At 46.4% G+C, this 571,398-nt stretch overlaps 9 protein-coding genes and 1 long non-coding RNA gene across 31 annotated transcripts; 3 read left to right on the top strand and 7 right to left on the bottom strand.

Annotated features, from left to right (window-relative positions):
- Positions 1–13,365: 13,365 nt before the first annotated feature.
- Positions 13,366–39,689, top strand: LOC135911359 (organic cation transporter protein-like). Its single transcript, XM_065443598.2, has 10 exons — positions 13,366–14,901; positions 20,585–20,685; positions 21,710–21,864; positions 23,334–23,502; positions 25,299–25,446; positions 26,026–26,117; positions 29,152–29,366; positions 32,689–32,870; positions 37,035–37,180; positions 39,011–39,689. Exons 1-10 carry the CDS (start codon positions 14,524–14,526, stop codon positions 39,111–39,113), a joined length of 1,689 nt encoding a protein of 562 aa, XP_065299670.2. The 5' UTR covers positions 13,366–14,523; the 3' UTR covers positions 39,114–39,689.
- Positions 39,690–70,913: 31,224 nt separating this feature from the next.
- On the bottom strand, positions 70,914–77,761 carry LOC139048490 (uncharacterized). Of its 2 annotated transcripts, XM_070522893.1 has the most exons (8): positions 77,319–77,761; positions 76,466–76,581; positions 75,814–75,980; positions 75,522–75,653; positions 75,368–75,466; positions 75,193–75,309; positions 72,986–73,057; positions 70,914–72,563 (listed from the first exon to the last, which is right to left on the bottom strand). In XM_070522893.1, the coding sequence occupies exons 2-8, from the start codon at positions 76,579–76,581 to the stop codon at positions 71,611–71,613; spliced, it is 1,656 nt and encodes a 551-aa protein (XP_070378994.1). In that variant the 5' UTR covers positions 77,319–77,761; the 3' UTR covers positions 70,914–71,610. The 2 variants fall into 2 exon arrangements, with proteins under 2 accessions (XP_070378994.1, XP_070378995.1); XM_070522894.1 differs by lacking the exon at positions 75,193–75,309.
- Positions 77,762–106,232: 28,471 nt separating this feature from the next.
- On the bottom strand, positions 106,233–149,844 carry LOC135911351 (cytochrome P450 3A41-like). 2 transcript variants are annotated; one of them, XM_065443582.2, is made up of 14 exons: positions 149,597–149,841; positions 144,455–144,551; positions 139,292–139,344; positions 138,028–138,124; positions 136,305–136,430; positions 132,686–132,935; positions 124,421–124,551; positions 122,623–122,731; positions 121,156–121,222; positions 120,988–121,096; positions 119,577–119,665; positions 118,650–118,790; positions 110,901–111,066; positions 106,233–106,577 (listed from the first exon to the last, which is right to left on the bottom strand). In XM_065443582.2, the coding sequence occupies exons 1-14, from the start codon at positions 149,683–149,685 to the stop codon at positions 106,488–106,490; spliced, it is 1,614 nt and encodes a 537-aa protein (XP_065299654.2). In that variant the 5' UTR covers positions 149,686–149,841; the 3' UTR covers positions 106,233–106,487. The 2 variants fall into 2 exon arrangements, with proteins under 2 accessions (XP_065299654.2, XP_070379796.1); XM_070523695.1 differs by lacking the exon at positions 136,305–136,430 and having other exon boundaries at positions 149,597–149,844.
- On the top strand, positions 112,065–114,659 carry LOC139048489 (uncharacterized). The gene is made up of 2 exons (XR_011507739.1): positions 112,065–113,226; positions 114,523–114,659. It is a non-coding gene; the product is annotated as an uncharacterized lncRNA (long non-coding RNA).
- Positions 149,845–152,798: 2,954 nt separating the features above from the next.
- LOC135911355 (cytochrome P450 3A24-like) lies at positions 152,799–195,079 on the bottom strand. 4 transcript variants are annotated; one of them, XM_065443592.2, is made up of 14 exons: positions 189,944–190,156; positions 183,733–183,829; positions 182,046–182,098; positions 180,772–180,868; positions 178,931–179,056; positions 175,888–176,137; positions 164,023–164,153; positions 162,459–162,567; positions 161,068–161,134; positions 160,900–161,008; positions 159,050–159,138; positions 157,830–157,970; positions 156,779–156,944; positions 152,799–153,112 (listed from the first exon to the last, which is right to left on the bottom strand). In XM_065443592.2, exons 1-14 carry the CDS (start codon positions 190,021–190,023, stop codon positions 153,026–153,028), a joined length of 1,602 nt encoding a protein of 533 aa, XP_065299664.2. In that variant the 5' UTR covers positions 190,024–190,156; the 3' UTR covers positions 152,799–153,025. The 4 variants fall into 4 exon arrangements, with proteins under 4 accessions (XP_065299664.2, XP_065299667.2, XP_065299666.2 ...); XM_065443595.2 differs by lacking the exon at positions 189,944–190,156 and adding an exon at positions 194,699–195,079 and having other exon boundaries at positions 152,804–153,112; XM_065443594.2 differs by lacking the exon at positions 189,944–190,156 and adding an exon at positions 188,951–189,102 and having other exon boundaries at positions 152,804–153,112.
- Positions 195,080–195,611: 532 nt separating this feature from the next.
- LOC135911357 (uncharacterized) lies at positions 195,612–566,984 on the top strand. Of its 14 annotated transcripts, none has more exons than XR_011507986.1 (6): positions 195,612–195,895; positions 221,473–221,545; positions 269,809–269,905; positions 331,964–332,116; positions 336,106–336,176; positions 566,914–566,984. XR_011507986.1 is itself a non-coding variant. In XM_070523697.1 (6 exons), the coding sequence occupies exons 1-5, from the start codon at positions 197,752–197,754 to the stop codon at positions 306,575–306,577; spliced, it is 342 nt and encodes a 113-aa protein (XP_070379798.1). In that variant the 5' UTR covers positions 197,689–197,751; the 3' UTR covers positions 306,578–306,605; positions 307,945–309,966. The 14 variants fall into 14 exon arrangements, 1 of the variants encoding a protein (XP_070379798.1); XR_011507988.1 differs by lacking the exons at positions 331,964–332,116; positions 336,106–336,176; positions 566,914–566,984 and adding exons at positions 219,838–219,901; positions 306,517–306,605; positions 307,945–309,966; XM_070523697.1 differs by lacking the exons at positions 195,612–195,895; positions 331,964–332,116; positions 336,106–336,176; positions 566,914–566,984 and adding exons at positions 197,689–197,818; positions 277,974–278,017; positions 306,517–306,605; positions 307,945–309,966.
- Positions 207,591–283,906, bottom strand: LOC135911356 (cytochrome P450 6B5-like). 2 transcript variants are annotated; one of them, XM_065443596.2, is made up of 14 exons: positions 283,737–283,903; positions 267,509–267,605; positions 257,502–257,554; positions 255,740–255,836; positions 251,003–251,128; positions 235,690–235,933; positions 229,496–229,626; positions 228,161–228,257; positions 217,039–217,099; positions 215,075–215,183; positions 211,724–211,812; positions 211,276–211,416; positions 209,860–210,025; positions 207,591–207,753 (listed from the first exon to the last, which is right to left on the bottom strand). In XM_065443596.2, exons 1-14 carry the CDS (start codon positions 283,811–283,813, stop codon positions 207,673–207,675), a joined length of 1,569 nt encoding a protein of 522 aa, XP_065299668.2. In that variant the 5' UTR covers positions 283,814–283,903; the 3' UTR covers positions 207,591–207,672. The 2 variants fall into 2 exon arrangements, 1 of the variants encoding a protein (XP_065299668.2); XR_011507983.1 differs by lacking the exons at positions 207,591–207,753; positions 211,724–211,812 and having other exon boundaries at positions 209,887–210,025; positions 283,737–283,906.
- On the bottom strand, positions 289,366–303,634 carry LOC135911350 (lithocholate 6-beta-hydroxylase-like). The gene is made up of 5 exons (XM_065443581.2): positions 303,586–303,634; positions 302,200–302,296; positions 299,478–299,603; positions 292,068–292,233; positions 289,366–289,868 (listed from the first exon to the last, which is right to left on the bottom strand). The coding sequence occupies exons 1-5, from the start codon at positions 303,621–303,623 to the stop codon at positions 289,630–289,632; spliced, it is 666 nt and encodes a 221-aa protein (XP_065299653.1). The 5' UTR covers positions 303,624–303,634; the 3' UTR covers positions 289,366–289,629.
- On the bottom strand, positions 319,483–360,468 carry LOC135911338 (cytochrome P450 3A5-like). The gene is made up of 14 exons (XM_065443568.2): positions 360,211–360,468; positions 351,218–351,314; positions 348,354–348,406; positions 345,116–345,212; positions 343,412–343,537; positions 342,704–342,947; positions 339,205–339,335; positions 337,333–337,429; positions 333,646–333,706; positions 331,951–332,059; positions 329,845–329,933; positions 328,589–328,729; positions 324,668–324,833; positions 319,483–319,686 (listed from the first exon to the last, which is right to left on the bottom strand). The coding sequence occupies exons 1-14, from the start codon at positions 360,285–360,287 to the stop codon at positions 319,600–319,602; spliced, it is 1,575 nt and encodes a 524-aa protein (XP_065299640.2). The 5' UTR covers positions 360,288–360,468; the 3' UTR covers positions 319,483–319,599.
- On the bottom strand, positions 377,866–429,382 carry LOC135911337 (cytochrome P450 3A5-like). Of its 3 annotated transcripts, XM_070522891.1 has the most exons (14): positions 429,224–429,382; positions 428,045–428,144; positions 419,410–419,462; positions 412,790–412,886; positions 412,081–412,206; positions 408,441–408,678; positions 406,959–407,089; positions 400,225–400,321; positions 397,507–397,570; positions 397,314–397,422; positions 390,416–390,507; positions 387,391–387,531; positions 384,991–385,153; positions 377,866–377,974 (listed from the first exon to the last, which is right to left on the bottom strand). In XM_070522891.1, the coding sequence occupies exons 1-14, from the start codon at positions 429,301–429,303 to the stop codon at positions 377,885–377,887; spliced, it is 1,581 nt and encodes a 526-aa protein (XP_070378992.1). In that variant the 5' UTR covers positions 429,304–429,382; the 3' UTR covers positions 377,866–377,884. The 3 variants fall into 3 exon arrangements, with proteins under 3 accessions (XP_070378992.1, XP_070378991.1, XP_070378993.1); XM_070522890.1 differs by lacking the exon at positions 377,866–377,974 and having other exon boundaries at positions 384,841–385,153; XM_070522892.1 differs by lacking the exons at positions 377,866–377,974; positions 419,410–419,462 and having other exon boundaries at positions 384,841–385,153; positions 429,224–429,349.
- Positions 566,985–571,398: the final 4,414 nt, after the last annotated feature.

Here is a 571,398-nt window from a genome sequence, read left to right as displayed (position 1 = left end):
GCTGCATCTGCTGTTGCGTATTGTTAGGCGCAAAGAAAAAGACATTCGCAATAGTATGGCCCATCGTTCTTACTGAGATGACCAAACATGGAAACGTCGGCGTCAAAAAAAAAAAAAGAAAAAGCTCTTTCGGTCAGCAGCCACATTAGATTTACTGACGGATGCTCAGCAAGCGGGCCTGTGCTATAATGTGATAAAAAAAGAAGCAAACCATGCAAAGGCAATACACCGACAGAGATCGTCCACGATAGGTAGGATTTGGTACGCGAGATCAACAGTCTTTTAGCGACAAAAAAAAACAAGAAAAAAAAGGAAAACACGAGAGCACACCTGCCAAGGGCAGGTGTGCGCTCCCAAAGTCGTGAGCTAAGCAAAGGACAGGTCTAGAAGCATAGGCTGGCTTCCTATTCTATAAGCGCAAAGTACTTTCGCTTGTTTTCTATTGTCACATCTGCACTGCAGATTGATTTCCAAAACCACGTGGCACGACAAAATTTGCGCTTTGAATTTCACAAGCTATATGGGGTTCGAAAGCGTATACTTGTCTTGCAATGAAGAAGGGGGGGGGGGGAACCTGTGCCTGGAAATAAATTTTTGAAAAAAAAAAGAACAGCATTCATGTTCAACGCGAGAGATTTCGCGTGACCTTTTTTTCACAGCATACGCATTCCCTTTATTACTTGTTTATTGCAGGCACTGCAACTTATGCACATCAACCTTGGTATTTCGTGTCAACAAATTCACATGTATGACGGATATGGTGAATAAAATAAATTCTACGGCTTCCATGTGCCTAAACCACCGTCGATCTGATTATGGGGCACGCCATAGTGGGGGACGCCGGAATAAATTGGACCCCGTGGAATTTAAAGCGCCTTTTAATCTAACTAAACGAGCGTTTTTTTTTTTTGCATTCCGTATCCACCGAAGTGCAGCCGCCTCCGGCTTCGAATCCGCAGCGTTGTAGTCAGCAGCGCAATGTCATAGCCACTTATCTTTGAACAAACTTCTGATTGCTCTAGTTGAGTTGTTTTACTATGGCACTGTAACAATGCACACACTTACAAGTTAGGTGCAACTTTTGTATGAATAAATGTGTTACTACTTTTGCGGCTCTCCGTCTCCAGAGCGAGTATACTCCGAAAAAAGTATTGTTCGTGGCTCTTATGCTGCTACGTTTGCTGCCGTGTGTGTGTGTGTGTGTGTGTGTGTGTGTGTGTGTGTGCTTCGTTTTCAGGCAATACAGAATTTTAAAGAATCGACTGTTGCAGATAACACAATTCTAGTCCTCTAGCTGCATTACCCGCAGAAGCGGACTTTACTTGCGAAAAGACAAATTAAAAAAAAAAGCATATTCGACTGATTCCCGAAGTTCCACTGGATAAGTTTTTCACCGATTGCGTTGCGGCGCATATTGAAATTCCCGAATAGCATCCGCCGAGTTCGTACGGCGTATTCGCTTGGAACGAATTCTCAGGGTGACATTGGTTTTGAGAAATTCACTCCTAACGCGTGCGAGGAAGCAGACTGGTGTCGCAGTTTCCAATTACAATGAACCAATTACAATGTTTCCAATTACAATGAACCAACTTGCCCACCAACGCATTCTGCTAAACTTCATGAAACGGCACGTTGCTGTAGAAAGTAAGTGGAACAACACGGTACACATTCACTGCCCTTTCGACGGAGCATGTCTCGAAACCGCTGCCATCTTCAGAATTCCTTCCAAGTGCACGCGCCTTGCGTACTCGCCGGCTAGTATTCGTAAATCGCGATATGCACTGTAAGCAATTACTTAAAAACTTGGTGAGCGAAATATTGTTAATTAGTCGAATACAATTAGAACTGCTTGGATTGTCTAGATCAATCATCAGTTATTTTACATATGAAAACTTCAGTCGCAGAAAATGAAGCATATGATGAGCACGACTTCAATAGGTGGTGGCCACAGCCCCGTTACCCCTCCCTCCAGCCTCCTCGCGGCGGCTCCCTCAGTGTAAACGGAGGGAATCTCGAAGGTCATGCCTTCGCGACCTTCAGGCGCCGGAAGAACGCCATGACCACTATACATAGTGGATGCTCCGCAGGTGGACCTACAAATACTACTGCATGCATATCATGATCGTTATATGCTGGTCACGACATGTACGCATCGGTATTTTTAGCGAATGCTAGGTATCTATGCTGGCGGGACACCAACGCATGCATAGGTGATACCTAAACCTTAACGTCTATGACGTGACGTCTTTCCGGCTATGACGTCTTTTCCGGCTTCCTAATTGCTTCGGGCGCATTTACGCAGGCAAAGCGTAGCCCTCGAGCATGTTCTGTTTTACGTTATCCAGAGGGAGGCCGTCGCTGAGCCGGTAATTCGTACACCACCTGTACCCAGCTGTATTTTTCGGTGCCACCTACATCGTGGCATTCAACTTATGGTGACGAAAAAAAACACGAATCTCCATAAATCACCGTCACCGACACCTGTTGTACTTAGACCCGTTGCAAGACGAAGGCCACTTCCGGCGATCTCCGGTTACGTCCGTCTTCCGTTAGCCCACTCCCATCGTATACCGGCAGACTTCCCCGTCGCGCATCACTCAATCTGATACTCGACACGGATTTCTTTCCACTCTTCGCACCCGTTCCAGAAATAGGCGACCCATATTCTCGCTATAGTATACAAATGCACGTCATCGAAATCCTATCGGAGCGCCTTTCTCGCACCGAGGGGACCACGTGATATCCTCGGGAGAGCCGAGAAGCTCCCGTAAAAGGCTTTCTCGCGCTCCTTCCTCTGCACCGTCTTCGCTCACCCACTCGCCTGACAGCGATACGTACCTAAGAGGAGCAACGGAACTCGGCGCACTCCTCGACGCTGTGTTCCGAGTCGGAAACAGAGTCGCGACGTCGTGTTTACCCGGCTCTCGAGTGAAGCTGTAGTACAGAAAAGAACCCCGGTATAGGGAGGGCGAGGTCCTTCCCAACTGCATGAATCTTGCGCCGTAGAGCAAGGAGCTGCGTGCTTGTTCTTGTTCCCTTGCGAAATGGCACAACCCACTCTAGGGGATCGGCCATGAATCGGGCGTTGGAGGAAGCTGTTAGCATTCTTTTTTAATAAGTTAGGCTGAAATGAAATAAGCATCAGGCAGATGGTGTCTACTGTTACAGCTATGAGTAATCAATTATCTAGGTATGTTGTGAATTTTGTGAACATTTTAAGTATTTAGAAGAATTCCAACATGCATATAAATTTCTTGTTGTCTCACGCAGAAAAAATGCAGAGGGCTTCGCAAGTGTCCCTGTGGCTGCAGCCCAATACGGTAGCCCCAAAGGAAAGAGTTACAGGAAGAGTCAAATTCCAGCCAAGCTTTTGGAAGGGTTCTAAAGATCTTTTCCTTTGAATAATGAAACGGTGGCATGTCAAAAAGAACTGTTCCAGAGATTCCCTCTCATCGCACAAAGGGTACAAGGGCGATGTAGCCAGACCAGCAGACCTGTGGAGGTAAAAGTTCAGTGGGGGGACTCGGCACCGTAGTCTCGTAATCGTTACTTCAATATTTCTACAGGAGCACCATCTGTTGTTCCAAGGAAAACTGAGATGCGGGAAATGAGATGTTGCCAATGATGATTGCGCGAACTTATTTGCAGTAGTATGTTTTCTTGATCGCGCCGCAGTGATGAAAGCTGACGATGGTAAAATGGGGATTATGGGACCATCGTGGGTTGCTACTGCGAATGTATCAGCATATTCGTTTAAGGCTAGACCTTTGTGGCCTGGCAGGCACACTAAATGAGCGAGACGTAAGTGTCGACTTAAAGCGACATTCTAGATCTTTAGCAGTATCTTCCAGTAATTTGGCCAATTCACAGGATATTGCACCCATAGAGTTGATGTTTATTTGCGCCGGAAGGGCATTTTTATTTCTCGGAAATAAAAAAAAAGTGCTTTCTTGTTGGTGGCCATTGAAAGAAATTTGAAGTGATCACAATCAAAGTTGTCTTTCGCATTTGCAACTGTTCTTTTAAACGTTGCTGCCGCGAACTTATAGTCTCTGCACTTGCTAGGACACTGGTTATGAAGTAGTTTTTCAGCGCTGCCTTTTTTGTATCCTGTAATGGCGTCAGCTCTCTGCGTTCCACCAAGGGTGAGAAGACCCACTTTTAGTTGAGTGCACAGTGAATTGAGATCTTTTACGAAATATTTTTAAACGGACAATAAATTTATGGCTTTTCTTCTTCATTATCCACTTGCTGATTTGGTAAAGCCATGTGTAAGACCTTTTTGAATGTGCTAAAATTAACGAAAGTATTTGAATGCGTAGTAATTTGAGTCAATGGGCATACGGACTCAAAAAAAAAAATAGGAAGATGGTCACTGCTTGTGCCCGAGTTTATAGTAGATCAAGTGGGGATAGACAAATTAGTACTAGCCAAGGGGAGATCTATTGCGGAAAGTGACTTAGTGCAAATAAATCTGGGTGTTCGCGCGTTAACGCATGATAAATTATTGTAGCTCTGGAAGTGCTTCTTCTGTTTCTCTCTGGAAGTGCTTGTGTGGAACATAACCTGCCCGTCTCACTGATTTTCTGGATTTTTCACTGCTGTCGTGGGGTCTGCCGCCGCACGTCTCGCGGTGATAGACGTGAAAGGTCCCAAGGTCCCGTCCGGCTCCGGTTCACCAGAGGGATTCGCCTGGAGGAAGCGAGGAAATAGATGTAGCGACAGCGAGGACACCGAGCTGTACTCCGCATCAGCTGACGGGTAATGGGACTCGCAACTAAGGAGAGAGATGCAAATGAAAGGAAGGCAGGGAGGTTAACCAGACTTAAAACGTCCGGTTTGCTACCCTGCACTAGGGGAAGGGAAGGGGGAAGTAAAGACGGAAAGAAGAGCGTGACAAAAATGAAAGCATGTGGAAAAAAAATATGAGAAGGGACGAAATGGGGTCATTATAGTCTTTCTAATAGGCCACTGTCACGCAGAAAAGTCAACAGAGCCTTGACCGACTTTTGCTGCGACGACAGTTCACGTCGGCATTCCAAAACTGACTGTTCTGAAAGTGGCCTGTCGTCAAGGCGCGCCAACGCGGTCGCTAGTGACAGCCGGTGCGCGCTGTATCGAGGACAGTGGCAAAGCACGTGTTCGATAGTCTCTTCGCCGCCGCAGTGTCTGCAAGCCGCGCTGTCATCCATACCGACTCGGAAGGCGAAGGATCTTGTGTAGGCGACACCAAGCCACAGTCGGCAAAGTACTGCTGTTTCGAGTCGAGAGAGTCCAGGTGGGGGTCGAAGTCGAAGGGATGGGTCCAGTCGGTGTAGACGTGTATGCTTTAAGCTGGGTGTGTTCCATAAAGTTTTGATGGCTTCATTTACTAAATTTACTGAAACACACACACACCAAGGAATATAGGCGACACAGGCGATCACATGGTCGATCGGGGAACGCACAACCACGCCACGAGGAAACAGGGCATCTGGTTCCGTATCGAGCTATCTAGGTAAATTATTCCTGCTGAGAAACCGCGATCGAAGGCTGGCTAATGCACCACGTGCCTTTTCACGGAGGCCAGTCTTGGAAGCAGCCCACATTGAACGAAAGAGCAGACGGTGCATTAGCCAGCCTTCGATCGCGGTTTCTCAGCAGGAATTAAGTTACCCAAATAGCTCGGCACGGTAACAGATGCCCTGTATCCAAGGCCTAGTTATGCGTAAGCGTAAACGTCGTAGTAAAATCACGCAACCTGCAAATTTACACATCAGCTTTGTCCACTTTAGATGCTCTAGCGGATGCAGTTTAGGGAACTGCGCGATATCCGTTTCCGGTGCCCAGTTACGAATTTGGAAAACTCGTGCTTCCGTAGTTTTTTTTTAACGTCTTTATTCCTGCATGTGTTTCTATGTGTTTGGTTATTTACTTATAAATTTTCGTAAACAATTTCAGGCCATAAATCAAAATTCTGTTTCCTGCCGTCACTACAGTCAATAGAAAGCCCGCAAGTACACGCAAAATGCCTCCAGCGGCCAGTAGCGCAGAAACTTTGCGTGCATTTGCGGTCTTCTTTCACGCTCGGAAAAACACTTTTATGTCGCAAGTATTGAGGAACAGAAAGCTGCATCGGGAGTTTTTAATGTCGCTCTACAATTTTCTCATTAACAATTTTAATCTAACTATAATGTTTGAGAAGTTGATTAATTAATTCACAATAATTATCCAACTAGGCGGAATGAAAAAAAAAATAGTTTGAGTATCTCCAAGCGACGGCAAACAACATTACCTTTGTTCTGTCCAGCTACGTTGCATTTGCATATCTTTAAACTCTGACTAAAGTCAGCTGGGACGGCGTATATGCCACGTAGACACGGAACGTTTATCGTAACTGATTCCAGCCATGTGTATAGCGCACAGTACTTTAGGAAGCATTAGAAGTGTATCGCCCCGATTATACTTGTCCTCGTGCAAAGGAAAATTTTAATTGTTAAGTCTACAAACAATTTTTTCTCTCTGAACAAGTGCCTTCGTATTTTCGCAAGCCTGGCCGACTTTGACGTCATCGCCCTTCCAATGCTCAGGGACGCTTTTTCTTTAATTTACTGTTAGTCTGCGCGCCCTTCCTTCATATATAGAAGCGGATGTGGCATGGCGGTCATGAAGTGTAGGCCGGCTTCTGGTCCACATGGATTGTCAGTCAAGCATCGGAATATTCACGCCGATTGTTGATTATGGCTGGTCCTTTCTTATTTTTCTTTGTTGCAGAAACGCACTATCACCAGTTAAACAACATTGATACACGTATAATGGACGTGTCGGTATTATGGTTGCAGCTGAACATACAGTATAGAGAACGTAGACAAACACAACTCTGACATTCAGCTGAAGGTTTTAAAAAGAGCACTCCAGGTATTTCCCCTCCACGTTTCTGCCCCACACAATCCTCTCGCGTTATTCTCTTGCCATTATAAATATTTGCTGTATGTAGTGCTACTTTCAAATAAAACCTTCACCTTAGAATGAGCCATGTGTTTTAATATCTACCTTTTCGTATGTGCTATCGCGCTGAAAATATAGAAAAGAAAAAGGGCACCACATACACCAGCAAGGGTTCGAAAATCTACACTGGGATCTGTGATTCATGATGGCAAAGAGAATGCACCAAGTCTTTTCTCATGTGTACTCATCTCTTGCACCAGAGAACTTCGGCAGTAGCTCCGACCGTACTCCCAGCGGTCGCAGCGCAGTGTCGCGTTACCGAAAACTGGGGCGCCGTCGCCGGACAACTCGACGTCAAACATCCGGCAATGACCTCCTCGAAGCGGCGAATAATATGCATCAGAGGTCGAGTTCGACGACAGCACCAGCGATTTACACTGTTCGGACGTCACGTTGGCGGCCAGGCTGTCTGGCCTCACGCACCAATAATGGACATCCGGCAGGAAGAAGCTGTAGATGACCAAATGCAGACCGTTGGGAATTCCTCTGAGAAGGCAGAAGAGGTAGACGTTCCTCTGGAACTTGCCGTAGTCTCCGATTACACTCGTGACGTAAATCTCGGACATCTTGGGACACCACCATTTCGCCGACGTCTTTTATAGATCTCCGATTCGACTCTGTATTTAATCAAAAAGGCGCGTGCATTTGCACCACTGCCTTGAACCGCAGGCAGCGCAACGTTCATTTCCCAGTTCCCTGCGTCTCCTGTAAGGTACGGGGTTCGGTCCCTCGCCCACAAGGCACAAGAGGAGCCCGCGCCGCCAGGGAAGCTGCTTGTAGCTAACGAGTTGCCGCTGACTACGGCACGTGCAGTCAAGGTGTGGGACGCTCACTTTCCCTGCGCTATCACTCGAGCGCGTTATCGGCACGAGGTACTCCTAGAAGACGCCTAGTCAGCATCTCTGCCTCCGCACATTTCTTACGTCAATGCTTCCATTCGTTTGAAGAAGAAGAAAAAAAAGAAAAGAAAACGGGAAACGCGCACTGGAAGCTACAATGCAGCAGCAATCTTCAAGTTACTGTTTTCCGGAACGCTCAAAGACGAGCAATTCGTTATCGTTTCTTTCGAAAACAATATAGAAACAAACTTAAAAATCTCCGCTTCACGTGAACTTTTTAAGCTGATCTGGACGAGGTGCGCACCCCCCCCTTTTTATTTTTGGATTTTCGGTCACAACAAGATGTATGCGTGAGCTGCGGCTTAAGGCCCAACTGTGTTTGTCATAGAAATCTCACACACCATACAGTTCCTCTTCCTTAGGTTTTTCGTTGTCCGGTCATTTTCATATGTGAATACCAGCATTTCTGTTACTTCCTTGACTGCCGGAAGTGCTGAATCATGTCTTTTTTTCCTGCGCCTGCAAGCACTAGGCCAAGCAGAGCAAAGTCATAAATGTTCCTCACCAGAAATTGCCGTAAAGGGGTTCAGTAGCCGGTTCTCTTGCCCTTGTCCTATCGATTACTGTCATTGGTGAAAAATTGGTCAGTTCGTCGAATGCAGAAGCATGCACGAACACAACCGATTAGTCTGGCACTCATTTCAAACAAAACAGCGCCTCGACAACACCTTGCCTTCCAAAAAAAAAAAAGGAAACTAGCTTTTTCTGAAATCACAGCTTCATGACACAACGTTGGCTTTTGCAAATAAAGACCGCACAGGTATGAAGAAATCAGCTTGTGCCGAGTCTTTATGACACGTCAGTGTTTCTTTCGAGGACTTTTCGAGAACAGAAATTTCTGGGGCATCAGCGTCCTCGTAACCTATCCAGTAATCCTGCAACGCGCAGCCGTCGTACAAGCGCACGACCAGCTTTATGACCTCGTCGCATCTTATCTAGATTACGTTGTGGTACTGTTCCACAAAGCGACGTCGACGGTTGCGTTCATTTAGCGTGTCCAGGTCCTTCTATTTGTATTCCTTTATCCGGGTTGCCCACGTCAACGTCCAGACGTGCTGCGCAGCCATATCTTTGCGAGGCTCAGGAGTTCAAGGTTCTGACCTAGTTTAGACTTGGCTGCGATTCACGCAAGGGTGCCTGAGTGCACGTAGTAGCTAATGTCAAGGTGTCGGTCCGCATTCGGCTGCCAGACTCTTGTCTGCTGGTCTGTAACGTCAAAAAATTCCTCTGCAGAAAAAGTGGGCTGGGAGCAATTGATGACCTTTCATTGAGCGATTCAACTGAATCTTCATTTTTTTTTCGGACACAATTTGCTTGACGTGACTGAAAGTTTCAACAACGATCTTGCTACTTGTACAAAGCAGCTGATTTTTGAAAACAAGCGCGGCATTTAAATGGACACTAAAGGCAAATAATAAGTTAACGTGCACTGTTTAAATACGATTCCAGAGACCTCGCAACGCCTCTTTCGTGCCAAGAAAGGACTTAGTTTACGAGAAAATAGCATCTGAAGGGTGCCAATAACTTTTGCGAAATTCAAATCCCCCGCCACCCAACCGGGGACTGGTGACGTTGCATACGCCATCGCCGCCCTTTGCTCCCTCCGGTGAGTAAAACGGCGCCCGACAGACGGCAGCACCAAGCCAAGACAGAGCGGTGGATTCGCCGCTGCAGCTGCTTTTTGGTCAAGTGGCGTAGACCGTTCAGGCATCCCGCGACATCACATGGAAGTTGAATTTTCTTCTATTGGCACCTTGTGCGAGTTTAGCGAGGCAGCAAAACCAGATCAGCGCTACTCGATAATGAAACAGCTGAAACGCGAAAGCGTGGGCAGCGCAGTGTCGACCGAAAACGAAACCTTTCGATTGCCAGCGTCGTCGTCAAGAGTAATTTCAATGAGTTGTTTTTCTAAAAGAATGAAATAGAACTGAATAAGCAGCATTTTATTTCGTCTTATAATATAATACAATAATGCTTTTTGCAACGAGTGGTTGAGTGCTAGTGACAGAATTTAACTGAGGAGTGCTGTCGTCATCGGGCAAGCGCTTGAATGCCTCAGGCGAGTCTCTTACCATGTCCTGCATTTACCCAAGTTTCTCTATACATTAAGGCCCTGTTCGCGATAACGTTGACGCCTTAGAGATTCTCAAGCACGAATCTATTACTTTAGCTTGACTTAACAGTTGCCTTTACTGTCCGTTTATAATACGCTATACCTCACAGCCATTTCAAAGTACCATTTCAGGGATACACAATACCACGTTTTTTAAATGACCTGCAAATTACGCATCACAAACGCAAACATACACAACCCCACTTACATTGAACTAATACCTGGAACTGCTTGAAGTATTACTGCAGAATATCTCACATGTTCAGTATAAAAGAAGGATCCGTAAACTGTTAACTAATGTAGCTTATTTGAACATAAATAACGTGGCCAGAAATATAACTCGAGCGGGGACTTTCGGTCTCTCGGGAATATATATATATATATATGGACCCGGAATGCAGGTTGACCTCTGAGTTTGAAGATGAAAAAAGAGGGGGTGGGGGATTGCGAACCGAAATGTGCCAAAACAGTTTTCCTCCACAGTAAAAGAAGTATTTTCGCCAGAAATTCGAAGCATCGAGTTGCGATATCAAATTAGTGGACAGCTATACGAAGTAAGGATAGTAGTTCTATCGGCCGTAAAAAGTTGCAAACATAGGTAGACTAGCTAAATCAACAAGCGTGGTGTCAGGCGTCCAGAAGCGAAGATGAACACATCTCACTCGATGACCGCGCAAACTCGCTGTCAGAACGCTAAAGTGAGGAAGCATTCATGAAGACATGAAGGAATAAATATATAGTGTGCTAATATGTACAATATATGAACGATCGGCAAAAAACCTGGAGTATCCGTTCCAATGCTGATCATGGTAGCCGCGGGCCCCTAAGGCACGCGGAATGTTTGCCATTCAAACCCTGTCAAGATACGCCATTTCGCGAGATGAAAGTGCAATCGAAGAACTGACGCAAGAGCTATTGTGGGGATGCGTGACTCTCATGCATTCCCTGATGTGTTGTTTGCCCGTGTAGCTTCCCTCTCCGGTAATCTGGCTTCGCCGCGTGGCTTGGTGCCCGCGGCAGTCGGTATGGTTGAAGCGCATTGCGAGAGATGGCGCTAGTGTGGCTCTGCTAACGCCACCTAACAGCGAGGTTACTTGGGGCGCAGAAAGGAGAAGGCGCTTCCTCTTTGGCTGGGGTCGGCAAGCGGCGCGGATGTTCTGCGCGTGCGCCGACCCATGCTTCTGCGAGACCATCTCGCGAAGCCTACCCCGGAATGGACGAACACGATTGTTCGAACGAGCCACCGTTCGCGTGACCGTACGCGCGAACGATCAGGCATTGGTGTCCAGCATGGGGCGAACATATTCGCTCGTTATCCGGTCGCGGTGAGAGGGAGTGCCGCGATTCGTCGCGCGTCCATCGGCAGGTTTTGTGGATAGCAACTCGGCTAGCAGGCATTAGTCTGACAGGTGCAATAAATGCCCTTGTGATCGTTTGCACTACTGTGTTGTCTCTCCTTTGTCCGAAGAGCACGGGTGAAAACCCCACACTATCAAACTTCCTAATCAAACCTGCCTCAATGACTTCACGTATCACCTGAAAACTATGTTTAGCCAGCTAGTCGCTTTTTTCCAAGTAGGGCTTAATTACACCCGTGGTTGCGGCAATGAATTCCCAGATGGCCCTGTACCGTGTTGTACACATTGTTATGGTACTCCTTTAGACGATCACTTAAGCACCTGCCTGTCTGTTCCAGGTGCCTTCTTGAACAAGAGAGAGGAATCACATACACCACGCCAGTGATGCAGGGCACTAAACCCTTCCTGTGTTTCACAGTACAACGGCCACGTCTGGCTTGTGAAGCAAATTTGCCAAGCTTTGCCAGTTTTTCCGGAGCAGGAAACACCACCGCAACACCAGAGCGTTGCCCTGCCCTTTTCAGTTTGTGAAACACATCGCCAGCCGCCAGCGACAACACCCGCACGTGACGTCACTGCACTAACCCTTTAAAACTAACACGCCGAGGACGACGAGGCCGCCTTTGACGAAGATAGGTCCTCCTATCGAAATGTTGGCCAGCCTTTCTGAGGCACTTTATCCCTGTTTACAAACTTTATACCACAGTGTGCTATTCCATCTGTCAGTCCCTTTCTTGTTTTTGGACATGTACATACGGTAATACTGCAAGTTTTTTTTCTTTTCCATGGGCGGACGTGGTGCTCGATCAGCTTCGCCATGCATGAGTTGCTTAAAAAGCTCTTCCGCGACAGCTGATATACTCAAGCCTTCGTGCGCAGCCTGACGTCCAAAAACCTTAAACAGTTATTCTCGGGTAGATCACGTGTCAGCAGGTTTCTTTCTGAATACAAAAAACACTTTTCCTGGAGCCTGCTCAAACACCTCCTCCGGATATTCAATGAGGACTAAAATATTGACTACATATCTGCGCACTTTCGCAACCAGGGTCTTATCAAAAGAAGTTTGAATAATGCGGCCTTGTGAGAGATTGTGTGTGAGATTGCGATAATGTGAGACGCAAATATCACTGAGAAGAGGCGCAATGCATCAACCGATGCAAATTTCATGTTTTGAATGCACAGGCTTTGCTCCCAAGAGACAAAGGTAGACTTAGAATAAACATGACAACAATTCTAAAAACCCACTAACCGCCATTCCTGTCTCGTTCCTGAACGTTATCGATCCAGAGTTGTCAATGCAACTTTCTACGCATCTTAGTATCTCATCATGTGGGAGGGTCTTTTACAGGTCCTTTACATCTATAGAAAAAGCCCCCAGACCCTTATCGTTTCCTTTGAAAAACCCGATGACAGCCTCCGAGTCTATTACGAGACACGGGTCGTCAATGGTCGCTTATTCTGCAGAAATATGGCCAGAAATTTCGTCCAAGTCCCTTTTTCATTTACAACAACTCGTAGAGGGTAGTCATTCTTGCGAGTTTTAGCGGTAAAAATGACGTCAGAAAAAAAAAGAAGATTCAGTTGAATCGCTGAACGAAAGGTCATCAATTGCTCCCGGCACACTTTTTCTGTGCACGAATTTTTTAACGTTACAGATCAACAGACGGGAGTCTGGCTGCCGAATGCGGACCGACACCTTAACATTAGCTACTACGTGCACACCACTTGCCTTGTGTGAATCGCAGCCAAGTCTTAACAAGGCCAGAGCCTTGAACTCCTGAGTCTCGCAGAGATACGGTCGAGCAGCACGTCTGGACGTTGACGTGGGTAACCCGGATGAAGAAATACAAATAAAATTGCCTTGGCAGCGTAAATGAAAGCAGCCATCGACGTGGCTTTGCGTAACAGTGCCATAACGTAATCGAGATAAGAAGCGACGAGGCCATACAGCAGGCCGTGCGCTTATACGATGCCTGCGAGTTGCAGGATTGCCCAATGACTGGCCAGGTGACGAGGAGGCCGATGCACAAGATGCACAAGAAAAAGAGAAGCATGGAGATGTCATAAAGGACTCGGGACAAGCTGATTTCTTCATACTTGCGGTCATTTGTAATCGGCAAAGCCAAGCCTGGTGGTGAGACTGTGACTTCAGAGAAAGCTCTTTTCTTTTTCTTTTCGATCGGCCGCTGGTCTCAAGGTACTGGTTTGTTTGAGGTTAGCAACAGACTGGTCGGTTGTGTTCCTACGTTCTCAACTTCCGACAGTATTCGACGTGACAGGGGAAAGAGCACCGGCTAGTGAACCACTTTACGGCAATTTCTGGTGAGGAACATTTGCGACATCGTTCAGCTTGGCTTCGCGCTTTCAGGCGCCGGAGAAAAAAAAATGATTGAGTCCGAGTGGGAGTCAGGGACATAACAAAAGCGCTCGTGCTCACATATGCAAGGAACCGGACAACGAAAAACCTGAGGCAGAAGAACTGTGTGGTTTGTGAGATCTTTAGAATGAACACAGATGGGCCTGAAGCCGTAGCGGACGCTTGCATTTTATTGGGACCAAAAAGAAAAGGAGGCACGTCGTCCACATCAGTTTGAGGAGCTCACGTGAAACGGAGAATTTTTTTTTCATTCGTTCTCTATATCGTTTTCGAAAGAAACGATAACGGATCACTCGTCTTTGAGTGTTTCTGAAAACAACAACTCGAAAATTGCCGCTGCACTGTAGCTTCGAGTGCGTACTTCCGTTATTTTCTTTTTTCTTCTTCAAACGAATGGAAACATTGACACTAGAAATCTGCGGAGGAAGAAACAGCGCCTAGACGCCTTCTTGGTGTAACTCGCACCGATAACGCGCTCGAGTGATTGCGCAGGGCAAGTGCGCGCCCTGCACCTTGACTACGCGTGCTGAACTCAGCCTCGTTCCCTCGTTCCCTGCAAGCAGCCTACCTGGCGGCGTGGACTCGGCCTTCAAGACAGAGCGCTCCCAGTTGTGCCTTGCGAGCGAGGAATCGAACCCTGTACCTTAAAGGAGACGCAGGGAACTCGGAGGTGAACGCTCCACTGCCTGCTGTTCGAGGCAGTGGCGCAAATGGGCGCGTCATTTTGATTAACTACAGAGTCGAATCGTAGATCGTTAAGAGGCGTCGGCGAGACGGTGGTGTCCCAAGATGTCCGCGATTGACGTCACGAGCGTAATCGGAGACTACGGCAAGTTCCAGAGGAACGTCTACCTCTTCTGTCTTCTCAGAGGAATTCCCAACGGTCTGCATTTGGTCATCTACAGCTTCTTCCTGCCGGCGATTGAATATTGGTGCGCGAGGCCAGGCAGCCTGGCCGCGAACGTCACGTCCGAACAGTGGAAATCGCTGGTGTTGTCGTCGAACTGGACCTCTGGCGCATATTTGTCGTCGCTTCGCAGTGGTCGTTGCCGGATGTTTGACTTTGAGTTGTCCGTCGACGGCACTCCCGTTTTCGGTAACGCCACGGTGCGCTGTGACCGCTGGGAATACGGTCGGAGCTACTACCGAAGTTCTCTGGTGCAAGAGGTGAGTACACATGCGAAAAGACTTGGCGCGTTCGCTTTGCCATCGCGAATCACAGATCCCAGTGTAGATTTTCGAACCCTTGTTGTGGTATGTAGTGGCCTATGTTATTTTCTTCTTTTGCAGCGCGAAAGATCATACACGAAGGTAGACATTAAAGCAAGCGGACAATGACACATTGTCGGCATTACAAAAGTGTGTGTGCGCACAAGGTTCGCACAGTGTTCATAAACAATGATTAAAAAGATGGCAACGTTATTCGAAAAACTGGAAATTGTCAAAATGATGCGTGATCGGAATTACAAACAAGCATATATGCACTCACGGTTTCTCGAAAAACAGCAGCCGGTGCTGATAAGGAAAATGTTTGGCTAGGCTATTGCGGAATGGGTCATGATTCGTAAGTGAAACAACATTATTCGAGAGGATTTTCTAGAGGCAGATATCGCGTAGCAATGGCGAAAAGTTAATTGCCCGTGGCAGCCATATATGTGGGGATAGCTGAAGTAGTTCTTTAATCTGCGGTGTTTGAAGACGTGACGTTTCAAGCATCCTAGAAATGAACAATCAAAGGGAATGATTTTGTGTAATAACGGTGAGCAAGGAGTTACCACGAAGATGGTTCAACGACTGTAACCGGAGTTGAGTTTTTATTTCAGTTGCGCTTTACTGAGCGCTGCGATTACAAGAAATAACACGACTCATTATTATAATTATTTGTTCTGAAAACAGATACACATATGAAGTGCAGCAGAACTGATAGTTGGGCGAGTTGGTACGAATTCATAGTAAAATATTTAGCGCGCACAATTGACAAGGACACAGAAGGGGGACACACATGCGCTCGTGTGTCCCCCTTCACTGTGTCCTTGTCAATTGTGCGCGCTAAATATTTTACTATGAAAACATACACATATGTACACACGACTTGCCCTACTTGGAATTGTTTCCAACGTTTCAATAAGGTATGTTTTTTTTTATGTGGGGACTGGATTGGAGAGGCGTATTCAAGATGAGGTCGAACGAAGTTTCAATAGGCCAGATTACGCAAGTCAGAAGGCACACTGCACAAGTTCCGGGACGAAAAAATGCTAATGACTTGTATGCATTGCCAGAGACACATGTAATGTGCTCAGAGCATGATAAATTTGGTGTGAGGTGCACGCCTAGGTACTTATGTTTTATGACGGGGGTTACAAGACTGTTAGTGTGGTAGGGAAAACTGGGATGTGATAGGTTTACGAACGAAGAACATTTTTTAAAAGTTTTTTACGGTTAGAGTCATGAGCTACGTATTACACCGTACACTGACACGTTCAAAGTCTCGTTGGAGCACTCGATGATCATTGCTGGTATTTATCGGACAATACATTATGCAATCGTCGGCGAACATATTTCTTTGCAAGAAGTTATGTTGATGGGAAAATCTTTGATGTGGATTAAAAAGAGTGAAGGCCCCAGGAGGCTGTCTTATGGGCCGGCAGAAGTTACATGAGACTGGGAAGCATGAAATTCAAATTGCTGGCGATAAGAAAAAAAAAAGTTGCGTAGCTATTGCAAAGTACGTGAGCCTAACTTTAGCGCAGAAAGTTTACAAATGAGGTGGCAATGTGCAGCATCATCGAACACGTTAGAAAAGTCAAGGAATAAGCAGTCACTCTGGTAGCAGCAGCTCATATTAAGTGCGGGTCTGTTGTAAAATCGAGTAACGGCGTCTCAAAGCCATGTCAATTGATTGTGGCAAAAGAAGGTGTCAGATTGGATACGATTACAAATGTGCGAAGCGACGCTTTGTTGTAGCATCTTGAAACGAATTGCAAGATGCCGGATGGTATTTCTGGTTATGACACCGGATGGTATTTGTTTAACATCCGGTGCACTGCAGTTCCTCAGGAATCACGTGACATAACTCTATACCAGGCTTAATCACATAAACAACGACGTGAATGCAAGAGCATCTACGAATGTAGCATCAAATATACGCCCACGCGTACTACCGCCTGGCGACAAGCACATTCAGACCACGTATACATTGCATCCTTGCAACCGTCTCGCGCCATATACAGAAATAAAGTAATAATAATATATGGGGTTTTACGTGCCAAAACCACTTTCTGATTATGAGGCACGCCGTAGTGGGGGACTCCGGAAATTTTGACCACCTGGGGTTCTTTAACGTGCACCTAAATCTAAGTACACGGGTGTTTTCGCATTTCGCCCCCATCGAAATGCGGCCGCCGTGGCCGGGATTCGATCCCGCTACCTCGTGCTCAGCAGCCTAACACCATAGCCACTGAGCAACCACGGCGGGTAGAAATAAAGTACCCGCAGCACAATGATAAACCGCGAGAAACCGACTTGCGAACATATATGGCTGGAAGAAATGAAAACTATCTGTTTTAAAGCCGCGAAAGACGAAGTGCACGGCGTATGAGAAAACCTGAGCATAAACACTGCCCCCGGACGTGCCGATGTCAAGTGGGAACGAGCCGGCCCGCCATCTGGTAGAGATACGCTAGTTGCTCAAGTGACACTGAGACATCTGTTCAGGGTAAGATTTAGCAGATGTGATAAGATTGAATCGCTTACAATGGTGGCTAAGCATTCGCTTTGCGGTACACGCTTTTTAGCCGAGTGCTGCTAACTAGAAGGAAGTAAAATCTATAATGTTTCTTCGTGCAAAAAAGAGAAAAAAATGACGGCACCTGGGAGTTCATTAGAGAGCACGCTTCCAGAGAAAACACTTCAGCGAATTGACCCTAATACCATATGGACGCGTGTGAGAGCCGCAATAAGGGCCGCTACCCCAACTTGGTAGCCCAAAATTTGGAGAAAAAGATTTTCTTAAGACGAAACACCGACGTCGCGCGCGGACGTCGGTCAATTTTCGCACCATGCATACTTCCGCGTGCCGCTACTAGATGGCGCGAGCTACGCGTTGAACTTAAAGCCCCTTAAACTTCGTAAAGTAGCGACACTCTCCTCCTCCGCCTTCACTCCTCCTCTTCTCTCCTCTCTTTCACGCTCCCTCCTCGACCGTGCCGCAGCCTACATTGCTCGAGCGTAGCAACGGCGCCAACACGCGCTCCTCGCCACTCCGTAGACGCTCCTCGAGCAAAAATGGCGCTGATGCACGGCGCGAGGGCCCACGTGATGCTGTTAGGCCAATAGCGACGCGGCATCGGCCTCGGCCAGAGCGCGCGAGGAGGAGGCGGCATTCTTCAAAGCGTGTCGCTACTTTACGAAGTTTAAGGGGCTTTAGTTGAACTCTGGTGGAATGGATCCCGGGTGCGCACAAGTCGCCGGCTGAGCCGGCGCCATATTGACCGAAAGGTACTGCCCCGTGTAAGGGCCGCACCTCGTCAAAATTGTGCAACACAGCGCAGCCCTCACACGTGTCTACACGGTAGTTGTTTCTGTAGTATATGTGCTACACAGTCCGCCGTGTTCTCGACACGCAGATATAGGAAAATATATGTGAGCTTTTATGATGTGTCGGACTTGTTGAAGTACCGGCGATCAGCCACAACAGCGATTGCTCGCCATCCGACCTTGTCCTGATCGGGAACCGCATTCTACTCGAGAGACCTTACCGGTCGTAAGAAGCCATCATTGACGGACTGCATTCTCTGAGAACTATAGTCAAGAGACAGCTGATATTTATGCCTAATTTCAATGTTAGTATTTAGGACGACTTACGCACATACATCCTTTTGGTCGCTTGTCCAGGGTGTATGCGTTCAGCTTTGTGGTACGAGGCTTGTAGGTGGTACCTTCTTGCAATTGCTAAATACCTTCCCCTGTGTATAGGGCAGGAAACCGGACGTGCGTCTAGTTCATATTCCTACCTTTCCTTTCATCCTTCCTTTTGATCCTTCTCGTCCTCGCAATTACTGCGGTTCACCATTAGGGTTGCATTGAATTTACTTTGAAAAAAAAAACATTTTCTTTTTTTCGCTCTCGATATTTCTGTTCATTTCGCTCTCTGTGTACAAGTGAAACTCCTGAATTACAGTTTTCTGACTCCTGAAGCGCTATAGTGTGTCGGATGAGCATCTTTCTGGCCGTGTACACAGTAATAGTGATGTTAGTCCTCTGTGCTGTTAAACGTTTTCAATAGATAATGCAACACATCTAGCCTAGAAACGCTATGTCGATGCGAGCTTCAGTTTCATATGTCCTCGACGGCACTAGTCAGTGGGCTTCACAACGAAGGTCTGAAATAGCCAACTACAATTTATCTTTTCAAATACAAGTAAAACGCATAATTTCTTTTATGGGACAACGGGAGCAATTATTTCAAAGACATTTGTTGCATTTGAGAGATGGTTAGATTGTAGTGACGGTAGGAAACATTTTAACTTATTACCTAAATTTGTTCCCGAGAATTCACAAACAAACAAACAAACAAACAAACAAACAAACAAACAAACAAACAAACAAACAATGAAAGCACGTGTTTTACAAGTTCTTAACTTTGTACCAAAAACGGATATCGCACTTCCCTAAACGGCATCCGCTAGAACATCTAAGCGGACAAAATTAATATGCAAATTTACAGCTTACGTTAATTTACCGCGAGGTTTACACGGGCTTCGGAGCAGTTCTACTCACAAAGTAGTGGCAATTTCCACAGCGCTGCACGATACATCAATTTCCTGCGTTTTAGGCGCGTTACTACATGAAGTTTATGGAACTGTGATATCTGTATGTATTGCTCAGTTACGTAGTTGTCAACTGTCTAGTTTGTTTGTTTGAAAATTTCTGCTTCTCAACATTTTTCATTAAAATAGTCGACAGCTTAAATTAAAAATCTGTTTCAAGCAGTAAGTACATTTCCATAATTTTCTTTTAAATGCAAACAACTTAATGAAATCGGGTGCAGTGGTTGCCGAGGCAAACGATTTGTCCATTCCATGTATTTAAACAGAAATTAAAGCCTTCTCTGTTGTGGAAGCTCGGGGCGAACTCGGGGCAAATTCTGATTTCCCCATGGAAATACCCGTAAAATGCGAAAACCTTCGGAGAACTGCTGGACTGATTGGCTGAAAATTTCTTGCGCTTGAGAGAGAAAATTAATTCTGTAGTGAATCTACGTAGCAGAACATTAATTTGGGGTCTGAAATTGTTTACCGAAATTGTCAAAAATTGGCTTGGTAAAAAGAAAAAAAAAACAGTTTACAAAACTTGGCAAGAAAGACAGATAACGCAGTTATGTAAGCTGTGTCGCTAAATCTCAAGCGGAGAAACGTGAGATATAGCCTTAACCTTTACGTGAAAATTTTATAGTGCTTACTATGGCTTTAGAGAAGTTCTACTCGCGAAGTAACGGAATATTTCAGAGCTTTGTATATCCTGTCGCTTTTGTTATCTCGCATGAATATTTAGGTGCATTTTATTGAATTGTGATCGATTTCGGGGAGTTCAAAAAATGGAGGCCGTAAATCGAAATTTCGCTTGCTATAGTCACTGGAATTTACCGTTCTCTCTCATCTTCCCCAGTTTTCACTGAAACGGTCCCAGCTGTTTTCTCACATAGGTGTTTCTGCGTTATGGATGTATGTATCTGAATAAGCATATCAGAGTTGGGCGCGAGCTAAGGCTTCCTCTTGAAGTTGAGGTGAATTGATTGTGGTCTACAGAGTCTTACCACATGTATTGAGTGGTGGCTGGATTTTAAATGCAGTGGGACCTGGTGTGTGATCGAGCATGGACGAGAAGCCTGGTGCAGACGGCCACCATGAGCGGCATGCTCGTCGGCACGCTGGTGTCGTCACTGGGGGACAGGTTAGTATTCTCGAGGGGGCGCATTCTGCGACGATCACTTTCGGCGGTACTATCGCTTTCGCGACGTGACGTAGTTCTCAACCAGCCAATCAGCACATGCGGTGTGCAGCCAATCAGCGCGCGCTTGACGGTCGAGGCGACAGTGTCGCCGAAAGTGATCGTCGGAGAATACGTCCCCAGCGTTAAGCCTTTCCATCGTGCGAAGAGAAGAGGGATAGCGGTGTAGAGCCTGCGCTTTCAGATTTCAACAGCATGGGTAGGTTAGTACTTGTCATAACAACTGCCATGCAGTACGTTACGGAAGAGGGTAATGACGTTGATGCGGGGAGAGGGGAAATGAGGGACTCGCGAACGCTGCGCTAATAGACACATTACGAATAAACATTTGGACAATGTCAAATTAACTTGCGTGTACCGCAAGTGGGTCATTATGTATGAGGGCTTCCTCGGGAAACAAGCAAACGCATTCTCCAGATACACTTTTTTGTTTCTTTCTGACTTGTTTTATTGTGACAATCCTTGTTGAACGTACTACACCATGGTCGCGCACTCCTCCCAAAGGTACCGTAGTTGCGCACGCATACGTGCATACAAGGGGAACGCACGAAGTAATTCACGAATACAACACCACTAAAGAACACACATGCACACATCTTTATGTGCTCTTTATCTTATTTTTTATCATAGCATTTTTCAGCTTCCAGCTGTGAAGTTTCGTTGACATTTTTAATTTTTCTTAGTGAGCATTTTTGCTGCCGCTATGCCGCTATACTCGTGATTTTCTTTTTTTTTCACCTGTGACTTACCATAAACTCCATTCGCGCCACCAATAAAAATGCGAGGTGTCAGGTTGCAATGTGCACTTTCGTGAACTCCATGAATACTTGCCGTCGTTTCGTCCACTAGTGCTTGAAATTTTGTACTTATGAGCCAGCCCGCACAATCACCTTGTGAAAACGTGCCCTCGAAAATCGTTGAAGTGCTTTTGTCTAAGGGGGAGTTTTGGTTTGCCGCCGTTGTGTAGGCTCGGACGACGGCCCATGGTGATTGCTGGCTACGTGACCAGCCTCGTTGGCAGCGTCTGCGTCGCGGTGTCCCCGGGGTTCTCGCTTCTGCTGCTCTTCAGGGGCCTTCTGGGCCTCGGCTTGGGACTGGGACAGACCGCATCTTTTTGCCTTCGTGAGTCCGCTTCCAAGTTTCTCCCGCGTTGACGTGAGCTCCTGGTGGTGGTCGTGCGAGAGAACGCTGTCGGAACTTCTGCTTAACGCTGTCGGAACTTCTGCTTAACGCTGTCAGAACTTCTGCTTAATGCTGTCGGAAATTCTGCTTAACGCTGTCGGAACTTCTGCTTAATGTTGTCGGAACTTCTGCTTAATGCTATTGCTACTTCTGCTTAACGCTGTCGGACCTTTCGCTTCTTATTCTCACCGACGCTCTGATGCTTACTTCTGAGCTCCCTTCACCTGCATACGCAAGCGCTCAATGGCAGCCAACAAAACACAAGTGGACTCATGCAATAGTTATGTCATAAGCAAAACCGTAGACATGGACTCCCCGTCTCCATGAGTGTATACTGTTCGAAGGCCAATGAACCAATTTAACTAGCTATCAAACAAACAAGCAAGCTAATTAGGCAGGCAGGCAGCCAGCCAGCCAGCGAAATGACAGACCAACTAACTGATAATGAAGCGAATAAACAAGCTAATCAGTAGACACGCAAATTAACTCTGCTAGAGGAACTACACTTAATTATCAACGTAGATTGTAGGTTGACGTCGTCGAGACGGTGACCTAAGCATTGTAATGGTGGGGCGGAAATGATCAACGAAGCAAGCGTTACCGTATTGTGTGGTGAGAACCCATCACTGAGATCGAGATTGTAAAAGTGAAAAAAAAAAACCATGTTGCCTGGAACAGATTGAACAATGAAACGTCAGCTCGCTTCATGACTCTAGCAGAGCCGGAAAAGAGCGGCTGATACTGAGAGCTCATCATAAAGGTTGCTGAAACAGAGCTTTTGGCAGAAGAGCTGCTGGTCGCAAAGATACCTTCTTTGGGATCATGTTCGTCTGCCTCGTAAGCGCCACTGTAGGCACTCATTCAAAGTGGTGGGCGCGCTATCTCCGTTCAAGTGGTGTATCCAGCCACTTTGCATATATACAGCAGGAAAGGAGGGCTCTTGCCCATCTCTCTCGAGATTGTTGCGCGGCGATCGATTTCGTACCGAGTGTATTCGGAAATGCGACAACTGCACATGAGGATGCGCTCTTGTTCCACATGCACCGATCGCGGTGAACAAATGACATAGAAACTCGAGATTACTGCCGGCGTGGACTCGCCTACTCCGCTTCGGCGATAAGAGGAACAAATATTAGAAAGTGTTCTTGTAAAGCTTTCCAATGATTGATCGCTTCATTCTATCGGAACCGCAACGAAAAGTCCATGAGCAGGCAGCGTGCCGTGCCTCGCCAGACCGGCTGTTGAGGGTCTCCCGCTGTCGCCGCGTGAGGAAATACGCGCAGAAAGGTCGACAACTCCGGACACAGAAAAAATCGCGTACGCAAGAGGGGACGACTGCTCATTTGCATGAATTTGGCCACGTCGCGTGTGCGTGCCACGTTAAACGAGCGCAACTAATGTGTTTTCAGTGATGGAGGTGATCGGGCCTCAGAAGCGGACGACCACGGCGGTGGCTTTCAGCGTCGGCTTCGCCATCGGCATCATCATGCTCCCGGGCTTCGCGTGGCTACTGCAAGACTGGAGGTCCCTGCAGGGCGCCATCACCGTGCCCCTGCTGTTCTTTGTGGTTTGGTCATGGTGAGTAAAAAATTCGCATAGCGCATACAATCAGATTAAGAAACAATCTCACACAATAACAACCAAAACAAGCGCGAACGAGACCGACCCAACAGAACCAAACAGGCGCGGGCGAGAGCTGTGGCGCGAGCAGACGATAGTACGAAACGAGCGGATCGGCTGAGACCAGACACGAGTGCGCATCGAGCCGTAAGGAGGGTCTGCATGACACCAGCATCGCGCGCGCACGTCACTGAAGGGGCCGCTCTCATTGGTCTCCGCCATTCGCGGCTCGCGTCCTTCGTCTCCCACTCCAGCGAAGGGGGGCGGAGCTGGTTACGAGGCCGACGACAACGCCGACGACAACGACGACGCGAAACCCAGGAACGGACGCCAAAGAGCTGCGCTCTAAAAAAAAAAAAAAACTATTCAATGCCAAACTCGAACGCGCGCAGGCGGCCGCGTTTCGAATGCTACAACCGGACTCGTATCCGTCACGAGGCCTACTAAGTGACTGTAAATCAGAAGTCCCGACAAATTGCCCAGACTGCCCAGAACTTTGTTGCTCACTCTCGCACGTGCTATGGCAATGTACCGCATTACCAAAGGGCCCTCTCTCCAGTGAGCCCGAATGGAAAGAAGCCCTCAAAAGCCCGGACTTCAAACTTCAACTCAAGGCCGTCCAGAGGGCCCAAGAACTGGCGGAGCGTCACCACGTTCCCGTCCCGGCTTGGGCGTCGCCTACAGTTTCGGCCGGAGGAGTTCCACGCGTGGAATCTCTAACGGCTTGAAACTCCCTAGGACTTCCATAGAGTTCTTGACTGACTGACTGCCCATCGCGTAAAACTGCGACTGAAAGTAGTCGCGATAGGAGGGTCAGGTGGATGGATCTCATGGCATGCAGCTGACACTAATGCTTTCGCTCACCGATCGTCGATCGAGGTCCTCGCCGATGAATTTGCGCAAGCGAGGAGCAGTACTAGGCGATCTTGGTGACTATGCAAGTCGGTTGGTGAAGTCTCCGAGGTTGCTGCGGCGCCACGTAATGGTGGTTTCTTCCATCATGCGCTCGCCAATTAACGGATGTTGCCTTCTAGATTTTAGGGTGCGCCTTTGGCATCTTCGCATTTCTGAGTTGCATTTTCCCCCCGCTATTAGACAAATAACGCGCAATACGATTCATACAACATGACGCGAACGAGTGCAAATACTAGGCGACTTGCTGTCGCAAGTAACCAAAAAATGCGTGGTTACGCACCTTGACGTGCATAACGGCACCCATCGAATCAACGGCTCTCCGTCAAGCACAAAATCTTATCTGATTTCTGAGTAACACGTCGCGTTCGTAACAAGCAAACTATGGTGTGGGCTATCGCCTCTCCTCATCGGATGTAAATGGCAAATATTTAACCACAAGCCACCGCTGCTCTTTTCACGATCGCTTCTCAACGCAAGGCCTATAGCACGACTAAGGTGGGAAGATTTCGGCCGGCGTGGACTCTAATCTGGAATGCCTTGCCCGACGACTGCGGTTGCATTGCGTCGAGCTCGCCTTCGCGACTTCAGCTAGAGTTTTAAGCGTGGCACAAAGTGCACGTACTGTAATTATTTATGACTTTGTTCCTTCTGCCGCAAAGTCGCTGCAAGGGTGCGACGCTAACTCAAGCCGGGAAATTGACATGAACGCAAACCCAAGCAAGGGTGTTTGGCATTCAGGGCATAAGCAATGACAATATCCGAACCGCTGGGGTCGTTTAAGCTAGGGTGCCCCTATTTTAAAGATGTGTGTAATATATCTATTTGCGTAATGATTTCAGGTACTTGCCGGAGTCTCCGCGCTGGTTGATAGCCACGGGAAAGATGATTGCGGCCCGAAAGGTCATACTGAAGGCCTGCGCTGACAACGGACAGCCAGTCGACGACATTGACTCGGTGCTTGGGCAACTGAGGAAAAAAATCTTGCAGGTGACATTTCTGTATAAGCATTTTTTTACAGTCTATAAGGAGATTGCGCGCTAATTGAACGCTGGTATTCCTACGCACATAGGAAGGTGCCGCAGTTAAATATACATTTTTTCTGTACTTTTACACATACTCTTGTAGGAGCTTCTTACCTTTCTGCCAAAGCATCATTAAGAATATTAATCATCGAACATTAGGCAAGTAGTCACAGCCGCAATATGACTCTGCAGGACTCTTTTATATGTTTGTACTAGCTCAGTGCATACAAATTTCAGTAGGTCAGATAGGGCCTTTATGGATAGCATTTCTATATAGTAAGGGAGCCTACAACAAGGTAAATAGGGAATTGTTAAGGGATATTTCCAAGCACGAAAGCATAGATGACGATATTGTGGGCCCTGTGAGGGAGATATATAAGAGGGTCATGCTGACCTTTCTGCCTTTCCAAAACCCTTCACACCTTTCAATTTGTGTTCCGTTTCATTTCCTAATATTAGGGTGTATTGAGATGAAGCTGCTTTACGTTCCTTGAATCAGACGACCTTGTTCTTCAGCTCCCTATATTGCTGCGCTACTTTTCAGCAAGAGCAAGCGGCGAAGAAGAAAGCCGGCTGCTTGGACCTTGTGAGGAGTCGGAGGGTCTTCCTCTACACCTGCATTCTGGTCTACGCTTCGTAAGTGACCCGGCGATACTATCTTATATCAAAAGTTCGCAGTATACGGAAAATTGTACGCCTTTCTGGTCCAAGAGAGTGAAACAAAAGAAAGGCGGAAGGCAGGGAGCTTAACCAGAGCGGAAAATTTGGTTTGCTACCGTACACTGGGGAACGGCAGAGGGAGAGGTAAGAAGAAAGTACAGAGAGCTAGACAGAAATCACAGACACACAGTCGCAGCTAGTCACGGCGACTGCACATAATCACAACACACACACCACACAATGAATACAAATTCTCGCTACAAGCATTCCTGCAGGTCCATGGAGCTTAAAAAAAGTGTATATAGAATTGTCTTTGTTGATGTTGATCCAATGGTTTACGAGATCGACATACTAATATGTTTAGAGCGGATAATGGTCAGTGTCCAGGCGACCTTGCGTAGTGGCGAACGGTCCTCTAAGTTCAATGCCGCGGGGACAGTCACACTGTTCAAGGATAGCGGTAACCTGCCTGTGATTACTTGGCAATATTCGCCTTATGCAATCTATCCCCTTTTTCAACCTTCTCTGTGTTTCTTTATGATCAGAATCCCTTTGACTAAGTGGCCTGTCTAGACAAAGGTATTCTTCTAGCAATTCTACAGGCTGACAGAGTATTACCAAATCTTGTTCTATCATCAGAACATCGAACATTACCATATAATTTTTGTTTTAATGTTCAGACCTACTAGTGCACCTTGACGTCTAACGTTCTGGATCATTTCTTGCAAGTTTTCTCCAGAGTCTATAATGAGGATAATGTCATCTGCAAACGTAGGTTGCTGAGATGGTCCCTGTTGATCATCATTTCTAATCCCCATACCAGTTTAACCGCTTCAATAAATCTTCTAAGTATGCCGTGAAGTGCATGGAAGAGAGTGTGTCGTCTGCCTTACACCTTCCTTAATCAATACTAATGCGATCAGCATTCTTCGCCTACTTCCGACGTTCTGAGCTCATCTATCTTTTCTATCTATCTGGCCCCTTATGCCGACCAGGTGAGCGAAGTTGTCTAACAGCTTCGTTCACTATGTATGTGCTCGTTGTCCTGATGCCGTCATTGTCTTTCCACTTTGTCATTTCAACTTTGTCACGTGTCTCTCGCAATGCCGTCGTCCTCACGGCTTCTACGTCTACCCGGTGGGGCAAGTTGACTAATAGCTTGGACCACTAGTCGTGTTGTTGTGGTGGTGATGCCGTCGTCCTCGTTGTGACGTCGTCATTCTAGTGTCGTCAGCAACCTCTCGCTATGCAGTCGTCCCCAACCCATCGTCATCACGCGATCGTCATCCTGTAAGCTTCACGATACAGTCGTCGTTATACCATTGTCCTCATACCATTGTCATGCCATCGTTGTCGTCGTGTCCTCGTCATGCATTCGCCGTCATGCCGTGTTCGTGATGGTGTCGCGGTCGTTTTATCTAGATTACTCTAACTACGCCATAAACTTTCATCATGCCGTCGTAGTCAAACAGTCTTCGTCATACCATTGTCATGTCGTTGTTAACTCGTTGTCGCTGTCTTTTTACCAGTACCGTCACTTCAGTAATTTCATCCCGCTGTCATCCTCGCGTCATCGTCATGCTGCGTTCGTTGTTCCATCGATATCAATTATTCTTATTCATTCAATCGTAATTTTGAGGCCACTGCTCGGTCGTGATTGTGCCGCCGTGGGTCATGACATCGTCGTGTCGTGGCGTCGTCTTCAGACATCCGCTATCAATGATTTGTCGGTATATTACGTGGCCGTGCCGTAGTTGTCAGGTCATTGTCGTCACGCCAAGCCGTCATACATACAATTGTCCTCATGTCGGGGTCATCGCGTTGTCGTCGCTGCACCAAATTTATTATTTCAAAGAATAGTTATCTCATTGTTATCATGCTATTGTCATGCTAATGGAGTTGTCGTTCCATCGACATCATTGCTTCTTTTCCATTCCATAGTAGTTAGCGCATTGGTGTCATACAGTAGTTGTGATGTCGTCATGTCGCCATGCTTGAGCGTTACTCTGGGAAGCGAGTGCCATAGCAACATTGGAGGAATGACAATTAGAATGACAATGACAGAATGACAAATAGGTATGTTAACCAAACTTGACTTCATTAATGCGGTGTGTCGGTGCATTGCAGGAAGGCTAATCGCATTTCCGTTGAGAGTCGTCGGGTGACGAGTTCTGCCGTAATTTTTTTCGTAATTGAGGCTGTCAGAAAGATTGCCCCTTCGTGTGTCTGCTGATTTGGCGATTAGGATTTCCTCGATCAGGGTTGTCATGGGGATAGAATACTTATAAGAATCCTCGAAACATATACAACACATCAACACAAATTAGAAACCCATCGCAAGAACGACAGCTAATCGCAATAACATCGCCATTCATGGTCTAACAATGGATGCGCCACCGATTTTCATTGTGCCTTGAAATCTGGAACGAGGCAGCGCATAGCCTGTAGCACTATGGAGCCAGTAGCCCCTTTCCTCGACGTGAAGCTACGCTTCTCTGTCGCCTTTGGTTAGGAGTTGCGTTCACAAAGGCATACTCTACATTGATTGGAGTGACTGACAGTGGAGCATGCGAGGTCTGTGGCACGGAAGAAAACATCGACCACCTGCTGTGTCACTGTCCACGATACACCCCTGAGAGACAAGAACTTGCCAAAGCTTTTCAAAAACTGGACAATCGGCCGCTTTCTGTGCAGGTGCTGCTGGAACACCGCCCCCATCGCCCGTAGGCCCAAAAAGCGGTGAAGGCACTTTTGTGCTTCTTAAGGACGACGGGCTTGTGCGACCATTTGTGACTCTAATTGCAATTTCTGTAAGGCCACACACGTCAGCGAACTCACTGCAATTTCCTTCTTTCCTTCCCTCCGCTCTCTCCCTGTTATCTTTGTTTTCCCCCTTTCCCGTTCCCCCGGTGTAGGGTAGCCAACCGGACATGATTCTGGTTAACCTCCCTACCTTCTTCTTATCTCTTTCCCTCCCTTATCCGAACAATCGATGCTTGTCTCCTCGCAGTGCGGCGAGCGGCATGATCTTCTACGGCCTGCAGCTCTCGGTTACCAACCTGGGCGGTGATCCGTACCTGACGTTCGTCCTGGCCGCGGTCGCCGAGTTCCCCGTGGCCGTCATCTGCTACGCGGCCATCCGGTGGTGCCGCCGGCGTTGGACCATGCTCGGCGTGTACGGCATCGCTGGCGCATGCGCAGTCAGCGTCGCCGTACTGCCACCAGGTATGCGACCGAACGCTTATGCCTATTAAGGGGCCTCCTCGCTGTTCTTCGTCGCAAATGTCGGCTGAGCCCTTGGAAGTTGTGGGCTGCCACTTGTGGAACGTTCGACCGCAAGAAATTTTCAAATTGGTTGACTATTATAGGAGAAAGGGAGTAGCCGAAATGCCGTTTTCCCATGGTGCCAGGAGGCGTGCTGCAGTGCCAGCGTAGGCATTCTGAACCTTCTGCCTCGACTAGTGTCCCCAAGCGACCTTTTTTGCCCTTGCTTTCGTTCGCACCGGAGCCGAGGATCGCGTCGCGACTACGTCTTAAGACCCGTCTCCTTCTTCCGATCTGCTGTTATTTTTTAATATATTAGCACGATAAAAGTAGATGCTAGCGCACGAATACAGCGCCGGTACTCGTTAGCTCTTGAAAAGTAGTAAATACAACATACAGTTACGTTATCACATACAAAAAAAAAAAATAACACCACAAGATTGCGTGTGCGTTAATAACGCCTAAAAATGCCGCTGTCCTCCGAAAATTTTTTCAATACTATTAAAACGCACTTTTGTATGGTTCTTATTTGCCACGGGCCTAATAATGTCTTTACTTAAGCTGACAGGTTTACGTTCTAACGTGATTAAATGCTATTTAAGTAGGCTTCCTGGTGTTTCATGACTCGGGAGATTTAGAAGGTGATGCGTGTCTTCATCAACAAGGCCAGAACCACACCGAGAAGTTTCAGCGCGGCCAGTTCAGTGAAAAAGAGTGTTTTGTCTAGGCAGTTCCCGGTCGTAACCGATGGATAAGCATTTCTGTTTCTATCTGAAGGTAGTGGAATGTCAATTCAGTATCAAAGCCCTTAGAATTTTGGTCAAGCACCATACTTTTACATATTCTGAATGATGTTGCCTTTAGAATGCAGCGCGGTTCATTTCCTGATTATGTGAGGGAAGTCGCATCGTCTCTGAGACGTTGTTATCGTTCTGCTGCATCATATGCTGTGCTGAATTGAATATTACAGCGGCCCTATATCTTCTAAAGTACTGTTACCTACTGGGTTCAGTTGCTCTTTGAGTCTCTCATAAAATTATCACAGCAAAAATTGTTTTCATTTTAGTGCTGCAAAGTGATGTGATTGCTACTGGGCAGTCGCTGAAATCTGCCCACTTTCGAGCCTCACATACAGAAGTTGTAAATTTTAAGGTACACATGCTAGTGAATCATTCAGCCATTCTAGCCGACGTTGTATTAGATAACCTAAATGATTTTGTTTATTGGAGTGTTGCTGGCAAATGATGAAGTTGAAGAGCTTGTTATACTGGCGTCATTCGTGTTTAAATTCATACCTCCTGAATACCGTATATATATTTGGTATAGTGCTAGTTGTTGAGCCGCCTTAATGAAGGTATGTCGTTTTTTTAATTATACAAACCACCGGCAACTCTATTTTCGGGAGCGTAAACAGCCATGGAGGGTATTCGACATCTAATTTCCAAAAATTTTTTGGCAGGATATGGATAGGCTCTCGAGTTTTTTGGTGGACACGACATTTGTCCGTGTTCAATGCGTCTGAAGTCAATGAGTGGTTTTTATGCTGGGTTTAAAGCCAGAAAAAATGCCGACATGTTTCTGAAGTTCGCGGAGCTGGAAATGGTGATTGGCAAGCTTAGGCAATAGCCAGGTAGCTACATATAGAAGTCACTCGTGGAAATGCTAGGCATATACGAAGACCATTCGCTAATAATCTTTAGAGTCCTTTTTCCAACGTGTGGGAAAAACCGAGTAAGACGGGTGCAGAGTATGCTATTTTAATGTCGAAGTAAGGCATTGGGAACCTTTAGCATGGATGATACTGATCCGCCCCTACGCAATGAATTGACCATCATATTGACCTCACTTTCGAGTTCTCTTTTTAAGTGTGGAGCCCAGGGTAGCGGCCGATCGGGAACAAGAAATTGGTGTTGTGTGACATGCGTGAAATGTTTCTCGTGTTTGTATTTTTTTACTTTTGCGGCGCCACTGCGGACTTCCAGTGACAGTGTTGCGCGTTCTGCATAATCCTTCAAATAAAAGACCCGAGTGCGGAGCAGGGGGAGAGGGTTGCTCTCCAGCAGCGACTCCAAAGTCCAGCATGGACTAGTAAGGCACGCTCACCGAGTAGCCACCCTCAGTGGTGCCCTGGAATAGGGGCGTCGACCCTGCCCAGATGGGGAATAAGACCGTGAAGACGGCCGACCACATCTGCCACCGCTAATTTCTAATCAATTAGAGCAAATAAGGTTTTTCCTCCTCCTCCTCCTCCTCCTCCTCCTCCTCCTCCTCTGCATAACCTGAATGACCGAAGTCACGGGCCACAATCGGTGATGTCGTGGGCTGTGCGTCCTGCGTAAAAGCATTTGTGGGTGCGACCTTGACTCTCCGACTAGAAGCGCGGTTCCTCGAAGAGGGAGGGCGCAGGACTTTTTTCGTAAAATTTCGGGTGTTTCAGTGGCGTGCAGCCGTTGATACATTTATGGCACAATTCTCACCACATGCTCTATGCGACATGCTTGTCTGCTTCGGATTTTCAAATCAGGTGAGGGGTCCTTTAAAGTCGCGATTCTTTCTCTTTTTTTGTGAAGCTTGTCCTGTGGCACTGTGGTTTATATAATTGAAGGCTTGGCGGCCCTCTTCATGCGAAAAATTGCAGTAGTGGCTTGCCAAAGTGGCCGTCCATGGACCAACGTGTGCAATAGTCTGCTTGATTCGTTTGGGGCTTGACCGGTCGTTGCATCCTTTTTCGAATGAAGGCACGACTTAGTTGTCCCATAGTGTAATTCCCGTATGATCGTATGTGTTTCTATTGTTCCCTACTGGTTAACCTCCCTACCTTTCTCTCATTTGCATCTCTCCGTATTGGACCGTGCGGCTTTTTATACAGGAACTCATATGATCATATGGATATGAGGTCACATGGTCAGAAAGGTCACATGGATATTTTTCACCTGTGACGCCAGAGTGCGCGCTAACCAATCTCAGTGCAGACGCGGGCAGCTTTACACTAATTCACTTTACTCCTCGCATTGCGTCACTTATTGTTTGGAGACGGCAACTGTATTCTTGGGAAGTAACAATGAAATGCTTTCGCATTTAAAAGCAGGCGCGAGAGAGACAGCGGAGCTCGGAATACTACGGTTGGAAACGAGGGTTGACAGGTCTCGAAACTAAGGAGGAAAAAGTGACGACAATGTTAGTGAAAGGAGCCAATACAGTAGCTGGCATTGAAAAGCAGCCCGCGAGTTGCCGCTTCGGGATGCTAATCCCCATAATTTCATTCTTCTCAAAACTTGTCTAGAGTGGGTGGTGCCTCGACAGATGTGCGCCATCGGTGGGAAGATGCTGGCCTCCGCCTCACTGACGCTGGTGTGGATCTTCGCGGCCGAAGTGTTCCCGACGTTGTACCGGACGGTCGGAGTCAGCGCCTGCCTGGTGGGCACCCGCGTGGGCTCGTCGACCGCCCCGTTTCTGTTGGAACTGGTAAGCCTGCACAACTCGGAGCACATTTCCTGGATGGATGGATGTTATGAGCGTCCCCCTTTGGAACGGGGCGGTGGGTTGCGCCACCAAGCTCTTGCTACTATACTGCCTAATATCCTACCTAGGTTAAACAATGAAAAAACTCACAAAAACACTATGAACTACCACGCTCAAATTTTCTGATCCCCTATTGCGAACTGTGCTTTTGTACGTCGTCGTCTTTTGTCGTTTCCCTACTTTTCTTCCACCAATCCTCCAGTCGCGTCTTACTAATGTCTATTGCGGACATGTTTGCTTTACCACTGCTCCCTCTGAACCCAAGGGCTTCAAGGAGGCCAGTGGTGCCTAAATCGACCGCTGGGTAGACGTCTTCACATTCTAATAAAACATGCTGCGTAGTTTCCCTAGCTTTACCACAGCAAGCACATGCTTCTTCTTCCTTCTTATATCTCGCTTTATAGGTGCGTGTTCTAAGGCATCCTGATCTCGCTTCGAAAAGTAATGAGCTTCCCTTTGAGTTATCATAAATGGTTTCTTTCCTGATTTCGTTTTTTCCTCTTAAGTAGTTACTCATGGCAGTTTTCTTTTCCATTGCCGCCACCCATGAGACTAATTCAGCTTCTCTGACTTTCCGCTTGACCTTTGTTGTTGTGTTGTCCACCCTACAGGCCGCATACTTGCTGGTAAGCTTGCTAGTTCTTTTCCTCCACTGTGAATCAATGTTTTTCTTTAAAACTGACCTTGCTGCCCTCTACCGGCAACTTAGTGAGATGTAATAATAAGTATGAGGTTGCTCCAGCTGCATCAGTGAACTACACGTCCGCAATACCGAAAACACTACTCTTGAGATGAAACTCAGTAAGCCTGAAAAGAGGCAGGAACAAAAAAACACGGGATGGCGACGTTGTCTATAAGTTGCCGCACCAGGTCGACAAGAGGTCTGGCATTTTTCGATGTCTTCTGGGTGCCTCGCTGGTTTTTTTACCGGTAAAGATGGACTACATATCAAAACAGCCCCAGGCCTAATAGGCTTCAAGAAATTTTACTCAAACACAACGGCTCCCTCCCCCCCCCCCCGCTTCCCGCCACAAAGAAATATATTGTGACAGATATACTGGTGGTGGTGGTCCGGTGCCAAATTAAACAACAAACAAAAAAAAGTACAACTTTCACTTCCACTGGGGGCGCTCCATCACGCCAGCGTTGTGAGATGCCTGGTAGCTTTGGGGGCGTTGTTCCTTCTGCACAGCAGCAGTTGCCTCCCGAGCTGCGTCACGCCAACAGGTCGCTGCAGCGTATGGATAGATAACACTCGTCCGGGGAGTTCGTGCGCAACGATATACCTTGCAGTCGCTGTCAGTGCAGCACCCTTCGTGCGCAGATGCCACTTTTCGATTGTTACGATAGCAGTTAGGATAACGACGTCTCGGTGTGCTGTTCCTCGCCGCTGCAGCTTGCATATGGCTGCCTAAGATAATTCAGAGCTGTAGTGTTCTGGGCAAGCCCTGCGTACGTGACTCCCAGCGCTCCTCTGCCGAACAGGACGCGATAAGCTGGAACACTTTAAGGGCAACTTCGGCCATCTTCAGATGTGCACTGAGGTTGATAAAATTTCCAATATACGTTCCTTCTTGCCCTATCATTATCCGTACCAAACCATATGGCTACAAGTAATTTCACTTTCCTGAAAATGAATTTTACAGACTGGCTGCGCGTTCCCAACTCAATCCAACGAATGCATTACTTTTTACTGGCCACCCCGTGTTTGTGACGTCAGACACTACACCGCCACTTCGCCCCAAAACGACGAAGCTGGCTCGTTTTTCTACCAGACGACGGTCGATCCTGACCGTTTCGACACACGTGATAACCAGCGCTTCTCTTCGTCTTGCCACTGCGCAATGCGTTGAGCTTGGGCACGCCAGGTGCCTCGCGGGGTGGCGGATGGTCAAAACTCAGCAGGCGGTGGTCCTTCAGCGTTCATACTGTCGCCGAAATCGCCGCTGTATAGTTCGAAATCAGCTGGAAAAAGCTCGCCGTGTCATCAGGAGACATCGTCAGCTTCGCTTTTGTTTTTGGCATCAGCACCTCGTGTACTGCGTCTTTAGCACGCGTTCTGTGTCTTTACACTATACGGTATTGTAGGATCTGACGTCGTCGACTCATCGTGACGTCACACAAAACAGCTACCCGTTTGCTGGCTATATAAAATTGTTAAAGAGTTTTTAAGCAAACTGAACACCCCCACCGTTGACGGGACAAGGCAATGCATTTGAATGTATTAACATCTTAATATGGTGAATAAAAAAAAAAAACGTTGCAGTTGCAGTTTAGACGCCGCATTCAAATAAAATGGCTATTTTGCTGAGCGAGAAAAGGAATGCTTCTCAAGATGGCCGCCCACAACATGTATCTAACGGAATGACCGCTTCAGCAGGGAATATGAATACGCCGGTGCGTCCCTCGTCTCGACGCGCGTTGAGGCTGAAGACTGTGCACCATGCCTAATGCAGCATGCCCAGTTCACTCAGGCCTGGTCACCTAGCTCACAGCACCCATCCAGCAGCGTATATCTCAGTGAACCTACCGAGCAGCTATCGCTTGACCGTGACAACCATCCTTTGATGTTTTCTCCTCAATTGATCTTTTAAGCATGAAATGCTTTTAGCTTCCGCTGCCGGTGACATTCAAGTGACCTTGAGCCAAAAGCCCGAGCCGTTATCCGAGCAAGGTGCGAGAACAAAACAAGATAATCCGAGCAACCAGTTGAAGCTTAGGAAATCGCTGTCTTTGATACCCACCCTCTTTGTACAGGATTGCGTTACATTGGCTAGCTACTGCCCAAACATGTTACAAAAAATATTGCTTCCGAGTTCTTCCTAATGTTTGTTCACAATATCACTCAAGCTGTAACTTCGAGTACGCTTAAGCTTTATTTGTCATTTACAATATCAATGTTCAAAAGGCACATACAGGACACCATACACTTCATTGTCATCTTTTGGCGCTGAAATAGGGTTGCCTGTGTTGAACGCCAGCGGTCCGTGAGTTCCGTGGCGCAGGGTGTCTCGTCGTCTCGAGAGATGGCGCCACACTGCGTGGCGCTCCTTCAGTCGATTTTCTTCTAGCTGGACAGTGAACCCTGCCTTCTTGACGTGTGTGGCTGCCTGTCGTGCGGCTTTCGATCGGTTATCTTCTAGGTAGGCCGCGTCCGTAGGGACCAGTGCACAGTATGGTGCGGTGTGGTGTGGTGGGGTGTGCCGTTGTGAACATGCACTACATTTTTTTTAAGATTGTGGCTAGTATCATCTACAACCAATCTGCTCTGCCGGTTGCCATTTCATGCGTACATTTAGTGTCCATTATGGGAGAGCCAGCAATTTTCAATCATTAGGTGTGTCAAAGTGAAAAAACTTGTACATGAAGTGCGTGGAAGCAAGCGACGTTGTAGAGGATATATATATATATATATATATATATATATATATATATATATATATATATATATATAGTGCCACTGGTGGTGGTGGTATGCTACGGACGACTGGCAGTTGCCCTTCCCTCCTCGACGAGCCACGACGTGTGTCGAGGGAGCTCCCGAACAACATTTTGCAGTGCGGTGAACGCGATTGCAATCGTGAATCCGGGAGCTGAAAGACGTGGGACGTAATGCAGACGCCTGTCGCCCACATTCGCGGATAAAACGTCGCTCAATTTCTTATTTATTTATATTTTGACTGACTGAATAAACTTTATTGAAACCAGCAAGAGATGGTGGCTGGGCCTAGGCCTCCCACGTGGGGACGTCGAGGTGTTGCCTCTTCGCCGCCTCGCAGGCCTGCTGGGTCGCCCAGAATTGGTCGTCAAGGTTGGGGCTACGCAGGGCAGCGTGCCATCTCGACGAGAGGGTCGTGGGGTTGGTGTCGGGGTATTGGTGTGTACAGTCCCAAAGCATGTGTGGAAGTGTGGCTGGCTGTGTCTTGCAGATATGGCACGTGGGATTGGGGTAAATGTCTGGGTAGATCTTGCTGTAAAGTTGTAACGAGGGGTAAGTATTGGTTTGTAGCAGGCGGAAAGTTGTAGCCTGCGCTCGGGATAGTTTGTTGTGTGGGCCGGGGAAGGTTCTACGCTCTAAGTATTTTTCGATTTTTTTTTTGTTTGCAGAGAACCTACCTGACTGACTCAGTACCCATGGCCACTCTGGCAGCCATTTCTGTTCTCGCCTCATCGATGATGCTCTTGTTGCCGGAGACGCTACGGGTTGCGCTGCCGGACACGATAAGCGAGTCCAAACAGCTGGGGAACTCGAGGTGAGCGCTTTGTGCGTGTTTCTGAAGTGGCGCGATAGAAATAAGACCCACGGGCGCCGCTTGTTCGTTGCTGCGCTGCTTGGATTAATAGTGACAAAGCAAACTGCAAAGAAGCGTTCGTAAGACAGTTCAGGCACTTGGTGGTTTTTCCGTACACATATTTAGGAAGCGCAACAGCTGATGCGCGCTAAAGAAAGGGTAAGTGTAAAGAAGCGCTGTCCCGTTGTCCCATCATTCGCCGCGTCTTTTTTTTGTATGGGCGTCATCTTTTGAGCTTCCTACAATGCTCAGTCATGAATAACGGCTAACTAGCTGTACTGGCCATCTTGCTGAATTACAGGTCAACACACAGACACACACTCACACACGCACGCACAGGCACTCACACGCACGCACACGCACACACACACACACACACACGTCCGATATTCATGTTTCCGTCCGATATTCATCAACAACAATTTTTTTTATTGGTGTCCTTCTGTTTCCGTTGTCGTGAACTCCCTACCCGATCGATCGCGACGCCGCCAGCAATTCGATTTGTGTGATATACGTGTGTTCCAAGCTCCTGTCAACCATCACGTGTACTCGTCTTCGTGGCTCTGTGGTTGTATTTTTCGCTGCCGAACTTAAAATTGCAGGTTGGATGCCAACCGCCTGGCGGTCGCATTCCTGTGGGGGAGGGTGGAGTACAAAATCGATCCGGTGTCGGGCTTTGAGTGCACGTTGAAGAACACCAGGTGGTCGAAATCATTTCGGGGGCCCCCGCTATATACGACGCCCCTCATAACCCGGCGCAATTTAAAGACGTTACTTAAGCTCCAGAATTTTATTTTACGCTAGAAGTGTGGTACGCCGCAGGTGGCTTTCCTGCTGAACTGGAATGTCGTTACCGAAACAGAGGTTAGGCCGAATGCGACCCAATAACGAAATGATGTATGTAATTTGTTTTTTTTTTGTTTTTTTCACAACAATGTGTGCTGACATGCTTTTAGATATACTTACTACATTTGTCTTTCTTTCCTTCTGCTTTCCTACGTATTTTCATTCTTTCTTTTCCTTTTCTTTTCTTTACTGCGTATTTTCATTCTTCCTTTTCCGTTTCTTTTGTTTATTTAAAGTTCGTCGTTTGCCATAATCATATAGTTTACCGCGTAGACCATTTCGCTAGGTAGCATCTACAGCCTTACTAAAGTATTCCTCTCTCTCTCTTGCCTTAGATGCCTACTTAAGGACTTGCGCTTTTGACTACCCAAAGTGTGCTCTATGACCTACAGGCAGCAGTCGTTAACGAGTCAATTTCCTTTGGTCTGTGATGGCCCATTGACTTCCGAACGGTTTGGCAGTAAAAAATTATTAGGTGTACCATTCCACAAAATTGTAAGGGCACAAAGTGTGCAGGTTGTTTATAAACTGCCAATGACAAAAAAAAACTAAAAGCTGAATGAATTTTGGCGACGGTTGGGCGGTCGTAAGCTCCCGACGTTTTCGCCCAGTTCTCCGATTAGCTGTACTCTCAGAAGCAGCCGGCGTACTGCATAGGTGACTTGTGTAGGGCGTTCACACCTCCCTCCTGCGAAATGCGAATTCTATGCTTAGTACGTTTAATGTTTCCGGAAGCGAGTGCTCGGTGGTCCGCCTGTCGGTCTTAGTCCCAGCAATGAGCCTTAGAGAGTGTTATAACAATCATCACAGTTCGAACTGCCGATGGAGCGGTGTTCTGACAGTCTCTGGGCTGAGTTACTGGAACGATTCATTTGCATTCCGTTTTATGTGAATAGATTTCGCAAACAAGACATAGTTTCGTTCTCTTTCTCTTTGTTTTTTCAGGAAAGCGGAAAAGGACGTCTCCTCCAAGGACACTACGATCGACTCGAAACTTCAACTTGCCGGTACTGAACCAACCGCACTCGACAACGTCGTCAAGCACTGAACTACCTCACACCATGTGCATCCATCGCCAGGACTTCGCTATGAGAATGCCAGCAATGGCGATAAACACGATGGGCTGGTTCGACTGCCTTGTTGAGGCGCCCGCATTCAGCTGAAGGTTGAATGCGAAATGGTGAACGTTAAATAAAACGTCAACTGGCCAAGGATGCGACGCAGAACAAACCATGACTCCCTGGAAACCTGAGTTGTCTCTTTTTGGACCATATAGGACCTTTTATGTTAATATTAACAGAATAAGAAAATCTCCCTTCGCTGGTGTCCTAATTCGACTTCTTCAACTGGATTACTGCAAGAGGCAGGCATTATTTGCGCGAAAAACTAAAAGAAATAGTATCGACAAATTGTCAAAATATTGCTAATTACATTTTGGCAAATTACGATACATACTGCAATTTGCGAACTGGATCCGGCGAGTTCGCTAACTATGCACATGTGCATAGTTCTGATGTGGAACTCCAATCGTGAGGGCAGGTATATAATGATTATAATAGTTATCCTGCGCCTGACGAGTGGAGTTCTACTATCAACTGCTTGTTTAATAAATTTTGTGGTTACGTTTGAACAACGCTACCTTGTACAATATTATTTCAGGCAACAACTGGCCTAGCGAACTTTTTTTTCATGTTATCTTTATATATATATATATATATATATATATATATATATATATATATATATATATATATATATATATATATATATATATATATATATATTATAGAGGAGGTTTATTAGGGTTCGCAGCGGCCGCCGGTTCTACGATGCACCGAGCACAGCCCCCGAGCTCGAGCTTCTGCTGCGCGCTTGATGCTGCCGATGCTGCTGACTGCGCGCACGTTCGTCATCTTCCTTACAATGGCCCCGAGGAAATAAAGGAGCCATCCTGGCGACTTAGGTTTCTGGAAGGACGGTAGAATTGTGGTACGGCTTGAGACGCTGAACGTGAACGACTTCGCGGTGACGACGTCGCATGTCGGACGGCGGCGTTAGCGGCTCAACCAGGTAATTAACGGTTGATGTTCTCTCGAGAACGCGGTATGGCCCGTCGTACCTCGGAAGGAGTTTTGAAGCGAGCCCAGGCGTGCGGTGTGGCACTAACAACCAGACGAGAGCGCCCGGGAGAAAAGTGGGAGTCGAGTTCTGGGCATCGTGAAGGGCCTTTTGACGGTTCTGGTCGTCCGAGGTGAATCGGCGGGCCAGCTGGCGACATTCCTCGGCGTGTCTGGCGGCTTCCGAGATCGGCAGGCATTCGGATGGGTCTGGCCGGTAGGGCAGAATAGTGTCGATTGTGTGCGAAGGATGACGGCCGTAAAGAAGGTAAAAGGGTGAGAATCCGGTAGTGGCCTGAGTCGCGGTGTTGTAGGCATAGGTGACAAACGGAAGAACGAGGTCCCAATTAGAGTGATCAAGTGAAACATACATGGCGAGCATGTCACCAAGAGTTCGATTAAAGCATTCCGTGGTACCGTTCGTCTGTGGGTGATAAGCAGTGCATTTACGATGAACAATAGCGCATTCAGCAAGCAGGTGTTCGATGACTTCAGATAAGAAGGCGCGGCCTCTGTCGCTTAAAAGTTCACGTGGACCTCCATGACGAAGGAGAAAACGGTGAAGTATGAAATTGGCGACCTCTTGCGCTGTAGCATTTGGTAGAGCAGCGGTCTCCGCATAACGGGTTAAGTGGCCGACCGTAACGATTATCCACCTGTTGCCGGTAGGAGTCAACGGAAGTGGCCCGTAGAGATCTATGCCCACGCGATCAAAGGGTCGGGATGGGCATTGCAGAGGCTGGAGTTCACCGGCGGAGTTGTGTGGTGGCGCTTTACGGCGTTGGCACTCACGACAAGAGCGGATGAACGTTCGAACGAAATTGTACATTCCCCGCCAGTAATAGCGGTGTCGAAGTCTTTCGTAGGTTTTGAAGACTCCCGCGTGGCCACACTGAGGGTCGACGTGGAATGAGGAGCAGAGCTCTGATCGCAAGGTTCTCGGAATGACGAGTAACCAAGTGCGTCCCTCTGGGGCATAGTTGCGTCGATATAGTAGCTGGTCTCGAAACGCAAAATGAGGAAGTTGGCGCCGAAGCGTACGTGACGCGGGAACTTTCGACGTATCCGAGAGAAGGTCGAGCAGAGATGCAGTCCAGGGATCATTACGCTGTGCAGCAGCGATAGTGTCAACGTCCAGAGAGGATAGTGTACACTCGCAGGCGGCGTCGTCACGGGCCTTCGGGGGAAGCGGCGATCGGGATAGCGCGTCAGCATCGGAGTGCTATCGCCCGGAACGGTAAACCACGCGGATGTCATATTCTTGGATTCGCAATGCCCAGCGGGAAGACGGCCGGATGGATCTTTGAGCGTCGACAGCCAACATAGTGCGTGGTGGTCGGTCACTACGTCAAATGATCGGCCGTATAAATATGGGCGAAACTTGCCAAGCGCCCACAGAATGGCCAAACACTCCTTTTCTGTAACGCTGTAATTGGTTTCCGCCTTGGTTAACGTGCGACTCGCGTATGCGACGACGTATTCTGTGTGGCCAGGTTGACGCTGTGCCAACACAGCGCCAAGGCCCACACCGCTTGCATCGGTATGGATTTCGGTTGGTGCTTGAGGGTCAAAATGGCGAAAAATGGGTTTCGTCGTGAGAAGACGGCGCAAGGTTGCGAAGGCGTCGTCACACTCTGGAGACCATGATGAGAGATCTCGAGCGCCACCAAGGATCTGCGTGAGAGGCGATTTAATTGACGCAAAGTTTCGAACGAATCGTCGGAAGTAAGAGCAGAGGCCGATAAAACTGCGTAGCTCTTTCATAGTGGTAGGTTTTGGGAACGCAGTAACAGCACGTAGCTTCTCGGGATCCGGGCGAATGCCTTCCTTTGACACGACATGGCCTAAAATTGTGAGCTGACGAACAGCCAATCTACACTTCTTCAGGTTAAGTTGCAACCCGGCGTTGGTCAAGCAAGTGAGTACGTGCTGGAGAAGGAGCAGATGCGTTGCGAAATCAGGGGCGAACACCACAATATCGTCAAGATAGCAAAGACAGATTTTCCATTTGAGGCCACGTAGAATATTATCCATCATCCTTTCGAACGTAGCAGGAGCGTTGCAAAGTCCGAAAGGCATGACGGTGAATTCATACAGGCCGTCTGGTGTAACAAAGGCAGTTTTCGGGCGATCGGCCTCTCCCATCGGAACCTGCCAGTAGCCTGACCGCAAATCCAGCGAAGAAAAGAACTCGGCTCCCTGTAAACAGTCCAAAGCATCATCGATGCGTGGTAATGGATAGACGCCCTTCAGCGTGATCTTGTTCAAGCGTCGAAAATCAACACAGAAGCGGATGGAGCCGTCTTTTTTAGGGACGAGGACCACGGGAGAGGCCCATGGGCTTTGGGAAGGTTGAATGACGCCTCGACGGAGCATGTCATCGACCTGGTCTGCAATGACGCGACGTTCCGTAGCGGACACGCGATATGGTCATTGTCGCAGCGGTGAGTGAGAGCCAGTGTAGATGTAATGCTCGACCGTCGAAGTGCGGCCAAGAGACGGTTGCGCAACGCCGAAAGAACGGCGGAAGTGCTGAAGGAGGGCGAGAAGTTGAGATCGCTGCGAATGCGGCAGATCTTCGGCGATGAATGGGCTGAAGACACCAGTGCATGTTGAGTCGGGTACGGAGAGGGCACTCAGTTCATGGACGGTAGTAGCAGGCGCTTCGTCGAGGACGGAGACAATTCGTGTTGAATCGACCGACTCGACGTAACCAAGGCATTCGCGGCGGAGCAGTGATAGCGGCGATGAAAGATGATTGTAAATGGGCATCGTGCTGACACCGGCGGCAAGGTCAAGAGCTGCAAAGGGCAAAGGAAGCGCTTTTCGGCTAACAAAGTGATGAGAGGGCATGAAGAAGACCGTCCCGTCGGATATGATACTACAGAAGACTGGTACGAATGCTGAAGAGCGCGGAGGAATACAGGTGTCTTCTTTCACGACAATTTTAGCGGCAGGATGAGCATCGACGGAGGCCAGGGCACCAAGGTGGAAAAGTTCAATCGCAGCCCGAGCGCAATTGATGATGGCGTTGTGGCGTGAGAGAAAATCCCATCCTAGAATAATGGCGTGGGAGCACGATGAAAGAACTATGAATTCAATCGTGTACAAAACGTCCTGTATGGTCACACGGGCAGTACAAGCAGCGGTAGGGCGAATGGGTTGAGCACTCGCCGTTCGGAGCGACAATCCAGACAGAGACGTCGTCACTTTACGAAGCGAACGGCAAAATCCTGCATCCATAACTGAAATAGCGGCACCGGTATCGACTAAGGCGACTGTAGCGACATCTTCGATAAACACATCAATGACATTAGCAGGTAAAGGAGGAGGACTTCGGCATGTCGACACTTGCGCAGTTCTTGCCTCAGGAACTGCGTCGTCTAGTTTCCCTCTTCATTAGAGACGGGTCGTCGACGCATAGGGGAAAGCGATCGACGACGTGGGGAGGGTGACCGGAGGCGTTCGAAGCGAGGACGGCGATCAGTCGGGGAGCGAGCTGGAGGTGGGCCGAAGGGTTCGTAAGGCGCATTTGCATCTGGCGGCACATAGGGCGCTCGGCGATCGTCGTCGAACGCCTGCGATCGGCGGCGGCAGAACCTTGCGACATAACCGGGACACCTACATGCGAAGCATATAGGGCGATTGTCCGGCGTACGCCACGGGTTAGCGACGGCAGTGGTGGTCCAGGGGACGGGAGGGGGAGGGCGGTGCACAGGCTGCTGGAAGCGACGCACGGGCACACTGCGAGGGGCCATTGCAGCAACCGTAGCATAAGTGACTGGTGTAGTCCCGACATCCTGCTGGTGAACAGCCGGCAGCGCTTCCGCGACCTCTTCATGGATCACGTTACGGATATGAGACGGCAAAGTGCTGGCAGACTCCTGAGTGACGGACACCAGAGATAGCTGTCGTGCGACTTCTTCGCGAACGAAATCCTTGATTTGCGTTATCAGGAAGGCGTGTTCTGGGCCGGTGGTAAGGCTGCAGAGGGATGCCGCATTTGGCGTGGGATGTCGCCTTGTCAGAGCTCGCTGCTTACGCAATTCATCATAGCTCTGGCACAAGCTGATGACGTCGCCAACAGTGCGCGGGTCCTTGGCCAGAAGTATTTGGAACGCGTCATCGTCGATTCCCTTCATGACGTGCTTGATCTTTTCCGCTTCCGTCATGACAGCGTTCACGCGCCTGCACAAATCGAGAACGTCTTCTATGTAGCTGGTGAATGTCTCACCCGTGTCCTGGGCGCGTGTACGCAAACGCTGCTCGGCTCGGAGTTTCCTGACGGCGGGTCGGTCAAATACTTCTGTGATGGACGTCTTGAGCGCCGACCACGTTCGGATATCCCTTTCATGATTTCTGAACCAGAGACTGGCCACGCCCGCGAGGTAGAATGAGAGGTAAGCCAGCTTGTCCTAGTCGTTCCATTTGTTGTGAACGCTTACCCGTTCGTAGGACGACAGCCACTCTTCAACGTCGTTGTCGTCGGTTCCGCTGAAGATGGGAGGCTCCCGCTGGCGAACGGTGCCAGCGCAAGGGACGGGTGGCGATGGAAGAGTCTGCTGGTCGGCGTCCGGCATGGCGGAGGGTAGCGTCCGAGAACGGAGTTCCAGGATGGTAGAGTGGAACGTTACCCCGCACCTCCACCAATTATAAAGGAGGTTTATTAGGGTTCGCAGCGGCCGCCGGTTCTACGATGCACCGAGCACAGTCCCCGAGCTCGAGCTTCTGCTGCGCGCTTGATGCTGCCGATGCTGCTGACCCAGCGCGCATGTTCGTTATCTTCCTTACAATGTGTATATATATATATATATATATATATATATATATATATATATATATAGAGAGAGAGAGAGAGAGATAATGATTGCTCAATACGTGCTACATAAAAGTGTTTTTTTTTGAACGTGAAAGAAGCCCGCGAATACACGCAAAGTGCCTCGAGCGGCCAGTGGCGCGGAAATTTTGCGTGTATTCGCGGACATCTTTCACGCTCGGAAAAAACATTTTTATGTAGCCCGGGTTTAGCAATAGAAAACTGTATCGGGAGTTTCTCATGTTGCTCTACAATTTTCTCATTGACACTTTTCCTCTATTTATAATAACTGAGAAGTTAATCATTTACGTCTAATTATACAATTAGGCAGAATGCGAACAATAATTTCCACGCGACTTTAAGGAACATTACCTTGCTTCTGTCCGGCTACGTAGCATTACCACATATTTAAAGTTTGGCCCAATTTAATTGAAGCACCCTGTTATTACACAGGCGCAGACGATCACTATTAAGATTCTCGTTTCAATTTAGTTCAAGAGACAATTTAAAAGCCTTAAACTTATGCTGCGCAGGGAAGCGACTTAATTATAACTAACTTAGCATTTATTGCGCAAAGTGACTGATTACAGTAGTCGCTTCCAGGAACGCCGTGTTGGCCAAAGTTTTATTTTACAAGCATAATTAAGATCTTCGATGCATCAACATTAATCCCTCTTGTTCTGCCATATCGTGAAAATTGAACATGTAAGCCCCCGAAACGCACTGAAAGCTCCAGCAGAAAGAGATATGAACTTACATTAAATAAATAAATAAATAAATAAATAAATAAATAAATAAATAAATAAATAAATAAATAAATAAATCAAGTAAGTCGGTCAGTAGATCGATAGGGTCGGTCGGGTCAGTAGGATCAGTCGACGTGATTTAATTGGTACACCTGACCCACGCTCTTTACACGTCATTCAACGCTTTGTGTAGAGACAGATTCAAGGCTTGCGTTAAAGCGATACTCGATTTTCTTGTTGGACAAAACTCCAGGTACGCCAGTCAGACGTCTGGAAAAGTACTGCAAACGCAAGAAACGTTATTCGTACCGGTGTTCCCATGTGAGGATCGCAAGCGAAAGGAGTGAGGAAAACCATGAATGTTTAGACAATAATGCAGACATTGAAGAACAATGTGGAAGACGAACGTTTACAATTTAAACACACGTTCGGCTATAGCGCAAAGGCAAGGCTTTGCGGCAACGTGCTCATAGTCGCGTGTTACTTGGAAGAACGTGACATGCAACTTCTGAAGCAACAGCGACAGCAACAGTTTAGTTCACGAAATATATTTACAAAATATTACAGACCACCTGAGGGGTATGCATGTGTTTTAGGCTGGGTAATCACGCAGCCCCTGTCGTCCAGTGACGTCAGCATTAGAATATAAACGAACGGCGATTGTCTCCAACCCACACCGTCATTAATGACGTAATGTAATATCCGATAGAAAACTTTACATTTCCTCACTTCTTTCCTATTTCTCATGTACAAACCAAACGTGAAAACGTCCCGGCAGAAGTGGCAAGAATCCCACATCGCTAAATAAATTAATCAGTCAAACTTAATGTTAACCAACAACACTGCTATATAGCGGGCAATAATAACACTGATAAATGTTTTTCACTATCCAGCAGCGCCGACATATGTTTTCTTTTTGTGTGCAGGTTCCCAAGGTTGGGGACAGTCTATAACTTAGGAGGACAGGGACGTAAACTGGTCAGGTTCTTGCCATGGTTAGCGTAGCTCATGCGTCAACGGTTTAAGCAATAAAAACGCTTCTATCGTATCTGGCCGTTTGCCATCGTTTGCTCTGAAATAGCCACGCTAGTCGGCACCTGGCTGACTTGGCTTTCAGGACTTGACGTCATCCGTCCGCGAAGCGTCGCGGTCCATCGGGATGTGGCTTCGCTGTCCGCGGTATGAAAGTCCACGCTTGACGTTGGCTGAAAAGTAGTCGATGACCAAGTCGCCAAGGAAAACGCATCACTCGGCGTCTGAAAACAAAGGGAGCGGGGAATAAAGTGCGGAAACATGAGGCACAGGGATTGATGCTGGTTCCTATGCTTGAAAGAACTGAGGCCCACAACACGCGTAGGCGATTTGTCAGACTTGCTAAAAGGGTCTAATATATTTATACGCCGAATCGCTTCAAAGTAAAATTTGGATACGTGACACTCGAGGGTGCCGCTAGACTTGTCTACCGTTTGCTGCTCGATACTTTGCCCATTGCACTGAAATTGGCACACGTACCGTAGCTTTAGTTGGGTTTGCTTGCTAAAAAGTGAAGGCAAGAACTGCACGGAAGACGATTATTTCATTCGGCCTCCTATCGTTAGACTACGCGCAATAATGCTATAGCGAAATGCCAAATTACTGCGAGCTCTCATTTCCAACCCAAACCGTCATTTCATTGAATTGAAGAATTAAAGAAATTGAACTCCATGGACATGCCAATCACATATACCTCGGGTGAAATCAATCAATCAATCAATCAATCAATCAATCAATCAATCAATCAATCAATCAATCAATCAATCAATCAATCAATCAATCAATCAATCAATCGAGTATCCATCGCAGAGCATGCCTGTTTGTTTGTTGAGTCTCCGTGAACATGCAAAGCCTGTTTACAGCTGTTTAGCAGTGCGTGAATGAAACGCCACGTTGACGTAATGCCGGCTCCGGGCTGACCCTGCACTTGTTGGCCCGAACTTGATCCCTCGATGTCCCGATTTTTTTTCTGCGACCCCCGGTATGGTTTCGGTTTGCAGCTGTTGTTGCACTATTCTCTGTTTCCCTCTTCACAGCCGTGTGAACACTTTTACAAGGACCGCGCATAGTTGCCGACGGTGAGCCAAGTTGAAATTAGTACACTTCAACTTCTTACCGCGGACGAGTCGAGCGGATGCGATTGCCACGTGGCCACGGACTCTGAAGGTTCAACGGGGGCCTCAGACGGGGGCGGAAGTGACGTCACCGGAGCGGAGTCAGTCTCGCCCCTCGCAGGCCTGTAGACCGGCGGATCGGGCACCAGGGATCGGCGGGGAAGCATCCTGGCGTCTCGCAGGATGCTCGCCGTGGCCGGGTCGTCGAGCCGCGTGCTGATCAGGAGACCGGGCGAAACCAGGCGCAGGAACGGCCGCTCGTCCACCGGCGGCTGCGGCTGCTCGGCGTCGACCTGCTGCTCGAGATAACCATTAAAGCATATTGCAACGGTCGTTCAGTGAAAGAACTGCAGTGAACATGAACGAAAGGATTGCAGGGAGCTACTCAAGGAACATTCAAGTCGCGATCATACTATGTTACCTTATGCCCCCCCCCCCCCACCTCCCGCCAAGCAAGCTTAAGTTGGCATATAATCAGAATTAGGTTTGTCGACTCGTCAACGTAAGGTTGCATCTAATAATGCACCGAATGAGGTCCCTAAAATAATGACTGTAAAGAGGCATCTGGTATAAAAGTATGAGATTGCAAAGGAAGCATTGATGACGTTGATGTTCTTTCTACACAAAAGAACAAAATACATATGGAACAAAGAGAGGGCAAGTGGTGCTACCAGATAAGGGTTATTTCGTTGTTTATGCGGCACGAAAGCATCAACATCAATTCAGTGCATCAACCAGGCCACTAGGAAGCTCTTCAACCGGATATTTCTTCTAGTGTGGGCCTGGCTTTTTGTGCCGTTGCTTTTACTGCGTATCAGTAGGCAAACGTGCCAGTCTGCAACAACCTTTTAAACGTTGAGTTTGTGGGCGCAAACAGAAGAAGGGCAATGTTGCAAGCCAATTTTAACCCAACAGAACGCTCTTATACTGTAAATAAATACAGAGAGCCATTGAAGCGAGCCCTTCGGAAATACCAGAAAGACATTTTAGGTGACCTGATCATAACGAAATTGGCATGAATGCCGCGGTATCTACACGATGGGTGTTTCTGTTTCTCAACATATTATTTTACAGTTGCCATGACAGCTCGCCGATGATGATTTTCGGCTCTTCGTTGGGAGATACAAAGTTGAGTCACTTTAGCATACGCTGAAGAGGAAGAAGGCGAAAGCCTGACCACTCACAAGACATTCATTACTTTACTTAACATTTTCAGTCTAGCACGTTGTTACTTCCTGTTGTTTTCTCCTAACGAAGGTAGTGGGTTCTAGTGTCTCAATTACCTCCGCCCTAATTAACCCCAAAGATCGCGGGTTAAACTCTCACCAAAGGTCATGGGTTCAATCGCCTTCATTAACTCTTTCTTAACTATGCCTTAATTAACTTTGCCTTAATTAGCTCCACAGGTAGTGCTGACCGGTATTCTTCGCCCCAGCTTCACGCTTTGAACGAACACCAGTCAAAAACACAAAGAGCCAGAGGAGAGGTTCACACCACAACGACTGCAATGCACGATGCCATTGCAATGAATGTGGTTGTTATCCTTTGTTTAGCAATGTGACGATTTTTGGTAGGGGCAAGGGCAAAGAAGAGCGAGAAATCTTGGAAGCGTACTACATCAGTTTATTAGGTGATGACTGCGTTAGTACAACCTCGGTGCGCTTACTTGTAAAAGAATTCGAATTTCTAAGCCGGTCCCGATAGAAGCGTTTCTAGTCTTTTCATGCTATCTGATTAGCGATGATGCAGTTGCGCATGCTCTGCGGGCCTTGCTGGGACTACACCGATTCTAATAAACCTCCAGTTGTTGTGGTGTGAACCTCTCCTCTTGGCCTTTGGGTTTTGTGACTGGTTTTTTCGTTCAAGTATGTACCAACTGGCCCAGATTTCAACCCTTCTTCACGCTTTCTTTTAAAGAAATTGATGGCATATTTTGCCCTAATTAACAGCAAAGTTCGTGGGTTCGACTTGCACGAAATAGCCAGGGCCCGACTCCAAACAAAGGTCGTGGGTCTTAATTAAGTGCGCCTTAATTAACACCCCACTACACTGGGCTAGACTCCCACCCAAGGTCGAGGATTTGACTCCCTATGAATTTTGGTGCCACAACGCCACACAGTGTAAAGCTGGATGTGACATTTTTCGGCCCATGAGCCGTCTAAGGCTTTCGCCTTAAGATATGCAGAAAGTCAATGGAACTGATAACAGCTGCCAGTAGAAAAAAGTTGCAGTATCATTATTAAGCCACTCGCTCCCGGAACCTGTTGTCATTGAGCGAAACCCTTCGAAATGTCGAGGGTTACAACCACCCATATTTGCAACTAATTATTCAAAAACCTGTGTTTTTTCAGTCTCTTTTCAGTTGTTGCTTTTTTTTGCATTGTACATGATCATTCCTTCGATGTTTGTATTATTGTTTTGCCTCGCCCCTTGTGTAATACCCCACATGGGGCCCTTAAGAAAATAATAAATGATGATGATGATGATGATGACACTATTGTCATCGTGTGCCCAGCATGCGGTCACTGGTTCCTGGGGCTACTGAGGGTGTTAAGATGCCTTCCTAATGCAGAATAGCTGGGGAAGTTGCATAAAAATACGCCCAATACAGAAGACAGGAGGAACGAGGTGTTCGTACGCGCTGAACTTATAGGGTAGGCATGAGAGCTTTTTGACAGTGATCTTGAGATGAAAATTTATTGCAGTAATAGGTTCGAACGCTCACCTTCCTTACTACCTACAAAGGAACGTTCGTTTCTCAGAACTGCGTGTAGACGAGCGCGAGAGCTACGCAGACCTTAAGGTCAAAACCAGAACGCCACATTTTTGAGCGTGCGCAGCTCTTAGGCGCCCGTTCCTGCGACGAGAGTTTGCGTAACCGAGCGAACGGGCACAGCGAAAGATGAAAGCGAACGCGGAGCACAGCGGTCAATTAAAGACGCGAGGAGGTAAGCTGAGGAGGAGGATATGGCGAAAAGGTGAGAAAGAAATCGTAGTGCGGTGGCGATGGCTACGAGATGGCGCTAGAGTAGCGCGCGTCGTAAAGCCCCTCAATTTTCCAAAAGTAGCGCCATTCCTAGATCTTTCCGCCACCCCGCTCACCCAGGCGCTTCCTCCTCCATCCCTCCTGTCGCCCCAGCCTCCTCCGCTCCCCCATTGGCCAATCTGTGTCACGTGAAAGCATGTCCCGCGCTTTTGTATATTTTTTTCTTTCCGGCGCAGAGCAGGCGCCGCGCTTTTGTATATCTTTTCTTTCCAGAGCGCTGCGACCCCCATTCTTGGGCCTACGCGACGAAAGTACGGCAGGCGGTTTGAAGGAGCGCGGTAGTTTTATACAATGTGTTAGGGCCGAGTGCTTAATTCCGATGCCGTGCTGCTGCGCCTACGGTTGCCACAACAGACCGAGTGACGGCAAAAAGCTTTTTGCTTTACCATCCGCCGGGCGCAACGCAAAACGAAGAAAAGTGTGGATTCACAAGATCGGGCGGGCTGACTTCGAGCAAGTGGCAAAGAACGCGCGGCTTTGTGAAGTAAGTGCCACGGCTCCTCCAACCTCTTCTTTTGACGCCCGTGTCAAAACGGGCCCGTGTCCAGTGCATTGGGGGCGCGTTAAAGAACCCCAGCTGGAAAAAAATTAATCCGGAGCCCCCGTTATGGTGTGCCTTATGAGATCGTGGTGTTGGGATGTAAAACCCGAGAATCAACTTTTTTTCTGTCTTGTGTGCCTTGACTGTTCCAGTTAACGCAACACTGCTTCCTTGTGAAAACTTACAACGCAAAAGAATACAGACGCACGTAGTATACAGAGATAAAATTAGCACTTCAACGAGAGTGTTGCTGGTGCCAATGAGGGGAGGGGGATAATTAATTTCTGAACCTCTTTCCAGTTGTCCCATCAAGTTCCTTCTTTTTTTTTCTATCAAATTCGAACCATTTGCACTGTAATAAATAAATAACGATTTCATATGCTGGTGCGTTGTTCAAATTATCTATACCGCCTATGTGTGAAAACGTTGCTCATGGCCCCCACAACCTGTGCATGAGCTACGTACATCTGTAAAAGGCGCGCAACAGAAACGGCCCTGCTGCCAGGCATTGCTGACCGTAGACAGTCGGAATCTCTCACGCGCCGGCCGAACAAAAGCATCCTGCAGGTACGTAAATTAACCTACGAAACCACGTGCACATACTTTCACGCTGTCAAAACCTGAAACTCTGGTAATTACTCGCGTGTCTGAGCACACCACGTGCTTGTGTCGTGTTTCAGCAACACGAACTTTCAACGTGCGCGCGCTTTACGCCTTAAATGCGCCTTGAATAATGGTGCTTTTCTCTATTTCTTCTGCAAATCCGACACGACATTCTTAAGGCCAGTTACCGACTGACAAAGCAAGATCTAGATTGAAAAAACTGCTCCGCAGGACTCGAACGAACTTTTCCGCGGATTTCCTCCCGTAGCGTGTTAGCCGTCGTCTGCTACGGCAGGCCCACCACCGGCGGCGCCACCGTCGAGGCCGCGCGGAGCGGAGGAGGAGGAAAGTGAATGGCGCTACTTTGGGAGATTGAGGGGTTTTAGCGCGTCGTCTGGGAGGCCCGTCGGTGGGGGCTTCTGTGAATCACGCCCACGCGTCAACCACACGTTTTCTATCGCGATCTCCCGATTAGCGAGAAAGTCGCGCCACGCTTTCACTCTGTTTGTAACGCTCCGTCCGAGACAAATTGGCCGCGCCAGCCAATATACCGCGAAATGAAAACACGTATAGAGATGCGGTCAAATTTCACATTAGGGAGAATCGTAATCTTCGGTGAATTTTTTCTATATGCCACTGCGGCAGGCCTTTGTGCGTTGTTACAAAGGTCTGTCGGGCCTAATAAGAAAAAGAAACAAAACAAACATACGGACGTCCACGCGACAAGAACGCGCGTACAGTCAACGGCAGCAGTGAAGCCGTCAAAGGTGCGCTTGGGGCATTCTTTCCAAAAGGTGCTATTACAGGAATACGTTCCGGTGAAGAAAAGCAAAACGCAACTGAGAAACACAATTTAGTGCTCATATCTATCTATCTATCTATCTATCTATCTATCTATCTATCTATCTATCTATCTATCTATCTATCTATCTATCTATCTATCTATCTATCTATCTATCTATCTATCTATCTATCTATCTATCTATCTATCTATCTATCTATCTATCTATCTGCATTCTTTCCAAAAGGTGCTATTACAGGAATACGTTCCGGTGAAGAAAAGCCAAACGCAACTGAGAAACACAATTTAGTGCTCATATCTATCTATCTATCTATCTATCTATCTATCTATCTATCTATCTATCTATCTATCTATCTATCTATCTATCTATCTATCTATCTATCTATCTATCTATCTATCTATCTATCTATCTATCTATCTATCTATCTATCTATCTATCTATCTATCTATCATGTAAGTGCACCAAGTGTCCGTATTTGCGTAGGCGCGTTCAATTGCTTCTGCTGCTTGTCCCACCGCTCTTTGTTTGCGGATCTCTGGTGGGTGTAATCGAAACCTCCTGGCTGTCTAAGGAACCTGCTTCTAGAAGGATGTCAGCACTGTTTTTCTATTATATATTTTTTCGTTCGTTCTTGTTTTTAGTTTGTTTTATCTCATATAAGTTAATGGACACTTGCGTACCCAAAAACAGAGAAAAAAGAAAAGAATTGAAGTCATTGAGCTATCACGCAGCTCCTAGCTCAACGGTGCAAGATTCATGTAGTAGCTCGGCCTCCATACCGGGGTTCTTTTCTATAGTACAGCTTCACTCGAGAGCAGAGCAAACACAACGTCGCCACTTTCTTTCCAACCCGGAACACAGCGTCGAGGAGTGCGCCGAGTTCTGTTGTTCCTGTTAGCGCTCTCTTACGCAGGTACGTACCGCTCCTATGTTAGTGGATGAGAGAGAACGGTGCAGAAGAAGGACGGCGAGAAAGCCCCTTAGGGAAGCTTCCCTGCCTCCCGAGGATATCACGTGGCTCGGTACCCTTGCTGCAAAAAAGGCACTCCGATAGGATTTCAATGACATGCGTCTGTACTACAGCGAGAATATGGGTCGCCCATTTCTGGAATGGGTGCGAAGAGTGGAAAGAAACCCGTGTCGGGAGTATTAGATTGAGTGATGCGCGATGGGGAAGTCTGCCGGCATACGATGGAAGTGGCATAACGCAAGACGGACGTAACCAGAGATCGCCGGAAGGGGCCTTCGTCATGCAACGGAGCTAAGTAGAACAGGTGTCGGTGACGGTGATTTCTGGAGATTTGGGCTTTTTTTGCCACCATCAGGTAAATGCCATGGCATGGCATAGGTGGCCCCGAAAAATACAGCTGGGTACAGGAGGTGCGCGACTTGCCGCCTCAGCGACGGCCTCTACCTAGATAACGTAAAACAGGTCATTCTCGAAGGCTGTGCTTTGGCTGAGTAAGTGTGCAGGAAGGAAATCAGGAAGCTAGAACTACGTCATAGACGCTAAGGTTTAGGTATAACCTATTCCGCATTGGTGTGCTGCAGGATAGATACCCTATAGCACTTGCGAAAAAACTCGCGGCGCCTGCAGGGCGCCGGAAGAGCGCCCTGCAGTATACTGAGCACATTCTAGAAATAGTTTGTGACGAGAGAAGAAAACATAAATAATGTTCTTTGAATGTCAATCTCATTTTCCTCATTTCGTCAGTTATCGTTCCATCCAGATGTGACGTAGAGATAACACATGCCTACATCACATGCTCTTTTGTTATTTAACTGCGCTTAAGCAATGTCCGTAACATGCTCCTTGGGACAAGTTATAGTTATCCCCAGCTGTGGACTACAGCTCCATAATCGTCTCAGTCATGTTCACTGTCAGCGCAAAGGCCTCTCCCAGGAAAGATCAAATAAACCGCTATTCCAGTATCAACTGTAGCCTCAATGTAGAAATTTATCACTAAATACACACCTAATTGCTTGCTGTGCTAGACAAACTATCATCCTGCTTAGCAAACATCTCGATGCCCTAATACAGCGCCAATTATGTGTAACGTGCATTCCATGTCCTGTCCAACTGCATTTCCTCCCGTTCACTCAAAACAGAATATACATATAGCCTTCTTACGTGCACGCAATAATCACGAGAATAATTTATGAGAAGTCGGCTGACGAGTCAGCCTAACTTGGGATAACAGGATACCAATGGTAAGGTCTAAGTGAATCAGGATATTTCGATGAGGGTTAGATATGAAAACACACGCCCGCACAGTTAAACAACTAGCGTTTTTCAATCAGTTGACAGTACGGTAATTTTGCCATTTCTATTTCCCTAACTCACTACGCCATCTTTTATCTCAGGTCCAAGTTTGTTTATTGCTGTCCGATACTTGGTCCCACACCATTTGGAACGGTAAAGCTGTGTCGATGACATAAAGAGCAAGACGCCAGACACGCACATAGTTACCACTTCGCACGGTTGTGACAAAAAAAAAATCGTGAGGCATTCCACTACTTGAAGGTGGGTGACCAGCGCAGCTGCGTAGCACATGACAAAGAGGTGACACATAATTTTGAACAAAGGTACCAACAGATTTATCGTGTAGATAGGTGGTCACCGGGACGAAAGGTGCTCCCACACATTGATTTTTTTTTACATCCACGTTCATTCGGTTTATGCATTCGTTTATACATTCGTGCTTTCAATTGGCTAATATAGTGGGACAAAGAATTTGAGACCGAAATCACCGCACCGAGTGGCCGTGGGACACTCCCGTCAGAGCCTTCGCAGAGGTGTGGGTGGGGGACAGTGTGAGAACACTGGCATGATGAGCGCCATCGGAGCCAGCTGTGGATGAAGAAGAAGACGACGACGAACGCGCGAGCTCCCACAGATTTGTTGACGGACACGAAAAATGCACGGCACCCTAGCTTCGTTACAGCTTCGTTGTAATAAAAAAAATCAGGCCCCTCGGGTCTCCTCCACGCTCATTACATAGCTAGTATCTCGAATTTCTCAGCCTTGGTGCAACGAGAATAGCATAGGAGGGTTTTGTTGGCCAGTTTTCCGTCTCCCAAGCTCGCGTACCACTTGACGCCTGCGGTTGAAAGGGAAGTCCCGCATCCGCCGCATTGGGTATGAACGGCGCTGGCTAACGCTCCCATGGACGATCTTGCACACACGCACAAAATACCCAAGAAAGCTAGCGAAAGGATGTTGCCGCGGTACGTTTATTGATAAAGTGTGGCACGCCTAAAGCGCAAGATGTGGGTTCGCCTCATACCTTGCGGCAATTTATCTCTTCCTTCAATTTTATTTTCCTTCTGCCTTATTAGACATTATAAGCGAACGCAACAATTACTTTCCTCTATGTTTTATCTGGCTTTATTGCGTGCTTATAAGTATGGTTGCGACCAACAAAAGAACAGATATTCTCGGATCCTCCTGTTCGCGTGCTTCCTGTGAGTGCCTTTCACCTTGCTTAACTGTCACTATTGTCAGACCGAACAGCCCGTGCTTTAGTCCGAATCATACATTTTTGTTTCCAAACACATAACTAAGCAGGTGTTCGGGACATGGCGGTGCCTACCAAAAGCTCCCGCCAACGGACCCGTCGCGGTGGCTCAGCGGCTATGTTGTTGCGCTGCTAAGCAGTAGGTCGCGGCATCAAATCCCGGCCGCGGAGGCCGCATTTCGATGGGGGCCAAATGCAAAAAACTCCCATGTACCGTGCATCGGGGGGCGGCGCTAAACATGCCAAAATCAATCCGGAGTCGCCCAATACGGCGTGCCTCATAATCGAATCGCGGTCATGTCTTGTAAAACACTAGAATTCAATTCGACACGCCGACGCTAGTCCAGCATAACTTTCCCACATTTCTGGGTCTCCATATAGCGTCCTGATAGAAAAAAAAAAGAAAGGATGGAGAAAGAAAAGCCCGAACGTTGATCGCGTCTGACAGCGCCCTAGGACAAGCGTGCTTATCGCGTGAGTGACGAGCAAACGAACATCTATCTCTCGCGCGCGCCGTACGTATACGCGAAAGAGCTTCCCGTTCCGGAACGGCGGGGGGGGGGGGGGGGGGGGAGGAGGCGTCCGCGACGGCTGGAGCAAAGGGTGAACCCATATCCCGACAGTCTCCTGCGCTAACGTGAGGGGTACGCGATAAACGAAAGGACGTCGTGTCGCCCATTCAGAGCGTCACGGTTCCCTGGGCCGTGCTCTGGGAGGAAAGTTTCGCCCCAGAGAATGGGCGTGCTACCCGTGGAATAAAAGGAATGATAAAAGGGAAGAGAGAAAGAAAAGAAAAAAAAACAGAAAGGAAGGCTTCGGGCGTAAATGTCAGGGAAACTGAGACTATAACCCTAACTCTATATGCATCGTGTGCTGCTTTCCCGATGCGCCGGAACTCGCTTCCAGCGCGCGGCGGAAGTTCTCGTCCTTTGCTCGCACGGGAGAAAGCTTGCAGCTGTTCTACAGCAACCTGCTACAGCGCGTAGTCTCGCACACTTGAGGCACCCTGTCACGGTAAGCAGCGTTGTCATCCGCGAATGGTCGAGCTTGCTATGCGAAGGTCTCGCTCGGATTGGCCTGCCTAGCACTCCTGCCTGCGACCGAAGGTTGAGCTCTTATCAGTAACTGTTGCTGATAAGTTTAGTTACGCCTCGGTGTAGCCAAACTGTTGGCTTAGGTAGGTTCTGCACAAACAAACTATTTTCGGTGGTTTGTACGCTTTTTTAAAGGTAGCATAATCTAATAAAGAGGTTTGCATCTTTATTGCGGTGCTGATTTGCTCAGACCACGTGAACTACAGTGTCGTGGATTCTTAGGGGAAACAGAAAATCGTCATTTTGAAATGTGCGACACGGCGGGAAACGCTGATATTGAAGGATTAGTCAACGGACATTAGAGTAAATTTAGGCATCTGGGAGTGCTTGAATAAAGGTGAGGCGCTACCACCTAACAGTGGACAATCTTGTGAGCCCCAGGAAAGGCTTCTTGTTCCTCGCTTCACATCCGGATAGCGACAATGGACGCAGCATTATTAGCCGTGTCGGACACGGGGATCGTAGAGCGTTTCGAATTCAAGATTCGCACTTTTGGTGAAATGGAAATGCACATTAAACGAAAGTAGCGTGTCTTGACACGTACGATAGATTTCCACGTATGTCATGGACGTCGAACATCTCTTGCCAGCATCACATGACGCTTTGATTTGACATCCTACGGTGTCAAGGAAAAAAAATCAGGGCAGAATTCTTCTCGCGATGACTGTCGTCGGTGACGCCACTAGCATTCGAGCAATGTGGCGACAGACCGTAGTCCTGAAGTCCCGTTTATTTAACACGTGTAGCGACAATTCTGAGACTATTGTCGCTTCGGCTATATGCCGCATACTCTTATATCGTCGAGCATTGCTGTGACACTCGCTTTCCACGATCGCCTTTGAGCATGGCAGCAAGACGACGACTGCATGACGTCGACGCAGTGATGATGGAATGATGAAGAAGGAATAACCTGGCCGAAAGGGCAAATGTTGTATAATAAGGATGGCATGTGACGACAAGGACATGTCGATTCCAAAATTTTGGGATGGTATAACGACAACAGCGTCACAACGACGACATGACCACAATGAGGCGACGACCGTACGACGACAGCATCGTGACGTACGGAAACCGGACGAAGAAGCTGGAATAACGACGATCGCATCCCACCAACATCCTGACGACTAAGGTACGACAAGGGACGCGTGATAGCGTCCGTCTGACGAGGACGCGGTGAGGACGATGACATGAAGACGGCGGCACGAATCACGATTGAACGACGACAGCACGATTGCGACGGAACGACCAACGAGGAATGACGTCGATGGATCGACAAAGGTGGTATGGAGACTACGGGATGACGACGACGGGATGACGTCAGTGAAGTGATGACGATAGCGAAGCGACTGAGGGACGACGACGGCACGATGGCGACGGTATGACGACGAGTGTGGGACGACGATGGCTCGCGACGGCGCTATGACGAGAATATGATGTTGCATATGATATGATATATGATGATATGATAAGATATGATGTTTGCAGGGACGACATGGCCACAATTAGTACATGACCGGGGTCGTTGGAGAAATATGGGAGAGGCCTTTGCCCTGCAGTGGGCGTAATCAGGCTGATGATGATGATGATGATGATGATGATGTTGATGTTGAACTTACAATGACGAGGATATAACGAACGCATCGGCATCACGAGAATCGCATGGCGACAAATGCATGTCGACGGCTGTATGACGATGACGCAATGACGACGATGACGTGAGAATGGCACGAGGACAATAGGATGAGCACATTATGACATTGGCGTAACGATGACTGTATTACGAAATATGTATAACGTAGATGGGGCGACAACAAGCGCATGACGAGAGCAGGATGATGAAGCTAGAAAGAAGACGATGCAACGACAACGATGGCATCCCGATCACGAGCCGACACGTAGTGGCCCAAGCTTTCAGGCCTTTTGAGTCACTGGGATCTCGATGCAGGGATGACAGCATTTGAACGACCACGGTGGTATCACGACCAGGATTGCATTCTAATTGGTCCAAGCAACTACACAAGTTTGTGCACTGGGTGAGCGTAAGAGTATAGATAGATAGAAAGGCTCAAAACAGCTGAAGTTGCGAAAGAATGCTATTCTCATTAAAATATACGTTGATGTGTGCCGATTCTCAGGCTCTCCGGCAACAGGGCGGGCAGACGACTCCTAACTGAGATGGGCGTCCCCCCGGCCACTGTCGAAGACGCCTACCAGGGCCTACCGAAAGAGCAGAAAGATAACATCATCATATCGCCCGCCCCGCACAATATGCATCCCCAGCGCAACGTAGAAAGAAGGAAGGCCAGAGCGGTGGCGCTCCTACGCCGCGCTACAGAACTCCCTGGCGGCAGCTGCTTCGTTGGCGCGGCCCAGTATGGCAACAGCGACAATTTCACGGTAGTGTCAATCAACCACAGGGGTTCGACCGTTAACGCGGCTTCGGTACGAAGCACGCCGTCGCGTGCGGCGGAGCAAGTGGCCATTGCCTTGGCCCTCCTGGATGACGGACATGCCAATATCTTCAGCGACTCCAGGGCAGCCATCCGCGCCTTCAGCGTTGGCGCCGTAAGGAAGCCTGTCGCATCCTCGATGGCAAAAGCATCACCCCCCACACTCTCACGTGGTTCCCCGCTCACATGGGATCCATCACGGGAGGCCCCACAAACCTCAACGAGCTGGCCCACTCCAAGGCGCGAGGTCTCACTTTCCGCGACCATGGAGAACTCCAACGCCGGCCCGCAGCGGTGGAGAATAGAGATCAACCGACCACATATAACGAAATTGCACAGCACTTTTATCTCGGCAGGAGAGAGTTTCCCCTTCCACACAAGAAGTTAAATAGAGCGCAGGCATTGACCCTCAGATTACTGCAAACAGGCTCATATCCCAGCCCGGCTTTATTCCACAAAATTTATCCCGACACCTATGCCACTAGTTCCTGCAGGCATTGCAATGACATCGCTAGCCTAGATCATATGCTCTGGCGTTGCCCCTCGTTACGAGGCACAGAAGAAATCGATGAAGACAAGTGGCTCTCTGCTATCAAGAGCCCTGATGCCGGGGCGCAACTATGGGCTGTCCAGAGGGCCCACGATGCGGCGGTCGGGCAAGGCCTGACTGTCCCAACGTGGGAGCGGCCCGCAGCGCGCTGAGTCGCGTACCTCAGGACCTTATTAAAGTTTTGCATCCATCCATCCATCCATCCATTGATGTGTGCCGATCAGAGCAAATCATACATCAAGGATAGCGAAGCTGTGTTACACCTTTTAAATGTAAAACAGCAGCCCGTCGGGTGCACAGGCCTCGACGTCATCCCCGTGTGCCCCACGGGAGGGCCAGCGATGATGGGCTGAGGCCCCCCTAAATAATCGCGATCGCCGGCAGGCCCGTGGAAGCGGGAGCCAACTCCAATGAGACGCTGGTCGCGCGGGAGCACGAACACTGAGGTTCTTTATGTGGCACCCAAAATGCAATTGACTTTAACCGAAAGGCCCAGACGCGATACCCGTTAGAACCTTTGTGGAATTGGGCCCTTCCTGGCTGACCTCTAAAGTGGAGCTGCTTCAGCGCGATGTAATAAAAAAAATTATGAAACACTGGCTAAGATAAACAGAACAAGTTTTCTATTCGAGTGAAGTACACGTAAAAAATTGAACCATAGGGTTTTACGTGCCAAAACCACTTTCTGATTATGAGGCACGCCGTAGTGGAGGACTCCGGAAATTTCGACCACCTGGGGTTCTTTAACGTGCACCTAAATCTAAGCACACGGGTGCTCTCGCATTTCGCCTCCATCGAAATGCGGCCGCCGTGGCTGGGATTCGATCCCGCGACCTCGTGCTCTGCAGCCCAACACCATAACCACTGAGCAACCACGGCGGGTAAGTACACGTAAGGTAACTTTTCTGTAACTCGTGATGATTACGTTTCAATGCATATATTTAGACTACGGCACAGGTTGAGCTGATAGCTACCGAGCCCGCCAGCCTTCACCGCACCGTAACGGCTGCGAAGCTATGCCGAACAGTGTCGCCGTAAAAATTTCTTCATATCTGTCCACATCGCGACGCATAGGGAACGTGCAACGAAAAAACGCCTGATGAAGAATTAAGTTGACGACGCAATGCCATTGCCTATTACGTACGCAGCAGCTGCGAACGCCGAACTAATCCATAGTCAGCGCTTTAAACATATTTGTTACGTCCCTCGCTTTAAGCGTTGTTTTTTGACGATTATGAATAAACAAAAAGCCCAATATCCCGCACTCGCTAAAGATACATTATGTCAGCCTGGTCGAAATCGCAGTGTGGATACGTATGGGCTTCGCACAACATCGAACATGCACTTGCATTGCTAGAAGCGCTGCGTTTTGCTGGGTTGCTTTGAGCATATCATCGACACGACGTATGATCATGTTCGCAAGCGAAAATACCTTTAAAATGATTTTATTCATATGCCTCTCAGTTTCCAATTCGGAACATTGTGTGACGGGTGGGTATGTTAGAGAAGTAATCAGTTTGATTTAGATATACCAGCTAGAAAAATAGGGTAATGGACAAGGAAATCGTTATACGGTTGGTAGCGATGATGTTTTTACATATTAATCTGGAACAGAAAATACTATAAGATAAAAGGAATGCACTTTGACCGAAAGGCTGCTCATGCGTATTTTGCATAGCCCCAGCCGAGAAGTGTCAAAGCAAACTTTCCGTAAAGTTCACCAAGATAACCGTAGAATGTGTCGGAAGTGTGAATGGTGGTGTGTAGCAGACCACGTGTTTGGAGCTGCCTCTAACGAACAGTATATTTAGGACATCTTCGTCCGCGAGTAAGCAACTACTACCACTGACATCTACGTCAAAGCGAAGCGTTATTGGTGTGATTAGCTCTGGAACCTTGTGATGATCAATGAGCTTGATTGCCCAATCTCGGGCGGACCCCTCTTGTAGAGCCCCACTGAGCACGGCAGCTCGCCAGGCCTGGATCGCCAGTCGGCTTCCCAGCGCCAGCTCGGAAAGCCGTGCCTCCCAAGACGACGTTGCGAGTGTTTGTGATGAGCTCACCAGCCTGTATACTGCCTAGGCTAGGCGCTGCATACCCAAGTTAGTAATGTGTGTCAGCGTGGCTGTGTGGTCGTTGCACCAGGGACACATCCTGGTTCTGTATACCTCTGGAAAGTTTGCTTGCATTCTCGATATGTGCGGGTCTGCGGGCTTGTTTGAAGGCAGCGCTAGTCCCTGGCTTGCTGGCCGCTTAACTTGGGATGGAGAGGAGCGCACTTCCGTCAAGTCGGGCGCTGGTCCTACAAAGTTTGCCTGCTCGTGATGGGTTCTTCATGGTGGTCTGTAGGAGGGGGGGGGGGCAGCGGGGAGGGTTCTGCGGGTCGGCCAGCAAATCCGTGAGCTAAGCAGTCTGCCTCCCCTTTGGCCTCCAGGCCCGTGTGCCCTGGGTGCCAGACGACCCCATGGTCCTTGGTCATCGTGGGACTAAGGATATCAGTGGCGCACCTGGGAAGTGCGCCTCTAACATATAACCGAGAGGCGCCTTGCGAATCTGTCACGATGTATGCGGGGTGACCCCTTCGCTCAGCTTTTCTGATTGCACGGGCTATGGCTGCTGCCTCCGCAGTGGGGCTTGATCTGGTGCGTATAGATGCATGCGACGTCACCCTGTTTTGCTGGTTTACTGCCGTAGCGTATGCCTGTTTTTTTGGGGCCTTGTGATGTTGTGGTGACCGGTGCCCCGATAATGCGAGCGCTTAGGTGCATTGTCTCTGCAGTATGGTCTGGGAGGGGGGGGGGGAATGAGTGGGCATTCCAGACTTTGCAATGGTTTTTTACCCACGTGTTTGGTGTTGAGTCGTTCTCTTCGTGCGGTGAGGGTGGCGGCTGCCAGTTCTTCATATGTGTTTTATGTGCCGATCGACATGAGTTTGTCTATGCTCGTGCAGTTCGGAAGTTGCAGTGCAGCTTCACATGCGAGTGTTATGAGCTTGTTGGTGTGTTCTAGTTCGGTCTTGCGCTTAGCTTGGAAGGGTAGGGCGAAGGTGACTCGGCTGAGGAAGGCCTAGCTGTACGAGGCGTTGTCCCTCGACCTCTGTCATCACTTTATGATATTATAGCTATAGGGGTTGTAATGCTCTTGACGGCGTGTTTGAGTTTGTCTATTGCCGTCTTTGCGCTGTTATTTTCTCGCACGTGCATGCCTGGGATTTGTGCAACGGGGTCCTATCGATGCTCCGTCCGGCAATAACCAAATGAAGGGGTGCGCAAGGTTGGACTTGGCGCGCGGTGATCTTACTTGCATGTATTACGATTTGTTTGGGGCGCAGGTCACACCTGCTGTCTGAAGGTAGCTTTGAATCTTGTCTATAGTGGTTCGCAGTACAACTTGCCATTCCCCTTAGGAGCCGCTGGCTGCCCGTAGAGTGACATCCGCGTAAAGGATACAGCCTAGGTTCGGCATATCCTCCGATTGTAGGACTAGTTTCCGGAGCCCGAAGTAAAGAAGACTGGGTACAGGATGGAACCATGGGGTGTGCCTTTCAGTGGGAGGTCGCATGGTGGATAGTTAGTGCCGGCCGTGCCAATGTGTGCCTTGCGATTCAAAAAATTTAATCGTGGAGTTTTACGTGCTAAAACCACGATCTGATTATAAGGCCCGTCGTAGTTGGAAAAATTTGGGCCATCTGGAGTTCTTTAACGTGCACCTAAATCTAAGTACATGGGTGTGTGATACCGTCCAGTATAGTAGAGTCTCTAGAGAGCGCGATGTTGTCGAAGGCTTTTTCGATGTCGAGCGTGAGGAGGAAGTTGTTGAGGCTACCTGGAGGTGGATTAATGACCTCCTCTTTAGGCAATAAGAATGTGTCCTGGGCAGCCATTCCTCGCCTGAATTCGCACATACATGTTGGTAGGAGCTCTTGTGCTAGGATATCTCGTCGAAAAGGACGGTATACGGCCACATCTCGAAAAGATTTCGGCTGTTCGCAACTTTAAGCAGTCGAAGACAGTGAAAGACCTCAGAAGTTTACTGAACCCTTGCTCTTATTTTCGCAGGTTTATTAAAGACTTCGCCCAGCTTTCTTGTCCACAGACTGACCTGCTACGCAATGACGCTCCCTACATATGGTCCCCTGAGTGCGAGACTGCTTTCCAGGAGCTGAAGCTTTTGCTCACCTCTGGGCTACTTCTCCGCCATTTTGATCCGGAGGCGTTCACGCCTCCGGATAAAAATGTTGCAAAATTGCAAAATGTTGCAAGTGGTGTGGATGTCGGCGCTGTGCTCGCCCAGTTTCATGACGGACGCCAACAGGTCGTTGCGTACGTTGCGTACTTTGACTAAAGTAGAGAGAAACTACACAGTCACGGAACTGGAATGTCTTGCCACTGTTTTCGACATCCACAAGTTCAGATATTGTTTGTATGGCGGCCATTTCAAGAGTGTCACCGGCCATCCCTCTCTGCTGGCTCGTTGGACTGCGTGACTCAGCCGGACGGTTGGCTCGGTGGGCCTTGCGTGTTCAAGAATACGAGTTTTCGGCTGCTTATAAGAGTGGTCGTTGCCACACAGATGCCGGCTGCTTATCTCGCCTTCCCTCTCGGAGCGAGGGTACGGATGATGACGATTTCGACGACTACTTAACTACAATCTCATTGGACTTTCCTGACTTTGCCGTCTTCAAGAACGAACAACAGCGCGACCCTTCGCTAGAGCCGATTATTGATGCGACCCGCAGATCCGAACGGGCTACACCATTTGTGATTCGTGATGATCTGCTTTATCAAAATATTTACTCAAACAACGGTGCTTCCCTGCTTTTCGTCGTCAAAAAATGCCTGCGCCTTGCCCGGTATTTAGGCCACGCCCGACAACCTTATATCCGGTCACCCTGAGTTCGCTCGAACGCTCCACCGCCTCCCACAACGTTTCTGTTGGCCTCAATCACGGCAGACAACCAAGCGGTATGCACGCCAGCTGCGATGTCCGTCAGCGCCATAAACAACCGACTACAGCTCTTGCAGGAACTCTGCAACCGGTTCTCGGAGAGGAATCCATTTACTCCAAAATCCAAAATCCAAAATGCTCGGAGAGGAAGCCATTTACGTCAACTTGCCTTGAAAGGGTACTTTTGTGTAGCACTGGTGTGTATGCAGAGAAGCCTACAGTGGGGCTGCTGAGCATCAAAATAAGAATAACGGAGAGAGACAGAGAGATATAGACAGAGAGCGAGCAAGGACAGGAAAGGCAGGGAGGTCAACCAGACGAGTACCCGGTTTGCTACCCTATACTGTGGGTGGGGGAATAGAAAGAGGAAAAAAAGGGAGAGAGTAAGCACTGAGTGCATGTGGGAGGGACACTCTACACGGGGACACTATAAACGGTCTCTTAAGCCGGTGCACTTGAAGTACTGTACTAGTGAACGAATCGTTTTTCGTGTCAGTGACGGGAGTATAACGGATGGGTCCATGTGATAATAGTATATTATTAATAATGCATGATTGGTGGCTGTAAAAACGGTACTAACAATTTGTGTGTGCAGAGAAACCTCTTTTTTGTGCAGAGAAGCCTGCAGTGGGGCTGCTGAGCATCAAAATGAGGATAGCGGATGGGGCCATATGATAATAGTATATTAATAATAACGAATGATTTGTGGAGGTATAAAACGGTGCTAACAACTGGCGTTGTCTTTCAGCCGTTTATTTGCAAAATAGAAGCTTTTATATAAAAAATAGATCAGGCAGCACGCAAATCCACGAAGTATACAGATAGGTTTATTTTAAGCGCTTCCTAGAACATAAAAGTGCCTCCTCCAAGCGAACGCCGCCAATTGGCATCAAGCATTCGTTCAGAGTACACTGGGGCACATATGTCACAGTGCCTCTTTGTTGGGGAAGAAATTTATATGCGTTTAAACTCAAGAGTCACGGTTTGTTAAAAACCCTTGAGCACTGCAATTTTTATCCCCCACTCTATCTTCCTTGATTGATTACAAAAAAAAAACTACTGCAAAACAAGTACTTCATTCGTGGACGGTAAAGCACACCCTTTTTTTCCAGCACAAGACCAAAGTTCTGTGATCCTTAGGTCGCCGAGTTGTCAATTGAAATAAAATATTTCCATAACAGAAGTTCACAAGCTTTTTAACATGCCCTCAGCGGGCTTGTAGGGGCAACGTATTTCTCTAGACGTGTTTCTAATTCGGGGGCACATCCCTCTATGCCTTACCTGTGGATGTTAAATCAGGATGTGATTAATAATTTGTTCGTATGGCGGTGTTTATTAGACAGCGCGTCTTTGAGCTTATGACGAGTGGTTCCCTGGCCCTAGTTACAACCCAGTGTATGCAAATGATCAGCTGACCCGTAACAACAATAGGCTGTACGCCAAGGCTCTTTCACTGAAAACGGAAAAGGAATGGTTATGTCTGCGGACTGATAAATGCCAGATTAAAGCAAGGCAACCGCGTGGTAGCAAAGCTCATCGCATTCGCGCAGAGGCTGACCTTACGCTCCTAAGGTAGGGTTGAGCACGTTCGGCAGCTTACCCTTCAACTTGACCTCGCTACATCGTCTTGTCCTATTTTTCCAGTGATAAAATCTAAAGCTTTTTAAATAATTCCTCTGTATCAGCATACCTGTTAACGCACTAAGCCTTAAAAAGATTATGATGACCTTAACGCCCTCTTACTATTTCAATAATTTCGTTCCTACGGTCTGCTTGTCAGAAACGTGGCTTCCGACACACGATAAAACTTGTTGAGCCTTCCCGGATACGAGTAAGGGGACTGTTATCGTTCACAAAGCAGTAACTGCGCAGCGATCTTCATTTCACCCACCATATCTTAGAAACCCAGATATAACCTTCAAAAGGCTGTGAATTACAGCGAATATGTCTGGATAGAACTGGTTCAGCCATCATCACCTCCTAAAGCTAACAAACGTATTCTTGGTTGTATCTACCGTTCGCCTTCATCGTCAATTTCTGAGTTTTGTGCGAGCTTCAACCAACTTCTCTTGAATTTGTCGCTAGAGCACAAGAATGTAATTATAGTGGGTGAACTGCATAATATTATGATGGACGATACCACGTCTAGTTGCACTGGGTATGTCGATTGTTATTTTTAGGTTTTAGTTAGAAATCTTTAATCACACTCCTTACAAGATGTATTCCTGGGCACAGCCGCACAATCGTTGATTCTGTACATTCAAATTTCCTGTCACCTGACCACTGGGGCATACTTGAAGCGAATACCATTGATCACTATCCCGTTTTGTTTTATTATGGATATGTTATGCATTATCGTGCTGTCAAGTTTACGAAATCCATCCTGCAGAAAGAATAATTTGTTAAATGTATAACTAATATTGACTCGTCTTCTGTTGAAACGTATACCGACGCCTACGTAGCATTTCATGAATTTTCACCTTTCGTTTGAAAATGCCTTTTCGAGTCTTCTAAAATTGTGGGACGTCAGGAAAATCATCCAGGTCCCAAAACTCGTGGTTAACAAACTGCAATTTACAGTGCCGGCGCCAGAAAGAAAACCCTTCATAACAAAGTGGAGCACCGTCCTTATAACAATAGATAGAAGTACCGTTACACTCTTTATTCTTTATTATTATGCAGCAATGATAACGCGCGCTGGTAATAGCTCCAAAAAACAATGAAAACTAATCAACTCCTTTTTAAACAATAATACGTCCGAAGTCACCATCACCGAACTCCAGCACTCAGGTCGGCTTTTCGATCAGCCTTTTCACATTGGAAACGAATTCGATTCATCGTTTTGCAGTCCCACCCCTAGTGCTCCAATGACTTTTGAACACTTTCAAGTGTGCTTCACAATCTGTACACCTTTTTCCCACAGTCCCTAATGAAATAATCGACATCTTAACTAAATCTCCCTAGTGCAGGGCTTGTTCAAATTCATTCGAGTAGCATTCGAGTAACAAATGCTCTTTCCTGGGTGTCATTCTTGATGTCGCATTAAATTACACTAAACACGTTGCACAATTACGAAGAGAACTAGCTTAAGGCATTAGAATCTGAATCAGAGCACGTCATCATTTTAACACTACGACCTCAATTATACTATGCTACGCCTTTATTCACAGTCATATTAACTATTATATCGCGACAAGGAGCAATACTAACCTAAATCATTTATTCCTTATACAGCGCATACAAAACCAAGTCATTAGAATAATAACATTCAGTTCATATCGCAGCCGTTTCTCTTCGTTGCGTCACACTTTGAATATACTCTCAATTTGTAGTCTATTAAATCTCATCTCGCCATTATCTTCTTCGAGTCGATGAATAATCTTGTACCATCAAGTGTATTGCATACTGTTGATCTTCTTGACGCTGATCCTACTAGATTTGTGCCAGATGGAAATATTTTGCTACCTGTAATAAGGACTAATTAAAGGCGACATACCGCAAATTTGTCTGCTGTATCTATGTGGAACGCTCTACCACCCTATGTCAAACGCTGTCCATCACTTGGTACTTTAAAAAAATAATTGTTTCTTTACTTACTGAATTATCAGGTATATGTTTATCTCTTAAGAATATAGTTCGTTGTTTAGAGATTTTGGTTCCTATTCTTTATATTTATCTGCATTTATTTTTCTGTTCTCATTCAATTACGTTTGCTACTGCTATAATGCACTTTTATTCACCTCCCTATACTTGTTTGCAACCTTGGACAGGAGGAGGTCCCCGTAAAGCCAAGTGCTCTCGGACCTCCTTCTGTCTACGTTGTTTTTGCTATGAACTTAGTAAACTTGATTCTGAAAGTCTTGGACGCGTGGTATAATACACACCATCACACAGACTCATTATGAGTCACATCATGATTCATGATTTAACATCCAGAAGCATGGCAAGACGGGATTGCTTGTTTATATATATATATATATATATATATATATATATATATATATATATATATATATAGATATACAAGAAGCCATGACATTGTTCTATAACTCTTAAGAGAGAGAGAGAGCAAGGACAGAAAAGGCAGGGAGGTCAACCATACGAGCACCCGGTTTGCTACCCTACACTGGGGGTGGGAGAAAGGGAAATAGAAAAAGGACAAAAAAGGAGAAAGTAAGCACTGAGTGCCTCGGAAGTGTGTACGGTGGTGTGTAGCAGCGGCGTCATTGAGGCTGGCGCCAACAAGCAATAGCGCTGTACTACAACCCTAGACCACGCGTCATTAACGTTTCCTCCAACAAACGGTGCTGTTTATATATAACAGTTCTACCCTGTTCTCGATGATGTGATATCATCATGTGCCTAATGCAAATTCAGTCCCTTATGCGTCCTTATGAGATTCCAATGCGCAAGCCACCTTATTCTACCTTCACGCACGTTAATCTAGATTAGTCCACTTTAATTTAACAGACCTTAATCCACCATATTCCAAATTATTTCACCTTGAATTACTTTACTTCCCTTTAATTATCTTTACTACACCTTAACTCACCTTCAAGTAATCCGTTTTAACTTTATTATACACACACAAACATACAAGGCGCTGAGGATGACTTTTCGTGCCACTCGTTGCACACGACGACGGCTTTTCTGCCTCATGGGAGATAGAATGCTATCGCGTTAATAATGGCGCGCTTCAGTTTCGTTTCTCGTTTTTCTTAGAATGAAAATTTTTTTTTGCATTTAATCTGCAACAGTGAACAACTGCAGGATAAAAGGCATGCGCTCTGATTGAAAGCCGTTAAAACGTTGATTTGGATAGTCACAAAGAAGAGTTTTGAACGAAAACGCCTTGTAAAGACCACCAAGATAACCATAGAATGTCTGGGATGTGTGTATGGTGGTGTGTAGTAGCGGCGTCAGTTACGTTGGCTCCAGCAAGTAGTAGCTCCGCACTGCGATTCCTAGCACAATGTTCGAAGTATTCTAACACCGTGATTCAAAGTACACTCATAGAGAAAGAAAAATACAATAAGAGGGGACACTCCCATAGAGCCCAGCGGCCGAATTGACTGCAGCGCACCAAGCCGTCGACGTTAAAACCTGAAGCACACTTCCGGTTTCGGTTTTGTGCGCGCGCGTTTTGAATACTAGCTGGTACACGTGGCGCCTGCTGCGCTGATCCCCTTTTCGTACCATTAATGCGCGTGCTTTTTATTTCTACAGGCGCGCGCTGCTTAGGGCGGGAAGCAGCATTTTGTAGGATGTGAAAATATACGGAAAGGCAGCTGTCAGGCAGGGTTTGTACAGCAGTGCCATTTCCAGAAAAGAGATGCTAGGATAAGCTTTCAGTGGAATTCCATATTTATTTCATTCCATCAAAATAAAACACTGTGCAGTCCATGTGGCGTAATAAAAAGAATGCTGATACATAACACAAGGCATGAGGCTATGAGTACACTACAGAAGCTTAGAGAAAAACAAAAAGTAATGTTTATTTCACTTCATAAAAAAGCGGCGTTCATACCAATCATACATTTCGCATTCATTTTGCACGGCCAACTGAAAGACAAAAAATGACACGCACATCCACGTATATTTTTGGCGTTTCGTTTCCAATTAACACACAGTTTAGTATGTAGTCTTGCTGAGACCACCACATTGCTTTGCACTTAAATATAAATCCATGCCCTCTACCCCCAAAATAAAACAAACGTGGTATGCAGTCCATTTGGAGCATTAAAACGAATGCTGATACATACAAAACATAAAGCTTCGAATACAATACAGAACCTTAGAGAAAAAGAAAAAATTGATGTTTATCTCGCTTCATAAGAAAGCAGCTTTCACACCAACCATACATCTATCTGCAATACACTTTGCGCGCTGCAAGCAAACTGAAATACAAAAAATGACACGCACATCCACGTATACTGTCGCCGCTGCGTATCCAATTAACCCACAAAGCAGTGTTGCTGAGCACCAAATTGCTTTGCCCTTAATTAAATCCATGCCCCCTCCCCCATCGCTCGTTCCACGAGCTAACACCCCCTACACCCCTCGCACACACATCGTCATGCTTTTGGCATTATATATCCAATTAACACAAAAAGTAGTGTTGCTGAGACCACCGCATTGCTTTGCACTTAAATATACATCCATGGCCTCTACCCCCAAAATAAAACAAACGTGGTATGCAGTCCATTTGGAGCATTAAAACGAATGCTGATACATACAAAACATAAAGCTTTGAATACAATACAGAACCTTAGAGAAAAAGAAAAAAGTACATCAAAAATAAAATAAACTGTCTCGCCTAGAACTTCAAAATATGGTTTTCCAATCGTGATGCCCAATTTCTGCGCCAAGCTGACATTTGACGTGCCTTGGTCACAGATTACCGCTTTGACAACAATTCTGACGGCTTTAAGTTGCTCAATAATCGAGATTAGTAATTTATCAACAACATTTGCCCATGTCAATGCATGCCCTATCGTAAATGCGACTGGCTGAACCCACCTCTTAGATATACCTGCCAGAAGCACAACCATGGCTCTGTCGGCAATACTTGATGACCGCTCGATGCCATCATCTGCAAACCCATGCACAATATCTTCACCGGCATCATAGGATAAGTTCTTTTTCAAAGCTATTTCATCAAACATGAGGGTGCATACTCGGTCGCGCTCATTCCATGCGTGAGTGCTAGCAGAAATACTTTGAATAATTCCGGGAATCACTCCTGGTGACATCCTAAAGTTGCACAGCCAGCGTCTCAGAGTACGCTGTGTTGGCAAAGAGAAAATTGGTGCCAAAAAACGGTATGCACGGGGTCCACGGAAGTTCAAATGCAAGGCAAACTTTTTGAGCCAGATAGGGAAGCGCTTGCCTTTTCCCCTCTGCTGCAATCGCAGGTGTGTACACAAAAGCTTAAAAACCTCCTCTGTCACTGATGGACGAATAATGCCCAGTGCCTTCGAAATGGATGGCGGTAGCTTGCTCTGCTTCTTCTGCAACCGTTTGATGGTCCGCTGGCATCTTGCTAGCTTGGACTGCAGTCGCCGGACGGTCGCCCTAAATTTTGTTGACGGAGAGCTCCTCACTGCGCTCTTCCAAGCAACTGTAAGATACAAAAAATATGCACGCATAAATAAAGCTACGTGTACAACAATTCGACAATTTCTTGATACAACACTAATTTACTGGTTACTTCATACTGAACAGCTCATTATGAAACTGTAAAACAGTACGATACATTCAACCAAATATAACCATTGTTCGCAGGTACAATTCCTACACAGAGCCTCCATGAACACAATTAAAAGTAGATCTAAATTGCTTTGTGTCAAAGCCATGAGGGAGCCTTTCTCGCATATACTCATGAAGGAGTTCGAGTAAATAGTACAAAAATCAAACAATATGAGTTTCCTTCGGCTGCTCAACTTTTCCATTATTAAAATGAACCACTATTACAAGAACACCCCCCATCTTGAAGAAAATCCACAAAGCCTTTGGCTAGCGTTAAATGAACCAAACACTTACCGGGATAGTTTCCTACTGGTCTTTCAGCTGAATCGAAAATGTTGGCGCTTGGGGACACCTCGGAAATGGCATCTGCACAAAAACACAGAGCAAGATATTACCCAAACAGCTTATGCATCCCAAGCATCCTTTGAGCTACAACGCTAACAAGAACTTGCCTGGCACAATTTTGCATTACCTCCCTCACTTACTGCCAATATAGTTGAAAGTACAAAGCAACGGTAGCTTGTGCGTTGACAATTATTTCCTAACTTGCACAGCAAGACCGAACCAAATGGTAAGCATCAACAGTTAATACCACTGTGCTCTTTAAACAAAATAAATATTGCATAGTTTATAAGTTGTACGTCATGTGTTTACAGAGTTTGTTAGAGATATCACTCTACGCATTTACAAAGCTCATGCTTCTGCAGACAAGCATTCATAAAAGCTTCAATTTCTGATATGAGAAGTGCCAGTGTCCACCACACAATTTAACAATGATACAATCATAGTACACATATATGGAAAATATATGTCACAAGAATAATCATCCTAAAAGATTGTGCACTTTATGAGCGTGCTCCAATCTGAACAGTACTCTTAAATATCGCACCTTGACCTTCCAGTTACCTCGTATGTAATGGTTATTCAAAGGTTATGGTCGACTAAGGACTTATTTATTAATTTCACTTATTTCGATATACTGCAGCCCAGAAGGGCTATCGCAGGAGTGGGGAAATACAATACATAGAATAGCATAAAGAGCACAGAACATCATGACTAATATACAATAGAAATTCATTGAGTGGTAAAGATCTTGCGTAACCAGGCAGCGCACTCCGCAATCTCAGAAGGGACAGGGAGACTAAACGCTTCGGTATGATAGTGACAAGTGGACGTATTCAACTCATAGTGACTGGTGATATTGGGTCTAGATTTCCCTTACTTGCCAAGTAAGGAGAATGGAGAATTGTGGGGAGTAAGAGTATAAAGAAACCTGAAAGATTCAAAGTGACGACGAGAAGAGAGACTGGCAAGTTGAAGACTAAGATGGGAAATGGGCAAAAAATACCCGTCAAAACGATAAACGAAGCCCACAGCTTTCTTGTCAGATGCACTTTTTTTGATAGATATTTTGTGTGCATTCCAAACGCCAGAGCCACACTTCAGTATTGGACGAAGCATCGTTTTATAAGTGAGGAGTCGTGTGCTAAGTGGGGATGAACGTAGTATGCGTTGCAAGCAGCCTAAGCACTAGGTTGCACGAGTTCGATGTGAAGCATCTCCTAGAGGGTAGTCGTTATACGAATAGGTAAGTGGAGAAGGCGGAAAATGTTTGGTAAATGACATAGGTACAACTTTCTGGAAGTTGATTTGCATCTGCCAAGTCACACCATGATTGAAGTGATGCAAACGAGTCGTTATGGATCATGTGATCGTGACGAGTTTTAATCGTATGGTACAATACACAATCATCTGCCTAATGCAGATTCTAAGAGGAACATTACTTGTTAGATTATTTATTAGGATCAAAAATAGAAGCGCACCCAATATTGAACCTTGAGGCACACTAGACGTTACACTGCATGTGGAGGATTGAGAAGACCTAAAGAGTACGTCATAGTACGTACTGAGACCGATTGGATAAAAAAGAAATCCAGTTAAACACTTTGTTGTTAAGAATAACAGTGAGCTTCTTGAACAATTCAGAGTGCAACACAGTGTCGAAAGCTTTTGAAATATCAATAAATATTGCATCAATTCGATCACCTGCATAGAGGGCCTGATGGGGCCTGTGCGACGGTAGTGTATTCAATAAGCTGGGTTGCAGTGATAAATCCAAACCGTGCTGAGCACCAGATAAACCATTACACTCCAAGAATTCAATATGTTCGCAAATTACACATTGAAGTATTTCACAAGAATGACACGTTATAACGATGGGTCTGTAGTTTAGTAAGGACTGCTTACTACCATATTTGAATAGCGGAATAACTTTAGCTGTTTTCCAGGCAGAAAGTATAACAGACGTCGAGAGAGATTTCTGAAAAACAATTAAATATTGACTAGTCCATAAAAAGTCTCTAAAGAGAAATGCCTTATCTATATCGCCAGCTTAACCTTTTTCAGATTCAGTTAAAAATCAAATTCAACACACCCTGGTTTGAAACAATAATGTTGTTAAAAGAACTATGCGTCTGCTCTATAAAATGTATGATAGTTACCATCAACAGCACAACGCTCATCCTCGGTAGAACTGCTGCCAAACATATCCACCTGGGAGGTCGTTGCACCTAGCTCGCTCACAGGGGTGTTGCAGCCAGACATCTGTTGTAGGCTTGCTGGAAAAATACCCATCATTGCCACTTTGTTAAGTTTAACTTGATACACCAAACTCACCTTTAGCAGCATGGCTTGCCGTCATGAGGGAGCCTTGCTCGCATGTCTTATGTAGGACGTCCTCACCAGCTTGTTCCTCACTTGCAGGACGGCTGCAGCCTACATTCATTGGCAACACTGAGTGTTAGTCGCAAACACAGGACACTACAAGTACCTTGCAAAGCAGGGTCTTCAAACATAGTGCTGATGCCTATAGTAGACTTTTCCAGATGGTCCTCTGGAACGGTGTTTTGATGTGATGCAACAGCGAATCCAACAGATGGCACATCGGCAGCATCTGCAAAAGCTAAATAGAAAAAAATGTTCACCTGAGGTTGGTTCAGGTCGAAATAATTGCCACAAAACTCTTACCACTAGCAATTCTATGAAGACACAGAGACGTACTTGAGCTACAGCAAAGTGCACCAAGACAGTGCTGACACTTGGAACTTTGCTCTATTGCGTACCTGAGGAAACTGTAGGTACAGCTGTTCTAATGAGTCGCGTGCGACCTGGGTCCAGGAAATCTTTTGCAGTGAAATGGTCGCTGCATATCCTGTATGACTTGTACAACACACCTGCCGGCTTTTCCATAAGGTCGGCTCTGCGGGAATATGCCACCCATGCCGTCGACCTGCGCACGTTTTAAAAGAGCATGTTGTATGGCACAAACAATAAGCATCAAGCATTTTATTGCATTAGTGTGTACATGCTTGACAAATCAGGAATTTAAAATGCGCTACATTAGTTATAAAAAAAAATTTGTACACTAGTTTTGAAATTGCCGAACAGCTGTAGGGGCCTCTAGAATGTTCCACTTAATGCGATAGAATGTTTCATTTTGCAAATTTTCTATAACAAGATACTCACAAAGAGGTACACAACACTTAAGTTACAGGTACAATGGTACGCTTATACCACAAAAAAAAAAAAGATGCATTTGCTGCAATGTGTAAATGCTCATGATTTTTTAAGAATCCCGAACTGATTCCAGAGCGTACACATTATGCCCCTCACTGGATTACTTCAGCTAAATAAATGTTATAATCGGGCGACATTGCTGCATATTTTCATTAAAGCAGCAGAAACAGTGCGCTGCTAAATTGCAACACAACAAACCTGCTGTCCTGTGGGATACGAAAAAAACTGGTGCCGGGCTTCTTTCTCGTTCTTCCATTGTTTTGGCACCACTGTACACAACAGTAACTGCCGTACGAGCCACTACAGGAGGACATCTGTTGAGAAACGTAAATGACAAGCATGTGTCATTGATGTAAAGCGCTTGAAGAGGCGACATGCGCGAAAGCGGCGAACAGACGAGATTACGAACAAAGGCAATTAGCTTTAACATTTTTAATTTAACAAAACATAAGTTACAGTAACGTTGGGCGCCAGAGGAAGGGCCGCAAATTTATCTTGCTAGATGCATTTAAAGCGCGAAGGCCGAGCTGCTTTTTGCTGCGTCACGACAGGCGCGGCGAGCGGGCCTCAAAATAATTTTCTACAATGTTGGGCGTCAGAGAAAGAAAAGCGCCATGAACTTGTCAGTGCATTAAAGCGCGAAACCGCGCACCACGGCAGAGCTGCTTTTCGCTAACTGCGTCGCAGCGCCAGGCGCACCCACTGCGCTTGAAAAGTACCCCAAAAAGTAACCAATTTAGTCACAATAATGTTGGGGGTCAGCGAAAGCGCCAATATCAGTAGACGCGAAACTGCGTCGCAGCGTCACAGCACCCTGTGCGACTAGCGTCTATGCTAGCGTCGCGTGCCCAAAAACTACTGAAATTAGTTAAAATTAGTTAAGGCTTACAGGAAGCGTCGCAAACATCTCCCAGTACGATTCTTTAATTAAAATTAACTGCTCCACGACGGCCACGCTGTTTTTCGTTAACTGCATCACAAGTCTAGACTAGGTGCCAGATAAGCCTAATTGCTCGAAATGCGTCGCAGACTGTCAAAGAAAGTTTCTCACCTTGCCGTTGTCCAATAGTGCAATTTCGTCATGTCGCAGTTCCGAACGAACGCTAGAATTCGCCGGGTGCCCATGAAACCAGGCTAAATCCCAAAACAGAAAAACAGTCACACGGGTGAGCAAACAGTCCAACGCTCAGATACACGGCCGGTCGCTCTCGCTTCGGCGGCGTGTCTGACGAATGACGCAAACATCTGCCTCGTCATTCGCCCGTTCGCCTGTCGCTAGGCAACGGAAGTAAGCCGCAAAGTTTAACTTAATTTATACGCAGATATCTTTAATTTTTCCGGGAAAGAATAAAATAAATTAAACAATTGCTGTTAATCTCATTTCACATTCTTCTTTTTCTCGATGCTCGCGACCCCAATTCGTCGATGTTAAAAGTATAGCGTGACGTGTTTCCTGTTTCCAATTTTCGCCGAGTGTCCGCTCTTGTTCAATTCCCTTTCTCTATGGTACACTGCGCGTTGCTTCCAACTAATGGTGTTGTGCATAAATAGCGCTGAGTGAGTGAATAAAGTTTTATTAATAAAACGCGCAACCGGCTAATCCCACCACGGGGTTGGCAAATGTAGCCTGCCGGCCCAATCGTGGGCGCACTAGACGGCCAGGATTTGGTCCTCAAAAACGGGAGTTCACAGGGGAGTGTCATTGAAGTTGCCTGCAACAAACGGTGTTGTGTATATACAGTAAAAGCTCGTTAATTCGAACCGCAAGGGGAAGCCGCTTCAGTTCGAATTAACGAAAGTTCGAACTAACGAAAGTGAAGGAGAGCAACAGTACACTGCGATTTGGAAGCAGTAGGGCGTGTCAGAAATTTGGCGCGTTAGAAAGTGATGGCGTGTGCCGCGGGTACACGCCATCTTCAAGTCGAAGCTCTGGGTCCGACTGTGCCACACCACCGATGTCCACCGAAATGAACGTTAGCCGAGGCTTAACACCATCACAATGAATCGCGATGGCCGATACCTCCTAAGCTGAAAACAGAGGTGCACAACCGACGAAAACTGCCGAGACAAACACGCTGAACATGTGAAGGTGGCGAAGGCCCTGATTCGTTGGTTCTTGATTGCAAGCGCAGCTGCGACGTACTTGATTCGCTGTGATTTGGCGCTTGCCGTGCCATCTCCGCACAGCATTAGCAGCTGTACAAGATTTGCAAAGCCTCCGAGATTCGCAACAGGCAAGAAGTCTCGGAGGTTACGTAGAACGGAGAGGCGGCAGCCGCCGCTGCCTTCTGGCTGACCCCACGTCGGTTAGATTTTTTCCGATTTTGCCTTCTCTCGCCATTCTCTCCGTTTCGGAGGCAATACAGCCTTGTGTGTAGGCAGTAGGCGCGTTTCTCTGGCCGTGTGCCAGGCGAGCGTAGTTCGAATTATCCGTGAGGGAACCTTCTCGCGTTCGAATTAACGGACTTCTTTATACATAGACTTCTGTGGAGCTTGGCCGGACCAAATCGTACAGTTCGAATTATCCATAAATTCGAATTATTGAAGTTCGAATTAACGAGCTTTCACTGTATATAGCGCTATACTACAAGTAACATTACGGAGGGATGTGTGCGGTTGAAGCCCGATAATTAATGACAGTAGAATAATAATAAATGATTGGCGGCGTTAAAAGCGGCTCGTGACGTCGTCGTTACCGCGTCATGGTCGCAATTAAGAAAGGAAAAAGGAAAATAAAAAAAAAATAAAAGAAGGGACAAAACTACTCTGGTGAAACCGGTTGTGACGGCACTCCGGCTCTGTTGATACGATCGCACTGAAGGGGCCATCCAGCGTCCTGGCAACTTATTTCCACACCGTTCAGCAGACGGTTTCCATATCCTTGGCACCGGAAAACCGATGGGTAGACGTGCATTAGCTAGGAAAACCAAGTAAGTAAAACCGAAATAACAGCCGAGTTAAAGCATGCTTGCGCCGTAATAGAAAGTTCCCCGAATACCCGCCGCATTTCTCTTTTATGCATTAGCATTAGGAGCGCCAAAGTGGAAAAAAGTGTGTGAGAAGCGTGGGAAGGAGGCCATGTGGTAGTAGTAGAGGGTTGGGAGAGCTTAGAAGAGCTTGTGTTTTATGCGTGCGTGCGTACGTATGTATGTATGTATGTATGTATGTATGTATGTATGTATGTATGTATGTATGTATGTATGTATGTATGTATGTATGTATGTATGTATGTATGTATGTATGTATGTATGTATGTATGTATGTATGTATGTATGTATGTATGTATGTATGTATGTATGTATGTATGTATGTATGTATGTATGTATGTATGTATGTATGTATGTATGTATGTATGTATGTATGTATGTATGTATGCATGCATGCATGCATGTATGTATGTATGTATGTATGTATGTATGTATGTATGTATGTATGTATGTATGTATGTATGTATGTATGTATGTATGCATGCATGCATGCATGCATGCATGCATGCATGCATGTATGTATGTATGTATGTATGTATGTATGTATGTATGTATGTATGTATGTATGTATGTATGTATGTATGTATGTATGTATGCATGCATGCATGCATGTATGTATGTATGTATGTATGTATGTATGTATGCATGCATGCATGCATGCATGCATGCATGTATGTATGTATGTATGCATGCATGCATGCATGCATGTATGTATGTATGTATGTATGTATTGTTAGATATGGAGCTGGTTCCTGCGATTGCTTCGAGTTCCCCAGACCACATCGGATTGCAGCACAGCTAATTGAGGAATGCAGAAGCAGGAAAGCGCATTCCAGAGAAGCGGCCGAGCAGACAAGTTTAGGGCAACAAGTTTACATGCCAACAAGTTCGTGCGCCGCCGGGATTAGTAGGTGGGCATCCGACAATGAAGCAGGTGCAGCCCTCCCCTTCTCTTTGTTCGAAGTGCATTGCCAGTCTGCGATGCAAGACCGCAGCAAGCCGCCAGGTGTGACACCACGACACGGGCGCCTACCATTGGCTGCAAGTGGCGTCATCGGAGTGGACTCTCCCATTGGTCAAACATGACGTGACTTGCAGTGCTCGAAGGGTTTATAAGAAGCCTTCCAGAGAGACCTGAGCATTCTGGGACATGCCCTGATTCCCTGATTCACCTCTCTCGAACTTCTTGCCGCGGGCCGCAGCGTCCGAGTTGCTGCGGGCCCGTAATGTCTGTACGACTGTTACTTGTCGCTCACCTCCTTGTATATAATGTAGAATAAATCCCTCCCAAGTTTGGGTCTTCATCCCGACGTCCCGTCCTCCAACCCCTACATCTGGTTGGCAGCGGTAGGATCGCCTCCGAATGCATCAGCTGGTGGCAGCGCTACGGATAAACCTTCGTCAAGAGAGATACTAAGGAACCGGGAAGAGCGAAGAAGAGAGAGCCTTCGTCGAAAGAGGTCCGAAGAAACTGGGAGTAGCGAAGAAGGAGCGAGCCTTCGACCCAGGGAGTCCGGAGGAGCCGGGAACAGCGGACGAACGAACCGGATGGCAGGGTGCTGCAACCGTAAGTGAGCGCGTGGTTTTTTTCCTTATGATTCGCCAGACTCAAAGGTTGTGTGTTCAATTTTGATAGTTCTGGGAATCGGGAATTTGTTGCATTGTGTGTTTGCACAAATTAATTAAGGAAAACAGTTTTAACCACCTGTCGGGGCAGCTGCCATGGATCTTAGAAGGTTGACGAGGTTAGACTTGTTGTTGGTGTGCGACGATTTGGGAGTTGAGGCGGACGAACGGATGGAAACGCCAGCTATCATAAAGGCGATTAACGATAGTGGCAATGATGACAAAAGCATTGAGCTTTCTTGGGAGGTGATACAGGAGCCACGGGAGCGTGTGCGTCGTGTACGTTTGCGAGAGCGTCGTGAGCTTAGGAGTGAGCGTCAGCGTGAAGAACGCGAGAATGAACGGAAGCATGAGCTTCAAGAACTTACTCTTAGGTGTCAGCGTCACGGACGTGAGAATGAACGCGAACGTGAGCGAGAGGAAAAGTATGAGAGAGAGAAGGCAGCACTGATCAAAGAGATACAGTATTGTGATCAGTTATTGGCACAGAGACAACGGCTGTCTGGGAATTCTGTAGGTAGTACAGAGCGAAAGAATGAGGCAGCATCGAGCGGATTTTCGCCAGAAGCCGATGAAAAGAGTAGTGCCTGTGAGATTGGCTGCAGATTCTTAAGTGAAGGGAAAAGGCTAGCTGCTAACGATGCCTTAGTGGCAACAGAGGCCGTTAAAGGCCGTAGTGAGAGCGACGAGGTGCTGTGCCAACAGATGACTGTGGAGACAGCTAGGCCAGCTGCGAACAAATTGGCACAGTTACCGAGCGTGTGCGTCGCTGGTAATGTTAGCGAAGTTGCTAGCGAAGAAAAGGGTACTTCTGACCCGACAGAAGCGAGCACCCATGTAGAGCCAGATGTGCGTGCAGAAGTGAAGTGCGAGCTGGACGATGCAGTTGAGAATAGTTCTCGGGGTGGCGAGCTCCGTAGCTCACGAGAAAACAACTGCATTGTTCAGGGATCGGTGCGGCTCTCCGCCAGTCTAGATAGCCTAGAGAGGGATGGTTCAGTTAATAATCATTCGGACTGTGCGCGTGAGACAGCGATCGATACCGACGGGCTGTGTGCCGATGCACAGCGTGAGCTGGGCAATGTAGCAGAGGGCAGTTCGCAAGAGTGCGAGTTGTCTTACTCGAGTAAAGCCTGCTGCATTGTGCCAGAGTCGGTTGGGCTGTCCGCCAGTCGAGGCAAAGTGAGAGTAGATTTAAATGTAAATCACTCAGACTGTGCGGGTAAGAGACCGATCCGGGCCGACGAAATGTGTACCGGCCAGCACGAGGCACGAGAAGGCGACATGAAGGCTAGTGCGAAGAGAAAGCGCCGTAAAAAGAAGCGCAGTAAAGACCGAAAGTCGGTAATTAATGTAGCGCCGCCAAAGATGGCGAGAAACCCAAAAGGGCAGGGCGCGAGGAAGAAGGTGCGGTAGTCTAGGACGATGTTGACGCATCCAAAATGGTCGAGCCACCGGTCAAAAGGGGACCGCGAAGAATGTTCTGCGCGGACGCGGACAAAGGGCACGGGGCAGTTAATCTCCTCGTCGTTCCGTAGTTCTTTTCATAGCTCAGCGTGCAGTTCGAAGAAACGCAAGGTGGCAGGACGAGACCAGGTGGGGAGTAGCGACGCGGTCAATCGAGTTTGTGTTGAAAGCGGGGCGCGGGGACGCAAATTGGCAGGAGACCGTAACGTCTTGGGGGAGCTGATAGTGAATCAGCCCTTTTGTTGTCTCTCGGCAGCCAGAGTAGCTTTCAGACCACGTCCACCCCGGGTTAGACTCAAAGTATGAGTCAGACGTAAGCGTTTGCAATGAGAGGCCAAGAGAGCTTCCGTAGTAGGAAAACGTGTTGTTTTGTATTTTATTTTTGAGCATCGGAAAATTTCGCGATTTGAGACTAGTTTCTTTCAATGTGTAAGGTTTGAGCTTTGTTTATGTTTTGGTTCGAGAAATCTCCGAGATTTGAAAGATGCGTTTTATGTAAACATGTAGTCTCGCGAGATGCTCATTAATAAGTAGATAGGCTTTTTTTTGTGTGTGCGAGTAACCTGAAGGTGAAGGTTATCGTCGAAAGGCCTATGGTAAAGCGCGAGTGTTATTTAACCTTCTTTCTTTTTAAGTGTTGAATTTTGTAAGGTTAAGCGCGTAGATTTGAGTGAGTGCATGATTTGCACGTAGAAGCGTTCTTAGTTCCATTAGCGCGTGTCCTGTGTGGACGGAAGGAAGCAGACTTTATGACTGGGTTGCTAGTGTGTGTGTGAGGGCAGCCGTGTATTCTGACTTCTCTGATAAGTATGCGTGGAACGAGTTATTAAGACGCATTATTTTAAGGGTTCTGCGGAGTGTGTAAGTCCCGCAAGTTTAATTGTTCGTTTATGTCACGTGTCCTGTAGGACTTTCAGGGAAGAAACGTGAGTAAGCGTAAATGAAAAGTTTGCCTACAACGCAAGTGCGCGTTTTGTTTAGTGACCACAAGGCTAGTGCGCTTGTGATTACGTACTTGTGAGGTTGACCAGATTGTTCAGTGGCACCAATACGTGCGATAAGTACGCCACTGCGATAGATTGGAAATATGCTGTTCGTGTGGTTAGGCCACTTATGTTATGTTCGGCTGTTTTCATTTGTTGTTTGCATCATCAACGACCCTTTTGTTTTGCAACAACAATAGTGCCCTGGTCTTGTCGGCAATTGAGGAGAAATGGATAGCTGTTTGGAAGGGTGGTTGGAACTGTTTTGTCTAAATTGGGGAAATAAAAGATCAGGGTTGATTTTGACTCAGTAATAGTCTGGCGAGTCAGGGGTGAAGAGCCTGCGCTTACGCGTGGTGCAGCGCTGTGCTGTTTTGTTTGTTTGACGTTTGTTCTCCAGGGCCCAGGATCCCGAGGGTTGTCAAACGTGGCTCGACCCCAGTACCCTGCAGCTTCTATCAGCGTTCCTCATGGCCAGCGAATTGATTTCACCGGCCATTCAGAACAACCGGGGCGAGGACGAGCTGTTAGATATGGAGCTGGTTCCTGCGATTGCTTCGAGTTCCCCAGACCACATCGGATTGCAGCACAGCTAATTGAGGAATGCAGAAGCAGGAAAGCGCATTCCAGAGAAGCGGCCGAGCAGACAAGTTTAGGGCAACAAGTTTACATGCCAACAAGTTCGTGCGCCGCCGGGATTAGTAGGTGGGCATCCGACAATGAAGCAGGTGCAGCCCTCCCCTTCTCTTTGTTCGAAGTGCATTGCCAGTCTGCGATGCAAGACCGCAGCAAGCCGCCAGGTGTGACACCACGACACGGGCGCCTACCATTGGCTGCAAGTGGCGTCATCGGAGTGGACTCTCCCATTGGTCAAACATGACGTGACTTGCAGTGCTCGAAGGGTTTATAAGAAGCCTTCCAGAGAGACCTGAGCATTCTGGGACATGCCCTGATTCCCTGATTCACCTCTCTCGAACTTCTTGCCGCGGGCCGCAGCGTCCGAGTTGCTGCGGGCCCGTAATGTCTGTACGACTGTTACTTGTCGCTCACCTCCTTGTATATAATGTAGAATAAATCCCTCCCAAGTTTGGGTCTTCATCCCGACGTCCCGTCCTCCAACCCCTACAGTATGTATGTATGTATGCATGCATGCATGCATGCATGCATGTATGTATGTATGTATGTATGTATGTATGTATGTATGTATGTATGTATGTATGTATGTATGTATGTATGTATGTATGTATGTATGTATGTATGTATGTATGTATGTATGTATGTATGTATGCATGCATGCATGCATGCATGCATGTATGTATGTATATATGTATGCATGCATGCATGCATGTATGTATGTATGTATGTATGTATGCATGCATGCATGCATGCATGCATGCATGCATGCATGCATGCATGCATGCATGTATGTATGTATGTATGTATGTATGTATGTATGTATGTATGTATGCATGCATGCATGCATGCATGCATGTATGTATGTATGTATGTATGTATGTATGTATGTATGTATGTATGTATGTATGTATGTATGTATGTATGCATGTATGCATGTATGCATGTATGCATGTATGTATGTACGTATGTACGTACGTATGTACGTATGTATGTATGTATGCATGTATGTATGTATGTATGTATGTATGTATGTATGTATGTATGTATGTATGTATGTATGTATGTATGTATGTATGTATGTATGTATGTATGTATGTATGTATGTATGTAGGCACGTATGTATGTATGTATGTATGTATGTAGGTACGTATGTAGGTACGTATGTATGTATGTATGTATGTATGTATGTATGTATGTATGTATGTATGTATGTATGTATGTATGTATGTATGTATGTATGTATGTATGTATGTATGTATGTATGTATGTATGTATGTATGTATGTATGTATGTATGTATGTATGTATGTATGTATGTATGTATGTATGTATGTATGTATGTATGTATGTATGTATGTATGTGTGTATGTATGCATGCATGTATGTATGTATGTATGTATGTATGTATGTATGTATGTATGTATGTATGTATGTATGTATGTATGTATGTATGTATACAGGTATGTATGCATACATGCATGCATGCATGCATGCATGCATGTATGTATGTATGTATGTATGTATGTATGTATGTATGTATGTATGCATGTACGTACGTACGTACGTACGTACGTATGTATGTATGTATGTATGTATGTATGTATGTATGTATGTATGTATGTATGTATGTATGTATGTATGTATGTATGTATGTATGTATGTATGTATGTATGTATGTATGTATGTATGTATGTACGTACGTACATACATACGCATGTATGTATGTATGTACATACGTACATACGTATGTACATATGTACATACGTATGTACATACGTATGTACGTATATACATACATACGTATGTATGTATGTATGTATGTATGTATGTATGTATGTATGTATGTATGTATGTATGTATGCATGCATGTATGTATGTATGTATGTATGTATGTATGTATGTATGTATGTATGTATGTATGTATGTGCAGTCGCGGACAGAATAAAATGGACCACGGGATCTCCGAAAACGTTCAATTCCCGAGCAGCCTGTAGCAGTTACCAGTAAAACTGCCCACGACAACGTTGTTAGCATATACTAGTCGAGGTCCAAAATGCAAATACTAAATGGCGTTGTGAGGTTGCGGAGATATTCAGCTTTTTCTTAGATTTGATGGTCCATAATATTCTGTCCGCGACTGTACGTACATATGGTGCAATTAGCTAAATCTCGCTAGTCGATTTCACGAGCCACATCCTGGTCAGAGCGCCCAGGGATTTCGTCCTCGCTGCCTTCGATTGAGCTGAATAGGCCACATTTCTTACCACAAGCCTGGATAATCTCTAGCTTGGATTTACGGCGGGCGCGACGGAAGAGCTGCGTTAGGTCGGTGCGCTTGCTAGCTTTGTTTCCAAAAAAACGGGCCGAGATTCTTTGGGCGCGAATACAGGTCGAAGGCTTGTCGGGAGCCGCATTTCCGCATAAAGATAAGGGCGCTCTATGTTGGAGTAAATAAGGCAACTGCCTTTTATTTCTAGTTCTTTTTTTCCTCCAGGCCACGAGGGCGAGAGAGAGAGAGAGAGTAGAATTCAGGAAGGCAGGGATGTTAACCAGTCAATAGTCTGGTTGGCTACCCTACACTGGCGGATGGGGGAAGGGGAACCGAAAGAAGGGAGAGAGAAGGTGTAGCTACGTGTACGGACAGCACTTCAGTTAAAGTCGCTCGAGCAAACCAGAGGTTCTGAGGAAACGCAAAAGTGTCTTCACTGCCTTCTGAGCCGATGATCGATCGGGACGGTGCTCTAATATGGTCTGTTCACTCAGAGGACGAGCATCTAGTTTCCTCAATGTGTTGGACAAAGGCCACGAGGGCACTTCCTGCAGAGCCCTGACGAGCGCCGAAAGTAGCGCAAATTGGCTCACCACTTCCGGCGACGGGGATACGTGCCCTTCGCCCACGTGCCGCTTGACGAGGAACGCGGAGGCCACGACGACCGATGCGGCGCCAAAGAACATCACGGTCAGCGCACCCAGCAGCGCGGGCGAATAGGATGTGCCTGGACGATGCAAGCACAACGGGTGCGGATGAGTCGCCCTTGCTGCAATACCGGTGTTGTAGTCAATAGAGACGTTTAGCGTGTCCGGTATTCGGGCAAGCGCGGGCGGTTTTCCGGTTTAGCGGGGGCGTCAACGTGAGCGGCCAGATTGGTGGCGCCAGCTGGTGGCGCAAAGCTCAACCACACAAACACAGAGCTAATTACTATATTCTGCTTAGCTGCTGGCGTAAATTTTTGACAGTGGCGTAATCGTGTTCACAATTACGCCGCTGCCAAAAATTTGCACGAGTGGCGAAGCAGGATATGGTGAGTTACTGCAGTTTTATCTATGCGCTTGTCTGGTTGAGCTCTACAACACCAGGCGGCTTCACCGCTCCGGCCGCTCACGTTTACGCCCCGACCATCCGGTAATCCGCCCAAACCACTCCCGTTTACCGGAATAGCGTACAAGCTTATCCGCCCAAACCGCTCCCGTTTACCGGAATGGCGTACAAGCTAATCCGCCCAAACCGCTCCCGTTTACCGGAATAGCGTACAAGCTAATCCACCCAAACCGCTCCCGTTTACCGGAATAGCGTACAAGCTAATCCGCCCAAACCGCTCCCGTTTACCGGAATAGCGTACAAACTAAGCTTTTTAGCTTGTACGCTATTCAGGTAAACGGGAGTGGTTTGGGCGGATTACCGGATGGTCGGGGCGTAAACGTGAGCGGCTGGAGCGGTGAAGCCGCCTGGCGTTGTAAAGCTCAACCAGACAAGCGCATAGCTAAAACTGCAGCAACTCACCCTATCCTGCTTCGCCACTCGTGCAAATTTTTGGCAGCGGCGTAATTGTGAACACGATTGCGCCACTGTCGAAAATTTACGCCAGCAGCTAAGCAGAATATAGTAATTAGCTCGGTGTTTGTGTGGTTGAGCTTTGCGCCACTAGCTGGCGCCACCAATCTGGCCGCTCACCTTGACGCCCCCGCTAAACCGGAAAACCGCCCGCGCTTGCCCGAATACCGGACACGCTAAAGGTCTCTAATGCACCGTCGCAGGCAACTGAATGCTGGAGAGGGAAAGACAGAGTCGGAAGAACAGGTACGCAAGAATTGTGCTCGAAGAGCATCCACCATTAGGAGGACTCGATTGCAACTTGGACGTACTGTGCACCGTTGTTGGAAAGATGAATTGCATTAACAGATTGGTTTCGCGTGTCCGGTATTCCGGTATGCGCCATGGCGTTTGCACGATGCCGGTTTACCGGCCGCTGGCAGCGACGTCTTGCGACGCTTAGTCTAACTACAAGGCCTTATCGACACGCTTTCGTGTTCTGTGTGTGATGAAAAAAAATTTAATAGGACGTGCTCACGATCACGGTGCTGCAGAAAAATTTACACAGCAGCGAAGTAGAGCACACTTGGTTACTGAAATAATAGGCCTGTGTTGTTTGGTTGAGCTCCGCGCCGCCAGGTGGCACCACCGACCCGGGTGCACACGCTTACGCCTCTGATACCAGGGCTACCTGCCAGCGGTAACAATTTCGCAGGAAAAACTAAACTTCTCCAATAAAAAAATGCGCCTGTAGGAGTATTGCATACTTTTTTTTTCATGTTCAAATCATGCAGTTCGGAGTATAATTTGTCCGCAACAGTGCCTATTTTTACCACCTCCTTGTGTTGCTGTAAAACAAGAAAAATGAAAAAAATGCGTTCGCTTGTCAATGGCACAAACGCGCTGCTCGATGTTCTGCTCCTTTGCACAATGTAAAGGGCTCGCTTACTGCAATAAAAAGCAAGCAAACAAACAAGAAAAATGCTCAGGTGGAATGATTTAGGTTTCAATCATAACGAGTTCCAGGTGGTAAAGAATTAACTGGAAGCTCTGCTACCTAATGTCACTCCTAGCGCAATGTGTCGGAGCGTTAAAATTCACACATAATTTATGAATTTAAATATCGGATTCAACTTATGCCGTTTATACAGCTAATTTACTAGCTATAGCTTTCAAAACCAGCATGGGGTATATGGAGGCGCCTTATATCACGGCCGTGGATGAAATTTGACTGCCGGCAGCCATTTAACGTTCAGGCCATGGTTGAGTTTTGCCTTCTACCTTCATCGGAATGAAATCGTAGCGGCTGCGAATTGAACCTCCAACTTCGCACACAGTAGCAGTACGTTATAACCACTTTGGCGCTGTGGCGTGTTGGCATTCACAAGTCAAGAATAGCCTCAATCTACGTAAGAAGAGGACAACTAGACGAAACAACATGAACGCGCGTTGTTTCATCTGACTTGCTGTCCTCTGTATTGGGCTTTTTTAAAATTCTTGACAGTGAGACACCATGTGGCCGTCTCTTTTGCATATCTCATATACAGCACTTACTCACTCACAATGTAGGCCAGCCTCGATTGCAAGCCGATTTATCAAGTTTCGATGGGTAGTAAAAGAGAAACAAATGCGTTTCTCGAATGCAAGCCGACCAAGAGAACAGCAATCGACAACGTCAAGGCGCCAAGGACACTTATTACGAATTTCTAGCGCCAGCCACGTGATTTCCCGGGCTCAATATGGGCACCACCATACTGACACGAATTGCTCGGTCCAAGCTTTTCGCCGAAATCAAACACTGGAAAATTTGGCAGAGGCGTTTAAGACTGCTTACGTGTGGGAATGCGAAAGCATTACACCATTTGTAGACCTTGGAGCGCCATGAACGCGCTCATTTTCTACAATCGTGACGTGGCACCACCTCAGGCCCATTGGCGGCGTCCGTCACGTGCTCAATGACGCACACGCCACATCCCGGAGGTCCGGGAACCAAGATAGAAATGTACCAAATTTTATTTTCAAAGCCATTAATTTACTTTGTTTATAGTGAGAGAGAGAGAGAGAAAGAGAGAGAAATAGAAGGGAGGAAAGGCAGGGAGGTTAGCCAGACGCGCGTCCGGTTCGCTACCCTGCACTGGGGGAAGGGGGTATGAAGATGAAGAGAGAGAGAGAGAGCACAGTTTCTCGCACAACTTTGTTTAGAGGAAATTGGCTTAGAAAGTGGACGTAAATCCGAGCGTCTTTTGGCACGTTTTCACTCTTTGCGCCATCGGTAGTTTTTCGTGCCTGCCATCTTTCGGTCACGCCAACTACGAAGAATTTTCGCCTAATGGCACACATAAATGATATCGTTGTAAAATAACGATCGTTACAGTAAGCTGTAGTGGTGCGTTACAGTGGATAGTAATGGCTGCAGTACTGTCCTTGTTGCTGACTTTAGCGGTGAGCCGTTTTTTGTCATTCTCATGGCTCCTAACAAAATTCTCAAATCGGTGCCGATCACATAATTTTGCAAATAATCTGAGAAAAAAATGCTATTCGTCAAGATACTTTTAAATACAGCCAATACTGTATATTGCGCTTTTAAAAGCACCTACCGCGTGGCGGCTGAAGTGAGTAGACGGTGCTGGTGAAGACCGGAAGGCGGTTGCCATCCAGGTCCGTGACCACAGCGGTGCCCCGGTCGATGCGATCCTGAAGGTCCGTTCGTGCCGCCAGAAGTGCGGACTTGTCCACGTCCAGTGATGGCGTCTTCACCGGAACCATGTCGGCTTCAACGATGATGCTACCTGAAAGCAGCGGGATGCGAGCAACAGTGTATAAAAGGTGTAGGACGCCACACGAAGAGGGTTCGCACGCACTGTAGCTTCGGCATTCCAAACTGGACGACCTTTGTTTTTCTTTATGTGCAGAGTGCAAGAAAATGTGTTTTGCGGGACGCTTTATTTGGTCCTGCCGGTGAGTCTGCGTCAATAGGAGGACTTCGTTTGACAACTTGCAAAAAAAAAAGAAAGCGTCTTCACTCACGCATGTGGCCCACTGATATGGTTTCCCGAAGGAACAAGGCTTAAGATTTCGCTTGGCACAAGCCCAGCGAAATCTTGCGCTTTTAATTTTGTATAACTATGGGACACTGGTAAGATCTATATGCAGGAACGCGTTCCTGAACATCGGAAGGACACTATTGGGGCTGGATCAATGGACGAGCCTGAGTGCCAGACAAACGCGCATGTATAGCGCATACCTTAACTAAACAACTAAACAACCAATCAACTCTCTGATAGTGTGATACCAACTCTCTGATAGTGTGATAAAACACTCTGATAGTATCATAGTATCGCACTTGCGATAAACAACTCCCAAGTGGGATACTTGTGCACCTGTGACGTTGGGGCTGTGAAGGGGCAGCGAAATTTGTGACCTATAATATGGTAAATTATGACATCTGTAGGTCCAGAGCCGCTGTTTACGCAAGGATGGGTCCTGTGACAATTGAGCAAGCCTTATTAATGCCATTGCATACTGAGTGTAGTTGTTTTAGTTGTCTTCAGTGGCCCTTGAAAGCTGCAATCAGAGTTGATTATCTTCTTTTTTATCGTTTAGGAACTAAATGTTCCTAGGCTGAACCTCAGCCTGCTTACCGCAACTTGTGCTGATTAGCACTGTCCTCAAAATGAACGGAAACACATGCGAGTATCAAAAGTTATGTTAGGGAATCACGGGCTTGGAAATATTGTCAGCGAAAGGCAGAACTGATCGCAGATTGCTGAAGCTCTGTTGTCCTTTAATATAGAGGGTGCCCAAGCCAACGTTAGCCAAGAAGTTCAGCTAAAATGTATTTTAAAAAACACGGTGCGAGATACTATTTCAACACCTATGGCGCTCGGTCGTCAAACCTCTGACAATCGAACACCGCAGGCCTCATTGTATCTAGCAGTATGTCTCTTAAATCATTTTTTTTGTTGAACAGCTTGACTAACATTAGCTGGGCCGCACGGTATAAAAGAAAGTTATCGAATGGACTTTAAAGGGGATGGTGAAAAGATCAGCATTGTCGATGTATCACTTTTTAAACCTTCCTTGTAAACTGGAGCGAAATGATAGAACCACCTACAGGATATATTGGAAGCGTAACTCCTGCGGGGAATTACATTTGTAGGATCGTTGGACACAAACTACAACGACCTGTAACTTAAAGCAAACATTCTATTCGCGTATATCTAGAGAAAAATAAATCTGGCTCTACTGCCTGCGTTGATTTCATAGGTTAATGAAAAAAAAGGCATGGAAATAATACGCAGTATAGTATTTTTTCTTTCAACTTAATCTTTGTGACACTCGGCCATCGCTTTGATATCATTCGTTACTAGTTTTGAAGTTGGACAAGGCAATAAAATTTCAGGAAGATGGAGTCTTGAATAGTTGGCTAACAATAGATGAGTCAGTGTGGAGCACTACTTTCCACTAAGGGACTACGTTTGCAGAAGCGTCGTGACAAAACGAAGTCCCCTTGGGGAAACCTTCGGACTTGACTGAAGCTTCTCCTTGTTCATCGACTGTTATAATTGAATATGGCTCGTCATATTCAACATACATATGTAACCGCTTCATTTGGGCCAGTGGAGGAAACTTGCGGCTGACCGTTGCAGAAGTACAAACAGAGCTGTAAGGTTTCGTAAATTTAAGACATGGGTAAATTAACGATCTATAAGAGGAGGTTGCGTTCTCTTGAGTTCTCCTAAATATGTCGATAATGACGATCATAAATGCTGCATTAATGCCACTTGAACGCGCATTACTGGTGCAGTATTGCAGCGAGTCTGCTAGGTGCACTTTGCTTCGAGTAACTTCTCGAACTAGGGTGAATTATGACTGATAGGCAAACGAACGAAAAGGAAAAGAACAGAAGAAGCGCTACGAAAGATGCTGTACGTCCCGTTTTAACATAAATAACGCGGGCTCTCACCGGGCAGTACGCGGACGTTTCTGACTCCCGGAAGAGGAACTCTGAGCAAGACACTGAGCTGACGCCGGATGTGCTCCCGGAACTGCCACTCCCGGCCCCGCACGCATGCGCCGTAGTCGGCATCCAGTCCGAGGCGCACGCGGACGCCATTGACGCTGGGGTAAGCTCCCGGTGGCTCCGTGGCATGTGGCGTCACTTCCGGCTGTCGCTTTCCTGTTCCCTACAGCATCGTGATGTGCCCGGAAAGTTATACCGAGCTTAGCTTTTAGGCGCGAATGAATACAAGTATGAAGGGTTACATGTGACCTGAACATGTATACATATAGTATACCAACCAAAACGCCCGCCCGAGAACGCTCATTCACAACAGGCAACGCATTGTAGCCATTGTGAAAGCGACTAATGAGTGCACAGTTCTCGTCCTGACGTTCTATGGGTTTCACGATACTGAACATTGCATCTAGCAATGGTAAACATTTTTTTTCGCGGTAGGAACAAATGACGTTCTAATAAAGTTGCAGGAGTGGTTCCCTATTTAACTCCATTTTCAAGTTATCGTACCATCTAACACCATGCAATTAGTCCGATCGGACACAAATTTTTAAACTTCTATATTAAGTCATCATCACATAGAAGAGTTTACAACTCGCTATCGTTTTCAGCATGTTGTGGTGTGAACACACTCTTTTTACCTAAAATGTAAAAGTCAATCAATTGTCAATGTGTTTATCAATTTCTGGTCAATTCTCACTGTGCCCACTTTAATACTCGCTCCGTTTTCATACAGGTTTCGACATACCTGGCACTCGTTGTTTTCCTTTCGCTCGCTATCGATTTCAGCATGTTGCGGTGAACCCACTTTTTCTTAACCTAAATTCCAAACGTCAATCAACTGCCAATGTGTTTATTAATTTCTGGTCAATTCTCACTGTGCTCACTTTAATACTCGCTCCGTTGTCATACAGGTTTCGACATACCTGGCACTCGTTGTTTTCCTTTCGCACGACATGGTAACTATATCAGGATTAGAGGCCCCAGAATGCCACACATCCTAAGGAAAATAAATTTGGTTTATGCGGAGTCGCACAGTCACCACAGCTATCACTGTATTTCACTTCGAACGTTACTCGGCTCGACACATTGTTGCATGCTGTGAAAACAACGTAGCCTGTACAAAACACTTGCGACATTGCATCAACCCTGTCAGCCATACAATAATATGTACACCAGGTCATTACCGGCTCAGTTCATTTCGTTTGTTTCGTGGTCTGCTCACTGCTGAGGCATTGCTGCTTCAGTGCGATATCACGCTGGCTGCTGTTTACTTAAGGGACGCGGCAGCGGTTTGTTGCTCGAAAACACATCTCTCCACTGCTTGTTATCGGAAACATTACGGCTGAGAGAATCTTGGAATTTTAGTTTTGATATTTGAGGTTGAAGTCGTGACAAGTTATGCAGAAAGTTTACCTTGGGATCAATGCCATAGTTCGGCAGACCACCTGCTTGTGGCGTTGAAGACTGCGATGGAGACGAAGATCTCCCAACGTCGACGGTCTCAGCCTCCCTTTCGCCTAGAGTGTCAGCAGTCGTCTGCTGTGACGTCAAATGCAATGTTGTATGTAGTGTTGTCCTTTCTACGGCCGCATCTTGAGCTGGTGGCGTTATTGCGACGGTGAGTGCGTTCTTGATTGTCGTCATCATGGGATTTAAACTTTCCGCATGCGTTGAGATCACACCTCTGATTTCTCGTTCGGTAAATGCTACATCTTCCGATGTGACTGGCAGCGAGGCAGGTTGCATTGTTATCAACGCTGTGAGTATTGGCATTAAGGTTGTGGTTTCTTCTAGCCTTGGACCGCGATCGGATGATGCACCGCTAGGGTGCAAGTCTACAGGTGATGTTACTTGAGTGGTGTCACTGTCCTGCTCCTCGGTCATGTGGTGCCATGATGTTGACCACGCTGTACGAGTTGCTTGCAGCGTAGAAACTTCCGATTCGGAGTTTGTTTTAAAGAACTGTATCGCTTTGTCGCCTCCAGATATCATCAACTGGGACGGGTCAGTGGACATCTCTTTATGCACTTCGGTGCTTCGAGTGACCACTTCTGGGGAGAGTGTAACATCCCATACCTCTGTGGTTTGCTCCGTTATCAGAGCTGCACGTGATTCATATGTGAAGCGAGTGCCAGTAGGTACTGCGCTACCCACTAAAGTGGAAGGATGGATAGTTTCTGCTGTCTGTGGCCGGTTGGTCGAAGTGAAACGTTCAGTTTCCACAGGGAGCATCGTGATCGTTGAATCTGCGATTACTTGTCCATTCGTCGTTTGCGCTTCAGAGCTCTTTACAAGAGCATTAGTTAATAGATGACCATTTCGGTTCACAACTGGCTGTTTACTTCGTAGTTTTGTAGGTACCGACATTGTGTTTGTGCCTGGAGCAGTCTGAGAAGGGCTAGAGTTAGTAGTTGATGTCGTGATGGTACCGATTGATTCAGCCGCCCTCGGATGCCTAGCTAGCAGCCTCGTACTTTCGCCATCGGTGACTTCGCCGTCTGCGATCTGCTCGTATTCGACGTAGTTTGCTGTGCTCCAATATGTCACTGCACTAGGAAATTTTGTTTTTGTATTAATGTCTTCAGTTGCTATGCTCCCTAAGTTCATTTCTTTCACTGGCTCCGTTTCAAATCCAGTTGTGTTTGGTATAGCGGAAAGAGCCGTCATGGTTGCTTTAGCAGTGCTTTTATCAATATAGCCGAGTGCTTGGTTTGTCCTATTGTTGGTCTCCGTTAGCGATTTCGCAGAGTTCATTATTTCTTGCAGTGTCTTTGCGGATGAAAAAGCTCCACGACCGTCATAAGGCACAAAGAAACAGCCATTGCATTTTCTTGCGAGTTTTCTTGTTGTACTTGTGCCAGAAGGATGTCTTGTTAACTCAAAAGAATGGCGTTCACTGGATTCTTTCAAAGTACTATCAACCAAATTATTTGCATATGGCGTTGTAGTTGATGTTTCTGCCAACTTCATTAGGTTACCTTTTTCAGAAGCAGTCTCATCCCTCGAAAGCTCGACGCTCAGATTTCCTGGAGAAGCTAGAACTACTTGAGCAACTATGCTTGACATTTCATCAGCTTCTGGAATGTCTTTGAGCTCGACGTTATTATTTCTTGATCGTGCCTTTGCAGCAGGAAACGCACCCATTGCGTCAGATATCTGACGCTTAGCTGTGACAGAGGTCGCATAGAAACTAATGGGAAGTTTAGCCTGACTTGAAGTTTGCGCCGCTGCAAGGCCTGTTTCCGCTGCCGCCGCGTGCGTTGATGAAACTTTCATTTCAATCGCGGATGATTGCGTGTTTCCCCCTGCAAATGTCTCGGAGCTTTCAGTTAAAATGCTGCCAGCAAATCTCAAAACTGCAACGTCCGGCACCGTCGCGCTTGCATTTGCAGCAGCTCCGAGCTCCCGAAAACGCCTGCGCAACCGCGTGGCGAAATCACCAACGCCCGAAAAAACGCCGCCGTCTCCTCCTCCTCCTCCGGCGGAACGTAGCATCAAAACACTCGCCACCCATTTGACGTCCGTGTCATCCGAAGCGGTCGGGGATGTGTGCTCGTTTCCATCGAAAACCACGTGGTTTGTCGTTGTGTTTACTTGTGCCTTGACCGCCTCTTCGCGCGGGAACGCGCGAGCCTTCGCATGGGCACCGCGACTCGTTCTGGGCAGCCCTCGTTGAAAGTGTAGTTCTCGACGGACAGCTGTCGTTTGGAGAAAACTTTCCTCCGGCGAGTCAGGCGAGTTTGTCGAACTCGTCAGTCTCGCGACGCTCGCTTTGGACGTCGCTGCTCCGTTTTCTTCCAAGGTCGCGGGCGCGGGTACCACGACAAGTCTGGCGGAGGCGGATGACAAACTCGTCCCGTAACCTTCCTTCGAGGACCTCGCTTCATGCTTCGTCTGAATTTGCTTGATGCTTCGACGGAACGCTGGCGACGGCTTCGCGTTTGCGTGAGACTTCTTTAGTCTTTCCTTGAGCGTTCGAAGGAAACTACTCGGATTTCTCAAGTTCGCTGGCATCGCGCTTGCGACAGCTGCAGAACTCCATGACGGCGATTCGGGGTGGCGAGTCGAGACAAATTTGTTTTTAGGACACGGACACGCACTCGAGGACTTGCAAGTGCCGGCCGTCTGTCGCAGTGCCTGCGGCCGGTTGAACAAACTCAAGATTAGTTTCGCACGAATAACACGACCCGCAGAAGTTGGCCGTCGCCTGGCGAAACTAGATTCCCAGGCTTGGACCCCAAACTAAGTTTACTTGTTACAACAACAACAACAATAAAAAAAAACATCTTGAAGACGTCTGAGACGCAATGCCTACGTTGAAAACGCATTCTTTTTTTACGCTTACTTTTTTCTGCCTTTCCATGCTTTCCTGCACATACTAAAAACACCCCGAAAAGAATTTCAAGCGTAGTAAGTTAAGAAGTGAGCATATATGAGTCTTGTGATAAAAAGAAAATGGGCTACTGCGCACGAGTGGAAAGTACTCACGGATAACGTATGATAGCCAGATGGCGGGAAGGGCACGCCGCCAAGCAGCATAATAGGCAACAGTAACCTGTCGTGGACAAACACCCTTCGTAAAGATTTCGTTTGCACAACATCAGCGTCACCATCATGTGTATCTATGAACTGTATTTAATTTTTTTTAGCTTGAGATAAGGTTCCACATTCCAAAAGACTGCTGTAAGTGGGCAGTTGCAAGCAGCACGTTGGTAGGTCAATGCAAACGCGTGCGACGGCTCCCTGGCTCTATTTACACAGGCCAGCATTTTTATGAGCTGAAATGAGCAAATTGTATTCGAAATACATGACAGGCAATGTTTTCACAGAGACCGAAATAGGTCGCATTGCAATAAAGCTACATGAAGCGGCAATCATCGTGTGAGGATAAAAACAACAGTACCAGCGTGATCGTGGTTCTAATGTGCATAGAAAGCTTATTAACAAACAAAGAAGCACATAGTACAAAGTTCATCTGTTTATACGTGCAAGCATTTGCACTGGCTCCTAAAAAGATAACAACGATGTTGTCACCAGGATGTAGATCATTTTTTTTCGGTCTAGACAAGCAAAAAGTCTTGATTCGCTAGGGGCTTTCTCCGTCTTGATATGCAAAACATGGAGCCGCCCGCAGAAGCTTCCAAAGAAATGGAAGCCCCGAAAAAAAAAATCTTAATTTTCTGGTGAATTTTCTACTTTGATCTATACGTGAGAAAGAGTGCAGTCATACGGCAAAGCATACACGTAACACATTTTGATTCGAGAAATAGACAATTCCATAAATCAGCGAGTATGAGAGTGTACCTCTTATCGTTTACCAACGACACCAATTGTTCGACAGCGCCGAGAAAGCCGACAGAAGCGTCAATAATGGCAGAACGAGTGCGGCTTCACCTGTTGATTGGGAGAGCGTCACACTGCAGATGTGGAGATTCTCCGGATACGTGTTGCCGAATACTCACCGCGTGGCATGTCCCATTGAAAGGTGTGTGCTCGCAGAGCGGTCCTTTTAGTGTGTTTAGAGCAGCACGCGTCCCCCGACACCCAAAATCGCTAAGAAAACATGTGTGCTGCTATACGTCGGATTCAATCGATCCATTTCGCCGGGGTGCCGCGAACTGGATCTAGCGTGATGCGTGGGTGCGCGACAGACGCGCGCACCTTCGCCCAGACACTCTCCAGGTACGAAACAAGCAATCGAAATGGGAGGAGGAAAAAAAATGCGAACAAGAAACAAAAGCAACGTCGCCAACAAACCCGCGAAGGCGGTGCGGTTGTCAACAGCAACGGAGGGAGTGCAGACACAGCCGTCGATGAGCTGTTGCTTGGTGTCAGTTGTTTTGTTTTTCTCTTTCCTCATTTTTCGGGGAGGAGAGGAGAGAGGAGGAAGGGCATTGCTAGGAAGGAGGAGAAGAAAAAAAAAGTGGATGTGCAGCAATGCGGTGACGCTGTTTTCACTCAGGTGGCGCTCTGGAGTGGCTCTCTGCTTGGATTTTTCCGAAGTTGAGCTGATTCTTGGCGATGAAGATTCGTCTTATCACACTTTTAATCTTACGAAGTTTTTTCTGTTTACGCCGTTGCTTTGCCCCAGCAAAATATAACCCACGCACCCAAACAACGAAAGGGTTCTATTTTCGAAACTATCCCAAGCTTATTTCTGTGGCCGTTGTAACGTATCTTATATATTATCTATAGTAACAACAATAACAACATCTTATGTCACTGTATTACTTTCTAAAAGTATCTTCATAAGACATCGTATAATAAATTTTCTTCTCCACTGGAACATGAACCCAAAAGCATGCTTCACTGCACTTCACGAAAAACCACTACACACACAAGCAGAGGCGACAATACACAGCTCTGGAAGTCCTCGTTGTGTAACATTTCCGCAGCCTGGTGGCCCTGCGATTTTCTCTTCGTACGGTGAGCTATACTTAAGTGACACGCCAGAGTACATTCTCTTCATGTACACCAGGAGAACCCATTTACCAACTAGAGCGTGGTGGAAGCTTGAGGGACATCTTCGCATGCCGCACTGTATCTTTCTTTTTAACCCTGGAGAGCCAAACAATTGATCCCAATACAAAACTCGCCCGTCCGTCCTTCCGGAATTTGATAACAGTTTCCAGGCAAGTGAAAATTAGACGCTGCTAATTTGTTCAGTGCAATAAATTGTAACCACTTCCTTCCAGGAAACCGGAATGGAAGACCGGAACTACCGAAGAGCGCAACTGTTACGTCCTTACTTTTTTTTGTTGCGACAGCCTGCCTTCTGGCATAAAGAAATATTTAAACGTGTAGATACACTCCGGATTCGCGGAAGAAGTCCAGTAAGGTCCGGTGGTGGGGCCCCAAGATCCAACTTTCTACATCTGGCGGCCGACCGGGGGGTGGTACACATCGAAGCGGGTGTTTCTGGTGGAGGGTGTGCAGAGAGGGGCAAGTCCAGAGGAGGTGCTCAGTGTCTACCTCGCAGACAGGAGCGGGACAGAAGGGGCAGGAATCGCTGATGGAGGCACGGTACTGTTAGTTGATGCCCATTTACGACGTATCTGTCCACGACTCACCGTAGGGCAAGCACGAAGCAAGCGAGATTATGGAATAATAAGGACGCTCGCTTCATGCTCGCATGATTTTAAAGCCAAAACAGTGACGTCACTTGCGCTTGTTTGGGAAGAGTGTGACAACTGCGCCCTTCGGTAGTTTTGGTCTTACGCGCGAAAGTAGCCGGAATTGCTTAGCATGCAGAAACTCGCCGCGGTAATATTTGCTCGAAATACATAATATTTAGCAGACGTTAGAGCATTTTAGTGCTTTTGGGTTTCCCTTTCTCGCATATAATTACATATAACAAAAACGAAAGAGCAGCACGACACTGAACATAATAAAAAGTAAAATTTGGGCGAGCTTATACGATGGACAGGACAGGCTCTAACTTTAAACGGAAGAACGATGGCTTTCCGTCGGGAATAAACATTGAAGTTAGCGCTTTTCCTGTCACCTCCTATTCCGTATTCAGTGCAGAGTTATACAGTCAGCACAAAGATAAAACAAGAATCCCTTTAACCTAATCTATAAAAAAAGACATGCAGATCTAACGCACATGTCGGAATCGATGTGAAGCGAAGCGGTTAATTAAATGCTTTACGAATACCGGTGATGTCTACATTACCGTTTTTCATGCTATGCAACGTGTGAAATCTCATGCAACGGTTATGTCGACCCACCACAAAGGTCGGAACTTTATTGCCATGCAATGTTTTATGTTCACGCACTGCACCGTTCAGGAGCTGTGTCAAATACAAACTCCAAATCCACCGCATGCACAGTGTGAGATTTAATCGCAGCGATGTCGCAAAAACAAAGACGGTGTACGATTTTTGTCGAGGGAAGAACCGCGATCACAGGTGTACGAAGAGCAAAGTATGACACGTGGCCAGCAACATACAGGGATTGTGTACCTGCTGAGCCACAGTGGGACACCTACGCGGCACACACCGAAAATGAAGCAGATCAGCGAAACCGGCAGATATGTATCAACCGATCGGCGTGCACTAGAAATATTTGTGAGCTGATAATAAATGTTCAGGTTTCACGTATGAATCGCAGTGGGACGTGCCCAATTTGGAGGGTCGGCCAAGAATAGGTACGCACCCAGTGACACGTATTGAAGGGCTTAGTCAAAGAAAATAAACTAAATCGAAGGATCCGTTAGGTTTAATTCAACTATCCATTAACAGATAGGTGTATTTTAGAGATGTATGAGAGCCGACAGATACGTTTTCGTTTTATGTGGAAATTTGTTTGTTTGTTACGCAGAACAGAGATTCGCATACTTGGTCAGCACGCAAGGGTTATATGAGCTCGCTCGCTGGTAGTTTCATTCTGCGCGCACTTGATCGTTTTATATATATCCACAAATACATCCATCGAGATGGCGACCGACTCAACAGCACCCAGCAGCGAAGAAGGCATGTCAAATCCAGAACTATACCGGGAAAGTAGGCAAAGAAAGCTTCACTTCAAGATACAACCTTCGGGCCGGGTCACCGACGAAATCGCTTTCTCACCATAACTGGAAGCCCGAAGGCAGCGTCAAGAGCTCTAGAAAGCAGACAAGCTGTCTTCGGAACGGCAGCTGGGCTTCCTGCATTCACTTGCGGTCTGACAAAACGGAGACCGGCTGCTTGAGCCGAAACAGCATAGACGCAGAGCTGCTATATTGACGAAGTTGCAGAATAAAGGCGAAACGTCGTCCTGCGTCAAGGCGCACTGAGTGCGACCGATCAGAGCCACGAATGCGGACACTGTGCTGCCGGTCATCTCGCGCTTCATTTCGTTTTTGAAAATAAACATCGAAGACACTGTTAACAGCTCGCAGGTACCGATAATAAGGCCATGGTTGGGAGCCTGCAGATATTGTCAGGTCGAGAAAGCAGCGCGTAGTGGCTCTCAGAACGAACATGTACAGTCTATTTATTTATTTATTTATTTATTTATTTATTTATTCAGTTTACCCTACAGGCTCGGAGGATCATTGAGTAGGGGGGGGGGTTACAGAAAAATGACAAATAATTAACGCAAAGTAGGGAACTGCATAGTAAGAGAAACAAATACGTTTGTACATTGGAAAAAAAAGAACACTGTTAAACATTGGAAAAATACATACAAATTCAAGGAAATACAATGGAAAATAAAGTCCAAAAACAATACAAAGGCGAATACAATACAAAGTCGTACAAAAAAGTCAAAGGAACATGTGAAGTTCCAAATGTTCACGAAATTGCGCAGGATCTTTTATTGAGACAATATTATTTGGAAGGCTATTCCATAGTGCGATGGCGCGCGGTAATGCAGAGTTATTGAATGACTGTGTGCGGCCAAGAATGCGCCTGAAACTGAGATGATTATGAAGTCGAGTAGATGTGCGAGAAGGAGTTTCAAGCGACAGGCGGCTGGACCATGAGTTATAGTAGTATTTATGAAAGAGGCATAGGAGAGCAACGGAGCGGCGGGAATCCAAATCCGGCAGGAGAACATCGCGTTTAATTTGGGTAATGCTAGATTGACGACTGTAATTAGAAGTTATAAAGCGGGCAGCACGATTTTGGATGGATTCCAATTTATCTATTAGGTATTGTTGATGAGGAGACCAGATCGAAGAAGCGTATTCAAGTTGAGGGCGTACAAAAGTTTGGTAGGCCTGTTGACGGATGGTAGATGCAGATGGTGCAGATGACGACGTAAAAAAGAAGAGAGGTGCAGATGACGACGTAAAAACCCTAAAGTTCTGTTAGCTTTAGCGCATATTTTCTCGATGTGAAAGCTCCAGGCTAGGTTAGTAGAAAAATGAACGCCAAGATATTTGTAAGTAGAGTCACGGGGAACTTCCGATGAGCAGATTTTGTAAGGGAAATTAGGATATGATTTCGTACGAGTGAAGGAAAGAACGCAGCACTTAGATGTGTTAAGTGTCATTTGCCAACGGTCGCACCACTGATTAACTAGGTGAAGGTCATTTTGCAAAGTTAGGTGATCATTATGACAGTTAATTGTTCTGTAAATGACGCAATCATCCGCAAAAAGTCGTATGCAGGAGGAAATGTTGCTCGGTAAATCATTTATAAAGATTAGGAAAAGAAGAGGGCCTAGCACACTACCCTGGGGTACACCTGATGTTACAACAGACGTGGAGGAGTTAAAGTTATTCACAAATACAAACTGGTGCCGATTAGATAAGAAATTGCGAAGCCAAGATAATGTTAATGAGTCAATCTTAAGAGCACTTAATTTAGCTATTAGACGACAGTGAGCCACTCTGTCAAATGCTTTTGCATAGTCGAGAAAGATGCAATCAATCATTTTGCCGTAATTCATGCCATAATGTAAATCTGATGTAAATTCCAAAAGTTGGGTGTCACAAGACAACGCTTTACGGAAACCATGTTGATTTTGAAAGAAAAAGTTATTAGATTCAAGATGGTGGGATAAATGGGAGGCAATGATTTGCTCGAGAAGCTTACAACAAATGCATGTTAGTGAAATGGGGCGGTAGTTACCAGGTGAGTGCCTGTTCCCATCTTTGAATATAGGAATAACTTTGGCTATCTTCCAGTCAGCAGGTAGAAGACCTGTTGATAAAGACTGCTGAAAGATGTAGCACAAAATCTGACTGGATATAGCTGACGTGTTCTTTAGAATTTTAGAATTAATATTGTCAATGCCACATGATGTAGACACCTTTAGATCGCGTATTAGTTTTGAAATGCCTTCAACACTAATATTTATAGGGGACATGAAGCGATAATGAAGGTCGGAGACACAGGGAATGGAAGAGCAGTCTTCATTGGTGAACACAGAGCTAAAGAACGAATTGAAAGTTGAAGCACACTCAGATGCAGGGACAGGAACATTGTCAGCGTCATGTAATGTTACTGTATTACTGCCACGATCAGTAGAGATAGCTTGCCAAAACTTTCTAGGGTTAGTGTGTAGAAGTGAGGACAGATCTTTGGAAAAATACTTCTTTTTGGCTTCACATATTGCTAGGCAGTAAGATTTTAAACAATCTTTATATTTAGACCATGCCGAGGGACACGATAGCCGTTTAGCAGAAGCGTATAACCTTTTTTATTTCGGAGTGATCTAAGTGATTTATTAAACCATGGGTTACGTTTGTCATTAGATATAGTGAGTAGTGGCACATATTTGTCTACTAGGAGTGAAATAATATTTCTAAATGAATTCCAATTCACTTCAACAGAATTATTTGTAAATGATGGAAGAAGCGTTTCCTGAAGGAAAACTTCAAGTTTATTGTTCATTTGTTCGTAATTTGCTTTGTTATAATCCCTTATAATCTTACGTTCAGCACCAGCGAATTTCAGTGGAATATAAATTGAGAACTGCAGTAGGTTATGGTCACTAAATCCATCAAGTTGTATGACAGGGCTTATGCTATGTGGCTCTGTTGTGAGAATAAGATCTAATATGTAAGTACCGCGGGTAGGCTCAGAAACAATTTGCGTAAGATTGAACTCTAAACACAGCTCAATAAAATCACCTGAATCAGTGCTCGCGTCACCCTTGCGTAGGGCGCGGGAATGGCGGCCGCTGGGCCACTCCGCAGCCAGCCAGCGCCGTCTAATGGTAGTGGCTGGGCCCGAGATTAGACGCCTCGGCCGCGCGTGCGCAGAAACTTCTTATCACGAGCCCAGCACCTACCGCCAGATGTCGCTGGCTGGCTGCGCAGCGGCTCGGCAGCCGGAGTTCCCGCGCTCTGCACAAGGGTGACGCCGACTGTACATACATGCTTGCGCAAGCGAACGCCCTCATCCGGTGCTCCCGTCTTGTTACATATACGCATATTCTATCCATATCACCGCCTTTGGTTTCAGGCACGTGCTCCCCATTCTGATAGGGAATAGCATGGTGTACAGTGCCGACCATCGGACGAGAAAGGAGGTGATTGCTATAGCTAGTACGGTTTTATTCATAATGGGGGCCAAAGATACAGCAATTAGTTATCAGTTAAGAACGCGGCATAAGAAAAAAGAAAGCTATTCTTTTTCTTGTGCCGTGTTATTTCTTTGCAGTGTTTTTTATTCTGAGGTACTTATCATAGCTCATCCACCTGAATGTAGCATGAATCTACAAAGTAACAAATCCTTTTAGGTTCATGCTATGCTTGGGCGGACGACAACGTTCCTTTCACGGAACTTCGTTTGTCTCGCGGATTTCCGCAGAACTGATTTGCAGTATTCACTGTTTCCGCGCTTCGAGTGGTGCATTATTTCGCCCTTGCTCTGCGACCCGATAGCCTATGCCGGTGTTCTCAGGTGGTAGAGCGACTGCCTCCGGAAAGTCGTAGGTTGGACCCACGGAATAAGACAATACGACAATCCCTGAAATAGAAGCATGACTGCGTAGCTTTCTTTACGAGAAAACGCGTATACACGTTTTTTTCTTTCTTTTTTTGTAGCTTCATGCTACATTTGGCGGATGAGTTTTTTTTTCTTTCAACACATACGACGAGCAGATCTCGTGCCGTGCGCTATGCCATTTCTGATCCGACAGTAAGGTGACGACGGAGGAAGACAGTGAGTGGCAATGACAAAAACCATGACGCCACCTATCGCATTCATGAAATCCGCGATGTCTGAATTAATGGCAACATTCGATTCATAGTTACCGCGACATGAGAAGGGGAGGAAGAGAGAGGAAGTGAGGAGGGAACAGGCCTTGATGTCAACCTGACGAGCGTCTAGTCTACCAAGTCTAGTCTCGCCTAGTCCACCTTACACTGGGCGTTAGAGAAAACTCGGAAAGAAACGCGTGTATTTCATATTGTCCTAAAAACAATCTAATGAACAAGTAAAATTTGATAACAGTGTAGTTCAGTATTTACCTCGTTAGTGCAAGTGGCGGACATGAAGTGGAAGACAAAAAAAAAGAGATTTGTAATGTCAATGACGGGGCAGGGAAGCGTATCGTGTTTTTATGCAATTTATGATGTGGCATATGCACTACAATTTATTGCAGTGTGACACAGTGTGAAAGATACACGCCGGAACAGTTTGCAGAGAACCGGGAGAGGACTTAGATCTGAAAGGACATTCTCAATGGTGATATTAGCTTGGGATTTTCCGAACCCAGAGAGAAAGAAAGAAAGCAAAGAGAGGATAGGGAAGGAGGTCAAACTCGCGAAGGTCCGGCTTGCTACCCTACACATAGGGCCATAGAAAATTCAATAGAGAGACGAGTCTTTCACATTGCCTAAAGACATTTCTCGAGCGAGCTAAATTTCCTTACAGTGTAGTTTAACATTCCACTCATTATTGCAATGTTGTTGGCATGAATTGCAATACGGCAAAAGGGTTGCAGAGATCAATGGCGGAACAATGAAGCGTATCACGTTAATACGAAATTACACATGCGGTATGCACAAACATTTATTGAACCGCGACGCATTATGTGACATCCAATGCCGGAGCAGTTTGCAAAGGACCGAGAGGGGACTTCCGTATCAGAAATGACACTCCATGCTATGCCATTCTTTTTTCTTCGTTAATGCACAATGAACACTTGCAACTCTTTCTCTATGCTTTTGTCTTCTGCATGCGGGACGGCAAATGATGCTTGGTTGGCTGGACTGGCTTGAAGAATTGTTGCGCACTCGATCTGTCTTGTTATGATCGACGCATGAGCTTTTCAAGACGGATCCAGACTCCGTCCGCGGGACATGCAATGATGGAGTACGTGTGTCGTTTCAGTTCACCCTGATTAAGAAAGAGAAAATCATCAAGTTCGTGAATGAGGGTACAAAATGCGTATTACAGTGCTAAAAGAATCTGGCATCGGCAGCGAACAAAAACGGGCTGCCAACAAAAAATTCAACAGTCGTTGACTCGTCGCCTAAGCGTGCCAACGAGCAAATGCCCTTTGGTTTTTACAGCGACAATTACCTATAATATTATTCCCAGCTAGCGCTGTCCCAACTGGTATAAATTATTAATTTCTCCTGGTCTCAAGTTCACCAACTCCATTTTTCACGATATGAACGCTGCACCTATTCATTAAGAATGAGTGTTCCATGGGTAGATGTTCAATTTAATTCTGGGGCTTTAGAAGCCCAAACCACGATATCATTATGAGGCACCGCGTAGTGTTGAACTCCACATTAATTTCGACCACCAGCGCACCTTTAACGTGCTCCCAATGCACGGGACACGGGCGTTCTTGCATATCGCCCTCGTCATACCAGTCGGTAGTCTTCCGGGAAGGGACGGCTCTTCCCATGGACAAACATTCGAGATACGCAGTGAAAATCGACACCAACTGCTTAAAAAAGAAAACGAACACACGTTGAAAGCTTCGAAACGCCGATCGGCCCCGCGTTTCGGGAGGCGAACATGTACGGACGTGCCAGCACGCCAGTATTTGCGTTTGTGCCCCAGCGTAAAACCGGGTCCTTTTCACTTTCTCGCGCTCTTCGCGTTGGGGCATTGCAACCCGAAATCCCCGGGCACGGCGACCGAGAATGGGCTTGCGCTTGAGCATGACTCGTTCTCTGTCCTGGACGAGGGGCGGGCTTCGCTGGGAGAATAGCATTCACATTTTGTTCCCGAGCAGCTTGCTCAATTCAGCGCTCTTTGTTTACGAATGCAATCAAACACCTTAATAATGCAAACACCTTAATAATGCAAACACCTTAATAATGCAAACACCTTAATATTGCAAACACCATAATAATGCAAACACCATAATAATGCAAACACCTTAATAATGCAAACATCTTAATAATGCAAACACCTTAATAATGCAATTAACATCCTTAGCCTACTGTCCGTCCGTCCGTCCGTCCGTCCGCCCGTCTGTCTGTGTCTGTCTGTCTGTCTGTCTTTACTCCGCTTTCTTCGTAATAAAACAAACTGTTGAAAGTTGTGCTGGGCTGATTCGAAACCATGTCACACGGCTTCCTCAAGCACAGCAGCCCGACGCGATAGCACTGCACCGCGAAAACACAGGTTCAGCGAGGGATTAATTCTCCGGGATAGCACACGCAGGCGTGTCCCCCGTGCAGTCTGAGAGGCCGCGCATACAGAGGAGGACTTCGTGCGCCAACCGCTAGGTGGTGCACCGTGTCTAGAGAGAAGCATGGTAGAGGAGCCCGGTCGTGGCAAACGGCTCCTACAGATGACGCGTTTCGACGGCGGCAATACGGTGGGACGCTACGTCGATGTTGTGGTTTCTGCCGGAATGTTTTTTAAGACGTGCGGGACGATACGCACCACAAGTAGCGAGACAGCGGAAGAAGTAGCCATAGCGCTCGCAGTAGCTCAGGCTAACACAACCGTGATAGTCAGCGACTCTCAGACGGCAATAGGAAACTTTGCCAACGGCCGAATCTCCCCGGAGGCACTACGCATTCTTCTTGGAGGAGGTCAAAATTGCAAAACAAAGGTGTACATAACATGGAAACGCACTCGCACCGTGGCAGAGGACGGCAACAACGAGGCGGCACTCGACGCGGCTAGAGGACTTACGGACCGAGCCGCAGTCGCACGTGACACCCCGACACCCTCCGGACGTGACGGTGCAGTACATGAGGTGGTTGGAAGTACAGGTAGACAACATAATGACATTACGAAACACTATAGGTTACAGAGGGGCATATTCCCGCGACCTCACCCAAAATTATCGAAAAAGCAGTCTGTCGCATGGCGGCAGTTACAAACTAGGACTTATCCGAATCCTGCACTCTTGCACATCATACATCCGCATATATATCAAACGGACAAGTGCAACACATGTGAATCCAGAGGCATGCTGGAGCATATATTATGGGAATGCCGAGGGATACATAACAATAACGAGAACGCGGCCTCTAGCAACAGCCTTCGCACGCGCTGGGAAGCCGCGCTGCTCAGCCCCACCCTCGAGGATAAACTATGGGCCGTCCAGCGGGCCGAGGATGCCGCCAGGGCCGACGAACTCCAGGGCGTCACCTAGGCGGGGCCTTTGGCCTTCCCCACCAACTCGCAGGACACGCAATAAAGTTATTTCCTCCTCCTCGTCCATTCCTTCGGTTGCGACTTGGCCCTCTCCACTTACCGACCTGGTCAAGCTCCAGGTCACTAGGTAGACGTTACTCCTGCAACTGAGAAGCTACCGCTTTGGAAATCTACGCATTTGCAACGCTATGCGTTGGCAATGGGCGCTACCGGCGTCCTTTGAGTGTTTTTGAGAATACCGGAGGGTATCTCAAGCACTTGTGAGAGTCTCCAACAATACGCAGATGTCTCACTTATAATTGGTATTCAGCATTAGTTGCGAGAAGTAAGGATTAACAGGATTCTAGTGATTTGTTTTACATAGCTGCGCCACGCATCTCGGTGACCGCGCTCTACTATGCAACTGCTGCCGGCGTCACGGCGAGAGAACGTTGGTAACAGCAAGCAGCAGTGAGTTCTGTAACGAAATCGAATCTAATTGAGAAAATTATAAATTATTTTGGGCTGCAATGCAACCTTGCGATTTTCTTTTTTTCAGTGGTCGAATGCATTAACCTGATTTTAAACGGGACATTTCGCGTCGTTAGAACAATAGAACTAATACCGCGTATTTTCATCGAGGCGGCGCCAGTAGATAACTCGCGCGTGACGTCACGATCGCAGCCTAATTCTTGCTGTAATGGCTGTCCAATGGGGCGCCTGGGATGACGTCCGTGTATGAAATGCCCTGCCCCGCGGATCACCTGCTTCCATGGAGGACGGAAAGCCCAGCAGACACCCCGGCCCTACCAGCTCAGCTGGAGACTGATAGAGCCGTGGGAGATGCCAGCGGACTCAGCTGCTCACAGTGCTCCATTCCCAACAGTGCGGCTAGGATTACATCAGTGCAAGCTATCGGAGGGTAATAAAAGCAACTCGTCAAATACGCTCTCCGGACGCAACTCGTCTGACCAACAAAAGATGCCGGGCGCCGCCCAAGAAGTGTCAATAAAGCAGGAGCGTATGGGCCATTGCCGCTTTCCTATAGTGGCCTCCTCTTCCTTACTTTAGGCCCGCTGTTTTCGAGCGCATACCCTCGGCTCAAAGCTGGCGTGAGCGATCACGCCCGCCATATAATGTCTTTTTAAATTGGGGAAATGTCGACCCAGCTCTCGAGATTCGAGAATCTAATCTCTGAGAGCTGAAATCGATGACCTGCCCAGAAGCCCACCAAAAAAATGAACTATTCTTCTTTATGCACAAGCAAGGCAGAAAGCTGTTGTAATTTTGTGGAATATGCGTATAGGTTGCCTTCTTTTTACAGTTAACATACTTTTCGAAAAATCATCTGTGTAACGCAGCAAAGTTCTACACGCTGAGCTGGGTTACCACAAGAGTCAGACATTATTTGCATGAGGAATCGCAATCAGTGATTGAATACGTACCAAATTTTCTCTCATTAAGCTCTTGACTTACTGCCTCGCGGCACATGCTGCAGTTTACGAAATTCAGCCGGTGAATTCAAAAGATCTATTGACGTGGAAAAGGTTCCAAAGATGACACCAGTTTCAAATCATGCGCTCCCAAAATGTGCATCGGAGTTCCGGCTAATCTTGTTCTGTGCATAAAAGGGCGCATCGTTAAAGAAGCAAGTGGAACAACGGCGAATTGTTACCGTAACTTTGAGGGTGCTTATTTCAAAACTGGTGTTAGTGGGAGAAAAAAAAAAGACAGTTCCAAACAAATGTGTCGTCCCTTGCTCGATACGTATATTGCAGTATGCGCCCAAGGGATGTTAGTTAAATGTTGATTAGCGAAGTATTGATGGTTCTTTAACTTTGTCTACGTACTGCGATTTCTTGAGGGATTGATGTCTGCCTCAGTGAGTAACGCAGCTGAATGAGTATACTTGCGATATATTTGACAGGCGATTAAAAAAACTATATTACCTCCAACACGAACACCTGGCATATAGAAGGATGGCCTCTTATTGCAAGTTTAAAGAGTGTTAAAACACAATGAGAGGGACACACGTGCATACAAGTGTTGTTTGAACTTGCAGCATGTCACGCAAAGCTTCTGAGACAGAAGTATTCAAAGGCTCCTTACGTTCACGTGTTTCGCACCTAGATGCAGCCGAAATCGGTGCACGAGCTTGGCAACAACGAGCGCCATTTCCAGCTGCGCCAGCTTCATGCCGACACAGTTTCGAGGTCCCATGCCGAACGCTTGGAAAGCAAGCGGGTCTCTAGATGCTTTCTGTTCGGGAGAGAACCTGCGCGAAATGAAACACAAGGCACGGCGTTGTCAATGCAAGGAGAATGCAAAGACGCCGTCTTATTGTACATTGGACGAACGTTAAAGAACGCCAGTTGGTCAAAATTATTCAGCAGTCGCGCACTACGGCATGGCTCGTAATCATTTCCTGGTTGTCGCACACTAAATCCAAAACATTTTATTTATTGCAACGTGCCTTTTCAAGAAGCGCGACGCCAGCCTTACAAATGACCCAGAAGAATCAGAGGAGTGGAGGTACTTGTTGATTTAGTAATTTAGCTGTCAGGAAAAAGTGAAGTCAGCAAATTCACCGCGCAAAGTCAACATCCTTTCTTACAATAAATTGCTAAAGTTGAAAGAAAAAAACGGGAATCTTCCAGATTTCTGTAACGATCGCTTATGCACAACGGACTGCCGCACACAGGAAACAGCCTCTTGGCTGTGTTAGTCGACGTCAAACAACAAGAAGCAATACTGGGACATCGGTGAATAGACATTGCTTTTGCATATAAACATTTATTCATTCATCTTTCGGAATTGCGGACAGTGCCAACGGTAACTTATCTGGCAGAGCAGAGACCTTTGAGCTCTAGAGGATGGTCATGTAATGTTTCTGGTGTCCCTGTCTGCCCCGAGACACAGTGCCAGGTGAAATCGTGCCGTTGGTCACAGAGGCGACACACGTGAAGTCGGAGTTGTTTAACAACCATAACTGTTGTACGAATGATGCATCAGACAAAGTATCCTGAGAACACGGGATCACGGTTGCTGGCTTCGCAAAATGTCGGGCTTTACTCCGAGTCGCTCCATTGCTTTGAGGTATTTAGATGACGGGCCCATTGACCAACGCGGATTTCGTGACCGTAGATTAGTACTGATATGAAGTGCTGTGCCACACGTGTCATACATGATTCGTTCTTTTTATGTTACGTCATAGGCAAGTAGCCTATATATCTAGATCACTGTCGCTGAAACAAAACAGTGCGGTACGTGCTCTTGGATCGTCTCCGTCACTCTGCCACCCGCTACAACAGTGGCGACGAGGGCGACCACCCCGCGGAGCCCCCGCCACGAACAGCGGCGTCTCGGTAGCGCTGGGAGTCCTGCTGGGTACTGAAAGTAATCGAGTCTACGGAGCACCGGCGGTCATGGCCCTGGCTACGAACCTCGGTACCCCAAGTTTCGACGAAAATCAAGATAAGTGGGATATTTACTTGACTCGACTGGAGGCATTTTTTGAAGCAAATAATATTAAGACAGATGATAAGAAAAAGGCGCTCTTGGTTTCGACGCTATCAACGAAGACGGTAGGCGTTCTTGCTGGACAGTGCGCCCCCCAGAAAGTAAACGCCCCGAGTTACAAGGACGCACTTACCATCCTAAATAACCACTATGCGCCGAAGACTAATGAGGTTGCCGCAAGTTACAAGTTCTTTACAAGGGATCAGGCTGCAAGCGAATCTGTCCGGGACTATGCTGTTGAGCTAAGCAAGCTTGCGGATAATTGTCACTTCGGCGCCAGTTTGGATCGTATGTTACGGGACCGCATTGTGTGTGGCATCCGAAATCGGGCGGTGCAGCAGACGTTGCTTGAAAAAACTGAGCTCACACTTGCCCAAGCTGAAACGATTGCCATAGCGGCAGAGACAGCCGCACTGGAAGTAAGCGCCATACTTGATAATGAGGCAGCGGTGTGCACTGTAGCATAGAGAAAGGGGTTGAACAAGAGCGGACACTCGGCGAAAATTGGAAATAGGAAACACGTCACGCTATGCTTTTAACATCGACGAATTGGGGTCGCGAGCATCGAGAAAAAGAAGAATGTGAAATGAGATTAACAGAAATTGTTTTATTTTTTTTATTCTTTCCCGGAAAAATTAAAAATATCTGCGTGTAAATTAAGTTAAACTTTGCGGCTTACTTTCGTTGCCTAGCGACAGGCGAACTGGCGAATGACGAGCCAAATGTTTACGTCATTCGTCAGACTCGCCGCCGAAGCGAGAGCGACCGGCCGCGCATCTGAGCGTTGGCCTGTTTGGTCACCCGTCTGACCGTTTTTCTATTTTGGGATTTAGCCTGGTTTGGTGCCCTCCCGGCGAATTATTGCGTTCATTCGGAACTTCGACAAGGCAGCACTGCACTATCGGACTACGGCAAGGTGAGAAACTTTGTTCGACAGCCTGCGACGCACTTCAAGCAATTAGGCTTACTGCCCGGCAACTAAGCTAGACTTGTGACGCAGTTAACGAAAAACAGCGTGGCCGTCGTGGAGCAGTTAATTTGAATTAAAGAATCTCACTGGGAGATGTTTGCGACGCTTCCTGTAAGCCCCAATATTGTTTTAACTAATTTCGGTAGTTTTTGGGCACGTTAGTCGCACAGGGTGCTGTGACGCAGTTTCGCGTGTACTGAATTTTACCGCGAGATGTTTCGGCGCTTTCTCTGACTGCCAACATTATTGAAACTAATTTCATTACTTTTTGGGCCACCTTTCGAGCACAGTGGGTGCGCCTGGCGCTGTGACTCGGTTAGCGAAAATCAGCTCGGCCATGGTGCGCGGTTTCGCGCTTTAATGCACTGACAAGTTCATGGCGCTGTTCTTTCTCTGACGCTAAACATTGTTGAAAATTATTTTCTCCCTCTTGGACTTCATTAGGTCAGCAAATCTATTTTCATTCATTTATTCATACTTATTCACCCCCATCCCATACCCTTGTATGCCCTGAGGCATTTATCCTCGCATTAAAAAAAAAATATTTTCGATACTTTTATGTTATGAGGCCCGCTCGCCGCGCCTGTTGTGACGCAGCGAAAAGCAGCTCGGCCGTGGTGACAGTTTGGCGCTATCTGAATCTTATTCCGACAAATTTGTCGCAATTTTTATGTCCCCGCAACAATTTAAGCCTTCTTTCGGTACCCACGCTTGTCGAAAACGCGACGAGCAATCGTCAAGAGTGATAACACGGGAGTGCGTTGCTTGCGCCTTTCAGAACGCAGAAGTGATAAGCCAAGGAGCTCAAACGCCAGGAACTAGTAACTCGAAATTCTGTCTTCTGAACGGCACCCACGCATTTTGTCTTGAGTGCGAGTAGAAGGAATTCTGCGAGCGTCCAGCATGCTCTGGTTGAGAGCCTGTGTTGTGGCCACCTCTGTGTATTAGTAGCGTACTATCGCATCGGTTGTAGCCATGTTCGCAAAACGCGCCGTTGCCCGCGCATTCGTGCCATTAAAGTGCAGGAAATAAGTATTGGGAAGAGGGGAATGTTTGGAATTAGAATGTGTTTGTGGTATGTACGGTATTGCTTGGGATGAGTCGGGTATTTTCTACGCCGTGTGTGTAAATACGAACTGCTTTTGTTTGTAATGCCACCCACTCACTACTTTCGCACGCTTCGCCTCTACAGGCATTATTCTTACATGTTCATACCAAAATAACGCTTGTAATTTTTTTCAGCTCACGTCGTCTGGTGGAGCTTCCTGCGGAAACTACTGCTGCTTACCTGGCGCCACAACGCTGGATGAATGCATAAAAAGCCCGCGACGAGCATTTACAAAGAATAAAATAAACGTTAATTTTTCCACATTTCACAAGGTGTCTTGCGTCTTTATGAAATTGCACGTGGCACATATTCAATGGAGGCTTGTGAAGATCGTTCGCGATCAATTTTACTTTATAAAATAATTTGCACATAAACATTTAATAAATAAAAAATAAATATGTAAATAAATATTTTCTGCAAAACCAAAAAAAAAACGGAGCCGGCGTGACGCGCACCAGCTAGAATTCAAAACGCGCGCGAACAAAACAGAAACCGGAAGTGTGCTTCAGGTTTTAACATCGACGGCTTGGTGCGCTGCAGTCAATTCGGCCGCTGGGCTCTATGGGAGTGTCCCCTCTTATTGCATTCCTTTCTCTATGACTGTAGCGAGTAAATCGCGCCGATATCAGACTTTCACCAAAGATAAGCAAAGCCATACTGAGTGCGCACGCTGCGGAAACTACGATCACGATGCAAGCGACTGTCCGCACAAAAAGGAGCAGTGTTTTCGCTGTCGGAAGACTGGTCATTTCGCAAGAAAATGCCGCTCCCAGTCGGGGCTCCGCGCTGGTCGTAGGCGCGATGGCGTCGGTAACGCAGTTCATTATGAGAGCGCTGTATCCGAAACGGAGGAAGGCGATATTTCATCAGTCTTCACATTGCAGGAATCACGGGAAAAGAAATCTTTGCTCCAGGCGTTCCGCAGAGTTATCCGCTGGGGTGGCGTGCCCTTGAACATGATTATTGACACGGGATCGCCGTTTTCTATCATTCCGCAGGAGGTGTATCTAAAGCACCGTCTGAGTTGGCCACGCTTATCGAAATGCAAACACACGCTCAACTGTTACTTGGGCAAGCTACCCATTGTCGGTGAACTGCACCTTGAAGCCAATTTCGCGGGGAAGACTACCTGCTACACTGATAGTTACAGGCTGCTCGGGTCCCAGCCTTTGCGGAAGGGACTTAATCCAAGCGTTCTCGCTTTTGCCGTCGGGGTTTCTCGCTGTGGTTCAATCGACGTCAGCAGATCCCGACAGCCTCAGGACAGAGTTTCCTGCCCTTTTTGAGCCAGGACTTGGATACATTCAGGGGCCATCTGTGAAATTCCACATTCGAGAAGGCGCCCAACCGAAGTTCCACAAGGCGCGGTCAATTCCTTATGCTCTTCGTGAAAAAGTGGAAAGGGAGCTGGACCGTTTAGTAGATCAAGGCATATTATCGCCCATAGCACATTCTGAGTGGGCGGCGCCAATCGTACCAGTACTGAAGAAAGACGGTTCCCTTCGCATCTGCGGTGATTTCAAAACCACAATCAATGCTGCGTGCATAACTGAGCACGTACCCGAGCAGTACCCTTTACCAAACATTGAAGACATTTTCGCGTCGCTACGTGGGGGATCATTTTTCACAACACTGGACCTTAAGGATGCATATAACCAACTCCCATTGGATGAGGAGGCGAGGAAGTTGGCCGTGATAAACACTCACAAGGGGTTGTTCTGCTATAACCGTCTTCCGTTTGGAGTTGCCTCGGCTCCCTCGATTTTTCAGCGGCGCATGGAAACGGTCCTGGCCGGTCTTCCAGCCGTGCAGATGTATTTGGACGATGTATTGATAGCGGAACGTCAAGGCGATAATGGCTCAGTGCTTCGGGACGTTTTGCGCAGGCTTCAAGAAAATGGTATCAAGCTGAAGGCCGAAAAATGCCATTTTCGCAAAGCCTCAATCGTCTACCTGGGCCATCGCATTGACAAAGACGGCTTGCATCCGCTTGAAAAGAACCTAGCAGCAATACGCGACTCGCCACGGCCTACGAATGTGAGCGAACTGCGCACTTTCTTGGGTCTGTTGACTTATTATCACCGGTTCTTGCCACACATGTCAACGATGCTGGCACCGTTGTATCTTTTGCTTGAAAAAGAGCATAAATGGCACTGGGGAACGGCGCAGGAAAATTCATATCTCAAGGCTAAACAAACACTTCTGAGTTCGCCTGTTCTGACGTATTTCGATCCCAACCAACCAGTGCGTTTGGAATGCGATGCGTCACCTTTGGGTTTAGGTGCCGTAATCTCGCACCGAATTGGACAATTGGATAAGCCCATTGCTTTCCGTTCACGCACGTTAACACACGCCGAAAAGAATTATTCTCAGCTCGAGAAGGAAGCGCTCGCACTGGTGTTCGGAGTAACAAAGTTTCGAGACTACCTGCTGGGCCGTGAGTTTATATTGGTCACGGACCACGAACCACTGGTGGGACTTCTGCGAGAAGATCGACCTGTGCCCCCAATGGCGTCGGCACGTATTCAGAGATGGGCTCTGTTTCTAAGCCAATATAGCTACCGCATAGAGTACAAGGCCGGCAAGGAAAACGCCAACGCGGACGCACTCAGCCGCCTGCCCGTGCCGATAACAGACGTTTGTCGATCGGGCACCTTACCAGAATATGTATTGTCTACAGAGACCCTTGACAGCTCGTTCGTGCCAGCGGATGCCATACGGGCGCTGACGAACGGAGATGAAAACCTTAGCGTTGTGCAGCACTTTGTACTGAATGGATGGCCTAAACGCTTGTCACCGTGTCACAATCACCTTCAACCTTATTTTTGCAGAAGACTGGAGCTGTCAAGCGTAGAAGGCCTGCTCTACTGGGGTCATCGCATCGTAGTACCCCGCAGAGCGCGAGTCGCCATGCTCGCTGAGCTACATCGGTCACACCAGGGTGCATCTGCGATGAAAAGACTGGCTCGGACGCTGTTCTGGTGGCCTGGGTTGGATGGTGAGATCGAAAGCCTCGCACGTTCGTGCATCTCATGTGTACAAGCTCAGCCAATGCCCCATCGACAGGTTCCTATCTGTTGGCCAGAAACGGGAACCAAATGGTCAAGGCTTCACATTGATTACGCCGGTCCGATAGAGGGACGCATGCTGTTGATAGTCGTCGACTCGCATACTAAATGGATTGAGGCACTTCCCGTCAAGTCGGCGACCACAGAAGTCACAATTGCGCGGCTTCGAGAATTGTTTGCGCGTTTTGGCTTGCCGCAAACAGTTGTATCAGATAACGGGCCTCAGTTTACAAGTCAGCAGTTTTCCCAGTTCATGACTGTCAACAACATAACTCATCTACGCAGTGCGCCGTACCACCCACAATCTAATGGTCTCGCAGAGCGTGCGGTCCGCACAATAAAGGATGGCCTTCTTAAGCACTCGATGGTAAACGATCTCGAAACAAAACTAGCGCGAGTGCTCCTAGGCTATCGACGTACCCCACTGCCATGCGGCAAGTCTCCTTCAGAGATGCTGCAGAACTACCAAATTCGTTCGCGCTTGGATACTTGCGTTCCTTCTCTACCTCAAAGTTACTCGCAGCCTCCCAGATTCCAGTCCGGCGACCAGGTGTGGGTGCGCAACTTTGGCCAAGGGGAGCGTTCGCGTCCAGGCATCGTCAAGAGCATAGAGGGTTCACGCCTTGTAACGGTCGACACTCCAGATGGCCTAGCCAGATGTCACTTCGACCAAATTTTCCGTCGCGTGCCTGTGTCACCCGTGACCCCAAAAGCGGAGGCGTCCGACTCACTTCAACCCAGCTCGGACAACAAGCATCGGCCCACGTCAACGCCAGAAGCCCGGTGCAGCCTGGCCACTCCAGGAGCAAGTGGCGCTGCGCCTGTTCCTTCGACAACACCTCCAACGTCCGTCCCAGCCGAACAGGCTCTCTCTCCCCCAAGTCCGCCGGTCTTACGGAGGTCTACCCGACAACGAAGACCCGTGCAAAGACTGCAGTTTTAAAGAAAGGGAGAAGTGATATGAAGTGCTGTGCCACACGTGTCATACATGATTCGTTCTTTTCATGTCACGTCATAGGCAAGTAGCCTATATATCTAGATCACTGTCGCTGAAACAAAACAGTGCGGTACGTGCTCTTGGATCGTCTCCGTCACTCTGCCACCCGCTTCAACAAGTACTTCGTTGACGCGTCAATCGGCAAGATCGCTGGCTGAACTACCAACGCGCTCTTGACCGTCTGTAGTGCACTCACCTTTCTGGATCGAATTCATCTGGCCGCTCCCACAAGTTCGGATCGTGGTGAACCTGGTGACTGCACGCCATCACGCTCACACCTTCCCGCAGAAGCAGGTGTTCGTAGCGGTAATCGGCGGACGCGCGTCTGGTTGTGAACCTGCGGCCAGTAAGAATATAGAGGACCGGTCACGGTATCCACGATTTGTATGTTCTTCGATCATATAGCACGCGCCTTGTCGCTCCGCCTCGCAAATCTTCCGGTTTCGTTGAGCGAATGAGGGGGACTAGCGCCTCAAGCACTAGTCCCCGTACCTTGGATATGCAATACTTGATATGCAATACCTTGAATACCATGGATATGCAGATGTTGTAGCTGATGACTAGTATAAACATGATATCCTGCAATTATCTACTTAACCGGACAAAACCTAGCGTATCACTTCCGCTACTCTGTAGTTGATTCCACAACATTCTCATTGAATTGAGGGAAGCTTAAATAAAAGAACAGATTAGTGCTTGAGCGAAATTTCAGTTGTCGATGGCTCGAGAAGCAATAAGTGATAATTACTGAACCAATATTTTAACTCGATTAAAATTTCGTTTCTCTTCTACGAATGTATAATCTCCTAGGCCAGAGATATGGGTGAACAAGAAGTTTCAGTTGTGATAAATACGGAATGCTGGTTGAGCTTGGTGGGAGATAAAGGTCACTAGCCACTTGGTGTTTTGTGGGGAACTGAATTTGTAGCCTACTGTTCAGTATACCGAACAGCGTAGGCACGTTGTTGATATCCGACACCTGACAGAGTAGGCAAAGTAACTTCTTTTGCATAGAGTTATTTGAGGACATAATCGTTTGGCGTCTGGTGTGCTGATGACGTACGAAACAATGCGATATAGAGCTGTTTATCGTTGAAACGTCATGCGAAAGACAAGTACTTACGCGATCGCTGGAGTGTACATCCTCAGCGTTTCCAATATTGTCTGTGCAGTGTACTGTAGGTCAGAAATGGCGTCATAGGAGAACTGCCCCTAGGAGGCAATAAAGAGGAATGGCATATTCACTAAACATGCATGAAGAACGTGTTTCTTACACAGAAAGGTTCCTTAAATTAAAGCTAAAATGTAAGAAGTAATGCCTATGAATGAATTTTTCCATCTTGAAGCGATATATCTGCAAAAGAGAGAAAAATGTAGACTTTATTGAGATAATATTCAGTGTTTTTGCAGGTGGTCTCTGAAGGGGCTATCGCTGATGGTGGGGCCGCTAGTCCAGGGCTCCGCTGGCTCTTGCATCTCCGCTCTCTGTATCAGCTTGAGCTGATCGTGGACGCTGCAGTGGATGTCTCGGGATTATTTGGCCAGCAGCTTTTCTTTGAAATGCTTGCCCAATGCTCGGCACATGGGCGTTTATGAACTTCGTCAGCATCGGAATGGTGCCTTCGGAGAGTGGAATCGAACCTTGTGAGGTGCAGGAGGAGGTCCGTAGCTAGTAAGCAGTCATTTCGGGATGGCACGGCACGGCACGGCACGGCATGGCATGGCATCGCATGAAGCCAAAAAACGTATAATGATTACCTGTTTAACGAACCACAGCCACCAACTAGAAGTGGCACTCTATTAGCGGCGCTGTTGGCCTCTGCTGATCGGGAGCTTCCTGTTGCGCGTGAGCATTGCAGGCAACGTAATGACCAGGTGGTTGCCGTGTCAGGAAATGAGCGGGGTTAGTTCGATCAAAGAACTTTCAGGGCCACTGGTGTCATGGCTGACGGACGCATAATCAAAGCGGCGCTACAAGTATCTCGCGCTGCAAGAGTAATGCGGGTAAAATCATAGCTTTTTCGAGTAAGCATATTACAGTGAAGCTGTACATAGCTAGCCGATTCGTCCGTCCGTCTGCCGCTTGAACGCTGAAAACTTCCCGCACATGCGCGAAAAGAAGAGCAGTGCGCGATTGGCTGCGCCAGTAGTGACGTCGTTGCTCTCCGTCGCAGCCGAGCGCATGCGCAGCAGTTCCTCCCCGGCTCCAAAATGGGTAGGCCACGCATAATGCATAGTCCATAGGAGCAGGCAGCCTTCGATCAGCAACGTCGTGAGCAGAACCGGGAACGAGCTCGTCTACGCCGTGCCGATGCTGCAGTGCGGGCAGAAGAACAGGCTCGCGCAGCCTAGTGCAAGCAGCAACAGCGTACCGAGGACCCGACAGCCTCCCAAGCCGCCGTTTAATGAACCGCAGGGATTAGCCGAGAGATAAACACCAGGGCCACACGGTTCACCTTCGCTGGTTAACCATCTGTAAAAAGTGCTTTGGCGGTGATTTTACACAAAAAGAGGCTCAGACTGGATTGACTCACGTGTTTCGCGAGGGCGGCTTCAGTTTCGGCTCTGATCTTGTCCTGGACAGCCTGGAACTTGGCGATGCAGAACAGGCAGTGCGACAGCGTGACTCCCACGGTCTCGAACCTGTCTTTTTAAAGCCCCTTTGTCAAACTCCCATTTAATTTTTGACTAGACATACGCACCCGGCTTGAAGCATGTTGGCAGCATTCGCAGCAATGTCTTTAATGGGCATTAGAACTTTCTCCTTGCCTGAAAATTGAGCAAGAAAATACAGATCGTTCAAGTGGTTTCCAACGCGGCATGGGCGCTGATACAACGGTGTCACGGCAGCATCGTAATTCAGCGCGAGAACTTTATACGAGACCTATCTACAGTATAGCTTTAGCATATATATATATATATGTTACTTGAGCACCAGTGCGACTATTGTACCTCTATGATGTGATAATGTGAACGCATAAATGTCATTTCAGACACAAAACTCAGAATGCAGGAAGCCAAATTAAAAACAAGGTATGGCTAAGAAGTAAAATGATGGTGTCCAGAATATATCACTTTCGTGCACGCGCAATACAGACTTCCGCATACAATGTACACCAAGAGTAAATAATAAAAAAAGTGGCCACTGTCAAATGCAGTGATGAAGGCGACCAGCACAGCAGTTCAATAATTGTAGACAATAAAATAGTTGCGAACTGCGGTGACAAAGGCATTTTGAAGAACACTGGAAACATTCAGCATACAGAAACAGTAAACCACAACAACAACAACAAAAAAGAACATGTAGCTTTGCTAAGAAATGTTAAGAATATACAGGGGGGAATAATTTTTGAATTTACCGAATTTTTAAACATCTTTTGTAGCCGATAGCATAATTGCATTCATTGAGCCAGAACATTAAAAAAGTTGGAGATTACTTCCACTGAAAATTTATACACAGAATCGGCTAATTGAGGTAGAGTCACTACATAACTCGTTAAATACTCTACGTCACATATCGCAAATTGAGAATTGCAGCCGGTCAGACTGCAAAGGCACATCCCCAGGAAGAAATTTTGAGGATGTTAACGGGGGTTACAGATCTGCGCTATCAAACGCGTGGCAGAAATGTACTGTTCCATACTTTTGGCAAATCACCTTCGTTTATGTATTGACACACAAACGTAACTGAAACGTTCGTGCATTTCGTCACACACATTTGGGAAATGATACACTGAAGTTGGTGCCCCATCCTGTAGACCGATTTCAAGGGGAAGCGTCTTGTGAGCTCACCGGCTAGCTACAATTCGTAAGTTGCAATGCGCCCCAAAAAGTAATTAATCAGGCAGGTTATTTGTGAATTGCAGTTTATTCACGAAGTGCAAAACACCGCCGTGGCACCGGCAAAGTCGGTCGAGCAGAGCGGGACGGTGCGTCGTTTGGCTTCGGGACTTTTTGCAACCAAACGCATTGAGTGTCTGTGAAGACCCTCTGACGCTCCGCACCTGGGCAGCTTATGGGATTCGACACTGGGACAGCACGGCGACGGCGAAATTGCACCTCAAATGTATGCGTATATAATTGCTATCGGAACAAAAGCATCTGTGGGAACGTATAGCTCGTGACGTGCGAGAGCTCGCAAGCATCAGATATGTGACGGGAAGGCGCACCTTTGTGTAGTTCCCGTTCCTCCTCGGTACAGCGGAATCCGCTCACGTCTATCTGCGTGCTGTCGAATTCCATTTCCAGCATGCACTGGAGAAGGTCTGGCCGTGTGAGCTTGAAATTATAAACGAGAATTTCACTACCCTGCACCGAGTGAATAGCGTGGACGGACGAAACAAGATGCTCTCTACGTTTGCAACACATTTCCTTAGGCAACGCTCTTTGCATTGGGACTGCAAAATAAAACTAGCAGCTCGCCGTTTGATTTCGTACAAAGTCATCGGTAAGAGAAAATTTGAGCTTTTACGCACTGATTGAAAAGAAGCTGACCTTCTTTATTGCTTCCTAAAAGAACTACTAAGGCAATTCGACATTTTTAGTTAAATGTATGGTTAAATGATAAGGACTGCTTGTATTCCTTCGTTTATTTCTACTCTCAAATGCCAGAAAAATTTTGAATTTTAATGTGAACTACTCTTTCACTCAGTAACTGCCCACAAAATAGATGCCACAATGGTTTTAAGGTGAAGTTCAGTGCGTGTATAAAATGGTTTAAGCTTAATAAATTTTCGTCTAACACACATTATTTACGTGATTTCACTGCTTTCACATATTACTTACCTAAGTTATTTGTTCTAAATAAAATGTCGTACCAATAAATTTAAAATTAAATTATGAGGTTTTACGTGCCAAAACCACTTTCTGATTATGAGGCGCGCCGTAGTGGAGGACTTCGGAAATTTTGACCACCTGGGGTTCTTTAACGTGCACCTAAACCTAAGTACCACGGGTGTTTTCGTATTTCGCCCCCATCGAAATGCGGCCGCCGTGGCCGGGATTTGATCCCGCGACCTCGAGCTCAGCAGCCCAACACCATAGCCACTGAGCAACCACGGCGGGTACCAATAAATTTAATGGTATTTATGATATTTACTTAGGAGCTACGTACCTGACCCTTGGTGCTTGAGTTCATTTAATTTTACTAATTGTTCATGAGTGGCCGCGAGGTGATTACAAAAGCGAGAAGTACGATTCTGAGGCATGCCAACACTTCATAAACAAAATAAAGAACACAAAAAGCAATATAGTAGCAGATATATTCAATGGACACAGCGTGTTACACCAGATCTCGAGTACCACAAAATAATGTGAGGGTCACAGATGCGATGAGTAAAGCGATAAAGCGAAACTATTTCATACAAAAATAACAGGAGATTTTAGGAAACGAAATGCAGAAAGGAAGACCGAAAAGCTTTCAGTAATAAACAGCAAAAAGCAAGACGTCTGAATGACTAAATAAACGTAAGTAAAAGAGTAGGCAACTGTTCAGTCTAGATGATGTAGAATTCTAGTTTATCGCAAGATGCTGTCTGGTCTCAATGTACAGCTATATGACCTGGTCATTATATTTGGAATGTCATACAGAGGCCCGAAATTTCTCGCTTTTCACAAACAACGTAAAAAAGGACAGTAATAAAGTATCTAGTACCAGCTGATATACTGATACAACTTTAACGGTTCTGTTAAACACGCAGTATTTAATTCGATTTTGATCAACTACGGCCTAAGCAAGCTATCTAAACTTCTCCTGTGTGTTCCAATAGTTGCTGTTAGCAGTAAAGCTGCCAAGAAATCTTGACCCCAACATTGATGCATGCAATGCACGCCCTGACATCGTCTGTAGCAATTATCAGTGCTCCAAATAAAGTCCAACATTCACGATAATGTTTGACACATATATGTTGTTAAAGTTCTCGAAGCGCAGCTGAGCGCTCAGAACAACACCGCGTTCATTTCGCTTACCGTTGAGTCATTTCTCCGCATTTTGATGGCGGGTATGGAGCAATCGGCCAGTGACTGGAACGCATCGTATCCCAACCATCGGTCCAGAGTGAGCATGAGAGGCACGCAGCCTTTCACGTCCGAGAAAAACTCTGTTCGTAATTTCACAGAACAGGGAAAGAAGAAGAAAAGGTTACAATGACGTTTCACGTTGTGAACGCGGGTTACGCGCAAACGTATCGTCGCCGCGAACACGCACCACGATCACAAACGGAAAGAGCGCGAACGCGGCGATTTTTTTAGAGCGATAGCTCGACTACTCGAGGTGCAGACGCGGAAAACGCCTGGTTACGTAAATCTAACCTTCAAGCTCCGCCAAGGTCAAACTGGGACTTAGCCTGCTTCTTATCGCAGCTGGTGCGTACGCCGCGTGGCTGCCCGCATCTTGAAAGCAATCTGGGACGTGTACAAAGTGCGCCGAGTGCTGGTAGCTGCGCATGCGCTGTGCCTTGGACTTTTTGATCGCGTTAGAGCGAGACGCACGAAGAAGGTCAATTCGCTCGCTGCTGCTGCCTCGCCGAGCGGCGTCTTGTGTTGTCTTGCGGAACATTTGTAGAGGCGCTAGTTGCTCACGGCACAGAACAGCGTCTGTGTCCTTTCCCAAAGTGAGCAAAACCGCGTAATTCCTCGACAAACATGGTTTCACCGCGTTTAACAACGACAGGTTTTCTCAACCTCCAGGGGCCTTCCTCCTCCGGCGCTGGCTTCGCTTGCGGCGACGCACGTACTATCGCCGATTTGACACACGTGGCGTATATGCTTGCGTGTAAATAGCTACACAGTGGAAAGCCTTTATAACAAAGAGCTGGGGATCTCGAAAGTTCTTTGTTATGCAGGTCGATTTGGTGTAAAGATGGCGCATTGTGGCGCGTGCTACACGGAACGCTAAGCATGCTCGGCAAAACGAAATCGTTATAGTTAATTAGCATGATTTCAAAAAATACTCGTGAAGTAACCGATACCTATTATGCCTAATAAGTTTGGCAGCCTGCGTGACTGCACACAACGCTGCGGCAAAGTGTTTACTAACATGCATAGCGGCAAAATACGGAAGTGATGCAAGGTACACATGCGTAACTTCGATTGCGCGCATCGTTCAGACTCTGTAAGTCTGCGAGTTCTTCACCACTGCTGCCTTCTTGGGCCTCCGTCTGGTCCTTGGTGGCGTCGGCGATGTCGCCCGGTGTCAGGTCACAGTCGCTCACCCCGTCGGTTGAAAGTCGGAGAAGGGGAGGCGTACCACAACTAAGATGGTTGACGGACCCTCACGCACGGAGGCGCGTTCGACATGTGCCCCCACTACGCGGCGCTTGTTATAAAGCAACAAATTAGCCTTCGGGGTCGTCTGTATTCCCCTGTTGTACGGGCATGTCCGTTGCAGTGGTCTTCCCTGCAGAGGCATTCACAATACACGTGGTAGATAGGAAGTTGGCCGGCATATGCGTAACCCTTCGTTTTAATGCCATTTCGTTGTAGAGCCATTGCAGTGTATTCTGTAATCACTGATGAAAGACCGTGTCACATGGAACATGCCGTTAGAGGTTGCAGCGCCTTCACCAAAGTGGTCCTGTGTTCCAATAATATAGCAAACCGGAGCCGCATTGCGTAAGCAGAACAATGTTCAAATGGCTAGCAACCTCATGAGCGGGTGTTAGCATGAATGTGTTTTATGCCGGGCTCCACTAAACATCAGGGCGCTATACGTGCGCCACGCAAGGAACATCTCGCGAGTTTCCTGGAATCCCTACGAGGCGGCGCTACTTTGCTGTTTTGTAAGGGGGAAAGCTCGTTACGTAAACGTGACGCTGGTCCTTCAGCTCCGTTTTGGGAGTAAGCAGCGAAGAAGTATTGCTTCAGGATGCTAGTAGATGCAAAGAAAGCACAGGGTGATAGTTACGTTTGACTCCCAGTAACATGGCAACCAAGATTTCAATTTTTCACAAGGTTTTAGTAAGGAAACTCTTTGAGAAATTGTTGCGGTAACACGCTTACTAGCGGTGTCGCACTACTTTCATTGTATCCACCCAGATATCTTGTCTGTAGTCGATTTAGGCATCACTGGCCTCCTTGAAGCCCAGGGGTAGAGATTAGTGAGAGGTGATTGGAAAATTGGTGGAATAAAAGTAGGAAAACAACACCCCCCCCCAAAAAAATAAAAAAAATAAAAGACGTGGACGTACAATACCAAGGTTCAAAATGAAGGGGTTAGAAAATTTGGTTATGGGAATTATTGGTGTTTTTTTTTCTCTTAAGCCAGGTAGGGCATTAGGCAGTATAATAGCAAGAGCTTGGTGGCGCAACACACAGCTGCGTTCCAAAGAGGATGCTCATAACATCCATCCATCCCTCCGTCCGTCCATCCATCCATCCCTCTGTCCATCCATCCATCCCTCCGTCCATCCATGTACACACAAGATTTGTCCCGGGGCTTGCAGAGGGGCCTTTACTATAAAAGCTTTACCTTGAAACCAATTGCGATTTGCCTATTTAAATACATGAATAACGCAGAAATGATTTTATGAGAAAGCCGCTGGACCGATTTGAATGAAGTTGGTTGAAAGTGCAAAAAAAGGTAAATTGTAGTGAACCGAAAGCAGTATCTCGATTTCAGTAATGAAATACTTTTTAAATATTTTTTGAAAAGTGATGTTTGAGAAAGTTTACGCGCCAAGTCAACACATCAGTAACTCTGCAGCAAGAACAGATCTGAATATTCTGCTAACAGCCACTTTCAAAGCATTTAAGGCGAGTGCACTTGGTGTATTTATTTACAGCATAAGAGACATTGTTTGCATGTTCACGAGCGTTATGCACAAGTTCTACGCTTACTTTATTAGTGTACTTGAGAGTGGTGGATCCTGCATAATTTCTTAAGCTTTATATGATTTAATAGGGACACATTACTAAATGGTTATAGCAGGTTTTATCACTGAGTTACAGAAGTAGAAACTTACTACGTCAGGGTATATTTTTTTATTTGCGATTTCGAACAATTTTTATCAAATATAAATACAAAAATAAAAATAAAACATTGCTTGCTCTATCTACTAGGGTTGAACTTTTTCATATAAAAGCAACAAATACAATTCAAAAGAATATGTTAAAATCTAGTGGTTGTAGGTAGTGGCTCTTTTGTTTAGGCCGGATATTTTTCAAATAGTAATCGCTAAAGATAAGAAAACTTCAAAAAAAGCGAAATTATCTTGTTAAAACTCTAACTCAGCCGTGAACAATGCGTTTGTACTTATTTAAGGTGCGTGTAATAATACATGCGAAGCTGAAAAAAGGGGTGCAATACACACTGCCTAGGAAATAGGGCAATAATATGCGATCAGGAGTCTCGCGAAACCTTTGTTAAGGTTGTAACCAACGTGTGCAAGCTGTAAATTGTTACATGCGGCCTAGTAGCCTTAGATGCTCTAAAAGAAGCAGTTTACATAACTGCAATATCTGTTTTTGGCACAGAGTTGCAGATTTGTAAACTTGGACCTTTTTTCTAAGGTTTTCGATTTTTCGCTAAACTTTGAAAATACCTGCGGTCCTAAATCAATATTCTCCTCTCTGCCGTCACTAAAACTTCACGTACTTTCTGAAACGCGAAAATATTGCTTCAAGTTGGTTGTCTAATAAAATGATTTCTGCGTTTTAAATTCATTTAAACAGGCGGCATCGGTATGTGTTCTTCATGCAGAGCTATTCATTTGTAAAATTAGTTCTATTTTTTTTACTTTGGAAAAGTTTTAAACAAATTTCAGGCCCTTAATAAAAATTTCATTTCCAACCGTCACTAGAATTTACCTTTCTCTCTCAAATGCAAGACATTTGACCAAAATCAGTCCAGGGGTTATTTCAGAAAGGAGTTTTTCCGTTTTGTGTGTAGTTGAATAGGCAGAGTCGGAGTTCGACCCGAGATAAAGCTTCCCCTGAATGCTTATTTCTATGATAAACAAACCAAATTTGCATATCCTGAACTTCCTTATTGGGGATAGGATACGTGGCAGTTGTCGATGGAACCAAATAATGCACACGCTTCTAATATAGGTCATCCTGAATAGCCACGCCACATGTTCTGGCTAACCTGTCAAACTAGCCTGAATTTAATGTTGATCGCTGTCGCTTGCCATAACAAACAGATGCGGTGGTGAATATTTCGTGCCTCCTTTGTATCCTTTATGCCAACGACAAGAAACATTAGGTAAATATACAGCGAAATCTATGGCATGGAAGTTCTTCTTGAGTACCGAGAGCAGGTGAGAATTTAAGTACGAGAACAACTTAAAAAAAATGGCCAACCTTCCCCTTCACCCCGGAAAACGGGGGTAAGTGAAAGTTGACCTACGTGCATTTGACCTACGTCATGGTTGTGTAACCAACAGGTAACGATGCAGGATTGCTTCGGCCTCCTGCTCCCTCAGCTCGGTATCTTCTCGTTGCCGTCGGTTTGCCTGGGATTGGGCGGCTGTAAAGGCGCATTTATAGACCGACCACAGAGAAAGGAATTCAAGAGCAGACACTCCCGTAGAGCCCAGCGGCCGAATTGACGGTAGCGCCGCAAGCCACCCGCATTATTACCTGAGCCACACTTTCGGTTTCATTTTTGGGCGCGCGCGTTTTGAACGCTAGCTGGAGCGCGTTACGCCGGGTGCAGTGATCCGCGCGGCTTTTCTTGCTCCTACTGCTCAACCGCGCGTGGTCTTGGTGCGGAATCCTTTTATTGAGTAAAGACGATTGCGAACGATCTTTAGAAGCCTTCATCGAATGTGTGCCATGTGCAATTTCATAAAGACGACGCCAAGACGCCTTGTGAAATGAGGAAATGTTTAATTTGCTCTATATAAATGCTCGTTTCCCGTTTGTTGTGCATTCATCCAACGGTGTGGCACTAAGAAAGCAGTACATCCAGTACGAAGGACTACCAGACGTTAGCTGAGAAAAGTAATTTACAAGCATGTGTCATTTTGGCATTAACACCTTAGGGGAATAATGCGTGTAGAGGCTAAACGTGCGACAGTGGTGAATGGGCAGCATTACAAACAAAGGAAATTCGTTTTTACATACGTGGCTTAAAAAATACCCGACTCATCAAAAGCAATACGATACATGCCACGACATCATTTGATTTCCAAGCATTCCCCCATTCCCGGGCCTTACTTCCTGCCCTTTATGAGCACAAATAAACGGGCCACTGCGTGTTTGCCAACGAACAGGGCTTCAACCGAGGTGATAGTACACTACGCATACACAGAGGTGGCCACAACAAGGCTCTCCAGCAGACTGTGCTGAATGCTCGCAGAATTCCTTCTACTTGCGCTCAAGAAAGATGCGTGGGCGCAGAGCCTGTTTTCAGCCGTTCAGAAGACAGAGCTATCGAGTTACAAGTTCGTATTTTTTGCGCGTTCTGCTGGCGCTAGCAGCACACTCTTGTCACTCTTGTGAATGGCTCGTCGCGTTTTCGCCAAGCGTGGGTACGAAAGAAGTTATATCTTGTTGCGGTGCCATAAAAAGGCTCACATGCTTGTCCCACTAAGATTAAGTACGCGCGAAACTAGCTTTGTCACCATGGCCGATCTACTTTTTGCTGCATTATGACAGGCGCGGTGAGTGTGCCTCAAAATTATCCCAAAATGTAACAAATTAGAATAATCCTCGGGGTCAGAGCAAGCGCCACAAACTTGTTGCAGTAAGGTTGACTCCACGAGAAAAAACTGTGTCCCACGGCCGATCTGCTTTTCGCTAACTGGGCCATAACGCCAGGTGCGGCGAGCGTGCCTCAAGGTATCCCAACATGTAACGAAATAATTACAATAATTCTCGGTGTAACAGAAATCCTTGTGGACTTGTCCCAGTCAGGTTCTGTCACGCGAAACTAACTGCGTCACACGGCCGAAGTGCTTTTCGTTAAGAAAGAGAGACAGATAGAAGTAGAAGACAGGAAAGGCAGGGATGTTAACCAGACGAACGTACGGTTTGCTACCCTGCACGGGGGAAGGGGGTATGGGGATAGCTGCATCACAACACTAGGTGCGGCGAGTGGGCCCAGCAACTACGGAAATTAGAATATGGGACTCAAGAAAAAGCGTCTCAAACATCCCCAGTAAGAGTCATTAACTCAACTTTCGCCCATTCATGGGCGAGTTCTCGCCGCCACTCGTCGAAGGCTGCCCGTTTCTCGGGGGAACGCACAACGCGTGGCCGTCCCACCCGTTTACGGAGACCGAACTGAATGAAGCCGGCGCAGTGCGCGCGATACCCTTTCCTGCCCTTTCTCTCGCCGTCGGAAGCAACACGGCTCTGATTTTTTCGCGCGCATAGCGTGAGCGCGCGCCTATGCAGCTGGAAACCTTGCTAATGAGTCACGTGCGCTAGCCACGGCTGCCGCCGCCGCCTTGGTGCATGCGCGCTCCGCAGGTGGGACACTGCCTGACTACGTGACTCACCACGCACCTGGCTAAGAGGAGCGCTGCGCTCGCCTTGTCAGTGCGAGCTTGGCCATGAATAAGAGCGAGGCCGGGCCGTCTTCTCTGAGCGTTGCGCGGAAGCAGGAGGCTTTGAGTCGTCGTCGCCAAGCGGCGTCTGACCACCCCGCAAATATCGCCCGGCGAACTGCTTCACTGGAGAGGGTCCCGAATGCAACAGGCGTCGCACCGTCGAGATCTATGTAGCGACCGTGTTAGCGCTCTGTCAGTTTGTGCTTCGACGCTGCGCATGTTCGCGGCGTCTCTTTGCATGTCTAGCGCTTACGCTGTCAATGTGGCACAACAGGCGCCGCACCGTCGAACGATGCGTGTCTACCCAAGCACAATCACAGTCATGTCTAGCCACCGACCTCGGCAATGTCGTCATACCTGGCTTAACGATGATTGAATACCTAAGTGTAATAATTACAGCTAAATCAAAAGTAAACCAAGTGAAATCAAGACTTAACCAGGCTTAACCAAGATTTCACTTTGCGCATCCAGTGTTAGCTGAGCTAAGCCGCAGCCCAGAGAGAGATGCAAGTGAGAGAAAAGCAGGCAGGTTATAACCAGAGTTAAAACCTCCAGTTTGCTACCCTGCACTAGAATAAGGGGAAGACGGAATGAAGAGCGTGACAAAAATAAAAGCGTGGAAAAAAATGAAGAAGGGGCGCAACGGGATCATTATAGTCTTTCTGATAAACCACTGTCACGTAAAAAGGTCAACAAAGCCTTGACCGACTCTCGCTGCAACGACAGTTCATGTCGGCATTCCAAAATTGACTGTTCTGAAAGTGGCCTGTCGTCAAGAAGCGCCAACGCGGCCGCTAGTGGCAGCCGGTGCGCGCTGTGTCGAGGACAGTGGCAAAGTACGTGTTCGATGGTCTCCTCGCCGCCGCAGTGACTGCAAGCCGCGCTGTCGTCCATACCGACTCGGAAGGCGAAAGATCTTGTGTAAGCGACACCAAGTCACAGTCAGCAAAGTACTGCTGTTTCGAGTCGAGAGAGTCCAAGTGGGGGTCGAAGTCGAAGGGATGGGTCCAGTCGGTGTAGACGTGCGTGCTTCAAACTTGGTGTGTTCCATAAAGTTCTGATGATTTCATTTGCAAGCACACTAATTTTCATTCATTGCAGCGTCTGTCCTTGAGAATGGAATGGAGTCTTGCAAGCCCTCCGCATGTGCAGATCGTGCTGCTGCGTCGGCATGTTCATTGCCCATTATGCCACAGTGGCTTGGAATCCACTGTAACGTGATGTCGTGTCCTTGCTCGACGAGGTGGTGAAGCAGCAGTCCGATTTCTAGAACAAGGTGTTCGTGGGGTCCTCGGGGCGATGTTTGTATTGGATCATTGTTTGTATTTATGTATGTTTGTATTGGATCGTTGGATATGGGTCTTACGGGTGTTTTCTAAACGATGCTAATTCATTCTCAGCTGCTATTTACATATCTATCTTCACAACTTGCAGGCGCAAGTGCGAATGAGCTTGCGCGAGACAGAGGTAATTGGAGATCACTGGGAGAAGCCTTCGCCCTGCCAATGGGCAGAGTAATAGACCAGTGATTATGATTATATGATGCTGATGATGCTGACTCCAGCTGACCGATGGTCCACGTGAACTAACTGACGCATCGCCGTGCTAGATCAAGAAAGGAGTAATTGGAGATCGAAGCCTTCGTTCTGCCAGTGGGCGGTATATAGGCTAGTGATCATGATTGTGATGATAGTGATGATGACTTCAATTGACCGATGCGACACGTGAGTTAACTTACGCGCCGCCGTGCGGAAGAGAGTGGCCAGTGTTCCCGGAAGTACTGACGTGGCGTGCACGAAGAGCGGGTTGCTGGGGTTTCTCTGGACGTCAAGACGCATACCGAACGTGGTCCTGGCGACCAGGTCGAACGCCAGAGTGTTCAGGTAAGGTCGCACGTCAATCTGCCCACCAGAAGGGCCTTCGCGAACGCTTCGTTCATCGAGGATCTCCAAGTAGCTGTCCACGGCTTCCACCATGCCTGGAACAAACTGGTGAAGTCCAATCGTTTACGGCACGCTTCTCGAAATTACTCAATGAGTACGTGAGTTTAACTTTAATGTTAGCAATACGATGAACAACACACACGCGCATAAATATTCTGGATCCAACTGTACTGTTAGAGGGTCCCGTTTTATTGACCCTAACAGTATGTAAATAGCTTTCACTAGGAGTTGTAACACAAAAAAAAAACTCCAATTATCACACAAAATACTAGAAACAGCTAACATTTTGAGGCAGATATAGTAAAGAATATTTACAGAACAAAATAAATATTTGTACACAAAATACGTTATTATTACCTATTTCACACAGCGTTTCCATTAAGCAGTCCTACTGGGCCAGAAAAAGAAAATAAGACCAGCTCTCATGCTTCAGTGGAGATCTAGGATAGGAGTTGTACATCTTGTTATGCACTCTTTAGATCTATCGACATCCTCATGAGTTGTTCTCTAAGGATCACGTGCCAGTTATACTGACATTATGATATATTTAAAAGCTATCTATGAGTCCGCAACGTCACCTATTGTCATGCCTCCCTATATCGACATAGGCGAAGTTTCGATCTGTGTATTATGGCAAGCTTAGCGTCTTTTGCATGACACACACCCATCAGCTAGATAGTGGACGCTGTATTTACCCAATATGCTTGTTCTGCAAAGTTTACTAAACTAAAATTCTGCAGGTTTGCATGAAAGGCCAAGCAGTGATTGCGATAGCAAATTATCATACAGCGGGAAGGAGTAATATTAGTACATGTATAAGCTGCACAAGCTGCTGTACATATTCACTTGTTGACTAATTTAACGAGCACGGTGTAAGGCGCGCACTGACAAGCGGAAACACATCTGACTCAACGTCCGCGGACACGAGCGCTGGCGTGAGGAAGAGAGGCAGCAGCGGCGAGCGAATTCCCCACCGTGCTGCATCTCACTTCAACGTGAACTGGGAACTCGAGAACACAGCGCACAAGAAGCCATCGGCTATTGGGTGGGTTCCGCCGCATATCACCTCGAAGATAGGGGGCGCGTCGCCACGCGCAGCCACAGCTGCGAACGGGGTAACCGCAGAGACGCGCGTTACGCTGCACACCCCCCCCCCCCCTTCTCTTCCTTGCGCATGCAAAATGTCGGCGCGTATCCTCCATGCCGTTCTTCATTGCGCACGCGAAACGACGTCACCGCACCAAGCGACTATTCTACTTGGCTCACCCTTGCATTATTTCCATCCCACCTAAAGGGTACGGTGCGCGCCCGCGAACTTACGCACTAGTGCTTTTTTACAGAACATCACGGCGACACCGACGGCGACGATGACGGCGGGAATTCGCCTCGAGTGTCCGTATAATTGCTTTCGCAATAATAATGATTTGAGGGTGCCTCTTTTTAAGCCTCCTAGCCACTTGTCATCCCGCAGTGATCGTCGCATGAAAGTTGCCCTAATGCAAGAGCAATTTCTACTCTCGATCTTTTATTCTTAAAGCAAGCCAAAACTGCAATCACCTTCCCGCGTCCGTCGCCCTCGACACTCGTCTTGAAATGTTGAGCACTGCTGTCCGTGGCCATGCGCTGTTTCATTAGATTTGTTTATTTGTTCTGTAACCACTCCCCTCTGTAGAACCTCTACGGCTCCTTGACGTAAATAAATGCAAAACCGAACTGACCGAAATGAGACGAACGATTATACCTCTGATTCTTACGATGTGTGCTATGTCTAAAGAATAATTAGCACCACAAGACAAGGCACTTTATGTTCTGAGTGATGCTAATGGCTTTAATGGGACCCATGAAACAGTTCTGTGTACCGGAAGAGTGAAGTTATAATACAACTATCGTACTTTGCGGACAATGTAATACGGCAGGGAAGTAGTGGTACCACAATTACTAAAGCCATGGTTGCCATTGTTTTGTTGTATCAAACTACGGCTTCTTTCGTACACAGTCCAATGTTGAAATTATTCCATCCTTATTTCACATTAGCTAATGTTCAAAGTAGAGTACCGAGACTAGACATCTCAGATTGTGCGTCGAGGATAGCAAGATTTATAAATATATGAAGGTAGGGGCCACTGACATTCAAATACATGCAATTGCATTAAAAATATCAAATACAAGGTACTTGCTATTCAACACACCGTATTAAAGAAAGATGCAGAAACGCTAAGTTTATACTGATGAAATGTTCTTTGAAATGTCTAAAAGGAAATTCACGTGAAAGTTTTTTTGTTCCTCGTCACAGTCCCTGCGCCGACACGTCACTGTGACGTCAGGGATTTCAATGCATCTTTATTTTCATACTTCGGTCGCATTGGCTCCGTGAACGTGCTTGAAACTTGGCGTGCTCGATATTTGTCCTCTTTAGAACACAATTATATCAATTTCTTTTTTGCCAATAGATGCCTAACTAGGCACTACAGCATGCACCGTAAAAACCCATGACGTACCGGCAAGCAAGTGCCGGAACTTCAAGGTGGCGTCACTAAGCGTATTTCCATTTTTGAGCCATTTATCGCTCACGAAGCTGCTTCTGTTGACAGTGGCGTCATTTATATTGTGAAAGACTAATCTACTGATACATACGTAATTTTATCGTAGGTGTCCCTTTAATGTCATTCGTTGCAATCGTCAGGCCATAAGGGCGAGCAAAATCTGTAGGCGGTGGTTATAACCATAGAGTTTCCTACAAAAATTACTTGAGGGAACTCTGGCGCTGCAGTCGTTGTCCTACCATGGGAATGATGGGAAGTACATGGATTTGTCCGATCTTCATGCTTGTGGATTCAGACGTTCTTGTGACTTTGTATGTTACGCTATATAGATCTTATTGTCGTATATTTCAGCGCAATCTATATTCTTCCAAGTGCAGAAGACGCCGGGAACGCGTACAATTGCTAATGATTGCAACGACTGAGCTTGTCCAGGTGGCCAAATCGAAACGCGCCAAGCGTCTCAAGGCACTTTCATGCCTGTGATAAATTCACAAGGGCGTTTCATTCGCTTGTCGATACATGCGTACGTGGCCTAATGGTTTCAATATCAGTCTTTTGTGCTATAGTCCCTATGTTCGAATCCTGCCTTCGGGCAATTTTAGTGATGTTTATTTAATTATTTATTACGCAATACACTGTTGAAAATGACGAGTTTACAAAGTCACAAGGCCGCGTTTTAAGCCAAAAGGACGAAGTTTAGGCAAGTCCATGTACTTCCCATAATTCCCATGCTGGGACAACCGCTTCCATTGTAGCTCCCTTAGACACTAGCGCCAGAGTTCCCTCTAGTAATTCTTGTAGGAAACTCTATGGTTATAACCACCGCTAGCGGACGACAACTGCTCGCTGACAGAAAAGAAATCAGGCCTACCGCTCGCAGCTTGTTTGCCGTGAATGCCGGGGAGATGCACCGCCGTATCGGTTTCCACCTCTCCGCTCGTGCCATGCTAATCGAGTTGCGGAACGCCGGATTGTCGTTCATGGATCTCCACACAGTCTGCGAGAAACGCACAGGGCAAGCACGACAAGTGAAGAAGCGCATCGAAGGTTGCCGCGAGCATTCGAACTGTTACTTACGCCTGGCATCGCAGCACGCGCGTTACAACGTGCACCTCATTTTCGTACTCTTGTTTTGTCGCAGAGCGATTGTGCGTGGTAACGTAAGCTTCCAACTTCTAATTTTATACAGCGTCACCAATACCTCAAAACTTGACAGAAACGGGCACTTATGCGAGGAAGGAAGCTGTTCCATGTTCGAGAATGGCGTGTGAACTACGCAGTTGTGAATTATCACCATGTACACGTTCCAACCAGATAAACAGAGCAGCCAAACTACCTTCAGTCAGCTATAGCTTCTTTTTCTACTTTCGCTCAGTACTTGGGGTACAGTGATTACGTAATGCCTATGAATCCTATCTTCATGCAAAAGTCTAGAGCTCTCCGACATTGGATACGAAAAGAGAAGCACGCGTACTAGAAATATATCGAAGGAAAATACCAAGCGCTGCGAAACGTGACGCATACATAGCTGTAGTTTGCACGCAAGTTGCTAAAGTGAAAATGGCAGCCACCGTCACGTGATGAAAATCCCCGCGTACAAATCTCCAGCCCCCTTGTAGGAGCGTAGTCAAACGCGCACAACCACACGAGACGAAGTGCAGGCCATTGGCCTAAGCGATAAACCCGTCGCGTCTGAGTCCTGGCAGCTACCCTGCAACAGTGACACATCGAGGCTTTTTGTGACAATGCCAACTTGCATTTACACAGCTTTCGTGGAGTGCGGAGACAGAACTGTCACGAGTGTCGACGATGGGAAAGCAGTAGAATGACCCGACTCTGGTGCATTGCGATAACGACAGGCACATAAGTCAGTGCACGTCATATTAAGCATGGCTAGAATGAAAGTCAGATAGCTGATTTCAAAAGGCAGCCTGCAGGAAATTCTTTGTGAAGACGCTCAGCTTATGTGTTTTTTTTTTGCTGGAAAAATGAGTATTCTTACTTCCCGGCTCTGAAAGTGAAGACGTAGTCACAGAATAGTGCCCAATGTGTAGTAGATGTAATTGGATTAGGTTTTATATTCGGCAAATACCGCCACATAGTTTATAAGTTTTCATCCTGCCGAGACATCAGTAAGCTTTAAGTGAGCCTATGCACGAGGCCATCTCTGTGTCACCGTCGACTGTAGCTGCTTAAAGCCGATGTTGTGTTTCACAATTAATGAAAGTTAAAGAAGACAGTGGGGTCTGAAGACGATGGAGTCGAATTGAACAGAACAAGGGAAGCCTCAACCTGGAGTCATCGTTCTGATAAGAGGGCTTCTCTTAATCACTAGAGCTGCTCATTCCGTTTCCCGCGTTTCCACAAAGGGTCGCGTCTTGGTGAGGCCAATAATGCAAATGCGCAACTTTACTCAGTTGAATACGTCCTGTTGGGGAGATATTGGCTCAAGGCTGCACTCCTTCGTTCTACCCCATTTCGTCACACGAGAAAAGTGATGGCATTAGTTTCTCATTATGGTAATTATTGCACAACCTTGTTCTCTTTAGAATGCTTAGGAATCTTGAAAGCAGACTTAAGAGAATTGAACTCACCCCTCTGTCCACGAATTGACCGAAATCGCTGACGAAGACACGCCTCAAAAGTTCAATGTCCTTCACCATGACAAAAGGGGCGTCGCCATTGAAGATCCTGTGATGACGTCAAAGAGACAGGCAAATATTGAAGGACCCCCCTCCCTCACCGAAAAAATATAAGTAATAACGAATGCGAGCTGTAAAGTACACTGCACTCAGCAAAAGCGCTGGAAAACGTTTGAGTTGAAGTGGCATGAAAAAAATACCTTAACGAATGCTTAAATCAGCTATAAAAATATGCTTAAAACAGATGTAAGAAATATTGTCAAAAATAGGAAATTTACACTGCAGAAAGCATTTTATTCGCACGGCGATATAGGTTTGCAGTTCGGGTGCAGCAGCTGTGATTTTTCAATAATCGAATCAAATCAAAATCGTGAATTAATGCATGATTGAATCGATCATTTTCCCTACAACGAAAGTATCGGCACAACCGCTCTTGTTTTCATAAAAAAAAAGATGAAATTTCTATATAGACGAAACCAAGAACTGTTTGAAGAATTAGAGGTTCTGTTATGATTGATGTAGCAGCAGAAAATGAAAAGTGAGGAGTAGTGGGGGTCTCAGTGTTGTTATCGCATTATCAGTCACACAAACGCATCCGTTTCTTGCAAATTGAATGTAAAGTTTAAAGAATACTGAAGTTTATCTGGTGAGAATGAAATTGCATAAAACGATTGCGACTATAATTGCCGTCAAGGCGTGCGAAGGGAGCTTAACATCCCGAGTGGTTTATTTGAATAACCCAAGTAAATGATGCTTAGTTCCTAGCGTTAACAAGGAAGGTGGTAAACATTAACGCTATGATTTAGAACTTTTGATAATCTTGAAGCAGAGTCCACATTGACGGTTCTCTTGGTGTCCTCGTCTGATCTCTACAATGCTAGGCTACTCTCGTATGCTGCGAAGACCACGCTCCTCTGCTTGTGTCAACTTAATGGGAGCATGTGGACTATTTCTTTAGAATTAACGTACATTCTAAAGGCAGTACTTGAAGGGTGTAAAGTGCTTTACCACCAAGTAAGTGTGTGATGCGTTCAGAAAGCACTGATTATTGAATCATTTCACATTTATTGCCTTCGAAATGACTTTGTATAAGCGAAACTTCCTCCCATTAACTGGTTAAGAAAGTGAGTATTTTCCGCACAATTTGGTGGATATTTGTATGGCGCATTGTGGGTGTGGACAGGAAAGAATATCTTAAATTGATACGTTCACTTACCCGTAGATTTCACCGTATTTCTTGAACCACTCATCCGTAACTTCCAAGGTGTTCTTAAAGGAAAGAAGTGGGTTATATTTAAAACAAAATATATTTTAAATGCTTCGAAAATGCGACAAAGTTATTAAATTTATTAATAATTCCCTTCAGTTCCTATTTATGATAAAAGTGTCAAATTTGCATCACAGTTACATCGTGTTATTTCAAGTCTTTCAAGACTCCAGTGGGAGAAAGTCAAGGCAATGGGACGACCCTTCGCGCAGTTTACAGTTAGTCGTTAAAGAGACCCTAAAGAAAAATAATGGGACAAGCTAGATTGAAATCTCAGGCCTCTGTAAAACGAGTTCGTCATTAGCAGCAATCAAAGTGCATTTGGAAGCGCGAATATTACTAAAAATGAGAAATCGGAGTGGTGCCACCTCTTGTGGACTGTGCTACATCTCACGTGACGTCAGTACAAGCTGATTCGTGAAGAGTGGCATAGAGAGAGGTCACGTGGAGACCACGTCAACGCGTACGCTTTTATCGCGGGGGGTTCATATTCAGGAGGAGCAGAGCTACCTCTGGCGGTGTTAAGAACGGCCCGCTGACGTGTGCAGGTTTCGCCAGCCAGTTGCGACAGCGGGCGTCAACTTTCCTGGAAGGCCACCGCAAACCTCTAGCCACGGCGTCACTAAGTCGACTGCGTGTGGAGAACAATGTGCGCCTCCTCGACTCTCCGTCGCTGGATCCAAGATGAGTTCGACGAAGCAGGCTTTCTGCCGGAACACGACACCGCCTACCCGGTCTGCCGCGAGGGGGGGAGTCCCCGAGGGAACGTAGTTCGAGGCCCTTCCCACGCGCCGTTCAAGACGCAAGACAATGGGCAACCGGCTGCGCTGCGGGGGTCAGCTCGGGGAATAAAATGCGTCTTTCCTGAAGTAAGCTCCGAGTTCTACGAAGTCCGTCTGACGTCGGTTGAGGACCGTTATTCTCGCGCAAAGAAGTGTGTGTGTGTGAGTGTGTGCGTGTGTAATCTCTAGCGCAGAGAAGCGACTTGTTTACGGTGACTGGCCGAACGTTTCCCTCAACTTTGGATCGAGGGGGGACCGAGTGTTTACAAACCGCTGTTGTGCGGCCGCGCAGGGCACTTTTCTCTCGCAGTCATGCTACACTGATGAACTGCAAAGTCCTGATGCAGATACTGTAAATAAACCCATACTCCTCGTTCTCGATGAGAAGCAGTCGTTCCCTTCAACAACATCCACAGCGTGAATAAGTTGGACGACGGCATGGGCCAGCTACCTTCTAATTCATGCCCGACTCCAATCTTGACAACGGGTTACGAGCGATGGGATTGAGTCCCCCCAATCCTAACAGCGGCAGCTCTCTACAAAGAGATATGTTGGCACACGGAAAATGGTGGTAGACGAGTAAGCTACTGATATAGACCGTCTTAATTATTTCTTTTAGTGTCCCTTCAAACGTCTAGTGCTACGTAAATTCCTCCATTTGTACATTTCTGCACTGCAGTGGGAACACCTTCGCACTTATAATAAAAAATTTAGCCGCAGGATTGGAGCATAGGGCGCATCTTACGTGTTACCGGCAGGCACCACGTGGAAGAAAAATAACTGCATAGTGAAACGCCTTTATAACAAAGCGCTTGGGATCTCCGAAATTTCGTACTACAGGTTAGCCCGGCCTAAATGTAGCAGACCATACCGCTTCGCTAAAGTGAAGGCTTAGCATTCTGGGTAGAAGAAAATCTTAATTTAGCATGAATTCGAGACATACTCGGGAAATGAGTCGGTAAAATTTTTTCTGCACATTTAGTTTGGTAGAATGCGCGATTGCAGATGACGCTACAGCAACGAGGTCCGTAGAATGCACAGCGGCAAAAAGCAGGAAGTGACACAAGTCACATCTGCGCAGCCCCGAGTGCTTGCTTCATCAAAAAATGCTTGGCTAGTCTGCAGGCTCGTCAGCGCGGCTACGTTCATCGACTTCCGTATAGCCCTTGATAGCCTCGGCAATGTATTCAGTCGTCAGTTAAGAGTAGCTCACCCCGTCGGTTGAAAGTAGGGCCGGGGCCGCTGTACCACAACTGCGGTGGTATCGAGACTCTCTCGCACGAAGGCGCTTCCTAAGTGTACCTTGCTAAGTGTACCTTCCTAAGTGTACCTTCCCTTGCTTCGCGGTGGCACCACTACGCGGCACTTGTAAACAACAAATTAGCATTTGGAGTCGTCCGTATTCCTCTGCTGTACGGACATATTCGCGGTAGCAGTCTTTTTTTGTAGAGGAGTTCACAATAAACGTGGTAGATAGCAATTTCGCAGGGAGATGCGCAATCTCAATGGGCATTTGAACTCCTCTCGACGTCCACTGGAGTTCCGCTTCTGGATATCTTGGTCATCCGCAGGACGCCCGCAGATCGCCTAAGGGTGTGCGGCGGACATCCACAGGGCTACCAGGCCCATTGGCAGTGCGAGGGGTGTCCAGCTAAGATCTATAATGGATATAGGGATGTTCCACGGACGCAAAAGTTCGTTCATCTTTTCGTTGCTAAGCCTCCGTCAGGCAACCATATGGTGAACCTATTAAGGGATGCCTGAGAGATGGTCATTTTTATTGATAATTGGCTGAATCGAGCAGTTGGTGTGAACATTAGCCTTCTGTAGAATCTGTGTTGCAGAGATGATGTATTATTGACACGTACCAATGATATATACAGCTTGCACCCATGAAACACAGATTCCAAAAGCAAGCTACGTTTACATAAAATGGACAATCACTATCACAGATATTTTCATTAATTTCTTTTACGAAAACTTGCCATAATGCGTAGAGAGCTGCTAGTAATGCAAGCGTTACGAGAACTCAAACACAGTACTGGTCGCGAGACAAGATAATGAAAACCTATAAAATTCAGAGAAAGGATGCGTGTGACAGTCCTGCATTATAGTAAGTGTCAACCACTTCATTATCACAAACTAAGACAAAAGCTGCAGGTGACAGCATTTACAGCACTAGCATAAATTGACCTGCCCCGAAGTGCTTTAAGAATGAAATGAGATCACAGAAAAGTACCTGCTAAGCGTTACTATCAATAATACATCTTGAGATGTATAACATATCGTGAGAAGCAAACGGTCGATATTATCGTGACGCATTTCCTGTTGCCAGTTTTCACCGAGTGTCCTCTCTTGTTGAAATATTTTCTCTAAGCTAGGAGCGCGTGGCTGCCGGCACTTCTTGCTGGCCCAAGAAGTGCCGGCAGTCACGCCAATCGTCTAGCCAATCCAACCAATCAAACTATTCACCAAAACGATTGCAGCATCCGCATCTCAAGTGGTGGGTCTTGCGCTCAACATAGGGAGCTTTGTATTAGTGGTTCCGCACATTCTATCCAATCTAGAACTATGGGAAGGCCACGGGTAGTGCGTACTCCTGAGGAACAGGCTGCCTACCGCGCGCATAGGGGAGAGTTTGCTTGTGAACGGACAAGTCGTCGCAAGGCCGACCCCGAGCTGCGCGGCAGAGATGCCGAGTTTAAAACGGCAGCGCCCGGAGGCCAATCCCGAAGTCCGCGACCGGGACATGGAAACACATCGGCAGCGCCGGGAATACACTCGGTGTAACCAACACTAACACTCGGTGCAACCAACAATAACACTCGGTGCAACCAACACTAACACTCGGCGCAACAAACACTCGGTTCAACAAACACTGGGTGCAACTAACACTGGGTGCAACTAACACTGGATGCAACTAACACAGGGTGCAACTAACACTCGGTGCAAATTAACACTGGGTGCAACTAACACTGGGTGCAACTAACACTGGGTGCAACTAACACTGGGTGCAACTAACACTCGGTGCAACTAACACTCGGTGCAACTAACACAGCTTCACTGTTCGATCATCTTCACGGACTGGAAGGGGCGGCGATTTTTTTCTCTCTACTACAGAACACAGACACCGGCTTTCTCGCTCACTGGGTGAATTTGGGGCTTACGCATCAATAGTGAAATGTAGAAACCTATATCAACAGCAGAAATATCTCTCTCCGTATAACTATACGTACCGCTATTGTACTGGCAAGCGAAAAAACGCCTATTAGACATGAAACTATAGAATGGAATGCTATCGCTATGCCTCCCTATATTCGAGAACGTCTGCGAAAGAGTCAGCAATGTAAGCGTGACATTTAAGCGTCAGAAATGACCGGCCCGTCTTTAGGCATCAAATGAGGCCTGGAACACAACCAGACCATTGCTGCTTTTATTCTGATATTACAGCATAACGCAGATCAATAAGACAGATTTAATTGGTAGCAATAAGAGCTATGGGCGCTTCTTCCCATCTTGAAGAGGAAGTACTGCGCTCTGTTAAAAGGCAAACGTAATCGCGCTGCTTGCGTTCTGGGCGCTACTTTTGGCAGGTCTGTTGCAAAAGCCATCAATTCCATTTCAATTGCATTTCAACATAATGACAACATAATGTAATATAAATTCAATAGAACGGAATGAAATTAGTGTGGTAACTTTTGTAAGGGGGGTCACAGGCGAATAGATTCGCTTGCTGGAGGTCTGGACAAGAAGACCTCACCGAGGCAGCATTGTCGAGTCATCGTGCATATAATTCGCGCAATGTTTTCTTACTATATGTGCTTACCGATGGAAGCCATTAACAGCGTAGGTTTATTCACCGTAAGGAAAGCACCGAGAGAGCAGAACCGAGATAGACATTCCAAGAGAGGCCTAAATAAAATCAAATAAAGCTAACTAGTGTCATATAGCATTACTTTACTTTTCACTTTGCCTTCACATGAAATAAACTATCATGAAGACCAATTTCTTCGACTTACAAAAGTAATTGAAGAAGTTTTGTTGTGTTCGTACAAACCTTGTCATGGCTTCAGTAGACTCTCCTTGGAGAGTGTACTGAATACTAGTTCTTATGTGTGTAAGGCCTGACGAATCGCTAAATCACTGCACATTCGTCTATATTCTTCGTGCCCTTTCGAAAACTTCATGGCCTTACTTACACGAGTTATATACTCAGGGGGAGCTGAAGTACTCCTACGAAAACGTCACAAAATAAGGGCGCTGTGCACCTGACAGATGAAATTTTTATCAAGATCGTCATTATCACTGTAAGTAACCTTAAGCAACGTACCTCCTGCCAGAATTGGTAGAAATGGCCCGAGAATATGCTCGGAGGTGGACCTGAGATGCCAGTCCCTCGGAAGAAATCAAAAGTTTTCTGTCGCCATCTGAAAATTGAGAAAACAACAAACTGAGGCGATATTGCAAAGCAGTGGACAGAGTAGCACTATGGACTCTGTGCTCGTGAGGTTCCTTCCTTCAGTGTAAAATAAAAATGAAACAATAGCAACACTGGCTCATAAATACAGTTAAGCCAGTCATTCAATGTTTACTTATCTCAGCGAACATCTATAGAGGCGGATCGATTTGATAAAGCTTTGTACATGGTGACATGGGTATACGTAGCATGTGACAAATAAACTGAATTATAAGGAAAAAATAGGAAATTATTGAATTATTAATGCATTGAAGAGGCGGGCTTCATATAATAAACAATAAAGAAACGATTGCTCTTAAACAATACAAACTGAGTACATTGTTAAGAAACCTAGGCAAGAAAATTAGGAAATAAGGTTTTTTTTTGCATTCAGGAATCAAGTAACTGAAATTGGTATTACTTGTTTTATTAAAAAAAAACAGACCTAGATAAGAAGAAACTAAATTGTATCAGCACGAATTCACAGTATTTATGAGGCGCACTAAGCATTCTCAAGAGATAAAAAGAATTGCGCACCTGGAAAGTCTCCCAAAAACTGAGATCGGTGTCATTTTTCAGCCTGTTATTTAATACATTATGAAGGTTGTAGCGAAATATTTACAGAGTGTACTTTGTCCTAAAACGTAATATATGAGGCACTATTTATGCACGCGAGTAGAGCAGCGAGGCGTGGTTTCATTTCGCTCTGCTATTTCATAAGATCGTAATATTTTGTTGACGTTCCTTAACAAAATTTCATAACCGGTGTTTATAAAAAATCTATATGCTCGCTTACAAACATATTTTTAAAGAACGGCTGTGTGGGAAAGTCATACGGCATAATACAGAAACCGCGGACAATTCTCCTTCGGAGTTGGAACACTCACTTTGTATTTGTGGCGGAGCTAGTACTCCAGACGACGGAACAGCAGCTAATGTGGGTAGTTAGCGTTCGAGGGTAAGTACTGCGTAAAGCGGACCAACTACCTGAAGAGTTTCCCTACTGACCGCTCTTGGAAAATTAGTGATCGAAAAAAATGCACAGCATTCTAACTGATGTAAGAGTTCTATTATCGAAGACTTTAGTTAAGTTGTCACTTAAATTTCAGACAGACAGACAGATTTCAGACAGATTTCAGACAGACAGACAGATTTCAGACAGATTTCAGACAGACAGACAGACAGACAGACAGACAGACAGACAGACAGACAGACAGACAGACAGACAGACAGACAGACAGACAGACAGACAGACAGACAGACAGACAGACAGACAGACAGACAGACAGACAGACAGACAGACAGACAGACAGACAGACAGACAGACAGACAGACAGACAGACAGACAGACAGACAGACAGACAGACAGACAGACAGACAGACAGACAGACAGACAGACAGACAGACAGACAGACAGACAGACAGACAGACAGACAGACAGACAGACAGACAGACAGACAGACAGACAGACAGACAGACAGACAGACAGACAGACAGACAGACAGACAGACAGACAGACAGACAGACAGACAGACAGACAGACAGACAGACAGACAGACAGACAGACAGACAGACAGACAGACAGACAGACAGACAGACAGACAGACAGACAGACAGACAGACAGACAGACAGACAGACAGACAGACAGACAGACAGACAGACAGACAGACAGACAGACAGACAGACAGACAGACAGACAGACAGACAGACAGACAGACAGACAGACAGACAGACAGACAGACAGACAGACAGACAGACAGACAGACAGACAGACAGACAGACAGACAGACAGACAGACAGACAGACAGACAGACAGACAGACAGACAGACAGACAGACAGACAGACAGACAGACAGACAGACAGACAGACAGACAGACAGACAGACAGACAGACAGACAGACAGACAGACAGACAGACAGACAGACAGACAGACAGACAGACAGACAGACAGACAGACAGACAGACAGACAGACAGACAGACAGACAGACAGACAGACAGACAGACAGACAGACAGACAGACAGACAGACAGACAGACAGACAGACAGACAGACAGACAGACAGACAGACAGACAGACAGACAGACAGACAGACAGACAGACAGACAGACAGACAGACAGACAGACAGACAGACAGACAGACAGACAGACAGACAGATAGATAGATAGATAGATAGATAGATAGATAGATAGATAGATAGATAGATAGACAGACAGACAGACAGACAGACAGACAGACAGACAGACAGATAGATAGATAGATAGATAGATAGATAGATAGATAGATAGATAGATAGATAGATAGATAGATAGATAGATAGATAGATAGATAGATAGCATTAGCGACCGGCAGCATTAAGTTACATCATTAACACTTCCTGACGTGACGTGAGCTCTCTTATTTTTAAACATTTCTTTCTCGACAGAAATTGTCCACCCCACACAGAAACGGCAATGGTTGCAACATGCCGCCATACTAGTTCTGTTTTACACGTGTCTACCAAGTAATGCACTTTCTTTCGTCACCCGTAGCGAGCTGCCCTTGACAGCGGTACGACGCTGATAACGCGAGAGTGGCTGGAAAGTCTGCATTTGCTAGTGCGATAAAGTAGGCGCACAGTTTCATGTGCACCAATGTAAAGGGAATGATAAGGTCCGCGGGAATTATGTTGCTGTCGCGTTACATTTGTTGAGTGAAACAAGCGAGAAAGAAATGATTATTCAAGCGAAAGGTCTCAAGTTCCCTACAAATAAAGCACAGTCGACAATTGACTTGTGAATCTCTGCGAGTGTAATGTGCCATCAGTGTATTTTTTGGCAACTGTATGCGCGTGTTCATGTTGGAGCGCATGGCGGCCTCGTGTGCGTGTTCGTATCTAATTTTTTTACGCATATGTGTGAGAGCCCTAAGTAAGTGAGTGACCTCTGCTGCAGGGGATATATCGTAACCTTGACGAAGTAATTGGCACCTTTGTTAGAAGCTGTTATTTGCAAAGGTGACAACGTTGCCTCTGTATTAGAAATTCACAAGAAATGTTTCCAAAAGTGGACCTTTAATACTTGTTTCGGAATTATTAGCAATCATATATATATATGCAATGGACGAGAATAAAGGGGGTTAACCAAGAGGCCCGATTTTTATTAACCATATTATCAGAAGTCAACAACACCAAGGAGAACAAAGGAGAAATTACTTATACTTACTAAGTGAATTAACTAAATGATAAAGTAATGGCAACGAAAGTGAATGAAAATACATGTTTTTTCACTCACCTTCTACAAGTTGTATTTTTTGTCCGTTTCCATTGCTATATTTTATTTCTTTAATTACGTTAGTAACTACACGTAATTTCTCCTGTGTTATCTTTGGTGCCTTTGTTTGCAGGCTTCTTATGATACGACATTATATATATATATATATATATATATATATATATATATATATATATATATATATATATATATATATATATATATATATATATATATATATATATATATATATATATATATATATATATATATATATATATATATATATATATATATATATATATATATCATGCAGATTCCACGTGCAGTGGAAACCGATGTTACACGAAACATTTTGGAGGCAGCTGGTTGTCAAGCATCATTCCAGCTTATGCAAAGTGTTCCCAGATTGGCGAGCACGCTCGTCGGCGGCGAGTATTAGTTTGTGGGAAAACAGAAGCAACGCGACGACGGCAGTGTCAGTACAGCGAATGCGTGACAACTGGTACGTTGCTGCCCTGCGGAGAAACGTAATGGTATTGTGCCGCTTGAGCCACACAGGAGATAACTTTAACCTGTTGCGAAGCTGCCTCTTTGCCGCGCTGCTGAGCACAGGTCCCGGGTTCGATTCCCAACCACGTCGGCCGCATTCTGATGGAGGCGAGAGTGTAAGAGTGGTCGTGCGCCGTGCACACCCGGGGTTGCGCTTGAATAAACCCTCCGGAAGGGTCAAAATTAATCCGGTGTCCCTTACTGCGGCGTGTCTCATCACGTCGTGTTTATCCAAAAAGCAGCAATTTAGAACATAATGTGTTGTGGAAGTTTATACAGAACCACGTGCGCAAGGTAGGCTGAATCGCAAAACACCCGTCGGGAGGGGGCCACAGTGCAAAACATCGATGCAGTGGTGCGGCGCGGTTAACAGGGCGTTAAGGCGAGGGATTCGCTAATTCCTCGTAAAGTTGTGAAAGTGCGTTACAAAGCGGCACACACGTCACTGGACAGGCGGGGACAATGCAATACGGCATCGGCGAGTCTGAGCCAAACTGCAAAGGAAGCAAGTGCCTTCTGTCGAGAAATGACTATGCGCTTGCGCGCCATTCCATGCTCGTGTGCCTGCCCCGGTACGTCAATTTCTTGGCAGCTTGCTGTCGGAATCTCGATGACTACGGACGAGTACGCCAGGAGAGCTGCGTGCTTATGTGCCGGCGGTGCGTGCATGTGTGCTGCATTGTCGCACGTCACAACAAACGGAACATACACCCCTCGGTTAATGTATAATCGTCCTAAAATGGACGCTGGGGTGGGCACATGAGCATCGAAGGGCGCGCATGCGCAATGCCACGTCTCGACAGAAGGCGCTCGCTTCGCTAAAGGACGCAAGAATCGCAGTCTGGCACGCCTCCGCGGATCTCGTAATCTTTTGTCCTCGTCCCTACAACAAAGAAATGCGCTCTGTTTAGCGTCGTGGTTAGCGCGTTTTGTGCAAACCGGAAACTTGCATCTGGCTTACGTCACTGCTTTCTCTCTCTCTTTCCCTCTCTCTCTATCTATCTCTATCTTTGTGCACGCCAGATGCTCGTCTGGTTGACCTCCCTGCCTTTCATCTCCTTGCTTTTTCTTTCTTTGCACGTGCTTCATTCGCGACGCGCTGTTGCAAGTTCACGACGCCACGATAACTATCATGGCGATATGCGACGCTTGTCGAAAGGACAAAGCTATAGACAACACTCCGCTTGACGTCGAAGAAAATAACTCTCTCACCTGAGTAGAAACACGAAGGCGACGGCAACGGCCGTCAACACCAGAGCAGCCGTCGTCGCAAGGGCTGCAGCCGGGCTTGCTGCATCCATCTTCGGCCCGGCAGAAACGGAGCTCGGCAGCTCGAGCCGAAGGGGTCTTGTAAGCTCGGCACTGCTCTTTCACGCACTTGCCGCCGCCGCCGGCTGGACGAACGCGAAACTTGCTTGTGCAGAAAGGTCGGCACGCCGGGCGCACCCGGTTGGTCGAAAAACGTCCCGTATGCCGGCGCTGTTTTGTCGGCTGCGTTCGCTTTTCTTTTTTCGATAACAAAAGCGCTGATAAGAGACGCTGTAAATAGCTCGCGGGGCGCGTGCAGGCGACGGCCGTGATAACGGCTTGGTATTTGGGCGCGTGCTTAACGTCACTTGAAAATGCACTATGGCCGCGTTGCGCACTTACGAAGAAAACTAGTTTAGGATATATGAATCCTAGTCAGAGCACGTCGTTTAATTATAGGGTTTTACGAGACAAAACCACTTTCTGATTATGAGGCACGCCGTAGTGGGGGACTCCGGAAATTTCGACCACCTGGGGTTCTTTAACGTGCGCCTAAATCTAAGTACACGGGTGTTTTCGCATTTCGCCCCCATCGAAATGCGGCCGCCGTGGCCGGGATTCGATCCCGCGACCTCGTGCTCAGCAGCCCAACACCATAGCCACTGAGCAACCACGGTGGGTTCAGAGCACGTCGTAATTTTAACACTCCGAACTTAGTTTTACTGAGCTGCACGTTTGTTCAGTGTACCTATTGTATCGCGCACCAGCCGTGGTTGCTCAGTGGCTATGGCGTTGGGCTGCTGAGCACGAGGTCGCGGGATCGAATCCCGGCCCCGGCGGCCGCATTTCGATGGGGGCGAAACAAGCCGTGTATTTAGGTGCACGTTAAAGAAACCAAGCTGGGCGAAGTTTGCGGAGACCTCCACTACGGCGTATCTCATAATCAGAAAGTGGTTTTGGCACGTAAAACCCTATAATATATTTTATTTTGTTTCGCGACAAGGGGCGATACTGACTAAATTAGTCGACATATCGCACATTTCTCTGCTTTATGTAATATTGAACGCTCTAACAACCTATCTCGAACACTCGGTACTTTTAAAAAAGAATTGTTTTCTAACATATTACGTTTATTAGGTGTCTAATGTATTAGGTTTATGTTAATCTCTTATAAATATAGTTCCTTGTTTAAAGTGTTCGTTTGGTATTCTTTATATTTATCTGCGCGTGCTTTCCTGCTCCAATTCAACTTCGTTTACTAGTGCTATAATACTGTTTTACTTCAGCCACTACACTTCTTTGTGGCCTCGCACAGGTCACTCTACAGCCTGGTGCTCTTGGACCTCCTACTGCATATGTGTACGTTGCTTTCGGTATGAATAAACTTGATGCGGACACTCCGAGATGCGTGGTATAATACACACCACCACACAAATGCGTCATTGAGGTTGCCTCCAGCAAACGGCGTTACCACGTTATTCGATTACCACGGTATTGTGATTGTACCAATAATACTCGGGCCTTCGGTTTGCTTTCTTCTCCATCACACACACACACACACACACACACACACACACACACACACACACACACACACACACACACACACACACACACACACACACACACACACACACACACACACACACACACACACACACACACACACACACACACACACGCACACACACACACACATTTATATGTATATATATACATATATCATAAGAAGCCAACAAACAAGGACACCAAGGTCAACACAGGGGAAATTGCTTGTACTTTCCGATTCAAATAACGAATTTATAAATTAATGATGACCAGTGCCGTCAACACGTCTTGGCTCACCTCCCACGATAGTTCGTGCCTTGGCTTGCCTTCCGCGAGGGTCATGGTGCCTTGGCTCGCCTCCAACTAGAATCGTCACGACAGTTCTACCGCCGATGTCGTCACAATCGGAACTGAGCCTGTGAGTCGTTTTCACTCCTTTCCTGAACACGGCACGCAGGACTTAATGCAGACATGTGTTTGTTTTAGCGACTTTCGTTCTGTGCCATGTGTTTACTGCTTGTTTTGTTTTACTTCTACCATCTTCGATAAATGTTAGTGTACGTCTGTCCGCCCGTCTATGACGTCTAAGACAATAGGACGATCCCCGCAATAGGAACATGACTGCGTAGCTTTCTTTACGAGAAAATACAATATTTTTTTGTAGCTTCCTGCCACATTGGGGTAGATGAGTTTCTTTTTCTGAGCACATACGACGAGCAGATCTCGTTTGATGTTCTGTGCGAGTTTTGAGCGGACAGTAAGGCAACGACGGCTGAAGACAGTGAGTGGCAATGACAAAAACCAGGACGCCACCTATCACATTCATCAGAGCCGCGATGACTGAAATAATGGCGACATTGGATTCATAGTTACCATGCCATGAGGAACGGAGAAAGAAAAAAAGCGAGAAGAGAAAAGGCCTGAAGGTCAACCTGAAGAGAGTCTAGTCTACCAAGTCTCGTCTCGTCTAGTCCACCTCAGACTAGGGATCGAGAAAGTTTGGAAAGAAACGTATTTCGTATTGCCCTAAAACAAGCTAATGAAGAAGAAAAATTTCATTAAAGCGTAGTTCAGTATTTACCTCGTTAGTGCAGGTTGCTCACATGAAGTGTAAGATAAAAAAAAAGAGGTTTGTACATGTCAATGACGGGACATGGAAGCGTAGCGTGTTTTTATGTAATTTATCATGTGGTATGCCCTAAAATGTATTCCGGAATGACACACTATGGAAGATACACGCCGGAACAGATGGGATACAACTTATATCTGAAGTGATATTCTCAATGGTGGCATTAGCTTGGGAGTTTCTGCGCCGAGAAAGGAAAAGGAAAGCGAGGAAAGGGAAGGAGGTCAACCTCATGAGGGCCCGGCTTACTACCCTACACCGAGGGCAATGGAAAATTTAATAAAGAGAAAAGCCTTTCACATTGCCTGAAGACATTTCTCGAGCGAGCTAAATTTCTTTAGTCTAGCTTAATATGCCATTAATTATTGCAACGTTGTTGGCATGAATTGGAAGATGGCAGAAGTGTTGCAGATATCAATGGCTGAGCAATGAAGCATATCATATTAATACTGAATAACACATATGGTATGCACAAACATTTATTGAACAGTGACGCATTATGTGACATGCAATGCCGGAGCAGTTTGCCGATGATCGACAGATAACTTTTCTATCAGAAATGACACTCCATGCTGGGCCGTTTTTTTTTCTTCCTCGATGCACAATGAACACTTACGAACCCTTCGCTTTGCTTTTGTCTTCTGCGTGCGCGACGGCAAATGATGCTTGGTAGGCGGGACTCGTTTGAAAAATTGTTGCGCCGTCGATCTGTCTTGTTATTATCCACGCACGAGCTTTTCAAGACGGATCCAGACTCCATCCGCGGGACATGCAATGATGGAGTACGTGTGCCGTTTCAGTTCACCCTGATGAAGAAAGAGAAAATCAACAAGTTCGTGAACGAGGGTACAAAATGCGTATTACCGTGCTAAAAAAATGGGGCATGAGCAGTGCTTTCACACCGCACGCGTCACGTGCGACGAACAAAAATTCAATAGTCGTTGACTCGTCAACCAAGTATGCCAACGAACAAGCGCCTTTGGTTTACAGCGATAATTACTTATAATATTCCCAGCTAGCGCTGTCCCAACTGGTATCACATGCTTATTTCTCCTGGTCTCGAGTTCACCGAGTCCATTTTTGACGATATCAACGCTGTACCTCTTCATTAAGAATGAGTGTTCAATGGGCAGTTGTTCAATTTATTTCTGAGGTTTTCGAAGCCAAAACCATGGTATGATTATGAGGCTCGCCGTAGTGGGGGACTCCGCATTAATTTCGACCACCAGGGGATCTTCAACGTGGCCCCAATGCACGGGAAATTGACGTTCTTGCGTACTGCACCCGTCATGGGCAAACGTATTTCTCACTACAGGCTGTGTCATTTGAAAGTACAGTAGCAGAAAGGTTAGATATTATACCCCTCGCTCGTCTTCCGGGATGTTACGGCTCTATCCTTGGACAAACATACGGGGCACGCAACGAAAATCGACACCAACTTCGTGAAAGAACGAACACGTGTTGGACGCTTCAAAACGCCGAACATCCCCCTGTTTGGAGCAGTGAACACGTAAGAACGTGCCTGCGCACTATAGGTGTAAGTGTTTGTGTTTGTGCCTCAGCACGAAAACTTGCCCTCTTCTCTTTGGCGCGCGCTTCGTGTGGAAGAATTGAGCCCGCAATTCCCGGGCACGGCGACCGAGCATGGAGTTGCACTTCGGCACGATTCGTTCTCTGCCCTGGACAACGGGTGCACTTCGCTGCAGAACAACCTTCACCTTTCGTTCCCTAGCAGCTTGTTCAACTAAGTGATCTTTACTTACGAAAGCAATTAAAAAAGCTTAATAATGCGATTAGAATCCTCAGCCTACTTCCCCCACTACCTGTCCGTCTGTCTGTCCGTCTGTACACCACACCACTTCCTGTGTAAAACAACCACGTCACGCGGCTTTCTCAAGCACAGCAGGCCGACGCTGTAGCACTGCACCACGAATCTCTGGGTTTAGCGAAGAATCGATTCTCAGGGTTAGCACGCACAGGCGTGTGCCACCGGTGCAGCCTCAGAACCCGCGAGAAAAGAGGAGGACTTCGCGCGCCAACCGCCAGATGGCGCACCGTGTCCAGAGAGAGGCATGGTAGAGGAGTCCGGCTGTGACACACAGTTCCCACACACGACGCGTTTTGGCGGCGCCATTATGGTGGGACCCTGTGTGTGGTGTTCTTCCAGGCAGGCAGGAACCAGGCGGTTGCAGGGACAGTACGCAAAGGGAATTGCTTTATTCCATTGACAAGGTGACTGGCGAGCACCAGCACAGCTGGGCCGCCGACTGTGATAAGCTGGGAAGAAGTGCACCGGCTACGCTCGGCACCGCGGTATATAAGCTCTTATCAAAGGGGCGTGTCGCAGTAGCGCACGTGTAGGTTATCGGTAGACGTGCAGCCACTACACTATGGTGATTCAATATTGTGGTTTCTGCCAGAATGTAGTTTTTTAGTTTTACGTCGCCACGCTTCACCCTCTGCCCTCTCCACTTACCGACCCGGTCAAGCTCCAGGCCACTAGGCCAACGTTACTGCTGGGACTGAGAAGCGATCCCTCTGAAAACCGGCGCTTTTGTAACCCTAGGCGCTAGCGTTGTGGGAACGTTTTTCGAGAGGACCATAGGGTTTCTCAAGCACTTGTCGGTTTCCCTATTATATGCAGATGGCTCACTTACAACTGGCCCCTAGTATTAGTTACGATAAGTAAGAAGTAACAGGAGTCTAGCGAATTGTTTCACATAGCTGTGCCGTGGAACTCAGTGGCCGTCCTCTGCAAGCAACTACTGCCTGCATCACGCCGAGAGAACGCCGTTACAAGCAAGCACCAGGGAGCTCCGTAAAGAAATCGAATCTACTTGAGAAAACTGCGACTCATTTCGGGCTGCAATGCAACCTCGCGACTTTTTCGTTTGTTTTGTGTGGTTGACTGCGTTAAATTGATTTTAAACGGGACGTTTCGGGTCATTAGAACTAATACCGCGTATTTTCAACGGGGTGGTGGCAGTAGATAACTTGCGCGTGACGTCACGAACGCAGTTTAATTCTCCCTGTAATAACTCTCCAGTGGGCCACCTCGAATGACGTCCGTGTATTAAATCCACTGCCCCGTGGGTTACCTGCTTCCATGGAGAAAGGAAAGCTTAGGAGGGGCCCCTTCCCTGCCGGCTCAGCTGAAGAGCGTTAGAGGCGCGCGAGGTGCCGAAGGACTCACCTGCTCAGAGTGCAGCATTCCCAGCATGGCGGCTAGGATTGCATCAGTGTGAGTCATCGGCGGGCAACAAGAGTAATTCGGCAAGTATGCTTCCCCGATGCATCTGGTCTGACCAATACAAGATGGTGGACGCCGCCCAGGAAGTGTAAATAAAGTAGGAGCGCATGGGCCGTTGCCGCTTTCCTAGTGGCCTTCTCTTCCATACTTTATCCTGGCCTTCTCTCTCTCCAGTGGCCTTCTCTCCTTACTATATTGTCCCTGTTTTCAAGCGCGTGCCCTCGGCTCAAAGCAGGCGTGAGCGATCACGCTCTACATAATGTCTTTTTAAATCGGGGAAAAGCCGAAGCAACTCTCGAGATTCCAGAATCGGCCCTCTGAGAGCTGAAATCAATGGCCTGCCTGGAAGCACACCAAAGCATAAACTGTTCTTTATGCACATGCAGGGCAGAAAGCTATTGTAATTTTGCGGAACATGCGCATAGGTTGCTTTGTTTAGAGTTCAGAAACTTTTGAAAAATTGCCTGTGTAGTGCAGCAAGGTTCTACACGTTCAGATGAATTTCTACAAGAGGCGGATATTATTTGCACGAGGGAGAACTATCTCGGATTGAATACGTGTCAGATTTGCTCTCATTAAACTCTGAACTTATTGCCTCACGGCACATGCCGCAATTTACGAATTGCAGCCGGTGGGTTCGCAAGATATACTGATGTCAAAAAGATTCCAGAGATGATGCCAGTTGCAAATGATGCGTCCCCAAAATGTGCATCGGCATTACGGTTAATATTGTCCTGTACATAAAAGGATGTATCGTTAAAGAAATGAGTGGAACAATGAATTTTTACCGCAACTTTGACGGTGCTCACTGCAAACCCAGTGCCAGTGAGCGAAAAAAGAAAAACAGTGCGAAATGGTTGTGTCGTCCCCGGCTCAATTCGCGTATTGCAACACGTACCCAAAGGTTGTTAGTTAAATGTTGACTAGTGAATTTTGAACGGTTCTTTAACTATGTCTACGTACTGTGATTTCTTGTGGGAATGAGGCCCGTTTCAGTAAGTAATGCTGCTCAATGACAAGACTTGTGCTATATTCGACAGGCCATTAAAACAAGTCTATTACCTCCAAAACGAACACCTGATTTATAGACGGATGGCCTCTTATTGCCAGTTTAAAGAGTGCTAAAACACAAGGAGAAGGACACACATGCATACAAGTGTTGTTTGAACTTGCAATATGTCATGCGAACTTTCTGAAACAGAAGCATTCAAACACTCCTTACGTTCACGTGTTTCGCACCCAGATGCAGCCGAAATCGGTGCACGAGCTTGGCAACAACGAGCGCCATTTCCAGCTGCGCCAACTTCATGCCGACACAGTTTCGTGGTCCCATGCCGAACGCTTGGAAAGCAAGCGGATCTCTAGACGCTCTCTGTTCGGGAGAGAACCTGCGGAAAATGAAACACAGGGCACCGTGTTGGCAATGTAACGAGAATGCAAAGACGCCCATGTATCGTGCATTGGGCGCGCGTTAAAGAACGCCAGGTGGTCAAAATTATTCCGCAGTCCCACACTACGGCATGCCTCGTAATCATATCGGTGTTGTCGCACAGTAAAACCCAAGCATCTTTTTTTATTGCAACGTGCCTTTTCAAGATGCACGACGCCAGGCTTACAAATGACCCAGAAGAAGCAAAGGAGTGGAGGGGCTCGTTCATTTAGTAATTTAGCTGCCAGGAAAGAAGTGAAGTCGGGAAATTCACCGGGAAAAGTGAAAATTGTTTGTTTATGTAAATTGCTAACGTTGAAAAAAAAAAGAATATGAATCCTCCAGATTTTTTTAACGACTGCTTATGCACAACGGACCACCGCACACAGACATACAGCCTCTTGGCTGTGTTAGTCGACGTCAAACAATAAGAAACAATATTGGGACATCGGTGAGTAGACATTGCTTTTGTATAAAAACACTTATTCATTCCTCTATTGGAATCTCGAACAGTGCCAACGATAACTTATCTGGCAGAGCAGAAACCTTTGAGCTCTATTCGATGCTCATGCAAAGTTCTTGGTGTGGGTGTCTGCCCCGGGACACAGTGTGAGTTAAGATCGTGCCGTCGCTGACAGAGACGACGCACGTGGATTCGGAGTTGTTTAAGCAACGTGGTGGTCGTACGAGCGACGTTTCAGGCAAAAGTATCCCGAGAATACGTGATCATTGTTGCTGGTTTTGCAAAACGTAAGGCTTTACTCCGAGTAGTTCAATTAATTTGAGGTATTTAGATGACAGCACAAATGCGGACTGACGGCCCACGTGTCTTCAGTGTGCTCACCTCTCTGGGTCGAATTCATCTGGTAGCTCCCACAAGTTGGGGTCGTGGTGAACCTGGTGACTGCAGGCCATGACGCTCACACCTTCCCGCAGAAGCACGTTTTCGTAGCGGTAATCAGAGGAAGCGCGCCTGGTTGTAAACCTGAGGTCAGTGACATTAGAAAGAACCTGTGGTCATGGTATTCACGATTTGAATGTCTTTCATTTCAGTTCATTTCATTTATTAATACTGTTTGCCCATTTTTGGGCCGTTACAGGGTGGAAAATATTTGTTGCAGTGCAGTAAATGCATTGGCAATCGCAGGCTTGCAGACATGTGGATACAAAATAAAATTAGTGTGCACAACCTGTGGTTCAAAACAAAATAAAAATGCGAAAGCGGAAGCACACACAGCAGCATTCATATTTCCGAGTAGGTGAAATTTGCTACAAACGAGCTGTCATGGTTAATTGGGTAGGTCAAGGTAAAGGTGTAGTGATTTTTCAAACAAACTTTCGGTCGTGCACCACGTGCCTTATCGCTTCGCCTCATAAATCTTATTTTATTTGTTGAATGACATTGACGAATGCCTCAAGCCAATACCTTGGCTATGTGACACGTTGTAGCGGATAACTATAGATCAGACACGATAACCTGCAGTTATCTACTTAACCGGACAAAACCTAGCATATCATTTTCGCCAAGCTGTAGTTGGTTCCTCAACATTCTCATTGAATCGTAGGAAGCTTAAAGCAAATAACATGGCGGCGTTATTGATACGCTTGAGCTAAATTTCGGTTGTCGATGGCTCAATAAGTAACAATTGATAATAATTAAACTAACACTTTAACTCGATCAAAACTTTCTTGCTTTTCTACGAATGCATACTCTCCTATGCCGGAGATATAGGTGAACAAGAAGTTTCGGTTGCGATAAATATGGAACGTCGTTGGAGATTTGTGGAGGATAAACGTCAATAGCCACTTGGTGTTTTTTCGGGAACCGAATCTACAGCCTAGTGTTCAGTATACCAAACTGCGTAGGCTCTGTTACTGCTACACATCCAAAAGCTTACGGCACGCCATTGATATCCGAGACTGACAGAGTAGGCAAACTGACTACTGTTTCATAGAATTATTGGCGGACATAATCGTTTGGCAGCTTTGGTGCTGATAACGTGCTTGGCAATGTGATATAGAACTGCGTTTTCGTTGAAATGTCAGCGAAAGACAAGTACTTACGCGATCACTGGAGCGTACATTCTCAACGTTTCCAGTATTGTCTGTGCAGTGTACTGTAGGTCGGAAATGGCGTCATAGGAGAACTCCCCCTAGGCGGCAACAAAGAGGAATGACGCATTCACTAAAGACGATGAGTGCAATTGTGTTTTACAAAGAAGAATGCTCTTTAAATGGAAGCTAAAGTTTAAAGGGTAAGTACTAGGAATGATTTTTTTTTTCACGTACGAAAAGCAAAAGTGAATCATTTGCTGCTTTTAACGCCTCGAAGCGACACATCTATAACAAAGAAAGAGAGAGAGGTAAACTTTATTCTGAGAATAATCGAAGTTTTTTGTGGGTGGCGCACAAAGGGTTCATCGCTAATGGTCGGGGCCCTTAGTCCAGGGCTCCGCTCCCTCTTGTCATCTTCTCCGCTCGCTGGATCAGCTTGAGCTGGCCATCGACACCGCAGTAGATATCTCCGGATTATTTGGCCAGCGGCCTTTTTTGAAATGCTTGTCCAGTGCTCGGCACAGGGGCGTTTATGAACTTCGTCACCATTTGCATGATGTCCTCGGAAAGTGGAACCGAATGCTTTACATCGGGATGTGCAGGAGGACGTCCGTAGCCAGCAAGCCGTAATGTCATGGAGGCACGGCATGGCATGCCATGAAAACAAGAAGGTATAATGATCACCTCTTTAGCGAAACACAGCCACCAACCTGCAAGTGTCAAGTTATTAGCGACGCTGTTGGTCTCTGCTGATCGCGAGCTGGCTGTTTTGCGTGACCATTGCAGCCAAGGTGTCGACCAGGCGGTTGCCGTGCCAGGCAATGGGCGTAGTTAGCTCGATCGAAGAACTTCTGGGACCACTAGTGTCATGGCTCACGGATGGTTAATCAAAGCGGCATCGTTAGTATTTCGTGCGCCAAGAGCAACGCGAGTAAAAAAAACATAATTACGCACGACACAGCGCACTGAAAATGTGTGAATTCGATGTTCTAAGGCGCAGTAGTAGCCGGTACCTCTCCTGTTACATCCTGGCAGTAAAACAAGACAGCTCTATCATAGGAATTCTCGCCCCTAGCACAGAGAGACAACTTGTTTCATTAATATTTTTCTGTATTATCCAAGCACTTAAAACACATTGGTCATTCTGGTCGTGGAGGAATACTGATGACCGAACACGAAATCATATAACTATATATTTTAGTGGTATGTTCTACCAGTTCTCTTGAACAACCTTTGCACGCTTTAGCTGAGACGCTCCTTATGTCGTGATGGTATAACTGGCTTCAAAAATCTACCAAACAACCAGCCCGTCAAACAGCGTTAGCTGCAGCTACAGCGCAACCACACCAATTCGTCGCGCTCGACTTGTACTGCACAAGAAGTATGAAGCCCCGTAGCCACACCAAGTCACCTATTGCCAGGAAACAAATGTTGCGACGTTCACAGAAACGGTTCTCAATGGTCTACATTCGTTGGCGACCCGTCGCAGTAGCTTATTGGCTGCGGCACTGCACCGCTTCTCGACGTCGTGGGCTCGATGCCTGCCGCGGTGGCCTCATTTCGAAGAAGTCAAAATGAAAAAGAAAGACAAAAGACAACGTCGATCGTACTTTGATGTTAAGGAACCACGGGGGGGGGGGGGAGGTGCAAACATTAATCCGGAGTAACCCGCTTACAGCGCGCCCCGTAATCGTATCGGAGTTTATATATATATATATATATATATATATATATATATATATATATATATATATATATATATATATATATATTCATTTGTAATGTGCCATTTCACTGCTTTTTTCGAGTATGCATACGTACAAACAAAAATAGAAACCACTCAGACTGGATTGACTCACGTGCTTCGCGAGGGCGGCTTCAGTTTCAGCTCTGATCTTGTCCTGGACAGCCTGGAACTTGGCGATGCAGAACAGGCAGCTCGCCAGCGTGACCCCCACGGTCTCGAACCTGTTCTTTAAAGCCCCTTTGTCAAACTCCCGTTTAGTTTTTGATTAGAAAAAACGCACCCGGCTTGAAGCATGTTGGCCGCATTCACAGCAATGTCTCTAACCGGCATTACAACTTTCTCCTTTCCTGAAAATTGAGGGAAGAAAATAAAGGTCTATCAGGTGGTTTCTATCGCGGCACGGGCATTAATGCAACGGTGTCACGACAGCAGTGTAATTCGGCGCGAGAACATTTGCACATCATGAACTATCTAGACTATTGCTGCATCATATATATATATATATATATATATATATATATATATATATATATATATATATATATATATATATATATATATATATATATATATATATATATATATATATATATATATATGTTAAAGAATACTGGAACCATTCAGCATACAAAAACAGTCAACGAAAAAAAGAACAGGTAGTTTTTCTAAGATAGGTTATATGTATACGGGGGGGGGGGATCATTGTTGAATGTTACGGAATTGAAAAAAAAATCATTTGTGGCTGATAGCATAATTCCATTCCTTGAGCTTGAATATGCGAAGAGATGGACATTACACGCACCATAAATCTATATACATAATCAGCTAATTTAGGAAGATTCACTAATGATTTTGTTAATTAATTACTCCATGGCTCATGTGGAATTTGAGAATTGTAGATTGTTATATTGCAATACAGATCCACTAGAAAGAAATTTTAAATATGGCACGGGGGTTAGAGATATGTGCCACCAAACAAGCTGCAGAAGTCCCCTGTTGTTCCACACACTTGTTTTAACAAAACGCTTTTCTCTATTTATTGACGGCCAAAAGTAACTGGGACGTTCATGCATTTCGCCCCACACTTTGGGAAATAATATATCGAAGTTGGTGTAAACCTGGAGATTAATTTCAAGTGGACACGTGTTGCAAGCCCCCAATTTGTAAATTGCAATATGTGCCGCAAAGTAAGTAGGCAGTTAATTTGTCCGTTTCCGTTGAATACTGTAATATGTGTGTCATTTCCTGGTGCATGTGATATATATATATATATATATATATATATATATATATATATATATATATATATATATATATATATATATATATATATATATATATATATATGGACTTTGCCATGGCTCCGGCAAAGTCCATCTAGCGGAGCAGGACAGTGGGACGCTTGGCTTCTTCTCTCTCTCTCTCTCTCGTTTGGGACAGTGGGACTTCTGGCTTCCTCACAATTTTTTGCAGCCAGAGGCACTGCGCGCCTGTAGAGACCCTCTAGCTCTTCGCGCCCGAGCAAACTGTGGGATTCGACACTGGGACAGCACGACGACGGCGACGGCGCAATTGCGCCTCGAGATACGCGCAATGGAATCGGCTATGGCAACGTAGAGCTCACGACATGTGTGACCTCGCAAGCTTCAGATGTGTGAGGGGAAGGCGCACCTTTGCATTGTTCCCGTTCTTCCTTGGTCCAGTGGAATCCGCTCGCGTCAATCTGGGTTTTGTCGAATTCCGTTCCCAGCATGCACTGGAGGAGGTCTGGCCGTGTTACCTTGAATCGATTAAGGAGAATTTCGCTACGTTGCGCAGAAGCCGGTTGACGTCGACAGCCGAAACAAGGCACTCCCTACGCTGTAATGCATTCTTTCTTAGGCAACGTTCTTTGCATCCCAACGTCCTTAGCATCACAACTGCAAAATAAAACTGAGGGCTCGCACTTTTATTTTGTACAAAGCTGTCCTTAAGAGAAAAGTTCACTTTTTTTAGTACTGACTGAAATGAGGGTGACCTTCCTTATTGTTCCCCTGAGACAACTACTAAGGCAATTCGACATTTTTAGTTGAAAATATAGTTAAATGCAAAAGACATTGCAGTGCGATTTTTATTTCTACTCTCAAGCACCAGAAAAATACATTTTGATTTAAACTACTCTTTCATTCAGTAACAGCCCCCAGAATAGATACCACAATGGTTTTAAGATGCAGTTTGGACCCTGTATAAACTTGTTTAACCTTAATAAATTTTAGTCTAACGCATATAACTTACGTGATTTAGCTGTTCTCACATATTAGTTACCTATCCTATTCGTTTTAAACGAGATGGCGTATAAATCAATTTAATGGTATTTCTGATATTTACGCGGGAGCTACACGCCTGACTCTTGGTGCTTGAGTTCATTTCATTTTATTTATTATTCCTTAACGGCCTCGAGGTGGTTACAAGAGTTCGTCGTACGAGTCCGAGGCATACCAACATTTCAAAAGCAATCTAACGAGGAAAAGCAAGATAGTAACAGATATATTCAATTAACAAAGCATGGAGTGTAACACCAGAATGCCGATAAATAATCAGAGCTTCTCAGATGTGATAAATAACAGGAGCAAGCGAAAAGTATTGCATATAAAAGGAACAGCACAATTTGGGAAAGCTAACACATAAAGAAAGATAGAAACGCTTTAAGTAGGGAATTGCAAAAAGCAAGACGTAATACGTGAAATAAAATGGCTGAGTATACGTAAGTAAAACAACAGGTGGCAGTTCGATCTAGATAGTGTAACGTTTTACTTTATCACAAGACGTTGTCTGGTGTCAATGCATAGCTACATGATCTGGTGATTGATTTTCGGAATCTCATTCAGAATCCCAAAATTTCTGGATTTTTCACATACAACGTAGACAACGACACTAAGAAAATATCTAGTACCAGGTGCAATACTGCCACAAATTCAATGTTTGTTAAACGAACAGTCTTTAATTTGATTTGAATCTACTTTGGTCTAAGCAAGCTGTTACAACGTCTGTGTGCTCCAATAGTTGATATCAGCGGTACAACTGCCAAGAGCTCTAGGCCCCAACATTGATGCATGCAATGTACGCCCTGACATCGTCTGTAGCAATTATGAATGGTCCAGCTAAGGAAGAATAGTCACGATAATGTCTGACACATATCCAAGATTATGGAGGCGCAGTTTGGCGGTAAGAAAAAGATTGCGTTCATTTTGCTTACCGTGGAGTCCTTTCTCCGCGTTTTGATGGCGGGTATGGAGCAATCGGCCAGTGACTGGAACGCATCGTATCCGAACCATCGCTCCAGGGTCAGCATGAGAGGAAGGCAGCCTTTCACGTCCGAGAAAAACTCTGTTCGTAAGTGCACACAGCAGGAAAAGAAGAAGAAAAGGTTACAGTGACGTTTCATTTTGTGAACGCGGGTTACGCTCAAACGTATCGACGCCGCGAACACGCACAGTAAGCACAGCGGTGTCGAAGCACAAACGCAAAGTGCGCGAATGCGGCGATTCCTTTAGAGCGACAGCTCTTCTACTCGAGTGACAGACCAAGAAAACGGCTGCTTACGTAAATACGACCTCCAAGCTCAGCCAAGGTCAACGGCTGCTGCGTACGCCGTGAGGGCGGCCATTACTTGAAACCGATCTGCGACGTGGACAAAGTACGCCGAGTGCTGGTAGCTGCGCATGCGCTGTGTCTTTGACCCTTCGATCGCGTTAAAGCGAGACGCATCAAGAAGGTCAATTCGCTCGCTGCTGCTGCCCAGCCAAGCAGCGTCTGTGTGTTATCTTGTGGCGCATTTGTAGACGCGGTACCTAGTTTCTCACTCTTCCAGTGAAGCGTCTGTGTCCTTTACCAAAGCGAGCAAAACGGTGCTATGGCTCGACAAACTTAGTTTAACCGCGTTCCACCACGGCAGTTTACCTCCAACTCCAGGCACCTTCCTACTTCGGTGCTGGCTGCCCTTGCGGCGACACACATAATATCACCGACTTGACACACGTGGCCCCTATACGCTTGCACGTAAAAAGAACTACATGGTGGAAAGTTTTTATAGCAAAGAGCTGGAGATCTAGAAAGTTCTTTACGCAGGTCACTTCGGTGTAAAGATGGCGCACCGTAGCGCGGACTACGCAGAAAGCGAAACATGCTCTCCAAAAGAAAAAAAAATACCCTTAGCATGATTTCAAACGATACTCGGGAAATAACTCTAATACTTCTTCTGCATAATTAGTTTGGCAGAATGTGGGAGTGCGGAGAAAGCAGTGGCAACGAGGCTCTTAACATGCACGGCGGCCGAACCCGGAAGTGACCCAAAGGTACAGCTGCATAGCCTCGATTGCCTGTCGCGTCAAAAGTATTCGTTAGCCTTCGAGATCGTCACCACAGCTGCCTTCATCGACCTCCGTGTAGTCCTTGATGTCCTCGGCGATGTCTCCCGTCGTCAATTCACAGTAGCTCACCCCGTCGGTTGAGAAGCGGACAGGGGGAAGTGCACCACAGCTACGGTGGTGTGCGGACCCTCCCGCACGGAGGAGCTTCCTATGTGCCACCACTACGCGGTGCTCGTTGTAAAGCAACAAATTAGTCTTCGAGGTCGTCTGTATTCCTTTTTTTGCGCAGTCATACTCGTTATAGTGGTCTTCACTAAACACGGCGTTGGTAATACACGTGGCAGATAGGAATTTGCCAAGGAGATGTGCAATCCTTCGTTATAGTGTCAGTTCGCTGTACGGGAGTTCCAGTGGATGTCTTAATCAGTGATGAAAGACCGTGGCACGTCGGACACGTCGTCAAAGATTGCGGCGCCTTCACCAGAGTGGTCCCGTGTGCCAAGAATAAAGTGAAAGAGAGCGACCATGCACACGCAGAAGGTTGAATTGGCGCGAAACATCATGCGGGGATTTTAGCGCGAACGCGTTTTATGGCGGGCGCCACAGAACATTGGTGGAGGATGGAGGAGGAGGAAAAAAAACTATATTGTTGTCCTGTACAAGGTGTTGCCACCTGCCTGGCTAGTCTCATGTTGGGACCGGGAGGTCAAGCCTCCTAGCCCTATCATGGGCGTACTGGACAGCCAGGACTTGAGGGATGTGATCTGGAGATCTGATCATTCCTAAAAACCGATTCCGGGAAATGCCAGGGCCGAGCGACCCACACTCCCAGAGCAGATGTTCAAGCGTGCATATCTCTTTTTTGCATGCTCTCCATATAATACTCATGTATGCAATGTCATACCATTCCTCTATATGTGCAGGTGAATAATAAGACTCTGTCTGTAATTGCCTAAGTGTTCGCTGTACCTGCGGCACGCAACGATCATCACGCGACGCTTCTGGCATCTTTACGAGAGGACGCCACTTTGCCGTTTTGTAAGGCGCTGGCTTGGGACGTAAACATGACGCAGTATGTCACTGTCGGTAAGTCGTTCAGCTCCGGCATGGGAGTAAGCCGCAAAGAAGTGTCGCCTGAGGACGCTAGTCGATGCAGAGGAAGCACGGGAATAGCGTCCACGTCGACGGTGAAGCTTACCTCCTAGTGACATGGCAACCGACATTTCAATTTCACATAAAGTTTTGATAAGGAAACGTTTTGAAAAATTATTGCGGTAAAACGCTTACTGGAGGGCGCCGCTCAACTTTCATTGTACAAGCAAAACTTGTCATGGGGTTTCGTAAGGGGCCTTTGCTATAGAAGCTTTAGCTCGAGAACAATTGCGATTTGCCTATTGAAATACGCGTGAAACTAAGTAATGAATTTATGAGACAGCCGCTGGACCAATTTGAGTGAAGTTGGTTGAAAGTGAGACAGATGGTGAATTGAAGTGAATCGAAAGCAGCATTTTCATTTTTTTTGTTTCAGTAATAAAATATTTCAAAAATATCCTTGAAAAGTGATACTTCAGAAAGTTTACACGCTAAGTCAACAAATCAGTAACTGTACAGCAAGAACAGATCGGAAGATTCTTCTAACTGCCACTATTAAAGCAACTAAGGCTACTGCACTGGATGTAGGAATTTAGAGCTAAAGTGACATTGTTAGCATCTTCAGGAAGGTTTTGCACGAGTTCATCAAATATGAATACCGAAATTAAATATATATATATATATTCTTTGCTACAGCTACTTGGTTGGAACTTTTTTGTATAGAAGCACCAAATGCAATTCAAAGAATAAGTTAAAATGCACTGATTGTACGTAGTGGATCTTTTGCTTAGGCCGCCTATATTTTCAATAAAGATTACTAAAAACAGGAAAATTAAAAAAGAAGTTATCTCGCTAAAGCTCTATAACTCAGCAGCGAAAAATGCTTTTGTAGTTTTGTAAGGTGCGTGTAATAATACATCCAAAGCTGACAAAAGGGGTGCAACGCAAACTGCCCGGGAAATATGCCAACAATATGCGAGCAGGTGCCTTGCAATACCTCTGTTAACAATGTGACCAACTTGCGTAAGCAGTAAGTTCTTCCATCCACTCTACTAGCCTTAGGTGCTCTAAAGATGCCACTTACAGAACTGAAATGTCTGTTTTTGGCGCAGAGTTACGGATTTGCAAACGCCGCATTTTTTTCTAACTTTTTCCATTTCTTTTGCTGTTGTTTGTGAAAATATCTGAAGTCCCAAATCAAAATTCTCCTCTGTGTAGTCACTACAACCTCGCGTAATTTCTGAAATGCAAGAATATTACTTCAAGTTGGTCCCCTGGTCGTCTAACAAAAAGATTGCGTTTTCAATGCATTTACAGAGGTGGCATAGGAGCTGGGCACGATCAGAGGATTCGTCATAAGAGGAAGCTTTAGCTCGGGTGCCCGAATCTAAATACATGCAAAAGGAGAATTCCTTCTTCTCGGTAACCACCGCAGCAATTTGGACGAGGTTTGTTGAATTTGGAGGAAAAACTTGGAGGAAATTGAAAGTGTTCAATTTCTTATTAAAAATGGGCAAACATAAGACCATTTTCAGAAAACGAAAACTCTAACTCGGCAATTACAAAATGATATCACAGTTATGTTAATCGCATCTAATAGTACATCTAAAGCGGAAAAAATTGATATGTTACGCATGAATCTCAAAATATAGAGTAATATCGAAATACATCTTTTGCAGAACCCTTGTACACAACGTAACGAATTCACGTAATATATAAATTGAGATATTGAATTTGTTCGCTTTGAATGATCTAATGGATGTCGTTTACAGAACCACGATATCTGTTCTTGATACAGAGCTATAATTTGTAAACTTAATACTTTCATTTCTTTTCCAAATTTGGAATTTTTGTAACATTTTTAACATATTTCAGACCCTAGATAGAAATTTTGCTTACAAAAGTCACTAGAATTGATCTTTCTCTCTCAAATGCAAGAAATTTCACGAAGATCGGTCCCGGCGTTACTTTAGAAAAGGGTTGTGTTCGGAACGAGCTATACGTTTCTTTGAATGCTTGTATGTATGCTAAACACACCAAATTTGCATGGCCTGAACTTCCTTACGAACGTGTGGATGGGTCGGATGTGGAAATAAAGCTAAACTATTGCCCAAAATTCTAGTAAGGGTCATGCTGAACAGCTACCCCACATGCCCTGGATAACCTGTCAAACTAGTCCAGAATGTATTGATTATCACAGTGAATTACCATAACAGAAAGATGCAGTGATGCATATTTCTGACCTCCTTTGCATCCTTTATGTGAACGACAAGAAATATTTGGTAAATATACAATGGAAGCTATGGCATGGAAGCTCTTGATGAGTACCGAGAGCAGGTGAGAATTCAAGTACGAGAACGATGTAAAAAAATGGCTGTGGCTTAGCTAAGGTTAAGCCCAGGATGCGAAGCTTACTAGCCTTTATTTTAGTTGTTGAACCACTGTTTAGCCTGGTGAACTGCTGTTGCTTGGCTATATTTGGTTCGGCTAGACGAAGAAACAACTCATGCGTTACTCTGCATCGCCTTCAAGAGTGGAACGCGACAGCGTTCCCGTCGACCCGCCAGCGACTACGCGCCCCGCATTGGACGCGGTGAGCGTCGAGCAACGCAGCGTTCGGCGCAGCAACGAAATGTGCGCCTGAGCAAGCGACGCACGCCTGAACCTTAGAAGCAGCTCGTTTCTAAGGCAACACCGCATTCACTAGAGGCGCTTTTGTACCGGTTTGAAGCATCGTACTCGTGGCTCAGTGGTAGCGTCTCCTTCTCACACTCCGGAGACCCTGGTTCGATTCCCACCCAGCCCATCTTGCGAGAGTTGAGCGACGCCGCGAGCGACGGCGCGAGTTGGAGCCCCGTTTCTCCTCTGTCGTGACGTCATGGTGTCACATGGTATGGCATGGGGTCAAAGGTCATTGAAGGCGACGCCGCCGCGCCTGAGGAGCTGGGTTGAGCTCTCGTAATATGCTTCGCATAAAAAAAATGGCCGACCCTTCACCTACCGGAAAATGCGGGTAAGTGAAAGTTGTACGTTGCAAGGTTGGGTAAGTGAAGGTTACACAACCTGGCCTACGTCATGGTTGTGTAAACCACAGGTAACAATGCCGGATTGCTTTGGTGTCCTGCTCCCGCAGCTTGGGATTTTCTCGTTGCTGTCGGATTGCCTGGGTTTCGGCGACTCTAAAGGCGCCTTTATAGTCCGGCCATAGAGAAAGAAATTCATGAGCCGACACCAACATAGAGCCCAGCGGCCGAATTGACTGTAGCGCTGCAAGCCGACCGCATTAATAGCTGAGCCACACTTTCGGTTTTTTCTGGGTGTGCGCTTTTTGAACGCTAGATGGAACGCGTTACGCCGGGTGCATTGATCGGTGCGGCGTTTTAGAGAGCAGCTTTTTGGCGCCCGCTCTCGCGTTTCGCGTCGCCGTCGGACTCGCTGTTGTGCCTCGCCGTGACCAGCTTCGTAGCCGGGGCCAGCGCGCTGTTCCAGCTGCGCGCGCTCAAGGCGCCATCTCTCGTGCACGGCGCGAGCCTTGCCTTCCCCTTGTCCTCCAAAGCCGGATGATCTGTTCTCGCCTATCCTCTCGCCTCCAGGCAGCGCCGTGGCGGCGACTCTCGCCGCTACCATCCACTCCACCCTCGCCGTCCCTTCTCCCACTGTCGTGGCACTGCCGCGGTGCCGGCGGCGGACGCTCCTTGCCGCCTCGCCCGTGATCCACGGCTCTCCGCTCCTCCTCCGAGAGACACGGCTCTCAGCCGCGTCTCTCGCTTTTCCGTTTGCGGACCAAACGGGGAAGTTGCCGCCTCTGGTAGTGAGGCGGCAACTTCCTTCCTTGCATTGCCTGTCCTTCTCCTCCCTCCACTCTTGCCCTATACTTCCCCTTACCTGGCGCAGGGCCTTTGCGGTGACTCGAAAGACAGTTATAGCGTTTCGTCCCCTTACTTCTACTTCCCGCCCCAACCTTGTGCGGCCACATTCAGGCCTGTCTGCGAGTGAATGAGTGTGTGACCTCTGCTCAATACCCCCGTTCTCCACCCGTTTCCTCGTCCCACCTCAGAAGAAACATGAAATAATAATTACTAGTCTCTCCCCCCCTCTCTCTCCGCGGTGGTGGCCCCCTATAACATGGCGCGTCGCCGGAGTTCCGGCTTGATAGCGGCGGATCGCGGTGTGTGCTGCCCAATCCGAAACACAGAACCGCCTCCGTTTGGCGCTACTTGTCGTGTATGCAGTTGTCTGTCGTGGAAAGAAGGCAGCAGCTGCACGAACGATCGTATTACCAAGAAGCCTAATCGTCGACCCATTTTTTTTGTTAATCGATCCTACTGCTAGATCGCGCCCGGTCTTGGTGCGGAATCGTTTTATTGAGTAAAAATTATTGTGAACGATCTTTACAAGCCTCCATCTAACGTGTGCCATGCGCAATTTCATAAAGAAGGCGCAAGACGCCTGGCGAAACGAGGCAATTTTTATTTTGCTCTACATAAATGCTCGTTTCGGGCTTTTGTGCATTCATACAACGGTGTGGCGCTTAGTAAGCAGCAGTTCCGTTACGAAGCTCTACCGGACGTCAGCTGAGAAAAGTAAATTACAAGAATGTGTCATTTTGGTACTAGCACCTTATAGGAATAATGTGTGTAAAGGCGAAATGTGCGTCAGTGACGAATGGGCAGCATTGCAAACAAAAGCAATTCGCTTTTACATACATGGCGCAGAAAGTACTCGACTCATTGCAAACAATACCGCACATGTTCCCATGTGCGGTATTGCATTCCCCCATTCCTGGGCCTTACTTCCTGCGCTTTAAGAGCACAAATACACGAGCGACTGCGCGTTTGCAAAAGAACATGGTTTCAACTGACGCGATAGTACGCTACGTATCCACAGAGGTGGCCACAACATGGCTTTCGACCAAACTATGCTGGACGCTCACAGAATTCCTTCTACTTGCACTCAGAAAAATGCTTGAGCGCAGAGCCTTTCAGCCATTCAGAAGACAGAATTGTTGAGTTTCAAGGGCCTTGTTTTTGAGCTCTTCGCCGTTATCTTTTGTGCGTTTTGCCGGCACTAGCAACACACTCCCGTATCACTCCTGTCAATCGCTCGTCGCATTTTCGACAAGCGCGCGTACCGAAAGGTATATGCCGTTGCGGGGCCATAAAAAACGTCACAAGCTTGTCCCACTAAGTTTCGGCACACGCCAAACTAACTTTGTCGCGACGGCTTAGCTGCTTTTCGCTGCGTCACGACAGGCGTGGCGAGTGTGCCTCAAAATTATCCCGCGATGTCACAAATTAAAGTAGTGCTCGCGGTCAGAGCAAGCGCCACGACCATGTTCCAGTAATGTTGACTACACGCGAAAAAACTGCGTCGTACGCCCGATCTTCTTTTCGCTATCTTCGTCATAACGCCAGGCGCCGCGAACGTACCTCAATGTGTCCCCAAAAAGTAATGAAATTAATTACAGTAATTATTAGGGTCAGAGAAAGCGTTATGAACTTGTCCCAGTAAGGTTCTGTACACGCGAAACTAACTGCGTCACACGGCCGAACGGCTTTTCGCTAACTGCTTCACAATGCCAGGCGCGGCAAGCGCACCCAACAACTGCCAAAATTTGTTGCAAGGCGAACCGTTACAAAAACAAAAAAATTGGAGGACGCTTAAGCTTCGCCTTCAAGAGTGGAACGCGACAGCGTTCCCGTCGACCCGCCAAGGGGTGTAAGACAGTGGGCTACGGCGCAGCGACTACGCGCCCCGCATCGGACGCGATGGGCGTCGAGCAGTGCCGCGTTCGGCGCGGCAACGAAATGTGCGCCTGAGCAAGCGAGGCACGCCTGAGCCTTAGAAACAGCTCGTTGCTAAGGCAACACCGCATTCACTAGAGACGCTTTTGTACCGCTTTGAAGCATCGAACTCGTGGCTGAGTGGTAGCGCCTCCGTCTCACACTCCGGAGACCCTGGTTCGATTCCCACCCAGCCCATCTTGCAAGTTGTTTTTTATTCATGAAGTGCCTGCTGGAATTTATCGCTCACGGCCAACGCCGACGACACCGACACCGGCTTTTCTGCGACACGCGCTCCTTAACGCTGTCGCGTTAATACGGCCCATGGTGTGCCACAGGGAAAGCGCATACTACTGCACACGCAAAGAGACGCCTCGAACATGCACAGTGAGCACCGCGACGCCGAAGCACGACGGAAAAAGACATGGACGCCGCAATTCTCTTCTCCACCTCGAGATGCCTTCTTCCTCCCGCACTGGCTTCCCTGGCGACGACACACATAATATCGCCGATTTCACAGACGAGGCTTTAACGCTTGCTCATAAAAACACAGAATATGCACAAGAACTTTGCGACTCTGCTCTCGCAAGGTCGCGCCAGAGCGGCGGGCTGTAAGTTGTTAGTTGATTGATTTGCCTGATGAAAGTATGGAAATTGTCAGGTACTAAGTGAGATTTGCCGTTTTTATGCAATCCAGTGCATGGTGCTTATAGCATTACGATAGTTGGTTTTGGCACAGAGTGACGGAGCAGGAAACTTTGTGCTTTAATTTTTCCTTTTTGGAATTTGCGAATTCTTGACAAATGCGAAAAATGATTCCATGAGTCCAGCTTTTGCATTTCGAGGCCGATACTTGCAAATTTACCTTTCCCCCCTAAAAAAGAAAGAAACGTCGGTTCAAGAAAACCAATATGCCCCATACCTATAATTTCACATTGCTACAACGCTACAGAAGCCTGTAAGGTGAAAGCCAGTCGTTGTAGAGAAGACTACCATAAGCATGTCCACTGTCATTCACATCGCTAGGTGTCTATCATTTCCGCGCGAAGAAATTCCAGCATAAAACATCGACAGTGTTAAAGTGAAGCTTTCTTTGCCTCTTTCTTCGACTTTCCAACTGCTGCTGCTGCTGCTGCTGCTGCTGCTGATGATGATGATGATGATGCTATAGCTATTGCTGGTAATTTTGTTTCTGCTGCCTGGTACACTGCGTCGGGGGTAGGGGGGGGGGGGTTCAGAGCGCGTATATACATGGAAGAAGCGTGGCAGGGAAGAGACGCGAGAAACTCGGTTGGACCACACCGCGTCGAAAGTGCACAGTGTCCGCTGGAGCTCCGTGGGCGTCGCCACATTATGCCCTTTGTCAACTGTAATCATCAGTGACCCTCCGCAAGCGCTTACCTTTCTACTAATGTACAAGTATAGAGGGAAGCTAGATAATATGGAAGAGAGGAGGAAAAGAGGAGGCAGAGAATTGGTTGAACCGACGCCCTGCAAATATTCGCTCGCAGTCCCCGTAGAAGTACAAGGGGGGGGGGGTGTTACAGAAAAGGTGACGTAAGAAGCCAAGAAAACGCTACGCGACAGACACGTGTGTTCGCCGCGCACTGCAGCATCGTACATGTCCGTATAGGATTCTGTATGAAAACTTGCACGTTCCCGTATATATATATATATATATATATATATATATATATATATATATATATATATAAACGAGAAGAAAGGGGGTTAACCGAGGGACCCGATAATTATTAGTCATATAATAAGAAGCCAACAAACACTGACACCAAGTACAACATAGGGGAAATTGCATGAGCTTAATAAATGAAATAAAGTAATGATACATTAATGGAAATTAAAGTGGATGAAAAAACAACTTGCCGCAGGTGGGAACCAAACCCACTACCTTCGCATGTCGCGTGCGATGCTCTACCAATTGAGCTACCGCGGCGGCGTTTCCCCATCCACTTTCTTGGGTATTTATGTGTACTAGTAGAACCCTGGGAGTGTGGGCGCTGGCTGAGTGGGGGCGCTGGCTAACACTCCCAGGGTTCTACTAGTACACATAAATACCCAAGAAAGTTGTGTCTAAGATTGTCTAAGATTTAGGTCTTCCTTCCAAGGGCAAATCAATATTGTCGTTGTCTGATGAGAGCAAGCTAGTTTAGTCCAATTGAGTAGGGAAATCGACCTGCAAGAACCATATGTGGAAACGCTACCTACGAAAGCAATTTTAACGCCTGCCACAAATATGGAGCGAACGAAGTCACAATGTCTAAAAACGAAATGCAAGAATGCGTTTCCTTGTGTAGTCTAATTGTTGTCTGTTTATTGCTTCATTTTTCTTTTAGGTGATTTAGTTATCCTTACTTGTGTATCGATTGCTATGTAACATTCTTGTACTGATTGCAATAACAGCGGCACCTACGGCTAGGCGTTTTACACTGAATCCCATGACGGCATTAGCATTTTGTGCTGGCTATACTTATAGCATACACTCTCCTGTGTTATTTTTGAATATCCAATGTTCTCTGTACCATACACTGCATGCCGACTAAAAATATGCAGATGTTTTGGCTCAGTAATGTCAGATATTGGTTTAGTTGGTTCTGCACGGTTAACGTTGCTAATAGCTTGTCTATTATTAATTACGCTACGTTACACTTGTAATGTTATTCTCTTTATATTTTATTGCCTTACACTGGAATTTTCGACAGATGATGTTTTGCTCCATATTTATGTCGTGTGGCTTACGTGGCCGCTCCCCTATATAATGGCGAACAGATCCGAGGATAAAATAAAGGTAATATTTCAAAATGTAACAGTGCGAATTCGGACGTGGTGGAACTGCACAAGAGACTAGTAAAAGAGCTACGCAAAAAAAGGTGAGGCGTGCAGACAGGACACAAGAGTAGAGAAATGGACAACACGTTCGTATCGGCGTTCGTGTTGTCCACTTCTCCACTCTTGTGTCCTGTCTGCATGCCTCACCTTTTTTTTTGCATAATGAATCTTTACCAACAAGCTCAGATTTCTGTCGTTATTAGTACAAGAAGCTGCCCTCGTCTGTTCTTCAGCTTGTCCTAGTTCACTGTCGCCCTGTTGCATTTTAATTGTTTCTTTTTCTCCCTCCGGATGAGTATAGATAGCGAACAAGTTTCAAGCTTTTCCTCAATCTTTAACTCATTGTATCTTCGCACTAAAAATTGAAAAATGAAATATCCGATGAAGCCACAAAAAAGGGGCCCCACATAAGCATATAATTGTCCTGATCAACACCCGTCAACTTCCACATTTCATATCGCCCATACAAATATATGTTTGTAGCGAATCACATAAAAGAACCGCATATTCCCGTATATAATAGGGAACAACACCTATATGATTATATAAATGCATGGGGACGACATATAGAAACCTGTGCATTCCTATATATAATATGGGGAACACACCCCACATAATATATGGGAAGATGCAGGTTCCTTTAGGTGATGCCTTCCCCCATGTGGAATACCACATGGGGGAAGGCATCACCTAAAGAACAAGGATTTTGCTATGGGACCCCCCCCCCCCCCCCATATGTTTGTATTGGATCATTGGATACGTTTCTTAGGAAGGGGTGTTCTCGAAAGGGTGTTAATTCATCCGCAACTGCTATCGACATCTATATCTTTAAAACTTGTAGGTGCATGTTGGAATCAGTTAGCGCAAGACAGGGGTAATTGGAGATCGCTGGGACAAGCCTTCGTTCTGCCAATGGGCTGTATAATAGGCTGGTAGGCTGACGACGATTATGATGGTGATGATGAAATAATAGACTGGTGATGATGATGGTGACTGAACTGGACACATGGGTCTCGTGATTTAACTTACGCGTCGCTGTGTGAAAGAGGGTGGCCAGTGTTCCAGGAAGTACTGACGTGGCGTGGACGAACAGCGGGTTGCTGGGGTTTTTCTGGACGTCAAGACGCATACCGAACGTGGTCCTGGCGACCAGGTCGAACGCCAGCGTATTCAGGTAAGGTCGCACGTCGATCTGCTCACCAGACGGGCCTTCGCGAAGGCTTCGCTCTTCGAGGATCTCCAAGAAGCTGTCCACAGCTTCGACCATGTCTGGAACAAACTGGTCAAGTCCAATCGTTTACGGCACACTTCTCGAAATTAGTCAATGAGTAATTGAGTTTAATTTCACTGTTAGCAATACGAGATACTTAATACGCACTTATGTAGGTACCTTTATGGACCCAACTGCACGGTTAGAGGGTCCCGTTTTCTTGACACTTACACCGTGTAAATAGCTTTCCCTAGGAGTTGTGGCATCAAAAACTAACTCTAATTATTACACAAAATACTAGAAAAAACTAACATTTTGGGTACGAGATTATTTACAAGATTTACAAAACAAAAAAAAACATTTGTACAAAAATAGTTTATTATTATCTTTTACACAAAGAGATTCGATTAAGCAGTCGTACTGGTCCAGTACAGAAAAAGAAGACCAGCCCTCGTGCTTCAGTGGAGACGTGGGATGGGAGTTTGACACCTCACTATGCAATTTTTGCATCTATCGACATCCCATGAGTTCTTTTCTAAGCATCATGTGCGACTTTGCTGACATGATATGTTTAGCAGCTCTCTATGAGTCTGCAGCGTCACCTATTGTCATCACTTCCAATATCGGGGGCACCTCCCTATATCGGCATAGCCAAAGTTTCGATCTGTGCATTATGGCAAATTCGACGTCTTTTGAATGAAGCTATACCCGTCACCCAGCTACTAGACGCCGTATTTCCCACATACGCTTGTTCCACAAAGTTCAATAAACTAAACGGTTGCAGTCTCGCATTAAAGACGGAGCACCGATTGCGATAGCAAATTGTCAGGCAGTTAGAAGCAGTAAGGTTAGCGCATTCATCACCCGTATAAGCTGCTGTAAATATCAACTCATTGATTGAATCAACAAGCACAGCATCAGGCGCGCCCAGGCAAACATAAAAAGCATCTTACTCGATGACCTCGGACATGGGCTGTCGGAACGCTGGCGTGAGGAAGAGCGGCAGCAGCAGCGAGCGGACTGCCCTTCGTGCTGTTTGTAGCTACGAAGCGAACAGGCGCACTAGGACACAGCGCACACGATGCCATCGGCAATATGGTGGGTTATTATTATTATTATTATTATTATTATTATTACCACATATTACCTCGAAGATAGGGCACGCGTGCCCAGCTACATGCGCAGCTTCAACTGCCAATGGCGTAACCGCAGAGACGCGCGTTACCCTGCCCCCCCCCCCTCCCCCAATTCCTTGCGCACGCAAAATGTCGGCGCGTGTCCTCTATGCCGTACTCCACTGCGCACGCGAAACGACGTCACCGCACCTGGCCACCACTCTAATCGGCTCACTCTCGCATGCTTTCCATCCCACCTAAAGCACACTGCGCGCCACCGCGAATCTGCGCACTTGGGCTTTTTTACGGAACATCACGGCGACACCGACGGCGCCGATGGCGGCGGGAATCAGCCTGGAGTGTCCGTATAATTGATATCGCAGCAATAATGATTTGAGGATGCCTCTTTTTAAGCCTACAAGCCGCTTGTCTTCCCGCAGTGTCCGTCGCATGAAAGTTGCCTTTATGCAAGAGCAATCTCGACTCTCGATATTTTATTCAAAAAGAAAGCTGAAACTGCAGTCGCCTTCCCGCATCTATCGGCTAATCACTCGTCTTGAAATGTTGAACACTGGTGTCTGTGAGCATAGTTTATTTCATTAGATTTGTTTATTTGTTCTGTAACCACTCCTCCCGGTAATGCCTCCAGGGCTCTTAGAGTAAAGAAACGAAAAAGAGAAATGAACGAAATGAGATGAACAATTGCAGTTGCGTTTAATACGATATGTTGGATAGGTCTGAGGATGAATTAGTAACACCAGGAAAGGGATTTTACGTTTCTTCATGCTAATGGCTTCAACGTGATCCATTTAATTGTGTGTAGCGGAAAAGTGAAGTTACGACACAACTATTCTTTCTGCTTTTTGGGCAATGCAATACGGCAGGGGAGCAGTGGTACCAAAATTCTGAAAGCCATGGGTGCATTGTTTCGTTGTAGCTTCAAAACACGGCTTCATTCGGGCGCAACAAATGCTAAAATTATTGCTTTCTTATTTGACATTAGCTAATCTTCGATGTCTAGTGCCAAGGCTAGACACATCTCAGAGTGTGCGTTGAGGATAGCAAGATTCATAACTACAGGAAGGGACCTGGGGCAACTGACATTCAAATAAATGCGATTGCATTTAAAAAATCTAATATAAGGCGTTTGTTATACCAACCCGTATTAATGGAACACAAATGAGGAACACTATATAAGTTTGCACTTATATAGTGTTCTTTGTAAACTCTAAAAGAAAATGATGATGAAAGTTAAGGTGTTTGTTTTTGAAGTTTGCGTCGAAACCACAACGCCGAAACGTCACTGTGATGTCGCGGATTTCAAAGTATCTTTATTTTTCATCTTTGGGCCTCATTGGCTCAGTGAAGGTTCCTCAAACTAGGCACGCTTGATATTAGGCTTCTTAGAACGCAATGAAAACCTTTTTTCTTTTTTCAAAAGATACCTAAGTAGGCACTAGTAAGCACCGTCGAAAATCTATGACGTCACGGCAAACAGGTGTGGGAACACCGTTTTGCCATTTTGTGCCCTTTCTCGCTTACCAAGCTTCTTCTCCTGTTGAGAGTGGCGTCTTCTATATAGTGAAAGGGTAATCTACTAATACAGAAGAAATATAATTTCATCGTAGGTGTCCCTTTAATGTCATTCGTTGCAATCGTGAGGCCATGAGAGCGAGAAACGTTGAAGGCGGGTTATAACTGTCGCTAGCGGACAACTGCGCACTGACAGAAAAGAAAGCGTGCCTACCGCTCGCAGCTTGTTTGCCGTGAATGCCGAAGAGATGCATCGCCGTATGGGTTTCCACCTGTCCACACCCGCAACGCTGATGGAGTTGCGAAACGCTGGGTTGGCGTTCACGTGTCTCCACACAGTCTGCGAGGAATACATAGCACAAACGCGAGAAGTGAAGAAGCGTGTCGAAGGTTGCCACGAGGTGTTCGAACTGTTACTTACGCCTGGCACACAGCACACGTATTAGAACGTGCACCTAGTTTGCGTATTGTTGTTTCGTCGGAGGGTGGTGCACTTAGTAACGTAAGCTTCGCACTTCTAATTTCCTACAGCGTCGAGAACACATCAAGAACTTGACAAAATCGACACTTTTGCGTTGAAGAGAGCTGTTCTCTGTTCGAAGATTGTCTGTGAACTGCGCAGTTGTGAATTATCACCATGTGCATGTTCCAATCAGATAAACTAAGCAGCTAAACTCCTCCAGACAGCTATAGCTTTCTTGTATAACTTTCGCTCGAGATTTGGAGGTTCAGCGATTACCGGATCTCCAATGAATTTTTCACTACTTGCAAAGGTAAGAGAGCTTCCCTACATTGGCTGCGAAATGAGCAGCGCGCGTACAAGAAATATGTCGGAGAATATGGAAGCCACCGTCACGTCATGAACAGCCCCGTGCACAAATCTCCAGCCCCCTTGTAGGCATGTGGTTCAACGCGTACGAGCACTTGACATGAAGAGCACGTGACTGGCCTGAGTGACAAAGCCGTCGCGTCTGATTCCTGGCAGCTACCTTGCAACAATGTCACATCGGGGCTTTTGTGACAGTGCAACTTGCGCTTACAAAGTGTTCGTGGAGTGCACGAGCCAGAACTGTCACCAGTGTTGTCGACAATGGCATAGCAATACAGGGCCGGTATTTTGTAGCCATGCCTTTTCCGATTCTATGCTTTTTCAGCCTTTTCGCGCTTGGCCCGTGGTCAGAGCGACGGTCTACCCACATTAGCAACGGGATCAGGCGGCCGTGTGTGGTGGATAAGAATAGCAAAGAATAAGGCATAAGGCATCGCTACAAAATAGCGGCCCAGATACCCGACTCGGGTGCCTTACGCTAACTGTGCAGGCACAAAGGCCAGCGCGCGTCACAATAAACATGACTTCAAATGAAAGTCACATAGCTCATTTCAAAAGACCACCTTCAAGAAATTCCTAGTTGAGACACTTAGATTATGCGATTCTTTTTGTTTTCTTCAGCAGGAAAGCTCCGTGTTTTTGCTTCCCGTAGCTGAAGGTAGAGACATAGTCACAGAACAGTGCACAATTTGTAGTAGATGTAATAGGATTAGGTTTTCTTTTCGGCCAACGCCATCAAATCCGTTATGAGTTTTCATCCTGCTGTGACAAAAGTAAGCTTTAGATCAAGTCTTAAAGAACGCCTTCTCTGATTCACCGTCGACTGGAGCTGCTCGAACCCTATGTTGTCTAGCACACTTAATGAAATTGAAAGAAGACACCTAGGACCTGCTGACGATGGAGACTAATTAATCAGTACAAGGGAAGCCTCAAGGTGGAGTCATCGTTTTGATAAGAGCGCTTGTCTTAATCACTTGAACTGCTCATCCCGTTTCCCGCGTTTCCACAAAGGGTCGTGTCTTGTTGAGGGCAATAATGCAAATGCGTTACTTAGTTGAATACGTCCTGTTGTATAGACATTGGCTCAAGGCTGCGCTCCTTTGTTCTACCACAGTTCGACGCACGAGAAAAGCGTTGGTATCAATTGCGGGTTATGCTAATTAATGCACAACCTCATTCGCTTTAGAATGGTTGCGAAGCGTGAAAGCAGTCTTAAGCGCACTCACTCCCCTCTCCATGAATTGACCGAAATCGCTGACGAACACACGCCTCAAAAGTTCAATGTCCTTCACCATGACAAAAGGGGCGTCGCCATTGAAGATCCTGCGATGGCGTCAAAGAGACAGGCAAGGTTTTGAAACACCCGAAAGAAAAGGAGCGAATACCAGCTGTGAAGTACACCACACTTCGCAAAAGCTCTGGACAGCGTTACAGCTGAAGTAGCATGAAAAAAAAACCTTACGAATGCTTAACCCCGCTTCTAGTGCTGCCATTGTCAGCGTTTGAGATCATAGATGAAACAGATGTAAGGAATAGTCTTACAAATGTGAAATTTACACTGCAGAAAGCATTTTATTCGCACAGAGATAAAGGTTCTCAGCTCTTGTGCAGCAGCTGTGGTCCTTCAATAATTGAATCAAAGAAAACTTGTGAAATATTGCATCATTCAATCAATCATTTTCACTACAACGAAAGCATTGGCGCAATCACTCTTATTTTCAGATAAATAAAAGGTGCCATTCTTTATGTAGAAGAGCCCAAGAACCGAATGAAAAATTAGAGGTTCTGATGCGATTGATGTAGCAGCAAAAAAAAAGTGAGGAGTAGTGGGAGTCTTAGTGTTGTTATCGCAATATTGGTCACACAAGCGTATCCGTCTTTTGCAAATTCACTGTAAAGCTTAAAAGAATACTGATGTAATGTGGTGAGAATGAAATTGGATAAAATGATTGCGACTATAATTGCGGTGAAGGCTTGCCAGGACAGATGAATATCGCTAGTTGTTACTTTGAATAACTCAAATACATCTAGCCTAGTTCATAGCGTTAACAAGGGAGGTGGTAAACATTAAGGCTATGGTTTAGAACTGTTGATGATTCTGTAAGAGAGTCCACATTGGCGGTTCTCTTGGTGTCCTCGTCTGATCTCTGCAATGCTGGGCTACTCTCGTATGCAGCGAAGGCCACGCTCCTCTGCTTCTGTAAAGTTAATGGGAGCGTGTGAAATATTTCTGCAAAATTAACGTACATTCTAAACGCAGTACCTGAAAGGGTGTAAAGTGTTTTACCACCCAGTAGGTCAGCGAGGCGTCCAGAGAGCATTGATTACTCCATCATTTCACATTTATTGCCTTCACAATTACTGTGTATCAGGGAAACTTCCTCGCATTAAAATGCTACGAAAATGAGCATTTATTTCCCGCACAAGCTTGTTGGACATTTGTATAGCCCATTGTGCACGTGGATAAGAAAGAGTAACTTAAATTGAAACGTTCACTTACCCGTAGATGTCACCGTATTTCTTGAACCACTCATCGATAACTTCCACGGTGTTCTTAAAGGAAAGAAGTGGATTTTGTTTAGTGCAAAAGTTGTTTTCAATGCTTCGAAAAACAAGAGAAAGTTAATAAGTTTACAGATTATTTCGTTCGGTTCCAAATTATGATAAATGCCTCAAGTTTACATCACAGTCACATCTTGTTATTCCAAGCCATTCAAGACTCCACTGAGAAATTGTCAAGGTAATAGGACGTCCCTTCACGCAGTTTACAGTTAGTCGTTACAGAGACCCTAAAGAAGAATAATAAGTCAAGCTAGATTGAAATATCAGGCCTCTGTAGTAACGAATCCGTAATTAGCAGCAATCAAAGTGCATTTAGAAGCGCGAAAATTACTAAAAATGAAAACTCGGAGTGGTGCGACCTCTTGTGGACTATGCGACATCTCACGTGACGTGAGATGTCGCACGTCAAATGCAGCCACATATATTAGCAGCAGAGATCTCTCTTTCCGGATGACTAGGTACCGCGCTTGTACTGGCAAGCGAAAGAACTCCTATTACACATTGAACAATTCAATGCAATGCTATCGTTCTGCCTCCCTATATTGGAGAACGTGTGCGGCGGAGTCAGCAATGCAGTCGTGATATTTACGTGTCACAAATGACCCGGACGGCCTTTAATCGTCAAATGAGGCCTGTAACTCTACCAGTGCTGCTTTTATTCTCATATTACAGCGCTTGCACATATATTAAGGCAGATCTCATTGGAAGCAACAAGGGTCATGGGTGTTTCTTGCCAGCTTGAAGAGGACGTACTGCACTCTGTTGAATGATAAACTTAATCATGCTGCTTGCGTTCTCAGCACTACTTTTGGCAGGTCTGTTGCAGAAACGATTCATAGCGTTCAATTTAATTTCAATATAGAGACTATGGAATGTATTATAATAGAAGGTATTAGAATTATTAGAACAATGTATTAATAGAACGCAACGGAATTTCTCTGACAATTTTTTTAAAGGGGTGTCACAGGAATACATTCGCTTGCTGGTGGTCGGGACAGGAAGACCTCACCAATGCAGCATTGTCATTGTCATTGTCAGCATTGTCACCGAGGCAGCATTGATCGTGCATATCATTCACGTGATGTTTTCTTATTATATGTGCTTATCCATGGAAGCCATTAACATCGTCGGCTGGGTCCCTATGAGGAAAGCACTGAGAGAGCAGAACTGAGATAGGAATTCGAAGAAAGGACTAAACAAGAGCGAGTAAAGCTAACCAGTGTTATCTAGCATTACTTTGCTTTTCACTTCACCTTCGCGCGAAAGAAACTATCATGAAGACAAATTTCTTCCACTTACAAGAATCATTCCAGAAATTTTGTTCGTACAAACCTTGTGATGACTTTAGTAGACTCTCCTTGGAGTAGCAACTGAATAATATTTCTTATTTCTTTAAGGCCCGGTCAATCGCTAAATCGCTAAATCACTAAATCACACATTCGTTTATATTCTTCGTGTAATTTGGAAAACTTATTGGCGTTGCTTAACAAGTTCCATGCCTAGCGAGCGCTGGAGTGCTCCTAGAAAAACGCCATAAAATAAGGGCGCTGTCCAATTGAGAGATGAAATTTTCATGTTTTTATCAACATCGTCATTATCACCGTAAGTAACCTTAAGCACCGTACCTCCTGCCAGAATTGGTAGAAATGGCCCGAGAATATGCTCGGAGGTGGACCGGAGATGCCAGTCCCTCGGAAGAAATCAAAAGTTCTCCGCCGCCATCTGAAAATTGATGAAGCATAAAACAAACTAAGGCGATATATTTGAGAGCAGTGGCCAGAGTAGCAGTGTGAACTCTGAGCTGGTGATATTCCTGTCGTAAGTGCAAAACAAACCACAACGAAACAAAAGCAACACCGGTTCAGGAATACAGGTAAACTAGTAGCCCACTGTTTATTTATTTTTTTCGACAAACATATGGATACGGAAAGGTGACCAACTTTATAGAGTCCTGTACCTTATGACATGGACATAAGCAGCATGGGACAAAGAAAAAGAAATTGTAATGAAAAAAAAGATGCAATAATTAAATTAATAATGCATTGCACAGGCGGGCTGCAACTAAATACACATTGAAGGAATAATTGCTCATAAACATCACAAACCGAGCACATAGTTAAGAAACCGAAGGAATAAGATGAAGATTTGCTACAATTCGGCAATCAAGTAAGTGAAAATGGTTTTACTTACTTCATTCAAAAAACAGTCTTAGATCAGAAGAGAATAAACCATATTAGCCCAAATTCATATATACATATGAAGCGCACTAAGTATTTTCAAGAGAAAAAGGTATCATGCATCTGGGAAGTCTCACAAAAGAATTAGATTGGTATCACTTATCAGCGTGTTACTTAATATATCATGAAGGTTGCCACCAGTCATTTGCAGCTGCAGTTTGCCCTAAAACGTAATATGTGAGGCACTATTCATGTACACGAGTACAGCAGGGAGGCGTGCATTTATCTCGCTCTGTCATTTCGTTAAGTTTTAAAATTTTGTCGACATTCTTTAACGAAAGTGCATGTCAACCGGTGTTTATAAACAAAAATCCGCCTCCACTCGACCCTGTCAAAATGAATGTACGGCGAAGCCATTGCCGACGTTACATAACCTTTACAAAAATGCCATAAACATTATTTAGAACTTGTACCAAACTTCTATTTACTTTACTGACAGTCTATCTACATTTACATTCTAGGAACATGTGTTCATACTCTGTCAAAATACTTTCTTACTTTTGTGTAAATAATATTTTAAATGCACCGTTAAGAGATTTCGCCCTTACTTTTGTATAAAGAATATTTTAAATGCACCATCAAAAGACTTCGTTCGTACTTTTGTATAAAGAAATATTTCCAATACACCATTAAAAGACTTCCACCTTACTTTTGTATAAACAATATATTAAAAACATCGTTAAAAGACTTCTTTCTTATGTATAAAGAATATTTTAAATAAACCATTAAAACACTTCCTTTTTACTTTTGTATTAAGAACATTTGTTCATACACCGTAAAGGGCTTCGTATATACTTAATTTTGTGTACAGAATATTTTAGGGACACCATTAACATTTCTTCTAGCTTTCGTCTAAATAAAAAAATTGGTACTCTATCAAAAGGCTCGTTACTTTTGTGTAAAGAATGTTTTAATATACGTAGTCGAAATATTCTTTTTCTGACGGATATGTATCCTCAATACGTCCGTAGCTCGTACTGTTTGCCGCAAGAAATTTAGACTGGAACGTAACTTGAGAGTTTTTGACAAATTTTTGTAACACACATAAATGTAGATATATGCCATACTCAGGAATCAAGCTTCGTTTTAAATCACAGCTTCAATCGAAGTCGGTGGCGAATTGTCGACGGAGTGCTACTGAAATATTTAAAGAAATTTGTTGGTAAACTAATCTAATCCCACCTGTGTCCCACCTGTGTGTCCCACCTGGACACACAGGTGGGACAGTTCGGGTGGTGGTCAAGGCGAAGCGGGTGGATGGAAAGAATTTCGCATGCCGCTCTCGCGCAAGCGCACAAATTTGACAGCGGCCCGAGTCGAGGCAAAGAAGGAGACCACTGCCATCGATACCAGTTTCTTTGCAACGCCGGTGTAGTGTGGTCGGAGCGATGTTTGGTCGTGTATTGTAGCAGCAGTCTAGCAATTTTCGCTGCCGTTTATGCTTATGCTGTGCTGCGGCTTGGCCGACTCATCGATGCAAGCCAGTCAGCAACGTGCTTGAGAAGCCCAAGACCTTTTCTTCGTTCCGTGATGTGAGCCTTTCTGCAATGTCTCTGCCAGCTGCAATGCAGTGTCGTGAGTGAAGTGATTGTGATTTACTATCGGAACTGTCCGCGTTTTAAACTGCACAAGTAGCGAGCAGCGGACCCTCAATACAGCAATGCGCTGAAGTTTTTTGTCTGTCTCCAAATTACAATAACAGGTATGTTCTTTTGCATCATTTTCGATAAACATGTTATTTTGACATTATTCTGATATTTATTTCAGCTTTCTATGCCGCATTTTGGCAGGTGATTACAAGCGCGAATTGTAATGACGTGAAATGTTTGAAGACCAATTTTATTACATACTTGAACTATATGCCGCGTCATGCGGTTCGCTTGATGTTTCTAGAAACACGAATCGTAGAAACACTACGTTTTCACAGCGGTCGCGATGACTTAATTTGTGGTAAATAATGTTCGATCATGAACTCACTCTTTGTCTTTCGTACTCAGGCTGCACAGAAAGAGAGGTAGGGAAATATTTAGTACATAGTTTCACGCCTGCAAGTTTAAATCATGGCGTCTTTTTTGTGTCGTACTTGTTTAAAACACACATCTGGTTATCAGACAGTAATACACAGCTAACTGCTGCTCACATCCTTTCTATTTCAAGATACAACGCCCACAATCGCACAGCAGCAAGTTCACAAAAAGAAACGTATCCATTATAGCTGACGTGGAACTGCAGCTGACCCTCAGAGTGCTGCAGCAGCTTCGCATAACTATTGTCTCATTTCTCCTGTTGCCATGTTTGATTGATTGAATGTAATAAATGATGCAAATTTCGCAACGCTTTCAATTTGTCACACCTTGATTTACTGTAGCTCCTATCACACCTGTGGCTCCAGCTGCACAGCGCGTCAAGAGCTTATAATTTATCAATGCTCCACTAACATTGCGTAAGCATCCGTAAGGCGCGCGACGTTATTGTGGCCCACAGAATTAAATTAATAGTTGCCGTACTGAGCATTATAGAGTGGTATATACCGGGTGATTTAAAGCTATAAATGTGCTGGTTAGCATATATTTATAAACAGTGTTGAGCACGTTTTTATTGATGCAACCGATTCTGGTCAATGTTTCCACAATGTCTACAGGGAAAATGTTGGTAAGAGGTTTCGAATAAATGACGAAGTCATGATGAGCCCTAAGAGACTTTCTAGAATGCTGATAGGATGTTGACAAAGTCTACAAACACGCTTCTATTCGATGTAGGTGTCCAATTGTTGGCACAATTTTAGTAGGGTGCCGGAATAGAGCTTTAGTACATTGTCAATAGGATATTTACAGATAATGTGAGAACATGGTTTAATTTAATGAACGTCATAGGAGGTCTAAAAAAAGTGTTTCTAGACCGTTAGCACGAAATTTACAGACAGCGTATGGACATAATTCCATTTAATGAACGTTAATAGGAAGTCTAAAGTCTTTCTAGACAGTTAGCAGGAAGTTCACAGACAGCCTATGAACATGGTTCAAAATAATGTTGGTAGTCAGTTGTTCCTAGGGTGTTACTAGGGAGTTGTTAGGAAGCCTAAATACCGTTGGTACAATAATCTAATAACAATAGTTCTAGTAACAATAGTCGAAAGAAAGTCTAAGAATATGTTGGTAGACATATTTGTAAGGGTTGACAAATTATCGTGCACCTTCACAAGAAATTCTAATGTCTAATAGCAGCAATTATACCTCTATTTCTGAAATACAATTTTGTTAAATGTGCATCTTTTATAAAGGTTGCGGGGCACTTAGGAAAGCAATGAACTGGACGTTCATTGGTTCAATAGTTGCTGGACGTTCATAAGGAACGTAAGAAACAAGACGCGGACGTACGCTCCTTATGTTCGTCTGTGTAACAAAAAGTGCAATACAATCATGAAAGGTTTCGGGATTAAGACTGTACAACTTGGCGCTACATTTTCCGAACCTGCGCCGTTTTTCGATATAGTAAAACACATTTCCTATTATTATCATCACTATTACGTAGGGTAGATTTCACCATTACGTGTCACAAGATATTTGTTATGTTCAATTGTATGAAAAGGGGAAGTTGCCGGTTTAATTTCAATGGCGCGGCGTTATTTTCTACTACGCAACCAAAATTCACCGCGCTAGTGTGTTACGTTCAACTGCGCACGAGCGTGGCAATTAATCGCGGCAGGGAATCCATGCCATGACCAGTTGCTCAGCTGCGCCAACATTACAGTCTGTAGTGGTCACCGTCAGACGTCGTGGAACAAGTGCGTTTGGCTATGCGCCAGCGCTCGCCTTTCTTCTCTCACGCCCGACGTTAAATGTACAGGCGCGGCGACAGCTAGCGGGAGCACGGGAGCTCTGGCATCGTTCCGCCTAGCGCCACCCCCGGGGCCTCGCGAATTCCCGGTAGACGACTCACAACAGCAGACGACTCGCTGGGTTTTTTCGCCCCATCGCTTCGATTGCGCACGCACCGCAAGACTTCATGAGGCGCCGGTAGTGAAGCTCTCCGCGGAGCGACGCTACTTCTAGCGTGTTCTCGATAGCAGTGGCCACGTCTGTATTTTTTTTTGTACAAACGACATACATTGCCGTTAGGCAGCGTGTCTGACGGCTCAATGCAGAACGGCCGGAACAATATGAATAAAAAAAGTACGTAATCGCTTTTCGACTGTCTGTTTTTCTTCACGAGGTTGTAAGTACCAACAAATAGGGTCCTTCGGATCGCCTTACTCTCGCTCAGGATCTCTCCCCACTCGATCACGTGGTTTCAGGTTTCGACGCGCCGACATACCGAAGGCCACACGGGTCTAAAATTTGTTTTTCTTTGTCATCCGTAGAGACACCGCTTCGTTAGCCTATAATCGTCGGGAATCATCGTGCGTCTGACAGCACGCTGGCATGAACCAGGGCGAGAAAAGCTGAAGAAAGAAAAGTTTGTGCCTGAAGATGGCGCCAGGTACTTTGTTGGAATTTCGTTAAGGATATCAACAGGAATGTACGCTGTGCAGCGCACCTAGACCTAACTTCCATCACATTATGTTCTTATGCCCTGAGCTCCAGCCACCCTCTGAGTGGCAACTCACCGATGTCGAGGGATGGGAGACCGCGGTGTCTAGCTCCAACCCAGCCGACCAAATACGGCTGGTGGACTGGGCTCTGAGGGTCGCCGAGGGCCACAAACTCCCGGACACCCTACGCGCTCCTGAGCCCCCTCACAAGTAATGCTGTAAAAAGGCTCAAGCAATAAATGTTTACCACCACCACCAGCACGCTGGCAGGAAATTGACGTTGGGGCAAACACGAGCATCGAAAGGCGCGCATGCGCAATGCCATGTCTCGACAGAACGCGCTTGCTTCGTTATTAAAGGGCGCAAGAATCGCCGTTCGGCACGCAGTCGCAGATCCTGCATTATTTTGTCCCCGTCCGTAGCACAACACGTGGCGCTTTGCTTAAGCGTCGTGTATGCCTTGCGCGTTTTGCGGAGACCGGAAACTCGCCTCCGGTTAACCTCCCAGCCTTTCCTTTCTCTCTCTCTCTCTTTGTGAAAACGGGACGCTCGTCTGGTTGACCTGCCTGCTTTTCCTCTCCTTGCGTTCTCTTCGTTTCATAGGAAACGTTGAGGAAACGTGAGTTGTACAATGCCTGTGTGCTTTTGAGGTGCAGTGAGATTTCGTGTTTTTGCTTGCTTGCTCACATCTTGTTTTTGTTGTATTTTTTTTCCTCGCCTGATTTGCGATGCGTGTGCATGATATGTTGTAATGCTTGAATATGTGTGTACTTGGGAAAACTATTTCCACGCTGCTGCTCCCTTATTTTCTTGTATTTTTAAGGGTATTTGGGGCTAGTCAAGCTGCTACGAGCAGCTTTTTTGCCCACTTTACCCCCGCAAAGCTGTATTTTAGTTTTTGTGGAAATAAAGCATACATACATACATTTGCTTGTGCCGCATTCGTAACGAGCCGCTGAAAGTTGACGACGCGGCGGTCATTATGGCGAGACGCGATCCTTATCGAGGAAAGAAAGCTAGACAACAGTCCACTTGGTGTCGAAGGAGAAGTTATCTAATCTTTCTCACCTGAGTAGAAGCGCGAAGGCGACGGCGCTCAAAAGCAGGGCAGCCGACGTTGCCAGGGCATCCGCGCTTGCCGTATCCATTTGCGGCCCGACAAAAGCAAGAGTTCGGCAGCTCTAGCCGAAGTGATACGTATACTCGGTACTATTTTTTCGCGTACTCGCCGCAGTTGCTGGCCGGATGAGCGCGAGACTTCCTCGTGCAGTAGAGCCCGCTCTGTCGGTCGAGAAACATCCCGTATGCTGGCGGTGCTTTGTAGGCCGTATTATACCTTTCGTTTTCTTTGATAACAAAAGCGCCGATAAGAGACGCTGTCAATACCTTGCGGGGTGTGCAGGCGACGGCTGTGATAAGAGCTTGTTACGGGCGCCTGCTTCGTCAGTGGCAGGTCAAGGACGCGTCGTGGAGTGCTTCTGATAGAGAAATTGTACTAGCCATCCCGAATAAGTGTCGCCGCGAATTAGAAGATAACCGAGGACTTCACGCGAACGGCGCCCACAGTAATTGATAGGCGTGGATCACGCTATTGATTAGTATTTTTCATCTTGTAAGTAAGCATGCATAAATAGATTTTACTTAAGGTAACTTTTAATTATCTTGTCCATTCGATAAGGCGTCACTGCGAAGTCTGTGGAGAATATTGAGAAACTAGCGATAAAGAGTGCCGAAAGCAAAGTATAGGTGTCACGTGGTTTTTAATGTCCCGTGACGTGCACGTGTCACCGCTTTGTATTTGAGGTGCGTCCTGGTCTCGAGTCTCCCAGGTAATGAGTTAATTAGTACCCTGTTAAGTGTGAGTGCAAAAAGTGAAATGCGAACTCGACAAGATGAGAAACAAGCACGACGGATCCGTTTCATGCTGACTATGGAGTCATGGTTTGCTTCAGAATGGTGCGTAACATATGTGATTGAGTTACGAGAACAAAATAACGTTGGGATAAGAAACAGAAGAATACGCAGAAACCATCAATTTAGATCCTCAGGGTTGGCGAATAGACGGACACCTAAAGAGACCTATTCACTTTATGGAAGGAATGGCGTGCTTAACACGGCGCGTTTGTTGCAATGAGAATATTTAGTTATGGCGTCGGTTGTTTCATTGAGAATTTTTGTAGAGAACAGCGCTGTTAAGCAAATAGAGATAGAGAGAGTATTTTATTACAAGGAAGGAATAGAGGTCGGCCAGAGTGAAGTGCGTATTTGGCCTGCTACTGAACGCTACTCGAATTGGCACCGTCCGTCGTCAGTGCAGTCAGACGTAGGATGGTAAATGCCCAATAATGCATAACTCATAGTAATCTATGTCTAGGCGTCGTTGGTTGTCTAACTGTGGTAATTAATTACCTCTTAATATGACGTTTATATATGTTATAGATTTAGCAAGCATAAGAAGTCGGCGAGATGGTGTAAGTTTCTGCGCAGAAAAAACGTGATAATCCAATAGATGAAAAAAAGAAAATGGTTTGAATGATGCTTATTGTTAATGCCCGAAATAAAGCTTCCAACTAAATTTACTATGACGTGTATTGCGAGTCCTAGAGTTAATGTGCAGTTGTACAAAACGCTATGATGTGAGCTGTAGCTAGCCGTGGCTCTTCACAGCCGATATGGTAAAACTTCTTGATGGCACGTTTAATGTATACAAGGAAGATTACGCGGGAAAACCGACGCGCACAGAATGCCAGTAAATGGGCGCGAGAATAAGCTCGACGTTACACTCTAAAAACAGTTGCAGCCTTTAGGGTGCATATTTGTCCCACAACAATAATCGTCATCTGTCTTGCCCGCGTTTCCTTTCTTTAACGCTGCGAGCCCGGTACTTCCCAGTCACGAACGGCATGCGCGTTATCAGTGTGACGCAGCATTCTCGACAGGAAAGTAGCGAGTGCCGAGTTTTCAAGAAAGGAAAGGCAAGCAAGGCAGATGACGATTATTGTTGTGGGACAAATATACACCCGAAAGGGTGCAAGCAGTTTTTAGAGTGTAAAACGTCGCGCACTTTGCTGTCGTGTCGCATGCCCTCGATACAGCACTGTGCCAATGATGCCATTCTTTTGAGTGTTCTGAACGTTCGAGTTGTTCATAATACGCACGCCCGTACCACGGATACAATGCTACAAGTGTAGCGGTTTTTTGTACCGCAAGTAGCCTGTACGGAATAATTAAGCAAACTGCGGCAAAATCTGAAAGTCATCTCGTTTCGCGGGGTAGACCTCGCGGACTCCAAGCGCCTCTGAATATAACCTGAAAGGCAGGCAGAGGTATGCACGTGCTATCAGCATAGATTAACACAGTAAATGAGAAGAGTGGACACTCGAGCTGTTTCATGGCCGGGATAAGGATATCCACCGATTCCGGCAGGTGGCCTATGTGTTTCCCATTGAAGTGACTGCTGCTACGGCTACGGCTGCAGCTATGGCTACTACTGCGGCCATGGCCATACAGAAGAAAATTCAACAAGGGGCTCTATTCTAGACACTCCGCAGTTTTCTTCGAGGCTCGACGCGTACAAAATGGCACTGATGGCCCTGTTTTGATTGCGTAACGGGACGCAGACATTACGTTTTTCCTAAGAAACTGAAATGAAGGCAGTGAACCTAACGTTCTCGATATAATTAAAGTTCCGCCTACTCAGTAAAAAAATTAAGCAGCTTGCTCAACGGGGACGATTATTCCGTCGAAAACGCCTCTCGCTTCCGTCGTCTGCTGCGTACAAGCCGTCGTCTGCTTCGTTGGCTAGGCTGCGTGTGCCCGGCGAACGGAATGAGTCATCGTATGTAGGCGCTAACGCGCTTGTGCTCTCCCTTGAGACCACATACGCGACTTACCAGTGGCGATGAGCGCACGTTCTAGGCCACGTTATCGCTATCTCGCGAAACACAGGTGTCTAAGCCCGACTCGCCCAGGCTGAGAAACTGCCGAATATCACCGACAACGTTGCGCGCGCCAGAGGTATCCGCTGGAGCGAAGCAAGCGCCGGCGTTGCCATCTATCGTTTACTTCGCTAGTTATAGTCGCACCGCGTGAGGAAACCTCAAGACGCCGCCTTGCGCACATTTCTTTGTGTAAATTAATGAACCGCCATTGCCACAACATTTCATGATGCGAAAAGCCATTAATCATGATTACAGTACAAACACAGCAGGGAAAAGTGGAAAACGTAGCAGAAGGTTCGCAATGTTCAGCCAATATTATTTCAAATAAATGCGTTTAAAAATATGGTAGCCCAAAACACAAATGCCCACACAAACTGGCACCGATGCCAATACTATGAGCACGCGTTATGAACAAAATATTTTTATGGACCCAAACGACGGACGGTGAAAATGCGGCGATACGCATTCCTGTCGGCCGTGATTGCTTATGGCTGCTCATTAGCATAATTCGCGCGGCTCGTCGCACCACATATTATGGCGGAAAATCTCATCAATGGCGAACAGCGCGACGTCACGCCATTTCAACTTGATGTTTACGACACGACCCCTCCTGTGGTGCTCCTCAGGGCCCGTTCCTTCAGCCAATCGGCAAGCTGAAGTGGCGGCTATCATAGACAAACACCACATATTCGGAGAAATTACAGATGCATTACACTAGCTTCTGCAAGCTACCGCTCACTTTCTTTTTCAAGCGCTAACGTCGCAATTTAGGTGCCAGGGGCCAGAAAAAAGTATCAGTCGATAGAATTCATAGCTCCACGTCACGTTTCTTCATGGAGATTAAACGCATAATTGCATTTTGCGAAACCTCCATTTCCCGGCACAAAGTTCAAGGCACGTGACCTCTCGAGAGCCGACGAGCGAGTCAACATGGCGGATAATGGCGGCAGTGCAGCCACCATGCGCGTCGAGAATAGAGCCCATATGGGTGGAATCTTACAACGGTTCGGAAAGCGAACCCTTTACTTCTCCACTTGTGTCACTGAACGTGCCAATCCCAAGCCGGAGGTGGAAGAAGGGGAGGACGCCACCAATAGACGAGAGGGTGCCGCCTGCGAAGTGTATGTCATCATATGACGAGCTAATCGAGGAATTTGCGTCTGCTTGGTAGTTAAATATAAAATTTAAATTAGACATTCTCTGGCGAGTTCGAAAGCATAAACACGCGGTGCCGGGAGTTTACGCAGTGCTTGAAGTGACTTAATGATTCAATTTTTTGTTTTTTTCATTCTCAGCCGGCCTTCGGTATTGCAAGCGTAAATGAGTTGGCAGAGCGCACCCGCTATGTCGTCTGCTACCGGGAGCTCGCACGATGCACGCAACAGGAGTGCACTGCCAGCACTTCCTAAGTAGCGAGCGCAACAACGCCGTCGACCGGTTCTCAGGGCCGGCTTTGCTAACGGATTATATAAATTTTCCTTCTCTCTTCGCCCTTGGTCACGGGCTCAGACATGACTCGCTCGCCGCCGCGCTATCGCTACGATCTGCCCTGTGGCGCGTTGCACGATAGAAGCAACCGAACATGAAATCGAACATTACAGTATACGGGCACTGCATTGCCTGCGCGAAGTAAAACGGAAGAGCGTGGTGCTGACGGTGCGCACTGTGCCGTGAAATTGTCGACGAAAGTGCGGCACTCCCGAAGTTGAGCAAGAAGGGCAGACAAATGAGACCTCCACAATATCTTTCCATCCTGACTCTTCTGTTTCATCAGCCGAACGAAGGAAGCGCTGGGGCAGCCTGGGTAGAACCCTTCTGACTGCTCAAGGGTGATCTGCGAGCTATACTCACGCTGGCGAAAGCACTGGGAATTCGATCTCACCATGCGAATATCTCCTTGGCTTAGGCTTTGAAGCGGAGATCACGGGAAAGCTGACCGAGCCCTTCTACCGGCCAGCACAGTAATTGCGAGAGCAAGGTCGTGGACAGCGTTGGCAATGGAGATCTAGGCCATTCCGGTTACTACTTCACTTCCGACAGACTTGCAGGCCGGTGGCGATGAACCGCAGCGCGCAATACCTTCCTCTGCGTGGAATGACCACTGGTACGCTTGCACCCGAGTCTCCTCCAAATGATAGCGTAGCCTGCACAAGGTCTACTTAGAATGCCGGCAGGGGTGGTGCAAATAACATTTATGGCTGAAGAGGACCCAAGCTTCAAGAACGAAGACTTCGGCCTCGACCCGCTAAAACCTTAAAAGAGTCAATAAAGTTTTCCATTCCATTCCATTCGTCGTGTCTTCGGAAGCACATCGCACACCCAGCCGTGGTCGACACCGAAAGAACAACGCCAAGCAGATGACAAGGGCAAGTGATACCCACCGAAACAACCAACGCACTCGCGTGTTACGCCCGCGTGTCTCCGGAGTAGCGCGACCGGCGCTCGCAGCCAGGGTCACAAGCCAAGAGCCAAGCCACAGCAGCGGAACTGAATCGGACCACATCTTCACCAGCTCCGCTCTTAGCCAACGACGGATTCGCTTTGAACATGATTGACAGATGCGTGACGTACTCATAATTTGTGGAGCCGGCCCGCTGTCAACGGTTCGCCTTCGGAACCGTTGCATGACTTCGCCCCAAGCGTGGATATACGGCGAAAACGGACAACAGGAAACACGTCAAGTTTAGTGTGCGCCCCGCATCCGTTAGCTGACGCGACCATCGAAAAAAAGAAAGGTCAAATGAACTCGCAGACAATGTTTTATATTTTTTTATTCTTTCCCACTAAAAATAAAACAAAGGTCTGCCTATGAAAGAAGTTACATTTTGCAACCTACTTGCGTCACCTATCGATAAAACAATACACGCCACACGCAGCCGATGCATGCGCCATAAGCGAGACATGCCACCGAAGCGAGCGAGCCCGTCTGCAAGTGTGATCGCTCGTCTGTTCGGCGGCCCGTCGTTCTTATCAAATTTTTGTTAAATTTTTTGATGTAGCCTGGTTTTTGGGCTCCCGGCGTAAATGCATCCCTTCTGCACTTCGCCACGGCACCACCGTGGTATTGGAGTACGGCAAGGTGAGAACTTTTGTTTGAAACTCGTCTGCGCTGCATTTCAAGCAATTTAGACTTACTCGGCGCCGAAGTTGGGACGCTGTTAGGGAAAAAAAGCTCTGCCGTTGTGGCCAATTAATTTGGCGTGTACTGAATCTAATATATCTGGGGCGTGTTTTCGGCGCTTTCTCTGATCCCCCGCATTATTGCAACTAATTTCGTTACTTTTTTGCGTAATTTTAAAGCATGGCGGCCCCATCCGGCGTTGTGACGCCGTTAGCTGAAAGCAGCTCGGCCGTTGTGTGGTGACGCAGTTAGTTTGGCGTATATTGAATCCTACTGGGGCAAGCTTGTGGCGCTTTCTCTAGACCCCCCCGCATACGCATCAGTGAAACTAATTTTGTTACTATTTTGAGGTAATTTTGAAACACATCAGCAGCACCTAGTGTTGTCACGCAGTAAGCGAAAAACAACTCTGTCATTGTGTGGTGACGCACTTAGTTTCACGTCTGCTGAATCTTACTGGGACAAGTCTGGGGCGCTCTCCCCCCCCCCCCCTTCCCCCATCATTATTGTAACTAATTCGGTCATTATTTTGGGGTCATGTTGAAGCACGGTGGCCGCGCCTGGTGTTTTGACGCAGTTAAGAAAAGCAACTCGGCCGTGGTTTGGTGGCGCAGTTAATTTCGCGTGTACTGAATGTTAGTGGGACAAGTTTGTGAGGGTATCTTTATGACCCTCCCTTCCCCCCCCCCCCCCCCAACAGCATATACCTTCTTTCGGTACTCATGCTTGTCGAAAAGGCGACGAGCGATTGCCAAGAGTGATAACACGGTTGTGTGTTGCTTGCGCCGGCAGAACGCGCAAAAGATAACGCCGAGTAGCTCAAAAGCCGGTAAATTGCAACTCGACCATTCCATCTTCTGAATGACTGAAAACAGGCTTGGCACCCACGCATTTGTCATGAGTGCGAGTAAATGGCATTCTGCGAGTGTCTGGCCGGGAGCTTTTGTTGCGGCCATCTCTATATACGTTCATACCATTACGTCGGCTGAGGCCAAGTTGGGTCACAAACGGGCAGTCATAGATGCATCCGTACTTTTAAAGACTGGCATATAATGCCCGGGAACGGAGGATTGCTAGGCAATCGGTTGTCTTCGTCGTGTTTTATGTGTGATAGTGTTAGGGATGAGTCGGCTATTTTCTACGCCATGTTTGTTAAAGCGACTCGATTTTTTTTTGTGTCTAGGGTCACCCATTCACCACTTTCGCACGTTTAGCCTCTGCACGGAGTCTTCCTATAAGGTCTAAATACCAAAATGACAGATGCTTGTAATTTACTTTTTTTTTTAACTTACGCGGTCCAGTGGAGCTTCGTACGGGAACTACTGCTGCTTAGCTGGTGCCACAACACTGAATGAACGCCCCAAAAGCCCGGAACCAGCCTTTATAGAGCAAAATAAAACACTTCCTCATTGCAGAAGGCGCCTTGCACTTTACGAAATGGCACGTTGCGCAGATTCGATGGAGGATTGTAGAGATTGCTCGCAGTCATATTTATTTTACTAAATCAAAAAATTTCCTCACCAAGACCGCGTGCTGTTGAGCTGTAGAAGCAAAAATAAATGCCACGCCGATCAGTGCTGCCAGCGTAATGCGTAGAAGCTACAGAGTTCAAAACGCGCGAGTGCAATACCGAATCCGGAAGTGTGGTTAAGGTGTTAATCCCATCCGCTTGGCGCGCTACGGTCGATTCGGGCCGCTCTTGTTGAATGCCTTCCTCTATGCCATGGCTAGCAGCTTCACAGGAAGCACGATCCAGCAAGCGCGAAGCCTGGTCAGACGCCGTCGCCGGGCTTGCGACGTCGTTACTCTGTGAAATGAACCCAGAGCATCGTTGTTGGGTTCTGCCAGCGTCTGGCACTACTGCTTCGCCGCCGTTTCATGGTAGGGCTGCAGGAGGTTTTTTTGTACGTCGTTACAGACGCATTCTTTTCGCATTTCGCTGTGTCACTGTTAGCCGCATGAACGAGAGATGGAGGGGGCGGGGGGCATTGCAGCCTTCAAGCCACAAACAGCTGCTACACATTTGCACCGTTCAATTTCATTTTGCATTCTTGCATATTTTTTTTATATCGTGCGCAAGAATGAGCGGTGATGCTAGCGGTGACAGTGACGCGGCAGCATCCGAGCTGCAAGGCGTGGTTCGAACAATGGCGAATTTCGAAAAGAGATGAAAGTTAAATGGTTTGTTAAGAAATGCGGTATTCGAAGACATGCCGTTTGGTGCAGATGGCTTTAGGTTGATTTATTCAAGAAGTTTGCGTGCTGCGGCTTCTAAAAGAAAAGTATGGTGTGCCAGTTTTGCAAAAGAAATATGGCTACTTCTTGAGTCGTATACGTGCAATATTCGCAGTATGGCGAAAAAGCGCTCTCTCTCAACCTCTGTAGCAGGCCATGTGCGCTCCAGCGCTGTTTTGCATGGCGTTGAAGAGTTTTCGTGTTTTAGTTGTTTACGGAGTCATTACCGTAGAAAGTTTGTTTCTTAGCATTTATAGCACTGTTTCCTTGACAGCCATTCTTTTTGATGACATGCAATAATACCACAAACAGTCGCCGTGTTAGATCGGAAGCATACGCATTGCATAAAAAAAAAAGAAAAGGGCATGGGCAGAACATGTAATGAGGAGGTAAGATAACTGATAGTCGTTAAGGCTTACGGACTGGACTCCAAGGGAAGGGAAGCGTAGCAGGAGGCGGCAGGAAGTTACGTGGGCGGATGAGATTAAGAAGTTTGCAGGGACGACATGGCCACAATTAGCACATGACAGGGGTAGTTGGAGAAGTATGTGAGAGGCCTTTGTCCTGCAGTGGGAGTAACCAGGCTGATGCTGCTGCTGATGATGATGATACGCATTACATGAAGGCACGAAGAATAAACGGTGAAAAGCTTTGAAGGCTCCAGATTGCTTACATTCCGCATTTGTCGTTCTACGTATTACAGGAATCTCTGCTCTTCCTTCTTCAAAATATTCTACAGCCAAAGGAGGCTACGCACATTCAAGGGCAAATTTTCATGTATCAGAAAAGGATTGTAAGGCTTCGAAGACAGCAGGTGAAGACCTCCAGCAAATCCGAAGTGCCTAATTGGGTGATATGCCAATATGTTGCAACTCTTTAATCGGGGACTCATTCGTTTGCACGTTAGAGGCGATGATGTTGGTGCGTGCCCAGCTGTTTATGCAGCCATTTTATTTTTCCAGGCAGCCATTAACATAATTTTGCTTCCTTAATTCACACACCTTCGTAGAACTGCAAGAAACACCGTCCTATTTATTTCTTCTAGAACAATAATCCCATTTTGAGTAAATTAATTCCTGGCTTGTTTGTGTAGTCTCCTTTTTATTATTTGAATACTTGTAGCATGTCTTGCGTGTGTTATGCTTGTGTAAAATTTATGGTCATGACGCCATTTATTTCCGGGTATTCTGCATTACTTGCATTTCGCAGTTACTTCTCGCTTTCATGTGTCTGCCACTTTTCTCTCAATCTTGCTAGAATGAATATTTTTCTGCCGTTTTCGTGTTCTTGGCTCTCCAGCAAGTTAATTGATATAGAAGGAACTTGAGACATTTATTTACGATACTCCTTTTGGTGTGAATTACGAGTACAGTATCACAAACGGTGACGTTCTACTTCCTCATTAGCAGTTGACATGATTGTTGAGGTAAGTTAAGGATTGAAACATAACGAATATGAATTTAAATAAAACTAATAAAGCTAAACAACAAGTTTGTGGGATCGTCGTCGCAGCATGTACACAGAGGTGCAACCGCCTGCATGAAATCCCGTCATGATGTATGCAGTGTTACTTGTCACACGAAAAAAGAAAGAAAAAGAAAATTATGGCCTCCCAGATATGGCAGCGTGCGGCAATCATCTTGGAGGCTGCCGCGTTCCGCCGATTCCGCTAGGTGCACTGAGTGCCAAAGGCGGCTACATATAGGGCGTTATATAGAGACAACCGAGTACAAGTTGTATGGGAAGGTCAATAGGGTAATGCAGTGGTGCGAATGCACCAAGGACGGAAGAAACGATGTCCTCCGTCTCCATTGTTGTTCACGCTTTTTGTTGATGGTACAGAAAGTCGACTGGAAAGCAGCGAATTAGTTTTTGGTTTATCTTACGTGCGTAATGGACAGATGGTGCAACAGAGCCTCCGTGGGCTGATGTATGCGGACGACATAGTACTACTAGCGGACAATAAGAGATGTGCTGACGCTTGCGAATATCTGCAGTGGCAATGCAGCGACAAGTCTAGGCCTCAAGTTTATCACAGAGAAATGTGGAAATACGATCTATAACGATGAGACCAGTAATTACGTGGTGCCAATTCAGCGGCAAGTCATACTCCTAGTCAATTGATATAAATACGACATAGGTATACATACACGAAGGAAAGTCTCAAGCACTCACCAAAAGAATCTCGAAGTAAAGGGTAGGCGCAGTGATGCAATAATAAAACACGCAACATTGTGGAGCCAGTATAAGTAGGAGGTGGTGCGTGGAGTATGCAAAGCAGTAATGGTGCCGGCGCTAACGTTCGCTGATGCCATTCTGTGCTGAGAATCTGACGTCTTGTCGGGCTTCGAAGTTGACCAAAGATCGGTAGGGCCGGTTGGCTTTGGGAGCCCACGATGAAACCACAAATGAGGCACTGCAGGGTTTCACGGGTTGGGCCACTTTAGAATCCAGGGAAGCACAGAGCAAAATTAGTTTTGAAGAAAGGCTCGGAAATATGGATGAAAATGAATGGCCAGCTAAAGTTCACAAATATCTGAACTGGAAAAGCGTGGGCGCAGAATGGAGAAAGTGGTCAAGAAAGTTCGCGACCAAGTACAGGGTAATTGAAACTGTAAGTAGACAACCAAGAGTCGTCAGGAAGAAAGTGAGAGAAAGAGATGGTTACTTGGGCGCAAAGGAGAGAAACAAAAAGGACAGTGAAGATTTACAAGAATCAGAAGAAATAAATTAGAAGAGAAAATCTGTAAGATAGCACAAAGGGCAGTGCTTTGCTATGTGAGGCTGAAGGAGGTGCCTAAGGACAAAAATATACCGGAAGAAATATTCTGAACTAGATGACTCATGTTTATGCTGCAGTAGAAATCCGGGGACCAATCAGCACATCCTAATGGAATGTGAAATTATTCACTCAGTGAGAACCGTAGGCAACGTATACCTTCCAGAAGCGCTTGGGTTTAAAGTGGATGGAAGCGTCAACCCATCAGCAGTCGAGATAAGCAAGCGACGTTAAGAGTATCCGTGGGGAAAAAGCAGGGAAGAGATCGATACGACCAGACGTCTTCCAGTTATAGCTGAGCGGCAGAAGGTAAATTTTGAAGGGGAAAAAGAATATAAAGCATGCATGGATGGATGGATGGATGAAAAAACTTTGTGAGCCCTGAGGTACGCGATTATCGCGCAGCGGGCCACTCTCACGTTTGGACTGGCAGGCCGAGCCTGGCCGCCGCATCGTGGGCTCTCTGGATGGTCCATATTTGGTCCCCGTAGTCGGGACTTCGTAGTGAGGTATTCCATCTTGACTGGCATGCTTGATCTGGGCCTCGTAGGGCATCGCCAGAGCATGTGTACTAAGTTAACTAAATCACCGCCCTGAGGGCAGGTATTGCTGGTAAAGTTGTCTGGCTAGATCGAGTGTAATAAAAATGGGTTGAGGTATCTCCCTGTCTGCAAAACTCTGAGGGTGATTGTTTGGCTTTGGTGAGTCTTTTTATGTGGGAGCGGATAGACCCACCTATTAAGGCAAAAGGGCTGCGTGGCCTCGTTGTACGTGGTGGGAAAATCTCGGTTGTAGGGTCTCGTGGGCTGGGGGGATTCTCCATGGGCACGGAAAGTTGAACCTCATGCCATGGAGTGAGCCAGCTTATTTAGGTTGATGAGCCACTCTTCGAAGGACCCCATGTGTGCTGGAAACCACATCATCGGATGTGGGGCGATCACTTTGTCCTTGACAATACCGCGGGCTTCCTTGGTGATGGAGTCGATGAAGAAGGCTCGGGCGGCAGCTCGGGAGTCGCTAAAAACGTTTGGACGTTATCCGCAGAGTAACGCGATGGCTATGGCAACTTGCTTGGTCAAACCTGAGGTGGCGCATTCGACCGAGGCCCCGTTGACGATTGTTCGCGCGTGGTCAGCTGAGACGGCCGAGTACCTTCGGCTGTCTCCGTAGCGGGCGGTGTCGGCAAAACAGTTCTCGTCAGGGTTCTCTTTGACCTCGCCAAGAAGGGCCAAGGTTCAGGCTGGTCTTCTTCCGACGTTGTGCTGTGGGTGTACATTGCGCGGAACGGGGCAGACGGTGATTTGTTCTCGTTGATTCCTGGGGAGGCCACAGTAGTTGCTATAGATCGTCATTTGTGAAATGCCCATGTCAGCGAGTCATTGCCTACCGGCCGTCGTTCCCGAGAGTCTGGCGATCTTCACCCTCTCTTCGTCCTCCGCGATCTCCTCTATTGAGTTGGGCCTACCCAGCTGGAGGAGCCGCACTTTGTGCGTATAGAGCAGGAGCCTCAGGGTGCTTTTGATGCCTTTCCGAATTAGGGCACTCAGTTTAGCTCTTTCTGATCTTTGCCAGTGGTGCATTGCTGCGGCGTATGTAAAGTGGCAGAGCAGGAAAGCATGAATGAGCCTGATCAGCTAGTCTTCGCATAGGCCGTTATGTTCGTTGGCTACCCTTCTGATCAGGCCGATGGCGCTATCCGTCTTCATGGTGAGCTGGAGGTCTGTCTGGTTCTTGGAGCCAGACCACTCCACAGTCATGCCGAGGATGTGCATCGACTCAACCCTGGGAGGGGTTTCACCGTTCTTTGTGTGTAGCGATATGCTGCTTTCTGCTTGGGGCTTCCAACCCTTTGTCTCTTTTTTTTCTTCTCTCTTCCTTCTCCTTTTATTCCCATTACCCCTTTCCCCAGCACAGGGTAGCCAGCCGGTATTTACACTGGCTAACCTCCCTGTCTTTCCTTCCCTTTTCTCTCTCTCTCTTGGCTTGGGACCCCGCCTTTTGAGCCTGTATAGGAGTAGCTACAATTTTCTCAGTGAGCATCTCAGGCCCGTGTTTTTTTAGGAAAGATTCTGTGCAATCGATGGCCTCTTGGACGGCGGTTTCGACCTGCCCGTCGCTGCCCCCACTGTACCATATTTTTATATCGTCATCATATATGGTGTATCCAATGTTGTGAATCTTGTTCAGATTCTCGTACAGTCCGGCCATGACGATGTTGAATAATAGCGGAGATATGACGGACCCCTGCGGCGTGCCCCTATGGATCAGTTTGATTTGATCTGATTCGATCTATCCGGCCTTCAGCAGGGCATGTCGCCCTTCGAAGAATGACCTGACGAAGGAGTGGAAGGACAAGGCCAGGTCGATGTTCGTGATTGAGTCGAGAATGAACTAGTGTAGGATATTGTCGAATGCTTTTTCGAGGTAAAGCCAGAGGATGGCTCTCGTGTCCGGGGTTTTGTTGTCCAAAATCTGAGTCTTGATCAGCTTCATGGAGCCCTGAGTAGAGAGAACGGGTCCGAAACCCACTATGTTGTAGAGGAACCATTCATTGTCCTCGATAAATTCCGAGATTCTGTTGTGTACGGCGTGCCCTTCAACCTTGGCCACACAGGACGAGGGAGATATGGGCTGCAGGTTGTCCAAGCTCGGGGGTTTGCAAGTCTGGGTATGAGGATGACTCGCGCAGTCTACCACTGCTCCGGGACCACGCCTTCTATCCATACTCGATTGATTTCGTCGGTGACGAATTCGATTGACTCGTCCTCGATGTTCCTAAGGGCCTTGTTTGTGACCCCGCCGGAACCTGGCACAAACCTGCCAATAAAGTCGTACAGAGCTCTTCTGATCTCTTCGACCCCAAACGGCTCGTCACGGGTGGAGTTTAGTCTTCCACAATACGCCGGGTACTAGACTTTGTCGCTTGTCTTTGTCGGAAGGTATTTCCTGATCAATCTGTCCATGACCTCGCCTTCTGTTGAAGCTTTAGCGGTCTCGTGGAGCGTTCTTGCCAAATTAGTTCCGTGGTTGGACCTGGTATTGGTATCGTCGAGGAGATGCTTGAAGAGCTTACACTTTCGGCGGTGCATCTCCCTTCCTCTTTTTTTTCCGTTGGCGACCGAAAATCGCAGCCAGTCGCTGCAATCAGTGCAACCTGCGGCTAACTCGGTGGTCGCACGTCGCAGCTTCCAGCGATGAGTGCGATGAAAATGGCATTCAACGTGGAGCTTTCTTTGCAATCGTTCCCGGATAAAGCCCTTGATAACCATTATGGTGGCGTTTGCTGCTGCTGGTGCTGTTGCTGCTGATTAGTAGTGGTCAGTAGTAGTTTAGGCAGTAGTAGGTTATTGCATAGTGGCCTGGACACAGATTGTGCGCTTGCCGAATCTGGCGTATGGCTTACCTTCCCATGCTTCTACATCACAAGCACACGAACCCCCGCCGCCCCCCCCCCCCTCACACACACAGGCACGCCGGCGCGCAAACACACGCAGGCAGCCACAGACAAACACAGACAGACAGACGATAACCGTGCAAGAAAGAGACGTCTGGAGAGGCTGCGCCTACACTGAGGCGGCGACGGACAACGACACGATGGTGGTCACTACCTATGGCGAGGGCGAATACATCTACTCCGTCCGTCGTGAAATCCATGAAGTCGCAGTGTTTGTCGTTAGATTCACAGTGTCTGTAAAAAAAAGCTTGGTAACACAGCGGGCATCTTCATAATTCATCGAATGAATAAAAGAAAACGGTAAGAGAATTTCTTGACGAAGACGAATTTCAGTTCATAATCATTCATTACTTCTAGGGTTCTCTGAATTGCGAAAGTGTTGCTGGTCACTTACTGCGCATGGTCCTTTCTCGATGTTGTTCGACATATGCTACATTGAATAGCTCGAACGTAAGCGAAAAATTTTAACAAGCTTCTTTTCTTCTTACCTAATGGAACGGTGTTTCATTCAGCTTTATACACCTGACAATATACACTTGGCATATCAAGGGAACAAAGCCTCTAAGTGGAGCCCTCGCATAACAGCAATAATGACAGTGCACAATAGGGGAGATTACGTTTTCGGGCTGTTGAGCGTTCTGAGAATAGAAGGGAAAACACGTTGCCGAAGAAGGTAAACATGTTTGTGAAACGTTCAGAAAAAAAGACTACCAGTACAGCTAAGGGGGCGATAACTGGGAGGTTCTACGTGACGTCAGAGTCAAGCTTTATTGCCTGCGTACTACGCTTCCGACAAGCTCCAGAAGGTGTGCCTGCGGCCAAAGTGAAGACTAATAATTTGCTCGACTCTCGTTCATGTGGTGGAAAACATCAAAGGAAGTGGAATAAAAAAAAAAACTATTGTTGGGTTTTACGTTTAATTGTTAGGTTTTACACCGTGCCTGACAATCAGACACGGTGTATTGGGGGCTTTGGATCAATATTTATTTCCTAAAGTTCTTTCACTTGCATTGAATTCGTGGTAGACGGGCGTTTTCGCATTCTGCCTTCTCATCGAATCGTAGCTGCCGCTGACGGGATCGAATCCACGACCTTGCTATCAGCAACGCAACACTCGCGAACGCTTCGTGGTTTTTAATGTTTAATACATCAGCTACTATAGTGCATGCACTCTCTCTCTCGCTCTCTCTCACTCTCTACGTTTAATATAGTCTATACTGCCGTACAAACGAAGGCTCAGGCATGACCCGCGACCACAATGGAAGCAGGGCCATTAGTGGACCATTAGGATTAGTTATCCCTGATCCCCAAAAGCGCCATTTATTCATCTCTGGTTCTGGTGACCACAAAAGCCTGAACTTCTCTACCCATTCACGTCATCAAAGGTATCCTGTCGACCGCATATATGGCCCGACAGCACGTTGCTTGAGACTATTATCCCACGTGGAGTGACCTATTACTGCTACCTTTTAATGCTATTGCGTCATAACTGTTACGTTCGAACGTTACCATCTTCAGACGAGCGACGGTCTTTGAGCTGAATAAAGCTCGCGTTGACGTCATCCATTAGCCATATTGCGTCATCCACAACTGCCTTGTGAACCGAACCTCGAAGAGCTTAATCGCCGTAATTACGCCAAACTGACATACGATCCTCGGGTCGCGAAGGGTAGAGCAGTAACTGCACAGCCGTTGCGCCTTTGTGGTGTGGAAGTACTGCCGTGAAACGACACGTGCGTGTGACGTATAGCGTTGCATTAAAGATTAAATGGTTGGTGCCAAAAAAAAAAGATAAAGCAAGAACCCGCCATGTGTATGGTGCAGGAGGTAACGTCGTAATCAACGAAGCCAATCCTTTCTCACCCCCTTCACAATTTTATTTCCGGATAGCTTAACCTTCCAAGAGTACGCCGTCGTGTTACTCGCTGAAACGTAATCCTGCTAAACTTTGTTCAACTCCTGAGCATCGTCGGATTATGAGCAGTAGGGCAAGGATTTCTTTGACCAAACACTGCATTACTTTTTTTTTCTTCCGGTGACTCGTAACAAAAGCAAAGTACAGGGGCCATATACGGACGGGACGAGAACATTCGAAGCTGATGAAAAAAACGTTAAGGACGCCCGAGCTTATCTGGGGCTAGGGGTTAAATGACGTGAGTGATTGGAACGAAAAGTTAAACCAAAGTGCAGCTGCAAAAGTGATAGGAAACATGAACCATGTTGCTCCGATAACTTCGGTAATGGAAACAGTGTTCAGCTATGGAATAGTGTAATCACTGTAGTTCACGATATTGGTAGCGAAATGAGAGCGAAAGAGAGAGAGAGAAAAAAAAGGGACGTCTTCTAAAAAGTGGGCTTGCTCTACTACTCTCGATTTGAGAGTCCCAAGAGTGTTCTTTTCTGATTTCCCTCTCTTTCTTTTTTTGGTTTAGTATTCTGAGAATGACGAGATGGCTGCTATGCCTAAATCACATGGCCTGTATACCTACTTCTTTTACAAAGTTGAAGCGCCACGATTAGATTATGCAGCAATCAAACGAGCGCCGCATCTTTCGAGTGAATCAGAATTTACCTCATGAAAGTTGTTTGATGGAAACTGTGAAATGATTGTGGCCTAACATAAAGAAGTTTTACGTAAACACACACACGCACACACACACACACGCGCGCACACACACACACACGCGCGCACACACACACACACACACACACGCACACGCACACGCACACACGCACACACGCACACGCTCACGCACACACGCACACGCACACGCACACGCACACCCGCACACGCACACGCACACACGCACACGCACACGCACACACGCACACGCACACACAGGCGCACACGGCCAAATACGCAATTGAACGAAAACTCAGCGAAGAAAGAGACACCTTTTGTAAGGTCAGCAAAGGAGGGCGGTTACAAACAATCCAAGGATAGTAAACTGTGGTCACATAGAACTGCAGCAACTTTGCCTTAATTAGTACTCTCGGGATTGTCGTTATACAAAAGCAGTCCAGCTCCAACGGAAAGACTCCTATAGGTCCTGTGGCTTCTGCTACGCCTTCCACGGCCCTGGTGTCAGTTTAAATTCACTCATTAGCAATTTCCTTAGCTTTTCGATAAGCTCACAGATTCCCGCATTTGCGTTGCACGTGTTCGCGATACGAGAATCGGGAGCTTGTAGGTGAGTGCGTTTCGTTTATTTACAAATGAAATGTTGACCACACGTCGCGCGTATCCTGGTCGCCGTCGATGGGCACCTATCGTATCTTCTCAAGTCTGATCCAGACGCCTATTTTAGGCGAAGCTATGATGGATTGCGTCTTCATCTCCAATTCGCCCTGCAATAAGAAGGAGAAAAAAAAGAAGAAAGCAAAACGTCAACCATTTTTAGCATCGAAGACCTGTGCACTAACCTGTGCATTAGCCAACGGATCTTACGGAGATTACTGTCACAAGGAAGGCGACCACGAAGCTGACTAGTAAATACTCGTATGCTTGATTATATTTCATGTTCAACGTTTATATTAATCAGCAATTTTTTTTTACTGAACACTAGCAGGCTAAAAAACGCGGAAATAAAAATGCCTAGCCCGCGCTCCCTGCGTAACATTTTTGGGACGAATGACCAGAATTTCAATGACACAAAATACATATATATATATATATATATATATATATATATAGAGAGAGAGAGAGAGAGAGACAGAGAGAGAGAGAGGGCTGTCAAACATTAAAGTGCTAAGGAAGGCATGCACGGGGAAAGAACTTCGTAGAAGTACATGTCGCTGAAAAATACAAATAAATCGCCACAAACGTTGCGAGTGACCAATACGGTGATTTACCAGGGTTAATGAAGCATTCTCATATGTTGCGTACTACGAATGCAAGAGAGCTACATTTTCGGAGAGGTTGTGTCGAACATTAAAGCTTTGTGAAGTTGAACTACGCAAATTAAAGGTTTAGTGATTATCCAAGTGCAAGCACTTAGAGTCACGTGTAAGGAATAGCTAGCGGTGACGCAAGCAAAATGAATTCTAACAAACAAGCAAAAAAACGTGCAGTCTATGCACCATCGTTGCGTGACACTTTACGACAAAGTAATTACTCGTTCTGTCTCGTTTATCTCTCTATTTCTTTCTTCCCCAGATCGCCAACATTTATAAATCGTACTGTTGATTCAACAGGCCCCTTTGGTTACTTCATAAATAGGTGCCTGGTAAGCAAGATGATAGAAAGCTGCCGTAGTGTTGCAGGAGAAAAGCGAGGATATTTGCAACGCTTTTTCTCCGCAGTTTATCGAAATTCGAGCGACAGATTTAGTGAGAAGTTGGACCAAAATTTACGCACTTCTGTACTGGAGGCCCGCAGTGGGTTATTGTTACGTCAAAACGCCGACAGAGACACACCGTACATTGAACCAAGTTGAAAACAAGCCGCCCCCCCCCCCCCCCCCCCCACATAGTAGGCTAATAGAAAGGAAGTTTCTTAGGAAACCGGGCTGATTGTTCTGGGCCCCTTTTTCCTGATGGTCGCATCGATGTTCTGTGCGAATTACGTGGTGCCGCCGACAACGTTCTTTTGTGTTTTTTTTTAGTATTTCCTTGCTTTCATATATCGCGTGTACCACACTGAAAGCTAACAAGACTTCTTACAGTAGCTGCGTTCGCAACCAGAAATAGTCGGTTGTTATTTTTTTTTTAAATAGAATCACCACTCTAAAACTGACGTGTTCAAGCACACATAAAAAGAAACATACGCAGGCGCTGGTGCGCCAGTAGTTTGCCAGCAGTTATGGGAAACTCATGCTTATTTAGGCTCAGTGTTAATTGAAAAAGAGTTTCAATCCGCAAATATGAGCAAACTGTGTTATACGGCCGTTAATAGGCTGTTTGGAATAATTTTCCGTTTTCGTTCCTTCTCGGCTTTTTTTCATTAGCAGCCCGTCGTGGCAGCCTGATGCGCAGGTTTGCGCGGCTCTCACGAGCAAGTGCGGCCGCGAGATCACGTGATACTATTGCGGGCATTGCCAAATTCTGCCGTGTTGTAGGAACTGGCAATGGCGGTATTTCGAGCCAATCGTGGACCCTGTAGCTGCCCTCTGGGTCCCCTTCATTGGCTCAAAAAATGCCGCCATTACCAATTTCCTCCACATGGCAGAACTGTGAAAGGCCCACGACAGTACGTTCTGACCACGAAACGCGCGGAACGATACACTTCGACGACCGAACTTCTTGTCTAGCGTCCACAGCGTTGCGCACTAAGTGTGAAATGGAGCATATATACCCTCTCGCAGTGGTCGCTTTGCCATCGCGGAAGCGCAGTTCACATTTCCTTTTTGGAGGGGTTTATTGCTACAGCATTCAGTACGTCCATTTTCTTACAGACAAATTAATGGCGTCCTAATGTCATGCGTGTGCAAAGCACAAGCCAGGCGCTTCACTTACATTTTCGTGTCTGGAGCCCAAGTGCAGCCGGAAACGATGCACCAGCTTGGCAACAATGAGTGCCACCACGAGCTGCGCCAACTTCATGCCCACGCAGTTGCGGGGGCCTATTCCGAAAGGCTGAAATGCCAGCGGGTCCCGGGACGCTTTCTGTTCGGGAGAGAACCTACAGGGATCGGAGCAATAATTTGGTCAGAGCGATAATGTGGTCACGTGTAGGGTAACGCGTATAAGCGTTTTTCTATTGGTAACAAATGATTAAAAATATGCGTTCACTAAAAAAAAAAAAGATTGTGCCGGCTACTCTTTTTCGCACGACGAACATGTGCACATTGGACGTCACAAATCGGCACTAACCTAAATGAGACGCAAAAAAAATTAGATAAACACAACAGATACTCAGTGCACAAAGCGTCACGCATTAAGGAAAGTTCTGCCTCGCTTTCTATTTTGTACTATGCCACACTTTGAGTCAGTAGTAGTTAGCGAAATGTCATAAACAGATAACATGAGAAGGGTCATCAAAATGGCAAACGAATTACACAAGATGCCATAAATACCACATATACTCTAAGCAGCAATCGTCACACTTTAGGGTACAGCGCTTTCTCGTTACCCCTGTTACGCTATGTTGCAGTTTGAGACTGCAATACTCAGTGAAATCCCATCAAAATACGTATTACTTCACGAATAATACCAAAATATACTAGGAACAAATCATAAGATGACACAACCACAACATATATTCAGCGCACGGAAGGCCGCACATCGAGTATCCACTTACACACTTGGTATCTGAAATCCTTGAGCCGAATGTCATCAAGACATTTAGCACTTGTAAAAGATTATCGACAAAGCACAAGAAGCAATCGTAAGAGTGCACAAACTCCACAAATACTTAGAACGCAGAACGGTGCAGTTTCAAACGGCCGATACACTCCTTGAGGCTTTCATTGCTGAGTCAGCATTATACGCTGAGGAACTGTAGCTTTCACTCGCTCCTACGTGGACACGAGAATCGGAGATTGACTGGAATGTGACTGCTTATTACATGCGCAACAGTATGATAGTAGCATTCTTCCTTGACTAAATGCTGCAAGAATAAGATCTGAATAGCCGAGGTGTTGTGACGTAGTCTATGCAAGTAATAAATGACTACTGCTGAAGGCATGTAGCATGTCGTTCAATTTAGTTGAAAGCAAGAGCGTGTGTGCCTGGCCTCGTGTGTTTGCTGTAGTCATGTGGTACATTACAGTCGCTGTACATGTTTATCGCGTTGCGCTGACGGACGGGGAAAAAAAAAGTGAGGAAGCTCATTCAGGGCGATCGCAACCAACGATAGGGCTTGGATGTTGCCAGACGCTTAAGGCAATTGACACGCTTGGTGGGGAATCTTCGTAATAGTGAGACGCTTGCCTTTCGGGATCGAATTCTTCTGGTCTGTCCCAGTAGCGGGGGTCCATGTGTATCTGTTGGGTGCAAGTCATTATGCTGAGCCCTTTTGGCAGGACCATGTCCTTGTAGCTGTAATCACAGGCAGCTTGTCTTGATGTGAACCTGTCGGAAGAAGGAGGGTGAAAATTTGTTTTGGAAGATAAATTTGTTCGCGTGGGTTAACTTCTCAGACCCGAGGGTCGCGTACATGCGCACCGGCCCGCTTTTTGCCAAGGTCCTTGTAAACTCAAGATAGATTTCGTTTACATTTCTCTGCGTGACAGCCACCGAAACTATCAGGTCTTTGAAGACTGCTTTTACAGCAGCTGCGGTTACAAGAGGGACGAAAACAACACTACTTTTGCAAAGAAACTAGGTTAACACTGTCGTGGTTGATCGTATAGTGTGTGTAGCGCACAGAGGTACTTACGCGACAACTGGAGAATAAAGGCGAAGCGCCTCGTATATAACCTGCATCGTGTAAGGTAGATCGCTGACGGCGTCGTACGAGAATCCTCCCTGCAACGAAAGACGTGACGGTGCAGGCCGATCAGTATTGTAACAGAGAGGAGCCCACGCTCAAAGAAACGCCTCTCTTATTAGGGCCTTTTTGTGGATCATTGACGATAACGGCAGATAGACACACTTAATGGTAACTTGTCTGGTTTAAGGCTCCAACGCTGTACAGAGGGGTATGAGGGGCTGTGAAGCATGACAGGATCGGCTCGTTGCTGACCCTGCGTGGTGCTTGAGTACAACACAATTGGAAGAGACAGGAGAGGACCCATTCCTCGCGGTCCTCGTCGCGTCTTTCTGTGTCATGCTTCTTCCAGCAGCGTTGTAAACTACTTAATGAATTAAATTATGAGGTTTTACTTGCCACAGCAACGATATGATTGTGAGGCACGCCGTAGTAGTGGACTCCTCATTACCGTTGACACACTTGGGCTTCTTCAACGCGCCACCTAAATCTAAGTACATGAGCGTTCTTCTTCTTTCTTTTTTTTTCTTTTGCACTTTGGCCTCACTGAAGTGCGGCCACCGCGGCAAGGATCGCATGCACGACCTCGTGGTCAACAGCGCAACGCCGTATCCACTTAGCTATCCGGGGCGGGTTGATTAATTTTCACAACCCAAGGTTATTTTATGCGCACCCAAAGTAACGGCACCCATTTCGCACCTGCCAAAGTGCAGCTTCCGCTGCAGCTAATCGAATCCACGACCAACAGCGCCCCTCCACACCCAGTGAGCCAACACGGCGCCTCTAGACAAATACATGGAATTAAGGACACGCACACTGCAGGAGGAACTATTTTGCATGTGTCGCTCTTTGCCTCGAGCAGTTGCACGTGGGAAAGCCGCATCTATCTCAAAGGAGCCTTCCTAAGCCCGGCACAGGACAGGCCTGGAAAAGCTATCCGGGGCTTGGACCTAGGGCTTCTCCGTAGTTCATGAGCAATGTACGCATCGCCTCGTTAGACCAAGCGCTTCTTTATATTAATCCGAACAATATCTTTTTTCTATCAAATTTGCACAGGTCATGTATAGCAACGGGGCTTCTTAATTGGGATTATACCTGCACAGCAAGACACTTTCGAGCGACAAATTGCAATGTCCACGTGGCAATTGCAAAATGTTCGTAGGCAACTTTCTTTTTCGTTTATTTAAACTAACGTGGGTGTTTCGATGGCGAAGTTTGAGCCGCGCATTACTTATTACACGTCTGCTTGGCAGAACCCCTAAGACTAATTGGCACTGCACCGCACAGAGGCCACAAAACTCATTTGCAGTGGTTACCTGAGCCACTGTGGCATGAGAAGACGATGAAGTTGCGGAAACAGGGCCAAGAGCTGCCTTGCATGATGGCTTCGTAGTACGCGTTTTTTTTTCAGAACGTTACAAAAACTATATACTTGCCCTTGCGGTATGGAGTTTCTTACCACCAATGACAGAGCACCGCCAGACCGTCAATACATGCCGCGTCTGCACAAGTTCGACCCCGATATGTCGTTCGGCGTGTCACCCAATCTCAAGCGCTGCGACGTATGTTTAGAACACAAAAAACGATTTGGTGCGACATTACGAGGCCGTATTCGCAGGGCGTTTCCGCTCAATGAGGCGGCGAGGAGGCTGATATCTCGTTGCAGCTGCACCCTCGCCGCGACTTTGCAGTGGCACGACGCCAACTACGACGGAAACGACAAGGCAATAGCAGCGACACGACGACGATCACGACGAAAAGCTCTTAGCGAAGAATTGCGTTGAGTTTCATCTAATACGCTGAAAAGACAGTGTCATGAATATCATATTTGTCGAGGAGTAGGGAACTGACAACTTCTTTTGGCAGTTATCGATTCAGGGGAAGCAAGGACCGACTCTAGTCTGGGGATTTTTTTCTTGTAGAGGACAACCCAACTAGGACGCCGCCATGAGGCGATTCGGGGAGCGAGGCAGATATTTCTCCACTCCTGTGCCGCTTTGGCTGCTGCGACCGTCCAGCGTAAGCCTCATGTGAGGGCACTAGACGAGTTCTAATTGAGAGTGTATTGTAGGCAATATGATCCTCGGAATATGGACGCGTCGCATCACTGGCCAAGAAAGAAAGGATAGCGTTACACTATAAGAAGGTTGCACCTTTTTAGATGTTATCATGTCTCACCAAACAGTAATCGTCATCTATCTTGCTGGCCCTTAATTTCTTTCAACTGTGTGTATCCGCTGTTTCCAGGTTACGAACGACCTTTGCGTTATCGGCGTGACAATGGCATTATTGACCGGAAAGTGGGGAGCGCAGAGTTTTCGAAAAATAAGCGCAAGCAACACTGGTGACGATTACTTTATTTAGGTAAGCTACACCTCGAAGGGCATATCGTCTTCGTTAGCCTGTGCTGCGGTTCGCCGAGTCCACAAGCCTCTCCGGCCCTCTCATGGACCCGGTCTGCCCTTCCATGTTTGTGGCAAAATTTATTGGCTATTTCTCTCTCGCTCTCTTTCTCTTTCTTACACTCTTCCAACCTCTCGTTCAGGATAGAAAACCGTACGTGGTTGAAGTTAACCTCCGTGCGTTCCCATGACCTCTTTATGAATTTTTAAGCTTCGGGAAATCCTCGGCTACTGGGAAAGCACATTTTTTTGCGTCATGAATCGCTCGTGGGTTGCCCAACGCCCACAAGCGCTAATCAGGCTTTTGCAAATAAATTTCGTGTGTAAGTGCACGCCTGTGCATAAACGTGTTGTTTGTATGTTTGTTATCACGGCGTACATAATTCTCGACCAGCCCGTGAACCGCTATGGTGACTTATCCGCTACGGCACTGCGCTGCTAAGCACGAGGTCGCAGGTTCGTTTACCGACCGTGGGGGCGTAATTTTGATGGCGGGAAAAAGTATATTAATGCTCGTGCAAATAGTTTTAGGTGTACGCTAATGATCCCTAGGTGGTGGAAGTTATCTGAGAGCCCCCACTACGGCGTGTCTCACAATGATATCATGGTTTTGGCACGCAACCTAAGAATGCAATTGATATTGATCAGCACGTCGAGTAGCACACCAGGCTAGCTCGCACGTCTTGTTGTTGCCAACATCCCTCCATGCTTTGGTGTAAAAATGCACTGTGCTCCTAATCGAGTGTCACACTTAATTTTTTTTGAGGGAAACAGTGATAAGGTGCCTCCGAAAGACTTGCCCAGCCTTTCTGAGGCAACTTATCACTGTTTATAACCTTCATACCACAGTGTGCTGCTCCATCTCTCAGGCCCCTACTTTATCTTAGGTTGCGCTTACGTGCTTTTCGTAGGCTGCGTCCACTTCTTTCCTGACTTTCTCTTGGACTTCTGGATACTTGGCAAGGCAGAATACACAGTTGGAGGTGTTGGCGGATACTGTCTCGTACCTGCGAAGTGAACGTTAATGTGTGATTATAACCGATAATGCCCTGTTGATTATTTTTCAGATGTGCTAAGCCCGTTATGTGGGAACATATTGTCACGTTGTAGTGACAGTGCTGTCGACAATCACATGATTATACACTACTTCGTTTCCTTACGCAGGTGCTTTTGTTTTTCGGTAATGTTGCCTGGTTAAGTAACTAAACGCTGGAATTTATAAAATTGCACTACCATACAGCTTCAAAATACGTGCAGATACTTACCCATAAAATGTTTGTCAGATCGAAACTAGAAATGGTCTCGCCTATCGAGAGCTCATACACAAAATGAAAAAGAAAAGGACCTCGTACAACTCTAAAGAACGCAGCAATATTGATTAATCTTTCCTATTCCTACGACATCAGCGGGTTACGTTTTTAAAGCCGAAGCCAACTCATCGCTACTTATCACTATTTTTATGTTTGTCGTTTTGCCAGCCTCTGTATTTTCCAAAGGCTTTTACACTGCCGAATGCATCTGCAATTTACATTCAACGGTGCACCTATCACAAAGGCCATCCACCTCAAATTTTACGCACACGTTTCCAAACCACTACCGTCTTGAGCTTTTATTTTGTTCAGGGCAGCATTAAACTGAAACGGCAATGCTCACCAAGTTGCATTTACCGGTTACCCATGGGTGATTGTGCATATATCATCAGAGCTTGTATGGCACAAAAGAGCAAAGGAATGCCAACCTTTTCGTGTAGTGCCTCGAGCATAGTGGTGCTTTAAGAAATAAAATGGAAAACCGAACTGAATTTTTCTACGGGGAATGACCCGAAGGAAAGGCTAAAAGCTACATGGGTACAAGCGTTGACAGTCAACACGTCATACAAGAAACAAAAAGACTGCTGTTTCTGCCGGAACTTTCCAGGCAACGTCGGCTGCTAAACACTTCCAGTGCAAACAATAGACCTTGGGCTGCTAAGCACGAGATCGTCGCGTGGTCGAATCCCGGCCCCGGCGGCTGCATTTCAATGTGGGCGAAAGGCGAAAACACCCGTTTATTTAGAATTACGTGCACGTTCAAGAACATCAGTTCGTTCAAATTTCCGGAGTCCTCCGCTATGACGTGCCTAATAATCTAATCGCGGTTTCGGCACGTCAACCACCGTAACTATTAAACAATAGACTCTATTATATCCAGCCTGCATTGTGACAAAAACATCTCGCTTTACTTCCTGATGAAACTCCACGGTAGGCCGGTGACTATGACGTTGCGCTGCTAAGCTCGAGGTCCTGGGTTTGATTCCCACAGCAGTGGCCGCGTTTCCATGGCAACGAAATGCAAGAATGCTCGTGTACTGATATTTAAGTGCAAGTTAAAGAAACCAGGTTGGTCCAAATTAATCCGGTGTTCTCCACTACGGTATGCCTCATCATCAGATCATGTTTCTGGAACGTAAACACCCGAGTATTTTATTGAAGATTTACTAACGTATTTTAATTTCTCTGTGATATCGGAAAAGATTACAGTTTAAGATATGCCTTGTTATTGTCTTGCCGTAACTTAAACGCAATGTTGTGTATCCCAAAGGTCGGTCGGCTACAATTACAGTAAGAGCAATTATTAGAAGGTTCGGCGCAAAAAGGAGAAACTGAAAAAGGAAACCATGGGGACACACGGGACCAGCTACTTCAGCTGTTGGTTGATTTATCCCCCAAATGGTAGGAGTGTTTTAGATATTTTTACAGTGTGCCTAATGATTGGGTTTATTGGCTCCTTCGACTTTTCTTCCACTCGAATGACCTTTTTTATATGATGGTTAGTTACGATTACTTCGGGGTCACCTCTTATGAATTCTGGTACCGTACTTACCCAGCGGTCAATATTGTGGCGGCGTTGCAAGCGACGTCTTTCAGTGGCATGAGGAAGTCTCCTGTTGGAAAACATAAGAACACGTCATAGACGCATAGTCATCGCTGAGCGCCCTGGAGAAAATATTGCTGTCAACAGAAATCCTGCGAAAGCTTTTCTCGCGAAGGCAATTGATTTCTACCAATGTTCCGTAGTTTTAGAGCTATTCACTTTAACGCGATTAGTATTGTTAGCGTATTCAACTAATTTCTAGGTTGGGTTGGGTTGGGTTGGGTTGGGTTGGGTCTGTCTGTCTGTCTGTCTGTCTGTCTGTCTGTCTGTCTGTCTGTCTGTCTGTCTGTCTGTCTGTCTGTCTGTCTGTCTGTCTGTCTGTCTGTCTGTCTGTCTGTCTGTCTGTCTGTCTGTCTGTCTGTCTGTCTGTCTGTCTGTCTGTCTGTCTGTCTGTCTGTCTGTCTGTCTGTCTGTCTGTCTGTCTGTCTGTCTGTCTGTCTGTCTGTCTGTCTGTCTGTCTGTCTGTCTGTCTGTCTGTCTGTCTGTCTGTCTGTCTGTCTGTCTGTCTGTCTGTCTGTCTGTCTGTCTGTCTGTCTGTCTGTCTGTCTGTCTGTCTGTCTGTCTGTCTGTCTGTCTGTCTGTCTGTCTGTCTGTCTGTCTGTCTGTCTGTCTGTCTGTCTGTCTGTCTGTCTGTCTGTCTGTCTGTCTGTCTGTCTGTCTGTCTGTCTGTCTGTCTGTCTGTCTGTCTGTCTGTCTGTCTGTCTGTCTGTCTGTCTGTCTGTCTGTCTGTCTGTCTGTCTGTCTGTCTGTCTGTCTGTCTGTCTGTCTGTCTGTCTGTCTGTCTGTCTGTCTGTCTGTCTGTCTGTCTGTCTGTCTGTCTGTCTGTCTGTCTGTCTGTCTGTCTGTCTGTCTGTCTGTCTGTCTGTCTGTCTGTCTGTCTGTCTGTCTGTCTGTCTGTCTGTCTGTCTGTCTGTCTGTCTGTCTGTCTGTCTGTCTGTCTGTCTGTCTGTCTGTCTGTCTGTCTGTCTGTCTGTCTGTCTGTCTGTCTGTCTGTCTGTCTGTCTGTCTGTCTGTCTGTCTGTCTGTCTGTCTGTCTGTCTGTCTGTCTGTCTGTCTGTCTGTCTGTCTGTCTGTCTGTCTGTCTGTCTGTCTGTCTGTCTGTCTGTCTGTCTGTCTGTCTGTCTGTCTGTCTGTCTGTCTGTCTGTCTGTCTGTCTGTCTGTCTGTCTGTCTGTCTGTCTGTCTGTCTGTCTGTCTGTCTGTCTGTCTGTCTGTCTGTCTGTCTGTCTGTCTGTCTGTCTGTCTGTCTGTCTGTCTGTCTGTCTGTCTGTCTGTCTGTCTGTCTGTCTGTCTGTCTGTCTGTCTGTCTGTCTGTCTGTCTGTCTGTCTGTCTGTCTGTCTGTCTGTCTGTCTGTCTGTCTGTCTGTCTGTCTGTCTGTCTGTCTGTCTGTCTGTCTGTCTGTCTGTCTGTCTGTCTGTCTGTCTGTCTGTCTGTCCGTCCGTCCGTCCGTCCGTCCGTCCGTCCGTCCATTTCCTGCAATGCCTTTGTAATCCATGGTCGAATGGATAACTCGTCCAGCTGCTGTACTGAGGGAACAGGGTTCGAGACCATCCTTCAGGCGAACATGGGTGACTCGGTATGCGGCAATGCGTACCCGTGTACCGCTATTCAATTACTTGTATTTTTTCCCCGCTGACTCGCAGCACTGGTTCCGTGCCACTCGTTTTCGTGCTGCCTTCCAATCAGCCTCTTTGATAGCAACTTAGGTCGCTGGCCGTGTGCCAGTAAGTACGTTCCTCTCACCAATGAATGCCTTCCACGCCAACTTCGATAATTAAGTAATTGTCGCTGGAAATGTGCCGCTTTATATTGACAGCGTGCTATGCATTTCGGAGGGCCGCGCAGTGGCTTTGCGGCGGGGCCGGCAGATGGCGTCAAGTGTTCGCAGGGAAGCCCGCTAGAGGAGCCCCGCTGCAGCACGCGCCTCATACGTACGTGCCATCTCGAGTCATCCGAGGCCCGTTCATCACACGAAGTGCGCATGCTCGACCGTAGGCGCACTGCATAAAAGCAGCCAGGCTATCTGCAATAAACCATTCTTTGGCTTGCGCCTACTGCGGATGTTACTGTCACTCGCGATAGTACAGCAAGACATTTCGAAGCTGGCAATGCGTTGTCTCGCTATATTGCTTCAAGGCTAAGTGCATAACCATCAACAGTAGTAGTGAGAGGGGTTCTGTCCATTTTTTTTTCTTTCCCAGTTAATCAGTCGGAATCACATGAGCAGCCTCCGGCAAGCTTTGGCACTGACGACCCCGGTTCACTTGCTTCCTGACAGAGGAAGGTAACGATAAATTAAGCTACTATGTTCCGACTAAGATGACGGGAAGCGGCTTCTTCAGGACGAAATACGCGCACACGTGATTCGTGTTCACCATGTGGAGGTGAAGAATAGTACCTCGCTTTACCCGCCATAGGGCGAGGGGAGTTGTAAAGGCTAAAGACTGTTTCACATGGCGCGATTTTCAGTCAGCGACGCAGCGAATTCCGTCGCTCAGCGACCACCGCGACTGGATTCCAACAAGTTGGTCGCGCCGTTGCCGAGTCGCAGCGATCGGCGCGATGTGGGAGGTGCAAAGCGTGTGACGAAAGAAACCGCCGTCAAAATAGGCGCTTTCCTGTTTTAGCACGCGTTGGTAGCTCTCTGGAGCAATATCGCGCGCTAGTTTTAGTTATGTTCTAATAGGGCGTACCCCCCAGCGTCTGCATCTTGAGCTTCATAAAGATTTTTTGTTCTTCCGCTTACAGAATTCGTTTAAAAGGACAAGCTGCACGGTATCCAGGTCGGGAGCAGACACCGCCTCAACATGAGGCACGTACCCACTTTCGCCACAGTCCTCAACTTCTTCATCGCTACAAATTGTGCCAGCTGCTTATACATGCACACTCAATAGTAGCTTGTCCTTCCGCAAAAGCAAATACTCATCCAGAAAGAAAGTTGTGGCTTACATAGTAACAACGAAACTAGAGTGTACTAAATGGAACCAACCCCATCGACTCCGCACAAGCCGCACGCTCATACTTGCGGAATTGTGCAGCGTTTCACTCACAGCATCTGCAAGCTGTCGTGAAGTCTCAACGCTTTTAAACGTTAAAAAAATGGTGTACTTATTTTATTACCGAATATTAATAGGAAAATTCGAATATTTGACTAGTTTCCATGTTGTTTGTACTTAACCATGCAGGCATGGATACTTCGTGAGCGGGGGGCAACCTTGCGCATCGCTGCGACGGAAATCGCGCTGCGTCAAACGCATGTGACAGCTGTCAGCGAAAATCGCTCTGCGACGTGCGCGGCAGAACGATCTTTATCGCCCTAATCGCGCCATGTGAAACAGCCTTCACGCGTCAACGAATAGAGAAGGTTAACAAGCTTCTTTCACTTCACATGGGGGTCTGCGATTTAATCGTGCGTTTATTTTCCCCACTCACAGGCCCCTAGTAAAGGGTATTACAGGAAGGGCAATAAGCTTGACATGTCTAACCTAGCGAAGGGACGTAACAAATGAAGTAAGTGACACTTTGTAGTGCGCTTTACTTTTTTGCGTCCATGTTAATGCGCCTAACTCGTCAGTATCGTCCTTAGCTCACATATCTAACTCAACGAGTCTCATCGACTGAAACTTTTCGGTGAATCGGGTTAAAATTTTTAGCTGATCACCAGCCCAGTTTGCGAGGAGTGAGGTCGATACGCCCGATGTTATGCATATTATGCGAGGTGACCGATAAGGTGACCCGTAATAGGCGTGAAAGACAAGCCAACGCGTGATAAAAAATCAAGCGTGACTTTTTTTACGGGCATACCATTGCTCTAGCGTATTCCAGCGTCCAAATTAGCCATGCTGATCATGTGATCTATGTCTAAGCCTAAAGCGAACCTGACAGTCGATTTTTGAACTCCTTTAGCTATCGTGGAGAGCCGGACAAAGCGGACAAGAGGTGGTCTAGGCCATCCCGACCATTGCTTAGATGGCAGTCGGGTCACGTATACTTTGAACAGGAATTCGTCTTTATACAACCGACGTTATTATTTAGTGGAATGCGGTGCAAAGAAACCGCGTTGGTCGCACCTGTCAAGGCCACGAAGTGCTTGAAAGATGTAGGACCGTCATGGTGATTTGTACAAGGATCATCCGCCCTCCTTTCAATCGCTGCTCCTTTGCTGGGTGCCAAACTTGCGCAGGTACACTAGGCGGCTCGTCATATGTCACCAATTTCCCCTAAGGAATTCTAGCAAACTTAAACTTGTTTGTTGTAGCTGATAATGATTCCTGTCATTACACTATACTAATGCGAAAATAAACGTTATTGTCATACATACATACGGGAACAGCTTGCACTGCGCTGATGATTGTATTAAGAGGATTGTTTGGCCATGTGCAGGGGTGCTCAACCTGCGGACATGCAACGTGGCACAACGCAGCTGTCATCGAAGCACTCTGCAGGTATTGTTGAGGTAACAACAACCATAACAGCTACACAGTTACTACAATTAAAGTCTTGCCACTACTACTACGAGTGCTGCTGCGGCTGCTGGTGCTACTACTACTACTACTACTACTACTACTACTACTACTACTACTACTACTACTACTACTACTACTACTACTACTACTTACTACTTACTACTACTACTTACTACTACTACTTACTACTATTACTACTACTTACTACTACTTACTACTACTACTTACTACTACTACTTACTACTACTACTTACTACTACTACTACTACTTACTACTACTACTACTACTACTACTACTACAACAACAACAACGCTATAGCAAAAACCTTGTGGTGATTATGTTTCAAAGTATTGAAGCCGTTTTATGCGATATTATTCGCCCTTATTTTCGATAATTAATGACTTCATTAGCGAAGCGTAAAAAAACAGGTGGCAGTCATTAGCGAGAGCAACAACAACAGAAGAAAGATAAAGCCCCTAATGGAATTTACGCATCACAAACAGCGTAAATTAGTTATCCTCCTTCGCATCACTAATGCCTGCCCCGACTAATTAAACGGACTCGGTAAATGTCATCGCGCTGAGAGCCCTGTTTTCTTTCTTCTTTTTTCGATGTCTCGACTTAGCTTCGAACAAAACACTGCACAGTGGTGGGCGTCGAGCGCTAATTTGCTGTCTACTATCGCCCGCAGTCGCCTCTGAGGAGCTCGTGCCTGAATGAACATCTTATCCTTGATTTTGTTGACACCCTCCTCTAACCGAGTATCGTTCCGAAAGCCTTAGTTACGCCGACTCCAAAGTTGCTTTTCCCGTTAACTGTCAAATTTTACTGAAGTGATGTGGTCGCAATGGGGGTTCTAATTTATCGTTAGGCACTTCGAAGTCTCTCGAAACAGCTATTATTTATGTGTTTACTTGTGTGCATTTATGTGTGTGTGTATTATTCATGTGTGTTTTCGTGACAATATATACAAGCGCCCATATCGTGGATGGGTATAGCAATTTATATCTTGGATGGCCGCCGATGAATGAGGGTGTGCATCTTTTTTGAGGCCGTCTACGACACACTGAAACTACTAAAACTTGTTGTTTGAAGTTGGATGTAATGGTACCAGACCGGAGACACACAAGACGAACCTTTACTTCAGGATGAGAGATAAAGAAGTGATAGGCTAAAGGCATAGAGGTTAACCAGGCTGAAATCGGTTTGCTATCCTTCACTGGGAAAGCGATTTGAAAGGGGTCTGCCTCACGATTTCCTATCTTAACATACACGAAGAAATCGGTCTTCTCGTCCGCCACTGTACCGAATTTGGTGACGTTTATCGAATTGAAACGAAAGAGTTGAAATTTACCAACGTGAAGCAGTCAATTTTCTATTGACACCATTCTGTTTTACTATTTAAGATTGCAAGAAAAGGAAGAGAAACTAGAGCACTGACCTTGTACTTCGGTCACTAAGTAAGCGATTAAAAGCGCTATAGCCATTTGGTAAACTGCTCATATTGATGCATCTAAAAGGACCAAATGGAGTGACCATGCACCACCATGAAATACACGACTAATTTGTAATCGGGGCTTTTGCAGAACTCTATCAAACATGGTGTTCATTTTCTCATAATGCGCCTACTGTAAATCAGATCGGTACTCTGATCGGTACGTTGTATGTAAACAGACTCACGTTACAGAAATAGGATTTCTCCTCTGGTGCAGTGTAACAGATTTGTAAACTATGTGCTTCAAATTTTTATCTTATCTATTCTTGGCAATGTTTCTTAAACTACGTGACCCGAAATCAAAATTCTACTTGATACAGTTGATAGACTACGGGTTTCTGTTTTGAATGCAACAAATATTACTCAATTCGCTTCCGTAGTTGTCCAATAAAGAACATTTTCAGTGTTTTACTTGTATTTAGGCGGAAAATCGTAGTTACCTCTTACTAGAACGCGCTCTTAAGACGGAAAGCAGGTCGCATGTGTGCGGCCAATGAAACATACAGGTGTATACGTATACAGAGGAGCTGGGTAACGCTTCTGCCAGATATTTCCGAAAATGAGCTGCATTCGCGGTTAATATTCGCTACAGTTCAGATGCATTGACGCTGTTCTGGCAATCCAACGGCATTCCAGAAAGTTCAGATGTTCAGAAAGTTCCAGAAAGTTCAGAAAGTTCGCTACAGTTCAGATGCATTGACGCTGTTCTGGCAATCCAACGGCATTCCTGTAAAATGCATATTATATTATTTTCTCCTCATTGTATAGTGTACTTTGGTCTTTCGCCGTGATTTTGGGCTTTCTATTTTACACAAGTGTTGTGTCATTGCCATGGTGTATTTTTGTTTCTGAACCCCACACTAGCCTCTGGCTATGGGTTCAGTCAGTGTCTGATAAGTTGTATGGCAAGAGTAGAAATAAAAAGAAAATGAAAATGAAAAAAAAAAGCTATCACTGACTGACATTGGAAGAAGGTATCTGTATGGAGCCCGAAACGTCAATCGTCAGTATTTCATTTATCTGGCCAGTATTTGTCTTATTTCAATCATGACTGTGAGTCCTCACGAATGGCGTCTATTTGCTTTAAAGCGAATTACTTTCTTTGGCTCTTTCACCACTTTTATGGCTGGTGGCCGGCATAGTTCAAGATTTCTCTGTCGATGCAAAGGCGCCGATGGAAAGCGTGCCAGTTATTGCCCAACTCAGTTGCGGAGCATATATCGGTATTTAAATAAGAAAAAAAAACCTTCGATTCGAATGCAGTTGTCACAAACTTACGAGATTTAGATATAGCATTTGCCAAGGTACAGTTATTATTAAGTATTAAGTTAATTATTATTACAGAAGGACCAGAGAGACCGCAAATTCGATACGTCTTCGGTTTAGCTTGAACAACAAGAAAAAAAAAACCAGAGCGTGCCCCTGAAAACTTCTTCTTTTGTCACCTCCCAGCTTTCTGTCTTCAGGTCTGTTTTCTACAAATATTTCACCTACCTTAAATAAACACCTAGCGTTATTGCAGCGATTGCGAAAAGGGGCATTGGGTGACATTGGGACTCGGCTCTGTTCTAGGCACACGCCCGTCTGGATGTTTACATGCTCTAGCAAAGCATTGGACAAGGACAGCCTTCATCTTCCACTGACCTCGACTTCTCTTGCGACTGCAGGAGAGGACTCCGCTACAAATGTGCTGGTGAAGGGCCAGGCTCTCTACAGAATTACGCGATGAAACGAGAAACAGTGCCTCTCAACCACAAATGTTAGCACTCAAGTGCATCGTTCATTTAATAAACGGCGCGGCTTTCTTTACGCGATGGTCTATTCACTTAACATCTGCAATAGCCGTTGGTCGCTTCTGCAGAATATTCTCATACGAATAATTCACTGCCTCATCCTTGGCACTTTAAGCTAGGTCATTAGGTCACTGTCTAACCTCGAGTTATATTTAGTTGATTGATTGAATAACTTCACTTTTATTTTTTAGTCCTGCAGAACGCGTATTAGCACATCGCGGGCCGCTCCCAAGCCCGGGGCGAGAGGCCTAGCCTGCTAGCCGCATGGCGGGCCTACTGGACGGCCCAACGTTGCTCAGCCAGGAGTGGGTTGCAGAGGGCCGTTTCCCACCTAGCTGAGTTTAGGTCAGGACTTGTTATAAAGATACATTCCTAGAGCATGTCTGAAAGTATTGATCAATCCCTTCAAGCAGGGCAGGCGTCAACAGGTTCAATCTCCGGATAATCCCTTCAAGCAGGGCAGGCGTCAACAGGTTGAATCTCCGGATATGTCGCATGTAATGTGAACAGACTGGGATAGGTCTCTGTCTGTCTAAGTCTGAATGTCAGTGCCTGAGGCCTGGTGAGCTTGGGGTGAGGAGGAGGGTATTCGCGCCGCGAGCGATAAGTGTTTAGTAAGTTCATTGTAAGTAGCGGGCGCGTCGCTACTATCCCGAACTCTCATCTCGGCCGTTACGCCGCCAGCCCGGTCATCAAATGCGCGCGTGGCAGCGTGGGCCGTCTCATTGAGGTTCGCGAGGACACCCACCATATGCTCAACGTGGGCTTGCAACCATGTAAGCAAGTGATGCTTGATTCTATCCGGACCTGCCATACGAAGCGGCCCCGAAGCCTGTTCTGAGATTACTCCACACTCAAATGGTGTAATGGCCGAGCGTGAGTCAGTGTAAATGACGTCACTGCTTTCATCAAGCATTGCCAAGGAAATGGCTACCTGCTCGCATATCTCTGGATCTCCGGCTCCTACAGATGCACTGTTCGTGAGTCGCTGTTCATGAGTCACTACCGCTGAAAAGGAGCACTCCTTCCGATATGTGGCCGCGTCAACAAAGCAGGCTCTACGTCCATCTGCCTGGATCTGTTTGAGTATGGTGGAAGCTCTTGCTCTCCTTTTACCGTCGTTGCATTCAGGATGTACGTTTCTTGGTATCGTCGAAAAGGAGATCAAGTATCGTACGCCTCGTGGTAACTGGCATTTTCTTGGTGCCTCTGCTGATGGTCAGTAATCAAGCTCTTGTAGTATCCTCCTGCGGGCAGCGATCATGGAGAGTGTGGCAAGTTGCGCTCTTTCCTGAGCCTCTGAAATCTCCTCCAGAGTGTTGTGCACGCCTAGCTGGAGAAAACGATCGGTGTTGGGGAAGATCGGTATACCCAGGGCTCGCTTGGTGATTTTTCTGAGCAACGTGTTCAATTTTTTTTGCTTTCCGCTCTTTGGCATATGTGCATAGCTGCCACGTAGGAAAAGTGGAAAAGCACAAAGGCGTTAATTAACCGAAACAAATTCTGTTCTTTAAGGCCATGATGGCGGTTAGTCGCTCTTCGGATCAGACTTACTGCGCTGTCCATTTTGGTAGTGAGCACGTTGGATACAGCAGATTTGACTACCATGCCGAGTATTGTTATTGCGTCGACCATACGCATCTAGTCTCTATTGCCCGTGCGAAAACAAATGATGCTGTCAGGCAGTATAGTCTCCAGCCCATGGGCTTGCGACCTCTTCTTATGGGGCGTTAGAGTAAAAGCTCTGTCTTTTTAGCCGAAAAGTTTAATCCCGTGTGTCGAAGATAGTCCTCCGTGACTTGGATGGCCTCCTGTAACGCACTCTCAACCTGGCCCTCACTTCCGCCAGCACACCAAAAGGTAACGTCATCAGTATGAATGGTGTGCCTGATGCCCTCGACTCGTTAGAGCGTACTGGAAATGCCGAATATGGCCAGGTTAAACAAAGTGGGCGAGATCACCGAGCCCAGTGGACTGCCCCTTGTTCCAAGCTCCACCTCTTCCGACATCATGTCTCCTGCGCGGAGAGTCGCCCTTCTTCGGTGCAAAAATGACCTGAACTAATCACGTAATCTTACGCACAGACTACTAAGCTCGGATATCGATTGCAGTATAAATGAACAGGTTATCCTACCGAAAGCCTTCTCCAAATCTAATCGAAGGATGGCCCGAGTGTATCGGGTGTCAGTGCCGGTTGTCTGACACTTGGTGAGCTTCATGACGTTTGGTGTGGACAGACCTACCCTGAATGCTACATATGCTACCTACCTGCCTTCAGGTAGCATATGTGGGTTTATTGACCAGTTGCCTTCACCCATAAAGATCACGTTCTCGTGACGCCTGCGGCAAGAAGGACGTTCCACGTCCGCCGCCAAGGTCTGTGAGTGGTGGCGCTGGCTAACACTCCCAGGGTTCTACTAGGACACATAAATACCCACGAAAGTGGTTGGGGAACCAGCGCCGCGGTAGCTCAATTGATAGAGCATCGCACGCGAAATGCGAAGGTTGTGGGTTCGGTTCCCACCTGCGGCAAGTTGTTTTTTCATCCACTGTAATTTCCATTAATTTATCGTTTCTTCATTTCATTTATTAAGCACAAGTAATTTCCCCTATGTTGTTCTTGGGGTCAGTGTTTGTTGGCTTCTTATGATATGAGTAATAAAAATAGGGCCCCTCGGTTAACGTCGTTTCTTCTCGTTTATATATATATATATATATATATATATATATATATATATATATATATATATATATATATATATATATATATATATATATATTTATATATATATATATATATATGTCTAGTGAGGGCTCTGAACACTGAAGGAGCGTGAGAAGCTCAAAAAGAGGAATGGCATCGTGAGGGGCGTTGCAGCGAAATTGAAGCCCCGGCCTCACTAAATAATAGATATGTATACGCAGATCGCACGCACTGTGGGAATCGGTACACGCGAAACTTGCGTGAGGCCAGCACAGCCGAATTGCCGCATTACACGAAATGTAGTGCGATGCACATTCGGTGACGAACGCGCGGTCTCTCAACCACCATGGTAGACTTTGGGCAGAAAGCAGGACTTTCATTCAGGTTTAGTAGCACGTGCTGAATCACAAGAGGAGATGTGGTCGATCTTGTAGAAACGTGCCACAGGAAGAGAGATGCGCAGCCAACTTCGCTAATGCATGCGTCCCGTGACTTTAAGCTTCAGTCGTTAGCTATACTCCATCTGTCGACTACCTTGCTGGCACTACCGAAGGTACGAGGCCTATGAGTAACCGCTTCCCATTAGTGTCCACCTCCATCAGCGTTGCTCACCTTTGTCATTAGTACGCTCGCGAAATTCCCGATGCTTAAGGAGCTCTTCAGGAACCTTGGCCTCAAGGAGAGTCTGTAGCAGGTCTGGGCGAGCGAGCTAAAACGAGAGAAGAATGGAGACGAATTAGCGGTTGCGCTCATTCTGTAGGTGGCACAACTGACAGAAAGATTTAGTTGATGCTCAACACTGATGCCAGCTATTCAAATACATGTAACGCACTGATATTCTTTTCTGGCATAACCTTTCAGCTGATATGAACGAAATTCGTTGTGTTCGAGAAAAGATATCGAATTCCTAGTGGCTGTGGCAAACTGAATTTCGATATATGGCCTGGATTTCTTTTACTGAAGTTGCCGGAAATTGGCAAGCATGAAAATTTAGGAAACAGCTGTAGCACGAAGTCTATTGTTTCGTAGCTTTGCACCAGACATATCACAGTTCTGTAAACTGTATCGATCAGATAAGCTAAACCGAACAATTTCGGTATTTTAATTTATACAGTGTACGTAGATATGTTAGTAATATACCTCCGTATCTGTATAACATATCGATTTTGTCCGCTTTACATCTATTAATATATGCAGTTTACAATATATTCATACCGTTTTTCATTGCTAGGCTACAGAGTTATAAACTTGATAGTTTCCTTTTCTTTCTAATTGTGCAATTCTGAGCGATTGTAAGAATATTGAAGGGCTAAATCAATATATGTGCTTCCTGCGCAACTGCTTCTTATTTTTTTCTTTTAAAAGCAACAAACCTCATTAACTTCGGTGCAGTGGTAGCCGAGAAGAACGATTTCTTTTCTCGTGTACTTAAATGCGAAATTCAACTTTAAAAATTAAACGATAAAGAAATGCAGCAGATACAACGTGCCCTGTTGAATACTGTGTACAGCGTAGATTACGAGGCAGCCTAGGCGTGCCGTCTTATGTGGCTCAAGGATGCCCCGAACGAGGAGGCGTGCAATGAAGTGCCCGTATGAACGCAAGCAGCATTATATCGGTTGAAAGAGGCAGGCTGGCTTTCTGCACCATTTGTGCGGAGTGCTTCATCTCCCCTTGAAGGCGCAGTGATTTTTTTTTTCAGTTTGCTCATAGCGGCGCTATAGCGATAGTTCATCTCGATGAGCATGCGCTCTGTGCCAGCCTTCTGCCTTACAATATGCATATTTCTCAAAGTATATAATGAAGTGTCTGTTGCGCGTCAGCGCATGATCCATTTTTTTTCTTTTGTTATTTGTTCTGTCTCTCCCAGTCTTTTGTCTTTTGCGCAGTCAAAACGATGCAATATTCGTGAAGGATTTTTGAAAGAGGCGGTTAAATCGCACTCACGCTTGGATCTTTATCCCTCGCTGCAACAATGGGTTCCGCCTTCTTGGCCAGGGCCGTGAGTGGCTCGTTTCCAAAGTACCGCTCCAAGAAGCATGTGAATGCTACGAGGCCTTTTACACCCGAGAGGAATTCTGTGGAAAAAAAAAGAAAGAAGCCGACAATAAAGTGCAGCCGTGCTTGATCATTGTGCGTAGCTGTTGCAACAGTTACACAGGTGTAAAGAGGCAGTCACACCAATTGCATTAACGTGTCTGATTAGGCCTATCGCTCACGTCCCTAAATCTGGATCATGCCTAACACCGTAAGTTTAAGGATTAGATGAAAAGTCTGCGATGGAAGGTGACGTGAGGAAGGGGGGAGAGAGAGAGAGAGAGAGAGAGAGAGAGGGAGAGAGAGGTGGGGTTGTACGCAGCTTAGCTCTGGAAGCGAAAACAACCACCGCTTCGCCTTTCACCGGGAATTATCCTTGCCGGAAGGTAGCGTTAGTATTATGGCTTACGGACTTGAACCCGGATTAAACTTTACACAAAAAAGTTAAAGGTACTAGACTGAAGCTCTGGAATCGAAGGTGACGCGAGGAGGGTGGGAGGAAGGAGGTGGGTTAGTTCCGTTCGCGCAAACAATTGCCGCCTCGCGTCTCACTGGAAATTAGCCTTGCATTAATGTAGAGTTAGGACTGAGGCTCTGGCGTATTTCTAACGTTGCGGAAGTCGCATATGGAAATGTGTTTTCAATATTTACGAGAAAGGAGATGATAGAGAAACAGGATAGCTGTCGAGTCCAATTTCACCTCTGCGCGTCACATCTTCTTTTGACTGTTGCCACTCTTGAGTGTGCCGTAACAACATGTCATATATATATATATATATATATATATATATATATATATATATATATATATATATATATATATATATATATATATATATATGAACCAGGTATGATTATGAGGCGCGCCACTGTGGGGGGGGGGACTGTGGAGATTTGGACCACCTAGGTTAATTTAAGGTGCACCTCGATCTAAGCACACGGGGGTTTTCGCAGATTGAATCCCGGCCACGGCAGTGTCCGTGGCAGGGATTCGATCTCGCGACCTCCGGGCTTGTAAGCCCAACACCATAGCCCCTAAGCAACCGCGGCGGGTCTGAAGCAGATGCTTTCAATAAGCTTATTTGAGGGCGCTGCTTTATGATACGGATCAGAGCTTCGTCAGGTGGCATGTTTTGTGGGGTTTCTTTACCAGTCAGAAAAAATTGTGCGTAATTGGTACGTCACTCAAAAAATTGAGGTTAGATGCCATTTGGGGCGGCCTTATTGGCGCTTTGATAATTGCGACAGTATTTCTCGAGTTGGATAATTTATTATAATTACCCGATTAAATCTTGGTAACGAAAAAGCTACTGGCGGCTCTCCACTGTACTGGAACAATATGCAATAGGCTTTCTCCGAATAACGCAACTGCTCGTTCTTTTTAAGTCTTGGTGCAGGATGTTTGGGACACCCTGTATAATTCACTCAGCACAGAAATGAGGCCAACCGGGATTCACTCTAAATAAGAATCAACAACAGTTTTGGGCAGCAGCGCTTATACTAGGACTGACAGAAAAAAAAAAAGAAAATCATGCTGCAGTTTCTCCGGAACGGCGAAGCAGTATTACCGATAGCGAAGTATAAAACAATTTCACGAAGGAAGATTACACCACCGATAGACGCCAGACTCATGTAAGACCATCACCTTAGTGAACAATTCTTCCAAAAGCGTCTTCAAGTGTAACTGGTAATAAAGGGTGTATATATATATATATATATATATATATATATATATATATATATATATATATATATATATATATATATATATATATATATATATATGGGGTGTTTAAAGGGCCCCTGAAACGGTTCGGACAAATTTTGTAGGCGCGTAGGGTACAGCTTAAGTAGAACATTCGCACCACAATTTAAGTGAAGCGTTACGTATTAATGGAGCTGCAAGCGATCAGAAGTTACCCTCCTCCCTAGCTATGCCTTTCCTCCTCAACTCGCTCGCCGAGCGAGTGGCGCTAAGCTCCGCCTTCACTGGTTCAGCGTCACGATGCGACGTCACATCGCTCACTTCCGGTTGTTTAGGAGCACGCCCCCTCCCGCGCGAGACCTCTCCGCTGACCGCTTGGCCGTCGACCGAGAGCTATCGAAGCAGCGTGCGTTGCGAGCATTCTGTCGTAGCGCCGAACGTGTCCGGTACTCCGCTAAAAACCGGCAAGCTGGTCATTTCGGCGAATGACTGGAGGCATAAACTGAAGCTGATGAAGGAACTTTAGCGTAGACGTACGTGAGCAGCCTGATCGGTCTGCACGGTCCAGACACTTGCTGGCGCAGCGCTTAACCAGTCAAACAAAGCGCTAATATTGCTCTAACCAAGTGTAAAGCATTTTAAACATTTATAAATCAATGGTTTGATGGTTACACTCTGCGAAAAATACACACCAGCAGCAAAGAAGCATACACTTCGTTGCTGCTACTGTGTATGGTTGAGCTCTGTGCCACCAGGTGGCTGCACCATGCAGACCATTCACATTTGCCCTTCTGCTCATCTCGTGGCTCATCCCGGCACACTCAAGCGGCCAGACCCTGTCCCCTTGCGCTTGCGTTTGCCCTAATACTGGACTCGCGAAACGGTATTGCGTTAGTAATCTTCCGGTGTAAAGTGACGGCCACAAACGCTCAAATCCTGGCACCGATCGGATACCGGCAGTCCCATGCGCAGCAGCCAGTTCGCTTGTATACTGCCTTGCAGAGGGACACGATGTCGCAGCTTGACACATTGCCAGTCGCTAGGTTTGCAGTCCACAAGGCAACAAAGTCGAATCATAGTGCTCGCGAAAAGACTGAGACCGACTCTGACCGCGGAGCCAAAATGGAGTACGTTGTAACACAAGCAGACGACACTTGCTGTGTGCCGGAAGTGCTGAAGTGTACTGAAAAATTGTTCTTGTGCATTCTCTTTGTTACTTTCTTTTTATAAAAACAAATGAACTAACATTCCAACTGTTACGAAGATTATTTGTTTACCATACAGTTGGAAAAATTATCGACCACGCACACTGGTCAGCCAATCAGATAGCTCGCCCACGTGACGTCATATGGGTTATTTGCATCATATGGGTAGGGGCGGCTTAAAATTCCGCCGAGCAGTGCGCTACGATCGGCAGCGATGTGTATTTTTAAAACCTTATAATAAATTACACGCTTTACGCAGAGCACTTAGATGCATCAAATAATGATCAGAAGGACCTACTCTAACGACTCAGTACGTTTGTAGAAAATAGCCAAAATCGTTTCAGGGTCCCTTTAAGGCTGGTCGGCCCAGCCCCGTCCACCTCCCGGAAAAATTTAAACTTCCGCCTATGTGCAGCTTAACCTAGATGAAACTATGACCTTTCGAATATCGTGTAAAAAACTGGTTTCTCCTTTCACTTATAGCCTATTAAATCATTCAGGAGACAAAAGCTTCGAGTTGCTCCATGTAAGCTTAAGCTTTTTGCATGCATAACGTATATTAGATCAAAATTGATGTAGGCGTCGGTCTTACGGGACCCTTTCATAAAGGACATTTACTAGCTTGAGATGGTGCGAAGGCAAGCAAGTATGTTCACATATAACAAATACAGAAGGTTAAATTCACTTAAAGACATTACTGAATCCCACTACTTCAAGTACGCAGGAAAATGTCTGCCTTGTTTGTGCATAACATTTTAGCGAACATACTGCATCTTAAAGATGAACGCCACACAGGAAGTCATTTTCTCTCCCTCTTTCTCTCTCTATATACCGGGTGCCCAAAATTAAGCTTTATGGATGTCTTACATTTAGGCATTGGGAGGCGCGCGAGGACCACCTGTACAAATAAGTTATGTGGTGAGGGGGACACACAGTGAGATTGTATTTATCGCTGTCAGCAGGTCAATGAAGTAAAATTGCATAAGTTACCTTTTATTGACTGCAGTGAGCTTGTATGTTCACACTGAAAAATGTGAGGCAGTCGTCTTTCTGCACAGTTTCACTTGGAAGGATTCTTCTGGCATGCCTGTGCTACGAGGTATCCGACTCCAAATTTTAGTTATTCGCATGACTGCATATGCAACAGAGTGAGGATCGCCGCAAAGCTCCTTCCTGATGTACCGCGGCTGTTGCGGGCGGCGTTTAGTGTGACAACACGAAGGAGGCATATAGGCATAACTGTTCCCCTTGCCCTCTTGGCTGGCGAAATCAAGATCCGACAGCGTGGTGTGATGCGCAGTTGTTGCTCTTGGTTTCAATAAAACTTCCAGTACTTGGAAATCAGCGGTGCGATCTTGTACGCGTTCCAAAATAGAACGGAGGTGGTCCGTTCCACCGAGCTACACGATTGGTCAATTTGAACCCGGATGAACGCCATGATGTCAACTGTGACGTGATATCTGCTGTTCATCATTCCGTGTCGTCTGCTATCGAACGAACGCAACGGAACGGACCGCCCATTTCGTGACGTAAAGAGCGGACCGCGTCCGTTCGATTTTGGAGCGTGTACAAGATGGCACCGCTGCCCGTTCTGTTTGCGTAGCCTAGGCAAGGACCAGGCCCGCTCGTCTAATTAACATTAAAGCATGCGCACTGCCCTCCGGCTTCTCCGCTAGCACCATTATCTCGGCATGGCAGCTGCCACCATCGTTACTGGCTTCGCGGGCGTGGGTTACGACAGCGGTTCAGCGTTCATCGTTTTCTTTTTATTATTTCGCCAGGCTCGAGGGGAAGGGGGACCATTATAATCTTTGCCAATACCTCCGCCCCGTTGTGAGACTAAACGCCGCACGAAACAGCCGCGTCATACCAGAGAATGCATCGTGTAACCGCGCCAACAACAAAGGACAAAGAAGGAAATACACAGGACAGGCGCGGACCGGTCCGCGCCTGTCCTGTGTATTTCCTTTTTTGTCCTTTGTTGTTTGCGTGGTTACACGGTGCATTCCAATACCGACCACCAACTAGCCCGCCTATCTCTGTTAAATACCATACCAGGGAGGAGCTTTGCGCCGATCCTGACTTTCTTGCATGAGTAATCATGCGAACGACAGTTAACGTTTGGGGTTGGATATCTCGGAGCACAGACGCGCTTGGAGAATTATTCCAACTGACACTGGGTAGAAACACGACGCCTTCTAACTTTTCAGTACAAATATGCCCACTTACTGCAGTCAAAAAAAATAATTATTCAGTATTAGTTAATTGGGCTGCTGACAGCGATGACTATCGTCTCACTTTCTGCTCCCCTGGCCACATAATATATCTGCACAGGTGGTCTTCATGTGCCTTCCAGTGCCTAATTTTAAGGAAACCATAAACTTAATTTTGAACACCCTGTATATGTAATTCATGGCAATGCGTTAAACTGCCATTTATTGTGCTGCATTGTATTTTCATGCTTTGTATAGCCCCTCGTGCATAGGCCAATACTGTTGACGTGCAGAATTTCAGAATAAAACAAGCACACCCACACGCACACGCGCACACACAAACACACACCTTTCTCGCATTCGCACAACAGCAACGCAACATGACTTCTTTCCCCAAGTTTCTCCCTAAGTAGTTGCAGCAAACTGCACACTTCGGACAACTATCGCAACTAGAAAGCGACATGCTTTCTATGTGTCTGCAGCTGCGAAGAGAACACGGACACCTTGTTGCGCCTGAATCCCTAGATTTGTTTTACCAAGGCAGTCTTCAACGCAATGCGGTGACTGGACAATCGGGCGCCACTTGTGCGAGGTGTACAGGAACACCGTTCCCATCGCTTGTCAGTTCACGTCGCCGTTAAGACGCTCTTGCTCTTATTGATGGCGACTGGCCTGCGCGAACGTCTTCGCATGCGTGGCGCCACCCGCGTAGCTGCAGGCATTGTTCGTGTCCTTCATTTCCCTCCCTCCCTGCCTCTTTCTTTCTCTCTCTCTCTCTCTCACACACACACACACACACACCTTTCGATTCATCTTATCTTTTACCCCGAGTGCAGCGTAGGCGATAGCAGGATCTTCTGGTTAACGCCCTCCCCCCCCCCCCTGCCTTTATCCCATTATTTTCCCTGTCTCCCTCTTCTTCCTAGTGTGTATGTGTTTTGTTATGCAGTTTTTTTTCGCATTCTATACGACTGTACTCACGGCCAGCCCTCTGGTAGGCACTCTCGACGACGTTGAGGACGTACGACCTGGCCGAGTTGAAGTACTGGTCGTTCGGCTTGTTCTGCACGTCCAGGTAGATGCCGCAGGCGGTCTCGGCCGTCAGCTCGAAAACTAGGGCGCCGAGCAGCGGGCTGACGTTCGCCTGTCCGTCGGCGGCGTCTCGACACCGGGCTTCGAGCAGGTCGAGGAAACGATCCACTGCCTTGTTCATGATGCTCACCATCTGCAGTGAACAGAGAGAGAGAGAGAGAGAGGGAGAGATTAAAGGAAGGCAGGGACGTTAACCAGTCGAGAGTCCGGTTGGTAAGCCCTACGACGGGGAACGGGAGAAGGGAAAGGGGGCGCGGCGAAGCTGCACTTCTCGCCAGTCTGTGCCCTCTGCGTAAGTTGGTCCTGGGAATTCCAACGTGTTGTACGTGACATTACGTGCGTGTACTGCTGCCATTAATTGTCGGCCATCGCGGTAGCTCGCTGGCTGTGGCGCTACGCTGCCGAGAGCGAGGTCGCGGGTTGGAATCCCACCAGAGGGGGCCGCAGTTTGATGAGGGTGGAAATGTAGAAGTGCTAGTGTACTTGTGTTTACGTGCACGCTAGTGATAGTCCCCGCGCAGTGTGGTTCGCTTCTTTTCGCCCTCCGCTACGCCGTTCCTTATAACCAACTGTGCAATTTTGTGCCGTCAAACACCGCACTATACTTCTCGATGATTGAGGAATAGGCGTCACCGCAGGTGGCATGTTATCTCTTCCTGTACTTTCATTTCAATTTTCCCTATTACGTTCACGTTGCAATTATGGAAAACTGTTCTTGGCCCGTGGTGCTGGGCTGCTGAGCACAAGGTCGCCGGATCGAATCCCGGCCACGGCGGCCGCATTTCAATGTGGGCGAAATGCGAAAACACCCGTGTGCTTAGATTGAGGTGCACGGTAAAGAACCCCAGGTGGTCGAAATTTCCGGAGTCCCCCACTACGGCGTGCCTCATAATCAGAAAGTGGTTTTGGCACGTAAAAACCCATAATTTAATTTTTTTTTCTTCGCCCAGTGCATCCCTTTGCTGAATTATATGTTCGCACTATTTCGCGCCTCTGCACTTTCTTAGTATTTATCGATACACAGGCACGCCCATGCACACATAAATGGCGGTAGAAGTGTATTTTAGAGGAAGTGCTTCTCTAGGGGGTGATGGGGGGAGTGAATCTTGTTGCACTCTGGAACATGATGACTTACTCGCGGTAGCTGAGGCGCGTACACGTCTTCGAATATAACATACGGCTACAGAAGCGCTTTGCTGAGCGAGCGATTATGTCGCTTACATTGTATTGACACCACATTACGATGTGCTCAGATATAGCTCACTTACCGAGGTTCCCTGGGAGATGTGCTTCAGGTTCAATAGTCACCAAACGAAGAATTTTCCCGTGCCTCTAAAGAAATCTGTATTTCCGCTCTCACTCATATAGCTGCAGTGCTTGCAACGCCAGGCTCAACTTATCCGCGAAGAACGGGCAGTGTGTGGTGCCGACAGCGCCCTCCTCCCGCTCGTGTAACTTCATTATAATGCGATAATGTAATGTGATAATATGATTATCATTTTGGGGGAACATCAGCCACATTTATGTATGTATGTATGTATGTATGTATGTATGTATGTATGTATGTATGTATGTATGTATGTATGCATGTATGCATGTATGCATGTATGCATGTATGTATGTATGTATGTATGTATGTATGTATGCATGTATGCATGTATGCATGTATGCATGTATGCATGTATGCATGTATGTATGTATGTATGTATGTATGTATGTATGTATGTATGTATGCATGTATGCATGTATGCATGTATGCATGTATGCATGTATGTATGTATGTATGTATGTATGCATGTATGTATGCATGTATGTATGCATGTATGTATGCATGTATGTATGCATGTATGTATGCATGTATGTATGCATGTATGTATGCATGTATGTATGCATGTATGTATGCATGTATGTATGCATGTATGTATGCATGTATGTATGCATGTATGTATGCATGTATGCATGTATGCATGTATGCATGTATGCATGTATGCATGTATGCATGTATGCATGTATGCATGTATGCATGTATGCATGTATGCATGCATGCATGTATGCATGCATGTATGTATGTATGTATGTATGTATGTATGTATGTATGTATGTAGGTATGTATGTAGGTATGTATGTAGGTATGTATGTAGGTATGTATGTAGGTATGTAGGTATGTATGTGTGTGTGTGTGTGTGTGTGTGTGTGTGTGTGTGTGTGTGTGTGTGTGTGTGTGTGTGTGTGTGTGTGTGTATGTATGTATGTATGTATGTGCGTATGGAATCTCTGTTGCGTCCACGCTTCAACAACAAAAAAGAAAATTCTTGAAAATTTATCTTTTGGGTGGAGAAACCAAACCCGGGCAACACGGGTTCCAGCCCGGCGTTTCAGCGCATCGTCCACGAATGCGCAGCAGCGAGGGAAAAAAAAATGTCTGTGTTCGCGCGGACCGACGCGCCGCTTATTACGCATGCCACGTGCGTATTTCGCATTTCGCACGTTTTTGTAATCGTGTGCAGCTGCCTAGCCCGCACCGCCAGTGACCAGCCAGCCCAACCGTCCATATTATTACGAACCTCCGTCGGCTATGTTGCCGATGTTGCGGCTGACGCCTACTACCCGCCATTCGCCGTCACTCTCTGTCGCCGATGCGACCTTGCCCCGTCATTCGGGACGAGGAAAACTAATTGTCGAAGTAAAAGAGACAAGGGCTGCGGCACTGTAGAAATGTGAAAGTCATTAACGCCGGCCCTCGAACGTAATCAAAGGGGCCGCCGTATGTTTTACGGACGCTAAGCTTTGCCGATTACTTCGCAAAGTCAGGACGCTCCTCTCTGGGCCTGTACCTCTGTACAGCCAGTGCCCACCATACTCACGCCTTAGCGGCTCGCACTGCTGGTGTTTTCACTGACGACGTTCTGTGGGCCATAGAATTCATGCTCCTTTCCGCGTGCTCTTGTGACGTTGTCCTCAGCTGGGATTTTCTCGCACGCCACAATGTCGTTAGCCATTGCGCACAGGCCGAAATAGAACTCTCGCCGCTGTTAGATTCTCCGCTCGCCGACACTTTTTCGCTCTCGAGGAAACTACTTGTCCAAGCCCACTCCCACGTTCCTCCGAATGCGCCAAAGGTCATGCCCTTGTAGTACATTGGAATATCAGGTGCTGTTGTGCTACTGTCTCCAGCTGACCTCATTCTCACTCGGAAAGGACCATTGCTACCTTTTGCGACAGTGCAGATCACACAAAGATATAGCACCCTTTTCATCTGCACTCCGTTCCTATACACTGTGATGCTGCTCAGTGTATAAGCTGCTCTTTGCTATAAGAGCCCTGTCTGGATGGAGCCAGCATCACTTCAGAGCGATCCAGGCAGCAAGTAGCACCTGCCACGTACTAAACCCGGACCTTGCATCTTTGCAGCATTTCCCAGTGAGCGGATCAACACGGATCTAGCGTCGCCGTGCCTGCTGAATCCTCTTCTGACGGCGCAGCTGTGAGGCATATCTGCGAAAGATTGCTTAAGAAGAGGGTGACTTCACTGGTGGCCTAAGACGGACCTATCGCCCGAACGGCTGATCGCGCTGTCACCACAGGAGCTGGTGCGCGCAGCGGCTATTCTGGCAAACGACGCACCTTGGCTTTGCTATAAGAGCCCTGTCTGGATGGAGCCAGCATCACTTCAGAGCGATCCAGGCAGCAAGTAGCACCTGCCACGTACTAAACCCGGACCTTGCATCTTTGCAGGTACGTAAGCGTTCAAACGTTCATCTCGAGTTCAAATTATAGCTGCTGGATCGCTCTGCATTGTTGCATTGTTGCTCTGTTGTAGGGAAATTGTAATGGGTGAAAATCCGCTGAAATCATTTGGACAGGTTCTTGCGGACAAACCGCCGGGTACCATTAAAGAACTAGCTAAAGTCTTGCTTGACATAACCTCAAAGCTGGAAAGTATCACAACAAGCATCAGAGCTGACATAAGAAGCTTAGTAGCAGACAACAAACAGTCCCAGAGGGACATGCAGGACATTAAGGCATCCATGGATGTAATGAATAGGACATTTGAGCAACTAAGGACTGACGTGCACAACGTGCACCGCGAACTATCAGAAGTGAAACACCAGCAGGCTAGTATTATTGGCGATGTGCACCAGTTGCAGGGGGAAGTGAGGGAAATGCGACAGGAAATAATCGAGCTCAAGCAGTACAGTCGTCGAAACAACTTGGAAATACGAAATGTTCCAGTGTCGGCAGACGAATCGCTGCCAGACATTATGCAAAACATAGCGACTTGCTTGAAGATGGAACTTCGTACCGAAGATATCGATGTAGTGCATCGAGTTCCGACCAAAAACAAGGCTCAACAGAATATTTTGGTAAGGTTTACATCCATTGCAGTCCGAGACAAAATGATAAAGAATGCCAAGAAAGAGAGATTGTCTACATCAGCCCTTGGCTTCCAAAAGAATGAGCCCATATTCATTAATGAACACCTCTGCCAAGAGAATAAGATTCTTCTCGCAAAAGCTCGCCAAGCGAGAAGAGAGAAAAATTGGAAGTATGTATGGGTATCGCAGGCCAAAATTCTAATGCGGAAAACCGAGAATTCTCGTGTCTTGCACATCATTTCTGAAGACGACCTGAAAAAGGTAGTTTAGAGCCTCTAGTGCTAAGTCTTGCTTGCCACACCAATCATGGCGTTCTCAATCCGTGATGTTGAACGGGAATTCCACAAAACCCAGGGTATATCGATACTTCACTGTAACATTCGAAGTTTTCGAAGAAACAAAGATACATTGTGTTCCTTTTTAGCACAGCATAATTTTACCTTTGATGTAATTGGCTTAACGGAAACTTGGTTAAAAGAAGGTGAGCACATCTCCATTCCGGGATACAGTCTTGTAAGCAATCCCAGGAATACAGTATCTCGTGGGGGTGGAGTGGCTCTACTAATCACGCAGACAGTACCCTTTAGGATAATCACCAATACTGAAATAAGTAACAATACGGTTGAATCTCTCTTTGTTCTTTTAGATTCACGCATAGTTGTTGGTACAATATACCGGCCACCAAACTCGAGTCTGCCCGTTTTTTATCAATCGTTGGAATCTATCCTTTCCACCCTAAGCAGTAAGAGCTATGGTACCATCACTATTGTTGGCGACTTTAACATTGATATCAGCAAAGACACGAATTGTGAATACACGCACCTACTGGATTCATACAACTTCAAAAATACAATCCAAGAACCTACTAGATTGTCACCAAGTGCATCCACAACTATAGACCATGTATTGTGCAACAGTGATAACATACGTTCTGGCGTATACGATACGAGTCTCACGGACCACTGCCCTATTTTTGCGTTATTACACAGCGCAAATAATACCATTGCAAAAAAGACTACCTTGGCAAATCGCAGGATTAATTACAAAATACTGCGACAAAAAATTAAAGAAAAGGAATTTCATGATGAATTTAGCAGTGACTCTCATATCGAATGCGCAAACTTTACAAATGCATTAGCCCACATGATATCTCAGAGTACCACATATAAACAAAACAAATACGAGGAACCTTTGTGCCCATGGATGAATAACACCATACTTACAGCAATAAAAGAAAAGGACTGGTGGTACCAAAAATGGAAAAAACATAGAGATAACACCTATTATTTGCAAAATTATCGAATATCTCGTAACCACGTAGTAGCTGTTATCCGGAGGCGGAAAAAAGAATACAACGCATTCCTAATAAAACAAGCACAAGGCAATACCAAAAAAATGTGGGAAATTATAAAAGCAGTAATTGATAAACCAAATAAAAAACCAATCGCTCCTGAACATGTCGATGCCAAGTGCGCCGACACTTTTAATGCGTATTTTACTAGCATTGGCCCAAAACTAGCGGAGCGTATTCCAGTTACTGAAAGCAATGTCGATTGCCCCATCATCCATGCATGTTTTTCCTTGGTTCAAGTGGACGAGCATACCATAACCTCAATTATATCAGGCATGCCTTGCTACAAAGCTACTGGCCACGATGGCATTACTGTAAAAGCATTGAAAGACAATATGGATATTCTTGTGCCAGTACTCACTAAAATAATTAATAACTGTATAAGTCGAGGCACATACCCTGATATATTAAAGATAGCAAGAGTTTCTCCTATATATAAAAATGGTGACGTCAATGACCCGGGAAGCTATCGGCCTATCTCTGTGCTTAGCATAATAAATACTGTATTTGAAAAGGTAATCGCGGCTCAACTGAAGCACTACCTAAACGAAAACAAGCTTCTAACAGATTGCCAACATGGATTTAGAGCCAATCGATCAACGTCTTCAGCAGTGTTAGAATTAACCCAGAGTATAAACACAGCCCTACACAAAAACGAGATTGCCGTAGGATTATTTTTAGATTTAAAGAAAGCATTTGACACGGTCTGTCATTCCATACTTCTAAAAAAATTACGAACTTATGGTTTTAGCGAAATGACAATGGACCTCTTTTCAAGCTACCTAAATGGTCGAAAACAATATGTAAAATTTGGCTCCTTTGTTTCCCAGTATACTACTATAGTCACAGGAGTTCCGCAAGGATCAGTTTTGGGGCCCATACTGTTCTCGCTGTATGTAAACGACCTCCCAACAATACTAAAGTCATCAAAATGTATCATGTACGCTGACGATACCACGCTATTATTTTCAGGTAAATCTCCTGGAATATTGCAGAACACTATAAACAGCGAGTTATCTAACATATCAACTTGGTTCGCTTGTAATAAATTAACACTTAACAGAGATAAGACAAAATACATAGTATTCAACTCCCGTTATTCCAGGGGTGACACAATTGGCATGCAAATTCACCTTCTAGGTGGAACAATAGAACAGCTCGATCACATAAAATATTTAGGGGTATTATTGGACTGCAACTTGAACTGGAGACCACATATATCTAGTATATGCGCGAAATTAGCTTCGGCTTGCTATTTATTAATAAAATGCAGGGAATATCTTGACCTTAGCGTACTTAAAGTTGTTTACTTTTCCATATTTCACTGTCACATCACATATTGTTCTGAATCATGGTCAAGCACATATAAAACATACATAGATCCCGTTTTTCGGTTACAGAAAAGGGCCTTGCGCATTATGACATACACAAGCCCACATGATAATACTGACATGCTGTTCTGTCGTCTCGGTATATTACCTTTATCTCTGGCATGCGAAATGAAAGTTGCAATTTTGATTAACAATATCTTACATGGGAATCACTCATTATCACCAAGCCTGTTTGTTACACCTAATCGCAATACAAGGGGTGCAACAAATATAAATTTTAACCTACCAATCGCTCGTAACACGTATGGCCAACGACTACTTGAGTTTCATGGTGCTAAAATTTGGAATACAGTACCTCTTGAGGTAAAAATGGCCAACAATTTCGTGTCTACTGTTAAAAAGCTATACCTATCAAAAAGTACGTGATTTTTTGTCAGTCTGGTTCTCCACCTGTTTCATACTGTGCTGAATCTTTTCAGAAAGCCTAAACACTTCAACACAGACCCTTGCAAATGTGTCACTTCTACGTATAATATGCTATCTCGGTTTTTTCATTGTGTATGTGCATGTATTCTCCTGACAGTTCTGTTTTATTACCATTGATTGATATGCACTGTTTTTCTTTTGTATTGTTTTTGATTGTATGTATCCACCTAACTGTATTAGGTTGTATCATTAAAAAACTAGATAAGCGCATGACATTGTAGCTGCTACTACAAATATGACTATGGGCCTACACTAGCCTTTGGCTACAGGCCCAACAGTTCCTTTGTACAAATTATTATCAATGAAAAATAAACTGAATTGAATTGAATTGAAAATTGAATTGAGGGGAATGTCTTGGTAATGTAAAGCGATCGAAGACGTGCAAGTTATGAACGTGCCCGATGACAAAACTGTGCTAGTTCCAGTGCGATCGGTGCTGTTTCTACGTGTGAGCTATCGCCCAGTTCGTTTGTGTTGCGGACGACCTTACACCGGTTCCGCAGTCTCAGCTTTTCTGCCTCTTAGAAGATTTTTCTTCTTCTTTCGATGTAGGGCAACCTTCCCTGGGTCGGACGTCAACGTTTGCACATCGCATCAACACTGGCTTGCAACCGACATTGCAGCAACATCCGCGTGGTGTGTCTCCTGCAGAACGTCGTGTAAACAACGAACAATTCGACGACACTTTTCGCCGCGACGTGATACGACCTTCCAACAGCCCAGGGGCATTCCCTGCCGTCCTTGTTACGAAGAAAGATGGTTCTGTGGGGTTCTGTGGGGCTCCGTGTCGACTACTGGCGTTTTAACAAGATCACTGGCAAAGACGTCTAGCCTCTTCCGCGCATAGATGACGCGATTGACAATCTGCAAGACGCAGAATTCTTTCCATTTCTAGATTTGGGCTAATGGTGTTCGCAAGTACCTATGGCAGACGCCGATCGGCCGAAGACAGCTCTTGTGACACCCGATGGCTTATAGCAACTTAATTGAATACCTTTAGGATTTTGTAATGCGCCCGCAACTTCGGAGCACATGATGGACACAGTTCCGCGCGGTTTGAAGTGTTGTGCTAGCTTGACGACGTTGTAGTTTTTGCGCCTGACTTTGTTACGCACCTTCAACGGCTCCGGTGTGTTTGACGTGTTTAACAAACGCTGGACTACAACTAAACCTAAAGAGGTGCGCTCTGCAGAGAACAGAACAAAGCGCAGCACAAGCGGCAGCTCGCCATCGATGCCGGGCGGGCAGTTGAGATCGTTCTCGTGAAAAGGATGCGACTAGACTTCGCACCAAAGACCGTGTAGTGCGTGGTGCCGAATATGGAGCTCCTGTGGAGCCGCTCCTCCAGCTTACGCTCACACAGTGCTGGGCGTGCGGCGCAGACCTGTGACTCTTTCTTACTGTATGGTCGGCACCCGTCACACACCATTGACACAATTCTGCCATGGCAAGACATTCTAAAGAGTGCCGCGATCTCGCACGGCCTTTACCTCCAATGACTAAGAGCGCCAAAAGAGCACTTGCAGTGGTTCACCGTTTCTGCGCCCAGAAGGAGGAGGAGGAGAAACATTTATTAAAAAGAAAGAAAGGACAAGCAGGTGTCTTTCTGCTTGTGCGGGAGGCGCCCTTAGTCCAGGGCTCCTGCGGCTCTTGCTGTCTCCCGCGCCCGCCGCACCAGTTGCTGCTGGTTACAAGGGTCCGAACTAGTCAGCATGGCCTCCCACTGCTCGGGTGTTGGGTTGGGTATTTGCGCGGCCACCTTGACGTTGGGGCACGCCCATGTGGTGTGATATAGGGAGGCGTAATCATTACAAAGGGGACATTTACCTTCCTTCCTGGAGCGCTTGTATGGCTCTCGGTTCCTTCCTCTGCACCTGGTCTCTATTCAAAACAACTGCCCAAATATGAAGGGTCCTACCGTATGGTCGAACGCACATCCTCCGTCAACTACGTGGTCGAACTCAGTGATACGTCTTTGGAAATGCACCGTCGTGGACGAGTCGTTGTCAAGGTCGAGCCCGTCAAGCCGTACTATGATCCACTCGTAGTGATGAGCTGTTAGGTCACCGGACGGCTGCCTTTCTTTTTCTCGGGAGCAATTGCAGCGAAGACAAGGAACGCATTAGTGGGGCCAATCTCTCCAGCACTTTTGCTCGGGAACGTCGCTCGTGCTGAGAGTTCATGTCCGAGTCTGACGGTTGGCCTAAGCGCTGGTGTCTAACACCTTTACAACATGACTATTAACGCGAAAGCGTTAAAGGGCCCGTGTCACAGAAAACCCGGCATCGGCGAGGGCACCGAGGACGATGTCCATACGAGAAAAATAATGCCGAACCACGCATTCCGATCCATGCAGGCCCACGCGTCGCGCGCAGGCGTTACTGAAGTAATTGAATTCACAAACTAAGTTATCAGAAATCTTGTAAAGCACCACTTGCGCACGACATACAAACATGAGGGTGTCCGTTTATAATTTGAATATACGAGAAAATTATAGCGTTACGCGGAAACTCCAACACGAGCCCCATTTTCAGCTGCCTTGCGAGGTCTGTCTTCATAGAAGCAGCGCGCTCCAGTCGGTTCTTTACAACACCATCCAGATGGCGCTCGCCTCTGCGCCTCCGCGGCAGCGGCGGCGCCCACCGTGGGAGGAAAACACGAATTTGACAGTCACTTCAGCATACGCTAGTAAGGATGAAGGCGAAAGCCTGCGCACTCACGAGACATCAGATTACTTGACATTCTCGTTCAAATTCATTCTAACTACCTATTAACTTCTACCGCCAAAGATAGTGGGTCCGAGCGTCCTAACATACTATATATTATTCAACTGTGTCTTATATAACTTCACCCAACTGAACGCCAAATGTCGTGGGTTCAAGTGTCCTAATTAACTATACCTTAATTAACTGTGACCTAATTAACTTCGCCTCAACACCAGAGGTTGTATGTACGACTCTCTCCAAGATTCTTGGGTTCAAGTGCCTTAATTATGCCGCAATTAACTGTACCTTAATTAACTTCACCTTAGGTAAGGTAGGTAGCGCGAGTGGTCGTGGATTCGACTCCCACCAGTGGTCGTGGTTCCTACCATCAATGGTCGCACCACCAATTTTTGTGCCATTGAGTTTTGGCGCCACCAAAAGTCTAGGGTTCGTCTCGCACCAATGGTCGTGGCTTCGAGTAACTTTGTTAACTTCGTCTTCATTAACAGCAACAGTCATGAGCTCGAGCCCAGTTTTGGTGCCATAACGCTGGATGGTCAATTTTTTGATGACGTCGGACATCGTATTTTATGCGAAGCATATTACTAGAGCTCAACCCAGCTCCTCAGGCGCGGCGGTGTCGCCTTCAATACCACGTGACACCGTGACGTCACGACAGAGGAGAAATGGGGCTCCAACTCGCGCCGTCGCTCGCGGCGTCGCGGCGGTATATAAGCAGCTGCGCTTGCCTCTGCTTGACACTCACGAGGTGAGATGCCTCCTGGAGACAGCGCTGCTCGTTGGAATAAGAAGCGAAGGTTGCGGCGTGCTACAGAGACTGTTTCTAGGTGGCTTTGCTACGGCGCAGCGACTACGCGCCCCGCATCGGACGCGGTGAGCGTCGAGCAACGCAGCGTTCGGCGCGACAACGAAATGTGCGCCTGAGCAAGCGCCGCACGCCTGAGCCGACGCCGACGACGCCGGCTTTTCTGCGGCACGAGCTCCTTAATGCTGTCGCGTTAAAATAAAGGCTAGTATGCTTCGCATCCTGGGCTTAACCTTAGCGAAAGCGAAAGCGAAAGCCACAGCCGAAAGCCACAGCCATCTTTTTTCGACTGATGAGCCACATAAGGCAATCGACTAAAAAAAAAATGGCTGTGGCTTAGGTACGGTTAAGCCCAGGATGCGAAGCATACTAGCCTTTATTTTAGTTGTTGAACCACTGTTTAGCCTGGTGAACTGCTGTTGCTTGGCTATATTTGGTTCGGCTAGACGAAGAAACAACTCATGCATTACTGCTTCGCCTTCAAGAGTGGAACGCGACAGCGTTCCCGTCGACCCGCCAAGGGGTGTAAGACAATGGGCTACAGGGCAGCGACTACGCGCCCCGCATTGGACGCGGTGAGCGTCGAGCAAAGCAGCGTTCGGCGCGGCAACGAAATGTGCGCCTGAGCAAGAGACGCACGCCTTAGAAACAGCTCGTTTCTAAGGCAACACCGCATTCACTAGAGGCGCTTTTGTACCGCTTTGAAGCATCGTACTCGTGGCTCAGTTATACCTAGGCGTACCACTACAACACTACAAGGATACACAAGAATACTGGAAAGAACAGACAGACAAGGCTCGAGAGAAAACACAAAAATGGGGAGGACGAGACCTATCAATTTTTTCCCGTGCCACAGTGTGTAACATTTTTATTATAGCTCGCGTATGGTATGTTTTGCAAGCGTTACACATGTCGCGCATGAGTATTCAACGACTGCACAGAGTGTTGGCTGTTTTTGTATGGAACTCATCATGGGAAAGGGTGAGCCGCACAAATTTGTTCCTTCCAGTGCGATCGGGAGGACTGGGATTGATTCATTTGTTCGTGAGACAAATTGTCTCTAGGTTCGTATATTATCGCAATCAAAGAAATCCTTTTTTTAAGAAGTGTTATGCAAGTGAGATTGGCGAACGCATTGCCAGATGTCATTGTGTCATCATGCGCCCATATGCAACGCAATGCCCGCGGATACATGCATGAAATTGTTGCGGCTGTCTAGTTTCTAAAAGTAAGATTTTCAATGGAATATCTCAGCGAGGTCAAGAGAAAACGCCTCTACAAAGACCTAATTGATGTGATGATGCCTGTTCTCTTGTATCGAAGGATGTACAATCCTGGGCCAGGCAGCAATGTGTTAAAAAGGGTTAAAAGTATGACTATCCGATCGTCAGTCAAAACTTTCTTTTTCATGCTCCATAGTGGCACACTTTCTACAATACCGTGGCTAAAGGAAAAAGGGTTGTTGGTACCATGGTCGGTTGACTGTGTAATATGCAAAAGGCCTGAAACAATCGAGCACATGTTTCTCGATTGTTGGGATGCCATATTCTTATGGGACATCTTGCAAAGAACCCTGAAAAAGGAACTGCCGCTTACACCCTACGGCATTCGATTTCTTCCCGTCGAAAGCGAAGGCGTGCCGTACGATATGCTAATGATTCTAGTAATGCACAGTGTTTGGAAAACCAGAATGTCAGTACGTAATGCGGACGTCAACGCGAGGTCAGCCCGGGACAACTTCAACGAAAGCATCGCATATTTACGAGATGTGTACAAACAGAAGGAAGAAAAGCCAGATTGGTGTGTTTATCTGGACGAACTCCTGACCGTAAAGCGTTTTTTACCCACTTATGCTAGCCAGACACAAGCTAGCATTTTTAATGTGAAGTTATGATGGTGTTTTTCACTGTATTGTGCCAAGTTGGCAATAAAGAAAAACAAATACTCGTGGCTCAGTGGTAGCGTCTCCGTCCCACACTCCGGACACTCCGGTTCGATTCCCACCCAGCCCGTCTTGCAAGAGTTGAGCCAAAGCCACTTCTCCTCTGTCGTGACGTCACGGTGTCACGTGGTTTCATGGCGACACCGCCGCGCCTGAGGAGCTGGGTTGAGCTCTCGTAATATGCTTCGCATAAAAGAAAAAAAAAAGAACGGGGTAGCTGGCTTTCGGGCATAGCGTTCGCCGCCAGCCTTTCCAAGAAAACATTAGGGTTACATAAGCTGCGCTTGACGGTAAACGTGAGAAACAGTCGGGTATCTTTGAATGATATCGCATTGCACTCTTAAAGGCGAAGCTTAAGCGTCCTCCAAATCTTTAAGTGCAGAAATACGGGAAAGCAGGGTTCTTTAGGATCAGCCATCCAGAGTCGGAACAGTTTTACAAACAGTTTTCATGTAGGAGCTTCTTTGAAGAACGTCCTCTTTTGTGAATCTAAAATCTAACCATAGACACGTTTCTTGCGTCACTTCAGTTTCCGCGCCCAGTGATCAAACTGGCCACAACATCGTGCTCACTAGCAGAACGCCATATTGTTGGCCTACCCAACAAGTTCGGAGAAATGGGGAGGAGGAGTAAATAAACTTTGTTTGTGGACAGCAGATTTGAAACGTAGGTCTCTCTCTCTTCACCTAGATGACGGCCTCGAGCCCTCAGGCCCTGGTGGCATCTTTGGCCTGCTGGATTGCCTTGAGTTGGTCTTCCGGTGCACAGCTGAGCAACGCCGTCTCCCACTGCTCTTTGGTCTTCTATATTCTGTATGGGTGTCCGGGGACAAGCCCAAACCATATGTTGTAGGTGCGCCCTTTCTTGACAGAATCTACATCTATCCGTGTAAAGGTCCGGGTAGTAGCGGTGGTAGGCCACTGGGTTCGGATATGTATCTGTAAGAGGCGCCATGCCGTCACTTGCTGTCTACATGGCGAGGAGTGTACCGGGGCCAAATGGGTCCTTCCCAATTTATAGTGTTTGGCGATCACGTTAAAGCTGGTCATCCGGTCTCTCTCCGTTCCCAGTATTTCTTGAGCGTCAGCTGCTTGGCCTGTCACTCAGGCAGGTTGTGCGCTATTTCGTTACCGGGAAGGGAGGAGTGTGCGGGTGCCCATATAATGTGAATGTGTCGATCTTCACGAAAGTTCTTTAAAATTCCCAGCGCTTCGGGCAAGACTCTTCCTTTTGCATAGTTCATGACCGCTGTCTTGGAGTCGCTTCCTACTATATGGACTACTCGCCTCCTACTACATCCAGTGCTAAGGCAGCCTCCTCCACCCCCTCCACCTTCCCTGTTTTAATCATGCCACTAAGTCTGCAGTCACGCTCTAGACTCAAGCCAACTATCGACATGCTCTATTCGCATACTCCGCCGCGCCCACATAGACCACGTCCTTGGTACTACGGAATATCTTGTGGAAGGCTCTCGCTCTTGCGATTCTTCGATCTTGGCGATCTTAGGCAGATGGTGAGTTCGAAAAGTTTTTGGTAACGATATTGCACAGTAGGCTTTACTTGATTATGCCATGTTATATTCCTCCACTATGTTTCCTTTGTTGCCTTTATTTTTTGTGTTCTTTTTCTCTACGTTTTTTAGTCGATTGATATTTTTATTCGATGAGTGGGATAGTCGGCGCGCCAGTTGTCTTTTTTCCCGGAGATCTCGTCGTTTAATAGGCAACAACAGTGTATGCTAAATATGTTAATTAAGAAAACTTCTATTTATTATGGATGGCACTTGCGGAAACAAACAGAACTTGCCATTGACTCCTTTACGATGTTAAATTAATACATGAATGACAATTGATGACTGGTGTTGTGAAACGTCCTAGCCGCCCAGGAGTTGACAGCCAAACAAGAGGCTGCCAATTGGCATTAAAAAGATAATAAATAAAGGAAAGATCATAGCCTGATATATATTACATTCCACGTAGACTTATGGGTGGACCACACGATTAAATCTTCCTGTGTTCGAAGACAGCTCAAAGACGCTTACCACATAGTTAAATTAAAAAAGAACCGAAATAAATATGGGGTTTTCGCACAGTTTTGCCACACACGCACACGCGCACACAGACACAGACACGATAGCATCCCCATTTGATGCCAAATGAACACGTAGGTATTATAACAATCTTACTCGTCGCAACTTCGCTGCTGTGAAAGCCATTGAGACGAACCGCCTGACGAATTTCCACCGGTCAGCTTTAGCAAAGGAGAGCGAATTCCGCTGCTCTGAGCGTGCTCCAACCATGGTCCACACCTCCTGCGTGAGCGAAGAATCGCGGATATTTAGAAAGAAAAAAAATGCGGCACAACTTTTGGCAACTACTGAGGCAGTGTATTCGTCACACTGTGGGTAGGCTCCTGACATCGTTTTACGTTACTTCCGCGAAGTAAGCGGAACGTTCTTCTGAAAAAAAAAAAAAGAGGTGTGTAACTTATTTATATTCAAAACTAATTGGAACGGGAGTAAGGTGTCCTACGTACCAAGTTTAACATGTGTGAGAGAAGGTTAAAGAGTACTATACGGTAGCGCTGGAAATTATCTCTAGCGAAAGAAGAAGTGAGGCTGAAGGGCATTTGTTTGACGTAGGCTACACTTGAAACATTTTCGCAAACTATTGGCAACCTACATGAAACGAGATCGAGAGTGTACATCAGGAACATGAAGTTAATACTCAGTGACATGGCTGCTAGTCTCGTGCAAATGAATAATTGGTACAATCGTTTCTATAGCAATTGCAGCACACGGCACTGCCCTGGCGATCTGGAGTTACCACCGTCTTGCGGCCACCGATTCTATATTTAGAGTACTTTTTTTTTGCCAATATCATCGCTCTGCACAATATCCTGCCTTCTCGACAGCGTTTCTCTTTGCTTTGCATTCATTACGTTATTATATAATAAACAGCCAGTCGTTTGGTGTGCGTATACAAGAACGGCCGATTTCAGCTTCTTGCGACTTTCAACAACAATGTCAGCTATTGGCGGCGAGGAGTTACGGAGTCGCCCTCTATCGGAAGCGCCTCGCTGCCGTAGTATGAGGGATCACGTGGCGCGCTCCTCATAGGTTTTGCTGTCAGCGCTCACTGAAAACACCACGCGCGAGCTCTCCCGGACATTTCTGTAAGTACTTTCGAAACGAGAGAAGTTTCTTACTGTCTAAATAATAATCTTGGGCAAGCTGAAAGCACACAATCGTTTACAGCCGCTATCTCTTTACCGAATACGTACAGTGAACGCCACTGCGCGCGGTCGCCGCGATGGAGTCTCCCGAACCGGCTTCTTGCGTGAAAGGTAGGTAAACGCTGAGAGCAAACTATGTGAAATATGTTCTTATAGTGTTTGTATAACTAAATGGAGCGTAATAGAATGAAGCCTCAATGCAGCGATCGCGCAGATTCGCAGCGACCGACTGCGCGTCTGCATGCTTGTCCGCGCACTGTTTCGCTTTCTCCGCGCGCGCGTTTTCGCACCGTGCCATGAGCTTTAGGCCGCAGAATATGAGCATTTGACAGTATACAGGCAACAATTGTTGCGTGGGCGCTATCAGAGCTGTTCAAAAATAATTTCATTATAGAGACTTCGACGCCTACGGGGACTGTGATGTGCCGTCGCGACGATGCAATCTTTTTTTTCTTCTAAATTCTTTTACCTTTCAATACTATTTCTCGAGTTGTGTCGCACTGTATGTTTATCGGCGTTCTCAGCGTGCAATTTCCCGCTGCTCCTTTGTTGTAATCCAGTGCATTAATTCATACCACAAATATGACCATATGCCATGCTTTCTTTAAGTGTGCTTCTTACCGCTGCCTTTCCACTCCACTGAACTTGCCAGTATCTATAGTATCGACAAGTTCATAGACGAAACCGTCATGACATTAGTCGGGCAGCGGACTCAGGCGAGCGTCTCAGTGCGCGTTTCCAGAACCTCGAAAACTGGGCGCCGTAGCAGAATTCTTCCTCGCGTCTGTGCTTGCTGCATACCCGAGTTGTAGCCGATGACTGCCGGTTTTATGTTTCGCGAGCCAAGCTTAACACAGCTTCTTGTCCTGCGGCTACGTGTGAATAAGGCCGACACCGGCCTCCGTTACGTGCGTCCGGCCCTGCGGCACCGAGCAGTAGCCTGCCACGTTGCGCGCCTTCAAAGGCAGCCACTACCTATTGTAGTGCTTTCAAGCGTTGTAAAGGAGACACTCGAAGCGGGAAAATTTCGCCACTAAATGAAAACCGCGGCGTACGAGGGAATTTAAACTCGTTTTCAGCTCGCTTCGGCGCGCCCGAAGCAGCCGACGCGGCCGCTATGTCCACGTGATCCCTCCTAGCACGTCACGCCGACGGTGGCGCCAGCTTTTCTAGTGGTGGAGCTCGAGGCCAATATTCGTATTGAAAACTCCGTATTCATTCAGTTGCGCGTGGTGTGGTCATTAGCGTCCTCTCCAGTTTCGTCGTTATCTTGCGATTTGGAACCATTATGGAACTTACCGAATGCGTTGATTCGGCGCTTTTCACTAATGTTCATGAGCTGTGGTGCGTAGCAAAAGGACATTAGCGAAATGCTTTCCAACGCATTTATTATTGGTTCGGCCGTATCTTTCTCATGATGCAGGTATGATAAGCAAGTGGTGATAAAGAAAAAGACGAGCTATTCTACATTCCTACTGATTCTTTAGAGGAAAGCAGTTGCTGCTGTTTCTGATGGAAGACGAGTTGCTAGCAGAGTAACGCGCGAAATATGCCGATACTTGATATTGTTATCAGGTGTTGCCATAGTGATCAAGGCCTGTCTTGTGCTGCTTTTCTGATAAAGAGGTCTGTCTCAGAACGTTTACGAAGAAAGCAGTGATAGTGCAGACTTTAAGCATTCATTTCATGGTAAAAGAAGCCAGTTTAAGCTTGCGTGTCCCTTGCACATATACCCCCTGTTTCTAAGATAACAAGAGCAAGTAGATATCTCAACAAGCGTCAGCACCTTTGTAGTGCCTGCATTGCTATCGCATAAAACTGAGCATTCCAGGTATCGACAAGAAAGCTGCAGCGCAGTTGCATTGTTTAATGAGCGCGACGTTCCCATATCTGCACTGCGCGCACACTACACCCGGAATTAGGCTTCTGCCGATGGTTTGGTGAGACTCATCATTGCCACAACTTTACTCATCATTTCGGCGAAAGCGACTATAAGCTCATTGAACTGACACGCAATGTTACTAAACTGACGGGTACGAAAGTTTCGGTACTGTATGCTCCTTTTGAATTCATTGTTAATGACCTGCCTCCACAGTGAACCGTCTACCGCAACTCTGCAGCTGCCTTCGAAGGTTACGGTCGGCTGTGTCACTGGGACCTCTTATAGAACCGCTCTCGAATATTCTGCAAGCCTTTTTTCCCCATCAACGCAAAGAACCCGATGCAGCGTTGCAGTAGCTTCCGTAAGAAACCGGTATCCGTGAAAATGACCGTGTCATGAGAGCGAACGTTCGGTGCGACTTGCTTCTGCTCTCGCGAAGTAACGGTGTGTATCGGTTTCGATCGATGGCACGTGAGTGGACTTTGCCTCTCGGGGAGCCGAAACATTTCGCAAATCTCTCGTAAGTTCGTTGCGCTCTCAATTCCGACAGCATCTACCACCTGGGTTTTTTTGATGGTGTGAATAATTTTGTACGAATTGTGGCTCTAGCGTCGCGTTTACCCGCTGTGGTTGCTCAGTCGCTATGGTGTTGGGCTGCTGAGCACGAGGTCGCGGGATCGAATCCTGGCCACGGCGGCCGCATTTCGATGGGGGCGAAATGCGAAAACACCTGTGTGCTTAGATTTAGGTGCACGTTAAAGAACCCCAGGTGGTCGAAATTTCCGGAGTCCTCCACTACGGCGTGCCTCATAATCATAAAGGGGTTTTGGCACGTAAAACCCCATAATTTAATTTTTTTAGCTTCGCGTTTAAATACTCATATGCCTTACTTGCCGGAAGCAACCCCTGGCTGCGACGCAACCATCTACGCCAATACCTCTTTGTGCCCTTACTATTCAGTGACGAGAGGCACGGGACTTGCGAAGGGAACAAAAGAAGGTTCTGGCTGACTGCTTCTGATGGAGCCGCTCTACGGAGTATAGTCAATGCCTGCGTTGCTCTAGTTTCTAAGGAACTACAGGCCTACATAATCAACTTTGACACCGCTGTGTGCGACGACTTAATTGCGCGCGCACTTTGAGTTGTTTGTACTGCGTCGTTCCCCTTTCTCACGGTATTTTCCTCTATCCCTTCCTCCCGCGTAGGGTAGCGAACCAGAATCGCCTCTGGTTAATCACGCTGCCTTTCTATTTGCGGGAGCATTATTTCTGTAGCCGCGTGTACAGGAACCACCCCAGGTTGCTTGCGTTGCTCTGGTATCTCGACCTGGTCTCCTTTGTAAAAGAAGCTTCAGTTGTCTTTTCACAACTCCAAGAGAACTTCGAAGGCTCCAAGACGACAAGGCAGTCTCGATAGAGATGGATGGCCACATGTCAGAACATGAAATATTAGTGGGCCGTCTAGATATTTCAACGAAGACTGCAAATTATGCTAGTGGACTTGCACTCGTCATAACAAACATAACTCAGCTTTAAAATGAAGTAAAACGCGCTCCTATCTTTGTCCTTTTCTTTTCAATATCTGACTGTTTCATCGAAATCTGAAATCTCGACCCCCTAATATTACGCTAGATAGGACTCCGTTATCTCCGCACGTGACCTTGCGGGGAGGTTCACGCGAAACCGTGAATATTTTGAATAATATTTGTGAAGACTTGCAAAATAAGTGCAGGAGTCAAAAATGTAAAAATTTGTCAACAATAAGAAACGCTGGGTGCTTTTATCGCTGAATTATACGACTACTCACCCCTCTATCCACAAACATGTTGAAGTCTTTGATGAAGACGCGCCTAAGAAGTTCGAGATCCTTGACCATGAGAAATGGGGCATCGCCGTTGAACATCCTGCGTGAGTTGGAGCAAGAAATTATATTGAAATTGCGGCCCTTGCATTAGCACTTACGTACGTTTAACACACACAAAAAAAGAGGATCAACTCTATTCTGGTGAGTTGCCTTACAATAAACAGAGTAACCATTCGAAAAAGAACGCAAAGCATTTCAAAGAGTGCTACATGACATCTCAGACGTTATTTCCTTTTTTGTGAGTTAAGCCCTACAACTGAAAATCACCTGAAAAGAACACTCGCAAGCCTCAGAGCGTACAAAATAGTTTAGGGTAATAAGATACGTAGGTTTCTACCAACAATTTTCGGCTCCGTGTCTCAGCAGATGTGTCTCGTGACCTCATGGCACAGAACAATGGTCACGTGGGAACAGGACGTCGTGATATTTTCGTATTCAATCCTACTCAGTCTATTCTTTAGTGCGCTGCCACTTATTCGTATGCCCGATCCATCAGAAAAAAAAAAGAACAGCCAACCAGGCGAGTTAGGAGCAAGTGCGGGAAAGTGGTGGAGCCCTGTTCCCATGGGAACCTTTCATGGGTCAAGGCGCCACGATGCGCTTATGTCCTGCAAAACGATATCGAAACCAGTTGGTATGAAGCTATTACAGTTATTTATTTAGCGCAGTCTTAGGTATGGGAGAATTCTCCCCCGGATTACGAGGTTGAAGCAAAATGAAGACAACGCAGAAAAATGTCACGTTACTATACTCTTGTGAAACTTTGAAGTTGCGCAGTGGCTATGATGGACGCATGTCGCAGGTCTTGGAATTGGTATTAACAGCCCGTGTTCTTTACAGAGAACACAAACCACGGTATAGGGGTGTTTTTGCCTTCCGCCCCGATTCTCTTCGTTAGTGGCTGGGTGTACAACCTTTCTAGCTGAGCTGTACTTTTACGCCGGGATTGCAAATTTTTCCGAGCACGTTACTCTACTACCTTTCATTTTATCGCCTACCATATCATAGGCCGAAGGGAATTTGGGATAGATTTAAATGTACTAATTTCGGCAGGATAATATTGATTCTGAATTTTCAGTTTAACCGGAAAACACAAAAGTCGGCGTACGCGATCTCATCAATAAAAGCAATCTTTATTAGTACTGTAACGAGAAAATTTTCCAGTAGCATGTGTCCATATCGTGTGCGTTCAACACAGTTGTATACTCTGTTGACGTTTTATATTGTGAGAACAAGGAACGAATAACAGGCCTTGACGCCTTAATCTTTATCAGTGGGTTAGGAGGAATGCCTTAGTTGAAGCCTCAGGATTAATTTTGATCGGCTGTGCTTCTTTAACTTGCAACTAAAGCAAGGTACACGAGCGTTTTTGGATCCAACCGGAGACCTCATTCAGAGCAGTCCCACGCCCGAGCCGCTGGTCCACTGAAGCGGTTAAGAAATTGAACATCAAATAAAGCAAAAGACTAGATTGAGGAAATCCAATTTACGATAAAGAACAACAATTTAGGACTCTTCTATCGCCCAGCGCAATCTTCAAACTGAAGTGACACTGCTGTGTATCCGAAGATTTGGCGTGAATTGTGGAAACATCAAAGTGGGCCCTCACAATACCCGCCCTTCACATAATGAGCTCCAGAAATTGCACCATTATAATAAAACCACGAGAAAGACGATTATTGAGGTAAAAGGTGTTACAGCTCACCCGTAGATGTCACCGTATTTGCTTGACCACTCGTTCAAAACCTTTATTGTCTCCTGAAATGAATATCATGCAAGAAAATGAACAAAGAACGTTAGATGAATGAAACAGCACTTATTGTTCAGCTCACAGAACCTTATCGAAGAGATCATATGGAAATGCGAGTCCGATCGAGAAAGAAAAAAGAAAGAAAAAGCAGGAAATGGGGTCTCTACTTCTTAATTAAAGCAAAGCATTTTGTGCTTTCTCTGCCCAAGTTTGGTTTTATGCTATCTTTGATGGGGAAGGGAGGGGGATGCAAATAGCCCCCAAACAAGGACGTCGTCAAGGCTACATATTATGTTTGGTGCCCAAATTTTCAATGTATAATAAATAAGTAAATAAATAAATAAATAATAATCAGTAGCATTGCTTGCCAATCCCAGCTAAAGCTTTGCTTCAACCGATACCCATAGCACGTTAGAGGCGCATAACTTTCTTTTGTTAGCGGATGAATTCAGCAACGGAAACGAAAGATGACCAAGAAAGCAATAGAAAAAAAGAAAAGGGAAACAGGAAGGATGCGAGAGAAATGTCCACTTAGGGCGAACTTTTCAGGGGCCGTCTTTCACCTCTCAAGCACAGAAAAAGTCAAGCTAGCTTTAATCGGCTCAACAATCCAGCACCCTCGCACACTTCATCCTCATGCCCAAAAGTCTGGAAGCGTCTAAGCGGATGTTTGCGGCGATTTGCATAACACGTACACGTGCATGTGCAGTTGCTCAACGGGGCGTTGCAAGACGCCCGTTTGGCGATGCACATCTGATACCACGCCACGTGTTACTTCGCCTGCAGGTCACGTGCCACTGGCGGGAACAAAGACGATACGGGCGTAGTATGGCCACATATCCTGATAGAAACTCGGATTCCATAAAAATGATCGAATGGCTACGCCACGCAATAGGTCCCGGGGATTCCATTGCCGAACCTGCAATATCGTCAAAACTGCTTTTTATGCGAAGCATACTAGCCGCACAACCACGCTCTTCCTTGCTGCGCCGCGCGCGGCCGCGTAGCTGCCATATGACGTCATAACAGCTGCAAAGCGGACGCTTAAGCTTCGCCTTCAAGAGTGGAACGCGACAGTGTTCCCGTCGACCCGCCAAAGGGTGTAAGACAATGGGCTACGGCGCAGCGACTACGCGCCCCGCATCGGACGCGTTGAGCGTCGAGCAACGCAGCGTTCTGCGTGACAACGAAATGTGCGCCTGAGCAAGCGACCCACGCCTGAGCCTTAGAAACAGCTCGTTTCTAAGGCAACACCGCATTCACTAGAGGCGCTTTTGTACCGCTTTGAAGCATCGAACTCGTGGCTCAGTGATCTAAAACGTGGCCTCAAAAAGGAATTGCCGTTACGTGCTTTCGGAATACGCTTCCTGCCATGCGCGGAACCAGAGGGAGTGCCTGTCGATCTGTCAATGCTTCTGTGCATGCACAGCGTGTGGCGAACGCGTTTGGATATTAGACATGAGCGCATTGTTCAGGCCCCAGCACATGAATATTTCATTGAAAGTGTGTTATATATACGCGAATTTTTCTGTGCCCTCCTTACTGGCTAAGTGCTTTGGACAAAGTGACTAGCCTACATCGTTCTTATCACACCACACTGATCCGGCATTGACTAGTTGTTTTTTATGGCCATGTAATACTCACATTGTATCTTCTTTTGCCAAGCCGGTAATTAAAAAAAAAACTCGTGGCTCAGTGGTAACGTCTCCGTCTCACACTCAGGAGACCCTGGTTCGATTCCCACCCAGCTCATCTTGCAAGTTGTTTTTTATTCATGAAGTGCCTGCTGGGATTTATGGCTCACGGCCAACACCGCAGACGCCGACGCCGACGACACCGGCTTTTCTGCGACACGAGCTCCGTAATGGTACGCCCACACTAGCGACAAAAACGCGCGCGACACGCCGCACGCGGCAAGCGCCCGCGCGGCAGACGCGTGCGGGCAAGTCCGCAGTCGCGTTTTGCGGCACGCGGCAGCGGCCCGTGGAGTCCCGCGTTGTCTCGTTCCATTCGATACTTTTCGTGACAACGCGCTCTCCGTTCTGCCCATTTCGTCTTCCATCGGAAGTGTCTGTGTTCTTTTGCGCCACTGCCGGCCACGCTCAGGCATGTCGGATACGGACGAGGAGCTACTGGTGACTGTGAGCACTATAATACTTGTTTGTTCTTTACTTGTGCGACGCCGACGTGCCAGACAGCGGACAAGAAAGTTTTGAGTGCGGTACAGGGACACTGAGGGCCAGGCGCACACTCTGCTTCCCCACCTTAACCAATTACTCACCTGTCATGCCAAACTGCTGTCCATAATGTGCCAGCGGTTGGCGCGCAGCTCCTTGTCCGACGCTCGATTTATCATAGAGGTACGCATATCCGCGAATGGTTTCCAAAAACGCCTCCATTGCGAGGCGAATTCTTCGTCGACGCCTCAGTGGCGGTGTGGTAAGGCTTAACAAAAACAGCCCCCTTGACTGGAAATGGCCTCTGAGATTTTACGGCGCGCGTGTCACTGTTCAGTCTCGGAGCCCATAGATTATGATTCTTTGCTTATGCGACAGGTGGCGCCACAACAGCGCGGCTCGTAAAGCGGCTCGCTTCTGATTGGTGGACGTTTCGCGTCTGCCGCGAAAAATGGGTCTCGCACCCATTCGCACGTTTGCCGCGCGTTGCTGCCGCTTTTCGTGAATCTTGCCGCGCGCGACAGCACCGCTCGCCGCGCGCGTTGTGTCGCGCGCGTTTTTGTCGCTAGTGTGGACGTACCATAACTCTGTCACGTTAAAATAAAGGCTAGTATGCTTCGCATCCTGGGCTTAACCTTAGCTAAGCCACAGCCATTTTTTTCCTAAAGAAATTACTAAAGAATAAAGGGAAAATCAGACATCCATCCGTTCGTAGCAATTGCTGCAAAGGAAATCTATACGGATTCCTCGAAAGAAAAGCCTCATAGTTGAAGAAAAATTCGTCCTGGTCCGGGACTCGAACCCGGGAGCACCGCCTTTCCGGGGCAGCCGCTCTACCAGCTGAGCTAACCAGGCGGCTAGCACACGGCAGGGCGAAGTCGAATTTGTCGACAACACGAAGCAAAGGCAAGTGTTTGACGTAGTAGTTCTGGTAGAGCGGCTGCCCCGGAAAGGCGGTGGTCCCGGGTTCGAGTCCCGGACCAGGACGAATTTTTCTTCAACTATGAGGCTTTTCTTTCGAGGAATCTGTATGGATTTCCTTTGTAGCAATTGCTATGAACGGGGGGACGTCTGATTTTCCCTTTATTCATTACTTCTCTCCACCTTGCGGGTTTCCGCAGAACTACTAATTCAGAAATTACTAAAGAAGTCCTAATGAAGTTTCCAATGCGAAGCTTTCTTTGCCTGCCATTCCATGGTTTCGCCTTGGTGGGCCGGCATTAAGTTGGTCCCTGCTCTGGTGTTCGCCGATTAGATTCCTAAGAACTCAAGCGCGTCCGGCGGCAGGATTCGAGCCTCGGACCCCTATCGCAGCAAACCGACGCTGTAATTTTATTGCCTTATTCGGCTTCATTTTATTGGCGTTACTTATTCTGTCGACAATTAATGCGTCCGTGTTTCTTGATGCGAGTAAATTTGGGCTCTCTCTGCTTTCAGTTCAACTTGTGCAGTGTTAAGCACAGTGCACGTATAGTCTAGACAACGTAGTGTTTTTTTTTCTTTCCCGTCAAGTTACGACATGATGCTTGTTGGTTCATGGAAGTGCCCAGGGAACCCGTGTAGTACTAGAAAAACAAGTACAAGGCAGGGAACAGGAGGGCTGAACAACTTAACGTGTTAACACGGGAGAATGCCATTCGAAAAAAAACTGCACTGCGCGATTAAAATTTTCTGCGATCTGTTTTTTTTCCAGAAGCCTTTCACCAACATTGCAAAACATCGCAGGATTCGTGCTGGCCAAAATTACTGATCTAAAAATCACAGGGCACATGAAAGTTCCACTCTACTTATTTGGGATAGTTACGTGATAAACTATATGGCACATTATTGAACCAGCAAGAAAAAATGATAAAGAAATTAAATGCAAACCAATAGCAAGTTGCACTATGCTCTTACACAGAAATAATTTGCGGTTGAATATTCAATAGTGTATTTGTCACCACTTTCTTTCATTACCATAGAATGCATTTAAAATTTGTTAAGTATTGCTTTTTTTTAAATATGCTCACCCACAATGCAATTCGAAGCGGCACATAAATGACGCCAGCTGAAAATCTACATTTCTTTTTGTACAGCAACATAATATTGTTAACGACTCTGTACTTGGGCCCATTTTCTCCCTTTGAAAATTGTAACAAGTTGCAATGTAGTTTTTTTTCCCCGTATGAAGGATGTTTCAGGCAACTGAAGACAGTTTAGCCAATTCGTTTTTGTTTTTGCAGTGAGTCTCCTGTCATTCAAACAATCTTGCACATATTCAATTGATGCAAATATCCAACTCATTTTCATTTTAATACAACTCTGCGACGTCTTGACACTCTTGAAAGTCGGCATTTGCCACCACTGCCCACCCGAATAACGCGCTACATCGTGTTGACACGCGGTGCTGCTGTCAAATTGTTGTTGTTACCTCAAAACAGATAGCTCGTACCCACGAAGGAGATCCGCTGCATTTGACTGATTGCAACGTACACCCAACAAAGACAGCAAAAGGTCGTTTTTTTTGTCCACTGCGCCACCCCCATTCGTACTTTGGGTTACCCGTTTGTGACATGGGCTCGAGAACTTCTACGAACCCGAGGTCTTGATAATCTGAAAGCAATGCAGACCAGAGTTTTCCAGTGTCGCGAAGACGAAAGCATTCCAGCAGAACTCAACTCGCGATCCCTGTCACAGTTGATGCGGTTAGCATTCAAGCAGTGTAGCGACGCGACGTATTGCCGAATACACCTTTATTTTAATGGGTTCAGCGGGCTAGCTGAGGTTTCCATTGGTTCAACTATGTGCGAGATACTCACTCTCGGGGATCAGCCCACTTTGCTACGTGGTTGATAATTGTGGAGGCTGTTCGACGCGGTGTTCGACGCGGCGTCGCTTTAATTCCGGCTGCAGAGTTCGACTTTAGTCTTTACATTTGTCCTGTTGCAGTGTTCTACTTTGGTCTTTAGATTTGTCCTGTTGCTCTCCTTTCCCTTTTCCTTCTTCCTCCCCTCCTTCCTATCTTCCATTTCTGTGTTGCTGTCGCCTCCCTTCAGAAGAGTAGGCAGGCGTTGTGCCCCTTCCGGTGGCAGTTGCCAGCCTGCTCCTCGCTTTCCCTTTCCTGTTACCTGTGTATATGTGTTCAAAACAAATAATAATAATAATAATTTGCTATGACACTCGCTTCTCCAGCTTCAGCGATGCCAGGACGGCATGCTGACGACTTTGGTGACTGTCCGGTATGCTTGTCGTCGTACCACTACCGCAATAACGTCGTCATTCGAGGGTCGTCATTGCGTCTCCGTCACACGATAGCCGTGATCCATTGGTTGTGATACCGCCGGGCTCGTTACATCGTCGCCATTCCAACTCCTGCATCCGACTCTCGTCATGCCGTACTGTTCACGCCAATGTCATCAAACAGTTGTCGTCGCGCTGTCATTTGTGCATCGTCATCGTTTCAGCAACGTCATCCCATTCTCGCCATGCCGTAGTCATCGGTCCAAAGGCGTGACTCCTTATTCGTCATTCTGTGGTAATCGTGCCGGCGTCATTCAACGGCGACTATGCCGCCGCTGTCACGTCGTCGTGCATCTGTTGTGACATTGTCGTCCCCACCTCATCGTCGTTATACACTCTTCGTCATGCCGTTTCCTGACGTCATCGTCATCGATTCTGCGGCCTTTGTACGATTGTCATTCCATCGCTGTCACTGCGTCGGTGTCGCACAGTCGTCGCCGTCCATATTCATTAGCGACCTTGGCAAGCGAGTGCCACAGAAATGTGGGACGATGCTGCAGCACGTCGCATGTAGCCGAAGCAATGGAAGTCTGAAAACCACCAGAATCCCATTCAGGGTCCCCTTTTGTTACTACATGTGGTAAATAAACGTAACTCCAGAAATATCGTGTCACTACATAGTTGGAGTGCCAATTTCATTACCGTCGAGAGTCCTCGCGACAAGAGATCTGCCGTAATTTTCTATAGCCCTCAGTTTCCTTTTTACCAAGTTGCAAATGGCGTACCCGGGCCTATTGCGAGTTCAACTCAGGCCCGAGCCCTACCACAACTCAAAGCCCCGAGGCCCGAGCTCGATCCGGGCCCTAGTCAACAACCGCTTACCTGGCCCGAGGTTGGGCCCAAGTTTTCGGGCCAGCACGAGCCCGTGCAGTGCTCTAAGCTGGCCTCCCAGTGCAGAAGTACACTGCTACAAACATTACACCTCGAACGCACGCTTGAAAATTCGCGCAAATATAATCTCGGGCACGCCCGCGCTTGAGACACTTGTCGCATTACACACGTGGCTTAGTGCAATTAGAAGAAGTGAGTGCGCTCTTCCCCTAGCTGCCAATGAAGAAAATTTACAGGACGCGTTCTCCTCTCAAATATTCTACAGTCATGAGCGAGGTGTGTTGTAAAATAGCACATTTTAATTCCAAATAAAAGTATGGCTTTACTTGCAAGAAGCCACGACAAGGGCTTTTTTCTTTTAGAATAAAATTTATTCCCTCTCTCTCTGAAAAATTCACCTTGGTTCTTGAGGAACGCTTTCCTCATTGAAATCTGCAGCGCATCTCTTGTTATACGCAAGCTGTTGCTTAGAAAGATCTCACCGTCAATTTGGTCCTGGCAGGATTTCTTTTAATGCAAAAGCCTTAAATGCCCCATTACGCGAAAATCCGTCGTAGTCGGCAGGGCGACCGAATGATGGCACCAAAAATGGCTGACAGTGCAAATAGTAAAAAAAAAAGGAAAAGAAAAAAACTCGTCAATACATGCTCGGATTTACTTCACATTTCTCAGGTAGGTTCCTGTGAAACAAATTAAATCAGTGACTTGGGAACGATTTGGTAAATTTTGGACTGGTCCCAATTACACCCGGGCCTTCGGGGTCTAAGACGAGCACGCATCCACGACACCATGGCGGCTCCACGGTTCTGATTGGCTAAAGCTGTGCCCAGTGCGTACGTCATTGGACACACTCGACGGCGCAGCCAATGGTGAGGAGGTGGCGCTACTTCGTCACTCTATAATTGAGCGCGCTGCCTTCCAATCGAAAACGTCCATCGAAATGATTTCACTGAAGGGAGCATAATGGTTTCGCCTTCCCACACATAAGCAGTCAAAATGCCTCTGCCGAATTAGTTTCTGTTACGTATACTAGAGTGTCATTAAAGAGAACGAAAGTGTCGTGGAGGCTGCAGGCTGACTGCTGCCTCACCAATCTCAATAAACCATTAAACTTACCTGTCCGCCTTCTTCAGCCCCAATTCCCCATTTGTAGCCTCTCTTTACTGAACACGGACACGTTAGGTTAAAACTTCCGCGCAGGCAACGAACTTTCTTCTCTGCTTCTGCTTGCAGTTTACATTTTGCGCAAATTTTCGCAAACAGATGGCCAATAATTTTGCATGTAACCACAAACTCAATTGCGGTTAGCACAGGGTTGATAAGCGGAGCCTTAGGATAGATGGTTGGCTCCAATAACAGCAACGGTGACTCTGACATTCATCCGTGAACTACGGCGAAAGTATTGGTTGCTTGCGCTTGTGCTACTTCTTGCAATATTAAGGGAACGACCTTATGTGCCCCACGAAGCGAAAATGACCGGTGTTAATGCTGGGTGGCAAGAAACGCACGTGATCAAGTGATGACGTCACGTTGCCGGCGCTCGATCTCGTGTGACTCGCACGGCGAAATCCCGTAGGGAACAGCCACGACATCGGATACCGTGGCCCACACCCAACAAAACTGGCCCGGCGTACCTAATGCGTGCGTACTTAGCGCGTCCTAAAGGTGTACCTAGCACGTGCGTCATTGGGCACGTGATTGGCGCAGCCAGCGGAGAAGAGGTAGTGCCACGTCTTGAATGCATAGAATGAGCACGCTGCCTCCAGCGCGTCAATTGCTCTCCGGAGTTCATCGGTGCTACTGCGATTCACTCACGACGTCAAATCATGGTCGATTCAAATAGGTCGCGAAGCTTCGGGTGAAAAGCGGTTCAGTACAGATTGTCACCGACATCAGCATGGGGGGTTATGGGAGCAGCGATTGAAGCGCGACTATGTTTGGAGGGAACAAACATAGGGAAAGAAAAACGCGTTTTTTTTTAATTCAAATGAGACACAGTTAGATTCATTCAACGAAAACAAAATTCCTAGTCAATTTTATATATTCGTGATGAGTTAAGAAAATATGTTTGACTTTATTATTATTAATAAATGCATTTCTTTTCAGCGCCCATCGCTACAGGGTGCGTTGACGCCACTATCATTCGCAGTGCAATGCACGTCTTGAAATGGGCAGAAAGGCGCACTCGTATCACCTGTTGAAATACGCCCCCCTCACAATGTGTGCTTTCTTGCTTGTCGAAGTTTGTCTGAATCTGATGACGCGGGTAGCTTCATTGCTTGTTAATCTGTTCAGTCAAAAGTAGTGAGTTACGACCGCCAGATAATTGTGTAGTTGTTTTCGTGCGACTGCGCTGGCCGACGGGCTTGGCATCCGACAATAGGATCAGCACTCTACACCTAAAGCTTTCGTCGGCCTCTAAAGAAAGTATGTTCTGTGCAGGGATGCGATTTCGACAACCGTACGGCTGGCCTTTTCCTGCATCGCTTTCCACGCCGAAAGCTCGAAACGTCCATCAAGTCGAATGGCGGGGCATTTGAATATATAGCTCCATTTGAATTTCGCGCCTTCGAAAACCAAATGACGTCACTTGTGCTTTTAACGGACATGGCGTCACGTTATTTTTTATTCCGCCGGAAGTGTTCCCACCACATACAGATGGCGCTAAGCCCCATGAACCGGCGATGGACCGCCATGTTTCGAACGTATGGGCTCCTATGGAAGCTTCGCTACCAGGTATATTTACATTGGTCAAATGACGAGTGCATAAGAACCACGGATCTGTGGCCAACGCATGCGCAAACAGCCACACTGAATCAGCAGAAACAAGTTTAATGCATGTAAGAAACATCAATGGAACACATTTCACCAGAGGAACTACAATATTTTCCCATTTCCACACGCACGCAACCTAAAGTGTCTCTGCAGAATTTCTTTTTTTTTACATCCGAGCGACATTTCCGCAACTTTGGTTTTGGCGATTTTTACTGCTTCACATAGTAGTTTTTTTTATGAGTTTGTTTTGGACAGACATCTAGAAGGATACAAACTTGATTTTATTCTGGAACTCTCTTTTTTTTCTCTCTCTCGCTCTCTGCTTCAGAGAAGTTTTAAACAGGTAATTTCCTGGCATCCTTTTCTTTCTGAAAACTTGCGATGGAAGATTCGGGCACGACGGGCGAATTGATCTAGTGATAAAAAAATTTATTTTGGGGATCACGTGACACAAAGTGCTATAAACTGTAGAATGAGGCTAAATTCTCTAAACATTATAGAAAATTCAATAATGTGATCAGGTGTGGTACCCCTACTGGCTCGCGAATTGGAAAAAAAGAAGAAATTCGCAAGACTTTTCAAATATCTGCCGCGTCAAACAGCGCTTTTTTTTTCTGCTTTCCTGCACTACTGGCCACGAGTCACCTGTCACGTAACGCGAGTCTCCCGATCTTCGAGATCGTCAGGTTTCACGCAAGAGCTGCGGACTGACTTGCTCCCGGCCGTTCGAATTCGGCTGCTCGACAAAACGAATGAAAACCTAATCAACCACAACGACAGCGATATGGTTGGCTGCGAACCCTTTACCATCGAGAACCTCACGGCACCACTGATCTCCACTGTGGAGATCAGTGCACGGCACCTGTGGCTTTTGTCGCAGCTTTTCCTTTTTTTTCTCACCTGATGCCACAGCTGGTAGAAGTTTCCCGAGATCAGGCTTGGTTCGGGGCCAGGAATCCCGCGCTCTTTGAATATGTTGAATCTGTTTCGACGCCACCTGCGAACATGCAATGACAGGCTTGGTTAACAGTCAAGCTTCATCACACAAGGGAGGCAGTTGCGGCTTCTTTACTCGCTTAGTATCCAAGGGCCCTATAACGTTAAACTATTCCAATGTGTCCTTATTCCGATCTCGTGACGTCAAATTTACGTAATCGCCGACGCAAGCTTAGGGCGATGACCCGCAGCATTGATTGAACAGCCAAATCGAACGCTGTCCCCGTTTATAGAGGTCACTTCTGTTTGCTTTCAAAACGAATAAGGTCGCCTACATTGAGCGGTTTTTCTTATCTGATTGGCTGAGAATAGGCGAGGAGCACGCTAAAATGGAGAGGGTTTAGATGGGGCCAAGCCAGCGCACTGAAAATAGATAACTGGATGAAGAGGGTGGTGCCGGCGTCTGCGATTGGTCCACTTTCCCTTACTTGGCTTACAGTGGCTTGTCTTAAATCGCGGCGGTTTGCAACGGAAGGTCGTATACGTGCCGAAAGTGCGGGAAAACGTTACATGACCGCACAAAAAGTTTTGTTATACGCAAACAAACCCATGTTCTCCGGCATGTGCGAGTAGGCAGTACCTTAGCGATCGGCGTCAGCCATCTTTTATTCCTTTCGGAATGGGGCAGCCTGCCGCTATTCAGCGAAAAATACAGTTTTGTTCGGCATATTAATGCATCTCTAACGTGTATACATCACTTTGACGCAATGAGTTTTCATAGTTTTGCGACGTCGAGTGAAAGACAGGTGAGGTGGATGCAGACTAAAACGTTGTGAACAATAGCTGAGGCTAAGTGGCGAAAAGGCGTGGAATCAGAAATAATTATTTTTCTTGTTCGGTCGAATCGTGCATAATCAGTGCGTATATATGTCATGTCAGATGGGGAGCTATCGCGGTGTTCGTTAGATCGCATGGCAGGCGAAGTGGGAGTGGCCAAAAAACGTTTTTGACCAACAGCGTGGAGGGCTGATTGCAGAATTGGAATAGAAAAGTTTGGACTGGCGTTACCTTGTAGCTCTACAAATCGGGAATTTATCGTGTGTATGTGCCGTGACGGTGTCGCGCGAACTGAAAACAAAAAAGAAAACGCAAGCACAAAAGCGTGGGAGTGACGTGTTTTTATTGTTCTTATGTTTGGAGTGTGAAAGTAAGCAAAGCCTATGGTGTTTAGCCTCCCTAAGCACCCCAATATCTGCGGGAGACTGAGTAATAAGTGACCGAGGATTAAGCTAAATTTCTTGCAGATATTTACTTCCCTCACGAAGCTCTTTACGCAATATCATTTTTTTTCGTTCGGAATACGGATCCATAGGAATGAGGCCACCGAGGTTGGCAATCAAACTAGAGACCAGGAGCTCCACAGCTGAATGCGGCAACCACTGAGCTTTCATGAAGGAAAGAAAAATTTGATGCTATGCGACAGACACCTTGCAATATATTCCTTGGCAGGATCACTCCGTCGTGTAGGATGTCAAGAAAGCACTCATTTTACACCGAGCATCACCTCGTTCCTTTGTGGCCACGAATAAGAGATTAGAAAGAAAATGCAGATCCAGCGGACATGTTTGGAATCTCTGCAGAGCGAATGTATATCATCAAGGGGTTAAAGAAACGCTATCTAAAAGAAATTTGTCCATTTCATTCTTGAGTCTTTGGTGAAAAAGAAACTAGCACGTGCTTGTGCTTTCGTGCACTACGCGATGTGACAAATCCTATATTGGCTTGTATTTGTTTTTTTCTTCTAATTTATTTTAAGTTCACAAATTGCTTCTCGGCCGATCCTCTACGGTGGGCATGTACCAGTGTACCACCCGCTTTTTGCCGAACGCCAGTTATGGTTATGTTTATGGTTTAATGATCATCATCAACCAAGACGTCGTGGCAATAAGAAATTGCTAATTGGAGTTGGCATTTATTTGTGCTGCGAAACATTGTTTTATAAAGTGTATAGTGAAACCTTGCCGGTAAACACATGGCTGCACAACAAAGGGTATATTTTTGTCTCGTGTGAACTGTAACCTTCGTGGTGTCCCAGAGAGAGATGAACATTGTTTCATTAGTTGCAAAGATGCAATCCTATTTAGGGATGAGCGCTCGCGGACGCTGCAAAGAAATACTTGGAAATCAACCCTCATACCCTGCGATACCTGCTGCCGGCCTACAATAATAATGCACCTTCTTATGTGTTTTTTTATTTCTCATAGGAATGCACAGTTTGTGCAAAGCACGGATGATGTACCGCAGCGCCTAACCGATCGTAGCTTCAAGACCGCATTTCGTCCAGATGGCTGTACACCTAAGGTACGTTTCCGCGCAATGCGATACTCAACCGGACTGGCACCCCATTTTGCTCAGGCTCTTACTCTTACCACCCTTCTTATGCGAAACCTACATTTCCACCTAAATCATGAACAGTGCATGTGACGGTGCTCTTCTGTGCGTGTGACTGTTATTGTGTCCGCAACTCATTACCCATGCACGTTTGGGGTGCGGTCTTGCACGCGTTCCAAAATCGAACGGAGGCGGTCCGCTCTTTCCGTCGCGATATCGACGGTCCGTGCAGCTGCGTTCGTCCAATAGCAGACGACACGGAATCATTGACAGCAGATATCACTATACGATTGACGTCATGGCGTTCGTCACCGTTCAAACTGACCAACCGTGTGTGGCTCGGTGGAACGGACCGCCTCCGTTTTATTTTGGAACGCGTACAAGATCGCACCCTTGGTGAACATAAAATTGTGTCACACGTTACTGTAATAAATAGCATGACAAAAAAAAATGCGATTGTGAACCCTAGTGTTTAGAGCACTGGGTGGCTGCACTGAAGAGCTGAGGTTCGTATTGCGCCGCCCAACGCGCCTCGCATATTTTAAGAGTCAGGGGTAACTTACTCGGCGAGCACTTGAACAGTGACTGACCAGCCAACGCGGGTAAAACTATTGGATGGTGTACGCGAAGAAAGCTTTGCGGTAAGCGCATCCTCATGTTAAACGTATTCTTTTTTAATACAGTAGGTAATACACAGAAAAACATTGGACTGTCACGTATATCAGGAAAAAAAAAGAAACAATTCGAAGCTGGTGTTTTCCCTTCTATCTTCCTGTCATTCTGTTTTTATTTTAGTGTTGCATGAGGAAGTAAGCGAATTAAAGCACGCTTCAAGAGAAGACGCGCAAGCATCGAGGTCCGTTGGGCAAGCACCGCGAGAACTGTTGGTGCTCGTCGCGCTGTCATTATTCCTCACAAACATCACCCCCTGCTGCTGGGTCTAGCGAAAGAGTCCATCCATTATACGCCCAGCGCGGTCAGTTGCAGAAGCTGTGGTACGAGACGGCGGGAAGACGTTGCGGTTGAAAGATGGCTTCGCGCCAATAAAAAAAATTTGCACTTGGCGTACATTTGCTTCTGGCGACAACGTTGAGAAATGGTGCATAGTTTGGTCGGCATCGACGTCACTGAGAGGCTGTTTGCATGTGCTAACAAACCTGCGAATTGTCTCAGCTTGTCAATGTCGTATTTTCCGTCCAAACAGCGCCTCCGCTCCGGATGAGGCTCACGGCCACGCGGTACTTTGAAGCCCAAACACTGGGCTATCCTCTAGAGTCGTTGCCGTCACCTCTTAGACAACGCCAGGCAATGTCCGTAACTTTGTAACTCTTACACCCGTATTTTCAAACTGTCCTCGAATGAGAGCTTTTTCTCCACTCCACCGAGTTGAGCAACCCGCGATGGTTGCTCAGTGGCTACGGTTTTGGGCTGCTGAGCACGAGGTCGCGGGATTGAATCCCGGCCACGGCGGCCGCATTTCGATGGGGGCGAAATGCCAAAGCACCCGTGTACTTAGATTTACGTGCACGTTGAAGAACCCCAGGTGGTCAAAATTTCCGGAGTCCTCAACTACGGCGTGCCTCATGATCAGATCGTGGTTTTGGCACGTAATACCCCATATTTAAATTTTTAATTAACCGAGTTGAGCACAGCGCGATCTCTCGACTGATTAAGACGCAACACTTCTCAAGAATTGGCGTGAATGATCACGCAGCGCAGTTACTAATTCTGTCGATGGATAGCGCTGCTTTCAATTTTCTTAAGACGAGATTGGATAGCCTAGCAGGAGAACGTTCTAGAACATGGGGGTTAATCCCGTTCTACTTTAGTTCAAGCTATAAATTTAAACTGTTTATTAGTGCATTGCGCTTGCTTAATTGAAATGGCGTTCCACGTCAAATCGCAAAATATAATGAACCATGTTCTGTACATTTGAACTTCCACCTTTCTAAATTTAATAAAGCAATAAATATTCGCAACTAAGTCCACAATGACAAAACCACTAGCATTCGGAAGTGTTCCACATGCCTGTACCTATTATTGAGCCCATTATGCCACAAAAGTGTGTTGGAAATCCTCCCGAGTTCGTAATGATGATTCCAGAGTACCAGATGCTCTTTACAACTATGTGCAACGCTGTTCCCATGAACGGTGGCTGCTCCACTGAGATGTATTACCACATATTTACCGCTACGAGAATTTACCAATAAAGCTTTGAAATTTCTAGAACGCCGGTTCATTTCTCTAAATGGGGAATGTCAGCAAACTTTTTGCAGCGAAGCTGTTTATGGCTAGGAGCCCAGAATTTCGTCGCACAACGTCGACGGGGAAAGCATGGATAAGCCGGTACCGGTGGCCGTGCAGGGAAGCGCAATGCCAGCAAGGCATTGCGCTGCCAGCAAAATTCTGTCACATGTTAGTGTAATAAATAGCATGATAAGAAAAGGCGATTGTGGTCCCTAGTGGTTAGAGAATCTGGTTGCTGCACTGGGCAGCCGAGGTTCGAATTGCGCATTGGGTTGCAAAATTCTGTCACATGTTAGTGTAATAAATAGCATTAGAAGAAAAGGCGATTGTGGTCCCTAGTGGTTAGAGCATTGGGTTGCTGCACTGGGCAGCCCAGGTTCGAATAGCGTATGTGTAGCATCTGCCAGTAAGGCAGATGCTACACGCACGGAACAAGGGGAAGCGTGCAGTGCACACATTCTTTGGAATCACGCATACAACATACAGAACGTTGCATGCATTTCGACAGATAACATTCTTAGAACGAGCATCCGAGCCACATAGTCGGCGATGAAGCACTCCTTATAACAATGCGGAGGACGCAGCGCTCCCAGCATAGGTTTCCCGGTAACGATTGCTGCTGCGCAAGCTGACAGCGCGACGGAGATTATCTTTCCATTGAGATTTCCACACGCGTGAACGCTTTTTTTTGTACTTGTACGCATCAAGAATGTATCCATAACAGCACTACCTTAGTAGCGACCCCCATCACAAAGGCCCATACTAGAATACTAGAACTATTAGGGGTTTCCATTTAAGGGGGGGGGGGGGGGGCTTTTACAAGCACCTGCTGCAACGTCCGCGGAACTCGAAGCCTTGCGTACTCGTAATTAGCTTTAATGCGAATAGAATTCTTGGCGTTCTCAGACCAGTTTTTCCGCCTGTTGAAATGCTTTCGCGAAGTGTCCTGAAGCGACGGAAGTAACCAGCGTTCTGGCAAGACTAAGCTATGATGTCTGAGGTTTGAATAAAGCGTCCGTACACAGGGATCGCTTCTCTTGGTCGGCTGAAACGGGAGTATTAAGGAATATTCGGCTGGTTGTTTTCCCTGCCGGGCGGCTTGCATCACATTCGGCTGGTCCTTTCAGACCACCCCACAAAAGTTCAGAGCCCTCGGAGGCGCCCTCATTTTCGACCTGGGAGCGCGACCGAGATCTGGCGGAGTTAACATCACTCGGCTCCTGTAGCTTCTATTGCTCCGTTGGCGCATGGAGAAAGGAAAGCGTACGGAAGGCCCCGTCCATCTCGGATGAGTTAGAGCTTGGCGGAAGTCAAGGGGTGTTGCTTTCGCAAAGGAGCACTGGGTCTGGTATTCCAAACGTATTCGTTTCCATGGAAATCGCGCTCGTGAAATTCTCGCTGCTGCTCTCGGCCTCCAAAAAGAGAGGCAAGACTTTTCAGTGTGGGTCTTCGTCGAATTAAGCACGCTCGGTTCGCGAGACAAGCTGTATTTGGAGTGCTGTAAGCGAGATTTAAGGTTATGTTTTGGTGTCTGTGAGAGTGAGACGTCAGCCAGCAACACGTAATCACGGCGCGGGTCCTCGTCGTCTTCTTCATGGTGCCGCGGAAAAACACAGAAGCGGGCCTGCTTCACTAAACATGCTGTAGAAATTTTGTAGCTTTTGTTCTGGGGCGCGTAGGCAGCGCGAACTTCAGGTGGCTCGTCGCAATGCATGTATAAAGCTATCGCCCTCTGCTCCGACAAGCTGATTGGAGGCGTAGAGGCAGACGGCACATCAAGATGGCTGTACTTTAGGCATCAAAAGCGTGACGTCAGGTGTTTTCATATCATGGCCGCTATAAAAAAAAAAGATAAGGCGGTGCTCATATTTTGCTTTCGTCCTCAAAGGCGTGGCGTCTGCTCCAGAGATGCACCGGCCCCGGGATTGCCTTGGAACAGGTGAACATTGGAACAGAAAACGCCCAGACCTGTTTTTTCCGAGACTGCTCTGGCGAGTGGCCGCGCGTTCGTTTTGGTAACGCTTTTGCGGCTCCGGTCCCGAGTGGGCTACGCATCGTCGCCATAGGGACCATCCGAACGTACCATTAATTTCAGCACACACGAATCATTTACGTCCGAGAAAGAACCGCTAGCCTTGGGATTGTGCAAGGTTCTGCTCGAGTGGAGTCCCGCTGTGTTCGGGTCGCCTCTGACGTTGCTCCCAGAATGCTCTAGAGACGCACATTGTGTTCCCTCCGGCACGCGCTAAGAAAACAAGATTGGAGAGACCATTACGCCACGCAACCAGCCTTGGCAAGCGAACGCTCTATTGCGTTCGCTTGCCAAGGGAACCTATTGCGTCGAGATCACGGAGCAAGAATTGAGACTCGCCGACATGGCGGAACTTTTTATGCGAAGCATATTACTGGAGCTCAACCCAGCTCCTCAGGCGCGGTGGTGTCGCCTTCAATACCACGTGACACCGTGACGTCACGACAGAGGAGAAACGGGGCTCCAACTCGCGCCCTCGCTCGCGGCGTCGCCTTCAAGGCTGATCACGTGACACCGTGACGTCACGACAGAGGAGAAACGGGGCTCCAACTCGCGCCGTCGCTCGCGGCGTCGCGGCGGCATATAAGCAGCTGCGCTTGCCTATGCTAGACACTCACGAGGTGAGATGCCTCCTGGAGACAGAGCTGCTCGTTGGAATGAGAAGCGAAGGGTGCGGCGTGCTACAGAGACTGTTTCTAGGTGGCTTTGCTACGGTGCAGTGACTACGCGCCCCGCATCGGACGCGGTGAGCGTCGAGCAACGCAGCGTTCGGCGCGACAACGAAATGTGCGCCTGAGCAAGCGCCGCACGCCTGAGCCAACGACACCGGCTTTTCTGCAACACGAGCTCCTTAACGCTGTCGCGTTAAAATAAAGGCTAGTACGCTTCGCATCCTGGGCTTAACCTTAGCTAAGCCACAGCCATTTTTTTCCTTTCCTCCAAGGTGCTATAGGCACCTGAACATTTCTAGAGACGCACATCGAGGCGCGTTTTGCGTTGAGAACACGTCATTTTCCAGGACTGCTTCCCACCAAAAGGTCCCAACACCTCGCTGTGCATCAAGATGCCCCGTCCCAAGAACGCGCGTATAGCCAGCGTCTCCTGGATGACAGGCCAGTGCACTCTGCTTTATTCCGTCCTGCTACACGAACCAAAATTCCTATTGCCAAGCCCGGCGTGGCGAACGCAGAGACGTCAAAATCACCGCGGCTTACTCGGGAGCATCCAAATTAGATCCTACGGCGGTCGAGAAAGGTAGCATGACGTCACGGATTCAAGTGCACGGGCCTCGTGCTGTCTAGGAGGCCCGTGCACCCATGCTCGTGGCGTTGGTATCGCCACGAGCATGGGGTTACAGCGCGGCCCCGACGTAGACGAGCGCAAGCGGCAACTCACAGGGGCCGTCCGCCGGTGCTATGCGGAGAAGCGATGGGAAATCCACGCCGCTCGGTTTGAGCAAGAGAGAGAGAGAGAAAACAAGGGTTGGAAAGGTAGGGAGGTCAACCAGAACAGCATCCGGTTCGCTACCCTACACTGGGGGTGGGGTTAGGGTGAATAGAAAGGGTTTGAGCAAAAACGCGAACGTGCGAGCCGAGCTGCCGAAACGGGAGGTGATTTTTACAGCACGTGGACACCTGGGGCCCGCTCTGCGCATGGTCCGCCCTGCCATGAATTTGAGTATAACCTCCGAATGAATATTCCCCAATAATTCAAGGCATCATTAAGACATTATTCAAAAATAAAGTGCCGTTATTCATTGTTCGGCGGGCTATGCGAAAATGGCATCTACCTATAACCAGTCGAACGCGCTGCTCGTCGCGTCGTTCCACTTGACAGGTGAGGTCTGTGTCAGGCTTTGTAGCGAACCATAGCGAAAGAAATAACATGCACTTCACGAGTCAAAGGGGATAATGATATGCAGGTTTACAGCCGTGCAGCTTCCGTTGCCGGTGTGGTGGCGGCGGCGGCGGCCGAGGAAGGAAAAAGTGGCGAAGGAAGGCAGGGAGGTTAACCAGTTTAGCTTAACCGGTTTGCTACCCTACACATGGGAGCGGGATGGTGGGGATGAAAGACGGGGAGAAGGGATAGAGAGCACATAACACGGCACACACATCGCTGGTTACAGTCCGTCACTCTGGTGCGGTACGTGACATCACTGTCCAAGCCCGTCTCCTTCATAAACCGAAGTAGACCCTTCGTCGCCTTCACCTGCGATGTCTTCTGTCGGCGGCATGTGAAAATCGCGTCGAGGGACGATGGTCTAGTGTCAAGGTGTGCTAGAACGGAGGCCAGGGACTGTCGCCGAAGATTATATTCAAACAGTCGCACAGAATGTGTTCCAGCGTCTCCTCGCAAAGACAAGCCAAAGGATAGCGACGGCAGAGCGGGTGACGCGCACCGCAAAGATAACTCTCACGCCAAAACAGACCAGGAGAGGACTGCCAATTTGGAGGAAAAGCTATGCATTGACGAGCATCATCATCATCATCATCATCATCATCATCATCATCAGCCTGTTTACACCCACTGCAGGGCAAAGGCCTCTCCCATATTTCTCCAACAACCCCGGTCATGTACTAATTGTAGCCATGCCGTCCCTAACTAACTTTCTGCCGGCCCCTGCTACACTTCCCTTCCCTTGGAATCCAGTCCGTAACCCTTAATGACCATCGGTTATCTTCCCTCCTCATTACATGTCCTGCCCATGACCATTTCTTTTTCTTGATTTCAACTAAGATGTCATTAACTCGCGTTTGTTCCCTCACCCAATCTGCTCTTTTCTTATCTCTTAACGTTACACCTATCATTCTTCTTTCCATAGCTCGTTGCGCCGTCCTCAATTTGAGTAGAACCCTTTTCGTAAGCCTCCAGGTTTCTGCCCCGTAGGTGAGTACTGGTAAGACACAGCTATTATACACTTTTATCTTGAGAGATAATGGCAACCTGCTGTCGACGAGCAACGCTAGGCTGCAAAATATTGTAGCAAGTCACTAGCACTTCTCCGCCCGGGTAGCCGCGCACCCATAAGCTGGAGCCGACAGTTAGTATACTTCGAGAACCATTTCGCCCAGGACCCGGTCGATAACTCTTGCAGCGTTCACGATAGCCCTCTGTTTGCCTCGGACATTGCACCGGCCCAAGAACGTATAAAGTGTACACCCGGCCACAAAATATTACGGACCACGAAATCTGAGAAGAAGCTGAACATCTCCGCAACCTCACAACACAGCCTGAAATTTGCATCTCAGGCCTCGACTATAATATGCCAACAGCATTGTCGTATACAGTTTTACTGGCTTCTGCTACAGGCTGCCTTGGAATTAAACGTTTTCTGAGATCTCGCGGTCCGTAAACGTTTGCGGCCGGGTGTACAAAGTGTATAGAAATTGCGCGAAGAGCGACAAACACCCGTTCCGTGTGCATTAAATCATTTTCATTTCAAACGAGTGCTATTCGCATAATCCCGACAACTACCGTATATAGGTGAGTCCTGCCCCTATCTTTTTCCTTAAAGTTGCTGAAGAATGAAGAAAACTTCAAAAAAAAGTGAATTGGGTGGCTTATCATCCCTAAGCTGCGCAGCGAACTATGGTAGATGCCGTATTGTAGGTGAATGCAGATTGGCTTGGACAACTTGTTTTTCTTTCACGTGCACGTAATTCTAAGTAAACGAGTGTTTATGTATTCAGGCGGCTTCGAAGCGAAATGGCGCTGTCTCGGCATTATCATTATAAAGCACGATCTTATGCTAAATCGCAGAACGCCCTTGAACTACAACGGCAGGTGAAGAAACACTTGAACACGTGAGTAATATTCCTGCCAGGAAAGTTTTTTTTTGGTCGTCACGGGGCACAGAAACTGGGAGCAGAATCATACTGGCATGGTAAGAAAAACAGCAATGCATGTTAACAGTTATGGAACGTTTCAGTATGCAGCCGGCTCTATGATTTCTATAGGAGTAAGAAAAAGGAAATGTATCAGTAAATGAAGGTCGCGTTTCACTGAACATTTTAGAAACGTGCAGCTGTGTATCGATGTTACTTCCATACTAATATTCTTTGTATTCTCAGATTTCAGCACCACACATGTGCAAAGGGTGTGCTAAGGTAAGGGCAGTGCAAACGGGGTCCAGACTATCCTTAGTTTTCAGCGACATTTTTATATGAGGTGGGGAAGGAATCAAGAAAGGAACCAACCCTCGTTTTGCGAACCTTGGCATGGATTTCGTGAAAAGTTATTTATTGATCTATACATATCGCAGCCTCAATGAGGCTATTGCAGGAGTGGGATGAACGAGAAACACACAAATATTTATAAATACGCTTGCGTAAATTGTTTCTGGGATAGTGAACGGATATTGCCCGATAATGAATTCCAGACTTCAATTCTTGATGGAAAAATAAACTGTTTTTAAGGGAATCAGTGTAGGCAGAAAATGTGGAGATATTTAGCGCATGGTGACTCCTCGTACATGAGGGCTTGGAAAAAGTCAAATAGTTATCTAGAGAGGAGAGTTGAGGATAATAAACGTGTGAAGGAATTTTGGGCATTCAAGTTTGCAACGCTCTGCACGAGGAGTGAGGGAAAGTAGGGGAAGAGAGACGGCGAAAATTCATTCTCATATCTGCTACAGACAAAACGCACTGCCCTTTCTTGCACTGATTCTAGTTTTTTCACGCCACACTGGTTGTATGGATTCCATACAACGCAGCCATACTCGATGATGTGGTGAATGAGGGTTTTATATGTTAGAAGTTTAGTTTCTTGAGGAGCACAACGCTGCGTACGGTGTAAGTAACGTAGTCTTTGGGGGGGCCTTGTAGTGAAATAATTCTTATTTCACTACATGTGGTGAAGAGCGTTTGAACGACTTGCAAATTTTGCATATTCGAAGGCCTTTCACTTTAAAATTACCACATCGACTACCGTCCAAAATGTTTCTGCACATCTACCTTGGTGTTTGAATGACTGCCTCTGAGTGACTCTGAGATCAATGTTATTTTTGGGCAATGTTATGTTGAATTCCAATGGTGGAGTCGGAGCAGCCGACGGACTCCGCGAGCGAGCACTCGACTCTGGCGCAGAGCAACGCCTCCAGTTCCGCGAGTGGAACACAACCCGCGCCGCCGGAGCAAGGCGGAAGCGGAGATTCTATCACAGAGTTACCCAGGATACCTTGCGTGTTGTCATTTCCTTCCACTGTTTGCTCCCAGCACCGCCGCACATGTCACTTGTCTCTTCAGCGCCGTTCACCTGTTGTTTTTTTAAAAGTTCGGAATGGATATCTCGCCAGCGTGCAGCAGCTTTTGCTTCCTCGCGAGTCGTGACCGGTGGCGCCTCCCAGCAGACAAACGTGGTAAAGGAAATACGTCACGCAGAGTTCCGGTCCACTCCGCCGATTTTGGCGGAGCATCTTTTTCTGCTCCACGGAGTGACTCCCTCTCTGAATCCCCTCCGACTCTCTCATTGGAACACCTTACTCCCGCCCTCACTCTGCCATTGGAACAAACTTGCTCCGAAACGAGCAGAAAAACGTGCTCCGGCTCCGCCATTGGAATTCAACATTAGATAAGCCGATGGAGCCGAAAATGATTTCCTACAATTCTTGAAAAGGTTTCTCGCAAACTGAAAAGAGAAGTATGCAACTAAACGACGTATTAATTTCGTTATAAAATCTATTAAATACCAAAATTCCAAAAATAGCGATAATTGGAACATTTTAGAAGCGTGTTAAAAATTATCATAGCCGATTTTTGTAAAGACTTGTATAACGCCCAGCCAAGAGTGAAAAATCTAGTACTGTGAGAAGATAATGCGTTATGTTACTCTAGGTGAGAAAATTGAGCCTCTATTAGGACCCACGTTCGTCATGCCCACCATGTGTCTTGCTCTAACAATAAAATAAAGATCCCTCTCGTATTGAACTCTGAGCGCATTCGTTTTGTTGTAGTAAAAAAAGAGCGGCTAAGATTGTGCCTCTCCTTTCCCCTTTTTAGCGATGAAATGAGTTGAGCTTGAGTGTTCAGGGCTCCCGCATCCGTTTTCTTACCACGGTGCGTTGAGGTATTGCGAGCCCGCGTGACGGCGTACGGCGATTATTTAAAGACTAGTCAGGGGAACCTACTTCTAGCGATGATATCTAATTACACGCGCTATCTGAAGTGCTTCCCGTTTACATTAACGATGTGCCAGCCTGGCGGGAGAGCACATTGACGCCACTGCCGCAGATGAGGACAGTCGGATGTTCAGAGGAGCACAGTCGCACAACGGGCCCCGAGTATTCTGAATTTCTCACTCAAACTCAATATTAGGCTTAACAATGTTTCCACACCGTCGAAGTGCGACGACTTTTCGAACGTACGTTTTTTTTTTTCGCACGAGAAAGTATTAACTGCCGCGGGTGAGCCAGCTGGGCATGTTCAGATGAGGACAGTTGCACAACGGGCCCCGAGTATTCTGAATTTCTCAATTAAACCTTATATAAGGTTTAACAATAGTTCCAGACCGCGGAACTGCGACTACTTTTCGAACATGCAGTTTTTTTTGTTGTTTTTCGCAGAAGAAAATCTTAACTGAGAGGAGGTGCAAAAATCTCGTTATCGTGTCGCAAGACGTTGTAAGCTTTAAATCGCTGGGCGGTGGGTACACTCTTTTGTACGCGGCGACCTTTTTACTTTAGATCTATGCCACATCTCATGCGTAGTTAACGTATACTGAATCTAATGAATCTTCGTCCGGCAATACGCGAGAAAGCTAGATGCCTAATTGACCGTTTTGTTTATTTGTTTTTTTTTTGAGGCACCTTGGATAAAAGGTTCGACATCAATTTTTGTTTGCTCCGTTGGTCGTTAAGTGCTAAACCATTTAGAAAATAGTGCGTTTCTCCGATTAGTCTTAAAAAACGTTGCGCTCGCATGCTTGCTTCCTGAACGGGCCATGGCAGCAATTACGGATTCAGAAGTCCCGAGAACTCAAGGTCATTTTACGCCTAGAAGAAGGCCAAAAAGGACGCAACCTGACTCGCTCTTTTCTTTTTCTTTAGTGCAATAAAAAAATGGATGCAGATTACAGTACGAGTGCAATTTTTATTTTGTTATTAGAACAAGACACATCATTGGCAAGATCATAATTTGGTCTTAAAATAGGCTCAATTTTCTGACTTAATGTATAACATTGCGTTATGTTTTTGAAGTATGAAATTTACCCCTCCTCGGTGGGTATTTCTGTATAACTTTCCCAAAAAATTGGCGGAGATCTGTTTGATTGAAACGTCTCCAAAATGTTCAAATTTTCGCATTTTTTGCGTTTAAGGCATTTTGAAAATTTTTAGCGAAATAAGTACGTGGTGCAGTTGCACACTGCTTTCTTTCTTTAATTTGCGTGAAACGTCATGAAAATTTCTCAGAAATATTTTATAGGTTTTAGGTTCGTCGCCTTAGCTCTTGTGGCCCAAGAAAGAACCCTGATTTCCGGGTTAGTTCGAGGCAGTTGGTCGAAAACCAAAGTTTTGCAATTTTTCAAAAAAACATGCCATGGGTGACACAAATGTGACTTTCCGTTGGCCAGCAGTGACGTGGGTGTAAATTTGCACAACATATTTTTGGCGGCATACAATGCGTTAATTCTTGAGTGACAGCGCTTCGAATTCATATGGCCTGCAAGTCGCCGAAACAACGCCTTTTTCCACCTTTAGTGAAGTAAGAATTTCTTTCCAAGAAGCGAGTTCTCGGCTTCTCAAAACGAAGATCGATCTCTTTCTGCAGAGATATTTTCCCACCTTCTATAACAAATTTCGCTGAAAACCAGAAATAATCGGGAACTCTCTCAATCTGTCATTATGAGAACACGCCCGTAAGGAGAATGGAGAAACCAAAGCTTCGAGCTCAAAAGCAAGTGTGTCGCTAGTAACCTGCAATAGTTTATTCATTCATTAATTCATTCACCAATATTGACTTAGTAGCCTTTCTTGGTTTAAAGTATTCCATTAGCGTTAGTGGGGAATATGTTGTACGCGGAATGCCGCAACGTACGTTTTGCAACGATTTCGTTAAACCAGTGGTAGCATCTGATTTGGTTGCAAAAACTAATTCCCTTTCGAATGTCACTCTACTGGCGACGTTTCTACATACGGAAGAGCCACGCAGCTTCTACGTAAACTTTAATTTTCGTTTTAGGTGAATATAGGGCTTAAACACAAGGCTTAAAGAGTGTTTAAGAAGAGCATACACCTCTACTGCGCGTTTCTGTAATACGATGTTTGATTAGAGGCGTGCCATCGAACTGGTTGCGTGCTACTCTGGATTTATATGTGGCTTGTAACCGACCTTTCGGCTCATCAGACCCTGCCATGGTGGCACGATTTGTATGACATTTGGCCGCCGAGTACGAGGTCGGGGGTTCGAATAAGGTATGGGCGGTTGCATTGCCACATGGGCGAAATGCAAATGCAACATAAATAAATAAATAAATAAATAAATAAATAAATAAATAAATAAATAAATAAATACATTGTGTACTGTGATTTCCGTGCAATTTAAACAGCCCTAGCAGGTCAAAATTTGACTTGGGGACCTCAACTATGCCGTCTCTCGTAGCCCACGTAGAAGCTCCTTTGGGATACCATACCAGTTAAACCCAAAATGGATTTACCCGCCGTGGTTACTTAGTGGCTATGGTGTTGGACTGCTAAGCACGAGGTCGCGGGATCGAATCCCTGCCACCGCGGCCTCATTTCGATGGGGGCGAAATGCGAAAACCACCCGTGTACTAATATTTGGGTGCACTTTAAAGAACCGGAGGTGGCCCGAATTTCCGGAGTCCCCCACTACGGCATGCCTCATTATCAAATCGAGGTCGTGCCAAAACCCCCATATAGTGTAATGTAAATTCGATTTATTCTCTCCTAGTAGTGTACCATCCTGCAGTACTTGGGAATTCAACGGCTCCCCCTACTACCGTACTATTATAATGCGCCCGGAAAGTACTAATACTATAACTAGGTATGAACCTTCATTGTCACCCAAAGCTTCCCCCCCCCCCCCCCCCTCGCAAAGGAATGTGCAACGTACTTCCACATGAGCACACCATACGTTATGTTTACCCCGCTTTGTAGAACGGGAAGCTTTGTCGATATGTTTCTTGCAGAGTCGGTGAAGCTAAGCCGGAGCTCCTAATTTTGGAAGGGAATGCCAGCGTTCGCAACATACTCAGGACATCTCGCAGTGGGAAACACATATCCTAGTTATTTCAGTCTAGGCGAATGGTTAATTTTTTAGAAATAACGGCTCTGAAACTGACGGATCCACTGAGATTCGAGGATTTCGTTGGCAGTCGGCCGAATTAAAAGAAAAAAATTCGCGCGGCCGGAACATTCGTGTGGGGATGAATTACCAGCGAAGCTAATTAGGCTGCATACATGGGCTGCATACATTATAAGGTCCCGCCAAGATTCGACTAAACACGGCAAGAAGCGTTAAAGGCTCTGTGCACACACACACAAAAAGAAGCAGTGTCCGAGCTTACCTCCATAATGCAGCCACGGACACGGCGACAATTGCAACGCTTACGACTGCGCTCCAGTCAGCTGTGACAGACGCCATGAGACCGTTCCACGGACCGCCGGGAGCACCGCTTCCCAAGTTGTTGGCACGCCGGCGGAATCACTTTAATAACGTTTGTGCGTCGGGCCCGAAGTCGCTGCGACCTCGCGAACGCGTTTCGTCACGGACGTGTACGCAGACCGGGAAGTTGTGCTTGCGGACTGGGCGCGAGCCAACGTTCAGGGGCGCCAAGGTTAATGTTTCGGTGTTTATCGAGGCATTGTTGGTTCGGGCGTTAGTCGCAGTAGTGATTTGTTTGCCGGAGTTGTTTTAACGGCGTTCACCACGTATGAGCTCGGATTAAGGCTGTATGCACCCGCCGAGGTTGCTCAGTGGCTATGGTGTTGGGCTGCTGAGCACGAGGTCGCGGGATCGAATGAATCCCGGCCACGGCGGCCGCATTTCGATGGGGGCGAAATGCGAAAACACCCGTGTGCTTAGATTTAGGTGCACGTTAAAGAACCCCAGGTGGTCGAAATTTCCGGAGTCCTCCGCTACGGCGTGCCTCATAATCAGAAAGTGGTTTTGGCACGTAAAACCCCATAATTTTTTTAAGGCTGTATGTGTACGTTACGGAAAACCATACTAAAACGCATCGCTAACGTGAATTAGAAAAAAAAGAGAAAGAAAAAAAAAGTCCCGTTTTTAGTGTGGATCGAGCCAAGAACACCGTTGATGTGAGACGAGCAGTCTGAAACCATGCTACACAGCCGTGCTACAACTGTCCGATAAAGAAGAAAAGTAGGAAAAATTGATTTACCCCTACTTTCTCACATGAAACATTGTTTTAAATGGGTATTTTATATTAGTAGCGAAAGGAAACCAGGAATGAAGCAAAAAAAGAAAAACAAAACGCTGCGATTGGCTTGGTGATCGCTGATAGCATTCTTTGGATGCAATCGACGGCATCTTGCCGTCAACCTAGCCGGCGTGAGCAAATGGTTTTTCGCTCTACCTGTTGAGATCTGTCAGCCTGCTTATCTCTTTCTTGTAATGTTTCCAGTGCCTGTGACAATCCAATTTCCACCTTTGTTTTTTTTTTTCTACCGGTGCTTCAATTACCTCTTGCTTATCTACATCGCTGGCCTGCGCCACCGTATAAAACTTCGCAGCTTTTGGAAGTTAGACACCCGCCGCGGTTGCTCAGTGGCTATGGTGTTGGGCTGCTGAGCACGAGGTCGCGGGATCGAATCCCTGCTACGGCGGCCGCATATTCGATGGGGGCGAAATGCGAAAACACCCGTGTACTTAGATTTAGGTGCACGTTAAAGAACCCCAGGGGGTCAAAATTTCCGGAGTCCCCCACTACGGCGTGCCTCATAATCAGAAAGTGGTTTTGGCACGTAAAACCCCATATATTATTATTATATAAGTTAGACATGGTTACCTCCACTTCCACCTGGGTTCACAGGGTGGTTCGTCACGATGTGTCAGAATGAGCCGAGTAGCCTTCGGATACGTTCAGCGGTGCGCACAGGTCTTATGACGTTTCGGGTATTTGCTCCCGTATGCGCTGTGTGCTCACACGCTTCTCATTCGCGCGCAGCACGAAGCGGAGCGTTCGGATCATTATTAGCCAATCTCGTGGCCTCCGAGACTTTGCGACGAAGCACAAGGCATCGGAAGACGGATACGGGAGCCGAGTTGTTGTGAACGCTGCATTGAGATTGAGTTAGTAAATCGGACGAGTGATGCTAGCGCGCTCCAGAAGAGATCGTGAAGCTTTGATGAAAGTGAATTAAATATGGTCCTAAGGGGAGCATGTTCATTCGAACTTTCACGCGTGCAGCGCTTGGTAAGAGAATTCGGAGAGACGCAGGCGTACCTTAAGGCGAGAAGAGGCGAGCAGAGACAACAACGATACGGCTGACGCCTGAAAGGCGACAGGGCAGTGACGCAGGCGTCAGCTGTGCGTTTTACGCCGGCGACGTGCTTCCCTCGCGGCGGTTCGTGATAGCGATAAGCGGACGCAGCGACACAACACCCGGCTAAATGCCATGCGTTCGTTTGTACGCGGAACGTTTGGGAGCGCTGCCATCAGGGCACGCAAGGGGGCATGTCACGTGCTTTTTTTTAATTGTATTTCGCGATCTGGTGTAAGCGGAAAAATAATAATACTTAATAGACAGAAAGTTAGAACTCAATGAATAGGACGCTTTGCAAACCGCTCTTCAACTTTCTAGTAGAAATTTCTTGCCTAACTTCGTTGCTGCGTAAGTTACCTAATTATTCTTTGCTAATTATGCAATTAATCGGAATACAAAAGGATGCGCGACTTACTCCATACAACATGAACTTGGTCGCGTCGTCTTATAGTGCATCGGCATATTTTCTGAACTCTGGCTAAAGTTAGCTGGGACGCCCCGTGTATATATATATATATATATATATATATATATATATATATATATATATATATATATATATATATATATATATATATATATATATATATATATATATATATATATATATATAGCTTGTGCGTTACGCCATTTCTACCGCGCGGGCGTGGCCAAGCCCACCGTCCAAGGTTGCAGCCGGCGTCCACTGGGTGCAACACATCTCGCCCGGGGCGCCTCCTACAACTCAGGCAATCCTCCGGCATGTTCGGCTATAGCCGTCACCGCGTCCAAGCGGGGCCAGCGGCGGAAAGCGTCGGGCGCAGCAGCGTGCTGCTGCACCAGCACGGGGTAGAAACAATGGCGCTCGTCACCCTTCACAATCCGGTAATGGTCCTTCCGCAGGTTCACCTACGGAAGCCCTGTTACGACTTTTGATTCCTCGAAATGATAAAGTTTGGTCATCTTTGCAACAGACCAGCGCAACCGAAAGGCCGCGCCGGACATATTGGAGATCGCAGGGACAGGCCTTCGTCCTGCAGTGCACATAAAATAGGCTGATGATATATATATATATATATATATATATATATATATATATATATATATATATGTGTGTGTACACTATTAGAAGCAAAGTAAAACAGTAAACCCCGCATGCATGCCTGAAAAGAGAACAAGAAATTATGGTTGATTGCTCTTTCATAGGAATCGGTAGAACCCGAAAGTCGAACGTGTCTTCACGGGAGCCGTTGCACGCTTGCTTCGTGAACTCGTGGTTTGCTGCGGCGAAAAACGCTTCCTCTCCTCCCCTCCTTTCTATCTTCCATTTCTCTGCTGCTGTCACCTCCCTTCAGAAGAGTAGGCACGCGTTGTGCGCCTTCCGGCGGCAGTTGCCAGCCTGCTCATCGCTTTCCCTTTCCTGTTAATTGTATATACGTGTTCAGAAGAAATACTACTACTACTACTACTACTACTACTACTACTACTAATATTAATAATAATAATAAAACGCACAACTGGAGCGTCGGCGGCCATGTTGCAGGCTTGCTTGGCGCGCGGCGTCCTTCTCCCGAGTCGCTTCGGCGAAGGTACGAGCATTTTTGTGCGCGTTCCGTAGTGTCCCGGGCAGCGTGTCGGAACGGAACCAAAGTGAAAACAAAAAGCGAACAAAGGAACCGACATTTCTGACCGGAACGAAAACGTAAGAGAAACGTTCTTTTGTTATTTTGTTTCCGAGGGAAACCGAAACATTCTTGATCGGATTTCGGTTGGAGCGGAAAGTCGGCAGTCCGAAACAATCGACGACAGGCAAAGTCCCAATTAGCTCGCATCTCCGGCACTGATAGTGCGAGCGATCGCTGGTCGAGCGCGGCACTAATGTAAGCATGTCGCTCGGTGCGCTAGCACATCGGCATTGTAACAAAACACAGGTCTTGAGCGCAGAATAGCTTATCGTTTCTTCGTTTTATCTCGTGTAGGAGGAGACTTACGGAGATGCCAGTCTGCATGGGTTAGTCTCCATTTTAGCCTGCGTGACTGATTTTCGACGGCTTCTACGCGCTCAACATGTTATACATGCTGCTTGATCAGAGAACCTTCGTTAGCACGCCCGCATCATTATATTCGCACTGAAGTCAGAACCGCTGGGGTTTAGCTTAAAAATATACTGCCACGCACTGCAACGTACTGCTGACGCCCACCGGATCCTTGGTCTTCACTGGTAACTTCAACGTGCATCACCAGCTATGAACCACCAAGATTGGCGGCAGCCTAACGTATCGACGGAGCACTTGCTTTGAATTGACTGATTTCCAAGCACTTTGCTGCGTGCACAGACAGTGTTCCCTCTATCCCGCTTTCTTTCTTTCTGTTCCCCCTTTCCTTTCACCAGTGTAGGGTAGCAAACCGGACGCTCGTCTGGTTGCTATCTCTCTTTCTCTCTCTCTTCGTTAGCACGCCCGCTAATCAGGACCAGGCCCCCACCACGACGCTGTCATAACTCCATAGCGGTGATCAAAGCTCTTACATTAACATGGGCTATGGACAGTTTGATAAATGAGTGAATTGAGTGTTTAGTTTCTTGTTCGTTTTATACGCGCCTTCGTAAATGTTTGTTTCTTCCATTTTTCGGTGCTTGTTCGATGTATGTCTGACGTTTTTTTTTCTTCTGTGCTTGCCGAATGCGCGCTTTTCTTTGTTTTACTTATTGCTCTACTCCGAATATTAGATTCTTTCAGGTAGCTTTATAACGTTCACTCGTGACGTTTAGGTACTTCTTTTGCGTACAAGCGAATGCGCAATTGCCTTAAGTCTATCTTTGTTATGTTTATCATTTTCATTTAAATATTTTTATCTGTCGTTTTGATGCATGCGCGTAGACCAGACATGGTGCGGAATCCTGCAAAGTATATGCATGTATATACTCTTATCAATTGACTCTTCATTCATTTCGTGAACATGTATGCGAATATAAGCTTCCGTGAATAAATATTACTTGCACATCAAACTGCTTTTGTGTCGCTAAACAGGGTGCAAGTCTTTGTCAAGCCTTTTTGTATTGTTTTGCCAATTGCGCCTGACTGACACTGAAATGCAACATTGTTGCCTTCGCGTAGGCGGGTACTGCAGCATTCTGACGGAACATTCGCGCTGATACTTTGCCACCACACTCTGGCACTCGCCGGCCGCTGTTCGAGAGGGCCTTATATTGGCACTCTTTTGCTGACCAAAGCGTGGCCGTAGTTGTGGTCACTCGCTTCACCACTTCGCGTCTTTCCTGCAGAGTTATGAAGGTGACCTTCGCGCGTGTGAAACGTTATCTTACACGTGTGGCATGTTATCTGCACATGTAGAGAGGTTGTCAAAGAAAATAACAAACGGGGCACCAGGAGGACGATGGTGCGATAACGCTCAATCCTCACAAAATATTACGCAGACTTGGCAACACCAGACAAGGAATACGCGTTGCCAATAGATTTCCAGCCGACAAGGACGTGGCCCATGAAGCTGTACTTTAGTAGCTGCCATATCTTTTGAGCACGTGTGCAAACCTGTAAGCTAGTCGTATGCCAGGTAATTCTAGCGACTGCAGAGCATCGATGCAAAACCTGACGGCAATAGCGAAGAACTTCGAAATTGCATATTGTGAAAAAAAAAAATGATAGACAGGGTAAATTTCTGTAAACATTTCTTTACTGGACAGGTTTTCGTGCCATAGTAGTGTGAACTGAATTTCGAGCACGCAGAGAGATGAAAGTAAGCATGTACGCAGAAAGAGATGTTTGTGCACAACTCAGACAAGATCGTTAGATAGAAAATGGGACAAAACCAGGAATAACATAAATAACATTGTACATTCTGAAATATCATTCACCTCACAAATAATACTTTCCGACAATTTTAGTAGGCTATAGCGTCCACTTTCATAAGTGCGCAAAATCCATGAGTACTCCTCACTGCATATTTTCAAAGCTACCTTCTGAAACACTGAAAGAAAGTAAGCGCCTTGCCGTTGTAGATACCTTGTATACCGTGATATGGAGCTTGCCAAGGACGAGGTCGAGTCATTGCAGGCCTGTTTGTTTTGCTTATCATTAGTGCGTAATCATGAGAGTTGACTACCAGGTCCACTAGAGTATCTTTTCTACGCGAATCCAGACACCTTCCTTTGGCGAAGCTACGCTGGATTGTGTCCTGCGTTCCAGTTCGCCCTGTAAGGAGAAAAAGAAACTTCGTCTAGATAATGATCTCTTATCGCCTTAAAGGTATACCAGAAGTTTTAATCTCGAGAAGTTACTGCAGTTAGGACGTTGACTATATTTCCCTTTCTCGCCAACTTGCATATGTAAATCGCCAAGCTTTAACATGTACTAGATGAGACTACAATCAACAGTGCTCTCGACTAATTACAGTTGTGGAGAATGCCGGTTCGGGTCCCACTAGCGGAGAGTCGTTTTAGCGTCCATTGTAATTTCCCATTTGCCTATAATTTTACCATTTAAGTTAAAGCATTAATTTTTTTCACTCCCATGTCTTTCTTGGAATAATTATATGTTAATTTCATATGATTGTGACTAACCAAAATTGGGCCCAAAGTTATCTATTGATGGTAAGTCTAGCAAGTCATACCCTAGCTCTGACCCACTGACATATCAATACCTGATTTTATTATCTGTTATCTTAATAAAATTGGGTGTGCCGAACTTGAAAAAGGAAATTGCGGCGGAGGCCATCTCACGATGACCGTCGACCTTAATGCGACTGGCGTTGAAGTAGCGCGACGCCACACCATATTGCTACCGCAGACACTCCTTGTGTACGAGTCGCGCATGCATCCGCATTTGTTGCCCGCACTTCCCTTTGAGCACGCGGTGTGGTTCAGTGGCGCCGCGGAGAAATCCACCAGTGGCGCTTGTGCGAGTGCACGTTCAGACAAGTTTGTCTGAACATGCGACGCCGGGTCTGAGTCCATTCAAGTGGCGGATAAAGTTTAAACAATTCTTTTTGCCACTGAAGAACGCCGCATACATGTGGCACACAGTATTTCAAGTTGGCGTTAAACGATTTCATTGAAGAGCGGCACATACCTATACCGGGTGGCCCAATTAGACGTAAGAGAGGTTTACTGAAGAGTGGCACACAGCTACTGGAACATACCAAGTGACCCAGTTTGGCATCAGAGAGGTTCATTGAAAAGCGCTGCACAGCCAGTGCACTTATCGAATGCTCCAAGTCGGCGTCGAAGAGATCCGTTGAAGAGCGGTGCACACCGAACGACCCATGCCCAGATTCGCAACCCCAGTGACCCATGCAGGCGTGAAAGATATTCGTTGAAGAGCGGCACATAAGTAGACATGCCGCATACCCATCGACCAAAGTTGGTCCGATGGTTGGTTTCGAAGCCTATTCCCTAAACATTCCACCATGAACCACCTGGAGGCCCTAGTTGGCGAGAAAAAGACTAGAGAGATACATAAATGCGTACATATATGCAGTCAGCCCCAAAACTGTGCGTGAACTACCCTAACAACACTACTTCCTGTCAACCTCTCATGGGAACTTGAGTCACTGGGGCGTGTGCAAGAGGGAATTTTCCCCTCTTCAATGAGCTGCTTTGATGCCCTCTTGGGTCACTGAATATGTGAAGCTCTTCTATGAACGTCTTCTGCCGAGTTCAGTCAATGGAAATGTGCCGGTGGGTATGGGCGGTTCTTCAGTGAACCTCTTCTTTGACACCGACTTTGGTCTCTGGGCATGTGTCATTCCCTAATGACAAAAGTCTAGAGGAAACCAGTTCCCGATGAATATGGACGTGAATGTGATTATTCTGAAGCGTCTACGAACACGCAGTATCGGAACCACGTTTACTGACGCGTGCATGCAGCCAGGATTCTCTGCCTCCTTTCATTGTGGATAAGCTATGCCATGTATAGCCATTGCAGTAAAGTCCCCTTGTGCCCGGTGTGGGATTATATGTTCGGACAATATTGTTTAAGTATTTATAAAGCGGTTTTTACTTCGTTCACCACCGGGAAAATTCAAATGATCTTTTTCGCATGACTGATCAATGTGTTGTATTATAAGAGTTTTCCTGCATCCTTACACGAATTTGAATAAAGGCATCGGAGTTGGACCCGAGCTAAACTTCCCTCTTGAACGGTCGGCGTGGTAGCTCAGGGGCTATGCCATTCCGCTGCTGAGTACAAAGTCAAGGGTTCAATTCTTGTGTGCAGCGGCCACAATCCCATGGACGCACAATGAAAGAAACGCTAATGTACTTATATTTAGAAGCACGTTTAAGAGCTCCAGGTGGCCGAAACTAACACGAAGGTTCCCTGACAATGGCCCAGCTATTTTTTTTGTTTTGCGACATTCCAAGTCCCTAATTTCTCTTTTCAAGGCCGGCTTACGTTCGCATGCCGGGATCCTAAATGCAGCAGGTAACGATGCACCAGTCTGGCAACGATGAGAGTAACTTCCAGCAGGGCGAGTCTCGACCCACCGCAGTTGCGAGCGCCCATTCCGAACGGCTGAAAGGCGAGGGGATGGCGGTTGGCCTTCTCCTGCGAAGAGAACCTGCGGAGAGAGAGAGGGAGAGAGAGAACAAGGACAGGAAAGGCAGGGAGGTTAACCAGACCAGCAACCGGTTTGCTACACTACACTGGGTGTACGGGAAAGGGGAATGTTCGTATGCTTCGTGCAAGCAAAGGCAATGACGCCGTGAGATCGCTGTACGCTTCAACTGGCCGTATGCGACGTGGTATCTTTCAGCGGAAGCTATTGAATGATCTTGAGTTTAGTAACAAAAACAGAACACTCACTAAAATGGGGTCGCATAAAATATTCTTAAACGTTTTGACTTCCACGCGGAAGGCTCGCTTACCGAGCTGAGAGGCAAAAAACCTTCAGCTTAAACCGGCGTCAATAATCGCTTCAAAAACCATTGGCGGCAGATTGCCAACGTTTCGATTAAGTGTGTGTGCGGTTGTTTGGATAGTCAAGGATTCTGGACACGGTCGCTTCGTCCTGCTCATTTTCCGTCCAGTTATTTTTCCGCCTATCAGCGGCACGAACAAGGAGCGGGGGCCCACAGGGCTGCTGAGAGCGGCAGCTCGATGAAGTGCCTGCTATTTTACATGCCAATGGGAAAGCATCAAAGAACATTTCGGTTCAGATATAACGCGTTGCTCTTAGTATTTTGTTGCTTCGTATGAATCACTTGCCTTCTGTAACGCCTTCGAGCCTCGAGTGTAATAAGAGAAAGTAAATAAGAGAATACCTATAAATACCTACGCTGTTTTTTATGTGTACAATTACCGGCTTTCGTAGCTATAGCAACACAGAGACTATAGTAGAAAAGGAAAACACGTGCGAGCGAAGCCTGAATATTAACAAAATATCAACTTTACTCAGGGCCATAACTAACACGAGAAAATTCACTATAATGTTTTTTGAGGCAACTTACAATGCACAAATCTGCAACAGCAATTGAGTAGCATCGGGAAGAATCGCAACATTATTCCTGTATGCAGAAACCACAAAACATTTTTCACCGCTGCCAAATTGCTAAAAGGGCTGCCATTTCATTATATTTTTCAATTAGCATTTTTGTCGTTAGCAGTGCTGTTTTTCATAACGCACCGCTTTAAACGTTGTCCCCAACTTTTCACGCTGGCTTTTCCCTCGCGCTCCTGTCTTAAGCGGCTGGAATAAACGAACTTGCAGCTGACTGGCGGGATGACACACTAGTGCGCCTAGGTTTTTGTAGAATTGGCTGGTAATCAGCAAGACTACATAACCTACGCCGAGTGAATAGCTTGAAAACAAAATTGCATTTATTTCGCCTAAATGTTGAGACAGCGATTTGCCGTGCATGCGCAAGTACTCATATTGGGTCGTATTTCTAGGAATTCAGCATGCACAGCATGGTGACTGCCGAGAAATCGGGTGGTGTCGTAAAAGACGTCAAGAGTTTTTAAGAACAAGGTTACCCGCCGTGGTTGCTCAGTGGCTATGGTGTTGAGCTGCTGAGCACGAGGTCGCGGGATCGAATCTCGGCCACGGCGGCCGCATTTCGATGGGGGCGAAATGCGAAAACACCCGTGTACTTAGATTTAGGTGCACGTTAAAGAAACCCAGGTGGTCAAAATTTCCGGAGTCCTCCACTACGGCGTGCCTCATAATCAGAAAGTGGTTTTGGCACGTAAAACCCCAAATATTATTATTATTATTATTAAGAACAGTGTTGCCGTTCTACTATTGTTAATCTCGGCCGCGGTGGTCGGGATTGAACCGGCGACCTCGAGCTCATCCGCGCAGTGTTTCGATGGCGGCGAAGTGCAAAGAAACGCTCTTGTATACGTAAACTTAGGTGCACGTTAACGAACCACAAGTAATGAAAATAAGTCTGCAGCCCTTCACTACCGGTAAATGTACCAGGGTTTTTTGACACTTTCAAGACCAGAATTTATTTCTTCAACAAGTGATAAGCCTCAACATCTTCGACATCAGTTTTGAGACTCATTTCTTCCTAGAGATGGGCGTCACTTAATGAGCCAATGCATGTACAGCTGAGACATTTTAATCACCTGAGGGGGAAGAGGAATACCGTAGAAGAACCGACGAAGGAAGAGGAAAGACGCTGGTCTTGAACTAGTTTCGCTGCTTCGAAATGTATGCCCTCAAATGTTACGGTGCAACATGACCCAGTGCTCGGAAACCTGACCCATGCGTCAGACCCCTTGTCACACACATATAACACACAACCGTTGGTATAAATCTTCGTTCTCTTTCTTTTTTTAGTCGGAGTGATAGAATCAGTGCTTACAAAACTACCAGGCTCCATAATTATGCAATAAGCTTCGCGTGTGAGTTCGCCCTTGTTTGCAAATCAGTCTGTTCTGCTACGGTGTTTCTTTTTTTCTCTGAAGTGCTGCGAACCACTCAGATATCATAGTTGCAAGTAGCTCAGCCTTCTGCATTAAGAACCGGTGGTACACTGGCACATGACGCAATCCTCGCGCGGTTTTGTAACTCGCATATCGGGGTTGAACTCCTGGGGCTTGTCCCAGTAGCACTGATCTCTGTGTATCTGTTGCGTGCAAGCCATGATGTTGATACCCTTGGGAAGGGAGATGTCCTTGTAGCGGAAGTCGCAGGATGCCTTCGTCGTTGCGAACCTGTAGTGAAGAGCGGCGAGAGATATTGCGAAAGTACATAGAATCTTAAATAGACTTAGTGTAATCGCAGCGCGTTTCTGGATATATCGACGGCCACTAGAGATGACGAACACGAACTCTGCCATGCTTCGGTATTCGTCCATGTGTCTACAAGTGAGCTTGCGACAATTGTGGCCAACCAACTATCCAAATACACAGCATGTTCCTATAGACACTGACTTCCTAGATGCCTTTTGTGTAAAATTGTCCTTTTCAAATAATTCGAGGCAGAGCCACGTACAGAGAGGTCAACGTCCGTGGCGGAACGACCTTGTTAGTATTCAAGCGCTCATGAAGGCCTAAATTTGCCATCATGGAAGGACCTTATATTAGTCTTCAGTCGAAAGGCACATGGGCTTGGCGGTCTGTTGGTTAATTTTACGGTATTAACTAGTACAGAAGAAATGCTTAAGTGACGCGACGTTAAATGCTAATGCCCTAACTGTTGCCATAGTTGTGCATACAGCCTACGTCACCATTGTCTCAGGAATAGGACTGTCAGCGTAGTTACGTGCCTATTGGTGCTCTTAGATTTAATGGTGATCATAATAACCTGCCTAATTTAAGTTCACTTCACCGTGAATACCTCTCCGAGGAATCTTCAATTACTACTCTGTGATCAATATTCACTCACGCTTGTTTTTGCACAAGTTGAAGCTGTCTAAGATAAGACGCGAGCAACGATAAGGCGAGCAACGATAAGTGAATGTATCGTGTGCGTTTTAGCAAATTGCCGTTTGTTTCCGCAAACAAGTCTTCTTCCCTAACAGTATCAAACGGGATTAGTTTCCTCAGAAATCCGAAAATAGCGGTATCCTTCAAAGAAACGCAAACATGGCGCGTCTTCCTAGTTGCCCTTTCGAAGACAGCTCAATATGAATCATCTCAAATATGTCTATTCATATATATGACTTGACACGTTCGGTTTGCTTCGTTATATCGACCCAATGGCAACTTCAACAGTTGCCGGTCATCTCAAACATTAGATAAGACAAGAAAGTTTTTAAGGAGCCCACATTGTTCTGACATTATTTCACGCATAAGATGGCGCACATTAATTGATCACTTCTATAACTGCAAAAAAGAAAGACAAAAATAGTGGGTATGTCGCATGCAGTAAGCCCAAGAAAGATCCAACCACAGGTATGCTTTTCTTGCAGTTTACAATTTTATTACGGAGACAAAAAGAGTATCTTGCTGAATCTCTAAAAAGATTATCGATAATTTCTATTTCATTTCATTTCGTTACCTTTTTTTATCAAAATTTTTAACAATTTTTCATTACACTTCTAAATTACAGTTCTATCTTCCCACGCTCCACTATTCAAATATAGTTTCGCTTCAATTCTAAGCATACGTAAAACCGCCTGCTTCTTGGACAATCCCCCGTAGTGGATACAAGACAAGACAAGAGCAAGGCAAGACAAGAGCAGGTTACAATCTAGCGGACATGGCATACTCACGGCCATTCCTCTGGTATGCACTTTAGATGACGTTGAGCAGGTAGGAGTTGGCCGAATCAAAGTATTGGTCATCGGGCTTATCTTGCACGTTGAGGTGTAGGCCGCACGCGGTCTCGGCTACCATTTCGAAAGCCAGGGTGCCTAGCATCGGGTACACGTTGACCTCTCCGCCTACGGATTTTTGACACCGGGCATCGAAGAGGTCGAGGAAGTGACCCACCGCTTTGGACATTCCGTCCGTCATCTGTCGCGTCTGGTATAACCGATCACAAGCAACACTAGCGCGAGGTAGCCCATGTCGACGGCGAAGTTCAAGCAGCGCAATGGAACGAAAAAGAGAAATCGTGCGTACATCCTGTCATGTACAGTAAACAGCAAAAAGTTTGGGGGATACAGTTTCCCATTCAAATGTGAATTGCTGCCCTGTTAAGGCATGACACTTCTCATATAATGAATCACTATGTAGGTGGCGAAAGCTACTACATGCTGGAACAATTATTTAGAGGCTGTGTAACCACGCTTCGCGAGAACTCAGCTTCTTGGCAGATCCTGCGTCCCGCAAACTATTGCGGTTGACTGTACCTATGGGTTTTCCCCCTCGCACTGCTTGAATTTACCTTCCACCAGTCACCGAGCGCATTAATCTCGAGCTCTTTCGGCATGCACGCACACACAGATTTACACATTTGGTGAGAATTTAAAGGGAATACGCGCATATATGGAGGACTCTGAGTAGTACACCATTAACTGTGATAGTAATGATGCTGCTTCGGTAGTTGTTTTAAAGCAGATACGAAGGTAATATCGATAATGTTGACAGTACATTGTTTATAATCAGTTAAGTAGACCTTCTAACGTCCATGTAAGGGCTAAATTATGTCCCGTGCAAGCTTTCCGCACACCTGGAAGCGCCCTAGCTGTTAATCACATCAAGTTTGTCTTTACTTGGTGGCTTCTTCCCAGTTCAGATAAACAAAAAATCACGATAGTGTTTTCAGGAAATGACACCGTTGGGTTCGGGAGGAGAAAATCACAACCGTAGTTGTGTGGCTGGCCATTTCCTTTTTTTGTTCAGGAGCCTAGAGTTACCGCTGACGGACCAACTTTATATTTTGCGTAGCACAAACGTTCGTCGATTGACTAAACATATTGAGTTTTCGTTGTAATCGAGTCCCAAGGTTGTGCGAATGATTGAGACGCAGGACGATTGCAAGAACGCTGGTGTAGGCGAGGTTTCATATGTCTAACGCAAGAAAGGACGGTAAAGGGGGCGAGCGAACTGCTGTTAAATTTTTTCTCTATCTCTGGAAGAGGCTCCAAGTCGCCGGCGCCCAAAACGACCGAGAGCTCGAGACGCTAAATCCTTGAAGGAACCAAAATAAAGTTTCTCTCTATCTCTATCTCTATTCCATGAACGCGATGAGCAAACGCGCAACATCTCACGTTGTTACTGGGTACGGGGAGTATCTACGAGCAGAGAAAGAACTTCATTACTTGCGTGTATTCCAGATAACAAATAAACATCGTAGTCACCGTGGTTTCATTTGCATTCGCTTTAGGAACATCTTATTAGGCACTGCCGAAAATTCGTCGCTGTAAGAATATAAGTGAGTACAACGCTTGTTCAATTACCGAGGCAGAAAAATGAAACAAGTGAGGACTATTCCGAATAATTTGCTGGTCGGGAGCCACGAATATCGCATGCAGACAACAGTATCTTAGGGAACGCGCAGGGAAGATAACTTTGGTTCAGTGATTATTCGTCATTAAAGGAATACAAATTAACTCGTTAAACCGCCCCTGCGAAAGTGCTCGTCCAGCGAAGCGGTTGAAAACCACCGCTACAACGGCTGAGACGGGTATGCAATGCTTTATTGCTTTAGAGCCATGGTAGTAATGGTAGTGTGGAGTGACGATAGTAATGGGAGTAGTTGTAATTTTTAAGGTATAGTAATGGCGGCAATGGTTTCTTTTACACACGTCGCCGCAGGTCGTATTGCCATTTATTTTTCCCTTTGTAGCTATTCGTGTTTACGGTGCTCCTCGGGGGTTCTAACTATGCGCTTATTATTTTGAAAGTTTCGTCATGGTTCCATGCTTTACAAACAATCTGCGATGCTGCAGGGTTACACTTCTCCCCTCCCACAAAAACAAATCTAGGCGTATCTGGGGATGGCATGTTTTTTTTGTTTGATTGCTGTTATTAGCACGGTATATCGGGTAATATCGGGTAACTTGTTCCTCATTTACAAGTTGCCCGTTTACCCAACTCGAGAACGGAATTTTATGCATTTGGTATGTAATGCAATTATTTTTGTTCAGTATTCGATTGAAAGTCGTTTTATTCAAATATTCGCATTGGATTCAATGGTGAAGTCTCAGTACTCGACCGATCTCGCAAAAAATAAAATGGCGTTTGCCAAAAGATTATCACACTTCGTGCAAGAACTATGACAACTATCGGGTACGGATATATATTAATCTATGGTCCGCCATGTTCAAACAAGCGTAGCCTCAGCCTGGAACACGGCTTTTATTGTTTGGTCGCTCCTCAAATGGCAATATCGCTGTGAACGTTTCTCTAGCATAAACTTGTTAAGAACAGTCAGACCTCATTCATCGTTTGGGAGGTTGGACGGAAACAACAAAAACAAAAAAAAGGAAAGGTGAAAAAAAAATGTCGTTCTAGTTGTGATACTGTGATAGTGATTGGAAATGAGGCCAAAGACTTGAAAATTGAGTCAAAGTCATATTGAGTGGTCTTCAATTATTAGATTGATTGCATGAGTGATAAAGAACGCTGGGATGTTCGTTTCTGATGAAACTGACTTGGCCGTTAAATAGTGGTGATGTCCACAGGCTTTCAATAACTGTTTCGGGGAGTCAGGTAAGCCATGTTGTTCTTACGGTATCCTTGGATTTTATTTTTTCCCATGAATGTCCTCACTTTGTTATTTCTCTATCAGATTCATTTAATCCTACAAAAAGTATGCTGAAGATCTCGGGTGTCGTTCTTTTCTTTCTTTTGGGGGAGGGGGGGAAGGAGGGGAGAATATTTTCGTTATTTGTCTTTTTCAATACGCACAGGCTAAGACAAAGTGTTTGCAAAAAAAAAAATCGAATAGAGGAATTATCTTACCCGCCGCATTTTGGACGCTGTAAATCCAATGGACACTGTACGCCTGAGGAACTTCCATCGGTCGGACTTGGCGAAAGGCAGCGTATTGCGAAGCTCAGGGTTTCCATTCATGGTTGCCCACACGTCCTGTGTTTGCGCAAGAACGCAGGTGACATGTACACTCACGTAGGCATAGTGTTTTAAAAGTTTCCCACAAGAAAACGTGGCTAAACTGAAGAAAAACTGTTCAAGGAGAGGTTAGATATGGCAGAATTGATAATTGTGTCAGCTGCATGCGGTGGCTGGGCATCGTACAGACATTTCTTTGTCGGAATTGCACTATTCCGCTTATTGAAGTATAAGAAGGGCAAGGGAGGTGCATTTTCTGTGAAATAATTAGGGCCCACATTAATGATTCCCAAGAAGAAGAAAAAAGGAAAAAAAGAAAAACTAAGTAAATGTTTTTGTTTGCTGGACGAAACAAGAAGTTGCGAGTTTTACGGGCTTTTCTTTATTTAATCTATTGATTCCACAGATCACTTGTTGCTATATTAAAATTATATTTGTACCTATATGCACTGAATACTCCGGTTGCGTGCTTTATGTTTGTTGGTCATGTTGCGGCCATGTAGTACCAGGCGTTTCATCAAAGACTCAACATTTTTTAAAGGTTGCCTACGGCAAAAACATAGTTCATGAGGTGGTCTACTCGAGTGGGCGGACAATACTTGCACATCAAATTGAAATGCATAATGGACTAATTAATGAAAATTCTACAATTTGGCGCTCCAGTTACTTTAGGGCTTGAATGCATAAAAGGACGTGTCGTTAAGGAAGTGACTGGAACGCCAATGGATTTCTTCGCAATGTTAGGGAATCAATATCTTTAAACTAGTGTAATCCTAGGAATTCGTTCCAAGTAGATCCACCTTGCAATCTCCGCGGCTAGAATTTCCGAAGCTGCAATATGGGCCGTAAGCTAATTAGTTAAAAAGGTTGATTATTGAATATTTGTAAACAAGTAGATCATGCATTTCAATTTCTTGTGCAAGTAATGTTTGCCTCTTTTCTTAGACCAGCCCATGAGCCACAATTTTGCTATCTGCCACAGCTAACCTTCAAGAATTATCTGAAAGTCTTCGCTCAAACACCCTGTACAGAGAGTGGACGTCTCCTTCGAGCCAACTTCCGCTGATTTTTTTCCTTCTTCCTCCTAGCATCATCTGGCATGGTGCCGGATAAGTAACGTATGAGCGAATTGCGTTACTCGTCAAAAATGGCCAAATAGATCTTTTAGAGATAAGCTGCAAAACGTTTTAAACGATTTCAGTAATCGACTATGTTCGGCAAAGCCAACGTCAATGCCCCCATGATATGGGCAGCATATAATTTATGCAGAAAGCGGAAAAGAGCTATGAAGTGTCGTTCGGCAAATAATATGGCTGGCCTGCGTTAATTATCCAATTATTTCTTGGTTCGTTTGTTACAGCTCTAGCTGTTCAGATATCGAAGTTGTCAGTATCATCCGTCTGTGACATTATACTAGCGCTCAGCGCCTTTTCATGCTTAAAAGAGAAAGAAAAAGAAGGCGACTTTTAAAGGGTTGCGCTTTGCAATTAAAGAGATGTGAACTTTCGAATCCTATATCAACATGGCAAAGTTTCTCGCTTTTTCGTTTTACGCAAGCTTCTGCATTTAGAAAAGCTTTCGCGACCTCATTAGCGCGCGGAGGTCGTGAAACGGGAAGGCTTAAAAGACATTATTCAGGAGGCGTAAATAAAGAAGCCCAGTGATTCGCCTCTAATTAGTTGTGACTGAGAAAAAAAATGAACTAAGAAAGTAGAGAAACCTGTTAGCAGAGAGCAAACACTTGTCTGAACTTTGCTTAGCGACTTTCCCATTTTAGTCATGCAAAAGCGGGATTAGGTTAGTAGCTGCTTAACGTAAGTTTGACTTCGGAAGTATCAGCCATCGACTTGTTTAGGAAGGCCGTAGACAGTAGAATGAGACTTCTAGTTTTTAAATTCTAGTTTAAGTTTTTAAATGCGCTAATAAAACGCAGAGAAATTTCTTTAAAAGTTTCAGGAAAAGAAGTTCTGCTTCCACTGGAAGCACACAGGCTTAACTTTTACCAAGGCTTTAATGATTCCTGTAAAGGTCATGCTGCCATTCTTTTATAACGTAGTAACGTTCTTGCCATGGTTTCTTAACCCTGTATCAACGTAACATTTCCGCAAATTAATCGTTTTCTGCTATATACGCACCCAAGAATAAGCGATATCGTAGACGGTACAAGACTTTTGAGAAGGCGAGTTGGATCGTCTGCATAATATAAACAACCATATTTATCGTAGCTGCGCTTCCATTTTGTTTGTTTCGTTTGATCGAGCTCGTTTTATATATCATAAACAATAACCGCTATGCTCATACTTCTGTCCTTCGGGATGAAATGTTTGGTGCAGCAAACATCTTTTGTGCACAGTGCTTTAATTTGCTTTCTTCAAATTGGATAAGCGAAAATAAAATAGTCTTCATTTAGAATATTTTTTTTTGCGCTCACTGTGTATTCGAAGGCAGTTTATCGAAAAAAACTACGTTGGCGTAGGACGCCACCTGACTTCTCCGTACAGAGATCAGCTGACTTTATATTTCTGGAAAGACCCTATGCAACTACTTAAATGTCTCGGGGCACCGAGAACCAATATCGCTTCTCGCGGAAACTTCATGAAATACGATTACTGACCCCTCGATTCATGAACATGGCGAAGTCTGTGACGAACACCTGACGAAGCAGCTCCAGGTCTTTCACCATAAGGAATGGTACATCACCGTTGTACATGCTGCGGGGATGGTAAGAGAAAATTGATCACATTGCGCGGCCACTATTATATCAGTGTGAATGCCATTTGGGTCGCGATTTACAAGCTCTGTGGGGCTAGACGATCTTAACAGTATTGTTTGTGAATTCGTTTCATCTTTCTCAACCTGTTGACGTGCACTACTCGACGAAAGCCCTTTCCAACAGCACCGCAGTATTGAGTTCATCGCCTTGATATCTATTCCTGGAAATTTCTTTGTATTATCACAGACAACTAGTCTGTGGTGGCTCCTGGACATATCTTGTTCATTATAAATTGTCTCCAAACCTCTTGCATTGACAAAGAGCTCCTTATATGTCGCTCGTAGTCATCAACCCGCTCAAAACATTTCTATCTCTTAATCTTAATTACAATATCAGCCCCATTTGGTAATTATCTAGTACATACTGCTTTATTCCTGTCTTTTAATGTTACACCTAGAATTTTCCTCGTTATCGCTCACTGCCAGATCCTTAGCCTCACCTCAACTTTCAGTTATGTTCAAAGTTCTATAAATTGATGTTCTTAAAATGCTGTGAACCTGTACTGATACTTTTGAGCTTATACTTTTCCCACGGGATGTCTATAAATTTGAATAGTACAACACATCTTGCGCCAGACTATACTTTGCTCGCAATCTGAAGCGTTCAACTGCGACAACGAACGTGTTTTTTGCAAAAGTTATTTCATCACAGTGAGACAGATTCGTCCTTCATGAAACGTGCTACTGTAACATATGCACTATAGCCACAAGTTTCGAACACAAGGACAATCTTAATATGTAAATTTAAAGCAGCTGAAAATGCGAGTTCCGGGTTTATTTCGCTTCAGCACGCTTGAAATGGCTATGTCTGATCGTACGCATTGTTTTGGTGCAGTGGCCCTTAACCGGCATGGTAGGACTGGTGCCTTCCGAAAAAGCAAACGGAGATTTGGGCAAGAAATTAGATTAGAAGTACCGACAGAATATTAAAACGAATTATTGGCATGTTGTCACTGCAGACATTCATCCCACGCATTGCAAAATTCAGTACACGCATTTCAGCGTCCGTTACGAACTGTTTTAGTTGAGCAGACACGTAAAGTGTAGAAGGGTGTATTCACAACACTATCGTATTACCAACTAGGTATTCAGCAACTACAATATCTGGTAACAAAAGAATACTGTCGTTTTCCTTTTTTATCCAGAGCCTAGAATAGGGGCCTTAGTACTTAAAAAAAATTAAAGTAAATGAGCAAATTTGCGCAGGGTGTAAGCTTAATATTCTTACCCGTAGATGTCGCCGTACGTCTTAGACCATCGATCCATGACTTTAATGGTATCCTGTCAACATTTACGTGAATGGCGCGGCATGAAAACAATATCTAAGCTAAAACCAGTGTTTTAGCTGAAAAACAGAAGCATATTTATTCAGAGGTCATCAAATTCGCACGCAAGTGCTACTTGCAGTAAAATAAGCCTAGTCCGCGGCTAAATCCTTGCGGCTGCGTTAAGATAGATCAGTGAAAAAAAAGCAATAACGAAAAATATAAAACAGTCTGCGTCCAACTGAGACGTATACAGCTCAGACAGTGTACAGTGTCACGCAGTCTGAATTTGTGTCACAGTCTGGTGTCTTTCTGGCTACGCAGCCGGGCCTTGGTTGCGGCTCGCGGTGATGTCCGTGTACAACAGTGTCCAATACTATTGCATTTTGTTAGTTGGCTCTTGTCCAGCTGGTTTACTGCGGAGGAGAGCACTGCATACTGCAGGTTGAAGCGAGCGAACTTGCAAGGAAGGTTTCACGAGAACAAAAAATAAAGGAACGTGGAAATGAGAACCACGCAAAGTCGACATTATATCGTTTTCTTCACCCCACCAAGCACAAGTGCTGTGCTTGTTTCATTGGGTTAAAGGAGCCAATCTCGAGCCCTGCCATGCTATATGAGACGGCGGCCGCATTTCGATGGGGGCGACATGCGAAAACACCCGTGTACTTAGATTTAGGTGCACCTTAAAGAACCACAGGTGGTCGAAATTTCCGGAGTCCTCCACTACGGCGTGCCTCATAATCAGAAAGTGGTTTTGGCACGTAAAACCCCATAACTTAACTGCTATATGACGGCTACGCATTTTTTCAAGAGGTCACAGCTGCTACGTCACTGGAGGGACGTTCCGTGAACGGCGCTTCACCATTAATATTATTTGCTAAAATTTCCATTTTTTGGCGTGTGGCGAGAAAAGGTGAATTCCTGTGAGGGACACGTTTCGCTGAAGACTGCGAGAGTGATACGCGTTTAGTTTGAACCGTTTTTCACGTACGCACTGCTTCACTGCAAAAGTATTTGCTGGAACTTACTGTGAATTGACAGTGACCGCGCTTCCACTTCCCTTTTATTTAGCTTATCTTTTGAAGGTATTAGCTCGCTCAACCCGGGGTAGCCTATCTGGGACCTGGCAGTATGTTGTAACCACTTGCACAATAAAACGGTTGGTTAGGTGACTTGTAGATCTCGTATGAACATGAGAATGGTTTGAAATTATGGTTACTCAAGCCGAGAACATGTAGCACGAGTCAGCAAGTAGGCATATGGTCTAGATAAGATAATAAAAAATCATAACAAATTGCCATAAGCGGGGTGAGATTGGAGTGCCTTTCTCGCTTGTCACCCTGTGCCACGCCACGGCTAAGTGTCATCTAACTTGGCCACCGCACCCTCAACCAGACAGCGCAAAGTTCCTGATTTTAGTACAGGGTGGTTAGAGACGTTTAGCGAGAGACGTTTAGAACATTGGTGGAAAAAAAAAGTTCGCCACGTTTACGATACTCCGTAATGCAAATCTTGAGCACAGCTGTTGAGTGTTTTGAAATCGCGATATATACTGTGGCGAAGAATTAGATTCCGAACGACAGGGGGCTCTCAGCGGTGACACCGAGTCTTTGGTCGAGCAGTTCGTGTAGCAGCAATGGCAGACGAAGCATTTCCACCGGTTGTGTCGTTCATTGTTCAGAAAAGAGAGCGCGAACGAAGCGCGCGAATTAACAGAAAGTGCCTCGAGCGTACTGTCACACGGCAGCCTTGCGTGTGTTCGCGGGCTTTGTTCACGCTCGGAAAAACACTCTTATGCAGCACGTATTGAGAAACAGAAAGCTGCATCGGAAGCTTTTCATGTTGTTCTACAATTTTTGTATTGGCGCACTTTATTTACATATAATAATTGAGAAGTTGATAAATAATGCTAAATATCTAATTGGGCGGAATGCGAAAAATAATCTGAGTATCTGCAAGAGACGCAAACAACACAACATTGCTTCTGTCCAGCTATGCAGTATTTGCATATTTTTAATATTTGGCTCAAGCTAAGTGAAACTCCCTGCATAGACTTGTTATGACATTCACGTGCTTATTTGAACTTTCTGTGAACAATGAGTGGGTGCCTATGTAACTTTTATATTTAACTTTCAATTTCATTATTTGTCGTTTGCTTTTTAGAGCCAGGTTATAAATTTGGTGGGTACGGTTTGACTAAGCGAGGAAGAGTAGCTCGCATCGCACATCATACCAAACTCTCCGGCAGGCACAGGCAATTATAAGAAAACAGTCCTAACTGCACCTTTAGTACTGAGTTTCCATCGGGGAACCTTTAGTTACGACCTAGAATTATGCCAGCGTTGGCCGTCTGCGGTAATACTTTGCGTATCATACTTTCAAAAACTATGACATAGCTGATAATCTATGACCTTCGTATTGCTAAGTCGTAGCATTATTTACGTCACAGGATTTGTAGCTATGATATTTTGCGCGTCTGCCCCTTTTAATGACTTGAAAGCTGATTTCAAATGCTTAAGTATCGACCTCAAGAAAAAAAGACACAAACCAAAAGGACAGGCGAATTATCAAAAGAAACTAACAAGCAAAGAAAGAAAGAAAGAAAGAAAGAAAGAAAGAAAGAAAGAAAGAAAGAAAGAAAGAAAGAAAGAAAGAAAGAAAGAAAGAAAGAAAGAAAGAAAGAAAGAAAGAAAGAAAGAAAGAAAGAAAGGAAGAGCTCGAGAGTTTATGGTATCGCATTCATTTCATTACATTGGGCCTTCGAACGACCCAATGTCCTTGCGTTTTATTGCAAAGTAATATTACCGTTGTTCATTGTAATGATGCGGGGTAAGCGTGAAACATTGTGCCTCTTCTTTTACATGGCTCTACCACTGCTCACCTTGTTCCAGAACTCGCAAAAGTTCCCCGACAACAAGCTCGGTTCGGGACCTTGAATTCCTCTTCTTTTGAAGATGCTGAACTTGTTACGGCGCCACCTGTAAGTGTTAGAAATGTCTAGGAACTATGCAAACTCGACGTTTCGATGGACGTATGTTCGGTATAAAGAGAGAAAAAAATCAAGCAACACCGTAATTATTTGTTTATGTGGAACATTGCGTTAGAGCCATGGTTACAGAAATATTGAGTTTGTTTTGTGATAATAAGGTACTATAAGAACAGAAGGTCGGGATAGAAAAGCGTTATAAAGTATCCTGTGAGGCAAACAAAAAGTACAGATTTACAGCGTTGGAATAGTTTGTACAAGAAATGACAAATCATCGCACACCACCCTTCTGTAGTAGGTAAAACGTTACTCAGCGTCCGAGTATAATTTGATATGTATTATCGAGCAAGGTTTACTAATATGTAAAAATATGAGTAAAATAATAACACCTATTTCGCGGTGTGTATTGGAGAGAACAAGGTGAACATCTAATACACCTTTTAGGATACATTCGTGTGTCGTACGGTTGTTTACTATCTAAACGAAAGCGTTAGTAATGCTGCGAAGGTTTCGAGATCGCGAAGGCCATTCGTGCAGTTCTGAACAGTTGCGCTCCCGTGGCTCCCTCCCCCCCTCCCCCCCTCCCCATTTTCCCTCATTAAAAATATGTATATTATAAAGACCCTATTCGTAGCAACGTTATGACGGCTTCACTACAATGCACGCCATGGAGTCGTAGAAAGGATAAATACAGGGAACGCCTGTTTCTTGTTTGTACTGTTATGGCAGGAAATGTTGCATATAATAATTTGAGCCTTACTGTGACAACACTTGCCACAGCATAAACAAACCATATGGACAGACCGACGCCATAATCCCTGTTGTTTCTGAGTGCTTAGTGACTGTGGCTGGTAAATGCAACACTTCGAGTGATAACACTCACGGGAGCTCGCGCACAACGTAACAGCGTGTCTTGGCCTGCTGGCCTAGACTGACCATGGGAACTTGCGATGGATGTTCACAGAACTATGCGAGCTAAAGATCAATGAGAACCAACGAACGATAATAAGTGCTCGCTTACATCGATCGGCATGAGGAAAGTAAACATACTTTATGAGATCGTACTGCGTTTCTAGAAAATGATCTTATATGTGCGAAGTATCATTTACTCACGCTATAATTAGTTTCCGGCACTTCTTTACTCATATGATGCATTGAAAGTTTTTCAAGTGGGCCCAACAGTGTTAGCTTTGTTAACCAAGCATAATTTGGCACCACCACCACCACCCCCACCACCACCACCACCACCACCACCATCGCCATCATCATCATCATCATAATCATCGTCATCGTCGTCGTCGTCGTCGTTGTCATCTTTTTATGTCAATTGCAGGACGAAGGCCCCTCCCAGCGACATCCAAGTACACCTGTCTTGCGCTAGCTGATTCCGACTTGGTAATGTGAATGTGCTAGCTTCATCACCCCACCTATTCTTCAGCGTTAAGAGACAACAACGCAGTCGAGGACGCATAATTAGATACTCGCTAAACTAAACGGCAGGCTGCAGGTTACGAAAACTCTCACCTCCAGAAAGCCACAAATGCAGTCAGAATAACGGCAGCGGATATAGGAACGTTGATGTTGAGGGAGTCGAAAACCATGGCAGTATAGTACATTAGCAGGGAAGCACTCGTTTTTAAGATTTACTCAAAGTACGGCTTAAAGAAACCTAAGCGGAGAGCGGTGCATGCAAAAGTCCCTGCGATGTCACGCACGTGTGTATTATTAGATGCGCCGGGAGAACGTTGAGCAGTGTAAGCAGTTTATCTCCCACAGATAGCATAGAGCTGTTCGCCTCGCCGTCAGGTTCAACGGACGTCGGTGTTTATGCTTTACTGCTGTTCAGTCAACCACTCATAAAACAACGCCCAGATTGTCTATCTTTCTGAAAAAAAAGCAGGTTTAACTGCTTTTTTGCACTGACTTTCAGCGTGTTTGCAAAATGTATTTTATTCCGCGGTTGTGTATCATACCAGCTCATACCATCTTTTGATCTTGGAACGGTTTTCCTTTTGTGCAGAAGCTACCTAACGCAATGGTTGCAAACCTTTCCTATTTCGTCCATTCAAACTGTACGCTTATCCTCCTTAATCTCTCACGCGCTGTATCTTTCAACGCTGATCCTTTTGCGAAGTCATTTACTCGATGACTTAGCAACAGTGAACCCCAGCATTCGTCACCCGATTTGTGTTCTCCATAAAGCAATGCTCCAGTGTTCTTAGTGACGTGGAGGTTACGAAAGAGCATTGCTTTCGATAAAAAAAATATCCAAGAAAACATGACTGTCGTTGAAAGGGATTGCTTAGGCTGGATTGCTGATAATACTTGTTAGTCTTGTGAAGTGGGACAGTATTAAACCATTTAGCCAGTTCACCTGAGCGTCCTTAGTAATCGACATTGCCTCTAAACATTATCGCTTTCGTTTATTATCGGTGCACTAAAACGATATTTGTTGTGCTACTTCAATCCTTATAGCATGAAGCAATAATTTACATTCGATGAAGACTACCTATTATAAAGTGCGATATTAAGATCTCAGGGCCAATTACGATTACCATATTTAGGAGCATGTAAAATGCATATTTGGTTTTATAATGTAACCACTCTACCGACTTGAAGTAACTGTGTTTGAAATAACATTTAACTGAACCATTGAAATAATATTTGACAGAGCAATGTCAATTCTAACTTAATGTATGAAGTGTAAAATTAATTTTGAACATGAAATTTTTCACGAACCGTGTCGGAAATGGGAAAATAAGGAAAGATACTATGTTCATTAATTGATAACTCTGCAGTAGTAAAAGTTCAGCAGGCTGATATATTGCCTCTGCTAAAGTATCTAAAATGGACGAATATGACATATAAATATATAATTTACGTGATTTTTTTACTATGTGTGAAAGGGTGTTGTGAAAGCCCTACTCAGTAATTACTAATGTATTTCAGGGGAACGAATAATACTTACCTCAAATATGTTCGCTCTGGTTGTATACTTAGGTGTAGTTTATATATTTGTGATATCGTATTTCCTTGCGTTATTCATTGTTGATATTGTTTTTCATTTGATTATCAAGTCGCACGCTTGATAGTTAGTTACGTTTTGCGAAATTTAGCTATATTTCAGCACTTTTCATGAGAAAGCAGAAAGCTTAAATAAAAAAATCGTTTTGTACAATCATTGGATGTCGTTTTCTTTTAAATGCAACAAGCCTAATCAAATTTGGTCCAGTGGTTGTCGATAAAAACTCTTTCCCTGGTCCTATCGTTACGAAAAAAAAATGACCAACACTAGCTTTGGGGGTGGCTGTTCTATTTCTTACATCTCTTTTCCCCTTGGGCCGCGAAAGCCTGCACCCCACCTTACAGTTCGAACTTACAGTTCGAACTACCTCTCGAACTTCGATCGCCATATTCGGCTACACTGCTCCGGCGGAAAATCTGCAGAAAGAGCAGAAAAAAAAAAGAATAAAGAACTGAACACAGCAATCACAACTCATCCGTTCTGCCCAAGGTCTTTTAAAGCGACATACGTGAAGGGAATAATTGCCTTTCCTGCGTTGGCCCACAGCAGTTTCACTAGCCGGGTGTAGCCTACACGCCACGTTTTCTCACCCAGTCTCTCAGAGATGACGAAAGGGCCTTCATACTTTGCGTAAAGCTTTTTGCCAGGTTACTGTGTGTCTTACTGTACCCACACCTCGTCCCGGACCTGCTTTTGTGGCCCTGGTCGGGGACGGCAGTCATAGTACCGCTTTTGGGCCTTTTGCACCTCAGTAGCCCTTTTGCGTGCCTCAACCCGTCCGCTGCGGCAGAAGGTTTGTAGAGAAGTGGTACCTCGGACTTTTGCAGGTGCCCAGGTTATAGACTGGGCACCTGCAAGTTCCGTAGTTCAGTACGGAATCCATCCGTGCGGAACTTCGCATTGTAACGTCGCAGAGGGTAGTTCCAACAGAAGTCTGAAACCCCCGTGTTAACTGCGCATGCAGCTGTTTACACGTAATCGCTTGCAGGTGGTTTCTTGACGTCTATTGTTGTTTTTACGCAGTGAGGGATAAGCCGGGCATGTAGGGTCTGGTTGTACTTCTCCATTAAAACGTTCGCTTCGGGATGGTATGCTGAAGCGAAGTGTTGTTCAACACCAGTATTCCGTAGCCAACTTCATAGTACACGACTACGGTTAGTAGTCGCTCTGTCTCAAATCAGACTCTTGGATACAAAGTGTTTTCATTCAACCCGGCCCAGCAGAAATTTTATGACCAAGCTGGCTGCGAAAGAATGCACAGCAGCGAATAATTAAGGAAAAATGAGACATCCACCCAAACGTAGATAAATGCGACAAAGGAAACCCTTACGTATTCCTCGAAAGAAAAGCCTCGCAGTTCAAGAAAAATTCGTCCTCGTCCGGGACTAGAACGCGGGACCACCACCTTTCCGGGGAAGCCGCTCTACCACCTGAGCTAACTGGCTTTTTTTTTTCGAGGAACCCGTATGGGTTTCCTTTGTAACACTTAGCTACGTTTGGGTGGGTGTCTCATTTTCCCTTTATTGATTACTTCTCTCCGCCGTGCCGGTGTCCGCAGAACTATTATGTCAGGCACAGCAGTGACTTCCACAAACTTTCAAAAGTAGTCAACTCGGATTAACACTTACCGGTTCCCTGCTACCGTAGTTGGTATTGTGTCAACGCGATCAATCCCGATTGCCTAAAAAAAATTTGGAGGACGCTTAATCTTCCGCAAAAAAGGTGAGGCGTGCAGACAGGACACAAAAGAGAAGTGGACAACGCGAACGCTTGTGTCCTGTCTGCACGCCTCACCTTTTTTTTTTGCATAATGAATCCTTAGCCCACTAGCTCAGCTTTCTGTCGTTCTACGCTTAGTCTTCGCCGTTAAGAGTACTACGCGATAGCATTCAAAGATCACCGATTGCTTCTCACGCTTCCCAGTTACTGCAGCTTATGTAACCAAAACGGTTGCAGTGAAACACTGGCAGCGAACGCTGTGCATAAAGGTGAGGTTTCTCGCAGAAACGCGGCCTCTTGAGTGGGTCGCGAATGCACGGGGTCGAGCGCCATCTGAATGGTGTTGTTGCGAGGAACCGAGCGCGGCGCGTAGCTCTATGATTGGTAGAAACTCAGGAAAAGGGTGTCTGTTTGACTTTTCACGTAAGAGAACTACGTTCAACGAATTACGTTCAATTACAACGCTCTCTTCCTGAGTCACGTACACTACTGCTGCCTCGTGTGGAGTACGACGTCTGCTACAAACATAAACCGGTTATTCTTGCTTCAAAAAAAGGCAATACGTAGTATCTGTAATGCTCCAGTAGACGCTCACACTGCACCTCTATTCAAACAGTTGTATTTACTCACACTGCTTTCTCTGTCGCAGTTGAGGCTGTTACTAGCCTATCGTAAAGAAGCAAAACAAAGCCAGCCATACATCACATCGTTAGCACAGCTAACTAGAAACAGAACAGAATACAGTACACGGTCACCTGAACACTGGTATGTGCCGCACCCTCGCACTAACTATTCTCTTCAAATGTTGTACCACCGCTTACCACGCCTATTAAACACGCTTAAATGTAGTAACATAGATGTCACCTCCTGTCCTGTATCGCATTTATATGAGCATTTCAGTGACATTTTGAAGACGATTTAATGGGTTGTTTGTGACTGTTTTCTGAAGTAGACTGTCGTCACACATCTCAATTTGATATTAGCCTCTGTCAAATTATGTCTTATTCTTTCCTACAATGATTACCTTGTTCTATTACTGCTTCTTTTGTACAATACTGTACACTGTGGATTCGCGTAGTTTTTATGATTTGTAATGTTTTTCTTTTTTTTTCTTTCTTTTCTCCATTGCACTTCTGTTTGCTGGCATACTGTCTAAGCCAAGTTGTCATTGTCTTTGTTTTTTTTTTCGCTTATGTATTGTTTTGTCGGTTCTAAATCAGTGCCTGTGCCTTCTGCTGCTGCCCTCAGACCGGGTTTAAGGCCCGTCAAGTTGCTGCGAGCAATTTTTCCCTAAATCCCCCATAAATTGTACGTTTATGGAAATAAAGGCATTTGTATTTGTATAAAGGTTTTCTCGTATAGTCAAATTACAATCCGAGTGTATGATATCTGTAGGTTGTGTGTAAGTCGTACATTAAAATTTTTCTGGCATATTTTACATTCACAAATTAAATTAGTTCAGGGACGCCTGTGCCCTTCACGGAGGGCCTGTGTGGTTGAGTATGCGTGGTTCGGAACGATCTTTCGTTCAAAGATGGCCGACGCGGGACACGGGACGCAAACTGAGAACGTGCCCTGTATACAATCCTTCGTTTCTTTTAAGGCGATAGCTTTACTGACCGCGAACTCGCGATTTCGCCGTGGCGGTACTCCGAGGAGGCACATGACGTCACAACGCGCGCCTCGCCGTGGACATTTCTTTCTCTCTCGCTCTCTAGTCACTACTGCGCATGCGACACTAGTAGCACCGAGCCACAGGCGTTCCACCACTGCGCAGCGCCGCGCCTTTCCGCTTACGCCATTTGGTATGACGTCACACGCGTTCCTCTTCATTGCGCTCACCTCCGCTCGCTTCGCCAGCTGGGTCGCATGCCTGATAACACGTTAACATCATGCTATCATGATAACATGATAGCAACCACAGTTGAGGCGGCAGTATGGACGGCTACAATTCTGATAAGCAGGAGGAGGCCTGTAATCGACATCGGAACGAGATGAAGAGGAAATGGATTGCCCAGGAAACAGACAAACAGCGCGCCGAACGACTGGCTAAACGCCGCAACATAGCTTGACAACCAGACTAACCTGGACTTGCAATCAATGTTAACCAAGGCTAAGCACGCTATGCCTTAGCTTTCGCTACGTATATCCTGGCATAGCCGAGCTAACCCACAGCCAATTTTTTATATGTTATCGTCCTGGTGGAATCGCGCCATGATTGTGATTCAGTGTTTATATCGTCTTTTGTTTAAATAAACTTTTTCTAAACACAGACGCAGGATTTGCAGTGACATGAGGCCCTTAACGCGCGTTGAGATGTCAGAGAGCGGAACGTGTGCTAGCAGCCCGGGTCGGCATCCCAGGCGACGCCCATGCTTTTGGCGCACCTCGCAGCTTGCGACGTACGAGCGAATACTCCTATCCATCCTCCGCCACCAAAAGCGTTCCTGGATCTTACGAAGAGTACCTCGTCGGCCTATGTGTCTGCCTTCCGGCGTATCAAGAACGGTGTGCTGACTTTATCGGAACGCAGATGGAGTGGATTACTAGAAGGTGGCGTTCATCTTGGCTTCTGGTCCAATGGCGTCGATACAAAGTTCTTCCACGCAGGAGAAATGTGGAATTGCTGCCCATCTCCGGCGATGCGAAATCTGAATCGCATCGTTGAGATATAGAAACGTCATGTTGATAGAACCAGATGCAGCCTTCTTTGGTTTGGGCTAAACTCACATCGCATAGGTTTCTCGATAGTGCATCGGCAACCTTGCTTAGCGACCCAGCCCGTTGCTTTAGGTCGTAGGCGTAGTCTTGTAATCGGATGATCCAGCGAGTGAGCATGGGCTTCAGGTGTCGTTTGGCAGGCAGCCATGCAATCGCGGCGTTGTCCGTCACGACAGTGAGCATGCGACCGAACAAGTAGTGCCGGAATTTCTCGTCGACGCTCCAGACAACGGCGAGGCACTCCAGCTGGTCCGAGTTGCAATCGCGTTCCGTGTCTGATAATTTGCGGCTGGCGTAGGTGACTTGTTCATGTTCAGCCCGTTGGGGTCGAGCTGAACGACACCTGCTCCTAGATTAACCTGCCTGACATCAATGTGCAGCTCTGTCATCCCACTGGTCTTTGAAACGACCCTGGACTTGGCAATGTATGAGCCGGTGCTTGAGGGCTTGAAAGGGAGCGTTCGCAGCTTTCTTAAGCATATACGTGAGTGTAGCTGCTGTAAACGTGAAGTTTGAAGGGAACTTGGGCAGGTACGACGCGAGACCCAGAAATGTGTTTATCTGCTTCTCAGATGTCGGAGGTGGAAACGTGGCTGCCGCTGCCACCCTTTAAGGGAAAGGTTGAACGCCGTCTGCAAAAATGTTGTGTCCCAAATAATAGATAGCGGTCGAAAAAAATTGGCAATTTTCTCGGCTCACTTGGAACCCTGCATTAAATAGTCGTTGCAGAACGTCGCCAAAGATTTGAAGACGTTCGTCTTCTGTTACGCGCAGCACTAATATGTCGTCGAGGCACACGATACAAGCTTGGTCTTTCAATGGGCCGAGAGCCATATTCATGGCACGCTGAAATATACCTGGCGTGGTTCGCAGCCCAAAAAAGCATGTGGTTAAACTCGTGAAAGTCGGAAGGTGTCCGCAACGCTGTTTTACTCTTGTCTTGCTCGGCAACGTTAACTTGCGGGTACCCCGCACAAAGATCGAGTCATGAAAAGAGCCTAGAGTTTCATACGATGTCCAAGGCGTCGTCAATGTGGGGAAGTGGGCAGGACTGAGGGATGGCGTGCCTTTTACCTTCCGATAATCGACACAAAGCCTCTGAATGCCGTCCTTCTTCTTGACAAGGAGGACAGGCGCTGTCCAGAGGTTAAAGATGGTCTAACCGCGTTAGTGGCCAGCATTTCCTGAACTTGTTCGGCAGTGACGGTACGTTCGTGTTCAGCGTAATGTCACAATGATATACATATAGGGGCATGGTCATCTGTAGGAATGTGATGTTCCAGTAACCTAGTGTCTGGTAACTGCGATGTATTGTATGAGAAAATCGCTCGCTCTACGACGTTCGACCACTGAGGAAAGCTTTGTAGGTCCCTCAGGCTCACCTGTAGCGACTGCAGTAGCTGTTGACGCCGAAGAAATTGGGCGGAAAAGTTCTGCACCGCCTTCGATAAGGAGCTGCACGTCATCGGACAGGAAGATTGGATCCCAGGATCAGATTGGCGGGTACGGGTAATTAGTAAGCGGCAACAGCGACCATGAAATTTCTTCCAGCATCTCCGCGGAGACGCAGGTCGCGAGCACCGGTGCGAGGCACGCTACTTCCTAGGTCTCGAATGCGTGGCTCGGTCCACGGCTGGAGTGCGTGTGTGGCGTGACGCTGCCGCAGAGCTGCGCACTCATCTGCGCTGCGCACAAGTGCCATAAGCTCACCTCTTCCATAAACGCCGACAAGGAGCGTTGGCAGCGGACGCGGTTGATATTGTTAGGTCTGTCGCGGACCTTGCGGACCGTTCATATAGCTGGGGCCCATGCGCCCGCGAGGAAAACATCCCCGTCGAACAGCAACCTGGGGAGAGGAATGCTCGGGTGCTGTGGTTCCTAAACGCCGACTTGCGGTATCCTGCAGTTCCGCTATCTTCCGGACAAAAGCGTACATACTGGGTTCCATTCGATGCATGGGAAGGATTGCCGCATGGGTGGTATCTCAGATGCCATTGATGCTATTCTGCCTAGCCGCAGGGGGCATCCAAGCAAAGCTGCAAGCTTCGAGAAGGTGTAATTTCTTGTAGATGTACGCGTATGTGCTGACATACGCGGCGTCGACCTGCCGGTCAAAGCGCATCTCGTTAAAGCGAATGTCGTAACTCTCCGGAAGTTCCTTAAGTGCGGACATTAACGCCGCACTCCAGTTTGCGCAGGTCGACTACTGGCGGCACTCAAAGCGATACTACGCTACTGCCGCTCCATGGAGGCATCCTTCGGCGATGGATATGTTAAGCACGTCCGTCCAGTGATTGGCATCGGCCAGAGTGTCGACGCAATTAACCGAGGTGGATGGGTCATTATTTAACCCATGAAACTCCAGAAGCGCTGTCGGTACAGGGGTTGCCAAAGCACCGGGACTGACGGATGGAGTAAAGGTCACATCACGTAGACATTGCGACAAAGTGGAGATTGCCTGTGCAAGGCCACCGTCAGCAGCGATGCCACCGCCTTGTGCTTATGCCGCTGTGGAGCCCTAAACACCGCCCCAGAGCGATGTGGCGGTTAAGGGTGCGGAAAGTTGGTCCGTAAGCTACTTCTGAGCACGATATTTGAGAGCAAGGCTTGGAAGTCTCGTTCCTACTCGACTACGCCATTCTAACGGAGGAAAAGACACAACACTCGTTCTTGTCTTGTCTTAATTGTATCCAAATACTGTTCCAATCTACCTACTAGGGGGACTGGCGAAGAAGCAGGCCCATCCCGGACTGTCCCGACAAGAGGCAGCGGTACTTTCCCGACTTTCACTTGGCGTCGCATTTGCGCAGTCGTTTGCATTCCGCATGGGATGGGAAAACAGCGATGCGTGTGACCGCTGCTACTACGAGGAAACTATCGATAGCGTTCTTTGTCATTGTCCGAATAGAGCGCACACAGGTAGTCACTCACGACTGCGGTGGCCGACCGGCCCCTTCCGGAGCAGAGACTCCTGAAATGCCAACCTATACAGTCGTCACACGAAAAGACAGTCAAGCAACTCTTGAAATTTTTTTACGTTCAAGTGTCCTATCGGAAAGACTGTAATTTTAATGAACGTTCACGACCTTCCCTGTCTTTTTTTCGTTTGTTTGTTTTTTATCTCCGATGTTCTTTCCGTTTTCCATTTCCCCTTCCTCCAGTACACGGTAGCAAATGAGAATCTTATCCGGTTACCCTCCCTGACTTTCCCATCCCGTTTCAAGACAAGTTCTTCGGACAGGCTGTTCTATTTACTCCTTCTTGTTTCCCTTCGTGCCGTGCAAGCCTCCACCCCACCACACAGTTCTGCCTCTTGAACTTCAATGGTCGCACTATGTATTTACATAGGAGCCCTCGTCTGCTTTCTTGTTTCTTGTTTGTAACGGGACGGAACGAAGGTATTCTTGAAAGCAAACCAAAATTCCTTACCCTCGGTGGTGGGATGGAGGAGGGGGGGGGGGGCAGGAACGGGTATAGCGACGACAACACGTGTGCTTCTGAAGGAGGAAGTTGACTGTCTGCACTTCGCCGCATCCAGGCACTTTTTCGGCAAAATGAAGAATCGGTGGCTTCTTTGGAGCTCTGGAGGGGCGTTTACAAAATCTTTGTTGTGACTTCCGAGCGAATGGCTTTACCACTATTGTCATCGTTGTCAACGCTCGTCAGCCTCATTTTACTTTATATTCAACGCCGGATGAAAGCCTCTACCAGCGACAACCAACTGCTTTGACGAAGGTAAACCAGTTTTGAATATGACAAGACAGGACGACAGATGCGAGCGCTGACAAGCAACCAAAATGTTCCCTCGTAGTGAAAGGCCTACGTATGCATATAAGCTTGCATCACCAAGTAAAAAATGATCAGGACAAGGTTAGGAATCGCATTCAAGATATACAGCGCTTTCTTGAGCAAAGTTTCGGAGCGCGCACTTAAGCATGATTCATCGTTTTTGCGGATACGAAAGGCTTCTACAAATCTCACGCGTTATGTATTCCCAACGTCATCTTAAGATGGGGATGCGTCTGTCAAAAATTGCTTTCTTTTTCGCCTAAGTACATAAAAGCGGGCCCGCGTTAGCATATTGTCCAACTACCTTTATCTTGCATCAGATTATACACACTCTTATTCCTGAAAAGTTTCTCAATTCATAATCCACTCCTTTTGCTCCCTCTACTACGTTTTAGTTTCCTTGAAACGTATTGTGCTACACTAATACCAGCGGTTGCCATACCAGTGTTTGCCACAGACATTAAACGATCTGCGAAATTCTATTTGCCTCTTTTGTAATAAATAGAATGTTACCTCCACGTATTTTCTTTCAGATCAATGTAACCACCTCAATGTCTTGAAATTGTGCCATTCTTGAAAGGCAATAATTGTCATCCATCCGGCCATAACACTAAGATACAAAAGAAACTCGTACACATTTGTCAGATAGACAGCTTCACAGTTGAAGGGAAAATTTGTCTCACTCCTGGTATTAAAAACTGGGACCAGTCCTATCCGTAGCAGTCGATCTACCCACATGAGAAAAGCAAGAGGGTAGCAGATTGATGAGCGAGACAGAGTTATTGGACGACTTGCAGAGAAGGAAAATTTTATATTGCAAATCAGTTGTGTTTAAATCAGAGCTACGGAACTTCTTGCTCCATGAGGATTACCGCAGAACTAGTTTGCCATATTCAGCGCGCCTTCTACACTTGGCTTCATGGATCGTTGAGTGACCCGTGAATTCTTCTCGAGATTCTTTATTTTAAATGATTCTTGACCTTTAACCTCCTGAAGGTATTGGGACAGCACGGAAACGACCTCTTGCGCTTCTATAGCCGGAGAAATGTGCTCTCTCAGCAGGGCAAGATGTTTGAGTACACTACATGCATTAATTGCGCTTTCGGACTTGAGACTGACACAGTCCGGTGGCATGCGGCTGTATTTTGAGTCTTGGTACATTCAGAACTCCACCAGAACCGTGAACAGGCCATGAGTAGCTCTGGGACCAGCTTGCATGCAGGTGATCCGTAGTGTCCATTCCCATAAGAAAAATAGTCGACATGGTAGCGAGTGGGTTCGGTAAACATCTCCTGCAGCTTCACGATATAACTAAACGAAAATTTGCGTTTAGCTTATATAAGTTGACTGTGCTTTGTTTGGTTAGTATGAATTTAAGAGTATCCCTAGCCGACGGGTAAAAGTCGAGCGAACATCTTTATACTCTGAGTTAATTGGTGTGGCATTGTACCCCCCTCCCCCAGGCAGCTCATTAAAGCAGTCAACTTGACAAGAATGTTGTTTCACAGTAATGAATTAATTAAATGCTCCACGTCCACATGGAGAGCCCCGGAAGACGTATGAATACGCGGCTTCGGGATCGCAAGAAACCTCAGCACCACCAGGTCACCAGAAGCGTTCGTTGGTAGCACGTGGCTTTATTCCACGATTTCCCAGAAGTAGTTGTTGATGCAGTGAAACATCGTCCCGCGCATATTTCTTTGTGGATTCCTCCTTCCCAAGCGACGTCGATTGTCACCTCTTTTGGATCTTTTCCACTTGAATCCACACTCCATTCTTTGGCGATGCGATGATGGACTGGGTTTTCCGTGCAAATTCACTCTGCAGTAAGAGCCAAGAGGAAACGGGATAAAATAAGACGCTCTACTCGCTTTGGTCACTATAGCGTGCATTAATGGGGAGGTAAAGACGAAGCAATCGAGGGCGGTCAACAAGAGATGTTTCACGCTGGGGACCAACGTTTCGCCGTCAGAGCTGCGAAGAAGTCCTGTTGCCGAAACGTCATCTCCAGGGGGCGAGAGCCCTTGTAAGACCATTCCTGATCATGTCTGCTTAACGAAGCGTACTTGAGGAAGTGGAATAATTTTAAATATTTCTGCCTTTCTTCTTGTTGGACAACAGAAACACCAGCGTGAATAACACAAACGAACATTTCCATATTATTGAAGGCTATCTGGTGCCCTCCATGCACTGCTGCCTACATTTCATTGTTTCATCGAACGAAATCGTTTCAAAAACATCGATACGGGGATGCCTCACATTGGGAGCATGCTCTACACGCTTTCCTCCTACTCGTGTTCCTAACTATCGCATTCGCGATCAAAGTCTATGACTGTATTGAGCATTCCTGAGAAATTCTTGCGCTTGCTTTCTTGTTTTAGCTCTGAGGTGGAGTAGCGAGTGCCAGCTAAATGTGCCAACCTCTACTTTACTTCGCACGCACAAAGTTTATGCCGATACAACGCACAGTAGGAGTATCTGATAAGAGAAGCTTTCGCGAAGCGGTTGACTAAACGTTGCGAAAACTGAATACTGCCATTCTTGTTGGCATTGTCGGCACCGTGCCACTTCACGCAGTGTTTGTGTTGTTTCGCACCGGACTGGTCATAATTTCACTGTCGTGCAATACGCTTTCGTTGACGGACGACGAGACTCGTACGTTATGCCGAAGCGCTGACCGCACGCTATGCGAGTGCGTACTGTGAGACATGGATGGGATGACGTCACAAGGATGAAGGCAAAGTTTGATGTTCATCGAGGGAAGAATGCTTCAATCAAGGGTGGAGCTTTATTCGTCCGTGTCATTTCAGCGCCTGCGGCCAGATGAAAACTGGAGCACTCTCACGTTCATCTGTGCGAACGTGCTCTTGAACGAACGTCCTCTTATGAACGCGGTAATAAATGGGATTGTACGAGAGGAGTGTGCATGCCATTGTGACCTACAGTTTTATAACATCGGCTTTTTGTGGAAGAAAAACGAGGTTGCCTACCACCTTCGGGCGCAGGTTTGATTATTCTGTTGTTTTTCCCTCAGATATTGGGGAAGCAAGCAGCAGCAACCAGCAGCAGCCATGGTTATCAAATTCAGATAATTCGCCTAAAATGCCTTGCTTTGAAACAGAAGAGGAGGTTATACTGCAATCTAACTCCTTCAACTTTTGTTGTGAAAAACAAAGAAAGCTCTGGAAGGAAATTAGGCAAAAAACAAGTGAATTCCTAAAAAAATGAAAAAAAAATCCGTGGACAAGTACGCAATGATGGGTTTAAAATGCGAAATATGGGCATCATTAAGGAGTGCACAATAGAAGTCGGTGATAACTCCGTTTGACAGGATACCAGTAAGCTACCGCAGGAGACGAAAGACCTGATCAAGAAACACCTATGTATGAAAGCCTCTAACCCTACAGCTAGAATAAAACTGGCAGAACTTTGGAAGTGAATCAACAAGCGTGAGACAGCTGACATAAGGAAGTATAATATGGATAGCATTGAACATGCTCTCGGAACGGAGGAAGCCTAAAAGCAGTGAACAAGATACTAGGAATTGGCAAGAATCAGATGTATGCGTTAAGAGACAAAGCCGGCAATATCATTACTAATATGGATGAAATAGTTCAAGTGGCTGAGAAGTTCTACAGAGATTTATACAGTACCAGTGGCACCCACGATGATAATGCAAGAGGGAATAGTCTAGAGGAATTCGAGATCCCACAGGTAACGCCGGAAGAAGTAAAGAAAGCCTTGGGAGCTATGCAAAGGGGGAAGGCAGGTGGGGAGGATCAGGTAACAGCAGATTTGTTGAAGGATGGTGGGCAGATTGTTCTAGAGAACCTGGCCACCCTGTATACGCCATGCCTCATGACCTCGAGCATACCAGAATCTTGGAAGAACATTAACATAATCCTAATCCATAAGAAAGGGGACGTCAAAGACTTGAAAAATTATAGACCAATAAGCTTACTGTCCGTTGCCTACAAACTATTTACTAAGGTAATCGGACATAGAATCAGGAACACCTTAGACTTCTGTCAAGCAAAGGACCAGGCAGGATTCCGTAAAGGCTACTCAACAATAAATCATATTCACACTATCAATCAGGTGATAGAGAAATGTGCGGAATATAACCAACCCTTATATATAGCTTTCATTGATTACGAGAAAGCATTTGATTATGTCGAAACCTCAGCAGTCATTGAGGCATTACGGAATCAAGGTGTAGACGAGCCGTATGTAAAAATACTGAAAGTAATCTATAGCAGCTCCACAGCCACCGTAGCCCTCCATAAAGAAAGCAATAAAATCCCATTAAAGAAAGGCGTCAGGCAGGGAGATACGATCTCTTTAATGCTATTCACAGCGTGTTTACAGGAGGTATTCAGAGACCTGGATTGGCAAGAATTGGGAATAAAAGGTAATGGAGAATACCTTAGTAACTTGCGATTCGCTGATGATATTGCCTTGCTTAGTAACCCAGGGTACCAATTGCAATGCATCCTCACTGACCTGGAGAGGCAAAGCAGTAGAGTGGGTCTAAAAATTAATCTGCAGAAAGCTGAAGTAATGTTTAACAGTCTCGGGAAAGAACAGCAATTTACAATAGGTAGCGAGGCACTGGAAGTGGTAAGGGAATACATCTACATAAGGCAGGTAGCGACGGCGGATCCGGATCATGAGACGGAAATAATCAGAAGAATAAGAATGGGCTGGGGTGCGTTTGGCAGGCATTCTCAGATCATGAACAACAGGTTGCGATTATCCCTCAAGAGAAAAGTGTATAATAGCTGTTTCTTACCAGTACTCACCTACGGGGCAGAAACCTGGAGGCTTACGAAAAGGGTTCTATTTAAATTGAGGTCGACGCAACGAGCTATGGAAAGAAGAATGACGGGTGTAACGTTAAGGGATAAGAAAAGATCGGATTGGGTGAAGGAACAAACGCGAGTCAATGACATCTTTGTTGAAATCAAGAAAAAGAAATGGGCATGGGCAGGACATGTAATGAGGAGGGAAGATAACCGATGGTCATTAAGGGTTACGGACTGGATTCCAAGGGAGGGGAAGGGTAGCAGAGGGTGGCAGAATCTTAGGTGGACGGATGAGATTAAGAAGTTTGCAGGGGCAACATGGCCATAATTAGCACATGACCGGGTAGTTGAAGTATGGGAGAGGCATTTGCTCTACAGTGGACGTATTCAGGATGATGATGATGATGATGGTGATGATGATGAATAGGAAAGCACTAATGTCCAGTTGAACGCAGCTGAGGAGTCCTTCGAGTTATGAAGCCCTCGCTAGCAAGCGAGCGCGTTGAGACGCTTGGACAATGCCTCCTAGAGAGCACAAGGTCGGCGTACTTCGATCCTTGATGTACTGCTACCTTGTCTCACTGCCACATAATCTAACGAGGACGCTTCCGAGTAAGCCGCGGTGATTTTGACGTCACCGCTTTCGTCACGCCCGGCTTCGCAATGGGAATTTTTGTTCAAGTAGCATGACGTTATCAAGCAGAGTACACAGGTCTGGTATGCTGGAGGCGCTTGTTCAGATGTAAGACACTCGGCTTCTGAAAGTGGAGTCGTAGTTTCAAAACTTACTCCCGCCAACGTCATTCCTTTCGAATTTATTCTGTTCGTTCTATAGATTGATTTCTCTATGGCAATTACCGAGGGAAACTTAGAGCGCAGGTGGGAGTTTGCGTGGACAAGGAACGCACGCATAACACAGCCTTCCGCGAGCGAGTGTGACGTGGCGTCGCGGTGATGCCCTCTCCCCTCACGCAAGGCCTGGCGCGCCACTGCGACAGCACGTATTCCCTCTCGCCCGCTCTGCTCCGTCGAGGAGCGCACGTGACGTGACGCGGCCAATCGGAATTTAGGTGCCGTTTCGCTGTTACAGATGGCGCTTTTTTTCGCTCGATGGGCCGTTTGATACTTTCGGATCAATAAATTAGGAAACGCTAATGAGACATTAATGGGGCCTTCACCTTCCAATTGGCGATTTAAGCGCACATAAATCGACAAAACTTTCCTGTATAGGCCTGTAATTCATCACCCAGCCACGCAACAGTCTTTTTACAGGTTTAGCTGGCACAAAATACCGGTAAAATTGTATAAAAATGTCATATATGTCACAGCTGTCAGAGTGTTCCGCTTGTTGAAACAGGAAAAAATCGTGCGTAAGACCCTAAAAAATACTTTTGCCGATGTTTTGCATCTTTTATGGCTATCTCTATAGCTTCCACAAGGCCTATTTACTCTGTTTCCACATCATTCGCCAGAGTAGTGTCGTTGTGCGCGAAAGGCGCGAGGAAAGCACTCGCCCACCTTCCTTCCAGATGTCCGGGAAAAAGCATAAGTATGCCGTTTCAAACGCACAGGTAGCGGCGATTCCACCCTTCACCTTTTCGTTCTGCAGAAACCTCCACTGTTGCTATTCACAAGCAAACATGTTAAATGCACCAGTGTGCCGTAACATAGAGACACTAACAATAAGAAGAATGAGAAAACTGGAGGGAAACACCCGCCGTACTTCGCTTTGTCTTCGTTTCTCTTCTTTCTCTTGTGTGCTTCCCTCTATCGGCACACATGTCTTCCACAATGTGCCCAAAAATGCCAAGTTCTTTCGAATCTCGTATTAACATGTTGAGGTAACTGCATATCTGTATATGCAGCTGCACGCTGTAGTCTTTAGTGATAGCTTGTAGGCTACATGCGCATCTAGGTTCTATCATCAACAGCAGCTCGGGCACTCTGAACACTTAAAAAACGCCATATATTCGTGTCCAAGCCCATGCATCGCTCACATTTGCGTGTCTGGAACCCAAGTGCAGCCGGAACCTGTAGACAAGTTTGGCAACAATGAGAGTCATCTCGACCTGAGCCAGCCTCATGCCGATGCAGTTACGGGCGCCCGCTCCGAAAGGCTGGAATGCTAAGGGATGCCTGGACGCCTTTTGCTCCGGAGAGAACCTGCAAGAAACAGAAGGCGAATCACAGTATTCTAGAACGTTTCCCCACTGATCATTTCATGCTGACACAATGGATGGATGGATGGATAAGTGGGCAAGCAGGGGGTATGGACCGGTCGGTGGTATATTCCGGAATGGGACTCTAAAGATGGAAATAGATGGATTGACTGAGAGATATGAGCCTCCGCTTTGAAACGGGGTGGCAGCTGGTGCCACCAAACTCGTTATCACCTTCGTTAAGCGTTTACTGTAGACCATTAAGGATTCCTAGTTCGCATAATATAACCAATGAACCTTAAAAAAATCCCCATTGACATGGAACGTAATGCCTTTTAATTTGTATGTTTCCTGCCTTTACTTCAGCAATGCTGCAGCTGTCTTTTCCATCACGCACATACATTCATCTTTCTTATGGTATGTTCAACGACAAAGGCCTGGAATAGTCCAACCACGTTCGCATTTACCTCTGCGTGTACTGCGACGCGCTAGAAAAATATATGTTGTGGTTTCTGCGCTATTGTCACGTCATACGCATGTATACACACTCTTACACTCTAAGAACAGTTTACACCCTTTGGCGTGCCCCTTCTGCCACACAACGATAATCGTCATCTGCCTTGATGCGTTTCCTTTCTTTATCACTGCGAGCCCGGAACTTTCCAGCAACAAACGGCATGCGCGTTATCTGTAGAGGTACTCTAAAGGGTTAAACTGTTCTATGCTGATAACGCGCGTTCCGTTCGTTGCTGGAAAGTTTTGGGCTCACAGCAATAAAGAAAGGAAACGCATCAAGACAGATGACGATTATCGTTGTGTGGCAGAAGGGGCAAGCCAAAGGGTGTAAACTGTTCTTAGAGTGTAGAATGCCTCGATGTCCTCCTTGCCCGTCGCTCCGTACAGAGCGGAGACAACCGCGGCGTCTACTACGGCGTCCGCGTCTACTCGCGGACGCCGTAGTAGACGCTTCTAGGCTGCTTCACATGGCGCAATTTTCAGCCAGCGACACAGCGAATTTGATCGCTCAGCGACCGCCGCGACCTAGTGGGCTCCACGCGAATGGATTCCAACAAGTTGGTCGCACCGTCGCTGAGTAGCACGAACCGGCGCGATGTGGGTGGGGCAACGTGTGACGAAACAAAGCGCCGTCAAAATAGGCGCGTTCCTGTTTTACCGCGCGTTGGTAGCTCTGTGGAGCAATGCCGTGCGCCAAATTTAGCTACGTTTTAATAGCAGTGTTTGCGGCTTCATAAACATTTTTTTTCTTCCACTTACAAAATTCATTTAAAAGGAGAAGCTGCACGCTATCCAGGTCGGGAGAAGGACGCCGCTTCAACATAAGGCACGTAACCACTTGATCGCCACCGTCGTGAACCTCTCCATCGCTACAAATGTCGCCAGCTGCTTATACATGCACACTCAATAATAGATTGTTCTTCTGCAAAAGCAAATGCTCAACCAGGAAAGAAGTTGTGGCTTCCACAGCAAAAACGGAACTAGAGTGTACTAAACGTAACGTTAAGGGATAAAAAAAAGAGTAGAGTGGGTGAGAGAACAAACGCCAATTAATCACATCTCAGTTGAAATCTAGAAAAAAAATGGGCATGGGCAGGACATGTAATGAGAAGGGAAGATAACCTATGGTCATTATGGGTTACGGACTGGATTCCAAGGGAAGGGAAGCGTAGCAGGGGGCAGCAGAAAGTTAGGTGGGTGGATGAGATTAAGAACTTTGCAGGGACAACATGGCCACAATTAGCACATGACCGGGGTAGCTGGAGAAGTTAGGGAGAGGCCTTTGCCCTGCAGTGGGCGTAACCAAGGTGATGATGGTGATGATCATGATGGTGATGATCATGATGAAGCGGAACCACCCCGCCGACTCCGCACAAGCCGCAGGATCATACTTGCGGTGTTGTGTGTCGCCTCACTCACCGTATCTGCTAGCTGTTGGAAAGTGTCAACACTCTTAAACGTTAGAAAATGGTGTACCTATTCTATTCTCGATTAGTAATAGGAAAATTCGAATGTTTGAGTGGTTTCCATTTAGTTTTTATTTAACGGTGCAGGCATGGATACTTCGTGAGCTCCCGAGGAGGCGGCCTTGCGCCTCTCTGCGACGGAAATCGCGCGGCCGGAAACGCGTGCGAAAGCTGTGAACGAAAATCGCTCTGCGGCGTGCGCGGCCGAACCATTTCTTTAGCCCGAATCGCGCCATGTGAAACAGCGTTTCGGCGGACGCCATAGGGACGCATGTTGTGCGCATGTTGTGTGTCCCTTCTTCATTCGACGTCCAGTCTTTATGCGCGCAAGAGTCTAATAAGAACCATAGGGACGCGTTGCCCCCACTAGTGCGTCTTGTGTGCGGTTTGGTACTACTTTACTGACCTTCCCCTAGCTCCGGTAGTCCCGGGGGTTTGCGATAGCAGAGCCATGCATATTTTATGCGAAGCATATTACGAGAGCTCAACCCAGCTCCTCAGGCGCGGCGGTGTCGCCTTCAATGACCTTTGACCCCATGCCATACCACGTGACACCGTGACGTCATGACAGAGGAGAAACGGGGCTCCAACTCGCGCCGTCACTCGCGGCGTCGCGGCGGTATATAAGCAGCTGCGCTTGTTTCTAGGTGGCTTTGGCTCAACTCTTGCAAGATGAGCTGGGTGGCAATCGAACCAGGGTCTCAGGAGTGTGAGACGGAGACGCTACCACTGAGCCACGAGTACGATGCTTCAAAGCGATACAAAAGCGCCTCTAGTGAATGCGGTGTTGCCTTAGAAACGAGCTGTTTCTAAGGCTCAGGCGTGCGTCGCTTGCTCAGGCGCACATTTCGTTGCCGCGCCGAACGCTGCGTTGCTCGACGCTCACCGCGTCCAATGCGGGGCGCGTAGTCGCTGCGCCTTAGCCCATTGTCTTACACCCCTTGGCGAGTCGACGGGAACGCTGTCGCGTTCCACTCTTGAAGGCGAAGCAGAGTAACGCATGAGTTGTTTCTTCGTCTAGCCGAACCAAATATAGCCAAGCAACAGCAGTTCACCAGGCTAAACAGTGGTTCAAGAACTAAAATAAAGGCTAGTATGCTTCGCGTCCTGGGCTTAACCTTAGCTAAGCCACAGCCATTTTTTTTTTCTGTTGCGTTATTTTTGGTGCTCGTAGCAATTTGTCATTTTGCCTTTCATTATTTTTTATTGCTATTTTCACTATTGTTTATTGTTGTACCGTGCATTGTATGTCCCCCCGCCGCCCTGCTTTTGCCATTTGGTCCTGCAGTATTTTTATAAATAAAGATATATGATCACGGAAGGTCTATATAACGCTGTTTACCTCCAGCTTTAAAAAAATATGAATGACAATTTGCTCTATATCAACATTTATGCCGCCATATTTAGAGACATCATTTAACGAAACACCATTGAAAGACATTACATGGCGTAGCTAATGTCGCAAGGTTGTTCAGTTTTTTTCGCTCCGGTATAATGGCCACATCTCAGGGCTTAATGACATCTAAATAGCTAAATTTAGTATGCCAGTTTTGCGAATAATTTATCCGCTCTACATTTGTTTAGATATAATAAATGCATATTCTCCCAAAAGAAATGTATATTCCATGACGGTTAAAAATTTGTTGAGGAGGCGAAAGAATAGGAAGCTTTTTGTCTTCGCGCTCGCATATAAATTGCGATCTGTGTGGAAAAATGCGAGAGACTATCACTGCTTCACCGAAAAAGAAAGCGATGAGATGAAATGTAAGACACTTGCCTGTCAGGGTCGAACTCCTCCGGCCGGTCCCAGAATCGAGGGTCCCTGTGTATTTGCTCAGTGCAGGCCATGATGCTGACATCCTTCGGAATAATCATATCCTTGTAGTGGTAGTCGCAGGACGCCTTCCTTGATGTGAAGCTAGCAGCAGGAGTCGGGAAAAATAAAATTAAGGAAAAACGAACCACCTGCACTTTAAACCCAGAAGCATATTGGGCACGTCATAAACAAATGAATATGGTTATAAAGAAACTTGTGGGTACCTATGTGTAGCAATTAAATAGAGTAAAAAAAAAAACTGATCAGTACAGCTTCGGGCACCATGAAGGAAGTAAATTATTGGCAGTGAACCACCGCATAAAAAGAAAAACAAGAAATAATACTTAAGTTATCTTAAATGGGAAGTTGGTAACAATAATGCCTAAAAGTAGTACGACAGTATAAGTACCTCCATGTTTTTTTTTTTTGCTTTTGTCGGCTGCAAAGCACATGAACTGAGTTGTCGCCATACCCTACAAGCTTTCTTTTTCTCTTGTGAAGGGCAATGTGGTTATCTATTCTTGCAAAAAAAAAATACTGGTTTCTTTTGACTAATTTTACTCAAACTGTGTTGTAGCGTATTTGAGTGGTTTCGCATGGAGCGTCCCGTGCAATTTCGTAGATGTCTGCTACAGTGCAATGTCTGAAGCATGGGCCGTCTACGTCCACTTGGACGGCGTAGATCAGTTGTGCTTTGAATGCATAGTTCGGTTAGGAGCATGCGCCACCGTACAACGTCAGTAGAAATGTGGGTGAATGCCAAGGTTGCGACCTCGCGTGTTCTTTTATTTCTTGTCAACTTCCAGCTATTTGCTAAAGAAAAATGCATAAAGTGCTTGGAAACATCAATCGCAATATTGTTGTGCGTTAAGGTTAGTGCAGTGGTCGCTTGGCTCCTCTGCCGCAGATATCAGTCGTGTCTAAGACAGGGTCTAAGAAAGAACTCAGGATGAGCGCTATCTGCCAACGAACGGTTCATTGAGAAAAAGATGTGATAAAATGCGCCAGCATTGATACCAATAGAAACATTTCTCTTAATGTCTATCGAGGTTCTCGTATTTCTGAAAGTTTCTGAATGAAGCTTAAGTTGACCCACAGCGGTCATCCTGCGTTTTTTCGTTGGTCCTCGTTTGCTTACTCGCTACTCACAACGAATAATATCCAGTTCGGCCTCTTCATATTTGCCTTACCGGCATCGATCTGTTTGGTTTACTTACGCGATGACCGGTGGGTAGAGCCGCATAGTCTCGTCGATGGTTTGCTTTGTGTAGCTTAGGTCGTTGATGGCGTCGTAAGTGAACCCACCCTGCAAGAGGCAGAACACGACAGGTCCGTGATTATAGGCCGTGCGATCAATACTACGGCGGGAATGTAGTGCATCATAAAAATCTCGGCAGCATGTTACGCTCCTGTCACACTTAAAGGCGAAAGCCTGCTGCACACTTGTTGAGTGCATATAGTTACACGGTAGGAAGCGTCAGACTTATTGCATGACATAGCTAGTCGCAGTGTGAGGTACACGTGCGGCGCTTCTAGGTCGACCTCCTCAACGACGCATGCGGGCACTTAATTCACTGCCGAAAGCTGCAGCATGCTTGTCGCCGGTAAGCCTTACGAACGCGCAACGAAAGCCGGACACAATTAGTAAGTTGAATGCTCTCAGCACGGGGAAGAAGCACTCGCGATCGAACGCCTTGCTACCGCCGCTTCACCACGTCACGCCTCGTTTCTCGCTTGGCGAGCATCCGAGGCCGTAGCGTATTTCCGAGGCCCACGGCGCAATCCGCTATGCAGGGATTCGGAGGAAGGATAAAATGGCGCCATTTTCTGCTACCCACGAGGGAGCACGGCTCAGCATGGGAGTGAGGGGGAGATATGGACAAAAAAGAGAAGTAAGGAGGGGAAGAAAGTAGGTTGTGGGAAGGGTCAGCAGTCGCAGCGTGTAATGGCAGGACACCGCAAGGAGCTAGCAAGTGGTCGGGTGATCAGTCCGCTAGGCCTCGGGCGAGCATCCTTCATCGTCGTCTCTCTCGCTTCGCAGTCGACTGTCGCCACAACCGCCATCGCTACCGAGTGACGTCAGCGACGCAACGCCTGGGTTTCTGTCTGCGCGCGCCGATCGTTTCCCTCTCCAGCCGCCGCTCGCTCGGAGAAGGGCACGTGTTATTTTATGTACCATTTGGCCAGACGCCACGTTTTTTTTTCTTCAAGGTCGCCGCGCAATGAGTCACTTAGGCCTCTCGTCTTAATAATTGGTATTTTGAAACAGGCTTTTATAAGAACAGTGTGTGTATTTCAGGGAAAGTTGCACCTCTTATTTCTCTTCAAAAACATGTGCAATCAAAAGAAGACATGCTTATATCTCCTTTGCCTGGGTGTTGCCGTTCGACCTGCGTTTCACTCCGTTTTAGCGAGTTCCCCCACCGGTGTACACTAGCTGAATCGGGTCAGGAATTTTTACCGCTTCAATTTCGGTGTACGACAGCTGTCTGATTAGGACCTAAACATTTCGACAAACGCTTATCTCCGCATGGAGTAGCTCATTATTTCGCTATCGCATTCTGGACTTCATCGGTGTATTTGAAATAATGACGCACTTCCCTAACTTTTGGTATCAATCTTGGATTTTACCTATAGCATCGTGCAAAAAGTGATTCACTAAACTTTCTTGAACTGCGAGAAGCACATCCTTGAAAGGCGCCCATACAAATAGCTTAGCCTGCGTGCTTCGATATTCATCGCACTTAAGGGAATAGCGGCATACCGCGGATGTGGACGATAGCATCAGCTTGGACAGTTATCTGGTGGAGCATTTCGGAACATAAAATTAAAGATTGTCATTTGTTTGATGATATTTGATCGCAGGCAAAGACGACAAAACCACCACTGCAAACACCCATCGTTATTCTGTCACCGACACACTGGCCCCAGACAGTTAGTCGCACACAGTGCATTAAGGCAATTAACAGTTTGGCCCGACCTGATTGGGCTCAACAACAGCACATGGACTATCTGTGGCGCTGCTCACGTCGCCGCTTATCTGGTTTTCTGCATGTGGTAATGAATAGCTGGACACAAGCAAGCAAAAACTCTATCTTTTCTTAAACAAAGCAAATGTGCAGTATATGTAAGTATCCAGGTCACTATTGGACTGTTGTATAAAGGCGGTGTGTCTTCTATATCTAGTTACTTATCACAGCCATTGGTGCCAAACGCCATCCGCGTAAAACTGATAGAACGCATGTGTCACTCGATTATTGCCGGTGCAGTGTGTGTAAGGTGAACCGTCCAATTTCGCACGATGAGAGAAATTCTTCGCTCACATGTTTCTCGTAGGCGGCGATCACTTCTTCCCTGACCTTCTCCTGGATCTCGGGGTACTTGGCCAGACAAAAGACGCAGGTCGATGCGATAGCTGACACGGTCTCGAACCTTTTACACCGAGAAAGGCGAAGATTGGGATAAGACAAAGATGGACCAACGAACCAGGTATCATATTGCGGCTATGATTCTAGAACTTCAAAACTGCGGGCATTACTGAAAACGTGCCCCATCTTCAAACTCGTATGGAAGGCTGTTATTATGCAATAAGACTGATCGGGTCAGGAGAGGCACATGTTTAAAACGAAAAACATACAAGAGATGAGGTCGAATTAAATACAGCAAATGTAAAGAAAAGAGTATTTATATGTACAGTCGCGGACAGAATAAAATGGACCACGGTATCTCCGAAAACGTTCAATTCCCGAGCAGCCTTTAGCAGTAACCAGTAAAATTGCTCACGACAACGTTGTTAGCATATTCTAGTCGAGGTTCAAAATGCAAATACCAGATTGCGTTGTGAGTTTGCGGAGATATTCAGCTTTTTCTTAGATTTCATGGTCCGTAATATTCTGTCCGCGACAGCATATGTACTACACCCTTGGGCCAAGATATACATTAAAGTAAGACGCCCGACAGAGTCCTATTAGGATGATTATCTATGTTATGCGAGAGCTTTCACACAGCCTTCATACTTTATTCCGATTCGATTACGGCCGCTTGAGCAGAACGTAGAAGTGCTTTGTTTGGCTCCATTGCTTCTCGCCTCAAAACACCATGTGCGTCACTGAAGACCTTCCAACCTTCTACGCGCGAGCCGTTTAATCAAAATACAGTCACCATTTAGCGGTAAATGAGAGAGGAACGCGTTAGCGTTACGTCGCACCTCTCTCAGGTCCTGGTTCGATGATTGAGACCGCTTTCACAACATTTCAAACTATTGTTCATGAGCTCACTCGACACACATCCTGCCTCTTTGACGAGAGAAGTGCAACTGGCGCGGGTCCGGAGCAGGTATACCGGGTTTTTAAAGATTCTCTGTGGCAGATAGCATAATTCTACTCTATGAGTTGGTCTACCCGAAGAGACTCACATTACTTGCACAAACAAATCATATGCATATTCGACTAATTAACGAAAATTCTCTAATTAGGCTTTGAGCAAATTGGCTTGTTTTTTGTACCTCTCAGAATAATAATTGGAGAGATTGCTGGCCGCGACATTTATTACCTCTGCCAAACTTGCTAGCCTAGGTATGTTTTCTCTTTCTCTTTGGGGCAGCACCGCTCAAAATTGCATAATAATTCATTTGAAGCCTGTGGAGCTGATACCTTCTTTTTATAGGTGCATACTTAACTAGGCTCCATAAGGCTTTGTCAATTGCACGACGTCACAGCGAATATGATAGACTCGATTAGTGGCTGCCAAATTAATGACATCGCAGTAAACTTCACGTTCATTCGATACCTATATTTTGTTTTTCGCGCCTTTTCCGGCTTACGAAGGCGCCGCCCCATTCACGTTGAGTTCTCAGTGACTGTTGTGTTGTCGCAGGCGCGTAATATGCAGATGAGAACTTAATTAAATATTCCTCTTCAGGGTGACCCTTCATGTCACAGAGAAGCTGAAATATGTATGTTTAGGTTGCTTTAGAAACAGACAGGCAGGATTGGCGGTGCCGAGCATTGTCTACTTACCCAGCAACTAGTACGGTGGCGGTGTTGGTTGCAACGTGTCTCAGCGGCATCAAGAAGTGCCCTTAAGAAATAACGACGAAAGGATTTGTAACAATTAATGAGTACAGCACTCTCAGAAATTTCGGACTGATCGTGTTCCCCAACAACAATGGTCATGAAAAGATTGCTCGTAGTTTCTTTAGTTATCGTGTCGTTCACGTTGCGTTTACATCACTAACGGCATGCGCGCGCTATCATAGAATTAGCGCTTCTGACAGAAAAGTACGTAGCAATATAACTTACACCCTGCCAACTGAGTAATTTTCCAAATGGGGCAACAACTCGCACCCTTAGACCCTCCCAAAGTGGGTGTCAATTATTTTATTGTTTAGCGAACTCAGAATATGACATTAAATAAGTGTGCGTAAAACTTAGATTGATCACTGTTGAGGGGCACGGCCTGGACTGAGGGATGTGAAATTTTATACAGTACGTTACGTTTATTTAAAGGCCAGTTTTGGAACCGTGACGATGTAATCGAAACAAATAGTGCACGCAACACGTCCCCGTGCGAACGCAAGATGACTCGCCACAAAGGTTTAAACTGTGGTTGAGGGCTAATGGACGGTATTTCTAGTGCATTTAAACAAGAAGCACACTATACATCTGATCAAAGTGCAGTGAATGCATTCAACACACTGAAGTCGGTGTTTGTGTCCTTTGAACCATCATTATTTCGTGTACAGTAGATCTAAAGGTGGCCGTACCAATTGTCAGCAGAAAAATATTGTGTGCACTCTTCGCAGAACTGCCGGTGCTAATGGATATACACTTCAGCGTGTTTTATCGCGAATGCATTATATGCCGCATTGCGCGAAAATCCGTCGGTGGGGCCGAAAGAGGGCCCAAAAAGTTACCGACAGCGCAAAGAGTAAAAATACGCCGAAAATTCTCGGATTGACGTCAGATTTCTCCGGGAGGTTCCTGCAGACAAAATAAACAATGACTTTGAAAAAAAAACTGGTACGTTTCCGTCTTGGTGAGAAACGAATTCGGGTCTCTGGCACGCGAGACGAGCAGGCTTCTCCGACATCACAACGGCTAAAAGTTCTAGCTTGTCACGTCATGTCATGTCATGTTTGACATGTCATGTCTTTGGTGCAAATCTGCTAATGCTCAGGTGCTAATGTAGATTAACAGTCACGTGCTAACGTACTGTCTCGCCATTTATCCTCGCCCCCCAGTACGAGATAGCAAACTGGACAATGCTTTCTGGTTGACCTTACTATATTTACGATCATATATCTCTGTTCCTCTTGAGCACGGGGCAACGAAACTGAAGGGATCGTGGTCTGGCGTCCTTCATTGCATACGGCGGCTCTGGATAAGCAGCGGTGAAAAGTGCGAAGCTTGGAGGGGAAAAAAAACATTCCGCACAGCCACTCAAGACTGCTCAAGTGCGGGAATACGAAAGCACTGTACAATTTGTAAACCTCGCAATCCCTGTGAACGCGCTCGTGTTATATACTCATGACGTGACGACAGCAACTGCTCCCCATTCGCTGTGCTGTTGCATGTCCAATGAGCATCGCCCTATAGGCCACAACCTTAGCCTGCTAGATGGCTGCGGCGTGACGTGTGCAACGATGCACGCACTATATAGGCACACCTCTCTAGTCAGCCGGAACCATGGCGCCGCCATGACGTCAGGGGAAGCGTGCTCATTTCGCAACATGGAGGCCCGGGTTTGGTTTCCACCCAGACAGAAATTTACAAAATTTTCTATTAATTTACATCGTTTACAGGATCTCCCAAGAAAAAAATCGACGTCAATCTCAGCCCCTTTCGACGTGTTCTTACTCTTTGCGCCGTCGTCCATTTTTCGCACTGCCCTTAGGTCGCGCCGACGCAGGCGCATTTTCGCGTAACAGGATACATAATGCCTTCGCAATAGCAAATAGTTTTGAAACCACAGCTGCAATTCCGGCACTTCTGCACACGGAGCTCATTCGCTGTGTTCTTATAATACAAGTTACGGCATAATGGTAAACCCATGCGGGTGAACACGCGTTTTTTCACTGCAGGGATATAGAATTCATTTGGGTACCGGCGCATTCTGGCAACCCTGGAAACTAGGCGGCCCACCAGACAGCGTGAGGATTAGTCGGCGGGGCGGTGGGCACCTCCACTCTGGGGAGAGCCAAGGATAGCGTAATTTAATTTCACGATCTAACCCACCGTTGCCGCCTTGGACGAAGGAGGTTTCCTCCCCCACGTAATAAGCTCACTAAAGAGCAGTCTGGAGGAGATTCCAAACAAACTCCATCCTTAACCCGGTATTTCTCTCCCGTATGTTTCCTTCACAATTTTTTCCTGATTGCGTAATGTGCGATGAGAGAGGTATACCCTCCGCCATATTCTCTGGGGATGGAAGGAAGGTCCCCCACTTCCATCCAGAATTAGGGGAAATCCTGATTCCAGATGCCTGCGAGACCCTCCTGTGCAACTCGGACATGGGCATCCAAGACCGGGTCATCAAGCTCGCCTATGAGGTAGCCATATCCATAGTATCCATAGCCATAGCCATAACCATAGCCATAGCCATAGCCATAGTAGGCTTGACACGCTGGCCATCTAGTAGGGCAATGTATCCCGGCCTTACGTAACTATCGGGCTAAATAAATGCTTCTTCTCTCTCTCTCTCTGCTCTCAAGCCAAATCGACGCCACCGGCGTTTGCATATAAGGGGCCCATAAATGAAGTGCCATCCGCTTCACACGCGCAAACACATCGAAATAAATGTGGCGCACCAGATTCGCCTAGATGTCGCGTACGGGAGGCGCTATGGACACCTCGTAGATTATACAGTGAGGCTGGTCGAAGTAGTGAAATCTGTCAGTTGCCAGAAACACTTCCGCACATGTGTTGCATTTTTCCTGCGCACTTGCGACAAAAACGGAAGCGAACAAACCGCTATCTTATGAACTTGTTTTGGGTCATTTGCCTCGTTATAAATGCAGCACTAGCATTTCTTACAGCGCACGAGGCCAGATTCGAGAAATGACACAAAATTCTTGTATATGCGCGCCTCCTTCTATTATTCATAATTGATCATCGCTCCTTTATTTACCCACCCCATTTTACCAGCGCAGACTAGCACGCCGGAAAAAAGGAACTGTAGTTCAGGAATATCTCTGTGCCTTTCTGCGAAAGAACTTAAGGTTAGTGACTTCTCGCGTGAAGTTCAGTAAATATGATTGAAAGCGGACTGACGATTCCTTTCTCTAAAAAAATGCCCACTTACAGGGCCCCTAAATCACCTGTGACAACTGGATACATTTTAAACAAAGACACCCGTGTATAGTATACAGGATACCATTACTATAATCTTCCGATACAATAATAGTGTTTCATGCCGCAGGGAATCCCCAAATGTGATAAACAATCGCAGTCTCGCGCTAAGGCAAGTCTAGCTTTTTTTTTGCACCACACTTTAGCATAGATCCTGGGCGTGTGCTCCTGAAACTACGTTTGAGTTGCGTAGGGATAGAATTCAAGAGAGAGAAACATTTTGATAGAAGCTTGAGGTGTTAGTTCCCCTATATACAGGTCTTGCCTGATCAGATGAGTTGCTTGAATTGACAGAACGATGGCGGGAACATAAACATAGAAGGAATAAGAACAAGTTTGTGAATCGTTGTTACTCGCCTTTGTCGTCGACTCGCTCACGAAATTCGCTCAATCCGAGGAGTTCCTGGGGCACTTTAGCATTCAAAAGACTCTGGAGAACATCTTGACGCGCCAGCTTTAAAAAGAGAAATAAAGAAAAACGAAGAAAAGAAAGAACGAAAAAAAAGTGAATGAATGAATGAATGAATGAATGAATGAATGAATGAATGAATGAATGAATGAATGAATGAATGAATGAATGGGAACTTGGCGAAGCAGCCGTCGCTTAGAGCAAGCAATGGTGTATTTCGCTCTGCACCAAACCAGTGCATTTAGAGGAGCTTTCTATCATCAGACCTAACCAATGGTTGCCGCTTGTGAGACCTTAACACAGATCAGCATTAACAAGCACTAACATAGATCATATTGCATGTTGTCCCGTACCAGTATCAAGCTTCTATGGCGACTACTCACGTTATCGCACTGTCGGACTGATCAATATTTCCGGAAAAGTACCTAGATGTTCCCGGCTTATCGACCAAGCATTTGTTATTTAATGTTAAGTTATGCTTTTTTCGCGCTACCCATCCGATCCCAGCTTGAGGGAGTTGCAATTGCTTTGTTGGATTTTCAATATCGCCTAAAAGGATAATAATAAGCATAGACGCTTAAGACTGCTTACTTGCGGGTATTTGAAAGCAATATAATTGCTTAGGTGAAATGTTTTAGATTGATGTTTTCCACATGCATTAAAGTTCTTTCTGTTCAATCGATGTGTGTGTTTGCATATATACGTTGGTCATACACTGGAAACATTCGGACCGTTTTGCTGCACAATGATTAATTTTATTTTATGCCTTAATAGCAGGTCTGTCGCGACTATGCCCGCTTCTTTGTGTTCCCTTGCTTCGTCTTCTGAAGCCTGCTTCCATGGGCGACCATGTTGCAAAGTTGCCGCTGAGGCAGGCGCTTCGGAGTGCAGTGCAGTAGACACGACACCAATGAAATGCGAAGTGAAAGTGACGTGCAAGAGTCAGTGACGTCACGGATGCTGTTACGCGTGTGGTGATGCGTGCGGCGACGCGTGCAGTGACGTGTGCAGTGACGTGTGCAGTGACGTGTGCAGTGACGTGTGCAGTGACGTGACACGTGCAACGACGCGCACACTAGTACAGCTCATTTTACACACTTATGATTTGGCGTCGAGAGTGCATCGCAGTAGAGACGGCACCGATTAAATCCGCAGTGCAAGTGACACGTGGGACGCATTCACGGTGGCAGTGACGTGATCTGTGCAAGGACGCACGCACAAAGCACATCTTTAGTCAACTATAGCCATGAAGCCACAGTGGCGCTTGCCTAATTTGCCTAATTTTCTTTTCGAAGGCTGTAATTTACCTTGCTTACAGAACCGTGCCCGACAAATTTGAAGCCAATCGGAGAATTGTTTTTTTTTTGCTGACGTGTTTTTACTTTTAGGGCCGTCGGCCATTTTTGGTACCACCTGTCGGTCAGGCCGTGGTCGACAACGTAAGACTCCCGCGTAATGAATAATAATAATAATATTTGGGGTTTTAGGTGCCAAAACCACTTTCTGATTATGAGGCACGCCGTAGTGGAGGACTCCGGAAATTTTGACCACCTGGGGTTCTTTAACGTGCACCTAAATCTAAGCACAAGGGTGTTTTCGCATTTCGCCCCCATCGAAATGCGGCCGCCGTGGCCGGGATTCGATCCCGCGACCTCGTGCTCAGCAGCCCAACACCATAGCCACTGAGCAACCACGGCGGGTCTCGTAATGAAGCAGACAATGCTGTTGCATTAGTAAATCGCGTAAAAGCAATCGCTAAAAGCCCTCCCGTTTGACTACGCACGTTTGCGTGTTCGTGTGACTCGGAAAGCCGGACTTACGCTTTGATCCCGTGCCCTCAGAGCGGCGATGGGCTCTGCCTTCCGCGCCAGGGCCGTGAGGGGTTCACTGCCGAATTGCAGCTCGAGCATGCACGTGACAGACAAGATGGCCTTCACCTTTGAAAAGAACTCTGCGCCGTGACAAAGGGAGACAGCAAGAATATTTTTTGTTTAAATCCAATTTTTTCACTTTTCCGCCGACATTACCGGAATGACACAAGCAATGTATACTAACTGCGATAGACGGTTTCTCGTCGAATGCCATGCGTAACAACCTTACCCTTCCAGTGTTCCACAAAGAAGTAGCCGAAAGCACATGCATTAGTGGAACCGTCGTGTGACGCTACGTTCAATTACAATACCGCAAGACAGCGCCCCCTCCCCCCGCCCCAATTTGCTATATTCTAAACCAAACGAAAAGAACACGTAAACCGTAAACCTTTTCAAGCACGGAAATATCCACACCCTTTAAGCCACAGCTGCAGATAGTTCACTACGGCGTTTAAGACAGCCTTATTATTGTAACTCAGCATAATGTGAATTCTGAACATTTCGACAGGGTAAAACTTGCGATCCTGTCAGCCTAACAACTTGCAGAGAGGGTAGTAATATCTCTTTTGGGCTCAGACAGAGGAAAGCTTAAATTTTGCGTCATTCTGCATTGTATACACGATAAGTCTGTTTTCGTTCATTCTAAAAAGAACTCATATATCGCCTATAGATAGCAAAGCTCAATCTCCTTAGTATGAACCACAACGATACCTTCGTAGTCCTGCCAAAAGATGTGGTGGATAAATAAATGTCGCGTATGTAAATAAAAGCGGCACTAATGAGTCCAATCCGCTCTCGACTGCAGCAATCAAGAATCAACAATGAATAATTGTTTTGTTTTATAAAAAAAACTAAAAGAAAGCGCGTGGTAGATAAGGGCGGAAAAAGAGGGCCCAAATATATCCGGTGAAGTTACAGAAACGATTAGGTTATCAATGCAGATAACTAGCCACCACCTAACTCGATCAAAAATATGTAAAAATTTAAAAGAATCAAAATGAATATTGGTTGTGGACTTAAAAATCTGTAAAAAATATATCGCCACAAAACTTTCCCTATTTTCTTAATTTGGGGGAGGTGAAGTAAAATGGCTTAACTGTACAGTGCATTATGTGGCACTACGCATTGAAGGGTGCGTGCGGGTGTAATTTAGGCCACGTGAGAGTGTTGAACCTACGCTGTTGTTTATGCATACGACCGATTTTGCATTCCGCTGCCGCCGATACGCAGCTGCCGCCGGCTAGGTATAGAACCCACTACCTCGTGTTCAGCCGAAGAGTTTGGTGTCACTGAGCCAACGAAGTGTGCCAACGAAGTGTTTATATAACATGTTCCATGTTAGAAGTTTTGTCTGCATGTTAAGAAAGCAGAGTTTTGACAGCAGGAGTTGGTGACACATTTTATCGAAAGCTTTAGAAACGTCTAAAACGATACAGTCAGCTTGTGGGGATTTGTCAAGGATAACATTGGGCTTGTGAGTGAAATATTTCAGTCTTGTTTCACACGAATATAATTTTCGAAAGCTGTGCTGAGTTGCAATTGAGAATTAAAGTGATAACCCGGTCGCAGACTTACGTCCATACTGTACAGTTTTGCGCTCAAAGTGTTCTGACGCTATCATGCATACATGAGCGTGCCAGAGAAAGTGTTGTCCCAGAAGGCGTTGTATACAACAAGTTCTGGAAAAAGTCAGTACACAGCAGCTTTTAGAGCAGACGAATGTTTTTTGCGTAAAAAAATTGACTGGTTCTCTACACGCAGAGAAGCTTCCTTTCCCTAAAGAAATGTGTTTCTATGCGGTACTATGTGTATACATGCGAGAAACGTTCTTTATTATCTTACTCTGATTATCCAAGAGGATACAACATGCAATGAGGTCTTTTTAAATACCTCGCGAGAGCTTGAATTTTCATTTGTTTTCTCGCTTTCCAGCTATTCGGTTCTTCACTTTACAATTTCAGCAAATCGCGGGACCCCTCGTCGCTCAACAGTGTCTTTGTTTTCGATTTTCTCGTTTACATCTGAAGTTGTGAACCTCGCAATCTGGGTGATATGTATCAGAGGACCCACCAGTCACCTTCAGTGGAGCCACAAAAGCGGGAACATTCCTAAGAGCCATGCATGTGGAGCGAATTTTCGAGATTTTACTGAGGCTGTGTCTCAGAGTGAATTATGGTGGCCAGTCTTCGAGCATGACAGATGCCCCATTCAGTCACTATGCTTCATGTCAAATAGAATTACGTTCCGCTGCAGCCGACAAGACAGTGCCGGTACCAGACCCGAGAGATGACGCAACCAGCTCGTAAGCAGCAAATAACTCAGTTCAGTAACTGAGTTACTCAGAGACAACTCGGAAATTTTCTTTTGAGTCCCCTTTCGAGATGTGAACCCACACGAGAAGCCGATCACCAGGCCAGGGAACAGCTCTACCCATTAGAAAAGGCCGGTGGGTGTGCAGCGGCACCGGGATTTGAACTCTGTGCCTTCGTCATACGAGGCGGATGCTCTACCTCTAGGCCACCGCTGCGGGTGGTTGTCCCCAATTCGAAGGCGTCCCCACCTCAGTAGATGAGTTTCGGGCACCACATGGAGAATTGGCGCCATGGGAGAGGCCCCAACTTCCATTTTTGCCCGCATGAGGGTTTCGACGGGGATTTATAGCGCAGGCTCCTTAACCCAAGCGTATCACCCCTGAAGAACGACGAACGCTAAGCCTTTGTGCCAATTTCAACCATTGGCGCCCGGGTGGCAGTGGGAATCAAGCAGTGGGATCCTCTTCCCTGCTTTGTTTCCCATCAATACTATGAATGTCCCTTGCTTAACTCGACCGCTTACCAGTTGAAGCTTCCGTCCACTTTAAATCCAATGGCTTCTGAAAGGTTTACGTTAGCCCCGGGCCTCAACGGGTGAAACCCTTCGCCTTGAATTAGGATGTGCTCAGTGGTGCCCGGATTTTTGTGGCAGCATATGCATGACTCACCTTGTTGCGAATATTTGCTCCGGTATGTTTTCGTCCGGAGGCAAAGAGCTCGAGCGTCAAATAGCAAGCACTTCTCCTTACGTTATCGCACAAATCTTCCCTTCTAATTTCTTTCTTGTCCTTCTTATAAATTTCCATGGCCTTTTTGTTTTCATTTGCATCCAATTCGCTCTCTTTGTTACTCTCACTTCCTGTTTGGTGACTCCTGGTTGTGAATTTACGCTTTCAATTACCATGTACATGGTGGCCCACTTTCTCGACCTCTTCCTCTATTTTGTGTCCATGCATCCACGTGTCTCTTTAGCAGCGCGTTTATTTCGATACGTGTTCCTGAGTCGTTCTCGAAAACTAATTTTGCTCTGCGCTTCTCTGACACCAAAAGAGGCCCAACCCATATTAGCCGGCATTGCCTTATTTATGGTTTTGCCGTGGCCCGTGCAAATACTTTTCTCGTGCCCGTGTACTCACGCCCAGTCCTCTGGTAAGCGTTTTCGACGACGTTGAGCATGAAAGACCTGGCCGAGTAGAAGTACTGGTCGTTGGGCTTGTGCTGCACGTCGAGGTAGAGACCGCACGCTGTCTCAGCCACGACGTCGAAAGCGAGGGACCCGAGTAGCGGGTACACATTGGCTTCTCCATCGACCGCTTCACGGCATCGCGCTTCCAGCAGGTCCAGGAAGCGCTCCACAGTCTTGGTCATTTCGCCCACCATCTACAAGTGGCGTCAATCTTAAGACCAGAAAACATGCACCCGCACGAGAAACTCGTAAATGAAACCGCAAACACCAATGGCAATCGACACTCAATCGCATACCAAAAGCACACACACCCACCCACCCCCCCAAAAAAATTTTTAAAAAAATCAGACAGTCGAGCAGAGGCACAATTTATATACATGGGAGCACGTGCTCTCACCTTTCACGCCTTAGTCGCACAGAAACAGGAAAAAGAAAACATGTACACCTACAAATACACCTACGCAAACACAAAATAAGATACACACGTACCTTCCACGAACACAGAACAGCCACATCAACATGATATTGCAAGCGCACGCGAACCCACCCTACCTCGAAAAAGAAATCACACACACGCACACACACACGCACACACGCACACACGCGCACACGCACACACGCACGCACGCACTATAAACATGGGAACACGCACTCTCACCTTTCGCATCTTCAACGCAGTGAAGGCCGGGGAGACGGATCGTCTCGTGAACTTCCATCGGTCGCCTTTGGCGAAGGACAAAGCTTGCCGAATGTACTTGTTCCCATTCATCGTTGCCCACACGTCCTGCGTTTAACCGTTCCTTTTTTTTTTCACGAGGAGCACAATTCTGAACGTGCAAAATGCTCGCCATATTCTCTGGTGACGGAGATGTATCAGCTTGGAAGAGTGAACAAGTGGCTGGTTCCTTGTATAGTTTACGAGCACTCGTAGTTGCTACTACGAGGTCTCCTACACTTAACTCGTAATTCTATTTGCCCCGACTGTGGGGCTGTTAGCAATCTCGCACACATGCTCTGGCGATGCCCCTCGTTACAGGGACCCAATCGCATCACAGAACAAGAATGGAGCTCTGCCATCCGGAGCTCAGAATATGCACGTCAAACTTGGGCTGTCCAGAGAGCCCACGATGCGGCGGTTAGGCTCGGCCTACCAGTCCCCACGTGGGAGCAGCCCACAGCTCTGCCCTAGGGCAAAGCGTCTCAGGACCTTGCTAATAAAGTTCTTTGTCTGTCTGTCTGTCTGTCTGTCTGTCTGTCTGTCTGTCTGCGAACGCTACCACCACTGCTCCGAAGAGCACTATAACCAACCAACAATTTGCCCCAGGAGCTCTCCGTGATGTAACGGATATGCACGGCGTTTACTCCGCTTAGTTAATTGATTATAGACAAAAAAAAAGATCAACAAGTTACATCCGAAAAGAAAGGTGAAGCATAGAAAGTTTCTAGAAATTTTCTTGGGCTACTAAAACCCTAGTGGGAGCAAATACCTAAATATTTGACGTCGCACACAAGCAACGGCGCTTATGTGAGAGTGCTAAATTACGGAGTTACAAAAAAAAATAGTTAACTTCATACCTCCTTTCTTCTAGTATACTGATCATCCCGTTTGCGCCACATGAGAGAAACTGTAGAGTCGTGAACCTGTACCTCAGAATACGTACACTGACACAGTTCTATTCTTGAGCGTCCTTTCAATTTGAGGAATCCTTTGCATATCAAAGGTAGCCAAAAACAAACATGTACGTTTCTTCCAGACACCCTGTATGCAGTTAAAAGAGTGAGCTGTTGACAAACTTGTGTGGCAGAATTGTTTCGTGGCAATTAGCAACCTACTAAGTGCTCGCGATTGCGATTTCATTATGCATAAGTCCTTCCTGAAATGCAGTCGCGCTAAATGAAAATGAGAACTGCGGTTTCGAAGTAATGTTGTTTGCAGTCATATTCGTAATTAGCGTTCCTTTGGCAGATAGATATATTGAAGAAGAAAGATTGTTTTTAAGGCAGTTGTGTAGAGCCGCTATTGGGGGCTTCCAAAACACTACGGGGGATACGTTATTTCTTTCTCTCGCAGTGGCATATGTGAACTTGTGTTGTGGTGCAGCACATGGGTCGCGACTTGCTCAGGTAATAGTTATCGCTTGAAAATGGTCCCACGAGCCCTTCCTAAGTACCTTTCTTTCGTCGCTGTGACTTTATTCTTCGCAAACTGCTTCTTTTCTTTTTTAATCCGGCGTTGGAGCAGATGAGCAGCTGGCGTTTTTAGAAGCGGCCAGCATCTGCTTTCGCGCCTGTTACTAAAAAAAAAAAAATGAACCTCTCACAGTAATCTTGAAATTTTCCATCGTTCTACGTGCATACTTACCCCTCGGTCCGTGAAAAGGGCGAAGTCCGTGATCAAGACTCGCCGCAGTAGTTCGAGGTCTTTCACCATGAGAAATGGTGCATCGCCGATATATATCCTGCAGGGGCGCCAAATAGACGGAATTCGAAGTGAGCGGCGGAAATTCACAAAATTTTAAAACTCAGTGCCCTTCCACTCTGTGAAGAAGGATGACCAGCGAGGCTGTGTATGTGGGTCCCTTTATTGCGAACTGCACCTCCACCACGGGTTGGCCCGTAATTACACCATCTTCAGGATCGGCCCACGTATGGGGAGCGCTTAACGCCTGCTTCACCTTCACCGCGGGTCGGGCTGGTATTGCACTATCTTCGGGATTGGCACACGCATGGTGAGTGTTTAAGAGGAAGCTTTAGCTGGGGCCCAACTCTAACGCGGCCTATTCAAATACATGTAAAATGCAAAAACGTTTTTCTGAGATAACCCCTGGGTCGATGTTAATCAAATTTGTTGCATTTGAGGGCTTCAATTTTGTTGAATATATTTTAAAATATTCGACAGTCTGAAAAAAATAGAAGCACGAAGTTTAGAGATTCATAGCTCTATATCAAAGACATATATCGTGGTTTTGTAAACGGCAGCCATTACATCATTCAAAGCGGACTAATTTCATATGTAATTTTACATCTTATGTGAATTGTTACGTTCTGCAAAAGGATTCTGCAAAAGCTGTATTTCCATAGTACAAAATTTTTTGATATTCATGTCTCACACATATATTTTGTCCGCTTTAGATGTACTATTAGATGCAATTCACAGAATCATATTACCATTTCGCGTTGTTGAGTTACAGAGTTGTAAACTTGATACTCTCGTTTCCTGAAAATTTTTGATTTTTGCCAATTTATAATAAAAACTGATGACCTAACTCAAAAATTCGAAATCAACAGTCACTAGGTAATAATTTTGTCTTTTAAATGCAACAAACCTCGTGAAATTTAGTGCAGCGATTGCCCAAAAAAAAACGAATTCTCCTTTTACATATATTTAGATAGGAGCACCTGTGCTAAAGCTTCCTTTAAACGCCTCTTTCACCACCGCCACGGGTCAGCCCGGCATTGCACTATCTTCGGGATCGGTTCACGTATGGGAAGTGCTTAACACCTGATTCACCTCCACCACAGGTCGGGCAGGTATTGCACTATGCATTTTAGAAAACTAATTGCACTATGCATTTCAAAGAAAGTCAATCTTTAAAATGCATAAAAATCAAAACTGAATAACTTGCAGTCATATCGTTTAACACAGATAATCATAGCGCATATAAGACCGTATAGTAAACAATTTATTACGCTCAATAGACACTGAAAAATCGCCGGAGTGGTCTTTTAACGACATGGCGGAATGGCATAATTAGACCACAGAATAACGGACAACCTGGCAATTGCATAAAGATCAAGTTGTGCATAAATACCCGGTGTAAGAAAAATGTAGCTGCACGCCAGTGTCAAGTCGAGAATAGATTGGCTGAGAAATATAGTCTTTCTGTAATGCTCTAACCAGCGCTGTTTTTCAAGGTGCCGTCGTCAAACAAAAGCAGTAGCGTCGCACTGTTCTGCGCTCTCATCGGTTCCACATATATGTGTAAACGTTTTTGGAAATATGTTCCACTTAATGCAACCTAAACGCCATAACAGTAACTTGTATAGGGGTCTTTCGACACTAACCACGCGCCATCGTTTTTTTTTTCCAATCAGCTGGAATAGAAGGCTCGCCGCTGATAGCTGTAAGTCGAAACAGGTCTGGAGGAACAGAGATAAGTCTCTTCACTGATTTGCTTCGATAGACATTGACCTTTTTACACACTTGATCATTACAGCCCCTTAACGTCGGCATATAGTCGAGCTCTTGCGGTGAATGAGAGGCCTGAAAGCTGCACGCAGTTCATGTATACAGATAGAAATACTTTCAAGGAAAGGGAGATTGTCGGAATATTTGATTACAGCTGATGGGTTGTTACAGAAATTGACTGTAATGGCGGGCACCTAAAGAAAACGTCCGCAAAAAAATATTTTATACTAAGCTGATGCGCAATCGAAATCCCGTCCCACGCAGTCGTACATCGAAAGCGGCCAACAATATGCATTTTCTTTCACGGGCTGGCGTACTAAAATGGTATGATGGCTATTTCAAACATTGTTCGTGCTGCGCTGCCGGCTATGCTGCCGTTCTGCGCTGTTTTTCTGTTGTCCTTCCCTTTTGTTACCCATGTTTCACAAAATTGACCACTTCCTGAAAAATCGGCTGGCACAGCTGCTACCCAAGTGCCGAAAGACGAGTTGTTAACCACCCTCACTAACACTTGCGGCGACGGAGATCGCGATGGCTACGGGACACAACCACAAGAGAAATACTAACGCTTGTTGTCAAGATTACTTGAACCTGTTCCATCTCGTTGAACCGGCTTGCCAAGCATTTCGTATTTATACAGTTTGCTGAATAAAGGGAAAATTAGGCGTCCACCCGTTCGTAGCAATTGCTACAAAGGAAATCCATATGGGTTCCTCGAAAGAAAAGCCTCAGAGTTGAAGAAAAGTTCAGCCTGGTCCGGTACTGGAACCCGGGACCACCGCCTTTCCGGGCCAGTGGCTCCATCATCTGAGCTAACAGGGCGGCTAGCAGATGGCAGGGCGAAGTCGAACTTGTCGACAACGCAAAGCTAAGGCAAGTGTTTGACGTAGTAGTTCTGCGGAAACTCGTAAGGTGGAGAGAAGTAATGAATAAAGGGAAAATTAGATATCCAACCATTCGTAGCAATTGCTACAAAGGAGTGCTACAAATTGCTACGAACGGGTGGATGTCTAATTTTCCTTTTATTCATTGCTTCTCTCCACCTTGCGGGTTTCCGCAGAACTACTACGTCACACAGTTTGCTTTGCTGAAAGCATTGGTTGCAAAATTTGCTAGTGATTTGAATATTGCTTGCCTCGCGAAATAGTTAGCACATTCTGAGTGGCACAGCTGGTTTAAATATGAAACACAAAGCCTAATTAGAGTTTGACAACCAAATCACAAGCATATTCTCTAAATAAAAAAAAGTCTTATAGGTGACGCTTTACTTTCGATGCGTAAGCACCGCGAAGGGCACGCACGTGGCAAGATTATTTTGCCCCAAATGAATAAATTTGAAACCATTCTCACCAACAACACTATTTCAAGGCGCTATAATATTAGAATTAGGCTGAAATACTCTCAGGCTTACCCGTAGATGTCGCCATATTTTGTAGACCATTCATTCATGACTTTTATTGTGTCCTGTTTGTGTTTCAGACAAAGGAAAAGACGGGAACATTTATCAGTGCAAGCACGCTTCAACGCGTAGCCACAGAAATACATAATTACGCCAATTACATCAATAATACAATCACTTAGAGCTAAAGTATTTGCATAGTCTTATTCTAGTTTTTTGATGTGACTAAGAGGAAGACACTGGAAAAGGAAAAAAAAAAAGTGGCGACTTAGTGGTAAATGCGAGAGGAAGGCGTAAGCATTACGTCGCTCCTTCTTGAGGTTACGTATCGATACTTAGACACCGCGTTTGCCGCATTGCAATGTGGTTTGCTGGAGCTCACTCTCTACACACGTCCTGCCTCTACAAGGAGCGAAGTGCTGCGGACGGTGGTCCGGCCCAGACTACTGCGAGTTCGAATATCTAGATATAGGGATGAAAAGCACTACTTCGAGGTTACCTTTGGTTTATCGGGCCAACAATTTTGGAAAAAAAGACAGAGGAAAGAAAGAAAGATGTGTGAGAACGCAACGGACTAAAGAGATTACTTGCTGGTTACAGAGGTATTGAGAACACGCTCGCGCCGGCCCTACGCAATGGCAGTGTTTGGGATGATCGACGCTTTTCCCCAGAGGATACCATGCGGTCAGTAAGTTCGGTACGTGCGCTACCAGATGGTAGACGGTCGCGCAAGTCATTCGCGGTGTTCTGATAAGACAAAGACGCTGCAATACGAGAAGAACGCGTAAAATAGAGGGAACAGGTTGGAGTCTGCGCGACGCACGCAGCAAAGTCACAGCGTAAACTGCAGGAGCCGCTTCACACGGGTTCCATTTTCGGCAGCACGTACAAGAGGGTCTTCGCGGCGAAGTGTCCTTGCGGCGAAGTGTCTTTGCGGCGAAGTGTCTTCGTGTCTTTTCACGATAACGAACTGAACCTATCCACCGGCCGTCAACTGCGAGTTGCGGCTTGAGCTACTACTCCCTGCACCGCGGTCAGTTGAGCCCGACGATGCCTGGTTGCAACCGCGCGCGTAGCTTTACGACTCGCAATAAAATACTGCGACTTTTGGGGAGTTGGCAATGCTTCATCTTGAAACAAAGCAGCGCACTAGAACGAGAACGAGCATATAGTGGTATGTGTCTCTTGATCCACTTCTGTCCTGGTTTTTGCGCGATCTCTTATTTCGAGATGAATAGGCGATTCGCTTCTTCAGCAGAGGTTCGTACACTGCGAGGAGGCGCCATAACGTGCACTAAAGAAAAAAACACAGAGATCTAGACTGCGTGGCGCACATGGCCCATTTATTTGCAGGTGGCCCGATACGATGCAACTGCTACGTGTCTTCTCAACTGGTGGGATACAATGCAACCGCAGTGCAATGTTTGCGCGTATCGACGCTACGCGGTGCGCATTCACGTGGCGTGACTCCTCGCGCACTAGGACGCGTGTATGGGGCAAGCTTGGGCATCATCTAGAAAGAAGTGCGGAAGCGTCTTCCTGCTGCTGCTGATGATGGCCATGATGATTTAAGTGCATCCCCTTTGAAACGGGGCGATGAGAAGTAGTCACCTACCTTGCTTAATTTGATCAGTTATGTTATACATGTTTCTCATTTTAGAATTTTTGTATACGCCTCCTTAATCTTCTTTTTCGTCCTCAAAACCTCCCTACGTTGTACCGCTACCTATGCTACTGCTACGTGGCGTGCCACCTGGTGCAATAATATGCAGCTGCAATCCAAAGCATGCACGCAACGACGCTAGGCGGCGAGCGACTCACATCGCGTGATTCCTCGCAAGGTAGGACGCATGTATGGGGCATGTTTCCCAAGCAGCTAGCAAGCGGTGGCGTGGCGCTTACACATATCACACCATACGCAATTAGTTTTCTGCCTTTCAAAGATCTCTGTGATCCACCATATAATATGTTCGTGTTAGTTGGCTTACATATAGTCCTTGGCGCAGTAGAATATGTAACAGGCACGCTGCAATACCGCGGCGCAGTACTCGATCGTGTTTTCGTCAATCCGTTGCTTATGTTCGCAGCATGTATGCTGCACAAGAAACAGCGCCGGATCGGATGCCCTTATTGAAAGCTTGCACGTGCTTGCCTCACTTTTGATTCTGTTTTCACTCATTTAAAATTTTTCTAGCGCTTTGTTTGTATTGTTTCCTGAAAATTCTGCTCCTTTGAAATAAATAAAGAAAGAAAGTGAGAGAGAGAGGAAAGGGGAAAGGCAGGGAAGTTAAGCAGGAGAGCACGTTGTTGGGCGAGTCGGTTGTACATACTTAAACGAGGGAATTGCGCTAAAAAAGACATGGACGAGTAAGGACATGGACGGGCGAGTAAGGACATGGTTGCGCCCGTCCATGTCCTTACTCGTCCGTGTGTTTTTTTTAGCGCAATTCTCTTGTTTAAGTGAAGCAGAGAAAAAGATCCGGTTTGCTGCCCTAGGCTGGATAGTAAGCGTGGCATAGTGGTAGAGTAGCTGCCTCCCGCGCAGTGTAGCCGGGTATTATACTGCTGGGAACTGGGTACATTTTATATATATATATATATATATATATATATATATATATATATATATATATATATATATATATATATATATATATATGGGTGTGTGTGTGTGTGTGTGTGTGTGTGTGTGTGTGTGTGTGACAGAAATGACAGCAAAAACAAGGAAACGTAATCTAGGCCTGAACATTGCGGTAACACAACACTGAGGAACATTGTATGTAAACACTACTTTCACGCCAACATATTACCGAGGGAAGCTGTTATCAGAATGAAGCGACCGATTGACCAATTGTCTGCCAGTTGGTTTCTCTCACCTCGGTCCACAATTGGTCGAAGTTTCTGGCGATCAAACACGGCTCTGGACCAGGGATTCCGATCCGTTTGAAGAAGCTTAGTTGCCACCGACGCCATCTGTGAATCCACAAGAACGATGAGCGATCAAAAATACACGAAGCACGTTGGCTTCTAAGCTAGTTCGGAAAAGAAATTGTTGTGCAGAAACTGTGATTCTGGTTCGCAATCTAAGCGAAATGCCGGACAGTTCTGAAAAGCTATTACCTTTATATAAGAAATGAATTGCTTGAAAGCGTTTATTTGTTGCAGTGAGTATCTTTAGACAGCATCTGTTGTTTCAATGGGAAATCCAACACAAAATTGAAGGGCTTGAAAGCACAACACATGTATACGAGGGCACAACTGCATCCCAAGGTGTGAAGCAACTTTTGTTTTACTTATTGTTTGTTTTCAAAACCTTCTTTTGCTTCCAGGCCGATGCCCAGGAAGCCTTTAAACATGTCGGCGAGCGGTGCTGCGTGCCGGTTAAGTCGGACCGGCGAAAGCAGAAAGGCATTATGCACGAGTTCGTACAATAAAAAAAAAAGTTTGACTTGCTGCATTCTGCCACAGTTTGTTAGGTGGACCTGTCTTATAATTCGAGCAAATTGTGCGGTCCGGCAAGGGTAGAATTAACGGGCGCAGTAAAAATAAATAAAGTAGCGCATGACATCCCTTGTGAGCAAAAGTGAACCCCACGTAGCACCCTTACACCTCCTACCCCCCAGCATTGCACCACAGTGATTATGACAATCAGGTGCTCAGCAGCAGCAGGCCGTGGATGGGAGTGTTGGAATGCGAAGACATTCGAGCACATAAATTTACGTGCACGTCAAAAGGGCAACCCAGGTGGTCAGATTAATCCAGAACACTCCACTGTGAAGGTCTGTTGCAGCCTCAGTGTTGTTTGGGGACGTTGAACTCCACGAATAAATCAGTCGAACAATCGAACAATAAAGAACGAATGATTTCGGCGATGGCATCGCAACGTATATTTTCCTGTTGGAAAAAAAAGGCAGACTGGTACGGTTTAGGCAGCTGTATAGAGAGTGAGCCGTCATGAGGACGGTCATTGCAATTGCGAAAAATTTGATAATACAGTATTTACTCTAAACACGTTGCCGCAATAACGAGGATACATATATGTGGCAAACAAAACTGTCATGCCCGTAATTTCCTCAATAGACGCTTGGTAGTCAAGGGAGAAGCATCCTGCTACGATGAGAGAGGAGGATGGGACTTGCCGCGCAGAGGGATATTTCGGAAACTTGTATTAGAGTGGAACAAACTCAAGAACCTTGTAACCTTTTTTTCTTTCTTTTTCACGTCGCATACCATAACCTTTCTTACAGCACAAAGACAGCAGACACACAGTGGTTCCATAATGTTTCGATATCACTGCGTCGCCCTTTGTAAGAAGAATTGTTTAAATAGTGAAATTTTTGAATCGTACACTAATATTCGAGACGAATGATCACCGGATATCAATTCGAGTACCCATATTTATATACCTTATATTCATTGACCCAAGAATGTCCGCTCGCAGTTAAACGCTGTGAGATCCGAATAGCTTTTAAATGAGAAACAAGTGCTTTCAATTACCTGTGGTGCCATGGAATTAACAGTAATGCATCTAGGAAACATAGTATATGTGACACGCATAGCTTTGTATTCGCCGAACACCATGGAGAAGACAGTGGCGCAAGTTGGTGGAAAAATGAATAGAAACATAAATGGACAGACACCAGAAAGGGTGTGAAGTCTCCTAAGAATGCTGACCGCATTAAAAAAAATTGCTCCCACATACATATCGCGGCATCTGCCCCTGGTGCGGTGACACACGCCCTACACTTTTTCACATTTCGTGGGGGTGCGGGGGGAAACCCCAACACTCAAAGACGCCTAGCACGTCATTTGAGCGGCGGGAGGTACAGCTGACCGGCGATACCCTGGCGGGACAAGAAACTCTCGTCCAGCAAGTACGTCGAGCAGCCATGGCCAATGGAGTCCTGGAATGAGGACACGACCCACTCGACCTCAAGAGCAAGCACCTCGATGGTCCGAATAAATGTTTTCTCTCGCGCGCAGAACCCATGTACCTACGACTGTCGAAGGTAATGCGCTGAGCATTGAAGCAACATACGAGGCCAGCGTGCGGCCAGTGTCGTGACGTATTATGTATGAGGCGTGTACTGCAGGGGCGCTCCTCTATCACGCTTCCGTACGAACAGTCCGCGCCATCTAATGGCGCCGCCGCGAAGCTGGGCATGGCCTGGGGAATACACGGCGCGCCTGTGTGTGTGTGAACGCCGAGAAACTCGTCATGCGGTGGCCGGGCTGTTCTGTCGTGCTTTGAGTCCGGACGCGCCGCGCCATCTGCTGGTCCTGTCGAAAGATTCCCGACATGGCATTAGAGAAAACACGCGTGGTGCGCCAGCGTGCGCGACTGCAGAGGTTTGTTCCCCGGCTTATCGCAAACCCAAATGGCGCATACTCAGGTAGCCGAGTTTTTGAGAGTTTCGTTGAGTGGAACGCACACCCGAAAGGCCCCAATCACCGCATATGATGATGGGCTGCTTCCAGGTACACAAATTTATTTGTATTCCGAGGAAACGAAGGGGAAATAATGCGGCTATCAGCATCACTTGCTATCGAAGCAGCTTCAGCAACTTCTCGCGTAACTTCATCTACATTTCTATACAAAAGAGCGCGCGTCTTGAACAAGGGTTTGCACCCACAGTCACCGCAATGCAGAGGCGCATAATTATCCCGGTATCGGTTGAGCTTTTGGTTATGTTCGTTTAACCTATCTTTCAGGTTATCCAGACTGCCTAATGTAAGCCTTCCCGCATGATAACGAAAAGCGGTACAGAACGTTCTTTAGGCATGACACTAGAGGGGGCCGATGATTCTTTTTACAACCTGTGCGTTTCTTTTTTGGCAAGCTGATCTGGGGCACTGCATAAGCTGAGCAATGTCAGCCGAACCGTAAAATAGTATATCTTCTTTAATCTTTTGTCCAAGTTTCTTTAGTGCATGTGATACGTGACGCAAATATGGCGGAGCCAACTTTTTTCATATTGTCACAACTGCTGAGGTGCGCGCCATTTTGTTTCTTTAACTTATTTGCCGCACTTTCTGCTACTGATGCAAGTACATGGTCAGCGTAACCTGCATCCAAGAGACGCTCTTTTTTGAATGTCAAAGCTTCTGGACATTGTATTGGGGCATAATTTACGGAGCGCGTTGTCAAGGCACACGTCAGCGATTGCTCTTCTTACTAGCTTAGAAGGAGATGAACGACGCGTAACAGCATCTTATTGCCATGAGGATAATGTTCTAAAAAACGAATATAATTTTGTAGAAGAAATAAATTCTTAAGTGACAAAACTGGATGGAATTATTCACCGGTAGTGCATGCGTTATCACCACATTGACAAGATATCGAGAGGAAATGTTAACTACGTCATTTGCAGATTGAGGGGAATCAAGCAGTACTAGGTAATCGTCAACATATCTAAAGGTATTTGGTGATCCTCATCTCAGACGTACAAACTTCTATAACCTTGTCATAATGAGCTAAGGAGATATTACTAAGTATGAGTGCCAGACTCGACTCAATGCAAACCCCATTTTTTTTAACATAGATGTGTCCATCGCGTTTCACATAGGTGCAGCTATTTAGAGCGTATTGTGACAATTTCATTTCAGCCTTTGCTATCGACGTGGAGGAATTATAGTACTCCATGCCCAAAGCCCTATTCTGACATGTGTTGAAGAATGCACTGGTCCTTTTGGAGTAACTGGCTTTAGATTAACAGGTATTTCAACGAGCGGGTTCATTGAACTTCTTATGTTCCATTTCAATTCAACCTACGTGGAATGCGATGGACTCATCTATCTTCAAAAGAGGGTGGTTTGCAATGAACCGTGTCTGGTACACATGCTTAGTGATAATATCTTGGCTCATTATGACAAGGTCATAGAAGTGTGTATGCCTGAGATGAGGATCACCAAAATCTTTAGATAGGTTGACGATTACTTAGTCATGTTTGATTCCACTCAATCTGCAAATGATGAATTTCACATTTTTTTCTCAATGTCTTGACAGTGTGGTGATAACACATGAACTACCGGTCAAAAATTCCGTCCAAATTTTAGACTTAAAGATATTTGTTGAGAATATTATCCTCTTGACAAAAAGATGCTACTTCCGATTCATACATCTCATTCTAAGCTAGAAAAAAGAGCAATCGCTAACACGTGCCTCGACCATGCGCTCCAAAAATGATGACCCAATACAATGCCTAGAAGCTTTGACATTCAAAAAAGAGCGCCTCTTGGACGAAGATTACGCTGACCATGAATATGTATCCGTAGCAGAAAGTGCTTTAAAGCAGTTAAGGAAACAGAATGGCAGGCGCATCAGCAGTTGTGACAACATGAAAAGGTTGGCTCCGCCGTATTTGCATCACGTATCACATGCACTTAAGAAACTGGCACGAAAGGTTAAAGTAGATGTATTATATTACGGCCCACAGAAATTGATCAGCTTATGCAGCGCCATAGATCCTCTTGCAAAAAAAAAAGAAAAACGCACAGGTTGTGAAAAGAATCACCGGCCCCCTCAGTGTAATGCGTAAAGTATGTTTAGCACCACTTTCCGTTATCGTGCGGGAAGGTTTACATTAGGCAGTCTGGGTAACCTGAATGATACGTTGAAAGAACATAATCAAAAACTGAACCGATACCGGGGTGGTCATGTGTCTGTGCATGGCGGTGATTGTGGGCGTAAACCTAGTACGCGCTATCTTTTGTATAGAAATGTAGATAAAGTTACGGGAGAACTTGTCGAAGCTGCGTTGATAGCGAGTGCTGCTGTTAGCTGGATTAGTTCCCCTTCATTTACTCTGAATGCAAGTCAATTTGTGTTCCCGAAAGCGCCCGGTTTTCGCATGCATTCATTGGGCCCTTTCCGGTGCGCAGTCCTACAAATACGGTGTCTTGTTTAAAATAAACACTTAGTTCAAAATTAACGTTCATCCAGTTGTCTCGCTCTTGTCCGTGTCTTCCAGCGCCATGGCTCTCATTGCTGTATTTAACCAACTAGTCCAAAGAACGATACTTCTAAACCCCATTGTTGGTTCTAGGAGTAAAACATCAATACCAAACAAAGTGGATTGGAAAATGGCGCCGCGGTAGTTCAACTGGTAGGAGCATCGCACGTGTAATGCCAAGACGAAGGATCGTTCCCCTACCTGCAGCAAATTGTCGTTTCATCTACTTTCACTTCGATTAATTCATCATTTCCCTAATTGAAGCAGTAAATACCAGTAATTTTTTCCTTTTCTCTCCTTGTTGTCTGTCTAGATTGGCTTTTATGTTACAAACACACAAACATATATAAATAAACGAGAATAAAGGGGTTAATCGAAGGGCCATAAAATTGGGCCCCTCGGTTAACCCGCTTTTTATTTTGATTCATTCCATAACGGGGGTCTCGAATCCGCCAACACTGATGCCTTCAGGTAGCACGTGGGGTGTATTGGCCAGTTGCCTTCACCCGAAAAGATAACGTACTCGTGATGCCCGCGGCAGAAAGGATGTTCGACATCCGCCAAAGTCGCCATATAGTTGTCAAAGTTTGTGAGTGGTGGCGCTGGCAAAGACTCCCAGGTTTGGTTCTAGTAGTAAAACATATGTACCCAAGAAAGTAGATGGAGAAATGGCGCCGCGGTAGCTCAATTGGTAGAGCACCGTACGCGTAATGCGAACACCTGGGATCGTTGCGGCAAGTTGCTTTTTCATATACTTTCATTTCCATTAGGTTCCCATTTCTTTAATTCATTCATGAAACACACACACACACAGACACACACACACACACACACACACACACATATATATATATATATATATATATATATAATGTCCAGAACTACTGGCTGGATAAATATGACGCCAGTTGAATTGCAGCAAGCAACTGGGAAATTTGAAACATTCTTTTTGTGTGTGCGAGTGTTTGTACACCGGAAGGACACCCAGTGTCGCATACCCTTTCATTCAACTTGGTATCAAAGAGGTTCATTGAAGAACCACGCAACGCATCGGATGGCACCTACCAATTGACTCAATTCGACGTGAAAGAAGTTCGTTTAAGCACGGCAGACACCCAGTCTCCGGTCACATACCCAGCTACCTAAATTATTTCGGCGGTTGGTATCCAACGTGTTCCACTCAGCGCAGCATCCCTATACTCTCCGCGTTAGAGAATGGGCTACCCAGTGAACCAAGCGGGCTAGAAAACGATTAGAGACAGAACTGCATAGCTAGACAGGTAGACAGACATACTGAAGTGGGTCAAGTATCCGGAATGCTAATCAAATTGAAAACATAGTGGTACCTCATCAATAGATGTTGCAAACGAGGCATTGTTTTCCCTGATCAGCTTGGTAAGGTAACCTTTGACACCATTTTTTTCTTTGCTCTTGAGTTTCCTGACACAAATCTGGCAATTTCTGCGTGTTTTATCGAGATGTTGTTTTTTGAAAGCGTGTTCCGTGCCGTAGAAAGCTATCTGTGCGGCTTCTTGCCACGAGATAGCTTATCTGACGACTACGAACAATGATGGCCATGGTCCAGAAAACGTTGCCACGTATGCAGCAAAGGGGAGGTCTCTAACTTCTGGCGCAGCTAAACTGAATTACATTCCGTAGCGTTATCTACAAATGAAGCCCGCATGCTGGCAACCACAAATCGGCAAACCACGGTGTGAGTGCGACCCGCGGGCTTGTTGCCAGAAAGCTCTTCAAATAAAGGACGTCCTCATGGCCGCAATATACGATAGTTGAGCAGTCCACAATGTTTCATTGGAACGCTGCTATTACAGTGTAGCGGGGATCGTACTAGATGTGGTCTTGTTATTTTGTGACACGCACCAACGTAGTAGTGTACGATTAGGCTTGAATATCCCTTTTTGTATCGGTTACCCCCACCTCTCGGAAGCAACCTTAGCACTACCCGCACCTCCTCCGTCAGCCGCCACACCCATCCTTGCTTTTTTGATCACTTCGACTCGCATCATCCTACTCTACACGGCCACCTATTTTCCTCCTCCTTCGTTTGAGGTTGGGAGAGAGCGAAACTAAACTCAGATGAACGGCTGCTAAGGAAAGCAGCTGCTGGCCTCATAAAAACGTGCCCCGTTGTTGAAACGCTAGAGCGAGTGGCATTTTATTCCATCACTGTGATTGAGTTTGCACGAACAGTTTCTGGAGCATCGTTTTTGTCCCTCTTACACCATGAATATGCAAAATCGCTACCAACAAACAATCACACCACCATTTGTCGAAGGCAACTATGCAGCATTTCATTTTTCAGCCTCACGGAAGTATTTTAAGTAGAGGTGGGCAATTTTCACTTTATTTCAGAATATGAATAAAATACGAAGATGGAGTATTGAATCGAATTATCGAATGGTCAAGCGCAAACGCTTATGCCTATTCACGGCAGGAATATCTATTTCTGTGTAATTTGGTCCCACGCCTGAATTGACTAGTGCGTAAAAGACAGCTATCTGGGACAGATTTATCAGGTTTAAACCCAAAATCACGAAATGTTATTGATAAAGTGCTCTAATAGCTTCTCAACATCTTCGGAGCCTAGTTGCAAACAACCTTTCTAAGAATGAGTGCTTTCAACTAGCTTTTCATGAACGCTAAATAAATGCTTGCCGGAAAAAGATCAGTCGAAAAAGAAACAACAAATGCCGGTAAAAGAATTGGTGGTCGCGCACACGTCTTAAAAGATCTATTGCAAGGAAAACACCAGTAGACTGATAAAAACAGCAAATGAAAGAATACACGCACAACTCACATTTGGACATGTAGGCTTCCGCCGCGAAACCTATAGCAATGCTTGGATTACCACTTTTGTGTCTGCTCTGCTTACAAAATGTTTGTTTAATTTCTGATACTTTGCGGTACTTTGTTCAGCAGACGGAGACAGTAACAGGACCTTAGGAATCGGCTATTGCAATTTTTTTGGTTGGCTTTTGAATATTTCAAAATACTCAATAGTTTCTTTTTTAAGACGAATACAAATAGTCAAACATGCATATTAGTATTAGTACGTGAATCGTTAGCATGTGACATGTATATTAGTACACATGAATAAGTTCAATGGATTCGTATACAAAACATGGAATTTCGGCCGACCCCTAATTTTTAGGTTTCTATGTACAATAACTTCTATTAGAAAACTGTGCATAAAATGAACTCTGGTTTGTTGTAGATGGCTACTAACAATACGTGATTGACGTTGCATGTCTACAAAGCTCAGTGATTTGTTTAAGACAGCTTTAGTTTTGAAGAAAGGCCAGCTTTCATAGTTTCATCTTTGTTCGTCCCTATTCTTGCGCATAGTTAAAAAAAATGAGTGCGTTTTCCGAGTGTAGGATTTCCTAGTATAGGAATTGAAAGGATTTCGGCTTTCATTTGTTCACTGCAGCGAACATGCATATCTAAGCTGTCGCATCGTCGACTAGCACAATGCCGAAGAGCGTTTATTTCATAGCATCGCTGTATGGTCGGCAGCAGTATATGCTTCATTTGTCATCACATCTGACAATATGCTTTTGCTATACATGAATACCTAGTGTTAGACTTATACGAATACCGACAGTTCAATTTACGTCGAAATACCAGACATATTTAATTAAATAAGACGGTCACTCATCCAGAGACTGAGTTTCATCGCGAGCTCGAGACCTTTACCACTTTTAAACTGCTCGAAATCGCCGAGAATAACATTACGTTGTTCTACACTTGCGGGATCTGTTCTCAGTAGCTATAATGCTGTGAAATCATTGTACCAACGCAATAATTAAACTTCATTTTATTCCTGCACAAGAGTAAACCCTTCAACTTTCCACTGCGTCAGAGAATCAGAGTACCTAACCTGCTACGACACTTACCTGTACAAAGTGGTCGCGACAATCACCACAACCACAACGGCCACACCAAGGTTCCACTCGGCAAGAACAAAGACCATGACAGCGTCTCTCAAAACTTCCAATGCAGGGGTTCCCAACTCAGTTGCTTCGGGTAGGCAGTGGATTTCGTTGAGTGATTGTCAGTTCACAACGTGAAGCAGAGCAACTGAGCAGTACACTTCACCGTGGAGACCTGAAAAGCCACTCCGAATGCCCAGAACTCGTTCCGCCACTGACGCGTAGAATGGCGAAGCAGTCCTGTATATTTTTTTTGTTACTCACAGCCTATAGATGTCTAAGAGCCAAGGTCAACGTAGGCGCGTCGATTGCTATCCCGCTACTTGCGCTCTCGGACACCCTTGAATCGATAAGCGATTCTTTATTGCTTTATTTGTGAGAGAATGTAGGTGATGGAGAGATAACGCTCGCCGCTGCGCATCTTTTTTGTACTGATAGGTGTGCACGTATGTGTACGGCATGTAAGGGCTTCTTTCGTGCGATTGGAGACTGATAATGCGTAAATCACCTTGTCGATCTTCACTCCCAACGAAACCCTAGCAAAGGAATACATCTTGAAGTCAGTTATTATTGTCAACGAGCTCCTTACGAACTTGAAAAAAAAAATACTAATTGCTTGTTCAGATTGCCATACCAGTACATGCCTGCAGCAACCTCTTTGGTATGTGCTGAAAGGGTGCATTTCTTCGGTTTGTTGAAAATGCAGGCTTAATATCCCGTGGCAGTTCATCGTCCTCACTTCTCGTCCTTCATGTTACCTACTGGCAGTTGAAGTGTAATTGCAGATTCATCTTTCGTCGTCGGTGACGATGCACCGTAAGGCCTCGCAAGGAATATAAATTTTCTCAAGAAGCGGTGGTAGCAGAATAATTAAACGTTCGATATATAGTGCCGGCCGCATCTCACTAATTTCAAAATTGAAATGTTTGGCCTATTGACTTTTGTTTTAATTGTGAAAAGGATGAAACCTGATGTTGGGTGACGTGGACACTGGGTCTGAGGAGGCTGCATTTACAGATGAGATGCTCGGAGGTCTCTGGGAAACTTGAACCGCCAAACCCCAGAATCGTTAAGCCGAAAGATGTATTTTAATTTAATTATTGCCGTAAATGGATTACGGGTGAGCGATGAACATAGGATGCGCATTGAACTGAGGCTTTTGAACTAATGGAAAAAGTGGCCTCCTTAGTGTGTGGTATGCAAACTGTAGTTTGGTTAGTTGCTCGGTTGATAGCGTCGGTTTTCCCGCACTTCGTGCTGCGGTGATGTAATATATTCGATGCGCGGGACCACACGTAGGCCGCCAGGCGGCCATTATGAAAACAGCAAAACAACACCTGTTCTCGTGACTGCAATGTTTTCGTCTTTCTCGTGCTTTGGAACTGACGGCCATCGTTAAAGAATAAACTTCCTTCTGTCGATCCGAAGGAGATTCGTATTAGACAGTCCAGAACTTTATTGATGTCCTGAGGAGTTTCAATCCGTTGGAGATCCCAAGTGGGGCACTCCTCCGGCAGAAACCGTAGGCGACGCCCAAGTCGGGAGGGGAACGTGGTGACGCTCTGCCAGTTCTTGGGCACTCTGGACGGCCTTGAGTTGGAGTTTGAGGTCCGGGCTTTTGATGGCTTCTTCCCATTCGGGCTCACTGGAGAGAGGTCCTTCTGGTAACGCGGTACAGTGCCAAAGCATGTGCGAGAGTGAGCAATAGAGTTCTCGGCAGTGTGGGCAATTTGCCGGGATTTATGAATTGTAGTGGCTTAACAGACCTCGTGACGGATACGAGATTCGTATTAGAAAGATCATTTCTTTCCTGTTAGGGACATAAGTTATTTAGGAGATAAAAGAGAAATATAAAGGAAAGGTGTTCCAGCCCATACCACTAAGCAAAACGGGCTTAAACCGATGGTAAAATAAAAGATGAGGGGGGATGCCAACAGAAATTTGGTTTTAAAAAATGGGGGGGGGGGGGAGAACTACCACGAGGCGAAACCGCATCCAGGGAACGGACAGGCAAAGCGGGCTTTATTAAATCAATATAGTTGTTACAGTAATGACTCCAGTCTTGATCTTTACTTACAAATGTGATGTGTTCCAGAAGTGTTGTGTTGTCACTGATGGGTTGGACTTAGCTTGTAGTGGGGTTCTTCCCTAGAGTGAGATGACCGAACTGGGTCTTCCTTGGGGACAATGATCTGTCCTAAGCACGGCGAGAGGAGGTTACGACAAGGCCAGAAATATTAAAATAACACAAGGGTTCGTTGTAGCAAAATGACACCGGGCTTTCGGGGAAGAAAGAAAAGGCTGTATATTGTCAGGTCATCTGTATTCTCTAAATGGGTTGTTCTGATGCATTCACTGAGAGAGATGCAAGGATGCTATCTCGGTGGTCACTTGGAACCAGTAAATTAGGACAGAATTCATAGCGTTGAAGTAGCCCAGGGGAAAGCTGTTAAATTGATGTTCAACAAGTTTTTAAAATCTTACTGTTTGAGTGATTGATTAGTGGATTGGTTCATTTATTGATTCATTGATTGAGTGATGCGTAAAATGTAATGGCGGAATGGCCAGGTTTGGCCAAAGAGCACCGAGCAACTGATCATGAGTTTTTCATCCAAAAATTAGTGGGAAAGGATAGATATAAATGACTTTAAAGAGGCGTAATAAGAGTGTATGTAAAATGGACAAGTTATATGTGCAATAAAACTGTGAAAATGACTAGTGAAGGAAATAAGCTATGAAGAAATGGTATACTAAAACGTGTCAGTGCCAGTAGCACTACTACCTCACCAGTGCCCTTGAACGCAAGAGACGGGAGGCACGTGCTTTACAAAACGCTACTATCGCAGCAGCAGTCTCCGGTGAGAGGATGTGCTAGAAATTCCTTTGAACGATAACACGTTAACAGGTCATTTGAATCATCCAAAACAACTTTGGTGTAAAGTTACATGACTGTCCTCCTCGATACGACGTTTTAAGTACTTCCAATACCTCCGTTCCTCCAACAAACGAACGGAAGTCAATGATATTCGTCCGCTCGACATTCAAAGAAACAGACTCGCATATCTAAAGCAGTTTCATACTAACCAATTATCACTCGAATCATCTTCATATTTCCAGCAGATATCGTCTAGATGGGCTTGTCAGTGAAAGTGGTACGCGTTAAGCCCGTACTTTGCCACGAAAAAACACATACGAATGTTCAACATCCCCGCACTATCAAAGGAGGAATTTGTCAGATCAAATCTGGGACCATGTCTCGTACAAATATTATTTTTCATTGTTGGATATTTTGACTTGTTTGCTTTATAGGTATTGCCGTGTGCATACTGTATTCAATAAATAAAGAAGAATAAACATATAAGCGTGATAAAGTGAGGCATAGTCAGCCCTTCTGTAATGTTTTGGCATGGTTACTCCGGTAGATACTTCTTTAGGCAGTTCTCAATGCGACCTTCATCAAAAAGCTATTGTGATGAAGGCTGGTCGTGTCGAAAAGATAAATTATGTTGTGTGATGTAAAATATTTAAGAAAAAACGCAGTTGGGCAGATGGAGATATCAGTTGTTTCTTCTTAGAATGGCCGCCACTCATTTTGTCCGCTATGCACTAGCGTGCTGAACGTTCTACTTTGTTTAACTCCCTTCACTAAGCGCTACCTGTAGATAAAACCCCCGTTACATTAAGAACAGTTGCAGAAAGATGAACCCCAGCGCATTCGACAAGGAGCGATGGCCAAAAATACAACACGCTGTGTCATGCGGCCGAGCGACCAGGTTTTGGAGCACATTATTTCCTTGACACAGTTTGAAATGAGCAAAGCACAAAGTAGCACGCCTTCGCGGCTACGGTGTCATCGTTGAGCCGTTTCGCAATCACGTGAATTGCTTCATCTAAGGCAGAAACGAACCGTAACGACGTTAGCTTCTCTCGAATCAACAGAACTTTACAGTGCATGGAGCATTACAATCATCAGTGCTGCTCGCAGTAGGCTTTTCAAGGGCGTTCCGGAGCGCCCAACGCGATCAGCAACAAGACAGGCATTATATCTTCCAGTCGTTGAAGCACCTAGATTCGCTTCCAACCAGATATAAGAACCTCACTTCCTTGTACAGATATGTAGATTCGATTACAAAACAAAACTTCAGTTCACCGAGGCCATGACATGGTTTGGCATTTAAGCACTTCCTATTCAAGTGCAGTGGCCACCGCTGGCCTGCTTTGACGCGACGAAACTGAAGACACTGCAAAGTTCTTCTTATCTGATGGCAAAGGCAGCGTCGGCGAACTCCCCTTCTCTACAAGGCCCGATGCGAATTCTGGTCAGGGTTGTTTCGCGGTGCACATTGTTGGCGCAGACGATGCTACGACACGTACACAGTACAAGAGATTTGTGCCGATGCGCCACGCCTTATCGTTTCGAAGCATCCTGTTCGAGCATGTTGTCCTGATTTCGCGGTACGAGGAATCTGAGCGCATAGATAAAAGGGGATGCTTAAGCGAAATAAATCCCCATTTGGACAGCGAGTGGGATACTGCAGCAAAAACGCATCAGCCTGCCACTGTCTTTGACTCAGAAAAGAACGTTTTACACGCGGCGCTTCCAACGAGTGGGAACACTTCAAGCAATTCGGGCGGCTGCATCCACTCAGATACATACATTGAAGTCACCATCTGTGCAAATACAGACTACTTTGCAAACTCTCGTATGATGTGAGACGGTTCAGATGCGAAGTCGGCGTTTGTTCAATGTGAAACATCCGAACATAAAGCCACCTTTTCGTGGAAAACGCCCACTTTGGTTTTCTTTAAGTGAGCCTACAAATATTATCCGCTGCAGAAAACGGCGAGAGAGCAATTTCAGATGTTCCTACCTCGCATAGCAACATTTATAACTGCAATTTGAGTGTTTTTGTTCGGGCAAAGAAATATTTAAAAATGGTTTTATAGAACATAATTCGGGCTGTAAGACGATATGGTCCGACATTATGAGCTGTTGTAGCTAAAAGGCCCTACCTGCTAATCAGAAAAAAAAAAACACGATGTCTTTTACGCTAGACTAGCCTCATAACCTCTTTTTGACAAGGTTTGGACAAGCCCCGCAGTGTGTATTCGCCGTGAGTAGTGTGGTAGAATTTAATTCCTTCAATGCTGAAGAAATGTTGAGCATGTTCTTGGTCATTCAAGCACGGCACGTACCCAGTGATCAAAGTTGGCGTCAAAGAGGTTTCTCTAAATGCGGCTCATACCCAGGCACGCACACTGTTACGCCTGCACATGGGGCTCATAGGTCTGCTGACGAGACCAACATTACAAATTGCGCCAGAGCAAGGGTGGGTGGTGAAGCCGCGCGTGTGTTGCGTGTGGTCGATCTCGCGAGTGAAAGTCGGTGTGTGGTGATAAAGTGGTTTCCGGCCCACATGGGCAGTGATGTGTCGGATCGCGGCAACGCTAACCACAACGAGATGGCGAACGTGGCGGCGCGAGGACTAACCAACCGTGCCGCTGCTGCTACAGCCGACCCGTCGTGGTGGTGGCAAACCAAGGACAAAATGACTTCCTACAACGAAATTGTGAAATGGTACCGACTAGCGCGAAGGACTATGCCGCTACCTCATCCGGGCTTGACCCGCAAGGAGGCGGTTTTATATCGACAACTTCAAACGGGGTCGTTATTCACCCCGGTACTGATGAGGCACATGTGTCCAAGTGTTTCTGAAAGTGATCTGTGTTGTGTGTGCCGAAAGGAAAGAGCCACTGCAGCTCACATTATTTGGGACTGTGCTAAGAATCCGCACGAAGCTGCAACGATAACAACGATCCCGCCGCGACTCGAGGCCGCAACGAGGTGCTATGACCAAGATGTCCAAACCCAGGCCGTCCAGCAGATCTCGGCAGCCCTCGAAAGGGCAACGACCGAGCGAAACCGGAGGGAGGCAGCCACCCCAAAAGAGGGGCAGGCGCGGTCGACCAAAGGGAATAGTGCGGCCGCAGCCGAAGTAGAGGCGCCACACGCCGCGAAGACGTCATGGCCGCGTCACGGTAACGCCTCCCTAACAGGGGAAGGCTAACCGTTCTGCAGTCATTCACAACAAAGTTTCTTCACTCACTCACTCACTTGAAAAGCTTCGCTGCTCTGCTAGTTGATATAAATTAAAATAGCGGAACCAAATGACAGGCACAAGATTGAGGAATACAAGCTTTCTGTGATCTTGTGTTGTTCAGTGTTGTCCCTGTATTTCTTAGCGCTATATTGATATTATTCTGACACCTTAAAACGGTCTAAATAAGGAACGTAAAACAATTTTACATTAGTTGCCTTCATTACAATGAAGATGGTACGCGTGTACTTAAATAATAAGGAAACTGTCCCCTGGTCATATAGAGAGACTCCTTTCACATCGTTAGCAAAGTGCGCATACAATTAGAATAGGCGACATCCTTTCTCTACTTTATCTCGTTCACTGTAAGACGCCTCATCGAACACCGCGTAATAGGAGGTGGGCAGTTCTTGTATTTCGCGCGTTTGTGTGATCCTTCTAGCTATTGTGTACATGTTTCGGACGCCGGCCTTTCCCCACACCGCGTACCGTTCTCCCATAGAATTGATCCGGATGGCCGAGATTGCTTCAGCTCCAGGGCCGGCTGGCGCATGGGACAACAGTGACATATTGACAAGTTGGGTAAACAGACGGTGGAGGGGGGGGGGGGCACTGCAGAAGAGCCAAACAGGATTCGTTCCAGGAGAGCTGTCCAGCCGCCGACCACTCCGATCCGGTACGGTCCGTTATTTGTTTAACTGATACGCTTTCTACTTCATCGCTTTCCTTCTTCCTTTTACTTTTTATTTTTTTTGTTCTGCAGCGAATCCATAAAGAATGACACGCTATCTCAATACTAGGATGAGTGGGGCGTTGCGTAGTGGGTACTCGCGATAACGCCCGCCGATATTGCACAGACGGCTTGTGTAACTGAACACGGACGCCGATTTCCCCGTACTGACGCGTAGTTACATGTATAAACATTTTATGGCACATTTTCGCGCTGTTCGCACGCCGTGTATGTTGTCCGGGGTTCGCTATTCTCGCTGTAGTTTACGCTTATTTTTCCTGTCGTTGCCAAATCTGACGGCGGCTTTGTGCACCTCAAAGCTCTTCACGATCCTTTCTTTTTGGTCTCTGCACTTTCAGCTTGCGAGGTTTTATTGCACGTCGCATTCTTTCAGAATTTCACTCACTTTTATGTATACGTGCGATGCGCGATGTCCGTATTTAACCACTCCCTTACCTACTTGGGGCGCCTGATATGTGCCGTCTTGTGCGCCTTGTATGTACGGTATTCCAATCTGATAAGGAGATCGTGCGTGCCAGAATGCCAAGTTGTCTCGCGGCATCGGTCCTTGAGAGCGGAATGGGGACGCAGCGGTCTTCTTGGTTTGACGATCGAGCTGCCTTATCGGCGTCATCATTACCAATGATACCGCACCGACTGCACCGACTAAACCCATCACTTCAACTCAGACCTCCAGCCGGTGTGCACCGGCGTGAAGCGTCTCTTCTGTGTCGGTTATGGCTTGGAGTGGCCTTCACGAATGCCTACTCAGCACTAATTGGAATGGCTGATAGTCCTGCATGTGATGTTTGCGCATGCGAGGAGAACATTGACCACATATTGTGCCATTGTCCTCAATTTCAAGCCCAAAGACAGTATTTGTCCGACACATTGAGGAAACTAGACGATCGTCCTCTGAGTGAACAGACAATATTAGAGCACCGTCCCGACCGATCATCGGCTCAGAAGGCAGTGAATGCACTTTTGTGTTTTCTCAGAACTTCTGGTTTGCTCGAGCGACTTTAACTGAAGTGCTATCCGTACACGTACCTACACCTTCTCTCTCCCTTCTTTCTCTTCCCCTTCTCCCTTCCCCCAGTGTAGGGTAGCCAACCAGACTATTGACTGGTTAACATCCCTGCCTTCATGTATTCTTCTCTCTCTCTCTCTGATATGTGCCCCTGGACATGCTCCTCTGAGCATGTTCCTCTGGGCATGTTCCTCTCTTTCTCAAGCCCTGGCTGTGGCTGCTTTAGCGAGCTGCGCTACGAATCTTCGGGTCCAGCGGTGGAACAACTCAGAGTCTTTGCATGTGCCAGCCCGCCACTGCTCTCGGAGGCTACGCACAGACTTCGCGGTGGCGCCGCCAGGCGGCCCCGCATGTGCAAAGAGCTGTGCGAGAAAGGAGCTAGGTCACTTCGCGCGCCACCCTCAAGCTCTTTAATAAACATTCTGCACATTGTACATGTCCCAACTATGAGTTTGTGTCGTTACTTCTCTCGGTATATTTATCACAAAAATCTCCATATCATAAAGCTTATCATCACCAATTAGATATCCACCGTAAAAAATATTGCTAATCGTATCAACATCGTCAATATTGTTACGTAGGAAGACACCGACGAAAAGCTATTTACAAGTATATTTACAAGGCTATACGCCGCAGTTGACCAAGAGGCAACAGCCCGCGCTAGCTTGCAATCGTCGACTTCTTCTTCCTGCTCGGCTCTTGGTCATTGGGAATACTACCCCGGCGGCAAAAGCGCCGTCCCGGAGCGCATAAAGGCTGGACTCTGAAGCAGTGTAGTAGCTCTTGAGCCTACTGACGTGCACGACATCACTAGACGCCAGAGTAGATGACGAGGTTGAGCTCACAGGAGCAATTTCATAAGTCACAGGCGTCACCTGGCGCAGCACGCGGTAGGGCCCTGTGTATCGCGAAAGGAGCTTTTCGGAAAGTCCAACGTAACGACAGGGCGACCACAGGAGCACGAGGGCATCAGGCGAAAACTGTACGTCACGGTGGCGGGCGTTGTACTGACGCTGCTGCGTGGTTTGCGAGTCCGTCAGTCGAGCACGGGCAAGCTGGCGTGCATGATCGGCGAGGGCGATGGCGTCGCGCGCATACTCGGTTGTTGAGGTCGCAGCAGGAGGAAGTACCGTGTCAAGGGGCAAGGTCGGTTCGCGACCGTAGAGTAGATAAAATGGAGAAAATCCGGCGGTGTCGTGCCGGGAAGAATTGTAAGCAAAGGTGACGTAAGGAAGGGCAACGTCCCAGTCGTGGTGGTCCTGCGAAACGTACTTGGACAGCATGTCGGTAAGAGTACGGTTTAAGCGCTCTGTCAAGCCATTGGTTTGAGGATGGTATGAGGTAGTCAGCTTGTGTGGAATAGAGCAGGAACGCACAATGTCGGCGATAACTTTCGAGAGGAAGTTACGACCACGGTCAGTAAGCAGCTGTCGCGGGGCGCCATGCACTAAGGTAATGTCACGCAAGAGAAAGTCCGCGACGTCAGTGGCGCAACTGGTAGGAAGAGCCCGCGTGATAGCGTATCGGGTGGCGTAATCAGTTGCGACGGCTACCCATTTGTTCTCAGAGGATGACGTGGGAAAGGGACCGAGGAGGTCTAATCCAACACGAAAAAACGGTTCCACAGGGATGGGGATCGGCTGGAGATGCCCGGAAGGTAGCACCTGAGGCGTTTTCCGACGCTGGCAGGGATCACAGGCAGCAACATAGCGTCGGACGGAGCGAGCAAGACCAGGCCAATAGAAGCGGCGGCGGACGCGGTCGTACGTGCGGGTTACGCCAAGATGTCCTGCAGTGGGTGCGTCATGCATCTGAAAGAGCACAGTCTGTCGTAGATGTTTTGGCACGACAAGAAGAAGATCAGGGCCATCAGGGAGGAAGCTCCTTCGGTACAGAATGCCACCCTGGAGGACATATCGGCGAACGGATGCGTCGGTAGGTGTAGAGCGCAGACGCTCGATGAGTACTCGCAGCGATGGGTCTCGGTACTGCTTATCGGCGATGTTAGCGAAGGCAGACACAGAGAAAATGCCGTCGGCGGTACTACTGTCGGCGTCGTCAGGCTCGTCTACCGGGTAGCGAGACAGGCAGTCAGCGTCCTTGTGTAGTCCGCCAGATTTGTAGGTGACAGAGAACGAATATTCTTGGAGGCGTAAGGCCAAGCGACCAAGTCTTCCTGAAGGGTCTTTCAATGAGCATAACGAACAAAGCGCGTGATGGTCCGTGATGACGGAAAAGGGTCGGCCATATAAGTATGGGCGGAACTTCGCAACCGCCCAAACTAGGGCCAGACACTCACGCTCAGTGATTGAATAGTTGCGCTCCGCGGGTGAGAGGAGCCTGCTGGCGTAAGCGATAACACGGTCGTGGCCACGCTGGCGTTGTGCCAGTACTGCGCCAATACCGTGACCGCTGGCATCAGTACGGACTTCGGTAGGCGCAGAAGGATCGAAATGGGCCAGAACGGGAGGCGTTGTGAGAAGATCGATGAGAAGCGAGAATGCAGAGGCCTCGTTATCGCCCCACTGGAAAGGGTCGTCTTTTTTCAAAAGCTCGGTTAGTGGTCGTGCTATGGCCGCGAAATTTTTGACGAAACGGCGGAAGTACGAGCAAAGGCAGATGAAGCTGCGCACATCCTTGACACACTTCGGAACAGGGAAGTGCGTAACAGCATGGATCTTGCCTGGGTCCGGTTGCACTCCGTTCGCGTCAACGAGATGTCCAAGGACAGTAATCTGGCGACGGCCGAATTGGCACTTCGATGCGTTGAGTTGCAGACCGGCAGAAAGTAGCACAGGCATGTGGACCATTTGAAACCGTGAAGAAGGGAGTCCATCATGCGTTCAAAAGTGGCAGGAGCATTACATAGGCCGAACGGCATCACTTTGAATTGATAAAGACCGTCGGGTGTCACAAAGGCAGTCTTCTCGCGGTCGAGATCGTCCACGGCAATCTGCCAATAGCCGGAGCGAAGGTCAATAGAGGAGAAATAGCGAGCACCGTGGAGGCAGTCAAGAGCGTCATCAATCCGAGGTAGGGGATACACGTCCTTTTTGGTAACCCTGTTAAGGTGCCGATAAACCACGCAAAAGCGCCATGAGCCATCCTTCATTTTTACCAGCACAACCGGTGACGCCCATGGACTACATGACGGTTCAATAATGTTCTTGGCAAGCATTTTGCGAACTTCGGTGTGAATCACTTGACGCTCAGCCGGTGATACTCGATACGGGCGGCGATGAATAGGAGGGGCATCTCCGGTATTAATGCGATGTTTAACAGCTGTTTGGGCCAAAGGACGATCGTTAAAGTCAAAAATATCTCGGTAGGACATCAGAACGCGGTAGAGCGCACGAGCGTGCTCGGACGGCATGTCGGGTGCAATCATTTTCTGTAAGTTGGCGATGGTACAAGTTGCCGACTGCGATGGTAGAGGAGGATCGGTTGAATTGTCGTCTACTGAAATCGATGCTACAGAGTGATCCTCGAATGAGCAAAGTTGGGCCAGAGACATCCCGCGTGGCAGCACTTGTGTCGTCAAGGCAAAATTGACCACTGGCAGGCAGACGCAATTCGCCGTAATAGATAAAATAGTATGAGGTAGTGTGATCCCGTGTGTAAGGAGGACGTCTTGCATAGGAGCCGCGATGTAGTGACCGTCGGGCACTGGTGGGGATGACACGAAGTCAACGTAAGTCAGTGCCGAAGGTGGCAAACGAACGAAGTCGACGGAACTGAGGCGAGGAAGGTGTTGTTCAGCGGGATCCAGAACAGGCAGGTCGAGGCGGAGAGTACTGGCGGAGCAATCGATGAGAGCAGAATGTGCGGAGAGGAAGTCGAGGCCGAGGATGATGTCGTGGGGACAGTGAGCGATGACTGTGAATAGCACGGTAGTGGAGCGATCGGCGAAGGAGACGCGGGCGGCACACATACCAATGACGGGGGCTGTTCCGCCATCGGCGACACGGACAATAGGCGTCGTGGCGGGCGTGATTATTTTCCTCAGCCGGGTACGAAGATCCGCGCTCATCACCGACAAATGCGCCCCAGTGTCTATGAGAGCTGGTACAGGAACACCGTCGACTTGCACGTAAAGAAGGTTCAGATGAGTGGGCAATGTCAGGAGAGGATTTGGCGGCGTAGGGAGCAGTGCAGCGTCACCTCGAGGCGCTGCATCGTCTAGTTTTCCGGCTGGGAGCGGCGTCCGAAGGGTGTCGGCGAATAGGAACGACGGGGCTGGGGAGAGCGAGATTGTCGTCGTCGGGGCGAAGGTGAACGAGAATAGGGGTGGTTCGGCGCAGGAGAATCGGTGGCGGCATTATCTGAGCGTGCGGCATAGCGACGAGAAAGGCCATCTGGGGGGCGAGAGTAGGCAGTAGATGGAGACTGGTTCAGGGAACTCTAGCGACTGCGGCAGTGCCGAGAAATGTGCCCAATTCGATGGCAGTGAAAACAAATTGGCTTGTCGTCTGCAGTGCGCCATTCAGAGGGGTTGCGGAAACGTGGTGGGTAAGAAGGTGCAGGACGGGGTGGAATCGAAGATGCCGGGTGGGGATCAGGGCGATGGGCCGAGCAGATGGTGTGAATACCCATGTTGGCGAACTCCTGGCGGACAACTGCCTGGATCAGGGAAACAGTGACTGCAGGTGCATTGGAGGGGCCGGATTCGAACGCAGCCGGATAGGCGGCCTCGAGCTCACGCCGGACAATCCTGGTGACGTCACCAGTGTTGTTGGGACGAGGAGTGTCGGCACAGGAAGATGTCGCTGGGGTGTTGGGCAGACGGGCAAACTGTTGGTCGATACGTCGGCTTTTAGCAAATTCCAGGCGGCGGCACTCTTTTATAACTGCATCCACCTTCGCGACGTTGTTAAATACGAGCAAGTTGAAGGCGTCATCGGCAATGCATTTGAGGATGTGGGAGACCCTGTCGGACTCAGTCATGTGTGCGTCAACTTTGCGGCATAGAGCCAAGACGTCCTGAATATACGTGACGTAGGGCTCCGTTGACGTCTGCACACGACCGGAAAGCGCCTTCGGCGCGGCAAGTTGGTGACCGTAGGGGTTGCCGAACAAGTCTCGAAGCTTTTGCTTAAGCGAATCCCAACTGGTCAGCTCATCTTCGTGCGTCCGATACCAAACTCGAGGTGTGCCACCGAGGTAAAAGACGACGTTGGCGAGCATGATAGTTGGGTCCCACCGGTTATTGCGGCTGACGTGTTCGTAAAGGCTGATCCAGTCCTCGACGTCTTCCCCATCTTTTGCCGAGAATGCGCCAGGATCACGGGGAGCGGAGAGGGTGATGTAGGTCGTCGAAGTGGCAGCAGGTGTCGGAGCCGGCGGAGTCGGGTTGGCGTCGCCGGGAGCCATGAAGGTAGGCTCGACGTACCGTCCACTGCGAAGCTCTGTGACGAGGGACAGGGAACGTCCACCTCCACCAAATATGTTACGTAGGAAGACACCGACGAAAAGCTATTTACAAGTATATTTACAAGGCTATACGCCGCAGTTGACCAAGAGGCAACAGCCCGCGCTAGCTTCCAATCGTCGACTTCTTCTTCTTCCTGCTCGGCTCTTGGTCATTGGGAATACTACCCCGTGGCAATATCTTCCAATGATGAACGTGCCGTCAATTTTCGTATTTTTGCTCTCGATGTAACAGCTGCAAAATCTACCTGGCCCTCGCACAGCATACGCTTTTCAGGTGGAAAAGCTCAAGCAGCGTACATCGCTTACGCAAGAAACTGCAACGACACTTTAATGATTAGGCAAGTAGGACTAATTGGGTTTTGCAAAACGAACTTCAGGCCGCGCGCTGGAGCGAAATAGGAAAAGAGCGTACTCTTGATAAGCTCGCCTTCGCTTACAAATCCCGAAACATTTGCAAGTTTCGGGAGCTGTGGAACACGACGATGCTTCAGCCACTGCTGATGATTATCGTTTTTTTGCACCCCAGGGCCAGCTGTGGAAGAAGACGACGATGACGAACGCGCGAGGAGTGACACTAGCGCATTTGCGCCGAGAAGTTTTACAGCGAAGCTGTATATGCCTACAGGCGGAACGCTCGCGGTCAGACCACAGACACCCTCCGGCGGAAGGTGTGGCGCGCCATTGGCTACGCCGACAGTGACGTCGTTTCTCTCTCGCAGCAGAGCGCACGCGCATCCTTCTCTCCCCGACTTCGCAACGGGACGGCCTCGCATCGGTCGTTCTCCCGAGGAGCAGCTGGCCTACGACCAACAGCGCCGAGAGCAGGAGCGGGCGAGATCTCATCGGCGTCGCGCCATCGCCTCGGCTGAAGATCAGGCTTGCGATGTGGAGCACAAGCGGCAGGCAGAGCAGCCAAAACGTCGACGTGAACACAAACACCGGGGTCACACATATCAGCTTCACTGGTTTAGCGTATGTACGGGGCGCATGCGGTGTTTTTTTTTCGTAATGGTAGGCCAATATTTTACATTTTGAACGCGAATGAAACAGCGTTGCGTACTTTATTTGAATTTGATTCGACAGGAACGACGATAGTGAGGACGGTTAGGAATCATTCCACCACGGAGGATCTGCCGGGGCTGTCCAGGGGGAGATGTTCCTGGGTTAACGCGCGGGACAGAAAACTGCTGCTCAATAACTTTTATCATCATGAATGGACGCACTGCGAGTCAATGCATACGCGAATTTGTCGTCTCCATTTAAGCAACGAAATATATTGTTTGGCCATTCACAATCACTTTTTTTTGTCCACGTTAAGATAACTTGCGGTGCCGCATACAGTGTGACGATTCTCTCGTTAAATGAACTCGACACTCTACCTGCATCTGGGGACGTACTTTTTCTCATTTCTTTTTCTGAGAAAGTACTTTTGCAAACACTTCAATTGACCCGAAGTTCATATGCAAACCACATTACATGCATTTAGGCGTGCCTGTAAGCCTTAGTTCTAGAAAGAAGGCTCCACGCGAACTGTATTACACAGTCAAGAACTAAAATGTTCCTTATGTCATTTGATATTCGCAAGTGGACTTTCTTGAATATTCATGTTCGATTTTGTTCGGAAATGTCGACATACAAACACGCCTTCTTTTGAAATATCTGTGCCCGTAATAGACTAACAAATACAGTGACCTTACAGGTAAAAAGTTCAGAACAATTTCAATTGGAAAGGCAATGCAATTTTTAGAAATTTTGTGTACAGATGTCCATAATCTGGTTCTAGCCAAAAAATGACTGCATAACGGATACTCCATCGCAGCACGGTTTAAGTCCTGTATATTTATAAGGCACCAAAGTGAAGATTTGAAGAAGTGTACATCAAATATTTTTAATTACCGACGTGAACGTGGGGATTTCTCAGGCCAATTAATCCCGTCCTTTTTCAGAAATACACCATAACTTAACTACGGCACTGATCCCAGGAATAGTAGAGGAGATCTGTTGGCGAAGTTCACGGAAATGAATAGGCTCAGAATAAGGAGCATTTTCTCCAGGAGGTGCAATAACAGGAAGTGCACCTGGAAAAGCCATAACGAAGAACAAGCAAGGAAATGGATTTTGCACTCTCTGTTGGTCCCAGCATGTATTGAAGGATGTAGAAGTGTTAGGTATGGTAAATGTGCAGTGATCATACTTTGGTGAGGTATAGGATTGCGCTCAATTTGGAGAGAGAAGGCGCAAGATTAGTCTAGAGGAAACGGGTCAACCTAGATTCGGTAGGAGTAAAAGCAGACAAACTAAAGCTTGTGTTCATAAACAAATATTCAGCTTTAGAACAGAAAAATGAAGATATTGTAGAGATAAAGAATGGAGCCGTAATTAGGCTGATTTCAGAAGTAGCCATTGAAGTGGGAGGTAAGGCGCCATGGCAACGAGCAGGTAAGCTGTCCCAAGTAAAAGAAGGACTGCATAAGAAAACGTCAAAGCATGAACGCGTCTTACTCAAGAGATCAGTTAAAGTTCACTGAACCGCCAAAGTAAGAATAAGAATGCGGAGATATTAAGCGCTATTCAAAATGAGAACGTCGCAAAGATTGAGAAAACAGTAAAAAATGACTGCTGCATGAAATTAGTGAGAAAGAAACTTGGCATAAGACAGCACAAGATGTATACAGTGAAAGGCAAGCAGGCTAATGTTATAAGAAATTTCGATGATATAGTAAAGGCAGCAGAGGTTTTATATACTGACCTATACAGTACCCACAGCAGCCACGCTACCTCCATTTGAAGCAGTTAGGCATAGTATACAGAGGCTCCTTTCACAAGTAACGATGAAGTAAGAGGGGTCTTGCAAGACAAGTTGCAGGGAAAAGCGGCAGGAGAAGGTAAGATTTCAGCCGATTAAAACAAATACGGAGGAATTCGAAAAATTTGCGACCCTTTATGCAAAATACCTCACGACTTCAGGTGTAGCAGAGAGCTGGGAGAATGCGCACTGTATAGTAATCCATATGAAGGGAGGCGTTAGAGATTTAAAAATTATTGGCTCTGTAGTTTGCTTTCGGTAAAAGATTAAATATTCACCAACATAATTTTCAGTAGAATCACGGCGCCATTTGACTTCAGTTAACCAAGAGAACAGACTGGCTTCTATTCTACAATGAATCCCATCCTTATCATTAAACAGTTAATTGAGAAATCTACGGAATTCAATGAACCTCTTCATGAGGCTTTCATAGCTTAAGAAAAGACATTTGAATCAGTCGACATACCAGCAGCCATGAAGGCATTGCATTATCAAAGAGTACAGGAGGTACACGTAAATATATTGGGAAATATATGCAAATATTTTACAGCTACCTTGTTTCTCCACAGGGAAAGTAGAAGATTACCTATCATGAAAAAGGTCAGGCAAGGAGACAATATCTCCAATGCCACTTGCCTCATCTTTAGAAGTACTTATGCTATTTGATTGGGAAAGCTTAGGAGTAAGAATCGACGGCTACGATTTCAACAAAATTTGGTTTGCAGGTGACATTATTCTGCTAAAGAAAATTGCGGACGAATCGCGCCAAATGATTGAGGACCTTAACCGAGAAAGTGCAAGAGTATAGTTGATGATTAATATAGAGAATACAAAGGTAATGTCGAATAGCCAGCCAAGGGTACGATAATTATCGATCGCCAGTAATACTCTAGAGTCTGTTAAGGAGTACATTCATCTAGGTGATTTATTCACAGAGGGGACTGAGCTTTAGAAGGAAATTCGCAGAAAAATAAAATTTCGTTGGAGTGTATGCAGCATTCATTGACTAATCCTGACTGGAATTGCACCAATGTCGCTTAAAGAAAGCTTAGGATCATTGTATTCTACCAGCGGTAACGTATGGGGCAAAAACATGCAGGTTAACCATGAAGCTCGAGAACAAGAACCACGCAAACAGCCATAGAAAGAAAAAGTTTAGCTGTAAAGGTACAAAAAGAGAGCGGTGTGGATCAGACAGCAAGTGGGAAGAGCCAGTATTCTAATTGACATTAACAGAAACTAGGAAAATTCGTAGGGCAGATAGCCGGTGGACCATTAGAATTACAGAATGGGCACGGAGAGAAGGGAATCTCTGAGGAGGATGGCAGAAAATAAGGTTTGGTGAAGAAATTACGAAATTTGCCGGTTAAAGTTGTAGTTAGCTGGCCCGAGACAGAGGTAATTGCAGATCTCTGGGAGTGGCCTTCGTCCTGCATTGGAAATAAAAATAGGCTGCTGCTGCTGATGATGATGGCGAACGGCCATTTATGTACTTGTGCAGCGATAGAAGAACGAAACCGAAGAGGGTGGGCGACAAAACAGATTTATTCGACGCTGTTTAACTTGTGTAGATGAATCCAAACTTTGTCCTTTGGTGCCACCAGAAAGGCGTATGCATCGAGTTCCAAATCAGGCTGAAAAAAATTATACAAAAAGAAAGCGTTTAAGGGTCAGGCAGCATAGATTTCTCAACTTTTGCATTATTGAACACTGAAAAGCCACAGTAAGTTAATTTAGCCTCGTAAAGTGTTATTTGAAAAGAAGCTGATTGCCAGCGGTACCAAAAATACATGAAGACACAGCTCCAACTGAAGCCGCAGCATTGTTGCATCTCTGTGGCATCATGAATTTCAAAGTGTGTCCTCATATGATGACCATATGGGCGCGAAAACTTTGTAAAGGTGGTTAGCTTGTGCTCATGGTCGAATAAAACTACCATGTAGCAGTTATTTTCAGATAAACAATAACCAGGTCAGAGCTCACGAAGTGCTACTCTATGATATCACTGCTATCTTCTGGGGTGCTTGGAGGTGGAGTCGCCCCCTTCTCATTCATTGATGATACTTTTCTTGCTCTTCGTAAGAATGAACTAGTGCTGCAAAGAAGCAGCTTGATTTGGGAGCTGTTAGCACGAGTGGAAATATAGGCTATTTTGTAGATGTCGCAGTTAAACAGTGCAGTAGTGCGTAGGACAGGAAAAATGCTATTAACGAACGGAGGCTGACAGAAACAAACAAAGAACGAAACTGAGAGAAAGGTCAAATGAACTGTTACACTATTTAGCTATAGCATGCCTCCATGCTCACAAATTAGCGTTCTTGTGTGGTACATCTCAAGGACATAGGGGACACCTTTTTCCCTGGTTCATTATTCGCATATTTGTGTCAACACTTCGTTGATTTAGGTGCACACAAGCTTACAAAGCAGTTGCAATGTTAGGGCGAGACAATCGGTAGATCGTGCGTTACCGCTAAGTTGGTTGCGCAGTTCGACATCAGTAAACCGAAAGCTTGAGGAAGATCTCGACCAATGAGTTGACAAGGCAAACCACAATGCCTTTTTTTAGCGAGAGAACGAGATTGCACTTCTGATATGTGTGCTAACAATGTTGAATAAAAATATTAATTCTTAAGACATTCGAAAATATATTTCATATAATTTCGTGAAGAGGTTTGATAGTAACCGACAGAATAAAAAAACTGGCTGTGGCTTAGCTAAGGTTAAGCCCAGGATGCGAAGCATACTAGCCTTTATTTTAACGCGACAGCGTTAAGGAGCTCGTGTCGCAGAAAAGCCGGTGTCGTCGGCGTCGGCTCAGGCGTGCGGCGCTTGCTCAGGCGCACATTTCGTTGTCGCGCCGAACGCTGCGTTGCTCGACGCTCACCGCGTCCGATGCGGGGCGCGTAGTCGCTGCGCCGTAGCAAAGCCACCTAGAAACAGTCTCTGTAGCACGCCGCAACCTTCGCTTCTCATTCCAACGAGCAGCTCTATCTCCAGGAGGCATCTCACCTCGCGAGTGTCTAGCAGAGGCAAGCGCAGCTGCTTATATACCGCCGCGACGCCACGAGCGACGGCGCGAGTTGGAGCCCCGTTTCTCCTCTGTCGTGACGTCACGGTGTCACGTGGTATTGAAGGCGACACCGCCGCGCCTGAGGAGCTGGGTTGAGCTCTAGTAATATGCTTCGCATAAAAATACGCGATTGTCCGCGCAGGGGGCACATCACTTCGAGCGTTGCTGCCGTGCAATTGAGGCTCGGTAATACGTTGGGAAGAAAAAAAAATTGGCTGAGGCTTAGCTTGGTTAAGCCTAGTCAGATGCGAAGCATATTGGTGGCCAAACTTGGTGAGTAACTTGTCGCCGAGCCGCATACTGAGCACGTTGCTTGGCCAGACGTTCTTCCCGCTCTTCATCAGTCTCTGTAGCACGCCGCAACCTTCGCTTCCCATTCCAACGAGCAGCTCTGTCTCCAGGAGGCATCTCACCTCGTGAGTGTCTAGCAGAGGCAAGCGCATCTGCTTATATGCCGCCGCGACGCCGCGAGCGACGGCGCGAGTTGGAGCCTCGTTTCTCCTCTGTCGTGACGTCACAGTGTCACGTGGTCAGCCTTGACTTGAAGGCGACGCCGCGAGTGAGGGCGCGAGTTGGAGCCCCGTTTCTCCTCTGTCGTGACGTCACGGTGTCACGTGGTATTGAAGGCGACACCGCCGCGCCTGAGGAGCTGGGTTGAGCTCTAGTAATATGCTTCGCATAAAAAAAGAGATAAGGTGACGAAACATAGAGGTAGCCGATACCATGCGCCACAGATAATTGGAGGGAACGAGAAAGCTGTGCATTTGAGTCTAGACTTCTTTTGATCATATCATCATGTTTGTCATCATGTTTGACATGACGTTTATTCATCGTCACGCTTGACGACGGCGTCAGCAGCAGAAACATTGCCGAAAGCCAGCAAGTTGAAGGCGTCTTCTGCGATATCCTTTAAGATGTGCGCACTTTATGTGTTTCGGACAACTTGTGGTCGGCTTTGCGGCAATGAGCGAGTGCGTCTTGTATGTATGAGACGTAGGGCTTTGCGGGGCTCTGATCTCGGCTAGCAAGGGCCTTTTTTTTCTGAAACCGTGACTTCGAAGGGGTCGCCCACCAGTTCGCGAAGTTCTTTGAGAATTTCTCAGCTTCTTAATTCTTCTTGACGATGAAAACGTTTTATTGAAAGAAAAAATGGCTGTGGCTTAGGTAAGGTTAAGCCCAGGATGCGAAGCATACTAGCCTTTATTTTAGTTGTTGAACCACTGTTTAGCCTGGTGAACTGCTGTTGCTTGGCTATATTTGGTTCGGCTAGACGAAGAAACAACTCATGCATTACTGCTTCGCCTTCAAGAGTGGAACGCGACAGCGTTCCCGTCGACCCGTCAAGGGGTGTAAGACAATGGGCTACAGGGCAGCGACTACGCGCCCCGCATTGGACGCGGTGAGCGTCGAGCAAAGCAGCGTTCGGCGCGGCAACCAAATGTGCGCCTGAGCGAGAGACGCACGCCTTAGAAACAGCTCGTTTCTAAGGCAACACCGCATTCACTAGAGGCGCTTTTGTACCGCTTTGAAGCATCGTACTCGTGGCTCAGTGGTAGCGTCTCCGTCCCACACTCCGGAGACCCTGGTTCGATTCCCACCCAGCCCGTCTTGCAAGAGTTGAGCCAAAGCCACTTCTCCTCTGTCGTGACGTCACGGTGTCACGTGGTTTCATGGCGACACCGCCGCGCCTGAGGAGCTGGGTTGAGCTCTCGTAATATGCTTCGCATAAAAGCAAACATGAAGTCCTATATATTTTCGTGCTATAATTATGCAACGCGGCTTCATCAATTTCACGTCATTAATTACAACATGTTTACCGTATCTTTCGTCGTTTGGACCATTGCCGCGTAAGAAAATTTCTCTGTACTTGCTAGCATCAGTCCCTGGTTTCAATAAAATAAGTATAGTGCTTATTTATTAATTAGAAATTTACTAGAACCGAGCAGACGTCGCCAGAGATGTTGTCGCAACAAGGACTTTCTTTAATGTTGCGTAACTAAAGAAGCCTACATGTTTATATGTTTATAAGAGTGCTCTCCTAAGAGCGTTGCAGCCTTTGGTGTGTATATTTGTCCCACAACAACAATCATCATCTGCCCTACTTGCATTTCCTTTCTTGAAAACGCTGCGCTCGCTACTTTCCTGTCGAGAATGCTGCGTCACGCTGATAACGCGCAAGCCGTTGTGACTTGCCAGTACCGGGCTCGCAGCGTTAAAGGAAGGGAATGCGGGCAAGACAGATGACGATTATTGTTGTGGGACAATATAAGCCCCAAAGGGTGAAAACATTTTTAAGTGCGTAGCAGTAGGGCAAGAAATTTGCAGTTAGAACCGCAAGAAGCGTTAGCAATCATTGGCGTTGCGGTCGCGGAGGTTACACGTTTCCGCAGGGGCAACATGCAAGGCAACTGCTCCTGGGCTGCAGAAACTGCGCCCCCTGGCAGCTGCCAGGCGTCTCACAACGCTGGTTCGATGAGGAGTGCCACCAGCATGACCCACTGAACTCCAGACCTATACAGACATGCAGGTCTGAAGTTGAGACCTGCACTTCAGACCTGCACACCTGCAGACGCCCCTTCAACACTGGTCGTGTATAGTACACCCCTTTTCCCTCTAGGGAGAAAACGTACGAGCTCAGTGGCGCTAGTCATGACGTGTTCACTGTCATCTGCTTTTGCAGTCTGTTCCGGCGCTCGTGCTGCCATTTTGACAGGTACGAAGCGCCTATATTGTTTGCGAGTTCTTAAGTTTACTCACAAAAAAATAAATAAACCAAACTTTGCGAATGTTCTGAATTTGAGCAGCGAGATTAATGCAGGAGGAGCGGTGCAAGAAAGCAAAACAGTGAGTGCAGGCGGGAGATGGCATAATGCACGCTTTGCTTGCCTCCGTAGGAGAGGGCAAAATATATTTAAACGAGGGCGCCTTGGTGCCGCGAGCAAAGAGAGGTGAACGCGCGCAGCCGTGCATACAACTATAAGAAAAACGGATTGATACTTAAATACAACAATTTGCGTTTTTCGAGTTTGTGTGTTTAGTCGTGGAAAAATATACAGCTTCAATTAAACTGTTAGCATACGTGAGAATCAAACCAGACTTGCACGCGATGATACCTTAGCGAGATAAAAAAAGGTGTTCCAGTTTTGAAGATTCTGTGGGAAACGCTGCTCATTCGGTCAACATTCACGATCTCCTTGTCGAGTTTATTCATTAATGTTTGTCCACGACGAATCGCTTTCGGAGCGCGTGATATTTAATTTATGCAGGACTTTTTTTGTCTTTGCTTGAACATTTGGGATCGTATTTCTAATGACCGATTTGAACCTTTGGCTGCATCGAGAGAGTTGTTTTCGAATCGCATTGCGGCGGCAATGGCGTGCTGTTCGTGCAACTACTTAGTGAACGTAATCTCAGCATCCGCAAACTCACCGATAAGGCATTCAGAACAAAACTTTAATTCCTAGAAACTTATCATACGGTACAAGTGTACAAAGTTGTTCAGGCAGCGCTAGTCTTAATCACGCTCTGGCCCTAACACGTGAGCCCCATTCGTTATGTGTCTGACCAAAATAGGAATTCCCTATTATTCTGAGGGTAAAGTAAATAAACAAGTAACTAAATAAGTAAATAAATAAATAACGTTGCGCCTCTGTATAAATGTGCGCGAACACCGCCCAATGCGTCAAGATTATCGGCCAGAGCGCGCAGTAGATGCGAGCGTAATAAATTTTAGTGTTAACTGTAAAGGCCCTAGGCGAAGCCGTCAAGCCCGAATGGCGGATGTGGCTTCAGTCAACGCTTCCGTCCGCATTAACGACGTAGCTGTGTAACTGAGCAGTTGCAGTTGCCGGTACTCAAAGGAGATTCGCAGCCTCTATTTCTGATGAACACCTCGGGGTAGTCATGCTTCACAGATACTTGCGTCGATTCGCAAACCGGAACTCCCCAAAAACTCGTACGGAGAGACGTGAATGTGTGCTCCCACGCTATCCGTGTCGTGACCCCAAAGCATGCATTTTTTTTTGTTCTCCCCTCGCCCCCCCCCGCCTCCTAAAATTTTACTTGTACCACTTGTTCCTCTTCCGGGTTGAAATAAAGCTCTCGGGTGCAATATGAGTGCGACAGGAAATAAATAGAAGCTAAAACAAAAGCGCCAAACTTAAAAGTGTCGGCGACAGCATTGCTCCTTGGGGCGTTCCTCCATTCGGTGTCCTACATGCTGCGACCTCACATCTCGCAGCCCTATTGTGGTTATACGATCCGCGAGGAAAGCCCTCACGTAGTTCTAAGTGCGTTGGCCGCGATTCGTGCCACTGAGATTCGCTAGTGTGGCTTCGTGCCCCAGGTTTACAAAGGCCTTTTTATGTCTAGTGCAAGAATTGGTTTCAGGCAGCATGGCGTTGCTGCATTCGGTGCTTTCTTTTTTAGCTGCGAAGGCACGTTTTCTGTTAACAAAGTGGGCTGAAAAGCAAACAACGTGCTTGGCACCAGTTGACGTTCTTGGAGATGCGTCAGTAACATGTCTAGGATGACGCGTTCCATCAGTTTGCTGAGGTAAGACGGGAGCCAAATAGGTCTTAGGTTCTCCAAGTACGGCGTTTTTTGCGGCTTCAGTATTAATGTAAAAAAATATCACCGCCCAAGCACTCCGAACAGGTGGTTAACCAGCGAAGCTGAAAAGTGCGGCTCAGATGTTTACCAATGTGTTAATCACGACGATTTATTAAACGACGGCTTAGTAGGCTGCCGGATGCTCCGTACGCAGTTGACGCTTGCGCTCGGCTGCACGAGCCTTTTCTTGTGCCCGGGCTGCAGCACCGCCATGGCGTAGACAAGCTCGTTCCCGGTTCTGCTCTCAGCGTTGCCCATCAAAAGCTGCCTGCTCCTCAGGAGTACGTATGACGAGTGGCCTAGCTATTTCGGAGGCGGAGAAAAACGGCTGCGCACGCGCTCGGCTGCGACGGAGAGCGACGACGTCACTACTGGAGGAGCCAATCGCGCTCCTCTCTTTCTCTCTCTTTTCTTTTCGCGCATGTGCACGGGGTTGCGCCGGACAGTTTTCGGCGTACACGCGACAGACGGACGGACGAATCAGCTAGCAACATGCAGCTTCGCTGTAAATGTTATCACCCAGCTCGCACTACGGCGGGGCGTCATCTGCTACGCTACAAGGGACGGAGGGGCGCCACCGTCGAGGGGCGAGAGTGCGTGAGGAGAAACGAGCGCGATGCGGAGGAGGGTGGCGGAGATGGAGCTACTTATAATTATTTAGGAGTTTTGTCATAATCGGCACAACAGCGCCGCCTGCCCGAGGTTGTCACATGTATACCCACAGCCGATCAGCAACGGAACGCTGCCCCGTCCCCTGGAGGAGCCGATTGAGCGTAGCGTGACGATGCATGCGGTTGGATGGGTTGCTTTGGACGCCGAACTAATGGGGCGTCACTCCGTCTCTGGAAACCTGACCACTGCGAAAGCCGCCACAGCGCAGTGAATGGCGTGAGAGCGCGTCGAGGACGACGGCGAGAAATATCGCGTCTCGAGAGCCCGTGCGATCGCTGTCGCAGTGGTAAGCGTCACCTTCTGACTAGGGCCGTGGGTTATCCGGAAGCGGCGCAACATCTGCGAAGTCACCGAGGCCATTTCGATGAGCGCCAGACGCTGGCCGATGCACACGCGAACTCCGAGCCCAAACGGCTGGTATACGGCCGGATTTATGAGATGCTTGTTCTCGGGGCTGAACCTGGGAAGAAAAAAAAAAAGGAAACATACCCAATGTCACTTACACTCTGAGAGGAGCTTTTGAGGGCGATCTTGCAGTAATAGGAGTCTTTTTCATTTCGTTTCCTTTTACTTGGAAAATCTGACTTGTGGCCTCAAAGAAAGGTATATTGTAATTAGTCAATCTGTTTCGTGCAGGAAGTCTAATGGTGCGTGAGTAAATTGACGGAATGTCTGTGTTATAAAGAATGATGACACCATGGCCTTCACTATCACTGGGCCACGACGGCATCGAGAACATGTGCAATAACACACACACGCACACACGCATACACACACACGTACACATGCCAGCACGTACGCACATGTGCACACGTACGCACGCATACGCACGCTTAACAATCGGCGCCGCAAGCTCCTGTGAAGAGAGAATCGTCTGTTCTGCACCTGCACCACCCCTGCGGTTGATCCAGCCTTGTGAAGACGTGCTGCGAAGTGCTAGCTTCTTTTGTCTCAGAGGCACGCGCGAAAACCAGATACTCTCATCTGGTGAAGATTCCTTCCTTTTCTTCTTTTCTATATTTCATTTCTCTCTTTTTGCAGTCCCATAGCTGATGCTTTATAGGCCGGCTGATGCAAACAAAGCATGGTGTGCAAAACACCTGCGGTGTTGTTAATGCTTTGTACTTTGCATATATCTTTGAAAACAAGCACACTGATACTATATTCTGCATGACAATGCGACAGTATATCAACAACGTGCGACGGGTACGACATAGTGCGAGGAACGTTCATATCGATAAACACGGATGTTATCTCCCGAACTTGGCGATTGTTATGGTGTTTGATATTTTTTTCAATTGTTTCGTACTCGTCTCCCGTCCTCTCTGTGCTACGCAAAAGAATATTAGTCTGCCACGTACACCACAAATAAGTACTGAGAGCAAGAACAACGTGGAAAGGAAAGTACATAACGACGAAAAAAAGCACCATAGTAATAGATCCCTGGGTGATAATACAGTGTTCACAATTGTTCCATCTTATTTGTTTAGTTTTATTTGTGCATGCAGGTGATCGCGCATGGTTCAAACAAAAAGCGGGCTTTGGCTCGATTAAAGGACCATAAAGCTGTGCTGGAGTTTATCATCTGCGAGACCAACTTTTGCTTATAGAGTTCATAATCTGCGCGTAATGCTTTGCGCTGTAGCACACTTTCGTCTTTGTATTTTTTACTCTTTTTCAAGCATCGACAAGAAGCGTTCAGGACAGAGTTGTCTGCTTCTCGTCCTCTATATGTATGTGTGGTGTTCGTATATGTTGAAATGTTACTAATAAATTGCTCTTCGTGACACACAACGAAAAGGTTACGTTTGAGGTTGCTTATGATGCACGATTCATTGAATTCTACAGTAAATAAGCTACATGCATATGTGCTAGAGAAGTAAGCTGGGAATTCACCATAATAATGTCTGAGCTTGGGTGGTGAGACATCCTATTGGATGCGAAGAGACTCGGTATGGGGAAGCTGCTTGTTATTATTCACTTGAAAACACAATTTTGCGTGGAAAAAATTAGCACGCCAAGATGCCATGTGGGTATAAATGGAGCTTGCGTGCAGTGTTTTGAGCATGTAAAACTAGGGTATACGGTGTAGAATCCCTGAGCCTTAAATGTGCGATGCCTGATTTGCTTTGGTGCAGAGTGTATTGCTGTGCATATTATTGTTTCACGTGCATGTTAACCTTAGTGTAATACGAGTAACTGATATGTGTATGAACGAAAGTGGCAGTGAATAGTAAATGGTAAGGGGTTTTTGGTGCAAACTAGCAGCAAATTTTTTGATGTATACTCTTGCTATTAACTCTGTAAATCTACTTTAACAGTTAACACTATGTGTTTCTGGTGTGAGCACTCCTGCTGTTGTTTACTTATCGCGAGTAATTGGTTGCTTTTTGATATTTCTTAGTTATTCCCTGTCGGGTGTGCGAAATATTAGAGGTGTCTGACGTACTGTGCTCTTGGTGTTGCGGCTATTTTGTTGGCAGCCACTGGGTACTAAAAAAAGAAAGCTCATTCAGTGTTAGTAACTTCACTCACCAACTACTGCAGGCGTGTTCAACCTAAAGCTGGCCTATCAGCATTCGAGCCAATGACAATGCGAAGCAGGTACTCCCTTAAATGGCACTGCCGAAGAAGTTCAGCTTGGTTTTAGGCTAATTGAGATGGCGATATTATCATAAAAGATATCATGGTACTCACCTCTCGGGATCAAACTTCTCCGGGTCCGTCCAGTACATCGGATCATGATGCAGGTGGTATGTGGGCACCATGACAGACATTCCTTTCTTGATGAGATACTTGCCGCTCTGGTAATCTTCACCCGCACAGCGTGTTGTGAATCTGCGTGTCGCGACGTAAGAGATGCTTTAAATGATATAATCTCGATGGCATATCGGCCGCTGTATCGGTGACAGAATGTGTCTGGTAACATGGTAGGTGACCGTGCAAAAGAGAGCCAACTTAGGCCGGTTAGTACAAGTTGAAGATAAATAGAGCTTCGCATCGGTCAGGACCAACGTGAGAAAACCGATGAAGCAGTGCTCATTCTACCCATTTTCCTCATGTTCTTCCTATCTCATGCGTTGTTAGTCCATTCAACGTTAACATACAAGCGACAACGCCTCTGCTACTGTATTTGCGACGGAACGAAAGGGTTCACTAGTCAAAACGAGGCAGGTGCGCAACACTTGCGTAATTTTCATTGAAAATAAGTAATAGCCCGTGAATCTAGCTTACATCTCTGTTTTTTTTTTATTTTTATATCCTCCGAATCGAAACAGAGACCGAATCAAGCCAGTACGAGGGAAAGTAAAAGCAAAATGCAGTAATTGAACTACTTTATCAAAAAGAAAGATAGATGAAAGGCTTATCTTTTTCGTAAAAGAACTGTACATGGGGCATCTATAGGGAGACATCATCAGACCTGCGCGCACAAGTAAAACGGAAACTGGACTATTCGTATGTGAATAAAACTCCGCCGAGAACATTCGTTGTTTAAACGGTGAAATGCTGCTTCGAGAAAATACGTTCTAATATACGGTGCTTTATGTGGAAAGATGGAGTTTAAACCGGGCCTGTATTTTGCCACTGGAAATACGGCAGGAAAGCCAAATAATGGGTGCAGTGGCATAGTGTGCAATGCAATTTGCGCTGACGGCGCTGGATACTCGTATATGTTTGGTGCTTACTGCGAAAGTATTTATCCGGAATACTTTGAGTACCACACACTTCTTGGTTCTGTATTTAGGCTGCTATATTTTTTATTATAGATGGCACAAACAATTCCAACTGATGTGACGAATGCTTATACGTATACTACATTACCAAGTGCACACGGCGTCCGTCCGTCCGTCCGTCCGTCCGTCCGTCCGTCCGTCCGTCCGTCCGTCCGTCCGTCCGTCCGTCCGTCCGTCCGTCCGTCCGTCCGTCCGTCCGTCCGTCCGTCTGTCCGTCCGTCCGTCCGTCCGTCTGTCTGTCCGTCTGTCCGTCTGTCTGTCCGTCTGTCCGTCTGTCCGTCTGTCCGTCTGTCCGTCTGTCCGTCTGTCCGTCTGTCTGTCTGTCTGTCTGTCTGTCTGTCTGTCCGTCTGTCCGTCTGTCCGTCTGTCCGTCTGTCCGTCTGTCCGTCTGTCCGTCTGTCCGTCTGTCCGTCCGTCCGTCCGTCCGTCCGTCCGTCCGTCCGTCCGTCCGTCCGTCCGTCCGTCCGTCCGTCCGTCCGTCCGTCCGTCCGTCCGTCCGTCCGTCCGTCCGTCCGTCCGTCCGTCCGTCCGTCCGTCCGTCCGTCCGTCCGTCCGTCCGTCCGTCTGTCTGTCTGTCTGTCTGTCTGTCTGTCTGTCTGTCTGTCTGTCTGTCTGTCTGTCTGTCTGTCTGTCTGTCTGTCTGTCTGTCTGTCTGTCTGTCTGTCTGTCTGTCTGTCTGTCTGTCTGTCTGTCTGTCTGTCTGTCTGTCTGTCTGTCTGTCTGTCTGTCTGTCTGTCTGTCTGTCTGTCTGTCTGTCTGTCTGTCTGTCTGTCTGTCTGTCTGTCTGTCTGTCTGTCTGTCTGTCTGTCTGTCTGTCTGTCTGTCTGTCTGTCTGTCTGTCTGTCTGTCTGTCTGTCTGTCTGTCTGTCTGTCTGTCTGTCTGTCTGTCTGTCTGTCTGTCTGTCTGTCTGTCTGTCTGTCTGTCTGTCTGTCTGTCTGTCTGTCTGTCTGTCTGTCTGTCTGTCTGTCTGTCTGTCTGTCTGTCTGTCTGTCTGTCTGTCTGTCTGTCTGTCTGTCTGTCTGTCTGTCTGTCTGTCTGTCTGTCTGTCTGTCTGTCTGTCTGTCTGTCTGTCTGTCTGTCTGTCTGTCTGTCTGTCTGTCTGTCTGTCTGTCTGTCTGTCTGTCTGTCTGTCTGTCTGTCTGTCTGTCTGTCTGTCTGTCTGTCTGTCTGTCCGTCCGTCCGTCCGTCCGTCCGTCCGTCCGTCCGTCCGTCTGTTTGTTAAGCACTTCTATTAGTTCATTTATTTTGTTTACTTTTTCACTTAGGTCCCGAATGCGTTACAGAAGGGAACTAGATGATTTTTACCATCTTATTTAATAAAATCATTTATGAGTGCATGTTATTTGTATACAACCCATTAGTGTTTCTGTTAAATGCATATATGTTTTCAAAACAAATAATAATGAATTTATTCAGAGGCTCACGAGCCACACAACAGGGACATGAACATGAACGACGGTGCACTTTTCGTGTCTGTTGTGTGTCTCGGGAACCTCTGCAGTGTTTGCGCCCCACTGATGTTAGTCCACTTAGCCCCAACTCGTCAAATAGGCCGCCTTAAGCAATGTATGTGTTTACGTCCACTAGACAAGTTATTCGACAGCACACTTGAGGCGAGAAGCATATATCGGACACGGCGGTAAGAGATGGGGGAGAGTGATTAGTTATGCGACGCGTTGGAACTAAACGAGTCAGAAAACAGTGCAACAAAATGGAACGTTTACTTCGCGTCGATGGTCATGGTAAATTGACATGTGATATGGTTGGCAAAGGAGATTGGGCTTTTCGCGTTATCAGCATGTCAGCCGGAGGTAGCACGTAACATCGAAACTTCCAATTTTGGGGGGGCAATAGATATTAGCCTATAGGGCTCTTTTTGGACCTAATATGGTACCACACAACTTACCAGGCGAGCTTCGATGGACCTAATACGGTTTCCTTTCTTTTTTTCTCTATAAAAAATAACTGACACGACACCAATACTTACGAGGTGATGGGTGGATACATCCTTAAGGTCTCGGATAGTACTTGGTTCGTGTACCGCAGTGATGTGAGGGTCTGAATTGAGAGCTCATCATCCTACAATGAGAAAACAAACCCGTTGGCATCTCTCACAAACACAGAAAAACGCAGTTTGAATCTGTCCACTATGGGAGTAGGTATGGCGGATGGCGTGGCAAAAAACGAAACGTTGACACAAGAAGCACCAAAAGTGATGACACATCCTTGCCTTATCCCCATTTCGCTTGGCCGTCTTACTTTGCACCTCCAGTTTCCGCAATAAAATCACGCATCGTGTCACCCATTAGTTGGTTCTGCAGGAGTGAAGTAAAGTGAATGAGAATGAAAAAAAGGGAAACTTCATCGAGCGGCCACCGTTTCGACGACTAGACCTGTTTTCAGCAAGCCTTGACAAACGCATCCTTTTGTCCAAATGTTGTCCCCAAGCGGGGGTTTCTGCCTCCTTTACTAGTTTTTTCCGTTCATCATCATAGTCATAATTATGTCATGCCTGCATTTCAGCATTGCATCCGTAACCAAAGGGACAAGTTCGCCTATGTGCGTCTTGGCGAACACTATGCACCTCACACTTGACAGTTTCAGGGCTCAGCAAGGTTGTTTCGTTCAAAGCGCGGTTGAGAGCGCTGCAATACGGCTGCGCATGAGCGCAATCACGTGGTTTCATTTCATATTACGCGGAATTTAATGCCGAAAAAGATCCCCACGGAGCACTAACGTTGCCACAAAAAAAGTGTATTGGTCGTTTCTGAAGACCCTCTACAACGTAACACAACGCACTTGGCCCTAAATGGAATATAAAAATTTTTGAATAATTAATCTAGGTTTGTTAACTAAATAGGCAGGATAAAAGGAATCGTTGGAGGAGCGCCACATGACAGCAAACCTTATGTGGTCGGTTTCATCCAGCTGCGGTTAATCACTTGTTTTGATGATAATGATGATGATGTTATTGATGATGTATGGATTTTATTGGCGCAACGGCCAGATATGACCAAAGAGCGCCAATCCAAAGATAATAAATGAACTGCCGGTGGTAGGATATGACAAATGTCAGGGTTGTGAATCAGGATGCGATTGGTACATGTAACTTCGCTGTAGATAGGCCTAAAATTAGTCGCTGTGCGTAAAGTGCGTAAAATATTTAGGTATTAAAATAATGACAATGACTAGAGGTGTATGCAATGAACACAAAAGCGATATTACCAAGGGATTATGTACTGAACGAGTGAGTAACGGTACCAGTCGTACCTCACCAGTGAGCCCTTGAATGCAAAGGCTGAGAGGCATGGGCGTACAAAAATGGTATCGCACCAGCAGCCTCTATATAGTCAGATGATGTGCTACGTATACCTTCGTTTGTTAACTGCTAATGTGCCAACATCTCGCAGAAACGCTAAAACTAACTTCTCGTCAAACAGTGGTTCAGTGGTTCAATGCCGAAAAACAACGCGGGTTGGAGCGGAATGTATTGTCTGTATGTTGAGGAAAAGTACTTTTGTCGTCGAGCTTCTGTCTCTCGACACTCTAAAAAGCGGTTAATAGGTATGAGTTCCATAAGCATGACCTATCCTAAGGCGACAAAAAATACCTCAGTCTGTCGTGTCATTGTTAGTGGTGGCTACTTTCCTACGTTTGCCTTGATAACGTGAAGCTTATTAAGTGTTTCAGTGTCCCATGTACGTTGCCGATGACCTCTCACTCTCTTGCATAGGAAGGGCGTTAAATCTATGACAGGGACAGCTATGGAAGAATTTCTTGGCTTTGCGGTTACTGATGGCGCTATACGGTCGGCAAGCATATTACCCTCGATGCCTCTTTTGGCCAGGTAACCAGCATAATATGATGTGTTGATGAGATGCGTACAAAGCGCAGAGGTCTGCATAATGTTCAGTAAAGACAGGATTTGTATTTTTTGCTGGGAGATCAAGGCTTCGAAGACGCTCAGTGAATCTGTAAATATTATTTCTTTTTCTAGTTTTGTTTCCTTGATGTGCCTCACAGCCGACAAGAATGTTCAGGCCTCTGCCGTAAAGAATGTCGTTTCCGAGTGCAGACAGACCGATTCTGAGAAGGATGGGCCGACTGCAGCGTAAGAAACGCCGGCATGCGTATTTGAAGCATCTGTGTAGAATTCTGGGCACGAGTATTTGGATGATGAACGATCTGTCGCACTTTATGGGCTGCCTTTGCCACGGCAGCAATGGCTTCGCTGGGACAATCAGGCTTGGTTCAAGAATCAGAACACCCATTTCGTCAGAAAGTTTCCTTACGCGCCTGGGAAATGGCTCGCTAGCAGACGGTCGATTACTAAACAGCGTTGCCAATGTCAAATCGTTTAATGTTGGGTAAGAGGAGTGTTCTGGGTTCGCATTCACTTTCAGAAAGTAAGTGAAGCTTAAGTATGAACGTTGCAGATGGCGCGACCACTCGCTTTCCTCTACATAAAGGCTTGCCACAGGACTTGTCCTGTAGGCGCCTGTGGCCAGTCGGATGCCTAGGTGGTAAACAGGATCTAGTATTTTTAGGGTGCTTGGAGTAGCACAATGGTACATTATGGCACCGTAATCTAATCGTATAAGTATGAGGTTCTTGTAGAGGTTTGCTAGACACTTCCGACCACTTCCCCATGTTGTGTGCGAAAATATTTTTAGAATGTTTATAGCCTTCCACCATTTTCTCTTAATATGCTTTATGTGTAATATCAATGTCAGTTCTGCGTCAAAAATTATGCCTAAATATTTCTGTTTTGTGCTCACATTTATGCGGTGTCCGTCTAGCGCAATGCCGGGTTCTGGAATCAAGCCTCTTTTTTTAGAAAAACGATGAATGATTTTTTGCCGGGAGTTAACCTAAAGCCATTTTGGTTGGCCCACTTCGACATCTTGTTCAGACCAAGCTGCACTTTTCGTTCACACATCGCGAGGTTACATTATCTAAACCATAACTTTAAGTCATCTACATATGCACAGTAAAAATACTTCGAGGAATGTTTGAACGTAAAGAGTTCACCTTCTCAATAAAAAGGGCACAACTGTGTACTCCCCCCTGCGGTACCCCAAGGACAAGGTATTGCCAACTCTAACCCGGAATGTACACTTTGATAAGTAATTCTATTAGACAGAGCATATTACCACGCATACCCATTTCTGAGCGTTCTTTTAAAATTCGAAATCACCAAGTGGTGTCGTATGTCTTTTCCATGTCAAAGAAGAGGGACAGCAAAAATTTTGTGTCAACGAAGGCTTCACGAATGCATGCCTCAATCCTTACGAGATGATCAGTTATGGATCAACCATCTCAAAAACCACTGATAATGGTCGGGCAGTTTGTTTGTTTAAAAAAACTAATAATTGCTGACTTATCTTTTCGAATAACTTTGCAGAGGCAACTCGGTAAAGCAATAGGACGGTAACTTGTCACTAAGGATGGGTCCTTTTCGTGCTTCAAGACATGGACTACAATAGCCTCTTTCCAACCCAATGGAAGGTATCCTGCTGCTCACATATTATTGTAAAGAGATAGCAGTGCTAGTTGCGTGTCACGATGAAGGATTTATCATTATATACATGATCCTGCCAGCTCCTGGAGCAAACTTCTCAACTGTCCAAAGAAGCTCTGAACTCGGCAAAATTAAAAGGATAGTGGTACGTTTTGTTCACTTTTACTACAATTCTGGTTTAGTGGCTTACTTCTTGCTGTTGCTTTGTTTTTGAGAAACAATACTGAACAGTAATCCGAACTGGACACATACTCAATATGTTTCGCAAGAGCATTGGCTTGGTCTTCAAGGTTATTTCTCTGATCATCCACCGACGGTAAAATGTAAGACGGCCGCCCTAACAACTTCGTTACCCTATTCCACACATTTCTTTCTTGAGTGTAACCCGCCGTGGTTGCTCAGTGGCTATGGTGTTGGGCTGCTGAGCACGAGGTCGCGGGATCGAATCCCGGCCACGGCGGCCGCATTTCGATGGGGGCGAAATGCGAAAACACCCGTGTGCTTAGATTTAGGTGCACGTTAAAGAACCCCAGGTGGTCAAAATTTCCGGAGTCCTCCACTACGGCGTGCTTCATAATCAGAAAGTGGTTTTGGCACGTAAAACCCCAAATATTATTATTATTCTTTCTTGAGTGTAGGAATTAATGTTGGAGATATATCTTAGCCAGTTCTCTCTCTTAGCAGACCATCGCACACGTCTTTCTTGCAACTTAATATGTTGGAACTTAATTAATGTGCTTTTCTACTGTTGGGGAGCTACGAAGAAGACACCAGGCTTTGTTTTGTTTTCTTACGTGTTTCCTTACATTCCTCATTCCACCATGGAATGTATCGTTGCACCTGCCCTGCACCTGCCCTCCACCTGCCACCTTTCAGTGGATGATGGATACCGTGCTTGATGAATTCAAATGGCAAACCTGCCTCGTATACTTGGATGACGTCGTCGTGTTCTCGAGTGCGTGTGACAAACATCTCGCACGACTCGAGAGTGTCCTCGCGGCGATCTGTGTTGCCTGCCTCACCATCAAGCCTGCAAAATGCTACTTCGCGTTCCAAGAGCTCAAATTTCTTGTCCATGTCACTGGTCCTAAAGGCGTCCGACCAGACCCCGACAAGTTAGCTGCCGTAGCCGAGTTTTTGCCACCCAGACAAGAAGGCTGTCCAATGCTTCCTTGGTTTGTGCGCATATTATAGGTGCTTCGTCGAGGGACTCTCGAGAATTGCTGAGGCTCTGACATGGCTCACACGCGACGATGTGCCTTTCATTTGGTCGGATGAGCAGCAGCAGTTGTTCAATGAATTGCGCAAGCGCTTGCAAGCGGCCCCAATACTTCCTCATTTCGACGAAGACGCTGACACTGAAATTCATACTGACGCCAGCAATACGTGTCTCGGCGCAATTTTTGTGCAGTGGCAAGCTGGTGCGGAACGCCCCATTGCCACCAGCCAATTTCGTAGCTTTGTGGCCAGCTCCCATTGCCTCTGTCAGGCACTTTGGAACGAAAAAGGGAGAGATGGCTCTGACTGTCTCATCTGGTTTTAAGCTGTGTATGACGTGGTAGCGGGGAAAGTTTTCTTTTTGATAACCAAATAACTGGAACACGTCTTTGGCGCACCCCCTTTTCTGGGGGCGATCGAGTACCACGGGGACAGAGCAAGCCATAAAAATAATATATTTTCTGCAAGAACACCAGCCACCCACCATGGAGCCCAACAAGGGGGCACTGTGGGAGCTGTAAACACAGGTTCAACAAACGCCAGCTCTACGTTCCCGCTATAACCAAATACGTATAACCAAGAGTAGTTATGACACACAAGGTTAACCCTTGCAGCCAGGAGTGTTGGAAGTAAATGGAAAAGAAAAGGAGACAGGAAAGATTAAAAGTAATCTAGAAAGACGAAGATTGAAGAGAAGGACCGGAAAAGGCGACTACCGATTTCCTCCAGGGGGTTAGTCTGAGGGCGCCGTCTGCGGGGAGCAGAGGCCAAAGAAGTGTATCCCCTCTGCTGCGGGGCCTTAAATCTCCTAACACCCGTCATCAGCGTAACCCCCAGGGTCACCCTTACCCCAAGATCACTCTTTCCCCAAGATAACCCTTTCCCCAAGATCGCCCTTTCCCTGGGATCATCCTTTCCCCAGGATCATCCTTTCCCAAGACACGGCTAAGCCACGCGCGGCTACACGCGGGTGGGTCCAACCCTCGTGTGCTCGGGTACGTGATGTGGAAACACACCGAACGCCTGCTTACGCAGACGCCCCTGCGGCGAGTCACTTGTTTTATATCCTCGGTTCGAGTTATGTGAAACACCCTGCATATATTTAGCACAAGACAGCTTGAGTTTTTAGAAATCGATGGCCTCATAACGAGATCAACTTTTGTTAAGTTCTGTCTCGTTATCCCTCTTTAAATTAAACCTTGGTAATAATTTTCTCTTTCTCTACGCTTACTTTTGCTTCAGTCTGTCCTGTAAAAACATTTCTCGATAGATATGAAGAGAACACCAATTTTTTCTCACCCTAATCAGGCAGACTGTCTTTTTGGCGACTGCGCTTCTACAGTGATCATCCTTATGTGTGATAACATCTGCTTCGTTTACGATTTATTTATCTCTTCAGTTATTTGAAATTACCTCAAGGGTAAAATAAAGTATGGATGGCAGTGGTTAGATCACACAGGAATAAAAATTCAATTGTACCTGTGAAACTTAATGCCACTGCATGTCAATGATAAATATTTTAGAAAAGAACAAACATAACAAGAAAAACAGACGAACTCAATGTTTATAGTATATTTTACAATATAGAAGTAGGTTAGCAGAATTTAAGATAAAACTGTTTGCATATAACACAGCGCTAGCTGCTGGTTTCGTAAATATCTCATGATATTCACTAATGGCGTGTCGTGCATGACGGTGATTCTGCTAGCTGAATGCACGTGGAACATAGCAAATTAGGTTGGTGTGTAATGTGGGACACTAACTTTATAAACGTGAACAGCAGCTGGTGCTGCTCAGGAAAAATTTGTTGCTATGATAGATCATGGCAATGACACAGCCCGCGAAAAAAAAGATACCTAGACCGGATGTTTTACAGCTATATGCTGGGCGTTTTTTTTAAGGCTATAGCTTAAACTCATCTGCGTTATGCTACCAGTATGGTGCATAGCAGCACGGTTCGAACAGTGTCATTTTAACTGCCGCTCTCGTGTCTTACGTAAGTAAGGCTGCATTCTAGCATCGCATAAATGCGAAGTGTGAACTAGCATTTCTGGCTTTCCACTTTTGTGTCGTTTCCTTTTTTTAGGCACCAGCATGTAACTAAAGATTTTCCTGATTCACTTCATTGCATAAAAGATAGACTTACCTCTTTCGTAAAAGCTTCCAGTACTTCCTTCCTCATTCTCTCCTGAATGTCTGGGTGCTTGCCCATGAGATAAAACCAATAAGTCAATGCCAGCCTCGTTGTGTCGTAGCTGCATTCAATAAGAAAAACAAATCAACATAAGCATGAACCACTTAACGAGCTTTTATATTCTGTCACTAACTCGAGAACTCACCCGCCGAGAAAAACGTCCATGCAGTTGGTACCAAGCTCGTACAACTTCTGCTGGGACAATGGTGCTAAGTGGTAGGATAGCAGAAAGAGAATGACGAGAAAAAAAGTAACGTGGTCAGATCACGACGCGGCTGGTGATTCCTCGCTTTTCTTAGAGATGATTAAGTCGGAACATCTCTCTTCAATATTCTGTAACTTTACACCACAAACAAACAAACAAACAACCGACCAGCCAAACAACAAAGATTCGGTTTCTATGGTGGGGTGCTAGCATGCAGTTCCGGGCAACTTGCACCTACTGATGAGGCTTATTCAGTACCTAGCCTGTCGATGATGAAGATCAGGCTCGTTTTCTAAAGAACCTGTCAACTATTTACGCAAGCATTCACATGCGAAATGCCTTCTAGCGGTTCACTTGATTTTCTGATGTTAAAGAGTCTGTCCGCATAGTGAGTCACTAAAACTTAGGATTGTTCTTAAAAGGATTTCAGGTTAATGTAAGGTCTGTTCATTTGTGCAAGGCTTTGTTGAAAGTGGCCCACAAGGATGCCTAGCGCACCAGAAATTATTGGACGATTCTATTCTCATGGTATATTGCCTGGCAGTGTTCATCACAAGGAGGATTCCCTTAAATCTGCTTATGCCAACCATTCTTGCTGTGACTGCTCCGCACCAAATTATGTCACTTGCTTCAACTGTCGTAGATTTCGATAAACATTCCAAAATAAAAGTGTGAATCGAGAAATGCATAGCCAGTCCGGTGTGTTTTTAGGTACACTGTAAAAGCATCCATTACAGAATATGAGAGCGTAAATAGCACTGCAACGTTTGCTGAATACGCAACACAAAAGAACATCCCTCTGTCTATGTAATCTTGACTACTACAAGTTACTCGCAGTGTTGTATATTATTGTGTGTAACTTATCTGGATTGCCACACATTTTTTTCTGTGCATATATTTGTAGTCATTTTTCAGTCAACATCGTCTGTGCTTTTTTTTTCTTGTAACCAAATGTCCTGGTGCAATAGCCCACTTTGGGACCCGTGTTCATATGGTATTTTTAGCTAACGGACTGAATGTTGAATGAATAAGAAATTGACACTGAAACGGAACTGAACGATCACTGCGCCTAGGACAGCGATTGAAGCACAAGTTAGGACTACTGAAATAAACGAAGTTTTACAGCATGTGCGATGGGTCAGTTTTTTATGACGACAACATGCCGAGTGCAATATACAGGGCTTTGTTGGGCAGTCGAACCGACCCTATTGCGATGCGGAATCAAATGCGAAACGCCTTGTGTACGGAGGTTTTGGCACACGTTAAATAAACGGAAATTTTCTACACTCATACAGAGTTCCTCACTAGTGTGCCTCTCTAAGCCAAAGTTTGATATTTGGATACACATATCCTCGCTCCATCTATTGTAAAGTACACGTTTCATACGCTCAATTTGGCAGTTTTAAAGTCTGATTAGGGTGGGGAAGGTGAACGCAAAGCCAATAGTAGGGCGTTTCAATACGCTGGAGCTAGTTCCCAGCTGCAGATAAGTCATGAAATTATTTTCTAATTAGGGACTGTACTAATTACTTTGTTACTCGTAAGAATTTCAATGTTTGTTGTACGATTTATTTTTTAATAACAAGAAGTAACGATGAAGGAATCATTTTCACCCCTCCAGCCGTGGTGCCCACACTTGAGGGTGAGCAATATTTTTGCCAAACATGACCATTAAAACTCTGCAAGAAAAAAATAACAGAAACTGATCTGTGGATAAATTCATTCCTATGCTCACCCACTCTTGCTCCAATTCACTTCAGGCTGCCGAGTACTGCTGTACGTGACTACTTTACTAAAGACACTACGATATGTGACAGGTTCTTCGAAGCATCACGTTCCTTCAACGATGGTGAAGTAGTAGATTTTCCTTCGTCGTTATGCACGCTGCCAATAATTGACTAGTCCATGTGGTTTGGGCTGAGGATTCGTCTTCTATTGAAAGATTGCTGCCTCACTGAGTGTACACTAAGGCAGTATTCCGATTCTCGCCAGCATTGTAGACAGTCTATGTTGACAGCTTGGCAGATATAATTTCGAGCCCAAGCATGTGGGCGCACCTGGAACCATCTGAAAGACGTTATCTCGCGCCATTTCGCGTTAAGAAAAAGGCTACCCAAAGAACATACCATCGCCGTCTTTTTACACTTCGATAGCCTATGAAAAACACAACTTCGCTTACATTAGGCGCGTAAAAAAGCGTCGCTACATTTTCATGCGCCATCCATCTTATTTGGCCGGCAAAATAAACAATCGTTTCTGACGTTTGATGCTGTCTTCGTGAAGCTTTTCCTTTCGCCGGTTTCGCTAGAATTGAAATGGCACTTAAGATAACCGCCCTCCACTAAGCTGTCTATTTAGCCCCCTACGGCGAGTATTGGAACACAGGCTGAGCCGGAAATAAATTACTGTGTAATTACGAGGACTCGCTATAAAATGCAGGGATGATCTTCCTACAGTCTTTTCTTTCTTTCAAGAGGGTCTGAAGCAAGTTATATTAAGACTACGTGACATTGACGTATTTGTCGAAAGTGAATCGTAATTCGCGACAGAAAGGGTTCCTTTTCTGTCATGTGAAATGGTCTTAGGGTTTTATAGGGTTAAAATAAGTTTCTGTTGACTGCTATATGCATTTGTAAACTGAAGTTGTGAAAGTCGTACCGGTTCTCTTTGCCGCCGCTTCATTTTTCTTGGTTGCCGAGTCCCTCTTTTCGAGTGCATCGTCCAAGAGGAGCTGAGCCATGTCGGGCTCATCAACCTGAAGTATAGAGATAACACGAGAAATGACGAGTTTAGCCTAACATCGGAATGCAGGAAATGGCTTCCAAGAACTGTTAAAACGAGTGTGAAGCTGAAAGCGCAGTTCTTGTGAAAAGAGGGTCATATGGATAATGGGGAAGGAAAAAGAACAGTTCGTACCGTATGCGTGCAATGCAGCAGAAAATAAAGCTATACAAACGTACGAATGAATGTTTGGTGTTTGATGGCGCAAGGGCCAGGTGTGGCCAAAGAACGCCATGTTAATGTTAATGAATTCGCAGTGGACTAGTGGGTTCTGTGATCTTAATGTGCCGAGGCTGTAAAGGGGCCTAAAAGAGTTGATGCAAATTCCATAAAATGATCGAGTAATAAAATTATGGGAATGACTATTGACGTGTACAATGATCATTAGAATGCATTGAGAAAGATTGATGCAATGTATAAAATACGTGAGATGCTAAAATTGTCTAGAGCACTACCTCACTAGAGCCCTTGAAACCCAAGGACCCAGCGGCATGTGCTATACAGAGAATCTATCCTAGCGATATCCTCTGGAAAGAGGATGCGCTACCAAATGAATGGGCTTGTAACATGTAGCCCAACAATTTTCAAGAAAGCGAGGACTGCTTTGGTCTTAAAAAGTGGTTCTTGACCAAGAAGCATAACCGGATGCAGGGGAATGCAATGGCGGTATGCAAAAGGAAAATGTTTCCTCCTTTCTCTTTCGGCTTCCCGGCACTCCAGCAAGACATGGAGGACGGTCAGCCTGTCGCCACATCCACCACAAGTTGCAGGCTCGTTACCAGTCATGAGAAAGTTATGAGTGCCAAATGTGTATCCTATTCTTAGTCTTTTGAATAGGAAATCTGTTCTTCGTGTTTTCGTTGTTGGATACCAGAAACCTAACTTCGGCTTAATTAAGTGAAGCTTATTACTCGTTTCTGGGTCCCACAAGCGTTGCCAGTGGCATCGCAGTTTGTTTCATTGGAAAGACTTCATGTCTGTGGCAGGGACTGCAGCAGAACGAGTACCCTGCGATGCCATTTATTTGGTCATCTCGTCGGCAAGCACATTTCCCTCGATTCCTCTATGGCCAGGAACCCAGCATATTACTACATGACTTTGCAATAAGTAAATGTTGCACAAGAGTGAGTTTCCTTGAAGGCAGAATTTGTGGGCTTTTGTAGAGAAATTAGTGCTTTTACAAGGCTTAACGAGTCTGTGAATATTATTGCTCTGTCAAGTTTTAGTTGCGTTGTGTTTTACCGCAGAAAGTACTGCGTAGGCTTCTGCAGTGAAGATACTTGTTTGGGGGTTTAACACGTCAGAGTCAGAAAAAAAGGGACCAAGAGCAGCGTAAGATACGCCAACATGCGATTTTGACGCGTCTGTGTAGAATTCGCTGCAGGAGTACTTCAACTGAAGTTCACAGAAGTGTATAGCGATTTCGAGGTCAGGAGCAGGCTTTGCTTTGACATCTACAAAGGATATGTCACAGTCTATCACTTGCCACTCCCAGGGTGGTAATAGCTTAGCTGGAGGCATTAGGCGATGTTCGAGAACTGGGCCATCCATTTCCGTGCTAAGTTCTCTTGCAAACAGTGAGAAAGGAAGTCTCATAGAGGGTCTATTCTGAAAAAGTGCTTCACACGTCAAGTCGTTAACGGTTGTGAAACATGGATGTTCCTTATTAGAGCGGACTTGAGAAAATACGTTAAGTTGATGTATGTTTTCTGAAAATGGAGTGACCACTCATCTGACTACGTATAGACTTTCGACAGGACTTGTTCTAAATGCGCCAGTGGCCAGGTGGGTACCAAGATGGTGGACGGGCTCTAACATCTTTAGCGCACTCGGGGTGCTAAAGACGATAATCAAATCTTGATCGAACTAGGCTACTGTAAAGATTCAGTAAACACTTCCTGTCGCTACCCCATGTTACTTGGGATAGGCTTTTAAGTAAATTCATTGTTTTTAGATATTTTGCTTTAAGAAATTTTACATGTGAGATGAAAGTAAGCCTCGAGTCAAGTATTACACCTAGGAATTTGTGTTCATTGTTCACAGGTATTTGTTGTCCAGACCTCTCTTCTTTGTAAAGAGAACACAAGAAATTTTGTGTGGGTTGATTTTAAATCCATTTTGGTCTGCCCACTTGGACACCTTGTTTAAGCCCTGCTGTACCTGTCTTTCACACACTGTAAGGTTGCAAGATTTGAAACCTATCTGTATATCGTCTACGTAGACGGAATAAAAAATGGCTGGTGGCAGTGAAGAATAAAGTATGTTCATCGTAAAGATGAAGAGAGTGCAACTGAGTACTCCTCCCTGGGGTACACCTGTTTCTTGTATAAAAGGTCGCGATAATACGTTGCCGATTTTAACGCGGAAGATACGATTTGACAAATAGCTTTCAATTATGTTCAGCATATTTCCACGGATGCGCATTTGCGACAGGTGAATGAATGAATGAAGCTGTGGTTTTTATTGGCGCAAAGGCCAGGTATGGCCAAAGAGCGCCAAGCCAGTGTTGATGAATTCGCAGTGTAGTTATGAGTTCAATGAGGTTGATGTGACGTGGCTGTAAAGGGGCCTTAAAAATAGTCGCTCTAGAGTACGTAAAATCTATCTGTTATAGGATTATGTCGATGATAATGAGATGTTTTATGAGCAATAAAATCCATTGTGAGAGAATGATGCATTATAAAAGATATGTGAAATGGTAAATTTACCTGGAGCACTACTGCCTCGCCAGAGCCCTTGAAACACGAGGGCCTGGAGGCATGTGCTATACAGTATGACTATCACAGCGGCATCCTCTCAAGAGAGGAAGCGCTACGAATGTATGGGACTAATAACTTTTAGGACAACATCTCTGAAGAAACCTAGGACTGTGTTTGTATTAAAAAGCAGTTCTGGACGCAGAAACATTACAGGATGAATAGGAATGTGTAGATGGTATGCTAAGGAAAAATGTCTTCTTCTCTCAGATTCGGCTTTTCGACCCTCCAGGAGGACGTGGAGTACGGTCAGCCTCTCCCCGCATCTGCCACAGGTTGGAGGGTCACTTCCGGTGAGTAAAAAGTTATGGGTGCCAAATGGATTTAAAACATAAGAACATAAAAACATAAAATAAAAATTTCAGAAAGCCTTGGCTAACAAAATACCTGTTTAAGAAAATAAAGAAGCGTGACCAGCTTTATGGTAAATTTGTAAAATACCGTGACCCTGCTGACTTGAAGGCTTTTAAAGCGTATAGAAATAAACTAACCAAAGAGTTACGAAAAGCAAAAGATGCATATTATTTCCAGATGTTTTCTTCTTGCTCTCAGAGCCATAAACTTTGGAATAACCTGATTTTTGTATTGGGGCGACAAAGAAGGAGCGAGTCTATAGAACAAATTGCTTACAAAGGACAGAAGTTATCACAGCAGGAAATGGTCGAACAGTTTAATAAACATTTTGTGTATCGCGATACCAATGTTACTTCTGCAAAACTTCCTGACCTTACTTTCCCTCCAAATCAAAACACGCTCTTTTTCCAGCCTACAGATGTTCATGAAGTGCATACAGTATTCTCTAGTTTTAAAAACTCGTCATGCATTGATCCTGATGGGATACAAATAACACCCGTAAAATTTGTGCTACATAAAATCACTGGGCTACTTGCACACATATACAACTTATGCATCTCAACTGGTGTTTTTCCTGCAAAGATGAAGAGTGCGAGAGTAACAGTACTCCATAAGAAAGGCAACAAGCTAGATAATAATAATTACCGGCCCATATCTGTTCTCCCTATCTTTTCCAAAGCTTTAGAGAAAATAATATTTGTACGTTTAAACTCATTCTGTAATAAGCACAACTTAATTAGCGAATCTCAGTATGGGTTTCAAAAAGACAAGTCTACAGAGTTAGCCCTACTGCATCATAAAGAATATATCCTCACCAATTTCGAAAACAAGCTCATAACTCTCGGTTTATTTGTAGATTTTAGTAAAGCGTTCGATTATATTAGCCACAATATTCTTTTTCATAAGCTCAATCATTATGGAGTTAGAGGACTTCCTCTTGAATTTATTAAGTCGTATTTTCAAAATAGACGCCAATATGTACAGATAAATCATTTCAGGTCCCAAGAGAGGTTTATACTTTCTGGAGTACCTCAAGGCAGCATTCTACGTCCTTTGCTTTTTAATTTATATGTTAACGATATTGTAAATATTCATTTCAATGTAAAATTTTTAATTTACGCAGACGACACCAGTATATTTCTAACATCACGTTCTTATACCGAGCTTATCACAACATCAAATGAAGTGCTCCTGAATCTTAGTACATGGTCTAAGCAAAACTGTTTATGTGTCAACCCAACCAAAACTAAAGCTATAATTTTTCGTCCAAAGGGAAGCACCTCCCCTTTACTACATGGCATAGCCTATAATAATGCTCCGATTGAATTTGTAGAACGCATCAAAATTCTAGGCGTGTATTTTTCTTCATCGCTGCTATGGAATGACCATATAAACTTTGTAACGCAAAAACTGAGTCAGATAACAGGTATAATAAGCCGTAACCGTTACCTTCTTCCTACATCAGTTAAAGTACTATTATACAACGCCTTATTCGCCTCTCATCTCAATTATTGTCACCTCGTATGGGGCACTACAACTGATACGAATTTAAACAAATTATTTTTATTACAGAAAAGGATAGTACGCGTCCTAGCAAATGTTCCGTATGATGCACACACCGAGAATTTATTTGAAAAGTTTAAAATTATCACAGCTCACGAAATCTATAGGCGTCGACTTTTGCAGAAGTTTTATTACCTGAACAGGAAAAACGATCTATCCCTTGTTAAATTATCATGCTTAGAAGAACGTGTCCCCTCACGTTTCACAAGAAACACAGAACCGTGGACTGTGCACCATTTTAGGACTAATTACAGCTCACAAATGCTACAAAACAACTTACCAAGGCTTTTAAATGCTTACAACAAATCTGGCATTGATATATATACCCTTACCCCGTCAGAATTTTCTCGACTAATTCAGTGTGACTAGTATTAATGTTTATATGGCCAGCTATTTCAGAAGTGCAGATTAGATGAGTTTTACAGCTTTTTTTTTCACATTTATATTACATATATATGTGTATATATGTTTTTTGTCTCTCATATGTGAAACGTTTTGTAGCTTCTTTATGTACAACTACTCACCTTTTATGCATTCTTCAAAACTGTGTATATTTTTATTGTTAAAAACACGCGGCAGCTCCGCGCTGCCCATGTCTTGTGGTCATAGGGGGCAGGGTGTTTTTTCAAGCTGCACTTGCAGCTTTTCTTCCCTGTCTCCCCCAATCTATTGGAAATAAAGATATATTCATTCATTCATTCAAATGTGTGTCCTATTCTAAGACGGCAGAATAGGACATCTGTACGGCGTGATTTCTTTGCAGAAGGCCAGAACCCTAATTGTGGCTTTATTACGTGGAGCTTATTATTTGTTTCCCTGGCCCACAAGCGTTGCCAGTAGTTTTGCAGTTTCCTGCACAGGCAGGGCCTCAGATCTGTGACAGGGACTGCATCGGTAGGATGAACAGAATATGATGCAATTGATGTGGCCATCTGGTCCGCCAGAACGTTACCGTCGATGCCCCTATGACCCGGCACCCAGCATATGATGACATGCTGGTTATATAGCAAGATCTCGTAACGCAAGATCCCGTAACGCCATGCCGTGTCATACGCTTTCTCCATGTCGAGGAATTTCGATAGGAAAAACTGTTTATGTATAAGTGCATCACAGATATTTCCTTCAATGCGCACAAGTTGATCGGTTGTCGACCGCCCTTCTCTAAAACAACACTGATAAGGATCGAGCACATTGCTGAGCTCAAGAAATGTATAAGTCTGCGATTTACACAAACGTAAAATTGTGCAGCCGCAATAACTGCTTTACGTGTTCACAAGCCTAAACATCTCTGCGAATATTATTAATAGTAGTAGTAAATATTAACTCAATTGTCACTTAATTCAGTACCAAACACACATGTTTAAGTCTTTGTAGGCATAGGAAGGCCTGCTTATTTGTACTGCTTCTTGTGGTGCATTTGGTCTCTTTATGATGTAGTTGTCACACCTTCTACCCCGACCCAGTGATTCAAATTGTCTAAAAGCTTGGGCTAATAGGTATGGGCTCGTAGTCGTGTTGTCGTAGTGTTGGTCGGATCCCCGTCTTTCATGCTTAAAATTATTGGGTTTCGCGTGCAAAACCATGCTTTGCCTATGAGGCACGCCGTTGTGGGGGACTCCGGAAACTTGGGCCACCTAGGGTTCAATAACGGGTGCCAAAACCTAAGTGTACGAGCACCTTTTGCATCTCAGCAGAACGTTTAGTAGTGACCGAAGCGGCAACATGAACTCGTCTTACGATTTCCCTTCGACAAGAAGTATCACGTAACACGAGAGAATTCCAAACGTGTTGCATTTGAGCAAAGCGTATGAAGATGCTGCTACCGTCTTTGCTACCGCGGTCCATGTCTGTGGTAACTCGGTAATCCGCTAACACTGAGAAGCTTATGAACGAGCTAAAGCTGTGTATTCGCGGTTAATACGAAATACGCGCTCTTACCTGCGGGTTTTGGTGACGGAATTTGATTAGCTCGGCTGCGTGCTTGGTCATTTGGACTAGATGATTTGTGAAGAAGAAGCTGATGGGCTTCTGGAATACCTTGATAACCCATGGCCAATGGTAAAGGTTCACTGAAACAACGGCAGTAAGAAAGTAATGGTTTATTTAGCCATGGCTTATTTTTTTTGTTCAAATGTGGGGCAGTACACTAGAATGAATAAATATGGAAAGAGCCTCTAGATAAAGCCAATTTAGTGAAACCCCTTTATATATATATATATATATATATATATATATATATATATATATATATATATATATATATATATATATATATATATATATATATATATATATAATCAGCGTACTGAACCTACACGTGGTATTGTTGGGAGCGCTTCTTAACACTTCAAGGCATATAGGGCTTACCACATTTACAAAATACACAAATCGACGTACAGACGGGGTGACAGCCGCCAAAGTTCTACCTTATCTCGACTTCAGTTACAAGAAGTCGGTTGCTTTCGCCAAAGCTTTTTATTGCCGCATTTGCGTCTACTGGCTGGATATGCTAAAGACTACAAAATTGGTAAGAGAGAGCACTCTCTAAGTACGCGATAGCCTACTAAGATTGCGATGATTGTGATGACTGTGACGTCTCAACAGCAGCACGCGCGGGCGACTTCACGCAGCTCATTTATTAAAGTGAGGTTTCTATGCATCATATCTCTCTTGCGATTTCCAGCATACTGCGATGCGATCGCTTGCGCTTCGACAGCTCTTGAGGTTTCCGTTAGATACCTGCAAGGTGGGGGAAGTCTGCCTTTTTTTTTCTTCTGAAGGTATTTTTGTAGTTTCACTTTTGGTTGGCTAATCCGAAGCCTTGTTATTGTTTATTACATTCATATTCTGCTTTTCTGTCCATTTACGCCTGGTCTTCTAAAACCCTTATTATCGTAAATTTTACATATTGCCATTGTTGTTTGTATTATTAATTCTAGTCATCACGCACAGGAGGTCCCATATCAGTTTCTAACTACGGGACCTCCTTCCGTATATACTTATAATGTAATTATCCCAATTTTTGTCATAAATAAAACTGATACTGATAGCGCTACAAAGGAATACGTGACCAATGGTGGGATGGAACCCTTGACTTCCGGCAAAGCAGCCGAGCGCTATAGCCGTTCGGGCACGATCGCAAGCATGGTTCGCTCGTGCCATAGTCGCCCTTCTAAACGTGTGGCACGCGCAGCACACGCCAGCTTGTCGCATTTTCCCCCTCGTACCAGCTAGCAGTTTGAGCAGCTGCCTTAGACCACACTGAGCCTCCGTGAGCGGCCCCAAAGCTACAGAGCTAGCTGTTGCGCTATCGCATGAAACAGTTTAGCCGCAAGTCTTGCTTGCCCCTTGGGCGTCTTGTACTTAGAGCGCGCAAAGAAGCGTGCGGCAGAGTTCCACCGCGAAGGCAACTCGACTCACGGCCCAAGTTATGCAGGAAGCCCTTCATGATGTGAGGGAAGCAGAGCAGCGCCGTCTGGAAAAGCGGGTTCTCCGGATGGCGCTGGACCTGGGTGTCCAGGTTGAACGCCGCCTTGCTGATGACGTCAAAGGTGAACCGTTCGCAGCGAGAGCCGATGTCCACTTCGGCGCCGCTGTCGGCGCACTCGCCCAGGATGTTGAGGAACTCGCGTTGGGCGTCCGCTAAGGCAGGCATCACCTGCATCAACAGCAATCATAATCAATGCGAGAGCGTAGTGCAAATCGAATGTCCACTGTCGACGATGCGCGGAGGCATATCCTCCGTGGAACATCTTGAAAGGAAGGCTGAGAGAGCGAGGGGTCAGCGGAGGGTGCAACATGTGATGTACCTGACACGATAAGCTGCACAGTTATTCGTGTCGGAGGCAAGCGTTTGTTGTGGCGTGTTGAACGGCGATATAGCCTTGCTCATGTGGTGCCCACCAACGCCATGTTTGTGTTGCGCTTCGGTAGCTCTTAACTGGCGTTGCTGATTCGTGAAGAGCAGCAGGAGGGAGTGCGTCAGGCAACTCACAGTAATAACTCACAGATGATCACAAAAAAGGACATGATGTTATGCGGAAGTTCAAAGACAATCGTTAATACATGAGATGTCGTCATGGATTTTTCCTATGCCATAAAAGCCGCTTTAGTTGGTCGAGCGTGTACGTATCATTAGCTTGGAATTCGTGTACACTTTCAACCTATAATTGTCTACCCATAATAAACAGATAACCGCGAAAGCGATTAAAGATATAGGATATCTACACTGCAACTTGTGCAGCTGTCCACCTGATGTTCAGGAAATTGTTTACTCTTATTTTCTTAGCCCGCAGCTGGAATATGTCTCACCCACTTGGTCGCCGCATCAAGAATAGCTAATCTCCGCTATTCAAGCAGTGCAAGTCCGACAAGCCCTGTTCATCACGCGCAACTACAATTTACACTACGGCACCTGTTGAGTAAAAAAATGACATTTCCCTTGAGCCTTTATAAATGCGTTGTTACCTTCCTACGTTGTGTGTCTTTCTTTTCATAATTATATCTATAACTCACGGCCGTCTCCCACTGGAAACTCATGCACGCATGTCTAGTCGGCTTCACAATCACTTAAGCTGCAGTCGCATGTCTCTTCACACGCTGTCTTAGAATTGGTCCACGCTTTTTCGTGCTATCCGACCACGGAGTAGCCTTACCGGTGAATTCATTTTACTACCGCTCCCGGACTCTTTCGGGAAGTGCTGCAGCTGCTGATGGTTCCTCAAAAATTTTCAATGATGGCCGCTAATTTCTACTTTTGTTGTGCGCGTCAGTTGTCCCGGTATTTATGAATCGAATTGAATTCTTGTGTTTTACGTGCCAAAACCGCGATTTGATTATGAGGCACGGGGTAGTGGTGGACTCCGGAATAAGTTTGACCACCAGGGGATGTCTAACGTGCCCTGTGGGCGCGTTATACGGGCGTTTTTGCATTTTTGCTCCAAGCGAGATGCAGCCGTGGCAGCGGGGATTTGACCATGCGACCTCCTGTTTAGCAGCAAAACACCGTAACCGGTAAGCCATCGCGGCGAATACCGGCATGTTTGAAATATCTACTGTAATAATGACTGTGTATTTCTTTATTCTCCGTGATGATCTGTATTTTTGTGTACTTACCATTCGTATATTTTAATGTGTTTATAAGTTGATGTACTGTGTTCCTCCTATAAAAAAACCCTGTTTCAGCAGTCTCCCCTTACTCAATGCTCCCTCTGCGGAGCCTGCGAGCTGCTGTAAATAAGTAATAAAAATACAATTGCATTACAGTCGCGAGTCTAGCGTGAGAATTGCCACTTTGTTTTTTCTCTCTACAGCAATAGCAGCTATTAAATTTAGCAGTGAGGGAGAGTGCGACATGGAGGCCCGTACTTGTTTATTGGGGCCGTCGTGGTATGCAAATTATCCATGTACTTCAGAGCTATGTGAACACGTCAATGTTGCCCTGTTAAGATTAGTTAACTGCTGCACTTATGGTAGGGCTTTTTTTACTGCTTAGTGAGTTTTGTAAGCTTGCGGCCAGAATTATATTAAGTTTCCCAATGTCCAAGAACTTGCCATTTGCCATTTGTTGGGCGTGTTGGTAAATTGAAAGCATATTTAGCGCCAGCAAACAAGGACGGAAGGGAGACGATAACACAATGCGCATTGTGTTGTCGTCTCCCTTCCGTCCTTGTTTGCTGGCGCTAAATATGCGTCCAAGAACTGTTGCAAAACAAACCAAGGACCCACCTGAAAAATGTACTTGCTGTAGTAGCTAGATTAGGCATTTTTAAGGGAAACAAGTTTTATCATTAGATGCATTGAATGGGAAGAAACATTTCGGCAGCCATCGACAGCAATAGCGTAGGGAAGGTTTAGCGTTGCGGTCGAACTCATCGGCCGGTGTTCTAACTATTCGCGGGCGAGACATGTTGGCACGACGCAGCACGCGGGACATCTGCTACTGTGCAGAAGGAACAGCACCCTAGGAGCCACGAGGCGTCTCACAACGCCTGCGGGGCGATGAGCCCCACCAGTGGTGTCACATAGGCATCGTAATACATTGATGCTTTAGATGAGATGGACGGGTAGGCGTCGGCGTCAGTCAGCGCAGAGTGAATTATTAGATAACGTTAGCTTGACTCTTACCGCCTATTTTGCTTAGACCAGCGCATACACTGTAGAGGTCAGTATTACTGCTAACGTACTGTATATACATGTATCCGTATACAAGGTCTATATGCGTGCAAGTGTACGTAATGTGTATAGGCGGCATATACATGCATGCATAGAGAGAGCGAGAGAGAGAGAAGAATACAAGAAGGCAGGGATGTTAACCAGTCAATAGTCTGGTTGGCTACCCTACACTGGGGGAAGGGAAAAGGGGAAGAGAAAGAAGGGAGAGAGAAGGTGTAGGTACGTGTACGGACAGCACTTCAGTTAAAGTCGCTCAAGCAAACCAGAAGTTCTGAGAAAACACAAAAGTGCCTTCACTGCCTTCTGAGCCGATGATCGGTCGGGACGGTGCTCTAATATTGTCTGTTCACTCAGAGGACGATCGTCTAGTTTCCTCAATGTGTCGGACAAATACATGCATGCATATATACAAAACGCGTGTATATACGTGCCCACAGCACTCATGCCAGAAGCGGAAGGCAAAACGCTCCGCCCGCGCCACCCGCTCCGCCACAGAGCGGATGGGGAGGAGCGTTGAAGGTGCGTCCTCTCCGCTTCGTCGGGGCGGCGGCCATCTGGCCACTCCGAGCCTCGGGAAACTGCTGCGTGCTTCTACGTGCCAGCGGCGCATGCGCCGTCGATAGCTGGACAGCACGGCGACGGCGAGTTCTCGCGAGTCCGTGCAATTCGCTCTCGCAGTAACAATAATTTCACACCGTGAGCACGTACATAGATAGCAGCTGCTAAGGGAGGATTCATCTCAACAGCCGACGCTACCGCTCCCACGTGCCTCGATAACGGGAAGTACATGCGAGCACATGGAAGGACGTGCGCCAGCACTGCAATTTCAACAGCTGACTCTGCCGAAACATTACGAAAAGAAAACGAAAAGACATGAAAAACCAACCACTTTCAGTTTCGCTGGCGTGAAGAACTGCTGCATGCAGCTTCTCGTTTCCTTCCATTGGCGGCCGCCGACGAGCACCAAGTTGCGCTCCAGCGTCGGTTCCAGCTCGTGGATGCGCAGCAGGTGCTGGAGCACAGCGGGGAAGGGGGTGTGGAGAGGAGATGCACCTTATGTACACACACACACGAAAGGTATACGAAAAAACTATGCGCTGTACAGCGCGGGCTGCCACCCTACTGCGGTGGGTCGGGCGACGCGAAACGAGCTTCGAACAATGTAGTACGGGTAGACATGGCCGTATAGGCCACATTATCGCCCTCTAGGTCGCTCGTGAACCCGCTTCTGAAGCATACGCGCAAGATGCCGACAAGGGCGACTGGCCGACGGCCCACACTGAATCTTCAGTTATGCGATTGGGGCACACGCTCCGCTGTTTGCGTCTCAGTTGTCCACGATGATAGTAATCGACGCTATTGATACGTGTGTATACTGTCTGTATGTTATATGCTACCACACTGTTGAGCAATGTATGGGTGAAAGGGCCTTAGTCAGGCAGACAATGTACTGCCTTTAGCCTTGCCATCCAAGACCTTCACTGTGTCTGAATCAATGCTGAATAAAAAAATAAATAAGCACGGGGCGAAAAGTCCGTGCAAGTGCTAAGCCTAGAACCCAAAATGGGAATCATACTTTGCAGAGGTCGTCTTACCCCTCGGCTGCTGAAGTTGTTGAATTCTCTGGCGAATATTTCCTTTATCATGACGGGGTCCTTCACGACCACAAAGGGGGCGTCACCCAAATAGAATCTGAAAACAAAAAGAATGTTGAAAGAAAGGCGGGCCATAAAAGTGGGATCATGGCCAACAACGCGGGTGCAGAGAGAAGAGCACTTGTTGCTTGAGAAAGTTTCCTTTGCAAGAATATTAACTTAGGCTTAAAACAAATTTTGCCATCCTCTAGTACAAAATCCACGGTGCGGGCTATGACGATATAGGTGTATCGTAAGTGCAACCACGTGCTGGGTATTTCACAATGTTTAACACGCTTACGCTTCTTGTGGTGTTTTGTTTGTCTTGGTTCTTGTAAGGGAAGCCAAGAAATGTCATTACAAGCAAAAAAAAAAAACCTCAGTCATTTGTGTCATCAACATGTTGTATCACATCTGTCGTGGCGTAAGAGGATAGGGACTCGCATATCTAGCCTTCCAAAGGCATGCCGGCGAGTACTTTGGCCCGAGTGCCTCTTTGTCATAAAGCGCCAAGATAAGGATGCCACACTGTTATTCGCAGCGCATCAGCAGGCGTAACGTTGCCAAAGACAAATGAGCACCGATGTGCTAGGAATTCTCATCGGCTATGGTGTGAACATGGAGTGGTAGCGCTCTAAGCTCCTCTCTCTCTCTCTTTTTTTTTTTGATAAGCGCCGTCGTGTCTCAGTGGCTATGGCATTCCGTTATGGAGCACAAGGTCGAGGGATCCGTTTACGGCAGCAATGGCGGCGGCGTCTTTTCGATTCGGTTAAAATTTCAGAAAGGTTCCTACATTTAAACACAGCCAAATGTTAGAGAACCCCCTGGTGGTCAACATTAAACCGTAAGTCGTCCACTACGGTGTCCCTCAGGGCTATGGAGCTGTTTGGGATAGGAGATGGCACGAAGTAATCTTTATGCGTAACGAAGTTATCGTCAAAGCAATGCCACGTTATGCCATTATTTTACCGACTGTGTTCAGTTGAGGCAGCTCAGCTGTGCCAAGCTGGTGCACAAACCCGGGTACTCAGGGAACGGGAAATTGGAGCATGGTGTACAAAACGATGAGGAGAACAAAAAAAAGAAAAATCTCACAGCATGCACGTCGAAGCTTAAGGTTTCATCGCTGAGTCATCAAAAGCCGTCACATGATCTGGTAGGTCGTAAGGGAACATGACGCTGATTGTGCGAACTTGAATTACACCCTGCATTTTAAATCACATTGTCCTACAGCAGGATGGCAAGTTATAGCGCATTTGGTGCGGCAGAAAATTTCTGTTTATTTTTATGTTAACGTCGCATAAGAATCCCGAATGCTCGTTCCTGCCGTATTGCAGATGGCACAAGTGACAGTAGAGGCATGTTTTAAACGTTACCATCCGTCAGGAGCGCAGAGGAAGGCAAATTCAGTTAAAAAAAAGACATTGGCTTGTAAGTGCCGAAGGATTTATAGGTCTAACTATTCCTTAAAACACGCCTCCTCTATCGCTTACGTCGTCTGGAATTAAGAAGGGTATGGCTTTCGAAATTTGCTTCCAATATGTCCTTGAGGATGCATGCGAGTGGCGCTAGCGAAGACAAATTAGCAGTTTAGCGGAACATAATTTTTCTTCGTTTTTCTGCGTTTCTTAATGGTTGATCAAAGCTTTACTGCAATACAGATATGTATTGTTGCGAGATCGTTTAGAACGTGAAGGTAAATATTGTAGCCGCTCACACAGGCCTCAGGGCGTGAGATTACGATTAAGCAGGTGGCGTAGGATCTCAGTTGCGGTTCAAGAATTTAAGGTGCCAGTGAGTGCCGTGGGGTGTTCCCGTGCAAGATCGACCGTCCGCCATTATTTTTCTCAAATACACATGCGTACGCTTCGCCACATTGCATAGCGGTGATGTGCCAAAGCTGTAGAAGCTTTATGAGACTACGTCTCTTTTGTTAGTCTCTTGTTGTTGCCTATCTAACATTTTGCCAGCCACACAGTATGATTGCCTGCCAACTTTCTTCCTTTCTTCTGCGACATGCTTAGGCCAGTAAAATAATCGTAAAATGGTTGCCGGAGATTCCTCAGTACGCATGCTAGGAACTGGCAGCGGACTACCACGAAAGATAACTCAGTACTACCCCCTCCCCTTCCCACCTCAAAAAGAAAAGCAAACATTTTCGCGATGCCTTCACATTCGCATCGACGGCAGCTGGCTGGCGCAAGCTCTCGCCAAGAGACGCCACCAGGCGATAGCGCGGCGCTGCATGTTTATGAAAAGGGCTATATAGAGCGCTGTGGCGCTCAGCATAGGCAACGTGTCCAATTCAAACTTTAAAAAACCCACGTTTATTTGGGCATATAACCGGAGAACTCTGTTTGCGTAGCTGACTTAGGCTGACACATTTTTTTTTTGTAACTTGACAGAATTTTTTTTTTTGTAAGTGCGACAGAATTGAATAGCTCATTTGGCCCTTCTTGCGCGCCTCCATACCTATCCGAGTGGTTGCTGTGTGTTTGCCTATCGCACCTCAACTTATATTCTTCGGGTTTCACTTCCCCACTTGTAAAAAGTACGTTTACTTGCAGCTACGTTCGGTCAAGTTTAGAGCAATACGGAGCCATTCTCACTTCTGAGGAACTACTGTCGGACCGAGGCTTTGTAATGATATTTCAAGGATGTCCTTACGCCTTGCGTGCAGACTTTTTTAAAGGATGTCTTACGCTCGTGACGCGTGCATAACACACCATCAGTACCTATATTTCAAAACGACATATTAGAAGTCAGAGAGCGAAAGTGAAGTGCGCTGCTTGGCCCGGGTTGGCACCTTTTCTTTTTATTTTTCGACTATGTTATCGTTTTTCTTCGCTTTCCATTTTTTTTTTCTTGTCACTTGCCACATCCTGTGTATTCTACGCATACATGGTTGCCCATCGGGCAATAACGTCCAACTATTGTTACCATGCTCCGCTTTCGCTTGTCGCTCTCTCCCGTGTTCGCACGGTCGCTCGCGCATAGTAGTGGTATGCGACGTGCGTATTTTTTTTTTCTCCTGCACCGAGTCGTGCTTTCTCGTAAGCATCGTCAGAAAAGAAAGCACAAAATAAACTACCCAGCCCGTGGTGACCTCTCGTATTTTGCACCAAGCTGCTGCGCATACTTCTTTCCGGGCTCTACCACCAGCTCGCCTAAGGCTATATACTCTGGGGATAAACGACCCTTCTTTCTGGTTTCTTTCGCTTGTTTCCTGGTCTCGGGCACGTCTCTCGTTAAAACGCAGCGCGGGAAGCCTCTTTATGCTACTGTCGGGTCCTTATTAGATTTACGGGACTGACCCCGCCTTCCTTTCGTGGGAGTCTTGTCTGTTGTTATCCCAAGAAACGAATGCTGCTGGCCTCCAAAGACGCGATCACGCCGTAACGAGATAAGCGGAGGCTCTCGTGCTTGCATGAAAGCATGCCAGCAGCTGCTTGCCCCCCCCCCCCCCCCCCCCCCACCCTCCTTCTCGTTTTTCAGCCCGTCGCTTTGTTTAGGGCACTTTTCAGTTTTCTTGCTCTGCTTCTAAGAAGGCAGCCACGGAGTTATTACTGGAGCTGTCAGCTGGAGGTAATGATTTCCGAAGTTTTAGGATAGAGAGGAAGAAATAATAATAAAAAAATCGTTCGTGCCTTGTTATGTACGCTGCGCGAAAAATGTCAAGTTATTAGGTTAGAGCTCTCGTTTACGGATTTACTGGGGAATTCCGCCGTAATTAGGAAAAGCCCGAAAGCCGCTTACTGTGAGCTGAACAAAAGAAGTAAATTTAGGAAGAAATATAGACTAATGAAAATTCATAAGGTCAAAGAACTTGATCCCTATTTCTGTGGGTAAAAGGCGCATACGACGATTCATTGTTGCTCAAACGCTGTAGCCGGTTTGTGTAGTCTTGGTCCGAGATCCACTGCAAGTCTCGATTTAACATTTCTTTACCCACAGTTAGCGTGAGTGTATGTGTGGCGTTTAGCGAATCAGTTTCCTCAAAATCTATTGGGAAGCAGGATCGAATTCACCGAGCTCTTCGTTCACGAAAGCAGGTTTGCCAGTTGCTGTTTCTCGTGGCTGTTGGTACGATCTTGATTCTAAATGGCCGTCGCGTGCTCTTGCGAACTTATCCGACGCACGAATGGCTTTTTGAACAGTGGACCCTTTTGGAAGCACTGCTTATTCTGTTTTACATTGTCTGAATCAAGCGCTATATATATGTCTCACCGTTGCGCATTTACCAGCGGATTGCATGAGCTGCTCGATTTCATTTCCTCAGGGCCGTCCAGAGGACCCGCTACGGAGGCGGTAAGGCTCGGACTACCCGTGCCGACGTTCGGACGGGTCCGCTCGAACACACACTGTGTTAACAATTTGCATAGTAGAAAAGTCGCGTTGTGAAAAGAATTACAAGTGCAATCACGGTATCACGATAGTGTGCTCTTTTACTATTTGTCTACCTGTCCAATTATTTTCCTGTCTGTTTAGCTAACGGAAACAGTTGCTCCGTCGACGAGAGGCTATACTGCTCATTATTATCAATATTTGCTTGGCAAAAACCTATATATACTTGAGAAGAACGGGAAAGCCATTAGTAGGCTAGTAACTTGCAATCTCGCGCACGGAATGCACGATCTCTGCAAACCACAGAAAAGCACAAAGCGCACTCATCATTTTGTACAGGAAAAATATATTGCACTTTGATGATTCTATAACTTAGCCCGCATCTGCGCAAATTGCCGTGTGGCTCTCGGTTAACGGAATGTGGGAGACCGCAATCGCGACACGGCAATGTCTCTGAATACTTAAAATGCGGTTTCACTCGAGCGTGTATATACATGCCGGTACTTTGGCACTCGTCTTTAGAGAAGCCCAAGCGATATGCCGCTATTTGCAGTGCTCGTGTCACATACGAAACGAGCGCGTTTTTATTTCTTGCAGCGTGCGAAGCAGCCACAATTCATGCCTAAAAGAGAAAACTTTGAAAGCCTTTGTATGTCAAGATACGGTTCGCAGGTGTGTTGCCTGAATGCGAAATGCTTTACCTTGTGGTACCCGGTGGTACCTAGTGATCAAGCTTGCATGGCGTTTTCCCCAGGAACTCATTCGAATAGTTTACAAAACCAAGGAGAGAAAGACGAAGAGAGAGGCAGGGAACAAAATATATTCTTGCTTGTTTTTAGGACCACTACATTTACGTGTATCCGCGAATTCACAAATCCACCCTATCCCCGAATCCCTAGCCAGTGAGTCCCCAACCGCTAAAGTCCCGGTGCTTTCCGTATTCTCCAGTTACGACGTTGCTGGGACTTGCGCGCAAATGATGCCATCCGCAGAAAATACGAGATTCATATTACTTTTTTTTTTCAGAACCGCGTCGTTTCAAGATTTTTTACTGTTGGCCCAGTCCCCTGCTTTGCCTCTGAGGAGAAGGTTCCACGCATGCGCTGCAGCGCACTCGCAAGCACGGCGATAAGACAGCGAGAAAGCGTAGGCATACACCGTTGTTCCCATTCAACTTGCGCAAACTGCCAGCACTGGTTACCTGACCGGTGCATAAGCTTGGTAAAGATGCGGTGGCCTTGCACTAGAAGACACGGGCGAAACGCACGCAACAGACAAGTTTTGCAGGTGAACTCCTCACATGGCGTATTCAACCGCAGCGGTAGCTTTGAGATTATGGAGTGGCACTGCAGAGCTCGACGTCCCAGGTTCGATACCCGACGGGACAGTCGGTTACTCGCAGGTTCTAGCACTGACGGGCGAGTCGGTAATGTATGATTCAATTATACGGGTCGCTTGAAAAAAATGCTCCCACACAGAATGTTAAGAAAGCATTTCTGTGCTAAGATTTAGGTGCGCCTTCAAAGCTCATTCCATGATCGAATTTTTATTTAGGGGTACAAGCAAAGTGAATAGATATTCGAAAGATAAGTTGACTGATCACTTAGCGGATGAACCAGCCAATTAACGAACTAAATGCATCCATATGGCATGTGCCGACAACGCTAGCCTGCTTCGGGCTCAGAGCTAATGACTCACCCAAAGCGAGATACGACAATGCATTGAAAACTTTCTAATACATCTGTCACGAAACCGCAGGAACTGAACATAGTAGCCAGGGGAACGCGTCATGGGAGCACGCGCGAAAGGGCGTTAGCGTCACGTTGATCGTGATTTGCCGTCGAAGCGCTGCAAGAAGAAACGGCCACTGGGATACCACGAAGCCGGGAGCAGCCTGTTGAGTTAGCTGATTCCTCAACGTACAATTTATGGGTACGGATCATTTGTAACATTGAGGATAACAGATAACAGGTATTGGTAGCGATTCTGACTAGCATATGTGAGGCGAAGTGAGAAGCCACGTTCCTGTAACTAGCCGTTTTCTATTTCTTGAATTTACGATTTGTTTGCTTTTGACCTGTTCAACAGCCGCATATACAGGAAATCGCCTATAAAGCTTTGTCAGATTGATCTAAAATTCCAAAGTGGAAGCGAAAAAGAGCTCCTAATGGTTTACTTTTTCATATATTTCATTGAAAAAAGAAAAACAAGAAGTCTATAGCTTAAATTGTACTCACCCGAAAACGTCACCGTATTCTTTCAGCCACCGTCCGATGCTTTCAATCTGACTCTGAAATGACCGAAGGAACTTGAGAGTAGGTTTTTTGTTTTTGTTTTTACGGTTTCTAAAAAGAGATGTATCGTGCATGATGCTTTAGAAAATTTCAATCAGTTGCTCAATTTTCTGAAGTTCCATGTAACGCACAAAAACTTTATATTTCGTATTGCTTTGTTATCTATTTTGTTACTGGAACAGAATGAAGAGTACTAGCGATTTCCCATCCCCCATTTAAAGCGACACTCAAGGAAAGAAAATAATTTTAGCATTATTAATAAATTACTCTCACCATAACTCTTAGAATAACAACGGACTTCGTAAGCGAGACAAGCCGCAAACATAAAAAAAATAAATGGTGTCGCTGCCTTCAAGTTCCCGTATGAACTTGCAGGGATTGCATAAGATTTGGATTATGTATACCAGGCACTAGTTAATCGTTTAACGGTATAAATTATGTGTTAAAGGATATAACAATTGGACTTGGCAGGTGTCGCCGTTGCACTTAAGCAATGATGCCTATATACGAAAAAAAAATAACGTTAAAGTCCGGGACACCACACTGACGCACCGGCTCAGGGATCACCGCACGAAAAAAAAATGCACATTCACTATCGTTCACTAACCAATGATCGCGACGTTAACGAAAATGCAGTTTGTGTGAGTGTCCCATGTGTGAATGTACCATGTATTGCGCTATGTGTCACAAGTGCATGCGATGGCTAATGAAGAGATCCTGGCATGCGGTGCGAATAATAGTATTTCTTGGCCTTCATTACATAGCATGAGGTTGTAACGCGTTGCTTTGTTTTTTGTGTCTCCCTGGTCCATCGTTTTATATGCGATTCTAATAAGGCCCGTGCGGATGAATTTTTATGCATGAATACCATGTTAACAGAAACAAAGATTTAGTTCGAAGTTAGCGTTTCTGTATGTAGTCTCCTCTCTGCCTCATCTACCGCTTCCACGCTACAAAGCTCGAACTTTATAGCATTTATTTACCCCCTTCACGCAGGTTCCGGAAGTTACGCTGAATATGCCTAATTCCTTCTTTTTTTATGTTTCGGTGCATTGCAACTGCGCGTAGCGGCATAAGGATTGGTTGCGCCAGAGGGAACAGCCCGTGTTCCTATGGTAGGGAGCCTTCATGCAAGCGCTGTTTTGCTGGCATGTATGCTCCCTGTCCTATAGCATTATTTTCGCATGGAACATTTCACCAGTGAAAGCAGCAGGCTGTCAAGCAAACCAGTGAACGTGTGACATGTCTCGCATTACGTTTTCACTGCATAGCGCACCGCGATGCAGCGAAGACGCAGTACAGGGCACTCCTTGGGAAAAGAAAATTGATTCCCCAATTCGCAATTCGCCAATTCGCCTCTGTGATTCTAGGACGGCAGTGAAAAATTACGCCAGAGCAAGGGTGTGTGGTGAAGCCGCGCGTGTGCTGCGTGTGGTCGATCTCGCGAGTGAAAGTCGGTGTGTGGTGATAAAGTGGTTTCCGGCCCACATGGGCAGTGATGTGTCGGATCGCGGCAACGCTAACCACAACGAGACGGCGAACGCGGCGGCGCGAGGACTAACCAACCGTGCCGCTGCTACTACAGCCGACCCGTCGTGGTGGTGGGAAACCAAGGACAAAATGACTTCGTACAATGAAATTGTGAAATGGTACCGACTAGAGCGAAGGACTATGCCGCCACCTCATCCGGGCTTGACCCGTAAGGAGGCGGTTTTATACCGACAACTTCAAACGGGGTCGTTATTCACCCCGGTGCTGATGAGGCACGTGTGTCCAAGTGTTTATGAAAGTGATCTGTGTTGTGTGTGCCGAAAGGAAAGAGCCACTGCAGCTCACATCCTTTGGGACTGCGCTAAGAATCCGCATGAAGCTGCAACACTAACAACGATCCCGCCGCGCCGCAACGAGATGCTATGACCAAGATGTTCAAACCCAGGCCGTCCAGCAGATCTCGGCGGCCCTCGAAAGGCAACGACCGAGCGAAACCGGAGGGAGGCTGCCACCCCAAAGGAGGGGCAGGCGCGGTCGACCAAAGGGAATAGTGCGGCCGCGGCCGAAGTAGAGGCGCCACACGCCGCGAAGACGTCATGGCCGCGTCACGGTAACGCCTCCCTAACAGGGGAAGGCTAACCGTTCTGCAGGTGTTCAGAACAAAGTTTCGTCACTCACTCACTCATTCGCCATCCCGGCCCTGCGAACAGTGGATGTCCCGCGGAGCTTTTACAAACCACAACTACAACGGCTGACGGGGGAGGGGGGTGTTAGGCAATGATTCATCGCTTTAGAGTAATGGCAGTAAGGGTAATTTTGACAGCACGCCGCCTTCGACAGAGGTGCTGCGACATTCAAATCAGTTGCTAGGTTGGTAATTTTGACAGCACGACGCCTTCCATAGAGGTGATGCAACAACATTCGAATCAGTTGCTAGGCTGGTTCCTGTATATGCAAAAGGCTACAAATATCTTTACCCAGAAACTTATGCGGCGAGCGCTACGTGCTTCCCATTGTTATCATGAGCGACTTATCATCAATTATGTGGTTCGGACGATTACTTAGTGTTTCTTTATTCAAACGTATACTGTTCTGGGGCGCTATAACGTAAAGCTGTTCCAAACTTTTCTATTCCAATTCTGCAATCAGCCCTCCGTGATTGGTCAAAAGCATTTCAGGGCCAGCCCTACTTCGCCTGTCAGTCACGCGATGCCACGCAAACCGCGATAGCTCCCCACCTGATATGACGTTTACGCTCTGATTATGCATGATTGGACTGAACAAAAGAAAAATAGTTATTTCTGGCTCGACGCCTTTTCGCCATTAACCATCGGGTATTGGTCAAAACCTTTCGGATTGCACCCGCTCCACCTGCCTGTCACGTGACGTCAGAAAACCGCGAAAACTCAGCGTGGGAAAGTGGCGTGTACGCGTTAAACATCCATTAATATGCCGAATAAAACTGAATTTTCCTTTGAATAGGCGCAGGCTACCCCGTTCCGAAAGGAATAAAAGATGGCTGACGCCAACCGCTCAGGCACTGGCTACTCGCACCTGCCGGAGAGCATGGGTTTATTTGCGCACAATAAAACCATTGCGTGGCCGTGTAAGGCTTTCGAGCACTTTAGAAACGTTTGCGTCCTCGCTTAGCCAACTTTTCTTTGCTGAGGGCCCTTTTTAGTGGCATTCTTGACCTTTCATTGCATATCGCCGTGATTTTCGACCAGCCACCACAAGTTAAGTAAGGGAAAACGGACCAATCGCAGACGCTGACACCACACCTCTTCATCCGGTTATCGATTTTCAGTGCACTGGATCGGCCCCATCGAATCCCCTACCACGAATCCCCTACGCTGTATGACCCCTTTCTTTTTAGGTATCTTACTGTTTTTCTTGTGTAGAATTAAGGTGGCTGTAGCACCTCTGTAGATATATTCCAAGATATTTACGTAGGCTGTCTGTATTCCTTGATTACGTAATGCCTCTATGACTGATGGTTTATCTAGTGAATCAAATGCCTTTTCGTAATCTATGAAAGACATATAGAGAGGCTGATCGTACTCTGCGGATTTCTCGATTACCTGATTAATGACATGGATGTGATCCACTGTAGAGTATCCTTTCCTGAAGCCAGCCTGTTCCCTTGGTTTGCTTAAGTCAAGTGTTGCCCTTAACCTATTGAAATTTCTCTTAGAGAATATTTTATATAATACCAGGAGTTAGCTAACGGCCCTATGATTTTTCAAGTCTTTAACCTCTCCCTTTTTTGGTTTAGTATGATATTGCAATTTTTCCAGTTTTCTGAAACTCTTGTAGTCAATAGACACTTCGTATAGAGAGCCGCCAGTTTTGCAAGCATTATGTATCCTCCATCTTTGATTAAATCGACTGTTATTCCAACTTCCCCTTCCACTCTTTCCCGTTTCATGTCTTGCAAGGCCCTTGTGACCTCACCGGTAGTTATAGGAGGAGTTTCTGTATCTTGTTCAGTACTGCTTCGAATGGAAGCATTCTGACTCCGCTGCGTGCTGTACACGTCAGTGTAGAATTCTTCCGCTCCTGCTACTATACCTTCTAGATTGCTGATGATATTACCCTGCTTATCTTTCAATGCGTACATCTTGGTTTGTCTTACGCCAAGTTTCTTTCTCACTGATTTCAGGCTGCGCCCATTTATTGCGGCTTTTTCAGCCTTTCTCACATTATAATTTCGAATATCCCTTGTTTTCGCCTTGTTAATCAGTTTTGACAGTCCTGCGAATTCTATCTTTTCTCTTGAGTTGGACACTTTCATTACTTGTCGTTTCTTTATTAGGTCCTTCGTTACTTGGGAGAGCTTGCCTACTGGTTGCCTTCGTGCCTTGCCTCTCACTTCAATTGTTGCCTCTGAAGCAAGCCTAGCGACGGTTTCATTCATTGCATTCTATGGCATCTTCATCTTTCAGTTCTAAGGCTGCATATTTGTTTGCAAGCACCAGCCTCCATTTGTCTGCTTTTAGTCTTACTGCCTGTAGCTTGACCTGTTTGTTCTTGACGCTACCTCTTACTAAAATAGCGCATTACATCCAATGGATTGCTTGAATTGGTCTATTTTTCTTCGGTTTAGCTTTTTGGCACGTGCTGCTCAGTGTGTGCCCAATTCGTGGCTGCTCCCCCATAGCGGGTTCACGCCACTGTAGCGAGAGACGTGCAGAATGCCTGAATGCAGTTGGATATGCGCCGCGCGTTTTTGTGCATACATGAACCAGAAGCATTGTTTCCTCTGCGAGCATTGCACATCGCCTGCCTCCTTGCGACATCGCCCCGCAAACTTATCACTTCATGGTCCCTCTTGACATGGTCTTTTCATTTCCACATTGCTCGTGAGCACAGTAGGGTACGATCACAAAAGATTGCGTGAGAAAACAGTTTCTGACCTTTGCGGCGCACAAACATAAACACTGCATGAGGCTGCACGCTGCACACAATGAAAGTAAACACAGCCGGACACATCCTCCATAGCTGTGTAGCCTGTGTTTAGAACAAAAGCGCTGCACTAAACCTTCCCTTAGCATGGATTGCGTTACACGCGCATCGTATAAACACGGGCGTTGGGCCTTCACATTTGTCTTTTTTTTTTCTTTTCATATTGCTCGCATATCTTAAAGCCGGGGCGTCCTGCAAGGTGCCTCAAGTCCTACCGGCCAATATCCCTAACTTCAAATGTAATCAGGTGAATGGAGCGAATGGTCTTGTTTCGCTTAGATGTCAGGCTAGAGGAGCTGAATTTTTTTCCCTGATGTCGTGAGTGGCTTTCGTCGCCGCCGTTCAGCTCTGGACAGCATGTCAGACCTTGTCTCAGCGCTCGAATTTGCTAAAGGAAACAAGCATTCCGCCTACATGCTCTTCCTAGACATACAGCAAGCTTTCGATTCAGTCCCGCATAAGACGATTATTTTCGCTCTTCCAACCGCGGGGATTTCGAGTCGTCTGCTCCACTTTGTGCATAATTTTCTATCGGACCAACGGATTAAATTATTGGGGGAATAACTAGTGAATACTGAATTGTGGAGTGCGGTGTCCCACGGGGCCGTGTATTATCGCCACATTTTTTTAACACCGTACTCGCCGCGCTTCCAAGTCGTTTGCCTCGGGACCCTGACTTCTCTGTGAGCATAGCTGTCTACGCAGATAACATTGTTCTGTTGATAAGCGGCCCTTCGCACCATGGTCCGCGGCTTCGTGCAAGCTTGCAAAGAGCTCTCAACGCTACCTCGGAGTACTTGGGTGAAGTTGGCCTGCTCATATCACCTGCTAAGTCGGCTGCAATAGCATATCGCCCTAAACAACGCACTCGTCGAACAATGAGCCGACTGTACCGTGACGATATGCCTATAAACTGGTTGCGGCAGCACCGTTATTTGGGGTAATTGTGGATGATCGCATCTCTTGGCGTCCTGCCGTTAAATCTGTACGACGCAAATAGCACTCCCTCCTTAGGTATGTGGCCGCCTTGACTGCTAGAGGTGCTGGCTGCGACCAAACAATGGCTCTCCAGGTGCACCAGTCATCTGTACTCTCAGGCATGATGTACGCATTACCAGTTTTGAACATATCACTTAGTTTGATCGCCCAACTGGAGCGAGATCATTGCGTTGCCCTTCGACTAATGCTTGGATTACCTCGTGAGGCGCGATCACTGGCATTACTCACTGAAGCGCATCAGTTACCCCTGAGGCAGCAAGCAGACCAGAGAGCTCTGTATCATATTGAGCGTCTGCACCACGCATTGAATGGTCATTCGCTCCTTGATCGTCTCATTCACCACCCGTTATCTCGCATGGGAGAAATGACGGCATTATTTATGAATATCACTACCTTTTCTGAACATGCTGCTTCAGATACGTCTCCGCCTCCAAAAGATATCACGAAACACGTACTCCCCATCTACCTCACAATCTCTTACATGCACAAAAAGTCTTATATGCCCATTTCGGCAATATTCCAATTGGCTGAGTCTCCCATGTTCGAAAAGTTTCCAGATTATCTTCAAGTATTCACAGATGCATGTGTACACAATCACGGTCAAGGCGCCTCTGCAGCTTTTCTCTGCCCTTCAACTCAAGTACGGCGCATATTTCAAATACCTCATCCAACTTCGTCAACAACTGCGGAGCTAGCGGCGAATAATGTTGCGCTGAAATACGTGCAAGAGGAGTTAACTACATCGAAGGTTGCCATCTTTACGGACTCCCGTGCTACCCTCAGCAGGTTACACGCAATGAGATTGATTGTCCACTTGTGTGCAGCATTACTGACTCTGCGAGCAAAATTACATCACGTGGGGTATCTCTCGTTGCTCAGTGGATACCTTCACAAGTAGGAATCGCCGGAAACGAAGAGGCTGATCGGCTGGCTTCAACTTGCGCTCATAACAACTGTGACTGCTTAGAAATATTGTGCAAGCTTGATGAAGCTCGTCTGCTGATTCGTCGCCACCTACTCAAGCAGCATCCAGACCAGCGCGTCGCAAATGGAACGTTCCGGCTCCGTGTTCACGGTCTAGGCTTGCCTCGTCGCGCTAGAGCTCAACTACTCAAGCTGAGGGTTGGTTGCGTGAACGTGCACGAACGTTTATACAGACAAGGACGTGTTACAAGTCCATGGTGTACGTCTTGTGGCTGCTCCGAGTCACTTCAGCACCTTATATTTGAATGTCCCGCTTTCAGTGCGCAGCGCATGTCGCTAGTGAGAAACTATCATCTCCTTGGCCTGCGGTGTGCGACACTGGAGGAATGTTTATACCCCAGTGGTTGTGCGTCTAAACGTGATCAGGCCTATCGCGCCCTACTTCCCTTTTTAACCAACTTAGGTTCACGTTTGTAGCGTGGACATTCAACATTCTGTAGTAGGGTGACCTTCAGTGACCGGCCCTACTGTGTGAGATATGTACTGTGTTCTACTTTAGTCTTTAGATTTGTCCTGTTGCTCTTCCTTTTCTGTTTCCTCCCCTCCTTCCTATCTTCCATTTCTGTGTTGCTTTTACCTCCCTGCAGAAGAGTAGGAAGGCGTTGTGCCCCTTCCGGTGGCATTTGCCAGCCTGCTCCTCGCTTTCCCTTTCCTGTTGCTTGTGTATATGTGTTCAAAACAAATAATAATAGTAATAATAATAATAATAATAATAATAATAATAATAATAATAATAATAATAAGCCGCTAGGTACTCATTTATACCGTGCTTAGTTTTCTGTCTGTTCGACCTTGAGTGAATGAATGAATGAATGAATGAATGAATGAATGAATGAATGAATGAATGAATGAATTTTGACAGAAAAAAATACCAAGAATCTTGTTCATAGAGGTTGACAAAAATGCGCGAACGCCTGAGTAATTTTCAGTCCCCTTCCCCGACCCGTTCCCACTGCACAAAACACTCAAGCACACGGGGCAAACATAACAAGTGAATCAAAAACAAAAACAAACAAAGTGAATAAATACACAAGAAAATGAAAAGCACATGAAATACGTAACAGAAATACTGAATGCGATTTGTGTACAAAGGAATGAACAGTCATACCAGAAGCTACAACGAATACATGTTCACTTTTCCCTTCGCAAAACATTGATTCCTAATTGACGCGTCAGTGTGTTAACTGCTGCGAGAATCCGATGGCACAATACGTAGAAGAAACGAAACAAATGCATTATCACAGTACCGAAAAAACGAAACTAGTGAGCAGAATGCAAGTTTTCCGATGCTGGGATGCTTCATGCTGTAGTGTGCAGAGTGCATGGTTTCGTACAAATTTATTTTGTGGTACTGCCTTCCTGCCGATCCTCTGAATTTAAAAAAAAAGGCAAGTTCATTTCTGCGGAGCGCAGCTGTCTTTTGTAAACGTGGTACTGGCGCAGAACAATGTCAGAACAAGGTCAGTAGTTTAATCTCTGCAAATATCAGTAGTGCCTGTGAGTTCAATGCACACTCATTGTTTCGAAAAACCTCGTTCGTGAGGCCACTATCTGTCAGCTTGTCGTCTGTTGCGTGGCTCAAGGCGTTTCCTACAGAGCTTCGTGAAGCGCTGAGCTCGGAGGCCACAGTTTCACTCACCGGATTCCAATACTCGTCTGTGTTGCCATTGACGAGACTACGGAGCGGTGGTCCCGGAATCCCTGTGCCGTCGAAGGCGTCGAAACATTTCTTGCGCTCACTGCAAACGTCACAGTACATGTTTTGTAGATGTATTGCATATTATGCAGTAAAAAAAAGTATAATAGTGGCACTTCGCAAAGCCGCTATCTTTCTTTCGACTACCTGAGTTTATGAGTGCACTCACACACGCACGAAAAAGCGATGAGGTATTGCGTTTCACACGCTAAAACCATGGCTGGAACACAATACACGCCGTGTTGTGGAATTGGGAATTAATTCTGACCACCTGGTATTGTTTCACGCGCATCCATCGTGGACGGTACACAAATGTTCTACACGTGAACACGAGCGATATCACCGAAAGTAGAAGCTATTCCGATAAATAGGCGTCGTATTTCTTTCTGTTTTTTTACCGAAGCTTTTTTATTCAACATGCACCAAATGCACGGCACAGTCGCTCATTTGCATTTGGCCCCGATCGAAAATGCGGCCGCACCGCGCCCTCGATCGTGCCCATGACCTCGAGGACGGCAGCGCGAAGCCACAGCCACTTGGCCACTGCGGCAGGCAAATAACGACCGGTAATCTTGCGGCAACACGAGGATGAAAAAAAAAAATGCGTGTGTATCTTTTTTTAGGCATTTTCCAACGTTGTGACTGCATGTCTCATTGCGCACCGTGGAAATCTGTGCGGGTGATGCGGTACCATCATGCAAAACTCAGGGACGTATTCAGGAATGCATCCTCGACGTATGTCTGGAAGCTTTGCCTCCGCTGCGCTCTAAACTTGGATACAAGAAAGTGCATGGCAGCGCGACGTCTACACTGCAGGGGTCGCTGCGTTTCATTCACGCTCCGCAGTTATTCTGCAGAAAAGGAACGTCTTCTTCAGTGAAGGTTCGATGCTTTGCAACTCGGTTGCAACTCGGTTGAGTGGAGGAAGAACGTTCGTCTCTTTTTTTTGTCGTTGAGTCGAGGAGCGCTTGAGAATAGGAGGGAATTACGCCGAACTTCGAAGCCAGAACTACGCGTCAGTCCGAGATGGAAAGCTGAGCAAATGCCGCGTTATTGTTTGCTTGTTTCTCCGTTTCTTGCGTTTCACGCGACCCATGCTCCCTGGAAAACGAGATCTCTCACCTGATCAACCAGCGAGCGGCGCCATAGCACAGGCACAAGAGCGCAGAGAGGACGAACGAAGCCGAGAAATATTCGAACATCGCGAACGGGCCGCACAATCCGCTCTGGAGCTCGGTCTTTCCGGCACTCCACAGCCACGACGCGGTCTCAAATGAAACAGTCGCGACCAGGAGACTCAGCGGCCGCCACAGAACACCGCGATGTTCTGTTGCAACAACCGATTTACTCTTTATGCGGGTAATGGTGGCGCAACGTTGGTCGCTTGCAAAAGCTCGTCGAGCGTGCGCGCTATCGGGCGCAACAAAGGAGCGCTTGCGCTGAATTTTCCTATCTCGAGCTATCGCAAGGTATTTCGTTACCCGTTGTTTCAGGGTCAAACGCCTTTGCCGCGCATAGACCAGCCTGCGCTGGAGCGCAGGCGTACCGAAGATCGCCAGCTTCGAGGACGCCACGAATCGCTACACTGACGCGCTGAGAATTCTTATATCATTCCGAGAAGGTTTCTGCACCACGTCCAGCAGTCGGGCATGAGGAGGAGCACTGCGTGCCCTCGTACACTAATTAGGACTGAATTGCAACATATTTCGGGATAGGCTTTAAAGTTTGATTATTATGCGAAGCAAACTAGCCGCACAACCACGCTCTTCCTTGCTGCGTCGCGCGCGGCCGCGTAGCTACCATATGACGTCATAACAACTGCAAAAGCGGAGGCTCAACTCGTGCGCTCGCTTGCGGCCGTGTAGCTACATAACCGGGTCTCAGCTCGTGCGCTCGCCTGCATGAGTTGTTTCTTCGTATAGCCGAACCAAATATAGCCAAGCAACAGGAGTTCACCAGGCTAAACAGTGGTTCAACAACTAAAATAAAGGCTAGTATGCTTCGCATCCTGGGCTTAACCTGGGCTTAACCTGGGCTTAACCTGGGCTTAAGCCACAGCCATTTTTATTCGCCACCTGGAAAGAATGCAAAATCTAGCCAAGTCCGTTTGGGCGAACGTGCTAGAACTAGACAACACTTCATTTGAGAGGGCTCGCCCGTTGGAAGCCTACGGGAAGGAAAGCGCCCTCATAATCGTTGTTAGCGTCTAAGAATGGAAAGAAAGAGAAACTGCGCCACAGAGTGCATTCAAATTCAAAGAACCACATCTAGATAGCTTTCACGTAATGTTACGAAACGCTGCGTCTCACCGTGCTGTTACCCAAACTCGGCGTCCACGATATCAAGGTTAGAGCACCAAGTTATCGCGCATACATTGCATTGCTTCCATTGCGATCCGTTGCAGACGCCGTTTTTGTTGGCGTCACCCTGAAGTTTCGTATTAAGTCCAAGGCCGATGGAGTCGTCGCCGAGCGCCGTATGCTGTACGTGCAAGTAAAACCGTGCGAGGATGAACCTGCAATCGCGGCTCGATCTCGAGCACGCGACGGATGACAGTAGGGAGGAAGCGCGCCGCCTTGCGTCGCCCGCAAGGCTTCGGGGGGGGGGGTGGAGGAGGGGTGGCCCGGGTGGCCATGCGTGCCCGGCCGGGCCACTGTATATTGAAAGCCATCTGTGACGAGTACAGAATCTGGGCTGCGCTGGCTTTTCGCGACTTAGTTCGCGTTGATATAAGCGGCAGCATCAAGGTTAATTCGCTCACTGCTGCTGCCGCGTTTCCTCACTGGAGCGTTTCGACGGCGAGCTTCCGTGGTCATCCATTGAGACGTGTTCATGGAGGACGGACGGAAAGCGTGGGAGAGGCCCCGGCTAACCCGCATCAGTTAGACAGTGTGTGGGGCGGAAGTCACGTGATGTTTTTCGCGAAGGAGCACTGGAAATGGTACCCCGAACGTAAACGTTGCCGTAGCAACCGCACTCCTTAAGCTCTCGCTGCTCCTCCGGGCCTCCGAAAAGTGATATCAGATTTTTAGAGCCGGGTCATTCTCGAAGCCCATTCTGTTCGCGAGACTCAGTCTGGAGTGGGGTGTGTAAGCCTGTCAGTTGTGCTTCGAGTCAGTGAGTGCGAGTGTCAGCCGACAACACAGACACTGTAGCGCCCACCGACGCCGCAACGCGGCGCACTTTGGTCGGTGCTTGCAAGAAAATAAAGTTGGGTGGCGTGTGCTCGAGGCGCAAGTTCGGCACGCGCAGTGTCATCATAGAGGAAGACATTCAACACAACTTGTTTCTCACTATAGCACCTGGAGGGAAATCCGGTGCCACCGTCTATGGGAGTTTCCTAAGGGGCACTATGCCGCCATGGCAATGGCGGTATATGTGTCTGAGAGGCTTGTGTCGGCTCGTGTTGTAAGAGGCTTCGTCTAAAACATGGATATGGCTACACAAATAACGCGTTCTTAAAGTAAAATCTTCTTAAAATGTTTCGGTTCACGCATATGACATCTTCCAGTGAAGTTTACTCACCTACAATGCATAACCAAGCCAAGAAGAGCAAGAACAGACGACAAAGTGTTCCAAAGCGAGCAGAAATCTTGTCGTCTGTCCGCCAATTTAAGCTGCCAGCTGAAACTTCTTACGTTTCATATAGTTGTACATGCAATAACAAGTTCTCGTAATTAAGCAAAACACCTTTTTGTGTAATAATAAATCTAAAATAGTTTCCTACGTACTCTTTTAGCAGAAAATTAATCATTGTGACAGACGAAGCGGTACTTGCCTGGCTCTCCGCCAATGATGCCATTGCCAAGTTACACTATACCGGCATTCCCATGCATACCACAGCGCAGCAGCGCCAGATTTGCCTCTAGGTAATATAGTGAGAAATTCTATGAACAGGAGCGGACATTCCCATAGAGCCCAGCGGCCGAATCGACTGTAGACGAAGTGGATAGGAGTAACACCTTTCGGTTTCGGTTTTGAGCGCGCGCGTTTTGATCGCTATCTGGCACGTTCTGCGGCGGCTGCGGTAATCGACGCGTTTCTGTTTTATTATTTTTTTTCCTCTGCTGCTCAATGTCTGTCTTGGGGCGGAATCGCTTAGCTAAAATAATAGCGAACGATCTTTACAGGCTTTCATCGAATCTGTGCCACATGCAATTTCATAAAGTAGTGGCAGGACGACTTATAAATGAGCAAATGTTTATTTCGCTCTACATAAACTATAGTTCCGGGCTTTTAGTGCATTCATCCAACGTTGTGGCACCGGGTAAGTAGCAGTAGTTCCAGTACGAAGCTCCACCGTACGGCGTCAGCTGAAAAATTTAAATTACAAGCATGTGTCATTTTGGTATTTAGACCTTATAGGAAGGCTGCGTGTAAGGCGTACACGTGCGAAAGCGGAGAATGGACGGAATTACAAACAAAAGCAATTCGCTTTTACATGCAAGGCGTCGCAAATAAACTACTTTTTCCCAAGCCACATTATAATTTTCCCTATTCCCGGGTATTATGTCCTACACATTAAAAGCACAAACGTACGGGCGACTGCGCATTTTCAAAACAACTTGGCCTCAGTCGACGCGATTGTAGTACGCCAAGTAGATAGAGGTGGCCACAACACGGGCTCTCAGTCAGACCATCTTACGGGGTCGCAGAATGCCTTCTAGTCGCATTCAAGACAAATTACTGGGTGCAAAGCCTGTTTTCAGTCGTTCAGAAGATAGAATTTTCGAGTTCTTGTTCTTTGAACTCCCCGGCGTTGTCTGTCGCGCGTTCTGCCGGCGCAAGCAACATACTCCAGTGTTATCACTCTTGGCAATCGCTCGCCGCGTCTTCGACAAGCGTGAGTACCGAATGAAGGTACATGTTGTTGCAGGGCCATAAGAAGCGTTAGAAACTTGTCTCACCAAGATTCAGCCCACGCCAAACTGTCAACACGGCCGGCTTGATTTTAAGGCGAAAGCATTTCTAGGCTCATGGTAAAGTTTGTGTCAGCTGACCTGACCACCGTATTGTCCCCCAGAGGGTCATGACGCCGTGTGAAGATGGGTTAAAGACAGATTAAAGAATTAAAAATGATTGATATTGACAGTTATTGAATGATAACATTGTAATAGCGATTGGTAGAGGTTAATAATGACTAGTAATGACTACTAATGACTCAGAAAATATTTACCGCTCAAAAATTTATAACGCCCAAACAGACGCCCCTAAACATCTGACTCTGGTGCGGGAACATCAAATTGGTACCGCCACTTGTCTATCGAGATTGCGTCTTTTCTCTTTTGCCAAGACTGCTCGAATGGCAAGAGGGTGTGTTTCTGGTATTCTAGAAGCATGAGACGGTAATTTTTTTATTGGGTTTTACGTTCCAAAACCACTTTCTGATTATGGGGCACGTCGTAGTGGAGGACTCCGGAAATTTCCACCACCTGGGGTTCCTTAACGTGCACCTGAATCTAAGTACATGGGTGTTTTCGCATTTCGCCCGCATCGAAATGCGGCCGCCGTGGCCGGGATTTAAGTTGGTAATACAGCTCAACCTATAGATGACTCGCGCTGACGTCATCCTAGCCGTCATGTCGGTGAACTGTCGCGGTTGTTCCGTCTGTTTTGTTCTGTTATCCTGTGTTTTGTCTGAGTCTGTTTTCTTCATCATGGTTCACCAACATGGCGCAGCTTCGTCCGCTTGGTGCCTCGCGTAGCTCCAACACTCTCCAGCACAGATGGCAGGGCAGAGGCGTCCCCTATACTTTCTTTCCTCCACGGAAGCAGGTAAGGTAAGGTAAGCTAAAGTAAGGTAAGCTCCACGGAAGCACGGCATTGAATGCCGTACACCGATATGTTATCCTGTAGCCATCACAGTGGAGACCGTCGCGGCGAGAATCTCCGTCCGTGGCGTCGCGTGCAAGCCGTCTGTATTTCGGCTTTAGCTCCCCTTCAATGCTAGCCTGTGTGCCTTATTTAGCAGTGATACGAATAGCATTTTCCATGAAAGTACATGCCCTGGAACGAGCGACGAGAATGCAGTTCAATAGAGGTTTTTTCCGCAAGGCACGGGAATTTCGTAGACGACGTTTGTGGCACGCTTGATGAAACGCGGGACATGCCTTTTCTGACAGCCAATCTTCTTGTGCGGTTGTTCGGAAAGTAATGTGTGTGGAATACTAATACGTGCGGAGGGGGAGGGCTCTACGATTACCGCAGGCTTATTCCGTACAAAAAAGGAAATTTAATGCAATCGATAGCATGCTCACCTTGTGTTGGCGAAGTTTCCTGCATCTCTCGAAGTTGTGTTTCATGTGTTCATTTATTACTTTTTGCTGTGACAAAGTTACTAAGCCGGGGAAGGCATACGTGCGTAGGAAGCAAATTTAGCGCAGAAAGGGGCACAAACCTCGGTGAACTGCTCTAATACGCAGACGTGTATTAAATGTAGCCAACGCCCACCGAAAGTTTCTTAAAAAGAAGAGAGTCGTTAGTCATCTAGTGATTAAGAGTGCGAACACTCATTTAAACAAAACAGAAAACAGGCAAAGCATTATAGTGCTCTTTTCTGTTTGCGCGCGAAGTTTGGCATTTGCTGTGTTGCCTGGAACAACATAAACAAAAATCTTGCGAAAAAAATTGAAGACGTACAAAGGTGCCTTTGTTTGCAAGTTTCATTACAGTTTCTTCAGGCGCAACTATTATTACCGCTATGCACACGTCTTGAAGGGGTTGAGCGTTGTTTCACTTGCGGTACGCCACAGGTATCATATATGTTCATGCATTTTCAATTTAAAATTATGTATGGCCAGGTATCGTCGGAGAACTTGACATTGGCACTTGCGTTGCCCGTGCCACGGCCAGGCTTGCGGAGACAGTAGTGTTTTATGTCCTGGGCTCACGCAGTCTGAGCGCTGTTAACACACTGCATTACTCAGTGGAATGCTTCACGTCTTGATATTTATATTTTGGCCACGTCATCATGATCATTATTCATTTGCCCTTAAGGGGTCTATACATGGCACGTGTTTGTACTTTGCCTTATTTACAATGCCTCACTTCAGTTTTTGTAAGGAGTCGCACGTTAAGTTTACTATGTTAACTTTCCTTCAGTTCATCATTAATAAGGCCTCTTCCCTGTTCATGGATACCTAGAAATAAATGAATGAACGAATCAATGAGTGAATGAATGAGAGAATGAATGAATTTTTTTCAACCAATTCTAACATTTTAACACCCGCAAACACTTCCACATCCAGCAACATTACCTAATCTTTTCGTCTTTATATGTGACCATGGACAGCACAATTGTATAACAATAAAATCCAATGTCAGTACAAGCTTAATTGTTACGCTAAATATACCAGTAATTGGTTCGCTAGACTATCCCAAACTGAACGCTCGCTCCAACGAAAAATTGCTAATGTAGTATGTGCGCTAACTTTCCTCCGTCTAAATCAAAATTTTGATGTATGAAACTCAGTGTATCAAAATTGAGTTGTCGTGGTATACCTTAATTAAGCGTAATGCATTCCTTTTTTGTTTAGGTACGTAAAAAGCTGTAAAAAAGTATGACGTGGATATTCCTAATGTATATAAATCCGCTGCATATAAATCCGTTGAATATGACAAAAAGAAAGGAAAAAGAATGCCGAAACAATCCTCATTTTCAATAGGTGTTTAGTAGAAAGACTCGACACGCTCCTGCGTTAGTTCCAAAAACCTTGGTGCTGAAGGGCTGATGATGTGATTGAATATACTCGCTTTGATCCTGGGATTTGCTGTGGGGTTGGGCCAGACAGGCTATCCTCCTATGTGCAGAAGTTGCCCCATACTTATGCACTATGCGCATTATAGTTGCCCTATACCTATGCGTTATGTGTACATACTGCCCCATGAACTGGTTTGGTCCCGAATGCTGATGCAAAACAGCAAATGTCGTCCTAGTGTGTAAGTCTGGCAGTAAGAAACTAGTGCAGAAACTAGCGAAATGTCTGGTATAACTTTATCAGTTTGTTGCAAATTATTAAAGCATTTTATTTACACTGCGCTGCATATATTTCTTGAATCTGTGATTTTTGCTGAAACTTCTAGCGCGGCTTTTGGCGGGGTCGCTCGCGAATCCCGCAGTTAGCTGAATTTAAATATGAAACACTAAAAATGCTTCGCAGTAACTACGTTCATGACGGGGATGCGGCCCAGCTCCATGACTTGCGGGAATATAGCTGTGCGGTTATAGTGTAAAGAAGTTCAAACGCAGACGCTGTCTACCAAGTGAATTTGATACGTCAAAGCACGTACGTATATAACATAGAAGGTGAACATAGGTGGAAATTTGAAGTAGTCTGTCGCGTCATGAACATCGATCATCGGGCCCAAATCGCCCACCCATAATAGCAACTTTACTGGTGCTCTCTTTCTTAATTTGAGCAAAGCGTATGATGAAACACCATGCAATTTATTGCAAATCTTATTCGCTTCAGAATCATGTGAATTTAGGGAACTTTGTGGACTATGCGAGCATTGTTTCTCCTTCCCCTCCTCGCTTGGGGTTAATAGCACTATGGAGGTACAGCAGTGCTGAAACTAAATAAAGCTAAATAAACCTGCATCGCTCTCGTTGGCATTAAATGAGGGAATAGACTGAATGATCGCCCATGCAGTAGGACGTATTACGCACAAAGGCGTCTCGTGGTAAAGATAAGGGCATCATTTCGGCAAAACATACTTATTGCAGCGAATAGTAGTGTAAAAAAGCGTAAAGAAGAACGGCACACTTTAAAAAAGGATTAAAAGCTTGCAGAACATGTATTCTGCAGTTTCTTTATTACACAGGATACTTAGCTTGCATGACGTCTCAGACAAAAAGGAAATCAACAAAATAAAAAAAACAAAAAAGGTTAAGCTCTCAGGCACGCAACGCAGGATGACAGTGAAAACATCGTGTGGAAAGAATTGTCGGGATCAAAGAAACGGCGAGAACGTTGTTCTCCGAAGACTCAGTCATTAAAATTTTATAAGGATACGTAAAGAAAATGCAGATCCGAAATCAAATTGCAATGAAGCAGGATAAATTCATTGAATATCAAAATCTGCGCATGGATCTTGTCAGGCCCGGGTCAAAAAAAGTAAAAAAAAACAACAGCAAAAGTTTTCACCTACCTCCGCGTCGGCGCGATTTCAGCAGAACCCACTTGCTTATTCAGTGCACGCATATCGCGAATCTAGAGAAGCGGCACGAAAATACAGACACATTTAGACGACTAACAGATCGTAAGAACGAATGAAGCAGGAGCAATGCTTAGGAGCCAAGAAAATACAAATACCATTGCGTGTTGAAACGCTCGAATGAGCCCGTTGATATTATGCGTATCCTACGCGAGCGCTTGTTCTTGAGCCGACGTTTCTGTGCCCTTATGCATACGCAATTTCCCTGCGTTGCACGGTCCACGTGCAGTGTTGAAGATGTATGTGAAAGCGGAAAAACTTGACACCGAGGAATAGAGTTTTCCTCGTTTCCTTGTTTCATTTATCAAAACGCACCGAGTGCTTCTGTTGACTGAGCCTTTTGTTTTTTTAGCACTGCTTATAGACCTATTCATCGAGCGAGGAGGAAAGGGCACGCCGCGAGTCTTTCCTCCTCTCCTGCTTGTGCGAGCAGGCGCGGCGCTTCTTGAATGGATCGACATTCGGGCGAGTTGGTACTGGTTGAACATCTTGAAGGGACAGCGCAATATGACGCAGATAGAAGGCAGGAACACACAGGACAGCGCTGTCCTATGTGTTCCTGCCTTCTGTTTTCGTCTTATTGCACTGCCCCTTCAAGATGTTCAATCACGCTGTCCTGCGTGTTCCTGCCTTCTGTTTTCGTCTTACTGCGCTGCCCCTTCAAGATGTTCAATCAGCGCTGTCCTGCGTGTTTCTGCCTTCTGTTTTCGTCTTATTGCGCTGCCCCTTCAAGATGTTCTTGAATGGACTGACTAGAGTTGGTTTAGTACTACATATCGTAAACGTCGGATGCTGCGGAACGATTGGATCGTTGTCGTTCTATCTCTGTTCTCTGTCTGTCTGTCTGTCGTTCTCTGTCTATCTCTATTCACGGGGAACATTATGTGACGTCAGCTGACACAAGGCCGCTGGGGAACCACTGTGCAGTCTTTGGGTGCAGGAGCAACTGCAGTTTGTGTGCCGAAATTTCTGTCTGGATGCGCAAACGTGCTACGTGCATCATGTGCACGTTCACACGTGCACGAAAGTGTGGACGTGCACACACGTGCACGAACCTGCACGTAAGTGTACGTGCTATGAACTATTGCAGTTGTGTTGGGCTGACACTGGACGAAGAGATCCGGCCTTTCTGAATTGCCCAGTGTGAACTGGAAAATGTTCTCGCCATCTGATCGCTTGGTGTGGCAAAGGGAAACAGAAGAGCGCTCGTGCCAGGCCCAACCCGAGGCGACCCCGAAAACTATAAGCTCCAATCCTTGGACAATATGTGCGTCAGACACCGGAACTGTTCTCGCGCATTTCAAGTGCAGTATATATAGACTTGGTCACAATACTCTATGTCTTCGTTAGCTTCATCTACGAAGCTGATGATGTGGCTTAACAAAGTGATCACTCTGGTTGGTAAACCAGCATCGCGTGCGCATGTAAGTTTTGTAATTCGGCAGTGCCTCATTTTTCTTTTTTTTTTTTTGCTCTGTAAGGCAATAATATCCAAAGGGGACTGCATCAAACAAATGAGATGACGATTTCTGAGGACATTACTTCTGTAAAACGGGTGAGTGTGTCGTAGAGAACGAAACGAAAAAGACCGAAAAAAGAAAGAAATAATTATACTCTTGCGGCTAATGAATGACGTATGCTTGTCTAGGTTGACCAGTACGGCAAGTTGGGCGCAATCGTATGTGAAAAAAAGAAAGACAGAAGTACGGACTAGCGCCGCTAGTCCGCGCTTGCTGCGATGCTGCGATTCGAGGGCGTTAGTAAGATTATCGTGGGAGGGGGGGAGAGGAGGTCAAAAATAGCATTGGCATACTCCAGCTTGGGCTGCACGAAAGTTTGGAACAAAGGTTTAATAGCGGGAGGAGCGAGGGAGAGCTTACGGCGTAGATAACCTAGTGTACGATCATCAGAATTTATTTTGTTGTTAACATGACTAGTCCGAGTTAAGTCATGCAATATACATACACCAAGATATTTGAATGAATCACTTGTTGCAATCTGCACGTTATTGTTGCTATTATTAAGCACAACGCAATAACGACGGCGGTGAATAGACATCCACACGGCTTTAGATACATTCCATGACACGAGCCAAGTGTTATACCACTTTTATATGCAGAATGGGTAAACTTGTAATGCGAAACAGTCGGTGTGGTTAGTAACTGTTCGGTATAGCACAATCATCTGCGAAGGGCCGGATACGAGAAGGAATGTTACAGCGCAGGTCGTTAATGTATATTGAAGAAAGGCGGGATTCAAGTGCAGTACCTTGCGGTACGCCTGAAAGCGCAGAAGGTTGGGAACTTCAGCATGTAAATGCATTTAAGTTACGTATATGCAGTACCCATCCAGAAGCAGCTCCCAAGTCAAACGAGTGCTAGCTAACGCGCTGACGGAAATGGCGCTTCGCTTTATCCCGATGACTGCTGTTCCTTTTCTTGATGAAGAAAAAAATTGGTTAGTCTATCTTGAAGATGTTTAAATGCGTGTGGTACAGAGGATATGGTTAAGTTTGAGAACATTGTGCTTGGCTTGTTTATTCTTGGCTAGGTACTGCGAGCCGCCTAGAGGTTCGCGAGGTGCGGAAACCAATTGAAGAAGCACTCCGCTGGCGCAAAGCGTGCACTGCAAGCGCTGCTTTCTCCGCGTCGTCTGCTACGGCACCGGGCCCATTTCTTCGTTACGAAGCGAATTTGTTTGTGTCACCGAAAAAAAGAGCACGCTTATCTGTTATTCTTTATCAGATATTGATCAGCGATGTGCGATGTTCGCAGCTGTTTAACGGAGAACTAAGCAGCCGAGCTGGTTTTGCTGACAACGACCGAGAGAAAGAGAGAGAGAGAGAGAATAAACATTCGTGGAATGTTGCGCTGCCGCGCATTCCTTACGAAAGCGCTCACGTGGACGCTTAGCGAGCCGCGCATCCCGGTGTTACCGCAAAGTTCTGTTCACCGTGTGCAACACAATTTCATAGACTGTTGAATAGTGGCTTGCAACTTTTGTAAGCGGGTCTCCGTGCAAGAGGGATTCGGCCGAACGGGGAAAATAGGGAGTAAATGAAAGGTTGAACGACCTAATCCACTAGGGTCCTTATTTGCATGTGAAAAGGAATATCATGGATCAAGACAACTTGGCTGTCAGAAACCGATCAGTATTTTCAGACAGCTGTTGAGAAATCAGCATTACCAAGCCTGTGGCTTCAATACAGCAGCAGTTAAAATAAGAATTTGGTTTAGTAAATTTTTGCCCCATGTTTTTGCATGTATGGCACAACAAAATATAATAAGCGTTGACCTGTAGGACTTGAAAGCACTGTTTTGTGAAAACATTGTCGAAATTCGTTCTAGCAATTGTGTTGTTTTTAAGCACCTAACCTATTAAGCACCTAACAAACGAACGAGTGAATGAATGAATGAATGAATGAATGAATGAATGAATGAATGAATGAATGAATGAATGAATGAATGAATGAATGAATGAATGTTACCTCAATTCTTTTTTTCAAGGACAAAGCCCAAGAGCGGTCAACTCCACTTCCCCCGAATCTGTCTCGTCTGTGTCTGAGTTTGTGAAATGAGCTGTCGTCAGCCTTTCAACCTCTCTTGCCCAATGGTAATATTTTTCGCAAGTAATCGTAAATAACGGTTGCGACAAATGATTTGCTCTTGCAGTATTGTCACATGCACAGCAAAAGAAAAAAAAGACATAATATTCAGATTCTGTGAGCAGCTTTGTTTTGTAGTGATGTGCCGATAGAACGTGCGGTACGCACTGTAAGTACGAGACACTTAGCTCTGTACTATTGTTTGTATATTCTGCTTCTGGCTGCGCAGAGAAAGAGAGAGAGAGAGAGAGAGAGAGCGAAAGAATACAGAGAAAGGCACGGAGGTTGACCAGAGGTAGTTCCGGACCAGAGGTGGGGGGAAGGTTTAAGCGGGATAAAAAGCGAAAGAGAGTGGAAGGATGAGATAAAGAGAGACGTGCACGAACAAAACGCGTACACTATAGAGCAGTAGGGTGCGGCATTTTTAAAGCCCATCGTGAAGCCCCGTAGGCAGCAGGAACCTTAAAAACGCGAGTAAGGCCTTCAGCGCGGATGTTCTATCGGAGCACTGACCTAAAGCTTTGAGTTCTGAGAGTGGACGATTGTCCGACTGGTCCCGTACTCTGCACATCACTTGTTGGAAACTCGCTTGATATTTGGCCATTGCTGAGCGAGTTGGCGAGCATTAGTAACGCGTTGGGCGATAACCTTTCCGACGAGCTTCGCATTTCTTGCTGGCTTTCGCAACCTCCCCTCGGCTTCGTCGTGCTGCGCAGAATCGTCCCCTGCTCAACGCGTTCAGTATCACTGAGATGCGTTGTTCTATTGAGTGGAGCGGGCCACCGGGATCGCCGTTTTCATCAACGGCTCCCGGGGTGCACGGGGCCACGGGGGAGCGAGACAAAGCGAGCACTGAGAGAAAAGCGACAGCCTAGGATGTGTACTAGGTGCGTGCGTGTGTGCGCGTGCGTGTGTGCCTTTGTGTGTGTGTCTTCATACGCACGTGGGTCTGCGAGGAGAACGGGGTGGTAAGAGAGAGAGAGAGAAGGAGATTCTTGATGATGGGAAGGAAAGGTTGGGGTAAAGTGCAGCGCAGTAACTGTCTCTCAGCAGAGGACACCTCAACCGCGCTGCACAGGCGGTAGGGAATGAAAGTAGGGGGAGAGAAAGAGCACCAGAAACAGCAGCACGCCGCGGAAATGGGATGGAGCTAAAGGTGGTCGGCGAGGCCGACAGCCTCGGCTGGAGCAGTGAATGGGAGGCGCCAGATGAGCCGAGACAAAGCGCCGTCGAGGCAAGAGAGAAAGGTTGCCATGTGTTTCCCGCATCGATCTCGTAGCGAATCGAACAGTGAGCGCGCCCGGGTGCACTGCGGGTTCCTTTTGGTTCCGCCGCCTCTCGTTCCCGAAAACCCGCGCCCCCTTCCCAGCGGCGAGTGCCAATTTCCGGTGGTGGCCCGGTCGCCTGTGTTCGCTGGTTTCCGCAATACGCACAGCTCCGTAGTTTCTACCGAGCGTTAGACACGCAGCCTGAATGCGTAACCAAATGTGTAGAGTTGGTACTTGTATTTCCTTTGGCGTGAACGAAGAAAAAAAAATCTGATTGGGTAATGACGGATGCTTCATAAATCATACTTTAGAGCATGCACACGTCTAGCTTGCAGAGGGACGTGTTCAGGATGAACAGGGTTAAATTAGGGAACAACAAATGATGAAAACCGTAGAATATAGGCTGAAACAATAAGATAATATTCAGTAGTCAGAAGGCACGAGTAGATGAAGCTTACCTTGCGTTCGGTCAGCTGAAAAGATTTGCAAAAGACGTGCTACAACGATCTGTTGCACACCCGGTTATAGAAATTAAAACACTATATACAATCGGATCTCAATAAATATTAATTAACGGTGATGGCGCAGTCAGTGGTCAAATGTGGCTAAGATTCGGATAGAAAGTATCCTTTTTTTTGCAATTGAGTTAGATGCCAAATAAAGTAAAGCAATTTTTACTGAACTTTCTCCGGTTTGGTCATCACGAGAATTATCAATGGTCTCCAAGAAATGCGTTCATTCCTGTTCTATACCAGAGGTAACAGGATGGAAAAGAGGGAGCAAGCATTTCCTTGCGGGAACCAGAGACGGAAACATCAGGCAACGGGCTACGTCGTACAAGGCGAAATCTGTGGTAAAGGCAAACGAGATCAAGATATGCGAAGGATGCTCACGACATCAACACCAGCGACGTCAAGGACATCGACTTAAGTAGCAATAACAACAACAACAACCACAACAATAATGGTATGCAGCTTTATGTTAATACAGAGCATAGATGAGGGCTATATGCCTCGCCTGTCAATTTATTCATATGTTTCTTTCGTCTGTGCATCAGTCCGTCCATCCCCAAAGAGAAATGATGCCTTCGCACTTAAAAAAGCAGCTAAAAGAACAAAAAGAGGAAAGCAAGAAAGAGTGGGACCGGAACACGCTCTAAATGACAACGGAAATGAAGGCACGCGAGCATGGACGCAAGCGTATTGACAAGGACAGCATAATTTTCGGCATTTCCTTATACTTTTGTCTGTGTTAGTGCGCTTGCTTTCCCGTACCCTGAATCTCCGCGAAGTTGTCCAACTTTCAGTCGTTATAAAAAGCATGTCAACGTTCGTGCCACAAGGGATCCTCGAACATCACGGTGAACTTCTGAAGAAATGAGCGAACAGTGCGATCTCTTCAGAAAGGGTGTGGTACCGAGTGCGGCTCGTGAACACCATTCTGTTCTCCGAAATCAGCAATTAGGTAATGTAAATCCAAGTAGAGTTGAGACGTACTTCGTGAGAAAAATCGAGTGCCTCGTTATAAGGCGTGCTAAGACAACGTAGCAGCATTTTCCATCTCGGGAGTAGGATATCTCCAGCGTGATAGTATCGCGTTCAAATTTCGCGCCATGGTGGCACGTGTCACGTGGCATACGTTCGCGGGAGAGCAGCAGTTGTTGAGATTATCCGCGCGCTTGGTGCAGCAGGCTGCTGGCGATATTCAAGTTATCGGCACAGGCTGGCGAGAGGACTCGCCAAGGCGAAACTGTAACGACTATGTGAATCTGTTTTGCTAAATGAAAATTGCACGACGTAGTAGGCGGTGAAGTTCCTCAATTTACCCCCCCGCCCCCGCTCGCCCCACTACCTACCCACCCCTTAACAAAGGCAACAGCGCAGTTTAGCACTGCGCTTAATCTCCTCAGATGGTGTTCTAAGAAACACTGGGGTGCCATCTTGGCGGGGCAAAGCATGCGAATCAACTGTGCAACGGAAATAGTTCCACGGAAATTATTGGGTGTCCTGCAACGCTTGCGTGATCAAGTGAGCCGCCCGTACAGCATTGTAGGCGTCCCACGTAGATGGTGCAGAAGATAAGACGAGAAAAAGATAAAAATACGTCGGCGCTAAAGCCTCACTAAAGCCACGTCATTGGCACGAAACTCACCGCTCATTATAGCAGGTGATTTCAACGCCCCCCACACGTCGTGGGGTTACCCCATAAACAGGCCTAGCGGCAACAACCTCTCGCGCGCAATAGACGACCTGTCCCTCACCCTGGTGACGGACCACAGGTTCCCCACCAGATTGGGTACGTCGACGCAGCGCGATACTACGCCAGACCTCACGTTACTCCGAAATGTTGCAAACTACATATGGACGAACACGCAAGAGAACCTGGGCAGCGATCACTTCGTCATACGCACACAAATACCGAACACGACGGCCCCACCCCGATCTTTCACCCTCACAGACTGGGATACCTTCCGTAAGTTACGGAAGGAAGATACGAATACGTATGACTCCTTCGCGGAACTCCTCTCTGCGATAAAGGGCGACGTTACCAGAGCCACGAAAACCATAGAGACGGAACTGGAAGTCCCAAGGGTTGACCCTCACCTCGCACACTTACTCGAGGCCAAGGCTTCGATACTTGCGCGATGGAGAAAGCAGCGTCTCAACAGACGCCTGCGCAAACGCATCGCGATCCTCAACCGAGACATAGACGAATACTGTACGGAGCTCACAAGACTCCAATGGCACGAACTCTGTTCGGCAGTAGACGGCCGCATGCGGACAGGAGGTAAGTGGAACCTCCTGAAACGCATGTTAGACGACAGCCAAACGAAGGACAATCAAAGTCACGCGCTAGACCGACTTCTACACTCACATAAAGGGAAAGGGGGAACGGAAGAGTCCTTCTTGGAAGAAATTGCCAAACGGTATCTTCCGCTAGGCGTCGCTCACCGCAATGATTACACGATCATAAAGTGCGAAACCACTCCCGAACTAGACGCTGCCTTCACGGAAGCAGAAGTCCGAGAGGCCCTACACAATCTAAACAGCAGGTCTGCTTCAGGACCCGACGGTGTAACCAACCGACTGTTGCGTAACCTAGACGACCAAGCCGTTACATTACTGACGAAAGACATCAACCACGTGTGGGAAACAGGAGAGGTACCAACGCAATGGCGCACTGCCACGGTGGTCCTCATACCAAAACCCGGCAAACCACTTAGCCTCGACAACTTACGACCCATCTCTCTTACGTCATGCGTGGGTAAAGTAGCCGAGCACGTAATTCAAAACCGAGTGTCACGCTACATTGAAGAACACGAACTCCTACCACACAACATGGTAGGGTTTCGACCCCACCTATCCACCCAAGACGTGATGTTACTCCTAAAGAGACAGATCTTCGACGTTAAAACAAGAGACGTTCGAGGCATCCTCGCCCTCGATCTCACGAAAGCATTCGATACCGTCTCGCACCGCTTCGTACTGGAGTCTGTGGCAGGCCTCGGCCTCGGCCAGAGATTTCAGGAGTACGTACGCTCCTTCCTAAAAGACAGAGAAGCCCGACTGCGAGTCTCGCACCTTAAGTCGGACCCCTACGCGCTGGGCTCCGTCGGAACACCACAAGGCTCAGTCATCTCTCCATTACTATTTAACATAGTGATGAAGGGACTTGCAGACAAACTACGACAAATCCCAAACGTAAACTGCGCACTATACGCAGATGACATTACCATCTGGAGCCCGGGAGGCTCCCTGGGAGACATGGAGCAGGCATTACAGTCTGCCCTTGATGCCACGGAAGAGTACCTTCTAAACACAGGAATGAAACTATCTTCAAAGAAATCGGAACTATTACTATTTCGCAAGTCTTGCCAAGGAGTCCGCCACCTAACACCTCTAGACGAACTTCCGCTCGCACTACACACAAGAGACGGACAACAGATTCCGCGAGTCAACCACATACGCATTCTTGGGCTCCTAATCGAATCCACCGGATGCCACGGACTCACGATCAAACACTTGACCAAAACACTTGGCCAAAACCGAAAACATGATCAGACTCATCCACAGAGTCTCGGGGCGCAGGAAGGGTCTCCGCGAAGATAACCTTCTGCGCGTATACCACGCGTTCCTTATGAGTCACATTAATTACGTCGCCTCTGCCCACAACTGGACGAAACTAGAAAAGACGAAGCTAAACACACTCATGCGCAAAAGCATCAAACAGATCTTGGGAATTCCACAAAGAGCAAGTACAGCAAAGGTTGACCAGCTAGGTATGCACAACAACATCGACGAAGTGATCGAGGCTCAGACTATGGCGCAAATACTCCGCCTATCCTCGTCCAAAGCCGGTAGGCTAATCCTAAATGACGCCAATGTCTCCCCGTCTCCCTATCTCGAGCACGCGGTTACCCTACCGAGCGAAATTAGAGACAAATACAAAGTCTCACCGTTTCCCAGAAACGTCCACCCACAACACAACGTGGGTAGGCGCCGGGCCCGCGCCCGCGCAATTCTCGACCGCATCGACGCGGATCGTGAAGCCACCGCATTTGTGGACGCAGCCCAGTACGGCAGCACATCCACTTTCGCAATAGCGGTCGTGGACGGCAACGGAACGCTACGATCATCCGCATCGGTTAAAACGAGCACCAGCGCTAAAGCGGAACAAATAGCCGTAGCCATTGCCATGGCAGACCCCACATTTACTTATGTCTTCACGGACTCGCGTGCCGCAATTCGGGCCTACGAATGCGGCAACGTATCTAAAGAAGCAGCGCGTATACTACTAGCGAGCTCAAAGGAGAGCAAACGGTGCCTCTCCTGGTTCCCCGCTCACATGGGGAAAGACATTCACCCGCAAAAAGCTAACCTCAATGAAACGGCCCACGACCGTGCGCGAGAACTTGCCCGCCGCGATGGTCCCACGGCCTACGAGGGGCTGGACATTCAGTTTAATGACCCGCTGCTCACTTACCAAGAGATCACCTCCCACTATCGGAAAGGCAGAACCAAATTCCCGCTCCCACACGCCAAACTCGAACGCGCGCAGGCGGCCGCGTTTCGAATGCTACAAACGGACTCGTATCCGTCCCGAGGCCTTCTAAGTCACTATAACTCAGAAATCCCGGCAAATTGCCCAGACTGCCCAGAACTTTATTGCTCACTCTCGCACATGCTATGGCAATGTACCGCGTTACCAAAGGGCCCTCTCTCCAGTGAGCCCGAATGGGAAGAAGCCCTCAAAAGCCCGGACCTCAAACTACAACTCAAGGCCGTCCAGAGGGCCCAAGAACTGGCGGAGCGTCACCACGTTCCCGTCCCGACTTGGGTGTCGCCTACGGTTTCTGCCGGAGGAGTTCCCCGCATGGGATCTCCAACGGATTGAAACTCCTCAGGACTTCAATAAAGTTCTTGACTGACTGACTGACTCGGCGCCTGTGAGCGCCCAAAGAAAGAGAGAGAGGGAAATAAACTTTATTGTGAGACCAGGCTTCTTGAGCCCAAAGGTGGGTGGCCTCCTCAGTCCAGGTAGCCATGGCTCGCTGCCGCCGCCCGAGCCCTGTTCACCAACCGCAGCTGGCTGTCAGGGTCTTGCGTCACCAGCAGAGCCTCCAACTGGTCTTCCAATTCTTCTTCTGAATCCGCCTCTTTCTGCATGCAAAGAAAGGATTGGAGAAATTCAACTTGACGTTCACTATTCGTCGCACTCAGGTCAGAGCACGAATCACGGTGAGGTGCGCACAACGCTCCTCAGCAGAAAGCCTGACGTGCATGCGGACAATGCTCGTACCAGCAGCGTTCACCGAAACGCTACCCTGGCTCCGACAGAGCCGATTAAGCTGACCTTCATGGTGCGAGCTGTTATAGCTTCGTACCCGCCGTGGTTGCTCAGTGGCAATGGTGTTGGGCTGCTGAGCACGAGGTCGCGGGATCGAATCCCGGTCACGGCGGCCCCATATCGATGGGGGCGAAATGCGAAAACACCCGTGTACTTAAATTTAGGTGCACGTTAAAGAACCCCAGGTGGTCGAAATTTTCGGAGTCCTCCACTACGGCGTGCCTCATAATCAGAAAGTGGTTTTGGCACGTAAAACCCCATAATTCAATTCAATTATAGCTTCGCCTTTACTTGCAGTCAAGCACACTCGCATCTCTGAAGACCTTTTAAACCTTCCGCACGCGGGCCGCACACGCGCTGTCGACACCAGTACAGCAAGATGGCGCCTTCGAGTGCAATTAACTTTCATTGCAATAGCAAATATGCTGTCGGGTTGTTGCGACATCGAAGAACCAGACAGTGACACAACCGCGAGTAACGAAACTAGCGATTTATTGGGTGAACCTGCGCAAGGAGGAAAACAAGTAGCACTCAAACACAACGATAGCGGCGAGCTAGGTGGTCGGTCGTCAATATTTGACATGCAGGTGAAGACCAACGGCTGTTTATACGTGACTCACTGTACTCCTTCCGTAGACTTTGATACAATAGTTAGAGGAAACTCTGGCTCTCCGATCGTTCGGCCACCAAGGGGACGACGGGACGTAGATGGATTTCTCTGATTTTTGAGCTTGTGGATTTAGACGCTCTTACGGCTTTGCTTGCTAGACGATTTATTCGCCTCCATTGTTATAAATTTAACAGCAATGTATACTTTTCCAAGTGCAGAATACTCTGCGGACACACGCGATTGCTACTAATTGCTGCGGTTTAGCCTGTCCAGGTGGCCAAATCGAGAGGTGCCAAGGGATTCAACGCGCTGAATAGCCCGCGAGAAATTCGTGAGGGCACTCTGGGCCGCTTGTCGATGCATACTTCCGGTGGGCAATGACTTCAATATAAGGCCTCTGTATCTGATGTTTTGTGCTCTATTCCTGCAGTCGGAGAGTTTTAATAAGGTTTATTTGATTATTTATTACACAGTACGTTATTGAAAATGACGCGTTTACAAAGTCACGAAGCTGTTTCAAGCCAGAAGGACAAAGTTTAGGCAAATCTATCTACTTCCCATAATTCATATGCTGGGTGAACCCCCCCGATTTCAGCTCCCGTGGACGCTAGAACCGGAGTTTCTTCTAGTATTTATTGTGTGAAACCATGTGACTCCTCCAGCGCAATCAACTGTGATCGCGTCTGTTTCGCACTGTACACCAATATTCGTGTATTGCACACAGTGTGATTTGAAAAGATTTGAAAAGACGAGATTAGGCAACTTTTCGATACATATAGGCACGTCTCGCACCGAAAAATGACATTGTTACAGTGGCTATCCGGCGAAAGGCGATCACCGAAACGAGAGAATGTTCGCGTGTCAATACGAGCACGCGAGATGCATTCGCACCGTACTGCTACTGGTATTTATGGCGCGAACACGCGCCTCAACTGTCCGTATAATTGTGACAGCAGTATAAGTTGCCTGCTGCTCGCAGTACTGCGTATGGTGACAGCACTACAATGTGTGAGCCTGAACGGGTGCAGTAGCTCGGTTTTCTTGGGAGAGTGCAGTCTTGTAGGAAACCCCGACGGCAGAGTTAAGAGGAAGCATTAGCTCGGGCCAAACTCCGGCGCGGCCTATTCAAATACATGTAAAGCGTAAGAGCGTTTTTTTAGATAACTCCTGGAGCGATTTTAATGAAATTTGTCGCATTTGAGAGAGAGAGTTAAATTGTGGTGACAGTTGGAAGCGCTATTTCAATTCGTGGCCTGAATTGCGTTACAAGGATTTTCAAAAATGCGAAAGTCTGAGAAAAAAAATAGAAGCACGAAGTTTACAAATTCATAGCTCTTAATCAAGAACAGATATCGTGGTGCTGTGAACGGCATCCATTAGATCATTGAAAGCGGACAAATTCAATATGTGTTTTTACATCTTTCGTGAAATCGTTACGTTGTTTACAAGGGTTCTGCAAAAGCTCTATTTCCAAGTTACTAAATTTTTCGGAATTCATGTGTAACATATCAGTTTTGTGCGCTTTAGATGTACTATTACATGTATTTCACTGAATCGAACTATCATTTTTCGCTGCTGAGTTACGGAATTGTAAACTTCATAGTTTCGTATTTCTTTTGAAAATGTTCGATTTTTCCCAATTTTTAATACAAAATTTACAATCGAAATAAAATATTCAAAACGTACAGTCACTAGATATTGAGCTTTTCTTTTCAATTCAACGAGCCTCGTAAAATTTGGTGCAGTGGTTGCCGAGAAAAACAAATTCTCCTTTTACATCTATTCAGATAGGAGCACACGAGCTAAAGCTTTCTCTTAATGCTGAGATGGCGACATGCCGACATGGTCTGCTTTTTTAAAACGGTACTTTCTTATTGGACTCCTCCCCTCACTTTCCCACTTCGCGGTCACTGTGTTTCTGAAGCAAGGTTGAAGACAAACACTGTTAGCGATGCCTGACGAACTAGAAATATACTGAAGCAAGGTTTGAGTACGGGCTAGTTGGTATTCCATGTTATCAAGCGTTACTTACAGCGCATACATAGACGGAGGACAAAAAAGGACGACGTAGACAAGCGCTGACTTTCAACTGATTTTTATTTTCAGAAACAAACGTATATACACTGAAACATCAAGACAAAAGCGCCCTCTACTGACGCTTGATAACTGTGTTTCTGGCAGTTTGTGGGTGCAGAGGGTCAAATCAGGTATCCAGGTGTGTACTGAATGCTTTCTTGCCAAGCAGGTAACACAAGCCACTGGTTATGTGTTCCCACATCGACAGCAACCCAATGGCTGCTGGCTCATGTGTGGCCTAGTAGACAAGTTGGACCGCAGCGTATGTGCCACCGCAAATGTGCCCGAACGAATAACTTCGGCTCTTGCGTGTGTGATACGCGTGAGTGCCCATTCTTGGCCGATTCCCCGTGGCGGATGTGGCAAGATAACATGAGAGTCACCCAAGTATATTAACTTGATTCCGTCCCCATCCGGAACAGACACCTCTGCGTCGAGCGTGGAAGTTCACTAGATATCTACAGCAACGAATTTTCAGCCCGCAAACTACAGGGATAAGGGGTGCGGGCATTGCTACAGAGTATAAACCGGGGTGCAATTATTACACGATATTCTGTGCCATGTTACCATGGGGCATTGTAGCTGACAGTCCGATTTCCACCTCGAGTGTCTGCTTGTGTGCCCGCAAGGTTTCTCGATTCACGGATGGCATAGGGATATGGTGGCATAGTGCATCGGGCCGCACAAGAAGTCCATCGCTAACACTGACGATCATCATCGATGGTTTTTGCCACAATGACCTTTTATTGCGAAAGCAATACTGCTCGCACTTTCGGCCCATCGGTGGTCGTGGCGCCTCCTTACACAGCTGCGCGTCACGTGACCGTGTGACGTCACGCCAGACCGAGAGACGGGGCCCCCGCTCGCGGTATCGATGATGGAGGCGAAGCCTTGCGAGCCGCTGCTGCGGCGCTACCGATAGAGGGCGCTCGCTGGTGTGACGTCACGCTAAGAGGATAACTGGAGCTACAGCTCGGCTCCTCGCAGTGGTCGGCGCGCTGCCTTGCGCTATCTCGGATGATGTATAGCCATAAGTTTAACAAAGGGCAACCATGTCCACACCATCAGCCGAACCAAGGCGCAGCCAAGGGTATTGCTTTCGCAATCTTCCAGGCTTCGCCAAGCTAAGCCTTCAGCCAATTTTTTTTCTTTTCAAAATGCTTCACGCCAGTATTTCTAGCTTGCACGGAAGCTGACTCGAAGGAATCTTTTCCTCTGGGCCAGCTGCAATTTTGCAAGTCAAATGCACGAAGCGCAGCAAACTTGTTGCATTTACGAAAGCTGCATCGATTCGACCACAGAATGTAACATTTTGATTTCAGGCCTATATATTTATTTACAAAAGTTACTAATTAAGCCAATGGATTATAAAAATTCTGTAAATGAGCACGGATGCCAGACATTGCCGTTCTGTGAGCTGTTCGAGCATCTAAAGTGGACGAATGTGACATGTAAGTGAATAGCTTTCGTAAATTTGTTACGATTGTTACGAGAGTTTCGCAAGAGTGCGACTCTCAAATTGATGGCTTAATACAGAGTGGTGTATATTCATTAATTCTTTCCACTTTTGACTTCTCAGTAAGTACCTGTTTAGAGAATGGCGATGTTGTCTTTATAGCTCTGTTACTGCATGTTCAGTACTTGTTTTTTTTTTACGTGTACCTGAAACGTTGCGACCGACTTGAAGGGCCTGAAGGAGCAATATTTTAAGGTACCACGCTAGGGTGGGTGTTGCGTCGCCGTACCCGATAAAAAAAATTTATTGCATTATTCTAAGGTGTTTTCATTTAAACTTAATTCTGTGCCGTTGAGTCACCTCTGTGAAGACTTCATAATCTGATAAACAAACAAACAAAAATCTCAGTGTACGCCAGTGCGCACACGCCCCGATGGAGAACGCAAGACAACTGCCACTGGACAAAAGTAACAGCGCCCTTTAGACCTTTTTAATCTGCGATATGGCAGCAGTGCATTCATGACCCCAGAGAACTTCCCGTCAGCCATTTTCGAGAGTCCAGTTAGCCAAGAAGAAAGAAGTATTTAGCCACACAGTATACTGTAGGCGCACATTTTTGGTGTTTTCAGATATAAAGAACGTACGCGATGCGTCGAACGCATGTGTGGGCTTTTTTTTGCACTTACCAATACAATTCATGCTCAGACACTCGAACTCCCCAACAAAACTGGTGCCAGCTGGAGGGTCCTGTACGTTTATATGCTATCGTAACTTGTGTTCATGCCGAGGGCTTAACGGAAAGTCCTCTAGGAACTCGGTTTATAATCATGAAAAGGGTCTGTAGGTGTTGCCGGACGTCCCGCAAGACAGGCTCGTTGAATAGTGCCGTCCACACACCGGTGGAAGGGTCGCACCAAGATGGAGCGTGAGATGAGACAGGCGGGAGACTGTCGGCGCAAGTCAGCACCCAGTGAAACATTAGACGAAGTTAGCTTGACATTATATACATGGCCTGTCCGCTCAGGTTGGCACGCATGCATGCAACAGGTCAGCGGGAACGCTATGGAGCATACACAGTATATGCGTTCGCGGAATGCTTACGCTAGCAACGCAAGACGGGAACGCTTTCCCTTGCTCCGTCGCCGAGCCTCTTGGGCGGCTTGTTGATGGTGTGTCACGAGGTGCGTTCACTTTGCGCCGTCGTTCTTGTTTTGTTTTTTTTTTCACACGCACACTCACTCCGCAATCCTTGAGAACCCCCGACAGATGGTTAATTGCTGCCAGAATAAAATTGCCTTCAGATATCCAACTCAGGGCTGTCCAGAGGGCCCATGTGATGGCAGAGGGGCTCGGCCTCTCTGTAACGACGTGGGAGCGGCCCGCATCAGTCCCAGACCGATCCCTCAGGACCTAAATAAAGTTATTCATACCATACCATCCACTTGACAACGCTACAGAGCTCTTACATGGCTCTTAAAGTACGAATATTAGATTTTAAGAAATGACTCTCGAACACCAAGTGTCTTTCATTGCCGAAAAAGAAGGCACGAAATACGCAGTTTTCGCGCAGTTTGATGAAAAAGTACCATGCTCGTATGCATTATTTGGCACATGTTTCTGCTGTTACCATTCGCAACTTGACGTCAGGTCAACCGAGGGGCTTGTTAACGAGAAACACTGCTTTCAGTGGTGCAGTGCACCACTGCAGTTACATAAGTGAATCATAGAGGCAGAACGTTACCAGATGCGAACGTTCAGTGTTACGTTCGTTGAAGATGAGAAGCGCGATACTGCAGCACAGAACATTGTCAGACTAGCAAAGTGACAAATTTAAACAGATTCATGCAAAGGTTGAACAAGTCTGAGGCATTATTTATTGCTGCACGCGCAAAGTCCGCTACCACGTCAGCCGGGGCGGCCACGGAGAGCACAGAACGCCCGCGCTTAGAAGCGCTCGTAATTATTGAGCAGAAGCTATCTGGCCTGCGCGTTCCCTCAAGAGGCCTGCTGCATCGGTAGCAGAATCATTCACGGCAGCCCTATTTGCCAGCGTGGTCTCTCGCTCGAGATTCTTAGCCGTTGTTATCCCTCGCATAATGAAAAAAAAACACATTTGATGAATTCTAACAGTGAATTATTGAATACGAATGGAAAACCGGGGACTCCACGATTTATACTCGCAATTTTAAATATTCGCACACCCCTAAATTTTGTTTTCAGTGCCATTATTACGTGCTGAAAGCTTCATCTCCGTTGAACAAAATAACTATCTACTTGTGTTATTTATGGTTAACACAACTTTTATTTGCCTACACACAGCCAAGGAGATGTGATATCCTGCGTTAAGTTGGCATGTCGCATATGCATCCTGCATATATATGTCAGATCGCAGTATTCGAGACCCTTATCACTGGCGCTTTTAGTCTTTTTCGACAATAAATTGGTATAGATCACCTAATGTAAATATTTTAAACTTCCACGCAGCTGCGTGCGTATTTTACTTCAAATCTGGGTCGAATTTCCAAATTATTTTGAACGCCATATACATTATATTGCAAAAGGGGTCCAACGATCACATGAACGCCTCAAAAAGCCTTGCTCTGGCCGTCCTTTTGGTTGTCCTCCCCATCTTTCCTACATTTGCCCACCATCTCTCTCTGAGACAAGGGACTGTCGCATACGCGAAGAAACAACGAAACTCGTGCCTCCGCACTGGCTTAACTAGCGTTGCTGCTACGACAAGAAATTAATCACGTGTGAAAATAGTTGGCCCTTCAGTCGCAGCGCTGAACCTTTTGTTTCCGCTCCAAGAGAACGCTAACATAGTTTCGTAACAATACCCCACTGGTCTATATCAACGTGATGCATTCTCCTCGCTGCCTTTCAAACGTTCGCACAAAGCTGTCGGCACGCAAAAGCCATCTCAAATGTCGTGCGAGGGGAGATCGCACCGGAAAGCTGGCTGCTGGCGCAAGCGGGTGTTTGCAGAACAGCCGTGGGAACGACACATGCCAGCGTAACGCTCAGCGTCGACGTTTTACAAAGTGCGCGTGAGCGATCGGGCGCGGTGGAGCGAAAATGTCTCTCCCGCCGCTAAAAACGCACCGCGCCACGACTCGTCGGGTATGTATCGAGGCGAGGGGGGTATTTCACTTTCCACGGGCGGGTCCACCAATGGCCGACTGCTGGGTTCACGTAGTGTGAAGGAACGGTGTGCGCTTGAATAAGTTCCACCGCAGTTTATACGCAACGGGAACATACGAAAAAGGAAACACTTTATACCGACTCGCATGACCCAGATCTCTGAGGTTTTGCAATAGAGAACAAAGAATGGCTCCGATGCATAGCGGACATGAGGCAACTTACGGAGTGGCAGGCCATCGTAGCCACTCGCATGAACAGGCAAAGCTTTGAGTCAAGCTCAAATTCCGGGAAACGTAGAGGCCATGCCATTGGAATATTGCCTTGTGCTCGAGTAGTAATTTTTGCGATTCGTAAGCGTTGGCCTGAATGAGTACTAAAGAAAAATTTGTAAGCTTCTTTTTTGCAGACGTCTCCGAGATCACGGGGTGAGACTTCAAAAAAGCTGTTCAATGATTGGTACTTGGTTTAAAAGAAGCCAACCCAGACATTATTTTGATGCTCTTCACATTTCTCCTCCATTGAAGTGCCTTCTTCGATGAATATATTTTGCAATTCAATGTATACATTTCAGCGTATACATTTTGCATTTCTTACCTTGAATCTTGTAGGAGAGATTGGATTGGATTGGATTTTTAAGACGTCACCTCCGCCAAGCCCCTAAACATGTGAAATTATTAGCGTACAAATCCCTTGTCAGACCAAAATTAGAATATGCCTCACCCATTTGGAACCCGCACCAAGCTTACCTTATAAATGCACTCGAATCAGTCCAAAACAGAGCAGCCAGATTCATCCATTCATCATATTCTTACATCAGTGTGTCAGCTTTGAAAGCTGAATCCGACTTATTGCCCTTATCACTTCGTCGCCGCATTGCCAGCCTTTGCTTGTTTTATAAATTTCATAACAAGCTGCAAACACCAGCAGCTCGAAGCGCTCTGCAAATACTAGATGCAGTAAATCCAGTGCTTGCTAGCATCGTTTAAGCACCATGGCTCGACCAATAGACCCCTTCCGCACTGAACTTAAAAGTGCGTCGATCTTTCAGTGGAATGCCAGGGGTCTAAGGACCCGTATATCAGACTTTCGCCAATTCATTTTTACAAATCGCTTCCCCATACTGGTCATTTGCGAACCAAATACATCAACTCCACTCAGACTGTCCGGTTATGAATCTTTCGTCTCGTCCACATGCGGTGCGAGCACGAAAGTGATCATCTACATCCGCACGGACTTCACATATGTCGCTAACGCGATAGAGCCTCATGACGACAACCAATATGTCTGCCTAAATGTCCAAAATAAGAATGTGTCATTAACACTAATTGGTGCCTACATATCCCCAGCGGGTCACTTTGACGGCGAACGACTTAAGGAAATATTACTAATGAACAATGGTCCCTGGGTTATCACAGGTGACTTCAACGCCCATCACCAGCTATGGGGAAGCACTAAAATGGGCTGCCTCCTTTGCTGCCGACCATGATTTGTGCTGCGTGAATGACGGCAGCCCTACATTTCTGCGAGGCACAATCTACAGTAGCTGCTCGGACTTGACTTTGGTGTCACGGCGCTTTGCCTCGAGCGTCCAATGGTTTACAGACGTAGAAACACATGGAAGCGACCATATTCCAACATACATAAAGATTAGATGAATTGAGCAACGCTCCTCTACTGTGTTGCGTACAGTTGATTGGACAAAATTTAAGAAGGATATGGATGACACTTGTCGGGAAGGCATCTCACACACTATCGAAGAAACGATCGCAGAGGCATTGAAAACATCCATCTGCTCGCTTACAAGGTCAACAAGGCGAACAGACTTGGACGTGGAACTGGATAGGCTGCGTGCGGCACGCCGACAGGCGGAGAGGAGGTATCGGCGCACGAAGTCCGTCTTGGATCTGAGGGCTTCACGACGCATACAAAAGAAAATCCAGCGTCGCGTGGATAAATTGGAAGATAAGCGATGGAAAACATTCTATCAGTCGTATGATCCTCGAAAATCGCTCTCGCACATATGGAGAACGGTTTGGGGTCTTCGCTCATCTCCGCATCAAAGAAAGCCCTTCGCTGCTCTGGCCCTCTACCTACTCCGCTCGGAACTTCAATTGGCTGAAGAGTTCTGTGCACGGATTGCTGGGTCCGTGGCCATCATTACTGACGCAGTATTGAATGACATCCCTGAGGCACGTGTACCAGAAATCAACGTGCTCTTTTCACTCGAAGAGCTCTATGCTGCGTTGGCGACTTGCAGGCATTCTTCGTCACCAGGACCTGATGGCATCACGTATGCTGCCCTATGCCACCTTGGACATGACGCACGTGATGAGCTTCTCAACTACTACAATGAGTCTTGGCAGAAATTAAGAGGAAGCTTTAGCTCGGGCCCAACTCCGACGCGGCCTATTCAAATACATGTAAAACGCAAAAACGTTTTTATGAGATAACCCCAGGATAGATTTTGATGAAATTTGTTGCATTTGAAAGAGAAAGTTTAATTCTAGTGACTGTTGGAAGCGGAATTTCGATTTAGGGCTTGAATTTTCTTAAAGCGATTTTCAAATATTTGACCGTTTGAAAAAAATGGAAGCACGAAGTTTACAAATTCATAGCTCTGCATAAAGAATTGATATCGCGGTTCTGTAAACGGCATCCATTAGATCATTCAAAGCGGACAAATTCAATATGTCATTTTACATCTTACATGAATTTGTTACGTTGGTTACAGCGGTTTTGCAAAAGTTGTATTTCCCTATGATTAAAATTTTTTTATATTATGTCTAACATATCAATTTTGTCCGCTTTGGATGTACTACTAGATGCAATTCACAGAATTGTATTATAATTTTTAGTGGTTGAGTTACAGAGTTGTAAAATTCATAGTTTCGTTTTCTGAAAATTTTCGATTTTCGCCAATTTTTAATAAAAAATTGACAACCTAACTCAAAAATTCGAAACCAACAGTCACTAGATTTTAAGTTTTTCTTTTAAATGCAACAAACCTCGTCAAATTTGGTGCAGGGGTTGCCGAAAAAAACGAATTCTCCTTTTACATGTATTTAGATAGGAGCACTCGAGCTAAAGCTTCCTCTTAAATCGAGCCGCTTGATGCCCATTCTGAAACCTGGAAAGTCACCGCTTGAGATCTCATCATATCGTCCGATTGCGCTTTCGAGCTGTGTCGGCAAAGTGATGGAAAGAATGATTCTTGCCCCATTAGAATGGTACCTAGAACGATTCAACATCTATCCGAACGCCATGACAGGCTTCCGTCGAGGTCGCACGTCCATAGACAACGTCATTGACATCGTAACATGGTTCCAAAATAAAAAAAAAGCCTCAAGCGCCTGTCTGCGGCACTTTTTCTGGATATAAAAGGAGCCTATGATAACGTCGCCCATGAGGCCATACTAAATTCACTTGAGGCTGTTGGAGTTGGTGGCCGGATGTATCAATGGATTCAAGACTATTTGACTGAAAGGCGTTTTTTCTTACAGACCGAAGACGGGCCAACTTCAGACCATTACATCTGCCGTGGTGTGCCGCAGGGTGGAGTGTTGAGCCCTATTTTGTTCAACCTCGTCCTGGTAGGACTAGCGGATTACCTACCGCAGACAGTACATGTCTCAATATACGCCGACGACATTTGCATCTGGGCCTCTGCGGTGACTCGCCCTCAGCTAAGAGCCAGGCTTCTGCGGGCGGCAATCATGACGGCTTCTTATCTCCGAGAACAAGGCCTCAGTGTGTCTACTGAAAAGTGCGCATTACTTGGTTTTACGCGGAAACAAATGTCATCGTATCCTGTTACCATCAATGGTCAAGCTGTATTCTATGTTAAGACACATCGCTTTCTGGGCGTCATCATTGACCGCAACCTCTCGTGGAGCCCTCACTGCGTCTATCTGAAGAAGAAGCTAGTCGCCATTGCTCAGGTCTGCAAATTTCTATGCGGGAAAAATTGGGGTACACCAGTCCGTTCTATGTTGCAGCTGTACAGGGTTTTGTTTCTCGGACTCCTACGTTACAGCCTACCAGTGTTGTCAAATGCATGCAAGACGAACTTTCGCGCCTTGGAGAGCATACATGGTCAAGCCCTACGCACTTGTCTTGGGCTGCCTCGGTGCACGTCAACAGCAGCAACAATTGCCATCGGAGGAGACCATACAATCCAGACACATGTAGCTGTCGACTCTCTCAGAGCACACATTCACCATCTGTCAAGGATCCCCGACCACCATTTGGCCTCCCTACCAGCCGAGAGACCTCAAGCGACATTTTCATGAGTGATTAACGCTCATCAAGAGTACATATACCAGCAAGTTTTACACCGGTGGCGAAGCCTTCCTCCCCCCTGTGGTGCCTGCGACAGCCTCAAGTGAATTTTGATATTCCCGGAATTAGAAAAAAGTCCAATCATCCATCGCCGGCTCTGAAGCAACTTACACTCCTATTACTGCACCAGACGTATCATGACCGCATACACATATATACCGATGGTTCAACCTCACCTACCAGCTCAACTGCCGCATTCGTCGTTCCATCCAAGAACGTTACAGTTAAATTCAAACTGTCGCACGCGACTACATCTACATCGGCAGAACTTGCAGCTCTCCATGCCGCTATGATGTACATCACCGAAGAGCCAACAGAGAAATGGGTCGTATTTTGTGACTCTAAGGCAGCCCTTGATAGCATCAAGTCCGCGTTACGTCACATAACTTACGAGCAAATGACATCTGAAATCAGGGAACTGCCCCACCATGCTCTGAAAAGAGGACACCACATTGTATTTCAGTGGATTCCTGCTCACTGTGGCATCGTCGGCAACAACCTAGCTGACAAGGCTGCCCGGTGTGCCCACGAAGATACAAAGACGCGTCCAACACCTTTGGCGAGGTCGGACGCTGCCAGAGAACTTCGCCTACTTGCGCGCAAGAAGTCCCAAGATCCCTGGATATCAAGTGGCTTCAATTGCAGATTACGTAAACTGGACCCCACGCTACGGCTACACCTGCCATCTAGCCTTTCCCGGGGCGAAGCAACCTTGTTGTGTCGCTTGTGGTTGGGAGTGGCGTTCACGAACGCATACTCCTACCGTATGGGAATAGCCGAGAGCCCGATGTGCGACTCCTGCGGGTGCGAGGAGCCCACCGAGCACCTATTGTGTACCTGCCCTCGCTACGATGTCCAACGCCTCTCTCTGCGGGCAACTTTACACAGACTAGACTCGAGACCGTTCACCGAGTCAAAGATACTCGGACCGTGGCCACAACCATCACTGGCTCGAAAAGCGATTCGTGCACTAGTGCGGTACTTGAAGTGCACGGGCTTAAGAGACCGCTTATAGTGTCATTGTGTAAGGTGTGCCTCCCACACGTACTCAGTGCTGACTCTCTCCCTTTCTTCCTCTTTCTATTCCCCTTTCCCCCACCCCCAGTGTAGGGTAGCAAACCGGATGCTGTTCTGGTTGACCTCCCTGCCTTCCCTACTCTTGCTTTCTCTCTCTCTCTCTTTCCACAGTTCACTAGGTCGCGCACCCTACATCGTCCCTCCAGCCCGCATATCTCATCGCACTCGTCATCCACTTCAAGTTTCCCGACCTCGTGCCCGAACTACCACTTTTGCCGCATCATTTTTGTCCCGTACTGCAGCAGACTGGAACGACCGACCCAACGACATCGCAGCCATCACGTGCTCATCCAACTTTGCCAATAATGTTACCAGTCATGTTTCGTTCTGTTAACACTCGCTCACCAAAATATATGTACCCACCCCTTATGTAATACGCCTCGTGGGTCTTTAAGGTAATTCAATGAAATGAAATGAAATGAAATCTTCTTAGCATTTCAGAATCAATACAACTTTGGCCGCTGTGATATCAACCCCAGAGGTTATAAATTTATGCACAATAAAAAAAACTTGTCACTATATGTATCTGGTGCAAGAATTAAATTGCGCAAGCGAAAGCTGCCTTGCTTGCTTTGTGTCTATGGTGTTGGCCTGCTAAGCCCCAGGTGGCGGAATGGAATCTCAGCCACGGCGGCCGCATTTAGATCGGGGCGAAAGCACCCGAGCACTTACATTTAGGCGCACGTTAAAGAACCCCAAGTGGTCTGAATTTCTGGAGACCCGCACTACGGCGTGCCTCACAATCAGATCGTGGTTTTCGGCACATAAAATCCCATAATACATTTTTTTTTAAAGTGCATGCAACACATCACTCTTTTCTTCGGTATAATGCGAGTAGCACAATTTCAATGTTCGTGAAATGAATCTTCGATATAAAATCAGGCTAAACAAATCACCTTTTTTTTTCATTTTCCTGTGCTGCCCTCTGCCGCGTGCCACTGGAAACGTTTTCGGGAGCGTGCCGGGGCATTCGGCGGTAGATTTGTGACCCTGCACCCATGTCGAGTGCGCGTCTATTGTGCGTTTCGTGCATTGCGAATAATTATTAATGGGCTTCTCCGGGGCAGAACGTCGTTCCTGGAAGCCATATAGTACTGACAGACTGTTGGGCACGAGTGCGCGGCTGTTTTAACAGTGCGGATTCCGGCTGCAGAGTTCTACTTTAGTCTTTAGATTTGTCCTGTTGCGGTGTTCTACTTTGGTCTTTAGATTTGTCCTGTTGCTCTCCTTTCCTTTTTCCTTTTTTCTTCCCCTCCTTCCTATCTTCCATTTCTGTGTTGCTGTCGCCTCCCTTCAGAAGAGTAGCCAGGCGTTGTGCCCCTTCCGGTGGCAGTTGCCAGCCTGCTCCTCGCTTTCCCTTTCCTGTTACCTGTGTATATGTATCCAAAACAAATAATAATCATAATAATAATAATAACGACACGTTGCGTTCCGTCTGCCGACACAGCTCCTTCGGAGTTTTCTTTTTGTCGCTGATTCTTGCACTTCGCTTTTTGTATTCTTTTTTACACATTTTTCAGAGATTTCGCATATTCAAGATGTCTTCGCGCGAAGCTGTGCGCGTGGGATTTAGCAAAGTGGTGCACTTGTTTACATCGACATCTACAGACACAGATCGTCGTCAGCGTCAAATATTGGAAAAATATGTGCATCGTCGATATGAAATAATGTCAAAACCTAGCAAAACATGCATACATTAGCGTATGTGCCGTGTTGTTCCACGCTGAGGCGAGTCAGTATGAGCGGCCGAGCCACACTTAAACAACGGCAACTGTGGTCCAGATACATACGTGTACATTACGGGCTGTTAATTTATTGCTGATTATCACTTTTCATTAACTTCATCATACTAACAGTTTGCACGTGCCATAAAGCCTTATAATAGAAAACTGTGCTCGCATAAGCACTCATTTATCGGCCGTGTTGCTCTTTTGCGTGAACACGGATGCCATCGCTGACATCGTTGGTATATAACTGAGCGAGGCGGTTGTTTATGCTGCTGTACCGAACGCGCCGTCTCTTGTTTCGCATTTGATGCAGAGGTAAACATCGCATCTCTAGAATGAAAAATAAAATTATGGGATTTTACCTGCCAACGATCTGACCATGAGGCACGCCGTATTGAGGGACTCCGGAAATCTTGGACCACCTGGGGTTGCTTAACGTGCACCGAAATCTAAGCACGGCATCTCTGGAACCAAGGAATTTGTCAGCACGACAACTCGTGCTGTCCCACCGATCTAGGTAGCGAATGCCACTAGCAGCCTACGAGTACGGTGACGTACAAATGTTGGCACAGCGCCATGTCGCAGCTTATTGCGTACGCACCCTGCGAAGTGAAGAGTAGTCGATTTCAAATCGCTAAGGCCATAACTGAACTATGGAAGAAGTTACCGTCGTCGTAACTGCTTACTTTTCAGTTCAGGTCCGCCGGTAGCGGTTGCACAAACTCGACGGCGACAGGCCTTATCTTCGCGTAACAGGGTCAACATTGGTCCCAACTTCATGAGCACGGTTTGAGAGGGTCGAAGTGTGTGCATTTCAAGTTTGTAGACGTGTTTTCACTCACTTTAACGGCGATTACTTATACATACACGCAAAGGCGTTGCCGCTATCTCGTTATCGGTACGACGGCTGATCGCGCGGTGCTTGGTGAAACGATGGTCACCATGCTGATTTTGTCGGTGCTGTCATCAAGAAAGCCCGTCACAGTAAAACTCATGTTTGTCGGTGGCGTCGCTGTCGGCCTGGTATAAGATCGCCTCAGCGGCACGCTATGTAGAATTGCCGGCCAATCGTTCCCGTTTCGGTGTTACTGCGCCTTAAACGAGTGCGTGAAGTCAGGCGCACGCCGCCACCACTAGCAAGTGAGGGCCGACGCTGCAAAGAAGACTTCGTCCGCAACATGATCTTTTTCGGCGTCGCCCAAGTGTAACGCGGGTTTTTTTTTTGTTCAATTTTCGAGCCATCAATGAAGGGCGCCGACTGCGTGGCTCACAGCGCAGTCCGGAACTCTGAATGGTCGGGACAGCACCTACACTCAGTGGTCCGGACGAAGCTCGCGGGCTGCTTTCTTTATTAAAGTGGAGTGGCAGCCTTGCGCTTCGCACATTTTCGGCACCACACGGACGTCGAGCAACGAGGGGAGTTTCAACGCGTCAAAGAAAAAAATGAAGCACGAGCGCAAAAAGAAAAAAAAATTAAAGGAGTGGTTTCACGTGTAAAAACCATGATCTCATTACGAAGCACGCCGTAGTGGGGGACTCCGGAAATTCTTGACCACCTGGGGTTCTTTAATGTGCACCTAAATCAAAGTACCGCGGGTGTTTTCGCATTTCGCCCCCATTCGAAATGCGGAAACACGAGCGCTGACTCACGATTAAAAGTTTGTTGCTTTCGAACAGCCATATCGATAGAAAAACTCGCGCATGCGCACACGGCACGAGTGTTTGCAGTCGCGCGCGTCCGAGCGCTTTTTTGAGGCTTTCTATCGGCTCATGGTGAAGTTTGCGTCAGCAGACCTCACTGCCGGAGTGTCCGCCGAAGGGTAATCACGACATATGAAGACGGATTAAAGACAAATTAAAGAATGAAAAATGATTGATAGTGACAGTTAGTGGATGATAATGTTTTAATAGACATTGGTAGAGGTTACTAATGACTAGTGATGGCAAAAAATAACCACTCATGACTTGTAATGACTACTAATGACTTGTAATAACTACTAATGACTACGAAATGACAAATATGTCTAACGACGGCTTGTAAAGACCACAATTAATTAGAAATGACTAACAATGCTTAGTAGTGAGCAGTAATGACTAATAATGACTGAAATAACTTGTAATGACTAGTAATGACTAGAAATTACCCATATGTTTAACGATGAATTGTAACGACTACACTTGAATGGAAATGACTAAAGATGCTTAGTAATTACCAGTAATGACTGATAATGACCGAAATGGCTTGTAATGAATACTGATGACTATGATATGACCAGCATGTCTAACGACGGCTTTCGCCGTTACCCTCTTAAGAGAGATCTTAAGAGACGCTGCAATTTTTTTTTTCTAAGGACTTTCTCACACGATCGGGCTGCGCTTGCCGCCCTTCCAAAATGTTACGGGACTAATCCGCTAGGGCAGTGTGCATGCGCCATCGCGCCAAGAAAAAACGCATATCCCAGCGGTACTTTTGCCAAAGCCACTAGAAAACGTGCGCAAACATGTTATTATCGTACAGTATACAGTCCTAATGAGAAGCTCTGAATAGCCCCACCTTAACGTTACTGCGTGCAGGCATAGCGGTCGATGACGTACTCCCAGCGCTGTTCAACTGCCTATTGCATTACAGCCACTGAAAAGAGACCCACGTTGAGTAATATTGAGGTGACATGTAAAGGACAGTAGAGATTCCTGCGCGTTAATTTGTACCAGTGTTTCCATCCCAGCGATAAGGCCATGCCTGCGGCTTCACTTTTTCTCCCGACACCTCACCTCCAGTAGAGAACATACTCAGCCGGCTCGCTCCATTCGGTCACCCTACCCGCCTCCGATTGTGTTCCATGACAAATAACCGCGAGAGCAATTTCGACACAACAGCTTGCCACACGAGTGTACGTAATTAAGTTCCCCAGTCGGTCAACTCGTTTCTCAAAGAAGGTCGCCTGTGTTCTTTCGTCTTTTTTTTACATCATCGTGCGTTCGCCGCTTTGTCAATGTTTGTGCGGGTGTTGAAGCAACTGCTGCTGCCCGTGTGCCTATTTCAGCCAGTTTCTGCTTCGTCTCTGAGGCAATTCCTTCCAATGTTAACAGAGCCGAACTACGAAACTTCATGTGTCATTTTTTTTTTGCCGTTTCACGTTGTTGCATTGGCGTCATTGTCCATAGCTCTCGACCGAGCAAGGTTAATTTTCCAAGACGTATTTACAGTGTAAGCTGTGGGACAAAGTTCAGCGTTGTGTGACACACTGCGAATGACGTTTGGTCGACCTCGTATACGTCTGCCGCCGAGTGAACGGTCTTGTTGTGAAGCACAACCTTCTCACTTTTTGAAATAGCCACGTTGGTGTTTTGCGGGACACGCTGATTGCGAGATTGGTAGCGTTTTCGCGTGTGTTTCGGAGGCTGCAGAAGGAAATACGGAAGAGAGAAAATGCGATGATGAATGCCACACAGGTGTCCGAAGAAGTAGCCACAGACAGTTACAGTGCAGTCTGCAGTAGTTTCCCCAGTTTCGTTGATTTTAAGAAATAAGTAAATAACGAATCACACAAACAACAACATTACTGATAAGCAGCTGCGTGTATAGATAGAGAGATTTCAGTGGTAGGAAAGGCAGAGAGGTCGACCTGAGCTAGTGCGCTTTAGTCTGCTACTCTGCACTTGTAGGGCAGGGGAGTGAAGGTACTGGGATAGACGATGGTGGTGAGGGATGTGATGAGTGTTTATGTATATTAGACGTTATGTATGGTGCAAATTAGGTAGTCGTGTACCACACCGTGGAAACACAGTAGCCCTAGCGGAACGAAAAGTACACTTGAAGCTACAAACGCTGACGGTTTTCTTTCGGTCTCACCTCTAGCGCCATTGAGCTGGGGCGCCTGCAGCCGCGGTGATGGCATTCCTCGCCATGCTCGTATTATAATTGTTCGAAGGTGGAATACGCCGCCTCTGTTTGGGACCCTTTCCATGACAATCTAATCTACTCACTCGAAATGGTTCAAAATAACTCTGCACGTTTTATTATCTCTAATTATGCTCGAACCGCAAGTGTGACTAATATGAAATCGAGCCTTGAACTACCATCACTAGCATCTCGCCGTAAGTTTTATCGCTTGTGTCTTTTTCACCGCATATTTCAGCATCGTTCTCTACACGATGATTTCATCTTTCCTCCCCAGTACGTATCACCACGCATTGACCACCGACATAAAGTAGCCATTCCTTTTTGCAGGACTTCTACTTTGCAATATTCATTTTTTCCCAGGACTTGTGAAGAGTGGAACCACCTACCTACCACTACTGCAGAAATTACAGACCATCAACATTTCAAAAATGGTTTAACAGTAACTAATTAGTTCTTTACCTCATGTTATTTCTCGTTTTTTCTCTTGTTTGCTTGTGCTTGCCTGTATCATCTACTCATTTTACATTGTTTTGTAGTTTGGTGACTTGTATTGATTTGATTTGTTAATTAGAGTATTTGTATTTGCATTGGTACATTATATAACTCCATGTATAAGTATCTTTTCACAGAAATGTTCTTTTTTTTGCCACTCCCCTCTGTAATGCTTCGGCCCTGAGGGTATAATAAATGAAATGAAATGAAAATAATACGCCTAGTAGCTACCGTGGCGATGTCGTGGCCCCACGGGCTGCACAGCACCAACGTGTTCGCCGTGTAATATTGAACGGCGGCCGAGGAGCTTGAACGCAACAATCATACTTCTTTCTTTCTTTCTTTCTTTCTTTCTTTCTTTCTTTCTTTCTTTCTTTCTTTCTTTCTTTCTTTCTTTCTTTCTTTCTTTCTTTCTTTCTTTCTTTCTTTCTTTCTTTCCTTCTTTCTTTCTTTCTTTCTTTCTTTCTTTCTTTGTTTCTCTCTTTCTTTCTTTATATATTTATTTATTTATTTAGGACAATACAAAGATTGTCTTAGGGGGCACGGCTAAGGGCAAAAATTTGCCTGACTAGGCCGTGCCACCCGTACATTGGCAGCAAAATGGCAGTGGCAGGCTTTAAGGAGGTCACACATGAAATCAAAGTAGTACACATTTTCCAACGCTTGAGTACACAATTCCCGTAAAAAGAAAGAAAAAAAGGTTAAAGTTTACACAGTTATCTAAGCACTGGAAGCACAACAACAGCAACAAAAAAACATATAAGGAAAATGTTTTATACCTGTAGTTGAACATTTCTATTTGTCTTCGGATAGTAAGAATTCTTTTACCGTTTTCTTAAAGCTTTGTTTTGAAATTCCAGAGTTTAGCAGGTCTAATACCAAGGGGTAGTCGTTTAGAAGGTTAAGAAGTTGAACTGCTAGTTTTTGATATCCGCATTTCATTCTGCAACGTGATTTTTCTATCAGAGTTTTCCTGAGATCATAGCTTGTCATTCTGCCATGGTATTTGCTTTGGAGGGAACATTTGCCTTCCCAGAATTGCCGTGAAATTTCTAGGAATAATTTGCAAGTTTAATATGATAATGCTTTCAGTGCTTTTACCGTTCGGGTGAAGCTGTCCGTTTTCTTTTATTGGCGTCCCGTGTGTTTGCCTGCTGCTCACCCTTAATTCCCGCCTGAATATGATGTTTCTGTTAACATTGCCGCTAAAGCATTTATACTCGTGACGTGGACTGTTGACCGTTACTTCATTGTTTTCATGGCCATCTTCCGCGGTGAAAGAAGTAAAGCGCATAGTGCCTAGCCTCAACGTTCCCGCCAGGTCATAGCGAGATTCAGTTTCCGCACTACTGGGAGATTGCGTGGGGCAGCGCTGTAGTACGAACTCAAAAGATTCACATGTTCTCTAATCCTAATGACTGTAGGCGTTTGTTTCATAATGCCACTAACGAATAGTTGGAGAGTCTGCGATCGCCATAACGAAGCTCGCTGCACTGCGTGTATAGTGGATGATACGTTTCATAATTTTGACACTTTCACTGCACTGTTTCCCTCGGGTATTTCACTGCACGGCGCAGAAAAACGTTGCGGCGAACGTGAGCAGTCGCCTGCGTGTCTGGAGGAGCTAATGAGTTCACATTATGATGTTGTGAGCGCTAGAGTGAACCGCGCGTTTTATAAACGGCCCCTACTGAACTCGAAGTAACGAAAAAAAAAACTCAGTCGTCTTAATGGTCGGTGTAAGCGTGAATGTTGGAGGATGTCGTACTAAAGCTCATCGCCCCGGTGGAGGCCTTTTTGCTTAGCCATGCGAACACAATGAGGCTGTTTCGCTTCAGACAGCTGCATAAATTGCGCGACAAAGAACGGCATGTATGTATTCTTTATTTGCTTGGCATTTGCGCGCTCTCAAGCGTGTTAGAACGTGTGAAAGCACTTCCACTTACGAGACTTGCGCGTTACAAAAACACGATGTACATACGTAGGCTATTAGCACGGCTCCTTTCATGCACGAGGGCGCCGCCGGAAAAAGGAGCGTACATGCGCGTACTCACTAGATAACTTTCCTGTTGCTACACGTTTATAAGGTGTATGTAAAGTTTGGCTGTTCGTACAATGACACAGCGGCTTGATTACATTAAATGAAAATGGTCAACTTGCCACTTATATCTTTTCAGCATAGAAACATAAGAACGTTCGAACGCAAAAATAAAGAAATAAAACGTGACATTCGTGGTTCTTTGGGTGAGGCACTTAGATTAAGCCTGTTGTTTTACCCCTGAACACGTATAAGATCAAGCTGCCATGAATAGGTTTCCAGAGGGCATGGTTCCCTGCTTAAGCATTCAATGGCCATATGTGATGACTGAGCTCTGTAGACCAGCAAAGCAGATGTTTCCCAATGCGGATAGGCCAGGACACGTCTGAAGCCGGTGGTGCACTGTGCCTGGCTCACCCATGTTGCAAATGCCACAGGCTGCGGTCCATCCACTTGGACCTCGGACCAACTGACAGTCGTTGGAGTGGGGATTCGGTGTGCGGAGGTCGCACGGATTTCTTAAGAGTGTCCCTGAGCATACACAGCCGTTATTGACCAATCTCAGTGGGTCTTCTCTTTTTTTTCACCATCAGCAGTTTATTGCTACATACGGTTACAAACGTTGCTGAAAATTATCTGGGCCCTTAGCAAAACTGCTTGGTCTCGGCCCACGCGAATGAATACAAAACAGCATTGCAACTCGGGTTAACAGGTAATGTGATTTGTAAGTACAGATTTCCGCCATGGTGGTTCACTGGCTATTTCGCGGTGCTGCTGAGCACGCGAGGTAGCGCGTTCGACTGCCACTCTTTGGGGCCGAAGTTGGAAAGGAAAATTGCACATTTTTTTCCCTTTAAAGCGACGCACATATCTTAACCCCTTCCCGCCACTTAGCGGGTGCTCGCTGCTGCCTACTGGCGCTGGACCTTGCGGAGTATACAACAGCTCAGGCCACTGGCTATGGGCCGCTGGGCTTGTGCAACTGGCCGTGCACCAGAGGCCATGTGCCCAGTCGACAACTTAGGACGCTGGGTGTGTGTAACTGGGTATGTGTCCCTGGGTACGTGGGCATTCTTGGCTAATTCCTCTGAATGGGCATTGTGCTCCAGGGTAAGTTCCAGAACGGACGCGCGGAATGCGGGGCAAGAAGGGAGGAACTCGGCAACGGCGAATTGAAGAAGACGGCTCCAGAGAAGTAATGAAGTCGGTAACAAAGGCAGCCGTGTGTATAGGGAGAAAAATGTGAAGGAAACAAAACGGGACCAGGCGGGAACTGAGTGTGAAGCGTCGAGCTATAATAGGAGGAAAGAAGGAGAGTTGAAGAGAATACATTTCCGTAAACGTCAAAGAAAGATTTGCTTATCCTTGATTCACACATATAAGTGGGATACGCCGAGACTTTTTTACTTATTAAGTGTAATCTTCGCTGAAATCTCGTTTTGATTCGGCCTACAGACGCCGGCAGACACCGGCGCGAGCGACGGAGAGAGAGAGAGAGAGCGAATAATAAATGAAAGGTAGGGAGGTTAACCAGGACTGAGTCCGGTTGGCTACCCTACACTGGGAAAAGGGAAATTATACAACGACCATGGCAGCGAGTCCATAACAGCAATCGGTGTTAAAAACACACTTTTCACAGTGGTGAGAAGTCTCTGTCAGATCGCGATATGACGTTTATGTATCAAAGTGAACGCTTTATAGTTGTTAAACCTAAAAAAAAAGTAGCCTTTGTATTTTTATGAAGGCAAAGCAACGCTATAAAAAGCTGCGACTGGATGCTAGTACATGTATTAGGCATCTCTGGGCTCGCACTGTGACGGCGCACGACCGCGTGTGTAATTAAGGAAAGCGTACGGTCTCGCATACGGCGCGTGCAACGTTGCCGAAACAAGGGCTTAAATCGCCACAGAAACATAAGAAGCAAGTATGCTCAGTACAGCTATTAGACAACTCGGCGCTCGTCTTCTGACCGGAGACGGTGGCACGTGCGCGCGCATATAATTAAGGAACGCGTACTCTTTCCACATGCACTCTTAGCGCCACTCGCGTAAAACATGGCTGGGCAGCCGCAAAACCGAACTAAGGGGACCAGTTTTTATGCCCCACATATTATAATTCCGCCTCACGCACACCCTTCAAAGCAAGTCTCTACCCGAGGCGAAATGAAACATCAAACCGCAGCCGTGTAGACCTATAGTCGGATACAACTTTAGAAAAAAGGGGAGGCCCCGCCCAGATGACCGAAGCGGCGAAGTCACCGGCCGTCCGGCGTATGACGTCGGTCCAGACTTCGCGCCCATTGGTGGATGCTCGTGTGCACCCGCCTCGGTGGAGTAAACGCCCCCTTTTTTCTAAAGTTGTATCCGACTATAGGTATGTTCTGCTTGCACACAAATGGCTTGGATTAAAATCTGATTTCGGCCAGTTACGTAGCCAATAATGGTAAGTACGATGCGAATATGCTGCGTGACACGGCTCCGTTTGTTTTTCTCGCGGAGGGGCTGGAGCAGTTTTCGGCCGATTTATCGGCTTGTCCGCACAATCGCGAGGATTGTTCGGAATGCGCGAGTGTCCCGGACAAATTGGGAGAGTTGGCACGTACGAATAGGCAATATCGTGTTCTCGCAAACTGTCTGGTCATGTAGTAAACATGCCTGTCTGCTGTTGTAACTCAATGGCTTTAACTGCTGAACACGAGGCAACGATGGCAGCTCGTTGAGGCGGCCCCACTTCGTAGTGGGCGGATTGCAAGAAGTGCTCGTACGCTTAGAATTGAATGCACGACAATCAGCCTTAGGGGGTCGAAATCATTGAGCAGTCCACAACGTCGGCGTCCCTAGTAGCCCGTGTTTTGCTTTGGGAAGTTGAAATCAAACTAAATCGCATTAAAATTAACGTGACAATGAAACTCTATTCCACTAGGCACTGCCGAAGATCTTGAAAAGGATCAATACATGCACAGCGCACCGCCTATAGAGGCGCCACTGGTGGCCACCTAGCGGGCACTTACGAAAGTATGTTCGGGATGCAGTAGCACTTATTTTGTTACATTAAAGCGGCACTAAAAAGAAACAGTGAGGTAATTCATACGGATAAAGTATTGTGGCAAAACTGGCCCCGTCACGGGAAAAATGCGATGTCCTGTATCTGCACAAACATGCCTAAATTTTCAAATTTAGGGCATTTCATTGTTATAATAGTGTACATGTCGTTGATTGGTAGATTTATAAGACGTAAGGAACAATTAAAACCAAGAATTCAAATAAAACAGAATGCTCTTAGAGATAGATCGACAGGGTTCCTCAGAAAATGCATGGGGAAGTTATAGTAAGGGTGGGCCAAATTCAATTTTGGGGTGGGCCAACTTGAAATTGTGTTACTTTCACGATGATAGGTTGATTATCAGAAGAGAAGATGGCGAACAAAGTGCAATTCCAGCACTGGTAAGTCAGCGCTGGAACTTTATTGTGGCGACGTCGCGGATTTCAAAGGGTTTTTTCATATCAAGGCTATTGTGGCCCAGTGAAAGTTCCTGAGATTTTCGATATTATTCAGTGTTTGGCTCTTTTAGAATTCAGCGCAATCAATCTGCATGGCTAGAAAATTAACTAGGTCCAAGCAGACGTAGTCAAAATTGGTGACATCCCGCTGAGGTAGTGCAGGAGCTTGAAGATGGCCTCGTCATCCGCTATCTTGTTTTTGGGTTTGTGTTGGCGTATCAGGCCTCCACTAGCTGTAAGAGTGGCCTTTGTGGTATTTAAAAAAGCGTAATTTACTTGTACCGCTCGAATTATTTTTCCTTTTAGTTTCTCCTTAATGTCGTGGTCCTTTTAACGGTCTTACTTAACCGTGATTCCTCTAAATGTAGCCTAGTTTGCAATGATACCGCAGTTTCGCTGCATATGTCGCTGCCATTTGTGCGTACATAGCAGAGACCCCAAACCACCAGGACACACACACAAAAAAAAACATTTATTTATCGCAAGAGACTATAGACATTCAGTTTTGCATGGTACCTGATACGTTACGCCTTTTCGGCTTGTGCTGTCTCTGTGCGGTACCGCGGTAGGTATGCAGATGGATACCTGATACCGTACGAGAGCATAGAATGAAATTATTATGAAGGGAATCACAATTTTAGTGCGTTCCGCATTGATATAACCTATGCCCAATAGTGATGCTGTTTCGTCACCTGCTAGGCGGAAATCGAAATAGCTTCCAGGCCCCATGCCCTCTCTCTGTCTAAGCCAAGCAGCATCAGAACAAATGGCCGATCTCAATAATGACAGAGGTGGTAATAAGGTGGTAGGTGCTAATAAGGTGGTAGCGAAAAGTTTCGTGACTGGATCTATCCTGAAGAAATTAATTTATTTATGTGCATTCAAACCCTCTCACCTTCGAAATAGTGGCCTTGCACAACAGTACAGCGCTCCCAGGATTTCTGCTACTTTGCGAGTAAGTCCTGGAAGTCTCCTTTGCGGAACGAGTCGAGCGCACTTCCGCGGTTTGAGCTTGGTCTAAGCGAATTGTGTCAAAATGGCGTGGTGACATTTGAGCTGGGCGTTTTATTTTGGCAAGAGAGCGATATAAGCGATAGCGAATCCTAACGAATGACCTGTGTTTCACGTCGACTGTCATCGTCAGGGTCAAAATTTAGGCGTCCGATCAAGACCCTGCGATAGAGCAGCAGTCATCGCAGTTGGAACGCTCAACGGCTCCACGACCTAGAAAATAGGCTTGGCATGTTCGCAGCCCAATAGAGAGCATAAGTATCGTGTCTTTCTTTTTATCGGCAATTTGTCCCGAATGGCCATACTATGAACAGCGAGCTTTACTCTCAAGTGTTAGGAACATCGGAGTGAGGCTCCTTTGGGAGTAAAACAGCTAGATGAGCTGTGCGCTGCAAATCGGAAATGCATCGTTGTCACAGATCGCACCGCAACTGTCAGTTTCTCGCCGGAGACAACGTGGTTTCGGCACCATACTTGTCAGATTATGCTTTCCCTTGTCTCACTTCCTTCCCTAAATTACGTGCCCACCTCAAATGTCGCCATTTTCGTAGGCTGTCCTTAATCGAGCTCGAACCGCGGAAGGGTGCTCGACTTCCTCCGGAAAGGAGAATTCCAGGACATAATCGCAACGTGGCGGGAACGCTTGGAGCGTTGTATTACTGCGCTAGGGGACGATTTCGAGAGTGACAGTGCTTGCAAGGAGAGATAGAAATCGCTTTCTTAACTAGTCATTTTCTTCTCACGTCGGTAACAAAGACACGGGCCTGTGAAGGTGCTTTGGAACGAGAGGGCAAAAATAACGAGAGTTGGCTCTAACAGCTACATTCGCACACCATCCGTCTCATCGTTAATGAGCTCCGTTTTGGTCATTCTCTGGTCGTGTCGGCGTAAACTACAAGCGCGCGAACCTCCTTCTAGCGCAAAAAAAAAAGGAGTTGCATTTAGAATCGCGTTTACTCCCGAGCTTCGCATGGCACAGCCGACGTCTAAAAAACAGCAAAAACAAACGTCGTTCCTAAAGCTACCTGCGCATTGAATCGCAGGCGGGGCGATGGGAAGCATTCACATTTTACACGGCGAGCAAGAAGCAAGCTTCCACGCACTACATTCTTAGAGAATGCTCATGACGCCTGTCGCATTGATTCTGCTTGTGGAATCGCGGAAGAATGTGGCTCCCATCAACATGGACGTGTTAATGCAACGTGGTGTACAGTGAGCCTGCCTTGCATATGAAATTACGGGGATGTTGTTCGTTGTTGCCCTTTCTCGAGTCAGCAGAAGAGAAAAACATGCCTGAACCACAACAGCAGAAACAATGTACTCTTGTAGTATTTCCAAAAACAGACTGTGGAGATATGCATTCATGCAAAGGCAAGATACCGGAAGGGTGAGTGCGAAGCGCAATATCAGCGTGGTCGTGGAGGTAGTTACGATTCGAGTGAGCAGCGTATCAAAATGCGAGAAAATTTTGAATAAGTGAGACTTGACTCAACTCACCCTCTTGGGGGTACCAGTTGTACTGCGCCGACGGAAAAGTTTTCTGGTGACGGCAGCATAGTCACCCACGCCGAACCTCAAGGAAGCGGCAGGAATGTGCCGGGCTCAGCGTAACTTTGTGTTCCTCTTCTCGTAAGAATGCGGCGCATTTCGCGCCCATGCATTTGCAAACCTTGAAGCGGAAAGCTCGACTACAAATGAGAGCGCGTAGTTATTTTTTTTTCTTGCTCCTTGTTATATGGCCACGGCTTTTCTGTTAGTGAAAATTGTCGGTACAGGTGTTCTCCAGTATGGAAAGAAGTAAATGTGCTGCACTGCCTGGTGACTGTATTTGTCGCAATGTGTCTAGCCTTATATATGTGTGGCGATGGGAGCAATCGAGTCCGATTTTCTTGCCGTCTCATTTGCGTGTTCCAACCACGTTGCGAAAACGCAGATTTTTTTAACTATACACACACTTATATATTTGCACACTTATACAACACCTCCTGTGACACGAACACGCAAAGGGATTCTATACGCCGTGGCTGTATCAAAGGGTCGGAAGGTATCGCTACCAGTACATGCCGTGGTTGCTTACATTTATGGTGTTGTGTACGCGTAACAGTAGGCGCGGAGGGTAAGACTCTGTAATAAGATAGGTCTTGCTTTTTGGTATGCATGTTATTTGTCCTGGAGCACCGTGTTAGTGGAGATGTAGCCTGTACGGTAACAACGAAGGAAGCAACATTGTGTGGCGGTTCATCCAAAAGCAACGCGTTGCAAGCTATCTTCTCATATAGATATGGTCGTCAAAGAAGTGAAACATAAAATAAAGTAAAAACGCTGGGCGTTGCTGATTTTGTCGCCGATTCGCTGCCGACTCCTTACGCGAGCAGCAGAAATTCTTAGTACAATACGGTTAGTCAGTACAATTGAAGCATTTCATTAATTCTTGTTAATCAAGGTGCCATAAGATGGCGCCACTAGCGCTGCGAGCACCATACAAGTCTCGGTTTATCAGTATTTAAGAAAGATGATGCTATGCTTGCGGGCAAGATATCTTTTCTTTTCCTATTGGCACTTAAGCGCACACTAACAAACGAGGATGAATGTACGAGAGAACGCTGAACGTTTATGTCAATGACAAACCTATTTTCATGCATGATTAACGCGTCTATCGTATCAAGACTGTTCCCGCAACTGCTGCTATTACCTTGTTGGTACTTCGCGGTAATAGGGTAATTCAGTGTCCGTAAGAGGCGTTACAGTTCGCGGAACACCGGATCACCGCGGGTCCTCGAAAGAAGCAGCAACACTATCAGCACAATCTTGTAGCACTTGCCCCCATATTCAGAAATTCGTTTTAACTTTAAACCCACGCTTGACTGGATTTAAATGACGCCTGTCGTGAACGCACCTAAAGGAAACGCAATGGGCGTCTTGGGCGCGTTCACATCAGGCGTCATTTATATTGAGTAAAGAATGGACTTCAAGTTAAGATGCATTTATGAATGCGGGGGTTGCTTTAACCACAAAGCGCGAAAAGGAAAAAGGAAACCCACCGAAATGGAAAGAATGAAAACGGAGCGTAACGTGATCAAATTTAAGCCTAGAAAACATCGGCGCAGCACGTGATTGTGTCACGGTAAGTTTTCGTACCTTTCAGCGCCACGCTAAAAGACGATGGACGCGATAGCAAGGTGTGGTTGTCGCAGTTTAATTTTGCAGTGATGACGACACCGTTTATAAGCTGCAATAAACGGCGGCAGTGGCACAGTCATATAGGGAGAAAATGAGCGCAGAGCGGTTAGCGAAGAAGTCAAAAAGGGATTTCAAGACTGTGGTCAAAATCAGCCGAGCGTGGGGATACGTTTTGAAGCCACTTTCTTTTAGAGAGAGAGAACCAAAAAATAGCGGGACGCCTTCGTGCAGCTTTAGCTTGATAAGACTGGCTGCGGGACGCAATGATTCCTCCCAGTCTTCCTTTTTTCCTTCATGTTAGAAACTTTCCTATACCCTGTGCCACTTTTCTCTGAAAAGAAGGCAAAACTCCATTATGTATAGATAGCTAAAACATGGTTACTGAAAGTGAGCGACGTCTGACGTCATCGTCACAAGATGACGCTGCGGCCATTACTGCACACGTCTCTGTCGGCATTGTTCCAATACACTACGTGTTCTGTACGATTCTGGACAGCTTAAAGCCCTCTACCAGCTCCGCGGTGAAATAACCCTTGCAAAACTGTGCTCTCTCTCACCCCCCTCCCCTCTCTTCCTCTATCTCTCCTTTTTCATCCCTACATCCCCTTCCCCCACTGCAGGGAAGCAAACGGGATGCGTGTGTGGCTAACCTCCCTGGCTTTCTTCTATTCTGTTTTTCCCTCTCCGAAGCACTTCTTCCCTCCGCCAGGGTATTCCATAACGCAGCTGGACGCTTGTCACTCCACTCCTAATTACTAGTCCAGTATAATTGAAGCTTGCAGAATATAATTTAGCTTGGAGAGCTGGACAGCGCAGCTTTATTTGACTCCAAGGGGGGCTTTCGATTCGCGGAAGCATAAGGGGACACCTGCGCCCAGGGAATGCTAAACTTGTTTTGATTTCAGTTTGAAATGCACGTAAGAATATTGGTTCATTAGTGCTCAAGTTGTGTCGGGGATTTAAAGCTGTACTCGTGACGGGAACAAGAAGAGACGCGCTGTCTCACTCTTCCTTCCGTCGACGAGAGGAAAACCCCAGAAGCAGCTTAGTTTCAGTTGCTTTCTTTTCTTCGATGGTACCTTAGTGAGCACCAAGGAAAAAAAAAAAAAGCTTAGGATTGGCTGTAACTGAGCGCTAATGACGGCTGTAATGAGATTTGCTTTGAGTGATCTTCGGGTCTCGAAGTGAACGAAGAGGAACAAAACCCTCAGAAAAGCGAGCGAGTCGTCTTAAATCCCTGCGGATCCTCAACTACAGACTCCTTCAGTTTTAACTGCAGCTTAAAGGAAGAAAAAAAAAGTATGCCACAGGCAAACGACTTTGTTTTGGAGACGGAGCACACACAAAAAAAAATAGATAGAGAGAAAAGAAAGGCACTTTGAGAGGATTTTGAGGACAGACGGATCTTCCGGGTTTCAGCAATCACTTTTTGTGGCTGTTGTGTCCCGTATCTGGACCTTTAGTTTTTGTGCACGTCTTCTAAACTGCGCAGTGCCGCTCAAAAAAACGGTAAAAAGAATAATCTCGGTGGATCTCACGCTGATGTGGAAATCGAAGTTAGTCGATCCTTCCGGCGATGTTTTCGCAATTCGTAAAGTAATAAATGCTCTGCAAGCGTAACGCTAATGAACGAAATGCTTGGAGAAGCTGACGCAAATGAAGTGCTGCCTTACAAAGATAAAACGTTGACGATACAAGGGTAATCCAATGCTTAACCAAACGTAACGCGGCCTGGTAAGAGTAATGTAATGGCGCCAATGTTTAGATGCAGGCGCGGCCTCTTATTTGAGGGCCCTGAACAAATTTTTGATCGAAGTCGAGAAATTGAGAAGTCGAGGAAGTCGAGAAAAGTCCAGATCGAAGTCGAGATCGAAGTAGAGAACGCAATTGAAGTTATAACAGATTATTTCAGAAATACTTTGCCGCAAGAAATACTTCAAGACGTTTAGCGGAAGCGGAGTTCCTGCCATTGAAAGGTCGCCTATGACCCTCTTCGCGGTACTCCCACTCCTTCTTGAATGCCGTGGGCCCGCGTACTGCGAGGGCTACGTTAGGCCCGAGAGGGCCCAAACGCTCCGCCTGCTGAACGTAGCCGCGGCGCCCAGATTTAATTTTAGTTTCGATAGTCACGCGCCAAACTCGGAGCCTATCCCTCCGCTTCCAGTCATGTTTACGGCTTCTCATCCCTTTGCTGTGCTACCGTGTACTAAATAGCTACGCGCGAATTTCTCGCACCGTGGGGAAGAAGACTCTACGGCATCGTACCATTGCCGACTGCCGAACGAAACGTTGTGTTTATGATGCCTCGTAAGGAGCTTCGACGGCCATGGCGATATACTTCCAATGTGTGCAACCCGGGAAGCAGGTGACCTGTTTCGGTGGGATGTTAGCGCTCAGGCAGGCTGCCTGGGGCCTGGATATAAGCCTGGAGCCACGTTGCCCACAGCGGCGACCCAGAGCACGCGGTTGTCCTCGGCGGGCCGCAGTGAGCTCAGCGAGCGGTCTGGTGGCGGCACCTCACGGAGGCCGCTGTGTCTACGTTACATTGCCGACGCAGCTACGTACGAAGGCATCTAGCCAGGAGCCGCCAGGAGTGTGAGCGCGCGCTGGCAAGTGGGTGTGGCTTGACCTTAAGAGTGAGCGAGACCCGATGGCTAGGGAATTAGCAAGACCCGATAGTCACGACAGGCACGTACCCAGGATTTTTTTTCGGGGGGGGGCCACCACCTCCATCATCATCATCATCAGCAGCAGCAGCAGCAGCAGCAGCATCCTTTTTTATGTCCACTGCAGGACGGAGGCCTCTCCCTGCGATCTGCAATTACCCCTGTCCTGCGCCAACCGATTCCAACTAGCGCCCGTGAATTTCCTAATTTCATCGCTCCACCTAGTGTTTTGTCGTCCTCGATTGCGTTTCCCTTCTCTTGGTACCCATTCTGTAACCCTAATGGTCCAACGGTTATCTAACCGGCGCATTACATGACCTGCCCAGCTACATTTTTTCCTCTTGATGTCAATTAGAATATCGTCTATAGCCGTTCGATCTCTGATCAAAACCACTCTCTTTCTCTCTTAACGTTATGCCTAGCAATCTTCGTTCGATCGCTCTTTGCGTGCTCCTTAACTTGCTCTCAAGTTTGTGCCCCATATGCACTGGCAAAATGCACTGGGAAATGCACTGGCAAATGCATTGGCGCTGGACATATTGCACTGGCAAAATGCACTGATTGCACACCTTACTTTTCAATAATAATTGTAAGCTTCCAGTCAGGAGCTGGAAATGTCTGCCGTATGCGATCCAACCTATTTTAATTCTTCTGTGAATTTCCTTCTCATGATCAGGGTTGCCTCTGATTAATTGACCTAGGTAAACGTACTCCTTCCCAGTCTCTAGTGGCCGACTGGCCATCCTGATCTCTTGTTCCTTTGCCCGGCTATTTATCATTATCTTCATCTTCTGCCTAATAATATTCAACCCCACTCTTACACTCTCTCTGTTAAGGTCTCCAATCATTTCCTGTAACTCGTCTGCATTGTTGTTGAATAGAACAATGTCATCGGCAAACCGAATGTTGCTCAGATATCTGCCGTCGATCTTTACTCCTAAGCCTTCCCAGCTTAAGAGCTTGAATTCTCCTAAGCACGCAGAAAACAGCTTTGGAGAAATTGTGTCTCCCTGTCTGACCCCTTTTTCTATAGGTATCTTCCTGCTTTTCTTGTGTAGAATTAAGGTAGCTGTAGAACCTCGTAGATATTCTAACGCAAAAGACGTGTCAGTAAGACGAGAAACTATTTACAGGTTATATTACAACAACGGTTGCAGCGCTGACTGGTTAGATTCACAGCGCGAGCCCAGTTCGTTCTTCCTTCTCTTTTCTGGAGTGATGGCGCCTACGCGCCTCGTTCAAACAAACAGATACCTCACGCATGTAGCAATATTTTCCAAGCTTTTTACGTAAGCGTTCTGTCCTCCTTGATTACGTAGTGCCTCTACGATTGCTGGTATCTCTACTGAATCAAATGCCTTTTCGTAATCTATATAAGCCACATAGAGAGGCTTATTGTACTCTGCAGAAGTTGCGATAACCTGGTTAATGACATGGATGTGATCCATTGTAAAGTATCTCTTCCTGAAGCCAGCCTGTTCCCTTGGTTGACAAAATCCAGTGTTAACTTTATTCTATGGGAGATTATTTTGGTAAATATTTTATATATTACTGGGAGCAAGGTAATGGTCCCATAATTGTTCAATTCTTTAACGTCTCCTTTTTTTTGTGGATTAGTATAATGTCTGCATTCTTCCAGTTTTCTGGGACCCTTGCAGTCGATAGACACTTCGTATAAAGAGCCACCAGTTTTCCAAGCATTATGTCTCCTCCATCTTTGATTAAATCGACTGTTATTCCACCTTATCCTGCCGCTCTTCATCGTTTCATGTCTTGCAGGGCCCTTCTGACCTCATCGCTAGTTATAGGAGAGTTTCTGTATCCTGTTCATTACTGTTCCTAAGTGAACTATCGTGACTCCTCTGGGTACTGTATACAGGTCAGCTTAGAATTTTTCCGCTGGTATTACTATATCTTCGAGATTGCCGATGATATTATCCTTCTTATATTTTAGTTCATACATCAAGGTTTGTCCTATTCCAGGTTTCTTTTTTACTGATTTCAGGCTGCGTTCATTTTTTACGGCTTCTTCAGTCTTTCTCATGTTATAATTTCGAATATCAGTTATTTTCGCCTTGTTGATCAGTTTTGACAGTTCCGCGAATTGCGTAACGCTGTGCGGCCGCCAGTCCCATACAACCACGTAGAGCGCACGACTCTGCGATTCTAGACGTACTGCGTTCACTGCGAAAGGTTAGAAAAACACCCACATAAGCACAGCAGAGAAGTGGCTACGTGAGGCGGTTCGACCGATAACTGCAGAAGCGTCATTCAAAACAAGTAATTGTTCTCCACTTCCGGCGGCCTTTTCTATACTTCATTTTTAAATAAAAAGATGATGATCCATAAATATTCTCATAAACAACGGTTAACTTTTTATTATTCGCTTTTGCTTGCAGTTTGGTTGTTGCCTTGTCTCTCTCCCTTAGTAGATCGCTTAATTTCTCAACTCCTTGCGATTTTTGTTTCCAGTTGCCAATTTTGCACGAAAGGTGCTATACAGTTAGGGAAAAACAGACGAGGTAACGGGCGACAGTCATCTTGCTTATGTGTTTAAGGGTTATTGCAGGGTTTCATGATGGACGCTCTTTCCCATTATTTTATTTCCCACCTTATCTAACCCATATCACGTGTATATGGTTCCGGGCATCTGCAAGTGTAGGGGCGAGCCGTAACTCAAGGAAACAATGAAGCAAAGGGATAAGTTAAACGCAATTGGCGTTTTCTCCGGCCGCAACTCGTTCCATGAGAGTACAGACCAGCTGAGTAACAGCCGCATCCCTCTCCTGGTCCCAGGATCAGCCTAAACAAAGTTTGAACTAGCAAAAGCAACAGCTATGCGCGTGACGGTTGAATAGATGGCGATAACTGAACGCATCTCGAGTTAATCGCGCGGGTGCGGAATCTACGAGAAAACTGTCCTTCACATTACAAGAGATGCCGATAACTACCGCCATCTAAAAGGAGTGAAAAAGGCAGCATAATGCTGACCGATGAACAGCTGCGAAGTCTCAACATTAATCTGGCGGCGCTTTAGGAATGTGTGAGGAGTGGTGGCGTGGGTGGGGAGGGGGGGGGTTACACCCCCCCTGGTACACCCCGCCGGCTACACCCCCCCCCGGGTGTAGCCGGGGGAAAGAGGGGTGTCTTCAGACTAATGACGTATATGACCCCTCCCCCCCCCCCCCGCTGGCCCTTTGCACCCGGGGCCCACGGCCCCCCGGCCCCCCCCCCCCCCCCCTGTTTCTACGGCACTGCCTATCAGCATGAAAAAGCGCACTTATCCAAACACGCTTCTTGATTTATGCAAACTATCGGCCAATGGCAGCGCACTGTTGGAATCTGCTAGCAAATGCCAAGTGGTAGCCGTCGACTACCCCGAGGCGGCTGAGAGAAAGGCCTCTGTCGGAAGGAAAGTGTGTGAAAAAAAGGTGGTTTTGTGCTGTGTATATGAGCCCCACGAGCCGCGCACGAGGGAAAAATTTGTCTGACGTACTCACAGCAGTGTATGCTATCCGCAGAAAGGTTTTTTTCACCAAGCCTGAGGAGTGGTTCAGGGTCCTTTTCAGGGCGACACAAATGCACGTTATATTCACATATCCACTTACGGAAACGGCTTGTTTTCCGCTCCTTGCGTAATCCCCTGTTGCCGACTTGTTTACTTCTTGCCGGTGGTAGTGGGTAGTGATTGGGATGGCAACACTATAATGAGGACGAAATGATCACCATGAAACTACTGTGCCGTGACATCCATGACGACTACTGAGTGGCCACGGCTGCACAATGATGACGGCTTGCCGATGACTGCATAATTATAAAAGCGTCTCGAGTACATGTGAACAAGGACTGACGACAAAGGACTGACTAGAAACCTCGAATGACGACGCTGGAATGAGGACGACCAAGTGGCGACGACAGAGCGAGTGATGACGACATATTAGCGATAGCAGAACGACGACGATGTAACCATGACTACAGAATGACCACAAATGTAGGAAGATGAAGGCGTGCCGATGACTGGATGATTATGAAGGGGCCGTGACGACATGTGGAGAAGGAATGACGAGGCAGGTGGAAGAACAATGGAGTGACGACAGTTCAACTATGAAGATGTAATGACGACAGATTAACGATAGCGGAACCATGGCGATAGAACCAACAGGGGAATGAAGAGGATGGAGTGAAGAGGACAGAGGTACGACGGTGGCCCAATGACGATTTAATTGCGAAGCCATGAGGACTGCTGCGTGACCACGACGGAATGAAGACGATGGAATCAGGTGGGGTGACCTAATGGTGATGGCGGAACGATAACGACAGAGCCACGGCGGGAGTGACGATGACAGAGTGACGATGGCGGAAGGATGGCGACGTTAGCATGGCAAACTGAGCACCACGGCGTGAGCACAATGGAATCACGGCAGCAGCATGACGCTGACAGCCTGCCGACTACCGCACGACGACGTGAAGACGATAGAATGATAGTGGCGTGAAGGCGACAAAGTAACGAAAAAATTTTGCGATGAACAAAAGACGAAAAATAAATGACGACGATGGAATGATGGCGATGGAGTGAAGACGACAGACTATATTCGGAATCTAGTCTTTACAATACCCGGGCGACAAAGATATTACGGCGACGACGTTACGACGAAAATGTGTTTGTGTTCGAGATCCCATCGGCTCTTACGCATGTCATCTGCCAACCCCGGGTGCCTTAATTTGCATTATATCTGATTCTGGGGTGGTATTCTGTAGGAGTCCACCTAGTGGACTGTCCATTTCGGCAGCTGCTGATTGGCTGGGGCCACTAGTCTCCTCCTCGCTCGTACAGCTGCATCCAATCAGCAGGGGGCCGAAATGGACAGTCCACTAGGTGGACTCTTACAGAATATCCCCCCAGGTCTACACTATACCTGGAAAGGCAATTGTTCAAGGCAGCAGCAAGCGATCGAGAAGTGTGGAGAAGAGCCTAAAAAAAGTTCGCTTTCAAACAATGTTCGTCGCAAGTATCAGTTAGTCTTATTCGCTCATTGAAATGTTCTTTTTATCCCCTTTAACCCGTCCCCCTTCGCAGGGTAGACAACCGGAACTACCTGTGGTTAACCTCCCTGCCTTTCTCTGCATTATCTTATCTCTCTCTCTCTCATTACAAGGCTGTAGTTTTTGCTCTTCGCTTACTATTTCGTGCGTGCCTATGTGCTCCGAGTTGCGTTGACAATTAACTTCGCGGGTGTGTCAGACTGCGTGCTACCACTATCATGAGCTCCCATTAGCATTTGCGCGCTGAAGTCGCACCCGAATGATGTTTGTTTATATATACATACCGGCGGAAAGGAACGTCCCGTCTACAAGAAGGGCGCACGTAGTCGAATGTACCGGATCACCTATTACCTGCCGCGATCCTCTAAATATCCTTCTAACTTCCCTCCAACCACTGCGATGACGCAGTAGGCATGGCATTGTGCTGCCGAGCATGACGTCGCGGCATCGAATACCCACCGTGGCAGCTTCCTTACGAGGGGTAAGCTCAGTGCGACGTGAGGCTAATTTAGGTACACGTTAAGGAACCACAGGTGGTGAAAAAAAATTGCAAGCCATCCAGATGTGAAGGGATTCACCCAATGTGACCCGGAGGCAACGTACACCTTCCTGAAGAACTTTGATTTAACGTCGACAGAAGCATCAACTGGTTAACAGCGGAGTCAAGCAATAGACATTCTGAGTATCGGCGGGAAAAAAGCAGGGAAATTGATACCATCGGATCAGTTACAGGCATAGGTAGCGATAAAAGGTAGAGAGAGAAGTTATAAGAAAAAAAGAATAAAGAGATTTATACAAGAATGGCAGAATGAAAAACGCCTAAAGTAAACCCAATTAAATCAAACAGTCTAGGGGACTATTTGTCACCGCCCCATTTTGAAGGGGACTCCAAAAATTGCGAGTCACTTAAGTGTCCTTAGGTGATTGAATGTGAAAGCATTTTAGAGTGTCACTTGCCACTACGTGGTACGTGACATGACGTCGTACATAAGCACCTCTCAATAAATTTCGCTTCCAGTGATTACGTGGCCATGATACGTTATGTCTCACATTATGACCAGCCCTTCACATCTCTACACTAATTCGCCTCAATCCACCTTGGTATAATTTGTACCAAGCTTCATCCTCCTCAATCTATATTATTACAACTTCATTCACGTTAATCCGCCTTAATCCACCTTGCTTTAGCATGTATCAATATTATTCCACCTTAATCAACCTTAATCCAATTTATACCAACTAAAATATCTACCTTGTTCTTATTTGTACCTACCTTAAACCACCTTAATTTCCTTTACCCCTCGTTATTCCTCCCTAGGCACTTCAATACACCACAATCCATTTTTATCCGCTTTTTCACCTTCATTCACATAATCTTATTTCACTTTACTCCACCATTAGTCACCTTACTCTAACTTGTTCTTACTTTAATTCATTGTAATCCACAGTGACTCAACCTAATTCCCCTAAATTCCGTCAAATTACTGCTAATTCACGATGTTACGCCATATAATACCTTCTATATTACTACTTAAATTGATGGCATCATATGATGTGACGACGATTCTTGGTACCTCTGATTACCTACAACGCCAGCTTCGCTGCTTCATGGGGCATATAATGTTTTCGCATAAAGAAATCCTCAACATTATCAACTGCGTCGAGGTAGAGATTTGATTACAGGGACGTTCTGGAATACGGAGGCAAGAGGGAGGTCTCTTAGCGAGCGCTTAAGATTCCTTGGCTTCAACACAGCCACTAAACGATGCTCGAAAGCTCTCCCACGGGCAGCGCATACGCATTAAAGGGTTAGTGTCCGACATCAAACGCGCCACGAAATTCAGAGTTGTGCCTATCAGAGCACTTAGTTCAGCATCCACCACGACCGACCACCAATGACGAAAACAGTCCACAGAATAAAAGCTGACAGTCACTTGAGTATCCGTACATGCTTTCAATGCGACCGCGGGAGTGCTCGTCTTACATCTTGAAACCGTAAAAGCGAGCAAAGATGAGAGCGAAGAGAGTGGACAGGCCCGAACGAGTTGGAGGACTTGTCGTAGTTATGACCTCAAATTTAAACTCCATCTTAATTAGCCTTCATCAACTTTGCTCTAATTTGTATCTACCTTAATCCACCTTGTTCCAATTTATACCATCTCAATCAATTTTATTCCACCGTAATTCACTTTTATCCCCGTTAATCCACATTAGTCCACCCTAGTCACTTCCGTACCCGGATATGATTTGAGCGCGAAATCATGAGGACTTGCCCAGGTTATCCCCTGAAATTAAAACTCCAACTTTATAAGCAATAATCCACCTTTCTCTAATTTTTCATCAACATTAATCCCTCATTATCCATCTTTTTCCACCTTAATTTATATTAACCCACGTAAATAAACCTTAATTTTCTCATAATTTATCTCAATCCACCTTGAGCGCTTTCATCCAAATGTGAGAGTGGGCCATGTCGAGCGGCTGCAAACTTGGTCACGTGAGTTTGCTTGCCATGAGATGTTAGCGCCGAATTTTGCGCCCTAACCATATATATCAGATATAGTATATTCGCGATCAGCCAATATTTCAAGCCTAGTTCACAGATACTCAAAGGTATACGTGCCCCGCAGTTTCTCCATCAAAATCCATGTTGTTCTACCATACTCCACCTAAACAAACCTTAATTTTCTCGTATTTTTGTTAATCCCCTATGGGCACCTTAATCCAAATTGGAGAGTCTGCCAGGTCGAGCGGCTGCAATCTCGGTCACGTGAGTTACCTTGCTATGTGAAGACAGCTGCGGATGCCGGATTTCTCGCACTAACAATATATATCAGAACTAGTACAGGCGGAATAGGCGAATATTTCCACCGCAGTTCACTAAGAAACTCGCAGTCGACGGTGCTATTGGAGCCAACCACTACAAGTAACGCCCCGGTTACTGACACAGTGCTACTGCACTTGTGTTTCTGGTTAGGTAGAATGATATTGTCCATCTATTTGCAGAAAACTTGTGCAAAATTAAACTGCACGCAGAAGCAGAGGCGGAGGTTTGTTACCTGTGCAGAAGTTTTATCCTAATGTTCCAGTACGGAATACAGCGAGGTCACAAAGGGGACATTGGAATTGGAAATGATGGTTAAGTGCTTTTAAGGATTTGTTAACATTTCACCACCCTCCGCGCGCGTAGTGAGGCTGCAGCCTGCAAGGAATTGTCGTTCCGTTCTCCTAATAGTCTAGTATGCCCGACAGAAACAAAGTAGGCAGCGACACTCAAGAGCGTTTACGTGTGGTAATGCGAAAGCAACATCCTTGCTATCGTGAAATGCCTTCGGTTGACGTTCTCGTTTGGCTGCAGCGCGCTCATTTTATGCACTTATGACGTCGCGCTACCTCCTCCGCATGGTCTGAGAGAGACAGAAAGGTTTAATGATATGAAATGCAGGGAGGTCAACCTGAGGTACATTCCTCTAACCAGCTGCTATGCGTTGGGGGAAGGAGAAGAAGGACAGAAAGAGGGAAGAAAGGGGCGCATGATGGCTGACGATGATGAGGAAAGATGTAAAGCACCCCCTTGGTCAGCACTGCCACGTGCCCAGTGACACATGCACTAGGCCTCACCTTTAGTCAGCAAGACGGCTACGACGGGACGTATCTATATTGGCCGCTCTGCTGCTCTGTTGAAAGCCTGAAGCTTGCCAATCAAGCTTCTTGCTTGTCACAATCTTGTCGCAAACGCCTTGCGCGCTAAGGATACGGGGACCAAATGAGCGATTTCGACGTTGGGTATTGTGAAGGCCTGGAGCAAAGTGTGCCACATGGATAGTATCTCGCGGCTACCCTGTGCAATTAGGGAAGAGTAGTGTCGCCACATATAGTTACGCCCCCACAATGTTAAGCGAACGCAAGATGGCAGTGTCCATTAAAAAATTGGCTGTGGCTTAGCTAAGGTTACGCCCAGGATGCGAAGCATACTAGCCTTTATTTTAACGCGACAGCGTTAAGTGGAAGCTTTAGCGCGAGTGCTCCTATCTAAATACATGTAAAAGGAGAATTCGTTTTTTTTTGGCAACCACTGCACCAAATTTGACGAGGTTTGTTGCATTTTAAAAAAAATTTTAAAATCTAGTGATTGCTGGTTTCGAATTTTGGGGTTAAGCTATCAATTTTTTATTAAAAATTGGCGAAAATTTAAAATTTTCAAAAACGAAACTATCAAGTTTACAACTCTGTAACTCAACAACTAAATATGATAATACAATTCTGTGAATTGCATCTAATAGTACATCCACAGCGGACAAAAGTGATATGTTACACATGAATATAAAAAAATAATCATATGGAAATACAACTTTTGCAAAACCATTGTAACCAACGTAACAAATTCACGTAACATGTAAAATGACATATTGAATTTGTCCGCTTTGAATGATCTAATGGATGCCGTTTACAGAACCGCGATATCAGTTCTTGATGCAGAGCTATGAACTTGTAAACTTCGTGCTTCTCTTTTTTTCAAACGGTCATATATTTGAAAATCGTTTTAAGAAAATTCAAGCCCTAAATCGAAATTCCGCTTCTAACAGTCACTAGAATTTAACTTTCTCTTTCAAATACAACAAACTTCATCAAAATCGGTCCAGGGGTTATTTCATAAAAACGTTTATGGGTTTTACATGTATTTGAATAGGCGGCGTCGGAGTTGGGCCCGAGCTAAAGCTTCCTCTTAAGGAGCTCGTGTCGCAGAAAAGCCGGTGTCGTCGGTGTCGGTGTCTGCGGCGTTGCACTTCATGAATAAATCGTTGTCGCGCCGAACGCTGCGTTGCTCGAAGCTCACCGCGTCCGATGCGGGGGGCGACGCCGCGAGCGACGCCGCGAGTTGGAGCCCCGTTTCTCCTCTGTCGTGACGTCACGATGTCACGTGGTATTGAAGGCGACACCGCCGCGCCTGAGGAGCTGGGTTGAGCTCTCGAGCGACGGCGCGAGTTGGAACCCCGTTTCTCCTCTGTCGTGACGTCACGGTGTCACGTGGTATTGAAGGCGACACCGCCGCGCCTGAGGAGCTGGGTTGAGCTCTAATAATATGCTTCGCATAAAAGAAAATGGTGCAGATTATACTGTATGTGAGTTTAAGAGGAACATTTGTACCCACCTTAAACCACCTTAATTTCCTTTACTCCTCTGTACAGCGGCTTATTCCACTTCAATCCACCATAATAAATTTTTATCCACTTCAAACGCCCCTCTTTCGCCTTCATTCACTTCATCCTAATTCACTTTGCTCCACCGTTAGTCACCTTACTCTAACTTGTTCTAACTTTAATTCGTTGTAATTCACAGTGACTCAACTTCATTCCCTTTATATTCCTCAAATTACTACTAATTCACGTTGTTATGCCATTTAATACCTTCTATATTACAGCTGAAAGTGATCACACCACATGATGTGATGATGAATTTTGGAACGTCTCGTTGCCTACAACGCCGGCCTCCCTGCTTCATGGGACATATAATGTTTTTGCGTCAATGAATCATCATCACTATGAACTGCGTCGAGGTGGAGAGTTGATTAGAGGGACGTTCTGGAATACGGAGGCAAGAGGGATATCTAATAGTGAGCGCTTAACAGTCATTGGCTTAAACACAGTCTCTAAACGATGGTCGAAAGCTCTCCCACGACAGTGAATGCATTTTAAAGAGTTAAGGTCAGGCGTCAAACGTGTAACGAAATTTAGAGTTCTGCCTCTGTAAGCGTAATGCCTATCAGAGCGAATGGATCAGCATCTACCACCACCCACTACCAGTGACGAAAACTGTCTACAGAAGAAAAAAAGTTGACAGTCACTTGAGTATCCCTATGTGATTTCATTGCATAACCGGGAGTACTCGTCTTACATGTTGAAATTTTAAAAGCGCGCAAAGACGAGGACGAAGGGAGGGAACATGCCTGAAGGAGAGGAGGACTCGTCGTAGTTATGACTTCAAATTTAAACTCCACCTTAATTAGCATTCATCCAATTTTCTCTAATTTGTATCAACCTTAATACACGTTGTTTCACTTTATACCATCTTAATCAATTTTATACGGCCATAATTCACATTTATCCCCACTAATCCACATTATTCCACCCTAGTCACTTGCGTACCCGTATATGATTTCAGTGCGAAAGCAAGAGGACTTCCCTAGGTTATCCCATGAAATTAAAGCTCCAACTTTATATGCAATAACCCACCTTCCTCTAGTTTTTCATCAACATTAATCCATCATTATCCATCTTTTTCCACCTTAATTTATTTAACCCTCGTAAATAAAACTTAATTATCTCGTAATTTATCTCAATCCCCCTTGTGCGCCTTCATCCAAATGTGAGAGTGGGCCAAGTCGAGCGGCTGCAAACTTGGTCACGTGAGTTTCCTTGCCATGTGATGTTAGCGCCGGATTTTTCGCCCTAACCATATATATCAGATATAGTATATGCGCAATCAGCCAATATTTCCAGCGTAGTACACAGATGCTCAAAGATATACGTGCCCCGCAGTCTCTCCATCAAAATCCATGTTATTCTACCATAATGCACTTGAATCCACCTAAACAAACCTTAAATTTCTCGTAATTTTTGTTAACCCCCTATGTGCACCTTAATCCAAATTGGAGAGTGGATGAGGTCGAGCGGCTGCAATCTCGGTCACGTGAGTTACCTTGCCATGTGATGATAGCTCCCGATGCCGGATTTTTCGCAACAACAATATAAATCACAATTAGTATAGGCGAAACCGGCGAATATTTCCACCGTAGTTCACAAATTCCTAAAGAAAAAACTAAACGACAGTTCTATTGGAGCCTACCATGACACGTAACGACCCGCTTACCGACACAGTGCTACTGCACTTGTGATTCTGGCTAGGTATAATCATATTGTACGTCTATTTGCAAAGGTTTGCGTAGAATTAAACTGCACGAAGAAGCGGAGGCAGAAGTTTGTTACCTGTGGAGAAGCTTTATCCTAATATTCCCGTGCGGAATACAGGGAGGTCAAAAAGCGGAAATTAGAATTGGAAATGATGGTCACGTGCATTTAAGGATTTCTTAACATTTCACCACCCTCCACGCGCGTAGTCAGGCTGCAGCCTGCAAGGAATTTTCGTTCCGTTCTCCTAACATATTAGTATGGCCAACAGAAACAAAGTCAGCAGCGACACTCAAGAGCGTTTACGTGTGGTAATGCGAAAGCAACATGCTTGCTATCGTGAAATGCTTTTGGTTGACGTTCTCGTTTGGCAGGCAGCGCACTCGTTTTATGCACTTATGACGTCGCGCTACCTCCTCCCCATTGTCTGAGAGAGACAGAAAAGTCTAATGATACGAAATGCAGAGAGGTCAACCTGAGGTACATTCCTCTAACCAGCTGCTATGCGCTGGGCGAAGGAGAAGAAGGACAGAAAGAGGGAAGAAAGGGGCGCATGATGGCTGACGATGATGAGGAAAGATGTAAAGCATCTTATGGTCAGAACCGCCACGTGCCCAGTGACACATGCACTAGGCCTCACCTTTAGTCAGCAAGACGGCTACGACGCGTCGTATCTATATTGGCCGCTCTGGTGCTCTGTTGAAAGCCTGAAGCTTGCCAATCAAGCTTCATGCTTGTCACAATCTTGTCGCCAACTCCTGGCGCGCTAAGGATGCGGGCACCTAATGAACGATTTCGACATTGGGTATTGTGAAGGCCTGGAGCAAAGTGTGCCACATGGATTGCATCTCGCGTATACCCTGTGCAATTAGGGAAAAATAGTGTCTCCACGTATAGGTACGCCCCCACAATGCTAAGCGAACGCAAGATGGCGGTGTCCGATCAAAAGAAAATGGTGGAGATTATAGTGTATGTGAGTTTAAGAGGAACATTTGTAGCTACCTTAAACTAGCTTAATTTCATTTACTCCTCTTTATTCCGCCTTAATCCACTTCAATCCACCATAATCAATTGTTATCCACTTCAAACGCCCCTTTTTCGCCTTCATTCACTTCATCTTAATTCACTTTGCTCCACCGTTAGTCACCTTACGCTAACTTGTTGTTAACCTTAATTTGTTGTAATTCACAGTGGCTCAACTTCATTCTCTTTAATTTCATCTAATTACTACAAATGCACTTTGTTATGCCATTTATATCTTCTGTATTACAGCTGAAAGTGATGATACCACATGATGTGATGATGATTTTTGGAACGTCTCGTGGCCTACAACGTCGGCTTCTTTGCTTCAGGAACATATAAAGTTTTTGCGTCAATGAATCATCATCATTATCAACTGCGTCGAGGTGGAAAGTTGATTAGACGGACGTTCTGGAATACGGAGGCAAGAGGGATATCTAATAGCGAGCGCTTAACAGTCCTTGGCTTGAACACAGTCTCTAAACGATGCTCGAAAGCTCACCCACGACAGTGAATGCATTTTAAAGAGTTAGGGTCCGGCGTCGAACGTGCAACGAAAGTTGGAGTTTTGCCTGTGTAAGCGTCATGCCTATTAGGGCCCATGGATCAGCATCTACCACGACCGACTACCAGTGAGGAAAACTGTCTACAGAAGAATAAGAGTTGACAGTCACTTGAGTATCCCTATGTGATTTCAATGCAAAAGCGGGAGCACTCCTCTTACATGTCGAAACTGTAACAGCGCGCAAAGACGAGGACGAAGGGAGGGAACATGCCTGAACGAGTGGAGGACTCGTCGTAGTTATGACTTCAAATTTAAACTCCACCTTAATTAGCCTTCGTCCAATTGGCTCTAATTTGTATAAACCTTAATACACCTTGTTCCACTTTGCTCCATCTTTATCAATTTTATACCGCCATAATTCACATTTATCCACACTAATCCACATTATTCCGCCCTAGTCACTTGCGTACCCGTATATGATTTCAGCGCGAAAGCATGAGGACTTGCCTAGCTTATCCCCTGAATTTAAAAGTCCAACTTTATAAGCAATAATCCACCTTCCTCTAGTTTTTCATCAACATTAATCCATCATTATTCATCTTTTTCCACCTTAATTTAATTTAACCCACGTAAATAAACCTTATATTCTCGTAATTTATCTCAATCCCCCTTGTGCGCCTTCATCCAAATGTGAGAGTGGGCCAAGTCGAGCGGCTGCAAACTTGGTCACGTGAGTTTCCTTGGCATGTGATGTTAGCGCCGGATTTTTCGCCCTAACCATGTATATATGATATAGTATAGGCACAATCAGCCAATATTTCCAGCGTAGTTCACAGATGCTCAAAGATATACGTGCCCCGCAGTTTCTCCATCAAAATCCATGTTATTCATCCATAATTCACTTTAACCCACCTAAACAAACCTTAATTATCTCAAATTTTTGTGAGTCCTCTATGTGCACCTTAATCCAAATTGCAGAGTGGGCCAGGTCGAGCGGCTGCAATCTCGGTCGCGCGAGTTACTTTGCCATGTGATGATAGCTCCGGATGCCAAATTTTTCGCTCCAACAATATATATCAGAATTAGTATAGGCGGAATCGGCGAATATTTCCAGCGTAGTTCACAATTTCTCGAAGATATCAGTGACTGTCATTTCTGTTGGAGCCAACCACCATACGTAACGCCCCGCTAACCGACACAGTGCTACCCCACGTGTGTTTCTGGGTAGGTAGAAGGATAATGTCCGTCTATTTGCAAACATTTGCGCAAAATTAAACTGCACGAGGAACCAGAAGCGGAGGTTTGTCACCTGTGCACATGTTTTATCCTAATATTCTCGTACAAAATACAGGGAGGTCACAAAGGGGAAATTGGAATTGGAAATGCTGTTCAAGTGCATTTAGGATTTGTTAACATTTCACCAACCTCTATGCGCGTAGTCAGGCTGCAGCCTGCAAGCAATTTTCGTTCCGCTCTCCTAACAATGCAGTTTGCCCAACAGAATCAAAGTCGGCAGCGACACTCAAGAGCGTTTATGTGTGGTAATGCGAAAGCAACATACTTGCTATCGAGAAATGCTTTCGGTTGACGTTCTCGTTTGGCAGGAAGCGCCCTCATTTTATGCACCTATGACGTCGCTCTACCTCCTCCCCATGGTCTGAGAGAGACAGAAAGGTTTAATGATACTAAATGCAGAGGTCAACCTGAGGTACATTCCTCTAACCAGCTGCTCTGCGTTGGGGGAAGGAGACGAGGGACAGAAAGAGGGAAGAAAGGGGCGCATGACGGCTGACGATGATGAGGAAATATGTAAAGCATCCCCATGGTCAACACCACCGCATGCCCAATGACGCATGCACTAGGCCTCATCTTTAGTCAGCAAGACGGCTACGACGCGACGTAACTATATTGGCTGCTCTGCTGCTCTGTTGAAAGCCTGAAGCTTGCCAATCAAGCTTCTTGCTTGTCACATTCTTGTCGCAAACGCCTTGCGCGATAAGGATACGGGCACCGAATGAACGATTTCGACGTTGGGTATTGTGAAGGCATGGAGGAAAGTGTGCCACATGGATAGGATCTCGCGGCGACCCTGTGCAATTAGGGAAAAATAGTGTCGCCACATATAGTTACGTTCCACAATGTTAAGCGAACGCAAGATGGCAGTGTCCATTAAAAAGAAAATGGTGCAGATTAGAGTGTATGTGACTTTAAGAGGAACATTTGTACCTACCTTAAAACACCTTAATTTTCTTTACTCCCCTTTATTCCGCCTTAATCCACTTCAATCCACCATAATCAATTTTTATCCCCTTCAAACGCCCCTTCTTCGCCTTCATTCACTTGATGTTAATTCACTTTGCTCCACCGTTAGTCACCTTACTCTAACTTGTTCTAACTTTAGTTCGGGGTAATTCACTGTGACTCAACTTCGTTCCCTTTATTTCCCTCAAATTACTACTAATTCACGTTGTTTATACATTTAATATATTATGAATCACAGGTGAAAGTGATAATACCACATGATGTTATGATGATTTTTGGAACGTCACGTGGCCTACAACGTCGGCTTCTTTGCTTCAGGCACATATAATGTTTTTGCGTTAATGAATCATCATCATTATCAACTGCATCGAGGTGGAAAGTTGATTAGATGGACGGTCTGGAATACGGAGGCAAGAGGGATATCTAATAGCGAGCGCTTAACAGTAATTGGCTTGAACACAGTCTCTAAACGATGCTCGAAAACTCTCCCACGACAGTGAATGGATTTTAAAGAGTTAGGGTCCCGCGTCGAACGTGCAACGAAATTTAGAATTTTCTCTGTGTAAGCGTCATGCCTATCAGGGCCCATGGATAAGCATCTACCACGACCGACCACCAGTGACAAAAACTGTCTACAGAAGAATAAGTGTTGACAGTCACTTGAGTATCCCTATGGGATTTCAATGCAAAAGCGGGAGTACTCGCCTTACATGTTGAGCCTGTAAAAGCGCGCAAAGACGAGAACGAAGAGAGGGAACATGCCTGAACGAGAGGAGGACTCGTCGTAGTTATGACTTCAAATTTAAACTCCACCCTGATTAGCCTTCATCCAATTTGCTCTAATTTGTATCAATCTTCATACACCTTGTTCCACTTTACTCCATCTTTATCGATTTTATACCGCCATAATTCACATTTATCCCCACTAATCCACATTATTCCACCCTAGTCACTTGCGTCAGCGTATATGATTTCAGCGCGAAAGCATGTGGACTTCCCTAGGTTATCCCCTGAAATCCAAACTCCTCCTTTATAAGCAATATTTCAGCTTCCTCTATTTTTTTATCAACATTAATCCATCATTATCCATGTTTTTCCACCTTATTCTAATTTAAACCGCGTAAATAAACCTTAATTTTCTCGTAATTTATCTGAATCCCCCTTGTGCACATTCATCCAAATGGGAGAGTGGGCCAAGTCGAGCGGCTGCAAACTTGGTCACGTGAGTTTCCTTGCCATGTGATGTTTATTTTTTTATTTATTTACTTACATACCTACAGCGCCCAATGTTGGGCATTAGAGTAGGGAGAAGGAGTATACAAATGATGGAAATACAGGTGATTGATCTTACAAAAGGATACATCTAATACACAATACCACAAAATATTGATATTGAAAACACAGTACTTAACACAACATTACACTAGAGGTTATTATGAAATACAATATAAATACACTTTAGTACATAATACGACGCAATGATATTATTAATAATAATTATAATTATAATAAAGTATTGAAAAAAAAGAACAGCGAGTAAGGCAAAAAGCCGCGGACAGGAAAGGTTAATCTCCTTTTCTGTCCGAAGCGAAACACATTTTAGAACTAAAGATATAAATGTTTCGACAACAAAGTTTCGAACACTTATGGCATTGCTGTAACAATTTCGAGCGGCAGTTTATTCCAATCATGTACAGTTTTTGGAAAGAAGGAATGCTTATATAGGTTGATACGGCATTTGTACTCTTGCACCTTTAGCGGATGATCTGTTCTAGGTGATATGTAGCTTGGGTTCAGTTCAGGTCAGTTCAGTTTATTACCTTAAAGGTCCCCCGTAGGGGCATTACATAAGGGGTGGGTTTTTATAAGATAGCAAAACATCGTCATAAATAATTATTTAACAAAATGGTCGGTTACAAGTTGTGTGAACGAAGATGGACAAGTCGTATTAGCGATGTTGGCGGGAAGGCCATTCCAGTCTGTGGCGGTACGGAAGAAAAAGGAGGCTGCGAAGGTGGTTGTCCGTGCACGTGGGCGTGCCACTTGAAGTGGATGGCTGGTGCGGTTAGATATGCGTGCTGCTGCTGTTATGTAAGGCTCTTGATTAAGGGAAGTAAAGAAGAACTTGTGGTACAGGGAAAGACTGGAAATGCGACGTCGACATGAAAGCATTGACAAGCCCGATTCTGATTTCAGTGATGAAACGCTGACGTCGTATGAATATGAGGTATGAATGAATCTAACAGCACGATTTTGAACTGATTCTAATGCGTCGGTGAGATATGCTTGATGCGGGTTCCAGATAGCTGACGCGTATTGCAGTTTCGGCCTGACAAGTGACTTATATGCTAGTAATTTTAAATCTGATGGGACCTGCCGTAGGTTCCGTTTTAGAAAACCTAAGGTTTTGTTAGCTGCAGAGATAATGCTAGTGACATGTGCGCGCCAAGACAAATCGTGAGACAGGGTTACACCTAGATATTTATAGGATTGTACTGATTCTAATGGTGTGGTATTTATTTCATATGGGAAGAAGGAAGGGTTGCGACGGCGGGAGAAGGACACGAATTTACATTTCTTGGCGTTAAGGGTCATCAGCGAATTGCTGCACCATTCTAAAACACTGTTAAGATCATTTTGGAGTGTAGTATGGTCAGATGAGTTATAGATAGAGCGGTAGATGACGCAGTCGTCTGCAAACAGGCGTATATTACTGGAGACACACTGAGGTAAATCATTAATATATATTAAAAATAACAGGGGACCAAGAACAGATCCTTGGGGCACGCCAGAGGTTACTGGGAGGGGACTTGATAGGTTACCGTTTATAAAAACCATTTGTGTGCGATTAGACAAAAATTCAGTTATCCAAATTAGAACTTTAGGGTCCAAGTTCAACAGCTGAAGTTTTAGTAGCAAAAGTTGGTGGGACACTTTATCAAATGCCTTTGCAAAATCTAAAAAGATTGCGTCAGTTTGTACATTGATGTCAAGGTTAGTATGCAAGTCATGAACGAAAATAGCTAATTGAGTTTCACAAGAGAAACCTTTGCGAAAACCATGTTGTGAAGGGTGAAAAAAGTTATTACTGTCCAGGAAGGCAATGATTTGAGAGTAGATGACATGTTCCATGATTTTGCACGGCACGCTTGTTAGTGAGATGGGTCGATAATTTAATGGGGAATTCCTGTTACCGGTTTTGTAGACTGGAATGACCCTTCCCACTTTCCAATCACCCGGCATGTTTCCTGAAGAAAGTGACTGTGAGAACAGTAAGGATAAGTATGATGCAGCCATGTGTCTTGTGTTTCTTAGAAGTTTCTTTATGTATGTGTCCCTGCACAAACCAGTCTTGCCTGTGTAAATATTGAAGAAAAGTTTAAGTGGCAAATATTTCCGTCGGTTCTCGAGAAGTGGCCATCCCAAGTTAACACGTATTTGTGATGAGCTCTGAGTGAAATCATAGTTGGCAGTAACGAACCGGGCGGCGCGTTTTTGTATTCGTTCCAGTTGGTTAATGGCTGTGTTTGTCTCTGGGTCCCAGGCAGAGCTGCCTTACTCTAACATCGGACGAACGTTTGTTAAATAAAGCGTTTCCTTTACCTTATGGGGGGCTCTCCAGAAATTACGTTTTAGAAAATGTAACATACGACTAGCCTTTAACGCCACGCTCTCTATATGGTCATTCCAAGAAAGATTATTTTTAAGGACAACGCCTAAGTACTTGTAACTACTTACCTCGATCAATGGTTCACTGTTTAGAAAGTAATTTTTAACAAGTGGTACCCTCTTGTTAGTGAAGCGAATGACATTGCACTTGGCAGAGTTTAATTTCATGCTCCAGCTGTCGCACCGAGTGGACACTGTTAGAAGGTCATTTTGTAACATACTTGGATCGGCAGGGGACGTAATGGTGCGATATATGCAACAATCATCAGCATACAGGCGTATGTGACTGGAAAGATGCGTTCCTATGTCATTTATAAATGTTAGAAATAGCAGTGGGCCCAAGACGGACCCCTGTGGAACGCCCGATAAGAATTCAGTCTCTGATGAGGTCAGTCCTTCAAGGACAACACGCTGCTTTCTACCAGTAAGATACGCCTCAAGCCATTTCATCAGTGATGCTGGAATTTTGATGGCAGGCAGTTTTTTGAGTCGAAGATTATGTGCAACAGAATCAAAAGCTTTCTGAAAATCCAGAAATACGCAGTCAACCTGGTGTCCCTTATTTATTGATGATGCGATATCATGGGTGAATTCGATTAGCTGAGTGTCACATGAGAATCCCCGGCGAAACCCATGTTGCGTGGGTCAAAAGAATCCGTTGCTCTGTAAGTGACTCATTAAGTTGGTATAAATTATATGCTCTAGTAGCTTACATGCGACGCTAATTAGTGAAATAGGTCTGTAATTTTTTTGTCTTTGTCTTGTCGCCGCTTTTGAATACAGGTACTACGTTACCACTTTTCCAATCTTTAGGCAGGAACCCCTCTTCGATAGATGCCTGAAAAAGAATTACTAGAAATGGGGCGACGGATGCAGCACAGTTCTTTAAGACATAGTTTGGAATGTGGTCAGGACCAGATGCGGAGCTAACTTTAACGTTCTTGAGCAGTGAAGCAACTCCCTGTTCTGTTATTTCTATGTTTTCCATTTGTTCGAAGTAGGTGGGAATTGGTAAGTTTTTCACAATAGCAGCAGTTCCGGAAAATATTGATTGGAAGTGCTCAGTTTTGCTGATTACGTCATCACCGTAATTTACGTCATCTATATAGTATCAGGCACAGTTACTTCGTTGTTCCCTTTACTTTTGACATACTTCCAGAGATCTTTCGGATTATATTTTATTTTGTCGCCTAATGTGCGCGGGTATGTAGCCTCAGCGTTCCTCATTTCTTTGTTTATAGTCCTGCTTAGGTCTTTCATCTTAAGATACTTGTCGGAATTCGGGCATGCGCAATATTAGCGATATAATCGGTGCCTTCTGTTAATATTTGATCGAAGGTTGTGGTTCATCCATGGCTTATCAGTTTGCCGTAGGGACGATACGATGCGTGATGGGACGTAAACTTGAACTAATGACAATAGCTTAGCTTTAAACAAACACCAGGGAGAATTAACGTCGATGTTTCAGGTGTGTCGACGAAATTCAGGTAGAAAGCCATCGAGTTCCAGAGATAGCGATCAGTAATCTGCTTTAATATAAAAGAACACCTTCCGTGGCGGTGGGCTTTTTCGGCGCATAGCAGTACACGTTTGTTTTGCAGTAACGACTTCGTGGTCGCTAGCGCCGGATTTTTCGCCCTAACCATATATATCAGATATAGTATAGGCGCAACCAGCCAATATTTCCAGCTTAGTTCACAGATACTCAAAGATATACGTGCACCGCAGTTTCTCCATCAAAATCCATGTTATTCTACCATCATCTACCTAAACAAACCTTAATTTTCTCGTATTTTTGGTAATCCCTTATGGGCACCTTAATCCAACGTGGAGAGTGGGCCAGATCGAGCGGCTGCAATCTCGGTCACGTGAGTTATCTTGCCATGTGAAGATAGCTCCGGATTTCTCACACTAACAATACATATCAGAACTAGTATAGGCGGAATCGGCGAATGTTTAAACCGCAGTTCACAAATTCTCTAAGAACATTGTTCCTGCTCTCGCTATTGGAGCCAACCACTACACGTAACGCCCCGCTTACCAACACAGTGCTACAGCGCTTGTGTTTCTGGATAGGTAGAATGATATTGTCCCTCTATTTGCAAAAGCGCTGTGCAAAATTCAACTGCACAAAGAAAAAGAGGCGGAAGTTTGTTACCTGTGCAGAAGTTTTATCCTAATCTTCTCATGCGGAATAAAGGGAGGCCACAAAGGGGAAATTGGAATTGCAAATGATGGTCAAGTGGATTTGAGGATTTGTTAACATTTTATCACCCTCCACGCGCGTAGTCAGGCTACAGCCTGCAAGGAATGTTTGTTCCCTTCCCCTAACAGTCTAGTATGCCCAACAGAAACGAAGTCAGCAGTGGCACTCAAGAGCGTTTACGGGTGGTTATGCGAAAGACACATACTTGCTATCGTGAAATGCTTTCGGTTGACGTTCTCGTTTGGCAGGCAGCGTACTCATTTTATGCCCTTATGAGCTCGCGCTACCTCCTCCCCACGGTCTGAGAGAGACAGAAAGGTTTACTGATACGAAAAGCAGAGAGCTCATTCTGAGGTACATGCCTCTAACCAGCTGCTCTGCGTTGGGGGAAGGAGAAGAGGGAAAGAAAGAGGGCCGAAAGGGGCGCATGACGGCTGACGATGATGAGGAAAGATGTAAAGCATCCCCATGGTCAGCACCACCGCATGCCCAATGAGGCATGCACTAGGCCTCACCTTTAGTCAGCAAGACGGCTACCACGCGACGTATCTATATTGGCTGCTCTGCTGCTCTGTTGAAAGCCTGAAGCTTGCCAATCAAGCTGCTTGCTTGTCACAATCTTGTCGCAAGCGCCTTGCGCGCTAACGATACGGGCACCGAATCACGATTTCGACGTTGGGTATTGTGAAGGCCTGGAGCAAAGTGTGCCACATGGATAGTATCTCGCGGCTACCCTGTGCAATTAGGGAAGAATAGTGTCGGCACATATAGTTACGCCCCCACAATGCTAAGCGAACGCAAGATGGCGGTGTCCATTCAAAAAAAATGGTGCAGATTATACTGTATGTGAGTTTAAGAGCAACATTTGAACCTACCTTAAACCACCTTGATATCCTTTATTCCTCTTTATTCCGCCTTAATCCACTTCAATCCACCATAATCAATTTTTATCCACTTCAAACGCCCCTTTTTCGCCTTCATTCACTTCTTAATTCACTTTGCTCCACTGTCACTCACCTTACTATAACTTGTTATAACTTTAATTCGTTGTAATTCACAGTGACTCAACTTCATTCCCTTTTATTTCCTTAAAAAATAAATTATGGGGTTTTACGTGCCAAAACCACTTTCTGATTATGAGGCACGCCGTAGTGGAGGACTCCGGAAATTTCGACCACCTGGTGTTCTTTAACGTGCACCTAAATCTAAGTACGCGGGTGTTTTCGGATTTCGCCTCCATCGAAATGCGGTCGCCGTAGCCGGGATTCGATCCCGCGACCTCGTGCTCAGCAGCCCAACACCATAGCCACTGAGCAACCACGGCGGGTCTTTTATTTCCTCTCATTACTACTAATTCACGTTGTTATGCCATTTAATATCTTCTATATTACAGCTGAAAGTGATGATACCACATGATGGGATGATGATTTTTGGAACGTCTCGTGACCCACAACGTCGGCTTCTTTGCTTCAGGGACATATAATGTTTTGGAGTTAATGAATCATCATCATTATCAACTGCATCGAGGTGGAAAGTTGATTAGACGGACGTTCTGGAATACGGAGGCAAGAGGGATATCTAATAGCGAGCGCTTAACAGTCCTTGGCTTGAACACAGTCTCTAAACGATGCTCGAAAGCTTTCCCACGACAGTCAATGCATTTTAAAGAGTTAGGGTCCGGCGTTGTACGTGCAACGAAATTTAGAGCTTTGCCTGTGTAAGCGTCATGCCTATCAGGGCCCATGGATCAGCATCTACCACCACCGACTACCAGTGACGAAAACTGTCTACAGAAGAAAAAAAGTTGACAGTCACTTGAGTATCCTTATGTGATTTCAATGCAAAAGCGGGAGTACTCGCCTTACATGTTGAGCCTGTAACAGCGCGCAAAGACGAGGACGAAGAGAGGGAACATGCCTGAACGAGAGGAGGACTGGTCGTAGTTATGACTTGAAATTTAAACTCCACCTTAATTAGCCTTCATCTAATGTGCTCTAATTTGTATCAACCTTAATACACCGTGTGCCATTTTACTCCATCTTTATCAATTTTGTACCGCCATAATTCACATTTATCCCCACTAATCCACATTATTGCACCCTAGTTACTTGCGTACCCGTACATGATTTCAGCGCGAAAGCATCATGACTTGCCTAGGTTATCCCCTTAAATTAAAACTCCACCTTTATAAGTAATCATGCACCTTCCTCTAATTTTTTATCAACTATAATCCCTCATTATCTATGTTTTTCCACCTTAATTTTATTTAACCCTCGTAAAAAAACCTTATATTCTCGTAAGTTATCTTAATCCCCCTTGTGCGCCTTCATCCAAATGGGAGATGGCAAAGTCGAGCGGCTCCTAACTTGGTCACGTGAGCTTCCATGTCATGTGATGATAGCGCCGGTTTTTTCGCCCTAAACATATATATATGATATAGTATAGGCAGAATAAGCCAATATTTCCACCGTAGTTCACAGATGCTCAAAGATATACGCGCCCCGCAGTTTCTCCATCAAAATCCATGTTATTCTACCATAATCCACCTAAACAAACCTTAATTTTCTCGTATTTTTGTTAATCCCCTATCGGCACTTTAATCCAAATTGCAGAGTCTGCCAGGTCGAGCGGCTGCAATCTCGGTCACGTGAGTTACCTTGCCATGTGAAGATAGCTCCGGATGGCGGATTTCTCGCACTAACAAAATATATCAGAACTAGTATAGGCGGAATACGCGAATATTTCCACCGCAGTTCACTAAGAAACTCGCTGCCTATAGTGCTATTGGAGCCAACCACTACACGTAACGCCCCGGTTACTGACACAGTGCTACTGCACCTAATTGTGTTTCTGGTTAGGTAGAATGATATTGTCCATCTATTTGCAGAAAAGTTGTGCAAAATTAAACTTTACGAAGAAGAAGAGGCGGAGGTTTGGTACATGTGCAGAAGTTTTATCCTATTGTTCCAGTACGGAATACAGGGAGGTCACAAAGGGAAAATTGGAATTGGAAATGATGGTCACGTGCATTTAAGGATTTGTTAACATTTCACCACCCTCCACTCGCGTAGTCAGGCTGCAGCCTGCAAGGAAAATTCGTTCCGTTCTCCTAACAGTCTAGTATGCCCAACGGAAACAAAGTCAGCAGCGACACTTAAGAGAGTTTACGTGTGGTAATGCGAAAGCAACATACTTGCTATCGTGAAATGATTTCGGTTGACGTTCTCGTTTGGCAGGCAGCGCACTCATTTGATGCACTTATGACGTCACGCTACCTCTTCCCCATTGTCTGAGAGAGACAGAAAGGTTTAATGATACGAAATGCAGAGAAGTCAACCTGAGGTAAATTCATCTAACCAGCTGATCTGCGTTGGGGGAAGGAGTAGAGGGACAGAAAGAGGGAAGAAAGGGGCACATGATGCCTGACGATTATGAGGAAAGATGTAAAGCATCCCCATGGTCATCACCACCGCATGCCCAATGACGCATGCACTAGGCCTCACCTTTAGTGAGCAAGACGGCTACGACGCGACGTATCTATATTGGCCGCTCTGCTGCTCTGTTGAAAGCCTGAAGCTTGCCAATCAAGCTTCATGCTTGTCACAATCTTGTCGCCAACTCCTGGAGCGCTAAGGATGCGGGCACCTAATGAACGATTTCGACGTTGGGTATTGTGAAGGCCTGGAGCAAAGTGTGCCACATGGATTGCATCTCGCGTATACCCTGTGCAATTAGGGAAAAATAGTGTCTCCACGTATAGGTACGCCCCCACAATGCTAACCGAACGCAAGATGGCGGTGTCCGATCAAAAGAAAATGGTGGAGATTATAGTGTATGTGAGTTTAAGAGGAACATTTGTAGCTACCTTAAACTAGCTTAATTTCCTTTACTCCTCTTTATTCCGCCTTAATCCACTTCAATCCACCATAATCAATTTTTATCCACTTCAAACGCCCCTTTTTCGCCTTCATTCTCTTCATCTTAATTCACTTTGCTCCACCGTTAGTCACCTTACGCTAACTTGTTGTTAACCTTAATTTGTTGTAATTCACAGTGGCTCAACTTCATTCTCTTTAATTTCATCTAATTACTACAAATGCACTTTGATATGCCATTTATATCTTCTGTATTACAGCTGAAAGTGATGACACCACATGATGTGATGATGATTTTTGGAACGTCTCGTGGCCTACAACGTCGGCTTCTTTGCTTCAGGAACATATAAAGTTTTTGCGTCAATGAATCATCAACATTATCAACTGCGTCGAGGTGGAAAGTTGATTAGACGGATGTTCTGGAATACGGAGGCAAGAGGGATATCTAATAGCGAGCGCTTAACAGTCCTTGGCTTGAACACAGTCTCTAAACGATGCTTGAAAGCTCACCCACGACAGTGAATGCATTTTAAAGAGTTAGGGTCCGGCGTCGAACGTGCAACGAAAGTTAGAGTTTTGCCTGTATAAGCGTCATGCCTATCAGGGCCCATGGATCAGCATCTACCACGACCGACTACCAGTGACGAAAAGTGTCTACAGAAGAATAAGATTTGACAGTCACTTGAGCATCCCTATGGAATTTCAATGCAAAAGCGGGAGTACTCGTCTTACATGTTGAACCTGTAAAAGCGCGCAAAGATGAGGACGAACAGAAGGAACATGCCTGAAGGAGTGGAGGACTCGTCATAGTTATGACTTCAAATTTAAACTCCTCCTAATTAGTCTTCATCCTATTTGCTCTAGTTTGTATCAACCTTAATACACCTTGTTCTACTTTATTCCATCTTTATCAATTTTATACCACCATAATTCACATTTATTCTCACTAATCCACATTATTCCACCCTAGTCACTTGCGTAAGCGTATATGATTTCAGCGCGAAAGCATGAGGACTTCCCTAGGTTATCCCCTGAAATTAAAACTCCACCATTATAAGCCATAATCCACCTTCCTATAATTTTTTATCAACATTAATCCATCATTCTCCACGTGTTTCCACCTTAACTTAAGTTAACCCACGTAAATAAACCTTAATTTTCTCGTTATTTATTTTAATCCCCCTTGTGCGCCTTCATCCAAATGTGAGAGTGGGCCAAGTCGAGCGGCTGGAAACTTGGTCACGTGAGTTTCCTTGCCATGTGATGTTAGCGCTGGATTTTTCGCCCTAACCATATATATAAGATAGAGTATAGGCGCAATCAGCCAATATTTCCTGCGTAGTTCACAGATACTCAAAGATATACGTGCCCCGCAGTTTCTCCATCAAAATCCATGTTATTTTCTACCATATTCCACCTGTACAAACCTTAATTTTCTTGTATTTTTGTTAATCCCCTATGGGCCTCTTAATCCAAATTGGAGAGTGGGCCATGTCGAGTGCTGCAATCTCGGTCACGTGAGTTACCTTGCCATGTGAAGACAGCTCCGTATGCCGGATTTCTCCCACTAACAATATATATCAGAACTAGTATATGCAGAATCGGTGAATATTTCCACCGCAGTTCACAAATTCTCAAGGAAAATCTCAACACACAGTGCTATTGGAGCCAAGCACTAAACGCAACGCCCCGCGTACCGACACAGTGCTACTACGCTTGTGTATCTGGTTAACATATATAAAAACTGCTGGATTGGAGGTCTCCTATACCGGCCAATGGGCTCAGGTGAAGCCGGCGGCGGCCATCTTGCGGGGGGCAAGAAGCGGCTTGCGAAGCGCTTCGCAGCGTTGTTCTCCGCCTTTTCCAGCGGTTTTTATTTGTTTAACGGATTTTAAAGTTCCAGTGAAACACTGTGGGCTATGAGGCGAGCTGTATTGGAGGTCTGGGGATCGATTTCGACCTCCTGAATTTTTTTAACGCTCACTAATATCCGAGTATAAGGGCGTTTTTCCATTTCATCGGCACCAATATGCGGCTGTTGCAACCGGGATAGAGCCCATGACCTGGGGATCAGGATATGTCTTAGCCAAGACACATTGCAGCATGTTTTACAGGCCGTAAAGTAAAATGAATTCGTACAGTAATTAGCGTTTATTCATCTTCTTTATGCACTCTCGTGAAATGTAGAAATTGAACAATCTTGAAAGTTTCCATAAAGGAATGCAATTCAAAGCACAAGAAATAGCAACGCATGCAACAAATCTAAGTCACTAATAAGTGCAGCATTTTGAGAAGGCAAAATGAGAAACAGAACTTCCAGTGCTATTGAAAATAAAAACATATACTGCATTAAAGAAGAAACCTGACTATCACACTGATACAGGGAACTTATATTCATCAAAGCAACAGACACCATTAAGTTTGTAGTGTTTGTGTCCAGCTAACACATAAAGAGCAAAGGATCGAAGGACCAACATTAATTCTGGTGATTTACACAATGAGATTACACAACATCACCAGCAACATGAAATTCGAAGATCAAACCGTTTGTATTTTGGTAAACATATAGTGTTTTTTGGCTGAAAGAAGGCAAGACATGATTTAATAGCAAATTAATATAACACACGCGCAAATAGCAAAACAAAAGAAAGTAGTAGAATTCGTGAAGTACTATACTGAGCTGGAGACTAAACAGCACATCATTACCCCTTCAGAATGCACAGTTATGCATGGCTTGCATGAAGCCACATATCTAAATGACACAACCTCGTTACAAACATTTGTTTGGCAAATACAAACAGTGGTACTATTCGCTGTTAATGCCATGACTGATGCTACATACTGAATTTTCATTGATTCTTAAATATGATTAGCCTTGAAAGTACATATCTCACTTTGTCCTTTGTAATACACCTATTCCTCTCTTTTGTTATGTGATGAATCCTGATTTTAATGTACAGCTCTAGTACATCTTTGCACAGGTTGTAGACATGATTGTCCAATGGATCGTAGTCCATGAGATGCTGATCCAACTGAGAAAACCAATTTTTCTCTGGCGACAAGCTCAACACTTCCAGTACTAGGTGCTTTGTTTTCAAATGAATTGTCTGAATGCTTTCAGATTCTGCTTGCAACCGACGGAGCCCCTTCTCTGCCATTTCACAAAGCGAGATCACATCCTTTGAAGGTGACGCAAGCCCACCTCGGTTCTTTTGTTTCACCAGCGCTGGTTGTTCTTCAGCATAAACAGCTGTAATACACTGATCACAGGTACTTTTTGCAGCAACTTTTCGAGCGACAAACCCTGCAATGTAGGGTACCACTGAACTCACAAATGGAGAGAGGCTTTCAGGGTAGTCAACTCGATGCGTGTAGTCATGGTCCTCAGCTTGCAGTATGGAATGCCTTTGAATCCCAGTGACAGCTGTAGTTGCACTGTCCTGATATGCAATAACAGACGCGCCCAAGACAGACACAACGTCTTGTGAACAGTTTCCAGATTCGGAGGACTTCACTTCCGTCTGCACAAGAAGACGCTTGTAGGAAGCCATAAACTGGGCTGCTGTCGGATTATTATTGAAGCCGCCTCGCCCTCTGATACAGCCAAAAAAGGTCTCTGCATGATCTTGGCTCATCTTGTGAGTCAGCAGGTACTTCAAAGGGCCTCTATGAATAAGCTCATCAAAAATGTTCTCGGTGCTTCGCATGCATATTAGAAAGCCCAGAAATCCTGTTTTCTTAACACCTTCTAGAACAGGCCGTCCTGCAGGGTCCTTGAGAGCGCCAATATACGCTCGAGCATCGGAAAAAAATGCCTTCCAACAGGATTCATTTTGAGTTCTCAAAGGCGCCTTGTAGGACTTCGCCAAGGGATTCCTGGAATTCAGAATGTCAAACAAATGGTCGAACAACCTCACAAATCTAGCTGTAGCAGCGGCACCTCTGAACTGCGGGAGCTTCAGTACCTGCTCACAAAAGTCTAGAGCGTCGGCGACCGAAGCACTCAGCGCTTGGACGGCCAGACGGACCTTCATTTTTTGTTTCGCCCACTCGAGGTGCATTCTTGTTAGCTTATTGCCCAGCCTCAGGCCTTCCTCCCGTTGCAAGGCGTCTAGAGCTTTTATATAAGCCCACTTCACAAACTGCCCTTCATCATCGACAAGATGGCTCACAGTTGCTAACGAGTTTCTGATTAACTTGATCATATGGCATGCGTCTAACATGATATGCACTTTTTTAGAAGAACCATTAGGGCCTTCAAAGCATGTGGAAAAGTGCTCACCACCAAGGCGAAGCGTAGCGCCCAAACTTGCAGCCATGCTAAAATTAGATGATGCACCATCAAATGTCAGAGAGATGACCTCAACCCCAACAGAAGACAATTTTTTAATGCACTGTTTTGTGAGTTCAGCTCTCTCCGAGCCTGTGAGAGAGTCAATCAGAAAATACCCTACAGGTATCTTAAGCCGCATGTTAACTCCAACGAGCACATAGACACAAGCATTCCGTGCTTCAGGAAGGCTGTCATCTTCGAAACCCGTGCCGAAATCGACGTACCCTACCACTCTGTCACCGACCAACTCAACATGCTTTCGTAGCGCCATCTCGTCCACAATGAGTGCACAGTAGAGGACTTCAGATCTGGTTCGCACAAGATTCTCTAGAAAAGAGAATGCTTCAGCTGTGAAGCCCGGTCGTCCATCAACAGATCGATACCACTCGCGGAGCGTGCGTTGCGATGGTAGAGCATTATTGAACTTTGATCGGACATATTCGTAAGCTGCTGGTGAGTAAAAATGCAGAGTAAGGGCAAATGTGCGCAATGCTGGAGGGAATTTCCCTTTCTTTTCGACTCCTGCTCTGTACAGGAGTTGTTGTATGTCACTTGAGAATGCGGCGCCAAATACTTCAGCCCCTTCATCAGATAGAAGTTTTCTTTCTTTGATTGTTCTTATAATTTCCAGGGCTGTCTCATTTCTTTTCTGTAATCTTCGTTTGGTTTGCTGCAGAAGTTTGATCTTTTTCTTTAGGCGCACTGTTTCTTCTTCAGAGGCATATAATCTACTCTTAAGCCATTCCTTGCTAGGCGAAGGTGGAGCAGCCTCTTCATCATCATCAGGTGCTGCTGGTTCTTTCTCCTCCTCATTGCATGGAGGGTCTCGGGACTTTGGTGGTGGCCGTTTCCTTTTAACCTGGAATATGAAATTTCGCTTTATTCTAGTTCAAGGCAATGCAAATCTGCAGTCTTGTTAAATGCAATTGGAGTTAAATGGGAAGGATAGTGCTAACATGCAGTGTCACTGACAAGTACCTTGTAGGCAATGACTACATAAACAAAACAGTTTTACTGTGATGCCAACAGAAATCACCTTCTAATATTTTTTTTCGCGAATTCGCATCCCGCAAACTTTTGTCTACGACTGTACTGCTTGCACATCAACTTCTCCAGAAACACTCGCACGCTAACATACCTTGGCATCAGTAGCACCATGCACGGCAAGATACAATAACCTGGAACACATAGGCTAACGACACTGAATAACTATCGGGATCTTCGCACGAAGCACAAAGAGCCGAGGCACAAGTTCACTAGAGACACAAGTTCATTAACGGTCAACATGCATCTCCTAGAGTCGTTTGAATTCTCTGACAATAATATTCACGCGCGGCTCCGACAGCCCACTATGTTTTAATAGAAAGCAGCAACTGTCTTGAGCATTTATCGTGCTTACCGGCGCCTGTAGTCGCTCCGGGAATGCGGGAAACACTGCCGGTATTGTGCCTGGGCGCAGCCGCGTCGTTTGTCCGGTCGGGACAAAGCATTCCGGAGTCAAATGAACCGAACACAAGCGGTCTCCGTCTTTTGATTTCCAGCCTTCACGACGAACAGCACGTTCCCAACGTGCACGCACCTCAGCATCCTTTGGAAACCTAGCAGTAAAGACATTAACGGTTAAGGGCGCGCCTTTGGGCGCTCGCATGCGCGCCGCAATGCAAGGAGCACGGCAGCACGACAGGTCAGAATTAGCTCTCACGTGCGCAGCTTACTTGTGAAATGTGACTCCTGGCGTTATCTTCACGCGGTTTGTGCAACCGTAAGCCACGCATGAGCCAACCATGCTTGTTCCGGTGGTGTTACGTGCTGTGCATGTGAATAAGCAGCACTTCTTCGTGTACACATGTACCAACACATCCACACACTGGGCGCGCGCTGCCGAGAATGGCTCGCTTTCTGCCCCCCGCAAGATGGCGTCGCGGCGGCTTCACTTGACGGGCGCCCCCTCCACTCCAGCAATTTTCTGGTTAGGTAGCTTGATATTGTCCGTCTATTTGCAAAACCGTTGTGCAGAATTAAACTGGTCGAGGAAGCTGAGGCGGAAGTTTGTTGCATGCGCAGAAGTTTTATCCTAATATTCCCGTACAAGATACAGGGAGGTGACAAAGGTGAAATTGATATTGTAAATGACGGTTAAGTGCATTTGAGGATTTGTTAACATTTCAACACCCTCCACGACGTAGTCAGGCTGCAGCCTGCAAGGAATTGTCGTTCCGTAATCCTAATAGTCTAGTATGCTCAACAGAAACAAAGTCGGCAGCGACACTCAAGAGCGTTTAGGTGTGGTAATGCGAAAGCAACATACTTGCTATCGTGAAATGCTTTCGGTTGACGTTCTCGTTTGGCAGGCACCGCACTCATTTTATACACTTATGACGTCGCGCTACGTCCTCCCCATGGTCTGACAGAGACAGAAAGGTTTAATACGAAATGCAGAGAGGTCAACCTGAGGTACATTCCTCTAACCAGCTGCTCTGCGTTGGGGGAAGGAGAAGAGGGACAGAAAGAGGGAAGAAAGGGGGCGCATGACGCCTGACGACGATGAGGAAAGATGTAAAGCATCCCCATGGTCAGCACCGCCACTTGCCCAATGACGCATGCACTAGGCCTCACCTTTATTCAGCAAGACGGCTACGACACGACGTATCTATATTGGCCGCTCTGCTGCTCTGTTGAAAGCCTGAAGCTTGCCAATCAAGCTTCTTGCTTCTCACAATCTTGTCTCAAACGCCTTGCGCGCTAAGGATACGGGCAACGAGTGAACAATTTCGACGTTGGGTATTGTGAAGGCCTGGAGCAAAGTGTGCCACATGGATAGTATCCCGCGGCTACCCTGTGCAATTAGGGAAAAATAGCGTCGCCATATATAGTTACGCCCCCACAATGCTAAGCGAACGCAAGATGGCGGTGTCCATTCAAAAGAAAATGGTGCAGATTATACTGTATGTGAGTTTAAGAGGAACATTTGTATCTACCTTAAACCACCTTAATTTCCTTTATTCCTCTTTATTGCGCCTTAATCCAATTCAATCCACCATAATCAATTTTTATCCACTTCAAACGCCCCTTTTTCACCTTCATTCGCTTCATCTTAATTCACTTTGCTCCACCGTTAGTCACCTGACTGTAACTTGTTCTAACTTTAATTCGTTGTAATACACAGTGACTCAACTTCATTCCCTTTATTTCCTCAAATTACTACTAATTCACGTTGCTATGCCATTCAATATCTTCTCTATTACAACTGAACGTGATGATGCCACATGATGCGATGGTGATTTTTGGAACGTCTCGTGGCCTACAGTGTCGGCTTCTTTGCTTCAGGGACATGTAATGTTTTTGCGGTAATGAATGATCATCATTATCAACTGCGTCGAGGTGGAAAGTTGATTAGACGGACGTTCTGGAATGCGCAGGCAAGAGGGATATCTAATAGCGAGCGCTTAACAGTCCTTGGCTTGAACACAGTCTCTAAACGATGCTCGAAAGCTTTCCCACGGCAGTGAATGGATCTTAAAGAGTTAGGGTCCGGCGTCGAACGTGCAACGAAATTTAGAGTTTTGCCTGTGTAAACGTCATGCCTATCAGGGCCCATGGATCAGCATCTACCACCACCGACTACCAGTGACGAAAACTGTCTACAGAAGAAAAAAGAGTTGACAGTCACCTGAGTATCCCTATGGAATTTCAATGCAAAAGCGGGAGTACTCGCCTTACATGTTGAGCCTGCAAAAGCGCGCAGAGACGAGGACGAAGAGAGGGAACAGGCCTGAAGGAGAGGAGGACTCGTCGTAGTTATGACTTCAAATTTAAACTCCACCTTAATTAGCCTTCATCCAATTTGATCTAGTTTGTATCAACCTTAATACATCTTGTTCCACTTTACTCCATCTTTATCAATTTTATACCGCCATAATTCACATTTATCCCCACTAATCCACATTATTCCACCCTAGTCACTTGCGTACCCGTATATGATTTCAGCGCGAAAGCATGAGTACTTGCCTAGGTTATCCCCTGAAATTAAAGCTCCAACTTTACAAGCAATAATCCACCTTCCTCAAATTTTTCATCAACACTAATCCATTATTATCCATGTTTTTCCACCGTAATTCAATTTAACCCACCTAAATAAACCTTAATTTTCTCGTAATTTATCTTAATCCCCCTTGTGCACCTTCATCCAAACGGGAGAGTGGGCCAAGTCGAGTGGCTGCAAACTTAGTCACGTGAGTTTCCTTGCCATGTGATGTTAGCGTCGGATTTTTCGCCCTAACCATATATATCAGATATAGAATAGGCGCAGCCAATATTCCCAGCGTAGTTCACAGATACTCAAAGATATACGTGCCCCGCAGTTTCTCCATCAAAATCCACGTTATTCTACCATAATCCACCTAAACATACCTTAATTTTCTCGTATTTTTGATAATCCTTTATGGGCACCTTAATCCAATTTGGAGAGTGGGCCAGGTCGAGCGGCTGCAATCTCGGTAATGTGAGTTACCTTGCCATGTGAAAATAGCTCCGGATGCCGGATTTCTCGCACTAACAATATATGTCAGAACTAGTATAGGCGGAATCGGGGAATATTTCCACCGCAGTTCACAAATTCTCTAAGAAACCCGTGAATCACAGTGCTGTTGGAGCCACCACTACACGTAACGCCCCGTTTACTGACACAGTGCTACTGCGCTTCTGTTTCTGGTTAGGTAGAATGATATTGTAAGGCTATCTGCAAAAAACATTGTGCAAAATAAACTGCACGAAGAAGCAGAGGCGGAGGTTTGTTACTTGTGCGGGGGTTTTATCCTTATATTTCCGTACGGAATACAGGGAGGTCGAAAAGGAGCCATTGAAAGTGGAAATTATGGTTAAATGCATTTAAGGACTTGTTAACATTTCACCACCCTCCACGCGCGTAGTCAGGCTGCAGCCTGCAAGGAATTGTCGTTCCGTTCTCCTAATAGTCTAGTATGCCCAACAGAAACAAAGTCGGCAGCGACACTCAAGAGCCTTTACGTGTGGTAATGCGAAAGCAACGTACTTGCTATCGTGAAATGATTTCGGTTGACGTTCTCGTTTGGCAGGCAGCGCACTCATTTTATGTACTTATGACGTCGCGCTACCTCCTCCCCATGGTCTGAGAGAGACAGAAAGGTTTAATGATACGAAATGCAGAGAAGTCAACCTGAGGTACATTCCTCTAACCAGCTGCTCTGCGTTGGGGGAAGGAGAAGAGGGACAGAAAGAGGGAAGAAGGGGGCGCATGATTGCTGACGATGAAGAGGAAAGATGTAAAGCATGCGCATGGTCAGCACCGCCACGTGCACAATGACGCATGCACTAGGCCTCACCTTTAGTCATCAAGACGGCTACGACGCGACGTATCTATATTGGCCGCTCTGCTGCTCTGTTCAAAGCCTGAAGCTTGCCAATCAAGCTTCTTGCTTGTCACAATCTTGTCGCAAACGCCTTGCGCACTAAGGGTACGGGCACCGAATGAACGATTTCGACGTTGGGTATTGTGAAGGCCTGGAGCAAAGTGTGCCACATGGATAGTATCTCGCGGCTACCCTGTGCAATTAGGGAAAAATAGTGTCGCCACATATAGTTACGACCCCACAATGCTAAGCGAACGCAAGATGGCGGTGTCCATTCAAAAGAAAATGGTGCAGATTATGCTGTATGTGAGTTTAAGAGGAATATTTGTACCTACCTTAAACCACCTTAATTTCCTTTACTCCTCTTTATTCCACCTTAATCTGCTTCAATCCACCATAATCAATTTTTATCCACTTCAAACGCCCCTTTTTCGCCTTCATTAACTTCATCCTAATTCACTTTGCTGTACCGTTAGCCACTTTACTTTAACTTGTTGTTAATTTTAATTTGTTGTAATTCACAGTGACTCAACCTCATTCCCTTTATTTCATCTAATTACGACTAATGCACTTTCTTATGCCATTTAATATCTTCTGTTTTACAGCTGAAAGGGATGATACCACATGATGTGATGATGATTTTTGGAACGTCTCGTGGCCTACAACGTCGGCTTTTTTCTTCAGGGACATATAATGTTTTTGCGTTAATGAATCATCATCATTATCAACTGCGTCGAGGTGGAAAGTTGATTAGACGGACGTTCTGGAATGCGAAGGCAAGAGGGATATCTAATAGCGAGCGCTTAACAGTCCTTGGCTTGAACACAGTCTCTAAACGATGCTCGAAAGCTTTCCCACGACAGTGAATGGATTTTAAAGAGTTGGAGTCCGGCATGTAACGTGCAACGAAATTTTGAATTTTGCCTGCGTAAGCGTCATGCCTATCAGGGCCCATGGATCAGCATCTACCACCACCCACTACCAGTGACGAAAACTGTCTACAGAAGAATAAGAGTTGACAGCCACTTGCGTATCCCTATGGGATTTCAATGCAAAAGCGGGAGTACTCCTCTTAAATGTCGAAACTGTAACAGCGCGCAAAGACGAGGACGAAGATAGGGAACATGCCTGAACGAGTGGAGGACTCGTCGTAGTTATGACTTCAAATTTAAACTCCACCCTAATTAGCCTTCATCCAATTTGCTCTAATCTGTATCAACCTTAATACACATTGTTCCACTTTACTCCATCTTTATCAACTTTATACCGCCATACCTCGCATTTATCCCCACTAATCCACATTATTCCATCCTAGTCACTTGCGTACCCGTATATGATTTCAGCGCGAAAGCATGAGGACTTGCCTAGGTTATCCCCTGAAATTAAAACTCCAACTTTATAAGCAATTATCCACCTTCCTCGAATTTTTTATCAACTATAATCCATCATTATCTATGCTTTTCCACCTTATACTAATTTAACCCACGCAAATAAACTTTATTTTCTCGTAATTTATCATAATCCCCCTTGCGCGCCTTCATCCAAATGGGAGAGTGGGCAAAGTCGAGCGGCTGCAAACTTGGTCTCGTGAACTTCCATGCCATGTGATGATAGCGCCGGATTTTTCGCCCTAACCATATATATCAGATATAGTATAGGCGCAATCAGCCAATATTTCCAGCGTAGTACACAGATGCTCAAAGATATACGTGCCCCACAGTCTCTCCATCAAAATTCATGTTATTCTACCATAATCCACTTTAACCCACCTAAACAAACCTTAACTTTCTCGTAATTATGGTTGACCCCCTATGTGCACCTTAATCTAAATTGGAGAGTGGACGAGGTCGAGCGGCTGCAATTTGGGTCGCGTGAGTTGCCTTGCCATGTGATGATAGCTCCGCATGCCGGGTTTTTCGCACCAACCATATTTATCAAAAGTATTACAGGCTGAATCGGCGAATATTTCCGCCGTAGTTCACAAATTCTCTAAGAAAGTCGTAACCCCCATTGCTATTGGAGCCAACCAACACACGTAACCCCACGCTTACCGACACACTTCTACTGCACTTGTGTTTCTGGTTAGGTTGAATGATATTGTCCGTCTATTTGCAAAAATTTGCGCAGAATTAAACTGCACGAAAAAGGAAAGGCTAACGTTATCTACAAGTGCAGAAGTTTTATCCTAATAATCCCGTACGGAATACAGGGAGGTCACAAAGCGGAAATAGGAATTGGAAATTATGGTCAAGTGCATTTAAGGATTTGTTAATATTTCACCGCCCTCCACGCGCGTAGTCAGGCTGAAGCCTGCAAGGAATTTTCGTTCCGTTCTCCTAACATTCTAGTATTCCCAACAGTAACAAAGCTGGCAGCGACACTCAAGAACGTTTATGTGTGGTAATGCGAAAGCAACATACTTGTTATCGTGAAATGCTTTCGGTTGACGTTCTCGTTTGGCAGGCAGCGCACTCATTTTATGCACTTATGACGTCGTGCTACCTCCTCCCCATTGTCTGAGAGAGACAGAAAGGCTTAATGATAAGAAATGCGGAGAGGTCAACCTGAGGTACATTCAACTAGCCAGCTGCTCTGCGTTGGGGGAAGGAGAAGAGGGACAGAAAGAGGGAAGAAAGGGGCGCATGATGGCTGACGATGATGAGGAAAGATGTAAAGCATCCTCATGGTCGGCACCGTCACGTGCCCAATGACGCATGCACTAGGCCTCACCTTTAGTCAGCAAGACGGCTACGATGCGACGTATCTATATTGGCCCCTCTACTGCTCTGTTGAAAGCCTGAAGCTTGCCAATCAAGCTTCTTGCTTGTCACAATCTTGTCGCAGACGCCTTGCGCGCTAAGGATACGGGCACCGAATGAACGATTTCGACGTTGGGTATTGTGAAGGCCTGGAGCAAAGTTTGCCACATGGATAGTACCTCGCGGCTACCCTGTGCAATTACGGAACAATAGTGTCGCCACATGTACTTACGCCCCCACAATGTTAAGCGAACGCAAGATGGCGGTGTCCATTAAAAAGAAAATGATGCAGATTATACTGTATGTGAGTTGAAGAGGAACATTTGTACCTACCCTAAACCACCTTAATTTCCTTTACTCCTCTTTATTTCGCCTTAATCCACTTCAATCCACCATAATCAATTTTTATCCACTTCAAACGCCCCTTTTTCGCCTTCATTCACTTCATCTTAATTCACTTTGCTCCACCGTTAGTCACCTTACTCTAACTTGTTGTTAACTTTAATTCGTTGTAATTCAAAGTGACTCAACTTCATTCCCTTTAATTTCATCTAATTACTACTAATGCACTTTGTTATGCCATTGAACATCTTCTGTATTACAGCTGAAAGTTGTGATACCACATGATGTTATGATGATTTTTGGAACGTCTCGTGGCCTACAATGTCGGCTTCTTTTCTTCAGGGACATGTAATGTTTTTGCGTTAATGATTGATCATCATTATCAACTGCGTCGAGGTGGAAAGTTGATTAGACGGACGTTCTGGAACACGGAGGCAAGAGGGATATCTAATAGCGAGTGCTTAACACTCCTTGGCTTGAACACAGTCTCTAAACGATGCTCGAAAGCTTTCCCACGACAGCGAACGCATTTTAAAGAGTTAGGGTCCGGCGTCGAACGTGCAACGAAATTTAGAGGTTTGCCTGTGTAAGCGTCATGCCTATCAGGGCCCATGGATCAGCATCTACCACGACCGACTACCAGTGACAAAAACTGCCTACAGAAGAATAAGAGTTGACAGTCACTTGAGTATCCCTATGTGATTTCCATGCAAAAGCTGGAGTACTCCTCTTACATGTCGAAACTGTAACAGCGCGCAAAGACGAGGGCGAAGAGAGGGAACATGCCTGAACGAGTGGAGGACTCATCGTAGTTATGACTTCAAATTTAAACTCCACATTAATCAGTCTTCATTCAATTTGCTCTAGTTTGTATCAACCTTAATACACCTTGTTGCACTTTATTCCAACTTTATCAATTTTATACCACCATATTTCACATTATCCCCACTAATCCAGATTATTCCACCCTAGTCACTTGCGTAAGCGTACATGATTTCAGCGAGAAAGCATGAGGACTTGCCTTGGTTATCCCCTGAAATTAAAACTCCAGTTTATAAGCCATAATCCACCTTCCTCTAATTTTTTATCAACAATAATCCATCATTCTCCATGTTTTTGCACCTTAATCTAATTAACGCACGTAAGTAAACCTTAATTTTCTCGTTATTTATCTTAATCCCCCTTGTGCGCCTTCATCGAAATGGGAGAGTGGGCAAAGTCGAGCGGCTGCAAACTTGGTGTCGTAAGTTTCCTTGCCATGTGATGTTAGCGCCGGATTTTTCGCCCTAACCATATATATCAGATATAGTATAGGCGCAATCAGCCAATATTTCCAGCTTAGTTCACAGATACTCAAAGATATACGTGCCCCGCAGTTTCTCCATCAAAATCCATGTTATTCTACCATCATCTACCTAAACAAACCTTAATTTTCTCGTAATTTTTGTTAACCCCCTATGTGCACCTTAATCAAAATTGGAGAGTGGGCTAAGTCGAGCGGCTGCAATATCGGTCGCGCGAGTTACTTTGCCATGTGATGATAGCTCCGGAAGCCGGATTTTTCGCACTAACAATATATATCAGAATTCGTATAGGCGGAATCGGCGAATATTTCCACCGTAGTTCACAACATCTCTAAGACAATCCTCCCACGCACTTCTGTTGGAGCCAACCACGACACGTAACGCAAAGCTAACCGACACAGTGCTACCCCACTTGTGTTTCTGGGAAGGTAGAAGGATATTGTCCGTTTATTTGCAAACATTTGCGCAAAATTAAACTGCACGAGAAACCAGAAGCGGAGGTTTTTCACCTGTGCACATGTTTTATCCTAATATTCCCGTAAGGAATACAGGGAGGTCGCAAAGGGGACATTGGAATTGGAAATGATGGCTAAGTGCATTTAAGGATTCGTTAAGTTCTCACCACCTTCCACGCGCGTAGTCAGGCTGCAGCCTGCAAGGAATTGTCGTTCCGTTCTCCTAATAGTCTAGTATGCCCAACAGAAACAAAGTTGGCAGCGACACTCAAGAGCGTTTAAGTGTGGTAATGCGAAAGCAGCTATCGTGAAATGATTTCGGTTGACGTTCTCGTTTGGCAGGCACCGCAGTCATTTCATGCACTTATGACGTCGCGCTACGACCTCCCCATGGTCTGACAGAGACAGAAAGGTTTAATACGAAATGCAGAGAGGTCAACCTGAGGAACATTCCTCTAAACAGCTGCTCTGCGTTGGGGGAAGGAGAAGAGGGACAGAAAGAGGGAAGAAAGCGGCGCATGACGGCTGACGATGATGAGGAAAGATGTAAAGCATCCCCATGGTCAGCACCGCCACTTGCCCAATGACGCATGCACTAGGCCTCACTTTTATTCAGCAAGACGGCTACGACACGACGAATCTATATTGGCCGCTCTGCTGCTCTGTTGAAAGCCTGAAGCTTGCCAATCAAGCTTCTTGCTTGTCACAACCTTGTCGAAACGCCTTGCGCGCTAGGGATACGGGCACCGAATGAACGATTTCGACGTTGGGTATTGTGAAGGCCTGGAGCAAAGTGTGCCACAGGGATAGTATCTCGCGGCTACCCCGTGCAATTCGAGAAAAAATTATTTCGCCGCCTATATAATATGGCCTCACAATGTGAAGTGAACGTCCTGCTCCTACGGGTTCCGAGAAAATGAAGTCGCTCCCGAATCTGTCTTAAAAAAGTACAGGGATGAAATCAACAGCCGCTCTCTGGCAGTGGTGCTAAGTGTATATCCCTCCATTTTCTTGCGGATTTTCACAGGAAAGATTTGAATTGTCCCCTTGCAGGACGCCGCCTTTGGCTTAGTTGTGGCCAGCTCAGTGAAACGCGCGTGCCGCTTTCTTGGCTTAAGGTCGAACTTTTCAAGATTTGTGAAAAAAAAATAATCAAGCAGACTCCCCTCTGGGAGTTCTCTAAGTATGCGTAACGGTTGCGCCAATTGCTCATCTCAGCGCAGCCTGGCGTCATAATCAGTGTTACGAAAATTGAACCGGCCAGTACGAAATACAGCGCTACCGCGACGCGTACTGCTGCAGACGGCGGCGCAGGGCGCATTGATGACGCACTCAAGGTGCTTGGAGGTGGCGGCACCAGGTGCGATGATGACGGTTCGACCATTGTAAAACCGGTATCGCTGTTTTGCGCTTTGTCCGTACGCGTCGATACATTATGAACCGGGATCAACCCTACTCCTGCGGCGGCTGCGTATGGAACGGCCGCGCACACCATACGTTGAAAGGGATCGGCGATTCGGACAGAGTGTGCCGACTGCTGATAGCTTCGCACGGTCTGTTCTCGCCGTTTCGCGTTGAAGAGAGACATGCAGACCCATGTCTTGAAAGTTATCCGCGAAGGGGGCAGGGTGCGGCACGTGCTGACACATTTGGGAGTGCTGTGTTCTAGGCGCTTATTTCGCGTTGAAACGACAGGCAGCAGGAAGGTAAATCACTCACTGCTGCAGGCTCCAATAATAATAATAATATTTGGGGTTTTACGTGCCAAAACCACTTTCTGATTATGAGGCACGCCGTAGTGGAGGACTCCGGAAATTTTGACCACCTGGGGTTCTTTAACGTGCACCTAAATCTAAGCACACGGGTGTTTTCGCATTTCGCCCCCATCGAATCCCGGCCGCCGTGGCCGGGATTCGATCCCGCGACCTCGTGCTCAGCAGCCCAACACCATAGCCACTGAGCAACCACGGCGGGTGCTGCAGGCTCCATTTGAAAGCGATCGCCTGAAGTGGACTCTGATCAACCGGCGTAAATTTCCGTCAGACAATTATATAGACTTGAAAGTTCCCTGTGTAGGTTATACACAGTCTGGTTAATCGTAGGTAGAATAAATATAGTTTTTTAAACACGTACCCTATACTTTTTATTTATTTAGCGGTAAATAAGCATTGTTCATTGGCTGAGACGTACAATTGTGTTGTTTATTTAATGCATGGAGCAGATAAAGTAGTCATTCAGTACGTGCGAATGGATGCCAAGACAGCGGAAAGGAAGGGGCAGGGATTAGTGGGGCAGGGTTTTTTTTTACACGTTGTTTTGGGCCCACGTATCTGATACATAAATATTTTGGAAAGGGGGGGAGGGGGAATGTCCTTGGTGCACTCCCATATTCTACCTCCGTCCCTTGGCTAAGCACATGTCGGCCACACTTGACACGTGAAGCGCCCTTGACCCAATTAGGCCCTGTATTAAGAAATGTATCTTGAAGCCCACGTTTGAGTTGATGTAAAGTGCCACTGAGATTGTTCGGACAAATTTTGTAGAAACGTAGGGTACAGCTAAAGTTAATTCGCACCTCAATTTCTGTGAAACGTCTCATATAAGTAGAGTTTGGGACGATTGCAACTTAACCTCCTTCATAGTCATGCATTTCCTCTTCAACTCTTTCCCCGAGTGATCGGGGCTATGCTCCGCCTTCACTGGCTCTGAGTCCTGATGGCACCTCGTGTCGTCGACTTCCGGTTCTCTAGGAACGAGCGCGCGAAGCCTCTCCAAACTCTCCGCCCGCTGCTTGGCAGACAAACCCAAGTGAGAGGATATCGTAGCAGCCTGTGTTGCGAGCATTGTGTCGCAGCGCCGAACGTGCCTGGTATTGCGGTAACCACAGCCGAGCTGGGCTTTTCGAGGGAAGGCTGGAGGCATAAACTCAAGCTGATGAAGGAACTCTAACGTAGACGTACGTGAGTGGTCCGATCAGTCTGCATGGTCCAGCTACCTGTTGGCGCGGAGCTTAACCAGCCAAACAAAGCGCTAACATTGCTTTAACCAAGTGTAAAACATTTTAAACATTTACAAAAGCAGCGTGTTAACGATTACACTACTGCGAGAAATTTGCACGAGCGGTGAAAAAGAATTTCGTTACCGCTATTCGTATGGTTGAGCGTTGTGCCACCAGGTGGCTGCACCACACAGGCCATTCACATTTGCGCTTCTGCTCATCCCGTGAAACGACACGGTCAAACGGCCAAGCCGTGTCACCTTGCGCTTGCGTTTACCCTTATACCAGAGTCGCGAATCACTATTCCGTTAGTGTTCTTCCTTTGTAAAGCGACGGCCGCAAACGCGCAAATCCTGGCGCCGATCGGGTAGCGGCACACCGACGTGCTGCAGCCAGTCCGCTCGTCTGCTGCCCTGTAGACGGACACAATATCGCAGCTTGCCATTTTTCCAGTTGCTACGTTTGCAGTCCACAACAAATCAAAGTCGAATCATAATGCTCGAGAAAAGACTGAGACCGACTCTGACTGCGGAGCTCTCGGCAAAATGGAGCACGTTGTAACACAAGCAGACGACGCTTGCTGTGTGCGGGAAGTGCTTACGTGTAGTAAGAAATTCTTCTTGTGCATTCTCTTTTCGTTGCTTTCTTTTTATAGAAACAAATTAACTAACATTTCAACTATTAAGAACATCATTTATTCCCCATAAAGGAGGAAAAATTATCGATGACGTGTCCTGGGCAGCCAATCGGATAGATCGCCCTACCGACATCAATTGGGTGATTTATGTCATATGGGTAGGGGCAGCTGAAAATTCCGCCAAGCAGTGTGCTGCGATCGGCAGTGATTTACATTGGTAAAACCTGACCGCGGAACACTTAGATCCGTCAAATAATGATTAGAAAGACCTAATCTAACGACTCAGTACGTTTATACAAAATCGTCAAAATAATTTCATGGTCTCTTAAGAGGACACCTGTCGAGAACGTACCAAAGGAAGCGTAATGAGCGTCTTGGGCACCTTCACGCGAGGTGTCAGGCTATGTCAAGTCAAGCATGGGTGTCAAGTTGAGGTACATTTCTGAAATGAGGGGTTAGTAACGGCATCATTGGCAATAATTTACTTTGTTTACAGGCAGCACCCTCAGAAATGTGACGTCAAACCGATCGTCTTGTGAGTTAATTTCCTAGGGCTACTTTCTTTTGCGTGCCCTTCGGGCAGGCTCGCGTAAGTGAGTGTAGTGCAGGGCAGAGGCTATGATGTCGTGCGCTGCACATGGCTCACTGGGATGTAGCCAATCAGAGCAGACGACACGTCGCCTTCTGCAGCAGCAGACGGAAAGCGCCTGACTCCGCACTTTGCCTGACTTCGAACCTACAGGCTACGTACGTGCCCTTGCCAGAGACTTGAGTGTATCAGCGGAGAAACTTTATTGCAGGTGCAGTGAGGACTCCAACTCGTCGCGCACCCGGCTAGTCCCATGACGCGTCCGACAGGTCTAGCCCACCAGCCAGGTCTCTAGCATGCCGTACAGCCAGGAATTGCTGGTCTAGAGTGGGGCAACGTAGAAGTGATTCCCACACCTCCTTGATGAACTTGGGGTATGTCGACACGTAATCCCAAGCATGTGCGCTAGAGTAGAGGTCAGCCCGCAGGGCGGGCAGGCGTCGTCGCGGTGTACGTCGGGGTCTTCCGGCTTCGACGTGACCTCATCACTTGGTAGCGCGAGTTTTCTTGCCAGTTTCCTTTCGCGCTTCACGGAGCACATAACGCTTTCGCACTAACAATGTAAGAACATAGGCGCAATCAGCCGATATTTCCGCCGTAGTTCACAGATCCTCAAGGGATGGTGAGTCCTATAGTGTCATTGGAGCTAATCATCTAACTCAGCGCCCGCTTAGCCATCATATCAGAATTAGTATCGGCGCAGTAGCAGATTCTCAAGTACACACGAGTGGCACACGTTCATTAGAGCCATCCGCCTAACTGGAAGTCCGCTTATTCACACAGTGCTACCGCACTTCCGTTTCTGGGTACATGCAATGATGTTGGTCATATATTTGTGAGAATTTGTGAAAAATTAATGTGAAAGCAGAAAACATAAAAGTAGTTTGTTACCTGTGCAGAAGCTTTATCCTAATAAGTCCGTTTTCAATAAAGAGACCTCTCAAATGGGAAATGAGAGTTCAAAATGATGACTAAGTGCATTTAAGGATTTGTTAACATTTCACCATCCTCCGCGCGCATAGTCAGGCTGCAGCTTCCAAAAACTTTCGTTCCCTTCTCCTAACAGTCTAGTATGCCCAAAAGAACCAAAGTTGGCAAAGACCCTCAAGACCGTTTACGTGTGGGAATGCGAAAGTAACATACTTGCTTTAGTGAAACGCTTTCGATTGACGTTTTGGATTGGGAGGCAGCGCGCTCACTTTATACACTCGGGACGTCGCGCTGCTTCCTCCCTCTGGTCTGTAAGAGAGAAAAATGTTTAATGATGCGAAATGCAGAGAGGTCCGCCTGAGGTACATTCCTCTAACGAGCTTCTCTGCGTTGGGAAAAGGGGAAGAGGGAAAGAAAGAAGGAATAAAAAGGCGAATGCTGGCTGACGATGATGAGAAAAGAAGTAAAGCATCTCCATGGTTTGCACTGTCACGTGCAAAATGACGAATGTACTGGGCCGCCACACCTTTAGTCAGGAAGATGGCTGCGAAGTGTCGTATCTATTTTGCCCACTCTGCTTGTCTGTGGAAAACCCGAAGCTTGCCAATCAAGCTTCATGCTAGTCACAACCTTGCCCCAATCGCCATGGCTCCGAATGAACGGTTTCGACGTTGAGTTTTCTGTAACCCTGGAACCAAGTGCACACATGGATAGTCTCTCGCACCTACACTGTGCAATTAGAGAAAAATAGTTTCGCCACATATAATTACTGCACCACAATGTGAAGTGAACGCAAGATGGCGGTCTGCATTAAAAAGGAAATAGTGGAGATTATACTGTGAGTTGAAGAGGAACAAGTAGTGTTGTGTACGTTGACACGTAGAACATAGCTATTCCGGGGGCTGTATTTCGCCAGCTAACCTAACGTTATCGCTGACCGCAAAAACGCGTCTGCTTGAGTTGTAAGTTGCTGGAAACTTATCGTTAATAGTATCAGTTGTTTTTGCTCGCCGCTATCGTGTATCGTGTGTATGCTCGCTGCTTGTGTAGGGTCGCCGCTGTCGTATTGCTTTGAGTGTCACTTGGTTTCGTAGGCGCAGGTTAGACAAAAATAAAGAAAAGTTCTATTCGTTATTGACAGTTTTCATATTGTGTTCGTAACCGTCACTACAACGTGACAATATTACGCAATAATCCGCGCTCTATTAAAATCCTCCTGCGGGCGCAAAGACAATGTCGTCGCTGGCGAAACTGTCCTTAAAAGTAAAGCGATGGAATAAGCACCCACTATGGCAGTGGTGGCAAGTGTATATTCCTCCATTTTCTCGCTGATTTTCACATGAATGCTTTGAATTGTCCGCTTTCTACAGGACTTAGTTCTATCCAGCTCAGCGAAGCACGTGCGCCGCTTTCTGGTCTTATTGTCGCAGTTTTGATGATTGGTGAAAAAGAACAAAATCACGCAGAAACTCCTCTGGGAGTTCTCCAAGTAAGCGAAACCGTTGCACCACTTGCTCATCTCCGCGCAGCCCGGTGTCATAATAAGGCTTATGAAACTCGATCCTGCTAGTATGAAAGACAACGCAACCGCGACGCGAACTGCTGCGGACGGCGGCGCAAGGTGCATTGATGACGCAGGCAAATTACTTGGAGGTGGCGGCGCCAGGTGCGATGATGACGTTTCGATCATTGTAAACCCGGTATCGCTGTTTAGCGCCATTTTCATAACCGTCGAAGCATTATGAACCGTGAACTGCGGCGGCTGGGTGTGGAACGGCCGCGCACACCATACGTTGAAAGGAATCGGCGATGCGGACAGAGAGTACCACTGGTGATAGCTTCGCACGGTCTGTTCTCGCCGTTTCGCGTTGAAGAGAGACGCGCAGGCCCATATCTTGAAAATTATTCGTGAAGGGGCCAGGATGCGGCACGTGCTGACACATTTGTGAGTGCTGTGTTCTAGCCGCTTACTTCGCGTTGAAACGGCAGGCAGCAGGAAGGTAAAGTCGCTCACTGCTGCAGGCTCCATTTGAAAGCGATCGCCTTAAGTGACGGACGGTTTCTCTCGTTGCGTAAGCATAGAAATGCTTCCGCATTTTAAAGCCTCATCAGGTGGTTTCGACTGCGTAACGCGAAGTTTTATGCTTTCAAATGTTAAATACGGGATTTAAGGTACCGAAACCACGACCTGATAATGAGGCATGCCGTAGTGCGGGACTCCGGAATAATTTGGCCCACCTAGGATTCTTTAACGTGCACACGAGTGTTTTTGCATTGCGCCGCCATCGAAATGAGGACGCTGTGGCCGCCGTTCGATTCCGCGACTTTATTCTTAGCTGCCCAACACCGTAGCGACAGAGCAACCACGGCGGCTGTTTTATGGTTTAGTTGTGATGCTGGCTAGGTGTTCTCACTGTGGATATACCAAGCTTGCCGAAATTCTTGGGCAGTTGAAAGGCCCTGCTATCTGAATGACCTTACAGTGCAGAAGATATTTCATACCGTTCGAGCTTAAACGATACTATACTTCCATGGAGCGGGCGGTGGTGTGCTTGCGCTTCGAAAATGCACCGGACGTATTTATTTTTCTCCTCTTTCGCAGCCGGCACCAAGATGGCGGCAGAGAGCGCCGACATTAGAGCCCCCGTGTTGCGCGGTCGGTGGGCGCCACTATGGCGTCGCTCCGTAAAGGGGAATCGTAGTGTCAAGCCGTGTTGGGCGCATTGGGGGCACGAACGGCTTCTTATTGCCTGGCTCTGTCATAGTCGCAGCTTGGTGTTGGAGTGCAAATATCTGGAACGCCATAAATGTCTAGGTTCGACATGTTTTAAAGCGAAAGCTTTACTGGCCGCGAACTTTCAATTTTACCGTGGCGGTGCTCCGAGGAGGCACATGACGTCACAACGCGCGCCACTCCGTGTGTACAGAAGCGAAAGCTTTACTGGACGTGAGCTTGCGATTTCGCCATGGCGGTGCTCCGAGGAGGCACATGACATTACAACGCGCGCCTCGTGTGGATATTTCTCTCTCTCTCGCTCACTAGGCACTACTGGGCATGCGTCGCCAGTAGCACCGAGCCACAGTTGTTCCGCCGCTGCGCAGCGCCGCGCCTTTTCGTCGCCGCCGTTTGGCATGACGTCACTCCGCGTTCCTTGTCGTTGCGCTCGCCTCCGCTCGCTTCGCCTGCTGAGTCGCATGCCTGATAACATGTCGGAGGATTGAAAAGGAAAGCTCGCGTGCGCCGTAACCACAGTTGAGGCGGCAGTATGGACTGCGACAATTTTGATAAGCAGGAGGAGTCCTGCAATCGACATCGGAACGAGATGAAGAGGAAACGAATCGCCCAGGAAACAGACGAACAGCGCGCCGAATGAATGGCTAAACTATGGAACATAGCTAGACAACCAGACTAACCTGGACTTGCAATCGAGATTAACCAAGGCTAACCATTTAGCCGAGCTAAGGCAGTGCCAATTTTTCCTTATCGCCTTGAACACATAGCACGCACCATTTCATACCGCGTGCTCACCGTTCCTCCTTTTTCCTCCAAGGTCAAGAAGTGGCTTCTGCAAGCGTGGGTGCATATCTACCGGTTGACCCTGCTTTGGGATTTATCACGATTGCTTTCTTTTAGTTACGTCTTCGTGTCTTTACCGCTGAAAGGAGTGGAACGACACTGACCTAATTACTAACACACCACTTGAATCACGTACAAGATATGTGTAGCCGCCGTTGATATGGTGGTGACTAGTATTACGTTCTCGCGGAGTAAAATCAAGAACAAGAACTGCAACAACTTGTTAAGGAAGGCCAACCAAGTACACCACCCCCTCCCCCACGGCCCCCAATCCCCGCATTAGCACCGGCTTCTTTCCCAACCTCTCAAAGTGGGTGAGCGCCATGGTATGATATGCAAGCAAGCAAGCAACGTCCGCCAATCCCACAATGTCGGGGTTTAGACGCGCAATCACAATAACAAGAACAACGTGGTCGGCGCCCTATAGGATGTTGGCTATCTTTGCCAATTCCGCAGCCTTTACCAAAACGCCCGCGTCCATGGCCAGGCCGGCTCTCACAATCAACATGGCAGCTCATCGCCTCTCCGCTGCAAACAGTCTGCCTCAATATGCAAACAGATGTACACGGAGACTGCCAAGCGAGCCACGCTCAAGCCTCGCATGCTTATGTTTAAGTTGAAGTCTTCTTCGAGGACTTTAAAGGGATTTCGCATACGCGTGACCTTGCTACCTGTTTCGCCTCATGGTAAAAAAAAAATTAAGAAAACAGCCCTTTCGTGCCTGCAGAGTCTCGTAGCCAGTCGCAACAGGCGTCGAATTGAAGGGAGGGGAATACGTCAGCCGCACTTGGGAATCGAACCCGCTACCTAGGGCTGAGCAACGCAACGCCATATTTCCACTGAGCAATCACGTGTGCGTTCCTTTGGAGTTTAGCGGCCCGTCCTGGTGTTAAAAGTCTTGATATCTAAAATTAAAGCACGCAAAACAGCTCCCTGTCCTGACGACGAGGAGTTAACCACATCGAAGATTGCCATCGTCACTGACTCCGAGTCGTCGGCAGATTCCAACGCAGTCAGATAGATTGTCCAGTTGTGACCACTCTGCCAACAAAAATGTATAAAGTGGGGATCTCTCGCTGCCCAGTGGATTCCTTCACACGTAGGAGTCTCAGGAAATGAAGAGTCTGATCGGCTGGCTTCAATTTGGGCTCGTAACCGCTGCGTCCGCCCCGAGATTTGTGCAAGCTGGATGGTGCTCGTCTGGCGATTAGTCACCTCCTACTGGAGCAGCATCGAGACAAGCGCGTCGCAAACAGAACGTAAATTGTCGCCCAGACTTCGCGTTCGAGGCTTACCTCATCATGCTAGTACTTAAGCTGAGGGTTGGCTGTGCGAACGTGTGCGACAGTTTATACCGACGTGGACGTGTGACCAGTGCATTGTGTACGTCTTCCGGTTGCTGTGAGATACTTGAGCATCTATTTTCACAGTGCAGTGCCTTAGTGAGGCACTGTCATCTACTTGGCCTGCGGTGTACGTCACTCGATGAATGTTGCTACCCCAGTCGTTGTGGGTCTCGGCGCGATGAGGCTCATCGTACTCTCCTGACTTTTCTAGAAGCACGTAACGTGGCTTCACGTTTGTAATTTATTTCTGTTTGGAAATGACGCCACTTCAGACACTATTTCTTCTATTTTAATCCTTTAGTAGCGCGACCTGCAGTAACCAGCCCTTCTGTTCCTGACCTGCACTGTGCGTTCTACTTTATTTTCTTAGATTTGTCATCTTGCTCTTTCTTTCCTCTTTCCTCCCCTTCTTCCTATCTACCATATCTTCTACGTTTCTGTTCGCCCCTATCGGAAGAGTAGGTAGGCATAGTGCCGCTTGCAGTGGCAGTTGCCAGCCTCCTCCTCGCTTTCCCTTTCCTGTCAAGTGTATATATGTTTTCGAAACAAGTAATAATAATAATAATAATAATAATAATAATAATAATAATAATAATAATAATAATAATAATAATAATAATAATAATAATAATAATAATAATAATAATAATGTTGTCGTTGTTGTTGATGGTGATGGTTGCTTCGGAGATGCCTTACTCTCTGCACTTGCTAAAATGACGTTTCTTTGAGTATTCACTGTGAAAACAGCGATGCATGGCGTCTTTAGTTAAAGTAATGATGGAAACAAACCTAAGCGTGTTTGATGCCCTCGGTGCCACACTAAAAGTGAGATGGTGTCGTACTGAGAATGACGTAAAAATATGAAATTACCAAGGGATATTTCCGGGCTTATCGAAAATTAAGATCAAGCGAAATGCAAAGGCAAGGGAAATGAATTGTTTTACACGCAAGCGGAACAAAACAATGCAGGAGATTACACTGTAGGCGCATACTAGGCAACATCCTGAAGTCACATTTAAGTGGGCTCACCCCCAGGTTTCAAGTCGGCATACCGTCAAAGTTAAGTTGAACCACCCCGTAAGTTCAATTTCGCCAACCCTGAAATTTCAATTGGCCCACATCTAAATTTTACATTGGCCCACACCCAAATTTAAGCTGACCCACGCCCAAATTTAAGCTGAGCCATTCCCAAATTTCGAGTTGGCCCACCGGCGAATTTCAACTTGGCCCACCCCTACTATGAGCTTCATGAATTTTTTAAGCAGCAGTATGTTCCTCTATTGGTACTCGTTTCTTTAAATTTGTTTGCTTGGCATTGTTTGTTATCGCTTAAAAGCTATCAATCATGTACATTTGCGATATCAAAATAATTAAAGGTCTTAACTTTGTAAATTACGCATTTTCGTGCACACACAAGGCATTACACTTTTCGCATGAGAAGGCTGGGTAGCTCGCCTACGAATGCGTGCGCATTAAGAAAAAATGAATTATAATCACTAATAATTTCATATAGGTACAACTTACCAGTAAATTACCAGTAAGCAAGGACTGATCATTGTGTTTCCGTAGCGAACAATGGCTAAACACGCCCTCGTGGATAGGTGCGATTTGTAGGAGGAGTGCGGCGGAGGTTCGAGCCCATTGGTGTGCTGTACTATTTCTACTGCAATTGCAGCGCCTCCGCTCGGCTCAGCCGAGCAGTGTTAATGACTCATCTATACCCTAAATTATATGTGAGTGATGTGTGCCGCGTGTGCCAGCGGGAGAGGGCCACCCTGACGCACATCCTATGGGATTGCACCAAGTTCCCCAGTGAGGCTTCGACAAGTACAACGATTCCGCCTCGACTCGCGGCTGCGGCGGAATGCTACGACCACGAAAGCCAAACCTGGGCCGTCCAGCTGGTCTCGGCGGCTCTTCAAAGACAAAGGCCGAGCGGAACCGACGGAACGTTGCCCCTCAGGGCGACCGACCGCGGGAGTAACACGCGCTGGAGTTGAGCAGAGACCACCCGCTGAGAAGACGTCAGGGCCTGCGTCACGGCGCCATTTATTCATGGTGTCGTTCTGCAGGCGACTACATGAAGTTGTCTCTCTCTCACTATTTCTACTATCCACACCGCTACAGCCAGACTTGTCTGTGTGGTGAACTGCTCTACTTTTTTCAACGTGATTGTGATCATTCGCAGCAATAGTAAACGGCAAAAGTTTGTGATTAAGCTTCTTGTTCTGTTTGTACGTATATTATGGTAGTCTGTATATCGGACATAAATGCACGTCACAAATGCCAAATTAGCCAGAAAAAATTTTTGCGTGTACAGATGAGACTCTTGCCAGCGTTCGAACGAAGCAGTCCAATGCGGTTAGAATAATGTGATCGTCCGTCACGTTCGGCACACTGCCGACGAATTCCCGTAGGCCTTGTGGCTACCGGCATTGAAGTCCGCACGGACACTGGCTCTCACGTTGGTCCTATGTATGTATGCGCAAACAGTGCCACTATAGGAAGGTAAACTGTCCGCACGATTTACTCGTGATAGCGCTGTTCGCTCTGCGTTCAGTGCCAGGAATCCAGGTGCTCAAATACGAATAAAATGCAACGGGATCACTCCGCAACTTGAGACCAAACTACTGAACAATGGGCGTAAATTTCAGTCGTATCGACAATGATATAGACTTGAAAGTTGCCCGTGTAGTTATGCAGTCTGAATAAATGTATGCAGAATATACATTTTCTTCTAAATAAATGCCCTATACTTGTATTTATTTAGGAGTAAATAATTATGAATAATTTGACGGAGACGTACAGTTGCGATGCTTGTCTAATGCAGGGAGGAGATAAAGCAGTCATTTAGCATGTCAGAATCGATGCCAACTTAGCGGAACGGAGGGGGTAGGGGGTGTTGTCACAGGTTGTTTTATACCAAGTTATCTGGTAGATAAACATTTTGGAAAGGTTGAAGAGGTACGTCCTTGGTGTACACTCCTATTCTACTCCCCACCTTCTTGGCCACGCCCATGTCGGCCACACTTGACCCGCGAAGCGCCCTCGACGAAACTTATTCATGTGACGGTGTATGCTATGATTCATCATTCCGAACAGCAATCATCAGTTTCTTGGCGGACCTGACCCAACTTAGGCACACGTTATGTCTCTGGTGTTCTCCACCGAAACAAATGTCAAGCTCTAGATTTCTTGTTGGATTGCCGTGAATCATCTGGCTCAATCCTAGAATTCTAGGTGGTATTCGGGCTCTAGTGTAGGTAGTACAAGAACACAGCAGTGAAGTGAGGATGACACATGTTCGGGTGAGATGGATACACGATGGAAATAAAGACATGAAGTTGTCTTATCCGACTTTGATTTTCTCATTCTCTTCTGCATCCTTGTTAGAATACCTGAATTCTCCAATTCCCCCTTACCTCACGGTGCACAACATAGGCGAACGCTACCGCGTCAGAAAACATCTCTGATTTTGTGTAAATAACCATGTTTCTACAGGGCATTTCTCTTCCTGTACCACTGTTTCATAAACTACTTGTAATACTACGCACGAAAACTGATAAGCATTAGGAACGTGCAAGTGCGGGTTACATTCGCGGCATAGCTTAGATCCCAGGAGAATTTTTTACAGTGTAGGTGTGTCTCAGAAAACAAGCCGACAGAAGAACCTAAGAATGCGTACACTTGGGAATGCGAAAGCCTTGTAGTTCCTTTGGCTAAATGCCTTTTTTCGCACGTTCCTTGTCCGCGCAAGTTCTTGGCTGCGTTGTAACTGCGTCTCGGCAAGGCCAAATCTGAAGGGGTCGAGCATCTCTACGTGCTCGCTTGCCTGCGAGGAACGCCGGGTGCCATGATGCATGCACCAGGCAAATCTTCAGTCAGCTGGAGCATGCGACTGGAAGCGCGCTCATCAGGCATCCCGGAAGACAGAGCTCGACTCTCACCCAGACGAGCATTTAATTTTGAAAGGCAATAATTTACTTTGTTTACAGGAACCACCCTAAGCAATGTGAGGTCATTCGAGCATTTTGTGACTTAGTTTACTAGTTCTACTTTCCTTCAGGCGCACTTCGGGCAGGCTCGTGTACACTAGTGTAGTGCCGGGCAGAGGCTATGATGTCGTGTGCTCCACTTGGCTCACTAGGCTGTAGCTAACCAGAGCAGACAGCGCGTCGTTTATGAATCAGCGGACAGAAAGCGCCTGACTCCGCACTTCGCCTAACTTCGAACCTACTGGCTACGTATGTGCCCCTGCCGGAGACTTGATTGAATGAGTGAAGAAACTTTATTGCAGGACGGCGAGAAATCGAACTTGTCGCGCAACCGAATAGTGCCACGTCGGGACCGGCTGGCTCAGCCCACCGGCCCAATCGCGAGCATGCCGGACAGCCAGGACTTGCTTGTGCAGAGCGGGGCAACGTAGAAGCGAGTCCCACGCCTCCTTGATGAACTTAAGGTATGTCTACACGCACTCCCAGAGCATGTGCGCTACAGTGGAGGTATGCCCGCAGCACGGGCAGGCGTTATCGCGATTTACGTCGGGGTCGAGCGGATGCAACGTGACCTCATCACTTGTTCACGTCAGCTTCCTTGCCATGTCAGCTTGCAGCTTCCTTGGTAGCGCCGGATGCTGGATTTTCGCGTGACGGAGAACATAAGGCTTTCGCACTAAGAATGTAAGAAATAGCACAGTCGCAATCAGCCGATATTTCCGCCGTAGTTCACCGATCCTCAAGAGAGGGTGAGCGCTATAGCGTGATTTGAAATAACCACCTAACATAACGCTCCGCTTAGCCATCATAATCCATGTTATTTCACCTTGTTGTATTTTAATACACATAAATAAAACTTAGTATTCTCGTATTTTATCTTTATCCCCATTGCGCCCCTTAATCCTCTTTAGAGTGTGGCCCTGGTCGAACAGCTGCAACGTGACCTCATCACTTGGTGACGTGAGTGCCGGATTTTGTTCCCTAACAATATATATCACTGCTACTATAGGCACAATCTGCGAATATTTTCGACATAGTTCACAGATAATGACAATCCTTCATTAGTTCCATTGCATTGAAGCCAACCAACTAACCTAACGCCAAGCTTATTCATACAGTGCAACCGCACTTCCGTTCCTGGTTATGTGCAAAGATATTGGCCATATTTCTGCGAGAATTTGACTAAAATTAAACTGCAAGCAGAAGCTAGAAGGGAGTTTGTTGCCTGTGCAGAAGCTCTATCCTAACTGACTGTTCTCAATAAACCGAGGCCAGAAATTTGAAAATGCAGTTGAAAATGATGGGTAAGTGCATTTCAGGATTTGTTAACATTTCAACATCCTTCATGCGCGTAGTCAGGCTGCGACCTCCAAGAAATTTACGTTCCCTTCTTTTAACAGTCTAATATGCCCAACAGCTATAGAATTTCTTATGTTACCAGCCATACTCTTGTTAATCAGAAATCCGACTCCTAGTTCTCGTCTCTCCGCTAAGCCCCGGTAGCACAGGACGTGCCCGCTTTTTAGCCCTGTGTAGGCTTCTTTTGTCCTAACCTCACTGAGCACTATTATGCCCCATTTACTACCCTCTAATGCCTGCAATAACACTGCTAGACTATTGACTGGTTAACAACCCTGCCTTCCAATATTCCTCTCTCTGTCTCTGCTAGGCTCGCCTCTCTAAGATACGTTCGAACGTATAGCTGCCCTACACCGTAGTCACAGAGCAACCACGGCAGGTGTTTTATGCTTTAGCGGTGATGCTGGCTAGGTGTTCTCATTGTCGATATATCAAGCTTGACGAGACTCTTGGTGGGTTGAAAGGCCCTGCTATCTGAATGACATTACAGTGCAAAACATATTTCATAGCGTTCTAGCTTAAACTATACTATACTTCCATGGAGCCGCGGTGGCGTTCTTGTGCTTCGAGAATGCTCCGCACGTATTGATTTTTCTCCTCTTTCGCAGCCGGCAACAAGACGCCGGCAGAGATCGCCGACATTAAAGTCCCCGCGTTGCGCGCCCAGTGGGCGCTACAATTGCGTCGCGCCGTAAAGGTTGCATTGCCCAGTCAAGCCGTGTTGGATGCGTTGGAGGCACGAGCGGTTTGGTGTTGGAGTGCAAATTTGCGGAACGCCTACAAGGCCTAGGTCTATCGTTCTTGTTATCGCCTTGAACATACGGCAAGTACCATTTCAGGCTGCGTGCTCGCCGTTCCTATATAAAGGCGAAAGCTTTGCTACGCCAGCGATGGAGCTACTTGCAGCTACTTGCGGCCGTATGCCTTATGCCATATGCCTTGGGCGACGAACGACCTTGAGCCACCGTTGCGTAGCAACGCCGCAGCCACGTTCCAACAGATGGCGACGCCTGCCGTCGCATGTGGCTCGCTCCACCAGATGCTCTCCGCTTGGGTAAAGGGAGAGGCGGTGCCGCCTCGCGAGAGTTGGGTATATAAATGTGTATATATATATATATATATATATATATATATATATATATATATATATATATATATATATATATAAATATATATATATATATATATATATATATATATATATATATATATATATATATATATAGCGAAGATTCGGCTAGAAGAAGTCGTGCCACGTCTCGTAGTGGCTCTTCAACTGCGGAAGACACCGCTTTGAGTTTTCGAGAGCGTCGGCATGAGACGCTGGGTAGATGTTAGCTAGTCGTTACCTAGCCTAGTCGTTACCTGAACAGTGTATCTTGTCGGGTCTGTACAATAGAGCTAAACCAAACGCTTAACCACAAGCGTAACCATGCAGCTTCTGCTTTCGCAATTCAACTAGGGTTAAGCAGAACTAAAACACAGGCAATTTTTTTTTCTCCAAGGGGAAACTCCGGCTTCTACAAGCTCGGATTCATATCTATATCTGGACCCCATTTCGGTATTCCTCACGAAGATCACATTTGTGCATCGCTGTCCTTTAGCTATGCCTTCGTGTCTTCTCACTGAAAGGGGGGCAACGAAACTGACGTAATCAATGACACACCACTTGAAGCACGTAGAGGGTATGTATAGCCACCGTTTGTGTGATGGTGATGAGTACGAAGTTCTCTCTGGACGCTGTAGATAACTCGAGCCACGTTTCGAGGCAACAACAACAACTCGTAAAGGAAAACCAACCAACCGTACCACTGCCCCCACCCCAGATCCCTCTAATTAGCGCCGGCTTCTTTTCCAACCTCTCATATGGCGTGAGCGCCGTGGTATGATGGGCAAGCAAGCAAACAAACTACGTCCGCCAATCACACACTGTGGGTGTCAGCGACGGCCACTCAGAATAACAACAAGAACAACATGGTCGGCACCCTACTGGATAGTGGCCATCTTTGCCAATTCCGCAGCCTTTACCAACACGCCCGCTACCATGGCCAGCACGGCTCTCGCAATCAACGTGGAAGCTCATGGCCGTTCCGCTGCAAAGTCTGCCTCAAGATGCAAACAGATGTAAACGCAGTCTGCCAAGCGAGCCAAACTCAAGCCTCGCATGCTTATGCTTAAGACGAAGTCTTTTTTGAGGACTTCACACGGGTTCGGGATACGCGTGATCTGGCTCACTGCTTGGCCTTGTGGTAAAAAAATAAAGAAAACAGCCCTTCTGCGCCTGCGGAGTCTCGCAGCGAGTCGCAACCGGCGGCGAAATGTAAGGAGAGGAATAGGTCCGCCGCGCTCTCGAATCGAACTCGCTACCTCGGGCTCAGCAACGCAACGCCATATATCCTCTGAGCAACCGCCTGTGCGTTCCCTTGGAGCTTTGAGGCCCGTCCTGGTGTTAAAATTCTTGATATCTTAAATTAAAGCATGTAAAAAGGTTTCTCTTCTGATGCCGAGTTGTTAGCCACGTCGAAGATTGCCATCGTCAGTGACTCCAAGCCCTTAGCAGATTATAACGCAGCCAGATAGATTGTCCAGTTGTGACCACTCCGACAGCAAAAATTTATAAACTGGGGATCTCTCGTAGCCGAGCGGATACCTTCACACGCAGTGATCACCGGAAATGAAGACTCTGACCAGCTGGCTTCAATCTGAGCTGATAACTGCTGCGTCCACCACGAAATTTGTGCAAGCTTGATACTGCTCGTCATCCGATTCGTCACCAACTACACGAGTAGTATCGAGACGAGCGCGGCGTAATCGGAACGTGAATTGCCGCCCTACTTCGCGGTCGGGGCTTGCCTTATCGCGCTAAAGCACAATTACTCAAGCAGAGAGTTGGTGTTGCGAACCTGTGCGACAACTTATACCGAAAAGGACGTGCGGCCTGTCTATCGTGTACGTCTTGCGGTTGCTGCGAAACACTTCAGCATCTCATTGCACAGCGCAGGGTTTTAGTGAGGGACTCTTATCTCCTTGGCCTGCGGTGTACGACACTCTGCGACGCTCTACCCCAGTGGATGGGCGCGTCGGTGCGATCAGACTCTTCCCGCTCTCCTGGCTTTTCTAGAAGCAGGTAACTTAGGTTGACGTTTGTAGTTTATTTCTGTTTAGAAAGGACGATACCTCAGACGTTGTTTATTTTAACATTTTTAGTTGCGTGACCTGCAGTGACCAACCCTACTGTTCGTGACCATGGACTGTGCTCTGCTTCATTTCCTTGGATTTGTCATCGTGTTCTTCCTTTCCTCTTTCCTGCGCTTCTACCTATCTACAATTTCTACATTTCTGTTTACCCCTTCCTGAGGAGTAGGCAGGCGTAGTGTCCCTTGCGGTGGCAGTTGCCAGCCTTCCCCTCGCTTTCCCTTTCTTGTCAAATGTCTATATGTTTTCAAAACGAATAGTAGTAGTAGTAATAATAATAATAATAGTAATAGTAATAATAATAATAATAATAATAATAATAATAATAATAATAATAATAATAATAATACCCGCCGTGGTTGCTAAGTGACTATGGTGTTGGGCTGCTGAGCACGAAGCTGCGGAATCGAATCCCGGCCGCGGCGGCCGCACTTCGATGTGGTCGAAATGCGATAACACCCGTTCAGTAAGATTTATGTGCATCTTAAAAAACCCCAGGTGGTCGAAATTTCCAGAGTCCTCTACTACCACGTGCCTCATAATCAGAAAGTGGTTTTGGCAGGTTAAACCCAATTATATCTAAAATAATAATAATAGCATAAATGATATTTTACCATACAAACATGCCTTACTCGTTGCACTTGCCAAAAATGACGTTTCTTTGAGTATTCACTGTGAAAACTGCGATGTATGGCGTCTTTAGTTATAGTAATGACGGAAACGAACCTAACGTGTTTGCTGCTTTTGGTGCAACACCAAAAGCGAGGTGGTGTGATACTCAAAAGGACGGAAAATGAAAAAATCGCCAAAGGAGATATCTGGGCCTTTCCGGAAATAAAGATCAAGAGAAAGGCAAAGGCAAAAGGAAGGAATGGTTTTACATGCAAGCGGAGCAAACAATGCAAAGGATTATGGTTAAGGCACATTCGGAGCTACATTCTGAAGCCACTATTAACTTGGCCTACTGCCAGATTTAAAGTTCGCCCACCCTCAAATTAAAGTTGAACCGCCCCGTAGGTTCAAGTTGAGCCACCCTCAAATTTCAATTGGCCCACTCCCAAATTTTATGTTGACCTCTCCCCTAATTTACGTTGGCACACTCACATTTCAGTTTGCCCACCGCCAGCTTTCAACTTCATCAATCCCCAAATTTCGGTAGGCCCACGTTCAACTTTCAAGTTGGCCCTCCTCGCAATAAGATATGGCCCATGTTCAAATTTGAAGTTGGCCAACCCTCAAATTTAAGTTGGCCCACCGACACGCTTCAAGTTGGCCTGCCGCTACTATAAGTAAGAACAATAAGATCTTGTTGAGGGCTAGTTCATTCATATTTAGAACTGAGGTTAAACAGCGCGACTAAAACAAGGAAACAAGGAATACAGCAGACAAATAAAAAAAATACAACAGACAAGCGCTGAGTGCCAGCTTTATTCAGCACATTTATGACTTTATTCAGCCTGCCTATGCTGAATAAGGAATAAATGGCGGTGGATTTCAGATAAACTACCAGTTGGCAGTCAGCGCTTGTCTGTTGTATTTGTTTCCTTGTGTCCTTGTTTTATTAGCCCTGTTTAACCTCAGTTCCACTATAAACTTCTTCATGCATTTTTTCAGGAGCACCATGATTCCCTATGGACACAGTTTTCTTTAATTTTCTTTCCTTCACATGGTTCCTTATAGCTTAAAAGCTACCAATCATGTACATTAACGTTATCATACCGATTACATGTCTTAACTTTATATATTACGTGTTTTTGTGCACACACAAGACATTACACTTCTCGCATGAAGTGCTTGCGAGCTCGACAAAGAATGCATGTGCATTAAAAAGAAAAACATTATAATGTCAATAATGTTCATATAGGTAGTAGTGACCAATATGTTACCGGGCAGCAAGGACTTAACATTATGTTTCCAATACTAACAATGGCGAAACACCCCCTGGGTTGGTGCAATCTCTAAGAGTAGTAGGGTGAAGTTTGGAGCCAATTGGCAGGCTGTACTATTTCGACTATCGATACCACTGCAGCCAGGCTTGTCGGGGCGGTTAACTGCTCTCCTTTTGCCAGCCAGACTGCGAGCATTCGCACCAACTGTAAACGGCAGAAGACAGAGATGAAGCTTCTTGTCCTGTCTGTAGGCCTTTGAGGGCAATCTAAATATCCGACGTAAATGTATGTCACAAATGCAGAATCAGCCACAAAAGTCTTTTACATATACAGACGAGACTCTGTTGCGAGCGTTCGAACATGCAGGACAATGCGATTAGAATAATGCGATCGCCCGACACGTTCACCACACTAGCGTCAAATTCACGTAGGCCTTGTGGCTACTTGCAAAGAAGTCCGCACGGGCACTGGCCCTCACGTAGGTCCAATGTAAGTATGCGGAAAACCGTGCCAATATAGAAAAGTAAGGTAACCGCACGATTTACTCGTGATAGCGCTGTTCACTCTGCGTTCTGTGCCAGGAATGCAGGTGCTCAAATACGAAAGAATTGCAACGGCATCACTCCAAAACGTGAGACCAAACTACTGAACAATCGCCGTAAATTTCACTCAGTTCAACAATGATATAGACTTAAACGTTGCCTGTGTAATTATATAGACTGATTAATTGTGCCCAGAATGTATATTGTCTTCTAAATAAATGCCCTATGCTTCTATTTATTTAGGACTAAATAAATATGGAATAATTGACTGAGACGTAGATTTCCTATGGTTGTCTGATGCATGGAGAACATAAAGTAGTCATTTAGTATGTCAGAATCAATGACGAGATAGCGGAAAGGAAGGGGTAGGGGTGTGGTCACAGGTTCTTTATTACCAAGTTATCTGGTACATAAACAGCTTAGAACGGTGGAAAGGGCACGTCTTGGCGTATACACGTGTTATACTCCCCGTATCCTTCGCTACGCCCATGTCGGTCACAATTGACCCGTCAAGCGGCCTCGACGAAACTTATTCATGTGACGGCGAATGCTATGATGCAGCATTTCTAACAGAATCGGCAGCATTTTGGCGGACCCGGCACAACTTAGGCACACGTTATGTCTCTGGTGTTCTCCACCGAAACAAATGTCAAGCTCAAGATTTCTTGTTGGATTGCCGTCACTCAACTGGTGGTACCCTAGAATTCTAGCTGGTATTCGGGCTCTAGTGTAAGTAGTATAAAAACACAGCAGTGAAGTGAGGATGACACATGTTCGGGCGAGCTGGATACACGATGGAAATAAAGACATGAAGTTGTTTTATCCCAATTTGATTTTCTTACTCCCTTCGGCATCCTAGTTAGAATGCCGCAATTCTCTCATTTCCCCTTCCCTTGCGAGGCAGGTGCAGGTGAACGCTACCGCGTCAGAAAACGTGTCTGATTTTGTGTAAATACATAGTCTCTACAGGACATTTCTCTTCCTGTAGGACTGTTTGATAAACTTCTTGTAATACTACGCAAGGAAACAGATACGCATTAGGAAGGTGCAAGTACGGGTTACATTCACGGCGTAGCTTAGATCTCAGGAGAAATTTTTACAGTGCACGAGTGTTTGGAAAACAAGTCGACAGAGGCACCTAAAGATGCTTACCTGTTGGAATACGAAAGAATTGTAGTCCCTTTGTTTAAATGCCTTTTTCCGCACGTTCCTTGTACGCGCAAGCTCTCGGCTGCGTTCTAAATGCATCCCGGTAAGGCCCAATCAAAACGCACCGATCATCTCAACATGCTCGCTTCTCCGCGAGGAATGACAGGTGCCATGATGCATGCACTAGGCACATCTTGCGTCAGCTGGAGCATGCGACTGGAAGCACGCTCATCACGCATCCCGGAGGACAAAGCTCGATTCCCACCCAGACGAGAATTTCATTTTCAAATGCATCAATTTACTTTGTGCACAGGAACAACCCTAAGCAGTGTGAGGCCACTCCGTGCATTTTGTGACTTACTTTGCTAGTGCTACTTTCTTTTAGGCGCACTTCGGGCAGGCTCGTGTAGACGAGTGTAGTGCCGGGCAGAGACAATGATGCGGTGTGCTCCGCTTGGCTCACTGGGCTGTAGCCCAGCATAGCAGACAGCGGGTCGTTTATGAATCAGCAGACAGAAAACGCCTGACTCCGCACTTCACCTGACTTCGAACCTACTGTCTACGTATGTGCCCCTGCCTGTGACTTGAGTGCGTGGGTGAAGAAACTTAATTGCAGGTCCGGCGAGGATTCAAACTTGTCGCGCACCCGGCTAGTCGCACGTCGGGACCGGCTGGACTAGCCCACCGGCCCAATCGCGAGCACGCCGCACAGCCAGGATTTGCTTGTCTAGAGTGGGCAACGTAGAAGTGATTCCCACACCTCGTTGATGAGCAAGGGGTATTTCGACCCGCACTCCGAAGGCATGTGCGCTAGAGTGGAGGTCTGCCCGCAGGACCGGCAGGCGTCGTTGCGATGCACGTCGGGGTCGAGCGGCTGCAACGCGACATCATCACTTGGTCATGTCAGTTTCCTTGCCATGTGACGTTAGCGCCGGTTGCGAGATTTTCTTGCGATAACAATATAAATCAGGAACAGTATAGGTACAATACGCGAATATTTCTCGCGTGGTTCACAGGGAATCAAGAATATGTTTCCGAACGGTTTCGTTGGAGCCAACCATCTAACCTAACGCCAAACTTATCTACAGAGTGCTACTGCACTTATGTTTCTGGGTAGGTGCAATGATATTGGCCGTCTGTTTGCGAGAACTTGCGTAACATGTAAACTGCAAGCATAAATGAAGAAGGCAGTTTGTCGCCTGTGCAGAATTTTTATCGTAATATTTCCGTCTTCAATAACGAGAGGCCACAAATGGGAAATTCGAGTTGAAAATGGTGGCTAAGTGAATTTCAGGATTTGTTATCTTTTTACCATCCTTCGCGCGCATAGTCAGGCTGCAGCGTCCAAAACGTTTCGTTCCCTTCTTTTAGCAGTCTAAAACGGGTTACGTGTGGGTATGCGAAAGCAACATAGTTGCCTTAGCGAAATGCTTTCGATTGACGTTTTCAATCGGGAGGCAGCGCGCTCCCTTTATAAAGTCACGACGTCACGCTACTTCCTCCCTATATTCTGTAAGAGAGAAAAAGGTTTAATAGTACAAAATGCGGAGAGGTCCGCCTGAGGTACACAGCTCTAGCCAGCTGCTCTGCGTTGGGAAAAGGGGAAGAGGGACAGAAACAAGGACGAAAAAATTACCGACGATTACGTTACTTCCTAATGTGAAATTTGAGCGCAGCAAATAAGCTGTTTCACCTTTTCGGTAGATTGAGGCAAAGATATCGAGCAACAAACGGATTGTCTGTAAACTGTCGCCGGAAAGCATTTGTTGCACCCTGACTGTTTGCGAGCCTTTGTTTGCGTTTGGCCTCGGCCTCGGCCGCGCGAACGGTAGAGTCTTCTCTGCGACGGCGATGAGCTTCTGCTTCAGCCTCGCTTACTGCTTGTTGCTCTCGACGGCGGCGATGAGCCTCCGCTTCGGCGGTGCGAACGGCAGGGTCTTCTCGGCGGCGGCGATGAGCTTCTGCTTCAGCCTCGCTTACTCCTGGTTGCTCTCGACGGCGGCGATGAGCCTCCGCTTCGGCGGCGCGAACTGCAGGGTCTTCTCGGCGGCGGCGATGAGCTTCTGCTTCAGCCTCGCTTACTGCTGGTTGCTCTCGACGGCGGCGATGAGCCTCCGCTTCGGCGGCGCGAACGGCAGGGTCTTCTCGGCGGCGGCGCTTAGCCTCTGCTTCGGCGACGCGTACTCCTGGATCATCTCGACGGCGGCGACGGTAAGCTTCTGCTTCGGCGGCACGCACCTCTGGATTCTGACCGCGACGGCGCTGGGCCTCTGCTCTGGCAGCTCGTTTAGCAGCAGCAGCAGCAGCAGCAGCAGCAGCAGCAGCAGCAGCAGACGGAGGACTTCCATCGGTCGTCTCGCTCATGGCTCAGAAAGAACTGGCAGATAATTTCGCAGTGGCGAACGGCAGCGGCAATTTCGGCTCGGGCGGTGCACATATACAGATCCGCCACCACCGATCTGGCTCTCTGATTGCCACCGCACAGGGCGAACGGCAGCGGCAATTTCGGCTCGGGCGGTGCACATATACAGATCCGCCGCCACCGATCTGGCTCTCTGATTGCCACCGCACAGGGGTTGCATTGGAGGAGGAGCGAAGAAAGGAATTAAGTTCGAGCCGGCGCTTTGACAACCGGAGACTCGCAGGAAGAGGGGGGAGGGGGCGGCGTGTACACCCAGCGGCAAACGATGGGGGCAGAAGCGCGCGCAGCAAGCGGACAACACCATAAAGGGAGGAGGGAAGAGATAACAGCGACTGACTGATGCCGCTGACGCCGATAGTGAGTCAACCCCAGCTGCGGAGTTGGTTTCAGGGACAACGCCGCCGATGCCGACACAAACAATATGATACCCTCGCTTCCGCAGCGCTAAGAACCAGGTCTAGCCGTGGGAAGGTGTTCACGTATTCGTCGACGTGCCGGGGCCTACGTGAAATAACCGGCGCGTCGGCAACTGAAGAGCACCCTATCCGCCACACAAGAACAGGGGGGGGGGGGACCCTTTCCTCCTCTTTCTGCATGGCGGCGACGGTGTTCTATGCAGTCACGTTATCTTGACTCTCTAGCGGCGTCAGCGGCATCCAGCGGTATCAGTCGGTCGCTGCTAGCGCTGGGGGGATGAAAGGGGGGCGGAGCTGGTTACGAGGCCGACGACAACGCCGACGACGACGCGAAACCCAGGAACGGACGCCAAAGAGCTGCGCTCTAAAAGGCACGCCATGGGTGACGGATGATGAGAAAAGAGGTAAAGCATCCGCATGGTCTGCTCCCTCACGTGCCCAATTACGCATGCACTAGACCTCAGCTTTAGTCAGCAAGAGGGCTACGACGCGGCGTATCTATATTGCTCACTCTGCTTGTCTGTTGAGAACCTGAAGCTTGTATATAAAGCTCCTTGGTTGTTACAATCTCGCCCCAATCGCCATGCGCGCTAAGGATGCGGGCTCCGATGGAACGATTGCGACGTTCTGCTTTGTGAAGGCCTGGAACCAAGGGCGCACACGAAGAGTCTCTCGCGCCTACCCTATGCAATTAGAGAAAAATACTGTCGTCACATTTAATTACGGCCCCACAATGTGAAGCGAACACAAGATGACGGTGCGCATTCAAATGGAATTGGCGCAGATTATATTTTGTGTGAGTTGAAGAGGAACAAGTAGTGTTGTGTACATTGACAAGTAACACATTGTTTTTCCGAGGACTGTATTTCGCCAGCTGACCCGACGTTATCACTGCGCGCAAAAACGCGTATGCTTGAGTTAACTTGCTGGATTGTTATCGTTAATTGCATCTGTTGTGTATGTTCTCGCCGAACTTGGTAAAATCACATTGTATGCACGACTCGAGTTGTGGAACACTTCCTAGAAGTCACACGGGCACCAGAGGTTACGTTCTTACGTTCGATGAGTTCTGTATAAAAGCCGACTCGCTTAATTTAACCGCAGATGAGATATCGACGATTCCCGACAGTGCTCGTCGCTATCGTATTGATTTGAGTGTCACTTGCTTTTGTGGGTGCAGGACAGTCAAAAATAAAAAAAGAAGTTCCATTCGTGTTTGAAAGTTTTCATGTTGTGTTCGTCACCGTCACTACAACGTGACAATAATACGCAATGTGCGCATATTAAAATCCACCCTCTATTGGAATCCTACTATGGGGACCAAGACAATGTCATCACTGACGAATCTGTCATAAAAAGTACAGCGATGGAATCAACACCCACTCTGGAAGTGGTGTCAAGTGTATATCCCTCCATTTTGTCGCGGATTTTCACAGGACACCTTTGAATTTTGCCCTTGTAGGACGCCCCCTAGGACTTACTTTTGGCCAGCTCAGTGGAACCCGCGTGCGGCTTTCTGGGCTTATCATCGAACTTTTGAAGATTGGTGACAAAAAAAAAAGATCACGCAGAAACTCCTCTTGGAGTTCTCTAGGTACGCGAAAGCATTGTGGCAATTGCTCATCTCCGCGTAGCCTGGTGTCATAATCAGGCTTGTGAAACTTGATCCGGCCAGTACGAAAGACAGCGCTACCGTGACGCGAACTGCTGCGGACGGCGGCGCAAGGTGCATTGATGACGCAGGCAAAGTACTTGGAGGTGGTGGCGCCTGGTGCGATGATGACGTTCCGTTCATTGTAAACCCGGTATCGCTGTTGGGTGCCGGGTCCGTTCGTGTCGAAACATTATGAACCGTGATCAGCGCTACTTCTGTATCGGCTGTGTATGGAACGGCCACGCGGACCACATGTTGAAAGCGTTCGATAATGTGTGCAGAGAGTGCCGACTGCTCATAGCCTCGCTCGGTCTGTTCTCGCAGTTTCGCGTTGAAGAGAAAATCGCAGGCCAATATCTTCAAAATTATCTGTGAAGGGGACAGGGTGTGGCACGTGCTGACACATTTGTGAGTTCTGTGTTCTAACCGCTTCGTTCGCGTTAATACGACGGGCAGCAGGAAGGTAAAGTCGCTCACTGCTGCAGGCTCCATTCGAAAGTGATCGCCTGAAGTGACGGACAGTTTTTCTCTATGGGTAAGCATAGAAATGCTTACACATAAAAAAGCCTCATCAGGTGGTTACGAGTGCGTAAGGCGAAGTTTTATGGATTCCAACGTTAAATACGGGATTTCAGGTGCCGATACCATGACCTAATAACGAGGCACGCCGTAGTACCGGACTCCGTAATTATTGGGACTACCTAGGATTCTTTAACATGCACACGGGTGATCTAGCATTGCGCCGCTATCAAAATGTGTTTGCCGTGGCCACCTTTCGATCGCAAGACATTATTCTTTGCAGCCCAACACCATAGCCATTAAGCAACCACGGTGGGAGTTTTATGAGTTAGCTGCTGGGCTGGCTAGGCATTCTCACTGTGGATCTCTAGCTTGCCGAACCTCTTGAAGGGTTGAACGGCGCTGATATCTGAATGACATTACAGTGTAAAATATATTTCAGAGAGTTCTAGCTTGAACTATACTATGCTTCCATGGCGCCGCGGTGTTGTGTTTGCGCTTCGACAACGCACCGCGGCGCACGTATTCATTTTTCTCGTCTCTGCCGGTGTCTCACCAAGACACCGGCAGAGAGCGCCGACCTTAGCGCTCCCGCGTTGCGCGGTCGGTGGGCGCTACAATGGCGTCCGGCCGTCAAGGTGGAATTACACAGTCAAGCCATGTTGGGCGTGTTGTTGGCACGAACGGCTTCTTATTGCCTGGCTCTGTCTTAGTCGCAGCTTGGTGTTGGAGTTCAAATATCTAGAACGCCAGCAAAATCAATATTCCCCAGGCCGTTGTCTTTGTTATCGCCTCCCACATACGGCAAGTAGCATTTCAGACCACGTGCCCACCGTTCCTCTTTTTTCGTCCCAGGAAAAACTCTGGCTTCTAAATGCCCCGATTCATATTTTTTGGTGGAACCCACTTCGGAACTCCTCAGGAAGGTCATATTTGTCGATCGTTGTCCTTTAGCGATGCCTTCGCGTCTTCTCACTGAAAGGGATGCAATGAAAGTAACGTAATCAACGGCACACCGCTTGAATCACGTGGAGGATATCCATAGCCATCTATAATGTGGTGGTGACGAGTACGAAGCTCTCTCGGGACGCTGTAGATAGCACGAGCCGCGTTTCGAGGAAACAACAGCAACAATTCGTAAAGGAAAACCAACCAACCATACTACCCCTTCGGCCCAGATCCCTCTCATTCCCGCCGGCTCCTTTGCCGGCGGTAAAACCATGGCGGTGAGCGCCATGATATGATGAGTAAGCAAGCAAACAAGCAACGTCCGCAAATCCCACACTGTGGGTGTGAGCGACGGGCACTTAGAATATCGAACAGAGCAACGTGGTCGGCGCTCTACTGGATGCTGGCCACCTTCGTTAATTCCATAGTCTTTAACAACACGCCCGCGTCCATGGTCATGCCGGCTCTCGCAATAAACGTGGGAGCTCATCGCCACTAGGCGATGTCTCCCACGTCTCTAATAACTATAACTATGTCTATAACTATGTCTATAACTATGTCTCTCTTGGACATTTCTCTTCCTGCAGAACCCTTCGATAAACTCCTTGTAATACTACGCCCGGAAACTGATGCGCATTAGGAACGTGCAAGTACGGGTTACATTCACGGCATGTAGCTTAGATCCCAGGAGAAATTTTCACAGTGCACGAGTGCCTCGGAAAAGAAATGTGGACAGCGGCACCTGAGATTCCTTACGTGTATGAATGCGAAAGCATCATATTCCATTGGGTAAATGCTTTTTCCGCACGTTCCTTGTCCCCGTAGGCTCCTGCCTGCATTCTAACTGCGCCTCGAAAGACCCACGGTAAGGCCAAATCAAAAGGCGCCAAGCGCCTCAACGCGCTCACTTGCCCGCAAAGAATGGCGAGCGCCATGACGCATGCACTAGGCATATCTACTGACATGGAGCATGCGACGGGGAAGCACGCTTGAATCGCACCCCGCCAGACAGAGCTCAATTCCCACCCAGACGAAAAAAAGGCATTAAATTACTTTGTTTACAGTAAGCACACTGAGCAATGTGACATCAATCCGACATCTACGACTTACTTTACTAGTGTTACTTTGTTTTACGTGCACTTCGGGTAGGCTCGAGTAGACGAGTGTAGTGCCGGGCAGAGGCTATGATGCCATGTGCTCTACTTCGGTCAATGGGCCAACCAGAGCAGACAGTGCGTCGTTTATTATTCAGCAGACAGACAGCGCCTTACTCCGCACAACACGTGAATTCGCACCTATTGGCTATGTATGTGCCCCTGCCTGAAACTTGATCGGATGAGTGAAGAAACTTTATTGCAGGCCCGGCGAGGACTCGAACTCCTCGCGCACCCGGCTAGTCCCACGTCGGGACCGGCAGGTCTGGACCACGGGCTCTGTCGCGAGCACGCCGGACATCCAGGATTTGCTTGTCTAGAGCAGGGCAACCTAGGAGCGAGTCCCACACCTCCTTGATCAACTTGGGTATGTCGGCCCGCACTCCCAGAGCATGCGTGCTAGAGTGGAGTTCTGCCCATAGGGCGGGCAGGCGTAGTCGCGATGTGCGTTGGGATAGAGCGGCTGCAACGTAACCTTATCACTTGGTCGCATGAGTTTCCTTGCCTTGTGATGTTAGCACCGGAGCACGCACTTTTCGCTTCACGGAGCACATAAGGCTTTCGCACTAACAATGTAAGAAGATAGCATAGGCGCAATGAGCCGATATTCCGCCGTAGTTCAAAGATCCTCAAGGGATGGTGAGTCCTGTTGTGTCACTGGGGCTAAAAACGTAACATAGCGCCCCGCTTAGCCATCATACAGGTTATTTCACCTTAATCTACTTTAACCTACGTAAATAAACCTTAATATTCTCGTAATTTATCTTATTCACCCTTGTGCACCTTATTACAACTTGGAGATTGTGCCAGGTCGACCGGCTGCAAAGTGACCACATCACTTGGTCACACCTGCTTTTTTGCCATGCGATGCTAGCGCCGGTCTTTTCGCCCTAACAATACATATCAGAAGTAGTATGGGCGCAATCACAGATTCTCCGAGAAGGAGGAGCTGAAGCGTTGCATTGGAGCCAACAGTCTAACCTTACGCCCCGCTTATCCACACAGTGCTGCCGCGCTTCCGTTTCTGGCTACATGCAGTTTTATAGGTCATCTGTTTGTGAGAATTTGTGCAAAATTAAAGTGCAATCAGAAACACACGATGCAGTTATTTACCTGTGCAGAAGTTTTATCCTAATATGTCTGTTGTCAATAAAAAGAGGCCACAAATGGGAAATTAGAGTTCGAAATAATGGCCAACTGCAATTAAGGGTTTGTTAACATTTCACCATCCTCCACGCGCATAGTCATTCAGCAGCCTCCAAGAAACTTTCATTCCCGTCTCCTAACAGTCTTATATTCCCAATAGAATCAAAGTCGACAAAGACACTCAAGATCTTTTACATGTGGGAAGGCGGGAACAACATACTTGCTTTAGTGAAACGCTTTCGATTGACGTTTTGGATTCGGAGGCAGCACACTCGCTTTATACACTTATGACGTCGCGCTACCTCCTCCCTACGGTATGAGAGGGAGAGAAAGGCTAAGTGAGACGAGATGAAGAGAGGTCGGCATAAGGTACCATCTACTCTGCGTCGGAGGACGGGGAAGAGGGACAGAAAGAAAGAAGAAAAATGCCCATGATGGCTAACGATGACGAGGGAAGATGCGAAGCATCCCCATGGTCGGCGCCCTCACGTGCCCAATGATGCATGTACTAGGCTCCACCTTTAGCCAGCAAGATGGCTGCGAAGTGACGTATCTATATTGCCCCCTCTGTTTGTCTGTTGAAAACCTGAAGATTGCCAATCAAGCTCCTTGGTTGTCACAATCTGTCACAATGCGCGCTAAGGATGCGGGCTTCGAATGAACGATTTCGACGTTGGGTTTTGTGAAGGCAGAGACGCCGACAGAGAGCGCCGAGCTTAGCGCCCCCGCGTTGCGTGGTCGGTGGGCGCCACAATGGCGTTACTCCGTAAATGGGTATCGCAGTGTCAAGCTGTGTTGGGTGCGTTGGAGGCACGAACGGCTTCCTATTGCCTGGCTCTGTAATAATCGCGGCTTGATGCTGGAGTGCAAATATCTGGAACACCATAAATGTCTAGGTTCCAGGTGTTTTAAAGCGAAACGTTTACTGGCCACGAACTTTCGATTTCGCCGGGGCGGCGCTCCGAGGAGGCACATGACGGCACAACGCGCGCCTCGTCATGGATATTTCTCTCTCTCTCGCTCACTAGTCATTACTGCGCATGCGCCACCAGTAGCACCGAGCTACAGGTTTCCAACTGCTGCGCAGCGCTGCGCCTTTCCGGCGCCGCCGTTTGGTATGATGTCACACCGCGTTCCTTGCGGTTGCGCTCGCCTCCGCTCGCTTCGCGTGCTGCGTCGCATGCCTGATAACATGTCGGAGTATTGAAAAGGAGAACTCGCGTGCGCCGAAACCACAGTTCAGGCGGCAGTATGGACGGCGACATTTCTGATAAGCAGGAGGAGTCCTCGAATCGACATCGGAACGAGATGAAGTGAAAGTGAATCGCCCAGGAAACAGACGAATGACTGGCTAAACGCCGCAACATAGCTAGACAACCAGAACAACCTCGACTTGCAATCAAGATTAACCAAGGCTAACCACTTAGCCGAGCTAGGCCACTGCCATTTTTTTTGTTATCGCCTTGACCACACAGCACGTACCATTTCAGACCGCATGCTCACCGTTCCTCCTTTTTCCTCCAAGGTGAAGCGCTGGCTTCTACAAGCGCAGATTCATATCTATTGGTGGACCCTGCTTTGGAATTTATCACGAATACTTTCTTTTCGCTACGTCTTCGCATCTTCACCGATGAAGGGAGTACAACTACACTGACATAATCACTGACTGAATCACGCAGATTTGTATAGCCACCGTTGATATGGTGGTGACGAGTTTTAGGTTCTCTCGTGAGGCAGTAGATAACTCGAGCCGCGTTTCGAAGTAAGAACAACAAGAACTACAACAACTCGTTAAGGAAAGCCAACCAACTATACCACCCCCTCCCCCACGGCCCCCAATCCCTCCATTACCACCGGCTTCTTGCCAACCTCCATATGGGGTAAGCGCCATGGTATGATATGCAAGCAAGCAAGCAAACAATGTCCGCCAATCCCACACTGTGGGTGTTGGGAAGCGCAATCAGAATAACAAGAACAACGTGGTCGGCGACCTACTGGTAGGTGGCCGTCTTTGCCAATTCCGCAGCCTTTACCAACACGCCCACGTCCATGGCCAGGCCGGCTCTTGCAATCAACATGGCAGCTCATCGCCACTCCGCTGCAAACAAAGTCTGCCTCAAGATGCGAACAGAAGTGAACGCAGTCGGCCAAACGAGCCAAGTTCAAGCCTTCTTTGAGGATTTCACACGGGTTTGGCCTACGTGGGATCTGGGTACCTCGTGGAGTCTCGTAGCGAGTTTCAACAGGCGTCGAAATGTCGGGACAGGAGTGCTTCCGCCGCGCTCGGGAATCGAACTGGCTACCTAGGACTCAGCAACGCAACGCCATATATCCACTGAGCAACCACGCGTGCGTTCCTTTGGAGTTTAGGCGCCCGTCCTGGTGTGAAAAGCCTTGATATCTAAAATTAAAGCACGGAAAAAAGATGATGATGATGAACCCTAAAGACGCCTTACTCGCTGCACTTGCCAAAATGACGTTTGTTTGAGTATTCACTCTGATAACTGCGATATATGGCGTCTTTATTTATAGGAATGACGGAAACTAACGTAAACGTGTTTGATGCCCTCGGTGCCACACTAAAATTGAGGTGGGGTCGTTCTGAGAAGGATGGTCTGAGATTTCGCCAAGGCAGATTTCCGGGCCTTTCCGGAAATTAACATCAAGAGAAAGGCAAAGGCAAGGGAAATTAATGGTTTTACACGCAAGCGGAACAAAACAATGCAAGAGATTATACTGAAGGCGCATTCTGGGCTACATTCTGAAGCCAGATTTACCTTGGCGCTCACCCAGGTTTCAAATTGGCACACCGTCAAATTTGAGTGGAACTGCCCCGTAAGTTGTAGTTGGCCAACCCTCAAATTTCATTTGACCCACATCTAAATTTCACATTGGCTCACCCCCAAAATTAAGCTGGCCCAAGCTTCATGCATTTTCTAAGCAGCACTATGTTCCTCTATAGGTGCTCATTTCTTTAAATTTGGCTGCTTTACATTGTTTCTTATCGCTTAAAAGACAACAATCATATACATGTACGCTATCATAATGATTAAGTGTCTTAACTTTGTAAATTACGCATTATTGTGCACACACACGGCATTACACTTTTCGCATGACAGGGCTGGGGAGCTCACCAACGAATGCGTGCGCATTACGAAAAAAAGAATTATAATCACTAATATTTTCACACCGATTGAACTGACCAGTAAGTTACCAGTAAGCAAGGACTGAACGTGATGTTCCCATTGCGAACGATGGCCAAACACGCGCTCGTGGGTAGGTACGATTTCTAGGAGGAGTGCGGAGAAAGTTGCAGCCAATTAGTGTGCTGTATTATTTCGACTATCCACACGGAAAATCTTTTGCGTGTACAGGCGAGACTCTGTTGCCAGCGTTCGAACGAAGCAGGCCAATGCGATTAGAATAATGCGATCGCCGGTCACGTTCGCCACACAGCCGACAAATTCCCGTTGGTCTTGTGGCTATTGGCAATGAAGTCCGCACGGGCAGTGGTTTCTTTCTTTTTTAATCCAGGTGCTCAAATACGACCAAACTGCAAGGAGATCACTCCACAACTTGAGACCAAACTACTGAACAATAGGCGTAAATTTCAGTCAGTTCGACAATGATATAGACTTGCCTGTGTAGGTATATAATCTGATTAAACGTACGCAGAATGTATATTGTCTTTAAAATAAATGCCCTGTACTTGTATTTATTTACTAGTAAATTTTTATGGATTAATTGACGGAGACGTACAGTTGCGATGCTTCTCTAGTGCAAGGAGCAGATAAGTAGTCGTTTAGTATGTCAGAATCGATGCCAAGGTAGTGTAAAGGAAGGGGGATGGGGTGTTGTCACAGGTTGTTTTATACCAAGTTATCTGGTGCATAAACATTTTGAAAAGCTGTAAGGGGCATGTTCTTGGCATACACTCATATTCTACTCCCCGCCTCCTTGGCAACGCCCATGTCGGCCACACTTGACGCGTGAAGCGCCCTCGACGAAACACTTAGTCATGTGAGGGCGGATGCTATGATCCATCATTCCGAACAGCAATCATCAGTATCTCGGCGGATCCGACCCGACTTAGGCACACGTTATTTCTCTGGTGTTCTCCACCGAAACAAATGTCAAGCTCTAGATTTCTTGTTGGATTGCCGTGAATCATCTGGCTGTATCCTAGAATTCTAGGTGGTATTCGGGCTCTATTGTAGGTAGTATAAAACGCAGCAGTCAAGCTAAGATGACACATGTTTGGGCGAGGTGGACACACGATGGAAATAAAGACATGAAATTGTCTTATCCTATTTTGGTTTTCTCACTCTCTTCTGCATCCTAGTTAGAATCCCTTAATTTTCCTATTTCCCCTTACCTCGCGTAGCAGGATGTTGGCGAACGCTACCGCTTCAGGAAACGTCCCTGATTTTAACTAAATAACAATGTCCCTACAGGCCATTTCTCGTCCTGTAGCACTGTTTGATAAACTACTTTTAATACTACCCAAGGAAACTGTTGCGCATTAGGAAGGTACAAGCACGGCTTACATTCACGGCATGGCTTAGATCCCAGGATAAATTTTTACAGTGCGCGAGTGTCTCGGAAAACAAGTCGACAGATGCACCTAAGAATGCGTACGTGTCGGAATGCGAAAGCATTGTAGTCCCTTCGGTTAAATGCCTTTTTCCGCACGTCCCTTGTACGCGCAAGCTATCGGCTGCGTTGTAACTGCGTCTCGCTAAGGCCAAATAAAAAGGCGCCGAGCGCCTCAACCTGCTCGCTTGCCCGCGAGGAATGACGGGTGTCATGATGCACGCACTAGGCACATCTTCCGTCAACTGGAGCATGCGACTGGAAGCACGCTCGTCAGGCATCCCGGAGGACAGAGCTCGATTCTCACTCAGAAGAAAATGTCATTTTCAAAGGTATTAATATACTTTGTTTACAGGAACCACCCTGGGCAATGTGAGGTCAATCCGAGCATTTTATGACTTACTTTACTACTGCTACTTTTACGCGCACTTCGGGCAGGCCCGTGTAGACCAGTGTAGTGCCGGGCAGAGGCTATGATGCCGTGTGCTCCACTTGGCTCACTGTGCTGTAGCCAACCAGAGGAGACAGCGCGTCGTTTATGAATCAGCGGACAGAAAGCGCCTGACTCCGCACTTCACCTAACTTCGAACCTACTGGCTACGTATGTGCCCATGCCTGAGAATAGAGTGAATGAGTGAAGAAACTTTATTGCAGGTCCGGCGAGAACTCGAACTGGTCGCGCACCCGGCTTGTCCGACGTCGGGACCGGCTTCTCTAGCCCACCTGCTCAATCGCGAGCACGCCGGACACCCAGGATTTGCTTGTCTAGAGCGGGGCAACGTAGAAGCGAATCCTACGCCACCTTGATGAACTAGGGGTATGTCTACACGCACTCCCAGAGCACGTGCGCTAGAGTGGAGGTATGCCCGCAGAACGGGCAGGCGTCGTCGCGATTTACGTCGGAGCCGAGCGGCTGCAACGTGACCTCATCACTTCGTGACGTGAGTGTCCTTGCCATGTGATGTTAGCGCCGGATGCCGGCTTTTCTTGCCCTAACAATATATATTAGGAATAGTATAAGCATATTCAGGGAATATTTCCGACCTAGTTCACAGACCATCAGCGATCCACTTCTAGCAGTCGCATTGGAGCCAAACATCTAATTTAACGCCAAGCTTATCCACACAGTGCTACCGCGCTTCCGTTTCTGGTTATGTGCAAGGATATAGGCCATCTTTTTGTGAAAACGTATGTAAAAGTAAACTGGAAGCAGAAGCGAAGGATGAAGCTTGTTGCCAGTGCAGAAGTTTTATCATAATTGTCTGTTCTGACTAGTGAAAGGCCACAAATGTAGAAATGGAGTTGAAAATGATGGTCAAGTGCATTTTAGGATTTGTTAACATTTCACCATCCTTCACGCGCATAGGCAGGCTGCAGCGTCCAGTAAGCTTTTGTTCCCTACTTTTAGCAGTCTAGTATGCCCAACAGTCGGGAGGGTCACTTAAGACCGGTTACGTGTGCGAATGCGAAAGCAACATACTTGCTTTAGTGAAACGCTTTCGATTGACGTTTTCGATTGGGAGGCAGCGGGCTCCCTTTATACACTCATGACGTCGCGCTACTCTCTCCCTATGGCTTCTAAGAGAGAAAAGGGTTTAAAGATACGAAATGCAGAGAGGCCGGCCTTAGGTACTTACCTCTAGTCGACTACTTTGCGTAGGGGGAAGCGGAAGAGGGACAGAAATAAGGAACAAAAAGGCCCATGACCGGTGATGATGGTGAGGAAAGATGTAAAGCATCCCCATTGTCTGTGCCCTTACGCGCCCAATGACGCATGCACTTTGCCTCACCTTTAGTGAGCAAGATGGCTGCGAAGTTACGTATCTATTTTGCCCACTCTCCTTGTCTATTGAAAACCTGGAGCTTGCCAATCAAGCTCATTGGTTCTCACAATCTTGCCCCAATAGCTATGCGCGCAGGGGATACAGGCTCCGAATTAATGATTTCGACGTTGGGCTTTGTGAATGCCTGCAACCAAGTGCGCACAAGGACAGCCTCTCACTCCTACGCGGCGCAATTAGGGAAAAATAGCGTCACCACATATAGTTACGGCCCCGCAATGTGAAGCGAACGCAAGATGGCGGTGTGCACTAAAAAGGAGATGGTGCAGATTATATTGTATGTAAGTTGAAGAGGAACAAGTTGTGTTGTGTACATTCACAAGTGGCACATAGTTTTTCCGGAACTGGCATTTCGCCAGCTAAGCTAACGTTATCGCTGAGCGCAAAAAACGCGTCCGCTTGAGTTGGGAGTTGCTCTAATGTTATCGCTAATTGTATCTGTTGTGTATGTTCTCGGCGAACTTGGGGTAAAGACATTATATGCGTTACTCTAGTTGTGCAACACTTTTTCGAAGGCACGCGGGCACCAGCGGTTACGCTGGAACGTTCGACTAGTCCTGTATAGAAGCCGACTCGGTTAATTTAACCGCAGATGTGATTTCGACGATCGCCGACTGTTTTCGCCGCTATGGTATTGCTTTGAGTGTCACTTGCTTTCGTGGGCGCAGGTTAGCCAAAAATAAAAGAAAAGTAGTTCCATTCGTGATAGACAGTTTTCATATTGTGTTCCTCACCGTCGCTACAACGTGACAGTATTGTCCAATGCACGCATGTTATAATCCGCGCCCTATTAGAATCCTCCTACGGGTGCCACGGCAATGTCGTCGGTGACGAATCATTCTTAAAAAGTACAGCGATGGATTCAACGCGCACTCCGGAAGTGGTGCCATGTGTATATCCCTCCATTTGGTCGCGTATTTTCACTGGAAAGCTTTGAATTGTCCCCTTGTAGGACGCCGTCTAGGACTTAGCTGTGTCCAGCTCAGCGAAACCCGCGCCCTAATTTCTGGGCTTGTGACCGAACTTTTGAAGATTGGTGAAAAGGAAATCACTAGGAAACTCCTCCGGGAGTTCTCTAAGTATGCGTAACCGTTGCGCCAATTGCTCATCTCCGCGCAGCTGGCGTCATATTCACTGTTATTAAACTTGAACCCACCAGTACGGAAGACATCGCTACCGCGACGCGTACTGCTGATGACGGCGGCGAGAGGTGCATTGATGACGCATGCAGAATACTTGAAGGTGGCGGTGCCTGGTGCGATGATGACGTTTCTATCATTGTAAACCTGGTATCGCTGTTGAGCGCCTTGTGCTTTCCCGTCGAAACATTATGAACCGTGATCAACCCTACTCCTGTGGCGGCTTCGTATGGAACGACCACGCACACCATACGTTGAAAGGGATCGGCAATGCGGACAGAGAGTGCCGACTGCTGATAGCGTCGCACGGTCTGTTCTCGCAGTTTCCCATTGAAGAGACACGTGAAGGCCCATATATTGATCATTACACGCGAAGGGGGCAAGGTGCGGCACGTGCTGACACATTTGTGGGTCGCTTTATTCGAGTTGAAGCGACAGGCCGCAGCAAGGTAAAGTCGCTCACTGCTGCAGGCTCCCTTTGAAAGCGAACACCCTAAGTGACGGAAGGTTTTTCTCGTTGGGTAAGCATAGAAACGGTCCCGCATTTAAAACCTCATCAGGTGGTTACGAGTGTGTAACGCGAAGTTTTGTGCTTTCAAATGGTAAATACGGGATTTCAGGTGCCGAAACCACGACCTGATAATGAGGCGCGCCGTAGTACGGGACTCCGGAATATTTTGGACCACCTAGGATTCTTTAACTTGCACACGGGTGTTTTTGCATTGCGCCGCCATCGAAATGCCGTCGCCGCGGCCGACGTTCGATCACGCGGCCTTATTCTTAGCAACCCAACATCGTAGCCACTAAGGATCCACGGTGGGTGTTCTATTCGTTAACTGCAGTGCTGGCTAGGCATTCTCACTGTGGATCTGAAGCTTGCCAAACCTCTTGGTGGGTCGAAAGGCCCTGCTGCGTCAACGACATTGCAGTGCAAAAAATATTTCATAGCGTTCTAGCTGAAACTATACTACATGGCCATGGAGCTGCAGTGGCGTGCTTGCGCTTCGAGAATACACCACACGTATTTATTTTTCTCGTCTTTCGCATCCGGCACCAAGACGCCGGCAGCGAGCGCCGACACTAGCGCCCCCGCGTTGCGCGGTCGGTGGGCGCCACAATGGCGTCGCGCCGTCAAGGTGGAATTACACAGTCAAGCCATGTTGGGCGTGTTGTTGGCACGAAAGCCTTCTTATTGTCTGGCTCTGTCTTAGTCACGGCTTGGTGTTGGAGCGCAAATATCTGGAACGCCAGCAAAGTCAAAGTTCCCCAGGCTGTTGTTTTTGTTATCGCCTCCAACATACGGCAAGTACCATTTCAGAACGCGTGCCCGCCGTTCCCCTTTTTAAGTCCCCGGAAAAACTCTGGCTTCTAAACGCCCCGATTCGGAACTCCTCAGGAGGGTCACATTTGTGAATCGTTGTCCTTTAGCGATGCCTTCGCGTCTTCTCACTGAAAGGAATGCAACGAAAGTAACGTAATCAATGACACACCACTTGAATCACGTGGATGATATCCATAGCCATCAATAATGTGGGGGTGACGAGTAGGAGCTCTCTCGGGACGCTGTAGATAACATGAGCCACGTTTTGAGGGAACAGCAACAACTCGTCAAGGAAAACCAACCAACCATACCACCCTTTCGCCCCAGATCCCTTTCATTCCCGCCGGCTTCTTTGCCGGCGGTAATACCATGGCCGTAAGCGCCATGATGTCATGAGTAAGCAAGCAAACAAGCAACATCCGCCAATTCCAGACTGTGGGTGTGAGCGACGGGCACTTCGAATAACGAACAGAAGAACGTGGTCGGCGCCCTACTGGACGGTGGCCACCTTCACCATTTCCGTAGCCTTTAACAACACGCCCGCGTCCATGGCCATGCCGGCTCTCGCAATAAACGTGGGAGCTCATCGCCACTAGGCAATGAGCTAGCACGTGTCTAATAACTATAACTATGTCTATAACTATGTCTCTCTTGGACATTTCTCTTCGTGCAGAACTATTTGATAAACTACTTGTAATACTACGCAAGGAAACTGATGCGCATTAGGAACGCGCAAGTATGGGTCCCAGATCCCAGGAGAAATTTTCAAAGTGCACGAGTGTGTCGGAAGAAAATGTCAACAGCGGCACCTGAGACTACTCACGCGTGTGAATGCGAAATCATCATAGTCCATTTGGTTAAATGCTTTTTCCGCACGTTCCTTGTCCGCGTAGGCTCCTGCCTGCATTCTAACTGCGCCTCGAAAGACACTCGGTAAGGCCAAATCAAAAGGCGCCAAGCGCCTCAACGCGCTCGATTGCCCGCGAAGAATGGCGAGTGCCATGACGCATGCACTAGGCGTATCTTCAGTCAGTCGGAGCATGCGACGGGGAAGCAGGCTTGTCTCGCATCCCGCCGGACAGAGCTCAATTTCCTCCCAGACGAAAATTTCATTTTCAAATGCATAAAATTGGTTTGTTTACAGGATCCACCCTGAGCAATGTGACATCAATCCGAGCAATCTACGACTTACTTTACTAGTGTTACTTTGTTTTACGTGCACTAAGGGTAGGCTCGAGTAGACGAGTGTAGTGCCGGGCAGAGGCTATGATGCCATGTGCTCCACTTCGCTCAATTACCTACGTAAATAAACCTTAATATTCTCGTAATTTCTCATAATCACCCTTGTGCACCTTATTACAACTTCGAGATTGTGCCAGGTCGACCGGCTGCAACGTGACCTCATCACTTGGTCACGCCTGCTTCCTTGCCATGCGATGCTTGCGCCGGACTTTTCACCCTAGCAATATATATCAGAAGTAGTATGGGCGCAATCACAGATTCTCGAAGAAGCAGTGCAAGTGTTGCATTGGAGCCAACCGTCTAACCTTACGCCCCGCTTATCCACACAGTGCTGCCGCGCTTCCGTTTCTGGCTACATGCAGTTATATAGGTCATCTGTTTGTGACAATTTGTGCAAAATTAACGTGCAAGCAGAAACAGATGATGCAGTTATTTACCTCTGCAGAAGTTTTATCCTAATATGTCTGTTGTCAATAAAAAGAGGCCACAAATGGGAAATTGGAGATCGAAATGATGGCCAACTGCAATTATGGGTTCGTTAACATTTCACCATCCTCCACGCGCATCCACAGCCTCCAAGAAACTTTCGTTCCCGTCTCCTAACAGTCTTATATTCCCAATAGAACCAAAGTCGACAGAGAAACTCAAGATCTTTTACATGTGGGAATGCGGAAACAACATACTTGCTTTAGTGAAACGCTTTCGATTGAAGTTTTCGATTGGGAGGCAGCACGCTCGCTTTACACACTGATGACGTCGTGCTACCTCCTCCCTACGGTATGAGAGAGAGAGGAAGGTTTAGTGAGACGAGATGAAGAGAGGTCGGCATAAGGTACCATCTACTCTGCGTCGGGGTACGGGGAAGAGGGACAGAAAGAAGGAAGAAAAATGGGCGCGATGGCTAACGATGATGAGGAAAGATGCCAAGCATCCCCATGTTCGGCACCCTCGCGTGCAAAGTGACCCATGCCCAAGGCCTCACCTTTAGTCAGCGAGATGGCTGCGAAGTGACGTATCTATATTGCCCCCTCTGCTTGTCTGTTGAAAACCTGAGGATTGGCAATGAAGCTCCTTGGTTGTCACAATCTGTCACAATGCGCGCTAAGGATGCGGGCTTCGAATGAACGATTTCGACGTTGGGTTTTCTGAAGGCAGAGACGCCGGCAGAGAGCGCCGACCTTAGCGCCCCCGCGTTGCGTGGTCGGTGGGCGCCACAATGGCCTTACTCCGTAAAGGGGAATCGCAGTGTCAAGCCGTGTTGGGTGCGTTGGAGGCACGAACGGCTTCCTATTGCCTGGCTCTGTCATAATCGTGGCTTGGTGCTGGAGTGCAAATATCTGGAACCCCATAAATATTTAGGTTCCAGATGTTTTAAAGCGAAAGCTTTACTGGCAGCGAACTTTCGATTTCGCCGTGGTGGTGCTCCGAGGAGGCACATGACGTCACAACGTGCGCCTCACCGCGTATATAAAAGCGAAAGCTTTACTGGCCGCGAGCTTGCGATTTCGCCGTGGCGGTGCTTCGAGGAGGCACATGACGTCACAACGCGCGCCTCGCCATGGATATTTCTCTCTCTCTCGCTCACTAGTCATTACTGCGCATGCGCCACCAGTAGCACCGAACCACAGGCTTCCAGCTGCTGCGCAGCGCTGCGCCTTTCTGGCGCCGCCGTTTGGTATGACGTCACACCGCGTTCCTTGTGGTTGCGCTCGCCTCCGCTCGCTTCGCCTGCTGCGTCGCATGCCTGATAACATTTCGGAGGATTGAAAAGAAGAACTCGCGTGCGCCGAAACCACAGTTCAGGCGGCAGTATGGACGGCGACAATTCTGATAAGCAGGAGGAGTCCTCGAATCGACATCGGAACGAGATGAAGTGAAAGTGAATCGCCCAGGAAACAGACGAATGACTGGCTAAACGCCGCAACATAGCTAGACAACCAGAACAACCTCGACTTGCAATCAAGATTAACCATGGCTAACCACTTAGCCGAGCTTGGCCACTGCCAATTTTTTTCTTATCGGCTTGAGCACACAGCACGTACCATTCCAGACCGCGTGCTCACCGTTCCTCCTTTTTCCTCCGAGGTGAAGCGGTGGCTTCTACAAGCGCAGATTCATATGTATTGGTGGACCCTGCTTTGGAATTTATCACGAATACTTTCTTTTAGATACGTCTTCGCGTCTTCACCGATGAAAGGAGTACAACTACACAGACATAATCACTGACTGAATCACGCAGATTTGTATAGCCACCGTTGATATGGTGGTGACGAGTTTTAGGTTCTCTCGGGAGGCAAGTAGATAACTCGAGCCACGTTTCGAAGTAAGAACAACAAGAACTACAACAACTCGTTAAGGAAAGCCAACCAACTATACCACCCCCTCCCCCACGGCCCCCAATCCCTCCATTACCACCGGCTTCTTTGCCAACCTCCCATAGTGAGTAAGCGCCATGGTATGATATGCAAGCAAATAAGCAAGCAAGCAAACAATGTCCGCCAATCCCACACTGTGGGTGTTTGGACGCGCAATCAGAATAACAAGAACAACGTGGTTGGCGCCCTACTGGCAGGTGGCCGTCCTTGCCAATTCCGCAGCCTTTACCAACACGCCCACGTCCACGGCCAGGCCGGCTCTTGCAATCAACATGGCAGCTCGTCGCCACTACGCTGCAAACAAAGTCTGCCTCAAGATGCACACATGTCAACGCAGTCTGCCAAGCTAGCCAAGCTCAAGCCTTGCATGCCTGCGTTTATGCCTTCTTTGAGGACTCCACACGGGTTTGGGCTACGTGGGATCTGGGTACCTCGTGGAGTCTCGTAGCGAGTTTCAACAGGCGTCGAAATCTTGGGAGAGGAGTACGTCCGCCGCGCTCGGGAATCGAGCTCGCTACCTCGGGCTCAGCAACGGCGTGTGCCTTCCTTTGTAGTTTAGCGGCCGACTATGGCGTTAAAAGCCTTGATATCCAAAATTAAAGCACGCAAAAAAGTTTCCAGTCCTGACGACGAGGAGTTAACCGCATCAAAGATTGCCATCGTCACTGACTCCGAGCCCTTAGCAGATTACAACGCAGTCAGATAGAGTTTCTATTTGTGACCACTGTGCCAACAAAAACGTATAAAGTGGGGATCTCTCGCTGCCCATTGGTCGCCTTCACACGTAGGGATCGCCGAAAATGAAGAGTCTGATCAGGCTGGCTTCAGTTTGGGCTCATTACTGCTGCGTCCGCCCAGAAATTTGCGCAAGCATGATGGTACTGGTCTGCCTATTCGTCACCTCCTACTCGAGCAGCATGGAGACCAGCGTGTCGCAAATAGAACGTCAATTGCCGCCCCGTCTTCGCGGTCGAGGCTTACCTCATCGTGCAAGTACTCAACGTGAGGGTTGGCTGTGCAAACGTGTGCGACCATATATAGCGATATGAATGTGTGGCTAGTGCATTGTGTACGTCTTCCGGTTGCTGCAAGACACTTGAACATCTCATTTCACAGTGCAGGGCCTTAATTTGTCAGCGACTATCATCTCCTTGGGCTGCGGTGTACGACACTAGACGCATGTTTCTACCCCAGTCGGTGTGCGTCTCGGCGCGATCAGGCTCATCGTACTCTCCTGACTTTTCTAGAAGCGGGTAACTTAGATTCACGTTTGTAATTTATTTCTCTTTAGAAATGACGCCACCTCAAGCACTATTTCTTCTATTCTAACTTTTTTAGTAGCGTAACCTGCAGTGACCAGCCCTACTGTTCCTGACCGGCACTGTGTGTTCTACTTTATTTTCTTAGATTTCTCATATTGCTCTTTCTTTCCTCTTTCCTCCACTCCTTCCTATCTACCACATCTTCTATGTTTCTGTTTACCCCTTTCTGCAGAGTAGGTAGGCGTATTTCCTGTTGCAGTGGCAGTTGCCAACCTGCTCCTCGCTTGCCCTTCCCGGCAAGTGTATATAAGTTTTCAAAACAAATAATTAATAATAATAATATTAACAACAACAACAACAACACTAATAATAATAATAATAATAATAATAATAATAATAATAATAATAATAATAATAATAATAATAATAATGTTGATGATGATCATTAACCCTACAGACGCCTTACTTGCTCCACTTGCGAAAATGACGTTTGTTTGAGTATTCAATCTCATAACTGCGATGTATGGCGTCTTTAGTTACAGGAATGACGGAAACAAACGTAAATGTGTTTGATGCCCTCCGTGCCACACTAAAATTGAGGTGAGGTCGTTCTGAGAAGGACGGTCTGAGATTTCGCCAAGGCAGATTTCCGGGCCTTTCCGGAGATGAACATCAAGAGAAAGGCAAAGGCAAGGGAAATTAATGGTTTTACACGCAAGCGGAACAAAACAATGCAAGAGATTACGCTGAAGGCGCATTCTGGGCTACATTCTGAAGCCAGATTTAACTCGGCGCTCACCCAGGTTTCAAGTTGGCACACCTTCAAATTTGAGTTGAACTGCCCCGTAAGTTGTAGTTTGCCAACCCTCAAATTTCAGTTGACCCACACCTAAATTTCACATTGGCCCACCCCCAAACTTAAGCTGGCCCAAGCTTAATGCATTTTCTAAGCAGCACTATGTTCCTCTATAGGTGCTCATTTCTTTAAATTTGGTTGCGTTACATTGTTCCTTATCGCTTAAAAAGCAACAATCATATACATGTACGCTATCATAATGATTAAGGGTCTTATCTTTGTAAATTACGCATTTTTGTGCACACACACGACATTACACTTTTCGCATGACGGGGCTGGAGGGCTCACCAACGAATGCGTGCGCATTACGAAAAAACGAATTATAATCACTAATATTATCATACAGGTTGAACTGACCAGTAAGTTACCAGTAAGCAAGGACTGAACGTGATGTTCCCATTGCGAACGATGGCCAAACACGCCCTCGTGGGTAGGTACGATTTCTAGGAGGAGTGCAGAGAAGATTGGAGCCAACTAGTGTGCTGTAATATTTCGACTATCCACACCGAAAATATTTTCCGTGTACAATGAGACTCTGTTTCCAGCGTTCGAACGGAACAGTTCAATGGGATTAGAATAATGCGATCGCCCGTCACGTTCGGCACACAGCCGACAAATTCACGTTGGCCTTGTGGCTATTGGCAATGAAGTCCGCACGGGCACTGGCTCTCACGGAGGTCCTATGTAAGTATGCCCTAACAGTGCCGCTAGAGAGAGGTGAAGTGACCACACAATTTCCTCGTGATAGCGCTGTTCACTCTGAGTTCAGTGCCAGGAATGCAGGTGCTCAACTACGACCAAATTACAAGGGGATCACTCCGGAACTTGACACGGAACTACTGAACAATCGGCGAAAATTTTAGCCAGTTCGACAATGATATAGACTTGAAAGTTGCCTGTGTAGATATATAGTCTGATTGTATAGTCTGTGTAGGTATATAGTCTGATAAATGCCTTATACGTGTATTTATTTAGTAGTAAATTTTTATGAATTAATTGACGGAGACGTACAGTTGCGATGCTTCACTAGTGCATGGATCAGATAAGTAGTCGTTTAGTATGTCAGAATCGATGCCAAGGTAGCGCAAAGGAAGGGGGACGGGGTATTGTCGCAGGTTGTTTTATACCAAGTTATCTGGTGCATAAAGATTTTGGAAAGCTGTAAGGGGCATGTTCTTGGCGTACACTCATATTCTACTCCCCGCCTCCATGGCTATGCCCATCTCGGCCACACTTGACGCGTGAAGCGCCCTCGACGAAACAATTAGTCTTGTGAGGGCGGATGCTATGATTCATCATTCCGAACAGCAATCGTCAGCATCTTGGCGGACCCGACCCAACTTAGGCACACGTTATTTCTCTGGTGTTCTCTACCGAAACAAATGTCAAGCTCTAGATTTCTTGTTGGATTGGCGTGAATCATCTGGCTGTATCCTAGAATTCTAGGTGGTATTCGGGCTCTAGTGTAGGTAGTATAAAAACACAGCATTCAAGTTAAGATGACACATGTTTGGGCGAGCTGGATACACGATGTAAATAAAGACATGAAGTTGTCTTATCTTATTTTTATTTTCTCACTCTCTTCTGCATCCTAGTTAGAATCCCTTAATTTTCCTATTTCCCCTTACCTCGCGTAGCAGGATGTTGGCGAACGCTACCGCTTCAGAAAACGTCCCTGATTTTAACTAAATAACTATGTTCCTACAGGACATTTCTCGTCCTGCAGCACTGTTTGATAAACTACTTTTAACACTACGCAAGGAAACTGTTGCGCATTAGGAAGGTGCAAGTACGTCTTAGAGTCACGGCATGGCTTAGATTCCAGGATAAATTTTTACAGTGCACGAGTGGCTCGAAAAACAAGTTGACAGATGCACCTAAGAATGCTTACGTGTCGGAATGCGAAAGCATTGTAGTCCCTTCGGTTAAATGCGTTTTTCCGCACGTCCCTTGTACGCGCAAGCTATCGGCTGCGTTCTAACTGCGTCTCGGTAAGGTCAACTCTCAAGGCGCCGAGCGTCTCAACGTGCTCGCTTGCCCGCGAGGAATGACGGGTGTCATGATGCACGCACTAGGCACTTCTTCAGTCAACTGGAGCACGGGACTGGATGAACGCTCGTCAGACATCCCGGAGGACAGAGCTCGATTCACACTCAGAAGAAAATTTCATTTTCAAAGGTATCATTATACTTTGTTTACAGGAACCACCCTAAGCAATGTGAGGTCAATCCGAGCACTTTATGGCTCACTTTAATAGTGCTACTTTCTTTTAGGTGCACTTCGGGCAGGCTCGTGTAGACGAGTGCAGTGCCGGGCACAGGCTATGATGCTGTGTGCTCTACTTGGCTCACTGGGCTGTAGCCAACCAGAGCAGACAGCGTGTCGTTTATGAATCAGCGGACAGAAAGCGCCTGACTCCGCACTTCACCTAACTTCGAACCTACTGGCTACGTATGTGCCCTTGCCTGAGACTTAAGTGAAGAAACTTTATTGCAGGTCCGGCGAGAATTCGAACTGGTCGCGCACCGGGCTTGTCCGACGTCGGGACCGGCTTCTCTAGCCCACCGGCCCAATCGCGAGCACGCCGGACAGCCAGGATTTTCTTGTCCAGCGCGGGGCAACGTAGAAGCGGATCCTACGCCACCTTGATGAACTAGGGGTATGTCTACAGGCACTCCCAGAGCATGTGCGCTAGAGTGGAGATGTGCCCGCAGAACGGGCAGGCGTCGTCGCGATTTACGTCGGGGCCGAGCGGCTGCAACGTGACCTCATCCCTTGGTCACGTCAGTTTCCTTGCCATGAGATGTCAGCACCGGTCCGGATTTTCACTTCAAGGAGCACATAAGGCTTTCGCACTAACTATGTAAGAAATAGAACAGGCGAAATCAGCCGATATTTCCGCCGTTGTCCACAGATCATGAAGGGATGGTGAGTCCTATAGTGTGATTGGAGCTAACCATCCAACATAACGCCCCTCTTAGCTCATCATAATCCATGTTATTTCACCTTATTGTATTTTAACACACATAAATAAACCTTAATATTCTCGTATTTTATCTTTATCTCCCTTGCGCACCTTAATCCACTTTACAGTGTGGCCCAGGTCGAACGGCTGCAACGCGACCTCATCACTTGATGACGTCAGGTTCCTTGCCGTCTGACGTTAGCGCCGGATATTTTTCCCTAAGAATATATATTACTAATAGTATAGACACAATCACCGAATATTTCCGACATAGTTAACGCATAGTAGAGGCAATCTCTGTATGAAGGTTGCATTGGAGCCAACCATCTAACCTAACGCCAAGTTTATTAACACAGTGCTACCGCGCTTCCGCTTCTGGCTATGTTCAAAGTTATTGGCCATTTTTTCGCGAGAATTTGTGTAAATTTATACTGCAAGCAGAAACAAAGAAGGGAGTTTGTTGCCCGTGCAAAACCTTTATCCTAATTGTCCATTCTCAATAGAGAGAGGCCACAAATTTGAAAATGCAGTTGAAAATGATGGCCAAGTGCATTTCAGGATTTGTTAAAATTTAACCATCCTTCATGCGCATAGTCAGGCTGCGGCCTCCAAGAAACTTTCGTTCCCTTCTTCTAACAGTCTAATATGCACACATGCACACATGGATAGTCTCTCACTCCTACGCGGTGCAATTAGAGAAAAATATTGTCGCCATACATAATTACGGCCCCACAATGTGAAGCCAACGCAAGATGGCGGTGGGCATTACAATAGGAAATGGTGCAGATTATATTGTATGTGAGTTGAAAAGGAAGAAGTAATGTTGTGTAGATTTACACGCAGCTAAACTAACGTTGTCGCTGAGTGCAAAAAACGGCTCTGCTCGAGTTTGAACTTGCTGGAATGTTATCGTTAATTGTATCTGTTGTGTATGTTCTCGCTGAACTTGGGGTAATCACACTGTATGCGCGACTCGAGTTGTGCAACACTTCCTAGAAGTCACACGGGCACCAGCGGTTAGAGTGGAACGTTCGACGAGTCCTGTATAAAAGCCGACTCGATTAATTTAACAGCAGATGGGATTTCGATGGTCGCCGACAGTGCTCGCCGCTATCGTATTCATTTGTGTGCCAGTTGGTTTTTTATGCGCAGGTTAATCAAAAATAATAAAAAAAATTCCATTCGTGTTTGAAAGTTTTCATATTGTGTTCGACACCGTCACTACAGCGTGACAATAATACGCAATGGACGCATATTTTAATCCGGGCTCTATTAGAATCCTCCTACGGGTGCCAAAGGAATGTCATCACTGACGAATCTGTCATAAAAAGTACAGCGATTGAATCAACACCCACTCTGCCAGTGGTGCCAAGTGGTGCCTTCTATTTTGTCGCGGATTTTCACAGGAAAGCTTTGAGTTGTCCCCTATTACGACGCCGTCTAGGACTTACTTGTGGTCAGCTCAGCGAAACCCGCGTGCCACTTTCTGGCCTTAAGGTCGAACTTTTGAAGGTTGGTGAAAAAAATCACGTGGAAACTCCTGTGGGAGTTCTTCCAAGTATGCGTAACTGTTGCGCCAATTGCTCATCTCCGCGTAGCCTGGTGTCCTAATCAGGCTTATGAAACTTGATCCGGCCAGTACGAAAGACAGCGCTACCACGACGCGTACTGCTGAGGGCGGCAGCGCAAGGTGCATTCATGACGCATGCAGAGTACTTGAAGGTGGCGCCGCCTTCGCATCGAACCATTGGTCGCGTCGAAACATCATGAACCGTGATCAACACTACTCTTGCGGGGCTCCGCATAGAAGGGCCGCTTACACCATACGTTCAAAGGGATCGGTGATGCGGACGGAGAGTGCCGACAGCTGATAGCTTCGCATGGTCTGTTCTCGCCTTTCGCGTTGAGAGAGAGAGAGAGAAAATTTTTTTATTGATTCTATCAAAGGGTTTAGCGGTGAGCAGTCTTGCGCTTGCTGCCTGGCTCTTCAGCACGGGTGTGCCCCTATTCCAGGGCTCCACTGAGCCTGGCCACTTCGCACGCGTGCTGCACCATTGCCCTTTGGGTGGTGAGCTCGCTGCTGGTGAGCAGGCCCTCCCATTGCTCCGCACTCGGGTTTTTATGTTTATGGAATGTGTAGTTATGCTTACATTACCATGTTATGTGGTAAAGAGTTGGTATTTCTCCGCACCATGGGCAGCAGTTTCTGTATTGTGTCGGGTAAATTTTACTTAGTATGTGTAGATTATAGAAAGTTCTGGTTTGCAGCCTTCTCCAGTCGGCTGCTTCCTGTTGTGTAAGTAGTGTGTGTGGCGGAGGATATTTGATTCTCTGCCCTCTATAATAGTTTAATATTTCCGCACACGTCGGCTCCACCACTGTAGGGTTCTCGAGAGGCTCTATCTGTCCAGCTCGGTATGTGATCTCGCGAACTAGACTGTCTGCTCTCGCGTTGAAGAAAGACGCGCAGGCCCATATCTTGAATATTATTCGTGAAGGGGACAGGGTGCGGCACATGCTTACACATTTGTGAGTGCTGTGTTCTAGCCGCTACGTCCTCGTTGAAACGACAGGCTGCACGAAGGTAAAGTCGCCCACTGCTGCAGGCTCTATTTCAAAGCGGTCGCATTAAGTGACGGATGGTTTTTCTCGTTGGGTAAGCATAGAAATGCTTACGCGTTTAAAGCCTCGTCAGATTGTTGCGAGTGCGTAACGTGAACGTGCTTGTAATTTACTTTCTTTCAGCTAATGGCATCCGGTGGAGCATCGTACGGCAACGACTGCTGCTTACCTGGTGCCACAACCGACAACTTTGGATGAACGCAGAAGAAGCCCGGAACGAGCACTTATATAGAGCAAAATAAACATTTCATCATTTCAGAAGAATTGCACCTGACAGATTCGGCGCAGTGTTGTAAAGGTCAATCACAATCATTTCTACTTAATAATGAACCCATTCCACGCCAAGGCCACGCGAGGTTCAGCAGAAGTGAAAAAATAAATATATAAATGAATGCCGCTCCGAGCAGCGATGCCAGCGCGGCGTATACCCACTGGTGTTCAAAACGCGTGCGCCCAAAACTGAAACCGGAAGGACTCTATAACATCCGCTTGGTGTGCTACAGTCAATTCGGCCGCTGGGCTCTATGGGAGTGTCCGCTCTTGTTGAAATTCCTTTCTCTATGACCTCATCACTCCGTGACGTGAGTTTCCTTGCCATGTGATGATAGCACCGGATGCCGGATTTGCTTGCCCCAACAATATATATTAGGAATAGGTGCAATCAGCGAATACTTCCGACCTAATCCACACACTCTTCGCAATTAAGAGTCGCATTGAAGCCAACCATCTAACCTAACGCCAAGCGTATCCACACAGTGTTACCACGCTTCTGTTTCTGGTTTTGTGCAAGGATATTGGCCATTTTTTTGTGAGAATTTGTGCAAAATTAAACTGCAAGCAGAAGCGAAGGAGAAAATTTGTTGCCAGTGCAGGAGTTTTATCCTAATTATCCGTTCTCTCTAGAGAGAGAGAGAGGTATTTTAATGATTGGAAAATGTAGAGAGGTCGGCCGGATAATGGAGAATCTCGCCTGCTACTCTACGTAAGGGAAGGAGAAGAGGCGAAGAAAAAGGGCCACAATGGCGGATGATAATGGGAGGAACGAAGTGAAGGACACATTACACAACTGGTATCACAGGCGTGAGTCCAGGCCCGTGTCACCTAAGAAACCTGAAAGTGCACGCATTGTCTCTGTCGTCTGGCAACTCTGTGGCCATGCACCTAGCAAGAGGTCACAAATGTTGAAATGGAGTTGAAAATTATGGCCAAGTGCATTTTAAGATTTGTTAACAACTCACCATCTTTCACGCGCATAGTCAGGCTGCAGCCTCCAAGAAGCTTTCGTTCCCTTCTTTTAACAGTGTAATGTGCCCAACAGAAACAAACTCGGCGGGGAGACCTAAGACCGGTTGCGTGTTGGAAGGCGAAAGCAACATAGTTGCCTTAGTGAAATG

The sequence above is a fragment of the Dermacentor albipictus genome, chromosome 8 (genome assembly GCF_038994185.2).
Source record: "Dermacentor albipictus isolate Rhodes 1998 colony chromosome 8, USDA_Dalb.pri_finalv2, whole genome shotgun sequence".
In the NCBI taxonomy this organism is placed as follows: Eukaryota; Metazoa; Arthropoda; class Arachnida; order Ixodida; family Ixodidae; genus Dermacentor; species Dermacentor albipictus.
The sequence above is the reverse complement of the archived record's forward strand: the minus strand, read 5'-3'. Positions and strand labels throughout refer to the sequence as shown.

Bases quoted from the DNA above. Each gene is read 5' to 3' on its own strand.
- LOC135911359 (XM_065443598.2), top strand. From the start codon at position 14,524: ATGTCCGCGATTGACGTCACGAGCGTAATCGGAGACTACGGCAAGTTC. The intron at 23,503-25,298 runs GTGAGTAAAAAA...TAATGATTTCAG, and splicing joins TTCTTTGTGGTTTGGTCATG to GTACTTGCCGGAGTCTCCGC. The intron at 29,367-32,688 runs GTATGCGACCGA...AAACTTGTCTAG, and splicing joins CGTCGCCGTACTGCCACCAG to AGTGGGTGGTGCCTCGACAG.
- LOC139048490 (XM_070522893.1), bottom strand. From the start codon at position 76,581: ATGTCCTCCTGTAGTGGCTCGTACGGCAGTTACTGTTGTGTACAGTGG. The intron at 75,981-76,465 runs GTTTGTTGTGTT...AAACGTGCGCAG, and splicing joins CGTATCCCACAGGACAGCAG to GTCGACGGCATGGGTGGCAT. The intron at 75,654-75,813 runs GTACGCAATAGA...TTTTCTATTTAG, and splicing joins TGTACCTACAGTTTCCTCAG to CTTTTGCAGATGCTGCCGAT.
- LOC135911351 (XM_065443582.2), bottom strand. From the start codon at position 149,685: ATGGATGCAGCAAGCCCGGCTGCAGCCCTTGCGACGACGGCTGCTCTG. The intron at 144,552-149,596 runs GTGAGAGAGTTA...CTCAATTTTCAG, and splicing joins GCCTTCGTGTTTCTACTCAG to ATGGCGACAGAAAACTTTTG. The intron at 121,223-122,622 runs GTGCGCCTTCCC...CTCAATTTTCAG, and splicing joins GGAACGGGAACTACACAAAG to GCAAGGAGAAAGTTCTAATG.
- LOC135911355 (XM_065443592.2), bottom strand. From the start codon at position 190,023: ATGGATACGGCAAGCGCGGATGCCCTGGCAACGTCGGCTGCCCTGCTT. The intron at 180,869-182,045 runs GTAAGTGAACGT...ACGCCATCGCAG, and splicing joins AAATACGGTGACATCTACGG to GATCTTCAATGGCGACGCCC. The intron at 161,135-162,458 runs GTGCGCCTTCCC...CTCAATTTTCAG, and splicing joins AGAACGGGAACAATGCAAAG to GAAAGGAGAAAGTTGTAATG.
- LOC135911357 (XM_070523697.1), top strand. From the start codon at position 197,752: ATGAACCCAGAGCATCGTTGTTGGGTTCTGCCAGCGTCTGGCACTACT. The intron at 269,906-277,973 runs GTACGTTTCCGC...GCTAAATCGCAG, and splicing joins CAGATGGCTGTACACCTAAG to AACGCCCTTGAACTACAACG. The intron at 278,018-306,516 runs GTGAGTAATATT...ACCTTGTTCCAG, and splicing joins GTGAAGAAACACTTGAACAC to AACTCGCAAAAGTTCCCCGA.
- LOC135911356 (XM_065443596.2), bottom strand. From the start codon at position 283,813: ATGGCGTCTGTCACAGCTGACTGGAGCGCAGTCGTAAGCGTTGCAATT. The intron at 228,258-229,495 runs GTGAGTGCGATT...CTCTCGTTTTAG, and splicing joins CGAGGGATAAAGATCCAAGC to CTCGCTCGCCCAGACCTGCT. The intron at 211,813-215,074 runs GTAAGCGCAACC...CTTTCGTTGCAG, and splicing joins ACGCAGCCTACGAAAAGCAC to GGAGGATTCTCGTACGACGC.
- LOC135911350 (XM_065443581.2), bottom strand. From the start codon at position 303,623: ATGGATCGATGGTCTAAGACGTACGGCGACATCTACGG. The intron at 302,297-303,585 runs GTAAGAATATTA...CCATCCCCGCAG, and splicing joins ACGTACGGCGACATCTACGG to CATGTACAACGGTGATGTAC. The intron at 292,234-299,477 runs GTAAGATAATTC...CTCTCTCCGCAG, and splicing joins CAGCGTCCAAAATGCGGCGG to GTTCTCTTCGCAGGAGAAGG.
- LOC135911338 (XM_065443568.2), bottom strand. From the start codon at position 360,287: ATGGTCTTTGTTCTTGCCGAGTGGAACCTTGGTGTGGCCGTTGTGGTT. The intron at 342,948-343,411 runs GTGAGAGTGCGT...CGCCACTTGTAG, and splicing joins CTGCGTTGAAGATGCGAAAG to ATGGTGGGCGAAATGACCAA. The intron at 319,687-324,667 runs GTGAGCGATGCA...CTCTTACTGCAG, and splicing joins TGGGTTCCAGACACGCAAAT to AGTGAATTTGCACGGAAAAC.
- LOC135911337 (XM_070522890.1), bottom strand. From the start codon at position 429,303: ATGTTCGAATATTTCTCGGCTTCGTTCGTCCTCTCTGCGCTCTTGTGC. The intron at 407,090-408,440 runs GTGAGTCGAGTT...CCGTTGTTTCAG, and splicing joins CTTCCTGCATAACTTGGGCC to TGAACCTTTACCATTGGCCA. The intron at 385,154-387,390 runs GTGAGTACCATG...TTTTCTTCCCAG, and splicing joins GAGAAGTTTGATCCCGAGAG to GTTCAGCCCCGAGAACAAGC.